The following is a 440,000-nucleotide window of genomic DNA, read 5'->3' as shown; positions in this document are numbered from 1 at the left end:
TCTAAAATTAAAAATTCACTGAATATGTGTCTAAAATTAAAAATTCACTGAATATGTGTCTAAAATTAAAAATTCACTGATTATGTGTCTAAAATTAAAAATTCACTGAATATGTGTCTAAAATTAAAAATTCACTGATTATGTGTCTAAAATTAAAAATTCACTAAATATGTGTCTAAAATTAAAAATTCACTGATTATGTGTCTAAAATTAAAAATTCACTGAATATGTGTCTAAAATTAAAAATTCACTGAATATGTGTCTAAAATTAAAAATTCACTGAATATGTGTCTAAAATTAAAAATTCACTGAATATGTGTCTAAAATTAAAAATTCACTGAATATGTGTCTAAAATTAAAAATTCACTGATTATGTGTCTAAAATTAAAAATTCACTGAATATGTGTCTAAAATTAAAAATTCACTGATTATGTGTCTAAAATTAAAAATTCACTGAATATGTGTCTAAAATTAAAAATTCACTGAATATGTGTCTAAAATTAAAAATTCACTGAATATGTGTCTAAAATTAAAAATTCACTGAATATGTGTCTAAAATTAAAAATTCACTGAATATGTGTCTAAAATTAAAAATTCACTGATTATGTGTCTAAAATTAAAAATTCACTGAATATGTGTCTAAAATTAAAAATTCACTGAATATGTGTCTAAAATTAAAAATTCACTGAATATGTGTCTAAAATTAAAAATTCACTGAATATATGTCTAAAATTAAAAATTCACTGAATATATGTCTAAAATTAAAAATTCACTGAATATGTGTCTAAAATTAAAAATTCACTGAATATGTGTCTTAAATTAAAAATTCACTGAATATGTGTCTAAAATTAAAAATTCACTGAATATGTGTCTAAAATTAAAAATTCACTGAATATGTGTCTAAAATTAAAAATTCACTGAATATGTGTCTAAAATTAAAAATTCACTGAATATGTGTCTAAAATTAAAAATTCACTGAATATGTGTCTAAAATTAAAAATTCACTGAATATGTGTCTAAAATTAAAAATTCACTGAATATGTGTCTAAAATTAAAAATTCACTGAATATGTGTCTAAAATTAAAAATTCACTGAATATGTGTCTAAAATTAAAAATTCACTGAATATGTGTCTAAAATTAAAAATTCACTGAATATGTGTCTAAAATTAAAAATTCACTGAATATGTGTCTAAAATTAAAAATTCACTGAATATGTGTCTAAAATTAAAAATTCACTGAATATGTGTCTAAAATTAAAAATTCACTGAATATGTGTCTAAAATTAAAAATTCACTGAATATGTGTCTAAAATTAAAAATTCACTGAATATGTGTCTAAAATTAAAAATTCACTGAATATGTGTCTAAAATTAAAAATTCACTGAATATGTGTCTAAAATTAAAAATTCACTGAATATGTGTCTAAAATTAAAAATGAAAGCAAATCTGAAATACTCGAGTTTTTTTAAATGGAGATTGTGGCCATAAGATGACCCCTAAAATCTTAAAATAGTCCAAAGAAACTTAAATTTGGAAAATATTCATTAATTGCTGTCTGATATTTATTGTTAAAATTTAATTTAAAAAATTGTTAAAATTTCATAAAAATTGTTAAAATTTCATAAAAATTGTTAAAATTTCATAAAAAATTGTTAAAATTTCATAAAAATTGTTAAAATTTCAATAAAATTATCTGAATTTTCACGAAAAATCTCCACCTCCTTTTACTTCCTTCACATAAATTAAAACTAAATATAGTTCACATTTTGATCCCTTATGCCTAGCAGCTGTGTTCCAAAATATATAATGATCGGCTAATTAGTTTATAAGTGAATCATGTGCACATGAATATGTATACATACACGCATACCTAACTTTATAAAAATGGATGTGTGTGTCAATGAGCATATGTTCTCCTAAGAGTTTTTTTTTATCTATAGTTTAATCACACGAAATACAGGCGATATTATTACTTATATATATATATATATATATATATATATATATATATATATATATATATATATATATATATATATATATTATGCTATATTATTATCATGGGATTGAGTTATGCTTGAAAAATATGTTCAGTTTTGCTTGTACTCATATACCATAATTTATAATGAACTGACCTTAGCTAGCTTTGTATTCTTGTCGCCCTTGAGTGAGCATTTCTTCCTTTCCATCTAATTGACATAGTGTGTTCGTACAGACCATAAACATGAATGTAAATTAGATAGCAAGATGTGTTGATACAACAGGACAAATGCCTCCTTGGTAGAAATTCTGCCTTAAATCACGTGGCAGAGTTGTCTCTGTGTGTATATGTGCATGTGTGTGTGTGTGTGTGAGAGAGACAGAGAGAGAGAGAGACAGAGAGAGAGACAGAGAAAAAGAGAGAGAGAGAGAGATTATGCTGTTAATCATGTTGTTAGAGAAAGGGTACTTTAGAAATAGTCAGTTATAATCCCTATCTCTATTTCTTCTCTACTTAAAAGACACTCTGTGTGTCTGTGTGTGTGTGTGTGTGTGTGTGTTCGTTTGTGTGTGTGTGTGTGTGTGTGTGTGTGTGTGTGTGTGTGCGCGCGCGCGTTCGTTCCCTATGGACTTTTATTATCACCACTTTTATAATCAACACTTATCAAGGCCCAGAGGCCACTCGAGGATAAGGCCGATTTTTTACAAATTTCACACAAAAGTACTTCATATGTCTGGGAGTGTTCTAAGATAGGTTTTGCACAAAAATACATCTGATAACTATCCAAAATTGATGATCGAAAAAATCTGCTTCAAGAAGGAACAGTCTGATTTTTTCATTAAAGTTAATACCCTTATACAGCCTAACATCACAAATGCATTTGAGTAGTTTTATCACCACACAAGAAGAAGGGCACATCGTATAAAATCAACAGTAGGTTCTTTGATATGACAGGAGAGCATTTGAAATGAATGTTTCTGTTTAGAACACAATTGAACTATGATACCAGATTTTTGAATTTTAAACTTTAATTCAAGCTATTATATATAACAATAATTTTATATCAACAGTAGGTTCTCTACAGTGCAATGTAGACTACAATGTATCACGGACTAAGTTATTGCGAGGAAGCATATGAAGTTTCCTTCCAGTGCACCGCGGTGGCTCTACAACTAGAGCAGGTAATCAATCAATTTGGTTGAAAAGTGGGCTATCTCATTGATTTTGATTAAAATTAAAATATGGCGTGGAACATTCGTTGATCCTCATTCATTTTGACAGCACAGACACGATCTACATGCACTGGGTTCCCACTGAACAGACAATCAACAAGGAATACTATATTGAGGTTTTAAGAGACTTCAGGAAGAGATTCTGTCAGAAGAGGCCAATATTCTTCAAATCGGTTCAGTGGCATTTTCACCAGGACAATACACCAGTCCACAACTTCACCCTTGTCACAGACTATTTGACCAAGATGGACATCAAGACCCTCCCTATAGTCCAGACCTTGCTCCCTGTGACTTTTGGTTATTCCCTAAGCTCAAGGAAAACTTTGAAGGCTGTTGTTATGAGACAGTTGAGAGAATGAAAGAGGCTGTGATGAGGGTCATTGACATGCTCACACAAGAGGACTTCCATGGAGCCTTCCAGAAGTTGTTGGAATGGTACAACAACTGCATTGCATCTGGATGATATTACTTCACAGGTGACTAGAGTTTCATGTGTGTACTATTAATAAAAGTACCGATACGAAAAAGTCTGAAAACTTATTTAAGACACGTCGTATATGTCAAAGTTTATGAATTTTCGAATTAAATAAAAGTGGGACATATAGTGATAGTGGTTATGACCCAGCGGGTCATGGCTACGTCTTGTCTCCAATTATATAAAGCTAAGTATGCATATAGGTTTTTATATTTGTATGTACAGGATTTATTTCTGAACTAATTAAGCCATCATTATGAATCTTGGAACACACAGATGTTGATTAATGCAAAGGGGATAAAAAGAGGGTGTCCGAATTTTGTGAAATATTATGAATAGGTATTACTCATTAATAAATATTCCCTAAATTTGAGTTTCTGTGGATTATTTTAAAGGGTTTTAGTAGACATAATATAAGCACAACCTTCCATGTTAAAATTCAAATATTTCAGATTTGCATTAAATTCGATCTGTAGTCCTTAGACACCAATAAAGCAATATTTCCTTGAATTTCGATTTTCTTTTAAGATCCCTTAAGGTTAAGCTTAAAATTTTAGACATCAGGTTTAATAGCATTTTATTGTAAGGGAGACATATAAATTAGTGCAAGACTGTTCTGTCAGGAAATTATTTTTCCTGTCTTGGGACTGGTATTCTTCCGATGAAGGAAAAGAATAATAATAATACATAATGCAGCACCCTGAAAGGATAATTATCGTAGCAAGGGACACTGAAAAAATGAACTACACAAAAAACAGTCGCAAGAAAGAAGATGAAAAAAGAAAAATGGAAAGAGAAACAGCTACAGGGATGATTCATAAGGATGACAAACGATGGGACTAATGAAAACACTTGGACATGGCTACAAAAAGTAAATCTAAACAAAGAAACTGAATCACTAATAACAACTGCACATAATAATACAACTATAACCAACCACATCAAAGCAAAGATCAACAAAACGCAAGAAAACAGCAAATGCAGACACTGTGAACAAAGGGAGGAAATAATAAACGGCATAATAAGTGAAAGCAGCAAACAAGCCTCAAAAGAATCTAAAAATAGACATGATCAAGTGGAGAAGTAGTATATTGGGAATTATGCAGACAATTGCATCTTGAACACTCAGACAAATGGTACAAGCACAAACCGGTAGCAGTACTGGAAAACGAAACCCATCCAAGCAAGAAGACCGGATGTCATAATAGTTAACAAGAAAGAAAAGTCCTGGCAGATTGTAGTTACCAAGGAGATGGAGAAGCAGGGCAAATACAGAAAACAAGCCAGAAAGTTCTAAAGGATATGAAGATGATGAAAGTCAAGATAACATCTATAATAGTAGGAGCAATAGGAATAATACTGAAAAACCTTGAAAAAAGAATGGGAGAGATTGGAATCAGAAGGGTGTCTGAGAAGATACAGAAAATAAAAGTAATGAAAATGGCTGAAATATTAAGAAACCCCCTTGAATGCAGAAACTAACACACATGAGCTACAGGCATAAGCCGGACATATAGAAACTGCTACAGGTGTAAAAACACAAAGGGACATCACATGGAATCATGAAAACTGAAACTGAATGATTGTAAGTTAAACTTACCTGCGCCCCTGCCTTCTGCTTCCCCCCACTTTTTTTCGTGTGTCGCCATAAACTGACGTCACACCAAATAAGTGAGGAGAGTCAAGTGCGATGGAAAATTTAAAAAATGGAAATGTGTGAATATAGTGTGGTGGTTTTTCTTTTTGTTCAGAAAATGATTTTAAAAAAATAAGGTTTTGGAGAATCAGGTTCAATAAAAAGAAAAAAAAAACAAAGCTAATGAGTAAAACAGTACAAAATACATCTAGGACATTTTTTTATTTTGGTAAATGAAACCTTTTTATTTAATCCATGGGATTAGCATGCCCTTACTTCGTCAGTTTCAGTGGGTAGAACTTTTAAGTAATTCGCATTTGTATTTTCAGTGTTGCCTACACTGAGGATTGAACCTTCAACCTCCAGAAGAGTGTCACTCATAGCTGAACTTTAATCAAGTACTTTATCCATTATGCTACAGGTTCTTGCAAACAATTTTAGTATGAATTTTGAGAACCTTAAACTTTTTCTTGTGTTTTTACATATACAATTTTATTACTCATTTATATGTTGCTGTTTTTTTTTTTAATAAAATATTTGGTAAAATTCAGTTGTAAATTATGGAGGTTGAAGATTCAATCTTCGGTGCGGACGATATCAGAATACGATTGCAAATTACTTTGAACTTCTCCTTGATCATAGTTGATGGAACGAGAGCATACTTCCCCATGGATTATATAAAGGGTTCTATCAAATATTTTGTGCAGATTCCCGAGTTTGACAATATATACCTGAAGAAGGTCGGAAGTTACATCAACTGAAACGTAGTGAAAATAACACGCAAGATGAGAACAGTAATCCAAAGATTCCAAATAATATGATTGTTAGATTTTGTAAGAATCCCTTTCTTTTCTTTTTTTTTTCCTTTTTTTTTTTTCTTTTTTTTTTTAATATGTTAAGTCACGTAACGGTGAGAAACACACACATACACACACGCATAAACAATATATCATATCTTACCTTCCTTTCCTTCGTACACGTACGACAAACCTGAGCGATGTATGATCAACCTATGTAGCCGCCTAAAACAAATTGCCCAATCGAGCCCTCCTCTCTCTCGTTTAAATATAAATTTCTTTTCCAATACTTCTTTTTTATCTAGAATTGAGCATTGTTGATGACACAATACGTTTTTCAGTGATAAGACCAAATTGAACTGTGCTTGCCTTATAAACTTGTAATAGTTTTGTTATGTCTTTTTTAAGATAAAAAAAAAAAAACGTATTTCTCAAAAGTCCAAAATAATCATAAAATACGATGACGTAATCTCAAGTGTGTCTGAAGATCTGTTACATGTTCAATTTTACTATAGTGACCGTTGAAATATCGCATATATTTAAACTGTGTAATTGCATTATTGGTGCTATCTATTATATAAAGGTCTGTGTGTATGCGTGTTTGTATGTCCAGCTAAAATTCTAAAATGACTAAAAAAAAAACACCCACAAATTTGCTATATTCTTGATCAGCATTGCCTTGAATAAATATTGTAGATGTAATTACACTATTGGTGCTATCTATTATATAGAATGTTTGTTGTTGTTGTTGTTGTTGTTGTTGTTGTTGTTGTTGTTGTTGTTGCTGCTGTTGCTGTTGTTGTTGTTGTTGTTATTGTTGTTTTGTTTTTTTTGTTTTTTTAGAGGCGGCGAACTTTAAATTAAAATAAATCACATAAAAATATTTTCATCATACAAATATGCGGCTAATTTCAAAGATTAAGTTTCGGCATTTATAATTTAAATACATTTTTGGAAATATGTCCCTTGCAACTCGCATGTAATATATGGCATAATCTAGGGGTCTAATTTTCACAAACTCTATGCATTAAATTAAACTGTATTTCGGTAACAACGCATCTAATGGTGTCTTCCAAGTGGTCTATTGTGTCTGGTTTATCAGCGGAAACATGGGAACTTACCTATCCCTAAAAAAAATAATCTAATAGGATTAAACCGCACAAACGAGGTGACCAATTGACAGGTCCATTTCATGAAATTATTCATTCATCAAATGCTTCTCTCAGTAAATTGATCGTATCGACACAGCTCAGGTGTCAGTCTCTTCAAAATTAATTGCCAAACCAAGCTGAACTCCAAATAATCGATAGTTGTCAAATCTGTAATTAAAGAAAATAGAAGTTTCAATTAATAGTTCGCCGGCTCTAAAAAAAAAATACCTTATGTAAAGGGCAGTGGTCTGTGTTTATATGTGTTTTTATGTTTAACTAAAAATCAAAAACGACAAAACAAACACCCACAAATTTGCTATATTCTTGATCAGTGTTGTCCTGGATAAATAATATTTAAAATTTAAAAAAATATATTCATTCTTTGTGGGATTAAGTGGGCCAGATTTCATCAGGAGTAGGTTTTCAGTATTATTATGTACAAATTTGGAAAGAAAATACAAACTTATTACTCAAGGAATTTATTATATACAGGAGTTGTATGTATGTATGTGTGTATGTCCAGCTAAAGAGGAATGTGCTGGGTGGAGAAGAAAGAGTGAGTTTGGGAGAGAAAGACAGAAAGACGGAAAGACGGATAGATAGCTGTAGAGAGATAGACGTTTTAATAGGAATAGGTTATTTTCACTCTGAGTAACGCCGGGGAACTCTGCTCGTAACAATATATAGATGAAATTCTTCATCTCCAAATATTTCATTTCACGGTGCTATCAGAACAAGTTTCCTGAAGATATCGGCTTCCTTACCTGAACTGTACCAAACATTGATGTTATCGATTTTTTCCTTTTCTTTTTAAAAAACTTAATCATGTTTTGCAAAGTCAAAAACAAAAACAAAAAATTTCATTGATATGAATGGCTCTCGTCTTAGGGAAGCCCCATGTCTTGACAAGCTTCTGGGACACTTTAACTACCGATCTAAAATGGAATATGTACATCAAATCTGTTGCCAATAGCGTTGGAAAAATGGTAGAATCATTTACTACTTCAGTAGGTATTTCACTGCCAATGCAATTCTCTATCCATATATGAGCCAAGTATGCCCTAAAATGGAGTATTTTTGCTATATATGGGCAGGAGTTGCTTGGAGTACCCTATCCTGCCTTGACAAAATTCAAAACCAGCTTCAAAACCTTGTAAGTAATGCCCTTTTCTCTTCTCTGCAACATCTTTCCTATAGACGAAGCGTTGCGCACATGTCTCTGCTCTATTGTTGTTTTAGTAGCAAGTGTTCATTTGAGTTCCAACTTATGGTCTCTCCCTTGCCAAACTTTCACAAAAAAAACACTCGACTAGCTGCAACCACTATCAACACTTTCCCCCACTCTCTATCTGTGTCTAATTCTAATTCTAAATGCAGATTCCATGAACAAAGTTTCTTTCCTAGAACTGTCCGGTTGACTACAATATGGTCGTCTTCAAGTCAAATGTAAACTAGTTATTGTTGAGCCCTCTTCCCTTAATCAAATTCTACCCAATTTCCCCCATTAACATACACATCTAATTTATATGCTTTTTTTAATGAAACCCGCCCCAGACAACACATGAAGCCACTTAATGTTAACAGCAGAAAAAAAGAAATTAACTTCAAGGTCAAAAACTTGCCAACGATGTGTGTTAGATGGAATAGATTATGACCTAGAAAACAGCAATTCTTCCCTCTTTGTCAGAAACATCGCTCATGGAATACAAAGAACAAAGAACAAAATAAGGGAAGCGAAGGTTGCGCAGCTGCCGAACTTCTCTTCTGAAATTAAAATCTTGAAACCCTTGAGATTCGAACCAGAAATAAATGTCCAATCATATTTTCTCGGTTACATCTTCATAATTTTCCATCCCTTGTTCACTTTTTTTTTTTTTTCGACTGAAAAATCGATCCGTTTTGAAAATATAATAATAATGTTGTTGTTGTTGTTGTTGTTGTTGTTGTTGTTGTTGTTGTTTTCAGGGATGTTTTTTTTTGTTTTTTTGTTTTGTTTTATTTTGTTTAGTTATACAAAACTGAAAAACATTTTTTTTTTCGACTGAAAAATCGATCCGTTTTAAAAATATAATAATGTTGTTGTTATTGTTTTCAAGGATGTTTTTTTTTGTTTTGTTTTATTTTGTTTAGTTATGCACAGCCTTTTCAAAAACTGAAAAACACGTCTAACTTACAAGAATTTAACTTTTCCAACAACTTTTATGATTTATATATTTTTTTTATTTTTCAAATATAAAGAAATTCATCTTAGCTGAGAAACATGCACACATCTGATGCAGTGGCATGCAGGCAATTAGGTTTCAAAACCTGAGTTTAGATATGAAAAAAAAAAAAATTGTGGTCTGATTAAAGAAGGAAGTCCAATTTTGACCAAAGTTAACACCTTTATACAACTTAACGTCACAAGTGCATTTGAGAAGTTTTATCGCCGCACAAACAGAAAGGCTCAATCTATAAAATAAACTGTAGATTCTTTAATAAGACAGGAGCGCATTCAAAATGAATGTTTTTTAGCACACAATTGAGCCATGGTACTTGATTTTTGTACGTTTAATTTTAATTCAAGTAATTAGGTAAAAATAATTTTATAAAATCAACAGTAGTTCTCTACAGTGCAATGTTGACTACAATGTATTATGGATTAAGTCACTGAAGCTTCCGTGAAGCTTCCTCCCGGTGCACTGCAGGGTAGGAGGGTCCTTAACTAGAGCAAGCAAGCAATTCAATTAAAAAATGGTCGATTTCACTGATTTCGATGACAATAAAAGTATGGGAGAGTGGAAAATTTGTTGATCTTCATTCAATCCTGGACAGTGTCGGGTTTCCCTGATAGTGTTATATAGAAATTAGACGTTATTTCACGACAGTTCAAGATGGTAAAACCAATGGCAGCTAAAAATGGTCCTTTCTTGTAGGCATATGCTTGAATCTTGTATTGCTAACATTTTACTCTTTGTTAAGGGCTAAGAAGCATCCCCAAAATTCTTCTCATATAAAATACTAAAAATAGAATCCTTAGAATCTTCTGGAATGAGTCACAAGGTCATTCAACGATCACCCAGAAAGCATCCCCTTCCCTAAAAATAAATCCTATTTTGGACATCTCTCTCTCTCTCTCTCTCTCTCTCTCTCTCTCTCTCTCTCTCTCTCTCTCTCTCTCTCTCTCTCTCTCGTCACACAGAAGTATACATTCTTGAGTTTGGGTTACACTGTGACCACTCACTCAAAGAAGGGGAGGGGGTTAGAATTATTTATATAACTAGTTTTTAAATGGTTTCCCAAGAATGGGGTGGAACAATACCATCTCCCTTGTGTGAAAATTAGTTTTCCACAGACATAAAATTAATTTCATCCGCCTTTTTCCGCTTTTTTAAGGAACATTTTTTTTCTGGTTCTTTGTTTCTGTTTTCACGTTGATTAAACCCAAACGTATTAGTGTCTAATAATCCTGCTACATTTTTTAAAATATATTATACTTATATTTGTATATTTCTGCCATATTTACAAGTCATTTAAACTTTTGCTTTGCATGATTTTTATTAATTAATGTCTAGTATCCTTTTAACCCATTTGGTAAAATATATGTATAAACAGACATGACAGAAAAGAATAGACACTAAGATAAATGTTTTTCCTAACATTAATATATGCTTATTTATATTTACAGATAAGAGTAGTGCTGAAATAACTTAGAGTGTCTCATTAAAATTGCATCTAATAACAGTGAAGTATGCCACGAATCAAAGGAACAAGACCGATGATGAGGGGAGGTTCTGTCATGATTTCTCCATTGCCTATGACCTCACTCAGATTGTTCACGAACCTACCCGTGTGCCCGATAATGAGGCCAGTATGCGAGCCTACTAGACCTTTTTCTCACAACTTGCCCTGAACTATGTTCAGTTTCTGTTCTGTCGCCTCTTGGATCTTCCGACCACTCTGTTGTATCAATTAAGATAAAAATGAAATGTAATAAGTCCCCAGACGTACCTCTTCATCGTACAGTATATCGATACACTAAGGCTGACTGGGATAGCTTCCGTACATTTATATCTGATCTACCTCTGCATTCCATGTTTAAAAAGGATGTGTCCTCTATAGTATTAGACCTAACTGAATGGTTAATTGTAGGTATTGACCATTTCATACCCTCTAAAAAGTTTCAGCAAAAACCTAACAGCCAGCCATGGTTCTCTCCAGAATGTGCTGCTGCCATTGCGCACAGAAATCACTTTTTCCACTGCTTCAAACGTAATAGATGTATGGAAACTAAAGCCGTTTTCAGGACTGCCAGCAACCATTGTAAGAAAGTAATAAGGAACGCAAGAGAGTTGTATGCTCAATCTGTTAAGTCCAAAGTAGCTGAGCAGCGGCTTGGTTCCCACCAGTTTTGGCAAATAGCAAACAGAATCCTGAACAGAAGCGTGTGCTCCATCCCAACTATTATCAATGGATCTGAGGTAATCTCGTCAGCATCAGACAAAGCCAAACTCTTTGTCAAGAACTTTGCAGCTAATTCTACCCTTTGCGACCAAGACCGCCAACCCCCAATATTTCCTCTTGTATCAGAAAACACGCTATGTGATATACGTATATCTGTACGTGATGTTGCCAAACTAATCAAAAACCTTGATTCCAGTAAAGCAACTGGCCCTGATGGTATTCCAATTATAGTACTCAAAAAACTTCAACCTGAACTAGCGCCCATACTTACAAAACTGTTTAAACGTTGTCTTAAGGAGAATAGTTTCCCATCTCCCTGGAAAATCTCATCAGTATGCCCTGTATTTAAGAATTCAGGTGATCGCTCATCCCCCTCTCAGTACAGGCCAATAAGTCTCCTGTGCGTCATGAGTAAGTTGCTAGAATCTGTATTAAATACAGAAGTAATCAAACATCTCAATAAAAATAACCTTCTTAGTGACACTCAATATGGTTTCCGTTCTGCTAGATCTACAGCAGATGTCCTTACAGTTATATCGCATAGGATTAGCAAATCTCTCGACGGTGGCAATCTTTCTAGGGCAATTGCTCTTGACATATCTAAAGCCTTTGATAGGGTATGGCATAAAGGTTTACTTCATAAGATCGCTAGCTATGGTATAGCTGGAAAAGTCTTCTCAATTATTAAATCATTTCTTTCTGATAGATTCATAAGAGTAGTAGTTGAGGGGCAAAAATCAGAAGCTCACAATATTAATGCCGGTGTCCCTCAGGGATCCATCCTGGGCCCAACTCTTTTCCTGATCTACATTAATGATCTTCCAAATCATATCCTTACATCATTTGTAGACATTTATGCTGACGACACTACCATTTATGGTACCACATCTAAGACAGTAAACGAGCAAGTTCTCTCCAATTCTCTCTCCTCTGATCTTGAGCACGTAGTACAATGGGGAAAGGAGTGGCTGGTTACTTTTAATGCATCTAAAACCAAGCTTCTCTCTTTACATCATCAACATTCTAATCCACATTTGTCATCAATTGAAATGAATGGCTCTCGTCTTCAGGAGGCCTCAAGTTTTGACAAGCTTCTGGGCTTGACCATTACTCCTGATCTTAAATGGAACACGTATATCAAATCTGTTGCCAAGGCCGCTGGAAAAATGGTGGGATCTTTCTATCGATCCAGTAGATATCTCACTGCTGATGCTATTCTCTATCTATATAAGAGCCAGGTACGTCCAAGGATGGAATACTGTTGCCACATCTGGGCAGGAGCTGCTAGAAAGAACTTGTCCTGCCTTGATAGAGTTCAAAATAGACTTCGTAGCCTCGTAGGAGATGTCCTTTTCTCCTCCTTGCAACCTCTATCTCACAGAAGAGATGTTGCGAGTTTGTCTCTGATGTATCGTTATTTTCATGGAAAGTGTTCAACTGAGCTTCAATCTATGGTCCCCCCTCGCCAAACTTTCACAAGAAACACTCGTCTAGCTGTAAACACTATCAATAATTTCCCCCACTCTTTATCTGTGCCTAAACCTAAACGTAGATTCCATGAACAAAGCTTCTTTCTTAGAACTGCACGCCTGTGGAATTGTCTTCCGTTTTCCTGCTTTCCGGCTGACTACAATATGGTTTTGTTCAAGTCTAAAGTAAATAAGTTCTTGATGAGCCGTTCCATATAAGTTATTAAATTTACCAAATTTTCATTACTAATGATTACTAAATTGACCAACTTCTACTGTACACTCTTTAACCCTTATCCTTGAGTGGCCTCTGGGCCTTGATAATGTGGTGATGCCTTTGTAAAAAAAAAAAAAAAAAAAAAAAAAAACATCACTTATTAGAATTTCTGCAAGAACGAATCGTAGGTCAACAGGAAGGTGATCTTAGTCAATGCAAAATAGCAGGAAATCTTTCAATACTCCTTTCTATTGTTAATAAAGTGATCGTACAATTCACAAGATAGGACGAAGAGTGCAGAAAATCTCATCCAGGTCGCCCTTGGCCCTTTGAAAGAACCTTGCATCTTATGAAAAGAAATATTAAAGAGGAGCCTTGGTGCAAAGCCTCTGACATTACAACACAAGCTGGTGTCAGTCCCAAAACAGCTGTCAGGTATCTTCACAAGCTGAGCTACTATGGTAGAGCTGCGAGAAGGAAACCTCCTCTTCATCCTGCCAATATTAAGCACAGAAAAGACTGGGCTTGTGAGATGGTGGAGACTTATGACCTTTTGGACCAATGTCATTTTCTCTGATGAGTCACGATTTTCATTATTTCCCAACAGTGGAAGGGTATGAGTATGGAAGATCCCTCAGCAAAAGTTTGACTTAAAAAGATGGCAGCCAATGCTGAAACATGAGGGTTTCTCGGTTATGGTATAGAATGCTATTTGAAGTGATGGTCGTTCAAGGCTGGTGGAGTGCAAAGGAAACATCAATTCTGCTAAATATATTTCAATACTACATGAAGGACTCCTAGCAATATTCTCAAGTAGTAAAATGAACCAAGTTAATTCCCTATTTATGGAAGACCTATTTATTGACACTCTGCTCGCCAAAATGGGATTAATAAACTTCCATAACGATTAGTCCCCAGATATAAACACAATTGAAAACATTTGGGGCATATTAGACCGGAAACTTTGCAAAAAGAAAAGGTAGCCATCTTCTAAGCCTAAACTTTTAGCATTATTGTGTCAGACATGGCAAGAAATTCCTAAAGATGATATTTGTCAACTAATCAATGCGATGCCTAGAAGGGTCCTATCATTAAAAACAACAAAGGAAATGTAAACCAGTTATTAAATTTGTGACCATTTATTTTTGATTTTGTTCTATAAATTATATGTTTATTGAAATAAACTGTTTCTATTGGTGTCTATTTTTTTCTGTTATGTCTGTGTGTGTATGTATCCTATAATTTTGTGTGTGTGTGTGTGTGTGTGTGTGTGTGTGTGTGCGTGTGTGTATTGATATTCATATTAAATTAACGTTCACAGGGAACATGAGTTGGAGCAGTTACATTGAAAGCATTGCCAGGACCGCTATAAAGGAGGTAGGCTCTCTCTACCGTGCTAGAAAACTACTAATGCTTGAAAGTATACTGTACCTCTATAAGGCCACCATTTGCCCATGTATGGAGTATTGTTGTCACATTTTGGCTGGTGCATCTGCTACTAGTCTGTTACTACGAGACAGGGTTCAAAAGAGTCGCCAACCTGATAGGTCCTGAACTGTCATTTAAGCTTCAGCCGCTGTCCCATCAACGAAATTTTGCATCCCTCTGCCTGTTCTACAAGTATTTTAATGGTGAATGTTCTGACGAACTGCAAGCATTTGTACCACCTCAACGTAAATACCTATGACAAACCCGACAAGCAGTTAAATCCCACACCTACACAGTAGAGATCCCTAGATGTAAGAGAGCCTTCTACTCCAGTAGTTTCTTCCTCAGAACTGCCAGACTTTGGAACTACCTTCCGCAGTTCTGCTTTCCCAACTGTACTGACATGCAGAAGTTCAAGTGTAATGTGAACAGACATCTTACTGCCCAACTCCCTACATAGTACCCGTAGCCCCTACATCAAATTGGCAATGTGCCTTGTTTGGGGTGAAAATGTAATAAAAAGACTAAAAAAATCTAAAAAGAAAACCTTTTTTTCTGTTTATTTAAAAAGAAAATATAACTTTGTTATATGTGGGTTGTGAAATTGCATTTATTTGCAAAAGATCTAACTAATTTGCATATTTTTTTAAACATTCATTTTAATTAATTCCCTGTTAGTTTTTTTAGTTTTCTTATGGGATGATCATCTTTAGTTAACTATTCCGTGTAATTATATTCATGCAAATGTTTTACATGATTTATACTTGCGTAATAAGGTTATAGTAAACACAAAACTCTTTTTATATATTTTTATGTATGCGTATATATATTTGTTGAAAATAATTTGCCTACCTCCTCTGTCAGTTTCTGAAACTTCATGTATAGGATATTCAAACCTATACGAAACTTTATATTTAGGTTTTAGCCGGGGAAAATCGATACAAAAGTATGAAAATTAAAAAACCCGCGACTTCTGGAAAATCTACAACAGTGTAGTAAATAATGGGCAATCAACAATTCCTCCACTATCCAACAATCACGAGGTTATTTGCTCTGCAACTGAGAAGGCTAAAATGCTTGTCAGTCAGTTTGCCTCCAACTCCACACTGGACCCTGCCAACCATCCCCTCCCTGGCTTTCCTTTGCGGACAGACACCACACTAGACGATCTGAAAATCACCCCTTCTCAGGTGCATGCTATCATAAGAAATCTTGACACTGCAAAAGCATGTGGACCTGATCTCATCCCGGCTGTGCTATTAAAAAAGTGCTCTGCTGAAGTAGCTCCAATTCTCTCCAAACTTTACAACAAATGCCTTAATGAATCTTGCTTTCCTGCCTGCTGGAAAACTGCTTTTGTAGTACCAGTTTTCAAGAATTCTGGCGAAAGAACTGACCCAGTAAATTATCGCCATATTAGCCTCCTCCCACTTTTCACCAAAATATTTGAGACCATAATTAACCAAACTCTAGTCCGCCACCTTACAGATGCTAAACTTCTGACTGACCAACACTATGGATTTAGGCAAGCCCGTTCCACAGCAGACATCCTAACTGTAATCTTAGAACATATATACCATTCACTGGACAAAGTGGGGGAGGGTAGAGCAGTAGCTCTAGATATATCTAAAGCTTTTGACAGGGTATGGCATGAAGGTCTTCTCAGGAAAATTAGATCATATGGTATCACTGGAAGAATAAATAACATAATTAAATCCTTCTTAGATAAGAGAAAAATCCAGGTTGTTCTCAGCGGTCGTACATTTAAACAATATGATATAAATGTGGGAGTGTCTCAGAGGTCTATCCTTGGACCGCTGTTATTCCTAATATTCATAAATGACCTCCTTGATAAAATTGCCTGTGAGATGGGTATATATGCTGACGACATCACGCTCTATAACAGACATGACAGCAAAACAAATGAACACATATCTAAGGAAATAGCAAAAACACTAGAGGATAACCTCCGATCTGTAGTGGAATGGAGACAAAAATGGATGGTCACATTCAATACTGCCAAGACAAAACTCGCTTCCTTCAATAATTACAAGAAACCTTCTCAACCACCAATAGCAATGGCCAACGAAACTTTATCTGAAAGTACATCTTTTAAACTCCTCGGCCTATTGCTCACAGGAAGCATGAGTTGGAACAATTACATTGAGTGTATTGCCAGGACCGCTGCGAAGAAGGTAGATTCTCTCTACCGTGCTAGAAAGATACTAACACCCGAAAGTATCGTGTACCTCTATAAGGCCACCATTCGCCCATGTATAGAGTATTGTTATCACATTTGGGCTAGTGCATCTACCACTAGTCTCTCACTCCTAGACAAGGTGCAAAAGAGAATCACCAATCTGATAGGTCCTGAACTGTCATCTAAGCTTCAGCCTCTGTCCCAGCTACAATTTGGAATTCCCTTCCGGGTCCGTTTTCCCAACTGTACTGACATGCAAAACTTCAAGTGCAACGTGAACCAACATCTTGCTGCCCAACTCCCTACACAGTGCCCCTGATGCCTATGTCCCTGATAGTAGCCCTCTACAACAAAGTGACAATATGCCTTGTTTGGGGGGTGAAAATGTAAAAAAAAAAAAAATGTGATAAAAAATTTGGTGAAGGTCGAATGACAGCATTACGAATATTGGTTCATGTTTTCATTTTTAGCCTTGCAAGCAAACATCTCTTCATAGCTCAGGCATAACGTCAAAGGGAAAAATAAATTGTAAACTAAACGTTTTGGTTTTGGTTCTCGGTAGTGGCGCACGAGTCATTGTTTTTACTTTTTAAATCATTACTATATATTGAGTCCAATATAATATAATAATAAATATGAAATATGCATTAATCAAAATATCATATTTAAGCGGATTTTATGACCAAACAATGCCAGACGGCCTGCTAGTATATATATATATATATATATATATATATATATATATATATATATATATATATATAGATTATTATTGTTATTATTATTGTTATTATTATTATTATTGGCTCACAAGGAGCTTTCACAGAGGTCATCAAAAATCTCTCCTTGAAAACAGCCTAAGGTGTTCCCTGGAAGCTGAGTGACAAATCTCCAGATTTCCAGTACTCTCCATCTTTTTTGATACCATTTGCAAATAAATTTGCATTATCGCAACAGCTGCTTGCCATTGATTTCTCATTGGCAGCGACCATTGGTCTTCACTGGAATTTGAGTGGCAATAAGCCTCTCCAAGATCCCAGTTCTCTTCGCACTTATCCAGCGGAGGTCTGGTCAGTGCTCTCTCCTTGATCTTTCCTTCCTTCTTGACTATTTGGCTATTCAGTCTCACTCTTTTTTTTTTGGGGGGGGGGGTAGAGAACTTATAGATATGCAGCTTCAATGTTCTTGATTCCATGTAACGCTTCTTCATGTTTTACCTCTGCAGCAGTTTGTCTAGACCACGCTTGTAGCTCATGTGTATTAGTCTCCGCATTCAAGGGTTTTCCTTAATATTTCAGGTGTTTTCATTATTGTTGTTCATTGTATTTTTCCAGTCATTCCTCTGATTCCAATTTCTCCCATACTTTTTTCAAAGTTTTTCGGTATTGTTCCTAGTGCTCCTACTATTATGGGTATTATTTTGATTTCCTTCATCTTTCATATTCCTTTCAGCTCTCTGGCTAGCTCATTCTCGTTTTCAAGTACTGTTGCAAGCTTATGTTTGTACCACTTGTCTGTGCGTTCGAGATGCAGTTGTTTGCATAATTCTCAGTGTACCGCCCTTCCCACCTAGTCGTGCCTGTTCTTGTATTCCTTTTGGGACCAGTTTGCTGCATTCACTTACTATATGGTTTACAGTCTGCAGTTGCTGTTTTCTTGTGTTTTGTCAATCTTTGCTTTGATGTGGTTGGTTCTTATTGAGTTATCTTGTGCTGCGGTTATTAGGGATTCATTTTCTCAGCTTATGTGTCCTTTTCACATCCATGTCGAAGTGTTTTCGTTATTTTCATCTTTTGTCATTCTTATGAATCTTCCATGTAGTTGTTTTTCTTCCCATTTTTTTCTTTCTTGTCTTATCCTTTGTCTCTCTGTTTTCTGTTTTGTCGATTTTTTCAGTGTCTCTCGCTGCCATGATTATCCTTTCTGTGTTTTGCATTATGTATTTTTCAAATTCTTTTTTTTTTTTTTGTAATGCACACAGTCTTCTATACAAACTAGTCCTCTCCCGCCTTCTTTCCTTTTCACATAGAAGTGGTCAACATCGTCCTTTGGATGTAGTGCATTGTGTATGGTTATGATTTTTCTAGTCTTCTGATCGAGCTGTCTCAATTCTTCTTTGGTTCACCCTATGAACGGTCCTGAGTATCTTACTAGTGATACTACCCATGTATTTATACCTTTTATTAGGTTTATGCTGTATAATTTTGTTTATAGAAGTTTTCTTGTTCTGAAGTATTCTTTTCCAATTCTCTCTTTCATTTTTGTGGCTTTGAGTTTTGATGGTGTTTGCTTCAAGTATTTATAGGCATCTTGTTCCCCTAGGGCTCTCATCTCTGTTTGGTTGGGTAGTTTGAAGCCTTCTGTCATCTCCAGAAAGAAGGAGAAAGAATTTAGCAATGGCATGAATCGACAACAAAAAGGCATATGGCAGGATCCCGCAAACGTGGATAATAGAATGTTTAAAAATGTATAAAATACCAAGCAATGTGATTGAAAATGCAATGAAAACATGGAGACTGGAATTGACAGCTGATGGACATAACAGAAATTAACATATAAAGAGGCATCTTCCAAGGAGATATATCATATTATACAAAAGTAAAAAGGAAGGAAACAAAAAATAATTCAAGGAAGGTAGAGCGAAACAGTATTGATGGGAAATGAAAGCCACACACGACAAAAAGATTTTCAAAGAATCATTCTATGCTTGAGTTGGGTTTAGCGTAGATGCCCAAAGCACAGTGTCTCATTAATCGAGCTATGATATGAATCCACTGCACATCAACCTGCATGCCATGTACCTAAATTAACTTACATGAAGATGACATAAAAAGGATGAAGACGATTTCAGATTTTCCTGTATTGTGGAGGAACGTAAAGGTGCTTTGGGAAACATGCTTTTTTTCAATCAGACATAAATATGTGGAGAAGAATTATGGAATCACCATGATGTAATTGGATGCATCGGCAAGCATCAAAGACCAAACAACAATTAACTCGGAACTTATACCAAGCGACTAATTAAGTAGTGAAAAAACAAAACTATAACGGATAATTGACCTGCCATCCACCATAAGAAAAAGCTGAGAGGAACCTCCAAAGTGAAGGGACAATACTAATATAACTGAAAGGAAAAAAAAAAGAAAAGAGGAGGATATCTAACATTAAGATAGCATCAATTCCCTCTAACTACTTTAACATGACAAGATACTTCCCTCTCTGACGTAAGGATTCCAACAGATATATATATATATGAACTTGGAGTATATTTGTAGCATCTTCCCCTTGACTAGAATGTAATGTCATGAATCGGATGATTAGGCCTTCATGTGCTTTTGACTAGCCTTTCAACACTGCATTAGTTACTTATATTTTCTCTACCGTTCTCCCCCAAGTCAAGACTGTATCCTAATCGACCATGTCTCTGATAGTATAGACTCTCCTTAGATACTAACGCACAAGTGTGTGCGTTTGACGACTTTAATATCCACCATAAAAATTGGTTTGGTTACTCAAGTTGCACAGATGCAGCTGGATACTGTACTTATAGTTTCTCTATAGCTCGTTCACTTATACAGTCATGTTCCTGACCCACCTCTCAGATTGTGAACACCAGCAAGCTTCACTTCGAGACATATTCCTTACCATAGTACCCGAGGATTGTGTGACTAATTCCCATAGTCTAATTGGAAACAGACCACCTAGTGGTATCAGTAGACATCACCCTTAAACTCCAATCTGAAGGTGAAGAGCCATTGCTCAAAACGACAAGGTACTATAAAAGTGCTGACTGGAAAGCCATCAGAGAAAACATCAGAGATGCCCCATTGACCAATATCTTTTCTCTTCCTGTTGAACAGTGAGCCAATGGGACAACTGAATCGTGCACAACAGGCATTGAAGCACATGTTCCCCACACGGAAATATTTTAATAAACCTCACTCTCCCTAATGGTTCACAGAAATTATGCAGCTGCCATTGCACAAAGAGAGCATGCATTCCACCATTTGATATGTCATAAGTCAAATAGGTAAAAATATACAGATGCTAGAAATTATTGTAAGAGTGAAATAGCCACAGCCAAAAGAAGGAATGCTGAATAATCAGGGAACATATAGAATCGCAGAAGATAGGAACTCATAATTTCTGGAAAATTTATAATAGTGTAGTGAATAAAGGACAATTTTCCCTATGTAGACTAAAGCCATACTTGATGATCTGAAAATCACCCCTTCTTAGTATTTTTTTTTGTCTTGGCAAAAATGTTTTCAAACATTTTTTCCAGCACACTGTAAATACTGCATTCTTATGAAATTGTCAGTGTGTATTTTTTCTGATTTTGTTTGCTTATTCACAATTAAATCTTTTTATTGTGAAAAAAAAGCAGCTAGAGATGTGACACAAGATCGGAAGGTGGGGATGTCAAGCAAGCGCCCCTAAAGAAGAGTCACACTTGCCTGGTGAAAATGGCCTAGGCATCACTATTGGCACTCCTTGGTAGGAATGCCTCAGGCAGCAAACGATAAACTTGCCCTACCTGGAAACCAGGTGGTAAGGCCTGGGAGGGTGAACCTCCTATGTAATACCCAGGCAGCATGCCCCAGTCCGACAGGTACTGGGCCAGTTACTGGTCCTGCACCTGTTGGGGTGATTTTATCATAAACGGATTCTTGACTGCTACTTTCTACCCAAGTCTTCAAGCAACTGAAGCAGCAAGGAGATTCATCCTCCAACATAAAAAATAATGGGAGGATATTATTAGAGCTCTACATTCTATGCAAATTCATCTCCAAAATGTGATTTTACATTTTTTAGGCGATTACATATAAACAGCCTGAAAAAAACTTAATGGTAAAAATAAAATAAAACAACAAAAAATCAAAGTAAAAGATGGTCACTTTTTGAAAACACTTATTTTTAAATAAAATTTAAATGAGAAACTTGAAAACTTTGAAGTGTCAGATATAATGATAAAATCATTTTTTTTATTTACTTTTTTGTAATAGCCTCTTCAGGGTAGGAAGTCCGGTCCATATTTTTTTTCTTTTTTCTTTTCTTCATTTTGGTGTTATGGTGGAGGCAATTCCTCGGAATAGAAGAGAAGAGAAATGTACATGCTGTTCCGGTGGGTCCACGTGTGTTGTGCTCCAGTTTCAAGCAGGAATTTAAAGTAAAAGATGTTCACTTTTTGAAAACACTTATTTTTAAATAAAATTTGAATGAGAAATTTTAAAACTTTGAAGTGTCGGATATAATAATAAAATCATTTTTTATTTACTTTTTTTATTTTATCGTTACATCCATATTAGTAACATTCATGTCTTTTATTCATTGCTCATATACATTCCATTTCAGTTGACATTGCATCTTTGTTTCTGGGTGGAGCTGATCCGAGAGATTCTTCCTGTAAGTAATTCCTCTGAATTTCAAGAGCTTTTTCATAACGAATAAGGTCTAAATTGTCTACACATCGTATGGTTCTTGCCTTCAGCAGAGGCACAATGTTTTCGTTCTGATTCTCCCTCCATTCGATCTCACCCACAAGCTGAACGGTAGCACCCAGAGGCAATGTAAAAGGTTCGATCCGTTCAGCATCAATCCAGAAGCAAAACTCTTTGTTTCTATCCAGGATCTTCACCAAACTTTCATCCACTTTGTATTCAACAAGTCTGTTAAAAAGAATAAATGCCGATCTGTTAATATCATTTTATAAAAAAACAGAATAATCTATTATATAAAAAGCAGTTATCTATATGTTTGTAAAACCAGCTAAAGCTTCAAAAATACACAACAACCCCCTACAAAGTTTGTTTTTTAATCAATATAACCCTGAGAAAAAATAATATCTAAAATTTTTTAAAAAATTTATTCTTTGAGGATTACATGGCTATTTGCCAGGAAATGAGTCAACATTTTTTTTTAAATTGAAAGATGCTAACTTTTTTAGCGTTTTTTAACTATTGTCATTTCTCTACAATGGGGAGAGAAACTTAGTTTATGAATGCATCCTTAATTTTATTTAACGTTTCCAATAGCGCTCTGAAGACCTCCTAAGTTTTATTTTTTTACTCCTCACATAGAAGAAAAATTGCTCTACTGGGGAAGGTGAGAAACTTAACACTTCTTAACATCTTCTATTTAGTTTTTCATGACCCCAGATAACGCTGGATAGCTCTACTAGTCTAATATATAATGGGCAGTTGTCTGTATGCTTTTATGTCCAGCTAAAAGTCAAAAAATACAAAACAAACCACCACAAAGTTGGTATTGTCTTGACTGATGTTGCTCCAGATGTATAATATCTACAATTTAGAAAAAAAATATTAATTCTGGGCAAGATTTTGTTAGGTGAGTTTTTTCTCCTCGATTTTTCATCTAATTATGTAATAATTTTCAAAGAAAACAACGTATTTATGTAGTAATTTGGAAAAACTGCTGAAATCTTCTAGAAATGACTTGATTCCTCTTCAAATTATGGTGGGGATGGAGAAGGAAAGAAACTGAGTAAGGTTGGATTTAGAAGTGCTTTGAAGGCTTCCTTAATTTTAATTGGGTGGTTTCAGTAGTTGTGATTAATATTATTATTTGGTAAGTGGTATATGCTAGTCAATCCAAAGTGCTCATTATCCTTGATAGAGCAGGTGTTTTTTAAAGCAATGTTGCCTGGGAAAAAACGTCCCTATGTTTTGTTATTTTATACAAGAAAATCTACTCAGTGTTGCACAGAAGCTAGAATAATCATTTATAGATGAAAAATTAAATTATTGGCAGAATACAATGATTTTATATGAATATTAGTGCAAACACTAGTCAATCAATTTATTTTAACTATTTTTGATGGAGGGAATACACAAGTATGTATATAAGCATATACAGGGTGGAACAATAAAATTGTCACCCTAGAAAAGATGACATGATTCCATTTCCATTTGATGAAAACCAGTTTTCTTTTTTTGTTCCAGACCATCTATTAATTGGTCAGTTGTGTACAAATCCTAAAAGCAATAGGAGCCTTCTATCATGTCTGAAAGTGACACAATGTTCAAGCATTAGAATGACTCCTTTCTGTTCAGTTCGTTTTTCAGAACTCGACACTTGCCATCTCAACTTCGGGTTTTTTATTGTCATTTTGGTGGCGAAGCCTCATTGATATGGAAATTAATGAATCAATTCGGCAACCCTACCCATATAATTATTTAGATTACCTCTTTCATTTTAAGAACGATTCCCCCAGATCCTTGAAGATTACCTCATAACTCTGTGCCAAGATCGACAATCGCATAAACTTCCAACACTGTTAGACACTACCAGTCTCTCAAACAATGCTAGATATTACCAGCCTCTCAAACAACGCTAGACACTACAAAAATCTGCTAGAATTTACTAACCTCTCAAAAAAAAACAAAAAAACTCCTAGACTTTACAGTCAATGTGCACCGGTTGTCCAACCTGCAAAGGGTGTTTATTCCGAAAGTCGTTCTTAACATGAGGAGGTTGAGGGTGTTTATATCAAAAGGCATTTTCAACCTCCCCCTGTTAAGAATGGTTTTTAGAATAAACACCTTTTGCAGGTTAGACAACCAGTGCACATTGACCGAGTTTACTAGTCTCTCAAGAGCTAATAAAGTTTAGAAGTGTTTTTGAGAGGTTAATATTACCTCTCATTAGCTCCCAAAACACAAAAAGTCAGTCGAATTATAATTTTCCATTATATGATGATGATTAGAAAAAAAGTCTGACTCGTATCACCTTTCAATCTTCCTTTCTCGCCGCTTTCAATCTTCAAAGTTCGACTCGAATCGTTTAATATTTCCATTTTGTTGCGGGCACATTTCAAGCCAAAATAGCTCATAATTAACAAAAAAAAATGTATTCTTGTCAGCATTTGAATGACATTATAAATTCCAACCTGTTCAGTTTGGTTCTTAGAACTCGACTCATCTGTTATCTCGACTTATGTTTTTTACGTCAGGGGTGAAGCCTCATTGACGTGCAAATTAATGCATATCAAACTACAGATATATTGGTTTATTATACTGAATTGGTCGCACAACTTTTCCACATTAAAACATATGATAAAACTATTCTATTTTTATTTATTACTTTTCAGGCATTTTGCAACAAATGAAAAAAAAAGTGGAGTTGCCAAAAGTATAAGTTACTCTTCTACCTACCTGGATAAGTTTTTGTGTTTTAACTTATTTTAAGGCGTTTTGGGGTTCAAAATAAATCACGTGTTCACTCTGTTTAGTTAGAACAGAAAATAATCATAGCTGCCACAAGCCCTGCACATGGATCCTTAGTAATCACTCAAAAATCGAAAATTAAACAAAATACTGAGAGAAATCCACCCGAATATATGTCATCGTGACATTTATTGGGTGTATTTATACCAGTATTTTGTTTAATTTTTAATTTTTGGGCGATTATCGAGATTCCTGAGATGACCGTCTCATGTCAGCCATTTTGTTTTGTTTCTAACTTTTTCCTACTATTGTTCTTTAAATGGAACATAATTTTTTGAAATAATGTTAAATTCATAATTTTATTTCAAATTTGATTTTTATCATATTTGCACTAAACTAACTTGATTTCTTTCCAGAGTACATGCATATTGCTTTCACATAAACTGCAAAAAATTATTTATGTTGTCTACAAATTATGATAAACTTATATTTTTAAAAATTATTTATTTTACAAGTTATGACAAACTTAGATTAAAAAAAAATAAATTGAAAAGTAAATTCTATGGTCGGCAGGATAAATGTTAAGCACTCAACATTACTTGTGTTTCGAAATAGATAAACGCTTTAAAAATAAGTTGAAACAAAAAAAAACTTATCCAGATAGGTAGAAGAGTAACTTATCTTTCTTTTTGTAAAATTTGATGGTGCTCATTCATATTTGCATTAAACTAACTTAATTTCAATAGTTTATGTATATTGCTTTCACATAAACTGCAAAAAATATTTATGCATTCAACAAACTATGATAAACACATATTTTAAAAAAAATAAATCAATCAAAAAGTAAATTCTATGGTCGACAGGATAATGGTTAATAACACAAAAAAAAAACACCCGTCAATCTGGCCCCGTTGACCCTACCCTCAAAGAATAAATAATTTTTTCTAAATTTTATATTTCATCCAGGGAAATGCTGGTCAAGAGTATACCAACTTTGTGGGTGTTTGTTTTGTACTTTTTTTTACTTTTAGCTGGACATATAAACATACATACATACAAGCAAGTGTTCTTTGTATAATAGATTCCAGGTGTTTTATTTATTGGAGATGTTTCTCTATTATTGCTATTATTGCTTTCACATAAACTGCAAAAAATATTTATGCATTCAACAAACTATGATAAACACATATTTAAAAAAATAAATAAATCGAAAAGTAAATTCTATGGTCGACAGGATAATGGTTAAGCACTCAACATTACTTGTGTTTTATAATGAATAAAACATTTTAAAATGAGATAAACCACAAAAAGCTTATTCAGGTAGGTAGAAGAGTAACTTATCTTTCTTTTCGTTACATTTGATTGTTATATATTTGTTTTTGTGTTTGTTCATATTAGCACTTATAGCGATAAAAAAAAGATGAAGAAAAACTTTAATATTGTTACCTATTTGTCACGGAATGAAGATTGTATATTCAAAAATCCCAAAAATTGATGAAGTAGTTTTTTTAATTTTTTTTAATTTAAGAAAAACCAATTTGTCATTTTTTACTGATAAGTGACAGACGCAGCCATATTTTACTAGAGAACATAAGGGGAGGTAATCAGTGATTGTTTTGACAGTTTCTATATGCATTAGAGTTGTCTGCTCTTGTCCACTGATTCATCGAACACTTTTTTCACCCTCATCGAAACAGTAAAATTTGATTTTCTTGAATAAAAATAAAGCTATTTGATCAAATCATGTGATTTTTGGAATTTTTCATCTTCGTCTCATAACTGGTACGAACATCAAAGACATTTCTCTATTTTCTTTAATTTTAAACGCCGCCATAAGTACCAATCTCAATAAGTACCAACTATCAGGTTGAAAAGAAAATTCTTGCTGTTTTTAACTTTTAAATTCAGATGAAAATATTTTGGCTCAAACAAAAATTATTGATCGAAATAAGCACCATCAGAATCAACACACTTTTGCCAACACAAAACAAGTAAATGCCAGTAATATAAAAATCTTGCATTCTGGTGACGATGAGGTCGCTGAAGGCATTTTTGATATTGCTTAGGTTTTTGAAGTATTTCTAACACAGAAAGTTGTCAAGATGCTTGAAAAGTGGTAGTTGGTAGATGAGAGTCCTGGAGAGTATGGCGGATGAGGCAGAGTTTCGTAGCCCAAAACATATGGTCGAGCATTGTCGTGCAGGAGAATTAGACCATTTCTCTTGACTAATACTGGATGTTGTTGTTGAAGTTTCTGATGCATTTATTCCATTTGTTGACTGTACTTCTTCACCATAATGGTGTCGTCTGCATTCAAAAAACTGTAATAGATGAGACCGGTCGCAGATCACCAAACAGTCAGCATGACCTTCTTTTGCTGCAACTCTGGAAAGTGTCATGGAGTTTCGTTGGCATCTAATCACTGAGCTATGCATTGCCGGTTGTTGTAAAGAACTCACTTTTCATTGCAAGTCATAATCCGGTCGAGAAACGGGTCGTTCTTGTTGCGTAAAAGAAGGGAAGATGACACTTCATAACAGCGTTTCTTTTGGTTGTTGTTCAATTTGTGAGGCACCCATTTATCAAGTTTTTTTGTTTTTCCAATCTCTCTCAAGTGGTTGGAAATCATTGTATATATTTCGTCTAATTCAGAAGCAAGTTCTTGAACAGTTGTGCGTAGATTGGCTTTGCCTAAGGCTCTTAATTAATCATTGTAAAAATTCGATGACCGACCACTGTGCTCATCATCTTCAAGACTCTCGTCGCTGACACGAAATTTCTTAAACCACCATTCTGCTGTGCTTTCGATAGTGGTTCCTAGCCCAAATGCTTCATTGATATTGCAAGCTGTTTTAACAGCTTTTCAGCCAAGCTTGAATTGAAATAAGAAAATTGTGCAATATGCTTTTTTTCCATCCTGTATTCAATGTTCTGAAAGATATAATTGTTTTAAAACGATTGTAATTTAAACGATTAGGTAGAGCGAAAACGCGCTTTAAAATGATATATAAAGTAAAGGTATTATAATGAAAACTTATTTGAAATCAAAATTTAAAATTCCACAAGAACTTTCTTCTCAACCTAATAAAGCAAAATACTGATACAAAACAATAGGTGTAACGGAAGAATTGGTAACCATACATCCGGTCATACCGGTGTAGGGTGAAAAATAATAGTTTGGTTATGAAACTGGAGTTCTGTTTTTATTGTAAAGCAGTAAATTGGCATGAAAGAAAATGTGAAACTTTTGTAAACAATTTTTTTTTACGTATATTTGACGACAGTACCAGTGTAGTATAAACATCCCCAACCTTCCCATGTTAAGAATGGCTTTCGAAAATGCACACCCTTTACCTCACAATGTTAAGAACGGCTTTCGAAAATAAACACACTTAACCTCCCCATGTTAAAAACGGCTTTTGAGGTTGGGGATGTTTATTCCGAAAGCCATTCTTAACATGAAGAGGGTTTATACTACACTGGGTACTCTCATAAAAAAATACCGTTTTTTACGTATATTTTACAAAAATAAATAATAATTCATTAAATTTTGCATTAGTATTATAAAAATACTTGGTACTGGTGCACTTTTGCCACCGTACTGAAATAATAACGTTATTATTTTGAAAGCCATTCTTAACATGGGGAGGGGGGTGTTTTGTAACTATTCTGTGTTTCCACCTAACAATTTAATAATAAAGAGATATCAAGAAGCTTGAATTTAACCTGAAAAAAAAAACTATTTCAAAATAGTGTGGTGGCAAAAGTGCACAAGCACCAAATTAAATATTTATTGATTACTAGCAGTACTCGCTAACCGGCGTTGCCTGGTGGAAGCGTGCCCCCTCCCCCTCGTAAAAAAGTAAAGTGTTGTTGTTGTTTTTGTTTCAAGCAAAAATAATATCATGTACTAAATTGTCATGTCGAAAATAGAGCAGTCTTGCGGTTAAGCCCGGCAAACTCGAAAGTAAGTTCGACAACTCTAGAAGGGTTGCATCAGTATTTACGCCGTCAAATCACGATATTACGAATTATTAAAGTTTTTCAAATATTGTTCAAATATTTAGATATTTTTAAATATTTTTTAAATATTTAGATATTTTAAAATATAGCTTTGGTTTACTTTGGCCTCCCTGTTGTTCTGCAAGACTGTGATACATGGCGGTGTATGCGAAAAAATCGTCCCAGGCAATGTTTGAAGTCAAACGTATATATGAAATGTATGAAAAAAAAAAAAAAAATTAATTAAAAAAATTCCCTGTTTTTTATCAAAAATAAATTTTAATAAAAAAAAAAAAGACGAGGTGTTTTTTTTTTCACTGACATTATAAAATTTATTTGATCTTAAACTTTTACAGACTTAAAAATAGCCTTTATAGATCTGTAGCAGAAACAAATGGAACTTTTTCTTCCACAATCAATGCCTCTCCCCTGTGCTATTTGGCCATATACTGAGCAATCAGGAGTACGGCCCATTGATCCTTCCTATCCCCTAAGGAAATCGACCAGCATCTGGTTTGAGGAATAAGAACTCGTCCTTACTGAGAGAGGCACCAAACAGAACGGACATCCTTTTTCTTCTCTCTCTCCACCTCGGTGTTATTTCTACCGGTATCAACGATTCCACTGGGAATAATTACCGTGATAGCACCAGGTAGCCGGAGTCCAGCATTTGACCAGGAACATATTACATTCTCATTAATAAACCTTTTCTGTGTTACATTTTATGAAGTTGTTGCGTTCGTCATTTCGGAAGCTTGTATTGAATTACTTATTTTATTAGGTTGTGCCCTAAAAGCATTCTAAACCCTAAAATGGCGACCCCCCCCCCTCGTGAGTCGTGAGATACAAGCAATTCTGAATGAATTTGTAAAACCCGACACAGCACAGAAAAACCAGCGAGCTAAAATTCGGTCCTAAAAAACGAACAAGAATGGTGACCCTACTTTTTTTAAATGAATTGTTTTGAGCGAGATGCGTGTTTTATGTGATAAACAAAAAAAACGAACTTTTCAACAAAGAAGAACAACAAGTAAACTATTACCGACAAGAATCTCAACATGCAACAAAGGCATTGAACCCCCCTTTTTCCTCTTCACGCTAACGGACCTCGTTTTTCCAGAACTCTTTTTCCATTTCAGACAACCAGCACATCACCCCATTATTTGACTAAACACAAGCATTCCATGTTTAAAAAGGATGTGTCCTCTATAGTATCAGATCTGACCGAATGGTTAATTGTAGGCATAGACCGATTCATACCATCTAAAAAATTCCAACAAAAACCTAACAGCCAGCCATGGTTCTCCCCAGAATGTGCTGCTGCTATCGTGCACGGAAATCACTTTTTCCATAGCTACCAACGTAATAGATGCACTGAGACTAAAGCTGCTTTCAGGAACGCCAGCAACCACTGTAAAAGAGTAATAAAAAATGCAAGAGAGCTATATGCTCAGTCTGTTAAATCCAAGGTAACTGATCAGCGGCTTGGTTCCCACCAGTTTTGGCAAATAACAAATAGGATCCTGAACAGAAGTGTGCGTTCTATCCCAACCATTATCAATGGAGCAGAGGTCATCTCGTCAGCATCAGACAAGGCCAAACTATTTGCAAAGAACTTTGCAGCTAATTCTACCCTATGCGACGAAGGCCATCAATTCCCCATATTTCCTCCTATAATACAGAACACGCTAGATAACATACAAATATCTGTGCATAAGGTCGCCAAACTAATCAAGAATCTTGATTCCAGTAAAGCTACTGGCCCTGATGGCATCCCAATTATAGTGTTAAAAAAGCTCCAACCATAACTTGCTCCCATACTTACGAAACTGCTTAAGCGCTGCCTTAAGGAGAAGTGCTTTCTGACTCCCTGGAAAACCTCATCAGTTTGCCCTGTATTTAAGAATTCAGGTGATAAGTCATCTCCCTCTCAGTACTGACCAATAAGTCTCCTGTGTGTTATGAGTAAGTTGCTGGAATCCATATTAAATAGAGAAATAGTCAACCACCTCAGCAGAAACAATCTTCTTAGTGACACACAATATGGTTTCCATTCTGCAAGATCTACTTCAGATGTGCTAACAGTTATATCTCACAGGATTAGTGAATCTCTTGACAAAGGCTTCCTTTCTAGGGCAATTGCTCTTGACATATCAAAGGCCTTCGACAAAGTATGGCATAAGGGTCTACTTCACAAGATTTCTAGCTACGGTATAACTGGAAATGTTTTCTCAATCATTAAATCATTTCTCTCCGATAGGCTCATAAGAGTAGTGGTTGATGGACAAAAATCGGAGGCCTGCAGTATTAATGCTGGAGTCCCTCAAGGGTCAATCCTGGGCCCAACTCTCTTCCTGATCTACATCAATGACCTCCCTAAACACATACTTAAATCATTCGTTGACATCTATGCTGATGACACGACCATCTATGGCAACACATCAAAGGCTGTAAATGACAAAGTTCTCTCTGATTCTCTCTCCTCTGATCTCGAGCACATGGTTCAGTGGGGGAAGACATGGCTGGTTACCTTTAATGCATCTAAAAGCAAACTCCTATCCTTACATCATCAACGCTCTGATCCCCATCTGGCATCAATTGAAATGGATGGCTCTCGTCTAGGAGAAGCCCTGTGTTTTGACAAGCTTCTGGGTTTGACCTTTACTCCTGATCTGAAATGGACCACGTACATCAAGTCTGCTGCCAAGGTCGCTGGAAAGATGGTGGGATCCTTCTACCGCTCCAGAAGATATCTCACTACTGATGCAATTCTCTATCTATATAAAAGCCAAGTACGTCCAAGGATGGAATACTGCTGCCATATCTGGGCAGAAGCTGCTAAAAACAGCCTATCCTGCCTTGACAGAGTACAAAATAGACTTTGTGGCTTAGTGGGGGGGTGCCCTTTTCTCTACCCTGCAACCTCTTTCCCACAGAAGAGACGTTGCGAGCCTATCCTTGTTTTATTGTTATTTCCATGGCAGGTGCTCGTCTGAACTCCAATCTCTGGTCCCCCCTTGCCAATCTTTCATGAAAAACACCCGTCTAGCTGAATCCACTGTGAAAAATTTTCCCCACTCTTTATCTATGCTTAAATCAAAACGTGGATCCCATGAACAAAGCTTCTTTCTTAGAACTGCACACCTGTGGAACTCTGTTCCGTCTGCTTGCTTCCCACCTGACTACAACCTGGATGTCTTCAAGTCCAACGTTAACAAATTCCTGATAAACTGCCCCCTTAAGTAGACATTTTTATTAAACCCCCACACTAACGTACTGTACTTGCAATAACCCTTATCCCTGAGTGGCTTTCGGGCCTTGATAAGTGGTGATCACCTTGTAAAAAAAATATCACAAATTGAAGATAAAAGAGCAATAAAGAATATATTCAAATTTAAAATAAAAAGTAGTGTTTTTTAGAAATTTACCTGTAAAGTCCGAAGTTTAAAACCTTTTTTTTTTTTTTTTTTTTGTTTTTTGTTGTTTTTTTTTTTGTTTTTTTTTTGTTGTTTTTTAATGAAACCTGGGCCTTGCTCCTTTAACTGAAAAAAAAAATTAGGGCTTGAATTACATTTTTCGAGGAGTTATTAGCTTGGAAAGACGGGGTGGAATTATTCAATATTTTTCACGAAATTTCTGACACACCAATACATGTGTGGCAAAGTGACAAATCAAGAAAAAAAAAACGTCTTTTTTTTATAATCTCATTTCCACAAAAAAAAAAAACAGATTGAAAAAAATTTCATTTCCAAAAATCAATTGAAAAAATCTTTTCCAAAAAAACTGGGGACGATTTTTCATCATATTTTTGGTTAAATCAATTTTAAAATTTTATTTTTTATGTATGTAAAAGTTTGTTTAAATAAAGTTTGTAATGTAAGTGAAAAAAAAAAAAAACATCTCGTTTTTTTTTTTCATTAAAAATAAAACTAACATTGATGTTTGACCTAAAAAATTGTCGGGGACGAATTTTTCGCATACACCGCCATGTTTACAGTTTCGCAGAACAACAGCGAGGTCCAAGTAAACCCAAGCCTGAAATATTTTTTTTTAATATTTTATTTCAAGTTTTACGCTTTTTTTTTTATTACACACGACAAAGTTTCACAGTTTTGATTTATTAATATTTTTTTTAAATTTAATTTGATTTATAAATCTGAAATATGAAAACTGATATTGTGGATCGCATGTTAACAATCGCAGAAATTAAGGAAACGAAGTGGACCTTTTCCAATTTCATAGAATTCCTGGGAAATAACGACTTAGAAGCTGCAGCTTCTTTAGGGCTGGTAAGTAATACCAGCATCTGCCAAAATTGTAATAGTCCTAGGTCCTTAAACAAAAGGTCCAAACATTCCGACGGTTTTGTGTGGAATTGTCCGGTACGGTCTTGCAAGTCCACAACCACTGTGAGAAAAGGGTCATTTTTTGAGAGAAGCCGTTTGCCACTGAATAAATTATTAAAGTTATTATTCTGGTGGAGCCTGAAAATGCCCCAGTGCCAAATTAAAGAAGAAATCGAAGTAGCAGAACACACTATCGTGGACTGGATGTCTTCCATCCGTGGAGTATGTGAAAAAGATTTCATGGACAATCCAATGATGCTGGGTGAAATAAATGAAGAAACACACCTACCCAAAGAAGTTAAGATGGAACAAAATTTTGTGGACCCAGTGGAGCCATCACCGCACACACAAACTGTGGAGGGACTCTGGTCACAAAAAAGGAAGATGAAGATACTAGCAGCTAATGAAAATTTGTCATATTTTCATCTCGTAGAAGAGTTGTGGAGGCGGCGTGAGAAAGGAGACGTATTTCCACGAATTATTAAAAGCATAAGACAACAATACACTTTCTAGGAAATGTTTGATTTTCAAAGTTGGGGTTTTATTTTGTATAAATTTATATTTTGTTACGTGGTTTCTTGTTCATTACTTCAGATTTTATTTTGTCCGTTTTTCTGTTAAGACAATATTAATACACTGTCTAAAAATGGTTTCATTTTTCTGTTAAATAGTTATAAATATATAAAAATGTAGGTGCTAATGCACTTACTGATCCGCGCTATTTTTTAAATCGTATTTCCAAGTTTAATTTTTTTATTTAATAGTAAGGTTAAAGTACAGAATAAGTACAAAACACCCTCCCCATGTTAAGAATGGCTTTTTAAATAACGTTATTATTTCAGCACGGATCAATAACTGTATGAGTACCAAAATGTATATTTTGTTCGTTTACTTTATTTAATCAAGTAGTTACTTCCAATTTGTTCAATATAATTTTCTTAACAACATAACACATGATTTGATGGTGTAAATATTGATGTGACTGCAAGACTGCCGAAAATGGTATATTTATAAATTACTAAAATTAATCGAATAGAAAGTTATTTGGCACTTCTGCATGACAGTGCCATGAGGCGAATGTGTGTATTTTAGTTTCAAGAACGGTCGATAGAGGGCGTCTGTCAGTTGAACAGGCTCGATTTTGAAAAAAAAAAAAAGCAACATCATTAAAAATTTCTATAAATTTTTATAAATAAATAAAAACTTCTAAAATTATATTTTGCTCTATTGACAAACACAAAATTATATTTTGATATATTTTTATACAATCTTACTGTGAAGAAAAAACTATCTTTGTGTAAAAATAAAAAAAACTATTCTTAAATAAATGTTTCATGTTTTTAAAATTAAATTTTGATATTTTTATACAATCTTATTGTGAAAAAATATTACAACATTTTATACAATTATACAGGAAAAAAATCCAAATAATTCTAAAAACAATCTATAAATGTTTCATGTGTTTAACATTTATTTTATTTTCACTTATTAAAACATTAAAATTATTTTTATACAATAAATGGGTGCAAGTCTATAAATGGTCCACAAGTAATCTTTTTTAATATAAAAATCTGAAAAAAATCTTTATAATGTACGTACTTGTCACTGCATGAAAATGTCATATTCCAAAAATCACCTAAATCGATCAAGAATTTTTTATTTTTTTATTTAAGAAAATTAAATATTATGAGACATGTTATCGAAGAAAAACTTCACGCCATCTTGTTTTTGAATGATACACTGCTAGTGACACCTATTGGGAATGTTTGGAACATAAGATCATCAAGGGCAGACAATCGACTGTCCACGCTATAGAAAAAAAAACACTTGGATAATTAAGACATAAGTTTTTGAGGATGTTGAAAACGAAAATAACGTTTAAAATTCCAGCAAACGAGTAGTTTCCAAGATATGAAGAATTTTACGTAAATTGAGCATTCACACGTTGACGCTACTCCAACAAAAATTCGGCAAATGTGTATTTAAGCGGCGTAAATTCAAGTTTTACACTAGTGGTGGCCATAAAGTGGGTGATCATTATACGTTAAATTATTAGAGAGAAGTGTAGCAGACACAAATAGACCCCTTTTCTTCTCGCGCATTCGCTTCCTCTGAGTGAGTGATGCGGCCTTAAACTGTCCAATCTGAGGACTTGCACATGAATACGAATTAACCCCTAGGGACCAGACAGCTTCCGGTCCCAGAAGAAAACTCTCGCTCTTACGCTACCAGCCTTCGATGGTGCTAGACGTCTGTTCGCTTCGCTGCCCCTACCTAAGGTATTGACGACAGCCACTGGCTGTAACTACCTCGTAAGGCAGTGGAGACCCGACTCTACTTTCTTCCTTCCTTTCTTTCTAAAGTACGCTTTGCGAATAAACCTTTCCCTTGTTAAGTTGAAGAAGTTGTTTGTCATTGTTCATAGAATTGTGTTATTTTATTTTATCAGGGAAATTCCCCAAAATGGTGACTCCGTCGTGATAACACATTTCCGAACAGACACTTCTTTCGCGTTTTAACAGGTCAAGGCGCACATTTTAAAAACCAGCACATGGTTTCCGACCACCCACATAAACAGACAACAGATTCGGGAGAGCACGTTTAAAACTTAAAAAAAAAACAACAAAAAAAAAGACGTTATTTCCCTCTCTTCCTTATTGGGGTTTTATTTTCCGTTTTATATATATATATATATATATATATATATTTTTTATAAACTAAGGAGCATACAAAAAAAAAAAACCCATATCATCCTCGTCAGACACGGTAAACGAAAACTAAAGCCGAAACATTTTCAAAGACACGTGTAACACAAAAAAAAGCTGAAAATATTTTAACGGAAACGCATTTCATTTCAAATACATCCCACATTTTCATGGATAATGATAAAACGTTTCAACCGGATACGTTTCCTTGAAACAAAACAAAACAAAGAAAAAACACCTTTTTCTTTCACAACGGCTACACATAAAAAAAAAATGCCAACCTACAAAAAGAGGTGACACTTTCTTGGTGGTCGAAAAATTCTTATACCAAGCTTGAACTGATTCTAATGTTATCTTTTTTCTACTTTGAACATTTCTGCCGTTTTAACGCGCACCGCGCATAAGAAAAAACTCAAAAAAAAAAAAAAAAAAAAAGAACTTTCACAAAGTTTTTCCACATTAGCACTCTTCAGCCAAAATGTAAGTACTTAAAGGGTTCATTTATCTTCAGGTTCACACACATTTACAAAAAAAAAAAAAAAACCCATATTGTCCACATTTTTTTTTTTTCACGGCTCTTCCTTATATAGTTTTTTTTTTTTAGCTTTATTTCATGGTAATTTTGTTTCTTTCTTCTCCTACCCTGTTAGCCTGTTAAATTTTTTTTTGTATTGTCTCTGTTTACAGATTTTCTCCATATTTCTCCTTTCTTCTCCACGTGGTCCATATTCGGCGTCCTTTCAGATTTCGGATAGATTATATATATATATATATTTTTTTTAATATTTCGTATCTACTTTCGGTAGTGACAATGACAACGTTGCCTGCCTTCGCCGGTGACATTCGGGTTTGGTTTGCTCAACTCGAGTCTTATTTTGCGGCGAACAACGTGTCAGAGCAAACGAAGCTGCACATTTTATTCAGTGCCTTCCCCGCGTCATTGACTCCTGCGGTCAAGGACTTAATAACGGACACCCTGTTAAACTCCACTTATGATAGCATTAAACGGGAGGTGCTACTACGGACGTCCGTGTCGGCGGAAAAGCGTTTTCAAATGCTGGTCCATGACGAGCACTTAGGTGACCGCAGGCCGACAGAACTACTCCGTAGAATGAGGGAACTGGCAGAGGACGTCCCTCCTGACAGTGCCTTAATTAAGCAGCTCTTTTTCTCAAGGCTGCCGGCACAGGTAAAGGCCATACTTGCGCCAATGTTAGAAAAAAACACCGTCGATGTAGTAGCAGCATCGGCGGACAAGGTCATGGACTTTGTGAGGGGGCCTACCACCGCGGCGATTCCACAACAGCCTGCTGAGGTACCTGCGGGCACCACAAATTTAAGACAGGGTGCTACATCGGTGGCTATACTAACGGCCATCGAACGCCTCACTAGAGAGGTGAGCAAGCTCAATATGAGCAGGTCACACTCACCCAGACGCCGCTATAAAAGCCGCTCATCTTCTCCGCACCACCGTCGCCGTGCAAACATGCCGGGACTATGTTTTTATTATAGTCGCTATGGCGCTGAAGCACGGAACTGTAAAATGCCCTGCACTTTTAACAACCAGGGAAACTAAATTGTGGAAAGACAAGCACGGCAAACTTTCCACAAAATGCAAATAACCGTGCCTATTTCGTCACTGACGTAAAATCTCAAGCACGTTGCTTGGTAGACACTGGCACTGCTTGTAGCATATGGCCACTTAGGCTACTTAAAGAAAGGCCACCAGTGTCATTGATAACACTGCAAGCGGTGAACCATTCGCCTATCCCCACGTACGGTCAAATTTCACGTTCTTTGGACTTGAATTTACGGAGAGACTTTACGTGGGTTTTCACCGTAGCAGATCTACCGTACCCCATACTAGGCGCAGATTTCTTGCATAATTTTAATTTAATGGTCGACATGCGCAGACGCCGGCTGATAGACGCTAGCACACAACTATCTGTCCCTGGCTCGTTATCTAATGCCCCATCTATCAGCCCAGTATTTTTCATTGCCGCTGCGAATGACCCATACCACGAGGTGCTACACTCCTACCCGGAGTTAACCAATTTAAATTTTGTGGTGAGCAAACCCACGCACACCACAAAACATCACATTGAGACCACAGGTGCTCCTGTGTTCTCACGCCCTCGTCGCCTTCCTGTGGATAAACTTAAAGCAGCGAAGGCAGAATTTAATCATATGCTACAGTTGGGAATTATACGCCCCTCGTCCAGTCCTTGGGCTTCCCCTCTGCATATGGTCCCAAAACGTGACGGAGATTGGCGTCCGACTGGGAACTATAGACAACTCAATGCCATGACGGTACCTGATCGTTACCCAATCCCGCATATTCAGGACTTTGCTTCCTCTCTGAATGGTTGTAAGACCTTCTCTAAGCTAGACCTGGTTAAGGCTTACCATCAGATCCCGGTGAATCCGGCCGACATACCCAAAACTGCGGTTACGACTCCATTTGGAGCGTTTGAATTTCTTACTATGCCTTTCGGCCTACGTAACGCTGCCAGTACTTTTCAGCACTTTATGGATGAAGTAGTGCGTGATCTAGATTTCGTCTATAACTATATAGACGACATTCTCATGGCTAGTGCCTCACCTGAGGAACACGTCACTCACCTCCGCCTACTTTTTGAACGGTTTCAGCAATACCAAGTGAGGATTAACCCTGGTAAATGCGTTTTCGGTGTTACGTTACTAGTTTTCCTGGGCCACATTATCAGCCCAGACAGTATATCTCCGTTGCCGGAAAAGGTGAAGGCTCTACATGACCTTCAACCGCCCACTTCACTTCGCCAACTTAGGCACTTCCTTGGTCTGTTGAATTACTACAGACGCTTTATCCCGCACTGTGCGGATCTCTTAGCTCCTCTTTCCGACCTGTTATGTAACAGGAAGAAGAAAAACGAGCAGATCTCACTTAATGAGATCCAACTTAGAGCATTTGCTGAAGTGAAAAATAAACTAGCGACGACATCTTTGCTGGCACATCCTGTACCCGATGCCCAGTTTTCACTGGTTGTTGATGCATCGGGCATAGCTGTAGGTGCAGTGCTGCAACAGCAGCACCAACAACAGTTACAACCTCTTGCATACTTTTCGCAACAGCTGAAACCGGCCAAACAACGTTACAGCACGTTTGGCCGCGAACTACTGGCAATGTACCTCGCAGTGAAACACTTCCAACATTCACTCGAGGGCCGACAATTTGTGATCTACACCGATCACCGTCCGCTTACATACGCACTGCGTGCTAAGCCGGACAAATATTCTCCCCGCGAAACATGTCATTTGGACTTTGTTTCGCAGTTTACTAGCGATATCCGACATATCGCGGGTGAGCAGAACGCAGCAGCAGACGCATTGTCTCGCCTGCGCATCAATTCTCTGTCCTCACCATCGGATATCGATTTGCAACAGATGGCTTTAGACCAGCCAAGTCTGGACACGTTGGATCCATCGTCACCTGAATTCGCGACTTGCAAATTCGCATATCTGCCCGTGCCTACTTCTGACACGCAGATCATCTGTGACACCTCAACGGATTCACCTCGACCATTCGTTCCAACGACCCACCGTAGAGTTGTTTTCGACACTCTACACAACCTGGCACACCCCGGACGCAAAGCCACAGTAAAGCTGATTACAGCTAGATTTTTCTGGCCTAACATGAGGCGTGACATCACTGCTTGGTCACGTTCCTGTGTATCCTGCCAAAAGTCAAAGGTGCACGAGCATATCCGCGCACCCCTTGGAACATTCAGCACCCCAGACGCTTGGTTTAGCCATGTTTACATTGACTTGGTTGGACCATGGCCGGTCAGTCAGGGATTCACTTATCTTCTGACCTGCATAGACCGTTTCACACGGTGGCCAGAAGCCATCCCACTTAGTGACATTTCGGCTGAATCTGTAGCGCGAGCCCTTATATCAGGCTGGATATCGCGTTACGGAGTTCCGACTACGATCACCACTGATCGTGGTGCACAATTCGAATCCCACCTATTCCGGGAAGTGTCCAAGATCCTCGGGATCACTCGCATTCGGACAACAAGCTATCACCCTGCTTCGAATGGGATGATAGAACGCTTCCATCGCCAATTGAAAGCTGCATTACGCGCTTACCCCGATCAATAGCGATGGAGCGAGTACATACCGGTCATCCTTCTTGGCTGTTGGGCATCAATCAAAGAGGACCTGGGATATTCCGCAGCCGAACTGGTCTATGGAGCACCTCTATCGTTGCCAGGTCAGATGCTGACCTCGATAGAGGATATAACAACTGACACAGCTCTGTATGTCAACAGACTACGAGCTTATCTCAATAAGCTACCGCCGATGCACCCTAGGAAATAGACCATTGAATCTTTGGTTCCGAAGGACATATCGACATGGACTCGCGTGTTCTTTAGAAAGGACGCAGTAAAAGCCCCCCCTAACTCCACCTTACACTAGCCCTTATCACATGCTTTCACGCACTGACAAAACGTTGATCTTAGACATTAGTGGTAAAAAAGAGACAGTATCGGTAGATAGGGTAAAAAGAGCCTTTCTGGACACATTAACACCTGAGCCACACATTCCTCCAACATACACACAGCATAATCATACACCTGAGGTAAATGTTTCACGTGAGAACAATTATGTGACCACTACACGTAGTGGTCGATGGGTACATTGGCCGAAGAGACTATGCAAAACAGTGTATTTCTGTTGAAAAAGAAAATTTTTTCTTTTCTCCTTTTCAGAACAGAACGTTTTGTGCAAATATTCCAACTTTTCACAGAAAAGTAAGAACATTTTTTTTCTGCAAGAAAATAACCTAAAGAAACGGACATTTCTTATTGTATTTTTCTTTCTGCTATTTGTTATGCTACCTTTCTCTTTGTCGGCTTTCAGCCTAAGCAGGGGGTTATGTAACAGCTTCCGGTCCCAGAAGAAAACTCTCGCTCTTACGCTACCAGCCTTCGTCGATGCTAGACGTCTGTTCGCTTCGCTGCCCCTACCTAAGGTATTGACGACAGCCACTGGCTGTAACTACCTCGTAAGGCAGTGGAGACCCGACTCTACTTTCTTCCTTCCTTTCTTTCTAAAGTACGCTTTGCGAATAAACCTTTCCCTTGTTAAGTTGAAGAAGTTGTTTGTCATTGTTCATAGAATTGTGTTATTTTATTTTATCAGGGAAATTCCCTAAAGAAGTGATCCCCCACTTTAAACTAACATTTCTTCATATCTTGGAAACTACTCGTTTGCTGGAATTTTAAACGTTATTTTCGTTTTCAACATCCTCAAAAACTTATGTCTTAATTATCCAAGTTTTTTTTGTCCTATAGCGTGGACAGTCGATTGTCTGCCCCTTCCTGGTCTTATATTCGAAACATTCCCAATGGGTGTCACTAGCAGTATGGCGTGAAGTTTTTCTTCGATAAAATGTCTCATAATATTTGATTTGCTTAAAAAAAAAAAAAAACTACTTGATCGATTTACATGATTTTTGGAATATGACATTTTCATGCAATGACAAGTACGTAAAGATTTTTTTTCAGATTTTTATAGTAAAAAAGATTACTTGTTGACCATTTATACTATAGACTTGCACCCATTTGTTTATTTTTGAGGTTCACAGAACGGCCGGTAGAGGGCATTTCTCATTCAAAGAACAGTGTCGATAACTCGTCTCGGTTGTCTCATGGCACTATCATGCAGAAGTGCCAGTTATTTATAGTTAAAAGTAATTTTTACATTTTTCCTACACATTATATAGTAGGTTTTAGAGGAGACATAACTCGGAACGAATATTTTAGATCACTTGTTTATGGCGTGTAATATTTGTTGTCTATAGTGATAGACATTTTTTTTTTTTTTTTTTACTAAAAACACAATAGTTCTATTCGAGGAATTTTCGTAATTTTTGGATAAATTACTATTTTCGACGCGACAATTAAGTACGTAATACTATCTTTATTTAAAGCGACATGTTTATAATCGATTTGTCCACTCTATCTTAACAAGCACCTTTTTTTTCTTTTTTGAACGATTATCGAGACTCCAAATGTCCGCCATTTTGTTGTTCTCGCTTAAGACGCGCCACTACTTGCGTTTCGAAGTTTAAAAAAAAAATGCTTTAAAATCAGTTAAATCACAAAAAACTTATTGAGGCAGGTAGAAGAAGAAGAATATTGCCTTTGGTAACATTTATCTGTTATACATTTATTTGTTTGTTTATTACCACTTGTTTCGGTTTGTTGCCTATGGTAATAAATGCCAAAAAGTTTTGTTTTGGAAAAATAAAATAAAAAAAAGTGTGAATCCAACTTTTCATATACCTGCCATTGAGTCGAACAGATTCACCTTGCATCGTTCCAGGATCCAGACATTTTTCAGAAAGTTCCTTCACTGTGTAAATGGTGCCGGATTTTGGAAGATTAGCACAAGACCACATTTTACCTCCGAGGGCGTGGAATTTGATAATAAAAGGGTGCTTGTTATTAGAGCGAAATTCGAAAATCAAAATATTGAATTTCAATTAAAATCAATGGTATCTGCTTGTGCTTAATTGTCGTGCTGCAATAACGAAAATATCCAAAAATTACGAAAAACGAGAAAGTAAAAATAATTATTAATGAAGAAAGGCAGCGAAAATGAAGTTTTGCTAAGATAAAAAAACACAGGAGAGTTCGACTCATAACAAGGAAGGAGGTCAAGGTAACTATGTTGAAACGTTTGAAAAGCAAAACTCAATTTTCGCTAATTGTCTTAGAAAACTGTTTTCATTAATAATTAATTTTCGGTAAATGTTTAGTTTAGCGGTGTAAATAATTTGACAGACAAAAATTATAAAAACTATTTTTTATATAAAGCACGGTACTTCTACACTTTATCGCCGAAACTGGAGACGCTATTTGATTTCGCGCACCTGTCGATAAAATCCAAGGGAGAAATTAGTATTTTAAACTATGGCCGAAGCATGAAATAAATACCAAAAATTTAAACTGGAGAACGATTGATTTTTAATAATGTCTTTTTCATTTTCTGTTTTTAATAAAATAATAATAATAATAATAATAATAATAATAATAAAAGGGAGAAATCAGTATTTTAAACTATGGCCGAAGTTAGAAATAAATAACAAAAAATTAAACTAGCCGGAAAGAACTATGAAAAAAAGCAAATAAAGAAAATCAAATAGAACATGTATCCATAATTGTTTAATTGTAAACGTTTCGATTTAATTAATGAAATCTGTAAAGTTTTTCGTGAAACATTTTTTTTTTATTGTTATTAAAAACAGAAAATGAAAACGACATTATTAAAAATCAATCGTTCTCCAGTTTAATTTTTTTGTTATTTGCTTCGACCATAGTTTAAATACTGATTTCTCCCTTGGATTTTATTGACAGGTGCGCGAAATAAAATGGCGTCTCCAGTTTCGGCGATAATGTGTAAAAGTACCTAAAGCACATTATTAGACCCTAAGACTGAAATAAAACCAGGAAAATTTCCTTTTTATTATTTTTTCATCGTTTTTATTAGACTGAATGTACGTACGCCGCTGAACTACACATTTACCTAATTTTCGTTTTTCATAATTTTTGGATATGTTTATTACTGCGACATGACAAGTAAGTAGATACCATTCGTTTTATTTGATTGCGATTTTCGAAATTCGTTACAATAACGAAGAAGCACCAATAAAAGTTTTTTTACTTTTTTACTGATCAACCCTCGTGGCGGACAATTATCGGTAATGGGTTACGACAGCTGCGAAAAGGCAATTATACAAAAATGAAACACAGGTTCCTGAAATGGTAAATGAAAAACGGAAAGAAAAAAAATTTAATCGCTTTCTGGTTTATTTACGTTGTTACGTTGTATTGGGGAATAGGAGGGGGTGATCCGTTCGACTCTGTTCTATCCCGGTGTTTGGGAAAAAAATGTCACCGGAAAAAAATGGCAGGGAAAATGACAAATATGAATAAATAGATAAAAATGGTGGTTCAAGTCCAGAATTCAACCTAATTGAAAAACAAAAATACAGGAAACATTTTATGATGTACGTCCCCGTCGCGAAACGAAAATGCCATATTCTAAAAACAGTGTTTGTTATGATAGAGTCGACATATCGATTTTTTTTTCATGTGGGTTTTAAGCGAAAACAACAGTACTCACTAGGGACTGCCAAAATTCACCACAGAATTGCCCCCCCCCCTCCGCCTATATGTAACACGATGTAACTTTATTATAAGTTAATATTATCAGTATAACGTTTGTACCATTTAAAAGAAGGGCAAAATACACTAATAATAATTTTTTTAAATTTTTCACCGTACGAAAATAATGAAATTGCGAGACGAAAATTTTGTTTACATAATTGACACTTTAAAATAACGTTCCCATGTAGTAGACATTCCGAACGTGAAAACATACCCGTGTTTAATAAATCTAGCAAAAATCAACTAATGGTCAGATTTTCGTGAAATTTTCGCTACTTATCCATTTTAGAATGAATATTTTTAGTGCGCCCCTCTCCTCCCCATATTTATTTTTTTCGAAATTCGAACAAAATATATTTAAATCTATCGAAATTTCTATTTATTATGAAACAAAAGAGTTCAAATAAGTAAAAAAATATTTATTTTTTAAAAGTTTAAATACATGTATTGAACAAAAACTTACCTTGAAGTTGCAATTAAAAAATTGATATAAATTTAATATTATTATGTTGTTTTTTTTAAATAGCGTTTTTCTAATTAATTTTTTTTTTTTTTTTTTTTTTTACCCCAAACAAGGCATATTGCCACTTTGATGTAGAGGGCTACTATCAGGGACCTAAGTTCCAGGGATAATATGTAGGGAGTTTAGCAGCAAGATGTCAGTACAGTTGGGAAAGCAGGAATCCGGAAGGAAATTCCAAAGTCTAGCAGTTGAGTAAAAGGCTTTCTTACATCTAGGGATCTCAACTGTGTAGGGGTGGGACTTTGCTGTTTGTCAGGGGTATTTTCGTTGAGGGGGTACAAGTGCTTGTAGTTTGTCAGAGCATCAACCATTAAAATACTTGTAAAACAGGCAGAGGGAAGCAACATTTCGTCGATGGGACAGGGGCTGAAGTTTAGATGATAGTTTTGGACCTATTAGGTTGGCGACTCTCTTTTGGACCCTGTCTAGAAGTGAGAGACTATTAGCAGATGCACCAGCCAAAATGTGATAGCGATACTCCATACATGGGCGAATGGTGGCTTTGTAGAGGTACAAGATACTTTCAGGTGTAAGTAACTTTCTAGCATGGTAGAGAGAGCCAACCTTCTTTGCAATGATCTCAATGTATCTATTCTAACTCATGTTTCCTGTGAACGTTAAGCCAAGGAGCTTGAACGAAGTGCTCTCAGGTAAAGTCTCTCTAGCCATAGCTATTGGTGGTTGGTAAGGTTTCATATAATTATTAAAGGAAACTAGCTTTGGCTTGGAAGCGTTGAACATTATCATCCATTTATGACCCCATTCCACTGCAGACTGAAGATCTTCCTCTAGGGTTTCGGCCATTAACTTAGATATGTGCTCATTAGTTTTCCCCACGTGCCTGCTATAGAGCGTGGTGTCGTTGGCAAATATACCCATCTCAGAGACAATTTTATTAGGTAAGTTATTTATGAACATCAGAAATAATAAAATTCCAAGGATCGATTCCTGAGGTACACCCGCATTTATATCAAATTTTTTGGACGAACGCCCATCGAGGACAACTTGGATTCTTCTCTCATTTAAGAAGGATTTAATTATGCTACACATTCGTCCAGTAATACCGTAGGATTATATTCTGATGAAAAGACCATTGTGCCATACCCTGTCAAAAGCCTTAGATATATCAACAGCTCCCCTCCCCTGCCTTATCCAGTGCTTGGTATAAATGTTCAGAGATTACAGTTAGAATATCTGCAGGAGAACGGGCTTGCCTAAATCCATATTGATGGTCTGACAGAAGTTTAACAGCTCTAAGGTAGTGGACTAGTGCTTGATTAATTAAGGACTCAAATATTTTGGTGAAAAGAGGGAGGAGGCTAATTGAGCGATAATTTAATGGGTCAGTTCTTTTGCCAGAGTTTTTGTAAACTGGTACCACAGAAGCAGTTTTTCAGCAGTCAGGAAAGCAAGATTCATTAACGCAGTTGTTAAAGAGGTTAGAGAGAACATGAGCGACCTCAGCAGAGCATTCTTTTAATAGCACAGCTGGGATGAGGTCAGGTTCACATGCTTTTGAGGTGTCTATGTTTTTTATAATATTATGTACTTGGGAGGGCATGATCTTCAGATCATCTAGCATGGTTTCTGTCTGCAGAGGAAAATCAGGGAGGGAATGGCTTGCTGGATCCAAGGTAGAGTTTGAGGCAAACTGACGGGCAAGCATGTTAGCTTTCTCAGTTGCTGTGCAAACAACCTCATGATTGTTTGATAGTGGGGGTATTGTCGATTGTACACAAGCTTGTTTTTCTTCCTGCCTGCGGCTTCAATATTCGCTTTCAGCATACAGGATTCAATGTAACAACCCTCAGAGAAGCCTAGATGACACTAGCCGAGATTTCCAGATAAATAGGAGTCCTAACCAGCTTCTTCATCAGGAGGGGTTACAGTTTGGTGTTGTGACCAGGATATCAACCCGAAAAAAAGGGCGAGACTTAATATTTCTCATTATTTTTTGTTACCACGGAAGAATATAGAAAAACGGAGTTGGGATTGCGTTATAATCTTACATTATTGGTGGCAAGAGAAAAGACGTACTAAGAAAGAGACAGACGGACGGGGACATTTGAAAACAAAAGGAAGGAGAGACAGAAAAGGAAATCGATAAAGAGACGCGCAAAGAAGAAAAAAAAAAAAAAAACGCCTGGAAAAAGACTTTAAGTCAGAAAAAGAATTCGCAGGCGTGAAAAGGACATTTAAAAAAAAAAACTTTAAACAGAGGAACGCCCATTTGAAGAAAAAAAATTTTTAAAAACATTTGAACATTTTGAGAAAAGAAGGAAAACGTAGAGGAAAAAGAGATACTTTTTGACACTCAACAAGTGTGGGCCGCGAATCGACGAGAAAAAAGAGAGAGAGAAAGAGACGCAACACAGTCGAGGTAAGAGAGCCTTTTTTCTTTCTGTCCTCTGTGCAAATTGGCCTAGAGAGAGAGAGTAAGAAGGATTATATTGAGAGCATCAGAGAGCATGGTTTTGCTGTCGCTGTGAAATTAACAATTAGTCATGCGTGCTTCCAATCCATAGCAGTGATATTAGTGAGTTAATGGGAGAAAGGGGTGATTGTTGCAGACACAAGCGGAAGTCATTTTAAAAACAGACCATTCGCTGTTGCGTGGACGTTTCTTTTCTGGGATTGAGATATATTTTTTTTTATTGAATTAAAAGGCTTGAAAGAGAAGAAAGAGAAAGTTTTATTGTTTTTTAATGCTAAAACAATTGATTGTAATCCAATTGACGCTTAAATGAAGCTTATATTTTTTTCTTTATTGAATTAAAAGCTTGAAAGAAAAAAAGAGAGAAAGTGGAAAAAGTTTTTATTGTTTTTGCTTAAGTTTTTTTTGTGATTGCATAATTGTTTTTTGTTATTATTTTTTGGTGTTTGTAATTTTTCTCTTTTGTGAAGTTATTTGATATTGCGTATATTTGAATATTTTAATATCATGGGGGCGTAGACAGATAATCCAGAATAATGATGAGATAAATAAATCCTTGCGAGAATGTCTAGTTAAGACGTAAGAAGGAATTCTTAATTGCGATACCAGCATAAAAGGGGGTCGCGTGATGCCGGCATTATAACAACAAGGAGAGGTCACGTCTGGAACGGTGGTGATGGTGGCAGAGGTCAGGGTGGAATTAACTTTTTACGATGAAGGAGAGAAGGCCTTAGCAGCCCTCTCAACGATATTGGGTGACGAAGACATCAAGAGACAACCCGGCAGCCCAGAGAAATTCCTGGAGGGCCAGAAGACTGACTTGATTCTGGTTGATGTCACCACGGGTCAACGACAAAGGGTTCGAATGACCTTGAGTGACATGTGGTCAAGATTAAATGGGAACTGTAAGAGAATACCTGCCTCTTGGGGAGCGAGAAATCGGAAATGGGATGATACGTGGCCCCATGACCCACCCGATGTGAGACCAGAAGAAAAAATGAGTACTCTACCTCGAGAGTAGCTTAATATGAAGGTAGAGAGTTGTTCACTTATTTTAAAGTGACTATTCGTTGAGTTCAGTTGAGAGCGGGTTTAGCTCTGATGATAATGATTTATGACTGTAATTACATTACAATTTTAAATTGTGAAGGAAGAATTCCAATGATTAAATTTAGTTGAAGAAAAAAAAAGTTTTTTTTAAATAAAAAAAAAAAGAATACTATTTTAAGCAGTTCGTGAACTTTGACGAATATCGGCTGTGTATTTATGTAGCGATGTTGAATGCTGTTGTGAGAATTAAACTGTTCAGAGTTGTGTTTTTATGTATTCAAATGAGAAAATTGGAGATATAAATTTTTGAGAGTTGAATTAATTTTTGAAGGAAAATTGTTTTTGTTACCTCAGTCTGGAGGGATTTCATTTGTTAAACTGAACAAATTTTAGTTGTGTTTAGTTGAGAATAATTAGAAGCATTAATTACGGCGATTGAACTGACTTTTGGAGGAATTAAAATTTTGCCTCAGTCAGGAAGGATTTCTTAATTGCGAAATAAGGGTCAAAGAGGCTGCGTTCTGAATGAAAATCATTGGAAATAATTATTAACATCACTGAGTGAAGTGTGGTACACTCCATTGTACGTAAAAAGTGATTTATTATAGTTTTAGATGGATTTTTCGATTGCGAGTAAATCAGGTGCGTAATGTTCGCACCTGGAGCTATTAATTGAAAAAAAAGACAGAGATTCTCGTGCGATAGCGAGGCGTTAACTGATTCTCCTTGAAGGGCGCGACCCGCGAGGTCATTAAATATTACGCAGTTTAGTAATTAATTTTTTGTAATTAGTTGAAAGGGATTACGGAGCATTTAAGTTGAATTTTGGGAGTAAGAAGTTTGCCGATCCTTGCATGACCTCGTGGTGCATTTCTGTATATGGGTCTATTCGGACATGCTGCCTGGGAGGACGCTGGGGATGTGTGGATAACTCCCTGTAGTTTTTTTTTATTAATCGTCCATAAGGAGACACATGCTGAAATTGAGGTCGTTGTCTGCATGTGTTGTCGTTGTATGAGCGTGTGTGTGTCACACGGAGAGAGAAGACGTGTATCATATTAATCGTCCATGGGGAGACAGATTAATTATGCTGAAATTGAGGTCGTTGTCTACACGAGCGTGTATGTGTCACACGGAGAGAGAAAGAGTGTATTATGGGAACGTGTTTTGAAATATCGAAAGGAATTCGATCAATTAGGGGGTGTATCTAGCTTCCTGTAGTTTTCTTTTATTATTTTGACTATCCATGAGGGTACAGAGTAATTTTAATGAAACTGAATTGGCTATTGAAACAGCCTGTGACAAAGGTACTTGACTTTTTGTAAATAGCTGTGTACTGACAGACGGAATTTTCCTCGCTTTGTTCCGGAGATAGGCATGATCAAGCTGGTGTATCTGTGGAGACCAGGAGAGATGGTCTGATAGCAGAGCGGGGAGTGGTAGCTGGCAGAAGGAGGGAACTGTGTTACGCTACGTGGACAGAATCGCGAATTGTTAACCCCCGGTGGCCCTGAGCACCCTGTTGGGGACAGGACGGTCTGCAGTGTGATAAACGACCCCGTCCCCATGTGTGTATAATGGTGAATGGATGTATTTAATGGTAGAGAAATTGAAAAGACGAAAGGTCGCATAATGAAGACGAAAATATACCGTTATATATCAACGAAACAAATGCAATTTTATTGCATAAATATACAGGAAAGAGTGATAGGAAGTGATAGGAAGAATAAGAGTTCAGTGAGAGATAAGTAACGTTACTTGCAGTTGACTGGCTAATCAGGAACGCGGTGGTGGCTCATAGCTCCACCGGAGCGGTGTTCGTCACATCTTGACTGGTCGAGCGTTCAGCGGAAAAGAGGGTGAAATATGAGAAACAGGAAGTGACGTAACTAGGTCGCTCTTCTGAGTTAAAGGGCGACAATCAAGTAAGGCTGAGTTTTCAACTCCCACACCCCGTTCGCTCTGCTTGTGGTTAGGAAAAAATAGCATTGATGAACGCTCCGCCTGGAGGACGGTTGGGGAGATCGATGCCTGTCAGTCATAGCTGCGTTAATGAATACAAGAGCTATTTGGAAGAGTAGAATAATATACCCAAATATTAAACTCTTGGAGGATGAAACATTAGTGTTTGTGTTTGAATTATCAGAGAGGATTCGATAAGTCGAGGAACCAAATATAATGTTTATCAAGTTGTACCCTATCCACTGGACACACCCAAGTTAGGGTTGGTAGCCAGTTACAGAGTGGAGTCAGAATATGTAGTGTTTAATATGGCAAGAGATAAATTTATGCTGTTGTATCAGCGAGAGGCAGGGATATGCCGAAATAATGGTCTTGGAATTTGCCGGTCACAGAGTCCATTGTATGTCACTGGAGTGTGTTGGGATTATTTCAGGGGATGAGAGAGTGATAAATAGCGTCTGCAAGGTTGAAGTGGCAAGTGAAGGTCTTTTGCCACTGGCTATAAGAGTAGCTGAAGGCACCTGGTTGGTATCCACACAACAGAAGATTGAATTGTTTAAGGTATGCGGTAATACGGCTGCTGGGATAATCTTTAGCTATGGTAGAACTGGGCAAGGGTTGTGAAGCCTGGGGAAAGGGCATAGGGTTACTTGTGTATTATCAGGTTGAGGAACGGTATTTGTTAAAAGCACCTGAGGTAGAGTGCGCGAATGACCAATTGACTAACCTTACTGACCTCTGGGATCCCCTGATCGATCGTTCACCGCCACATACCCGACTTAGGCTACCAAAAGCTATGGAAGGAGTTAGACGAATAGATTTGAATGAATTACAGGCCGGATTAAACGGTCTGGAGATTACAGAAGCTAGGGATAGACTTCATAAGGTAGTGGCAACAGGAGTGGGAGTGAGCACGCTAGTAACGATAATTGTGCTGTTGTTGGTGGTTGTATGGTGCGTGAAGAGAGTGAAGATGAGAGGAAAGCAAGGTGATGAGCATCTCGGGGCTGATTGCACGGATGGCGAGAGAGACCCTGGTTCAAAACTGCCTGTGATTCTGGAAAATGTGGCTGCTGGTGCTGACGAAAACGAAGTGCAACCCAGAGACTTCCCTGGTGCTGAAATCCAAAGGAACTGAAGACAACTTGAAGATCTTCTTTTCTTTTCTTTTCTTTTCTCTCTGTTTTACCCAAAATTCTTGCAGGGCGCTGAGCTGAGAACTGTCGAAAGAAAGTCCCAACGATACCTTGAATGACCATGAGGTGAGAAGTCCTCAGTGAAGAAAAATTTTACAAGATGCTTATAAAGAAGACTTGAACTGTGAAATAAAAGGTGAAGGTTTAACAACAACTGCTTAAGGTGAGAAAGATTCCCCTAGCTCGATAAAAAGCGGGTCCTTTGAGAACCCTGATTAGGGCTGCATACCCTTTATTACGAGACTGTGCTGTTGATAGCAGTGAAGTGAAAAAAAAACCTTGAAAAAAACTCTTGTAAATTGTGACTGTGACTCTGTGAAACACAAAAAATTGAACTATGATAAAATGATGAAAAGAAAATGGAAAAAGGGGAATAACTCTTATAAAGCCTTGAAAAAAAATCAAGTAATTTTGAAAAAAAGGAAAAGGGACAAAATTTTTAAACAAGGGAAGTAACTCTTACGAGTAATTGATGAACTTAATGCAATTTATTGAGTGACAATTTTTAAATTATGATTATTTTATCTTTGAATTATTCATGTGAGTTGAAAAAAAACAGAATATACAAACAAAAGAAACAATTTGCATGTGAAAAAAAAAGAAACTGTATTAGCTCTGACGAACCTTGAACTTTTACATTTGATGATCTTATGAACTATTTTCTAAATTGACTTTCTTATAGACTTTTGAACGAAAAAAAAGGGGGCATAACCCTGATTAAAGGGTGGATATGGGATTGTGTATATGTTACTTGTTTTTGACGGGTAATTTGAGGATGGAGAGAGGGGTTTGTGAAAAAAAAATCTGACGGCAAACTGTAAAAAGGGATGGAGCGGTGTTTTAAGGAATTAGACTCCATTGGTTCTACGAAGCAATATAGTCTAATAGGGGCGAATGTGATGTAATCTCCCATTGGGGAGCTTTAGAACCCCCCCCCCAGAGGGCCCAGGAGAGGTTGAATAACTACGCTGAGATACCTAATCGTTCCTGGGTGACGCCAGATAACCCGAGGATTTGAAATGGAGAATATAAATATATATATTTTATTTCATGTCAAAATAGATATTGTTTAAAACCAGGGAAATATATATTTTGCAGCTAAAGTTGATGACAGGAACTTGAAGACTAACATTGTCTGGCCTTGGTGAACTCAAACTCGGATGTCAGAACTGACATCTGACCTTGGCGGCCGTGAGAATTAGTAATTCAGATTCCAGATTCGGGAATTGCACACACGCAAAATCTGGGGCTTTTCGATTGGCGAAATCTTATTGGCTAGGAAAACTTCCACCCCATCCACATACCTCACTATATATACGACTGTCGCGCGAAGAAGAGTCAGAAGAGAAGAACAGACCATATGGGGACGTGACCCGCTACTTCCTCATCCACCCATCTGTCACTGTCTGTGAAGAGATTTGAGACTTTGAGAAAACTTACTAATGATATTTGTAAAAACATTTGTACATAAGTTTGTGAAAATTAACTCTGTAGACTAGAGTACACAAGCTTATTTTTCTTCCTGCCTGCGGCTTTGATATTTGCTTTCAGCATACAGGATTCAATGTAACAACGCTCATGAAGACTAGACGACACGAGCCGAGATTTCCAGATAAATAGGGGTCCTAACCAGCTTCTTCATCAGGAGGGGTTACAATCTTTAGATCATCTAGCATGGTTTCTGTTCACAGAGGAAAATCAGGGAGGGAATGGCCTGCTGGATCCAAGGTAGAGTTTGAGGTAAACTGACGGGCAAGCATGTTAGCTTTCTCAGTTGCTGTGCAAGCAACCTCATGATTGTTTGATAGTGGGGGTATTATCAATTGCCCATTATTTACTATACTGTTGTAGATTTTCCAGAAATCACGAGTTCCTGATTTTTGTGCTTCAAAGTATTTCCTGGTAGTTTCAGTGTATTTACTTTTAGCTGTTGCTACTTCTTTCTTGCAATTATTTCTAGCTTCTATATACTTTTGTCTATTTGTACAGGACTTATGCGGGATAAATCTACAGTATGCATGTTGCCTCTGAGCAATGGCCACTGTGCATGCAGAAGTAAGCCATTGGGAAGAGTGGAGTTTACTATATATATATACTATAATCAGTTGAATTGCCAAAAAAAAGTAATTTCTTAAAAATTAACTGATTTTTAAAAGATTAAAACAATTAAAATTCCATTATTTCAAAGTGTCCGCTGCAACATAGCTTTTTTAATTAATTGTGTGAACATTTTTTTTTAAATATGAAGTTATAATATAAACATGGCTCTTGCCACCTATTTCATGGCCAGATTAAAACTGATTCAAAATTAATATTGTGCTAAAATCCAGTTTTTGTACATGCACTACGATATTTTTGTAAAATACAGAAGCTGGGACTGAACCAAATGAATTGGTTCATTGGAAAACATTCACTTCCACAGTTGAGTTCGCCATTCTAAAACTTCACAGCTTAACTCGATTATTCTGTTAGTGTTTACTAAAAAGTAACCAAATTATCTATTAAAAGTAAGTTGTTAAATTATTTTTATAAATTTTTTCTTGTGTTTTATGTTTAATTTTAAAGTTTATTAAACTTTATTTTTTCCAATGTTAGATACTTTAAAAACTCAACTTTTTTCGTTAATGTTTGTTTTTAATTTTAGTAGTAATGAAGTGGTCGGAGGCACCAAACTGGTAAAAGGGAAAATTATTCCCAAGTAGCATTCAGGGGGGGGGGGGGGGGAATGCTCTTTCATATAAATAATTTAAATCATTCCAAAGTGTCGAAAACTTAAATAAACAAATAACATATGTAGTGAATTAACAAAGTATTTTATTGTTGCTTCTGCTCTTCCATAGATATCAAAAAAGTCACGTAACATTTTATTTTTGTGTTATGTTTTCTACCCCCACTGAAAAAAAAACGGATTTTATTTAATTATTTCTAACGATAATGATGAATCTTTTTTTACATTTCGATGATTTAATCTTTAAGTAAATTATTTGAATGTAAAATAAACTCCTACTAAATTAAATTACAGTAGTAATTAATAGTTTTTTTTTTTAAAATCGTCCATCGTGGCACATCAATTTGATGACGTCACCAGATCATGTGTACATTTTGGAAAAGTTCACATAAAAATGGTAGTCCGTAGTACTCATTTAATTGTCATGTCGAAAATAGTAATATATTCAAAAATTACGAAAATTCATTCAGTGGACAATTATTTATAGTTGAAATTAAAATTTTTACGGAAAATTGAGGGAAACTGCATCTTCCTTGATGTGAACACCTTGAAGACTGCGAATACAGGGGACATACTTATCTCCCTTTTCGCCACTTTAACAGCTGCTGAATTAGATTATATCGATAAACTTTTTTTACTAAAAAAAAACAATAGAAATGGTTCTACGTGATGAATTTTCGTATTTCTTTAATATATTACTCTTTTCGACATGACAACTAAGTACTGTTGTTTTTGCTTAAAACAACATATTTTTAAATAATCGATCTGTCGACTCTAAAGATCACGTAAATTGATCACATATTTTTTAATAACTAAGAAAATCAAATTTTATAAGGAAGCGAAAACAGTGTGTCTTGATCCGCCATATTTAATAAATAAAGAGAGACAATTCACGTATTCATTTAAAAAAAATTTTTTTTTTCGGACTGTTATCCTCATCTTAATGGTTGCTGTTGTTTTACCACGTTTCAACCAACTTATCTACTGGCCTTCTTCAGGTGGTTCACTGCAAAGGGATAGGAATGCTACCCCCAGTACTTATATAAATATATCCTAAAAATACCGAAACAGTGTTGGCTCATCGGTTGTCGAGCAGGTCTTTCACAAAGGTGATCAGGTTAGGTCGCTGGAAAAATGGTAGGATCCTTCTACCGCACAAGAAGATATCTCACTGCTGATGCAATTCTCTTCTATATATATAAAAGCGAAAATGTGTGTGTGTTTGGATGTCTGCTAAAAACTTTCGACAGACGCAACGAAAACTCACAAACTCGGTATCACATCGAAGCTCCATCCTTTGCTCAAAAATATCGAAAAATTAGCCAAAAACATTAACTTTTTCACCCCGAAATCGACAATTTTCGACCGGGGGGGGGGGGTCAACAAAAACGGTCCTCTCGTGACAATGACCGATTCTACGCATGCGTCAGATGACGTCGTGACATAATTTACTTTAAATAGTAGAAAAACTGACAAATTTCATGTATGTCGCGTTAAGGCTTTGGTTCATTATGTAAATGTTTTGGGTTCAAATCATGAAGTGAGATTTTTTTTTTTTCGATTTTTTAAATTTAAATATCGAACTAGTGTTATTTAAGCCATTTTTCACATAATGTTTATTTTTCTGCTTTTTTTTTACTTTGCTTATTCTTAGCGACACCCAAAAACACCCGGGTACCCACCGATTTTTTAAATTTTAATATCGAAACAGGCTTATTTAAGCCATTTTTCACGTGTTCGTTTTTCTGTTTTCATCGTTCGTTTGCCTTACGTTAGTTTTTTTTTGTGTTTTTTTTATTGTTTGATCGCCGCGTAGCGGGCAAAACAGAAACTGGCTTCCGCAACTTGACGTTGTCGCACCTGCTAATTTCGGTTCATAAACGTCAACTTAACATACTTATCAATTCATCTGTTCCCGTGGTCGAGATGGTTAGGTCGCAGGGTTTTTTTTTCCATTTCCTTTCCACTTCCCCGTCAAGCCTACCTTTATACTAAAACTATTTTTTTTCTTTTACACCTCCAAACAACCGGCCAACGTTTTTTTTTTTAACAAGGTTGTTTTAATCTACCCCTCCCCACCAACACACACCTATATCCAAGGATGGAGTACTGCTGCCACATCTGGGCAGGAGCTGCTAAAAACAACCTATCCTGCCTTGACAGAGTACAAAATAGACTTCGTGGTTTAGTTGGGGATGCCCTTTTCTTTTCCCTGCAACCTTTCTCCCACAGAAGAGACGTTGCAAGCCTGTCTTTGTTTTATCGTTATTTTCATTGTAAGTGCTCGTCTGAGCTCCAATCTCTGGTCCCCCTCACCAATCTTTCACGATAAACACCCGTCTAGCTGAAACCACTGTCAACAATTTTCCCCATTCTTTATCTGTGCCTAAATCAAAACATAGATTCCATGAACAAAGCTTCTTTCTTAGAAGTGCACGCCTGTGGAACTCTCTTCCGTTTGCCTGTTTCCCACCTGACTACAATTGGATGTCTTCAAGTCCAACATAAACAAATTCCTGATAAACCGCCCCTTTAAGTAAGACACTTTATCAAATCACCATTACTAACGATTACTACGATATTATATAATTGATTACTGTACATGCAATAACCCTTATCCCCGAGTGGCTTCCGGGCCTTGATAAGTGGTGACTACCATGTAAAAAAAAAAGGAAGTTTTTTTGTTCTTTTTTCAAGCATAACTCAATTCTAAAACTGAAAAATATTTTAGCATGTATTTTGTATGATAATATATAATTTTGCATGATAATATATAATTTTGTATGATGATATATAATTTTGTATGATAATATATAATTTTGTATGATAATATATAATTTTGCATGATAATATATAATTTTGTATGATGATATATAATTTTGTATGATAATATATAATTTTGTATGATGATATATAATTTTGTATGATGATATATCATTTTGTATGATAATATGTAATTTTGTATGATAATATGTAATTTTGTATGATGATATATAATTTTGTATGATTATATATAATTTTGTATGATGATATATCATTTTGTATGGTAATATGTAATTTTGTATGATAATATATAATTTTGTATCATGATATATAATTTTGTATGATGATATATCATTTTGTATGATAATATATAATTTTGTATGATAATATATAATTTTGTATGATGATATACAATTTTGTATGATGATATATCATTTTGTATGATAATATATAATTTTGTATGATGATATATAATTTTGTATGATGATATATAATTTTGTATGATGATATATAATTTTGTATGATAAAATATAATTTTGTATGATGATATATAATTTTGTATGATAATATATAATTTTGTATGATAATATATAATTTTGTATGATAATATATAATTTTGTATTATGATATATAATTTTTTATGATAATATATAATTTTGTATGATGATATATAATTTTGTATGATGATATATAATTTTGTATGATGATATATAATTTTGTATGATGATATATAATTTTGTATGATAATATATAATTTTGTATGATGATATATAATTTTGTATGATGATATATAATTTTGTATGATAATATATAATTTTGTATGATAATATATAATTTTGTATAATATATAATTTTGTATGATGATATATAATTTTGTATGATGATATATAATTTTGTATGATGATATATAATTTTGTATGATAATATATAATTTTGTATGATAATATATAATTTTGTATGATGATATACAATTTTGTATGATGATATATCATTTTGTATGATAATATATCATTTTGTATGATGATATATAATTTTGTATGATGATATATAATTTTGTATGATGATATATAATTTTTTATGATAATATATAATTTTGTATGATAATATATAATTTTGTATTATGATATATAATTTTGTATGATGATATATAATTTTGTATGATGATATATAATTTTGTATGATGATATATAATTTTGTATGATGATATATAATTTTGTATGATGATATATCATTTTGTATAATAATATATCATTTTGTATAATAATATATAATTTTGTATGATGATATATAATTTTGTATGATGATATATAATTTTGTATGATGATATATAATTTTGTATGATGATATATCATTTTGTATGATAATATATAATTTTGTATGATAATATATCATTTTGTATGATAATATATAATTTTGTATGATAATATATAATTTTGTATGATGATATATAGGAAAGAATACTTTAAGAAAAGAAGCGTTGATTATTCAATTTCAGCATAAAATAGTGTGAGTGTGTGTGTGTGTGATTAATTTAATCTTCTGAAATGGTTAGCTTTCATGGTCAATATGTAGTAATTACATTACATTTGATATAAAACACAATCACGTTGATTCACCGATTCTAATTAGATCACTAAAATTAAGCAATGTTCAGCCTGGTCAGTACCAGATGGGTGATCATTTGGAAATGGCAGAGGCTGTATTTTTTTTTTTTTTTTTTTTTACAATTTCACTCCAAACAAGGCACATTACCACTTTGATGTAGGGGGCTACTATCAAGGACCTAAGCTACAGGGGTACTATGTAGGGAGTTAGGCAGCAAGATGTCTGTTCACATTACACTTGAACTTCTGCATGTCAGTACAGTTGAAAAAGCAGGAATCCGGAAGGGAATTCCAAAGTCTAGGAGTTCTGGGAAAGAAACTATTAGAGTAGAAGGCTTTCTTACATCTAGGGATCTCAACTGTGTAGGGGTGGGACTTTGCTGCTTGTTGGGTTTGTCGGGGTATTTACGTCGAGAGGGTACAAGGGCTTGTAGTTCGTCGGAGCATCCACCATTAAAATACTTGTAGAACAGGCAGAGGGACACAACATTTCGTCGATGAGACAGAGATGACAGTTCAGCTTCTATCAGGTTGGCAACTCTCTTTTGAACCCTGTCCAGGAGCGAGAGACTAGTAGCAAATGCGCCAGCCTAAATGTGACAGCAATACTCCATACATCATAAGTGAATGGTGGCCTTGTAGAGGTACAGGATACTTTCAGGTGTAAGTAACTTTCTAGCATGGTAGAAAGAGCCTACCTTCCTTGCAGTGGCCCTGGCAATGCTCTCAATATATCTGTTCCAACTCATGTTCCCTGTAAACGTTAAGCTGAGAAGTTTTAAAGAAGTACTTTCAGGTAATGTATAGCTTTTGGTGGTTGAGAAGGTTTCTTGTAATTATTGAAGGAAACAAGCTTAGTCTTGGCAGCATTGAATGTGACCATCTATTTTTGTCCCAATTCCGCTATAGAGTGGAGGTCTTCCTCTAGGGTTTCCGCCATTGCCTTGGAGATGTGTTTATTTGTTTCCCCTTGTGCCTGTTATAGAGTGTGGTGTCATCAGCAAATATACCCAACTGAGAGACAATTTTATCAGGGAAGTCATTTATGAATATTAGAAATAATAAAGGTCCAAGTATAGACTCCTGAGGTACACCCACATTTTATCATATTGTTTGGATGTATGACCGCCGAGGACAACCTGAATTCTTCTTTTATGTAAGAAGGATTTAGTTATGTATAGTATTTGTCCAGTAATGCCGTATGATCTTAGTTTCATGAGAAGACCATTGTGCCATACCCTGTCAAAAGCTTTAGATATATCTAGGGCTATCACTCTACTCTCCTCTGTTTTGTTCAGTGTATGTTATATACGTTCAGAGATTACAGTTAGGATATCTGCTGTAGAACAGGCTTGCCTAAATCCATATTGTTTGTCAGTCAGAAGTTTAGCAGTAAGGTGATGAACTAGAACTTGGTTAATTATGGTCTCAAATATTTTGGCGAAAAGTGGGAGGAGGCTAATGTGGCGATAATTTAAAGGGGCAGTTCTTTCACCAGAATTTTTGTAAACTGGTACCACAGAAGCAGTTTTTTAGCAGTCAGGAAAGTATGATTCGCTAAGGCATTAGTGGTAAAGTTCGGTTGTGAGCCGTTCAACTCAAACAAAAAATTGGGCTGGTATCAAATGATAGGTAACATTTCTTCCTTATTCCAACTACTGCTAGTGGGCCTTATGCCAGTAAGTAATGATTATGTTAACTAGTATGAATTTTGGCAAGGTTTACAATAAGTACATGTAAGGATAACCTGGTGGTAAATGTATATGAACCGAATTGTAGGTGGCTTGCTTGAAGCAAGGATCAAAGGTTAGCTCCCTAGATAAAATGCGTTAGAAAATGCATATAGGAGGTGATGACATTACACCTTTCACGGCAAGAAATGAAAGGATTTTTTAAAAGACAGTTCCTCGTTGGGAGTGATCAGATGAGATTTGTCCGACAATGTTGAAATCTAAGTGGATATGGAGGAAGAAGCAGGGAGCAGGGTGGTGTTGGGGTGCGTGCCCCAACACCACCCCCACTTCCTGCTTCCTCTAATGTAAACAGAAAACAGTATAATCTCCTAAAAATGTTAAATGGTATTCTAATCGGTAAATGTCGGGGCATTACTTATGGAAAAACATTTAATTAAACTGCAGATGCACCAGTTAAGCTACACAAGTTCTATAATTGAATCCCTCCCCCAAAAAAGAATGAAAAACATAAAAATGTTTGGTGCTTATGTTTTTGTAAACCGCTCGTGAAAACTTGGTTTATATTAATTAAAATGCATTAAAAACTACGTAATAAAAAAAAAAATGAAGCACATTTTTTTTTTAAACTTATTTCAAATGACCGCTTAATGATTCCTGTGTGATGTGATAAGTCACTTCACTACGCCCATTCGCACGTGAACGCATCATGTAAGAAAAACATTACTGAAGGTGGTGAAATGGCTCAAAATAGTCCCAAGGTCAAGGAGTTCATACCATGCAAACGGTAACTTTGCAACGGGTTTGATTATCAGATTTGTCGTCAGCGACCCTAAATACCCCTAAAAAAACAAATTAGGGTTTTGTTGTAGCGTGAGGTAATATTTACCGAATAAATGATTAATTTAATTGAGTTTTCATTTCTTTTCATAATTATTGATTATTTTAGGGTTAAGTGAAGTGGATCAGTTTGATGCCAAATATGAATACACAAATAATCTATTAGCTCAGTCTTGTCTAGATAGTTGCAACAGCAAGAAAGCCCTCCAGAAATAACTGCAGGGTCCCTTCTCATGCGCAATATGGCACTAAAAATATCCCAATATTGTACAACTGATGATAGAGTAGCTGCTCCAGGCGCTATCAAAGAGTTAAGGCTCCTGTACAGTCGGTTGAAAACGACAGCCAGACAAACTGTCAAACCTCTACTTTCAACCTGTCAGCTAAAAGCCAAGTCGCATGAACATGAGTGGCAAGTAAGCGTCACCGAATTGCTCAGTTCAAGAGAGACAGGGAAAAGGTTATATTTAAGCTATTTAGTAAAATGTGATTATGCTCATCTTGTGACCTGATCAAAGTTCTTATCAATGTGTACGTGATAAATTACCTATCGATGACTGATATTGATATGTTTCACCCTACAAACATTTATTTATAAAATTAGACTTTGATGGCCCAAATTACTTGTGCTTTCCTCCACCTCTCCTAATCACTAATCCAGTCTAATAATCATCCCTATAATCGTTTAGTTATAAGAATCAGAAATTGGCATTAATGAGGGGCTGGTTGGTTTATCTCCCTCTCTCCTAAACACTAATCCCGTCTAATAAGCACAATGCTTCACCTTTTTTAATTAATCTGTAAAAGTTATAGTTTTTTATTTTGCATTAGTTTACCCACACTCGTCGAGTGATTGATAAATTGTCTGGTCAGACTTTTCCATTTTCCTTCACTTTTTAAACAGTCAGTCTTTAAGAATCAGAGTTTTATTTTTTATTTTTACAAAGAAGTCAACACTTATCAAGGTATGGAGGTAACTCGAGGATAAGGGTTACTGAGTGTACAGTAGCCAATGAAACAATATCGTAGTAATTGTTAGTGGTGGAAATTTGGTAAATTGGGTTACTTGAGGGGACGGCTCATCAAGAACTTGTTTACATTGGACTTGAAGATGACCATATTGTAGTCAGTTGGAAAGCAGAAAAACGGAAGAGAGTTCTACAGGCGTACAGTTCTGAAAAAGAAGCTTTTTTCATGGAATCTATGTTTAGGTTTAGGCACAGATAAAGAGTTGGGAAAATCATTGATAGTGGTATCAACTAGACAAGTGTGTTTCATGAAAGTTTGGCGAGGGGGATAATAGATTGGCGCTCAGATGAGCATCTGCCATGGAAATAACAATCAAGCAGAGACAGGCTCGCAACATTTCTTTTGTAGGAAAGAGGTTGTAGGGAAGAGAAAATGGCACTATTAGGCTACAAAATCTATTTTGAACTCTGTCAAGATAGGATAAGGTGCTTCTAGGAGCTCCTGCTCAGATGTGGCAACAGTACTCCATCCTTGTACAAATAAAGAATTGCATCAGTAGTGAGATATCTACTGGAGCGGTAGAATGATCCCACCATTTTTCCAGCAACCTTGATAACGTCAAGTGACAAAGCGACATATTCCTGTTTCACCCTTAAGTCCTATTTGAGATGGGGAGAGTGAACAATCAAGACTAAAATGCATATTGCTCGTACACAGACATGACAGAAAAGGCACTAAGATAAATGTTTTTCCTAACATTAATATATGCTTATTTATATTTACAGATAAGAGTAGTGCTGAAATAACTTAGAGTGTCTCATTAAAATTGCATCTAATAACATTGAAGCATGCCACAAATCAAAGGAACATCACTTATTAGAATTTTTGCAAGAACGAATCGAATTTGAAAGAACCTTGGGTCTTATAAAAAGAAATATTAAAGAGGAGCCTTGGTGCAAAGCCTCTGACATTGCAACACAAGCTGATGTCAGTCCCAAAACAGCTGTCAGGTATCTTCACAAGCTTGGCTACTATGGTAGAGCTGCGAGAAAAAAACCTCCTCTTCATCCTGTTAATATTAAGCACAGAAAAGATTGGGCTCCTGAGATGGTGGAGAGACGTATGACCTTTTGGACCAATGTCATTTTCTCTGATGAGTCACGATTTTCATTATTTCCCAACAGTGGAAGGATATGGGTATGGAGGATCGCTCAGCAAGAGTTCGACTTTAAAAGACAGCAGCCAATGCTGAAACATAGGGGTTTTTCGGTTATGGTATGGAGTGCAATTTAGAGTGATGGTCGCTTAGACCTGGTGGAGTGCAAAGGAAACATCAATTCTGCTAAATATATTTGAATATTACATGAAGGACTCATATCAATATTCTTAAATGGTAAAATGAACCAACTTAACTCCCTATTTATGGAAGATGGAGCTCCTTGTCACTATGCTAGAACGACACAACATTGGTTGAGCCAAAAATGGGATTAATAAACTTCCATGACCAAGTCAGTCCCCGGATATGAACCCAATTGAAAATCCTTGGAGCATACTAGACCAGAACCTTCACAAAAAGAAAAGGTAGTCATCTTCTAAGCCTAAACTTTTAGCATTATTGTGTCAGACATGACAAGAAACTCCTCAAGATGACATTCGTCAACTGATCAATACTATACCTGGAAGGGTCATAGTATTAAAAATAGCAAAGGGAATATCAACCAAGTATTAGTTATTAAATTTGTAACCATTTATTTTTTTTTATTTTGTTCTATAAATTATATGTTTATTGAAATAAACTGTTTTTATTGGTGTCTCTTCTTTTCTGTCATGTCTGTGTACATGCACATCTACCGACTGGGCATATTTTTGTATTCTTGTATTTCTAGCCTGTTGTGTTAATGAAACTGTATGAATAAAATTGGTTTGAATTGAACAAGAAAAAGTTGATCCTTATAACTGAACTAACAAAGCAAGGAGTATCCTATTTCTCATACAACGTTCTTTCTGCAAATATTTCTTCCTTGCCAGATCACTGTTAGAGTATGGTGTCTAGACCTCTTCTTCATATCTAATACTTTATATCCAACATCTGAAGAGAGATCAAAGACTGGCTACTTGAATAGTGCAGGGTCTATCAGATCAATGAAAGTCGACTCAAAAAGCTTAACTTTTTATCCCTTGATGCAGACTATTATGCAGTGATTTGATTTTGGCCATCAATCTCTTCAATGGGCATCATGATATACCTCAGGACCTGTTATTCATTGCTGTGCCACAACACTAAAAGAAACTGTTTCCCTGCCAATTTTGATTGAACCAAATGAGGACTGTGTTCTCAACAAAATCCGTGGGTCTTGAAGTAATAAGTGTATCAATGTAATTTTTTTTATATTGCCATTTCACCCCCAACCAATGCACAAGGCCACTTAATCGTTAGGGGCTACTATTTAGGACCAGATTTGCAGGGATACTATTTAGGGAGTTGGGTAGCAAGATGTCTGTTTACATTACACTTAAATTTCTGCATGTCAGTACAGTCAGGGAAGCAGGGGCCCAGGAGGGAATTCCAAAGTGCAGCAGTTTGATGGAAAAAACTATTTGAGTAAAAACTTTATGGCATCTAGGGATCTCTAGAGTGTAGGAGTGGGGTTTTGCTGCTTGTCGGGTTTATCGAGGGTATTGTCATCAAAGGAGGGTACTGCTGCTTGGAGTTCGTTAGAGCACTTGCCATTGAAATACTTGTAAAACAGGCACAAGGATGCCACGTTTCATGGATGGGACAGAGGTTGGAGTTTGATAGTTCAGGACCTATTAGGTTGGCAACTCTTTTCTGAACCCTGTCAAGGAGTGAGAGACTAGTGATAGATGCACCAGCCCAGATGTGGCAACAATGCATGGGCGAATGGTGGCTTTGTAGAGATACAGGATACTCTCAAGTATGAGTAGTCTTTTAGCACGGTAGAGAGTCCATCTTCCTCACAGCAGCCATTGGCAATTACCTTAATGTATTTGTTCCAATTCATATTGTCCGTGAATGCTCACCCTAGAACCTTGAGGGAAGTACTTTTAGGCAGTGTATCATTTATAGGGCTAGGACAACAGCATATTCTTTTCCTTATTTTGACTCTCAGGTGTATATCCATCTTATATGTTTTTATGTAGAGTGATGTGGTTCTCGGCTTATTAATTGTGTCTAACTGTGTCGGATATATACTCGAGAGTCAAAACAATGAAAAGAATATTCTACTACCCTAGCCCTAATAATTAATCATGGCAATCAGTGGTTGAAATGGTTTCTTGTAATTCTTAAAGGAAATAAGCTTAGTCTTGGCGGCATTGAATGTTACCAACCAGTTATGGCCCCATTCAATTTGAACACATGCTGGACTACTGTGTACTCTTTTGATGTAAATTTCTGCCACCCTTTTCAAGCATAATTGTTTTATTGTTTGCCAAATGAATTGGAGCTATTTTTCTTCCTACCCAGCAAGGTCCAGAGGGTGGATTTCTATGTAACAATTTTTTTCTCATCATAGAATTCACAGATTTTCTTCATCCTACAGTCTTTTATCACTATTTTTTTTTAAAGAATGGAGGGTGTAGTGATATGTAAATTAAGTATATTTTACATATGAGCAGATAGCTCATATTTATAAACTGACACCAACTAGAACAGGTGGTTGTTAAACGCTTGCTTAGTGTTATACGCGACATATCAATGACGTCAACGATAGAATATTCTCTGGTCTTTGAAGACCCGTAACATGTAGATACTTGGATTCGTTGCTTCACTGCTAATGCAAAAAGTAAAAAGTTGAAAGACCTCTAAAACAAGGAGGGGAGAATGAAATCACCGACTTGTTCATGGCTCACACTGATTGTGAAACAATTATGAAGGTTGCTACAATGGTTTACCCTCGAGAACTAGAAGAAATGCATTTTGAAGAAATAAGTCAGGTTATCAAAGGAAACATGAGGCCAAACATCAGGTTATCAAAGGAAACATGAGGCCAAACATCAGGTTATCAAAGGAAACATGAGGCCAAACATCAGGTTATCAAAGGAAACAAAGAAAAGACTGGTGATTGCAGAAAGGACCAAGTTTATGGCAATGAAGCAGGAAGTGGATGAACTGATAGTAAAATATTTACACCGGTTAAGAAATGCAAGTAAATAATGTGACTTTGAAAAACTAGGAACAGAAGAACAGACAACAGAAGAACAGACAACAGAAGAAGAGTTGATCCAACTAAGATTAAGTGAAGGTATGTATAATTCGGCACATAGATATAAGCTAATGGAACAATTATAAATTACAAACGTTCCCTTGAGTATATGTCTAGAATTTATACAACAGCAGGAATAAATATATACCTACAACCAATATAAAAAAAACTCCTATGAAGAAATAATGGCTGGCACATAGATGGTAGAAACGAAAAGAACAATGAAAGGAAAAAAGAAAAATGCCAAGCGTTTGGAAAAACATGTTCAAAGTGTTTAAAAAAGAATCCCTTCAAAGAAGCATGTAAAACGAAAAATGTGGAAAGAATAGAGGATGAAAATAAACAAAATTTTAATGTAAAGAAGGATAATATACAATTGTGTTGTTGACATGCAAATAGATACCGGCAGTGAAGTAACCATAATACACAAAAATTTGTGGGGAAAAAATGGGAAAACCGTTTTTAAAAAAAAGAAAGCAACGTACAATTACGTCAGTTTGGTGGCTCGGTTATAGCAATTATGAGTTACTTTAAAGGTTCAATAGAACTAAAAGAAAAATATGAAGTAGTACCTATTATAGTTACAAATTGCTGAAAAATACATGGACTATTGGGGAATGATGTATTAAAATAAATTCAACGAAGTTGATTAATGAGATAGACTGTTTCCCTCCTGACTTCAACATGGATGTCTTCAAGTCCAACATAAACAAATTCCTGATGAACCCCCCCCCCTAAGCAATGACACTTTATCAAATCTCAAATACTAATGAATACTGCAACACTATCCCATTGATTACTGTACACAAAATAACCCTTATCTCCGAGTGGCTTCTGGGCCTTGATAAGTGGTGACCTTCATGTAAAAAAAAAAAAAAGGAAAATTAAAAAATTATGAAGCTAGCCTGAAGTTAAAAGAAAATATTCCCCCCCCCCACTCCTAATATGAAGCGAGAAAAGTATCAGTGCATTTATTACCGTTAGTAAAAGTAAAGTTTCAAAAGTTAATAAAGGAAGATTTATTAGAACATGCCGCTTCAGGAGGAAGTAAATGGGCATCACCCATTGTTGTATTAACAAAAAGACGGTGACTTGAGAATTTGTGGAGATTATAAAATAGGGGTGAACCATAAAGTTTGCGTCGACTCATACCCTATTCCAAATGTGGAAGTACTTTACATAAACTTGCCGGAATGAAAGTATTTTCGAAGATAAACCTAAAATCAGCTTACCACCAAATTTCCATAGATGAAAATTTTAAAGAAGTGACGACGATAAACACACCTGTTAAAGTGGAAAAGGATGCCGTATGGCATAAAAACGGCAAGTGCAATTTTTCAAAAAGCTATTGGAAAAGTAATAGGAAATGTTTAAAATACCATCTGTTATCAAGACGATACATGTGTTGGAGATTTAAATGAAGATGATTTAAAGAAAAAAACTTAAAATATACTGAACCGGCTAAGAGATGCTGGTATGACAATAAATATGAAAACGTATGTAACCACCAGTAATGAAATATCAGTTTTGGTTTACTCAATATCAAAGGAAGGGATCTCTCCAGATGAAGCGCTAATAGAGAAAATTCTTAAAGTGATTACACTAAAAAATAAAAAGAAGAGTTGGAGTCTTTCTTGGGTTTGGTTAATTTTTATAGAAAATATGTACCAAAATATAATGAATTGACAAAACCATTTGCAAAGTTAAGAAAAAAAAATGCGGAGTTCATTTGGTTAGAGCATCAACAGAAAGCCTTTGAAAATTTAAAACAGATTCTGGTGAAAAAGCCAATAGTACAAATTTTGGACCCTAAGAAGGACATAACTCTAACTACTGATGCTAGTGAGCATTCCGTATCCGGTATTTTGTCACAAGATGGTCATTTCGTAATGTACTTATTGAGGAGATTAACAACGACCGAACACAATTATTCTAATATAGAAAGGAAGGCACTAGCCATAGTGTGGACAACGGACAGAGCAAGACAGTTCTTGATGGGGAAAAAATTCTTGTTGAAAAGTGATCACAGACCACTGGAATTTATTTTCAACGCAAGAAAAGATCTACCGAAAGTTACAACGTCTAGAATATTACGTTGGGCGATCAGACTGATGGCATTCGACTTTGACATTGAGTATGTTAAAGGGAATACGATACCGCAATTTGATGCCTTACTAGATTGCGGTTTTATAGAGAGGATAAGGACAAAAACGACAAGGAATTTGAAAACACATTCCTGCAACTTGTAGAAACCAATGTAATATCTGTAGATAAAATGGCTACTGAAACTACAAATGACCCAGTGTTAAACAGAATAGTGTTGAGGATAAAAAAGAATCGCTGGGGAAATTGTTCAATGGCTGAAAGACTATTCAAAGAAATAAGACATAAACTGACTATAGAAAACGGGATAATATGTAATGGAGACTTGGTAGTTCCTCAAGAAACACAAAGGAGACAGGTTATAACAAGCATACATCATGATGTACATTGTGGAGTAGCAGCTACGCAAAGAAGATTAAAATTGGAAGCATGGTGGCCAGGGTACTCAAGAGACGTAGAGGACTACGTAAAAAGATGCAAAAAATGCACAGAACTCAGGAATTTCAAGCAAAAGAAAATACATGTGTGGCCCCAAGAAGCAGAACCGTGAAGCAGAGTACACATGGATCATGCCTATGTCAATGAGATAGGACTATTATTAATATTAGTAGATGCATATTCAGGTTGGTCTGAAGTGGTGAGAGTACCTGATAAAAAAAGTACCATTGTAAAACAAATATTAAGAGTAATATTTTCGAGAAATGGGATACCGAGAACATTGGTGACTGATATCGTGCCAGAATTTGCAGATGCTGATTTGTATGAATGGTTAAGAAAAATAGGATGCAGACCTTACGAGACACCTCCCTACCACCCTCAAAGTAATGGGATAGCAGAAAGGATGGTCCAGACGCTAAAAGGACATAAAAGCATGCTTGCAACCTAAGGAGAAAATCGATGCTTTCCTACTAAGATTATTACGAAGTTATAGAACAATCCCGCATGCAGGCAGGCCAGAAAGTCCATCTGCCTTAATGGGAAAACAATTAAGACCCCCTTTGACCATGTCATATGCCACAAATCAAAAGATGTGGTACAAAAGAAATAGGAATATGGAAGCCGAGACAGCAGGATTTATTATGCAGAAAGGGCATAATACTGCAATATTAAATAAAGAAAATGGAAACAGTATTCTAGCTCATGCTGACCAAATAAGATCCCAAGCAGAACAATCGGATGAGGAAATGCCTTCAGAGCTGCCCATTATTGAGGTAACAGAAGAGTTACTGCAGAATGAGACTGCGAAGGAAGAAGTAGAGAGAGACGAGGTAGAAGAGGAAGAAGTAGAATGGGACAAGTCAGAAGAGGAAGATTAGAATATGCAGGAGGAACACTGTGATTATAGGGAAAGACGTGATAGATCCAGATCTTCAAGGGAAAGAAGAGAGATAAAGGAAGATGTTCAGGAGGGCACGAAAAGAAGTACAAGAAGTACTCCCGACATAAAGCCCCTCCGTTATAGGGAAATGTAGTGATATGCAAATTAAGTATAATTTGCATATGAGCAGATAGCTCATGTTTATAAACTGACACCAACTAGAACAGGTGGTTGTTGAACGCTTGCTTAGCATTATACATGACATATCGGGGGGGGGGGGGTCACTGCTTATCAAGACCCAAAGACCACTCAAGGATAAGAATTATTGGTGCTTATGCACTTTTGTTATCACGCTATTTTTTTCAATCGTATTTTCAAGTTGAATTCAAATTTTACGATATCTTTTTTTTTATGAAATTGTTAAGTGAAATTAGAGAATAGTTAGAAAACACCCCCTCTCCATATTAAGAATGGCTTTCTAAATAATAACGTTATTATTTCAGCACGGTAACAAAATTGCAAGTGTAAGGTGAGAAAACATTGTGATTATCGGTAATGGTGGAACTTGGAACACGTTTGATTATTTAAGAGAACTGCTCAACAGGAACTTGTTTACATTAGACTTGAAAACTTCCATGTCATAATCACCTGGCAAGCTGCCCAAATGTATTGATTTCAATCTCAGTTCGAGTATTTTTCTTTTTACTTACAAAAAGTGAACTGTTTAGAAAAAAACATAATACTTGCATCCACATGTCTCAGTTTCTGTATAAATTAAAAGATAATATTTATGCGTATTTTATGACCGAGCAACGCCGAGTGGCCTGCTAGTATATATAAGAAATTAAAACTGTAAGTTGAAATTTACAATTAAATTTATTGTTCGATTGAATACTCCAAAAAACAATTTAAAAAGTCCTTATTCCGCGGAGTTTCAAAGAATGCTACACTCTTTCTTTAGAACTTTGTAAATTGTTTTTTGGAGTATTCAGTCGAATAATAAATTTGATTGTAAATTGTTTTTTGGAGTATTCAGTCGAATAATAAATTTGATTGTAAATTGTTTTTTGGATTATTCAGTCGAATAATAAATTTGGTTGTAAATTGTTTTTTGGAGTATTCAGTCAAATAATAAATTTGATTGTAAATTGTTTTTTGGAGTATTCAGTCGAATAATAAATTTGATTGTAAATTGTTTTTTGGAGTATTCAGTCGAATAATAAATTTGATTGTAAATTGTTTTTTGGAGTATTCAGTCGAATAATAAATTTGATTGTAAATTGTTTTTTGGAGTATTCAGTCGAATAATAAATTTGGTTGCAAATTGTTTTTTGGAGTATTCAGTCGAATAATAAATTTGGTTGCAAATTGTTTTTTGGAGTATTCAGTCAAATAATAAATTTGGTTGTAAATTGTTTTTTGGAGTATTCAGTCGAATAATAAATTTGGTTATAAATTGTTTTTTGGAGTATTCAGTCAAATAATAAATTTGATTGTAAATTGTTTTTTGGAGTATTCAGTCGAATAATAAATTTGGTTGCAAATTGTTTTTTGGAGTATTCAGTCAAATAATAAATTTGGTTGTAAATTGTTTTTTGGAGTATTCAGTCGAATAATAAATTTGGTTATAAATTGTTTTTTGGAGTATTCAGTCAAATAATAAATTTGATTGTAAATTGTTTTTTGGATTATTCAGTTGAATAATAAATTTGGTTGTAAATTGTTTTTTGGAGTATTCAGTCGAATAATAAATTTGATTGTAAATTGTTTTTTGGAGTATTCAGTCGAATAATAAATTTGATTGTAAATTGTTTTTTGGAGTATTCAGTCGAATAATAAATTTGGTTGCAAATTGTTTTTTGGAGATTCAGTAGAATAATAAATTTGGTTGTAAATTGTTTTTTGGAGTATTCAGTCGAATAATAAATTTGGTTGTAAATTGTTTTTTGGAGTATTCAGTCGAATAATAAATTTGATTGTAAATTGTTTTTTGGAGTATTCAGTAGAATAATAAATTTGGTTGTAAATTGTTTTTTGGAGTATTCAGTCGAATAATAAATTTGGTTGTAAATTTCAACTTATAGTTTTAATTTCTTTTCTCTTATAATCAGCTCTACTCTCTATTGTGTATTGAGCTTTTTTATTTGGTTGGGATTAAATTATCTAAATATAAATGCTGGTATTTATATTAGACTGAAGTTTACCATTGCTTATATCAGGTAAACACTGCAACTATTTTGATTTTATTATATATAAAAGTGAAAATGTCTGTGTGTATGTGTGTGTATACACTTCCCTACCAAATAACTCTGTCAATTTTCGGTCTATAGACTCGAGATTTGACATTAGGGGTATTGAGATTTGGGAAAATCTTTTTAATCGGTTTTCGGCCAGAAATTTGGCTGTCAAATGGTCAAAGTTAAACGATTTGACCTTTGAGAACTCTACCAGACTCCTCCGCCAATTTTGGGTCTAAACATTTGGAATTTTAGATATAGGTTACTTGGACATGGATCTAACTTTATAATTTGATTTGACCCCAAAATAATGTTAAGGGGTCATAATTGGGGTCAAAGTTTAAAAAAATTGACTTCTAAGGTCTCTACAAAATTACTCAGCCAAGTGTATTCAGACATAGAGCAAACTTTTTAATCGTTTTTTTTTTTTTTGCTGAAAATTTGGCTTCTAAGGGCTCAAAGTTCAAAAGATTTGACTTTTGCGGTCTCTAGCAAACTATTCAGCCAATTTTGGGTCTAAACATTTGAAATTTTACATAAAGGGTAATCAGACATGCAGCAAGCTTTTTAATCAGTTTTTGGGCGAAAAGTTGAAAGAGTTGACCTTTCCAGATTCTATCAAACTCCTCCATCAATTTTGGATCTAAACACTTGAAAGTTTAGATGTAGGTTACTTGGACATGGATCAAACATTTTAATTCAATTTGAGCCCAAAATAATAAATGCTAAGGGGTCAAAATTTAACAAATTTGACGTCTGCTGTCTCTATCAACTTTTCTCTATGGTAGTTAAGGAAGCCTATTATATAGTAAGACATTACTATACATATTCACACATTTTAATATATACATATCCCCATAAAGTTATAAACAGTACATAGGGCCCGAGCTAGTATGTATATATATATATGTGTGTGTGTGTGTGTGTTTATATATATATATATATATATATATATACACACACGTTTTTTGGTCACCCCCACAAAAAGAGGGTGGACATGTAAATTCATCCTTGTCCATTCGTCCGTTCGTTTGTCCACACTTTTCTCAATAACTAAGCCTTGGAATTTTTGGAAATTTTGCACAAACATTAAACATGATATGAGTTAAAAAGTAACAGAACGGATTTTCCAAGAAAACCCAGGTTTCACCCCTAGGGGTGCCTTTTGGGTTAAAATGGCTAAAATTGACACTTTTGTGCTTATTAAAAAAAATTGATTCCTTGGATTTTTATAAAACTTTCTGAAAAGTTATAACTAACTGATTTCTATATAATTTTGTTTGTCTGTACTTCGTGATAACTCTTGGTTGTGCCCTAGGGGCTCTTTTAAGGCATAATAAAACTCCAGTTTTGCGACTATTTTACCATATTTGTCCAAAAGTTTCTGTGTATGTCTATTTAGCAGTTTTGCATGGTGCTGAACTTAAATTTAAATATATTAAGGCTTTGGGGACTTTTGGGGCGAAATGGGGGCGGGGGGGGCAATGATAGGCTTAGTCATTTTTTTTTTTTACATATGTTAAGGCCTAAAACTGCACCGTTTGTCCATTTTTACTAGGATTTGACGTCCCCTGTGGACTTTGGGGGCTAAATGGGGGGGGGGGTGGGGGGGGCTGAACTTAGTCATTTTTTTTTCAGTCTCGTTCACTGTGCACTCACGGGGGACCATGCATGCTTCACTTGTTATATCTAGTTTTTACCAGAGAGAAAAAAAAGGAACAACTATACTATAAATGGGATATTAGGTGGGAACATGTGAAGAGTGAGAGGCACAAGTCAGCAGCAAGTTTATATATATATATACTAGCAGTTCAGCCTGGCTTTGCTCGGGCCCTATGTACTGTTCATAACTTGCCCTACATGTGAATACATTTTATGTAAGATTTCAAATGTTTAGAGCAAAAATTGTCTGACTAAGTTTGTAGAGACTGCAGAGGTAATTTTTTTTAACTTTGGCCGCAATTTAAACCCCTTATCAATTATTATTTTGGTCTCAAATCAAAATAAAAAGTTTTAGCCATGTCCAAGTTACCTACATCTAAAATTTCAAGTGTTTAGACCCACAATTGGCAGCGAAATTTGGTAGACTCTGCAAATGTCAACTCTTTCAACTTTAACCTTTTCGTAGTCAAATTTTCGCCCCCAAACTGACTATAATGCTTGCCAAATGTCTGAATACCAGTTATGTATAAATTTCAAATGTTAGACTCAAAATTGGCTGAGTAGTTTGCTAGACACCGCAAAGGTCAAATCTTTTGAACTTTGACCTCTTGGCAGTTCAAATTTTCGATCTAAACCGATTAAAGAGCTTGCCCTATCTCTGAATCTCCTTTATATAAAATTTAAAATGTTTAGACCAGAAATTGGCTGAGTAATTTGGTAGAGACCGCAGAGGTCAAATTTTTTTTAAACTTTGACCCTAATTTTGACCCATTAACATTTATTTTGGGGGTCTCAAATCAAATTAAAAAGTATAATCCATGTCCAAGTAACCTACATTTAAAATTTAAAGTGTTTAGACAAAAAATTGGCAGAGTTTTCGAAAATTAAATGGTTGAACCTTGATTCCTTGACAGCCAAATTTCTGGCCTAAAAATTTTTTTCCAAATCTCAATACTCCTTATGTCAAATCTCGAGTCTGTAGACTGAAAATTGACAGAGTTATTTGGTAGGGAAATGTACACCGACACAGACACATTTTCACTTTTATATATATATATATTTTTTTTTTAAATCTCCGAAACCGCTACATGGTAGGCAGCTGATGATCCCCATTTTCGTTTTACAAAATTTTAGTTAAGGTTTTCTCTTTTCATCTTATGCAGTTAAATTCTGTTTTAAAATTGAAGATTTTTGCGAAATCGGCTTATGCAAGTGCTAAGTCTATTTCTATTTAACAATTTTAGTTAAGGCTTTTTTTTTCATCCATATATAAATGAATTCTATTTTGTCATTATAAACTTTTTAGAGGTCGGATTATGTAGGTGCTAAGTCTGCGATAGGTTAAAGTTAAATTTTTTTTTTCATCCTTATATAAATGAATTCTATTTTGTCATTATAAACTTTTTAGAAGTCGGATTATGTAGGTGCTAAGTCTGCGATAGGTTAAAGTTAAATTTTTTTTTTCCATCCAGGAATTTAAACTGCATTCTTTATTTTTATTTTTTTTATTCAAAGTTTCTTTAGACTATATATATATATATATATATATATATATATATATAAAATTACAATTAAATTTACCAAAATGATCCAAGATGGTAAAACTAAAGTATATTATAAATATTAAAGAATTAATATTTATAAAGTAATCTTAACCAGATGTAAAAGCCCGATAAAACCAAATAGGAGATAGAGCTTATAATTCACGTGTAATCACCTTTTTCTTCACCATATTCCCTCTGCTTCACTTTTTGTTATCAAGTAAGATCTTTGACTTACTTGTTGTTTCATCAAATACGTTTGTATGTAAAATCCGATCCCGCATTTTGCTAATTCCTACCCTCTAATGAGAAGGAAAGTATTTCTTCGAAACTCTGCGGATTAAAGACTATCCACTTATCAAGTGTTTCCTTTTCAGATTAAATATGTTTTTAACTCTTTTTCAAAGTGTTTTTTAACATGTTTTATTAACTGTTTGCTCTTATATATATATATATGATGATGATGAACCCTTTTTCGGGGTCAACGGCCAACCAGCACTGTGTGTGTTTGTGTGTATGTATGTGTGTGTTGGGGTGGAGAGGGCTCCCGTAAGCCGTGGTGAAGGCAACCTTTCTAGGAGAAGCAAATCTCTGATTTAAAAAAACAAAGCGGGAGACCAATACCCGCATTAAGCTGGTCTGCAGTTTAACTTGTTGCTGGCTATCTTGCTCTTGCTTGTTGCGGGATCTCAACATTTTGAATCGAGAGAGAGAGACTTAGCTGTCATACAAAGCTAAGACTCTGTAACATCATCTGTGTATAGATACTCCCTCAGGCATTTGTCTATAAAAATGGTCCTGTGGCAATGGAAAAGTTGTGACACGTGGAGGCTTGAAATGCTGGAAACATGTAATAATTGATCTGAATGACCATCTTCAGTGTCATGCCTGCTTGAGCGTGTGAATTCACCTGTAGCACTAAAAAAAAAAAAAAGTCATTTTTGGGCTCATGGACTTTAAGTGTCTGAGGGAGTGGCACTCGTCTGACAAGACGTTGCAATCATCATATGATGATAATCAATAATAAATGATAACAAAACACAGTGCTTGATTAATATATCTCTATCGTATAGGATATTTATCCCTTTATTTCTTAATGTTCTTCTACATACAAATATTATATTACTGTTTTATAGTCATCCATAGACTGTTTTGCTGTGTCACAGTTCTTCGGTGTGGCTAGAAGAGCAAGCGCTTCATTGAGATCAAAATCCGACCATCTGACTTTTTACCCATATACCATCAACACGTGCTACATGGGGAGAAATCTTATCACTTATATGCACATTATCATCTACCTAGAGTGCTTCATTCTTTTATGAAGAAGTGGGTATTAAAAGATTGGCAACACATTTTGGCAAAATTTGTGATGAACCAAAATATGCAAATACAAAGTATTTTACATGGTTATCTCAGATTCGCTCGATAAGAAGCGGATCGTAGTCCATCTTTCCTTGATCGTTGATTGAATTCCTTTTGCCTGATGTTTATGACCTATTTTTATTTTGACGAGAAAAAAACTTTCCATTTCAAAATCAGGTCAAGTGAAAATCTTTTTTTTTTAAGTTTGAGATAAGAAAAAAGTTTACCTTTGAGCCATTTATAGATATATGGAGAACGATGATATCCATCAGGTGTTTTTGACATCGCCGCTTAGTTCTAACACAATTAAATTACTTAAAAGCACCCTAATCATACTATCTGCAGAGTTAGTGCTATCTACTTCCAGAACATCATAGCGGCAAAGGTGTGCTGAAACATGTTTGTCGGGGGAGGAGATTCCCTAATTGTCCTATGTATAATACCAAACTACATCTAGCAGTGAGGCCCCAATTTGGGAGCTTTTGAGGTTTTGACATCATCTGTTGGTTACCATTACTCGCAGGTTCAATCTGACTTTCCGTGGTTGTACCTGTTTGCTTCCCCTCTATACATTGAACAGAATCTTTCATTAAGAGATAATTTATCGATAAAATACAGGGTGTCCCAAAATTAACTTTCCATTTTGATCCTAATTCATATTAAGAAATAGTGGCTTCATTTTGGGACACTGTATATGCTTACAAAAAATGACTTGCAAACCATTCACAGGGTGTCCCAAAATTAACTATCCATTTCGATGCTAATTTATATTTTGAAATAGTTGCTTGATTTTGGGACACTGTATATGCCTATAAAAATGACTTGCAAATCATTCATAGAGTGTCCCAAAATTAATTATCCATTTCAATGCTAATTTTTATTTAGAAATAGTGGCTTCATTTTGGGACATTGTATATGCCTATAAAAAATGATTTGCAAACCATTCACAGGGTGTCCCAAAATTAACTATCCATTTCCATGCTAATTTATATTTTGAAATAGTCGCTTCATTTTGGGACACTGTATATGCTTACAAAAAATGACTTGCAAACCATTCATAGGGTGTCCCAAAATTAACTATCCATTTCGATTCTAATTTATATTTAGAAATAGTGGCTTATTTTTGAGATACTGTATATGCCTACAAAAAATGACATGTAAACCATTGATTAAAAATGAAACAACTTCTAAAATTGTTTTCACAAAAAAAATTTATATAGAGTCGCTTTTAACAGTTATAAAACATAAAAACAAACTTACTAAACATTTGGTTAATTTGGGTGAAACTTAAATTCTGTCTAACTTTCATTCTTTTGAAAATCGATGTCAAAGTTGAAAAGTACCATGAACTTGTCATTGTGTATTGCTCAGGATCATCTAGCGGTTAGGATCTCATATAGTGGTTGTGATAACCCAGATTGAAATCCTGGTTACGGCACCATATGTGAACTTGTACATGTGCATTCACTACATTGACCAAAATCGTCCAATTACTGTCTTCATCTGAATTCAGATTATTCGATTTTGGTACTGGTCATTAATGTCAATTATGTGGCCTTGGTCAGCACTGCAACAAAAGGATTTTTTCTGCAAGCAAAATCACAACTCAACTAAAACAAATAACAATAGTGTAATAACAGTACAATGGAATGCGGCTGCAAATGGATGATAACATTTAATGCTACTTAGACTAAGCTTCTTTCCTTTAATAATTACAAGAAGCCTTCTTCATCACCAATAGCAAAGGCTAAAATACATAAGTTTTTCTTTAAACTTCTCAGCTCACATTCACAGGCAACATGATTGAGGACATTGCAAAGGTTGCTGCAAAGAAGGGGGGTTCTCTCATATCTCTACAAAGCCACCATTCACCCATGCATGGAGTATTGTTGCCATATCTGGACTGATGAATCTCTCCCTCTTGGACAGGGTCCAAAAAAGAGTCTCCAATTTAATAGACCCCACACTGTTAACTAAGCTCCAACCCCTGTTCCATCTCAGCAATGCTGCATCCTGTGCCTGCTTCACAAACATTTTAATGGAATGTGCTCTGATGAAATCATCATATTTGTATCCCTTAGACAAACTCGTTTAGCAGCAAAATCCCAACCCTTCATTGTGGGGATCTCTAGATGCTGGAAAGTCTTTTACTCAAATAGCATCTTCCCTCTGACTTTTTTTTTTTTTTTTTTTTTTTACATGGGTGTCACCACTTATCAAGGCCCAGAGGCCACTCGAGGATAAGAGTTAATAGGTATACATTAGTCATTGTGATTTTAGCATAGTAAACAGTGGGAATTTTGTAACTTGGATTACTTAGGGGGACGATTCAATTAGAACTTGTTCACATTAGACTTTTTCTTTTTTTCTTTTTTTTTTTCATAGGCATCAACACATTATCAAGGCCAAGAGGCCACTCAAGGATAAGGGTTAAAGAGTGTACAGTAGAAATTGGACAATATAATAATCATTAGTAATGAAATTTGTTAAATTCGATAATTTATATGGAACGGCTCATCAAGAACTTATTTACGTTAGACTTGAAGACAACCATATTGTAGTCAGCCGGAAAGCAGGAAAACGGAAGACAATTCCACAGGCGTGCAGTTCTAATAAAAAAGCTTTATTCATGGAATCTACGTTTAGGTTTAGGCACAGATAAAGAGTGGGGGGAATTATTGATAGTGTTTACAGCTAGACGAGTGTTTCTTGTGAAAGTTTTGCGAGGGGGGACCATAGATTGAAGCTCAGTCGAACACTTTCCATGAAAATAACGATACATCACAGACAGACTCGCAACATCTCTTCTGTGAGATAGAGGTTGCAAGGAAGAGAAAAGGACATCTCCTACAAGGCTACGAAGTCTATTTTGAACTCTATCAAGGCAGGACAAGTCCTTTCTAGCAGCTCCTGCCCAGATGTGGCAACAGTATTCCATCCTTGGACGTACCTGGCTCTTATATAGATAGAGAATAGCATCAGCAGTAAGATATCTACTGGATCGATAGAAAGATCCCACCATTTTTCCAGCGGCCTTGGCAACAGATTTGATGTACGTGTTCCATTTAAGATCAGGAGTAATGGTCAAGCCCAGAAGCTTGTCAAAACTTGAGGCCTCCTGAAGACGAGAGCCATTCATTTCAATTGATGCCAGATGTGGATCAGAATGTTGATGATGTAAAGAGAGAAGCTTGGTTTTAGATGCATTAAAAGTAACCAGCCACTTCTTTCCCCATTGTACTACATGCTCAAGATCAGAGGAGAGAGAATTGGAGAGAACTTGGCCGTTTACTGTCTTAGATGTGCTACCATAAATGGTAGTGTCGTCAGCATAAATGTCTACAAATGATGTAAGGATGTGATTTGGAAGATCATTAATGTAATGTGACTGCTAGATTTTGGAATTCCCTCCCTGTCACATGCTTTCCTTATTGTACTGACATGCAGAAGGGTAAATGTAAACTGACATCACGCTCATTTCCCCATAATATTGTTCTAAATAGCAGTCTCTTACATCCAAGGGGCAATATGCGTTTTTTTGTGCAAACATGATTATAAAAAACATGACTATAAAAAACATGATTATAAAAAACATGACTATAAAAAACATGACTATAAAAAAACATGACTATAAAAAAACATGGTCGTTGGCGAATAAGTAAATAGATAATTTTAAAAATGATTTTTTTAAAAAATATATTTATCATTCATTCATTAATTTGGGTCATATATTGCACTTACAGTGAGATTAAAACGTCAAATTCATATTCAAAAAAGAAATACAACAGTTTTCTTATGTACTGATCATGTGTTTGTGACCAGCATCCTATGGTTAACTCATCAGCAGGAAACTATATTCTTTCTTTTGTGTATTGACGCCACGGATAAAGGAATGTTCGGATTTCTAATCTCTCCAAAAGTTTTTTTTTTTTGTTTTATCATATCATTATCTACATAAGTATATAATATATATATATATATATATATATATTATATATATACACACACACACACACACACACACACAAGAACCCCGGGATACGGCATTGAAAATTATTAACAAAATACTGTACAGTATATAATACACATGTATATAATCAAATAATATTGTAAATAACACTGTAGGGCAGGGCAAATACTGTAACTAGGGTCCGGAAAAACATTGTATTCCACAGCGCAACCTGAAAAAAAGTATCCTGGAGCTACCATATCCCAGGGTTATACTGTATATATAAGTGACCTTCTCTCTGTGTGTGCGGACCGGTCTCTACCAAACTCCTCTCTCAATTTTTGGTCTACAGACAAGAAACTTGATATATAGAGGATTTGTACCTGTGAAACAAATTCGATTTAGTTTATAACTGGTAAAAATAGCTGTTAAGGGGTCAAAATTAAAACGAAAATTGTGCCAACCCACAAGTCCAAAGAGGCCCAGGCTGAAGGAGTGTTACGCCTTTGTATCCTTCTCTTACTGACTCCCGCCCTCTTCCTCTGAGCTAAACCTGCTGGGCTACTTCTTTTGGTCATACGTCAAGAGCATCACCAAAATGGCCTCCCACAACACCAAGCCAGCCTGATCACTGCCATCCGTCGAGTATTCAGCGAGCTTCTGTCGATGCTTTTGGAAAAGGTATGCTCCCAGTTCTGGACCCATATCAAGGCAGTGATTGAGGCTGAAGGTAGCTACATTGAATAGATATCAGCTTTACTACATAAAAAGATCAATTCAGGTAACTTGGTTAATAAAAGTTTTAAAAGGTGTGGTGTTGTTTTCTTTAGGGCGACACTTTTATCGTTCCACCCTGTATACTACCTCCAAAGAGAAGGTAATCACTGAGAATATGGTCACAACTGAACAGATACTACACAGTCTCTTGAATTGAGAGTTGAAGGATAGTACAATCGTATATTAATAGAAATAGTAGCATGAGCCTTATAGAGTCATTTCATGATGGTATGATGAGTACCGTGCAATTCGACGGAGACAGCTCTGTTGAGTTTGGTGTAAAATGCGTTGTCAAACAGGGATGTGTACTTGCCTCTACACTGTTTGGCATTTTCTTTGCCTTTTTCCTGAGACATGTCTTCAATACGTCAGAAGACGAAGTTTACCTTCGTTTCAGATCGGATGGTTGCCTCTTCAGCATCACCCATCTTCGGTGCAAGACCAAAATTCAACAAGTTACCATCAGGGACATTTTGTTTGCTGATGATGTAGTGGTAGCACCTCACACTGAAGAAGACTTCAAAGACTCATGGACAGGTTTTCCAATGTTTGCAAAGAATCCAGCCTCACCATCAGTCTGAGGAAAACCCAGGTCATGAGCCAAGGAATCTCACCCCCCCCCCAACCATCACTATGAATGGGCAGTGCTTAGACATAGTTCATCAATTCCAATATCTCAGAAAATAGGTTCATTCAGCTACAGAAGATGGTGTTCAACCACTTCTACAGGCACAGCTCTATAGTCTTCTAGACTGACGGATACCAAAAAAAAAAAAATAATATATTAATAGCATGGTTTCGGATTCAGACAAATAACACCTCTTCATTAATCTTTACTATTATTTCTATTATATAAAAGTCACTGTGTGTGTGAGAGAGAGTTCCTCATAGGTTCTGAAACGGTTGATTATTTTTTACAAATTTCACACAAGGCTAATTCATATTCCTGGCAGTGTTCTTAGAAATTTTTTGTAGAAAAATTTATCAAATAAGTATCGAAAATCGAAAAAACTTGATCCTAAAAAGAGTTTATTTCTTATAGATAAAAAAGAAGAATTTTTACAAGGGAATTTTTATATGTTACACCAGCAAGGGAGATAATAAAATCTTAGCAAATCATTTCTTCTTAAAACAAGATAATTATTGATATCTGGATATATAGCTCAGTGGTAGAGCATTCGACTACAGATCGAGTGGTTCCTTGTTCCAGATGTACCTCACCATTTTATTTTAATTTTTTTCTTATTAATGAGTTCAATTTACGATAAAAGAAGAGGTACCATTTAAAACCGCTACAAATCATTTCTTCATTTGCATATTTTAAAACTAAACAATAATCAGAAGTGACTTTTCCAGGGTATTCATCATCAAGCCCAAATATCAGCTGACGTAGTATTGTAAACAAACACGGATGAAATTTGATGAATAACACTATCATTATTATTTTTAAAAAATTTTTGCGATTTAGTCCACCAGGTAAATTATTTCTCGTAATATATAATATTCAATAGAGAATTGATTCTATAATAATACATACGCAATCTGCATAAATTAAAATATAATTTTTAAGTGTATTGTACGACCGGGCAACACCAGGCATCCAGCTAGTTATAGATAAAGCAAATTGGAAATATGTTTATTCAAGTGTTACACATTTTACTTTAAAAGTTGTTGAAGCTATGAATATAAAATATGAAACAACTTTAAATGTTTATAAAATTGCTGAAATTGTAAAAATTAAATAACTTTAAATGTTTCTAAAATTGTTGAAATTATAAATATAAAAATAAAACAACTTTAAATATAAACAAACAAATTTCTGATAAATCGCACCCTTAAGTAAGACACTTAAGACACTTTATCAAATCTCAATACTAGCGATTACTACGATACTATCCCATTGATTACTATACACGCAATAATCCTTATCCCCGAGTGGCTTCCGGGCCTTGATAAGTAGTGACCTCCATGTAAAAAAAAAAAAAAAATGTTTAAAATATTGTTAAAACTATAAAATAAAAAATAAAATAACACTAAATGCTAAAAAATATTAATATGCTTTAGTTTTCAATATCTACTTCCACATGCTGGGCATTGTTATCAGATCACTGAAGATGACCTTCTCGATTTTATGGGAAAAAAACCAAGAGCAGATTATCGTACCATATGTTGCAATCCTATTATTTGCATAGAATGAATATCGTTATCTTATCTCGCTTCATAACTTGGTGTCAGACAATTGTCACGGACGTGTACAGACGAAATCGATTCAGTAAAATAATGATGATCCTCACACTTAATATTTTCATACAAGTCGATCAAAAAATAAATGCCACTTGTTGAATCGTTAATGAAATTCACAATCGTTTCTTCAATCCGATCATATATGGTACAAATAAGTTTCATGCTAAAACAATGCTTCCAACCATTGTGCCGCAGAATTATTACTGGTGTACCGCAGAATTATTACTGGTGTGCCGCAGAATTATTACTGGTGTGCCGCAGAATTATTACTGGTGTGCCGCAGAATTATTACTGGTGTACCGCAGAATTATTACTGGTGTGCCGCAAAGAGATAATAGCTAGAAGCTATTTAATTTTGTATTATTTGCATTCTTCAAAATATTGTTCTCATCTTGAATGTTATTTTCAGAATGTTTTGGTTGATGTAACCTTCGACCTTTTTCAGGTGTACTTTGTCAAACTCTGGAATTTTTCTGTCGAACTTAAGAATCTGCATAGAATTTTGAACGGAATCCTTTATTTAATCTATGGGATAGCATGCTCTAGTGGATCCAAAAAAAGAGTTCTGTTTGAAATCCTATGCAGTTTCTTGAGTTTTAAAAAATACACCTTATTTTTTATTACATTTTCACCCCAAACAAGGCACATTGCCACTTTGATGTAGGGGACTACTATTAGGGACATGGGCTACAGGGGTACTAGGTGGAGAGTTGTGCAGCAAGATGTCGGTTCACGTTACACTTGAACTTCTGCATGTCAGTACAGTTGGGGAAGCAGGAACCTGGCAGGGAGTTCCAAAGTCTAGAGGTTCTGGGGAAGAAACTACTGAAGTAGAAGGCTCTCTTACATCTAGGGATCTCTACTGTAAAGAGGTGGGATTGTACTGCTTGTCGGGTTTGTCGGGGGTATTTACGTAGAGGGCGTACAAGTGCTTGTAGTTCGTCGGAACATTCACCATTAAAATATTTGTAGAACAGGCAGAGGGATGCTACATTACGCCGATGGGACAGAGGCTGAAGCTTGGATGATAGTTCAGGACCTATCAGGTTGGTGACTCTGTTTTGAACCTTGTCTAGGAGTGAGAGACTAGTAGCAGATGCACCGGCCAAAATATGACAACAATACTCCATACATGAGCGAATGGTGGCCTTATAGAGGTACAGGATACTTTCAGACGTTAGTAGCTTTCTAGCACAGTAGAGAGAACCTACCTTTTTCGCAGCGGTCTTGGTGCTCTCAATATAATTGTTCCAACTCATGTTTCCTGTGAACGTTAGGCCGAGGAGTTTAAAGATGCGCTTTCAGATAAAGAGTCTTTGGCCATTGCTATTGGTGGTAGAGAAGTACAATAAATATTGTAAAATTTGGAGAGGATTGGAGCTACTTCGGCTGAGCACTTTTTTAATAGCACAGTCGGAATGAGATCAGGTCCACATGCTTTTGCAGTGTCAAGATTTTTTATGATAGCATGCACCTGAGAAGAAATGATTTTCAGATCATCAAGTGTGGCGTCTGTCCGCAAAGGAAAGTCTGGGACAGGGTGGTTAGCAGGGTCTAGTGTGGAGTTGGAGGCAAACCAACTGGCAAGCATGTTAGCCTTCTCGGTTGCTGAGCAAACAACCTCACGATTGTTAGATAGTGGGGGGAATTGTTGGTTGCCCATTATTTACTACACTGTTGTAGATTTTCCAGAAGTCACGGGTTCCTAATTTCTGAGCTTCGATGCATTTTTGGGTGGTTTCAGTAAATTCTCTCTTAGCTGTCACTATTTCTTTCTTACAGTTACTTCTGGCTTCTATATACGTCTGTCTGTTTGAACTGAATTTATGTCAGTTAAATCTGTGGTACGTGTGCTGCCATTGCGAGATGGTAGCTGCACATGTGGAAGTAAACCATTGGGGAGAGTGGGGCTTGCTATAAAATTTTTGCGTGGGGACATGTGCTTCAATTACTGTTTTGAACCATTCAGTGGTCTCATTTGCACACTGCTCAGCAGAAAGTGAAAAGATATTTCCCCATGGGGCGTCTCTAATAAGATCCCTGATGGCCTCCCAGTCAGCCTTTTTATAATATCTCGTTGTTTTGAGCAATGGCTCTTACATTTTGGCTCTAGAGTTTAGGGTGATTTTAACTATTATCACTACATGATCAGCATTCCCAAGTGGGCTGTGGGCGTTCGTAACACAATCATCAGGAACTGTGGTCAGAAACAGATCTAAAAGTGATGCATGTTGTTCTTGCTGGTCAGGGAAATGGGTTAGAAACGTAATCATCTGTGTTAGGGAATGAGATATAGAGAAGCTATGTGTTGTGGTACCAGCTGCGTCTGTGTAATTAGAGAATCCAAGCCAGTTACTGCGGTGGACATTGAAGTCACCAAATACATGAACTTATGCGCTAGTGTCGAGGGAAAGTGCTGTATCTATGCTGTCAGAGACTTTGTTCATTAGGGTACAGTTCTGGGTCGAGGGAGAGCGGTAGAGAAAATAAAAGTAACTAATATTATGTTGCATGTTAAGTCTAAAGCACATAAAGGCTTGATTATCCGATTCTAGTTTTCTTTCTCAGGTCAAGAGGAGGGTGTTTCGAATATAGACTCCAAGCCCGGCAGAGTGGGAGATATCCAGGCAGGTTAAAGTAGTTAGAGGGGATGGAGGAGTGTAGGTTAGTCTCATTTAGTGCTAAGATATCCGGGGTATTTGTTAGGAGAAATGCTTCAACATCATTTAAATTAGTTCTAAGCCCACGGATGTTCGTAAATGCAAGCCTCAAGGGAGGAGGCAATTTGATTTTATTTGAATTTTGTTCTGGTTTAAGCGTAATTTTAGATTGTACTGTCATTTTTTTTTTTTAAGAGTTTCGGTTTAGGTAAGGGGTGCTGAACAAGTGGTTATGCAGAACACCAGGCATGCAACACCATCAGCTGACCTTCCATCTACTAGGACTGTGGCCTCAGGAAAGCCCACCGGGGATGAGTGCAGGATCCCTTTCCATGCGCGACATGGCACTACAAACATCCCAATATTATTCAACTGTTGATGGAGCAGCCGCTCAAAGCACTACCAAAGAGTTAGGACTCCTGTACTACCAGTCGGAAACAGCAGCCAGGAACTGTCAAAAAGAAGAAGATTTGTTTTTTTTTTATTCAATACATCGATCAAAACTTTATAAAAATATCATTCAAGATGAGAACAGCAGTCTGAAGAATCCAAATAATATGAAATATCAATCATGTCAAAAATTCAGAAACGTAATACTTTAATTTAATTTAAATTTATTTAATAAAAACAATTTGTTAATCATGATCACACTGCTCAGCTCCAAATCACTGAATGCATGGAATCTAAACGTTTTGCACATACTATTAGTGATGGGACGATTATTCAGAATATCAGGAATCGGCATCAGAGCCGAATAATTTAGACGCGATTTCGAAAACAAAATAATAGCAAATATTAAATACAAGATATGTCAAATTCTCCTCGTATAATCTTTGTTTTTTATAATTTTATTGCAGAAAGGCTTTATTAGTAGAAAATATTTATTATTTGTGCTAAGTGTGCTACAAAAAATTAAAGAACCCAATAGTGTGTCAACGTGTAACAAAAAAAAGATTCGGAATCAATGGTTTAAGTGATTTGTTTGAAATTCTGTACAGATTCTCGAGTTTGGCAAGATACACCTGAAGAAGATTGGAGGTTACATCCACCAAAATGTTGATAATAACAGCAAAAATAAAAACAGTAGTTTGAATAATGCAAATAGGAAATTGATTTCTCAGTTATTCAATTCTAACAGAGTGCGGACGTGTGTATGACAGCTGTATGCAAATGACCAAGCTGTGTGTAAGATGACGTCATGGTAAAGAAAAAGATTATAAAAAGAATGTGTGTACAAACCGGAGATCACACTGGAGACATGTGAGTGACATCACAGCCAAGATGAGAAGTCCCGTGTGGCCGGAGAAAGAGGAATAATGGTCTTTTGTTAAAACCTGAAACAGCGTATTAAAATTTTTTCTACTTTTTTTTTTTTATTATGTTCCTTGTCACGGAATCTACAACGTGTTGGGTCCTACATATTAATCACTATGTTACACAATCAAATCATATTTACTGATAGAATAGAATAGAAAAACGCAACAAACCATGTAAAAGTTTGATTTTTTTTTTTTTTTTTTTTTTTTTTTTTACATTTTCACCCCAAACAAGGCACAATGCGACTTCGATGTAAGGGGCTACCATCAGGGACATAAGTTGCAGGGATACTACGTAGAGAGTTGAGCAGCAAGATGTCTGTTCACATTACATTTGAACTTCTGCATGTCACTACAGTTGGGGAACCCGGAAGGGAATTCCAGAGTTTAGCAGTTCTGGGGAAGAAACTATTAGAGTAGAAGGATTTCTTACATCTAGCGATCTCAGCTGTGTAGGGGTGGGACTTTGCTGCTGGTCAGGTTTGAATGGATTATTTACGCCGGGAATATTAGGAATAATAAACGTCCAAGGATCAACCACTGAGGTACACTCACATTTCTATCATATTGCTTAGATGTACGACAATCCTGGATATGACCTTAAACTATATCCGATGGTGAGGCCCCAGCTTGTGGGCTTTGGGGAGTGTGGAGCCACCCTTTAATTGCCATTACTTCCAGGTCCACTTGACCCGGAGTGGTAGTATCTGTTAGGGTCCCAACTATGGGTTAAATAGAAACCAACTTGAAAAAAAAATATATATTCTATTAAAAAATGTTCTTCCAAATCATTGGACTCGGCATTAAATAACCTGAAAAGGGTTGACATGCCATAAAATCAATGTAGAGTTTGAAGAAAACCGACTAGCAAGCATGTTAGCCTTCTTGGTTGCTGTACAAACTTGGGATTTGATTTGGTCAGGCAAAAATTTCTCATTTGCAAGTCTGTTGCTCAAAAATGAATATGATTGTAACCTCCAATAAATAAACTTTTGTTAGGTGTTTTAAACTGGAATTGTAGTTTTATTTGAGTGTTTCTGCACTAACTGAGACACTGCAATCAGCATAGGAATCAAACAGTTTGTGTAGTTAACACACACAGAGCTTGTTCACATTTGGTGCTAGTGACCAGGATTGACCCTGAAAAATGCAGTGGATGCTAGAGACACATATACGAACTCAGTGCTCAGAAAAGCAGGATGACCTCTACAGAATGCAACAACTGCTAGATGCACAGTGCAAGAATTAACCAAGGAATATGACAATATGAGGTAACTCTAAAAAAAAAAAAAAATTTTTATAAAAGCAACAAAAATCAGCTGAAAAAACAAACAAGGTCGAAAAACAATTTTTCTGCTCATCCTGCATTTTATCTTTTAATCAGGATTCTTTATTGTTTTTTTTTTTTAAAAGCCTCGTGTTTTGTTGTGTTATAGTTATAGATATATGAATAGAAATAAAAACTTTAAAAATTGATCAAATTCAATCAGTATGTCAAGAAGTAGATCGATTGCTAGAACACTGATTAGAATAAATCAGAGAGAAGATACAGACTAACTTTTGTAATTTTTTGTTGTGTATGTGTTTGTTGGTTTACTTTATTATGTAAGAGTACGTGAATGGGTAGCAATTCATTTCTGTTCGTCTAACTCTCAGCAGTGTGAAATAATGCGTGGGCAAGATGAAAAAGGCTTGTATGTGAGTTCTTGTATCTTTTTCACCTCCCCCAACCAAAGGCACGGGGGTGGGGGTATTGAGCAGACACCGGATTTAATCTCTCCTGTTGGCCGTTTGTTTCTAAGTTTGCGTCAGATAATCTTGACATAGATTTGTTATTTTTTATGGTTTGAAATGATTTTCATTGGTTGTAAATACTTTGAGTTAACACGCTTTTATGACAACTCACTTGCAAAACAAGTGAGAAGTAAAGTGTATCGAAACGAACCAGAGAAAGAAAGGGTAACTTATTCGGATATTTGTTTTTAGTATTCATCGGCAGCAAAATCAATGTTATTTTATTTATAATTATAGATTTTTTTTTTTTTTTTTTTTTTTTTACACAGTGATCACCACTTATCAAGGCCTGGAAGCCACTCAGGGATAAGTGTTATTGCAAGTACATTACGTTAATGTGGAGATTTGATGAAGTGTTTACTTAAGGGGGCGGTTCATTAGGAATTTGTTAACATTGGACTTGAAGACATCCAAGTTGTAGTCCGGTGGGAAGCAGGCAGATGGAACAGAATTCCACAGGCGTGTAGTTCTAAGAAAGCTTTGTTCATGGAATCCGCGTTTTGATTTAGGCACAGATATAGAGTGGGGGAAATTTTTCACAGTGGATTCAGCTAGACGGGTGTTTTTCGTGAAAGATTGGCGAGGGGGGACTAGAGATTGGAGTTCAGATGAGCACCTGCCATGGAAATAACGATAAAACAAGGATAGGCTCGCAACGTCTCTTCTGTGGGAAAGAGGTTGAAGGATAGAGAAAAGGGCATCCCCCACTAAATCACAAAGTCTATTTTGTACTCTGTCAAGACAGGATAGGCTGTTTTTAGCAGCTCCTACCCAGATATGGCAACAGTATTCCATCCTTGGACGTACTTGGCTTTTATATAGATAGAGAATTGCATCAGTAGTGAGATATCTTCTGGAGCGGTAGATCTGACAAATAAAAACAAAATTAGTAAATCTAAGATTCCTGGCTGGAACCAAGAAGACTCAATGATTCTCATTTGTTGTTGGGTAATGCTGAGATATCTTCTAAATGGAGTGTTTAGGATAGGAAGGAGTTAATTTCTTTTTCCAATTTAAATTTACTTTATATTATGCATAGTTCGGGAGTGAAGATAGCAATTCTTTTTTAAAAAAGAATTATCTGTGAATAATTGCAGCATTTTTTTTTTTTTTTTTTTCTTTCTGATGTTTGTGTAAGGGAGGAGAACACAGGTTGCTAAGACACTGGTGAGTTACTTCCCCTTTGTCTGAGAGATCCAGACAGGAAGATGCAAAAGCATGTTTTCTCCACGGTACACCAAATTCCACCAGGGTGAATAAAAGACTGTCCTAGACCTGATACCTATCTCGTATGTTAGAGAGCATCACACGAGCGAATAAAGCTGTTTCATTAAATGTTATGTTACTTGCCTTCGTCACATTTTTCAGTTTGTTAAATAAAAAATATGTAATGTATTTGGAAGCATTTGCTTTTTATTCTGTGTCCCCCATAGTGTCGAGTGCCATAGATTTGTTTTTCCTTTGCAGAGATAAAAGTAATGAAAACAAATACAATTCTATTGATTACACACACTTTCTCTTTCTCACCCCCACCCCGCCCCTTTTGATGAATTTCTGTACATTTAATAACTTAAAAAAATAGCCTTATGGAAAATAAAAATACAAGTTAGAAAAGCATTTCATCCAAGGCATGAAAATTGTTCAACAAAATGTTTTTACTATAGGCTTTAAAAATAAAAGGTACAAGATTCAATTTGAAATCTATTTATCTTCAAAGTGCACTTTTATAAATAAAAATTTAATTTAAATTGAATCAAAAAATTACATTGGATTTATTGTACATTCTGTTGCACTTAAAAAAAAAAAAAAATCATTGAAAATTTTATATCTATATCATTAATTGCTAGATGAAAGATAATGTTTTTAAATTGCAACAAAATGTAAATTACATAAAATAAATCCAAGGTAATTTGATTCAATTTAAATTTTTATACTTTGTAAAATTTATAAAAGTGCACTTTGAAGATAAATAAATTTCAAATTGAATCTTGTACATTTATTTTTAAAGCCTATAGTAAAAACATTTTGTTTAACAATTTTCATGCCTTGGATGAAATGGTTTTCTAACTTGTATCTTATCTTTTTAAGATTATATTTTAAAACTCTTTCTCTCTATTTCAGTTTGTATTTCTCCTCATACCACAACTCATTTTTGCAACCTCCTCTTTGTATTATTACAGATCTGAATATTCTGTTTCAGTTTGTATTTCTCACACTACAACCCATTTTTTGCAGCCCCCTCTTTGTAATACAGATCTGAATAATGAGAAAATCTGAATGAATTTTTTTTAACAAAAACTTTAAAATAACTTTTTTAGATTAAATTTTTTTAAACTTCTTTCAGAATAGAAAATCTTTAAAATTTAATAAGGAACATATTTCATATAGGTTTCATTAACAAATATTCAGTAAGTACATAACGAGAAAAATAGAGATGAGAATTTCAAAATGACTGTATAACTGGTTATGGTCAATAGTAGTCCTCGCTAGCAAAAGTCTTTGTTATTGTTATTATATTATTATTATTTAAAACATTTTGTGTCCTGCTCTTTCGCGCGAGGACTAATAATGACGAACACAGGTTGCGAATATACAAGTGGGTTACTTCCCCTTGGAAGGAGAGACTCAGACAACAGTATGCGAAAGCATGTTTTCTCCACAGTGGGCTGAATTCCACCAGGGTGAATAAAAGACTATACTGCACTAGACCCTATACCTATCTCGTATGGCAGAGACCACAACAAAAGTGAGTAAAACAGTTTCATTGTATGTTGTCTTTGTTACATGTGCTAATAAAATGTGTATGAATGTATTTTTCTCCTTATTCTATGCTGTTGAGTTCCATTTGTGTGTTTTTCATTTGCCGATAAAAGTGGTGAAAACAAATGCAATATTTGCATGCGAGATACTCTTATATCGGTATAATGGATGCGGGTTGCTGAGCGTTGGAGTGGAAACATGTCTACACTCTATGGATAACGATTTTACATGGACCTTTTATAGAAGGCATAGGAACACAATCACTTACATTTTGAGAGCTGCCACCCAATCGCAACAAAACAGCCAATGTCTGTGCATTAAAAGGATAGGTACAAAAAAAAAAAAAAAAAAAATTATATTACGCCTATGAAAAGCAATAATTATCACCACCCCGTCAACTTAAGTTCTGTCGCTTACGTCACGTGACAAACATAATTCAAAATGTTGAACAAAATTTATTCCCCATATAAACTTTATGGAAAAACAGTTTTTCATTAATAATTATCTTTCTACCTTATCGTTTTCCATAATTTTTGGACATGTTACTATTTGCAATTATATAGGTACCATTTGTTTTATTTAAAATTTAATATTTTTTGTATATTATAGAAGCGCCAGATTACCTTTTAACAAAACAAAACAAAATGGATGCCAAAGATACAACGGAAGATAATTCTTGCCTACGTGATTTAAATAACATAATAAAAAATATATCTAAAAGTTTTTATAAAATAACACTTTAAGATTCATTTGGTTGATAAACAATCTGTTAAATTAGTAAAATGACTAAGTTTGTCTGCAATACCATATGATGAGTTATGGTCTCAGCTACCACCATCCTTATGAGGGAAAATGAAATTTAATTTATGCAATCAACCCTGACATAAATCCAAATTGAAGATCTCAAACTTGATCATGACCAACATTTACGATTATCATTGGAGGATTAATAATAAGTATATTTTCAACCCTATTGTTGTCAAATTCTATTTTTAACTAATCCTACAAATTTTTTGATAAACAGGATTTGATTTGCACACGTGGTGATAAAATCAATATATTCATCAGTTTAACATGTTTTACATTCTGGTATGCTAGGTGACTAAGAAATTGATTTCGAAACTACCTCTGCCAGTTAGTATATATATATTATTCCTTAATTGGAATTCATTTTTGAGATGAGCATTATATATATTAATTTATTTTTATTTCGGACTGTTAGTCTCATCTTTATTAGCTGTTGTTTTTCATCTTTTTTATTGGATTGTTTATTCACAACGTTTCGGCCAACTAATTCCTTTGGCCTTCGTCAGGTGGTAACCGCGACGGATAGGAACTTCGAATCTCCTAACTGCATTCTCAGCCATCACTGCCATCCGTAGCTGTTGTTGTCTCACCACATTTTTGGCCAATTAACCTCTGGCACGCTTTGGGTGGGATTTAAACCGCTATCTTCAGACAATGCTCATCTGGAACCGTAGAGATTCAACGTCTCTATTAACTGTGCCACGGGCCCCGTGACGAAGGCCAGAGGAATTAGTTGGCCGAAACGTTATGAATAAACAATCCAAGAAGATGAAAAACAACAACTAATAAAGATGAGACTAATAGTCCGAAATAAAAATAAATTAATATACCTCTGCCAGGTCTTTATTTATCCCTCTTTTTCTCAAATTCATCCATATCATTTTCTCCCATGTTTTTCTTTCAGAACTGAACTTGCTACTTCAACTGTTCTACAACTACCAACAACAACTTTCATCCATTTTTTTCAATGTGACCAAACCAATGAAGTCACCTGCTTTACACACTCATCTCCCTATGTGATATTATCAGCCCACCGTCTTCCAGTGTTGAAAAAGTTAATATACATGTTTGTAATCAAGCGCAATTCAATTTTTTTGGTATTTTTTGTGTAATACCACCATCCCCCCCTTTGGAAGTGGGGGGAGAAAAAAATGGGTACTTGTACAGTTTAATCAAGGCATTAAAAAATGAAAATACCGAAAAAAGGTTATATTGCACATATCCGTTATGGAACGAAGTTCTCCGAAAAAAAAAAAAAAATTCACTTAATTTCATGAACTAGTTTTTTTTTGTTTTTTTTTCAGCGCTTTAACTGGAGTTATCTCCCCATGGCGTGTTTAACAAATTCCATAATGGCCGACTTCAACACGCTCTCATAAGAACGTGTTTTTCTGATGTAAAAAACTACTCGATCAAATTAAATGAAAATTTATTTTAGAACTCTTCAGTCCAAAACGGATCCGTACAATATAACTTGTTTTTTCCCCCCTTGATATTTTCATTTTTTAAAATCTTGATTAAACTGCACAAGTACCAAAAAAAAGAAATACAACAAAAATAAGGAGTGGGAATGGGTTTATCAAGAGAACAATGCATATGGAATTTGTTCACAAAGGAACACAAAAGAAAACTAAAATAGGATAGTTGATCACAGTGTGGTAATAACATGAACACAAGAACCAAACAATGGAGACCAATATATTTTAGAGTTAGTTTTACATTGCACTTTATTCTGCAACGTCAGTAGGTTACATTACTTAAATGTAATAGCCTTCTATTTATGTGAGCCACATTTGAATATGTTAATATGCATGTTTGTCCCCTTCTTCTTGGCTAACAAAGATTTGCTATTTATTGTGTGTAGGTTGAAGCAACATTCATCTCTCCAAACACATTTTGATTGTATTAACAATATTCAAAATAAATGCACTCAAACGACAAGTACAGAATTTTTAAATTACTTTACAATGATTAAAAAAATATTTTATACTAATGAGTTACCACTTATTAAGGGCCCCAAGCTACTCGAGGATAATGGGAATAGAGATTGCAAGTTGGATTTGAACAATGTTACAAAAAGATTTGAAAGAAAGTCAGAGATCCTAAATTCAAATTTAGATAAATTTTCCTACTTGTTTTATGATCAAGTTTTTTTGTTTTTTTTTGGGGGGGAGGCTACTTTTTGTCTAATAATATCGGCATTCCTCCCTACTAAGTGTTGGGAGTGGCGGGAGAAAGAAAAAGAAATGGCAAAGAAAGAGGAGGGTTACTGAGTAAAACAAATGTATAGGAAATAAGGTTGGTAGAAAGTTGTTCAGTAAGGAACACAAAAAAGAGCTGAGGTTGGTCAAGGTGTGGTGATGCTTCGGACAAAGAACAATATATTTTGGAGTTAGCTTTAAGAGTGACAGAGTTTTACAACAGTTCATGACGGTTGGTAAATCTCTGGTGCAAAATTTGATGGAAGTGTCCAGTTTGTGACAATTGTCATCTCAGAGGTTCCTCAGAAGTCGAAAAGTTAAGTGTTGGGACGATTAATCAGTTTTGGAAAAATTTGTGCCTATTTTCCGATGATCTGAATGATTATTTTAATTATCTTATTTATTTAATCTTGTTCAAAATGAATCTTCCACTGCTGGTAGTAATGGTAAAATAAATATTTATTGATTTTAAACTACCAGTAAAACTAAAATCTATAAGTCATCCCTTCCCACAAGAAAATATTTGCAAGTTTAACATGTATTTTACGGTAATTAGAAAAATAACAACTCTATAGTTAAATATTTAGAGACTTATAAGCAATCGGAATCTGTAATTGTACCAGAATGAGAAAAAATATTGGAATCGTCCCATCACTAGTATTTTTCACACACACACACACACATTCTCACATGTGTGCATTGTGCATCATTTGTTCAATAATGGCATAAATTTGTTTTTTTGTGCATAATCTTTTTTCTGATAAATCAGCAGAACTTTACATCTAATAGTTTTGTTGTTTGGGAGTTTTATATTTCTTTCGTAAAAGGAAACTCTACTGCTTAGTGTTTTGGTATCACATCGGATTTGTCATGTACATTTTTGGATATAGATTAGATTCCTGGAGGTGAAGCTAATGTTTTTTTTTTTTTTATGTTTTCAAATGTATAAGTTCATTATGTCACATTTTCTTCATTGTTTTTTGTGCTGCGTGTTTGAATTTGATTTATTATTTTAATGGAGGAGGTGCTGGTTTCTTGCTATTACTGAACAGTTATGGATAGTTTTTGTTGTGTGTTTCCGCAGTTGCTCTAATTCAGTTCCTCGATTCAGCTGTTTGTCAGCGAATATAATGGAGATTCTAGGTTACGGAACACAGATGTTATACATTTTAAACACACACACACACACACACACACACATCATTAGAATATCTTTCCCAAGCCGAATGTAAGCAATAAATATAGCATTATTCTTTATTTTATTTTTTCAGTGATGGGTTTAGGTATGCCGTACCCTATAGAGTAAAAAAAAAAAAAATAATAAAAAATAAATTAATTAATTAAAAAAATAACTTTTTGCGGTTTCCACCAAAGGAAACCCCTCACCAAAAAGGGATCTCAATTCAAAACGTAAAAACCACAGCCGGCGGACCTTCGACAAGTACTTTAACGTGAATAATTATTCCGTGGAACTCTGAATAGTACAATTCCCGCTAGAATAATATTCACAACTTTCTCCGCTTCAATTTGATATGACATGAATATAAACCTCAAACAGATGACTCTCTACAGCACTTTAAAGACACAAAAACAAACACAAATCAAGAACAAAAAAATGACAACCCACACAGTGTTTACAACTACGTCTGCCGGACGAGTATAAATACAGCGTGTTTTTTTAACAAGCAGACAGTCACGGCTAGATCGGGCCCAGCAGCAGTCATGTCCACGCAGAACTACTTCCCTGACAACGGCCAAACCCAGTAGTAACCACTCGCCGTTGACACACTCGATTCCTAGCGGTCCAGTTTCTTAAGCCAGCACGCATTTCTTATAGCCGCTAGCAACGACCTCATAGACGCGCCATCCAAACATCAGCTAGACTCCAACCCTCAGCCTGAGACCTATCATCATTCAGCTGCTTTATGAAAAATAAACCTGAACGGATCTACATTCGTTCCAGACAGTACTCACTGCGTTTGTCATCTCTTTTTGCCATTGTCGTTTTTCGTCTTATTGCCTGTGTCATTGTAGGGTCGATTGCCACCAACATTCGGCCCCCACAACATCCTATTGCCTATATATAATAGATACGCCATAAGTTCGATAGTCTAGAATTTTTCCAAACATGAATTATTGACGCTCAACTCCACAAATCTTTTTAAAAATGTATTGATTTTTTTTTCTATTAAAACTTTTGGGAAAAGTGCGAATTTGGGTGCACCCCCTAAATGGTAAAGTTTACAATGAATAAAATAATTTTGGGAAAAGTGCGAATTTGGTTAGGTGCACCCCCTAAATGGTAAAGTTTACAATGAATAAAATAATTAGATAAATAAAATATTTAGATGAATAAAATAAACAAATAATTAATAAAACAAACAAAAAATAAATATAAACAAAATAAAATATATTAATAAAATAAATACAATAAATAAAATAAAAATAATGTAATAAAATAAACAAATAAAACAAAAATAATATTAAAATACAAAAACTAAAACAATGTGTCTATTACTTTACATGTTGAGAATATATATGAACTAAGGATCTGTTCATTAGTTTAGATTATCTTGTGCACAGAAATATATATCTAACATATTTCAAACTTTGTGTATCTTATTTTCACACATAAGAGATGGCATAGAAACAACAAAAAAATTTTTTAAAAGAAAACTTTTTTTATTCAACATTTAAAAACTTTTTCACCAATTTTTTTTTTTTTTTTTTTTAAATCGAAATGTACATTGGACCTAACGGTTTTCATTGTTTGTAATTTTGTTTTTCAGTGGTCTCAGTCTACAACCGTAAAGAAATGAGGTTGCTAAATGAAGATTTCATTTCAATTTAGGAATCTGCCACATCTCATTTGAAGAAATTTGTTTGAAATTTCTTTTTTTAAAGTCCAGTGAAAATTTTCAGCAATTTTTTTTTATTTCCTGAATACAGAAATTCCCATCTGAAGCATGGACCAGATAGAAAGTTCCGATGAGTCATTCCCATTCCACAGAAAAAAAAAGGAAGAAAATTAAGTGAAAAAAAAAAAAAAAAAAAATTTTATCTAATTAATGTGGATAAAAACCAACATCTTGAATTAATTTGTTCCGCGCTTGTACAGATTGGTGATCTTTTAAACCCACACATTTCAGGTGAAAACATCACATATTAGTATAAAGTTTTAAAAAAAAAAAAAAAAAAAAAAAAAAAAATGAAAAATGTTTTGATAGAAGATATGCTAAATGTATTAAAAATAAAGTTTAAAAAAATCATCCACAATTACGCTCTGTTTAAAAATGGCGGACCTTTATTTAAGTCAAGAGAGATAAGTCAGTTTGTCATACTGAATTGGTGAAACAACTTTTCAACATTAAAATATATGATAAAAGCATAATTTGATAAATTCTGCTTTTCTAATTATTTTTTGTCAATTTTAGAATTTGTACTAATTTCTAATTTTGACATGACATGACATGAAAGTACATAATGTTTTCACCTGAAATGCGTTGGTTTAAAAGATCACAAGCATCATTTGTTCCATGCTTCAGTTTTCGCTCCATAATAAAACGAGACAGAAATAGTGAGAAAACAAAATTTCTTTTTTTTTTTTTTTTTCTTTTTTAAAATGTCCCGTAATATAGAAATATCAGCCGAATATCGGTGATCCTTATTTTACACAAGTCAATCATTTTAAGTTCACAAATGCTTCAATTCAATTATGTTAAAAAAATGATATAGAGCAATCTAATAGAAATAAAAATGAACATTAAACCAATTTTACATGAAGTGATAGAACAGGACAATGAAGACAAAAAAGGATGTTCAAGTAATGAAACGAAAGGAAATAATTTGGGATTTTTTTTTTTTTTTAGAGAAAAAATATAAACTTTTTTTAAAATACAAATTTTTTGTTGAAAAGAAAACAGAATAAACATTTGAAATCCTTGTAAATGTTTTCAGGTAAATCATAACCTTGCCATATCAATTCCTAAAAGTTAGAGATGGGAGGGGAAGGGAGATAATAAAAAAAAAATCTATTTCAAATTAATTTTATACAAAAAATATAAAATTTTAGTTTTAAATATTTGTTAAACACTTCTCAACATAAAAATTGCAATTAAACATTAGGTGCTTCTTTAGATTAGTGATCTTTTAAACCAACATACTTCAGGCGAAAACATTATGTATTAGTATCAATTCCAAAAGATCTCCCAGTAGACGTGCTAGATGTATTTTTAACAAATAATCATCCATAATTACATTCTGGCAAACCCTCAATTCTTATTAATGTAAATCAAGAGAGATAAGTCGGTTTGTCCTATTGGATAATCACACAACTCTTCTACAATAAAGCATACAATAAAACTCAGTATTACTTGGATTCATTCGATTAGTTCTCATCTTGAGTGTTAGAAGTCCGATGAATCCAAATAATATGAATTAATTCTCATCTCAAAAGTTAACTAACAAAACTATGTACAGTAGAACCCGGAACGTTTTTTTTTTTTTTTCAGGTTACAAGGGGAAATCCAATGTTTTTCTGACCCCTGGTTACGGTATTTGCCCCGCTTTACATTGTTATTTATAATTTTATTTGATTATATACATGTGCATTATATACTGTACAGTATTTTGTTACTAATTTTTAATACTGTATCCTGAGGTTTACTGTAATTAAAAAAATTCTATTTTTATCTATAATTATTTTTCTATTTGATCATTTTCCATAATTTTTTTAATTTATACTAATTTCACCATGACACATAAGTACATAATAATCTTTTCACCAGAAATGTGTTGGTTTAAAAGATCACCAATGTAAACAAGCAGCTAAGATTTTACTTGAAATAGTTAATTTACTTTTCTGTTAATTTGTTTTACAATATAATTTCATTTTGAAGGGGGGGGGGGGTTCTAGATAAAAATATTTCTTCCAAAGAATAAAATTTACAAAGTTTCCATTTTTATCTTAAAATAACTCAATTTCAAACGAATATTCTCTGATGAAAAACATTAGTATATCATATAAATCATAAAAATAAATTTGAGAAAAATGTCCGTTTCTGCCACACAAATAATATAAAAGAATTACCTGGTTCTTTTCTAGAATTCTCCCATATTAAAAAAAAAAAAATCTGTATCATGTATGTATCTGTAATGAAACAAAAATCAAAATCCAAAAATTACATAAATTAATCAAGTAGTTTCATTTTTATAAAGAAAATAATTTTTACGTGATCACTGAGAATTCATAGGCATTACAACTATTGCAAGTCAATCAGTTATCTCCCTTTGTTTTCTAAATAGTGGGTGAGACAATCATTCCTTGATTACTCATAAAATTTTATTTTCTTACAACTGGATTAATTTACGTGATTTTTGGAATATGATATGCTTGTTTTGTCATAAGTATGTACATCAAAGATATTTCCTTTATTTTTGTCTTTTAATATAGAAGAAATTCTGGACAAGAACCAGATCTTTACAGAAAATTAAAATAAAAAAAAAAAAGCTATTCAAATATTTGTCAGTATCATTGCTATTGATCCTCACCTTGTTTATTGAATTAAATATATTTTGAAGTTTTTCATCCTGAGAATATAACTATTTTCAAGATAAAAACTTTCAAAGATTTATAGAAATCAATTCCATGTTATTAAATCTATGGTTCTAATTCAGAATTCAATCCATTAAAAAAAAAAAAAAAAAAAAACTTTGATATACATATCCGTCATAGAACAAAAATGTCATATCGTAAAAATCATGTAAATTGATCAAGTAGTTTTTTTAATATAGGAAATCATTATGTAGGTGGTTTCAAATTGAGTTATCTCCCCCGATTTATAAAACATAGTTGATTAAAACAAAAATTTGATTTTCTTTAATTAAAAAATAAATTTTAAAAAATAAAATACTTGATCAATTTACGTAACTCTTAGAATGTGGTATTTCCGTTCCATGACAGGTACATATATCAAAGATTTTTCTGCATTTTTTTTTTTTTTAAATTAGGTTAAATTCTGCATTTCACCATACACTTTTCTTTATATTAACTCCTTAGATTTATTAAATAATATTCTTTACTTAAACCTTCTTGTAACTTATTTTAAATTTATTTCTTCAATGTGTTTCAACAAAAAAAGTAAAACAAATAATTAAAATATTTCCAGTCTTAAGTTTTATTCTTACAATCTAAACAGATGAAAATAGAATTCCACTTTTTCTAATAAGTTTAAGTATTATTCGGATTATTTGTTCTTAACATTTCAAAGTAACTTCCGATCTTCAGGCACATCTTGTCTAACTCGGGAATCTTTAAGTTAAACACGGGAATCTGCACAGAATTTTGAGCAGAACCATTTATTTAACCCTCAACAACAGCTTGCCCCCGTTTTGTTCACCACGATCGAGCAGAAGTCATAATTGTATTCTTAGTATCACCCGTACTGAAGATTGAACGTTAAACGTCCAGAATTATTCCTTATCACCTTTATCCGTTTGGGACCATAGATCCTTGCAAACATGCGAGAATAACACCCAAAAATGAAGAAAGTAATTCATACAATCAATCCTCATCTAAAAAGTTGGCGGGAAATTTTTTTTTCATATTTTTGTTTATCTGACAATACTGCCATTATCTGATTTGATAAAGACAACCAAGAGTTGTCTCCCTTATCAATTTTAATGTGTTTTTTTTTTTTTGTGTGCGTGCATGTGTGTGTGTATGGGTTTTTTTTGTTTTGTTAAAGATGAACAATAACATTTTTTCCCTTTTTTTTTTTTTCCTTTATTGATTTAATTTCACATTCTTTTTTTTTTTTTTTTTTTTTTAATTCTGTATAATTCCTGCATTGATGTTCTTTATGGAGGATGGGAAGAGATGCTCCTATGATTTAAAAAAATTTTTGAAGTTTTTTTTTTTTTGAAGTTTTTTTTTTTTAAAGTGAAGATCTTGTTTCTGACATTTTGATACCAGTTGACCCCCCCCCCCTGTTGCTTCCTCCTTATTAAGTCATCTTCCTCTTACTCATTACTTCCTCTTTTTCTTGGGAGGAGATGAGTGCTTAGACGAGCTATGCTTCGAGGATGAAGAACTGTGTTTACTGGGAGACTTGTGCTTAGAGCTTTTGCTTTTCGAAGGAGACTTGCTGCTGCTGCTTTCATGTTTCCGCTTCTTGTGACTTGGTGGCGGTTTGCTTGATCTCCCCATTCGGCTGTCCTGCTCCTCCTCCTGGGTACGTTCATAATCAGCTGCAAGGAAAAGAAAGAAAATTTTTAAATCTTCATACTTGTAAACATCTCGCAAGCAAACCTTGTTAAATGGATCGACATTTAAATAATCACTTAAACCTCAAAATTAATTAAACAGTTCGTCCTCGTAAGCCACAAGCAACAGTCTTATGTCTACAATTGCACAAAGAAAACATCAAACAGAATTTTTAATGAACATAGTTTCTTGGAAAGAAACTATCTAGGGAACATGTTACCAGAAGATTGCTTTTCGATGAGCTACAACAGGGTCTTCTTCAAATCCAATGTTCCTATTTAGTTGCTTCCCTATGAAGACAAAATTAGATAGGTCTTTTGTGTGTGAGAGATATCCAGTGCCCCCTTCCCAAAAGAACACTTTGGATGCAACAAAATTTTAAACTGTTCAAATAAAAAAGGATCTCTCCTCTTTCAATTGAGAATAGAGCAGATACTACACTTTGATTCGGGTCTGAAAGTCAGCAGAACAGCAAATATCACAAAACTCATAAGTTGTCAAATAAGTTTTATTCATTTATCATGTTTAATCCTCACCTAATCCATCTGTCTCAATAACGTAGTAGTTTGATTTGGTTTGTTTTATGGCTCATCAACCTCTTGGGTCAATGCCAAAACATTAAATAAGGCCTCCATATATATATATATATATATATAGATAGATAGTCATAGTGCTTGGCACTGCAGGATTTACCATATCATAATTATTGTAATAATATGGTTATTGAAACCTTTTGATTATATTTATTTTTTTTTTTTAACACAGTGATCACCACTTATCAAGGCCCGGAAGCCACTCAGGGATAAGGGTATATATTTTGTCATACATTTTTGTTTCCTTCAGGAATTAAAACAATTTTCCAAATCAACCTTGTTACACGGTGCCTTCAATAAGTTTCCAGATTATTTTTGTAAAGGCATTTAAAATTATCTTAGACTCTTGAAAATCCAGTATCTTATTGCTATACATCTTATGAGGTGACTGACCAATTTTTATGCCTTCAGGTTCAAATGAAAAGCTACAGCAGCAATTGGAATACACCCTACTAAAGCCGGATTGTCACAGCTGGTGAATTTCAAAAATGCAATCTGGATGTGAGGACACTTTAGAAGAACGATATGCAATAAAATTCCGTTTTAAACTTAGAAAAAATGCCACAGAAATGTATGGAATGCTTCAGACTGCTTTTGGACCATCTTGCATGAATTGAACATCAGATTTTGAGTGGCATAAGAGATTCAAGGAGTCTGTGAGGGATGATGATAGCTGGGGGAGGGAGCAAGAAACTCAGAACACCAGAGTTGATTAGCCAAATAAAGAATTTAATGGATAAGGATCGTCATGTGTTTATAGAAACAATGAGTGCACAGTTTAATGTGCGGAAACTGTATACACAATTATTTGTGAAAAACTGAAAATGCGAAAGATTTGCGCAAAGTTTGACCTAAGGATGTTCAGAAAAGATCAGAAAGACGTTGTCATGACAACAGAGAGATGGTCGAGCTGGTCAATTCAGATCCAGCAATTCTTATTATCTGGTGATCTGCGATGAAAGCTGGATCTACTGCTATTTCCTGTTGTAGAGTTCAGCAATAATGATTTTTTTTTTTTTTAAAGTCTTTTTCTTTTTTTTGTTCTTTTAGCGAGCTAAATATAAAAATAAAAGAAGCAGTCACTATTATACTTCGTGTCAAATCAATGGCAGATACTTTGTGAACACAGGAACCTCATATCAGGGAGTTTTTTTTGCTTCAGTTGTATTCTCAAGTGGATTTTAATCTTGAGGATTTATTAAAAAGTTTTACAAAAATAACCTCCAAGTTTATCTTAGTTACTTGTCTCCCTACAAAGGCAGAGATGGGCGCAAGGTCATTTGTTAATGTGGAAAATTCATCTTCCAAAAAGGGTCACTGGATGGGGAGGAGGATAAAAATGTCTTTATTCTTTTATTCTATAAGTTATATATATATATATATATATATATTGTTGCTTCAGCTAAGGCAGGGGTTATGTTTTTGATAGAATTGTCACTATTTGTGTACAGCCTAGTGTACACATTGCTTGACCAATTGTCACCAAACTTAATTAAAAAAATCAGTAATGGTTTAACTTAGAACATATTTAATTTAGGGATATCATGGTCAAAACCAAACTTTTGGCAATAACTTTGGTTTTCTTCATTGTAGAGGCTAACTACTTGGCTTATATTTTAACCAATGAAAATTCTGTTATCTTATATGACCTTGACATTGAATCTGAAAAAAAAAAAAAAAATGATATTTGATAGAATTTCAACTTTCTATTTTTTCAAAAATGTGCTTCAATAACCACCTTGCAACATTTAAATTGGAACAAATAGTTTTTGAGTTATCAAAATTTTTATGGCATAACTTTGGGAATACTTAATACAAAGTAAAACATAAATAAAACGTTGGTTCATCATTATGTTGTCCGCAGACATATGAACTCTAAGGATTGACTTTGTTCAAGCTAAGGCAAAACTCAGAGTGTGTTGTTTTTTGTTTTTTTTCGGCGTTCTTTCATTTGTTTCACATTTAAAATCTAGTTACATGTCTTGCGTTCAGTGACCGGTCTTAAAAGATCAGTTTCATTAGGGTTAGTTTCTTTTCTTATCTATGCATCAGCTAGTATATCACAAGGTTGGCAGCTCTGGGAACTTCCTTATTTCTTAAGATGTTGCGATTCGAAATAAGATCAGTCGAGAAATTAGCTGCCATATTTGAATCTTCCGTCAGTTCCGAGCAACAGATTTTATCATGGATGTTGGTATCGATTTCAGGTTTCCCTCGTGCTTCTGCTTTTTAACGGAAAAGATGAAAATTTTCATTTCAGGTAACCAAAAAAAATAAATAAATAAAAAAAGGTTTTCTTCATTCATCATTTTTTTTTTTTTTTACCTCGTCTGGCCTCTTCCTCGAGTTCGTCCCAGTCTTTGCCACTTTCTTCGCTTGAAGCAAGTTCTTCATAATCTTCAGAACCTGAAAATGATTAAAAAACAAAAACAAATCAATGATGTTTCCCAACAGAAATGCTATCTCCCGTTACAGTTACACCTACTTCCCGTTACAGTTACACCTACTTCCCGTTGCAGTAATTACAAGCTATGTTCCAATCGACATTCACTGGCACCAGTTGACCATTTACGAAACCGATATAGTTAATGTCAACACAGGAGATGGTTCGTCAATTTCAGAGTGGTGACATGCGAGTGACAAAGTGCGCCCTGGACACCCATGCACAGTCATCATTCATCTCTGGCAAAAGTGCATCGAGAATGCTTATGACTATGTAGAAAATTAAAAGTTTGTTTTATTATTTTCTTTTTTTAATTGAAAAATAGGATGCATTAATTTCAGAACGATCCTTGTATGAACTTCTTTTAAGTTGGATCCATGGATTTCTAATAAATGTGTAAATTCAAGTAAAATTTTGAACAGCTACGCCTGATCTTAGAGAAAAAAGGGCACATTTATTTTATATCTATCATATTCAGTTTATTATCTGCTTTACATCCTCAAATCTCTTGGACGGCTTTTAGAAATTCACTAACCTATCTCTGGCCAGGTTATCCATTTTTTTTCTCAAATTCAGTCATATCATATCTACCTTTCCTGCCAAATCAAATATTCTTCACTCACTAACCCAAAAACATGTATCCATTCTTTTAATGTGACCATACCAACAAAGTCTCCTGTTCTGTACACATCTTATACTTTCCAAATTTAATCTCCCTCTGATGTTTCTCTTCTATGCATTATCACACTTTCCATACATGCTCAACAGACTCTTCCCTTGGTCAACAATGGTAACAATCAGTTGGTCAGTAATAGCCAAACTTCCTCCCCACTTTTTAACTTACTTGCAATTGCAACAGCTCTAATAATATCACCAACGTTACATTTTTAAACATCAATAGTCCTGTCATCTATATCCATTGTCTGAGATATATATATATATATATATTTTTTTTTTTTTTTTTTTTTTTTTTTTACACAAAACTTGATTATCTCCTTCCCAACTTACCTGTAATTTCACCCTCCCATATTTTATTGTCATCGAAATCTATGAATTTCAACGCACTTATTGTGTATTCACTGTTTACACGTAGCAAAAAAAAATTACATTATACCTCAATCTCTTTCCATAAATAGAGCAACACTAAAACTGATCATCTGGTCTTGATAACATTCATTCTCAGACCTTTACTTCCCATGTGCTTCTTGAACATAATTTTAGAGGAGCAGATCCATCTGATCATGGTATTGTAAGAAGTGATAAGGTCATGGTCAGATAGGTCTGATCTTCGAAAATTATGGACAAGAGGTGCATGGCCGATCTGAGAGAAAATCTTGGCATCTGTGGAAGTTATCATGTGATGTGGAAGATTGAGATGATTTGGACATGTGAAGAGAATGGATGACAACTTTTCGCAACACAGAATGTTATCCTTTGATGTCAGAGGCAAATACTGCGGCCAGCGAAAGTAGCGATGTCTGAACACCACCATGGCTGCCCATGCTGGTCAACGATTGCAATGCCTGAAGAGCGGTCATCAGTCATCAACATTAACGTTGAACTCCAGCAGATGGAAACAAAAGACGTTAAATCGTGCAGTATTACCATTTCCTTATTTTGTTCTTTAGTCCTCACATTCCTTGAGTGAGGTTTCTGACAAGGAGGTAAGAACTGCTGTTTTGCAGATCAGAATCTATTTGATCCAAAACTAATCACTGGTAAGTTTTTAACTTTGAAATATTTTTTTTTTTTAAGTTCCTTACATCAAGTGGTTTCATGCCTTGTCTGGAGCAGTTTCCCTTAAAATACTAAAGCATCCACATGCACCATCTTTCTAACAATCGATACGGAAGTTCCTAAAACATGTGATGTTCAATGAAAAACCATCCAAAACGTTTTTTACCTGAATCTTCATCTTCCCAATTACTTCCCTCGCTGTCTTCTTCACTGCTTGCTTCCTCCTCGCCGCTATCATCACTTGGAACGTAAGCATCATCTTCATCTTCCTCGTCATTTTCATCCTCGGCATCACTTTCTGGTTCAAGGAAACTCCATCCACCATTATCAAAGAATCCTTCAGGATCATCAGTGATGGTCTTCATGATTTTGGTCCAGTTCAAACTCTGAATTCCTTCAGTATAGCGGATATCACAGGAACTGGAAAAACAAACCATTAGTTCAATTAATCACTTTTTTGTCTTACTTAATCAAATTTCTAGTAAGAAAATTATGCTATCAATTCTAGTGTGTGTGTGTGTGCGCGCGCATATGTATCTCGCTTCTATGGGACATATTTTTAATTAATACTTTATTTAATAATAGTTTGCTTTTCTACAGCAAAAATGCAATAGCATAAAATAAAATGAAAATTCTTTTTAATCCTATTTGAAAATTATAAAATTAAGTCAACCATAATGAATTTTGTTGGTGCAAGTCTATAAATGGTCCACAAGTAATCTTTTTTACTATAAAAATCTGAAAAAAATCTTTATAATGTACGTGTGTTTCATTGCATGAAAATGTCACATTCCAAAAATCATGTAAATCGATCAAGTAGTTTTTTTTTTTTATTTAAGAAAATCAAATATTATGAGACATGTTATCTAAGAAAAACTTCACGCCATCTTGTTTTTGAATGACACACTGCTAGCGACACCTATTGGGAATGTAAATTATAAAGATTTTTTCAGATTTTCATTGTAAAAAAGATTACTTGTGGACCATTTATAGACTTGCACCATTTTGTTTTTTATAGACAAGTCATCAATTCTAAACTTGTTAAAAAAATTTTTTTTTAAATCTTTTTGAAATATGAAAGCATTTAAACTGTTAAATAGGAAATCAGTACTGGTTTCAAAATTCTTAAATCTTCATGTATTAAAAATGGAAGGTTTTGTAAATTTATATCCAATAATTTTATAGACTAACCATTAGTTTAACAAAATTAGTTTTATAAGAAAATAATCTGATTCAATTTATAATTTAAAGCTCAAACAATACCATAATGATTCATTTATTTAATGATTAAATTTAACTTTCAAAATCGTTAAAAAAATTAACTGGGCAATGCCAGATAAGTATAGCTAGTTATCTAATGACTAAATAATTTGTTATAGTTAATAAATTAATAAACTAGTTAATTATATACTTATGTTAGTACAATAGTTATCACTTTTTTGTATTCATAGACAAAAACGCAAAGTAATTTAAGATTTATTTGATGTCGATAAAATTGTTTTTTTAAGGTTCATTTTTAAACCTAATCTTTCAAATTGTTAATATTCATTAAAATAAAATACAGACAAAAACAAGTAAATAAAAAATCATTTTTAATTGTTACATTACAGCAACATGGTAAATATATCAGAAAAAACTTGCCATAAAAATAGCAATGTTCATTGAAGATGATTTAAAAAAAAAAAAAAAAAAAAAAAAAACACACACACAGGTGAAACAGAAATAATTTTTCATTTCCGTGGATGAAGTTAGTTAAAATAACAAATACAATTAATAAAAGAATAAAAGACCAACATTATTTTCTAAAAATATAAGCTTAGTATTTAGAAGATCAACCATTTCAGAATATATATATCAAAACCTATTATACAACTTATAGACTCAAATAGAAAAGTATATTTTTAGTTATTATAATAATGTTCAGGTTTTAATAATACTGTTCGTTAAATATATATTGGCTTACAAACTGTCAATAAAAATGTTTTACTTTACTAGAATTATGGACCCTGTCTCTATTATATAAAAAGAACTGTGTGCGAGTTCATTCCCTATAGAGTTCTAAACAGCTGGGCAAATTTTTTTTTTTTTTTACATAAACGGTAAGTTCTTTGATATAACAAGGGCGTTTTCGAAATGAATGTTTCTATTTAGAGTATAATTGAATGACAATACTTGATATTTGCATTTTTAACTTTTAAGCCATTATACTAAAAATAATTTTATAAAATCAACAATAGTCTCTCTACAATCCAATGTAAACTAGGTCACTGTGGGGAGGCACGTGAAGCTTTATCCTGGTGCAATGTGGAGAGTTCCCAACTAGAGCAGGTAATAAATCAATTTGATTGAAAAATTCATAGATTTTGATGACAATAAAATGAGAGGATGAAACATTTGTTGATACTCATTAAATCCCGGGCAACATCAGATCTCCCTTCTGGTAGGGGAGAAATTCTAGTATATACTATTTATATTTTTGAGCATTAAAAAAACTAGGAAACTACTTTTTGAACGACCCTCATATTTCTTTTTGTACATTCAACTTTTTCTCTGAAACTACTGAGCAACCTTTTGTTATAAAGTGCAGCAAACTAAGTATCATAGTATCCGTTTGGTGCACAATTAGTGATTAATCTTTAATGCAAAAATGAGCACAAATTTAACCAAATTCAACCATCAATTTGGCATAAAGCACTCATTCTAAGTCAACGGGCTATTTAACCTCATCCCCACCCCGTTTTTAATGTTTAATTATTTACTAGTAATGAAATATTTTCTTCTGTAATGTATTTATTACATTCAAAAGTTGTGACTGATGAACCAATAAAATCTATTCATATATGATATTAAGAAATTGCATCTTTTGTAGAGCGTTTTAAAGTTTCTGTACATTTGGAAGAAAAAAGATTTTTTTATTTTTTTTTTTATCTTTTTTTTTATCTTTTTTTTTTTTTTTAAAGAGATCCAATTACAGTAGTATTCCTTTTTTTTCTGTTAATTTTTACCCCATCACAGTGCCACTTTGATGTAAGGGGCTACTATTTGGGACTAAATTTACAGGGATACTATGTAGGGAGTTGGGCAGCGAGATGTTTCATACTCTCGAAAAAGTTTCAGCAAAAACCTAACAGTCAGCCATGGTTCTCTCCAGAATGTGCTGCTGCCATTGCGCACAGAAATCACTTTTTCCACTGTTTCCAACGTAATAGATGTATGAAAACTAAAGCCGCTTTCAGGACTGCCAGCAACCATTGGAAGAAAGTAATAAAGAATGCAAGAGAGTTGTATGCTCTATCTGTTAAGTCCAAAGTAGCTGAGCAGCGGCTTGGTTCCCACCAGTTTTGGCAAATAGCAAACAGAATCCTGAACAGAAGCGTGTGCTCCATCCCAACTATTATCAATGGACCTGAGGTAATCTCGTCAGCATCAGACAAAGCCAAACTCTTTGTCAAGAACTTTGCAGCTAATTCTACCCTTTGCGACCAAGGCCGCCAACCCCCAATATTTCCTCCTGTATCAGAAAACACGCTATGTGATATACGTATATCTGTACGTGATGTTGCCAAGCTAATCAAAAACCTTGATTCCAGTAAAGCAACTTGCCCTGATGGTATTCCAATTATAGTACTCAAAAAACTTCAACCTGAACTAGCGCCCATACTTACAAAACTGTTTAAACGTTGTCTTAAGGAGAATAGTTTCCCATCTCCCTGGAAAATTTCATCAGTAAGCCCTGTATTTAAGAATTCAGGTGATCGCTCATCCCCCTCTCAGTACAGGCCAATAAGTCTCCTGTGCGTCATGAGTAAGTTGCTGGAATCTGTGTTAAATACAAAAGTAATCAACCATCTCAACAAAAATAACCTTCTTAGTGACACTCAATATGGTTTCCGTTCTGCTAGATCTACAGCAGATATGCTTACAGTTATATCTCATAGGATTAGCAAATCTCTCGACGGAGGCAACCTTTCTAGGGCAATTGCTCTTGACATATCTAAGGCCTTTGATAGGGTATGGCATAAAGGTTTACTTCATAAGAGCTCTAGCTATGGTATTGCTGGAAATGTCTTCTCAATTATTAAATCATTTCTTTCTGATAGGTTCATAAGAGTAGTAGTTGAGGGGCAAAAATCAGAAGCTCACAGTATTAATGCCGGTGTCCCTCAGGGATCCATCCTGGGCCCAACTCTTTTCCTGATCTACATTAATGATCTTCCAAATCACATCCTTACATCATTTGTAGACATCTATGCTGACGACACTACCATTTATGGTAGCACATCTAAGACAGTAAACGATCAAGTTCTCTCCAATTCTCTCTCCTCTGATCTTGAGCACGTAGTACAATGGGGAAAGGAGTGGCTGGTTACTTTTAATGCATCTAAAACCAAGCTTCTCTCTTTACATCAACATTCTGATCCACATCTGGCATCAATTGAAATGAATGGCTCTCATCTTCAGGAGGCCTCAAGTTTTGACAAGCTTCTTGGCTTGACCATTACTCCTGATCTTAAATGGAACACATACATCAAATCTGTTGCCAAGGCCGCTGGAAAAATGGTGGGATCTTTCTATCAATCCGGTAGATATCTCACTGCTGATGCTATTCTCTATCTATATAAGAGCCAGGTACGTCCAAGGATGGAATACTGTTGCCACATCTGGGCAGGAGCTGCTAGAAAGGACTTGGCCTGCCTTGATAGAGTTCAAAATAGACTTCGTAGCCTCGTAGGAGATGTCCTTTTCTCTTCCTTGCAACCTCTATCTCACAGAAGAGATGTTGCGAGTTTGTCTCTGATGTATCGTTATTTTCATGGAAAGTGTTCGACTGAGCTTCAATCTATGGTCCCCCCTCGCAAAACTTTCACAAGAAACACTCGTCTAGCTGTAAACACTATCAATAATTCCCCCAACTCTTTATCTGTGCCTAAACCTAAACATAGATTCCATGAACAAAGCTTCTTTCTTAGAACTGCTCGCCTGTGGAATTGTCTTCCGTTTTCCTGCTTTCCGGCTGACTACAATATGGTTGTCTTCAAGTCTAACGTAAATAAGTTCTTGATGAGCCATTCCATATAAGTTATCAAATTTACCAAATTTTCATTACTAATGATTACTATATTGTCCAATTTCTACTGTACACTCTTTAACCCTTATCCTTGAGTGGCCTCTTGGCCTTGATAATGTGGTGATGCCTATGTAAAAAAAACATTACACTTGAACTTCTGAATGTCAATACAATGATGGAATTCGAGGGAATTTCGAAGTCTAACAGTTTCAGGGAAGAAAGTATTCGAGTAGAAGGCTTTCCGGCATCTAGAGATTTCAACAGTGTAGGGGTGGAATTTTGCTGCTTGTTTGGTTTGTTGAAGGTACCTACATCGTGGGGGTACAAAAGCTTTGAGCTCATCAGAGCACATTCCATTAAAATATTTGTAAAACAGGCACAGGAATGCAACATTTCTGCAATGGGACAAAGGTTTGGTTGCTATTGCAGGAACTATCAGGTTGGAAACTAGTTTTGAAGCTTGTCTAGGAGTGAGAGATTAATAGCAATGGACAAAGGTATTAGCCCAGATGTGGCAACAATACTTCATGCGTGTAGAGATACAGGCTACTAAAGGTGTGAGTATCCTAGCACAATAGAGAGCCCACTTTCTTTGCAGCAGTCTTGGCAATGTCCTCAATGTATTTGTTCCAATTCATGTTGCCTGTGAATGTTGAGCCTAGGAGTGTGAACGAAGTACGTAAGTTAAATGATCACTTATTTCCAAATATTAAGATTAATCAACTTCACTGATGAGAAACTGCTTGTCAATGATATTTAGTAACTTATTTTGGAGAGAATGTTTAATTTTCAGGCGAATAATTTTTTTTTTTAATTGGGAGTCAGTGACACTATTAAGACGTGTAATATTTGAGGCAGAAGAGATATCAAACATAAGTGTTGTCAAGTAAACTTATTTCTAGTTGAGAAGTGCCCAGAAATGTCAAGGATTGACATGATCGTTTTTGAAATACTTTTGGGGTGATCTTGATCGTTGTATACTAAAAATAAAAAAGAATAACTTTATAGTGTAATTGGGTTAACTAGATAGTTTAACCAACACAGCAATGAGTGTTTAATTTAAGAGAAGACACTGGATCTTGTTGTACAATTATTTTTTTTTAAATAAAAGTTGCAGAATTTATACAAATGAATTTATTTTTTTCTAAAAATTACAGAATAAAATTTTACCATTTTTGAAAAAGATCGATTTATAAAAAAAAAAAAAAAAATAAGACAGAATCACACCAGCTCATTTCTACCTTAGTCGATTGCGGAGGTCTTACTAACCACCTAGCGTAGCATTTTATTTAGTTTTGCTGTAAATACTACCTGCTTTTCAGTAGAGATATCCACCCTTAACTGATGGAATTGAAGCTGTATATAAAGTTTTGCAAAAATAAAAAACATCAAAACCTGAGGACAATATTAAGTAGGATTGTTCATAGTATGAATGCCATATGCGGTGAGTGGAACTAATTTAATAGATTAGACCAAAAAAAGATGAACGAATACCATCCTACTCCTAGCGAATTTGACCACATTTATTGTGTAATTTTTGCAATATGTTTTTGCAAACTTTATTATGATGATTATACACAAATAAAGATGTAATCATATTGGACTTACTTCAACCACTCTTTTACATGGTCCAGCATATTCATGGGTACAGCATTTACCATTGCTACTTTATGAGCGTAATCTTTAAAGACAAACACCATGTCAAAATTTTTCAGATGGAATTGAACGCGCTCAAAGTGAACCAACTCTACCTCGTCCAGGGAGACGACAAATGGAGGCTGCAAAACAAGATATTTAATATAAGTGAGATATATATATATATATATATATATATATATATATATATATATATATAAAATGAAAGCTGAGGAATAAAAGTTATATATAACGTTATTATATCATCAGGACAATAAAGAAAAGTGAAGGAGAAATGAAAAAAACTTTAGGCTATGACATTTTGAAGTTAAATGCATCTCATCAGAGGAGAAGGTCCAGAATTATACAAATATCGAAAAAAACTGGTGTTAATGACATATAGAAATGAAATGAGAATGAAGGAATAAGACATGGTAAAAAGTAATTAAAAGTAGATACAATATAAGGGTAAATTGGAAGGGTAGTATATATGTAGGTAATATTTTAAATTTATATATAAGTAAATATCCAAACTTCCAAGATTTTACAATAAAAAAAGCTTTACATTATCTAATGCAAACACTTGTACCTCCCCGACGTAACTACCCCCGACAAACCCGACAAGCTACTAAGTCTCATCCTTTTACAGTAGAGATCCCTAGGTGCAAGAAAGCCTTTTACTCCAATAGTTTCTTCCCCAGAACTGCGGGTCTTTGGAACTCCCTTCCGGGATTCTGCTTTCCCAACTGCACTGATATGCAGAAGTTCAAGTGTAATGTTAACAAACATCTCATCTTTCTACTCATCTCCCTTCATAATGACCCCGCTAATTAAGTCCCTGATAGTAGCCCCCTGCTTCAAAGTCGCACTGTGCCTTGTTTGGGGTGAAAATTGAATAAAAAAAAAAAAAAAAAAATTAAAAAAAAAAAATGCCCCTCCCCAATTTGAAAGAAAAATCATTGGCTACGAATTCAGAATATTCTTGATACTAAATTCTCAGCCAACACTTTATTCTTTCAGATTATTTGATCAAATTTGAAAAAAGAAAGAAAGAGAGAGAGAGAGAGAGAGAGAGAGGGGGGGGGGAAGGGGGGGGGGGTTAGATAATGTGAATTCTGTAAAAGGTTCTTATCCGGTATTCAATCTAATTAAAAACCAATTCAAAGGTTCCACTAGTTGTGGCAGGAAAAGTGACACAAAAAAAGCGACTGCCCGCTTGCTTCCTCCTTCAGGGCACAGAATCAACATTAAACATGATTGTCTTTCGATTTTATCTCAATGCAAGCTATTGCAGATTTTTCTGTGTGCAGTTATTGCATTATTTTTGCCACTAGTTGATTAGTTCATAACATATGCTTATATAATTGTTCGTTCAGTTCCATAAATTCTGCACCTAATGTTGAAAAAAAAAAGAAAAAAAAGAAAAAAAAGAAAAGAAAAAAAAGGAAAAAAAAAAGAAAAAAGAAAAAAAAAAAGCAGTGTTCGACAAGTTTATATTTAAACCTGCAACAAAATAATTACATCTTTCCTCACTTGAAGACTAATCAACTTTTCAAAAAAATGACCAGAAGAGAAAGTGTTGGGTTGTAATGTAGAGAAATTGATAGAGGAGAGGGGTTGACTTACCCAATCAGTGAGGTTAACGAGGCAGCCACTAGTCGGCTGTAGAAGAACGGTGCTTCTGTAAGGGGCGCCATGAAAACCAAGTTCCCTGAATGGGGTGTCAAATTCAACTTCTTGTTTTGTTATATTTTCAACTTTCTCACAGAAACTCTTAAACGCTGATTTTAATTTGTTCCTAAGCTCTCTCTCAGCCTGAAAAGAAAAAAAAGAAAATTAATTTGATATTCTTCAAAAGTTTTTTCTTATCGATCCAAGACAATGCTTCTTTTTTATATTTCATTCATAAAATTCTAATAAATAGAGGAAAATTTTACAAAAATAATAAAAAAAAAATATATATATATATACACACACACACATATATACTGTTGCACTGTTGTAAAATATAGTTAAATATATTTTAATTAGTAGAGTTAATAAAAAAATAAATAAAAAATGAAACAGGACTTGGGTGCCATCAGCCAGAAATGAATCCAAAAGCAAAAATGCTGTGTGGTGGACGCGAACTTGCAAAAGTTAGTTCGTAAGCAACAATCGATCAGACCACGATGACACAGACATGATATTGCAAATTTAGTTTTTTTAAAATGAAACAACAAATTGATCATTCGTGCATGTGCAATTAACAAACAGCACCAAGAACAAGGTTTTTACCTGATCCCTCCTTCAAACAAAATGACATTTTTACATGAAATAACTTGATTTTCCCAACTTTTTTGATTTTTATGTGTCTGAGAGACAGCTTTTTCTAACGATACCAGATTTGTGCCTGTTCGATGCAGATGACAAAAGTTTGTAGCAAACATAAAAACACACACACACCACCGAGATTTATATAATAGATTAGTTATTGTATATAATTGTACACGATCTACTAATACTAACAATAAAACTAAATATGGCAAAAATACTAAATATCCAAGTAAAAAAAAAGAAAAAATTTCAAAATACTAAATATCAAAAAAAAGTGCTCTCTCTCTCTCTCTATATATATATATATATATAGGATTACAAGTTGATTTTTTCTTTTTTAGATAATTATTATTTTATCAATTTGCATGAAAAGAGCTATGTAAAAGATGCTTAAAACCGTTTGAATTATGCAAATACCATCAGTAGTTCAAAAGTTATGAGAATTTTAAGTGCTAAAGGCTTTTCCATGAACATTTTTCTTTAGAAAAAGTTGGCTAAATTACAGACCTCAACATTTCCAGAAATTCAGTAATTTCGCCACCATTTATTTATTTTTCAAGTTATTCTCATGAAACTTGGAAGTCTTATGTAAAATTGTGTGTTCTTTCTGATTATGCAGTCAAATTTGATGTATCTCTTTACCATAAGCCATGAATTATAAATCAAGATGTACAAATTTCAATTTTTTTTAAACTGGCGCATGGTATCATACAGTGGGTGTCTATTCATGAACAAAACTAAGTATTATAGTGGTATTTAAATATAGCTTTGAGAATAGGCATTTTCCTGCCTCCTCACCAAAGGAGAGTTTAATCTTGGGTGTAGCCATTGAATACCTAAAGAGCATTCATGGCCAGTATTTACTACTCCCCTCAAAGAAGAAAAAAAAAATGAGTAGATATGAATTAATCTCAGAAATAAATCAAAGAAAAATTTTCATATAGATTTTGGATTTCTGTAAAAGATGGAAATTCCCATAGTCGACCAGAATTTATGCATTTTGGGACCAGTCCAATTTTTAATTTTGTAAATCCTCTCTATCTGGCACAAAATATACCCTTATTTTCTGAGATGCAACCCTAAATCGTACTCTACATAAATCCTCAATGTAACTTTCACAGTACCAGGAATCCTGATAAGCAACAACTATATATTCACCAGTTGATGGTAATTTTTGTCATTTCTATTCTGTTGTTTTACTGAAAATTCAACTATGTAAACAAAGAAATAAAACGGTAATTTTTTACCTTGTTTCCACCTTAACATTTAAAATTACTTCTATAGGTTTTAAGGTATGCTGAAAACGAATATCACATTTAAATTTCTGCAAATAAATAAGGATATTAAGCAATGTCATTTCTTATGTTATCGCTGGTGGCCATCTTGATATTCGCAAACGCAACCCCGAAAAACTATGCACAAACGCATATACCAAGATGGCCACCAGCAATAACGTAAGAAATGACATTGCTTAATATTCAGAAAGCTACTTATTTGCGGAAAATTTAAATGCGATATTCGTTATCAGCATACCCGAAAACCTTAAATGGTAGTCATTTTAAAAAAAAATGTTAAGGTCGAAACAAGGTAAAAAATTATAAAATGCATCACAATAAAATTCTTTATCGAACCGCCTAATTATTATTATTTAGATATCTTCAGTAAGAAGAAAAAAAAAAAACGGGCTTGTTTTACAGATTCAAAAAATAGTCTTGACAATGAATTAAAAATTCAAGTTTCACGATATCTTTTTTTATTTAATTGTAAGGTAAAAGTACAGAATAGTTAACAAAAAACACCCTTCCTTCCCCATGTTAAGAACGGGTTTCTAAATAATGCTATTATTTCAGCATGGTAACATAAGTGTACAAGTACATTTTATTTGTTATGTATTTGTTTTTTTTTTTTTTTTTGTATTTTTGACCACTAAAAAACACAATTCTACCTTAAGTACAAATAAGTTAAACGCATGTACTTAGCATCACTTTTTTATTTCCTAGGGGGCATCAATCGTATCACACATTTAGAATTGCTTCCATCCTATTCTCCAAACTTGACCTCCAGTGACTACTACCCATTTTTCATGAATGGTTTCTATTTGGAAAGAAAATAATCTGTTAACGCACTTGCTCAGCTCGAAGATCATCTCTGTCGTGCATGTGTTGATGTTTGCCTAAATCTGTGGTGATTTCACCGACTTCTGTGTAGAATTGGACGTCAATATGTTTCTTCTTGCCAAATAAGATGGCATGCTGAAAACAAAATAAAAAATAAATTTAAAAAAAAAATAAAAAAGCAACAACATTAAGTAAAATTTTAACATTTGAATTTTATTCAATTGTCAAAAAAAAAAAAAAAAAGCCTTAGAATAAACTGCAAAATGATGAAAATGTTTTAATAATTCTAACTTCTTAATAATTTGAGAGAAAGATTCTCATAGGATTACTGAACCAAAGTGGCACTCACCCTAGGCAGGTTTAACTAGTTTCCTCTAAGGGCGGAAGTTTCTTGGGAGTATGAAATCCACAAGTGATCCCCAGTCACATGTATATCCCCGTTAAGGGAGATGGTGATGTAAGACTTTTGCAGCTCTATTCCCAAATGGTCACCCATCTGGTACTGACCAGGCTCATTATTGCTCAACTTTTGTGATTTAATGAGGACCAGCATGTCAATATGATTATGTTGTATATCATAGGATTGTATGTGAATTAAACTAAGCAGTCTAAAGAAATAGTTTAACTTGATAAAAATAAAGATCTTATGGTCAAGCAATAATGAGCCTTAGTTTGAAAAAAAAAAAAAAAAAGAAAAGGAAAAAAAATCCTAATTTCAGCAAGTCAAAATATTAACATAAGTAAATGCCAGTAAAGTCAATGGTACTTCCTTGTGTTACAGTGATTGGCAGTAGACAACACTAGCAGACAGACCCAACGTTGCCTGGGATTGAATGAGGATCAGCAAATGTTTCAGACTTCCAATATTTTATTGTCATCAACATCAGTGAAATCACCCATTTTTCAACCAAATCGATTGTCTGCTCTAATTTAGGACTCGAATGGCTTGAATTAAATTTTAAAATGCAAAAGTCAAGTATCATGGTTCAACTGTGCTCTAATCAGAAACATTCATTTCGAACGCACCCCTAAACAATATACTGTTAGTTTTTCTGCTTGTGCGGTAATAAAACTTCTTGAATGCACTTGTGATGTTAGGCTGTATCAGAGTGTTAACTGGTCAAAATTGGACTGTTCATTCCTTAATCATTTTTTTTTTCAATTATCGATTGCCAATAATTATCAGAGACATTCCGATACAAAACCTATCTAAGAGCACTCCCAGACAAAGTACCTGTATGATTTGTTTTTTTTTTTTAAATTGACCCAGTCGTTTCGGTGTCCATAGGGAACAAATTCACACACCGACAAAGTGCCATTTATATGTAAGTAGAGGATTATTGCTTATGTTAGAGAATGGATAGAGAGAGAGAGAGAGAGAGAGAGAGAGAGAGAGAGAGAGAGAGGGAGAGAGGGGGGGGGTAAATTATATTGAGACACGTTGACCGGAAGTCAGGATCAGCTGATCGGATTGCATGTGAGTCACGTGATCAGGTTAGCTGAATTGTAGAGATTTGGTTTGGACGTAGAAGGCAACAGACGGCTTTAGACGTCTCCTCCCCTTCACTGTGTGTGTGTGTGTGGGGGGGGGGGCTGCCGTGGTGAGACCAAAAGTATTACGCAAGCTAGAGATTCACTTTCCATCTTCTGCAAGACATCTGGAAAGTGAAATAAAAACTATAAAACAAATTCATCGTGTTGGAATGAATGAACCTTTGTCCAAAACAGGTACTGTCTCCCCTCCAAGACATGAGATGTTCCAGATGGACCAACATCCAAGAAGCAGAAGGTATGTTGAAAAATACATGTACCACACCCACACACAACGGCATATGAATCTATCATTTAATAGAAAGAACCGCTAGACGATCACACAACATTAATTCTGATTAGACGATCACACACAATCTCCTTTATTAGAGATAACTACGCAACACTTATTGCTATTAAATCTGCCAACCAGGTGTCAAAGATAGTTGGCAAGAATTTATTTTTCAGTCTATGAAATCTATGAACTTTTAAATATGCACATTATAAGATAATGCTAAGCTAATACATATACATATGTAAATTAAATCCCCGAAACAGTGTTTCATGGTAAACAAAAGATGATCCTTTAAATTAACATTAAGACTATTGTGAATTCGAGAAAGCAAGTTGATGTATTGATTGCAGATGATTAAATGACTAATTTTCCAACGAAAGATAAAAAATATAAATTAAATAAGTTTTTTATATAGTTTTAAAAGGTTAAAAAAAACTAAGATTATATATGCATGCAAAATTATGAAAAATCAACCAATGATTATTTTTCAGGCAAAGATACTCATTGGTTCAAATAAATCAGTAGTGATAAAAGTATAAAATCAAGCATTGCTTAGCTGTAAAAATGATCCTAAATGTAATTCTGTGTAATTAGCCTGATGATTTCTTTTTGGGAATCAAAGACATTTCTTTGTAGTATTACTTGTCATAAGTATATATTCATACTATAACTATATATAATACATTGTTTCTTTGAATGGTAGATGTAAATGAAAATTTAATTTGGTTCTTACTTAGAATTCAACCCAATTAAATAAAAAAATAAAAAATAAATAAAATAAAAAACAGAACTATAAAAAAAATCTTTATGTACATGCCCGCTCGGAATGAAAATGTCATATTCCAAAAATCACGTAAATTGATCAAGTAGTTTTATTTTTATAAAAATCATTAAATAATTTTAAGCAATTAATTTGAAATCAATAGCATTACAAGGCTGATCTCAAAGGTTTCAATTATTGTGGACTTATCTGCTCTTTTTTTTTTTTAACATCAACGCAAGACAATTCTTTTTTTTTTTTTTTTTTTTGCTTACTCAAAAAAATTTGATTTTCTTAGCAAAAATTTGATGACTTTACATAATTTTTGTTCCATGATGGGCATGTACGTCATAAAAACATTGTATTTTTAATTAGGTTAAATTATAAATGAAGAACTAATTTTCTTTTCAGATGCTTACTTTGAGATGAAAATGTAACAGGATGATCATTTCTCCATCGCAAGGCTGAAAAAATGCATGTTTAATGTTGTTATATAAGATGTCAACTTTATCTCCGCGTATCGATGTAAAACGAAAACCTAGGAGGAAAAAAAAAAAATTATTTGTTTTGAATCATTTTAAAATCACTTATAAATTTACAACAAACAAAAAAATGTAAAGGCATTTTGTTAATATTAATCAACACTTGTGTGTGTGTGTGTACATTTGTTCATGTAAGTAAAATGATTCAGCAATGCAGAAAATTGATTTACTGACAAAATAATTTTCCATTTTTTTTTTTTTTAAATAGTTTTAAAGAAACTTCCAAGACATTATATATTTAAGTTGAAATAGGGTTCAATTTGGGTCAGCTCATGTACTCAAAACTCAGTTTACTATCTGTGTACCAGAAATGGATGTGACATCACGATGCTAAAAGGAGGGGTTAACGTAAAAAGACAAGCAATAAATCAGTTAAAAGTCAAAGAATTGAACATATAGAGATTACTTAAGGTTGGCAATAATCCATCTGCCTATTTTACAAATATTTTCATGGTGGATGCTCCAACGAACTACAAGCCCTTGTACCCCTTCGACATCAATACTCCCAACAAATTTGACAAGCAGCAAAGTCCCACCCCTACGCAGTAGAAATTCCTAGATGTAAGAAAGCCTTCTACTCTAATAGTTTTTTTCCCTAGACCTGTTAGACTTTGGAATTCCCTTCCGGGTTTCTGTTCAAGTGTAATGTAAACAGACATCTTGCTACTCAACTCCCTAGATAGTATCCTGGCAACTTATGTCACTGATAGTAGCCCGTACATCAAAGTGGCACTGTGCCTTGTTTAAGGTGAAACTGCAAAAAACTAAGGATGGTATGTTTTTAACAGTATATTCATCCTGTTTTGTCATTTAATGTAGATTTTTATGTGTAGGTTATTTGCAGGAGTATTGGATTATGTTTTTTTTTTTTTTTTCACCCCATTTTAAATGTATAGTGATAAGAATATTTGAGTAAAGAGATTTTTTATTTTTGTCTGGTTTGTCATGGAGAAGTGGACTACACAAAGTAAAATCAGACTGTGCAATTTTGATCTACATTATATGACAATATATTTTAATTGATTGTCATTTCAAGGGGAGGTAATGTAACTCTCGCACAGGGATGCAGTGAATTGTTTGTCATCAATTGTGATAAATGTTATCAATATAAATAATGTCAATTTCTCACACCATTTCTTTCATAAATACTTTTGACACTTGATTCTTTTTCACATTTAAAAATGAAAACATTTCAATGTTTTTTTGTTTTTTTACTGATGTGATTTTCTCTGTAGAGAAACATTCTTCCTAATAAATAATTATTTTATTAAAACATTATGCCAGGTTTGAATTTTAATAATAATAATAATAATAATAATAATAATAATAATAATAGGGGTCAAAGTTTTTTTTTTTTTTGCTCAACATACACCTCCAAACACCCAGGCAACGCCGGGCTGAAATGCTAGTATATATATATATATGAATGAATGAATGATCGATAAAGGACATTGTTTTCCAACACACAATATTTTTGAAGATCAATCACTTACCATTTGTGTGGGCTTCGAGAGTTCCTGAAATTCGCTTAGAAACAATATTTGGTCGAATATAGAGATCCTTGAACTTGGGGTTTCCTCTGTTTGGATTAACTATCAGGACATCTTGCTTGACAATTCCCTGAAAGAAAAATAAATTATTTAAAATAAAAAAAAAAAAAAATTTTTTTTCTTTTTTAAAAAAATTGTTTAATATTAAAACAATACATATTGCTAGAGGGTTCGTTCATATCTTTACCTAATCATGTTAGAGTCGATGGTGGGGATGAAATAAAACTCCTACCTCTTTTTCACGTTCCTCTGCCTCCCTAGTTTTGAACTTTTTCTGAACTTCTTTTATCAACCTGAATGCCGTATTGAGATTTGATGATGGTGCTGAAATCTCTCCAGGTTCTTTTGTGTTTGAACTTCGGTAAGTACTGAAACAATCGGGTGAAATGAAAACAAGTTCAATTTCTTTTTTCTTTGGAAAACAGAAAATACAAGAAAAATATTTCTATGACAAAAAAAATAAATAAAAACTACCCGTCATGTATTTGATAACTCTTAGATATTTGAAAGGAAGTTGGAAACATTTAAACTGCCGAATACGAATTCTTTATAAAAAGATTAAGGAGTTAAACTTATATACATCTTACAATTTTATAAGCAGATTAAAACAACATTAACAAAACTGATTTAATAATTTAACAACCTAACAATTCCATAAGAAAGTGAAACACAAACTTTGTGACACTAAAGAGGTACACCCAGTTGATCACAAATTTTTAAAAAGTCTAAATTTTAAGAGCGAAAAGGAATGCAATCATAGGCATGAAATAATTTTTATATGGAATGATGGTTTTTGTCCTGAATTCCCCTTATATTAAAAACAAAAATCTGTATGATGTACATACCTGTGACAAAACTAAAATATTTCAAAACTCATGTAAAATTAATCAAGTACTTTTATTTTATAAAGAAAATCATTTTAAGCAATTAATTGGAATTCGTAAGCATTACAACAGAAATCTTGCAAATTTGAATTATTGTAATAACGTTTTCACCTTAAATGCGTTGGTTTAAAAAATGACCAATTTACACAACGAACATATATATCTGTAGATAATCTGATACTTTACTCAATGGCATCTTTTTTAAATAGATAATTAATAGATAAAAAAGTTGTATGCATTAATTTTACATTAGTGACCCCCCCCCCACTCCCCTAACTGAAAAAAGTATCACACATCACCTTCAAAACATTAATTATATAGGTAAGTATTTACTTACATTTCTTTGAGAAAAGTTGCTTCTGGATTTGGAAAGACACTGCCATCATTTCTGCCAAGAGCAGATCCTGGATGATAGAAATTGATTCGGAGATAGGTGTAATCTCCTTCAACAGACTGACTGATATTCTAGAAAAAAAAAACAGGAAAAGGGGAAAATATAACAGGAAAAAAAAACATACAATACATAAAATCATTATTTCATTTTACATGAACAACAAAGGCCAAATAACACAATCATTTGTAAGCAATATTAAAAATTTGATGTGACACTTGAATGAATATATTTAGAAAGAAATAAGGAAAAAATTTATCATGTCTCTCTCTCAAAAGAAGAAAAAAAAAACCTTTTAAAATTGGTTAAAGGAGTAAGAATGAAAGGAAACTATAGGATAGTTTCAATTTTTTTCCCCATACTTGCATGGCTACCCAATGAAGTCCATGCCTAATCTTAAAAATGATATAATTGTTAACATCAAAGTTTGAAGAGAAAAACATCAACAATTTTCATTTCTTTTCAGTAATAAATGAATACAGAATAAATTATTTACAATTCATTTAAATTAATTTCATATGAATTCAAAATAGTGATTTAGGAATTCTTAAATAGTTTTTTCATCTACGATAATTTAAAATGCTGAAACGATGTTACAGTATTTTGTTTTTAGTTGTAATAATGTTGGGTTTTCAAATACCCCCAACAAATAGCAAAATCCCACCCCTAGACAGTAGAAATTCTTAAGTGCAAGAAAGCCTTCTACTCTAATAATTTCTTCCCTAGGAATGCTATACTTTAGAATTTCCTTCCAGGTTCCTGATTCCCCGACTGCACTGACATGCAGAAGTTCAAATGTAAACAGATATCTTGCTGTTCAGCTCCCTACATAGTACCCCTACAAACAAATTATGTCCGAGATAGTAGACCCCTACATCAAAGTGGTACTGTGCCTTGTTTGGGGTGAAAATGCAATAAAAAAATTTTGATTACAGATGGAAACTTTTGTTACAAAAAAATAAAATAAATGCTTCTGGGTTTTAATATTTTAGTACTGATGTTTTAGTTGGACACACATGCGGATGCTCTTTAAACGTAGATTATTAGAGTTGCCCATTTCTAGATTTTTGTATAGGCTCTCTTTGAGGGAGCCAGGAGACCTAAAGTAGCAATATCCAAAACAAGTTAAGGCATAATGAAAGTAGGAAGCAAATTTTGTATTTGAAGGGGGAGAAAAATACTTACTTTGATAGTGGATATATGAAATGGAGATGGAATACCAAAGATAGGTAGGATGATAGTTTCATACTTTTTGTCTGAAAAGAAAAATGTAATCTACATAAATAAGATTTCTTAAAGAAAAAAAAATGGCATCCAAACCCTAAACCATATCTTTTTAAATATGTGTTGTGTATATTATTTATATTTTGTTTACAACATCAAATTCATCAAAACATGAGGGAGAAAAAAAAAAAAAAAAACGGTTAAATTGTCTGGTTTTCTAATCGGCAAATCAGTAACCATTTGATTTGGCAACTGAAAACAATAATCATTCAACTACAATTTAAAGTCACAAATGAAAGTAAATAAATACTAAAAATTAACTTGCATGAAACATTGGATGTAGTACTATTTTTAATAAGCTTGATCCATCCAGCACGGCCGTAGCCGAGATTGAACTCCTTACATGAGTTTGTAGCGTAATTCAAATCTTGTCAGTAGCTGAATACTTGATGCTTCGCCAGAGCTATCAAAGGTACTTTTTTTTGTGACGCCATCACTAGACTGCCTACTATGCTTAAGAGAGGCCCATTTACCCTCGAGAGAAGGATAGGCCACGCCAGTTTCCCAACCTGATATTTTACCTCGCAGTACATACAGCTACTTGCCTTCCCAAATGGTCACCCATCTGGTACTGGCTAAGCTCAACTTTGCTTATCTTCGATGATCTGGCGAGAACCGGTGTGTCAAGGTGATTGTGCCATATATTTAAGTTAATTGAATCTAATATTAAGGATATAGAACTCTAGGGATAATAGCCTATCTATAATTAGAAATGTTAGCAAATCTAAGGCTGAATATCAATTTTACATAAAAAACTATGAAAAAATTACAACTTAAAGTTGAGATCACAGCTTGAAATAAAATCAAGACGTTACGTTTAACCTCATCCAGAACACACATAAACGATACATTAAAACAAAGTTATGACCCGATATATGTTATTTATACTTTGATTATTAAAGTAACTATTCCAATATCAATCGACCACAGAATTAGTAATAATTCTTTTGATGAAAAAATTTTCAATAACAATAGGTATATATGCAATAACACTTTACAAAAAAGTGGTCAACATTATGAGCACAATAGGAATAGTGATGAGAATCATTTAGCTTCGAAATGTCATGGCCTAAAAGGGTTTCTTCTTTTTTTTTCTTAATTTTCCTCTTTTACTTTTCCTTATTGTTTTGATGATATAATAAAGTTACATATCACTTTTATTCCTTTTTTTTTTTTTTTTTTTTTAAATCTCACATTCTTCCCCTAAAAAGGCATATCGCAACTTGGAAGTACTATTTGGGACCATGCATAGGAAAGATTAACAAAATGTTGGTTTATGTTACATTTAAACTTCTGCATACCACTAGTCAAGGAAGCAGGTAGCAGGAAGGAAATTCCAAAGTATAGCTGTTCAAGAGAAGAAACTATTAGAGTATAATTTTTTTGGCATTTAGGGACCTCAACAGTGAAGGGAGTGTGATTTTGGTGCTAAGCGGGCTTGTTGGAGATATGTACATGAAGGGGCAAAAGCACAACAAGTTCATCAGAGCACATTCTATTAAAATATTTGTAAAACAGGCACAGAAATGCAACATTGCAATGATGGGTCAGGGGTTGAAGCTTAGTTGACAAAGCGAGACCTATTAGATTGAAGACTTTTTTTTTTGACCCTATCCAAGAGGGAGAGACTAATGGTAGATGTGCCAGCCCAGATGTGGCAACAATACTCCATGCATGGGCAAATGGTGGCCTTTTAGTGGTACAGGATACTCTTAAGTGTAAGTATTTTTCTAGCACAATAGCGATCACCCATCTTTGCAATGTCCTCACTCCTCTTAATAGTGTCGAGCTTTGTTAAAGATATATTCTTTGACAGCAATTATATATATATATATATATATATATATATATATATATACACAGGGTGACCAAAAAAAAAAGCAAAAAAAAACAGAGGACATTCAATTGTTTTTCTGAGCATTTTACAGTCAATGGAGAAAAAAAGGCCAAAGACCCTAGTGTTTTGATGTGATGTTTTGAATATAATAAACTAGTTATGACCAAAGTTTCATTTCATTCGGACAAAACACTAAGAAACGGGGCCTAATTAGAGTTGGGGACCGTTCATTTTGGGTCATCCTGTATATGCATGCTTGTGTATCCGTATATGTTGGTTTGCCGTTTTATTTTACAGCATATCAACACTTTTCGGGTTTTTTAATGCCAAATCACGTTATTTTGGAAATATATTCATGTTGCATTTGTAGGTTTTTTTTATTCTTCAAACTCTTTGTATCTTCAATTGCTAGTCTGTAATGTTTGGTTTTTTGATAGTGGATTTTATCATTTTTGTTCTCTGCCCTGCATAACATGAATGAGTTTTGCAATGAGAGAGGGAAAAGTATTAATGTTTAGCATATTTTAAATTAGAAGACCAGTCAGAAAGTGGAAGAGGAAGATCGCCCCATTAGCCTCCTCCCACTTTTTGCCAAAATATTTGAGACCATAATTAACCATGCTCTAGTCCATCATCTTACAGATGCTAAACTACTGACTGACAAACAATATGGATTTAGACAAGCCCGTTCCACAGCAGACATCCTCACCGTGATCTCTGAACGTATATACCAATCACTGGACAAAGCGGGGGAAGGCAGAGCGGTAGCTCTAGATATATCTAAGGCTTTTGACAGGGTATGGCATGAGGGTCTCCTCAGGAAGATTAGATCTTACGGTATCACTGGTAGAATACTTAACATAATTAAATCCTTCTTAGATAAGAGAAAAATCCAGGTAGTCCTCGACGGTCGCACATCTAAACAATATGATATAAATGCGGGAGTGCCCCAGGGTTCTATCCTTGGACCTCTATTGTTCCTGATATTCATAAATGACCTCCCCGACAACATTGCCTCTGAGATGGGTATATATGCTGATGACACTACACTCTATGGCAGACACGACAGGAAGACGAATGAACACATTTCTAAAGAAATGGCAGAAACACTAGAGGAAGACCTCCAATCTGTAGTGGAATGGGGACAAAAGTGGTTGGTCGCGTTCAATGCTGCCAAGACTAAACTAGTTTCATTCAATAATTACAAGAAACCCTCTCTACCACCAATAGCAATGGCCAACGACCCTTTATCTGAGAGTCCATCTTTCAAACTCCTTGGCCTAACGTTCACAGGAAACATGAGTTGGAACAATTACATTGAAGGCATTGCCAGGGCCGCTGCAAGAAAGGTAGGCTCTCTCTACCGTGCTAGAAAACTACTAACACCCGAAAGTATCCTGTACCTCTATAAGGCCACCATTCGCCCATGTATGGAGTATTGCTGCCACATCTGGGCTGGTGCATCTGCTACTAGTCTCTCGCTCCTTGACAAGGTTCAAAAGAGAGTCGCAAATCTGATAGGCCCTGAACTGGCATCTAAGCTTCAGCCTCTGTCCCATCGACGAAATGTTGCATCCCTCTGCCTGTTCTACAAGTATTTTAGTGGTGAATGCTCTGATGAACTGCAATCACTTGTGCCCCCACGACGCGAGCACCCTCGACAAACCCGACAGGCTACTAGATCCCACCCCCACACTGTAGAGGTCCCTAGATGTAAAAGATCTTTTTACTCCAATAGTTTCTTCCCCAGAACCGCAAGACTCTGGAATTCCATTCCAGGTCCCTGCTTCCCCAACAGTACTGACGTGCAGAAGTTCAAGTGTAACGTGAACCGACACCTTGCTGCCCAAATCCCTACATAGTACCCCAGTAGTTGTTGCCCCTGATAGTAGCCCCCTACACCAAAGTGGCAATTTGCCTTGTTTGGGGTGAAAATGTAATTAAAAAAAAAATTAAAAAAAAAAAAAAAAAGAGGGAAAAGGTGGGTTTTTTTTTTTGTTTTTGCACAACATAATTAAATTTTGCAAAAGGAAGTAGAAAAACAAAAAGCATCAATGTTAAGTGCATTTTGACTACGGAAGCCAATATCTTCAGACATGCCTGATCTGGTAGCACCAGCCGTAAATGTTAATATGCACACATTAACATGTGCATACATGTTAATGTGTGCAAAAAAATCAGTAGTAAAATTAGCACAAAATTATGCTTGTTAATTTGATATTTCATTACAATTATGAAATGATCATCGAATCAGAATTTATTGAAAGTCAGATCAAATATACAAAAAAACTGGAAGTGGTAGAAGAAAAACATGGTTTACAGTAGATATTGGCATGTTGGAGGGGGGTGGGGAATAAAAGACCGGTGGAAAATTAATTAGTGTATAGAAAATGGTTTACGAGTGTGTGAAAATGGTGATAAAGAAGGAAATTTATGGTGAGGGGAGCAAAAAAAAAGGGGGGGGGGGGTATGGAAGAAAAATGGTGGGTCCCACTAACCCACTTAACATATTTCTTAAGATATTGCAATGTTTAACAATGAATCTAAATATTGTAGATATTGATCTTAACTGCTTAGAAATTGGCATAAGTTTGGAATGCAATAAATTGGACAATTACTTTTTTTTTTTTTGGTATTATTTAAATTTGTTAAACTAAGGTTTTCATCTTATGTGGTTTTATGTTTCGGTCAATATAACCTCTGACCTTCTTCAGGTCAGTCTTGTCAAACTCTGAATCTGCACAGAATTTCAAACGGAACGCTTTCTTTAATTCACAGGGGAAGCATATTCTTATTTCTTCAACCATGACTTGGTAGAAGTCATTTGCAATTGTAATTTTGAGTGCCTTCTCCCCCACATTGAGGATTGAACCTTCAACCTCCAGAAGTGTAAATTACAACTGATTTTTATCAAAGACTTTATCCACTATGGCACGGGTCAAGATGAGAGTAGTAATGCAAAGAATCCAATGCAAAAGTGATGAACTTACCCACATAAATCTTTAACTCTCTTACTTCGGGTTCTTGAGGCATATGGGAGACATTGCGATAAGACACGTTAGACTTTCGTATTCTGAAACACAATTTGCATAAGAGTTATTCTTTTATCATTTTTAGTACATCAGTTTGATCTAATTTCTAGAAAGATAAGGAAAGCTTTGTACAATATGGGGAAAAATAACGAGAAAATCTGTGAAAAACATTTCATGTAGTTCACGCATGTTTCACCATTCATAAGTTGTGTAGTGCATATCGCATATAATAGTAAAAAAAAATTCATATGTAGTTCATATACACTTTGCATATGCGATACTATAAAGTGGATCCGAGTCACTAAGTGCCGAGAGGAGGAGTGGCATTAGACAAAGGAATAGGAAGTGTCTGACAATAAACAGAGATGGGAAACAATAAATCTTTTGGTATTTTTAGATCGAGCCTTTTTGATTTGACAATGACAATATAAGCCTACAGATTTGACAATGGCAAAACAAGCCTACAGACTACAAGGAAGGACAGCTTCCAGGTGGCCAGGGTTGGGGGGCGACTTCAAAGACCGATGCAGAGAAGACAGCCAATTGACAACTAGATGCCCTTCGCAGCAGATGGGAGTTGATAGCGACAACAGTTGGACAGTTTTTAGAGATGACTACGAAACAGAGATAGAGCCGAATTGCAACTGACAGAGAAGGCTAGCCTTCTGGGATGCGGGGGGAGGGGGGACTATAGTTTCACACACACCCAGATTCCATCTGATATGTATGTGAAGCATTGGCGTTTGTGATTTTTATGTTTGTTTTATTTTAATATTTCGACTTTGTGAAACCATGTGTATTCCCATCGGCAGTCACCAACGAGAAAATGACGATCCGGCCATAGAAGGGATAGTCAAACGAAAAATCCATGAGACACACGACGTTGGGAGTCGGCGATCTGTCAGAGCCACACATATCTGCAAAGGTTATATGAACTACAGCCTTTTTTTTCTCACATATTTTCTAGTCAGTAGTAATATTTGATCAGTAGTTGAAGAGAAAAGGATTAGTTTGGTCTTTAAAAAAAAACAAATTCTTTTTTAATTTGAATGTCTTTTTCGCCCCACCCAAATCATCTTTAGCCTCATTTTTTCTTAGTATATAAAGATATTGGTGCACACCCTCCATATAACCTGCCAGTGTTCACACAAGTATTCATATAAAACATCTGAATTGGTGATGTAAAATAAATAAAAGAAACTGGAAAGTTTTTAAAAGGCAGGAAATACTTGCTTAAAAAAAAAAAGAAAAAAGAAGAAAAAACTCATTCTATGTGATAAACGTGTTACATATTGAATTCTAGCAGCTATGTTACATGTGAAAAATATTTTCTTTAAATCCTCTTTCCAAATTACAAATGCCACTAATTGTATTTTTATTTTATTTCTTCAAATCTATCATCCTGAGAAAGTCTTGAAATAAAAACAAAAGTTTGATGAATATATAGATAATTTTTGTTTTTCATAAATATATCAATCACATTCAAATATGTTGATAAAATGAACCCATATAAGTACTCAATACAAAATAGAGTATTATGAATAAAATTTACAAAAACATTAAAGCAGCCTACACTAATACACTAATTAACTGTTGGCTGCGTCGATGCAACATGTGCGTATATATTTCATTGAAATAAATATTGTTAAAAATAACACAATTCATCCATTTGATAATACTTCTATTTTGTTTTTAAATGATCTTTTGTTAAAAATCAACAATATTAATGCATGTTGCTTTTTGAAATTCTCTTTTCTTCAGTTTTTATTTTTTTGTTCATTTTTTTCACCTGAAGATGATTTGACAAAGAACCAAAAATTTTCATGATACATATGGAACTTACATCATTTTTTACTTTAACACAAATAATGATCATCGAAAAATTGGAAAAAAAGTGTAATCAAGTAAAAGAATTTGTATTATTTGGATTCATCTTGAATGTGATTTTCACGTTTCAGTTGATGTAACCTCAGACCTTCTTTAGGTGTATCTTGTCGAACAATGTTTGCTTAATATATATATATATATATATATATATATATATATATATATATAGCGCCGTTGGGTTTCACATATGACGTTCAGGTAACTAAATTGTCCGAAATCCATACGGACAATTTGCTACACTGGCCTATTAGTTATCATACTTGACTCACTGTCTAGGTTTTGGTTTCGATCTCAGCTTGAGTATTTTTTTTATTTTATTTTATTTACTTACAAGAAGGGAATGGCTTAGAAAGCCCATAATACTCACATACATGTCTTATTTTCTGTATTAATTAAAATATAATATTTAACATATTTTACGACCAGGCAGCCTGCTAGTATACTATAAGATGAACAGTCATAAAAATCAACACATCAGTTCCAATGAGAATAAAAATAAATCGTGTTCACGACTCAATAAAAGGCTTTGTTCATCTGCCATATTTCAGTTTGAAAAAGCATTTTTGTCATTAAACGCCGATATTAAACGGATGCATCTCAAAAATATCTGTTCCTGCTTTCACCCCCCCCCCCAAAAAAAAACAATTCGACTTACTTCTTGTCTTCTCCGCTTTGTTTCATTCCTTTAAGACGTTCTCTGGCTTCATCGTTAATTTTTTGAGACAATTCTTTCTGGTGGGTCTGTCTCTTTTCCTCTGCAGTCATGTCCGTCTGAAAAGTTAAGAAACAATATCGATAAGACATGGAACGTTCTGACACATATACATTTCCTGAAAGTGATAACAAGTCAGTTTAGATATTACGTGCCCAGTTAAAAGATTGTATCGTTTCAATTTATCGGAATACCGTTCTCATCTTGAGTGTCATTTTTCAAAACATTTCGATTGATGTAACCTCCAACTAGTCTGATGAATTCAAATGATTCAAATAAGCAACCCTCATCTCAAAAAAATCAAAAACATAATGATTCAAAGTTATACTATACAAAGGTTTAAAGTTTAAGAATTTAGAATGATAATATTCAATGAAAACTAAACAGAACAGATAGATCAACAGCTGATGGGTCATATTATGGCGAATTTGTATCAATAGTTATGGTTGAACAAAAAATTGTTGAAAAATTATTTTTGATGAAATACTTTGTAAAAAAATATGGTTTTATTGGTTGTTTCTTATTTGCATATTTGTTTTTGTGTTTGATTTGTTTCTTACGAATTCATTTTTAGATGAATGTACTTTGTGCATTTATTTGGCATTCTTCCAACTTCTCATTCTTAAAAACAAGAAACAAAATCAAATGTGGAAGACAACTTGACGTGTGTCATATCTAAAATGCAACCCAGGATAGAATTGCTGCAATACCAATTATCTCATTAAGGTCAGTTCATAAACATACTCTACCTAACGATGGAAATTTTGTGTGTTAGAATAATTTTGAATTGCTTTCCGATTAATTTTTGTAGCAATTTTGAAATTTTATATGAATAAACATGAAATTAATCATGAATGTACAGTTATTTCACAAATAATACATAATTCAATAAGCGCAATATATGGCTGCTTGTTGTATAAAAAAAGTGAATGTATATATAAGATATTTTAAGGATTACAGTTGCTTCCTGGTTGCTTTTTCTAAAATGGGTCAGCATGTTTGAAAGATTACTGTGTTAAGGGAAGGAGAATAGAGAGGATCGTAAGTAGCAGAAGCAACGTAAGCTCAGAGTAAGACAATAACGTAAATAAAGAAAACTAAAGGGTGAATAGAAAGAGTGTATATTTGGCGATGAAAGGAGAAAATATACGTATTTACTTTCACCACACACATTATACATACACACACACACACATATATATATATATATATATATATAAAGAGGTGGGTGTAGTTTGCTTGAAGCATTGTATAGTATGTAGTTAAATAGAATTGTAGAAGGCGGTACAATGCAGAAGTAACGGAATGACACAAGCTGAAGCAGGTGAGAAATTTTAATAATACAACTTATATACATGTGTACATATTCATATATTTCATATACGCAATATATTTATATTTGCACAGTGGTCACCTGGGAAAGTCGGTCTGGTGGTGTATCCGTGTTTTATAATATTTCGAGAAAGATCTCTTCGTCAGATATTTACTTGACTTTGATTAAACGTGCTGTTGTAGGCAGTAACTGTACCGCAGCAAATCATCGCTCGGAACTCGTAGGTAGTATATGGTTAGGTTTTTTTTTTTGGTTTTTTTTCCCAATTCTTTATTTTATATTTCTAAATTATTTCCGTTACTTCTGCATTTAATTTTATATATATATATATATATATGTATGTAGAATTACCAACATGGATCCAGGAAATTTGTCTAATTCCTCTTTATTTACCTCCCCAAAAAGCCAGAGTTAGACATAAGGTCAGTTTTTTTAATGTGGATGAAAATTCAGCTCTCCAAAGAGGCACTGGATTGGAACAAAAATAAAAATTGCTAGTCTAGAAAGGCTCCATTTTTCGCTTGTTGTATAGCCGGGGTCTGTACATGTTTTGTGTGCATGCAGATTTGTGTATCGTCTATATAATGTGTCCATATATTTACAAGTAAATATGAATGTGTCTATTTTCTGTTTGACGTGGGATATGTTTGATTGTTTCTAAAATGTTAAGCGTATATGAGATTGTCTATTGATGAGTTTATAAAAACGGAAATATGGCATTGATAATAAGACTTTACAATAATAGGGGGGCGGATAAAGTTTTGTTTGTTGTTGTTGTTGTTTTTTTTTTTTGGGGGGGGGGGGGGAGTCTCAACCCATAGAAAAAAAACATCATTCACCGCCGTTGATCTGGATTTGCCAGATCCTTGGAAAAGCTGCAAACGAAGATTCATCTGACTATCGGTTGTATTTACAGCAACTTTACCAACATTTCCCCACTGGAAAACTGCATGCTTATATTAAATTTTTACATTTTAACTATCAATATTTTCTGACAGTCTCCCTTGCTCGGAGCCATTATGATCAGTGGACCCGTCTGTCTCTGTCTCTCTGACTGCAGACTGACTAATTTCTGCATGTCTTTTAACCCACCCACCCTCTAAATGACGTTATCAACATGTACCACCACAGCCATAGTCTGATCTGTCCTGGAGTCATCCATGTTTATTTTTTACTTAGCAAATTCATTTTCCCCAGAAACTATTTTAATATTAACATTTTCTCACTTAAATACCTTTTTCACGTTGATAACATTCTGTTGTCAAAATTTCTAAATTATACACTGATGAATGACCATGAACCGGCTACCCGGTATTTTCTGGGAGCCAATAATACACTGACCAAAGACAAAACGATGCAAAACAAACCTAAACTTACCCGTGTTCTGCTTTCCAAGATGGCATTCCGTTGTCCACGTCCAAGAATCATTGGCTCTCGTTCTTTTTCTTCCTCTTCCTCCTCTTCTTCATCTTCTTCCTAGAAAAATTAAAATAAGATGGAATTTTTTGATTAGATGATAATAAAAAACAGGAATCACAGGATTTTTCTAGAGAATAGATTTATAGCTGTTAACTCTGCTCATATAAAATCAGACTGCCCCCACCCCCAAAAAAAAATTGTTGTCATATGGAGAAGTCTGTTAATCTCAATGAATAAATGCCAAAGTTGGGCACATTTCTTGCATCACCCATTAAAACGCTTACTTCAACTTTACGCAATAGACATATGTCTTTTTTTATGTACTGCTCTCTCTCTCTAGATATAAGAAAAAAAATTGTGTGTGTGTGTGTGTATATATATATATATATATATATATATCTATAAAAGTGAAAGTGTGTGTGAATCTGTATCTGTGCGTGTACATTTCCCGACGCAATAACTGTCAATTTTAAGTCTATAGACTCGAAATTTGATATACAGGATACTGAGATTTGGGAAAATCGATGTGATCAGGTTTTCGGCCAGAAATTTGGCAATTAAGGGGTCAAAGTTCAACGATTTGACCTTTGAGAACTCTACCAAACTCCTCCGACAATTTTCGGTCTAAACACTTGAAATTTTAGATATAGGTTCATTGGACATCGATCTAACTTAATAACTTAATTTGAGCCCAAAACAATAAATTTTAAGGAGTAAGAATAGGGGTCAAAGTTAAAAAAATTAACCACTTTTTTTTCTTTTGCTCAACATAAATCTCCAAATACCCGGGCAACGCTGGGCACCCCATGCTAGTGTGTATATATATAAAGCTGAATGTGTGTGTGTGTGTGTGTGTGTGTGTGTGTGTGTGTGTGTGTGTGTGTGTGTGTGTGTGTGTGTGTCTGGTCACGAATAGGCTCCTATATGGTTGACTATTTTAAAAAACTGATTACATATAATGATAGATGTATCGAGACACAGGAATGAGTATGTTTGATCTGGCAGAACGGTGGTTCATTAAAATTGTGGGGGTCTGCGTTCGCGCTTGATCCACAAAGTATGGAAATAAAAAAAGTTTAAATTAAAAAAAAAAAAAACCTTTACAAATGTTTTTGATATAGATGTACATAATACTTTGATAAGTATGTTTTAACTTAAATAGCGATGGTATAATAAAATTGTGGGGTCTGTGTTAGCGTCTGGCCTCCATAGAATGGAAATAGGCACAAACTTTAATAAAGACTTTTCATATCTATCTGCGTAAGTATACTTTGATAATTATGTTTCAGTTTGAAGAAATATGGTATAATAAAATTATGGAGTGTTCGTTCGCACCTGACCTCCATAGAATGGAAATATGTCACAAAGTTTAACAAGGTTTTTTAATATCGATCCACATAATATTGTGATAAGTGTTTCAGTGTGAACAGGTATGGTATAATAAATTATGAGGTTGATCTATTTTATTTTTATATTCATCATATTTTGCTTTGGTTTTGATACCCCCAAATTCAACCCAAATTTACAACCCTTCCTTTTCATAACCTATCATACTTTCATAAATCAGAGTCCATTTTCTGTAGGCTGTTTTTGAACCTAGTCAATGACGGGTATTTTTGCTAGTATATAAAAACATAATTTTCATTGTTGTAGAAGATTTATTGATGACCTTATATGTATAAACGATAACGAGGAATTAAAAAAAACAATACAAACATCTTATATATCCAAAGGAGTTAGAATTATGGCTTAATCCTAATCTTATAAATACAACATTGGTAAATTAAAAAAATATATCCATTTTGAATCTAGAGACAGAGACGAATCTCACAGGTAAGGAAGGCATTTTTATAACATGAATAGGTTATCATGAGCAGGTAACTAGATCTAATATCTGGAACAGTTTTTTTATTCTTGTGATTAAGAGAGGTGCTGTTTGATCAACACTGATGCGGAACAATGATTTAATATACTGTTTTGTTTTTAAATCCCCGAAACGGTGTTTCATGGTAAACAACCGATGATCCCTTAAATTAACATTAGGAGTAGTGGTGGGATGATTAATCGGAATCGTAAGAATCGTGTATTTTGGGAGGTATCGGAATCGGAATCACATCGTTAAAAAATACCTTAATTTTCCGATTCCTTCATTACAATTCTTTTAGTCTGATGTTGAAAAAAAGAAAATAATTTCTTGATATTTCTAACCGCAAGAGAGAAATGTAGCATGTTATAAAAAGAAACCAAAAAAATTCATTATTAACAGGGCAATGCTTAGTGCCCCTCCCTTACAAGGTTCATTCATTCAGATCTATTGTAATCAAAACTACAAAAGAGTTAACTTGAAAAGAAGTATGCAGGGCTTTACATTAAAAACTAGTAAAAATAAACTAGTAAAAATAAAAAAAACGCTTATCTTTTTGGCGATTGTTTTTTTTTACTGACAAATCTTCTAATACTGAATGAAAATGCTTTTTCAACTTATATTTTCTTAAAATAAAACGAGCAAAGTCAAATTATTTAAACAGTAAACGGTTTAATAGAACAATGTACTTTTTTTTCTTTTTTTAAAAGAAGGCTTTTGAAAGAAATATCTCTAAAATGAAATTGATCACGTTGTATTATTTCGCAAAGTTTTGACAGTAGTCGGCTTCTTTTGAAGTTTCAAAAAAAATCGACCCCATACCTATCTCTTCCAAACCTAAAGTTATTAAATAACCCCTTCGTTAATTCAAGGGTAATTAATTCAATTCAGTCAAGTTGTTTTTTTTTTAAATTTCATTGAAATAAAATCCATTTTTTAAATTTTTTTCTCCAGAAAGATAAAACCCTGAATTTGATTATATTAAAAGCAGAATAATATAATCTTTTTTCTAGAATTTTAAATTGAAAATTAAAAGTGTTTTGCGCAGTTTTTTGCCGAACGAAAAAGAAATTAATATATATATTTTTAAAAGGTTTTGTAATCAATTAATTTTTATGTCTAAATAATATTTACGATTAATTAAATAATTTCATTTAAAAAAGTATTTATAAATAGAATTTTACTTAAGACTTATAGTTTAGCAATATTGAACCACATCAACCATGTGTGAATTGAACACAGTCAACCAAAAAAAAAATTTCAAAAGAAAATGCATATTTGCATTTCATTATGTAAACTTTTATACATTGGTTTCAAAAATTAAATTCTATAAGTTTTTTTTGTTAACTACCGGTTGGTACAATTTACCGCCCCATCCCTTTATATTTTCTTCTTTTTGTCTTTTTTAGCGGATTTTTTTTTCTTTTTTTTTTTACACAGTGATCACCACTTATCAAGGCCCGGAAGCCACTCAGGGATAAGGGTTATTGCAAGTACATTACGTTCGTGTGGAGATTTGATGAAGTGTTTAATTAGGGGGGCGGTTCATTAGGAATTTGCTAACATTGGACTTGAAGACATCCAAGTTGTAGTCCGGAGGGAAGCAGGCAGATGGAACAGAGTTCCACAGGCGTGCAGTTCTAAGAAAGAAGCTTTGTTCATGGAATCCGCGTTTTGATTTAGGCACAGATATAGAGTGGGGGAAATTTTTCACAGTGGATTCAGCTAGACGGGTGTTTTTCGTGAAAGATTGGTGAGGGGGGACCAGGGATTGGAGTTCAGACGAGCACCTGCCATGAAAATAATGATAAAACAAGGATAGGCTCGCAACGTCTCTTCTGTGGGAGAGAGGTTGCAGGGTAGAGAAAAGAGAATCGCCCACTAAGCCATGAAGTCTATTTTGTACTCTGTCAAGGCATGATAGGCTGTTTTTGGCAGCTCCTGCCCAGATATGGCAACAGTATTCCATCCTTGGACATACTTGGCTTTTATATAGATAGAGAATTGCATCAGTAGTGAGATATCTTCTGGAGCGGTAGAAGGATCCCACCATCTTTCCAGCGACCTTGGCAACAGACTTGATGTACGTGTTCCATTTCAGATCAGGAGTAAAGGTCAAACCCAGAAGCTTGTCAAAACACGGGGCCTCACCCAGACGAGAGCCATCCATCACAATTGATGCCAGCTGGGGATCAGAGCGTTGATGATGTAAGGATAGGAGTTTGGTTTTGGATGCATTAAAGGTAACCAGCCACGTCTTCCCCCACTGAACCACGCGCTCGAGATCAGAGGAGAGAGAATCCGAGAGAACTTTGTCATTTACAGCCTTTGATGTGTTGCCGTAGATGGTCGTGTCATCAGCATAGATGTCAACGAATGATTTAAGTATGTGTTTAGGGAGGTCATTGATGTAGATCAGGAAGAGAGTTGGGCCCAGCATTGACCCCTGAGGGACTCCAGCATTTATATTGCAGGCCTCCGATTTTTGTCCATTTACTACTACTCTTATGAGCCTATCGGAGAGAAATGATTTAATGATTGAGAAAACATTTCCAGTTATACTGTAGCTGGAAATCCTGTGAAGTAGACCCTTATGCCATACCTTGTCGAAGGCCTTTGATATGTCAAGAGCAATTGCCCTAGAAAGGAAGCCTTTGTCAAGAGATTCACTAATCCTGTGGGATATAACCGTCAGCACATCTGCGGTAGATCTTGCAGAGCGGAAACCATATTGTGTGTCACTAAGAAGGTTATTCCTGCTGAGGTGGCTGACTATTTCTCTATTTAATATGGATTCCAGCAACTTACTCATAACACACAGGAGACTTATTGGTCTGTACTGAGAGGGAGAGGACTTATCACCTGAATTCTTAAATACAGGGCAAACTAATGAGGTCTTCCAGGCGGTCAGAAAGCACTTCTCCTTAAGGCAGCGCTTAAATAGTTTCGTAAGTATGGGAGCAAGTTCTGGTTGAAGCTTTTTTAACACTATAATTGGGATGCCATCAGGGCCAGTTGCCTTACTAGAATCTAGGTTCTTGATTAGCTTGGCGACCTCATGCCCGGATATTTGTATGTTACCTAGCTTGTTCTGTGTTGTAGGAGGAAATATGGGGAGTTGATGGCCTTCGTCGCATAGGGTAGAATTAGCTGCAAAGTTCTTTGCAAATAGTTTGGCCCTGTCTGACGCTGACGAGATGACCTTTGGTCCATTGATAATGGTTGGGATAGAACGCACAACGCCAAAGTCCAAAAAAAGTCTTCCATGGAAACTTTTTGAAGTTGATGAAGATGATGAGTTGAAAGCCATTTGCAAAGTCTGTCAAATTAAAATATCGCGAGGAATAAAACCATCTAACATGACCACAACCAACATGTTAAAACATTTAACTATGAAGCATCCAAATAAATTGGAGGAGCAAAATAAAAAAGAAAAGGAACAAAAAATTACCAACTAGTCACTCAGAGCAGTTTTATTAGTGAGGGTCGAAATCGCAGTGTCTTTTTTTTTTCTTCTTTTTTTTTTTGCCTACGTCACCATCTAGGTGTCACCAATTTTTTTAACCCTCCTTAACTTCAAAGAGTAAATACAATATATACAACTAAAAAAATAATTTTTAAAAATGCTGATTCTATTCATGAAAAATTCTTTTAACTAGAAATTAAAACTTAGGTAAAGATAGCTGACTGACAGCAACAGGAGCACTGGTTAACTACTGAACCACGTGGAAAGGGGGGGGGGAAATTAAATGATGATAATAAATTATGATAACCGTCTTTGAAAGGCACTAAACTCCTAAAATTTACTTCTTTAAAATTTTAGGCGGCACTCCACGGCGATTTTAAAGCACTCTCTCTCTCTCTCCAAAAAAAAGAAAAAAGATTTAATTTTTAAGTTTGGGAAAGATATATTTATTATAACAGAATTCTTGTATGAAGACCGGATCTACTTTATTGGACGTTAATTTGTGAGATAAGTAATTTTTCAATGTTTAATATGTTTTTAAAGTTTCAATTAAATTTTTTTTTTAATTGCATTTATTTTTCAATTTATTTAAAAAAAAAAAAACAGGGTTTTAAATGTATTTTTCAAGGTAACAAGCTTCGAAAGAAGTCTAATAAAAAAAAAAATCACTTAATTTTTAATTTCGACAACCCTGAGAATTTAATTATTAAAAAAATATTGAAATGTGACATTTTTTTATTTAACATTTCTATTAGTTCAATTAATTTTCTTTCAATAATTCATTTCACTCAACAAACTTCACGATTTTTTTTTTTTATTATCGTTTTCTGTAATTTTGGTAATTATGTTTGCTCAATTTTATCTAGTATTTCATTTGTTTTTTATAGTGGTATCATTTTTATATTTGTTCCTTTGATATACCCTATTTCAAAATTAGTTTGGCTAAACTTATTCTTCACGTTAGAAACAACGTGTAAAAGCAATGAAAAAGTAAGAAAAAATAGGTGTTAACTACTCCTTGTGAATTATGGAGGTCTGAAGAACTGCCATCACAAATACAACTATCAATAGCCAAACAAAAAAATCGTGTTTGAAATTCCTTTAATTGTAACTTTTCGCTATACCAACCTTTTTGGTATAAAACACAAAAACTTTCGATTAATGGTATTTCTCATATATGGTCGTTAACTTTGGAAAGGTTATTTTGTATCTACGGCGCCATGTCACATGGTATATTGTTTTTTTTTCATTACGCACGTTCATTTATAAATTATTAAATTAAATATTTATCTTTTTTATATTTAATATATATTTTCTTTCTCTTCCGCTATATTTTTTTATTCAATTCATTAAATCTGTTAATTATGAGGACCAAAATAATGAATCGTGTGTATTTATTCTCTAATCTCCTTGTTTTTGTTCTGTTATATAAATTCTATTTTATTTGTTTTTTCTCTGAAGGATAAATTCTATTTTCTTTGAGTTTTTTTTCTGTATTCCAATTAAGTAAAATAAATTTTCTCTAAAAATAATTTTGCTAAGTTTTCCGTTTAGTTTATTATATAATAATTTTATTTAAACCAAAACAAGACGGTGTAGACATAAAATATCTCTTCCAAAGTTAGGGAACATATTTGGGAACTACCGACCATAAGTATAAAACTACCTGGTATATTTCAAAACAATAATTCCCTAGAAATCGGAATCATATAAAAATTAGGAATCGTCCCAACACTAATTAGGAGTGTTGTGAATTCGAGAAGTTGATGCATTGATTGCCGGTGATTAAATGACTTACTGACTAAATGGTTTTCCAACGAATGATAAAAAATAAAATAAAAAATATTAAAATTTGCATATTAGTTTTGAAAAAGGACATTTTATTAATTAATGTTCGTTATTTTTTTTATTTTTTAAAAATTTAATGGTGATTATAATATAGCAAAAACAATCTGTTTTTTGGCATGCTTTATTTGGCAAATATTTAACAATTGTGTTCAAATGTTCCTTTCCTTAAAGGAACTGACTTGATTTTCAAAAAAATTGCATCTTAATTGTAAGCAAAACAGTAAATTGATTACTTACTTATTTACAGTAACACAGATAATTTTGTATTAAAATTATGTAAATGCCAATCATATGAATGAGAAAAATGTTATTAATAAAATGTTTTTTATTCTTAGCAGATGTTCCAATGGTGAACTATCTCAATCAATTTATATTCTCAGTCTATGCTTGATGCTTGTCTAAAACTCCTCATAATTACAAAACAAAATGAAATATCTTTATGATGTATATTCCTGTAGGGGAAAGAAAATATTGTACACCAATAATCAAATAAATTGATCAAGTAGTTTTATTTGTAAAAAAATCAAACTTTATGATTAAACAACTGAACGATCTCACAACGCCATTTTAAAAATAGTCTGAAGAAACAAGGGAGGTAACACCGAATATGGATTGAAATTCTCTTAAAATTATTTTTTTGTAAAATAAATAAATAAACGCATTCTAACAAGTTACGGATGTACAAGATTTTCTTTCTGTCAAAGGTACACTTTTTTTTTTTTTTTCCTGTTTCCTTATAAGGATGGGAGACAAACGTCAATTTTTTTTAGAAAAAAAATATTAATTATAGTTCACCAAGAAATGCATTGGAACATCTGTTAAGAGTAAAAAACATTTTATTAATAACTTTCTTATAAACACAAAACAATTTTTCTCATTCATATAATAAAGTCATTTTCAGAGGAAAATAGTATACCATCAGATTAAGTTTTCCTCTGAACAATGATGTCATCACTTTTCAATTGGCGAGCATGTTCCAAAAGGTAATTTACTGCTTGTGTGGATTGAGCTTTTAACCCAACACATTTCAGGTGAAAACATTACATACTTATGTGTCATGTCAAAATTAGTATAAATTCCGAAAATTGATCTAGTTGAAGATATTACAGATCTAGTTTTCAGAAAAAAAAAAGAAAAAAAAAAATCATCCGCAATACCAGTCCGACATTTTGTATTTTGAAATGACGGATTGTCAAATCGATCGATTGCAGTTCCCTCCCTTGGAAATTTGGAAATTCTTCCACGTTAAAACATGATAAAACTCTATAAATGGATAAACTCAATAAATACTGGATAATTTTTTTGTAATTTTTGTAATTTATACCAATTTCAACATGATACATTAGTACATAATGTTTTCACCTGAAATGCGTTGGTTTAAAAGGTCGCCAATCTAAACAAGCCACGGTAATTTATATTTTAACTCATTAAAAAATTTAACTTCATAACGCAAGCGAGGTGATTTTAAAATGAAAGGGAGATCACTCTGGTTCACACTTTACAGCTATGAATGCAGTTTCATATAACATATAAAGTTATCTTGAAAATAGCATTCAAGCTGATATTAAATTTTGCAAACTAAGTTATTTTTGTATCATTTTATTGGCAGCATACTAATGTACCTCACTACAGTTATTTTAAAAATTATATAATCCTGTCCGAACAATTTATAATGTGGGAATATTTTTTAATTATGTCTTTCAGAAAAAAAAAAAAAAAAAAGTCAAAATTTGCAAGGGGGAATAACTCTGATTTAAATTGACACGAAGAGTCAGGTAGGCAAAAATTAGTCTGTTAAACAGTAGAAACAAAATGAAACATTTTTGTTTTAAAATTACTTTACAAAATTGCTTGTGTAAGAATTTAAATTATACAAAAAAAAAAAAGGAAATAAATTTACCTTTAGAAAGATACCAATGTGTTTGACTTTCTTTTTCAGAGTTGTCAGCAACGTAGCCGCAGAATCCTGTGAAACAAGTACGAAAAAGAATTAAGATTTAATTTGCTTCATGATTAACGAAGACAAGAAATTAAAACTGATTATAAAATCGACACCAATTTAAGAATTATAAAATGTGTGATTTCTTTCCTTTTTCGTTTTAAATCTATTTTTTTCTTTGCATAATCTTGTCTAATGATTTTTTAAAATTAAAAAAAAATAAATAAGATAAAAAAATCAAATAGTTATATGTATAGTTTTACCATTCAGGACATTACACAGGTTTCATAAGGACAATTACAAAAAAAATAACAAATATTTTAATTTTTGTAAAATAAAAAATAAAATACAAAAAAATTAAAAGTTTTTAAAAATAAACATTCACACACACTCCTATACACATACAGTAATACCTCAGTCGGTGAATGCTTCTGTGGTCAAAGAACTCAGTGTTTGAACCAAAAATTAGAGATTTTCTGGCCTTAGTCAAACGAAATTTCGGAGTTAGAATGCTGTTCCTCAGTCGAACATTGTGATTCATACTCGTCAGATCAGGTCAGCGGTTTTGTGCATGACATTTGTGAAGTGTAGTGTGATAATTCACCCCCACCTGACGGCATCGCCACAAGAGTGTGAACTTTGCCACAAGTTATTTTTAGAATGGCATCATGGTAACCCATACAACTGTCTAGACGGTAGTTATTTTTAGCAAACCAGCATAGAAACAGAACCCTTCAGTTCGATTGGTCAACCCTTTTTAGTGTAGGGATGACAGAAGTACCAGGTGTCCAAAAAGTAAAGAAAAAAAAAATCAGGGTTTCGAGGTGACATGAACAAAGCGAACTTAGGTCAGGACGACACTTGTTAATTGTACAAAAAACATGGATTTCTGTTTCTAAAGTCTTCAAATGATGCTAAACTGGTTATTTGAACAACAAAGCAGAAATTAAAAAATTTTTATGATAAAAAGAAAGAAAAGAGAAATGAAAGCAGTAAAGCTGCTGCAAGTGCAAAAAAAAAAAAAAAAAAAAAAAAAAAAAACTATACAAACAAGGATTGAATTTAAAAAGATAGTGATAGAGAAATTTGCACTAACAGAATTGAAAGAAATATGCAACAAGTGGAATGATATCTCAATCTTTGTGGTTAAATATCACCAAGATACGGCTACAACCAGCAGACGTGTAGACATTTTTAATGACAATGTCATTTTGTCAGATTGGTTTTTTGTATAAACCCGGTACATTTAAGGATATTTATAGGATATATTTTAGTTTGTATATGTGTTTTTGTTTTACGAACTGCACTTATTTAGGAAAACAAAAATTAAAAACAAAAACTTTTATGGTGTCACTGAAAGATGTGATATTCCAAAAAAAAAAAAATTTTTTTTTTAAAAACCTGATCAAATAGGTTTTTTTAAAAAAAGAAAACTAAATTTTCCAATTTTTAGCAGGGAGGAGGAGGCGGAGAAGGAGGAGGGGGGGGTGAATTTCAAATTCAATTTGAATCAAATATGGCAACTGGTTTCTCTTGCATTAAGTCACAAAATTCGATTTTCTTTATACAAAAAAAGTACTTTATCAAATCACATAATTTTTGGAATATGCCATTTTTGTTCCATATATCATAAGGACTTTTCTGTATTTTCTTTAGTTAAAATTTTCATTATAAATGCAATTCTAAATAAGCATCAAGAATTCTTTTATATTGTTTGGCTAGTAAAAATCAAATAAAAAGGTGAAATCTGTTGCAGTTGTATACCTTTTCTAACGTGTAGTCAGCATATTCTCCAGTTGCCAATGGACAAAGTTTTGCCTCCACCCCCCATCACATTGAAACACCAATTTGTTAGATTTTGACATTATCATGGCGAAATGGGCTGCCTCGATAAAAGAATATTTATCATCGGCATTCATGGTTACAAATAGTAAACGACCCATAATAATTTTTTAACAAACCAAGAAAAAAAAAAAAAACTCACCTCATTAACTAAAACAGTATCTCCAATAAAAAGTGCAGATGTACGATCTCCAGCAGTTAAATCTGAGAAGCCAACACTAACATTGAATACCATTCCTAAAGGGAAGAAAATTAAATATACAAAATAATTTTTTTTTTTTTTTCAAAGATCTGTGTGACATGTCGGAAACCTACCTAGCCAATATAAAAGATTATACCTATCCTTCCAAAGACAAGATAACTTAAACGCATCCTCAACAGAATATAATACACACAATGTTTCAGTAGATAATAACGGTTTTCTCACTAATAATTTTTATGGTGGCACAAATTCATGCCCAAAATAGTTAAATTTTCTCGCTTATGAGGAAGAAAGTTATTGTTAGAAATAATATTCCTTCGGGATAATATTGTACAATAAAATTAAAAAAGATATTTTTTTAATGTTTTATATATATTTGTTGGTTATTCTTTTTCTTGCCAAGATTATTTCTAAAAGTGCTAAGCTAATTATTATATAATTTTAGGTGGGAAAAAATTTCTAACTTCATTTTCTAACATGTTTAAGTCATTAATCCTGAAGATACCTTACTACTGCTAAATCAACAAAAGAAAATCAATATGGAAATTATTTTTGTTTCATTTTTTTCCTTTTATCATCAAATAATTTTCCAATTTATGTGTGCACCTAAGAGGAAAAACTGATAAGTTTTGTCTGTAGAGGCTGGAGGGTTGGTCACATGAACAAAATGAACATTAAAAGTTTTCATATCTTTTTCTGAACACAACAAATTTTATCTGAATAAAATATGAAATGTTTATCTGAATGAAAAGAAATGTATTAGCATCATATTAGATTTATTACTGCTAGCAGAATTAGCTTCCATATTGAATTTCGATTTGATGTTGAAAGAAAAATATTTTTCTCCTCATGAACAGGATACGTTATCTCTCTAAAAACGAGTTGTTTGTCGTTAATGTACATGTGCATTCAACGAAGAAATGAAAATGAAATTTCAATTGTTCATATTCGATGCAATTTACATTTCAGTCTCACCAACTACCCAAGTTCATATTTCTTTTTACAAGATGTTCAACGCTGTCTAGCTATCCTTATGCTAAGTCTGCAGTGATCACAATTTTGGAGACTGACAGTGTCTATTTTTTTAAATTTATTTTTACAAGGGAATCATCACTTATCAAGGCCTGAAGGACATTTTAGCATAAGGGTTAATGAGTGTATGGTGGTTACCAAGACAACAGGATAGTCATCATTAATGGCAGAAATTGGGCAGAATTTGAACTTCTAACATTGAACTTGAAGACGATCATGTTATAGTTAGTGGAAAGCAGGAGAGTGGAACAGAGTTCCACAGTTTGGCAGTTCTAAGTTTTATTCATAGAATTTGCGTTTGGATTCTTTATTTTGTTATTAAAAATGTAACAATATTATTCTTTATTTAATTGACAATCCATTGCAGAAATGAATTTTGTTAACGACTCACCTTCTTTTTTATTAAAATGTCACTGTATAATGAAATGAAAACAAAGTCTCGATATTTATAACATACAGATTGCAGTTTTGTGTCTGAATAATTATTCATATCATTTAAATTCTTTGGACTACCGTTCTCATCTTGAGTGGATAGTAAGATTACTCAAAGAAGCGACACATATGTCGGGCAATGATCAACTACGAAGCTGGTTTAGTATAGAATCTAACGCAATATGGGAACCATTGATTATAATTAGGTAATATAGGGTGACCCCAAAAAACGGGTCCCAACTCTAATTAGACCTGGTTTCTTAGTGTTTTGTTCGAATGAAATGAAACTTTGGTCATAACTAGTTTATTATATTCAAAACATCACATCAAAACACTAGGGTGTTTGGCCTTTTTTTTTTTTCTCCGTTGTACAGCATATGTTCTAGATGGCCTCCATTTAGCTTTTTATTTTTTGGGGGTCACCCTGTATATACACATTGCCACTGTTTACGTCTGATGGTTTCTTTCCATGTCTTAGAGCATCCAACTTTTTTTTGGCTGATAAAGCCCTTGATTCTTTTCACAAACCCAAACTAGTAGAGACAGTTTGGACATGTTATTAGAACATTGAGTAGACTGTCTGGCTCGATGTTCTGGATCTGGTCCAGCTTCATGTTGCATATCCATCTAATTATTGCTACGTCGTTGGGCCTGGGTGAGGGTCCAACACTCACTTCTTACGGAAAAATAATAAACCTTACCCTTGGTAATAATTGGGATGGCCTTGAAGTAGAAAATCCGGCACACTTACATGTATATGTTAGACAATTATTATATTAAAAGTATTACAGGTTTTATAAATAAATGCAAGCATAAATTGATTAACAGACACTGACCTTTTTTGGCAGTGATTTGGGTCTTGTTCGTTATGAGCATTGATCCTTCCCTGAATTCAATGCCAGTGACAAAGCCTAAGTTCTTGGTCAGCTTGTTCATAAGGTCTGGACGTTCTTTCTTTACTAGATCCACAACAGCATCATAAACACTATTAACTTTTGTACCTGAAAACATAGAAAAATGGAAATATAAAAGATGACAAGACAAAAAAAAATAAATAGATGAATGGGGGTTGAAGGAGCTATATCAAAAACTTGTGTTTCCCCCAAATTATTGCAATTTAAGATAAATATCCCACAATAGAATAGTTGATCTTTTTAAAATTTTAATTGCACTTAAAGAGTTGAGATTCTCTTGGGACGGGTATTTTCTAAGTATATCAAATCAAAAATTAAGTTACATTAATGAAATACTAAGTTGGCTTATATTAGCATGTCTAACATAGTTGTTATCAAAGAAACAGAGGACAGGAAAAAAACTTGACTCCTTTTTAACAAAAAAAAAAAAAAAAAAAAAGCCTTTATATCTGGTATTTCCAGCAATATATTTTTTTCTAAATCTTTTAAACAGTTCATTTCTCCTTCTCAGACCGCGTGTGATTATTCGTTTTTACTGTGACATCACCCACGTTTGGAACACACTTTTTTCCAAACACAGACTTCTCTCATCACGTCTCGAACACGTCTTTATCTCTGTGATGTTACTTCATGCAACTCGTCAGTTTTCGTTGAGACATGTATCGGGAAGGAAAACTGAGGTTCTGTCTTGTGGCAGCCATTACACTAACTGAGATTAGCAGTTGTACCAAAAGTGCGGTTGATTCTATACAAAGTGGTGACCACGATGAACAAATCACACATTAAACATAATTTCTCTAAAGATTATTTTGTAGCATGTTAATTTTTCTGGTCATTTAATATACGACATAATCATTCTAACACACCAGTTCCTGTTAGGTCACCGAAGATAAGTATCTTGACCATGAGTGACCATTTGGGAATATCAGGTGCTGTATGTGCTCTCTGCTTATCTCAGCATCATTTCCAAATCGTCCTGCACAGCTTCTTCCCACTGAAGTGCAGGCAGTGCCGACTCAGGAGAGGTATCATTGCGGATTGTGAAACTCTTGCTTCACAATTACAAGTGAATGCAGACTTACAGGAGGTATCCACTGCCTATATAGAGAGAACGAAGGTCATTTTAAAGCCGAGAAATCGGCATTTGTTGGCAAATTATTCAACAGGGAAATTTATAAATTTTGTTATAAGTATGAATCTTGGGAATATTGATAGTTAAAGCAATGCAGATATATTAGGTGTAAGCATTAAAACATTCGGCAAAATAAGTTCCTCTATAAACAGCTTTGTTGGAGGGTTTTTATATACAGACCAAATTCTTATAAAAAATTAAACACTTTACTACTCTGCCGTTGGGCTAGGATCAAAATGTACTATCTATGCTGTCCTTGATCAGAAAGATCAATCCATTTTAATGGAGGAAATTATATTCAGAGTGCTCCTTTTCAAGTCTATGATTTTTTCTCACCTCCAAACCAAAATTTTTTTACGGAGAGGCAAATAGGAACTGCACATGGTTTTGATTAGGTTCAATAGTTCTTTAAAAATATTGGTTTAGTAATACTATATTTTTAATAGGACCAGAAGAATTGTCCTACTCAAAAGTTTGTTGCAAAAATGTAGGGTCAGATTTAGTTTCAGATATTAAATATCTGGCAAGAGTTCCAGTTTTCTAAATTTATTATTTCATGAAAGTACAAAATATTTACCGTACCCTCAATCTTAGAGGATTAGTTAATTATTCTGTACTTTCACCTAACAAACAAATAAATAAAAATTATTACAAAAATTGACAAACCACATGAGTAAGCAAACCAAAACAAGAAGTTTTTAATATCAGGAACTGAAATCTAATCAAACACTGTTTGCTGCAGACTTTTAACTCAGGGATTTTTCTGATTTGCCAGACCTCAATGTTTAACTGAATATAGTTCCTGGCTGTACAAATTAGAGTCATCATTTAGGATAGATGTGATATAGGTTTACAATATATGATATACAATATTTACAACATTTAAATTGTCAAATTTTAAGCTTTTGAAATGATGGTTTGCAAATTACATTGGCAAATCTATAAAAATTTTAAAAAAAGTAAAAGCACAATATTTTTTTAAAAACAAAAAGATTACACGAAAAAGGGATTCAATACTTGCCGTGCTTTAATTTGTTCAGAATTTCATCTTCTAATGTAAGTAAGAATTCATAATCTTTTTGTAAGGATTCAGGAGGATCTACTAACAGGGTGCGCACTATGTTCGAACAATAAGATTTGTAGCGAGCGCCAAGGGCACAAATGATGGTGTCAAACTTTATATTTTCATCATCACTAAAAAGCAAAAAGAATAAAAAAGTTTTTTTTTATAACAATAAGTACAACAAAACTATTTCTCAGCAGATACACAAGACCAAAAGCTGTTTCATTCAAAATAAATTGGTTGGAAAAACAAAAATTGTAATTAAAATTAAAAATGTACTAGAAACACTTAAGCGAAAAGAAACCATAGCAGGAAGTGAAAGAAAGTTCATAAGGAGACTGAGTAAAGAAGCTCTGATAAGTAGAAGGCGTTTGTGATAAAATTTTGGTGAAAAGCAAAAGGAGAGAGTAATAATAGATGACAATCAAGGAGATGAAAAAAAAACAAAAAAAAAAACCAGAACCTCAGGCAATGCCAGGTAACCCTTTGAACATGCATTTGTGTGTATTCACTATCGTTCACTTATTTTGTATGTATTAACTAGATCATCTTTTTTTTTCTACTGAATAACTACTGTGCTTAATTCAGACACTAGTCGCACTGTCAATCATGTAGTTTCTGTCACTGTTGTATAACAAAAAGATTTTCCCTTCAACCAGAACGACAAACCTAGTTTAAAACGAGTAACAATGTTTTATCTTGAAAAGAAAAACAATGATTGCCATTTTATTCTACTGAAATTCAAGACAAACATATCCTCCTACTGAACATAAACAGTCCATTAGCTTGATTTCTGAGACAGAAATAAGCCAATCAACTCTTTCTGCCCATTTTGCTGAAATATACATTAATTGCACTTGTGGTACACCAAACAGCTCGCCAATCGCTTAAGACAAGCCATGAAGCCACTTGATGTTAGGAGCTAAAAACGATAAAGGTTAAACAAATTGTGATCCAGAAAACAGCAAATTCTTCCCCTTTTGTCAGAAACATAATTTATGGAATGTGAAGACTGAAAGACATAAGAGAAATGTAAATGAATGGCTGTTTTATCACTGAACATAAATCTATTGAACTTTGTCTCTTAACTGAAATGAACATTACTTTTGTAAAGTTTCAAGTGGCATAGAGCCTTGTATCCAAAACATTATTTCAAAAGAGCCAGCTGATTTCTTAGGTTGTCTTAATCCTAAATAAGATATTTTTCCCCACTACCTATTGTCTGTAGCATGCATCTATGCAACTCACTAAACATGCAGTTTTGCGCTTGTTTACTGTAATTAAAATTTTTTTAATTATTTCTGAATAATATTTCAGTTTTTCTGTTTACTGTCATCAAAACTTACCTGACTGTACTGAACTTGAGACTGTATTTTCCTCCACTTTGAATGATAGCTGGATAGCACATGTCTAACTGAGAAGTGTCGACACCACTGACATATTTTTTGTTCTGTAGAGCTGCTTCAACGCCATCAGCTAACTTGGAGTGTTTCACTTTCTACAAGCATAAAAAAGAATTCAGTCTTACTTTAAATTTATTAAAAAAAAATTTGATTCTAGTGAAACTTAAGATGACTCTTGTCAGTCATGTTAAAGTTTAGATTTTTCAGTTTTACCAACTAAAAATGAATATAAATGTGACAAACATTTTAATAATAGATTATTGTAAAAAAAAAAAAAAAATTTTTTTTTTTTTTTTAAATTAAAATGTAATCACACATTAAACCCATCAAGTAAAAGAGAAAATTTAATATTTATCTTAGTTTCCACTACTTGTTTACTACGCTATAATCCCATTGCCTTATGTATACTGATTAACCCTTATCCTCGAGTGGCCTCCAGGCCTTGCTTGATAAGTGGTGATTCCTATGTAAAAAAAAAAAAAAAAAAAAAAAAAAAAGGATAGGAAAATACAGATTCAAAAAAATTTTTTTGTTAATATTTAGCGTCCATGTACGAAAAACTTTAAAAAGAATTTCATTTTTAAAATTTGGTTGATTTGATTTTCGATTGAAAAACACCTTTGAAGGTGTTTTGAATCAAGTTTGAAATGATGTGTTGATATTATCGTTCACTTTGAGCTCTTCACCATTAGCTGATAGCAATATTAAACACGGGATGTGTTATATTAAAAAATGTAATTTTCTACTAGAATTCAAGTTGATGTTTAAAACAAAATGATGCCACAAGCAGGAAACTAACATAGCAAAACTAGTCTGATCTTTCCCTTGGATTGTCAATAATAACAAATGTTTTTTCGGGGACACTTTTCCTTCCCAAGAGATAACTGTAAGCAATTTAGAAGAAAATATTAAAATGCAATATTGTGCACAGTTTTATTTTGTCCAACCACATCCAACGATAAAGAAAGATATCTTTTACAACAGCTGAAGAAATTTAAAAAAAAAAAAAAAAAAAAAAAACTCAACATGATATCATGACAATTCTGACAACTACTTTGAAGACTAGATGTGCCAACACGTCTTACTACAAGAAACACATTGGCAAGATATTTGTTATGTTCAAGAGACAAAGAATTGGTCAAGCATGGTGTAACAAGATCAACTATTAAATGGTGTCGTTTTGACCAGATTTAAACAATCACATGTTACAAAATGACACCTTGGGAATTTCGCATCACAGGTTTAGGGTATGGAAGCAAAGCTATGAGTAATCGGATATCGTGGAAAGATTTTCTTTTTTTATTTTATTTTCTTATTTTGTTCAAGCTGGGAACGGAGCATCCTACTGGATGCCAGGCATTCACTCACTATCTCATATCCCAACAGAGAGACCTTTTTTTTTCAGTGCAATTGTTTGAATCTCTAGCACTTGGTTCACCAGGTATATTTGCCAGGTAGTTCTTAAAATTCTTTTTCATGAGTCCAGTTGCTCCTATAATTACTAGAATGATGATCTTCCTAAGATTCCAGTTTCTTTTCATGTCATACATAAGATCTTGGTATTTTGTTATCTTTTCCCTTTCAACTTTATTTAAGCAAGCGTCATTGTGGACACGATTGCTAAATCTGCATTCTTACATTTTACCAAAGCTTAATTGTACCGATGATAAAATGTACAAATAAGTCTTTAAATCGTTTCATTCACATTTAAGACAAAATATTTTTATACAGATTAACAAATGCTATAACTACTCCCCTCCCCCCATTATATTCTTCAACTATCTCCTCCCTGTACAAATTTTTCTTCAAACTTTGGTCGATTAAAAGAACCCATGTTGCAAAAGCAAACACTGTTTACATACAAATATACCGCTAATTATATTTGATTATCACTATCAAACATTTTACATACACCATCAGGATACGATCTATCATGAGTTAACTCCCCTTAAACCAGCCTGTTCTTCATTAGAGTCTTCAGTTAATTGATTTGGAAGAACACACATTATCATGCAGCCATTTTGGTGGTTTGCCTTTTTTCTGCACCCTGCCACCATACCTTTGAAGCATACTTTACTCACTAGCTGATATATTTTTTTTCCGTTGTACATACAGTCCTAACACTTAACTACAAGTTCTATCTTTTGTGGTAACTGTGCAGAGAAATAGAACAAGTGGCCATGATTAGCATCTGCTGTAAGGAAACTGTGGCACACAAACCTAGAACTGAATTCGTATTACTTGGAATCTTCGGGCTACTATTCTCATCTTTAGTGTCATTTTCGCAAGGTTTCAGTCGATGTAACATCTGACTTTCTTCAGGTGTATCTTGCCAAACTCGGGGAATTTGGATGGAATTTAGAACCTCTAACCCGATGCTATGGCTAACAGAACGAGAACATGCTACTCCTGTGAAATGAATAAAGAATTCTGTTCGAAATTCCATCCAAATTTTCAAGTTCGACAGAAACATTACGGAGTTCAACAAGATAGATCTGAAAAAGGTACAGAGAGTCATCCGGACTTAACTCAGTGCACACCCGGCTTTCTCCGGAACATGGCGTCAACAGCCGGAGTAAGCCGAGCGTCGCCAAAGAAATTAAGCCGTTTGACGTAACAAAGCTGAGCATGATGGTTCTCCATGTGAGTTTAAAAAAAAAAAAAAAAAAAAAAAAAAAATCACCATTTGCGTACTTTCACATAAGGAAAAAAACAAACATGAATTTTAGAGAATTAGCTGAGCAGTTAAAAACACCAGCAGTTGTCCTGGGATTTTGCCAGGATAGGAAATTACTAGCACTGACGAAAACGTGTGTACGTCTTGTGGACAAGATGCACTCGTATTGCAAGAAGCAAAGTAAGCGATGGTTATGCCTGGAGGTGCCAGGCTGGTAAATACTGAACGTTTTTACCTCGATCCAGGCAGGAATTTTTTTTGCAAAGTTTAGGCTGGCAATTGCCATAATTACAAAACTGATCTACTCGTGGGCGTTCGAGAGAGCAACACAAAAAGACCTCCAGCGCGAGTGTGGAATTCGCTCAACGCACACCATCGCCGACTGGAAGAATTTCTTAAAAGATATTTGCGGGGAATATTTTCTAAGGAATCGCCGGCAGATAGGGGGGCCCAGGCCATACGGTGGAGATAAATGAGGCTTTGTTTAACCGTAGAAAGCATAACGTTGGCAGATTACTCACACCGGTCTGAGTCTTCGGTGGATACGACCCCTACCGAAAAGAAGGGTTTCTTGGTGAGTGTACCAAACCGGAATGCAGAAACCCTCCTTCCATTAATAAAACAATATATTCTGCCAGGGACCACGGTCGTATCAGACTGTTAGAAGACATACAACAAAGTGAGGGAAGAGGGGTATCACCATTTGACGGTGAACCACAACCTTCACTTCATAGATCCCAAAACGAAGGCTATGACGAATCATGTGGAGCGAATGTAGAAGAAGCAAAACAACGCAAAAAAATAGAATGCGGGACCAATCGGAAGCTTTTGGACACATATCTCCTAGCGTTTATGTGGAGGCAAACATTTGGTAATGCTCTGTTTATCTCCATATCACCAAAAACTACCCATGTCTGCTATCACCTCTGCGTCCACTTTGGCGTTGTGTGACAATGCCCTCCAACGGGATGTTTTAAAATGAAAAAAAAAATATTCCACCCAGTTTTCTTTCTTTTTTTAGTTTCCAGGTTTTTCCTTAAAAAAATTGGTTCAAACAAAAAAAAACAAAAAAAAAAAAACCCCAATCCCACCCAGTTTTCTTTATTTTTCCAGTTTTCAGGTTTTTTCCTTAAAAAAAAAAAAAAAAAGAAAAAAAAAAAATGTTTTGTTTCAATGTTTTTTTTCCCCAGGTTTTCTTAAAATGTGTTGATAATATCAGCTTCCATCTAATATCATATACGGTTTTAATGCATTTGTTGTTTAAAAATACATTTTTGTGATAAAAGAGATTATAGATGATTTTTGTTGTGTTTATCATAGAAACAAAATTGATCATGTGTTTATCATAGAAGCAAAATAATTTAAGATTTAAAAAAATAAATTTAAAAAAAAAGCGTCCTTACTTTCTCAGCATCAATGATTTCCATAACTTGTTCTTTCAAAAACTTGTTAAAAACATCACAGGTCACCTGACAGGCACGTTGTATAGTTTTTAGTTCTGATTCCTCTTTACTAGCCATAATCACAGCTAATGAACTGCTGACATCCACCTGGGAGGAACAAAAAAAAAAAAAAAAAAAAAAAATTTCATTTGGTAATGATAGTGAATACATCATGAATAAAAAAAAATTTTTTTAATTTTTTATTTAAAATAAAAAAAAGCTCTAGTCCAGCACCTTAAAGTTGCTAAACTTATGTCCGATTAATAATATGGATTTAGGCAAGCCCGTTCTACTGCAGATATCCTAACTAATCTCTAAATGTATATACCATACATTGGATAAAGCAGGGGAAGGTAGGGCAGTAGCCCTAGATATATTTAAGGCTTTTGACAGAGTATGGCACGATGGTCTTCATGAAAATCAGATATGGTATCACTGGGCGAATACTTAAGACGATTAAATCCTTAAGTAAGAGAAGAATCCATGTTGTCCTCAATGGATGTATGTCTAAAGAATATGATATAAATGCGGGTGTATTTCAGGGGTCGATCCTTGAACTTTTATTATTCCTAATATTCATAAATGACCTCCAAGATAAAATAGTCTCCGAGATGAGTATATTTGCTGATGACACCATGCTTTATGGCAGGCATAAGGGTAAAACAAATGAATACATCTCCAAGGCAATGGCAAAAACCTTAGAAGACCTCCAGTCTGTAATGAAATGGGGACAAAAATGGATGGTAACGTTCAATGCTGCAAAAACTAAGCTTCTTTCCTTTAATAATTACAAGAAACCTCAACCACCAATAATTATGGCTAATGATACATTATCTGAAAGTACTTTGTTCAAACTCCTCGGCTTAACGTTCACAGGGAACACGAGTTGGAACAGATACATCAAGAACATTGCCGCAGCTGTTGCGAGGAAGGTGGGCTCTCTCTACCGTGCTACAAAGCTACCATTCGCCCATGTATGAAGTACTGTTCTCACATTTGGGCTGGTGCGTCTGATACTAGTTTCTCACTCCTGGACAGGGTTCAGAAAAGGGTCGCCAACCTAATACGTCCTGGACTGTTAGCTAGGCTTCAACCTCTCTCCCATCGATGAAATTTTGCATTCCCTCTGCTTGTTTTACAATTATTTTAATGGTAGATGCTCCGATGAACTATAAGCCATTGTACCTCTTCAATGTAAATATCCCTGACAAACAACAAAATCCCACCCCTACACCACAGAGATCCCCCAGATGTCAGAAAGCCTTCTACTCTAATAGTTTCTTCCCCAGAACTACTAGACTTTGGAATTCCTTTTCAGGTTCCTGCTTCTCTAACTGTACTGAAATGCAGAAGTTCAAGTGTAATGTAAGAAGACATCTTGCTGCTCAACTCCCTACATAGTATCCTCGCAATCATGTCTCAGTAGCCTCTTACATGAAAGTGGCACTGTGCCTTACTTGGGATGAAAATGTAAAAAAAAAAAAATCTCGGCAGCCCTTATGATTGTTTAGACATAAAAAACAAAATCCAAATTCGGCATTCCTTTTTCAGTTTATTGAATTAACAAAAATAATTTAACAAGCATTATTATATTATAATTATACTTTCACGACTACAAACATATTCCTTTTACTTTTTTCTTGAAAATCATTTCATTTAATATTTTTATGCAGATGTTATGTATTTAATTTTTTTTTTCATTTTTGAAATTAAACTAAAATATAAAAACAAAAAAGTAAAAAATATTCAATTAAAAAATATTTATTTTCATGATTCAAAATAACCTTTATTTTATTCTTAAAAGGCAAAGCAAAGCAATTTTTTATGTTAATACTATAAATATTGAACTTAAAATTTTGTAGTTGTTTTAGAAATAATCTTTAATTTTAGTTGTTAAAAATTATTTTAAATAAGTTGAGATAAGTTAGAAAACTTCATTGCTATTATGTCAAACATTATAAAAAAAAAAAGTTCATATTCTTTGCTAATATAAAGTATTTTGAAAATTATCAAGATACAAAGATTCTGTCCAGAATTCAATGCTAAAAACAAAAATTAAGAAAAATCTGATTGATGTATGTAGCCCATGCCAAAACGAAAATATATTCCAAAAACTACATAAAAAGAAAACTATTTCATCAGTTTATCAATAAAATAATTTTTAAGTAATTAATGGGAATTTGTAAATATTACAATATAAATCTTGCAAGTTTGAATTAATGAGTTATCTGTTGTGTTTTTAGTGTTTCTCTATTTGCTTTCAAAAAGGCAGACAAGAGAGCTACTCTTTTGTTACTCATAAAATTTGATTAAAAATAAATAAAACTATTTTATTAATTTCCGTAAATTTTGCAATATGATTTTTCTCATACGCTTTTATTTTAATTTTGTCTTTTTAATATAGAAGCAATTCAGGACAAGACAAAAAGCTTTTCTTTATTGATATTTTTCATCTGGCAGTGTCCAAAATCCAAGTGAAAAAGTTTTGTTTTTAATTTAAATCAAGATGAAAATTACTTTCGTGAAATCTTCTCCTTTTAGTGCCGCTCTCCAAGCATCCATGAAATCACCAGGAAATTTATCCTTACTGAATTCTCCGACAGTTTTACCCTGAAATGAGAGAAAAAAAAAAAAAAAATTTTATTCAAATTTCATATTCACTAACTGGAAAATAAAATTGGGAGCAATAAAAAATAAAAATGCTTTTATCTAAAAATAGCAACAAAGGAAAGATAGGGGAGGTCGATAGAATTATTAGGTTGGTGCAAAAAATTCAACTAATATATATATATATATATATATATATATATATATATATATATATAAAAACGATATTTTTGCACCAACCTAATAACACTATTATTTTTTTTTTTTTTTTCCCAATCAGTAACATCAGAGTGTAGTATCTGTGTACTTTGCTTATGCACATAGTATAACAGATCTAAGTTCTGGGTATGAGATATAGATGGCGTTACTAAGTTCTGGGCATGAGATATAGATGGCGTTACTAATAAAAGATCTATATTATCTTTATAAAGGCATGCATCAAAATTTGATCCCAATCAGATTATTAGTTTACAAATTACAGTTAAGTGAAGCTACTGTTGAATATTTTATAAAACAAAGGAAAAAATCTGCCTTCCCGTAAAGCTAATAAAGATGATGAGGAAAAATACTATGCAAGCAAACAAGTGTAACATAGTGCGTGTGAGCACGTGGAAAGTATCAGCAGCAGCAAAGAATGGCCAGCATGTGAAGAGATTAGCAGCAGCAGCAAAACATGCATATGCAAATTAGGAAGTGTGAACGAGAAGAGAAAGGGGAAAAAAGAGGGAAAAAAATGCAACACATACTCGGAATAACGGTAATAAAAAAACTTTTAAGAAAAAAAAAAGTTGAACTAGATTTTTATTTATTTTTTGCTTTATTTGTTTGTCCATTTGCGATGCAACGGCTACGTTACATTATATTTATTTTGGATGCTGTGAGCTTGTCTTTTAACATAAAAGGGTACAAAATGGAGAAAGAAAGAAAAAATAAACGCTACCATGGAAAAAATAAAATCGCAAAAGAGACACATAAAAGAAAGAAAGAAATGTAGTCGCAAATAAGGATTTGAAAACAAACCCAGCCAAGTGGAAAACTTGGAAAAAAAGTAAAGGATATTTCACCAATCGGATAGTCACCTGCCCCCCCCCCCACTTCTTGTCTGCTGACTTTCAAATTTTCTTGTTTTGTGGGGTCCATGATTGTCAATGTTGTTGTAGTCTTAAATACAAATGTTCTAGTTATATTGGTCGGTTATGCATTATGATAGGAGATACTGTTTCACACTCATTTTAATGTAGCAAATAGCTTGTTTTGTTTTAAAGAGAAATTTGGAAAAGACTATTTTGACTTGAACATATTTTTTATAAGTTTGTGTTTGGACTGTTTAAGTGGTATCTCCAGTTTTATTGTTATGAATAATTAAAATTGTAAAAACAAACTTGGCTGGAGGTTTTGCAAGACTAGAATAAATGTTTAAACAATTATAGCGGGTGAAAAAGTAAATATAACTACTAAAATAAATACAAAAGAAATAAATAAAAATAAATCTGACTTTATTTCTATAAACAGGACTCTATAGACAAATTTATCTTTAGTTGACCTTAAGACATCTAAATATTTTCGTCTACTAGCCAAATAGAAAAGTTACTAGCCAAACCCACATGATTTTTAGAATATGACATCTTCATTCTGTGACAAGCATGTACATCATAAAGATTTTTCTGTGTTTTTTAATTAAGTGTAATTCTAAATATACAACAAATTTTATGTTGATACTTGAAGGTATAAATATTCTGATTTTTTCAGATGTTTTTTTTAAACAGCCTTCGTTTAAAAAAAAAAAAAAAAAATGTATATTCTATTAAACTTTTAAATAATTTTACTTTGTTCATTTAAAAAAAAAAAAAAAAGTTAAAAAGATATTTTTCACTCAGTAGTGAGCCTTGGAAGATTATCAGTGAAAGAAATGCAATCGCTAAAAGATAAGCGTTTCATTATTTCTAGTCGACATTTTGAAAAATCACTCGCAAATGCGACTGTTTTACTTGCAATGTAGAGCCCTGATAATAAAGTATAGTAATTTTGTTCTAAGCTTATGGGCTGTTTATAATTTGATTACTCCTGCCATTGTCCGATTAACAATACGGATTTAGGCAAGCCTGTTCTACTGCAGATATCCTAACTGTAATCTCTGAATGTATATACCATATGATTATTAAATATGAAGACATTGATGTTTTTTTTGTTTTGTTTTTTTAATAAGTAACTGAAAATTTTTAAAAAAAACATGTTCATTTTTAGCATGGGTAGTAATGAGCGACTTATAATTTTGGTTTCATTTGCAAGGTTTTTCACTGTGTCTGATGCTTGTGTGTCGATATTTTGCTATGTGGATTCAAATACGAAACACTGAAATATTAAAATTTTTAAGTAGTTTTAAACGCAAGCAAAGCAATGTGACAGTCAAGTAGAACACTTGACATGGAAAATATTTTTCTTTTGAAACTGAAACTCTTCATGACGATAAGGTGCAGCATCTTGCACTACCACCATGGTAGAAAGATTAACATTTGGGGTGTTCAGTCCTTGGTTATAGAAATGATGTATCAATAGTGACAAATTTTTTTCTGTAAACAGTTCGAAAGTTGTCGACAGAATTCAGACAAAAAAAAAAAAAACATACAAATATGAATAAAAGTATGTTGAAACATAATTAACATTATGTGTTATGAAGATTGTCAAGAAATAAACTGACTTTATTACTAAAATAAAAATATCGCGTTTCAGTTTGATGAATTTTTGGACTCAGGACCAACAAACATCAAAGACTATGCAAATTCTGATTTGGTCTTGCAATGGTGTGACTGGCTTTCTAAAATATTTTTAACATTTGAAAATGTATTTTGCACAACCAAGGTAAAATACTTCAACTGCTTGAGTGAAATTTCTATAAAAAATACATTTTTGCTATTTAAACAGTTCACCGAGTTCACCCCCCCCCCTCAATGTATTAAAATGTTGCGTTTACATATTTGGAAGAATATGTGAGAATTCCTTTGTATTTACAAATGAAAAAAGTAAGATTAAATAAGGAAAAGAATTTCTGACAGAAAAAGTACAAAAATGGAAATATCAAACAGACTATATATCAAAACATTTTTATTTGAATTTAATTATTCAGGTTTTGTGTGAACTTTTGAGTTTTCTTTTCTTGCTTTCTTTTATTCCCTCGGGCAGGTTCAATTAAATTCTTCTAAAGAATTTTCTTTTTTTTTTCAAGAGATGTGTAACATAGTACGTGCGAGCACGTGGAAAATATCAGCAGCATGCAAAGAGATTAGCAGCAGGAGCATAAAAACATGCATATGCAAATTAAGAAGTGTGCAAGAGAAGAGGTGAGGTGCAAATGCAACCTGTGATTGGACAAAGAAAGAAAGACAACGACAAAGAGAATGGGCGTGTGAAGTTTCAGGCTGACTGCAGCCGGCACGCGGTCAGAGGAAGGAGAACTGCTGAAAAAAAACTTTTATTAAGTGGTGCCAAAAATAATGGTAATAAAAACTTTTGTTGAGAAAGAGAAAAAAAATGCTGAACCGGATTTTTATTTATTTGCTTGCTTTATTTGTTCATCTATTTGTGACAATAACATCTACGTTACACAAGGTGGTATGTGGACTTTAAACGCAGGCATACAAACAAAAATAATGTTGAACCCTCAGGTCATTAAAAATTTGGCAATGTGTACAAGCTCGTTTTGATCGATGTAAAATTGAAATTATGAGAAGGCGGTATATTCATTATTTTGTATGAATGTCAATGAGAAAGTGGATGCGGCATCTCTTCGTTAATCAAAAACAAAATACTGACAATTCATACTATTATTCTCAACCATTTCAATGCACCAGTAAAGAAGCTTCTGCAGCAATATCTGACACAATGGATGAAACATGGATCGAACATTTCATGTTAGAATTAAATCATCAGTTAAGTGGACAGTAGCAGGTAAAAGCTGTCGAAAAGATGAAAACATTAGCAGGTAAGGTTTTGGCCTTTGTACTTTACAATGTACAAGGTATTTTGTTCATCAATTATCATGAGAAAGAAAGAATATATAGCATTATTGATGCATTTGAATGAAGAAATTGTCAAAAAAAAAAAAGGGGGGGGGGCAAATGAAGAAAAAGTTCTCTTTCACTAAGACAATACATCATGTCATGAATTGATCGCAACAATGGCAAAAGTACATGCATAGTATTTTGATTTGCTTCTGCACCTACTTTAAGGGATTACTGGCTGTTTGCAGACTTCAAAAGCATGCACCAGGAAAAGTAATTTGGCTCCAATGAAGTTATATTGGAAACTGAAGTGTATTTTAATGCCAATGGCAAATTGTTCTACAGAAACGGTATCAAATTGTTAAAAGCATTGGAATCAGTGTATCACCCTAGAAGGTTACTACATTGATGAATAAAGTGAAATTTTGCAAAAGTTGTATTAAAAAAATAATGTTGGATTCTAAGGTCATCAAAATCTGGCAGTTGTCCTGGAAACACGAAAGTGGAGCTACTGTTGTAAATTTTTTATATATTATGTGAGGATGCTCGAAGCATTGAGCATAGTGTGTAAAAAGGCCTGGCACTTATTGAAGGCCGTGTTAATTATCAGTACTCGTGGAAATCTAAAAAAAAGAACTAAGAAAAAGTACTCAAATATATTTTTTTTATGAGTTTACAACAATTTGATTTTACCCTCTCTCCCCGTGAATTTCCCTGCAAAAGTTTATGGGTTTCTATTCTAAGTCGAAACAGGCTTGGATTTACGATATGATTCTCATAGAGCCCATCATAAACAGTAGTCTACACTTGTGGTATAAGCTATAAAGATATGAAGAAGAAATTGTCTCCCTTTGCTGGAAGAAGTAAACAAATGTAGAAAGGGGCTTGTGTAAATCGGTGATCTTTTAAACCAGCTCATTTCAGGTGAAAACATTATGTACTTATGTCATGTCGAAATTAGTATAAATTCCAAAATTTATGAAAAATGATTCAAGAGAAAAATTATAAGTAGAAATAGAAATTATCAAGTTTTAAATGAGGAAGAGTTGTGCAACCAATTCAGTATGAGAAACTGATTTATCTCCCTTGTCTTGAATTTAATTAAAGGTTTGTTATTTATTTTTAAACAGAATTTAATTTGGAAATTTTTTTTTTTTTTTTAAATACATCTTACACATCTACTGGATCATTTTTCATAATTTTTGGAATTTACACTAATTTCGATAGGACATGTAATGTTTTCACCTGAAATATGTTAGTATGGTAGTTTGAAGATCACCAATCTACACAAGCATCGGTAAAAGTATCAAAATCAAAAGATGGTGTAATCAGAGTAGCAAGCGCAGACAGTGAAGGTATTCCTCAGTATTTTTCTCGCATGAGCTGATCAATCTGCAAAGAAATATGCTGACACATTTATTGTGCCGTCTTATTGCGTTATATTTTCAATGAAGTTGTGTTTAATCTTACCTTCTTGCTTTCTTTGATGGAGTCTACAAGTTTTTGAAAATTCCCTTTGTCTTGGTCAGCCTGAAAAAAGAAAAAGAAATTATAACAAGCACAGGTCTTTTGCATGGCAAGCATTCATACTAAAATACTGACTTGTGTTTGAAGGCCATAATAATGCAGTTTGGTAGAAAAACGCCATTGGGTATGAGATGAGATGAAATAATGACAATATTGAAAGACTTCAATAATTTTCAACAATAATTTATTTACCAAATGTGTTCAATTAGAATTGTATTATGATGTTAAATCGTGATATGCCTTACTTGAGGTTAGGGCGAGTTTAAAAAAAGTTTTTCAAATTTTCAAGGTATACCTTATCTCCAGAAAGAAAAAGAAATGAAAAATGTTCACGAAATCGGTGAAGATGTGTTTATACCTAAAGCTGGGAATAGTAGAATGGTAGTAGCATAGTTTTGCAGACATTCTTAAATTAATGTGGTCTCCCATTTATTAGCAAATACACATGAAACAAACCGACTGAAAAATTTACTTCCACCATGACTAATGTTTGTGCAAAATTTCAAAAATAAAAAATTCCAGGTGTGGTTATTGAGATAAGTTTGAACAGACAAACGATTTTGGGAACAATTTTACCCTTATAATGGCCACTGGGGGGCAAACTAAAGTTATCCTGAAAAATCCATTCTGGCTAAAATTTACTTTCAACATAACTAATGTTCGGGCAAAATTTTTAAAAATCTAAGGCGCAGTTATTGAGAAAAATGCAAACAAATGAACAGACGAATGAGAGGGAATTATTAGGTCCAGTCCCTCCATTGACAAGGGATCAAATATTAAAATTGATTAATATATTTCCATAATGGGATACATAGAAAGAGATTGACCCAAGAAAGATTTAACATTTTTTTTTAAAGATTTCAACCAAAAATAAGGAAAAATATCAGGGTCACATTTTTGTGCTTTGCGTGTTTGGAAATTTTCACACTTGTGCATCGATACAACTGGGGGGGGGGTACAAATGTAATTTCAGGACCAAATAGGGAAAAAAAAAAAAAAAAGATTTTTTTTCTTTTCATAACAAAACCCGAATTCTGAAATTTTTGAAGGAGTGTTTCTCCTATGAATAAAAACTACCAAGATTGATTAGTTAAAATTTTATTTTGACAACTTTTATTCATTTATTACAAACAAAAAAGTTTTGACTTTATGACAAAAATTTTAAAAGAAAAAAAAAATTCTCAAAATTCACACATTTCAATAATGCATTAATGTTTTATTCATTTTTTGTTTTTTGTCTATTTTTGTTATTATAAGTTTCTTACATTTATTTTAATTCCAGAAATGTGTTACAAAAATTATGTTCATGTTTTATTAAAAATAAAATGTCTATTTTGTATTAACAAACTATTTTGTGTTATAAGTTTCTTATATAAAAAAAAATATTAATTCTGGCTTTGTTTAAAAAAAAAAAAAAAAAAAATCTTTTCAATTTAGTCCTGAAATAGCATTTGTTTGCCCCAGCTATTCATTTTTACAGTAAATATGTTATACATTTTTTAAAACACTAGAGTTAAGTAATTAAATTTGCCCTATAAAAAGTCTACTTTTATGAAAGGAATAGGTTACAAAAAATTCTCCAAAAATTAATGGTTTCCAAATAATTTACAGCAAATGCACATAAAATATATATCCATTAAAAGAAAAGTTAGAACTCAAAGTTCAATTGTAATGCATTTTATATACAAGAAACTAAAATCTAAAACTTAGGACTGTTCAAAAATGAACACATTATAAGATTTATTTTAGTATCATTGTAGATTAACACCTTTCTCTACCCCTCCCCTCAAAACATGAGATTCAACCTTTTTGTGTAAACATTGAAAAACTTGCAGAACAAAGTAAAAACAAAAATAAAGAAAATTATTTTAGAAATGAATGTAAAGTAATTCCTTATTTTAGGGCAATTGACAATTGTTATTTTCTATGAGAAATTCTGTAAAATTTTCATTTTTTCAGGGTTAGGTCTGCTTTTTTTATTTTTATTTTTTTAGACGATTATGTGTGATTTTAAGAGGGTCTTTGTGGGAAGGGAGCTTGCCACACTGACTTCAGGTTAGTGATAGGGTTACATGTGATACCTAAAAAAAAAATCAAATATTTTTAAATTTAGAATGGAGAATCAACCTTATATAAATTCAATGCAAAATAATCCACTTTCTGTGGCATTACAATGTTTAAGGGAAGTTAACCATTTTTTTTCCTATGAGAGTTTTTTTTTTTTTTTTTTTTTTTTTTTTTTTTTTTACATAGGCATCACCACATTATCAAGGCCAAGAGGCCACTCAAGGATAAGGGTTAACGAGAAAGAGTGTACAGTAGAAATTGGACAATATAGTAATCATTAGTAATGAAAATTTGGTAAATTTGATAACTTATATGGAACGGCTCATTAAGAACTTATTTACGTTAGATTTGAAGACAACCATATTGTATTCAGCCGGAAAGCAAGAAAACAGAAGACAATTCCACAGGTGTGCAGTTCTAAGAAAGAAGCTTTGTTCATGGAATCTACGTTTAGGTTTAGGCACAGATAAAGAGTAGGGGGAATTATTGATAGTGTTTACAACTAGACGAGGGTTTCTTGTGAAAGTTTGGCGAGGGGGGGACCATAGATTGAAGCTCAGTCGAACACTTTCCATGAAAATAACGATACATCAGAGACAAACTCGCAACATCTCTTCTGTGAGATAGAGGTTGCAAGGAAGAGAAAAGGACATCTCCTACGAGGCTACGAAGTCTATTTTGAACTCTATCAAGGCAGGACAAGTCCTTTCTAGCAGCTCCTGCCCAGATGTGGCAACAGTATTCCATCCTTGGACGTACCTGGCTCTTATATAGATAGAGAATAGCATCAGCAGCGAGATATCTACCGGATCGATAGAAAGATCCCACCATTTTTCCAGCGGCCTTGGCAACAGATTTGATGTACGTGTTCCATTTAAGATCAGGAGTAATGGTAAAGCCATGTTTTTCTTTAAAGAAGAGTCTTTTCTTTATTATTGTCTGGTTGTTTCATAGTGTTAAAGCATGTGAAAGGATATTTATTTCCAAACAAAATGGTGGTTAATTTGAGAACTTAAATGCTTTCGTTTTTAAACTATGATTATTTTAACAGAACTTCCTTAAAATCTGATTATCCTGAACATTTTATGATTGATGATTATTTGCTACATTATGTTATTTCAGCATTCATCATTCGAATTATTAATAAACAAAAATAAATTAGCAGACACATTTACATTTTAATTCTATGTCCATTCTATATTTTTTCTTCTGATATTCTGCTTGAAAATCTTTTGAGTTATTATTAGCGTAGATGTCATATTCAATATAAAAGAATCATTGATTTTTAAGGGGCAGGAAAGATATTAAACAACATAGATTCAAGAAACACGCTCTCTTTACTTTATATATTAGATGAAGATTATAAGAAATGTTAAAATGATAGATCTAAAAAATATATAAATTATATACAATGTAGATTCTAAACAAATATATATGTAGATTCTAAAAAAATATGTAATATGTAGATTCTAAAAAAATATGTAATATGTAGATTCTAAAAAATATATTATATGTAGATTATAAACAATATATTATATGTAGATTATAAACAATATATTATATGTAGATTCTAAAAAAATATGTAATATGTAGATTCTAAAAAAATATGTAATATGTAGATTCTAAAAAATATGTAATATGTAGATTCTAAAAAAATATGTAATATGTAGATTCTAAAAAATATGTAATATGTAGATTCTAAAAAAATATGTAATATGTAGATTCTAAAAAAATATGTAATATGTAGATTCTAAAAAATATGTAATATGTAGATTCTAAAAAATATATTATATGTAGATTATAAACAATATATTATATGTAGATTCTAAAAAAATATGTAATATGTAGATTCTAAAAAAATATGTAATATGTAGATTCTAAAAAATATGTAATATGTAGATTCTAAAAAAATATGTAATATGTAGATTCTAAAAAATATGTAATATGTAGATTCTAAAAAATATGTAATATGTAGATTCTAAAAAAATATGTAATATGTAGATTCTAAAAAATATGTAATATGTAGATTCTAAAAAATATGTAATATGTAGATTCTAAAAAATATATTATATGTAGATTATAAACAATATATTATATGTAGATTCTAAAAAATATATTATATGTAGATTATAAACAATATATTATATGTAGATTCTAAAAAAATATGTAATATGTAGATTCTAAAAAAATATGTAATATGTAGATTCTAAAAAATATGTAATATGTAGATTCTAAAAAAATATGTAATATGTAGATTCTAAAAAATATGTAATATGTAGATTCTAAAAAATATGTAATATGTAGATTCTAAAAAATATGTAATATGTAGATTCTAAAAAAATATGTAATATGTAGATTCTAAAAAATATGTAATATGTAGATTCTAAAAAATATGTAATATGTAGATTCTAAAAAATATATTATATGTAGATTATAAACAATATATTATATGTAGATTCTAAAAAAATATGTAATATGTAGATTCTAAAAAAATATGTAATATGTAGATTCTAAAAAATATGTAATATGTAGATTCTAAAAAAATATGTAATATGTAGATTCTAAAAAATATGTAATATGTAGATTCTAAAAAATATGTAATATGTAGATTCTAAAAAAATATGTAATATGTAGATTCTAAAAAATATGTAATATGTAGATTCTAAAAAATATGTAATATGTAGATTATAAAAAATATATTATATGTAGATTATAAAAAATATATTATATGTAGATTATAAAAAATATATTATATGTAGATTATAAAAAATATATTATATGTAGATTATAAAAAATATATTATATGTAGATTATAAAAAATATATTATATGTAGATTATAAAAAATATATTATATGTAGATTATAAAAAATATATTATATGTAGATTATAAAAAATATATATGTAGATTATAAAAAATATATGTAGATTATAAAAAATATATTATATGGAGATTATAAAAAATATATTATATGGAGATTATAAAAAATATATTATATGGAGATTATAAAAAATATATTATATGGAGATTATAAAAAATATATTATATGGAGATTATAAAAAATATATTATATGGAGATTATAAAAAATATATTATATGGAGATTATAAAAAATATATTATATGTAGATTATAAAAAATATATATGTAGATTATAAAAAATATATATGTAGATTATAAAAAATATATATGTAGATTATAAAAAATATGTAGATTATAAAAAATATATTATATGGAGATTATAAAAAATATATTATATGGAGATTATAAAAAATATATTATATGGAGATTATAAAAAATATATTATATGGAGATTATAAAAAATATATTATATGGAGATTATAAAAAATATATTATATGGAGATTATAAAAAATATATTATATGGAGATTATAAAAAATATATTATATGGAGATTATAAAAAATATATTATATGGAGATTATAAAAAATATATTATATGGAGATTATAAAAAATATATTATATGGAGATTATAAAAAATATATTATATGGAGATTATAAAAAATATATTATATGGAGATTATAAAAAATATATTATATGGAGATTATAAAAAATATATTATATGGAGATTATAAAAAATATATTATATGGAGATTATAAAAAATATATTATATGGAGATTATAAAAAATATATTATATGGAGATTATAAAAAATATATTATATGGAGATTATAAAAAATATATTATATGGAGATTATAAAAAATATATTATATGGAGATTATAAAAAATATATTATATGGAGATTATAAAAAATATATCAGATGGAGATTATAAATAAAAATATATCAGATGGAGATTATAAATAAAAATATATCAGATGGAGATTATAAATAAAAATATATCAGATGGAGATTATAAATAAAAATATATCAGATGGAGATTATAAATAAAAATATATTAGATGGAGATTATAAATAAAAATATATCAGATGGAGATTATAAATAAAAATATATCCGATGGAGATTATAAATAAAAATATATTAAAAATGATAGATTATAAAAAATATTATGTAGATTATAAATATATATTCAGGGCTCTGTGGATAAATATATCTTAAGTTGACCTTTAACAACTTAATATTTTTGTTTACTAGCCACACCCATATGAATTTTGGAATATGACCTCTTCGTTCCGTGATAAGTACATGCATCATAAAGATTTTTCTGTAGTTTTTTAATAAGTGTAATCCTAAATATGCACCAAATTTTATGTTGACATTGAAAAGTTATAAACATTTATATTTCTTTATAAAAAAAAAAAAATGTTGAAAAATTTTTTTCACTCTCCTTGGAAATTGTTGGTGAAAAAAAAAAAATTGCCAAAAGATAAGCGTTTTATTAGTTTTAGTCGACATTTGGAAAAAACAATTGCAAATGCACCTGTTTCACTCGCAATGTAGAGCTCTGACATTAGATGTAATAAAAAAAATAAAAATAAAATAAAGTTTGTGTTGTCAACATCAAATTTTATAAAATGAAAATAAAATGTTTTACTTTATCTCGAGTAAGAAGTTTGATTGGTGGAATTCCTTGATCATTTTCCTTGGAAGTATCGACCTGCTTCAGGAACTCAATTTTCTTTTTACTGGCAAGGAAATAGATTCCCTTTTCACATAAGACCATCACCGTGTCTGTGAGTTCGTAACCAAACAACCAGGTCTGAAAAGAAATGATAAAAAATACATTTTTAAATTTATGATATTTTTGGCGAGTTTCAAAACCTAAGCCATTGTTTTTTTGGGGTTTTTTTTTTCAGTTTTTGTTCAGAATTTTTCCTATATTTAATAATAAAAAAAAATTTTTTTTTTTAATTTTCAATATGTACATACCAGTGACAAAATGAAAATATATTGCAAAATTTATGTAACTTGATCAACTTTTGTTTTTAAAAGTTAAATTTTATGAGTATCCGAGAAGTGATTGTCTTGCCGATCATCTTGAAAAAAAAAAAAAAAAAAAAATCTCCAGAAACAAAGGGAGATAACTTAATAATTAATATTGTTTTAATGTCTATGAATTCCCATTAAATCACTTCAAAATAAAACTATCAATATACGTAATTTTTGGAATATGACATCTTCGTTTCATCACAGGATACATACATCATACAAATTTTTTTCTTTTTAATATAGAGTGACTGCTGGACAAGGACTTGGATTTATTTAATAAATTGAATAAGTAATGAAATATTAACTTTTTTTTATATATATATATAAAGGAGGCATCACTTATCAAGGCCTGGAGGCCACTCGAGGATAAGGGTTAATGGTAATACATTAGTCAATGGGATTATAATGTAATCATACGTAGTGGAAATTTTGTAAATTGGATTATTTAGGAGGATGTTTCATCAAGAACTTGTTTACGTTGGACTTGAATACAATTAAATTGTAGTCAGCTAGAAAGCAGGCAAACGGAAGAAAGTTCCACAGGCGTGCAATTCTAAGAAAGAAGCTTTGTTCATGGAATCTACGTTTAGGTTTAGGCATAGATAAAGAGTGGAAAATTATTGATAGTGTTTACAGCCAAACGAGTATGGGAAATTTGCTGATATAACAAGCAATACTAAAAATTCAACGCCAATACGACGCCACTTTACCATATTTAAATATATTGCACACATCAGAGATTTTAATATTTCATCCAGATCAAACCCTAACAATGAAACCATCCGAAAATCATAAAAACTAGCTGCACACCTGTCTTTTTCTTAGCTTGTCAGCTAAATAGTTATTCAACTAAAACATTGTATTTATTTTATTTCTTTACTAGCAGGATGTACCGGTGTTGCCCGGGTTGAGTGTGGGATAGCATCATATGCAACATCACATTAAAGAGTTTATTTAACAACAATCTTGATGTCATATCTTACACACTGGGTTGCTAAAGCGATTAATTTCATTGCGTTATACGCTAGAAATGTGTCATTAGCTCCTTTAAGAGGCAGAAATGCAGAACTACTATCATGTTTGCATGTAAATTATACATGAGTACAATTATATTAAAAGTACCCTAGTGTCTCTTAGGTTTTAGGAAGAGACATGCACAGATGGAGATGTGTTCTTTATATATATAATAGCAGGGAGACCAGGCGTTGGCTGGGATTGAATGATGATCAACGAATGTTTCACACTTCCATACTTTTATTGTCACTGAAATTGCTAAAATCATCCATTTTTTTTTTTCAATCAAATCGATTGATTACTTGCTCTTCAATGAACAAAAAAAAAATTTAAAAAAAAAAAAATGTGGAATTGCCAAATCAATCGAGGCCAAAGTTATCTACCAGGCCTGAAATGAGAGAAATATTTCAATGTTAACCACAGCAACTGGCTTGGATTTTCTACTTACACAGACACAGCTGGTATGACTACATCTAACTTCTCTATATCTTATTCCCTATCACAGATGGTTACGTTTCCAACCCGTTTCCCAGACCAGCAAGAACAACACGCATCACTTCTAAATCTGTTTCTGACCATGGTTCCCGATGACTAACTAATGCCCACAGCCCACTTGGGAACGCCGATCATGCAGTGGTAATAGTTGAAATAGCCGTAAACTTTAGAGCCAAAACTAAAGAGCCACTGCTCAAAACAACGAGATATTATAAAAAGGCTGACTGGGAAGCCATCAGGGATCTCACCAGGGACGCCCCATGGCAAAATATATTTTCACTTCTTGCTGAACAGTGCGCAAATGAGACTACTGAATGGTTCAAAACAGCAATTGAAGCACATGTTCCCACACGGAAATTTTATAGCAAGCCCCATTCTCCCCAATGGTTTACTTCTACTTGTGCAACCGCCATCGCGCAAAGGCAGCATGCGTACTGCAGATTTAACCAACATAAGTCCAGTTCAAACAGGCAGATGTAACTGTAAGAAAGAAATAGCGACAGCTAAGAGAGAATTTACTGAAACCATCAAAAAACGCAGAAAAGCACAGAAATTAAGGACCCGCAACTCCTGGAAAATCTACAACAGTGTAGTAAATAATGGGCAATCAACAATCCCCCACTATCCAACAATCATGAGGTTGTTTGCTCTGCAACTGAGAAGGCTAACATGCTTGCCAGTCGGTTTGCCTTAAACTCCACATTGGACCCTTCCAACCACCCCTCCCTGACTTTCCTTTGCAGACAGACACCACACTAGACAATCTGAAAAATCACCCCTTCTCAGGTGCATGCTATCATAAGAAACCTTGACACTGCAAAAGCATGTGGACCTGATCTCATCCCGGCTGTGTTATTAAAAAAGTGCTCTGCCGAAGTATCTCCAATTCTCTCCAAACTTTACAACAAATGCCTTAATGAATCTTGCTTTCCTGCCTGCTGGAAAATTGTTTTTGTAGTACCAGTTTTCGAGAATTCTGTCGAAAGAACTGACCCAGTAAATTACCGCCCCATTAGCCTCCTCCTCTCACTTTTCGCCAAAATATTTGAGAATAATTAATCAAGCTCTAGTCCATCACCTTACAGATGCTAAACTTCTGGCTGACCAACAATATGGATTTAGACAAGCCCGTTCAACAGCAGACATCCTTACTGTAATCTCAGAGCGCATATACCATTCACTTGACAAAGCGGGGGAGGGTAGAGCGGTAGCTCGAGATATATCTAAGCCTTTTGACAGGGTATGGCATGAAGGTCTTCTCAGGAAAATCAGATCATATGGTATCACTGGAAGAATACTAATTAATTAATAATTAAATTCTTCTTAGATAAGAGAAAAATCCAGGTTGTCCTCGACGGTCGTACATCTAAACAATACAATATAAATGCGGGAGTGCCTCAGGGGTCTATCCTGGGACCTCTGTTATTCCTAATATTCATAAATGACCTCCCTGATAAAATTGCATGTGAGATGGGCATATATGCTGACAACACCACACTATAACAGACACGACAGGAAAACAAATGAACACATATTTAAAGAAATGGCAGAAGCACTAGAGGATGATCTGTAGTGGAATGGGGACATAAATGGACGGTCACATTCAATGCTGCCAAGACAAAAAAAAACTCGTTTCATTCAATAATTACAAGAAACCTTCTCTACTACCAATAGCAATGGCCAATGACTATCTGAAAGTACATCCCTTAAACTCCTCGGCCTAACGTTCTCAGGAAACATGAGTTGGAACAATTACATCAAGAGTATCGCCAGGACCGCTGCGAAGAAGGTAGGTTCTCTCTACCGTGTTAGAAAGATACTAACGCCCGAAAGTATCCTATATCTCTATAAGGCAACCATCGACGAAATGTTGCATCCCTCTGCCTTTTCTAGAAGTATTTTAACGGTAAATGCTCTGACGAACTGCAAGCACTTGTGCCCCCTCAATGTAAATACCCCCGACAAGCAGCTAAATCCCACCCCTTCACAGTAGAGATCCCTAGATGTAAGAGAGCCTTCTACTCCAGTAGTTTCTTCCCCAGGACAGCTAAACTTTGGAATTCCCTGCCGGGTCCCTGCTTCCCCAACTGTACTGACATGCAGAAGTTCAAGTGCAACGTGAACCGACATCTTGCTGCCCAACTCCCTACACAGTAACCCTGATGCCCATGTCCCTGATAGTAGCCCCCTACAACAAAGTATGTGTGTATGCCAATAACCATCTTCAGTTTCATGTCTGCTTGAGTGTATGAATTCACAGGCAGGACTAAAAAAAGTCATTTTCGGGCTCACAGACTTTCAATGTATGAGGGAGTGGCACTCGTCTGACAAGATGTTGCAATCATCATGTATGCATACAGAGGAATTCACCTTAGGCAGGTTGAACGAGCTTCATTAAAAAGGAGGAAGTTTCATGAGAAACTCAAGTTCACAAGCAGGAATCCTATGAAACTTCTACTGATCTGGATTTAGGTTATATATCCATCTGATCCTTATCGTGTCATTTCTTTGGAGTTATGTAAATGAGAACTGAATGAGGGTCCCACACTCATTGCCATATTATCATGCTTCTTACGCGCATATCATAGACATGACCCCTGGTAATAGTTGAATGCATTCAGTTATAAACAGTTCGAGTAAAACGAAATTAAAAACAAATGGTCTGGAAGTTTAGATTGAAGAAATTGATCACTGCAGCGATGGACGACATGCTAGACTTTCTTTACAGGGTGGAACGATAAAAGTGTTTCCCTAAAGAAAACAATACTACAGCTTTATTTTAAAACTTTTATTGAAAAAAAAAAAAAAAATTTCAGTAACTTGATTATGTAATTATAGAGCTGACATCTATTCAATGTAACCGCCTTTAGCCTCACTCACAGCCTCTATCCAGGTCCAGAACTGGGAGCATGCCTTTTCCACAAGCGTCAGCAAATACTCGGCGGATGGATGCAATCAGGCTGGCTTTGGTGTTGTGGGAAGTCATGTTGGTGATGCTCTCGACATATTACCAAGCAAAGTAATCCAACGGGTTCAAGTTGGGGGGGGGGGGCAGTGAGAGAAGGATACAAAGTTGCAGGACTCCTGAAGTCAAGCCTGGGTCTCTTTGGACATGTGGGCTGCCACACCCAGTATCTGATTGCACCAGGGGATCAGCACACTCCTCAGCATATCCAGGTACACTTTGATGTTAAGTTTCAAGCCGACTTTGAAGATATGAGGTGGCATGATGTGGCCCTCTCTTGAAACCATAACCGTAGTAGTCTTTTCTAGGGCGATAATTTTATCTTTCCACCCAGTATTCTTCAGTTTCTGTGTTACTTAATTTTCCTTTTTTATATTTAATTTTTAGACATGACCTATTAAATCATCATCATCATATGAACTTAACTTCAGTATTTGTTATATACCTTATTAAATACTGGACTGGTGCAAATAAGAAATATTCAATCAACAAATATGTTTTGATAAAACTTTTTCTGAATAGTGCACAAAAAAAAAATTTAAAAAAATAATTTTTTTAATAAATAGATTTTGAACAACAAAAAAAAAAATAACAGTAAATAAGAGTCTATTAATATTTCTATGATGATAGACATAAACTTAACGTTTCTTTTTTTCTTTTTTACCCTACTTTTTCTCTCTGTCCCGCTCTAACGAAGTCTGTCAACCTGTCACACAAATCCAAAAACTCCATCATGAAAAGTCTCTAGAAAAAATACATGATTAAATCCAGAACTTCAACTAAAAACGTAGACCCCCCCCCCCCACTACCAGGACTTGTTTAGTCTCCTGTAATTGGGTTTCAACCTCGGGAAGGTTGGAACGTAGACCCCTGATGTTGGAGAAGGAGACATGGTAGTGGGTATACAGCAATGTAATTCTTTGTATCATAAGTGGTGGTCATTGTTGTACACACAAACCCATGCATATTTTTGCTTAATACCCAGAAAAATACTTATTTGCGGTAAATTTAAATGTGATATTTTCAACACACCCGAAAACCTACAGAAAACAAGTTTTTAAAGTAGGTTTTGTGTTGGTCTACCAAGCCACAATAAACACCACCCCTAAAAATAAAAATAAAAAATAAAAAATAAAAAGAAAGACACCTTACCCCAAAAAAAAGTAGCCAAGAAGTGGGTGCTCATTTTACATTAAATTAAATATAGAAAATAGAAAAGTGATCCCCCATTTTGGAAACTATAATTTCTTCATATCTGGGAAAGTACTAATTTCCTGGAATTAAAAATTTTTATTTTCTTTTTCAGCACCCTGGAAAATCTATAATCGTGGTAATTTTGAAGGATTTTTTAAAGGTGGAAAGATACTGCACCTTTACTGAAACATTTTATGGCTGTAAAAAGTGTAAAAAAAAAAAAAAAAAAAAGCTCTGGATGATGAATGATTCCTTTTATGTGCAAATGCCACATACTACACTACACAGTTTAGGTCATTACCTTTCCAACGAGCCTTCATTTGTTGAATTCCAATCAATAATCGCTGAGATTTGAAACTTATACAATTGCCAAAAAGGGTGGTACAGAACTGCCGACTATCAATGGAAAAAGTGCTAGTCCAGCTGCACTGATGAGTTGTGATACAATGAAACAGTACTGTATGTGGATTATATATATATATATATATATATATATATATATATATATATATATATAAAACGATGTTACTTACCCGGGTAACACCAATTCATCCTGCTAAGAGTTGGGTGGGGTGTTCGACATGGGGTATTAGAAATTTATCTTTTTCTTCAAAGTCTGGAATATGTTTTATTGCCGATATGATAAACAGAAAAGAGAAGTGAAAGTGACATGGTGATAAAAGGTCTGTTCCATTATCTAGGAAATATTGTCATAAAGTCACCTGTGATATTTAAGTGCTAGACCACCAAGTAAGTGATCGGAATTGAACCTTGGAAGATAAAGTTTCTTTGAGGAAAAAGTAATTGGAGTTGAAGAGAAAGAAAGAAAGGGGGGGGAATTAAAGAAAGATATGGTTACAAAAGAGAAAGAAGAGATTCACAAGAAAATAGAAAAGAAAAAGAATATAAATAATGGGATAGAGAAAAGAAAAGTAATCTTCAAATGACAGAGGAGGAAGAAGCTGATTTAATAAAAACAATTGTTTTTAGAAATAGGAGTCTTTAGCTGACTGGTGTTAGAGAGAACACACTGCTTTGGGCCTTGGGAGGGAAAAAAAAATTTAAATTCAATGTCTGCAAGCACACGATTGGTTTGTAGAAACATTGTTTTTCTAATCATAGAAAGATAATTAGTCATCATGGTCTTTTAAAGAAAAAGAAAAAAAAATTAAACCATTATGCCACAGAAATTATTGATTATAAATAAAGAGGTCATAAATAAGATCTAAGCAACACAAATAATTTGCTTTTACCCCACGAAAATTCAAGTTATTTGCAGCAAAGAGAGGGGGGGGGGAAACACGCAGGGGTGAGGGACAGTTTAAATTATCTTTGACACTAAGATTTTTAATTGTAAAAAAAAAAAAAAACAAAAAAAAAAAAAGAGAAGAAGAAGAAGTTTAATAGAAATCAATAATCATCTGAATCACATTCCATCATGGCTCTAGGCAAAGAGTCAACCTAAAAGTGCATCAAATAACTAATGCCAACAATTAACAACAAAGCATTTCTGTGATTGGTCGATTTGACAGCCAATCAAAATAAGTCAACATGGGAGTCATAGCAACCTGATGATAAATATTCACTATCATGCACAGTGAATCCTAACGGCTACAAGAAACAGTGGAAAAAGTTGATGGTAATAGCAGCAGGAATAGTCATGGACGAAGGAATTGTTTATGATCATGTGTTTACAAACAATCAAATGGCAGCCATGTTTGATTTGAAACATTAACCAGTAAAAAAAAAAAAAAAAAATTGTTTTAGAGATATTTTATATTCACAAGGAGATGCAGCATTGCCCGGGAATAAAGGCAAACTCCAGAATTACATATTCTTTTTTAATTTCAGTAAATAATATTTCAATAAGCGAAATAAAATTAAAATAAAAGAATTTTGGTTTTTTTTTACTGATTACAAATGTCCAGCATAACCTAACCAGACTATTACAATTTTATGTTATATTATTTTAATATGTGTGTGCGTGTGTGTATGTATATAATTAAATAAGTATTCTTTTATACCTACAAACACTAGTGATCCATGCTTACGCAATCATCAGTGTAGGATGACAGGAGATTCACACGAAGCCACTTTTGACCCCATTCCGAGCCACCAAACAATTGTCACAGAAATGAAGGGAATTAACACGATTCAGGCACAGACATTAGACGATCCAGAGCGTTTGAATGATGAAATTCATGAACGTTGCATAAAGCTAAGTTGACTTTCTCTTAATTTATAGTTCCTAATGTCGATCCTTACATATTCTTAAAAGGGGCTTCTTACAGACACGCACAAATTTCACTACACTGGCTGGACAATTTTTAAACCCACCCAAAAACAGACAAAATCAAAGCTAATTATTACTTTTTAACCCTTTAACTCAAAACATAGTAACAGTGTTTTTAAACATTATTTTACCTTGGATCCCATGACTTTCAGTTTTTACTCCAAATGTTTCAATATGAACGCCTTGATGAAAAGACAGATTTTTTGCCTAACGAGATCTTAGTTATTAATAACTACAAATTGAAACAATGTCATGCCAGTGTAGCAAAGCTTGTACATGTCTGCATGAATAAATAATATAAATCACTATTTGTTATTATTATAATAAATCTGGTGAATATTATGTGGATTTTTATCTCATGAATACATTAAGCTGAACTACTTTGTATATAACATAAATCAAGCGTTGTTAAAAATAACAATTCTTTGACTTAATTATACCCTTTTAATTTTTCTAATTAGGTATTTTGTGTTAAACTTTTTTTCAAGTCAAGAAAATACATATAAGTAGCTTTCAGAGTTTTTTCAAGATGCTGATGGTATGTCATTAAAATCTCTGATGCATACAAGAGTGTGGAAAGGACAATTACTCGATACACTAAGAATTTGAGGTGCTTATTTAGAATTGCACATATGTAAAAACAAAACAAAAAAAAATACAGAAAAATCTTTATGATGTACATACTACTCATCACATAAAGAAGTCATATTTTAAAATTATGTAAATTGATCAATTTTTTTTTTTAAACTAAGAAAATCAAATTTTTTGACAAAGTGAGACTTAGGACTTTAGTTGGCCATGTTCAATAAACTAGAGGGCGACAAATCAATTCAAACTATCAAGATTAAAATCAGTCTTATAATTTAGTATAAAAAATTGTAAATTTTGATTTTCTTGTTTAAAAAAAAAAAAACAACAACACACTTGATCAATTCACCTAATTTTTGGAATATGGCATCTTTGTTCTGTGACTAGCATGTATATAATTTTTTTTTTTTGGGATAGGTGTCATTCTAAATAAGCACTGATTTTTGTATCAAGCGTTAAATCTTTATCAAAAGTTCACAGAAAGTACCACTTGTTCATCTAATGCAATATTGGTTGTCATCATCAATGGTGGCATTGAATGTGAGGTGGCTATGCAGGTACGCAAAGCAATCCACATTTACTATCAATTCACTGCTAAGCTGAATACTAGCAGAGTTTCTGTTGTTATCTTGATGCGAAGATCAGAATAATGTATCAGTTTCTCGAACATTGATTTTAGTTTGGAGTACACATCGGCAAAGGCATTAATCAGGATTTGTAGGTTGTTTTGAGTCTGGGCACAAACTAATTATCATCTGCACATTGAAATTCAATAAACGAGTCAAACGTTCTTGCCTTCACGCGCTTCACATAAACTTCATCTATTCTAAAGTTCATGGATGTACCAGGTGGAAGGTGGTCATCCATTAGATGAGTATAGCCATGATAAAGATTGAAAACAAGGTCAATGTGGCTATACATCTCCGTTTGATCCTAGATCAAAGACTTATGAAAAATTTTGAAAATTAACTGGCAAGATAACCAAACCACCATCAGTGTCCTGGAAGAGTTTGATTGCTCTAATACAGAAGTTTTAATTGTTAAAAATTATTTGAAATGAGATAGTCATGTTGTGACCATACAATATCTTATTCTAAAAGTTTGCCATTTATTTGTTATGACGTTTTGTTTGTTTCTGAAACCTGCGTATAGAATTTTCATTTTTCCACTAATGTCAATAAGTGATAATATTCAAAAGAATACAATTATTTTCATGCTGCAAAGGTTATTAATTCTTGTGGCAAAGTTGAATAATTAAAGATTGATCTGATTTTTTTATTTTTAAATGATTCAAAAGATCTTCCGTGTACAGATGGTGAATTGAGAATTGTTACCATGATGTGTTAATTAGAACAGTTTTTCCATTCACTTTTATATGGCTTTATCTTATACTAGCAGGGCGCCCGGCATTGCCCAGTTGTAAAATACGTTTAAATAAGATATTTTGATTAATGCAGATTTCGTATTTCTTATTATATTTAATCTAATATACAGTAATGATTTTAAAAAGTTTAAAAAAAAAAAAAAAATGACTTGTGCACTACCACCGAGAATCGAAACTCAAACGTTTGGCTTACAATTTATTTTTTCCTCTGCTGTTAATGACTGAGCTATGAAGACGTTTGCTGCAAGGCTAAAAATTAAAACATGAACCAACAGCTACTGCGTTATGCACGCATATTCGTAATGTCGTCGTTCGACCATCACCTGGCAAATTTCACCCCCCCCCCACACACACACACACTTTTGTACCGATTTCCCTGGGCTAAAACCCAAATATTATTAAGTTTCGCATGTAGACCAAAAACTAGGAGTTTGGTAGGCAAAATATTTTAATAAAAACATATAAATATATATGGAAAAAGTTTTGTTTACTATAAACTTTTTACAAAAATATTACGCAAGTATAAATCATGTAGAATATCTGCATTAAGAAAATCGAAAAAAACTAATAGGGAATCAAAGTGAATGTTTAAAAGAATATGCAAATTAGCTAGATCTTTTGCTAGTGAATGTAATTCAATGACCCATATATAACAAAGTTATATTTTCTTTTTAAATAAATAGAAAAAAAGAGTTTTTAATATAAATATCAATTCACAAAAGACCCAAATTTGTAGGAGTATAGATAAACTTAGAATGAGGTTTTCTCCCTGTAATGTTGACAGGAATAGCTTCCTAACCACTAGAAATAAAAACCTTTAAACAACTGCATATAAATTTATTTTATTTAAGACTCCATCTATTTGCAGCAATTTAACTCCATTTATAGTCTATTTACTTGCTTCCCCATGAGGACAAAATAAGACACAAGGTCTGTTTTAAATGTGAGAAGAAAAAAATCAGCTCCCAAAAAGAGGCACTATGGATTGGTACATTAATAAAAAAAAGAAAAATGTAAAAAAATTAAAACAAATAAACAAAATAAAAAAATCCCCCCCCTTTTTATTACATGGGAGTTGCCACTTATCAAGGCCTGTGAGCCACTCGAGGATATGGGTCATTGCATGTACAGTAATCAATGGGATATCATAATAATCGTTACGAATGGAGATTTGATAAATTGGATTATTTAAGGGCGCGGTTTATCAGGAATTTGTTTATGTTGGACTTGAAGGCACCCAAGTTGTAGTCAGGTGGGGAAACACCCAAACGAAAAAGAGTTCCACAGGCGTACAGTTCTAAGAAAGAAGCTTTATTCATGGAATTTATGTTGTTTTGATTTTGGCACAGATAAGGAGTGGGGAAAATTATTGACAGTGGTTTCAGTTAGGAGTGTTTTTCGAGAAAGATTGGTGAGAGGGGATTCAGTTGTTCGTAATCATAGCTGGTAATATGAGATGCCTTCAATAAGTTTCCAGACCTTTTTCGTATGGGCACTTTTATTGATAGTACACATCTTTCCCCCATTGACAAAGGAAAGAATAGATAATAGATCAACTGACATAAGAGAGAGAAAGACAAGAGGATATTCAGAAGGTGTGAAAAAATTCTGCTAAAAAAAATAAATAAATAAATAAATAAATTAAAAAAAAAAAATGTAAAACTCAAGAAAATTGGTAGAGAGAGCCATAGAAAGAGAGAGACAAATTTTGATGATTTAAGCCAAGATCCACTGTTTCTGGAAAAAAAAAAACAACAGAATTCTGCTAAAAGACTGAGAATTCACATTCCTGGTTCATGGAAATTCTCTTTGATGTTAGGCACACTACAGAAAAAAAAACAACTTTTTTTCAGTAGTAATCAAAAGACATTTTGCTTTAAAAACAAAGCCTCATCAAGAGATGAGGCTTTGTTTTTTTTTTTTTTTTTTTTTTTTTTTAAACAAACGAGTCACCACTTTTCAAGGTCTGGATAAGAGTTAATGAGTGTACTGTAGTCAATGGAAAAAATGTCGTAATGTTAGTAATTGGAATTGGGTAAATTGGATTACTTAAGGGGACAGTTCATCAAAAACTTGTTCACGTTGAACCATATTGTAGTCAGTTGGAAAGCAGGAAAACGGAACAGAGTTGCAGGAAAAAATCCATATTGCTTGTAACCAAATATATTACTTTTGCTAAAATGACAAAATTTTTGATTCATCACAGATTCAAAACAACTTATTTGTAATGCAAACTAACTGATTTGTACTAAACTGTAAATGACTGATTACTAGTATTTTTAAATGCTGAGCAAACTGAAGCAATTATCTAAGGAGATGGAAAGCAATTCTCTTTTTAATAACTAATATCAAAGAGAGTTGGAGGATAACATCCTCTCAGTCACAAGTCCTCCCACTGCTACCCAATTCACCAACTTATTTAATAAGAGACATATCTTAGGCTGCACTATTTACTTGGCAGTGAAATAACTTTTATAAAATTTTGATTATCTTGCAAATTAATATTTCATTTTCAAGCAATTAATGAGAATTCAAAGGCATTAGAACAATCTTGCAAGTTGGAATTACTATCAAGTCATCTCTAAAAAAGAAGATTCTTTTCAAAAATTAAGTCAACAAGACAGTCGCTCTTCGGTTCATCATAAAATTTCTACTCTAATAGTTTCTTCCCTAAAACTGCTAGACTTTGGAATTTCCTCCCAGTTTCCTGCTTCCTTGACTGTACTGACATGCAGAAGTTCAGGTGTAATGTGAACAAGCATCTTGCTGCTCAACTCCCAATATAGCGTCTTTATAAATTTGGTCCAAATAGTAACCCCTTATTTCCAAGTGGTATTGTGCCTTGTAAGGAGTGAGAAAAAAAAAAAAAAAATTGTTTTAGCATTTCGCAGGAAGATTTGAAATTAATTTTTGGTTCTTAAATTTTCCCGGTCAATGTCAGGACACAGGCCTTGCTAGTAAATAATATTCTAAATGAAAATATAGACTCACCTGTAAGGCTGTTGACTTTGAATAAACGGTTTCCTCATCAACACCTACAGCTGTAATGAGGGCATCAATTTTACCCAGAGAACTCTCTGACGAGGCACCCTGAAAATACCAAAGATAAAACATTTATAAAAAAAATAAAAATTACAAAAACGGTACAAAAAATTCACATATCTACAAAATAATTATTAAAAATGTGAAGACATTTTTAACAATTATTTTAAAATGTAGAATTCAATCAATTCATTAACTAAAGACGTTTTTCAGCTTTGAAATAAAACTGTGATCACTTTTTTTTTTTTTTTTTAATCTAAAAGGTCATCTGGCCAGATTTTCAAAGTCAGGTCTAGCCAGGTATGTCCAAGGATGGAGTACTGTTGCCACATTTGGGCAGGAGTTGCTAGAAAGGATTTATCCTGCCTTGATAGAGTTCAAAATAGATTTCGTAGCCTCATAGGGGATGTCCTTTTCTCTTCCCTGCAACCTCTTTCTCACAGAAGAGATGTTGCAAGTTTGTCTCTGCTTTATTGTTATTTTCATGGCAAATGCCCAGCTGAGCTCCAATCTGTGACCCCCCCCCCGCCAAAATTTCACAAGAAACACCCATCTAGCAGAAAACACTATCACTAATTTCCCTCACTCTTTATCTGTGCCTAAACCTAAACGTAGATTCCATGAAAAAAAGCTTCTTTCTTAGAACTGCACGCCTATGGAATTGTCTTCCGTTTTCCTGCTTTCTAGCTGACTACAATATGGTTGTCTTCAAGTCTAACGTAAACAAATTTTTGATGAGCTGTTCCATATAAGTTAACAAATTTACCAAATTTCCATTATTAATGATTACTATATTGTCCAATTTCTACTGTACACACTTTAACCCTTATCCTCGAGTGGCCTCTTGGCTTTGATAAGTGGTGATGCCTATGTAAAAAAAAAATCCTATTGATACTTATTGGATTCAGACTAGCCGATTTTTTTTTTTTTTTTTTTTTTTTAATGTTATTGGCACAAATATTTTTTATTTGCCCTCAGTCATTTTTCTTATGAAAATACTTATTCCAGCTGGGAAAACAAAAACGGAGACATTTTTTTTTTTTTTTTTTTTTTTTGCTCATTGAAATAGATCAATGGGAAGCTAATGTCAGAATTAGAACCGAAAAACTTGCGTATAGTAAAATGAAACAGTGATCAAGCTTTTTGTTTCATTAGTACGATAAGCTATTAAGATTATCAAGTTTTGTTATCTCTCATCGTCATCATCGCAACAGTGTGAAACAGGTGCTAGTGGTCATTGTTTATGACTGCAACAAGTGATAGAACAGCAAAGTGTTACCATCGTCGACCAAGGGAAAAGTGACGGCGTATGGAAGTGAAATCTAATCAGAAGGTTGAAGACATGCGTTGCATGGACAGAAACGATACGAGAATGATACAATGGATGTGTAATGCAAGTTTTAAAGATAGTTCTGATGAACTCGGAAAGAGATTAAATCTGGATACTATAGGGAGATGTGTGAAGAACAGGAGACTTTGATGGTATGGCCATGTTAAAAGAATGGATGAGAGTTCTTGGGTGAGTAAATGTAGAAGAGTTAAGGTAGTAGGTCCAGTTCACAGGGGAAGGCCAGGAAAAACATGGGAGGAAGCGATAAAAATGAAATGGAGAGAAAAAGAAACAAAGACCTGGCCAGAGATAGGTCAGTTTGGTTATCAATTTCTCAAAGCCATGCCAGCATGTAAAACATTATCGCCATGATGACAAAATCACTTGATTCAACCTCATAATGAAACATATCAAAGTCATTTGCATAAGAATATCAGATTGTTAAGTTTCAATTTCAATTTTTTTTTTTTTCTATAATCCATGTGATTAAAGAAAACTAGGATCCCAGGTGATATTGGGTAGCCTTGCTAACACATTATCTTGTGATGGTATTTTGAAAGTCATGAGAGCGGTTACCAGGAGGAAATGTGTGTGTGTGGCCAGGAGGTACTACTATGTAGAGATTGATTATTTAAGACAGATAAGCAGGAACTTAATTGCATTAGATTTAAAAACGACTGTTGTAGTCAGCTGGGAAGCAGCATCACAGACGGACAGCTCTAAAAGAAGTTCTACTCATGCATTTAGTTTTAGGCACAGATAAGAAATAAGGAAAATTGTTAATGGTTATTGCAGCTAGACGAGTATTGGTTGCAAATATTTTACAAGGGGATCATAGATTGGAGCTCAGTCGAGCAAAAAGTATGATCAGGAACTTCTCCGTCAAATATGATCAGCGTTTCACACTAGATAAGGACCAAGGTGAAGAAACACTTAAGAGAAACTAACGATGCAGTAGTTGAGAAAAAGGGCATGCTGTATGCATAGAACTAACGAAGACCTAAGACGCTGAGCTAGTGAGCGTTACAGCGAGGCTCAGGAAAGTTTCCTATGAAATCATGAAGTCACAAGGAGGAGTGTAAGAAAGCATCTAAATAGGAGAAATACATTGGAAAAGCAAATGGACTTGGAATCAACTATGGAGATCTGAGAGAGATTTCAGGAAGATTTTGAGCAATGCTTCATCCAATTGCCAAACCTATGGGTCAAGGAGTTTGCCATCTATTTGTCTGACTCAATAAAGTCAGAGCAATTAGTTGTAAAGGCAGGGTTATGGGTCGCAAAGCCTTGGCTGTGCTGAAGCAAGTCATTTCACTAAACAAGTCAAGTGATTGAAATAGGATTAGGCTATAAAAGACAAATTCCTAAGTGGAAGATAAAAAAAGAAAGGTAAATGTTACCTTACGCTACAACGGAACATCGACCACTCTAATTTGGTCTCTTAAGGGTAGTTGCTGACACCAAATCTAATAACCCAACCTGTTGCAAATTTAGTTTGCATGGTATTAACCCTTTCACCGCCTTCGTTAACAATGTGTGCGGTAGTGTTCTTTTTTTTTACACGATGCGTAGTAAAGTGACTTGTCACATCGCGGAGGAATCTTTAGCGAATATTTGAAATAACAAGAAAGTTATATAAAAAAATAAAATAAATAAGGTCCATTTTTTTGCATTACATAGTTTTTAAATTTTTTTTTTAATTGATCTAAAAAAATTAGTTTTCAAAAACATTTTTATGTTTTTCATTCTTTTTTAGGGGGTATTCAATTATAGAACTTGTTTAGTTGTCAGAAATTTGACAATTACACCATGCCTCTCATTGTGTTTGTTTTGGATCAATCAAATTGGTCGATTGTATTTGTTGTGGAGCGATTCGCCTTGGCGTTTTTTTGGGGGTTTTTTTGCACGTGTTCTTTTTCAGTTCCACTCAAAAAGCCGTGGGTGAAAGACAGAACCCAGTTCCATTCAGCCAGCCATACAAGGAGGATCTATGGAACGTGCCCATCGCATATGAGGCATTTTTGGCGCCTCTAACCTTTGTCTTCTTGGGACTTTATTTTAAACCTAAATAATTAGGCTCAGCTATATTATGTGTCTCCCAGAGACTTAAAGGTCTGAATTGTCGACCCGTTATTAAGGACATTAATCATAAACTCCTGTAATATCGTCTCAAGACGAGAATTGAATCCTTCCATCAAAAGGAATCATACCAACCTCCTTCAAACAGCTGTATTCACAGATGAACCTGCATTCAGTTCCTGTTGAAGATAAAAGACTGCTTTTCCAACTGTACTGGCATGCAGAAGTTCAAGTGTAATATGAACAGACATCTTGCTGCTAAACTCCCTACATAGTACTCCTGCAACTTGTGGCACGTGCCTTGTTTGGGGTGAAAATGTAATAATCACCTTTCGAGGTTGTTAACAGTTCTCTTTCAGAGGCAAAACAAGCATTCCTTTTTGCAACTGAGGAACATATAAAATTTGTATTGAATTTTAAGGTACGCCTTTGTTGTATTTTGTCCTATTTTGTCTTGAGTAACGTGCAAAAATAATTGCTCTAACATAAACCGCAGTAGCACCTGTTAAACTAGCAGTTTTTCTGCAAGTAACATGCTGACATCTACCAAGCAAAAGTACTGTTTAACATTTTGCAAAAATTTTGTGGTATCTCTGCGCGGTAAATGTTGGTGCGTTACTTACGATAATACAGTTAATTAAACTGCAGAAACACCTGTTAAATTATACAAGTTCTATGAATCACCTGTTAAATTATACAAGTTCTATAACTGAATATCTCCCCTAAAAAAGAATGAAAAACAATATTTTTGTAACCCGCTCATAAAAATTTACTGACAGCATTATTTCTACTATTAAAGAAGGTGAAAACTATATTTTATGGAAAATATTTCTTGATTATTCATGCTGATGTATTCAGGTCACGTGACTGCACGCGCGAACGTACATTTCAGTAAGAAACCACTCACGTATAGCATAAATGAAGGCGAAGAAATGGTGCAAAATAGTCCCAGGGTCCAGGAGTTAATACCATGCAGATGGTAAATTTGCGATGGGTTTGATTATCAGATTTTTTGTTAGCGACCTTAAATACCTCTAAAAAAGATAATTAGAATGGTTGGTGTTAGCGTAAAGAAACATTTACCAAAACAATAATAGTAAATAAATAGAAAGGTGTGATATGTTATTTGACCCCCCCCCCCCTTTAAACTGTCAATCTCTAAAATAGGATAAAATATATAAATAAACGCCATTGTGAGTTTTACGGATATCTTTAATTTTCCCGCCAATAATTTTTTTTTTTTTTAATGACTCATTTATTTCATCCATCTTATCCAATTATTATGTAAAGAACAAGACAAACTAGTTTCCGTAGAAATTATCTTTTATTTACTTTATTCAATTCTTAAAAGAAAGAGGGGGGGGACAAGAAAAAATAAAACTAGTTAAATCAGTAGACTATAACTTAGTTAAACCACAAACCCCTCCAAAATATTTTATACCTATGGTAACACATCTAAGACCGTAAACGGCCAAGTTCTCTCCGATTCTCTCTCCCCTGATCTTGGACACATGGTACAATAGACTTTGTAGCCTCATAGAAGATGTCCTTTTCTCTTCCGTGCAACCTCTTTCTCACAGAAGAGATATTGCCAGTTTGTCTTGCTTTATCATTATGTTCATGGCAAGTGCTCGACTCAGCTTCACTCTATGCCCCCCCCCTCGCCAAACTGTCACAATAAAGACTCATCTAGCTGAAAACACTATCAATAACCCCCCCCCCACTCTTTATCTGTGCGTAAACCTAAACGTAGATTTCATGAAAAAAGCTTTCTTAGAAGTGCACGCCTGTGAACTGTTTTACGTTTTCCTGCTTTCCAGCTGACTACAATCTGATTGCCTTCAAGTTCAACATAAACAAGTTCTTGATGAACCGTTCCACTAAATTTAGCAAATTTACCGAATTTCCATTACTATCGATTACTATATTGTCCAATTGACTACTGTGCACTCTTTAAACCTTATCCTCGAGTGGCCTCTGGACCTTGATAAGTGGTGATGCCTATGTAAAAAAAAAAAACATGGTTTTCTGAAAAAATTGGTGATGGGGGGGGTTAAAAAACCCCACTTTACGTGATTTTTTTTTTTTTTTTATTAATGAAATCTAAAATATACTAAAATAAACTATGTAAAACTCATAAAATATGAAATATAATCCCCCAAAATGTCTTCGTAAATAAGTCAGCCATTTAAATCTTTTGTTAATAGTTGAAGAAATAGTATGTAAAAAAAAATTTAGATTGTGACATGTTTAACTCCAAAATATGGAGTTAAAATCAATTGTTAGGTACGTGCAAAATGAATACCGATGCTCAAAATGTATAAACATTTTGACCCCCTCCCTTTACTTAAAAATTAAAAAATCAGAAAATTAACCAATTTTAATGAAATTTTCGGTATTTATCAAATAATGATCATGGAATATAATGAACTAATCATATTTATTTAAATCTGAGTGGAAATGCATTATTTTGTTTAAACAAAAAATACCTTTACTAAAGTTAAAATTTTCAGTAGTAAATAAAAAACGCAAGAATTTATTTTTGATTTTTTTATATAAATAAAGCATCGTAATTTGTAACAATAAAAAAAAATTATTTTTACAGGAACATTACGAAAAAAAGTCCCTAAAGTCTGTATTAATGAATTCGATATAGCGCTAAGAAAATGAATTTCTCAAACTACCGATATTACCATTGAATTAAGCATTGTTTATTTAATATTATCACACACAAAAAAATTATAATAGCAAAAAAATGTTTTCCTTTAAATTACAGATTTCGCATAATTTTTATATGCAAGATTTTAATAATTTCCTTGCTCGCAAGAATGTGAAACTTTCGGCTTAACATAATTTTTATATAATCTCGAACAATTAAAAAAAAATTTAAAAACAGGAACTTAAAAAATAATTAAATTAAAAATGATAAAAATTGATACAAACGTTCAAAATAGGAATGTATGGGGGGGAAAAAAAAAAAAAAATTCTGACACCCCTACCTCCTTTTACTATCATGACTTAATTGTGAAACAGCGTTTTCGAATGGTTGAAACTTTGGGCCTCCTTATAATCGTGTTTACAAAATTTTAGTTTGTTGCGTTTTTGGCGAACAGTAAATTACTTGCTTTTTGAGGGCTAATTAAGTTTATTTTTGCACAAACAAGGTGTTTTTTTTTATTTAATTCAAGATCTTAGGACTTCATTAATTATCTTTGAAAGACCCAGAAAACTAATATTTATCTTTTAAAGGATTTTTACAATGAATTTATTTAACTTCAAAATTGAGCTGAATTAGTTAGCTCGCCGTGAAAACACGTGTCATAACTTTTTCACGTATACAAATATTTTTTTTTCCTAAAGGAAATTAACTTTAGTCTCTAATCTTTCAAATACAATCAACAAATTAGTCGGAAATCTACAAAAAAATTAATAAATCGGCTTCCAAAACTAGGTCCCCCTATTTTTGCTCGTACCTATCAATTGTAGTATTGTGTAGGAAAAAGAAATTCAACATTTTTAAAATTAGTATATCAGCCATTTCCAATATGGTATCATCTAAGAAATAAGCCGATAATACTAGCATATTATTTTTAAGTGGGGGATAAGTTTCATGCTAACTTTTTAGAGCATTTATTTATTTATTTTTTAAATCTGTCCAACCGGCAAAGTCGTAAATCTAGACGTAATCGAATAAAAATACACCACCACCAAAGTGTGTGTGTGGGGGGGGGGGTACTGCTCTATTAATTCGACTTTACATTTATATGAGAAACTCATTCCCATTCTAAAATAATAATTCATACTTTTTTCTTTCCACAAAGTTTTTCATAGTGTTCACATGTAAAAAAAAGTAGTATTTCGAGAAGGTTAGAAGCTAAGTATGTTACGATACCAACAAAAATTGAAACAGGATACTTTGGGAAATCAGTTTTACTCAGCGTTAACTTGTTTTGTTTATTCACCATTCTGAAGATTTCAAAAACAATTAAAATTTAGTTCGACAGAAAATGTTTTTTCAAGGAATATTTTGAAGAAAAAATTTGTTAAATGAAATTGGGTGGGAATGACAAATTAATTCCATCGATAATGCGATGCGGAAAACTTATGGATTCATAAAAAAAAAAAATTCTCAGTTTTTAAGATTGTTACAAATGGTAGATAAATATACAGGTTATCCCCATTTCAGGATTTTTAATTTTTTTAATGTTTCTTTGTTTTTTTACTTCCGATTTCTGCTGATCGTTCTGCTTCACGAGAATGCCCTGGAAACGTTCCTTCTAATTAATGTTTACGTTTTAAAATAAGTAAACGAACTTGACCCCCCCCCCAAACTGGTAAAACACTAATCAGAAGGTAGTTTTTCAAGGCATCCATAGTGAAGCAGAACAGTCAGCAGAAATAGAAAAAAAAAGAAAAATTGTTCAAGAAAAATACAATAAAATAGACGAAACTTTTTTTTCTATGTCGGATTTCCGGATATAAATTTAAATGATAATCTACAAAAGAGGGTTTTGATTTTTTTTTTTTTCTAAAAAAAACGAAAGAAAAAAAAACTGAAATGGGGGACATTTATTTATTTATTTATTTTTACATTGAAACTGAACTATTACCAACTTAGAAGGTTGCTCAAACCATACTACCCATAAAACGAACAAAAAACGGTCAGTGCTCAAAGCAAATTATTAATTTGTAAGCAAAATAAAAGGGGGGGCAGAGGCATTATGTCGTAAATAACATTTCCAAGGAAAAGAATATAGAAAATTAACTTCAATTCAAAATCAAAAATAGTCATGTTGTTTAAGGAAGAGATCACATTTTTTATGGCTTTCTTACAATCGTAATAAGTTGAAAAGCTAAAATTCTAGAATTTTAGTACATTTTTTCCTTTTTGATTCTAAATTTTTTAAGTTTTAAATTTCATTTCAAGAAACAAATGTTCAGTTGATTGTCAAAATTTGTCAGCTATTTTCTGATTATCCTGATTCATATTTTTAGAGAAAAAAAAAAATTAAAATGGTTTTAAATTCAGTTTTTCGATTTTCGTTTTCAATGAACGCCAAACATTAAATATTGGCGATAATTTTCTTTTAAGATTACATGAACATTAATTTCGAGTTCAATTTTGACAACTCCAAAACATTAATCCTGTCAATATTTTGTTAAAAATATATACATAATTTTTATTCACATTTTCAAAGAAAATGTTTCCGATGGTGATCTCAACATCTACCAAACATTTTCAGGAGTTGAACATTGAACAACGTGACCATAAACTGATATTTTATTAATTATATTTTGCTTGAAGAAAAAAAAATATATGCAATTTTTTTTTTTTTTTTTTTTTTTTTTTTTTTGAAGCAATTTTATTGTTGGTTTTGTGAAATTGTTAACTTTGAGAAACAGAAATTTTTTTAAATATTTATTCATGAGAGAAAACGAAACTGCCCTTCTCCCCACCCCACTCCCATCCAATAAACAAGACTTCCCACGTGTTTCTCCATTTTTATCTTAGAATCTTCACAACGGCGACTAAAGTCTTCATTCACTCTTGGAAAGGGGAAAAAAATCGTGGTTCAATTTTTATTTATTTATTTTTTTTTTTTATCGCAAACCAGTGGTTTGCAATTAAAACATTAAACCATAATGAAAAATTAAGGTGGACCTCAAGAATCCTACCTCCCTTTTTTTCCTGCATTATTGAATGGACACTAGTCTACCAGATTATCAAAGAAAATGTGGGGGGGGGGGCAATATTTAAATATTTGTACGAGGTGCTGCTCTGCTCTGCTCCGTTCCCACTAGATGTTTTTAGGTCAAATTTCACGAACTTCGCTTCTTTTTTTTTTCTGAGATTTTAAAACGCAAAATTTTAAAAAAGATTAACTACTTTAAATAAAAAAAAAAAAAAAAAAAGCTAAATTCGCGAAATTTGACCTTAAAACATCGAGTGGTTCCAAAATAGGTGATCGACTTACTAGGGCGTTGCATTAGAAACTGAGCACCCCTACAATAGGTACGGGCAAAAACGACTGAGAAAAAAAAAAAAAGACGTAATTTTGAAAACCAGTTTTTTTTTTTTTTTTTTTTTTTTTTTTTTTTGGTAGTTTCCAATGTATTTTTGATTAAAAAAAAAAAAAAGTATTTTAAATCTTGTCGACATTTCTTTTGAAGTCGACAATATGAAACTACAAAATTCATCAACAAGACAACAATAAGGCGAAAAGGTCATGTAGGTACATCTAAACCCGTGGAAGTCAGTTTTTATAGATTTGTTTTTACTTGTAAAAGCTTATATAAGTAGACTAATTATATAAGCTTTTACATTAAATTAGTGGGGTTTTTGTTTTTGTTTTTGTTTTTCTCGTTGTTTTGACTTCCGGTTTCTGCTGCTTCACGATGAATGCCCTGGAAAGTTCCCTTCTGATTAGTGTTTAACAGTTTTAAAACATTCCGAAAGCCAAGTTTGCTTAACAGTCACAAAAACTGAAATAAAAACATGCGAAACTTTAGAATAAGTTTATTAGTTACTAGCATATGTACCCGAGGTTGCCTGGTATTAAATATAAATATTTAAAAAATATATGAAGTAAAAAAAAAAAAAAAAAAAAAAAAAAAAATCGGAAAGAAACAGATATATGCATGCGAGTATTATGTTTATTTTAAACAGTTTCTAAAAGTAAAAAAAAAAAAAATATTCGAGCTGAGATCGAAACCAAAACCCAACGACAGCGAGTCAAGTACGATAATCATTAAGCCAGCTTGACACGGCGTTAAAAAGTTAAAACCTACTTATTCTTAACATAAGGAAGTCGTCGTGTGAACGATTCGCAATCGTGAAACAGTTGACAAACATAAAAATCCGATGATGTCCCCCCGACAAGTACCAATTTTTCAATTTTGGCCACTTAGCAGCCCTTTTTTCCAGATGAAAACTGAGTAAAATTTTGCCACATGTCTGAATATCTTATATACTAAATTTCGAGTCTGTAGATAAAAATTTGTTGAGTATATCGGTTGAGAAATATTTTCTCACTTTTAAAGATATAACAAATAGATTAGCTTAATTAAATTATAAATTTATGAACCTTTTAAAAATTTTATGAATCTTGTTTATTAAACTTTTTTAAACTGAAAATCCAGAAAAGTTACAAAACGCCCTCTTTCTTCCCCTGTTAAGAATGGGTTTCTAAATAACGGCACGGTCTGTCGATTATTATATTGAACCTAATACAGGGTGATAAAAACTAAAAATATATATATATATACAAGTTGGGTACCATCAGTTTGAATCGAAACCAAAACATACAACTCTCCACACTCATTCTTTAGTCTCTGAGCCACGTTATATATATATATATATATATATATATATATATATATACACACACACACACACACACACACACACACACAGGTGTGTACCTGTCATCCCTTTTTTAAAAGATTTAAGCAAGCAAGAACACCAGGACGGTCCACAGAGTTTTAACTTTATTTTTAATCCGTCCTAGCATGGAAACTCTACGTTGTTCGGAATTGAATGACGATCAACAAATGTTTTACTCTCCCATACTTTTGTCATCGAAACCGGTGAAATCGACAATTTTTTTTTTTTTTTTTTTTTTTCCTCCAATCAGTTAGGGATCTCTCCTATGTGATGCTTGAAGGAAGCTTCACATGCGGTTACGTAACCTACAATGTATTGTAATCTATATGGCACCGAGAGAATCTACTGCTAATTTTATAAAATCATTCGTAAATAATGACTTGACAAAGTTTAAAATGCAAAGTCAAGTATCATGGGTCAATTGTGCTCTAAAAAGAAACATTTCGAAAGCGCCACTCGCCACTGTCATATTAAAGAACCTACTGTTGATTTATAAGCTGGGTCTTTCTGCTTGTGCGGTAATAAAACTTCTCAAATACACTTGTAATGTTAAGTTGTAGAAAAGTGCTAATTTTGGTCAAAATCATATTTCCTTCTCTAATAGGAAGCTATCGATTTTCGACACTTCTCTGAAGTAATCTGATACAAAACCTATGCAAGAACACTTCCAGACACATCAAGTACCTTCGTGCGAAATTTTGAAAAAAAAAATCAGCCCAGCGATTTCCGACTCCATAGGGAACGAATTCTCTTCCTCACACACAATTATTTTTATATAATAGATATATTATTTGGATTCTTCGAACTACTGTTCTCATCTGAAGTGTTATTTTCATAACACTTCAGTGTAACCTCAGACATTTTCCTGGTGTATCTTGTTGAACTCCAGACTCTTTCCAACAGAACGAGTGGTTTGGTTAGAAATTCCATGCAAATTTTTAAGTTGGACAATATTCGGAGATTTGATTAATCAAAACTTGGTGAAAATAACAGTCAGAACAAGAGTTTGAAGAATCTAAATAATTTAAACTAGCGGGACCTGTAGAAATTCTACAGAGAACTCATTCATATGTAAATACATATTGCTGTTGGCATTCTATAGATGTCCAGGGTAAGTGGAGACGCTCTGATATTGCACCTATTTACAATGCCTTCCCACGGGACAGAGTTAGACACCAGGGTCGTTTTTTAACGCGGAGAAAAGATACAAAAATAAAAATTGTCTCAGTCGTGAAGGATTTCTCCTCCACTGAAAGAGAACGAGAAATGGAAGTGTCGCATCTGAAGAACAGATACTACACTTTGATCTTCATATTTAATTTATTTCGTTTAAAGAAAAAATTACAATTAAAAAAATTCCAATATAAAATTAAAAAATTTTAAAAAGTAAAATCTCCAAAAGACAAAACAAATTTAGGCACAAGGCCCTATAAGATCTGGGGAGGGGAGTGTTGCAGGGTCTTTGTAATGTAACTAAAGTAAAAATTGGAGTCTTTGACGAGTTTATTCTTGACTGGCAACATTTACCAAATACCTCATTCACTCTGTGGAATCTGAACTAACTAATGAAAACCCCAGCGTTTTTGCAAAAAGAATAAATATATACAATTACTGTGTGTGTGTGTGTGAAAAAAGTTCAATTCATTGGAAAATAAAAAGTTCTTGAATTTGGAAGAAAAACAGTTCGTGTTGGGGAGTTTGATCTTGGCCAAAAGGCCAAGCTTCTTCACTGATATTATTGTAGACAAAAAAGTTAAAGCTGCAAAAGTATTTATCCAAGCTAGCACGAACGCCCAGCAAAGCCCGATCATAAAGTACGCTTAAATATGATATTTTAATTCTTGCAGATTTCACATATGTTATTATAGAGTTAAGGTTCTATCGATTTTTATATATTATAAAGTTACAATTTAAAAAATATATCCATATGACTTGGGTGCATTTGCTTGAATCAAAACCAAAATAAAAACTTATGAAAAAAAAAAAAATATGTATATAACTCGAGTTCCTTCAGCCATAATTGAAACCGAAACAAAAACTTATGAAGAATTCTTGATAACCCCCCCCCATGGATTATTGATTGGACACTTATCTACCAGATTCTAGATTATCTCATAATAAATTAAAATTTAAAGATTTTTAGGAGGGGCTCAGTTTCTAATAAAATGTTCTAGCAAATTGATCCCCCATAATGGAACCAGTCGACGTTTGAAGGCCAAATTGCTATTAAAAAAAAGTTGGCCTTTTTAAAAACAAATTTATCGAATTTTACTTTTTTAAAAGCAGTTTGGCTTTCAAACGCTGACTGGTTCCATTATGGGGGAATCTATTAACTGGAACGTTGTATTAGAAACTGAGCACTCCTAAAAATCTTTAATAGGCACGGCCAAAACGAAAGAAGGAAGTAAGTATTTTTAATGGAGTCTCTCTTAAAAAATCTACCAAAACTCAAGTAATTATCCAATCAATACAAAATTTTCACGAATTATTTAGTGAAAAATGGACTTTGTAATGGTGTACCTTTTTTTTTTATCGATATTTATGTATGTATATATATATATATATATATATATTTTTTTTTTTTTTTTTTTTTTTTTTTACTACAAAACTCCTTTTTTTGTGAGTATAAATATGCTTAAAATGATTAGCCGAAACTGAGCAAAATATATTGTACTGTGGGGAAGGGGAGGGATTGTAGATAAAAAATAAAAAAAACAACAAAAAAACTGTGCACTTATCAGATTTTAAGATTGAAAATCTGAATTTTGAATGTGTTTTATTTTCCATTTTTTACGCTTTAAAGTGTGAAATTCGTTGAATATTGTTAATAATGTAAACAAAAAAAAAAAAATATATACATATTTTCATTATTTTTGAAAAAAAAAAAAAAAAAAAAAAGCTTTTAAATCCTTAAAAAATTAATTTTCTTTTAGTGAGCCAAATATTGCTAATATATCATTAAATAGGAAATGCTTTGAAGAATCAATACCAAAGAAAAGAGAAAAAAAAAAAAGATAAATAACTGCGCATTTTGCTAAAAATACGATAATTTCTTTTGGCAGGGTTTTGTTTATTCACTTATGGTGACCAAACTATGATAGAAGATGCAGGAGTTGTTAAAGATGTTAAAACAAAAAAAAAAAACAATAGTACTTATGCAGAGAACTTTTTGAACTGAAGTTTTTTCTCTATATGTGTTTGACTGGAGAAGAGGTGTAGGGAACCACCTCAAATGGACTAATGTGATCAGTGTCAAGTGAAGAATTTAACAGAATCTCAAAGAAATACCAATTGTATAAAGAACTCTATTGTTGATAATATGCAATTCTTAATTTTATTAAAATTAAATTAATGTTGAACATGTACCTTTACTTAATTATATCGCCATGATAAACAAAGTGAAAAATATAACATAAAATTATTACATTTTCTTGAGGATACTATTTTAGAAGTACATGGTGTAAAAAGCTGACATTTGAGCATCGCATTCTACAATATGTATTGATTAGGCATGCAAAATTCCAGATCTTTTAATAGTTTTTGTGATATATGATTTTAAAATTAGTATATGTTTCTGACATTTGGTACATATATATGTATATATATATATATATAGGCATGATCATTATGTATAGAATTATATTGAACTAGCGGGGGTACCTGGCATTGCCCGGGTGTGGAGGGGGGGGGGGTCAAAACAACAGTAAGCAGCCTGGATGGAGAAAGGTGTTAAAAAAAAAAAAAATGGTAGTAGTAGAGTTCCCCAGCGTATCCTTGGTCGAGTAAGGACCTCTCCCTCGGAGGAGGGGGGAGGGCAACAGTAGGCAGTTTGGGTGGAGAGAAAAAAAAAGCTGGGAGTATACAGGTCGGCTCGAACCAGTAACACGAAGGAGGGGGAAAAAAACAAAAAAACATAATGTCTTAGCTGATGTCTCCATGGCCAAACTGGAAATGGAGAGCATTGAAATTAAAAGCCTAATCAAACGGAAAGAAAACAATGACTTACACAAATGTTGCTGAAAAATTGACCCCTCCTTGTAAAAAAAAACAAAAAAAAAACGGCCAAGTTTTAGGGTAAAGAATTCATGTTTTTGGACGATTTTTCATATTTGTCAGCCGAAAAGTGGAGCTTTAAAATGATGCCGATCTCATGATGATCCGTCGCCTGTCGAAAGTTTTTACCAGACATACACACATTTTACCTTTTATATATTAGATGTTCATATTTACTGTCATTTAATTCCGTTTTATTTGATGATACTTTAAAAATTGTCCATCAGTGGAATTTTGCTACCATAAATAATGCAATGTTCACTTTTCACACCTCAAAAATGAAAGCCGAAATTGAATTAGAAAAAATTGTACTTTTACTTCCTACTGTCTTCTTATATTAGAAGTGATAAAAGTTTTTTTTTGTGGCATTTTTACTGGTTGTTTGTTGCCGGTTGGTTTCAAAGTTGCCATTTTGTAATTTATACATCTTTGTGCTTCTTTATCCTCAGCAGGATACACTATCCTATCCTGCTGGGAATCAGTGAAAAGTAGATGTAGAATCCAATTCTAAAAATGTTTTCTATGCCAATCTTTTTTATTATTACATTTTCACCCCAAACAAGACACATTGCCACTTTGGTGTAGGGGGCTACTATCAGGGGCAGCAACTACTGGGGCACTATGTTGGGATTTGGGCAGCAAGATGTCGGTTCACGTTACACTTGAACTTCTGCATGTCAGTACAGTTAGGGAAGCAGGAACCTGGAATGGAATTCCAGAGTCTAGCGGTTCTGGGGAAGAAACTACTGGAGTAGAAAGATCTTTTACATCTAGGGATCTCTACTGCGTGGGGGTGGGATTTAGCTGCCTGTCGGGTTTGTCGAGGGTGTCTACGTCGTGGGGGCACAAGTGTCTGCAGTGTGTCAGAGCATTCACCATTAAAATACTTGTAGAACAGGCAGAGGGATGCAACATTTCGTCGATGGGACAGAGGCTGAAGCTTAGATGCCAGTTCAGGGCCTATCAGATTGGCGACTCTTTTGAACCTTGTCTAGGAGCGAGAGACTAGTAGCAGATGCACCAGCCCAAATGTGACAACAATACTCTATACATGGGCGAATGGTGGCCTTATAGAGGTACAGGATACTTTCAGGTGTCAATAGTTTTCGAGCACGGTAGAGAGAGCCTACCTTTTTTGCAGCGGCCCTGGCAATGTTTAATATAATTGTTCCAACTCATGTTTCCTGTGTGCCAAGCAGTTTGAAAGATGTACTCTCAGACAGGGAGTCACTGGCCATTGCTATTGGTGGCAGAGGTTTCTTGTAATTATTGAATCATGGGTTTAGGAAAGTAGACATACACAAGTTTTTATCATTTAGATGGGATGAAAATCGTGTTTTAATTGATAATCTGAATTGTTCAACAATGGTAAGAAGGATTCTACTAAAGTCAAAAATACTAGAATTAGATTGGACAGGTTTTGACAGAAATAACCTCAGAGCTAAATTTCTATGTATTATCATTGATATGGTTGATGTTCAGTAACTTGCTTCTTTGGTGATTTCTTCAAATGGACTTAGTAACTGGATATTTTTTCAAACAAGTCCCCATTGGTAAGTTGTTACGGTAAGAATCTTAACAGCTCACATTACAAGAGCTTTTTGTTGTTCTTAATTTATTTTCAGCATGTAATATGTTGAATTCCACCATGTGGTCAAATCTTGAACGAGTTTGTTTTTCCAAATTAAGCTGATCCTGTATTTCAGTTAATTTGCTAATTACTAATACAAAGCGTTTAAAGTGTGAAACTATATGTTAAATGATGTAATGGTTACAATGTATGATAGTTATTCGAAATTACATGCTCTGACATTAGCAACTATATTTGTTTCTGAATCCCGCAAGACTAAGAAAATTTTATTGAAGATTTTATACTCCTCCAGAACATTGTGCAATTCTTCACTTATTGCACCTGTGTGTGCACCAGGGAATGGAACCACTTTAAGCACAGTTCTGCACCGTTCAAAATCATTTGAAAACTAATGGCCTGTCAAACTTAGAAAGGGAGCATTATCTGTTGTAGTTGTTCAAATGTCTGTAGTTCATGAAATGCTACTAATTTCATCAAGAACAGTTAAATTTTTGTTTTACTTTTGTAAATGTATCAAAGATTATTTTGCAGTGAAGTACATTTTTGATGGAATGCTGTAATTTGAACAAAGTTCTGCAACAAGACTTAAATCCAATGTGAAATATTACAGAATATGGTTTTATATCAACAGCAATCATTTCTCTCATCAGATAATGGATCTCTTGTGACCTGTAATCATTAATATCCCAAATTTTCTTTTTGGTTAAAACTGATTCTATAGTAGTTTGGGGTTTCACTGGAGGCTCGTAGTTGCTGCCACTTGTTCCTGGAATGTCTGTTCCTGAATATTCATTGCGTTTCTGTTTATTTGCAACTCTTGCTTCTTTTGAATGAACCTTTCTAAGATGGTTTACCATATTAGTCATTGTAAAAGTTTATGTTGATTTGTCATTCTTTTGATGTGATGGTTTCACATAACTTGCAAGCAACTGTATTCTTATTCTTTCGAGTGCAATCACAATACTCCCAGCAGAAACTGGTTTCCATAATGGTTCAAGGTTGTTAATATTTAGTTAATTTTTCGCGTATTTAAATTACTTATGTCTAATATCTAATTAGTAATTTATCTCAATAAAATATACATTATCTAAATCAGAAAAATAAAATGTCATGGTAGCAAGAGTCCAAAAATGAAAAACAAAAGTATAACTGATAAAGAACGCTTTATTTTCAGTTTGCACATCGCAATTTACTGTATAATTCCTCAACATGAAAACTGAAAGATAAATTTTCTTTGACAGTGATTTAAAGTAAAAAATAAATAATTCGATAGGACGAGAAAGGGGGAAATTTTCCATATGCTTACATCTATTTGCCTCAAATTCAGTGCAGTTGTACAAGTCGACATGTTAACAGCGCGTCATTTAATAATATGATTTAGCGATGCATGTTTCTTCAATAAATTTTCACTGGCAAGGAAAAGAGCGAGTTAACTTTTCCTTTCCAATTAATATTAGTATCATTTATGACAACAAAATTTGCTGATAAATCGGCATTAGAAAATCTAGTAATCAGCCTATTTGATAATCGGTACATCACACACATTTTCATATATATATATATATATATATATATATATATATATATATGAAAACAATAGGAGTGGGAAATGAAGTCACAGAACTATATATTGGTGGATATAGATTGGTTCATTTATTCAATAAGGGAATACAATCGACTAGCTGGGGGATAGAAGGGACTTTTTATGCCAAGTCATTTCGAAGCCTAATGCTTCTCATCGGAAGAGTAGAGAAGATGCTAGGTAACAGTGGGGATGGTGCGTCTAGCATTGGATTCATTAGGAACGAAATAGATCAAAACAAATTAAAATTATAGATGATGTGAGGGGTGGGGTGAATTCTAAATAAATGAGGAGCATATTATATATAGTATAATGCAGAAAGGTGTATAGAGTCTTTATCATAGTCTTAAGTGTATGTAGTATATGTTTTAGGGTTAAAGTTGGGGCTTAACTGGACGTGTGGTAGTTCTATTTGAACGGTGTGTAAGGTGTCTATTATGTATGAAGGGGCATTTTTTTTACAGATGCAAGCAAGATGACAACAGCATAAATTAGTGTATAATTTTGGGAAGGAATTTTATGGTGATTTAAGGCAAAAGGGGTGGATCTGGGTGGGTAGTTATAAGGCTATAATACTGGATTTCAAAGTATACTATATGCTAGGTAATATGTGGCAATATTTCTGTTTTCTTTTTTATAAAGCAAAGGTAGAGAGATAGAAGTTCTTTGGAGGTGTCTAACGGGACAAAAATAGATTTTTGGATATGGAGGATTGGCGTGGTAGAGTAATAGGGGGAAATGTGCTATTAACCATAATAATATTAATAATAACAAGTAATAAAGACGCTGGTAATGGCAACAAAAATGATAAGTAGCGATAATAATAGCAATGACGACGATAATAAAAATAATAATAATAGTATTAATAATAATGATAATAGTAATAATAATGATAATAGTAATAATAACTAGAAGTTGAGTAAAATTAAGGGGTACGGATAAAGGCAAGGTCCAAGACACATGAAATATATTTAAGGGGTGAAGGGTGAAGTAAAAAGGACAAAAAAAGGAAGAGGCGATAAAAAATAAAAATAAATAAATAAATAAAAAATATAAAATAAGATAAAAGAACAAAAAAATTTTTTTTAATTTTGGTTTCATTAAAGGGGGTAGAGTTGGATACCTAAATGAGGTATAAGGGATTAAAATAGTGCATATGCACACACACACACATATATATATATATATATATATATATATATATACACACACACACACACACATACATTCATGCATACACATATACAATGGGATTAGCCGACAAACAAAAAGTTCGGAAAACAGTATCCTGGGGGAGTTTTGATATTTCTTTACAGGAGAGGGTCTGCAATGGTCCACAATAAAGTCACAAAATTACCCGACTGCAAAGGCCAGCTTTCTAGGTTATTTATAAATGAGCAGGATATAAACAAGAGTACATACATGCTAGTTTCTAAAACAAGTAAAAAGTAAAAAAGGAACGCTTATATAAAAAAAAAAGAATTAAACTCTTCACTTAATCGTCAAATTTATTTAGTCCCCTCCAGATCTCCATATTTAATTTTAAACTCTCATTAAATTTTGATTATCGATTTCGCTATAGAATGATGTAAAAAGTTGGAATTATTTGAAATTCAAGTACTTATCTATATATCTAGAAAAGTGAAATTGTGTGTGTATATGTGTGTAAATTTCCCTACCAAACTACTCTATCAATTTTCAGTCTACAAACTCAAGATTTGACATAAGGGGTATTGAGATTCGGGAAAATCTTTGTAATCGGTTTTCGGCCAGAAATTTAGCTGTCAAGAGGTCAAAGTTCAACGATTTGAACTTTGAAAACTCTACCAAACTCCTCCATCAATTTTCGATCTAAACACTTGAAATTTTAGATGTAGGTTCCTTGGACATGGATCAAACTTTAATTTAACTTGAGCCCAAAACAAATGTTATGGGGTCAAAATTAAAAACATTTGACCTCTGCGGTCTCTACCAAATTACTCGAACAATTTCTGGTCTAAATATTTGACATAAAATGTATAAGTGTATTCAGACATAGGGTAAGCTTTTTAATCGGTTTTTGGCGAAAAATTTGCATGCCAAGGGGTTAAAAAGTTCAAAAGATTTGACTTTTGCAGTCTCTAGGAAACTATTCAGCAAATTTTGGGTCTAAACATTTGAAATTTTATATAAAGGGTATTCAGACATGCAGCAAGCTATTTAATCAGTTTTGGGGTGAAAATTTGGCTGCCAAGAGGTCAAAGTTGAAAGATTTCACCTTTGCAGACTCTACCAAACTCCTCCGCCAATTTTGGGTCTTACACTTTAAATTTTGGATGTAGGTTACCTGGGCATGAGTCAAACTTTTGAATATATATATATATATATATATATATATATATATATATATATATATATATATACACACAAAGTTATGAACAGTACATAGGGCCCGAGCAAAGCCGGGCTGAACTGCTAGTATTATATTTTTGAATATTCTTATAGCAAATCATCCTAACTCTTATTAAGACGAAAAAAATTATTTGGTTCCAAAAACCTTTTAAAAAAAATATATTTTAATCTTTTAGCAATTGAAACAAAGAATGACGATGAATGGTGTGGTTTTCAAAAATTTTTAAATCCTATTATAAATTTCTGTAGTCTGTCTGTAGGTGTGTATGTGTGTGACGCGGTTTAAGTCAGCCTACAGGCAACCCACCCAGGCAATGAAGCTTATGACCCAGTGGATGTTTTAGTGGTATTTATATCCATGTTTGGTGTATGGAAATGCAAAAGAAATGCAAAGTAGTAGTGGTGATAGGAGTCAAATCGGTGGGAGTAGCAGCAGCAGTCAACGATTAATATTGGTTAAAAAATACAAAATTATTTTTTTTTTATTTTAAAAAAAAATTACTTCCATTTTCTCCGTCTGATTAACAAAACAAGAAAAAGGACTTTCTCTGATTTGCAAAAAAAAAAAAAAAAAAAAAAAAAAAAAAAAAAGTAAAATTAGATCATACTTAAACAAAAAAATCTAAGTTGTCCTCAATAGCCATACATCCAAACACCACAACATTAATGCAAATATACCCCCATAGGTTAAACCTTTGACCTTTATTATTCCCGATTTTCACAAATGATCTTCCTGACTGAATTGCTCCCAACATGAATAGATTTTATGTTATAATTAAATCTACCCATCTCGGACCACCGCGTGTAAAAATAAAACGCACACATAGTCAAGGTTATGTTTGAAGTCTTAGAAATTGACCTTTAGTTTGTAACAAAATGGAACCAAAAATGTTTGGTTACATTTGATGCTAAAGTTCTTCTTTTAATAAAGTTCTTCTTTTAATAATTAGAAGAAACTTTTTAACCATCAGTTGCCATGACTATCAGCACCTTACCTGAGAATCCAACATTCAAACTTCTCAGCCTATCATTCATACGAATTAAATATATACATAGAATATACTGCCAAGTTCATTGCAAACAAGGCAGGCTCCCTGTACCAGATCAGAAAATTACTCTCGTCTGCCAGCATCCTTCATCTCTACAAAGTCATCATCAGCTAGAATCTTTATTATGGGCCCTTAAAATCAACAGAGATTAGAACATTGCTGTAATCATCCGGCCCCTGTTGATTTTGCGGCAAGAGTTTAGTTCTGTGCAGTTCTAGAAGATCCACCCTCCCAGGCTTTGCCTTCTCTTTTTGAGAAGGGGGTTAGTTTATTGCTAATCGCCGAGACGCCTTCACCGGGGAATGTCGACAGGGCAGCCAGCCCAGTGGCCCTCCTCAGGGGCGCTGACTTCTCATTCCCACTTTCCGACCCTGGTGTCGGAGTTTTTGCAGTGAGAGAGAATTAAACAACTTCAAACTTACAAAGCCATCATTTGCTCGTCATCATTTGCCCAACACTGTCTACCAAGCTCCAACCTCTGTCCCATCACCACAATGTTGCATCCCAGGGTTTGTTTCATAAGCACTTCAATGGAACGTGCTCTGAGGTACTTGTTGCCATCTTAACATAAATTCCACCACCCACAACCAATCTGACAATCAGCAAAATCTCACCCATTCACTGTAGAGGTCCACAGATGTTGGAAAGTTTTTGTCGGAATTCGCATCATCTGGAACACCTGTGGTGTTGCATTTTGGGAATTATCCTTGAACCCACTAAACGCACTAAATGAAAACAGTTTTGTTTCAACATGTAAGGACATGTTATATTCGTTTCTAATTCAAGGGAGGTTTTCCTATTTTATTCCTGCAGAGAGCATTCTCGGAGCTTCATGCTTTCTGTGAATGAATCCCTATTGTGGGTAGTTTGTATTAATTCTCAGTTGGGAACTTGTAAAAAAAAAAATTACAGATTCGTCTTAATTCCTGTCGTAAACTTTATAAGAACCTTTCAACTAATGCAGTTATATGAATAATCGTATTTCTCCAAAAAATTATTTTTTTGTTTCAGTCAAGAAAGATCGGAATAAGTGTTGAATTCATATTGGATGAAAGTAGGTTTGAAATTCACAAGCAGTCCCCAAACCCGCATATATATCCCGGTGAGGGGAGTCTGGGCTTTTTTCAGCTCGGTTATAGTGCTGAACTTTTTTTTTCTTTAAATCGATTGGATTTAAATATCTTGGATCCATCATCACCGTAACAGGCCAAGGGAAAAAAGATATCCACAACTTCATCAGCAATGCTCGTCTCGCCTTTTGTCACCTGCAATTGTGGCTCTTGTCCCGGAAAAAGATTGGTCCACACTATTCTGCTTTATGACTGCGAAACCTGGCCTATGCATGCAAGTGACTATTGTAAACTGGAAGTATTCGACTATCATAGCCTACGCCACATCCTACGTGTCCACTCGCAACAATTCCTCTACAACAACTCAGTCCAGGAAGATATGCTCCCTTTAACAATACCTCCTTGCCAACCACCTTCATTGGTTCAGCCATACACTTCGTCAAAATCCAGGTAACCTCATTCGTGAAGCCATCGACCCAGCAGCACCACCACCACCAGGCTGGAAGAAGCACCACAGTGGCCAACTCAAAACCTGGCTCAAGACGATGAAACAGGATGCTGAAATGATTCTTGGGCTCTGCCGATGGAACCATGAATGGCTTAAGCTTGGAAAGAAACAGCCTCGGGCTGTCACATCTGGTCAGCTATTATACAGGACACGGTGAACTTGTTGAATGGAGCCAGCGCAACCGATCCAGGGTGAATGCAAGTAAAAGTAAGAAAGAGAGATGGGATGCTTGGAGAAGGCACCTATCATCCCTGAGGGCATTCAAAGACGCATCGCTTATGCAATTACAGATTGAATCGAGAAATTCATTCAAAGGTGTTTTCACTATCCGTTTAAATTACAATCGTTTTAAAACAATTAGGTCTTTTTTTCAGAACGTTGAATACAAGATGAAAAAAAATAAAAAAAAAAAAATAAAAAATACACAATTTTCTTATTTCTATTCAAGCTAGGCCGAAAAACTGCTGAATCAGCTTGCGATATCAACAAAGCATTTGCCCCAGGAACCACTACTGAACACTCAGCACAATGGTGGTTTAAGAAATTTTGGTCGTAATAAGTCTTGAAGATAATAAGCATAGTGGTCAGTCATCGGATTCTGACAACGATCAATTAAGAGCCTTCATAACTGTTTGACATATACAACGATTTCTAACCAATCGAGAAAGATTAGAAAGACAAAAAAAATTGATAATGGGTACTTCACAAACTGAACAACAACCAAAATAAATGCCATTATGAAGTGTCATCTCTTTTTTTTATGCAACAAGAACAACCCGTTTCTCAACCGGGTTGTGACTTGTGATGAAAAGCGGGTTCTTTATGACAACCAGTGACACTCAGCTCAGGGGTTAGATGCCGACGAAGCTCCACAGCACTTCCCAAAGCCAGAGTTGCACCAAAAGGAGGTCATGTTGTTTAGTGGTCTGCGACCGGTCTCATCCATTAGTTTTTTTAATGCAGGTGAAACCAAGTCAGTTACCAAGATCGCTGGAAAAATGGTAGGATCCTTCTACCACTCCAGAAGATATCTCACCAATGATGCAATTCTCTATCTGTATAAAAGCCAAGTACGTCCAAGGATGGAGTACTGTTGCCACATCTGGGCAGGAGCTGCTAAAAACAACCTATCCTGCCTTGACAGAGTACAAAATAGGCTTCGTGGCTTAGTGGGTGATGCTCTTTTCTCTTCCCTGCAATCTCTCTCTCACAGGAGAGAAGTTGCAAACCTGTCTTTGTTTTATCATTACTACCATGGCAGGTGGTGGTCTGAACTCCAATCTCTAGTCTCCCCTCGCCAATCTTTCACGAAACACATCAGTCTAGCTGAAACCACTGTCAAAAATTTTCCCCACTCCTTATCTGTGCCAAAATCAAAATGTAGATTCCATGAACAAAGCTTCTTTCTTAGAAGTGCACACCTGTGGAACTGTTCCGGTTGCCTGTTTCCCACCTGACAATCTGGATGTCTTCAAGTCCAATGTGAACAAATTCCTGATGAACCACCTCCTTAAGTAAGACACTTTATCAGATCTCCAAAACTAACGTACTGTACACACAATAACTCTTATCCCCGAGTGGCTTCCGGGCCTTGATAAGTGGTGACTACCTTGTAAAAAAAAATAAAAAACTATAATGGCAAAGAAGTACCATCAACAAATGAATGAAATGCATTAAAAACTTCAACACCCAGAATTAGTCAACAGAAGAGACCAAATTCTCCTCCACGACAAGCCTTGACTGCACGTTAGTAAACCGACCCTGCTAAAGTTGAAACCGCCTCATCCGTCATATTCTCAAGACCTCTCACCTACCGACTACCACTTTTCAAGCATATGCGTGAGAAATGCTTCAAAAGCCTAAAGAATATCAAAAACGCCTTCAGTGGCTTCATTGCCATCAGAGCGCAAGATTTTTACGTTACTGGCATAAATACACTTGTTTTGTGTTGGCAAAAGTGTGTTGATTCTGATATATGAACATCTTTATAAGAGCGAAAATGTATGTATGTATGTGTGTGTGTTTGTATGTCTCGCAAAAAATTTCGACAGAGGCAAAGGATTTTCACAAGATTGGTATCATTTTGAAGCCCGACATCTTGGACGACATCTCAAAAAATTGTCCAAAAACATTAATTCTTTCACCCTAAACTGGACCCTTTTCTACAAGGAGGGGTGCCGAAAAAATCGTTCCTTCATTTTCTCTCCTGCTATTACGACAATGACGTCATGTTTGACCTAGAAAACATTGACGTTAATTTAAACCACCTGCAAGTGTTTTTAAAGGTTTCATTTTATTCATTCTGAATTGTATGTCTCTTTGGCGTAGGAGTAACGTGTCAAGCTTGTTTTTCCGCCTTAACCTCGGGTTTGAGCCTAGCTTCCTACCTAAACTTTTTTTTTCCTCTTTTACACCTTTTTTTTTTTGTTTTGTTTTGGTTTTTCCAAATTTTTTTAACATCATGCTTTTTTTTTTATATATATAATATTAAAACAGCACCACATAACACCTACAAACACCCGGGCAACGCCAGGTACCCCCGCTAGTCTGAATTTAAGTTAAAACTGCAAATATAGGGTTGACAAACATGTCGCAATTTGCCAAGAAGATTTGGTGTACAAACAAAAGAGTACAAAGCAGGTTTCAAACTGAGGACTAAGAGAACAGCAAGTTAAAAAAAAATCTCTAATGGTGGGGTTAGAAGTTGAGTGCCTAGTTTATGAAGATAATCTTCCCTCAACCAATTTAGAATTCTGAATCTTTCTTAAATGTTTTTGAATTCTTTAGAAGATGAAGCAGACATTGTTTCCATTAAAATCCAAGTTAGGTGGAAAAACATTTAAACTTATCTCAGAGTTTGACGGCAAGTTGGAGAACTTCGAAAGAGCTTTGAATGTTCAAGGAAAGATTCTTAAATCCAGACGACATAAAAGATAAAACATTTGAAGAAATTCATCATTGTACCGATTCCTTTGCAAACCTCATTCAACTAAGAATGTATATTGAACGCGTCAAAGCTAACTTGATTGAAATTGACTGCTACTTCAATGGAGATTTTTTTAAGGAAGATTCATCTTCAGGACAATTAGTTGTTCATGTGATATTTAAAAGGATTCCTGATGAAATTCAGAAGAAATTAATGTCCCGAACCAGGGAGAGACATTCATAGTTCAGAACAACAGTTGAGAATATTTCAGAAATTGTTCGTTCTTTTCCAGTGCCATATACAAAAATTGTGTTCTTAAAAAGGGTTTACACACAAAACCTGTCAGTACGCCCAGGATTACATTTAGAGATACAAAAAATATTAATCTTCCTCAACTCGAAGTATCCTTAAAATTGGGGACTTAAAAGCCTTTTTCCTTTGATGCATTGTTTACGAATAGGTTGAATTTTTTTAATATCCCTTGATTTGACAAGTTTGTGTCAAATATAAAAACTATAACTTAAACCGTTCCACATCGAATGGTATTATAGGTTTGGATATGACAAACACTTGAATTTTTAGTCTAATTAAATGCCTGGACAGATCTCCTTGGCAAACTTCAAATAGTATCATTTCTTTTGGAAAAACAAGTTGATTTTTGTGGAGAAAAGTTTGAAGGTTAATAAAAAATGTAGCTCACATTCTTTCACTCATTCTAGCCACAAGTTTTTTTAAGTATCGAGTATTGAATTCTGTTCCTTTGTTTCCTAATCCTTAGGGACCCTTTTCTGAGAAATCTTCAGTTGAACATGGAATGGAGTATTCTTCTCTCAATTCAATTGGTATACACAGAGATTCCGATTTTTGGTCATATGATGAGGACAAAATTAAAGTTTTCAAAGAAACTATTGTTATGGAGAAGGAGAAATGCCACGTTGATCTGCCTTGGGATGAGAACAAGATATCCAAGGTGGAGTCAAATTATGTCTCTTCCTTGAAGATTTTGGAGAGAATGGTGGACACTAGAAAAAAGGAACTATATGAAGAACATTAAAAAAAAAAAAAAAAAAAGTCATTATTGTGCATCTATGTTACCGCGCTGAAATAACATTTAGAAAGCCATTCTTAACAAGGAGGAGAGGGCGTTTTGTAACTATTCTGTACTTTCACCTAATAACTTAAACAAAAATATCAAAGATTGAATTTAACTTGAAAATACTATTTAAAAAATCTGAACAGGCTTCCGGGCGTTTTTAACAGTGCTTAACATATTGTAGCGACATTAGGTACCAGTCAAGCCCAAGCAGACATTTACAAGAAATCCGGTTTGTAAAATGCACAATTACCAACTTCCTGTTCGTACAATGCACTAGCACCCAAATTACAAAAAATGATCCAGCAAAAAGTATGCAACATATATTTTTAACAAAAAAATCATCCACGATTACATTCCAAGATTAAATAACAGACCCTTAACTTAAATCAAGGGAGATAAATTAGTTTGTCATATTGAATTGGTCGCACAACTCTTCCACACATTAATTTCTATAAATTCTATTTTTACTTATAATTATTTTTCTATTGGATCATTTTTATAATTAATTTTTTGGAAATTATATGCATTTCAGCATAACACAAATATATAATCATGTTTTCACCTGAAATACATTGATTTAAAAAATTGATCTTCAAAATCACCAGAAATTATTTTTGAATTAACATTTAAAATCTCATTTGAATTTCGCACAAAAAGAGGCCAAAGAAATTTTAGGGCGGTTGGATTCCATTCAATATTTTTCATTATAAATAGTGACCACTTGCACATATGTCTCTTGCCTCAAATACTTTTTTTTTATTATTTACTATTCAATTATTTAATGAATTTAAAAAATACAATAATGCAAAATTATATTATAAAAATTAAATTAAATTAAATCAAACAGAATGCAGTTCTTTCTTCATTGATTAGCTATATCTATATATATCTATATAATAAAACAGTCATTTTTTTCCCCATCTAGGAAAAAAGAACAGTTTTACAAACGCCAATACAAATTCAATATGGTCAGACTACTAGTCAATATCTGATGTAGGTTTTGTGCATATTACCAGTTGCTTTCCTATGTTATCAAAAATTATTATGGTAATTCCTACGAGAATCACATTCCAAAACAAGTTACATGTAACGGTGGCAGCATAATACTTCCTAATTATTTTCTCCTCCACCTCTCCTCAACATAACTGGTAACTTTTCTAGATTTGTCATTTTTTTTCCTTTCTTTCACACCAGCACGGTCAGTGTTTTTTTTCTTCCAATAAATTTCATATTTTTTAAATTCAATACTTGAATTAAGGACCGCTCCCTCTGCAAGTTTTAGACAATTTCATTGGTTATTCGGATATGTTTATCAGATTATTGGAATATCAAATTAAGGGAATTTTGGACAGTTAATAACTCTCACACCCTAATCAAAATGGCATCTTTCACAACGAACGTTCGGATACTTTGAAACTAAAAAAATTGACTTCATTCAACATAAACTTAAATACAGAAAAAAAAAACTTTACAGTGTCACATTCAAATATTTTAACCTAAAACATTTTTATTTTAACTTTGCAGACTTAATTTTTTTCACATACAAATTCATAATTTAATAACACGCAAATACAAAACATACTTACACATTGTGCGATTTAATATTATTCTGTATTTTCACATTTATTTTTATTTTACACAACGCAGCTAAACAATTAGAATTCCTGTTCTTTTTTTTTTGTGGACTTTTCAATTACTCATACCAATAATACCAATAATATCAATAATACTAATAATATCAATAATACTAATAATACCAATAATATCAATAATACCAATAATATCAATAATACCAATAATACCAATAATATCAATAATACCAATAATATCAATAATACCAATAATACTAATAATACTAATACTAATAATATCAATAATACCAATAATACTAGTCTCGAAAAATCTTGTTTACACACTTCACAATTTAAACCAATATTATAAAAACGGATATCGTAGCAGTTGTCATCTACGCAACAATTCAGGATTGCATAGAAATTAAAATATGGTGCTCCTTTCTTTTCTCAAGCTTTGAACAAAACAATAATTACAGCTCACCAGTGTCATGAGGTGACGATAACCAACTTAAAAGAGCAATGACCACCATGTATGACGGTGCCCGCCACTTGATGACAGTTGACGGTGCTCAACAATCGATGAAAGACAAGTTGCCTGCCAGTTTCAGCCAGTGCCCATGACAAGTGACAGTAACCACCTGAAAATCACTGTCATAACCGCCAGTGCTTACCACTGGATGACAGTATCATACAATGGATAACAGTGCACGAATATTGAAGGCAATTTCATTTTGGAACAGTCCAAAGGAGGCCAATACTGGTCATGGTCAACAGTAAAAACCAGTAACCAACAACGATAGGTATTAAAGCCAACCAGTATCCACCAGTAAATGCAAGTAAACGCCTCAAAACATCAGCCGCAGGTGACCACCAGTGACAGTGGATGCCAGTGCCCATCAATGCCCAACAGTTGAAGACAGACGATTTAAGTTTGGTGCAGTCCAATGGAGGCCAACACTAATTATGGCCACCAAAGACTGCCAGTTGCAAAGGCAGCCAGTGCCCAAGTAATCACCCCAAACCAACAGTAATTGCTAGTAATCTTCAGTGCTGACAAACAACCAGGTGATTTCATTTAGACTATGGCTGCCAGTGCCCACTATTTTCTAGGACTGACAACCTTAGTTTTATTTGGGTTTTTTTTTGGGGGGGGAGGGGGGTACTAAAAAAAAAGTTCTGGCTTTATACAATACTTCTATCGGGAATTACCAGTAAACAGATCCTGCTAGTGCTAAATATTATTCCTTTTTTTTTTCTTTCACTTTCTATTTAAAAATCTATTTTACATAAAAAATAGTCTTACTTTTAAATTTTGTTTTAAAACTATTTTTTAGTCTTCATGTTAATTTTTTTAATATTTTCTAATAAAAGGAGTTTTTCTCAGTATACACTGGTCAAACTTCTGCTAAGCAGAAAGCAAAAGTCAAAAAGAAACATTTCAGGACTCTGCTTATGCATCTATTGTGTGTGTACACTCGGCGTCAAAACTGGTCTATGTTGCATAACACAAAATTAAACAAAACCATAATGAAAACCCCAACAAATACCACGATCAAACCAGAAAACCAATTCGCCTCTTTTCTTGATGCTCACATAACTAAATGATGTAGTCTTAGTAAACTTCCTGGATAGCTTAGCATTGACGGAAATAAACCTACACTCCTCAATCCCCTCTAACTACTTTAACATGACAAGATACCTCCCTCTCTGCTGTAAAGATTGATAGATATATGCACAGGCTTGGAGTCTATATTTGAACACCCTCCTCCTAACTAGAGAGCAATACCTTGAATCAGATGGCAAGGCCTTTATGTGTTTTCAACTAGCCTTTCATCACTGCATTAGTTACTTATATTTTCTCCACCGTTCTTCCTCAAGTCAGTACTGTACCCTAATCAATCATGTCTCTGATAGTATGGATGTAGCACTCTCCTTAGATAGCAACGCTCAAATAGACGTGTTTAGTGACTTTAATGTCCACCATAAAAATTGGCTTGGTTTCTCAGGTTGCACAGATGCAGCTGACACTCTACTTATAGCTTCTATTTTGCCCATTCCTTCACACAGACAGTCATGTTCCCAACCCGACTCCCAGATTATGATCACCAGCAAGCTTCACTTCTAGACCTATTCTTTACCACAGTAGCTGAGGATTGTGTAACTAAAGCCCACAGTTCACCTGGAAATGCAGACCACCTAGAGATATCAGGGAGTAGACATCAGGAGCCATTGCTCAAAACAACAAGGTACTACAAAATGGCTGACTGGGAAGCCATCAGAGAACATATATGAGAGATGCCTCATGGACCAATATCTTCTCTCTCCCTGCTGAACAGTATGTCAACAAGACAACTGAATGGTGCAAATCGGGCATTGAAGCATGTGTCTCCGCATGGAAGTACTATAGCAAGCCCCACTCACGCTTATGGTTCACTACATTGTGTAGCTGTCATTGCACAAAGACAGCATGCATTCCGCTGGTTTGTACGTCAAGTTAAATACAAATAGGCAAAAATTTATAAATGCTAGAAATCAGTGTAGGAGAAAAATACCTACAGCCAAAAGAAGGCATGCTGAAAAAAAAAAAAAAAAAAAAAAAAACAGGGAATGCATAGAATCACAGAAGATAAGAATTCATGATTTCTGGAAAATTTATAGTAGTATAGTGAATAAAGGGCAATCAGTAATTCCCCCACTATCCGGCAACCAGAAGGTTGAATGCATGGCAACCAAGAAGGCAGAACTGCTTGCCAGCGATTCCCCTCCAACCTTAGAACCAACAAACAATTCTCTCACAAATTTCCCTATATGGACAGAAGCCACAATTGAGGATCTAAAAATCACACCCTCTTCTCACGTGTGGGTCTGATCTCATCCCTGCTATACTAATTTAGAAATGTTCAGCTGAGCTAGCCCCTGTATTTTCCAAAGTCTGCAACAAAACTGTTCACATCTGAGAGTATCCTGTACCTCTTTAAGGCCACCATTCGCCCATGTATGGAGTATTGTTGCCACATCCGGGTTGGTACATCTACCACTAGTCTCTCCTCCTTTGATCGTGCCCCCCCGCAAAAAAAAAAAGAGTCTCCAATCTAATAGATCTCATTTTGTTAACTAAGCTCCAACCCCTGTCCCATCGCCAAAATATTGCATCTGTGTTTAAGTATTTTAATGGAATGTGTTCTGATGAACTTGTTGCACTTATGCTCCTCCCCTCGACGTACATATCCCGACAAACTCGCTTAGCAACAAAATCACACCCCTTCACTGTTGAGGTTCCTAAATGTCAGGAAGCTTTCTACTCAAATAGCTTCTTCCCTAGAACAGCTAGACTTTGGAATTCCCTTCCTGCCATCTGTTTCCCAAACTGTACAGATATGCAGAACTTTAAATGTATGTAAACTAACATCTTAATCTTTCTTGTGCATGGTCCCAATTCATAGCATCGTACGTGCAAGTGGTAATATGCCTTTTTGGGGGTGAAGAGTAAAAAAAAAAAAAAAAAAACGTACGAAACAGTGTACAAAGGAGATCCTATTTAGGTCACGTGGTATTAGCTGACCGGTGTCATATCAAATGGCATAGCCCCCCCCCCCCCCGTTTCTTTTATCTATGCGGTCTTTCAATCCCCGCCCCCTCAACAGAAAGATCAGTTTTTTTTTTTATTATTATTTTAGAAACAAAGTAATATTTTTTTTTAACTGGTTACTTTTACCACAAAAAAATAAGAATTTTCGTTCATTCATTAACAAAACGAAAAAGGGATAAAGAAACGAAGGTATTCTTTTAGATTAGGTCCACCTCCAGAATTTTCTTTTAAATGACAACTTTTATAGGTTTCCGACTATGCTGAATACGAAAATTGCATTGAAATTTTGCAGAAATAATTAGTTATCGAGATATAAAAAGTTGTATTTTGCATTGTATCTTTTTTACGCGCGTGCAGTGTCAGTCCTAGATGAGTAGATTTGTTTATAGCCCGCACGCGCGTAAAAATGGCTGACAAAGAATACAATGCATAATACAACTTTTTATATTTCGATAAATACTTATTTTTGCAAATTTTCAATGCGATTCTCGAATTCAGCATAGCCGAAACCCTCTAAAAGTCGTCATTTAAAAGAATATTGTTGAGGTGGACCTAATCTGAAAATTTACCGAAACGAATGTTACCAAAGGCTACCCAAATAGATGGATTTTAGGGTTTTAAACTTATTTTAAAGCTTTTTTTTTTTTTTTTTTTTTTTTTTTTTACGCTTGAAACGTAAATAGTGTCAAGTTGCTAAGTTAGAACAAGGTGGCAGAAATTAACCGGTCATCTTTGGAGTCTTGAAGTAAATTTATTATTTTTTTTATTTAGTTTTAAGCGATTATCGAGACTCAAGATAACCGTCCCGTGTTGTTAACTCGGCACTACTTTTGTTTCGAATTGAATAAACGCTTTAAACTAAGTTAAAGCACCAAAAATTAAGACTTTTTTTTTACTACTTTTTCGGTTTGTTGTCTATACTAAAATAACATTAATATACCCCCTTCCCCATGCTAAGAATGGCTTTCTTGTTTGCTTTATCATCCAAATGAACAACAGAAACCGGAAGTCAAAAGAACAGACAATCTTGACTATAACCAAACAGTCAATGAAGTATTATCGCTGTTTTTCCAAAACGGCGGCAAAAAAGGAGTTATTAAAAAAGCGAATGCGAAGTTTTTTAACACGTTTTAACTTCAAAACGTTCAGCCATAATCTTGCAAATACGAAAAAAATATACAATTTTAAGTCGCTTTTTCGATCAATCTGTCCCCGATTCTAATCTCAGTTTATCCCAAAGTTCCGCGTGTTTTTTATATTTCCGGTTTCTGCTGATCACAACTCCACAACAAATGTCTTAGAAAAATCCTTTCTAATTAATTTTACCAGTTTTAAAATAGGCAAACTAACTAGGCCGTTTTTATTTTTTGTTTTTGCAGGATAACAATATTCTTAAACTGGTACACATTATTCAGAAGGGCCTTTTCCGTGGCATTCATCATGAAACAGAACGATCAGTAGAAACCGGAAGTTAAAAAAACACGCGAAACTTGGGGATACCGATATATATGGGAGAAAATCAATTAATGGGGACCATTTTGTTAATAAAAATTTTTTAAAATGGTTATTTGTTTTTTTTTTTTTGTTTGTTTTTTTCTAAACAGTACTAGTGCAGTGGCAGTGCAGTGGTGCACTTATTGATCCGTGCTGAAATAATAACGTTATTTAAAAAGCCATTCTTAACATGGGGAGGGTGTTTTGTACCTATTCTTTACTTTAACCTTACAATTGAATAAAAAAAAAAAAAACTTTAAACTTGGAAATACGATTTAAAAAATAGCGCGGATCAGTAAGTGCACTAGCACCTTCTATACTATGTGTAAATCAGGTTTTAAATTTAAGTCGCAACGAGGCAACACAAACCTAAAATCTCATTTTTATTTCTGACAGCGTGAGAATAAACTTTATTCAGTATTGTTGACGTAAAAAAAAAAAAAAAAAAAATCAGGCCTTGTCTCGAACGATTCCCATTAAAAAATACCACAAAAAATATGCGTAAATATTATAAGAAATATACATGCGGTACTTCTACAGAATTTGAACCAAACGTTCACTACAAGAAAAACTGATTTCGTTCGGTTCAAATTGCGTAGAAGCACCAACAATATATCCATAGAAAGGTTAATGAAATGATGGGGTTGTATTTAAATAAGTAGAAAAAAAACAATCGGTTATTCCAAAGTTCCGTGTGGTCTTGCGGTTTCTGGTCGTTATGCTTCACAGTGAATGCCCTGGAAAAGTCACTTCTGATTAATGTTTACGTTTTAAAATAAGCAATCGAGCTTTGCTGTTTTGTTTGCTTTTTTTTTTTTTTTCCAGAATTATAGAAAATTAAAAACCTGGCAAGCACTAATCAGAAAACTATTCCGGTGTATCCATCGTGAAGCAGAACGCTCAGAAACCCTAAGTACCATTAAAATATAATTATATATATATATATATATATATATATATATATATATATATATAAACAAGCGAAACTTGGGGATAACAATCGATATTTTGATAAAAGAAACGCGAATGGAATTCTCCATCGAATTGCAACCAAACTATATCAACAAGAGAACTAAAGACGAGGTGGCAGCCATGTGCTTTCTTGTTTCCTCTAAGGAACGTTATTCGCTTGTGAAAGGGAAAAATCACATGGCCATTCGGTTCGCACGTTTTCTTCGGGGACGCGAATAAGAAGTTGATCAATATTAAATATGTTATTATGTTAAGTAATTTAAGAATAAAACTTTAAGTAATTTATTAGCAATAAAAATTTTAAAATTACAATAATCATTTTTTTTTTTCGATTAGAGCAATATACTTTCCAAAGAAATTTTCTATTAAGGCATTGTACCAAATAAATTGGATTAATTCATGAATAAACAGTAAAAAGGAATTAATTTACGTAACATTTTTGCAGGTCTATCTGAGAAAATCAGATATGTATTCAAATTCTTTTAAATATTTTCGTACTTGTGCACTTATTGTGCATGGGAACGAGAGGGTGTTTTGTAACTATTCTGTACTTTCACCCAACAATTTGATAAAAGAAGATATAGTAAAATTTGACTTTAACTTGAAAGTACTATTTAAAAATTGCGCGGTAAGTGCATAAGCAATTTTTTTTTTTTTAATTTTCGTTTTTAAACCATCGTAATAACCTCATAAGATTTTGAATTTTAATATTCATTTACAAATTTAATAATGAATATCTATTTTCTTTATATTAGTGAAAAACTCCCAACTCCTTAGTTTTTTTAGATCGTAATTTTACTTAAAGATATTAAATTTACTTTTATAGAGAAATTTCGATGGATATAAAAAATAAAATTTATCATTTTGTTTTTTCGTAATATCACTTTAAAATAACACAAAACTCTAACTTTGAAAATTAAAAAAAAATTAATCATTTTTAACGAATCAATTTTAATTTATATATGTATGTATGTATGTATGTATGTATATATTAATAAATGGAACTTTTTTTCTTTTTCTTACCTCCCAGGCATTGTAAAACTTCTTCATGCGCCTAAAAAAGGCTTCCTTGTCCACCTTTAAATTAGCCATGATCCGATTTTGTTGCCGGTATGTTTTTTTTTTTATTTTAAGAAGGTCCGCCAAGAAAGATATATATCTATCTATATATCTATCTCTATGTACAGAAAAAAAAGAAAAACGAGAAGACCTCGACTCGGCTGCAACTCCGACGATCGCTGCAGACTAACAAGGGAAATATGGCGGGAGATGCTCGCCCAAACACACATTCCTCCCACTTCGTCAATAACACCGCTCCTCCCTCCATCACTCAGGACCCCCCCCCCCCCATTTGTTAGCCTTATTTCCTGCTTTTTTTTTTCTTTTTTAAATCAAATTATTTATACTATTTATTTTTCTTAATTTTTATGGTGCTAATGCACTTACTGATCCGCGCTATTTTTTAAATCGTATTCCCAAGTTTAATTAAAGTTTTATGTTTTTTTATTCAATTGTAAGGTTAAAGTACAGAATATGTACAAAACACCCTCCACTCCCCATGTTAAGAATGGCTTTTTAAATAATAACGTTATTATTTAAGCACGGATCAATAAGTGCATGAGTACCATTTTTTATAACCAAACCTTTATTTTACTAAGATTTTGCATAAAGAAAAAAAATCTAATAGTAATACTTCTCTTAAAATGGTCAGTGGTGGTACTGGTACTGGTAGCCTGGTCTGGTCACCCAGTTAAATACTGACCAAACAATGTGGAGCCTGAATTATGGCTCTGTAAAAATTTATGGCTCTGTTTAGTGTAAGAGGATCATTCTCCCAGGCATAACCTTCTCATCATGCGCCGGTCGTCTGGTTCCTCCTACTGGGGAATACTGACGGGACGGGTCTAGTCACGGGACATTTTGAACGCACTTAAAGTGCACTCTTTTTGGAGGATGCTGGATTCCCTCACGTCAAACTAACCTTATGTCTGCCTACAATTAAAAGGGGGGGCGTGTAAATATAATTAAATGGGTGAACATTTGGAAATACCAGGCTCTGTATGTAAAAAAAAAAAAAAATTTAGTGGCCTTGCAAAACTGAGAGCCGGCTAGTTATCCGCAAATGTGCACCGAACAGTTCTGTCTTATGTTGTGTTGTTGAACTGCGCCGATCAGACACCGACCGGCGATGATAGATCGACTTTAGATCTCTGGGAAATGGCTTTTATTCATTTATTTATTTATTTTATAACTTTTCAAATCTCCTTTACCAACTTTTTTGGGGGGTGAGGCGTCTACTTTTTTTAGTTTACCGGTACGAAATATTTAATTTACTTACACCGATATATTTCTTTCTCTAAATTATGCACAATACATTAAAAAGTTCAATATTTAGATATTATTTTTAAAATAGTATTAGCTCAATTTTTAGCAAGGGGTTCGGGTTTCCCTTCAAGTTCTCAGCTCTTTCGAATATTTGAAGTGTTCAGTGAACAGCAGTTCACTGAAGTGTTCACCGAACACTAAACAGTAAAACTTAGAACGTGGAAAATTAGAGTCTAAGATATCTGCTGGTACTTTGTTTAAATAAGATCTTTAAAAATTGATCATTTTTTTTGTTTTTATAATATAATGTTGAAAATATTTCGACTTTTGCCACCATTTTGCCTGTTTATGTATAAAAAAATATTTAACTAAAATCGTGTCCTTATTATTTTGTTTTGAGCTTTAGTTATTTAATATAATTTTTTTTCACTTCAAATTTTTAGATTTTAAATGAGTTATTAAAACGTCTCTTATTTATTTATATTTGATCAACTTATTTTCGTTACATTTCTGGAAAAAAGGTTATAGTTAATGAGTTTGCTTCGAAATCATTAAACCTCTCTCGCTTTTATCTTTTCTATAATTTCCCTCCTTTTTTTTTTTTTTTTTTTCGTCTTCCTTTAATTCTCCTACTCTTCCTTTTCCCCCGTTCTTTTATTCTAATCATATTTAACTGCAGCGGACTTTCGTGCTACCTAGTAACAAAATAAACAACTTTAATCAACAAATGCCAATTAATAATATTTTTATTTAATTTAACTTTTAATAAATTAAATTTCTAGCTGAAAATGAAAAAAAATTTATTTAATTACAATTTTTGGTTTGTATTTAATTCTACTTAACTAAAAAAAAAAAATACACAAAAAACTGTACTCGTCATTGAACGAACATATCGCATTCCAAAAATCACGTGACTTGATCAAGTAGTTTTATTTTATTTTCAAGAAAATTATTTTTTATGATTTTTAGCGGTTTTAAGATTAAATTATATTCATCACAAGGCTCATATAAATCATGATTGAGTTGTCTCTTCTTATTTATAAAAATTGGCGGATCAAAAAATAATCTTTCACTTCGTCATAAAATTTGATTTTTTTTTTTAGTTAAAAAAAAAATACTTGATAAATTTACGTGATTTTGGAATATGACATATTCGTTCTGTAACCAGTACAATGTACTGTGAGATTTTCTCTCACAAGGTTTTTGCCCCTGGCAGAATAGAAGAAAACCAAACAGAAAATTACAACAAGCTCACTTTAAGACTTCAATGTAAATTTTATTCAAGTAAAAAAAGGTCCATGTTGCGAAAGATGTGTCATCTTCAGCTATCTGCCACTATGGGCTGGTAACGACCCCGAAAAGAATAATAGTTTTTCTTCGATAAAGGCTGGGTAGAATTCCCGCTGACAAAGTAATGCCCAGGTTGGAGATGTAGAGGTGTCTTCCTAGATGGATGCTGCTAGTTGGGCATACACGAAGAGTCCTTTGCTGTTGCGCAAGCCTTTTCTAGTCTCACATAAAAACACGCGTTCACATCTCAAGCCACATTACATGTCATATACACACGCGCACACAAACATATGCGCGCACGTCCACACACGTACATATATTCACGTTCGCGTACATACACTCACATTCACGTGTATTCATGCTAGCATACACACATGTACTCACATATACGCACATGTACGCACACATGACAGTATTCTATACCTCTATAAGGCAACCATTCGCCCATGTATGGAGTACTGTTGTCACATCTGGGCTGGTGCATCTGCTGCTTGTCTCTCGCTCCTGGACAGGGTTCAAAAGAGAGTCGCCAACCTGATAGGTCCTGAACTGTCATCTAGGCTTCAGCCTCTGTCCCATCGACGAGATGTTGCATCCCTCTGCCTGTTCTACAAATACTTTAATGGTGAATGCTCTGACGAACTGCAAACACTTGTACCTCCCCGACGTAATTACCCCCGACAAACCGAACAAGCTACTAAGTCTCATCCCTTTACAGAAGAGATCCCTAAGTGCAAGAAATCCTTTTACTCTAATAGTTTCTTCCCCAGAACTGCGGGTCTTTGGAACTCCCTTCCGGGATTCTGCTTTCCCAACTGCAATGATATGCAGAAGTTCAAGTGTAATGTTAACAAACATCTTTCTACTCATCTCCCTTCATAATGACCCCGCTAATTAAGTCCCTAATAGTAGCCCCCTGCTTCAAAGTGGCACTGTGCCTTGTTTGGGGTAAAAATTGAATAAAAAAAAAAAAAACATGGGCGACGTCACTTCCCCTTTCAAAGGAAATCCATACATGTGCAAAAGACCAGCGGAAACACCTATAAAAGAAAGAGCAATAAGCAGCTTCTCCCTTTTCAGACCAGCTTTCGAGCTGGGTGGTCTATGGACCAACAGCATGGCTTTTTGGCAGGCGCGCGCATGCGCGTACCTCACGCCACTTGCTACTATGTGGGGCAAAAAGCTAACAAACAGTACGTACAATTTATACGCTTTCTCTCTCCATGAACTGGATTGACATTCTCACTCTTTCTCTCTCTATATATACAACTTGTCCCTGAGAATACCTTCACGTAGCTGACTGCTAACTGATGTCAACCCTCTATCCTTTGTCTTTGTCTAAACGTTGGACTATCATTCTCATTTCTACTATATTACTCACTTCTCTTCCCACGCGCGAACAAACGATAGTGACCCGAACATGAGATGAACACACATTTCCTTTTCTTTCTACACCACCAGTCCCGCAACAAACGATGGTTACACCCGCGCAGACATGAACACATGTTATATCTAAAACATTCATTCTTTCAACAGTAAATAAACGACATGTTTATCTTATTCAGCAATTCAGTCTTTGTTTTCTTCATTTCCATTCGTTTCATTATTTTTTTTTGTAACAGGATTAGGATTTATATATCCTAGTCCTCTACACTGTCAGTCCAATGGTGAACAAGGCAGTTCAAACCGTAGACCTTAAATTTGTCTTTGACAGACATTAAATATTAACACCAGCATGCAAATATAAATTCGCCCTACTTAAGGGCATTGGTAATTGCAATGATAATATTCTGCTCCACGTTTAGGCATTTAAAATGTCTCGAAGCAGCAAGTAATTTTCGCTACCTCAATTCGAGTGAGAAATCCACGTGCGTCCAACTCTACGTCTTTCTGGATTCTGGTCTGAAAAGGGAATTTGGCGCCGAGAACATTCTCAGCAGTTAGTTATAACATGCAATTTGATTGGTTAAAATAAATCTGTGGGTGGAGAAACCGTCCAATAAAAAGCTTGCTTATTTCTGCAGAATTTCTTACACACTACCAAGGAAAGGAAGAAAAAGTAATGGATAATTATTACTTTTTTAAACAAGATAATGATGTACTTTTAAAAAACTGTCAATAAGTGACGGGTAAGAATTTTGTTCCGAAGGACTTAACATTAATGCAAATAACAGCAATGAATTCAATGTGTGTGTTTGTGTTGTATTATTGTGTGGCTCCCAGGTTGGGAAATCGTAATAGTGCGTAGGACTCCCTGGCTGCGGTACATAGCAGTTTTAGTTACGTCGATCGTCCGTAGGTTCACTTGTTTACTAAGCGGTTGTGATGACAACGAGTTAAGACTAGTGAGTTATCTCACCTTAGACTGGCACTTTTTCTTTATCTTGCCTCTCGTCAATTGTCAAAAATGTCATAACAACGTTGAACCTGAAAATAAAGCGGTTGACGACTTAGAACGATCAGCTGTAACTTAAAAACATGCATTAAAAGACGTAAGTCACAATTGTGTTTGTTTTTGTATAAAATTATATTTTACAATATAGTTACAATTTAAAACAGATCGTCTTTTTTCTTTTGGTGGTTCTGAAGTTCACAGTTAGCAGTTTTTCTCACAGTGCTCCGAGGAGGGAAAAATGACGCTTCGACAATACGGTCTTCAACAACACATGCCGTGTTTCTCTCTCTCTCTGCTCTATCTGCTCTGCTCTGCTGATTCACCGTTTTTATTGGCATTTTGTCCCTCTGTTTTTTCTATCCACGCGTTCTGTCAATCGGTTGATACATGTGTTCTTAAGTCACGTTTTGACCTCAAAAAATCATTCGATTTTGTCTTCACACAGCGGCACGTGAATTACCCACTCATGCCAATATCTGTAATTCCAGAGCTTACGAGGAATGTCACGTTTATTTGTTTTGTAAACAAAAAAATCGTCGTCCGATTTCTCTGTTTATGACGTAAGCCCTTCCTCTTTTCAACAGGTAGACAATCGATTATTCGATGCCCACTCTTTTAAATCTTTTATTAAAGTTTTTTCTTTTCAGTTATGTATGATGGTTCCAGCCATTCATTACATAACATTTGCTGCCAAATTCAAATTTATAACAAGTCATTCTAGTCTAACTAGAGAAATTATCAATGATAAGAAAAAGTGACTTTAACTTAAGTCAGCGACCCCGTTTGCAGATTCAGAATTGTGTTTTACCTTGTTCGAACATGCTTTTCTTCACATACGCACACACACACATGCACGCATATACACATCCTCATACACACACTCACATTCATGCGCATACACACACACACACACACACACGCTAATGTGCACACACACACACACACACACTCGAGCTGTGACGTCACTTCCTTTAAAGTGAAAGCCAGACATGCGCAGTCAGAACACTAACTCCAGTATAAAAGACAACAAAACCTGTCAACTTCCCTTTTTTCGTCCGGACCAGCGTTCGACCTGTTGAATCGACGAATTAACCGCGCACCCTAACATCACTTTCCCTGCTACTGCAATGTGGGATAAGCGCCCTCACACTTTATACGCTTTCTCTCTCCATGAACTGGATTGACTTTCTCACTCTATCTCCCCTTCGGCTTCGGTCCCTCAACACAGACATGTGCACGACTCTCTACTGAGCTTAACCCTCTCTTTCTACAGGCCAGCTTGCCACTTCGCGTTTCTCTATTGCATTCCCCTTTCCTTCCACGCGCGTAGCCGTCAACGGCGAATGAACACGTGTACACCCAAGACTTTCATTTCTCAATAGAAAATAAACATGTTTATTTTATTCCAGCATTTGAGTTCTTTGTTTCCTTCATTCAATTCGTTTCATTATTTTTTTCTTGTAGCGAGTTAGGGCATTTATATCCTGGTCGCAACAACCTCTAGAGGATAAATATTTTTTAAAGAATGAACTTGAACACACCCGTCCTTCAAAACTGAAGCCGAGCGGACCTTATGGTCATTACCGACCAATAATTTTATTACCGTGCCCAAACCCCAGAAAGGTCAGGACTTATTCAGAGATTTGATAAGAAAATTTCACCCTCCGAGACCTTCGGAGGGTCTTCATCTTTAATGTTGGTGTCTACTTCTCTAATTGAGAGCAAGTGATCATTGTGCCAAATACGTCTAAATTTACTGACAAATTCATCCCTCAGTTCAAGGGAATGCAAGAGCATATTTCTATTGAGAGGTTCTGGGGAAAGATCCCTCAGGGGTCAATCCTAGGCCCAACTCTCTTCCTGATCTACATCAATGACCTCCCTAAACACATACTTAAATCATTCGTTGACATCTATGCTGGTGACACGACCATCTACAGTAACACATCAAACGCTGCAAATGACAAAGTTCTCTCTGATTCTCTCTCCTCTGATCTCGAGCGCGTGGTTTAGTGGGGGAAGACGTGGCTGGTTACCTTTAATGCATCCAAAACCAAACTCCTATCCTTACATCATCAACGCTCTGATCCCCATCTGGCATCAATTGTGATGGATGGTTCTCGTCTGGGTGAGGCCCCGTGTTTTGACAAGCTTCTGGGTTTGACCTTTACTCCTGATCTGAAATGGAACATGTACATCATGTCTGTTGCCAAGGTCGCTGGAAAGATGGTGGGATCCTTCTACCGCTCCAGAAGATATCTCACTACTGATGCAATTCTCTATCTATATAAAAGCCAAGTACGTCCAAGGATGGAATACTGTTGCCATATCTGGACAGGAGCTGCAAAAAACAGCCTATCCTGCCTTGACAGAGTACAAAATAGACTTTGTGGCTTAGTGGGGGATGCCCTTTTCTCTACCCTGCAACCTCTCTCCCACAGAAGAGGCGTTGCGAGCCTATCCTTGTTTTATCATTATTTCCATGGCAGGTGCTCGTCTGAACTCCAATCTCTGGTCCCCCCTCGCCAATCTTTCACGAAAAACACCCGTCTAGCCGAATCCACTGTGAAAAATTTCCCCCACTCTTTATCTGTGCCTAGATCAAAACGTAGATTCCATGAACAAAGCTTCTTTCTTAGAACTGCACGCCTGTGGAACTCTGTTCCGTCTGCCTGCTTCCCACCGGACTACAACTTGGATGTGTTCAAGTCCAATGTTAACAAATTCCTAATGAACCGCCCCCCCCCCTTAAGTAAGCACTTCATCAAATCTCCACACTAACGTAATGTACTTGCAATAACCCTTATCCCTGAGTGGCTTCCGGGCCTTGATAAGTGGTGATCACTGTGTAAAAAAAAAAAAGATCCTCTGAACCACAATTATTGATAAGCAGGTAGGGATGATATCTCGTCTAAAAAAAAAAAATGATTCGGGGTCAAAATATCAAGGCTTCTATCTGAAGCTGAAATAAATGTGTATGGTAGGGAATTGATTCTCCTACATATGATACAGCTACAGAGAACAGATTTCGCTGCTTGTCTCCCCTAGGAGAGCCAAAAACCAGATAGCCTTAATTTACTAAGGGTAGAACTTGCTCCCATATGACAACAATTCAAGTGAGATTCAATAATGACCAATTTGGTCAGGTGACTATTTTTTCTTAACAGTATAGGAAATTTTACATCATATGGAAAAACATTGGAGTTCTGAATGCGTCCTTGAGTCCGCATCAGTCTATCCTTATCCAGAAATAAGCCAAGGGCCGTCACTCTAGGGGTGCAACTTTATTTGTGAGCTGCTTCAAATAAGCCAATTCCGAGGGAAAGTTTCATTTTGCATATGAGAAAAAAGCAACAATTTAACTCTTTTAACGGTGTCAGTCTTTCGGTGTCGTAATTTGTTACTGAATCTAAAAACTTTTTCTAAGGCATTAATCGCCTTAGTTAATGTGGAGAAATCAGATATTTTAATTGGTAAACGACTTTCGTTTGAATCAGCTTCATCCGAGAACATACATGTTACAATTGTTTTTTTTATTGTCATTAAGACAGGGTAAGGGAGATATGGGCCAGCAGATGTCAACTTGATTAAGCCAATCTGGTCTGCAGATCCAAAAGTTGAACAACTGTTCAAACTTAGATTAAAGCCTTCGATTAGAAGATCCACTGGATTGTCCGGCAAAGAAACATATTTGAATTTAGGGGTTACCACATTTAACCTCCTCAATAGCTTTGTTTATATCTGATACACAATTTTCCACAAAAATATTCTTTTTTGAAGCTTTTCCATTTAAAACCCACGACAGGGCTACTTGTACATCAGTCAGAAGAAAAAATGATTTGATATTGATAGGCATTAGAGCCTCCAAAACCTGCAGAATAACTTTAAGGGCTAGAAATATAGCCAACAATTCCAATATGGAGCCACCTTAGCCTTGGCAAATATCAAAGAACACTGAGCCCCTTGCTTGGCATACACGGAAAACCTGCAAACGTGCTTAAAAGCATCGCAAAAGCAGATAATTTCCATTGGGCAGTCCTCCAGGAGTATACATATGGGAAATTCAAAATCCCATATACTGTTCAACTCTTTGGCATGTGCTTGCCACGAACTGATAAATTCTTCAGGGATTTGCTTATCCCAAGATAAGTTATTTTTCCATAGTTGGCTGATAATGATCTTCCCCTGCATAGTGACAGGAAGAAGCAATGATAGTGGATCATAAACACTCGAAACTTGAGATAATATCCCACGTTTAGTATTGGCACTGTCGCCTATTACTGTGGGAGCAATTTTAAAGGAGCCCCTTTGAGGAGAATATTAGTACTCCAGCACCTTTTCATAGGTGGGGGAAGAAGATGTAATAGTACCATCTTCCATCATTTTTCCTTGTAAGTTTATGCAGTTGGAATTGTAGGATTGGAGCTCAAAACCTGCCTCCCTTAGTCTGTCATGGACATTGCTATATGCAGAAATCAATGAATCACTGTCACTACTAGTAGTGACCAAATTGTCAACATAGAAGCTTTTGGAAATCGTGTACAAGGTTAAATCTGCCTCATATTTTTTGACATGATACTTGAGTATAAAACTCAGTATAAAACTCAGTATAAAACGTCTGACATTAAAACCAAATATAATCGTATTGAATCTGTAGGCGCACAATTTATTGTCCACGTTGAGAAAAAACAAAATCTATTTTTATCTTGGATAGATTTCAATCGCATTTGTAAAAATGCTTTGCGTAAATCGCCCAAGAGAACATACTTCTCTTTTCTGAAAGCTAGTAAAATATCTAGCAATTGTGCTGTTAAATTGATGCCCAAATAAGCTGCATCATTAATCGAAGTACCACCCTTATGCTTCATGTGGAACAGAGAAGGATTCAATAATCCTGCAGTCTTGATACTCCTTGAAGACTTGCATATAATCATCATACAGTCTTTTACCTTCTAAGGACTGGGCCACTCTATGCATTATTCGCAGTGAGGGCACATAGTTGGATTCTACCTTAGGAAGCTTCTCAGGATCCCATGATAGATCAGCATAATATTTGCCGTCCCTAAGAATTATAGCCTCCTTGAAGACGTTTATTTTTTCTTCATCAAGAGAAGACAATTTTTTTGTTTCATTAATACAACTGGAGTCTAGGGATAAAAACCTTTCCACTCCACATTCGACAGCAGAATTGTTGAAAAAGGTTTGAAGCGTATCTTCGTAAGTAGCTACAGGATTTAACACGCTATCAATTAAGTAAGAATGGCATGTAGGTAGTGCTTTAATAGCTTGATCAAAGGCCAGTAACTCTTCCTTAACCTTTGCATTGAAATTCAAAAGTTTAGACCCCTCACCGAAGGGAATTATGTACTTGGGGAGTTTCCATGCAGAACCTCCCAAACATTTAATTAATCGGAGATTATCTATCCGTGGAATAAGGTCCAGGCCAATTATGCCGTGAATAGCAGACCCATTCAATTCAGAGTATCCAGAACAAAGACGAAAACCCTCTTTAGTCAATTTTGACGTGATCTTATCAAATTTGTCCACTTGAAATTTTAACCTCAAATCATCTACAAACAAGGCAGAAAAAGGAAAGGAACCCTGATGTCCTAATTTAAGAGACACTTCCAGTTCCCTAAGTTTTAAAGAATTAGTCCCCACAAGAGTATTAACAGGCATTTCCACCATCCCAGGTTTTAATTTATTCCCGGGACTTAAACGGTTTAGTATTACATCAGGAAAGAAGGATTTCTGTCTACCAATATCCAAAAGACAGTAAAAATAGACTGGGTACCTTTTCGCCTTCATTGATATTTTGAATACAGGAAATATACATTTTTCCTGTCCCGATAATGATGTACATCTCACAAAAGATTTGGGACTTTCGGGGCACATAATAGAAAAATGGTTCTTAAAGCCAGAAATGGCGCAAGGATAATCCCCTTGCAAACAGCCTCAGAGTGCTCACCGAGGCACCTGATACATAATTTGAGTTCTTTGGATCTTATAATTTTTGAGTCAAAGTCTCGATATTTGGAACAAATTTTAGTCGGGTGATCAGTAACCCTACATAATTTACAAAATTTATTAATCTTGCCATTATTAATGAGAGACTTAGAGTTATTATTACTCTTTTTTGAATTAATCTGTTTAGGCTCGGAACTCTTCACCATATTAAATTTTGAATCTGAAGAAGAAGCCAACATTTTTGGCGGGCTATTTTCCTGCCTCGGCACAACTAATGGTGATGCCATCAATATATCCAAAATGTCGAAGGTGTATGACATGATGGAAGAAAGAGAGGGGAAACATTCGTTAGATTTGTTCATTAGCTCTCTACGCATGCTGTTCGTAAATTTAGCGAACAGAATGTACGCAACCATAATTCCAGATGTAGAATTATCTGAAAAATATCTGTACTAAAGGACTTGTCCATCTCAGTCAATTCAAGCTTAATGCACTTGAGAAGAATTTTAAGGTCTTTAATCAATAAAAATTGCTCTGGTCGAGGAATAATATCCTCAAAAATTTGATTCATAATTAAAGATGGATTTAAAAATTTCCCCTTCAAACAAGTCAAGGCCTGCTCGTAATTTTCAGGGTTTATATCTAAACTGGATACGAGATCGAATGCCTTTCCCGTCAATTTAAATTTTAATAAGAGTAATTTATCCGCGTCATCCAAATTATGAGTACAAAATTTAAATTTTCTAAAGAAGCTACGAAATTCGAATTATTTGACTTCAGATCCCCACTTTGATAGGAACAATAGCTTTTGACTTTCCCTGGTCAGGTTTGAAACAAGCTAAATTTTCCCTAACTCTTGCCACAAATTCCACTGAATCTCGACAAATATTGAATCTTTCCTCAACTGAGGATTTTAAAATTAACTCGTCGAATAGCTCGTCCAGCTCAGACATCCATTTGTGAATATCCAGGGAAAAATTTCTTTTAATTTCTCATCTAGCCTTTCTTCCATCCAAGCTAGAGTTGTCGTTATTCGAAATTTCTTTGCTTCTATTTGAGAAAGAAAATTTGAATGAGCCATGATGCTACTGATAACCCAATTAATGAAAAATCAAAATGGCTGTTCCCACGTGGAATAATAAAAAAGGCACAAACTACAAATTACAATTTTCCGACAACATAAAACTATAGTTGTCGAGAAGGGAAAAAAAATGAAAATTGGAACCCAAAACCGGCTAAATAAAATCTAATTAAAGATGCAAGGGAGGTAACCGTGAGGCCTTCACCAAGCCGAGATAATAAATTCGTCCATCAGGGACCTTAATTTGAAATAAACAACATTTAAGCAACAGACAACACTTGAAATCATAACTAATAAAAAGATTTTTTTTTTAATCAATGAATATCAAAAATATCTTCACAAAGAATTAGAATAATGAAGGAAGAAAAAATATTATTTAATTGGAATTCATTATTGAGATGAGTTTTATTTATTTATTAATTTATTGCAGACTATTATCTTCATCTTTTCTTAGTTGTTCCACAACGTTTTGGCCAACTATTCCTCTGGCCTTCGTCAGGTTGTAACCGCAACGGATAGGAACTCTGAATCTCCTGACTGCGTTAATTGCAATTACTGCCTTCCGTAGTTGTTGTCTCACCACGTTTCGGCCAAGTAAGTCTTTGGCCGGCTTTGGGTAGGATTGAAACCGCTATCTTCAGACAATTCTCACCTGGACCCGTAGAGATTCAACGTCTCTATCAACTGCACCACGGGCCCTGAAGGGTGATCAAGGTTGAATTTTTTTGGTCTTATAAATTCATATTTATTTATTATCTTCCGTGGTCGGGTCCATACCGAATGGTATATATTATTTAATTGGAATTCATTGAGATGAGTTTTATTTATTAATTTTTATTTATTGTGGACTATTATTTTCATCTTTTCTTAGTTGTTTCACGACATTTCGGCTAATTATTCCTCTGGACTTTGTCAGGTAAACAACTAAGAAAATATGAGAATAATAGTCCACAATAAATAAAATTAATGAATAATACTCATCTCAATAAATTCCAATTAAATAATATATACCATTTGGAAGATGGATAATAAACATGAAGATGGATAATTTATAAGACTAAAAAATTCAACCTTGATCGCCCTTCAGGGCCCGTGGTGCAGTTGATAGAGACGTTGGATCTCTACAGTTCCAGGTGAGAATTGTCTGAAGATAGCGGTTTCAATCCTACCCAAAGCCAACCAGAGGCTTACTTGGCAAAAATGTGGTGAGACAACAACAACTATGGAAGGTAGTAATTGCAGTGAACGCAGTCAGGAGATTCAGAGTTCCTATCCATCGACGAAGGCCAGAAGAATAGTTGGCCAAAACGTCATGAACAACTAAGAAAAGATGAGGATAATAGTCCGCAAATAAATAAAAATTAGGAAAAAAGATGTCTTTTTTTTTTTTTCAAGTTACAATTTAAGAATGACATTTTTTTTTTTTTTTTCAAGTTACAATTTAATAAGATGACAACGTTTTTTTTTTCTCAGTTACAATTTAAATAGATGGAAAATAGTTATTCATTTATTTATTTAATAAAAGGATATAGTCTTTGTTAACCGTTACAATTTAATAAGATGGATAGTGGGTTTTTTTTTACAATTTACAAATTCAAGAACGCTTCAATATTAAAAAAAAATCAACAGTCCGACAAAAGAAACGTTGACATTTAGGAGAGGGTAGAAAATATTACAACTTTTTCAAAAATAAAAAACGATTAGTGTGTGTGTGGGGGGGGGGGGAGAGCCGTTACTTTTGCAAAAAAAAAAAACACGATAGGAGGGGGGGGGAAGAAAAAAATCGCAGTTTTTGCAACAAAAAAAAACGATGTGAGAGTTTCTCTCACAAGATTTTTACTCTCGGCAGAATGGAAGGAAACCAAACAGAAAATTACAACAAGCTCACTTTAAGACTTCAATGTAAATTTTATTAAAATAAAAAAGGTCCATGTTGCGAAATATGTGTCATCTTCAGCTATCTGCCACTATGGGCTGGTAACGACCCCGAAAGGAATAATAGTTTTTCTTCGATAAAGGCTGGGTAGAATTCCCGCTGATAAAGTAGTGTGCAGGTTGGAGATGTAGAGGTGTCTTCCTAGATGGATGCTGCCAGCTGGGCATACACGAGGAGTCCTTTGCTGTCAGTCCAATGGCGGACAAGGCAGATCAAACCGTAGACCTTAAATTTGTATTTGACAGACATTAAATTGTAGCACAAGCGTGCAAATATAATTTGCTCTACTTAAGGGCATTGGTAATTGCAATGATAATGTTCTGCTCCATGTTTAGGCATTTAAAATGTCTCGAAGCAGCAAGTAATTTTCACTGCCTCGATTCGAGTGAGAAATCCATATGTGTCCAACTCTATGTCTTTCTGGATTCTGGTCTGAAAAGGGAATTTGGCACTGAGAACGTTCTCGGCATAATTATAACATGCAATTTGATTGGTTAAAATAAATCTGTGGGTGGAGAAACCGTCCAATAAAAAGCTTGCTTATTTCTGCAGAATTTCTTGCAGTACATTATAACGACTTTTTTGTATTTTTTTTTGTTTGTTTGTTTTTATTATTATTAAATTGAATTATATATAAGAACCATATTTTTAATCAAAATTTTTAATTAAAAATAAAGCAAAATATATTTTAAATAAATTCATATTTTTTTAATAACGAAAAATTTATAAAATAAATACATCAAATATATTCTTGAATCAATTTTATAAAAAAGTATATTTGGGAAGAAGAAGAGGAGGTTCGTTCTTATTTTTCTCTCCCTCTCTATGTGTTTATAAAAAATGACTAAACAAAAAAAGACAATAATTGACAGCTTAGGACAGTTATTTATCTACAAAAAAAGAAAGATTAATCTGGTTTATAATTATTTTAATGAAATCTACTTTTTCTTTTTTCTTTTTTTTTTACTGTTATTTTACCATAAATAAGGTACAGTGACACTTTGATGTAAAAGGCTACTATTTAGGACCAAATTTACAGTGAGTTGCTGTGGTAATTATGCCCTTTGTATAACTCGGAAGTAGAGAAGAGTTATTGCCCTTAGTTTTATTAATTTTCCTGTAATGGCGTTTCATAAGTAAAGTATGTGATAAATCAATTCTCCTATTCGTTGTTTGGCTACCTGGTGAATATACCAGTTGACATATTTTGTAGTGTTATTATCAAAATACGTTTTTTGGTGTAACAAATATAATAAAATGGGGTAAGAATAAAGCAAAGTCTTGTGGAATTTAAAGAGAAATATCTTATGTAGTGTGTAAATATATAAAACTCAGAAAAATAAAGGCAAAGGCAGCAATAAACAAAAGGGAAGCAAAATACAAAAGGCACAAATGAAAACTAGACCCCAAAAGTATATCAGTTTAGTCAAGCTTTATTAAAAAGAAATAAAATACTGGTTGCTTTTATTTCCCAAAGCAAGGATTAAAAATTAACCTTAAGTACCAATTGCAAAAAGATAAATAAAAAAAATAGAACATACAAAAAAGGGTCTCTAATTGAGAGACTATTCTAGAATTAGTTCTATCGACGGGAATGACAAAGTTAAATTTATCTTCCAAACAATTTATCTTCCAAACAATAGTAACAAATTAAAACAGGAAAATATTTGTTGTCTCTTTTCAAATAATAATACAAAAAACAGTCTTACTTGATATATAAAATCCTGAAAGGCAAGAAACATACAAAAAAGGTTTTTTTAAATGTTCTTTTCCTTTCAGTCTTTATTAGAGAGATGCTCTCTCAATCTTCTAGAATCTTCTGGTTCTAATGTTGTGGTCTTTTTTCCTTTTAAAATAAAAAGCTTCTTATATGGAGGGACTTTTGGTTGAATTGTCTTCCAAGATAGTCCCTTTCTTTAAGTTCCTTCCCCGGAGAACACATGTGCCGATAATTTGCTTGTCTTCTTGTCTGACAGGCCGGCAAATTTAATTTCTGTCTCTTACAGAAAAATAACTGGTTTCTTCATTGGTCCTTTTGAGACTAATGGTTTCCCAGTTGGTAAGGCCTTGTTGCCTTGTAATTAATTGGGAATGAAATTGAAACTTCTTTCTCTAAAAGAAAAAAAATCTAAAACTTAATGTTTAATATCAAAACAAGCAAAAAGCCCTCTCTTTCACCCACTCACTCTTGTCAGGACTGGTGTAGGGAGAAAGGTGACTGCTAGATAGTAATGATGATGTTGATTATGATAATGCCAGTCACAGCAGATAAAGAAATGTAGGTTCTCCACTCAAAAAGGGCCGAACCCCCACCCTTCATCCCGGCACAGCTGGATGGCTAATAATGCTAAAAATAAAATTTTGAAACTATCATGTAGACCCAGAAGTACCATCAGTTGTACACCCACCTCGACAAATCTCCATAGCTCTAAAAGAGAAGTTAAAAATTGAATTGGACTAATATTTCCTGTGACAGAACCAACACTATGGGTGAATACAATTGTTTGTATAACCAAAACCAATGGTTCGGTCAAACTTTGTCTAGACCTTTGTGACTTAAATAAAGCAGTGCACAAATCACACTACATCACTCTGACATTTGAGGACGTCACCATTGAGCTAAATGATGCAAGATGGTTCACAACTGTTGAAATCAAATCTTAATACTGGCACCTAAGTCTGGATGAGAATTCAAGAAGACTTACGACATTTATAACAGTATATAATAGATACATGTTTAACAAGTTCCCCATGGGAGTAAAATATGCCTAAGATGAATTTCAGTCATGAAAGAATTTTGGTGACCTTAAAAATATCCTTTCTATATGTGATGACATAATCGTATATGGATTCAAAGGAGATGGTAGTGATCATAACGAAGTGCTGAATCAACTAATACTTAGGACAAGAGAAAAAAAGTGCAAGTTTAACTCAAACAACTCTGTGATAAAGACCTCTGAAATACCTGTCTAAAAACATAGTATCAAACCCAATTCTAAGAAAGTAAAGGTGATTATCCAAATGCAAGCACCCAAGGATGTAAAATAGCTCACCAGTTCTCGAGGATTGTATAATTACCTAAACAAATTCTCACTACGACTTGCCCATCTATCCATAGCCTTGAGCCCCTAAGGGGCATAGGCCATCTACAACTTTGTAGATGCTTTTGTAGCGACTGAGTTCTTTTTATGGGGTGAGGGTGCTGGCCACATGCCCAACCTTCCCAGAAGGTACATACAGCGCCCAGCCTTCCCAAATGGTCACCCATCTGGTACTGGCCAGGCTCAATGTTGCTTAACTTCGGTGATCTGGCGAGAACTGGTGTACTACGACCTGCAACCTTGACTAAACCCATCCATGACTTGATCTCTAAAAGAAATGATTTCATGTGGCAGCAGAAATTATTTGAGGAAATCAAAGAAGAGATCAGAAGAAATACAATACTCCAATATTTTGACCTAAAGGAATCTATTGTGTTACAGGTGGATGTATCAACTGCAGGTATAGCCAGTTTCATTTGCAAGCAAGACACTATCAGACCCAGAGACTTGATACTCAAACATCGAGAAGGAAATGTTAGCCATCATACTTGGCTTGGAGAGATTTCATCATTATGTGTGGGGTCACAAAATAACCAACCACACAGATCATAGGCCATATCACGAGTATCACCTAGATATAGCAAGCACATTGAAAGAATTGACCTCCATGTCCACAGTGTGATGACTTATTTTAAGTTTTCACCAACCAGAATAGAGAACATCAGAGTTGAGATGTTGCAAGACCAATTACAAAAAGAAGTTATAAATGTATTGTCTGGCTGACTTACCAATCAAGTTGATTGCATAAGCTACCTCCTACCATTTACGAACTTTAGAAATGAGATTGAGGTTCAAAATAGTATTTTGCTTAAGAGCAGCAAAATCATAAAACCAGCCTCTCTGCCAAGACCTTCATGCATCATATAAAGGAGTTGAGAAAACAAGATTAAGAACTCGTTCAGTTATAGGTAGGGATGAATAAAGACATTGATGACATTGTGCTTGTCACACCTGCTAAAAATATCAGGTAAGTATTCCTGCCAAATCGGTGCACCAAAATGAAACCTCTGCTTGGCAATATGTCAGCACAGATTTATTCTCAATCACTGGAAAGGATTATCTGTTTGCAGTAGACCAGTACAGCCTCCACTCCACCTCATCAGTAGCTGTCAAAAAAATATAAAGGTAATATTTGAAGAACAAGGTGTTCCGGAAGTTCTATACTCAGACAATGGTTCATAATTCACGAGCAAGGCATTTAAAGTTTTTACCAGATTGTACAGCTTCCTACACAAGAGATCGTCTCCATATTACCTGAAATCTTTGCAGAGAGGATGGTCAAAATATGCAAGAGAATACTTCTGAAGGCAAAAGTTTTCTAGCGATGATGGCATACAGAATCCCACCAATGTCTGTGAATATTAACTCTTCAGCAGAAGTGTTCAAAGGCCAATAAATACAGACAAAATAGACTTTGTAGCCTCGTGGGGGATGTCCTTTTCTCTTCCCTGCAACCTCTTTCTCACAGAAGAGATGTTGCGAGTTTGTCTCTGCATTATCGTTATTTTCATGGCAAATGCTCGGCTGAGCTCCATTCTATGGTCCCCCCCCTCACCAAACTTTCACAAGAAACACCTGTGCCTAAACCTAAACGTAGATTCCATGAGCAAAGCTTCTTTCTTAGAACTGCACGCCTATGGAATTGTCTTCCGTTTTTCTGCTTTCCAGCTGACTACAATATGGTTGTCTTCAAGTTTAACGTAAACAAGTTTTTGATCAGCCGTTCCATATAAATTAACAAATTTACCGAATCTCCATTAATAACGGTTACTTTTTAAAAAAAAATTTTTTTTTACATGGGGGTCACCACTTATCAAGGCCCAAAGGCCACTCAGGGATAAGGGTTATTGCGTGTACAGTAATCAATGAGATAGTATGGTAGTAATCATTAGTATTGGGGGTTTTGATAGTGTCTTACTTAAGGGGGCGGTTTGTCAGGAGTTTGTTTATGTTGGACTTGAAGACGTCCAAGTTGTAGTCAGGTGGGAAACATGTGAACGGAAGAGAGTTCCACAATCGTGAACTTGTGAGAAAGAAGCTTTGCTCATGGAATCTACGTTTGGATTTAGGCACAGATAAAGAGTAGGAAAAATTATTAACAGTAGTTTCAGCCAGACGGGTGTTTCTCGTGAAAGATTGGCGAGGGGGGACGAGAGATTGGAGCTCAGACGAGCACTTGCCATGAAAATAATGATAAAACAGAGACAGGCTCACAACGTCTCTTCTGTGGGAGAGAGGTTGCAGGGAAGAATAAAGGGCATCCCCACCAAACCACGAAGTCTATTTTGTACTCTGTCAAGGCAGGATAGGCTGTTTTTAGCAGCTCCTGCCCAGATATGGCAGCAGTACTTCATCCTTGGACGTACTTGGCTTTTATATAGATAGAGAATTGCATCAGTAGTGAGATATCTTCTGGAGCGGTAGAAGGATCCCACCATTTTCCCAGCAACAGACTTGATGTACGTGTTCCATTTCAGATCAGGTGTAAAGGTCAAACCCAGAAGCTTGTCAAAACATGGAGCCTCCCCAAGACGAGAGCCATCCATTTCAATTGATACCAGATGGGGATCAGAGCGTTGATGATGTAAAGATAGAAGCTTGGTTTTGGATGCATTAAAATTGACCAGCCGCTTCTTCCCCCATTGTACCACACGTGATCAGAGGAGAGAGAATTAGAGAGAGCTTTGTCATTTACGGCCTTTGACATGTTGCCATAGATGGTCGTGTCATCAGCATAGATGTCAACGAATGATTTAAGTATGTGTTTTGAGAGATCATTGAAGTAGATCAAAAAGAGAGTTGGACCCAGGATGGACCCCTGAGGGACTCCAGCATTAATACTGTGGGCCTCTGATTTCTGCCCATCAACCACTACTCTTATGAACCTATCAGAGAGAAATGATTTAATGATTGAGAAAACATTTTCAGTAATATCGTAGCTGGAAATCTTGTGAAGTAGGCCCTTATGCCATACCTTATCGAAGGCCTTTGATATGTCAAGAGCAATTACCTTAGAAAGGAAACCTTTGTCAAGAGATTCACTAATCCTATGTGATATAACCGTTAGCACATCTGCTGTAGATCTTGCAGAGCGGAAACCATATTGCATGTCACTAAGAAGGTTGTTTCTGTTGAGGTGGTTGACTACTTCTTTATTTAATATGGATTCCAACAACTTACTCATGACACACAGGAGACTTATTAGTCTGTACTGAGAGGGAGATAACTTTTCACCTGAATTCTTAAATACAGGACATACTGATGAGGTTTTCTAGGGTGTTGGAAAGCACTTCTCCTTAAGGCAACGCTTAAACAGTTTTGTAAGTATGGGGGCAAGTTATGGTTGGAGCTTTTTCAGCACTATAATTGGAATGCCGTCAGGGCCAGTTGCTTTACTGGAATCAAGGTTCTTGTTTAGCTTGGCGATCTCATGCACAGATATTTGTATGTTGCATAGCGTGTTGTCTGTTATAGGAGGAAATATAGGGAGTTGATGGCCATTGTCACATAGAGTAGAATTAGCTGCAAAGTTCTTGGCAAATAGTTTGGCCTTGTCTGATGCTGACGAGATGACCTCAGGTCCATTGATGATAGTTGGGATAGAACGCATGCTTCTGTTCAAGATCCTGTTTGCTATTTGCCAGAACTGGTGGGAACCAAGCCGCTGATCAGCTACCTTGGATTTAACAGACTGAGCTTATAGCTCTCTTGCATTTTTTATTACTCTTTTACAGTGGTTGCTGGCAGTCCTGAAAGCAGCTTTAGTCTCAGTACATCTATTATGTTGGTAGCTATGGAAAAAGTTATTTCTGTGTACGATGGCAGCAGCACATTCAGCGGAGAACCATGGCTGGCTTTTAGGTTTTTGTTGGAATTTTTGGGATGGTATGAATTGGTCTATGCCTACAATTAACCATTCGGTCAGGTCTGATACTATAGAGGACACGTCCTTTTTAAACATGGAATGCAGAGGTAGGTCAGATATGAATGTACGGAAGCTATCCCAGTCAGCCATAGAGTATCGATATACAATACGGTGGAGAGGTATGTCTGAAGACTTATTACAGTTCATTTTTATCTTAACTGCTACAACAGAGTGGTCAGAGGATCCCAGAGGAGATAGAACGGAACATGAACACAGCTCAGGGGAAGTTGTGCGGAAAAGGTCTAGAAGGCGTGCATATTGACCAGTAGTATCAGGCACACGGGTGGGTTCCTGAACAATCTGAGTGAGGTCATAGGCAATGGCAAAATCATGAAAAAACCTCCCCTCATCATCGGTTTTATTTGAGTGGATCAGCCATTCCACATTATGGACGTTGAAGTCACCGCAAATGTGAATGTTAGCCGAAGGATGAGCAGACAGGATGTGGTCAATTTTCTCAGATATGCTCTTAAAGATAGTAACCCCACTGTTGTGGGGGCGATAGAGGGCAAATATAAATGCAGTGGTGTAAGCTAGTGCAACCCGGAAGCACATATAAGGTAAATTAGGGTCTTCTCTGGAGATATTCCTATCACATGGAAAGCCATCTTTGATGTAGGCACATATTCCATGCCCATGGCGATCTTGGGGGTCAGATTTAGATGTTAAGTTAGATATATTGTCATTGTCCAATTTCTACTATACACTCTTTAACCCTTATCCTCGAGTGGCCTCTTGGCCTTGATAAGTGGTGATGCCTATGTAAAAAAAACGGAAACACAAAAAAATAAAAAAAACACCACTGGTATCAAAGCAGCAACTTTGGTGATGAGAAGACAAGAACAGCTTTGCAGCAATACAAATCAAAGAAATGTTATAACACGCAGCATAACAAGCAGATCCACCTCTACATGTTGAGCAGAAAGTCCAGCATGAGAAAACAAAGCTATGGGAGCTCAGAATCATTCAGCATTCTGCTGTGGCACCAAGATCATGCAGAGTTGGGTCTTAAAGTGATAACATCTGTCGAAGGAATAGGCAATCTATCAGATCAGCTAAAAGAAACTCAAAACTTGACTAATCACACACATCTGAAGAAATTGCATCACAAAGGGAACTGCACATCAGCAATGTTCCAATGTTGTACACACTTCAGAACAGGTCATTAGACCTTAACCAGAGGATGAGATCTAAGAGCCAAGCATCACCTACACGGATAAAGCAGCCGACCACTGAATGATATACCAGTAGATCCTGTACATCTATCTCCAAGCTAAGAAAATCCTCAAGATGTACAGGGTGGAATGATAAAATTGTTGCCCTAGCAAATGCAACATGATTCCATTTCCATTTGATTAAAAAAAAACAAGTTTTCTTTTTTTTGTTGCAAACCATCTACTAGTTGACCAGTTGTGTACAAATCCCAATGATGAAAATAAAGTTTCCAGCCATGGTTATGATCTTTGGTGCGATTTTAAGTGAGGGCCACAGCATATCACCTCACATCTTCAAAGTCAGCTTGAAAGTCAACACTAAAGTGTACCTGGATGTGCTGAAGAGTGTGGTGATGCCCTGTTACAATCAAATGGCTGCTGGCAGACCCTGGAGTGTGATAGCAGTATTCTGCACCGGCCCACAACTCCAAATAGATCCAGGCTTGGCTTCAGAAGGAGTGCTACAACTTTGGTAATTGTCTGTATTTTTGAGATGAGGTGTTTTCATTGATTGAGATTGTCGGACTGATTTCCCTCACTGGCTCCTTTCCTCTCCCGACCTGAACCTGCTGAACTACTTTGTTTGGTCATACATTGAGAACATCACCAACATGACCTCCTACAACACCATAGCCAGCCTGATCTGTGGGGCTTTTATACAGGGTGGAACGATCTGCCGAGTATCTGCCGAGTATTTGCTGAGCTCCTGCCAATGTTTGTAGAAAAGGTTTGCTTCCCGTTTTGGACCCATATCAAAGTGGTGATTGAGGCTGAAGGCGGCTACATTGAATACATGTCAACTCTGCTACATAATCAAGTTACCTGAATTGATTTTTTTTCAATAAAAGTTTTAAAATAAAGCTGCAGTGTTGTTTTCCTTTTGGTAACACTTTTATCGTTCCACCCTGTATAAAAGCCCCACAGAGACTAGATCTATAAAGCTCCCTGCACTCTTAGACAAATAAACTCTATGTTCTACCATTAGCAAAAATATGAAAATGAAAAATAAATAAAAATAATAAAATAAATAAAATAAAATTTGGTACTTCTGCAGTTTAAAGCCTGTTTTTCCGTGAATCTTGCTCAGCAACGCCTGGTGAACAACGGAAACTTCCGGATATACGGAATGAGCAAAAAGAGACAGAAGAAAAAAAGAAAGGAAAGGAAAGAGTTTAAAAGGAAAAGAAAAGAGAGGGCAGCCCCTGCATAGTATAAACACCCCCCCCCACTTCCTTATGTTAAGAACGGCTTTCGGAATAAACACCCCCAACCTTGAAAGCCATTCTTAACATGATCAGATTGGAGGGGTGTACTCTGAAAGATATTCTTAACATGGGGAGGTTGGGAGTGTTTATTCTACGCTAGGGCAGGTTATAAAAAATACCAAAATAATGTAATATTTGCCGTTATCTCGTTTGAATAAGACACAACACAAATACTAATTTGAAGGATTATTTTATTTTCTGTTAACACTGCGAACACGGTAAGATGACATGAGTATAGCAGTCGTCAAAACACGTGTGTACTGGACGTCGACTCAGTGAACTCTGCCTCGTTCTTGTTGAAAAGGCACCAGCGTGCTCTACTTGGATGGTAGCAGCAGGCTGGTAGGGGAGGAGTCAGTAAGCAGGGTGACTAGGTGCAAGGAAGGGTTAAGGAGTGAGAATTGTCTTTTACACTGTAGGGAAGAGGAAGATTTAATATAGTGCTGAAGAGGATGGTAGTAGTGGTTTTGGGTTTGTGACCTAAATCAGTACAAATAACTTTCCATATACAAACAAAACAAAAAATATATTTGTTCACTAATTCGAAGAAACAAAACTTTTATTACCCCCCCCCCCAAAAAAAAAACCCAGAAAAAACACAGTTGCCATAAAAAATAAATGAAACAGTAAAATTTATGAAATTATTACGGTGGATTATTTGTTTTATTTTCTTTCTTTTTTGTTCATTTTTTTTATTGGCTTCCATTTACTCTGTATAATCCAGCAGTTTCTGTTGTCTGCCGGGCATTGTCAAGTGAGACTCACAGAAAAACGTGCTTTAAACTGCAGAAGTACCTAAAATTTTGTTATGACGTTTCTGAATTTTTTAGATGAGGAGTGATTATTTGTATTATTTGGATTCTTCAGATTACTGTTCTCATCTTGAGTGTAATTTACACAACATTTCGGTCAATATAAGCTTTTTCAGGTGTATTTTGTTGAACTCAGGAATGTTTCTGTCGAACTCGGGAATTTGGATATAATTTCGAATGAACCCTTTATTGACTTCACTGGGGTAGTATGCTCTTGTTCTGTCATCCATGACTGGATAGAAATCCACAGTGAGAATTGAACCTTCAACCTTCAGGAGAATATCACTTTTACGATTGAATTTTCCAAGTACTCTAACCACTGCATTATGGGTCCTTGAAATTGCAAATTACTAAGGACCTCTATCCAGTGATGGCTTATGAAACAAGAGCATGCTATCCTCGTGAAGTAAATAAAGGGTTCCGTTCAACATTCTGTCCAAATTCTCGAGTTCGACAGAAACATTTCTGAGTGCAACAAGATACACCTGAAAAACATTGTGAAAATCACACTCAAGATGAGAACAGTTGTCTGAGGAATCCAAATGTTAAGTAATTAGATAAGTTTACTGTCAGTTGAAGAAAAGAGATGTTGTGGTAGTTATGTCCCTTGTATAACTCGGAAGTAGAGAAGAGTTATTGCCCTTAGTTTTTATCTATTTTCCTGTAACGGCGTTTCATAAAAAAAGCATGTGATAAATCAGCTCTTGTCTTGTGTGTTCATTATCACAACATCTTATCCAATAACCCACTATAACATGACAGAAGTTGAGCAGCAAGATGTTTGTTCACATTACACTGGAACTTCTGTATATACAGTCAGGGGTGCAGGGGTCTAGGAGGGAGTTCCAAAGTCTAACAGTTTCAGGGAAGAAACTATTTGAGTAGAAGGTTTTCCGGCATCTAAGGATATATCCAGTGTAGGGGTGGGATTTTGCTGCTTGTTAGGTTAGTCAGGGTATTTATATCCAGGGAGTACAAGTGCTTTGAGTTTGTCGGAGCACATTCCATTAAAATACTTATAAAACAGGCAGAGAGATCAAAGAGATGCAATATTTTGTCGATGAGACAAGGGCTGGAGTTTGGTTGTTAGTGCAGAATCTATTAAATGGGTGACTTGTTTTGTACCCTATCTAAGAGTGAGAGATCAGTGGCAACAATACTCCATGCATGGGCGTAGAGGTACGGGACACTTTTTTTACTTGGGAGTCACTACTTAGCAAGGCACACTTAACGATAAGGGATGTAAGGTGATAGTATAGTAATTGTTGATGGTGTAAATTAGAATTTTATTATTTATGGCTCAACAAGAATTTGTTTACATTGGATTTGAAGGCTATCATGTTGTATTCAACGAGGAAGCAGACTTGCAGAACAGTGTTTCACAGGTAGGAAGTTCTGGGAAAGAAGCTTTGTTCATGGAATCTGCATTTAGATTTAGGCACAGATAGAGAGTGAGGGAATCGTATATAGTGGTTGTAGCTAGTCAAGTGTTTTTTGTGAAAGTTTGGCAACGGGGAACCATAGATTGAAGTTCAGATGAGTACTTGCCGTGAAAATAATGATAGAGCAGAGACAGACTTGAAATGTCTCTTCTGTGGAAAAGAGGCTGCAAGGAAGAGAAAAGGGCATCAGCTACGAGGTTTCGGAATTAGTTTTGAACTCTATCAAGGCTGTATAGGGCACACCTGGCAGCTCCTGCCCAGATGTGGCAACAGTACTCCATTTTATGGCATATCTGGCTCTTATATATATATGGTGCGGTAGAGTGATCCAACTATTTTTCCAGCGATTTTGGCAACAGATTTGATGTATGTGTTTCATTTCAGATCAGGAGTGAAGGTCAGTTCCAGAAGCTTGTCAAAACATGGAGGTTCCTCAAGATGACAGTCATTCATTTCAATTGGGGTATGATAGGGATCAGAGCAATTATGATAAAAAGAGAGAAGCTTGGTTTTTGATGCATTAAAATTAACCAACCACCCTTTTCCCCATTGCACCATGTTCTCAAGATCAGAAGAGAGAGAATCAGAAAGATCTTTGTCATTGCTAGCTTTTGAAGCGTTGTCATAGATTGTCGTGTCGTCTGCATAAATGTCTACGAATGATCTAAGAATGTGATTGTGGAGTTTATCAATGAAGATCAGGAAGAGAGTTGGATCCAGGATAGAACCTTGAGGGATGCCAGCATTAATACTATGAGTTTCTGATTTCTGCCCATTAACGACTACTCTCATAAGATTATCAGAGAGAAAGGATTTAATAATTGATAAAATATTTCTAGCCATTCCATAGTTGGCAATTTCCTTGTAAAGTAAAAGGTTACTTAAACTCTCAGGTCTGAGCAACCTTCCACATGGTAGAGAGAGCCCACCTTCTTCCCAGCAGCCTGGCAATGACCAAAATGTATTTGTTCCAATTCATTTTTCTTGTGAATATTAAGTAAAGTACTTTCAGGTAGTGTGTCAGCCATAGCAATCAGTAATTGAGAAGTTTTCTTGTAATTATTAAAGGAAAGAAGCTTAGTCTTGGCAGCTTTAAATGTTACCATCCATTTTGTCTGCATTCCATTACAGACTGGAGGTCTTCTTCTACGGTTTTAGCTATTTCCTTGGAAGATCAAATAATAAACATGAATTTATAAGATAAAAAAAATTCAACCTTGATCGCCCTTCGGGGGCCCGTGGCGCATTTGATAGAGACGTTGAATCTCTACAGTTCCAGGTGAGAATTGTCTGAAGATAGCGTTTTCAATCCTACCCAAAGCCGGCCAAAGGCTTACTCCGCCAAAATGTGGTGAGACGACAACAACTATGGAAGGCAGTAATTGCAGTGAATGCAGTCAGGAGATTCAAAGTTCCTATCCGTCGCAGTTACAACCTGATGAAAGCCAGAGGAATAGTTGGCCGAAACATTGTGAAACAACTAATAAAAGATGAGTTCACAATAAATAAAATTAAGAAAGATTCCAGTTTGACAAAATTCATCTGAATTCTATACAGCAAAATCTTTACCAATTTACAAATACAGGATGGAACGATACATTTGTCGCCCTAAAGAAAACAACGCTGCAGCTTTATTTTTAAAACTTTTATTGAAAAAAGTCTGGAACTGGGAGCATGCCTTTTCTACAAGCGCTGGTAGGAGCTCTGCAAATATTCAGCAGATGGCAGCGATCAGGCTGACTTTGGTGTTGTGGGAGATGTTGGTGATGTTCTCAATGTATGACCAAACGAAGTAGGAGGTCAGTGAGAGAAGGGTACAAAGTTGTAGCACTCCTTCTGAAACCAAGCCTGGATCTCTTTGGTCTTGTGGGCCGGTGCCGAGTCCTACTGCCACACTCAGGGTCTGCCAGTGGCCACCTGATTGCAGCAGGGGATCACCATACTTTTCAGCACATCCAGGTACACCTTGGTGTTGACTTTCAAGCCGACTTTGAAGATGTGAGGTGGCATGATGTGGCCCTCACTTGAAACCACACCAAAGACCGTAAACATGACCGGAAATTTTGTTTTCATCACCCTGGGCACGTGCCTGCTATTTGTGGCAATCCAGCAATGCATTTTGATGATGCTGGCAATGGTCCTGTTGTCATAACTTGGATCGGTAGAGAGCATAAGCTGTACAGCGGCACATCTCCAATCTCGCTCATTGAACATTGTGTCACTTTCATACATGATAGAAGGTTCTTATTGCTCTTGGGATTTGTACACAACTGGCCAACTAGTAGATGGTCTGCAACAAAAAAAAGAAAACTGGTTTTCATCAAACAGAAGTGGAATCATGCCGTCTTTTCTATGGTGACAATTTTATAGTTCTACCCTGTATAAAATGTAAACAGTAATAGCAGAGTTGGGAGACAGGTTAGAGCTAGGCTTAGGGTTAAGGTTAGGTCATGTTTGTTGTTATAACCTAATCGGGTACAGCTAACACATGTGAAAATGCCAGAGACTATTTTTTTTATTATCAACATAATCAACACAAGAACTTAATTCAATTTAAAAAAAAAAAAAAATCGTCGAAAGGACTTATTCAACTTAAAAATAATTAAGTTTAAAGTTAAGACAACATAGCATATATTAAATGAATAACAAATTCAACAATCACCATGTGAATATAATTTGAATTTGAATCCGTCCACAGATTTCTTAAGATTGATTTGAAATGGTCTAATGAGTGTTTGCCTAAACAGATAACTCCTCACTGAGGGACACAGACACAAAAAGTAACACATCTATGAATATAAAAGCGAAAACGTATGTATATATGTATGTGTGTTCGCTTTTTCTGTATGTCTACAAAAGGCTTTTTTTGCAGAGAAGCGGTCGGTCGCTTCACAACTTTTTAAGACTTTATATCACATATAAATCATAATATCTCATAGTTAACAATGAAGCTCGCTTGCCTATTTAATTTGCTTGATTTCGGGAAGATAAATATTCAACATTTGTCGCTCACCGCATGTGGGTTAGTCTTTTTCCTATAACATCTTGGGAAGCGTTCCCGCCCCGCAGTCAAACTTGACCTCATTAACTCATTAAAACGGGCACCTGCCAAATCCAAGTAATTAAATAAATTCAAACGTGTTTCTGTTAGCATCTCGCGGTGGGGCAATGGTTAACGTCGCACGTTTTTTTTTTCACACTTTAATTTACAACTTTGCCTCAACGAACGGTTCGGGTTCGATCCTCATATTTACTTTTTTTTTTTAACCCTCCCCCCCACCCCCGGAGTTTCCATACACACCTCCAAACACCCGGGCAACGCCGGGTACCCCTCGCTAGTCTGACATAAAAGCGATCACCTCTCACACAAGATTGTTTATGTCTAAATCTACGTCCACGTGTCATGTATAAAGTTGACTATTAGGAACCAGCAGCAGTGCAGTTGATGAGGTCAGCAGTAATTTGCAGCATCCAGCAGAACAGTTTGCCTGCATCGTCGATCATCAACAATCAGCAGCAGAGTCAACAGCTACAACGCAAGGATTGCTATCATCGTGTGACAGACCAACTCTTCCAATTCAGCAAACAGCACACAGCCTGACGGTTAACAACAAAGAATACTTACCTGACTAACCTATCCAGAATAAAAGTTATAATTTTGACCTCTTCATCTTCCTTGCTTCCATACACTCATTTGTATTACAATAACTGACACCACAAGTTGAGGTACAACTGGTGTCATATATAATATAACATGAAGAAGGTCTGAGGTTGCATCAACCGAAACATTGTGAAAATAACAATCAAGATGAGAAGAATAGTCATCTGAATAATCCAAATAATTTGAATATTCAATCCTCATCTCAACAATTCAGAAACATAATAACTGGTTGATTTTGTAGACGTGTTTGAGAAATTGTGTTTCTCAATTCCAGTAAAAGAATCTGTTGAGTTTCATATGAAAAAATACTAACATCTTCTCTACAATTCAATCGACTTTATTTAACAGTTTCATTGAACTGAAATGATTTACGAAGATGATTTAGTAACTTAAGAACATGATAAGAAACGTTGATTCAATCATTCAATATTCAATCAGCATGAGTTAGATAAATCCGAATTTGAGTCTTTTGGTCTCGGATCTCTGGGCTCATCTCTAATTATGGCTTAAACGAGAAGCAAGCCAATAAATGTACTGTCTTGTTACATCTGCATCTCGTCTGGAACTGAATAATGTTTAAGTGCTAAACTCAGGTTGAGCAGAAGTTAGGAAAGCTGAGTATGCGCAAAAGTGTTCAAATTACCTAATGTATTTCTATGTGAGCCTGTTTTATCCAAGCAAAGCACAAATCATTACAAAAGAGATTGCATGCAAATACAAATAAAGTAAATCTAATCATGCATTGACAAAGTTAATAAATCATTGAAATAAAAGAGCAGCCTTGAAAAAAGCTCAGATTTCAACATATTGGATTTTGCCATTATATTCACTTTGTAGCTGACATAAATAAATACTTATTTTCCCTCTTGAAGAAAAATGTCCCTGCTAGGCGATTCGGTCACACATTGATCAATCAGCTCCAGGGCAAACTGATTTCTTTTTACCCTGAAGAACTACTTTGAGAACTACTACCGGTCAGCAAAGAGTTCCTTGAAAGCAACGAGGAAAGACACTCCCCTCTTTGTCTCTCTCTCTTTCTTTTCTGTCCCTAGCCACTGGATGCTCAAGCATAAACTAACTGACAACTTTTGGGGGTGGGGGCAAACAACTGTTTATTCTTAATTTCTTGGACAGTGTCGAACTTCCTTCCACCTACACCAAATAGTGCATGTAATTGAATGAACCCTTTTGCTCCTGTTATAAAAAAGGGTTTTGTTTTTCATTTCATACTGATAAAATATAGGGATTGGTCTTAACAACCATTGATAAGACGAGCTCTTATAACTTCAATTGCAGAAGCGAGAAGTTGTAGTACTGCTCTTGGCTTCGGATAGTGTATAAGAATGTGTGCGCGAGATGAAGAAGGTCAGTACGTGAGTCATTGAATCATTTTCTTTGCGACTTGCCTCCCATGTCCAAAGGCATATGTCAGGGAGCGTTGTTGGTTCTAGGGTTCTTGTTTGAGGTGTAGTTGGTAGGTGTCATCTGTGTTTCTCTAACTTTTGGATGTTTGTTTTATAGAAGTTTCTATCTTCATATCACCTTACTATTTTGACATAGACATTCTACTGTTGTGGCTCGAAAAGATTTTGATTAGTTGGAAATACTTTGAGTTAACAAGTTCATGTGAAAACTTGCTAGCTTTATGAAGTAAGAAAGAGAATGTATTGAAATGAACCGGTGCAAGAAAGAGAGTAACTAATTTGAGTCATTTGCTTTTTAGTGTTTGGAAGAATCACTTGATGACTCTGTTGTCGCACAGTCACTTGATAGAAGCTTTGAACAATATCCCACTTGAAGCCATCTATAGATTACTGGAAATTGGCAAGACATCTGCGTCATTGTGTAGCTGTCATGTGAAGCACATTTGTTGAGGTGGTGCAAAATAGGGAAAATGATTTGAATTGGGAAAGGAAAAATGAATTGCTTTGAGGAAGGAATGAACAACGCGTTTACTTGAATTAAACAAACTAGGATTTATTTCGCTGTTTACTTGTGAGAAGAACAAAGTCTATTGTTGTAGAGAGAGAAAGAAAGGAAGTCAATCCAGTTTGGTGTGCGTCTCTCGCTGTTAGCTGGTGAGGAGGAAAGTGTATTGTAGTATAGAAAGAGAATAAGAAAAAGTCAATCCAAGCCATGGAGATAGAAAACGTATAAAGTGTACATACTGTCTGTTAGCTCGCGCCCCATACATAGTCGCAGGGGATGTGACGCGTGCGAGTGTGCGCCTCCCAAAAGGTTAGCCGAACCTCTCAGCTCGAGAGCTGGTCCGCAAAAAAGGGCTGGAAACAGCTTGTCTCTTGCTTTTATAATTGTTTCCGGTGGTCTTTTGCACATGTGTGGATTTTCATTTGAAAGGGAAGTGACATTGTCCATCTGTGCGTACATGTTAGCATGTGTGTGTATACACGTGAATGTGGGTGTATATACGCGAACGTGAATATATGTACGTGTGTGGACGTGCGCGCGTATGTTTGTGTGTGCGTATGTATATGACAAGTAATATGGATTGAGATGTGAACGCGTGTTTTTGTGTGAGACTATAAAAGGCTAGCACACATTTGAAAAACTCATCTAACATTAATGAGTTTCTTATATTTTAACAATTATTCTCTTATAAAAAAACTGTTTTCTAATAATTACACATGACTGACGAAACGAGAACAATCTACCCTCGGGTATCAAATAAAGGGTTCAGTTCGAAATTTTGTACAGAATCCTGAGTTCAACATAAAATTTTCCAAGTTTGAAAAAATGCATTTGAAGAAAGTTGGAAGTTCCTATTTACAATGTCTCCCCACGGGACAGAGTTAGACACCAGGGTCGTTTTTTTAATGTGGAGAAAAGGAACAAAAATAAAAATTGTCTCAGTCGTGAAAGATTTCTCTTCCACTGACAGAGAACAACAAATTAAAGTGCAGCATCTGAAGAATAGATACTACACTTTGAAGTTGGCAGTTACATCAGCCAAAATGTTATAAATATGACCGAGATACAAAACACTGTTTTGGATAATTCAAATAATAAATGGCTGCTTCATTCTCTGTTTGCCAAACCTTTCCATCATTATTTCTGATGTTGTAATTAGAAAAATTTGATAACAAGCCAATAAGTAACCTGTGTGGTTTTTTTTTAGCAACACAATTTGTGTTCATGTGAGGATCTATAATTTTGTTGAAATCTTGTTGTCGTCTGCAGTTGAATATTATAAAGAAGTCTCGATGGGCCGAACACACAAAATGGCCGTCTGCGTGGCTGTCATTGCAAAGGAGGTAAATCGTTATTTGACATCGTTTGTTTAACACTAATTTGCTCAACTATTCACAATTAATACATTTGTAATTTATAAGAAAGAAACAGATTTTTAATGCGGTTATATTTTGTTGATTTTTTTATTTTTTGATGCATAAGGCAAAACAAAATACGTAGTATGTTTTTTTTTTTTCTGAAATAGACATTCGAAGCAGATGACATATTTTAATATAATATTATTTATTAGTTGAATATTATTAAATCATATAATTAATCTAATAAGAGAATTTAGGTATGTACAGGTTAAAATCAAGTTTACCAATTTTAAAATATGCAAACGAACTTCGTTGTTTTTCCGAATAACAATATTTTAAAACTGATACAATTAATCGGAAGTGACTTTTCCAGGGCAGTCATCGTGAAGCACAGTGATTTGTATTACTATCCACAGACGTACGAAAAAGTGGTAAAAAAAAAATAAATAACAAATAAATGTTATCAAAAGCAAGATAGAGTTACTCTTCTACCTAACTGGAAAAGTTGTTATTAGTTTTACACACTTTAAAGTGTTGGTGCTAATGCACTTATTGATCCGCGCTATTTTTTAAATCGTATTTCCAAGTTTAATTAAAGTTTTATGATATGTTTTTTATTCAATTGTAAGGTTAAAGTACAGAATAGGTAGAAAACACCCTCCCGTCCCCATGTTAAGAATGGCTTTTTAAATAATAACGTTATTATTTCAGCACGGATCAATAAGTGCATGAGTACCAAAATATTTAATCAGTTCGAAAATCATACAGTGTTTATTGATATATTTGAAAAAGATAAATAGCGGCGAGTTAACTGTTAAATACATGAAGTTTGGGAAAATGAATAAAAACTAAAAAATTATGAAAAATACTGTTAGAAACCCACCGAATATATGTTACCGTGACATAAATTGACATATATTCGGTGGGTTTCTACCAGTATTCCTAGATGTTGGAAAGTCTTCTACTCTAATAGCTTTTTTCCTTAGAATGCTTGACTTTGGACTTCCTGTTTCGACATGCAGAAGTTTAAATGTAATGGTAACTGTAAAAGTATGGCATAATCACATTGACACACTGGTTCTCGTGGATCACCAAAGTTAAGCAACATTGAACCTGGTCAGTACTAAATGGGTGACCATTCGGGACTTCCAGGTGCTGTCCGTGCTTTCTGTTTATATCAGCATTGTTTCCAGTCGTCCTGGATATCTCCTTGCCACTGGACTCAAACATCGCCAATTCAGGAGGTGTGGTTGGGGATTGCGCAACCCTTGCCTCACACATTTGCAGCTACCCCTACAGGGGGTATCCTTTGTCTTTCAAGACTAAACGAAGGCATTAAACCGATATCTCACTCATCTCCTTGCATCGTCCTCCTGTAAACGTGGTTCCAAGTACTATCCCCTTACATCCAAATTGCAATACGCATTGTTTAGGGTGAACAAGATTTTTTTTTTTAAATTAGAAAATCGATCTGAATGCTTTTTTTCCGCAATATTTAATATTCATAACTTATAAAGAAGCAACAAAGAAATGTTTAAAAATGTCAATCAAAAAAAGTGTCATAAATTTACTGAACAAATAATTATATCTCAATCCTATTTATTTAATAATTAACGTGCCGTCCTTGCCATCAAACAAAAGGTAACATAATTTTTCATTATTTCATTATGTTTACAGTGCTAATACTTCATGTTAGCTGCTGCTGATGCTTGGTATGTTCTCACTTGACAAAAAAATAGATACACCATTATTTGGTTTAATGTCTGTTTTTACATGCTGGCGTGTGCTGAACAACTTTTAGAAATTGACTGCCAAACAACTCTATCTCTGTCCAGGTCTTTATTTATCCCTCCGCATTTTCATCATCAGTTGACTAAGTTGTAATAAACATAACCAAATTTTAAAAAATTGTTTTTCCAAATTCAAAGAAAACATAATAATGTATTTCACTTCGATTTGTTTTAAAAATTACTTAGTTTAGTTCAGACAATTGATGATATGAAACATTTTTAAATAATCACCTAAAAATAAAAATCAGCAAGAAGGAATAGTCTAAATTTCCTCCCTTGGACTGTTAAGTGTTCTTTTCTTTTACTGAACTCTTTTAAATATAAAACCACAAAATCTTTACAATCATGAGTCCTGTGAAAGTCAGTCAATAAAATCTATTGTTCAGTCAATATTTTCCTTTTATTTTATTATAACTAACCCTTCAAAACAACACATGATGATTCTTGCTTAAGATAATATAATAGGAGTTACCTACTTTATGTGCAAGCAAACAAAAATTTGATAAACTAAAATGACTTCACTGTATCACGGCTAAGATTGGGTTTATAGAGCTAGTTTATATATGTAGACATTTTTTTTTTTTTTTGACATCATAAAATAATAATTAAGCAGATAAAAAAGAAAAAGCAAAGTCATAGTTCCTATTTACAATGCCTCCTCACGGAACAGAGTTAGACATCAGGGTTGTTTTTTAACGTGAGAAAAGGAACAAAAATTAAAAATTGTCTCAGTCATGAAAGATTTCTCCTCCACTGAGAGAGAACAAAAAATTGAAGTGCAGCATCTGAAGAACAGATACTACACTGTGATCTCAGCCCAATTTGCTACAATATATCTAAAAGAATTTAATTAGTCCAACCCCAGACGACTGCTCACATAAAACGTTTTTAAATAATCACCTAAAAATAAAAATCATTTTAAATGGAAGAATTTATATTTGAAGATTTTCAAAGTCAGGCCCACATAACATTTAAGATGACAAACCAAACTTTGCTTTTAACTAGCCAATTTTTATTCATTTTTTTTTTTTTTTTTACACAGTGATCACCACTTATCAAGGCCCGGAAGCCACTCAGGGATAAGGGTTATTGCAAGTACATTACGTTAGTGTGGAGATTTGATGAAGTGTTTACTTAAGGGGGCGGTTCATCAGGAATTTGTTAACGTTGGACTTGAAGACATCCAAGTTGTAGTCCAGAGGGAAGCAGGCAGACGGAACAGAGTTCCACAGGCGTGCAGTTCTAAGAAAGAAGCTCTGTTCATGGAATCCGCGTTTTGATTTAGGCAGAGATATAGAGTGGGGGAAATTTTTCACAATGGATTCAGCTAGACAGGTGTTTTTCGTGAAAGATTGGCGAGGGGGGACCAGAGATTGGAGTTCAAACGAGCACCTGCCATGGAAATAACGATAAAACAAGGATAGGCTTGCAACATCTCTTCTGTGGGAGAGAGGTTGCAGGGTAGAGAAAAGGGCATCCCCCACTAAGCCACAAAGTCTATTTTGTACTCTATCAAGGCAGGATAGGCTGTTTTAACAGCTCCTGCCCAGATATGGCAACAGTATTCCATCCTTGGACGTACTTGGCTTTTATATAGATAGAGAATTGCATCAGTAGTGAGATATCTTCTGGAGCGGTAGAAGGATTCCACCATCTTTCCAGTGACCTTGGCAACAGACTTGATGTACGTGTTCCATTTCAGATCAGGAGTAAAGGTCAAATCCAGAAGCTTGTCAAAACACGGGGCCTCACCCAGACGAGAGCCATCCATCACAATTGATGCCAGCTGGGGATCAGAGCGTTGATGATGTAAGGATAGGAGTTTGGTTTTGGATGCATTAAAGGTAACCAGCCACATCTTCCCCCACTAAACCACGCGCTCGAGATCAGAGGAGAGAGAATCAGAGAGAACTTTGTCATTTACAGCCTTTGATGTGTTGCCGTAGATGGTCGTGTCATTAGCATAGATGTCAATGAATGATTTAAGTATGTGTTTAAGGAGGTCATTGATGTAGATCAGGAAGAGAGTTGGGCCCAGGATTGACCCCTGAGGGACTCCAGCATTTATATTGCAGGCCTCCGATTTTTGTCCATCTACCACTACTCTTATGAGCCTATCGGAGAGAAATGATTTAATGATTGCTGTATCATGTTATCTATTATATAAAGGGCTAATATCTGTAAGTTTGTATGTTCAACTAAAACTTTAAAAATACATAATAAATCCCTGCAAAGTTGGTATTGTTTTAATCAGCATAACTTTGGAAAAATATCTAAAATTTAGAAAAAAAGATTTATTCTTTGGAGGTCAAATGACCATTTGTATCATTTATTGTTATCAATAATTAAACACGATTTTTAATGTTATCATGTATTAATACAATCCAGGAAATGAGTCAGCATTTTTTTTTTTTTTTTTTTTTTTTCAAATTGAAAGATGCTTACTCTGGATTTAATTTATTGTTTTTTAACTATTGTTATTTCTCGACAAAGAAAGGCGGCAGGCTTAGTTTTAGTAGTGCTCTGGAGGCAACTTTAATTTTATTTAATGCTTTCAGTAGCACTCTGGAGGACTAATTTTTATTTTTTCACTTCTCACATAAAAAAAGAGTCTTTCTTCTGGGGAGGAAGACTTAACACTATTTAACACCTTCTATTTAGTTATTTATGACCCCAAGCAATGCTGGGTAGCCCTCCTAGTCTATTATATATTATATTTCTATATTCCAACTTTATGGTTGTTTGTTTTGTAGTTTTTGAATTTTAGTAGGACATGCAAATATAAAGTTGGAATATTCTTGATTGGCATTATCCTGATTGAATAATAACTAAAATTTAGAAAATACTTATTCATTCTCTAAAGGTCAATTGGGTCGACTTTTCTCGGGAGGTTTCAATGTTGTAATTTGGAAAGCAAATGCTAACTAATTCTACAGTGAATCAATAGAGATAAATAGACGGAGGAAAAAGAGGGAGGGGAAATGGGACAGTGGCGGAAGGAAGGAAGATGGATAGACAGAAATAGAAGTTATAATAGAAATGTGCTATATTTCTGCTCCGGCTAACACCGCGTAACACTGCTAATCAACGGTATAACAATAGCAAATCAAAATTGTCAGAAGTAAATTAAAATTTTCTTTTTTAGCTAAAATGTTATATAACTCATTTGTCATGTGATTGTAAAGAATTTCCGTCTTTTTACCAGAATTATCCACTGTACATCAAGACGATTGCGACAGACGATGAACTCAAGTTTTATTATACGGTCCACACCTCATTGGACGTTGTGGAAGAGAAGATTTCATCTGTTGGTAAAAATACCAACGATTTAAGAGAACTTTACCTTGGCCTGCTCTATCCAACAGAGGACTACAAAGTGTATCCTTTGCGTGTCATAATTTTTTTTTAAGATTTTATTTCAATGTTAAAATAATTTCAAGTGTTTTGGCGTTTATAAGAAAAAGATTTTAAAAAAATCAAAACTTTTTATTCCAAACTAAAATTATAGCATTCATATTTATGAGCACTTGGTTACATTGGAGATCTTTTAAACCAACACATTTCAGGTGAAAACGTTAGTATGTACGTACATGGGGAAATTAGTATAAATTCTCGACAGTACGAAAAATCCAGTAGAAAAATAATTACAAATGAAAATAGAACTTATTGAATTATCAAATCTTATGTTTTAATGTGGAAGAATTGTACAAACAGTTCAGTATGATAAATAAGGGAGATAACTCTTGGCTTAAAATAAGAGTCTGCCATTTTTAAACATGATATCTGGGAACATAAGTGTGGTTGATTTTTTTTTTTTTTTTTTTTTACAAGGGCATCACCACTTATCAAGGCCAAGAGGCCACTCGGGGATAAGGGTTAAAGAGTGTACAGTAGAAATTAGACAATATAGTAATCGTTAGTCATGGAAATTCAGTAAATTTGTTAGCAAGTGGAACGCCTCATCAAGAACTTGTTTACGTTAAGACTTGAAGACAACCCTATTGTAGTCAGCTAGAAAGCAGGAAAGCGGAAGACAATTCCATAGGCGTGCAGTTCTAAGAAAGAAGCTTTGTTCATGGAATTTACGTTTAGGTTTAGGCACAGATAAAGAGTGGGGGGAATTATTGATAGTGTTTTCAGCTAAACGAGTGTTTCTTGTGAAAGTTTGGCGAGGGGGGACCATAGACTGAAGTTCAGTCGAACACTTTCCATGAAAATAACGATACAGCAGAGACAAACTCGCAACATCTCTTCTGTGAGATAGAGGTTGCAGGGAAGAGAAAAGGATATCTCCTATGAGGCTATAAAGTCTATTTTGAACTCTATCAAGGCAGGACAAGTCCTTTCTAGCAGCTCCTGCCCAGATGTGGCAACAGTATTCCATCCTTGGACGTACCAGATAGAGAATTGCATCAGCAGTGAGATATCTACTGGATCGATAAAAGGATCCCACCATTTTTCCAGCGGCCTTGACAACAGATTTGATGCAGCTGTTCCATTTAAGATCAGGAGTAAAGGTCAAGCCCTGAAGCTTGTCAAAACTTGAGGTCTTCTCAAGATGAGAGCCATTCATTTCAACTGATGCCAGATGGGGATCAGAACGTTGATGATGTAAAGAGAGAAGCTTGGTTTTAGATGCATTAAAAGTAACCAGCCACTCCTTTCCCCATTGTACCACATGCTCAAGATCAGAGGAGAGAGAATCGGAGAGAACTTGGTCGTTTACTGACTTAGATGTGCTACCATAGATGGTAGTGTCATCAGCATAAATGTCTACAAATGATGTAAGGATGTGATTTGGAAGATCATTAATGTAGATCAGGAAAAAAGTTGGACCCAGGATGGATCCCTGAGGTACTCCAGCATTAATACTGTGAGCTTCTGATTTTTGCCCATCAACTACTACTCTTATGACCCTGTCAGAAAGAAATGATTTAATAATTGAGAAGACATTTCCAGCTATACCATAGCTAGAGATCTTGTGAAGTAAACCTTTATGCCATACCCTATCAAAGGCCTTAGATATGTCAAGAGCAATTGCCCTAGAAAGGTTGTCTCCGTCGAGAGATTCACTAATCCTATGAGATATAACTGAAAGCACATCTGCTGTAGATCTAGCAGAACAGAAACCATATTGTGTGTCACTAAGAAGGTTATTTTTGCTGAGATGGTTGAATACTTCTCTATTTAACACAAATTCCAGCAACTTACTCATGACGCACAGGAGACTTATTGGCCTGTACTGAGAGAATTCTTAAATACGGGGCAAACTGATGAGATTTTCCAGGGTGATGGGAAGCAATTCTCCTTAAGACAACATTTCAACAGTTTTGTAAGTATGGGCGCAAGTTTTTTGAGTACTATAATTGAAATATCGTCAGGGCCGGTTGCTTTACTGGAATCAAGATTTTTGATTAGATTGGCAACATCATGTACAGATATATGTATATCACATAGTGTGTTTTCTGATACAGGAGGAAATATTGGGGGTTGGCAGCCTTGGTTGCAAAGGGTAGAATTAGCTGCAAAGTTCTTGGCAAAGAGTTTGGCTTTGATGCTGATGAGATTACCTCAGGTCCATTGATGATAGTTGGGATAGAGCACACGCTTCTGTTCAGGATTCTGTATGCTATTTTCCAAAACTGGTGGGAACCAAGCCGCTGCTCAGCTACTTTGGACTTAACAGATTAAGCATACAACTCTCTTGCATTCTTTATTACTTTCTTACAATGGTTGCTGGCAGTCCTGAAAGCGGCTTTAGTTTCCATACATCTATTACGTTGAAAGCAGTGGAAAAAGTGATTTCTGTGCGCAATTGCAGCAGCACATTCTGGAAAGAACCATGGCTGGCTGTTAGGTTTTTGCTGGAACTTTTTTGAGGTTATGAAATGGTCTATACCTACAATTAACCATTCCGTCAGGTCTGATACTATAGAGGATACATCCTTTTTAAATATGGAACGCAGAGGTAGATCCGATATAAATGTATGGAAGCTATCCCAGTCAGCCATAGTGTATCGATATACTGTACGATGGAGAGTTACATCTGGGGACTTATTATATTTCATTTTTATCTTAATTGATGCAACAAAGTGGTCGGAAGATCCAAGAGGAGACTGAACAGAAACTGAACATAGTTCAGGGCAAGTTGTGAGAAAAAGGTCTAGTAGACTCGCATACTGGCTGTCATTGTCGGACACATGGGTGGGTTCGTGAACAATCTAATTTTGCCATGGTGTATAAGTACATAATGTTTTCACCTGAAATGCGTTGGTTTAAAATAACTATTTATTGTCATACATAATTTTGTTTTAAACTGAAATAGAAACCCAACACTTTTTCACAACAGACAAGTGTCATATTTGTTATGCAAGCAACACCAGCTTAAACGAAATGAAATCTAAAAATATGTTGGGAGGGGGCAGCATTTATTTTGATTTATTTTATAACCTATATATCTATAAAAGTGAGAGTGTATGTGTGTGTGAAGACACTTCTCAACCTATGTACTCAACAAATTTTTTATCTACAGACTTGAAATTTGGTATGTAGAGGATTCAGACATGTGGAAAACTTTTTAATCTGTTTTCATCTGGTAAAAAGGGCTGCTAAGGGATAAAAAATGAAAAATTGGTACGTGGGGGGGGTCGTCGGATTTTGTTTGTCAATTGTTTCATTAATGCACATACATGAATGGTTCACATGACAGATTCATTATGTTAAGATTAAGTCGGTTTGAATACACTTTTTAAAGATCGTGTCAAGTTGGCTTAATGGTTATCGTACTTGACTTATTCTCTTTAGGTTTTGATCTCAGCTTGAGTATTTTTTTACTTACAAGAAGTGAACTACTCTATCTTTGGATATACTTGGCTCTTATACAGATAGAGAATTGCATCAGCAGTGAGATATCTACTGAAGCGGAAGAACAATCCCACCATTTTTCCAGCAGCCTTGGCAACGGATTTGATGTGCGTGTTCCATCTCAGATCAGGAGTAAAGGTCAAACCCAGAAGCTTGTCAAAACATGGAGCCTCTCCAAGATGACAGCCATTCATTGATGCCAGACAGTGATCATAGCATTGATGATGTAAAGATAGAAGCTTGGTTTTAGATGCATTAAAAAAAATCAGCCACCTTCTTCCCTATTGCACCACATGCTCAAGATCAGAGGAGAGAGAATCAGAGAATTTGGTCAGTTGTGGCCATTGAAGATGATAGTGTTGTTAGTATGTCTACAAATGATGTTAGGGTGTGATTTGGGAGATCATTGATGTAGATCAGGAAGAGAGTTGGGTCCAGGATGGACTCCTGAGGGACTTTATTTAAAATGAAATGTATCACAAAGAGTTTTCTTTATTGCAATTAAGAATATTTTTATTAAAACTGTGTTCTATGTAAGAGAAAAATTGTTCTTTGTGTTTGCAACGATGAACAAAAAGTTTTGTTTCCAAATCCTTTGCATATACGTTTTCTTTTTTTTTTTTTTTTTTTTTTTTTTTTTTCATCACGTGAAAGATTTTGAAACTGGAATTGCTTTTCATTTAATGTTGTTGCTCCCTCAATCTTTGTCAAAAGTAAACTTTATCGATTATTGGTTTTTATTATTTTTATTATTGTTTTTTTTTTGTATTCGTTTTTATTATTGTTTTTATTATTGGTTTTTATTATTTTTATTATTGTTTTTTTTTTGTATTCGTTTTTATTATTGTTTTTATTATTGGTTTTTATTATTGTTTGAAGTTGTATGCATGCACAAATGCACCCAAGTTTGATTCAAGGCCATCACACACTCTGAATCAAAGATGATGTCTTGTTTTGGTCAAAGGAACTACTACTAATCCTAATCTAATTATTTTGATTCCCCAACAGGAGTACTCTGCATGCTCATTTTTTTTTTTTCTCAATTTCTGTTTCATTTCTATAGTTTGAATCCTTAACTTCTTTCGACCAGTTATGGCTATGTGACGAACACAAAAGTGAAATTTGTTATTGTGGTGGAATCTTCAAATACATCGCTCCGGGACAATGAAATCCGAAGTGTAAGCCTTTACAGTTCAATCTTTTTATATTCATCTAATTAATTTTCATGAATAAATATTGTTTCATGTTCACAATCAATCATCAGTGTGGCTTACGTTTAACTGTACAAACCCTGGTGCTTGTGTAGATTGATAAGCTTTTAAAGCAATGCATTTCAAGTGAAAACATTATTGCATACTTACGTATTATGTCGAAATTAGTATAAATTCCAAATTAAAAAAAAAAAAAAAGTGATCCAGTAGAAAAATGACAAGTAAAAATAGAATTTATCAAGTTTCATCATATGTTTAAATACGGAAGAATTGTGTGACCAATTCTGTATGCAAACAAGGGAGTTAACCCTTGACTTGAATTAAGGGTCTGCCACTTTTAAACAAAATATCCCAGAACGTAATTGTGGATTATTTTTTGTTAAAAATGCATTTGCAACATCTACTTTCCGTACTTGTACAGTTTAATCAACACATTAAAAAATGAAAATGTCGAAAAAAGGTTATATTGTACGTATTCATTATGGAACAAAGTTCTCTGAAAAAAAATTTCACTTAATTTCATCGTAGTTTTTTTTTTTTTTTTTTTTTTTACAGCGAAAAAACAATTTGTTATGATATCGAGCTAAAGGTTCGATTTTTAGGAAGAAAAGCTAGTAATAAAGATGGGGAGGGAGTGTCGGCACTTTACATAGAGTTATCTCCCCGTGGCGTGTTCTTAAAATTCCATAATGGCTGACTTCATCGCGCTCTCATGAAAACTTGTTTTTCCGCTGTAAAAAAAAAAAAGACTACTCGATCAAATTAAATAAAATTTTTTTTTTTAGATCTTCAGTCCAAAACGTATACGAACAATATAACCTTTTTTTTTCCGATATTTTCATTTTTTAATGTCTTGATTAATCTGTACAAGTACCCATTTTTCTTAATATTTGTAATTTATACTGATTTCGACATGACATGCAAGTACATAATGTTTTACCTGAAATGTGTTTGTTTAAAAAAAATCATTAATCTACACAATCACCTAAACACTGTATTTTATTTACAAATTTTATTTAAAAATACGCTAAAGTTGAAGATAATCAGTACACTTTAATTTTTAACTTCATATTTTTTTTGATTGTTCCAATTACTGAACTCATCTTGGATGTTATTCTTACAAAGTTTGAGACAATGCAACCTCTGACCTTCTTCAGGTGTATCGTATTGGATGTGTTTTATTGGTGAATAGTGGAAAGAATATTTTGTTCTTTTTTCGACGAATCTTAATCATCAGAATTCAAAATGTGTAATGCGTTTAGAAAACAGAAAAAGCATCAAGTCGTTTTCATTTTCGTATTAATTTGTGTCCATACTGATTTGATATGTTTCTGAATATTTTAGATGAGAATTGATAATATTTATTAATTGGATTGTTCAAACTACTGTGAGACTAAATTGTGAAAATAATATCCAAAATGAGAACAGTAGTCCGAACAATCTATATTATCAATCCTCATCTAAAAAATTAAAAAGCATATCAAATTGATACGCACTTAAATTTATACAAAAATAGAAAGAACTCTATGCTCTTTCCAATTCATAAACACATCACACATTTTGAATTATAATGATGACTAGCGGAGGTACCCGGCGTTGCCCGGGTGTTTCAAGGTGTGTGTGTGCTCTTAAATAAAAAAGAAACCGGGGGGGGGGGGGTAAAAAGTTTTGGTAAGTTGGTAGGATCGAACTCGAAGCCCTAAGGCGAAGTTGGAAAACTTCTTATGAAACGGATTTTTAATTTGGTTGAAATTTAATTGTTCAAATTTTAAATTATAAATCACATTACTTAACATATATATATATATTAGAATAATCAGATTTTAAAAAAAACCAGCCTAGTGGCAGACAAATGCAGTATTCAAAACGTTGTGAGAGAAACTCTGTAAGTATGTTGTTCGTTTGAAACATTTTTTTTTTTTAAATCTCTTTCCATTTGTTTTTTCAGATGTTCAAGAAACTCCACAATGCTTATGTAGACATGCTTTGCAATCCTTTCCACATTCCAGGGGAAACGATCACCTCAAAGTAAGAGTTAACTCCCTTGATATTATCAACAATTATATCAATAATTAGCTGCTCTGACTAGGCTCTGCCCGGGATTATTTTACTGATATTGGTTTTGCTTTCTTTTGTTTATTTATAAATTGCATAAATGTTTCAGAAATTTTTCATTCTTTAAATGATGTTGTGTGAGTGGAAACCTGTTAATATTGTATAACTGAAAAAATGAAAAATGTGGTCAAAGTTACAATATTTTTTTTGTTATCTATCTATATAACAGTGACCTTGTCTCTGTATGTGCATGGAACAGTCTCTATCAAACTACTCTGTCAGTTTTTGTTCTACAGTCTTGAAATTTGATAAAGGGCTACTATTTGGGATCAGATTTGCAGTGATACTATTTAGGGAGTTGGGCAGCAAGATGTATGTTCATATTAAACTTGAATTTCTGCATGTTAATACAGTCAGGGAAGCAGGAACCCGAGAGGGAATTTCAAAGTTCAGCAGTTTGAGGGAAAAATCTATTTGAGTAGAAGGCTTTATGGCATCTAGGGATCTCTACACAGTAGGGGTGGGATTTTGCTGCTTGTCTGTTTTGTCAAGGATATTATCTTCGAGGGAGGTACTAGTGCTTGGAGTTTGTGAGAGCACTTGCCATTGAAATACTTGTAAAGCCGGCACAAGGAGGCCACATTTCAGCAATGGGACAAAGGTTGAAGTTTAGTTGATAGGTCAGGACCTATTAGGTTGGTGACTCTTTTTTGAACGCTGTTTAGGAATAAGAGATGATTAGTAGGAGATACACCAGGCACCAGCCCAGATGTGGCAACAATATTCCATGCATGGACGAACCGTGGACTTGTAGAGATCTAGCTGTATATGCCTACTAGGAGAGAACATCTCCCTATCTGTTTGCATTTCTATCCCTAAAATCGAAGACGTACAAGGGAGTGTACCTTAAATATAATTGTATTCACTTGAGAACAGAATGGAAGTAGTTTTGCGTCTCTAGCTGCCTTTTCTAACGAAACTAATGACGCATTTCTAACATGTCACACAATAAATTTTATCAATTTATAAGCTTAGAAAAAAACGGAAATAAAAATCATGAAACTGAGAAAAAATACTAATAGATCATAGCAGATAGTTTAGAAAGGCAAGCACTTTGATTTAATATAACACTAGCAGCAAGGGTAGGGGGCTTCACCCCGGCATAAAATATGATACTTTAATTTGTCCAGATTTCATATATATTATTATAGAGTTGTGATTTCAAAAGTGGTGTCATCAACTGGAATCGAAACTGAAAGCAAAACTATATCATTCAAAGCTGGTGATGTTAACACTGTACCAACGTGGAACGCATATGAACTGATTAAAAATAAACGAAGATGAATGGACAAAATTTATAACAATCTTTTCAATTTTGACCCTTTAAAAATTTTGACCCTTTAAAAACTATTTTAACCTTTAAAAATTTTAACCTTTAAAAATTTTGACCCTTTAAAAACTATTTTAACCTTTAAAAATTTTGACCCTTTTAACTATTTTAACCAATTAAAGACCCATAAAAGAACAGTTTGTAAAAAATCCAACCATTTTAGTTTCGGAGGAGATAGTTTGAAAATACGGACTATAAAACAGACAGACATATGGCCGTTTATATATAATAGTCCGGCACCTTACAGACGCTAAACTTCTGACTGACCAACAATATGGATTTAGACAAGCCCGTTCCACAGCTGACATTCTCACTGTAATCTCTGAACGTATATACCATTCACTGGATAAAGCGGGGGAGGGCAGAGCGGTAGCTCTAGATATATCTAAGGCTTTTGACAGGGTATGGCACAAGGGTCTCCTCAGGAAAATTAAATCATACGGTATCACTGGTAGAATACTTAGCATAATTGAATCCTTCTTAGACAAGAGAAAAATCCAGGTTGTCCTCGACGGTCGAACATCTAAACAGTGTGATATAAATGCGGAAGTGCCTCAGGGGTCTATTCTTGGACCTCTATTGTCCCTGATATTTATTAATGACCTCCCCGACAAAACTGCCTCTGAGATGGGTATATATGCTGATGACACTACACTCTATAAAAGGCATGACAGGAAAACAAATGAACACATATCCAAGGAAATGGCAAAAACATTAGAGGATGACCTCCAATCTGTAGTGGAATGGGGACATAAATGGATGGTCACATTCAATGCTGCCAAAACCAAACTGGTTTCCTTCAATAACTACAAGAAACCTTCTCTGCCACCAATAGCAATGGCCAGTGACTCCCTGTCTGAGAGTACATCTTTCAAACTGCTTGGCCTAACATTCACAGGAAACATGAGCTGGAACAATTATATTGAAAACATTGCCAGGGGCCGCTGCAAAAAAGGTAGGCTCTCTCTACCGTGCTAGAAAACTACTGACACCTGAAAGTATCCTGTATCTCTATAAGACCACCATTTGCCCATGTATGGAGTATTGTTGTCACATCTGGGCTGGTGCGTCTACTACTAGTCTCTCGCTCCTAGACAAGGTTAAAAAAAGAGTCGCCAATCTGATAGGCCCTGAACTGGCATCTAAGCTTCAGCCTCTGTCCCATCGACGAAACGTTGCATCCCTCTGCTTGTTCTACAAGTATTTAAATGGTGAGTGCTCTGACGAACTGCAGACACTTGTGCCTCCACGTCGCAGACACCCTCGACATACCCGACAGGCAGCTAAATCCCACTCCCACACAGTAGAGATCCCTAGATGCAAAAGATCCTTCTACTCCAGTTGTTTCTTCCCCAGAACCGCTAGACTCTGGAATTCCATTCCAGGATCATGCTTCCCTAACTGTACTGACATGCAGAAGTTCAAGTGCAACGTGAACCGACATCTTGCTGCCCAAATCCCTACATAGTGCCCCCGTAGTTTCTGACCCTGATAGTAGCCCCCTACACCTGAGTGGCAATATGCCTTATTTGGGGTGAAAATGTAAAAAAAAAAAAAAAAAAAAAAAAAAAAAATGAGAATTATATTTAACGTTAATATGGAGTTAAAGTAAAATAAATTATTTTGAACTGTTAAAATAATTTCAAACATTATCAATAATATTTATTCATTTATTTATTTTTATTGATTATTTTTTGATTCATGTTTTGAAACATGACATGTTAAACTATAATTATTTTAAGGTAATGCTTTAAGCTCTATTTATGAGTGTAACATAATGTATAGGAGCGCATGGGAAAATATCAGCAGCAGCAAAGAATAGCTGGCTTGCAAAGAGATTAGCAGCAGTAGCCGAAAAATACGCATATGCAAATTAGGAAGTGTGCGCGAGAAGAAAAGGGAGAAAAAATGCACCACGTGGTCGGCAGAAACAAAGTTGACGTTGAAGAAAATGGACGTGTAAAATTGAAAGTGAGAAATGGCTGGCTACGGGCGGCGTGAGGTTGAAGAAGGAAAGTGCATACCGGGTGAAATGAACGGTGATGAAAGACATTTTAAGTGATTTTGAGATGAGAGATTAATGGTTATAAAAACTTTTGTTAAAAAAAAGAAAAAATGCCGACCTGGATTTTTCTTTCTTTCCTTTATTTGCAACACTGAGACAGTTAGTTGGTAAAACCTTAGACTAAAGATTTCAAGGTTTCTATTTCAATTTCTATTTCTTATTTGTTGGGAATTTATTATTTATTATTAACACAATATCTTTAATTTTTAAAATTAGTTAAGATCTTTGATATTTTGAAATGAGGCAAATTCTGCAATTTTTTTACATTAAAAAAAAATTGTGACTGACAGAAAAACTTTGACAAAATCTCTAAGATTTAACTTTTCAAAGATTATTAATATTTTCGTTAAATTACTCATCCTCTAAAATTTTAACGATTAAATTTTCAAAATATTTCAATTTACTCCTAACTAAGCATTTTATTTAGTTTTATTTAGTTTTGAAAAGAAAAAAATTAATAACAAAAACACAAAATAATTTTTTTTTTTTTTTTTTTTTGCAGAACATTTGAAAATGTGGTTCTTTCAATGATGCAACAAGAAACTTGAAATTATTTCACAGCGGATTTTTTTTTATATAGTTTTGATGGCTGGAACACGTATCTGCATACACACACACACTTGGCTTAGTGAAGAAGAAGCTGAGACTTGTTGTTCCCTGTTATCAATAAAAGGAAACTCTTTCTTCTAGGAGAAGGAGGTTTTTTCTTCCATGATGTAAATAGTTCATTTGTTGGATATTGTTTCTATTTAAACCAAACTTTTGCGAAAAAAAAAAAACTATATAAAAATAAATATTTGCCAAGAGAAACCGTTGTTAGCTTCATGGTGAGTATTTAGTTTTGAATTAAAAGCTGAAAATTATGATGGACACCTGAACATGACGAGGATGCAACAAAAACAACAAACATGTTGCGATAACAATACGGATGTTCACTTTGCTACAAAAAACATCAATAAAAATTTCTTATCTTTAAAAATTCTGACAAAAATTATCTTTTGCTTTTTTTTTGATGATTTTTTATTTTATTTTAATTGAATGTTTTTGTTGCTGTCTGTTAGTATTTTCTCAAACAAGATTAAAGTGTAGTATCTGTTCTTAAGATGATACACTTCAATTTCTTGTTCTCTGTCAGTGGAACAGAAATCCTCCACGACTGGGATAATTTTTATTTTTGTTCCTTTTCTCCACGTTAAAAAACGACCCTTGTGTCTAACTCTGTTTTGTGCGGAGGCAAAGTAAATAGGATCTTTAGTGTATAAAATGACCTCAAATTGTAATTATTTGCTTATATTTATGTGTTTTTGTTTACTTTTTTTTTTTTTTTACCAAGTCGTAAAATATGATACTTTAATTTGTCCAGATTTTTTTTTTTTTTTTTTACATAGGCATCACCACATTATCAAGGCCAAGAGGCCACTCAAGGATAAGGGTTAAAGAGTGTACAGTAGAAATTGGACAATATAGTAATCATTAGTAATGAAAATTTGGTAAATTTGATAACTTATATGGAACGGCTCATCAAGAACATATTTACGTTAGACTTGAAAACAACCATATTGTAGTCAGCCGGAAAGCAGGAAAACGGAAGACAATTCCACATGCGTGCAGTTCTAAGAAAGAAGTTTTGTTCATGGAATCAACGTTTAGGTTTAGGCACAGATAAAGAGTGGGGGGGAATTATTGATAGTGTTTACAGCTAGACGAGTGTTTCTTGTGAAAGTTTGGCGAGTTTTTAGATTCAAATATTAATAACTCCATTTTATTTCAGTATTTAATTTATGTATTTCTGTTTTATTAAATGCTAGCTTTTTTTCTCGTCCATAAATGTTTATTTATCTACCAAGTTGATTGCAAAAATAGATTACAAATTTGTACTCATTCTTAGTTCGTGAGAGGGGAATCTATCACCATACTTTCCCTTAAACACGTCTGTCTAGATTTTGTGTATATTATTATAGAGTGTATATTTTTATAGAGTGTATATTTTTGTGTATATTATTATAGAGTTGTGATTTCAAAAGTAAAAAAAAAGTATTTGAGTGCCATCAGCTAAAATCGAAACCAAAAGCTAAACTGTATCATTCAAAGCTGGTGACGTTACCACTGTACCAATGTGACACGCATATGAACTGATTAAAAATAAACAAAGATGAATGTACAAAATGTATAACGATTTTTTCAATTTTGACCTATTTTTGATCCCTTAAAAAGTATTTAAACCAGCTAAAAACTCATAAAAGAACGGTCCATAAAAAATAGAATCATTTGAAGCCCCTAGCGCCGCTCTGCGACTTTTAGTTTCGGAAAAGATAGAACTCGAAAATATGGAGACAGACAAAGTGAGTTTTATGAATTAGATTTTCTTGAAAAGTTCAGCAAAATAAAAAAGTTGGAACAAGGCCACTAAAAATTGGAGGGAATTTTTGGTCATCGTTGTCACTGTACCTTGCGTAGTCCATCCTAATCCTAGCTAGAGTTCTCATTCACCATAATACTGCAAACACACCCCGGGGGTTGTCCTACTTAAGATTCCTGAATCAAATGTTTTTTGTTTTTTTATGATAAATAAATAACATGTATTGGGTGCATTAATAAATAGTATGTATGGGTGCAACTTTACTATAATGTATTGTCTGACCCAATTGTGCATTTTTGAACAAAAGCATTTCAGGAGAAAACATACTTGTCATGTCGAAATTAGTATAAATTCCAAAAATTATGAAAAATGGTCCAGTAGAAAATGTGCTAGAGCTGATTTTTGAAAAAAAGCGTGCAGTATATTGATAAAAAGCAAGATGGCCGACGTGAAAGATAATGTTATCGGATTCTACGCAAAGCGACTTAAACAATAGAATGCAGTTGTCTTCCCCTGATTTTGAACTTCTAAAAAGTTAAGTTACAATGAACAAGGCCGATAGCCATTGGTCGCGTGCTCTCATGTAATGAATGAATGCGTGAATGTATGATTGACATGAAATTCTTAAAGATAAACTAAAATGACCGAAAAATGGGCTGAAATGGCTTAAATAAATAAAAAGTAAATGACTTAGAATGACTTTAATGAACTTAAAGATGAATTGAATGACCTTAAGAATGACTTGAATGCTTAAAAAATAATTGGAATCCTTAAAAAACAATTTGAATGATCTGGAGAATGACTTGAATGGCTTTGAGACTGACTGGTTGTAAAATGGGTGATCATTTTACATTAAATTAATACAGAAAAGTGATCCCCCACTTTATATCACAATAAGTACAGCATGTAGTAAGAACAGATACTACACTTTGATCTTGGCCAAAAGGCTAAAAAAAAGGGTATTTATTTGCTCCCCCACCGAGCAAATTAGGCACAAGGCCGATTTTTAATGTGAGGAGTGAAGGAGAAATGGGGACCAACTCCCCGTAGGGGAGCTGGATAGTGACAATTGATATGAAGGGTTGGCCCTACATTGACCAAGGTCTTATATGTGGGGTTGCCCCCACATACGGTCTTTGCTTGCAGTATCTGCCGGAACAGATACTACACTTTGAGATATTAAATCTTTTATTCAGGCAAAAAAAGAACATGAACAAAAAACTTAGGCACAAGGCCAACTCAAAAGGGGGGAGAGGGAAGATGGGGTTTCGTTGGTCATCCTTGTCACTCTAGAACTAAACAAAAGTTTCTCTTAGCTAGAATCTTCTTTCACCATAATACCGCATTCACCCTTTCGTACTTGGGGACGTCCTACTTGGCACCCAATTGTTTAAAACATTTTTTATTTCCGTGTAAAAACAAAAAAGATAACAATGATGATACGATAATTCATTTGTGTCGAGGGCGATGGTGGGGGGGGGGGAGAAAAGCTTAAAAAGCTAAGAACAGCATCTATTAACAACAGACCTTTGATCTTAACCAAAACGGCCAAGCACAAAAGTATTACGGACAGACCGACCGATCGACGGACCAACTTGCACGCGACTAATAACAGCAACTTTAAAAAATTGTGTTATTATTGATAATTATTTTTCTACTGAACCATTTTTCTTTTTTTTGTAAATTTTGGAAATTATACTAACTTCAGCATGACATGTAAGTACATCATAATGTTTTTCTCTGAAATGCATTTTTCCGAAAACACACTATAGTAATGTTGCACCAAATATTGTTTCCAAGCATTTTCTTTTAGCAAATTAAGGAAATCTGCCATTATTTACCATCGTTTTCATCATGAATCACATCTTCCACTTGGTGTAGATTGTGACCCCATGTGACTTTATTTTTCACTACTCCTTCCGCCCAACTGTTGAGAGATGTCCAATGAAAAACATTTTCTCTTCATCTTCTCCTTGGCTTTTCTCTGTCTCTTTTGCCTTCTAACATACCTTCAAAGCTTAACTTTGACAGGCCAGTGGTTGATCGTTTGACATAGCCAAAAAGTTTACTTTAGATAAGGTAGGGAAGTAGTTTAACGGAGGGTGAATATATGTTGTTTTTTCGATCAAGCGATTTCCCATAATGAAACACCTCAATGCGATTGGCTAGTTGTTTAGTCATGTGATACAATCAAGGCCATATAAAACTACTGGGAGGAAATAAATAAACTTTTACTTTAACAGTTATCGGCACACTTTGATTTTAGAATGGTGCTGTGTTTTTCGAAAAGCGTCCAACCCAGCCCGATTCTGTGCTTGCAATGTCATCTCGTGATCACTGTCGTTTTAATGAAACCAATTTTCTTAACTGAAAGATAAAAATGCTACTTATTACTGAAATTTATTTATCCACAGGAGTAGCATGCTCTCGTTCTGTCAGCCATGATTGGTTAGTCCTAAGTAATTTGCAATTGCATTTTGAGTGTTGCCTGCACTAAGGATTGAACCTTCAACCTCCAGAAGAGTGTAACTTACAACTGAATTTTACCAAGTACTTTATCTGCTATGCCACAGCCCTTGCAGACAAATCTAGTAGGAATTTTAGGAGTCTTAAAGTTTTTCGGTTTTAGATGAAAAGACTTATCATGTTTCAATGCAGATTTTTATTGGTTATGTAATATATGTACGTTTTTTTTTTATCTAATATTTATAATTGATGAGTGTGATCTGTGGAAATTCCACTGCAGCATCTTTCATATCTAATATATTGCTGCTGGGCAAATTCTGGACGTTCAGCATAAATGAAGATCCCGTAAAAGTATTTATCCAAGTAATCTGGTTAATGTAGTGTCAGAATATATCTGGTTATTACGGTTTTATCTCGTCATAGGAGTCTGTGATATATTTCCATTGTATGGACGCCCGCCATAAACAAAAACCCCACGATATCATTATACAGACAAGATATTAAAAAGGATAGAAGGTGATAACATACTACAAACATTAAATTATTAGTATATAGATACACTTATTTAGACAAAACAGATACTATCCTTGGATCCTAGCCAGAAGACCAAGAAGGTATATTTTAGTTTTGTGTATGACCCAAAAGCAACATCATTTTTTTTATTTAATTTTTTTTTTTTCTTTTTTTCATTGTATCTTCGGTGATCGGGAGATCCTATGTATTAAAAAGGAAAATAGAAAGTGATAATGTATTACGAATATTAAATTAGTGTCTGTATACACTAATGATGTCGCTTTTTGGCCATATGTGAAACTAAAATATACCTTCTTGGTCTTCTGACTAGGATCCAAGGATAGTATCTATTCTGTCTAAATACGTGTATCTATATACTAATAATTTAATTTTGTAGTATGTTATCACCTTCTATCCTTTTTAATAAATAAGATCTCCCGATCAAATAATTTATAATCTGGAAACCTTGACACATGTGCATACATTAAAAGTACTACGGTATTAATGTATATGGTTTTCATATTGTGTTAAATTCTGTACTAACTCTGTTTCATAGTTTATAGTTGCTTCTTTGAGTCGTCTTACTGTCTATCATTCTTCTTTGTCGATAATTTTTACTTCGTTCCATAAGGTTAAATGGGTTCCCTTTTCCCTCCATATATGGTCAGCCGTACCTGATTTTTCAATCTTTATACATGTTCCGGTTTTTCGATGTTCTTCTAACTTTACTTTTAGTGGACGGCACGTCTCACCTTTGTATAGTTTTTCACATTTACATGGGATCTCGTACGCGCAGTTTTTAATCATGATTTTTTCCATAGGAGGCTTGACCTGTGTTGCAGTATTTTTGATTCATAATGGGGATATGGTCCCTCACAGTTGGGAGATTCTATTTATAAACACTGCTTCTAGGAACTGATGAATCAAATTAATTCACATTCTGTTTCCAGCCAGTTAGAAACCAGGATTGCTCCATAAAAATTAAACCTTCCTTTAGCAACCTTGCATATGTTTTCTTTGTGTCAACACGGGAAGAATCTTTTGCTCTCTGGCTATAAAATTATAAAATCAGGAACCTGTACAAAACAACTGTCTACTGAGAATCAGTCATCTTCAGCACTTGTATAGAACAACTAACCATTGGAAACTGTTCTGAATCTAAACGTGGCTTCCAACTCAAGATGTTTCTGAAGTGTTGAGTCGCTCCTGAATGCTGCCCTGATGTCATATGGATTACATATTCTTTAAGTTTTTCCAACAATCCCTTTATTTATTATATACAAATTGTGGTGAGTTTTCCGATGGTATCCTTTGATGTCTAGTCCAGATTTCTTAGAGCTGATGTCCTGCTCTCTGGATAGTTTTGGTGAAGGGTTTCTCTTGAACTGTCCATCTCCTCTTTATGTATTGCTGTTACTACATCTTGCTTTTGCTCGATGTTGTAGGCAATGGACGATTCATTTCTGTATGGATGGTGGGGGTTGAAGTTTAGATATTGTCTGGTGAAAGTTGGCTTTCGGTATACAGATGACATAAACCCCTGACCAGTGCAAGTTATCAGAATATCTAGGAAATCCTGGAAATTTATTTGATAGTCAGTCTGTTACACTGACTTCCCGAAATAAATAAATAATAAAAAAAAATGGACAAAAGAAAAGCCTCACCAAACAGTTGTTCAAATTTCTTTTTATTTTTCCTCGTGAAGAAGAGATACTACTCTCAAAAATTAGGGACATCAACACTCACCATCTTATATGACACATTATGTTGGTCAATAAATGTTATATAATCGAAAATTATTGAAAATTTCTTGTAATATTGTCATTATTCTTTTCTATGCTAACTCGTGTCCACGGTGTTTCCTATGAACCACATTGAAATAGCCTTCAAACACAACTCCTTTCATATCTAAGAATATTTTTTTATGTTCTTTTTCCATTGTGAATTGTATAGATGGACAGATAGAGTTCACATGTTTGAACATTTTTTTGGGTGAGGCCAGAGTATGATGCACATATCACAACCACATTGTTGACTTTAGTGGTGTTGATCCTAATGTTGATCCTAATGCTGATCCTAATGTTGATCCTAATGTTGATCCTAATGCCATTTCCTCCAAATACTCATCGGTTAGTACTGGTAACAATGGTGATCCCCATCGCCAGACCTTTCTTCCGATGGATATCAGACCATATCATGAAGTATGTAGTTTCTACACAAAAGGTCAACATCTCCATTATATTATTAGATTCGGATGCAAGTGCATTTCTTCAGTGACGTATATAAAGTCAGCTTATACCATATCACCGCTAAAATCTTGTCCGTGGATAGACTCACTGTCTGGTTGGAATGAATGAGGGCATTGTTGATTATTTACATGAAGTGAGCTGAATTCTGTATAAAGAAGTATGATGGAGATTTGCCAGGAATCTGCTCAATGAATGGCATGCTGAACTTCGGGTGCAGACAATGGGGCTTAATCAAATATTATCTTTATGAATCTTAGGGAGGCCGTACAGGTGTGGTAGCTTGCTGTAATGCTGAACTAGTTTACTTAAGATTTCTACCCAGTCAAACAAGAACAAATTACCCCCAGTGGATTGAATGTCCCGTACATATTCCCAAGTTCAACAACTGAAGGTGGTCAGATTTTACATCATCCGAATCGCAAGAATAACATCCGGGATGAGAACAATATTAATCTTAAAAATTCCAAAACAAAATCATCAGTTTTATTATACAGTAAATATTCATTTAACATCGTGCTGTCTACATTGTTCTTTTAAATCAACACATTTCAGGTGAAAACATTATGTACTTATATGTGATGGCGAAATTAGTATAACTTTAAAAAATTATGAAAAATGATTATATATTTTTAACAAAAAATTAGTGAAAATTACGTTCTGAGATTTTGTGTTTAAAATGGCGGCCTTTAATTTAAACCAAAGATTATCTCCCATGGTTATTATATTGAATTGGTTGCACAACTCTTCCATATTAATAACATACAATAAAACTCAATAATTTGATAAATTCTATTTTAACTTGTAATTTTTTTCTACTGGATTGTGACACTTGATGGATTAAAAAGGGTTGATATGACAAACGTTGGAATTCAGACATAAAAGAAAGGAAAGAAAGGGCAGGAAAAGGTTTAAATTGTGTTAAATGCATGTAGGGGCCATAAAAAAAAACAATTTATAACGAAACATTGTGTTTTTTTCTCAAGTAGGATCTTTAAGTTATTCTGAGCTATAAAAAAAGAAATATTGTTTTGATAATAAATTAAATTTCCTGAGGATTTGTAAAATAAACATAAGCTAACGTTGATAAAAACAGTAATGGCCCTTTTATCCAGGCATTTTAACATTTCTTATCAAGTGTGATTCTTGTGACAGACAGGTTAGTGTACCCCACTGGAAACACCCAAAGGAAAGGGATAGGATTAAATGGCGACCTTGTGCACAAATGGCAGTAGTGGGGACAGTGTGGAGTGAAAGACCAAGGAATGAAGAGGTTGATAAGCCACAAGGAAAAGTTGAGTTCCTATTTACAATGCCTCCCCACGGGACAGAGTTAGACACTAGGGTCGTTTTTTAATGTGGAGAAAAGGAACAAAAATAAAAATTGTCTCAGTCGTAAAGGATTTCTCCTCCACTGATAGGGAACAAGAAATTGAAGTGCAGCATCTGAAGAACAGACACTACACTTTGATCTTGACCCGAAGGCTAGCGAGTTACATATTGAGGTTATCAGTCCTAAATGTTCCCCAAGTGTTATACATTTTATGGCGCGCACACACACACACACACACACACACACACACACAAGAAAACTTTTGACTGTCAGGTTTTCATGAACATCTTGTTTTGTTTCCTTTTTTTATTATATATTAAACTAGCCTGGGTGCCTGGCGTTACCTGGTTGTTTGGAGGTGTGTGTTGAGCATAAAAAAAGTGGTAGTAGGTAGGCAGGCAGGCTTGAATCCATACCGCGAAGAAGGAAAAAATGTGAAAAAAAAAACGTGAAGTCTTTGCTGTTGCACCCATCGCCAAACTGGAAGTGACGTAGGTTTAAATTAAGGCTAGACAATTGAAAAGAAGGGATGACTTTCGAAAATGTTGGCGAAAAAAGCACCCCCTCCCTGTAGAAAAGTGCATAGTTGAGGGTGAAAGAATTAATGTTTTTAGCAAATGTTTCGATATTTTTTGTCCAAAGGGTCGAGCTTCAAAATGATACAGATCTCATGAAAATCCATTGCCTCTTTCAAAAGTTTTAGGCAGACATACATACATGCATTTAAACAGGTAAGATTTATATTATTGGTGACCCCATTCTCCTATGATCTGTTTCATGCGGAAATTTTTACATAAACATATCAAGTTTAACTCGGTGTCATCGAAAAATACTTTTTCTTGTTATTGTCATCTTCTAATTGTTAATTTTATAACTGACATGCATAGCCAAGTCGTCAACTGCAATGGACAGATATCAAATCTGCTTTCTAGTTAAAAAAAAAAAAACAATGTAGCAGGGGGCAGATTCAACTCAACTGACTGATCCAACATACTGTGAACACTCAGAGATATCCCTAAATTCGATTTAACTCGAGTTGGCACCTCGACACAAGGGGAAGACAATGAGGGTTACGAAGTGATAAAGTCCTGTCAGAGAACAGTTTTGAAATAAAGAACATTAGAGTTTTGACCAATATTGTTCAAGTGTAATCCATAACGTGCTATTCAGATTTTGATATAGGCAAAAACTAAGACGCTGAGCAGATTGATTGATGCCGCTAACCAAGATTTCTGAAAGTGGCAAATTGCTCGTCACATCAAGTGCGATAATTGGTAATTAAATTACCTGACAATAACCTCTATTCCATGGTTTGAACTTTGATAAGGAAATTAAACAAGGGAAGTTTGTGCTTAATGTCAATTAAGAAAACACATCCTGTGATTTCAAGGAACTTCCCGTTCATGGTAGCAGGAAGAAATGAAAAATTGATGAAGAAGAAAAGGACAGACACTAATCTGTTGACTATTCTAGAGTCAGAAAGGCGGATCCCTGCATCTTTACATACCAATAAATGTGACAAGAGATTAATGTTTGAGAATTAGGAGTTAAATTCTATTGATGGAAAATATTGATGGAAGGGGGCATATGAACTTCTGCATATCATTGCAGTTGGGAAAGCAGAATCCCGAAAGGGAGTTCCAAAGACCCGCAGTTCTGGGGAAGAAACTATTGGAGTAAAAGGCTTTCTTGCACCTAGGGATCTCCACTGTAAAGGGATGAGACTTAGTAGCTTGTCGGGTTTGTCGGGGGTAGTTACGTCGGGGAGGTACAAGTGTTTGCAGTTCGTCAGAGCATTCACCATTAAAGTATTTGTAGAACAGGCAGAGGGATGCAACATCTCGTCGATGGGACAGAGGTTGAAGCCTAGATGACAGTTCAGGACCTATCAGGTTGGCGACTCTTTTTTGAACCCTGTCCAGGAGCGAGAGACAAGCAGCAGATGCACCAGCCCAGATGTGACAACAGTACTCCATACATGGGCGAATGGTTGCCTTATAGAGGTATAGGATACTGGCAGGCGTAAGTAGTTTTCTAGCACGGTAGAGAGAGCCAACCTTCCTTGCAGCAGCCTTGGCAATGCTCTCAATGTATCTATTCCAGTTCATATTCCCTGTAAACGTTAGGCCGAGGAGTTTAAAAGAAGTACTTTCAGGCAATGTGTTCTTGGCCATTGCTATTGGTGGTAGAGAAGGTTTCTTGTAGTTATTGAAGGAAACAAGCTTAGTCTTAGCAGCATTGAATGAGACCAACCATTTTTGTCCCCATTCCACTACGGATTGGAGGTCATCCTCTAGTGTTTCTGCCATTTTCTTGGATATGTGTTCATTTGTTTTCCCCTCATATCTGTTATAGAGAGTGGTGTCATCGGCAAATATACCCATCTCCAAAACAATATTATCAGGGATGTCGTTTATGAATATCAGGAACAATAGAGGTCCAAGGATAGACCCCTGAGGCACTCCCGCATTTATGTCATATTGTTTGGATGTACGTCCGTCGAGGACAACTTTGATTTTTCTATTACTTAAGAAGGATTTAATTATGTTATGAATTCTTTCAGTGATTCCATATGATCTAATTTTCCTTAGAAGACCATCGTGCCATACCCTGTCAAAAGCCTTAGATATATCAAGGGCCACCGCTCTACCCTCCCCTGTTTTATCCAATGAACGGTATATACGTTCAGAAACTACAGTTAAGATATATGCTGTTGAATGGGCTTGCCTGAATCCATATTGTTTGTCAGTCAGGAGTTTAGCAGCTGTTAGGTGCTGGACTAGGACTTGATTTACTAAGGACTCAAATATTTTGGCGAAAAGCGGGAGGAGGCTAATGGGGCGATAATTTAGTGGGTCAGTTCTTTCACCAGAATTCTTGAAGACTGGTACCACAGAGGCGGTTTTCCAGCAGTTGGGAAAACAGGATTCGTTAAGGCATTTATTGTAAAGTTTGGACAGAACTGGAGCAACCTCGGCAGAGCATTTTTTTAATAGCACAGCCGGGATGAGATCTGGTCCACATGCTTTAGAGGTGTCTAGGTTTTTTATAATAGCATGTACCTGAGAAGGGGTGATTTTCAAATCGTCAAGTGTGGCGTCTGTTTGCAGAGGAAAATCAGGGAGCGAGTGGCGTACCGAGTTCAGTGTGGAGTTTGAGGCAAACCGACTGGCAAGCAGATTAGCCTTGTCAGTTGCCGTGCAAGCAACCTCATGATTGTGTGTTAGTGGGGGAATAATTGACTGTCCATTATTAAATACGCTGTTGTAGATTTTCCAAAAATCCCGGGTTCCTAATTTCTGTGCTTCGATGCGCTTTCTGTTGGTAGTAATGTTAAAAAAATACATATTTATTGATTTTAAACAAGTAAAACTCAAATTTATAGACTATCTCCAACATATGTATTTTTACATTTGAGAAAATATCTGCACATCTAATATGTGTTTTTACGAGAATCGGGGAAAAAATCATGAATTTATAGTTAAATATTTAGAGATTTATAAGGAATCGGAACCGGTAATTGTATCGGAATCGGGGAAAATATTGGAATCGTTCCATCACTAGTAAGTATATAATGTTTTCACCTGAAATGCATTAGTTTAAAAGATCACCAATTTACACAAGCATCAATAGTGTTTTATCAAACAATTTCTGTTTTGGAGACTTTAAGACTTTGAAGCGGGTGGGGGACATAAGTGGCAAAAATAGATTTTTAAAATTCTGCAGATATTTCCATGCTGTCACCCCCCCCCCTTTTTTTTTAACAAAGGAGTCAGTACTTATCAAGGCTGAAGTCAACTTTTGAGGTTAAAGGGTTAAAGAGTGGATGGTGGTCACTGGCATAATAGCGTAGTAATCGTTAGTGGTGAGTGAAAATTGGGTATAATTTGATTATTCAAGGGGGTGGCTCCACAAGAATTTGTTTACATTAGACTTGAAGACGACCATGTTGTAGGCAGCTGGAAAAGCCAACTAGTGGAACAGTTCCACCAGCGGACAGCTCTAAGAAAGAAGCATTGTTCATGGAGTCTGTGTTTAGATTTAGGCACAGACAGTTGGGGAAATTGTTGATAGCGGTTGTAGCTAGTCAAGTGCTGTTTGTGAAAGTTTAGCAAATGGTGGGTGGAGCTTGGAACAATATTTACAGCAAAATTGATGCCCTCCCTACCACCATCTATTGAAGGAGCAGATCCTGATCTGTTCTCCATACTTGCTTTGATTTTTGATAGACACAATTTAAAAAGGTAAGCTATTTTATATCCCCCCTCCCCCCGATTCATTTTGACAATGAATCGAGGGGGGGGGGTCTATCGGCAATACACACGTTTATAGAAACCTTAGAAGTTAGGGTTCCCAATGATGCTGAGTTAAACAGAGATGAAAGGGAAAAGATAACAAAATATCAACGTCTTATGTACGACATGAAAAGAAACTGGAATCTTGGGAAGATCTCTATCATTCCAGTAATTATAAGAGCAATTGAACCCATGAAAAAGAATTTTAAAAACTACCTGATAAATATACCCTGTGAACCAAGTACAGGAAAGATACAAACAATTACATTTAAAGGGACGGTTATAATCTTAAAAATATTGTGTATGAAATAGCGGGTGAATGTCTGGTATCTGCAGTTAGAACAAAAAAGAAAAAAAAAATTACATAAAATTTTGTTTTGATGGTTGTTTCTTTTCTTCTATCCTCACTTGTTTTAACAGAGTTTTCGTACGCTACATTTTCATGGTCCATCAAGAACGTTCAAATGACGATACCATGTTGTATTTATGACTGATTAAAGTGTTAATGCCGTACGAAAAGTTTTTAAAAAGTCTAAAAAACTGCAACCTTTTTTCATTTTAATAATTTATCAAACGGGGAATTAATTAAAAAAAAAAAATTTCTTGTTACTACTTGCCTTTATCTATTTACTAGCAGACCGCCCGGCGTTGCCCGGTCATAAGATACACTTAAATACGATATTTTGATTAATGCAGATTTCGTATTTATTATTCTTCTAGCGATGGTATCCGGCGTTGCCAGGGTGTTTGGAGGTGTAAAAGAAAAAAAAGTGTTAGTAGTCAGGCAGGCTTGAACTCGTGACGTGGTGATGCAAAGGCAAAAAAAAAGGGTAAGAAAATGTGATACGTTACCGCTACACTAGGAGGCCATAGGAAGTGAAAAGCGTTCAAATTTAGCGATGTTAATCAAAAAGTTGACTTGTTAAATGAATGCAGAAATGAACATTGGCTGAAGGCCAGTTCGGCTTTCCGCCGTTTCATTAATTTGTTTCCTTACGATGTTGGGGAAAACCAGCTCCCCACAAAAAGGGAGTGTCCAAATGAAGAGCAATTGTCTGATATAAGGGGTTTCCCCCCCCCCCCACATTGATCAAAGCTAATTGCTTTTTGAACATCCCGGCACGAAAGGCTGGGAATCTACCTTCACTTTCGATTAGTTTTGCTTTTATATGAAAAACACTATCAAACATGCGAGAGGATGCAATAGCGTGAATTTTATAAAAGTCAATCAAAATAAATCTAGAGACGACGTTCCTTCGCAAATTGTACATATTATGATCTAGGGAGCATATAAAAATTTCTACAACATAGTACCCCCCCCCCCCCACAAAAGCCTTTCTTAGTCATACAAAAAACGCGCATACCCCTTTTGCCTTATATATATATATATATATATATATATATATATATATATATAAAAGATTATATTGGACCCAATATATAATAATGATTTAAAAAGTTAAAAGACTTGTGTACCACCACCAAGAATCGAAGCCAAAACGTTTAGCTTACGATTTACTTTTTCCTTTGACGTTAATGCCTGAGTGATGAAGACATGTTTGCTGCAAAGCTAAAAATTAAAACATGACCCAATAGCTATTACGTTACACATACATATTCGTAATGCTATCGTTCAACTTTCACCTGGCAAGTTCCATTTTTTTAATTTTCAAACTTTTGCACTGATTTCCCTGGCTAAAACCCAAATATAAAATTTTGCATGGGTTCGAATACCCTATATATTAAGTTTCATATCTGACAGGAATTTGGTAGGCAAAATTTTAAAAATATATATATACGCATACATAAGTATACATAGAAAGAGGTTTGTGTTTACTATAACCTTTTTACGCAAATATAAATCATGTAGAATATCTGCATGAATGTAAAATTGTCATATTTTGTTTTCATGGTTGTTTCTTTTCGTACGCTACATTTTCATGGTTCATCAAGAACGTTCAAATGACGATACCATGTTGTATTTATGACAGATCAAAAGCACGTAACAGTTAACTAAAGATGATCATCTCATAAGAAAACAGAAAAAAACTAATAGGGAATTAATTAAAATGAATGTTTAAAAGAATATGCAAACTAACTAGATCTTTTGCAGATGAATGGAATTTCACGACTCATATGTAACAAAGTTGTAAATAGAAAAAAAAGGTTCTTGGCCTTTGGGCTGGGATCAACAAACAACTTTTTATAAAATTTTATCTTTACAAATTTATTTTATTGCTTAAAACACACACACACACACGATTTGGGAATCTTAGGTAAGACGATCCCGTGTGCTTGAGGTATTGTATAAAGCTTACGAAAGTTAGGGACATTTTATTATAAATTTAACATGAGATGATTATTTTAATATAAATTTATGAGAAGCTAAATGACCACTATTTTTAAATTTTATTTTTTAAATTCTGACCTTCTTTTTCAGGCTGTTTATAAGAGCACTTGAAAACAAAATTTTTTTGTTGATGAAATAGCAAAAGGCGTTTTACCAATACATGAAACTTTAGCTAGGATCAAGCAAAGACTAGCAAAGGTATGGTGACGAGGATAACAATAGACACTTCCTCCCCAATTTTTGAGTGGCCTTGTGCCTAATTTTTTGTTTATTTCTGTTTTGTTTCAATTTTTCAGAGTAAATAAAAAAATTTAATACCTCAAAGTGTAGTATCTGTTCTTCAGATGCTGCACTTCAATTTCTTGTTCTTTCCCAGTGGAGGAGAGAAATCCTTCACGACTGAGACAATTTTAAATTTTTGTTCCTTTTTTCCGCCTTAAAAAACGACCCTGGTGTCTAACTCTGTCTCGTGGGGAGGCATTGTAAATAGGAACTCTTGCTGAATCCACTGTCAAAGATTTTCCCCACTCTTTATCTGTGCCTAAATCAACATGTAGATTCCATGAACAAAGCTTCTTTCTTAGAACTGCACGCCTGTGGAACTCTGTTCCGTCTGCCTGCTTTCCACCTGACTACAACCTGGATGTCTTCAAGTCCAACGTAAACAAATTCCTAATGAACCGCCCCCTTAAGTAAATACTTCATTAAATCTCCACACTAACGTACTGTACTTGCAATGACCCTTATCCCTGAGTGGCTTCCGGGTCTTGATAAGTGGTGACCACCGTGTAAAAAAAAAAAAAAAAAAAAAAAAAAAAAGAAAAAAGAAAGGGAGGTGTTGAAGTCCTTTTTGAGTGGCCTTGCGCCTAATTTTTTGTTTGCTTCTGTTTTGGTTGTAAACTTTTCAGAATGAATAAAAACTCAAAGTGTAGCATCTGTTCTAATGCTACACTTGGGTTAATTTGTCCTTCGTTAATGGAGAGGAACCCTCTATACTGATACAATTATTATTTTTAGATATTGCCAAAGTGCCCCCTTTTGCCCTTCTTTTAGGGGAGCTGGTTTTCCCTCACATTAAAAATGACCTTGTGTCACATTTTGCTTTTGTGGGGAAGTAAATAAATACCATTAGAAAAAAGGGTTTTAATATGAATATCAATACACAAAAAATTATAGGAATTTACATTATTTTGCTTTTAACTTCGAAATGGCTAATAGTATTTTTTTGTTATATTTCCTTAAATGATTAAATTAAGTTTATGCATAAAATGATAGAAATGCAATAAATTGACTTCCTGAAAGTAAATCTTAAAAAAAAAAAATTATAATGAAACTTGATATTTAAAAATGGAAACTTAGAACCTTTTTATTTATGTTCTCTGAATTAATTTTTTTTCTTGGTTTGTTGTAAAATTTAGATTATACAAAACATCGCTTGTTTGATAAAAAAAAACAAGGAAGGAAATAAAATGAAATGAAAGAAAAACCAACCAATCCTATGCATACCAATGAGGCCATGATTATTTGATAAACAGATTTCCTGACCGAATTTATTTTGAAATAATCACAAACAGTAAACAAAACCTTTGAAAATTTTACTGCAATAAAACGATTGTCAAAAGTTTGCGTTTGAAAAATTTGCAAAAATAAGAAAACTTGTGTTATTTGGATTTATCAGACTACTATCATCATCTTTAGTTTTATTTTCACGTTTCGGTCGATGTAACCTCCGACCTTCTTCAGATGTATCTTTTCAAACTCGGGAATCTTTGACCTGTGGCACAGTGGATAAAGTACTCGGTAAAATTCAGTTGTAAAAGTTAAAACTTGGGGTAAAAAAAAAAAAAAAAAACTTACGAAAATTTGGGGACATTTTATCATAAATTTAACGCGAGATAATTATTTTAATTTAAATTTAACGTGAGATAATTATTTTAATTTAAATTTAACGCGAGATAATTATTTTAATTTAAATTTAACGTGAGATAATTATTTTAATTTAAATTTATAAAAAACTAAGTGATCACCATTTTTTATTTATTTATTTTTTTTTAATTCTTCCTTTCTTTTTCAGGCTGTTTATATGCGAGCACTTGAAAACAATTTTTTTACGGATGAAATAGCAAAAGGCGTTTTACAAATATTTGAAACTTCCTAAAAATAAGATACTATCTACATTAACTCCATGTGCTGAATATATCGGGTCATTTGATGAGGCACATTGGCCCAATAATATTTTTAAAAAGCCACAAAATTTCATCAGAATGAAAAGGATTTGAGAATTAGTGAAGCCCCGTTTTTTGTGTGCCTAGAAAGAAAAATTGTGAACATCATCGAACTTGTGTTGCTTTTTGAAGACTGTTGATGTTGCACAAATATGAAAAGATGAACGATATGAAGATCTGGTTAACTAATATGCTAGATGGCAAGCTGTTCATTTTCATGTGAAGATAGGCAATATAGAGCAGGCATGTCAAACTCAATGTCTCCTCAAGACCATGAGTCAATATGTATTATCATGGGAACCGCCAAAGTTGTTAAAAAAAAATATTGCTATTGTAACCCCAACATCACCCACAGGCTGTGCATGCACGATATAAGGCAACGTGCACTAACCCTAAGTGCGTATGGCCACACCTCTACTCTGTCGAGTACTGGACCCCTCAACATGCACCCGTCACTCTCAGACTCTCAGAAATCAGACCGCTGATACTCAGGGTTTATAGTGCTCACAACCCCAAGACCTGGATGCAGCTAGGTGATCGTCTACGTCAGGTTCTGTGGTCGGATTCCCTCACAGGTGCTGGAACTGGCAAGCAGGCGTCTCTCGCTGTTGCAGCTTGAAGATCAGGGTCTTGGCAGCTGAAATCAACGGGCCATTCTTATCAAATTGCAAGTATTAAATGGTCAACAACGCCAGGGAAGTTTTCTGTATCACAAATTACATTATTGACAATAAATTCAACATACATGTCGTGCAGAAAGGAAAACCCAGGTTATTAAAATCACTATTTTTAAGCAATGATACTTGATGCAGGTGCCCTTTTCTCTTCTACTGGTGATGATCTCGGCTAGTTTTCAGAGGGGCTCTTCCTTCAGTTGTTTTATCATACAAGCTTCCGCCGGCCAAAGCGAAAAGAAGACCCCGATTAGCCAAGTGTCTCGTTTTTATCAAATTAGTAATTCCTCCCTCCACCTTTTTGGAGTTATTCTTTCTTTTTCCTCTCCCTCTCTTATCCTATTAATTTGTACTCCCTTTTTCTTTTCTTTCTTTTTAATTTCCTCCCTCTCTCTGTTCCCCTAATTTCTACTCCTCCTCTCAAACTTATCTCTACCAAATTTTAACCCTCATTTGCACTGAGGTGTTTACTTATCAGACCCCCATTCTAAGCTGTCAGCCTTAATCAGCCAAGAATCTCTGGATCTCTTCAAACCTCTCAACAGAGGTTTTAAAAACAACCTTTCATGTTAACAGATATATAACGACAATGATATAAAAACAATTGTTTTTTTCTCTTTCTGACAAAATCCCATAGACATTTCTGTTTTGTCCCAATCAGACATCAACACCCTCTCTTCCTCTATTTGACAAGCAAGACCATCTGGTGTCGCCCAGGATCTTGCCATACTATTCTTTTTTTCAATTTAGAAACATACGGACAAATTCAAGTAACAGAGTTTTTATCTTATTTTTAAAGAGAGATAATCATCAAAATTCAATAACTAATTTTCAGTTTAAAGAATGGTAACACCCACATGATAAAAAATATAAAAACATAAAAACTACACAAAAAAAAAAAAGAAAAAAAAAAAGGAAACTTTAGTTAATTATAGTAATTAGGTGCACGCATACAAAAAAAAAAAAAAAAAAAAAGGCTAAAATATTAAACACTTTATTTTTCTTTTTATAAGACTTCATTTGACTGAAAATGATCTCCTTCCACTTCTATTCTGCCAAAACATACCAAACTCCTGCCAATGAGTTGTGGGAGAAAAGCAGATTATTTGTGCGTGCGGACTGCAAGCGTGTCTATGATGGGCCGCGTTTGACACGTCTAATATAGAGGAGTCGTTGATAACAGAATAGAAGGATGGTTATTAATATTAGTAAATTTCATGACTTTGGTTTAAAGTCCAAAAGGAGATTCAAGAAATGAAAAAGCCATTGGATCTGAAAAGAAATGATGGGAAGTGGAATGAGAAGTGGAGTTGCACTAACACATTAAGAGATTTAATAGGTGTGGCCTTGCATCAGCGAGGAGAGGGGACAAGAACAGAATCTGTCAAGAGGAAAGCCCCAAAATGCAGCGCATTTTTCTCCTGATGATCACATGAGCCTGTTAGCAGACGGATATATGGGATCATCTGCTGGTAGAACTTCAACGAGTTGTTTCTTCTAAACCAATATCATCTGTCGTATAGTTGGATTATTTAAAAAAATCTATATCTGAAAAACAGAAGATGGTGATAGACCCAACTCTAAATCCAAACATTCATCACGTTAAAACATCAATGACTGTGCATAATTAAACCGTTTTTCGAGGAACTGAAGCTCCAGTCATCTTGATTGACATTTAGTCAATAAATTTTGCTTATATGTATGCATATGCAAGTAGCATTTACCATAGGCGAGTTGAACTGGCTTCCTCTAAAGGTGGAAGTATCAAGGGAATAATGAATTACAGGCGGTCCTCATTCACATGTATATCCAAGTTGGAAATGACGTTATATTTTTGCAGGAAAATGTCAATATCCTCCAACATACAGTGCCTGGTATTCCAAAATAGTCGCCCATCTGATACTGAACCAAGTTCAATGTTGCTTAACTTTGGTGACTTCAATTTGGTGTGTCAATGATTATATGCAGTGAAAAATAAGCCCAACATAAATTGTCTCGGCTTCTGCTTTGATGAAATCAGATCTCTTCATCCTTTTACAATGTGGATCTGGATTATGGCCTACAGCCACATGAGAACTCGTCGATAGCACGGACAGAATTCAACATTTTGATAACCATGAAATTCCCGCCATCAATCGTCATGGGATTAGCAATCCTAATCTGTATAATGATGATAACTTTGTTCCTATGCGTGTTAGGCACGATTATTGCTTGATATTCTGTATTTACCATGATAGACTTGTACAGATGCCATAAAAGAAAGTTTAATATTTATCTTCCTATTCCAAACACAAAAGGACACCACTTAGAAACACATCACAGTTTGTATTCCATATATGAAGGGTTTGTCTGAAAAACTTGAACGAATATGTAATCCATATGACATCAGGACAGTATTCAAGAGTGATTCAACTCTCCGGAAACAGCTTGTGAGAGTCAAGCCCCCTACAGAAAAAATCATGACAAAGAAATGTGTATATGAAATTCCATGTAAATGTGGAAAACTATACAAAGGTGAAATGTGTCGTCCGTTGAAATTACGGTTAGAAGAACATCGAAAAGCCGTAGTACGTGGAGAGACTAAAAAGTTTGGTATAGTTGACCATATCTGGAAGGAAAAGGGAAACCATCTACCATTATGCGACAAAGTAAAAATTATAGACAGAAGAATGACGGAGAGTAAGACGACTGAAAGAAGCAGCGCATATTCTGGGAAATAACCAACTGCTAAGTAAACCTAGTATAGAATTCAATACGATATGGGAACCAGTAATTATAAACAATAGATAATATATACAAGTAATAAGTATAGAGATAGATATACATTAATATATAGAAAAAATTAGTAATAAATGGTGATATTTACAACTAGAAATAAAAAGTAGGTTTAAGGCACCCAAAATTTGTACTAGAATTGTTTGCAAGGACCCATGGCGCAGTGGTTAGAGTGATAGTCTCCTGAAGGTTGAATTCTCAGTGTGGGCGACCGAAAAATACATTTGCGAATTACTTAGGACTTCTATCCAGTCATGGCTGACGGAACAAGAACATCACTACTCCCGTGATGTAAATAAAGAGTTCCGCTATAAATTCTATCCAAATTCCTGAGTTTGACAAAATACACATGAAGAAGGTCAAAGGTTATATCGAGTGTACCGTTGTGAAAATCACACTCAAGATGAGAACAGTAGGCTGGTGAATACTAACACCAATAATAACACTAATAACCAATCCTCATCTCAAAAATTCAGAAACGTCAACTCAAACTAAAGAATTGCATTACTATAACTGATACATAAACCTATTCAAAATGCAGTCCACCTACTTTTGGCTCACCCTATATATATATATATATATATATATGTTTGTGTGTGTGTGTATGATTCATACATAAATCAGTTTTCTGCATCATTGAACTTTTGTAGATTATGCCTCGTCAACAATTAGTCGCAAACTCGTTTTCAAGTGCAAGCTTTACTTGTTGGTTAAAAATAGTTTTTTAAATTCCTTCTGAAATTGTACTTTATTTACCTCTCTAGGTCAGACAGTCAGCTGTTAAAGGATTAATTAACTATGCCCCCCCCCCCACCATTCCCAAGGAACAAGTTGACATTTGTCCTCAATTGTATTTTTTTTTTTTTTTTCATGTAAATAATTTTATCGAAACTTGGTTGTTTCACACTTGTTTGCTTCTTTGTATCTGACCTCATCAACTTTAGAATATTTTCTTGTGTTCTTTTCGTTTATTATGTCAGAACTTGGAGACATTGAGCTGCTTCCGTCGGGTTCCATCTTTTCTAATTTTTTTTTATCATCACTTCCAGTTTTAACAAAAGCCATTTTTTTTTTTTTCAGTATTTCCTTCAGTATCCAATACTCGAGTATTAGTATGAAAATATATCTATCGCAAGTAAGCTACAGGGGCATCCATATTTCATTCTTGCAGAAAATCAAACTGATATACAAGAAAAAAAATTTATAAAAGTCATAAAAATTTCAGAATGACGTGTTTTTGTTAAAATGAAATTGCCATTAGAAGAATAAATTTTTTTTTCTAAAATGAAAATCAACATTTCACTTGAAGTTATAGTCAGCTAGCATACTTCCCAACTTCCAGCATAGCACTACCAGAAGCTGTGACAAAGCAAATCAGTTCCTTCATTTTTTATTGTTCTTCAGTATTTCTAATGTAAAGCAATTTATTGAAATAAAATATAAGAAAGAACATTAAAAAATAAACATTAAAATTATAGAAAATAAAAATAAGTTTTTATTTGCACTAACCAAATTAGAAAAAGTTTTTATTTGTAAATTTTATAAGAAATATATGTTTATGAAATTATAAAACTTGAATTCATATGAAAGTATAATTTATAATGTATTTTCAATAATTCTTACAAAAAAAAAAAAAAAAAAAAAAAAAAAAAAAAAAAAAAAACAACAACTAAAAAAATCTTGATTAAAATAAGATAGAAAAAACTTTAATAATTATTAAATAAAAAAAAAAGAATGATTGGAAAAAACGTGATAAGATAAAAAAAAAAAAAAAAAAAAAAAAAAAAAAAAAGCATGCATAGGGGAGATATATTGTGAGAGAAAAAAAGGGAAAGGAACCGAGTTGCCATGTCGCTTTTACTAGCAGACTCACCGGAAGTTAAGTACGTTGGCTGAGTATTACCCTATATGTCAGTCTATCCTGGACAAAGTTGTGATTTTTTTTTTGTCTTTATAACAATTACACACTAATGTCTAAAAAGAACGAGGGAGAGAGGGGGGGGGGAAAGGGATTATAGAGTAGCAACAACATAAGAAAATGGAGAGGAAAAGAAAAAGCGTTTATGATGAATTGAACGTATGTTTTATTTTCCTAATAAAAAAAAAAAAAGTCTGTATAAGGATTTTTGTTGATTGAATCTAGAAATGGAATTTAACAGAACGCTCGATAGACGTCAAAATATACATGAAAAAAAAAAAAAAAAAAAAAAAAAAAGAGGCTGATTTTCTTTTCGTTCTTCTGATGGCAAAAATTAGTCCTTCAATTCCAGCGGAAAGTTGTGTCCTTCAAAAAATGAATGAATGGCAGGAAATGACGAGGTGGGGGGTGGGGATCATTTCAAAATGTTTTAAAAATAAAAAATAAAGAATTTTGGGTTTTAATACTTTTAAATATTCATGCAGGCAATATTTCATCATGTGTAGAAAGTGTGTGCTGACTGTACACACAGCCATTCTCTCTTTTTTCTCTCTTTTTTTTTTCTGCGCATTGACAAGCACACCTGCCCATTCTTTTTTTCTTTTCTTGCACTTGTATGGAATTTAAAAAAAAAAAGAAGAAAAAAAAAGAAAAAAGTTTTTAAATATTTTTTTTTCTTCATGTTTTATTTTATTAGAATTCCCTTTCGCCTCTCTCTCATAACTGAACCCCACGGTGCACGGCAACTTGCTAGAACGACTAGTCTCTTCCACCCCAATCATCGTCAACTTCAATTTCATTAAGGGTGGTTTTGCCTGTCAGACGATAAAAATCATTACGACCAGATTCAAACCGAAAAAGAAGCAGTTGGTCAGAATAAAGGTGGGGTGGGGAGGATGGGGTGGGGGTGGAAGAGATTATGAAAGGATTTTCTAGATGAAATGGAAAAAAGGAGGGGAAAAATGTGATGAAACTGTGGTATGAGGTCTCCCACCTTCGCCCTGTTAATTTTTTTTTGTTTTTGTTTTTTTAAAATGGGATAAAGTCGTCTTTGCGATGTCCCTCCCCGATTAGTTTGCTCAAAATTGTAATAATAAAAATAAATTAAAAAATAAATAAAATAAAAACTAAGTAATGAATAAGATGGGAGAGAGAGAGAAGGATGGAAGGTTTAAAGGGGAGAGGGTGTAATTTTTGGTAGCAACAAAATCCTAGGTGTAGAGCGGTCATTAAAATACAAAGTCAGGAGTTGCCATGTCAATTGCCCATCGGAATTTCTCGCGTTGGGTTTTGTTATAGATCTTTTCCATCGGAACCTCCCATTTCTTGCACCTGGAAAGAAAAATATGAAAATATGAAAATATATATATATATATAAAAAAAAAAAAAAAAAAAAATTCTGCATTGACTGAATATAAGCCTGAAAGTTATTGGCTCAAATCCAGAATTTTTAAGTAAAAAAAAAAAAAAAAAAAAAGCTTTTTTTTTTTTTTTTTTTTTAAAAGTTTAACAATAGTTGTTGAAATAACATACTTCCATCACTCAAATCGGAGTTTGAATAATTTTACTCCTTTTCTGTTCACACTAATTTGCATCTCGTTTTTCAAAAGGATATCTCATCAATTCACTATTTTTCTAATTCAATAAACAGAATAGATAAATATTTGTGGTTCTTATTCCCTTGAAAAGCTGCAAGGTGTTTGTAGCAATCATATCTGATTAAGTGACCATTGATAACCCAATTTTGAAAGTTTGAAAAATACATCTGTAAATATTCCGCAACATTTGGATTTATATAAAAAAATTATTTTTTGAAAAGATGCCACATTACCTAAGATTAAAAAGAAACGTTTGTCCTTCCATTGAGTTTTTCTGGGAGCATATTTCTACCACAGATGAAAACTTTATGGTTTTGTTTAATGTTATTGTCACATGTTGTAACTGCACACACACACGACGGTCAGTAGCCAAAACGCACTGAGCTATGAGGTGAAGCTGCCAAAACCACTGTCACCGAAGCTGAATAGGTCAAGTAATTGACTCCCACAACAGTTGGGTCGAAACACCTGCTAGGGAACAGGTCAATATATATACAAGCAGGGAAGAACGAGCCAGTCAGTCAGAGAGCAACATTAGCATGGACCCGCTGCTGAATCCGCACCGCCTGCTTCCCCTTCCGTCTACCGCTTGGAAGCGTGCACACGAGGCAAACAATAAAATAATAATTTCATATTTTTTTTAACAATTTGTATTGTGAGTTTGTTTTCTTGGCTGACGAGAAACTATCAGTGTTCAACCCAGCTACATCACATGATAATGTTGATACGATCCCTTTCACATACTATTTTATGTACCATGAGAGGGGGGGGGGCGAACAAGAATAAACATTGAGGATGTCCTCGCCACTCATCGATCAAATCCGACATTTTACCCAACCAATCAGCAAATGAGCTTTTTGCTTACTTTTCAAATCAACCCAAACTCACAAAACTGTCAAACCATATCAATTCCAAGAATGCATTCTTTGTTAAATTTCAAACTTAGCGTAGATTCCATTCAGCTACATAGACACCGCAAACTATCAAACTATTATAATTTGTATTACTAGCAAGATAGTCGTGGTACACTACTTAAGAGTATTCAGCTATCCTCGGCTTTCAAACTAGTTTTAACAGCAACCAGGAATTAGTTTAATCGCAAAAGAAAGATTTCATGCATCATTACAAAACAGCTTTACTGTTATGTAACATATGATATTGAAATACAAAACCCCTCCCCCATACACACACTATCAAGAGTTTTTGGAAACTTGTTGCATTTAAATGATTGAATTCCGAAGTACATAAAAAAATATTGGAGACATTTTTTTCTGAATGAAATTGTTTAAGTTGTGAAAGTAACTTTGACAATTATGAAAAAATAAAAATAAAAAAAAAAGCGAAACTTACCATGCCACTGAAATTCTGGGATCGAGATAGTTCAATTTGGAAGTGCCTAAAGCAATTTCCTTATTTTCATCCTGAAAAAGACAAAAGAAAATGTAGCAAAAAAATCAATCTCAAACATAAACGAATACCAAAAATGGTTCCTAAATTATTGATTAAAAAAAAAAAAAAAAAAATCTTTGAAGAAACATTCAAATCGTCAATGAAATTTAAACCATAGATGACAAGATGATATAAGTTTGAACAGATTTTGCTGTCATTTTAAGGTCCTTGAACAGCTGAACATTCTTTCTCAGCTGTAAAATCTCATGGGGAATCAAGTTATTGAAATGTCACTGAGGAGTTGACTACCTGTAGTTTTGCTTATTCTAAATATTACATCCCTTAAGAATGGTATTGTCAGTCTCTTTAAAGGACGGTTCTTTGCAGACAAACTGTTTGAATTTTGTACCATTTTGATTGTTCGGACAACGTTGTTATTCACCATATGTGTTGCTTCTTTGAGTTTTCTAATCACCCCTCTTTCTTCTATATGTAGCATTTTAACATCATCCCACGTTGGGAATGGATGCCTTTTTCTCTCCATAGATCGTCTGCTAGAGCTGATTTTTTTTTTTAAATTTCTCTGCATATTACAGCGAAAACTCAAAGATGTAACACATATGGTGGATAGCAACAACATCCTAAGCCATCCAAGTATTGAATTTAACCACATTTGGAATCCATTTATTACCAATTTATATGAGGAAAATGAGAAAATAAAATTACGCACAACTCAAGGAAGCTACCCCCCCCCTTTTTTCTTAGAGAGTCGCCTCTCTTGCAGTGTTTTCTAGAAAAAAAAAAAAAAAAAAAAAAAAAAAAAAAAAAAAAAAAAGAAAGGAAAACACACTAAGTTATCTATCCACGGTTTTTTCCCCCCACTAATATTAACAAAGATTCAACTAAAAATTGAATCAAAGTTTTAAAAAAGTCACTCGAGTGACCCCTGAAAATTTACCTTTTTATAATTTACGGACACACCCTGAAATCCACGACAGTATTTTTTAGTTGAAAAAAACATTTAAACGATCGAAACGTGCCAATAACACCCAAGATGAGAATAATTGTCCGAACAATGAAAACAAAAAATTCATATCTCATCTCAAAAATTCAGAACTGCATTACGTTTGGATTTTTATTTGTTCGAAGACGTTGAATTTCATCCTGATTTTGTTTCACAGTATTTTTCATCTTGAGTTTAACATTTTTCTTCAGTGGGTTGCCATAGTTTAGATTGGTTTTGGCTTCAGATTTTTGTTAATTTGTTTTTAAGATTTCAAAGTCTTGGGATTTGTTTTTAATATGTCAGTTAAAAAGGACTACATACTTAAACTGGGATGATCACAGTCGTTAAGTGTCCCAATCCTTCCCATTCATCAGGTATTTGTTTAGCCGTTGGGAAAAGATACAATTTTTGGGAAATCAATACTATCTACGTAAACAAAATTTTATGGCTATATATATATATATATATATATATATATATATATATATATAAAATGCACCTTCCCCCGTCCTCCACAAAAGCCCTAAATAGAGCAGAATGGTTGAAACCATACAATACCTTGTCTGTCGCTTGCACTTCCAGTTTACACAGTTGTTCTTGGAGACGTTCCAATTGTTTTTTCTTCTTTTCATATATACTGATAAAAAGAAAATTAAGATTTATTTGAGCTAAATTCATGCAGCAAAAAAGAACTCAATGAGCCATCAACATTCAAAGAGTTAAAAAAACAAATAATATAGGGTGACTCCCCCCCCCCCCCCAAAAAAAAAAAACAGGACATTCAATTGTTTTTCTGAGCATTTTACAGTCAACGGAGAAAAAAAGGCCAAAGACCCTAGTGTTTGATGTGATGTTTTGAATATAATAAACTAGTTATGACTAGTGGTGGGACGATTAATCAGAATCGGAATCGTAAGAATCGTGTATTTTGGGAGGTATCGGAATCGGAATCGCATCGTTAAAAAATACCTTTATTTTCCGATTCCTTCATTACGATTCTTTTAGTCTGATGTTGAAAAAAAGAAAAAAATTTCCTGATATTTCTAACCGCAAGAGAGAAATGTAGCATGTTATAAAAAGAAACCAAAGAAATTCATTATTAACAGGGCAATGCTTAGTGCCCCTCCCTTACAAGGTTCATTCATTCAGATCTATCGTAATCAAAATTACAAAAGAGTTGACTTGAAAAGAAGTATGCAGGGCTCTACATTGCGAGTAAAAATAAAAAAAAAACGCTTATCTTTTTGGCGATTGTTTTTTTTACTGACAATTTTCTTAAAATAAAACGAGCAAAGTCAAATTATTTAAACAGTAAAAGGTTTAATAGAACAATATACTTTTTTTTCTTTTTTTAAAAGAAGGCTTTTGAAAGAAATATCTCTAAAATGAAATTGATCACGTTGTATTATTTCGCAAAGTTTTGACAGTAGTCGGCTTCTTTTGAAGTTTCAAAAAAATCGACCCCATACCTATCTCTTCCAAACCTAAAGTTATTAAATAACCCCTTCGTTAATTTAAGGGTAATTAATTCAATTCAGTAAAGTTTTTTTTTTTTTTTTTAATTTCATTGAAATAAAATCCATTATTTTAAAAAAATTTTTTCTCCAGAAAGATAAAACCCTGAATTTGATTATATTAAAAGCAGAATAATATAATCTTTTTTTCTAGAATTTTAAATTGAAAATTAAAAGTGTTTTGCGCAGTTTTTTGCCGAACGAAAAAGAAATTAATATATATATATATATATATATATTTAAAAGGTTTTATAATCAATTATTTTTTTTATAATATTTACGATTAATTAAATAATTTTATTTTAAAAAGTATTTATAAATAGAATTTTACTTAAGACTTATAGTTTAGCAATATTGAACCGCATCAACCATGTGTGAATTGAACACAGTCAAACAAAAAAAAAATTCAAAAGAAAATGCATATTTGCATTTCATTATGTAAACTTTTATACATTGGTTTCAAAAATTAAATTCTATAAGTTTTTTTTTGTTAACTACCGGTTGGTACAATTTACCGCCCCATCCCTTTATATTTTTTTCTTTTTGTCTTTTTTAGCGGATTATTTTCAATTAATTATCCAAATAAGTGACTAGCTTTAAAACAAAATTTAATAGTAAATTATTTGTTTACAGATAAACTGAATTTTCTAATATGGCCCAAAGTCCAAAAAAAAGTCTTGCATGGAAACTTTTTGAAGTTGATGAAGATGATGAGTTGAAAGCCATTTGCAAAGTCTGTCAAATTAAAATATCGCGAGGAATAAAACCATCTAACATGACCACAACCAACATGTTAAAACATTTAACTATGAAGCATCCAAATAAATTGGAGGAGCAAAATAAAAAAGAAAAGGAACAAAAAATTACCAACTAGTCACTCAGAGCAGTTTTATTAGTGAGGGTCGAAATCGCAGTGTCTTTTTTTTTTTTTTTTTTTTTGCCTACGTCACCATCTAGGTGTCACCAATTTTTTTAACCCTCCTTAACTTCAAAGAGTAAATACAATATATACAACTAAAAAAATAATTTAAAAAAATGCTGATTCTATTCAGGAAAAATTCTTTTTACTAGAAATTAAAACTTAGGTAAAGATAGCTGACTGGCAGTAACAGGAGCACTGGTTAACTACTGAACCACGTGGAAAGGTGTGGGGGGAGGAAAAAAAGGAAATTAAATGATGATAATAAATTATGATAACCGTCTTTGAAAGGCACTAAACTCCTAAAATTTACTTCTTTAAAATTTTAGGCGGCACTCCCCGGCGATGTGGAATGGGGACAAAAATGGATGGTAACGTTCAATGCCACCAAGACAAAACTGGTTTCATTCAATAATTACAAGAAACCTTCTCTACCACCTATAGCAATGGCCAACGACTCTTTATCTGATTGGTTTGGTTTGGTTTTGTTTTGGCTTAACGGCATATCAACCCTTTTCAGGTTATTCAATGCCAAACTCAGGATTAAAAAAAAAAAATTATGTATTCAAAGAACTTTATGACGTCGAGTATCAATCAATTCTGTATAGTTCAATAGTTTTGTTTGTTTTAATATCTAACGATCTTTTTTTTTTTTTTTTAAGTTTTATATATCCTCATATATTCATTCATAAGGTTTAGTTGGGTTGATTCAGAGAATGATTTATATTTTTGTAAAGATCCTTGTTACTCTTAAAAAGGATATTTCCTCTAGACAGTTGTTTTCGAAAAGTTTCATGCTGTTGTGTTTGAGGTATTGTTTTCTATCTTTATCTAGAGCTCTACATTCCACAAAAAGATGTTTAATGGTGCAAGTTTTCTGGCAGAATGGGCATTGTGGTTGTTGTTCTTGTTTTAGAATGAAGGAGTGTGTGAGTTTTGTATGGCCAATATGTATTCTAGTTATAACGACTTGTTCTTTTCTGGATTTGGGGGGAGTTTGTCTCCATTTTTCCAGTATGGGTTTGATTTGGTATAATTTGTTATTTGTGTTGTTATTCCATTGTTGTTGCCATTTTGCATGAATTAATTGATTAATTTTGGGTTTGAAGTCAGTATATGGTATGTTTATTGTATCTGGTTTTAAGTTTAGAGCTGATTTGGCCGCTAAGTCGGCTCTTTCATTTCCTCTTATCCCAATGTGACTTGGGATCCAACATATAAATATTTCTTTGTGTTCGGATAATGAATCAATTCTATTTGTTAGTTTGATGATTAGTGGGTTTTCAAGTTTTTTGTTATTCAGAGATGTCAAAACGGAAAGTGAATCTGAAAAAATTAGGAATTTCCTATGTTCATCTTTTTCTATAATGCTGAGTGCGAGGTCGATGGCACATATTTCGGCAGTAAAAATAGAGCTTTCTGTTGGAAGAGCTTTTTTAAGAGTTTTTTCATTCGACACTGCAGCACATGCCACTCTATTATGGTCTTTGGAGCCATCGGTGAAAATAGGTAGATGGTCTGGATATTTTAGGAGAATATCATAGGCTTTTTCGTGGTAGATATTAGGGTGGGGTTTCGCTTTTGGGAGTTCATTCAAGTTTAAGATTACTTTTGGTTTTTTAAGTATCCAAGGTGGGGTTTTAGGTAGTATATGTTCTTGGATATTTTCTACAGTCATTTCTGATTCCTGCAGTATTGCTTTCATTCTAAGACTAAAGGGCTTTATGGCCTTTCTTTTTGCTTCAAATGCCTCTTTATATCTCGGATTGAATGTAGCTTCATATGCTGGATTATTTCGTTGTGCTTTTAATTTAGTGTAATATTGTGTACCCAGTTTTTGACTCCTTATATTTATAGGGATTTCGTTGGCCTCTGCATGGAGGCTTTCAACTGGGGATGTTCTAAAAGCACCGAGAGCTAACCTCAGTCCTCCATGGCAGATTGGATCTAAAATCTTTAGGTAGGACTTTCTGGCTGATTGGTATATAAAACTACCATAGTCGAGTTTTGATCTTATCAAAGTCCTATATAATTTCATTAGTGTTTCTTGATCGGCTCCCCATTCTGTATGGGCTATTACCCGTAGTAGTTGCAGTCTTTTGTTGCAACTATTTCTTAGATTCTTCAGGTGGGGGATGAATGACAGTTTTTTGTCAAATATAAGGCCCAGGAATTTGTGTTCTTCTACGGTGGGGATTATTGTTCTTCCAAGCTTCAATGTAGGATCATTATGAAGTTTTCTCATGTGGCAGAAATGAACGCATTTGGTTTTTGATTGGGAAAATTTATATCCATTTTCCATTGCCCATTTGTCTAATTTATTTAAGCAGTGTTGGAGTTTGCGTTCGATGGTGCATATATACTTTGATCTGCAGAACACCAGTAGGTCATCTACATATAAAGATCCCTCAACACCAGGGTCCAAACATTTCACTATGCTGTTCATTTTAATATTGAACAGTGTCACAGATAAAATGCTACCTTGAGGTACTCCTTCCTCTTGATTTGTGGTGTCTGAGTAAGTAGTTCCAATGCGGACTCTAAACTTTCGGTCAGATAAAAATCCTTTTATAAATTGTGGGAGTCTGCCTTTTAGTTCAAATTCGTGCAAGTCTCTCATAATTCCATATTTCCACGTAGTGTCGTAGGCCTTCTCCAGATCAAAAAATACTGCTGATAGGTGCTCATTTCTAATAAAGGCTTCCCTTATGGCTGTTTCCAATCTAACCAAGTGATCTGTTGTGCTTCTCTTATTACGGAATCCACATTGTAGGTTGGAGATAAGGTTGTTGGTTTCTAGGTACCAAACCAATCTATCATTTATCATTCTCTCCATTATTTTGCACAAGCAGCTAGTCAGTGAGATTGGTCTGTAGTTTTGTGGATTCGAATGGTCTTTTCCTGGTTTTGGTATTGCTATTATTGTGGTTTGCCTCCACGAGTCAGGAAATTCACCTTCTGTCCATAATTTGTTGTAAATTTTTAGTAGCAACTTCAATGATTCCAAAGGGAGTTGTCGCAGGAATTCGTAATGGATTTCATCAGGTCCTACGGCTGTGTTGTGGGATCTTTTAATAGAATCTTCTAATTCAGTTAATGTAAGTAGTTTATTATAATCTTCTAGGTTTTTTGATTTAAAGTTTAGTTTGTATTGTTCGATATTTTGTTTAATTGTTATAAATTTAAAGTTATGGTTTTGGTTAGATGAGTTTTGAGAAAAAGTTTCGGCTAGTAGGTCTGCTATATTCTTTTCATCGGTTACTCTGTTGTTTTTAAGCAGGTGTTTAATTGGTGTTGATTGATGTTTACCTGAAATTTTTCTAATCATCTCCCATACTACTCTCGGTTCTGTAGAGGAATTTAGTTTATTGACATACTTTTCCCAACTCTCTTTTTTAGCTGCTTTTATTACCCTACGATCTTTAGCTCTATTTAATTTGTATTCTATCAAATTTGAAGTTGTGGGTTGTTTCAGAAATTTCTTCAGTGCAATTTTTCGCAATTTGATGGATTCCCGACATTTATTGTCAAACCAGGGTCTGTTGTACCGATTAGATGCTGAAGTTTTAGGGATGCATTCATTTGCAATTTCTACTAGTGTTTCTGTAAAAAATTCTACAGTGTTGTTTGTCTCTGAATCATTCAACTTATGTCGACATTTTTCTTTGTATAATTGCCAGTTGGCCTTATTTAGCTTCCATCTGGGAAGTTTTTCGCTGTTGAATTCTGGAATTTCTATCACTAATGGAAAATGGTCACTGCAGCAAGTGTCATCATATACTTTCCAGGTTAAGTCCATATATAGTGATGGATCACACAAGCTAAGGTCAATGGCTGAATGGTTTCCACCAGTTGGGTTGATGTGTGTAGGTGTTCCATCGTTGAGGAAGCATATATCGTTTTCATTGATAAATTCTTCCAACGTTTTGCCCTTTTTATTGGTGTCTTTACATCCCCATAGTATGTTATGACTATTGAAATCTCCTAATAGGGCGAAAGGTTTGGGTAATTGATCAATCAATTTTTTAATCTCGTTTTTATCTATGTCATCGTTTGGAGGTATATATAGTGAACATACTGTCATTGGTTTATGTAGTGTGGCATTAATAGCAATTGCTTGGATATTGGTTGTTATGTTTATTTTGCTATGGGGTATATCGTTTCTGATTAGAATTGTTACTCCCCCGGAGGCCCTGCCCCCAAAGTTATGAGTGAAATTAAAAGTTTCATATTGCTTAATATTAATTTTGTTTCCTGGTTTCAGAAAAGTTTCTTGAAGACACACCACTGCAGGGCGCTCCTGCGCTAGTAGCAGAAGCAGTTCATTCATGTTTGTTTTTAAACCACGACAGTTCCACTGAATTATTTTTTGTTTTTTGTTAGTCATTGGTATCAGATCTTCGGTCTTCTATGTCCATTTCTTCAAATCTGTTGTGTAGGGATTCTTGGTCTGGAACTTGAGCGTGATCTGTCTAGTTTTGTTTTAGTTTCTTTTTTGAGTGGAGTTTTATTTCTTTTCTCTTCATGGGCATATTTTGGTGTCTGTTTTTTCCCCCTCTGTAAGTGGAGATGTTTCTATGGGTGTTGTATTTTGGGGTTTTATGGGTTTATTTGATTTAGTTTTAGCTTGAGAGGTTTGTTCAGTTATAGGAACTTTTTTCATTGTTGAATTGTTTTATAATTTTTTTTAAATTCTTCCATAAGTTCCTTCATTTCATTAAGTAATTTAATAATGTCCTCGGATTTAATGTTGAGTGAATTTATTTTTGTTTGTTTATTTGGTTCGGTAGTTTGCTGTATGTTTTTTTTTGTTATTTCAGAATATTTTGCATTTTCTGATAGTTTGCGAGCTTCTTGGAAGGTAATATTTTTTGTATATTTTATTTTGTTGATTTCTTTTTCACTCTTCCATTTATCGCATTCTTTTGAATTGGCGCTATGGCCTTTTTGACAATTGATGCATTTTGGCTCTTTTTTACAATCTGTATGAGGTTCATTATCTCCGCACCTTATACATATTGGAGGGCGGGTACACCGGTCTCGATGGTGTCCGTATCTCTGGCAATTGTAACACCTGAGTGGGTTTGGTATGTAGTGTTCAACGTTTACCATTTCATACCCTATTTTAATTTTGTTTGGAATTTGGTGAGTATTGAATGTTAAAATGTAAGTATTTGTTTTTATTATTTCGCCAAGTTTATTAATTTGGACTCTTTTAATGTCAGTGACGTTTTGTTTTTGTAGGTTAGTCTGAATTTCTTCCAAGGGGCACAGTGATAATTCAGTACTCCTGATTATGCCTTTGCTAATGTTCAGAGATTTGTGAAGGTAAATTTTAACATTTTGATTGTTAAAACGTTTCCATTTGGAAATTTCAACAGCATATTTTTGGTTTTCTACTTCGAGAAGTAATGTACCATTATTTTGTTTTTTAACCATTTTAGGTTTGATGCTAGATAGAATCTTTTCAATTTTGAATGGGGATATTTTGGTTATTGGTTCCCCTTCAGTTGCTTCTATAACTATGAAGCAGGGAACATTCTGGTTTTTTTGATGAAGCTCTGTTTCAGTGTCAGAACTACTGGCATCAGATACTTCGGTGTGGTTTCTTTTTTGAGGCTTTCTGGATTCCATTAATATATTTGGTTTGTTTCATTTTTCATGCTCCCCACCCACCTCGGAGTCCTATATGGGAAGTGTTGGGGGGAATACCCATTCGCCCCAACCCAACAGGGATACAGGAAAAGTATACTCTTCTTGCTGGTGGATTCAAGCACCTGTGGTTCTTCAATTTCTTTCTGAAGGCCTCGTTTTCAGTAAGAATTTCAGTTTTTCAGTCGTGTTTAATCCATTATTCAGCAAGTTGATTGGCCCTCCAGCCACCGCTTACTAAATCAGTTTATTGTATAGTGTGGGAAGTGCAAGCATATTTTCTTGTTATGTCTGTCTGATTTAGGGCTAGGCGTGACCAACCGATTGATTGGATCGGGCCTATCCAACCGCCCGTCTTAGCTTAAGTAAGGGCCAAAGAGGTGTGTTGCATCTCATGTCCTTAAAATATCCTGGACATGATCTACTCAACCACCAGGATTGACAAAACACTAAGAAACAGGGCCTAATTACAGTTGGGGCTCGTTTTTTTTGGGGTCACCATGTAATTGGAATTGGTTTTAAAACTCAGATTTCCTTAGATGAAACTATCATTGCTCAAAGTTTGAAAGAAGGGTTTTTATGTTCTATTAATCTGTTATTGAATTAGGGGGAGAGAAAAAAAAGGTTTACCTTCTGGCTCTTTCAGTCTTTTGATTCTTGTAATCGCTTTTGGCATCTTTCACTTGTTTTTTGCCGTCCTTTATCAAATCGATTTTGGCTTGGATCTGAAAAAAATAAGCAAATATTAAAATTTGTTACGCAAAGAAGAATGTTGTCCTTTCTAAATTTTAGACATGCGGGTTTTCTTCTCAGTTGATAATAATGTGAAAGGCAACCGATATATTTCCCTCAAAACCTCTGGCCTTAATGGAAGGGAGACTAAAACTTGCTAAGGTTTCAAATGATCGGAAATAAGGGAAGACTTTATTTGCTTTTGGAAAAAGGGTACAATTATGAATATCTCCAGTATCGAATTTTCCTTATACATTGTGAAATTTACTTTATGAAAAAAAAAAAAAAAAAAAAAAAAAAAAAAAAAAAAATCAATGACCGATTCTACGCATGCGTCAGATGTTGTGACCTGATTTACTTTAAAAAGTTGAAAAACCGAACAAATTTCATGTACGTCGCTTTAGCTCAGTTGGTTAAGGCCTTGTTTCATTATCTAAACGTTTTGGGTTCGAATCATGGTGTGAGATGGGTTTTTTTTTTTTTTTTTCTTCGATTTTTTAAATTTAAATATTGAACCAGCGTTTCGTTTTTCTTTTTCTTTTTTTTACTTCGCTTATTATTAGCGACACCCAAAAACACCCGGGTACCCACCGATTTTTTAAATTTTAATATCGAAACAGGCTTATTGAAGCCATTTTTCACGTGTTCGTTTTTCTGTTTTCATCGTTCGTTTGCCTTATGTTAGTTTTATTTTTGTTTTTTTCCCCGCTTAAGTGTTAATGTTGTTTTCTTTTTTTACTTCGCTTATAACAAACAAACCTACGTCGTCTTAGTCGTCGTCGTAACGCTCGACGACTTCCGGCCGCGCACCTGTCAATTTCGTTCTTAAATAAATTCAAACATCTTTCACTAACTCATTCTGGCTGGCCGATTTTATTTTCAAACTTCGCCTCAGGGCTTCAAGTGTTCGATCCTAACACACACACCTATAAACACCCGGGCAACGCCGGGTACCCCTCGCTAGTTTTCTTTAAAATACAAATTTTTGGACATCATAAATCTACGCAAAAAGTCATGTAAATAGAAACACAAGTGTATATATGTCACTGTGTGCATATATATATATATATATATATATATATATATATATATATATATATATATGTTACTGTGTGTATATATATGTTACTGTGTGTATGCGTGAGCTCCTTCCTCATACATTCCAAAATGGTTGAGCATATCTTTTGCAAATTTCACACAAAAATAATTTATATGCCTGGCAGTTTTTAAGATATATTTTGTACAGAAATTAATCAGATAGAGGATGATCTCCAATCTGTAGTGGAATGGGGACATAAATGGATGGTCACATTCAATGCTGCCAAGATTAAACTGGTTTCCTTCAATAATTACAAGAAACCTTCTCTGCCACCAATAGCAATGGCCAGTGACTCCCTGTCTGAGAGTACATCTTTCAAACTGCTTGGCCTAACGTTCACCGGAAACATGAGTTGGAACAATTATATTGAAAACATTGCCAGGGCCACTGCGAAAAAGGTAGGCTCTCTCTACCGTGCTAGAAAACTACTGACACCTGAAAGTATCCTGTACAAGGCCACCATTCGCTCATGCATGGAGTATTGTCACATTTGGGCTGGTGCATCTGCTGCTAGTCTCTCGCTCCTAGACAAGGTTCAAAAGAGAGTCGCCAATCTGATAGGTCCTAAACTGGCATCTAAGCTTCGGCCTCTGTCCCATCGGCGAAACGTTGCACCCCTCTGCTTGTTCTACAAGTATTTTAATGGTGAATGCTCTGATGAACTGCAGACACTTGTGCCCCACGATGTAGACATCCTTGACAAACCCGACAGGCAGCTAAATCCCACCCCCACACAGTAGAGATCCCTAGATGTAAAAGATCTTTCTCTTCCAGAACCGCTAGACTCTGGAATTCCATTCCAGGTCCCTGCTTCCCTAACTGTACTGACATGCAGAAGTTCAAGCGTAACGTGAACCGACATCTTGCTGCCCAAATCCCAACATAGTGCCCCAGTAGTTGCTTTCCCTGATGGTAGTCCCCTACACCAAAGTGGCAATGTTTGGGGTAAAAAAATAAAATAAAATAAATATCGAAAATCGGAAAAAATGCAATCTTACAAATAGTCTTTCTCTCTTATAGATAAAAAGAATTTTTACAGGGGAACACTTTACGTTACATTAGCCAAGGGAAATAAAAATCTCAGCAAATCATTACTTTAAAAAATATTTTTATATATATATATATATATATATATATATATATATATATACACACACACACACACACACACATACATACATACATACATACATATTGTCATCTGGAGATATAGCTCACTGGTAGAGCATTCAAGCACGGATTGAATGATTTATTGTTCACATTTAGGTGTACCTCACCATTTTATTTTAATGTTTTCTTTATAATGAGTTCAATTTACAATAAAAGAGGTATCATTTAAAATCACTGCAAATCATTTCTTCGTTTGCATATTTTAAAACAAAACATTAATCAGAAGTGACTTTTCCTGGACATTTATCATCAAGCCCAAATATCAACTGACATGATATTGTAAAACAGACAGAATTTGATGAACGACATTTAAAAAATTTTTTTTGCGAATTAGCACACTGAGCAAATTATTCCTCGTAATATATAATCAATATGCAATCTGCATAAATTAAAATATCATGTTTAAGTGTATTGTACAACCGGGCAACACTGGGTGGCCAGCTAGTATATGTATCTATATGCCTATAATTTTTTTTTTTTTGTGTATTGATATTTAAAACCCTTTTTATTTATTTAAAAAGAAAATACAATTTTATGGGTCATGGAATTGCATTCATCTACAAAAGATCTACCTAATTTGCATATTCTTTTAAACATTCATTTTAATTAATTATTTATTAGTTTTTTTGGTTTTCTTATGGGATATCTTATTAGTTAACTACTAGACTACCCGTGACCCGTTGGGTCAGTATGTTATATTAGCTATCGAATGAGCGTGACACTTGTGACGTAAAGAAAATAGGTTTTTTTTGACGTAACAGAAACATTTCTATGAAAGTATATTAAAATGAAAAAAGAATATAGATAGATTTCTGTGAGCCGTTCTGTTTATTTTTGAAAAAAAAAAACAAAAAACAAAACAAAACAAAAAACTTACAGTCATTGAATTATAAGTGGTTGGCCTTACTTATAGGTAAATATGCACTAAACAGATACGATAATACTTAAAGTTAAATTCAAATTTTGGCATCTTTAATTTAAACATGGAAAAAAAAAAAAAAACTATTGTGACGCCGAAAACGTACACAGTAAAACAATACATTTTATTGTCGCGTTGATTATTTGTTTATGTACGTATGCGCAACTGGAAGTCGTAAACCGGATGTTGGGTTACAACACCTGTTACAAGGTCATTTGAGTTTTATAATTATACAGATTGCGTGCAATTATATTCATGCAGATATTCGACAATTTATACTGGTGTAATATTTGTGTAAAAATGTTATAGTAAACAAACCTCTTTCTATATATATATATATATATATATATATATATATATTTGTTAAAACATTTTTGCCTACAAAACTCCCGGTAGTTTTTGTCTACAGATATAAAACTTAATATATAGGTTATTCAAACCCATGGGAAAATCGAACGATGAAATTATGAACATGCATGTATAAAAACTATTGGTTCATGTTTTAATTTTTAGCCTTCCAGCACACATTTTCATAGGTCAGGAATTAACGTCAAAGGAAAAAGTAAATCGTTAGCTTAACATTTTGATTTTGGTGGTGGTGTATGAGCCTTTTTTTTTTTTTTTTTTTAAACTTTAAATTATTACTATATGTTGGGTCCAATATTATAATAAATACGAAATCTGCATTAATCAAAATATCATTTTAGTGTATTTTACAACCGGGCAATGCCGGGCAGCCTGCTAGTGTGTGTGTATATACATATATACACAAACACACACACTAGCAGGCTGACCGGCATTGCCCGGTCGTAAAATACGCTAAAATGATATTTTGATTAATGCAGATTTCGTATTTATTATATTATATATATATGCATATGTGTGGATGAGAGAGAAAGGAGATAAAAATGAAAGAAACTTACTTTAATCTGCAAATTTTCCATCTGTTTGCTAAAATTTTTAGGGACGGCCCGTTGATGGTTACACAAGACTGCAACGGCACGATTTGCCCGATTATAAGATAGAAGTTTGGCTGTAGCAGTATCCTCAGCTGAAAGAAATGATAAACTAAATTTCAGTTTCTTCTCAACCAAATCAACTCAGAATGCAATAAAAACCCTTAAAAACAGGAACTAAATTATTTGCGTGTCTTCTGCAACTTATGACCCATGCTGAAGTAAGATTTAGAAAGTCATTCTTAACATGGGGGGGGGGGGTTGTTAACTCTTCTGTACTTTCACCTAAATAACAGTTCGTAAACTGTACCATCAAAATTAGTTAACATAAAATGGTAGCTTATGGCAGGGTTTCCAAAAGTGGGCTCCATGGAGCACTGGGCTGATGAGCCCTTTCCCAAATAGGACCAAATGTTTAATATAGAAAACTTAAATGGCCGCAGACATTTCATCTTTTTTTTTTGAGAAAGATATGATCCATAACTACATGTGTGAAGAGTTTCAGCATGGCTCATGAAAACATTAAAAATCAATAAAAATGCAACAATTTTTGATTAATCAAAAACAAAAAATGGTTGTAAAACACGAAAATATAAAATCACAAACTGGAATAACTAATGAACAAGTTAAAATTTGAAATTAATGTTTTTCATATTTATTTTAGAAATTATCTTGTTAGTGCTTTGTGAAAAATCTTTGCCTTGCCTAGGGGGTTCCATGGTGTCCTGAAGTTTGAGAAGAGAAACCTTTGTTTATGGCAACCTCATTATTAGCAATGTAAAAAAAAAAAAAAAAAAAAGGGGGGGGGGGGGGGACACGGTTGTTTTACGGTATATCAACCCTTTTCGGGTTATTTAACACCGGATGCAGTTATTTTGGAAATAGTATTCGATGTTGTATCAGTTATTTTGTAGATTTTTATTCTTCAAGCTCTTTGTATCTTCAATCGCTAGTTTGTAGCTTTTAGTTTGGTTGTTTTATAGTGGATTTTGTCGTTTTTGTTCTCTGCCTTGCAGAACATGAATGAGTTTTGCTGGGAGAGGGGAAAAAAAGAAAAGTGAATTGTTTTATTTAAATCAACAAGATGCCATATTCAAACACTGACACCATTACATTCGGATTCACATGATTTTAAAATAAACATTGCAGCACATTTTCGAGCATATTAAATAAATATTAAATAAAACGGTGGAGTGAAGGGAGATGCGATTCCACTGAATGTGCATCAGCATTGTTTGTTGGATAAAGTTGGGTTTACGCACAAGAAAGCAACGTTAACCATCAAAACATAACTTCCCTTGTGAAGTAGTCTTTGCAATTCGAACCAAGCAAAATACTTACGATTAGTGAGGAGATTCAATTGTTCTTGTAGAGTTTTAGAGGCGTTAAAGGTCCTGAAAACCTTTGCAGTTAACCCTTCCATCAAATCATGCAAATGTTTATTCAATGTTGCAGTCTGTGAAAGTGAAAAAAAAATAAATACAGGTTAAAAATAATATCAATGGGAATAATAAAACAAAAAATAAAAAAAAAAAAATTCCTAAACTTAACAGCACAATGGAATGAAATTTATATGATGGATAGATGAGATAGAGAGAACTAGTTTTCTAGCCATACTTTCACTTACTAATTCCAGCTGCAATATTTTATTTAAGAGTTAAGTTATCCATCTTTAAAAAAAAATTAAATTACTGTTAATATGGACAAAACTATAAATATAGGAGAGATAATACAAAATTAAAAATGATTAACACCAATCAATTTTTTTTAATCATTTACAAAAGTTATACAAATTAGGCAACCAAATAACAGTCTAGATCATTAGTGTGTGTGTGTTGAATTTTGGTTATTTCAATGATAATTAAATCTGATGTCAGAAAATATCTACATCCAATCATAATTGCTATGATTGTGGGGTTCGAGCTTGGGTAAGCCATAGATACGGCAAAGCACATGTCCATGCATAACTATTTTATAATTAATCTAATTATACATATATTATTAAGTTTAAATGTTTAAATGATAAAATAGATTTAAAACAAAAAAATTCCTGATTTTTGCAGTATTTGCAATAGCCATAATATGCACGTTTGCAAGTAGAACATGTCCAACGAAAGGTTATTCCCTGAAATATATGATCCTCCACCTGACTCTAGCAATGCATGTATAATGCGTGTGCGTGTATATATTAATGAAGTGACTCTGCATAGCTAATCCCACCATTATATCTTCATTTAAATTTCTTTTACACACACACAACATTAAACTTTTATAATTAAGTTAAAAATTTAATTAATGTGAAAAAAAAAAAAAAAAAAAAAAACTCAGATAGGAGACAATGGATGAAAACCTGAATGTACAGAACGTATATTTGGATAGTGAAAATTTTGTAACCGTGGCGATACCATTGGAACACAGGATGATGCAGGTGCTAGGATGATGGTAAAAATTAGGAGTGGATAAACTAAGTCCATTGAACTTCTGCCATTATTAATCAGCAGAGTGTTACTATTGTCAAATGAGGGAAGAGTCAATTAAGCATGTGCATACAGTCTGATGACGCATGGAAGTGAAACTTGTTCAGTTGAGGATATGTGCTGCATGAAGATAATGCAAGTAAGAACACAAATGTAAAAAATACATTTATATTAATAAAAAGCAAATCTACATAGCTTATTCCACAATTATTTGCTTCAATTTGTATCTACCTGTTATATCTTTACATTGTATGGTCTTCTATAAATTTAAAAAATTTTTCTTTATATACATAAACAACGCTTCAGGCAAACTACATTAACATTATATATATATATATATATATATATATATATATAAACGGTTATATGTCTGTCTGTTAGTCTGTGTCTCCATATCTTCAAACTATCTCCTCTGAAACTAAAAGTCGCAGAGCGGCACTAAGGGCCTTAAATGATAGGATTTTTTACGGGCCGTTCTCTTATGGGTCCTTAGCCGGTTAAGACAGTTTTTAAAGGGTCAAAATTGAAAAAAAATCGTTAAACATTTTGTACATTCACTTTAGTTTATTTTTAATTGGTTTATATGTAGGTCACGTTGGTACAGTGGTAATGCCACTAGCTTTGAATTTGATTCTAGCTGATGGCACCTGAATAGTTTTTTTTAACTTTTGGAATCATGATTTTAATAATATATGAAATCTAGACAAATAAAAATATCATACTTAAGCGTATTTTATGCCTGGGCAAAGCCCCCTTCCCCAATGTATGTGTGCATATATATATATATATATATAGTACTTCAAAATTCTATGTTGTCTTATTGATATAAATAACCGTAGTCGGTTTTAATGGAATGATAAATAAAAAAAGAAAAAAGTTTCACATTTATTCATTTAAAAAGAAAGATAGAGGGGGGGGGGCAGCATAACTTACATTTAATCTGTCAAACAAATCATCTCCAGGTTGTTTATTTTCAACAAACAACTGCAAGTTCTTGAAAACACGTTTCTCCACAGGCACTTGGTTTTGGTAACGGATTGAATCTTTACCAAGGAAGTCAAATTCAACCACGTTTTCTTTATCATCTAATTCCGGGTGTAACTTGATGTGCTCGACACGAAGAGAACAACAACCGACTGTGTCGGCAGTCTCACCTTCTTCTTTTTCATTACCTGCTCTCAACGCAAGTTTATCAATGAAATACAAAGCGACGGCCCGTTGCCGAATTCTCATCTCCTTGGATTTCCAATCTTCACGATAGGTGGCCCGAATCTTGTCAACATGCTTTTTGAGGCGACGTGCCACCTCATACTTCTGCCAATCTTTTTCACCCTTAAGGCGAGAGGCTGCATTAAGCATGACGTATTTCGTTTGTCCCTGAATGTTTTCTGACCAACATGCTAACCAACTGACCTGTCAACAGAGAAGAGAAATTGTTAAAACCAGCACAAATAAGTTTATACATTATCAAAATCAGAGCACCTGAAATACCTGTAAATTTGACCACTCCAGAAATTATCCTGACAAACCCATATTAAATTTTTTAGTGCTTATATATAAAATTAAACCTATTCTCAAAACAAAAATAAAGAAAATTCTTTAAAATATTTTTTTGATAACAGAACGAAGATGTCGAATTCCAAAAAATTGCATTAAAAATAAAACAAAAAAAAAAGTATTTTACAATGAAACGTTGTAATAGCTACAAGTTCTATTAAAATCTCTAAAAATCATAAAATCTTTTTTCCTAAAACATTTTGTGATTTTTGGAATATGACACCCTTGTTACCTAATGGATACGTATATAAGATTTTTTTATAATTTAGTTTTTTAAAAACTTTTAAATTCTAAATAATCACCAGTTTAAAAAAAAAAAAAAAATTACAAAAAACTGCCAGTATAGTAATAACTAGGGCTGTGACAACAGCATATTCTTCACATTCTTTTGACTCTTGAGTATATATCCAATACAGACTCAAGTAATCAACAGAGAACCACATCAGTCTATATAAAAACAAGATATTAACGGATATATACTCAAGAGTCAAAACAAAAAGAATATGCTATTGTCATAGCCCTAGTAATAACAGACAACACTGCATTCATGAAATTAGATTCTGTTGTGTGTACACATAGCTTTTTACTTGTATATTATCATTTTGCCATCTAATTTACATATGCATTTGTGGCATGTACAGTGGATGACTATGCTGAGAAAAGAGGCACTCTTTCTCAAATATGCACAGGGGCACGAGAAATATTACTGATTAAATCAACATGGGTCGAGAGAAAAAAAAACAAATGGATAACTTTTGCTCAGTTAATTATAAATAAAGTATATATATATTTCATATTAATAATGTAATATATATATATATATATATTATATATATATATATTTCATGTTATTAAAATATATATATTTTATATTAATAAAGTATATATAAAAACCTCACAAGAAAGAAATGTTCATTAACATGAAGTATAATAATGTGATTATAATAAAAGTAAAATGATTGAAATATATTTTAAAATTATTAACAGAAAATGGCATGATCGTTTTTTTTTTTTGTGATTAAGAATTTATTGGTGGGCCATTCATTAGTTTGTTACATTTAAATGGATACGATAAAAAAAAAAAAAAAAAAAAAAAAAAAAAAAAAATATCAAACTCACCTTGTTGTCGCACTGGACTTTTTTCCATTTGTGTCCGGGTGGAGGTACTGGAATTTTCGAATCTCTATAAAAAAAAAAAAAAAAAAAAAAAAAAAAAATCAAAGAGTTAAGAAAAAACATTTGATATATAACAAAATATAAAGCGAGACACTATTTGGAATCCCTTTTATCTTTTCCAATTTGACATTGAAATAAGAGAATGGACAAAACAAAAAAAAAAAAAAAAACTCACTTGCTACAATTGATGATAACATCTTCTGGCATGGTCCTGCGTTTCAACATTCCCTGCTTGGGGTGATCACCACGGCCACGGAAAAGACCAGGCGGCTCAATCCTAAAGTTACCAATTTTTTCCTTGTGACCATCCATTACACAATAACCATACGTATTTTGAATTTCTTCATTTTTCTTCTTTAGTGCCTGAATAATTTCAAAGCAAAAGAATATGAATACGAATCACACACTCCGTGAAAGAGGAAAAAAAAATATATTGGACAGAAACACAGCGCCATTATGGTTATTATGGGGGGAAAATCCTGGAAAAGTGAAATTCTGGATTGGTGCAATCAAGTCTAAAAGGCTTGCTCCCTTACTGACAGGACAGAAAAGATGTAGAAAAATAGAACAGATACTGCACTTTTCTCCTGCCAGCATCAGTAATTTGCCACTAAATCGTCACAGGTAGGCTTTTTTCACTTTTAAATCTGAAATGTTGAAGTTCTTTAATTTTTATATGCATAATTATCTATTAACAGCCATTGTTTTTTTTATTCTAGGTATGGTTGTGTGAGAGATGGTTCGATCATTTGCTGTATATCTTAGGAAGCAATTTTTTTTACATCTTTCTTAAACGTTTATCTCCAATTTTTTTAGCAAAAAGTCAGGGACAACTCTAGAAACAATTTTGGTGCAAAACAAAGATTCATTGAATTGTGTGTGAGCATTTTGTTTTGTACATTGTTATTAGTTAGAGAGAAAAAAAACTGAGTTGATAAATTTTACATTTAATGAAAGAATTCTGTGCATTGATAAAGCTGCAGAAAAGATACATATCCACAAAGATATAAAACCTTTGATTAGCAAAAATGGAACTGCTATACTGGGATTTATACGATGAAATTATATTTTTTTGATATTGGGATTGTTTTATACCCTACTAGCATTTCAGCCCGATGTTGTCTGGGTGTTTGGAAGGTGTATGTTGAGAAGAAAAAAAAAAAAAAAAAAAAAAAAAAAAACCCAAAAAGTGGTACTAGGAAGGCAGGCTCGAACCCATATCGCAAAGGAGGAAAAGAACGGGAAAAAATCCTGACACCCATGCTGTTACGACCACCGCCAAACCAGAAAGTGACATTTTTTTAAAATTAAGGCTAGACAATCAAAAGGAGAGGATGACTTTCAAAAATATCGAAAAAAAAGCGCCCCCCACCCCACCCCTGTAGAAAAGTGCCTAGTTGAAGGGGAAGAAATTAATGTTTTTAGCCAATTTTTCGATATTTGTCGTCTGAAAGGTCGAACTTCAAAACGATATTGATGTTGAAAAAATCTGTCGCCTCTGTCGAAAGTGTTGGGCAGACATGCAAACAGACATACATTTATATATTGGTAACTAAAAATTTTCAACCCAAACCGATGAAAAAGCTTGCCCTATCTCTGAATACCCTTTATGTAAAATTTCAAATATTTAGACCAGAAATTGTCTGAGTAATTTGGTAGAGACTGCAGAGGTCAAATATTTTTTAACTTTGACCCCTATTATGACCTCTTAAAATTTATTGTTTTGGGCTCAAATCAAGTTATAAAGTTACATCCATGTCCAAGGAACCTATATCTAAAATTTCAAGTGTTTAGACCCAAAATTGTCGGAGGAGTTCGGTAGAGTTCTCAAAGGTCAAATTGTTGAACTTTGACTTCTTAACAGCCTAATTTCTGGCTGAAAACCGATCACAGATTTTCCCAAATCTCAGTACTCTGTAGATCAAATTGAGTCTGTAGACTTAAAATTGACAGAGTTATTGCGTAGGGAAATGTACACAGACACGTTCACTTTTATAGATATATAGATAAATTTTATGCCATACAATATCATTTGGTAAATTCTGGAAAGTTATTTAATTTTCTCTTTGATTTTCTTCTAAGGGTCTGGAAATTTTTTTTTTTTTCTCAGTCCATTTGAGAGGTAAGAACATTTTCTAATAGCATGGATGGCTTGGTATATGATAATATCTTGTGGATATTGCTTTATTTTGGATCGATTATGATACATCTGACAGAAGTTACATGCAATAGGTGTATTTTTCACTTTGAGTGCATCTTAGATAAGGACGTGCAATTCTGATTGCTCAATACTATGTTCTACCTTTGATCATACACTTAAGCAGCGCTAGAATCAAAAGATGCACATATCGAACATTTATTCAAAACAGAAGCTACACTTTGGTGCAACATAGATGAAAGCTACAATTTTCAAAAACCCTGAAAATAATTTATATTAAATGTTGTAATTATGTGGAACTTTATCACAAAAAATAAAAGGCTATGGCAGGTTCTGGTAATATCTAAGCTTCAAATTTTACGTAAAAAAGTAGAGGGAGATATATATTTTTGTGAAATCAGTACATATATAACTAAACTTGAAACTTGCTTGTAATATTGAAACTATAAAATAACTATTAATTACATTTAATTTAAAACTTTCATCATTGGTTTGTGCGATCAACTACTCATAAAATGCAAGATTATGAAATAGCTGAAGAACTTACCAATTTTTCTTCTTTGGATCTGTTTTTCCGTTCTTCAGATTGCTGTTGAAAGAATGCATGCATGTCTCGGAAATTACATTTTTTGAGATCTACAATTACCTCCTTTTCTTCTGGAGTCATCACCTGCAGGAAAAAGAAACAAGCATTTTAAAAAAAAATTTTTTTTTTTATAGAATATTACACTCATGTATAAAAAAAAAAAAAAAAAAAAAATATATTAATACAAAAGATTTTAAGAGTCCATTAACAACATTTATATATTAGAATTAATTGTATCTACAAATTGATTAGTATTATAAATAAGACAAGGTTCATTGCATTGTGTAAAAAAAAAAAAAAAAAAAAAAAGCACAAATTAAAACAATTTTCAAAATTTAAGAACATTTCATTTAAAAACCTATGTGGTATATGATCGTCATATTCAGTTAAACATCTGTTTTTCATGCCAACAGGTGAAATTGACCCGCAAACTAATCTAGTCAGGTTTTTTTTTTGTGATTGTGAACTAGACCTTTTATTTCAACTGTTCTAGTTCCACTGAACCCAAATCTTTACTGTCCAGATTTAATCTGACGTTTCTTTAAGACTCGCATTTAACATCCACTGAACCATTTTCATATTGTTTTTAACGTTCACTGGCTAGGTTTCACTTCCATACATTACCGTATACAGATACTTGGTTGACAGTGTAATTTGAATCAAATTTAGCACCTCTGCCTCTCTGTGAGTGAAAAATTTACTTTCACCATGACTAATGTTTGTGCAAAATTCTTTTAAAAAATCCAAGATGTGGTTATTGAGAAAAATACGAATAAATGAATAAGAGTGAATTATTAGGCCCAATTCCTCCTTTGTTCAGAGATAAAAAACAAAACAAAAAACAAACAACAACCTTTCAACTTGATACTTTAGTTATTTAACAGAATTGGCTCTGATTTTCAGTCATTTGTCATCATTCATGAAAGTTTTAGGAGTGTCGATTCACCCAGTCTTTGTGATTACTCCTAGGTCTACTCTTTATTGAATACTGCCATATTCTACAACCAGTTGTGGTCATGACTAGAATCGATATCTCGTCTACATAAATAGAGCAAGTAAACATAATGAATAAACATTTGAAGAATGGTTAATATGCCACAAGATATTTTTGATTTCCTGATAATTTTTAGATTTAAAAAAAAAAAAATAAAAAATAATAAAAAATCCTCTTTACACCATATTTTTTAAAAGTTCTAAGACAAAATCTTTCTAATGAAACCAACCTGGAGTTAGGATTAGCACAGTTAGAAAAGATATGAACGCAAAGCTTTAAAGCCTTACCTTTCTCCAGTCTTTAAAAAAGTTCTTGTTAAATATTTCGCTGGAAGTATAATCATGCTCCAACATCTTTGCATAAAACCCTGCCACTTCTTCTGTGTCTTGACTTAATTTCATAACTTTACCTGTAAATAAAAAAATAAGAATTTCTAGAGAAATTGAAATGAGATGACATTAAAAGCATAAAAAAGGAGCAGTTCATATTTTATATTTATTAGAATAAGTAGCATTAGCTTATGGAACAAGCCCGAAAGAACTGCGCTCATTATCGACATCACAGTCCCAAATGATTTTGGCCTTAATAGAGCTGAACGGGAAAAGATAAAATATAAGGACCTAAAAAATAATCTAAAAACGACATGGTCTCTGAAAGAAATAAACATTATACCGGTTGTGATAGGAGCAACTGGTTTAATAAAAAAAGAACCTTCAGAAATACTTAGAAGCAATTTCTGGAAAACCAAGCTGTAACGAAATACAGATAGAAGCCATAAAGGGAACAGCCCTCGGATATAAATTTGATATAAAGAGCCCTCGGATATAAATTTGAATCATAACAGAATCAAGTGTTAGCTTCTTGATATCTTAAAACTTACTCAAGTTAAAAAAAAATAAAATAAAAATAAAAATAAAAGGGTAAGCTGACCGGTCATAAAATACACATAAATATATTATTTTATTTAACACAGAAACTGAGATGTGCATGCAAGTATTAGGTTTTCTAATAATTTCTTGTAAGTAAAAAAAAAAAAAAAAAAAAAAAAAAAAAAAAAAAAAAAAAATTCAACAACTGGTCATGAGATCGAAACCAAAACCTAAAGACAGTAAATCAAGTACGATAACCATTTGGCTAGCGTGACACACCATTTCAAGTGTTTTTAAACACTTATATTTAACATGAGGAATCTGTAATGTGAATCATTCACGCATGCGCAATCGTGAAACAGTTAGCAAACAGAAAAATCTGACAACTCCCACGTACCCCTTAGAAGCTTTTTTTCCTGATGAAAACCTATTAAAGTTTTCCACATGTCTGAATAACCTATATACCATATTTCAAGTCAGTAGATTAAAAATCTGTTGAGTATATAGGTTGAGAAGTGTCTCCACACACACATTCTCACTTTTATAGATATACTAGATTAACCAGGATAGCAAAGTTGTAAGATCAAACTTTAATAATTCTAAAAAATTATGAATCCTTATTTTAAAATTTTTCAATAATCAGTTACATAAATACCAAATCTTTCCATTCTGTGTTACTTAATTCTGGTAAAAAATGTTTGTCGCATTCAGATTATATTATGACTATATACGATATTGAATTTCTATGAAATCATTTTTATTTGTCCAATATCGCTTAGAACTGTTTATATAGGTCCTAGATAATAATATCTAGGATTTGGGAAAGCGCGTAGCATCTAGATTTATTTACATCGACTTTTACAAAATTATTGCTATTTTGGCTTCTCACGTGTTGATTGGGCCTTTTCATATAAAAAGCGAAACTAATTCAAATGGAGGTGTTCTCGGCATCGCGCCGGGAAATGTCCAGAAGCAATCAGCTTTGATCAATGTTGTATATCAGACAATTCCTATTCAATCTGGACAATTGGGAGCTGGTTTCCCTCTCCCCAACATCTGTTGGGGAAAAAACAGTCAAATTTGGGTAAACAAACCCAAATGCTGCCTAGCAGCAAAAGTTAACTGCGTGACTTCTATTTGACCTCCTTAATTAGGTCAAATCGAAGCAGCAGAGTTAACTTTTATGGCAGACACCTGTTTTTAATAGTTAAATAAATAAATTCAAACGTGTCTCCATGGTTAATGCCGCACGTTTTTTTTTTTTCACGCTTTAATTTCCAACTTTGCCTCAAGGGTTCGATCCTCATACTCCCCTACCAAAACTTTTTTTAAAAATTTACCCCCCCCTCCCGGAGTTTGGATTTACCCAAAACCACACACACCTCAAAACACCCGTGCATCGCCAGGTACCCCCGCTAGTATAAATATAAAGCTTAACATAACAGAGTTATCCCCTCTTGAATATTTGCACCTTTAAAGTAGAATGCTGGCACCAATGTAGTAGGATCTGTACAAGCTGTGTTAGTCAATCTGGTTGGCAAGAACTTGCTATGCAAGATATTTGAACAGGAATGAACATTAAAATGGTCAACAACTGGTCATTTGGTTAAACAAAGCAAATAGGGAAGAAGTGTGTCTGAAAGAAGTATGCAACTATTTACCATCATATTTAAAGATAATATGACTGGGTAATGGCTCATATTCTGGTGCAAGAAGAGGCCCTTTGTGCTCTAAGAAATTCCATTTCACTCCATCTTCTCTTCTTTCTTCTTCCCACCTGTAAAAAAAAAAAAAAAAAAGTCCCAATTCAGATTTCATGTTTTTATCATACAATTGTGTATGTCTACAACATTGTGATTTTCTTTTCTATAATAGCTAGAATTACTCAATATTTCATTTCGGGCCCTTAACAGTTTTATTGTATGGAAGAAATGCAATATATTTTCCAGTTTTAGTGTATTTTATGTAACAGAACAATTAAAAACAGTATTTGTACGACAAATATGAATTGCAAATAGATTTTGTGAAGACAAAAAAAAGATTAGATAAATATTAAATCATAAAACTAGTGTATGCATACATTACGTAATTCAACATTTGATAAAAATAAAATATAAATAAAATAAGTTTTTCAACATGTTAAAAGGTTAATGTAAAAATTTACTTTGACATCTTATTTTAGATAATCAGTTTCAATTGTCAGATTTAAAGGCTTTTGCAGATATATCTGGAAAATAAGGAAGTTTTGTTGCAAGAGTAGGCTCGAAACTTTCATCTCAAATAGTGATATTAAATTACTTTCCATGAATTGAGAAGAGTCCATTATCATAAATAGGGAGTAACAGGTGATAATGGATATTTAAAATGAAAAAGCATTTTTTTTTACTTAGACAAGTTTTATAATCAAGCACAGAGAGAGTGAGCGAGCGTGCGAGCGAGAGAGTGAAAGAGAAAAATACATTCTTACCATTTCCAAACAACCTGCTCCTCTTCTGCCCCCTTTTTCTTCTTTTTTGTTGGAGTTTCAGGTTCCGATTTTACTTCCTTCTTGATTTTTTTCTTCTACAATGATGGATGGAAAAAAAAGATAGCATGTCCAGTTTGTTAGTTTCATTTTAATCCCGCAACATTATTGACAAGAAAAAAAAAAAAAAGTAAGACGCTAAGGGTGGTAAGCTATATAGAAGACGTTTCTTCATGGCCACTTTAAACCTGACAACTTCCTTGGACACTTTTCCAGGAAACATGACAAGACAGATAATGCTGCCTTTTGTAGAGATGAAAACAAGAATCGTACATATTCTACCTACAATTAACTGCATTGAAGTGTTCAAGTGGGAAACTCGTAAAAGGTAAATTTACATTACCACTAATGGGAAACAGGCAAACAGAAGAGAGTTCCACAGGCGCGTAGTTCTAAGAAACTTTGTTCATGGAATCTACGTTTTGATTTAGGCACAGATAAAGAGTGGGGAAAATTATTGACAGTGGTTTCAGCTAGACACATGTTTTTCATGAAAGATTGGCAAGAGGGGACGAGAGATTGGAGCTCAGACGAGTACTTGCAATGGAAATAATGATGTTGTAAAGATAGAAGCTTGGTTTTAGATGCATTAAAAGTAACCAGCCACCTCTTCCGCCATTGTACCACATGCTCAAGATCAGAGGAGAGAGAACCAGAAAGAACTGTCATTTATGGCCTTTGATGTGTTGCCATAAATGGTAGTGTCATCAGCGTAAATGTTCTTTTTGAAGATAAGAGATTTGTTGCTTGGATAGCATGCTCAAAAATGGTCTGTATTAAAAATTATATATAGGGGATGGAAGGCGCCTGCTGTTTGTCATGGAAAGAATCTCTCGATCAGGACGAGAAACAACTGAGCTTTGCTTGGCATCTCAATACAATGAAGTGTTCATCTGAAGGAGTTATCCACAAACGTATCAAGGTCATCAATATACCCGCAAATGTGTTACTTTGTCTAAGTCTGTGCCTGATCCTAGAAAGTTATGTCCTGGTAGTGTTAGGTCTCAAGGCTTGCTTTCTTGTTTTTGGTGGTGGCACTATGAATTCTATTCAAATTAAAGTATTTATATTAAAATGCTGGTCCAATTAAAAAGCACCACTTGTACCACCAAATCTGCCTGCAGCAGTAAGCCACGCCCGTCATACTATAGAATAAACGGCGCTTCTACACTATCAGAACAAAATTTGTAGTCAATAAATGGAGTTTTCAGGTAAAAAACAATAGTTTCTACCGATTTATTTTGATCAATTCTAATAAATTACAATGTTAGCTTCAAAATTATGCAATTGAAATTACCTGAATATTAATAAATTATAAAAAAAAAACAAAAAAAACCCAACAAACTAATCATGTTAGCAGGTGAAAAATTGCGGCCATCTTGTTTTTATAAAATAAATTGAAACAGAAAATTACCTCCCTTTTGAACCCTTCTGTATCTTACATAAGCAAATACGATCGTTTTCTTCACATTCTATTTTCTATAATAAATAATTTTCTACCTTATAGATTTTCGTAATTTTTGGATGTAATCATCATGAAAATATGAGGAATACGTAAATACCATTGTTTTCATGTGAAATTCAATATTATGATTTCTGAAATTTAATTCCAATAGTGCAGAAGTGTCGAATGAACTGATGGGCATGGCTTACTGCTGCAGGCGGATTTGACAGTTTTACCCAAACTTTGTTGTCTTCATTATCTTTTGTTTTCAGGACAAAATATGCAACATATAAAGAAAAAAAGAGGAACTCCTCTTGAGTATTAAATATTTTGTCACCAAGCAGCATAAGAAAAAAACAATCGAAAGTCACATTTAATTATTATGGTATAGTTCCATCATTAAATTGACACAAAATGATTATAAAACTATGATTTTTGTTAAGATACATTGTTTAAATTATTGGATGTACAAAAAAAACTTTCCATCTTTTAATAAATGAAAATTTTAAACCAGTTTAAATGATCTTCTAATCGACAATGTGAAGGCTTTCAATTCCTTAAAATTTTGTGAAGAGTCACAGAGCTATCCTTTTCCTTCCCAACTATTAAAAGATTAAAAAACGATGTATTTATTAGTGAAACAAAACTGAAATGCATTGTGGGAGATTTAATTTTGTATTAAAAAAATTAATCATTTTATGCCATATTTTTTTCAATAAATAATAAAACAAAGTTTAATTAATGTAATTATCAAAGTTACATTGACATGAGAAATACATGCAAAGCCTCATTAAAATATTGAGATACTTTTAAGATGGTACATTTACTTTAGTCTTAAATTGAATCTTGTTATTAGATACAGACATGGCATCTTTGGCTATGCTAATCGGCCCCACTTCATCTTGCCATTAACTCATTTCAAGAGGATTTAATGAGTACAACTGAATGTATTCAACATAAAATAAATATGTTGGCTATATTTTAAAAGTTGAGCCTAAATAGCATGTAAGCTAACAAATCAAACTTTGATTCTGATTATCCAATTTTCATTTGCTATTACTATACCATGTTATTTGCAGTAAATTAACTCCACTATCTTATGGTGCTTCTACAAAATTTGAACTGAAACAAACCTAAAATGTTGATTAGGATAAAAAAAAAAAAAACATGCCAAGCATGCACCCCCTCCCCTCTCTCCAGGAGTGAAAAATTTACTTTCATCAGGACTAATGTTTGTGCAAAATTTAAAGCTTAAATTGTCACCTAAAAAGAAAAATTAGCCGAGGAAGAACTCTTGTTCTTTTCATAATACCCCCCCCCATCCCAAGCTTTATCCACATTAAATCAAAATATTCAGAAAAGAAATTGGAATATAATGAATTCCTGACAATGCTGGATCAACACAGCTTTTTACTAAGTTGGTTATTTTGTTTTAGTTTTTTTAAAAGAAACGTTTTCAATTTCATATTCAAAAATGAATTTCAAATGTAGAAAAAGATAAATGATTTTTTTGGGGTTTTACAAACAGATTTTTTTTTTGTTAAAATTTACGGCAGAGATTCCAACTAACTGCTTTATCATTTTCTGAATAAAAATGTCGGCTTAATAGATTTCCACTAAATCAGATTTTCCATGTAACTTTCTAACATTTTTATAAGTGTTCTTCCTTCAACTTTAAGACAAGATACGGTCAATAATATTTATAGTGAAATCAGTTTTAGCATCTACCATTGCTGATCTATTTGTTTTTGTATACATGATAAAAACTTGCTGCATATCGAAAAGTAATTTTTTTTTTAAAGTTCACAAAAACAGGATTTTAAGTTAATTTGGAGCAATGAAGCCGCTGAAATCCATTTCATTGTAAATACTACACAATAATAACTGATTAGGACATTACACAACACCAAGAATGACACTCCTAATAGGGAGATGATGATGGTTTAGTGGTTAACGACAGCAAACTGATAACCTGGGTGTGCCAAGATCAAACAGAGTTTGTTCCACAGAGTTGCATGCACTTAAGGACATTGAAAACCTTCACATGGTCCCTCCTGTCAGTTACCTGATGTCCTTCTAGAAAATTTTTTTAATAGAAAGTGGAGAAACAAATGCCAACAAAATCATGAATGATGCTAAAAGAAAAGAAAAATCAGAAGACAGAGAGAAAGAGAGAGAGAGAAAGAGAAAAGAAAGAAGAGAAGAGAAGAAAGAAGAAAGAGAAGAAAGAAGAGAGAAGAAAGAAGAGAAGAGAAGAAAGAAGAGAAGAGAAGAAAGAAGAGAAGAGAAGAGAAGAAAGAAGAGAAGAGAAGAAAGAAGAGAAGAGAAGAAAGAAGAGAAGAAAGAAGAGAAGAGAAGAAAGAAGAGAAGAGAAGAAAGAAGAGAAGAAAGAAGAGAAGAGAAGAGAAAAGAAAGAAGAGAAGAGAAGAGAAAAGAGAAGAGAAGAGAAGAAAGAAGAGAAGAGAAGAAAGAAGAGAAGAGAAGAAAGAAGAGAAGAGAAGAAAGAAGAGAAGAAAGAAGAGAAGAGAAGAAAGAAGGGAAGAAAGAAGAGAAAAGAGAAGAGAAAAGAGAAGAAAAAAGAGAAAAGAGAAGAAAAAAGAAGAGAAAAAAGAAGAGAAAAAAGAAGAGAAAAAAGAAAAGAGAAAAAAGAAGAGAAGAGAAAAAAGAAAAAAAAAGAGAAAAAAGAGAAGAAAAAAAAGAAAAAAAGAGAAAAAAGAGAAAAAAGAAGAGAAAAGGAAAGAGAAGAGGAAAGAGAAGAGGAAAGAGAAAAGGAAAGAGAAAAGGAAAGAGAAAAGGAAAGAGAAAAGGAAAGAGAAAAGGAAAGAGAAAAGGAAAGAGAAGAGAAAAGAGAAGAGAAAAGAGAAGAGAAAAGAGAAGAGAAAAGAGAAATGAAAAAAAGAAAAAAGAAACAAAAAAAAAAAAGAAAAAAAAAAAAAGGAAAAGGAGAAAAAGTGAAAAAAGAGATGGTCCTTACTTTCACTGGTGTTAATGCTTCCTCAGCTTTTCTCTTCTTGGATGGCTCAGTTTCACCGTCTTCGCGTTTGATCTTTTTAATTTTATATTTATCAGCTCTGAAAGGAGGGAGGGCGGTGATGAAGGAGAGGTTAATTCTGGGTACGCAAAGGGACAATTAGTAGAGTCGTTTGCAGCGAAGAAGGACATGAATATGAATGAACAATGAGTGGAATGAATTTAAAAAAATAAAAAAGAGAAAAGAAAAGTCATTAGCATAAAATCATATTTTTATAGAATCTACAACAAAAAGAGAAAGATAACACCCTTTAAAACGACTCATTAATTCACTAATTAGAAATATTTTGAATTCACTTAATGCACAATAAAATACATTTATGCACAAAGTTTATTTTTAAAAATGTATAAAATAATTCAAAGACGATATATTTTATTGAATAAATTAAACATTGAAACATTGCAGAATTCCATAGAAATACAAGGGGTGTGCAATAAGTAATGCTCCTGACCCACTTCCAGTTGTCTGATCTAGCTGAAATTTTGCACGTGCAATGATTTATATTTCTACAGATTATGTGGCAAATTACAGCTCTGAACTAATTGTGATTTCTGTTTTACAGGTCTTTGAACCGAGTCAGGTGTGAAATGGAGCCTGTTGAATGTCGAGCAGTGATCCGGTTTTTGTATTTGAAAGGACGCACACCACAGGAGACTTTTGATGAAATGAAAGAAACTTATGGTGATAATGCCCCATCATATGACCTTGTAAAATGCTGGCATCATGAATTCAAACATGGCCGGAAGTCTGTGGAAACAGCTCCTAGATCTGCCCCCCCCTCCTCTGCCATTGAGGAGGCTTCCATTTTGGAAGATTGGTGCATTATTATTCACCAAATAGCCCAAGATGTCAAGATTAGTACAGGTCCTGTGGAAACTATCATTCATGACCATTTGCATATGCATAAGGTGTCTGCCAGATGGATTCCCAGGTTGCTCACACCATTCCAGAAGCGAGAACGCGCCGAGTGCTTGAGGATGAATTTGGAGATGTGCCAAGAAGATGAGTCAAAGTTTTTCAAAAGACTGATTACACAGGATGAAACCCGAGTCCATCACTATGATCCAGAGACCAAAGACCAGTCAATGCAGTGGAAGCACTTGGACTCACTACCTCCAAAGGAGGTAAGGTCATGATCACAGTTTTCTGGGACCAGGACGGAGTAGTGATGACAGATTTTCTGGCAAAGGGTACCACAATTACAGGAGCCTATTATGCTTCACTTTTGAGGAAATTAAGGGAGGCTATCAAAATCAAGAGGTGGGGCAAGATCAGCAAAGGTACCCTCCTCCTGCAGGACAACGCTCCGGTCCACAACGCGCATGTCGCCAGATCAGAAGCACAGGCGTGTGGTTATGAAATCCTCCCTACTCTCCTGACCTTGCACCCTCTGACTTTTACCTCTTCCCAGCCATGAAGTTGTTTTTGAAAAGGAAAGCGTTCCCCAGATGATGCAGCCTTGATTTCTGATGTCATGTTGTGGTTGGAGGAACAACCTGGGGTGTTCTACAAAAACGGTCTCCAGAGCTCTATCAAACGATGGGAGAAATGCATAACTCTGGGTGGTTCCTATGTAGAGAAAGACTAATAACTGTGCCAAGTTTCGTTGCTCTACTGCTATGGGAGGTGGGTCAGGGGCATTACTTATTGCACACCCCTCGTAACAATGGTTAAGCAAAAAGTTTCTCAAAGAAATGTCATTTTCAGAAAAGATTAATTAATTAAAATAAAAATGAAACTTCATCTTCGATTATATAAATCTCAACTGTCTGTGTGTGTGTGTGTGCATCTGTTTGCTACAAACTTTTGATACATGCGACCAAAACTGACAAAATTGGTATCATTTGAAAGCTCAGTCTCTCGGCCGACAAATATCCCAAAATTGGCCAAAAACATTCATCCTATTACCATCAACTAGGCTGTTTTCATATAAATCTCAAATGTCAGTGTGTGTGTGTGTGTATGTCTGCTAAAAACTTTTGTCAGCTGCATCGGACCAGGTGAAAAATGATACCATCTGAAAGAGAGAGTGATCCCTCAGGTGCATAATATGTGAAAATTCGAAGATAAAAAAAAGATTAATTCTGTGGTGGTCAACTGGACAATTTCTGTCAAGAGGGAGGGGGACACGTTTTGCATCGTGAATTTTGTAAGTCATGCACATGTAGCAAAATGAAGGTAAAAATGTTATGACGTCATAAGTCATTGTGGCCATGACAGATAGCACGTTAGCTTCCCACCCCCACTTCCGCTTTTCACGTTTGAGCCTGGACATCGTGGCTCATTTTTTTTCTTTTCTCAGTCACATGGGCACTCTCTGCTATTTATTAAAAAAAAATTTTTTGATTGGGGAGGGGGGGGGGGGAAGTGCTCAATATCCGGAGAAGAGTTTCTTCTCTTCGTATCCCTTCTGCCGAAATATCTGGTGGAAGGTTGCTACATACTTTTTTTTAGGGTGATTACATTTTCTTGTTTTTATCCATTTTTAAGTATCTTTTCTTTTGGAAATTGTTGTGGGCATATCAACGTTGCCCACAATGGAGTTGACATATAATAACGAAAAAGTGCTCAATATCCTTAGTATAGTATGTGTCATCAAACAGAATTTCATGTGGACCCGGGCTAGTGCAATAATAAGCAGAAACACAATGTTAGCGCTTTTCCTTCTTATGCATGATCAACTAAAAGCATATAAATCATGGTTGCTTTCTTCATTGAAATTTTTTCCAAAAGGTCCAAATTTCATTAACTGCAACAATGTTACATCAGTTTTATTTTGTTTATAAAGTTGAACGGTTTATCGTATTGACAGTAGCATTAAAACCTCAATACATAAAAACAACAAAAAAAAAAAAACAACTTCAGCTTCATAATATATACTGAGCATGCCCACATGATCAACAGTTTCAGGTGAACTAATTTATTATTATTTACTAATTCAATGACAGTATTCATTTATTATTTATTTTTTGTTCTATATATGCATTTAATTTTTTTTGATCGTTGAAAAAATTAACATCTTGGGTGAAAAGAGTAAATTTAGTTTTGGGAATAGATGGTGGTTTTCACCATCAGGAGCGAAATTGTAAATTATTACCCCCCCCCTCCCCGCGCAAACCAAGTAAATAAACAAATAACTTTACAAATACCTTAAAAAATATAATATATATACAAATCCTTTATAGCATTTTCAGTCTTCCTGGTCAATTGACTACTGGATATTCTGGTGTTGGGTTTTTCAATTTCCCCCAGATAATGTCTGAACAAGAGGTTCAGCTACTAAATAAATGAATCAACTGTAGTCAAGGGTAACCTAAAAGCTCCCTTTTCATTTTATAGTAAAAATAAAGTTAACTTTTAAAATTATTTTTTTTAAAAGAAATTTGTAACCATAATTTGTCAATAAAACACTCCTGTAAAAAATTTAAATTAAAATTTGTACAATTTTCTTAACGCCATTTTGTAAATTATAAGTTTTGGTTAACCGAATCATTTGTAACTAATTTTGGAGGGAAGAAAAAGTGAAAGTTGTATTATTACTCTAGTCAAGTTTGAGTGCATTGCATCGCTTTCATTTAACCGTGTTTGAGGAGGGGGGGGGGCATTACGTCTGTGCTGAAATACAAGTAGAAAATTTGTATAGAGATTACTTACCTTTCTTGTAGAGGTTCATCATCACTTTCCATCTTGACCTTTTTAAGTGGAGGCTCATCAGGTTTCCTTTTTATCTGAAAAGTGAGAACGACAGGATTTCTAAAATCACCTTTAAGCAACAAAAACAGTGTGTGTAAGAAAACAAAATTTATTTAAATACAAAACGATTCCAGAGTTGGACAAAATACGCCTCAAGAAAGTTTGAGATTACGTTGACCGAAACGTCATGAAAAAATAACACGTAAAATGAGAACAGTAGTTCAAAGAATTCAAATAATCATCATCTCAAAAATTCAGAAACAGGATTGTAGGGATTAGTTGATTGGATAGATGTTAAGCGAGTGAGTAGAAGTTAATTAACAAAAAAAAAAAAAAAAAAAAAAAAAAAAAAAGACAAAATTTTGATTACTGCATGCATGCAGGGCTTTATGGACAGATTTTTTTTCTAAATATTTTCGTTTACTATACAAATAGAAATGTTACTAACCACACCTACATGATTTTGGTAATATGAATAGGACATGTTTGTTTTGTGACGAGTATGTACATCATAAAGATTTTTCTGTATTTTTGTTTTGTAATAAGTGTAATTCTAAACGTACAACAAATTTTATGTTGATACTTGAAGGTATAAGCATTCAAATTTCTTCAAGTTTTTCTTTAAACAGCCTTCGTAAAAAAAAAAAAAAAAGAAAAGAAAGTATATTGTTCTATTGAACTTCTTTTGTTTAATTTTTTTTTTTTTTTTTAATAAAATGAACAAAGTTGAAAAGATATTTTTCACTCAGTTGTAAGCTTTGGAAGATTGTCAAAGAAACGCAATCGCTAAAAGATAAGCGTTTCATTATTTCTAGTCTCCATTTTGAAAAATCACTCGAAAATGCGACTGTTTCACTTGCAATGTAGAGCCCTGGCATGTGTGGCTAAGTTTGCTTTGTTTATTATTCTTTCCTTTTAAAATGTCACAATATATAAATTCAAGATTGGATTTGTATTCATAGTTCTTTTTATATGGCATGCTTTTGGTTAGTTTTTCAAATTCTCAAGATTATAAACAGCAAGTTCATATTTACTCGTGTGAAAGATCTTTTGAAAGATTACAAAGATTTGTAACTTGCTGTCTTTGCTTGTTTTTGTTCATGTCACATCACCATCTTTTATCCTATATTGCTAGCAGCCTTCTTTAAGATTGTAGGTACTATATCTTTAAAAGTGAGAATGTCTGTGTAGAAGGCACTTCTTACCATAATATATAAGTAAAGTGATTTTCAATTTAAAAATTAAAAAAAAATTTTTTAAATTTAAAAATCAAATTAAAAATCAGTTTCATAAGAAGGAACAACAACAAAGTCAATTATCTGTACGATCGTTTCGGAAATCCGTGCTTTTTATTTGTGGTATACATGAAGTTATGTAGAACAATTATATATAGTTTTTTTGGTAAAACTATATATAATTGTTCTACATAACTTCATGTATACCACAAATAAAAAGCACGGATTTCCAAAACGATCGTACAGATAATTGACTTTGTTGTTGTTCCTTCTTATGAAACTGATTTTTAATTTAATTAAAATTTGATTTTTAAATTTAAAAAATTTTTTTTAAATTTTTAAATTGAAAATCACTTTACTTAATATTGAATTAGCTCTAGGACATTTAACTATCGAGCTTATTATATATCTAAATTACAACGAGCATTTCCTGTATTTTAATTAAACTAGTTAATTTCACTGTTACATTAAAATACACTTAGCTCTTTAGACTATTATTCTAATCTCCTTTAAATTATATATATATATATATATATATACACACATACATACACACACACTCAACAAATTTTGGATCGACACACTTGAAATTTGGTATATAGGGTATTCAAACTCATAGAAAACTTTAATCGGTTTTCATCTGGGGGAGGGGGAGGAAGGGCTGCTAAGGGGTCAAAATTGAAAGATTGGTACTTGGTGGTGGTGGGGCGTCAGATTTATCTGCCAACTGTTTCACGACTGTGCATGCACGAATCGTTCACATTATGTTAAGAATAAGTTGGTTTGAGAACATGTTTTAAAGATAGTGTCAAGCTGGCCTAATGGTTATCATACTTGACTCACTGTTGTTGGGTTTTGGTTTCAATTTCAGCTCGAATATTTATTTTTTTTTTTTCAAAAAGATCTTGCCTATTGAGAGCATAAAAAAAAAAAAAAAAAAAAAAAAAAAAAACCCTTCAGAGTACTAGTAAAATCACTGTTCCATGTTCCAGAGTCTTTTTTGTCACCCTCGCCTCCCTTTCAAGAGAAACTAGCAGTTCAGCCCGGCTTTGCTCGGGCCCTATGTACTGTTCATAAGGTTATGTGCATATGTATATATTAAAAAGTAAATATGCAATGCCTTTCTGTATAATATCTTCCTTAACTACCATAGAGACAAGATATTTTCACGATGCAATATATAGTAATGATTAAAAAAAAAAAAAAAAAGACTTGTAAATAAGTAGAAAAGGGTTTTTTTAATATGAATATCAAGACACAAAAACGGAAAACGAATTTATAGATAGACAATATGAAAGGAACATCAAGAAATGATAAAAATAAGTTAGCATCTAGTCATTTTGAAATGGGTTGGAATATTCTAAGTACATAAGACTGAAAATGCATGACACCCCACAACATTGGCTTATTTGAACCTCAATGAACGAATAATTTTTTTTTTAAGAAAAATGCTTTTGATATTAAAGTGTTTAATGAAGAAGAAAAAAAAAGTTTAAAGAAGTTCAGTACCAGAAGCTTGTCTAAACATAGTGCTTCCCCAAAACAAGAGCCATTCATTAAAATTTGGGCCAGATGGAGGAGTAGAGTGTTGATAATGGAAAGAGAGGAGCTTGGTTTTAAATGCATTAAAATTAGCAAGTTACCCCCCCCCCATTGCATCAGGTGCTAAACGTTAGAAGAGAGAGAGAGAATCAGAGATACTTGTCATTGCTGACCTTTGAAGTGTTGCCATAGATGGTAGTGTCATCTGCATAGATGTCTACAAATGATCTAAAAATGTGATTTGGAAGATCAGGAAGATAGTTGGACCCAGGATGGAAGCGTTAACGGACGTCAGTGTTTATACTATGAGCTTCTGATATCTGCCCATGGATGACTACTTTTATAAACCTAGCAGAGAAAGGATTTCATAACCGAGAGAACATTTCTAGCTATTCCCTAGCTGGCGATCTTGTGAAGTAGATCATTGTGCCATAAATATGCCTATCAAAAATCATCGATATGTCATGTGCAATCACTCTAGAAATGAAACCCCCGTCAAGTGATTCACTAACCCTGTATGATATTACAGTTAGCACATCAACTGTAGGTTTAGCAAAACGGAAACCATATGGCATGTCACTGAGTAGGTTAGTTTTGCTGAGGTGGTTGACCACTTCGATTTATTACAGATTCCAGTAACTTATGATGTACAGGAGGCTGATCGGTTTGTACTGAGAGGTAGATGACTGAACTCCAAAAGTTTTAAACACATGTTTGTTTTCCCCTTAGGAGATACCATTTATAAAAGCCCAAAGGCCACTCAAGGATAAAGGTTAATGAATGTAAGGTGTTAGTGTAGTAATCGTTAATGGTGTAAATTGGGTCGAATTTAATTATTTATAGGAACGGCTCAACAAGAACTTGTTTACATTGGATTTGAAGCTACCATGTTGTATTCAACTGGGAAGCAGGACAGCAGAACAGTGTTCCATAGGCAGTTCTGGGAAAGAAACTTTGTTCATGGAATCTGTGTTTAGATTTAGGTACGGATAGAGAGTGGTGGAAATTGTTTATAGTGGTTGTAGCTAGTCAAGTGTTTTTTTTTTTGTGAAGGTATGGCAAGGGAGAAGCATACATTGGAGTTTAGTCAAACACTTGCCATGAAAACAGCAACAGTTTCAAGGCGAGAGCTATTCATTTCAATTTGGGTGTGATGGGGGTCAGAACTATTATGATTAAAGGAATGAAGTTTGGTTTTTGATGCATTAAAATCAACCAGCCACCTTTTTCTCCATTGCACTACGTTCTCAAGATCAAAAGAGAATCAAAAAAGATCTTAGTCATTGCTGGCCTTTGAAGTGTTGTCATAGATTGTGGTGTCGTCTGCATATAAATGATCTTAGAATGCGATTTGGGAGATCACTGATTAAAGTCAAGAATGACTAATTAAGTTTTCCAAAGTATTGGGAAGCATTTCTTCTTCAGGCAACAGTTGAAGTTTTTGAAAATTATGATTGGAATGCTGCCAGGGCCAGTTTTTCTGGAATACATTACATATTTAAACAGAGAATTTATTTCTATCGCGATAAAGAAATTATTTACAGATTGTAAAACAAAATTCCTGTTTCCTCTAGAAATTTAATAATCAAATTAACTTGGAAAAAACGGTCTTGTTTATATCACAAACTATATTTCAATCATCTTTTGTATACGTTCATTTGAATACATACTGAATTACCTACTTTAGTATATGAACAAAGGAATTGTTACTTATAAATAACAATTCCTTTGTGCATATACCAAGGTAGGTAATTCAAACTATAATTCATTCATAAAACATTAAAAATAATTTACTTTAGTATTTACAGCAAACCTTAAACTTTTTATGCCAGAAATGAGAATCTTAAAAAGTCAAACTTTGGAATATAATTTTGTCCTTAAAAAAACAACAACAAAAAAAAAAAAAACTTTATTTTCTTAGACATTTTCTCCTAGCGTTTTTTTTTTTGCTTTCAATTCTCAGAATACAAGGATAACTATTCCATTGAGTCTTGTAATTAGAGTAAAACATTTTCTTTTTTTAAATATCCACACATTCACTTTTTAGCTATTATCATAAATAATCTGAAGGAATTTGTGGGCAAAACTCAACTCAATAGTTAAGTTACAAAAAAAAAAAAAAAAAAAAAAAAAGTATATTTCTACATATAATTAAGAAAATTTTGAAGCATATGTAATCAGTACATGGCGATTTTAAGTTAGATGTCAACAAATACTTGTTCATAAGGCGTCTCCATTAGTAATCAGACTTTATTCCACTTGCCATTTTCAATCCTCTCATAATATTGTAATTTTTTTTTTTTTTTTTTTTTTTTACACAGTGGTCACCACTTATCAAGGCCCGGAAGCCACTCAGGAATAAGGGTTATCGCAAGTACATTACGTTAGTGTGGAGATTTGATGAAGTGTTTACTTAAGGGGGCGGTTCATTAGGAATTTGTTAACGTTGGACTTGAACACATCCAAGTTGTAGTCAGGTGGGAAGCAGGCAGACGGAACAGAGTTCCACAGGCGTGCAGTTCTAAGAAAGAAGCTTTGTTCATGGAATCCACGTTTTGATTTAGCCACAGATAAAGAGTGGGGGAAATTTTTCACAGTGGATATTCAGCTAGACGAGTGTTTTTCGTGAAAGATTGGCGAGGGGGGGGGGACCAGAGATTGGAGTTCAGACGAGCACCTGCCATGGAAATAATGATAAAACAAGGATAGGCTCGCAACATCTTTTCTGTGGGAGAGAGGTTGCAGGGTAGAGAAAAGGGCATCACCCACTAAGCCACGAAGTCTATTTTGTACTCTGTCAAAGCAGGATAGACTGTTTTTAGCAGCTCCTGCCCAGATATGGCAGCAGTATTCCATCCTTCATTATTCAGACGAACATGTATTGCATAATACTAAAACTAGAGTTTGCTTGTTATATTTAACCATAAAAAATACAACAAAAATTGTGCACAAAGCTATTAAACTGATCTTAACCAACTTGGCTAGTCTCACCTTAGGGAAGAATCAAGTTAGTCATCTTGTTTTTTTCATGACCGATCAGAGAGAATAGCTTGTCACTGCACTCTTTGTGCATGTTTACTTGAAAATGACATCATAAAAAAAAAAAAAAAAGAGAGCAAGTTATCAGAAGTCCTTCATCATTTATGACATCATAAAGGATGAATAGTAGTTTATGCTCAACATTTCTAAGGAAATCAGGTTTACATTTTTAATTGAATGTCGAAGTAAAGGAATTATATATTTAATAAGATCAAATATCGACATAACATGGTATAATATACAAGTAAAATATTTAAAACTTTTTTTATTATTATTATTAATGAGCCACCACTTTATCAAAGCCAAAGTCCACCCAAGACTAAAAGTGGATTATTAGTTTAACTGAAGAATATTACGAGAGGATTGAAAACGAGGAATTGAATGAACAAAATTTGATTACTTACAACAGGGACGGTTTATGAGTATTTGTTGACATTAAACTTGTACTAATTGCATATGCTTAAAACAATCTTAATTATGTACATAAATATAGCACTTTTGGCAAAGTAACTAATTAGTTGGGTTTTAACTAGGAGTCAAGAGGTTTGTAGTTGGAGTAGAGTTGGAATTTCTCGTCTGACTCCTTAAGTGCAAAAAAATTTCCTCCGTTTGGTTTTATAAATTGAACCTTTTACCAGTTTTCCTATGGTTTTGTTTCTATTTTTAGAGGCAATAATGAGGGTGTTCAGTATATATTTTGATTTCTTTGCTATAATTTTAAAGCAAACTAAAATTTTATTACTTCCTTTTGTTTGACACTTTAAGCATCAAACATCTTTACTTTTTTGCAGATTACAAAAAATTGATTACAAAAATAAAGCAATTTGAATTAAACTTTTTTTTTTTTTTTTTTTTTACAGATTCACTGAAATGATTCATAGTTTTGAAAATTATTCTTACAAAACTTGCTCTGCCTTTAACATGACTTCAAAACATAAATCTGACGTTTTTGAATATTTTATCTTAACCAGTGAATTACAAACATTATGTACATCAGTGCATAACAGGGTGAGATGATGAAAAAACAATTTGTGCTAAAGTTAAGTGTTTCTGGTGGTGGAACATCTACTTCTAGTCATGCTTCTAACTTGAAAAGATATTTGGAGCACTGCCATCTTTAAACTTGTACAAGAGAAACACAAAAGCTCATCTCAGACACCAACAGCATCAAAATCTAAGACTTAAGAAACCGGCTACAGCATCTTTGACAAATTTTTTTGTTAGTGATAGATCAAGGACTCCAGAAGCATTAAAAAAAAAAGGAACATTGTTATAAGATTACTGTTCTCAACAACATTTCATTGAGTCTCCTCTGCTTGACGCGATTGCACCGATCGGTGAACTGATATGAAAACTAGGAGTTGCTCTAAACAAAGATGACATAAGGAAATTAATATTGATGAATATGAAAACTAAAAAGGAACAAGTAATAAATTTGTACTTCTAAATGGATGCGTGCGGGCACTATTATTTTGCTGTTAATGTTAGGTATGTGGAGGATAGGAAACATATGAGCAAAACGTTAGCCGTTAAGGAAGCTGAAACTTAACACTCCAGTAACTTGAAACAATTGGTGAAAAAAAGTGTTGCAAGACTTTGCCATTCAGATAATGCATCCAACATGCTGAGTATGGTTACATGACCGAATGAAATAGAAGATTCAATTGTTACAAATGAATGTGCAGGAGAAAATCAGGAAGAACATGGACCGAGTGACAGTAGGCAGCCAATCGACTGGAATGACTTAACAGAGAAGCAAATGGATTTAAATTTCTTTGAAAGATTTGAGGAAGTGCCAAATTGTATAGATGAATTTGCCAACATAGAGCTTTACATTTCCAGTGAAACAGTTGTATTTGTGAATGATTTTTCAAAGTGGCAACTAGAAATATTACAATGCTTATCTTTTCAGACATTCCAAAACTCATTATTGAGTGAAAAACTTTTTCAGTCTACTTTTATTTTTTAACTAGCAGGAGTACTTGGCATTGTCCGAGTGTGGAGAGATGTATTAAGAACTCAATACAATCAGAAAATAAAGAATTATAGATGCAGCCGGGGTGGAGAGAGGTGTGAAAAAAAGTTTAAGCAAACGGTAAAATAATTCAGTTTTTGTTTTAAAAGGAAGAAAAAAAAAAAAAAAAAAAAAAAAAAAAAGGAGTAGGCAGACAGGCAGGCTCGAACCTGTAACGCGAAGGAGGAAAAAACGGGGCAAAAAAGCAAACCACTTAATGCCGTTCAAATTAAGGCTAGTCATTGTCAGCTTGTATAATGACTTTGTAAAAATGTAACCAAAAAGGTGACCCCCACCTTGTAGAAAACTGCCCAGTTGAGGGTAAAGGAATGAATATTTTTGGGCCAATTTTTCGATATTTGTTGTCCGAGGGATTGAACTTGAAAACGATACCGATCTCATGAGTGGAAAGTTTTTGCGAGATATACAAACACACAAATTTTGTCTTTTATATATTAGACTAGCGGGAGTACCTGGAGTTGCCCAGGTGTTTGTAGGCGTGTGTGTTTGGGGTGGTGGTGATCCAAACCCTATGTTAAACTTCTTTTGAAAAACCGTGGAAAAACAAAAAACAAACATGTAAAAATAAAAAATACAAAAAAGTTTTGGTAGGTATGATTGAACCTGGAACGTTGAGGTGAAAAACTGGATAAGTTACTCGCTCACCCACAAAAGGAAAGTAACTGAAAGCAATTTCAATTTAACGCTTATAAATGGCCAGTGCGCGGCAAATGTAATTAGATCAAAGGAAAGTAAATTCTGCACTTAATTTTAACTGCGGGATAGTTTTTTTTTTTTTTACTCAACTTTGTCTTGTTTTGCTTCCTCAACAAGTTGGGAAAACTAGCTCCCCTTTAATAGGGGGAGTGCTCAAATGAAAGCAATTGTCTGATATAAGGAGTTTGCCCCACATTGATCAAACATCCGTTGCTTTCTGGACATTCCCGGTACGAAGGCTGGGAACCGCTACTTAGCTTCAGATCAGTTTTGCTTTTATACAAAAAAGCTGAACCAACACGTGAGAAGCCGAAATAGCAATAATATCAAATCCTAGATATTACAATCTAGAGGGTATATAAGAAGTTCCAAGAGTAAGTAAATGAGTGAATCTTTAAAAACCAAAACATTTTATTTGAATTACAGAAAAGACTCAATGGAATCGTTATCCTTAAAAAAAAAAAATGTCAAAGAAATGGAAGTTATTTATTTTATTTATTTTTTTTATTTAGAAATTTTAGGAGAAAATTGTGTCCTTAAGTTAGACTTAGATTTCTATTTTTTCTGCCAAAAACGCAAAATTAATTCGATTAGCTAATAATAGTTAAATACGGAACAAAATAATTTTAAAGTTTTATAAATGAAGTAACATGCAGTGCACTTATTTCATACTTAAATAACATTAAAAATAATTCTTAGTTCACAACGTTGGGAATAAACAAAGAAAACCACAATGTGAAAAAGAAGACTTGTACAGGATTCAAACATGTTTTGAAAAGAGATCACCTAACAAGGCGAGTGTCGCCCTAGACTACTTGATTAACGGTCAACATGATTAGAGAAAGCTAAACCAATGCAAATCTCGTATTTTACAGCAGAAATAATCACGAGCTCAAAAATGTAATGAACAAGTAAATATGCTATTGCACTTTTCTGTCACTTCCATTCATTAAGGCAATGCTATTAAATTAATTTTGACATCTGAATTTTTAAAATGAGGATTGGTTATTCATATTTGGATCCATCGGACTACTGTTCTCATCTTGAGTGCGATTTACACAACATTTCGGTCAATGTAACCTCCGACCTTCTTCAGGTGTATTTTGCCGAACTCGGGAATTTGAATAGAATTTCAAGTGGAACCCTTTATTTACTTCACGGACGTAGCATGCTCTTATTCCATAAGTCATGGTTGGGTAGAGGTCCTAAGTAATTCGCAATTGTATTTTTCGGTCGTCCACACTGACAATTGAACCATCAACCGTCAGGAGAAGGTCACTTAAATTTGATTTTTTCACATTATTCTAACCACCGCGCCAAGGACTTTAGAAATTTTCAATGGTTTTATACATTATAGCCCAATGAGTCTTGGTTGTCACACGACAGTAAAAAAAAAAAAAAAAGACGAAAGAACTTAGTTGTGATCAGTGTGCGTCTACGATACTGTTGGGCTAGGAACTCAAATGCACCTGTTGGTTGTTGTTAGGTTGGGTCGGTTCCTGTGACAACAGTATTTGTTCCATGCTAAGATTCTTCTCTCATTAGTCTCCTCAAATAGCCAGTGTCCCTCAAATATATCTACCTTCCACATATGCCTCTCTCCCTCCTCAGCCCACTTACTTCATTGCTTTCTGGTCACCTAGAAAGTTAATAGACAACAGTAATGACGTCACTGGTTAATCTAGCAAACCACTGACTCCTGCACTCCTATTTACAAAGGGAATACCATCAAATAAATGGTTTAATCCACATGATTAAATAATACTCATCATCACACTAACTTTTCATAAGTTATTTGTCTATCATTATATATATATATATATATATATATATATAATGATAATAAATTCCACAGCCAAACAACGTCGCAGCCCACATGACAGTCAAAGAACCGGAAGTCCAAGACTCGAGTTTCGCCCTTATGTATCATATATATATATATATTGTTACGACCCGGAATGTCTAGGGGTAAAAGTCGTAACACAAAATATAAAAAAATTATTGAAAAGAAATTAGTTTTCCCGGGTTTTTAAATACAGGAGGGATATATCCATTTTCTCGAAAGACATTTATAAACACAAGACAGGAAAAACACATCCAAGTAACAATATTGAGGCCAATGGAAAAATTAACACAATTTTATTTACATATATAAAAATATATTATTAGAGAATGTGTAACTGGATGAACAAACAAACTTGAATTAGATTCGAGAGAGAATTTCTGCACAAAAGAAATAAGTTCACATCCTGTCGTCTGCTTGTAACTCCAAAATGGAAGGACAGCCTTTTTGTGTTTTTGTTTTTGTTATTGTTTTCATATATGAGAGAGAGATATATAGAGAGAAAAATACACAATCGACTCAGCGTCGGGTTTTAAATATTTCTGTCGCATTCCTTTCTTTTGAAACAATTTCATTCCTTCGTCCATGGGATACATCGTCATTCCTAATTATCGCCTTTTTTTCGTTTTCTCTGTTGTCAAAATATATCGTTCATTTCTTCGCCATCGTTAGCAATACAAACTTCGTCACCATCGCCAACAAAGTAGCTTCCCTGACCAACCTCCTCGGCTGCTATGTCGTCACTGCTTCGCCACCCTGCGCCACTCCTTTCCCTCTCTCTAATGGTATACCTTTCTCTCTCTCTTTGGCCTCCCCTCTCTCACTGTATGTACCTGCATCTCTCGCGTAATAATACGCGAGGCGGATGCCTGCGGCTTTCCCTCTCTCTAGTTTCATATTTTCTCTCTCCCCCTCTCTCTTTCTTTACAGTTTATAGGTGTCCCCTCGCTGTATTTTCGTATGTTCTCTCTCTCTCTCTTTCTTTTTCCGGATGTTTACAAATTCACCGAGAGCAGACGACAATATAAAACGCGATAAAACAGAATTTTCTCTCTCAACCTTTTTTTTTTTTTTTTTTATAATATTAAAAATAATTATTGTCTCAAATTATATATTTTTTCCACATATTTGTAACAATATATATATATTATACACATTTTTTTTTCTATACTGTAATTTAACTGTGCCTATACAAAGTTGCCTGGAACAAAGGTAAGTCAGTTTAGTTAATTTTTATTTGTTTGCATAATTAAAAAAAATTAACTCGCTATATAATTCAAATAAAAGCATGAATTATTACCCTAGATGATTTTTATTTGAAGGTAATTATTTAAAAATATTTCATATTTACAGTCATCTGGACAAGTGGAGACACAGATGAAATATTTCTTAGAAAAATTGTGGCAATGCACATTATATTGCAAACAACATGATACAACAATACTGAATGAAAAATGGCTAATCAGAAACAAAGTTTGATTTATTAATGCACTTGTTATTTTGGTTCAACTTGAAAATCTGAAAAGATAACCATGTTAGATGGATGACAATATTGGCAAAACCCAGTTCTCAAACATGAACCCATGTCTATATTTTCATCCGACAATGGGCCAAAGTGGTATATGACGTTAAACATTAATAACTCAAAGAATTGTGATATGTCATCAGTTTATCCGTGTACAACAGTTTGTTTTCATTTCATTGTGTTCTTAAATTTCCACAAAATCAAGTTATATTATTTTTTAAGAAAAATGGGTTATTTTATCAAAATAAGAGGGGGGAGGGATTTTTTTTTTTTTTTTTTTTTTTTTTTTTTTTTTACTTTGGCAAATTCCTAGTATTACCATGATTTTATTTTAAATATCTATGGGTGCTTAAAAGTGAAAGATAATAGTTTTCTTTCTCTCATTTAAGATGCAAACATCTTATAAAAGAAATCCATGCAAACAGGATGTAATGGTATTCCATACATTTAGTGATGTCAAAGGAATGAAAAATCAACCTAACAGATTTCAGGTTTGGTTAACAGCATATCAATCATTTATGGGTTATTTAATACTGAATAAATATAATTCTTTAAGTAGGATGATTCTCTATATTCCTAGAATATGTTGCTCTCATCATATTAGATGGGTGACCATTTGAAAATAATTGGGATTATTTGTTTTATGAAGCTTCAACCTTAGAAATCATTAAGTGTAACACAATGTATTTATAAAATGAAAAAGTTGTGCCTGTACATAAGAAAGAAAACAAAGAGAAAAGAGAAAAAAAAAGGAAAAACGAAAAGAGAAAGGAGAGAAGAGAGCAAAGAAAGAGATAAAAAAAAAAAAAAAAGGTGTGAGTAAACATACCAAAGGAACATCATCATCACTTTCCGGTTCTTTTTTCACTTTCACGGGTGGCTTTGTTGGCGACGCCATGTTGTTCAGTTTAGGGCTGAGATGTTCCTGCTTGATCGATACAGTCTCGGACTTGATGACCATACTGGGTTTGGCCTCTTTCTGCTCTTTTGTCTTTTCACGGTGCTCATGCTTCTCTTTCTTACGCTCTTCACTCGACTTTTCAGACTTTACCATTGATGAATCGCTTGGCTTGATCTCCTTATGCGAACTGCTACTACTACTTTTGTGGGAACTCGACTTGTCGCGATGTTTGTCACTTGATGAGCTTTTCTCTTTATGACGATCCTTGTGTTTGTCCGAAGACGAGCTGTGTTTGTCCGACGACGAATTGTGTGAACTACTTTTGGATGAGCTATGTTTAGAAGAGTCCTTGTGTCTATCCTTGTGTTTGTCTGAATGTCCGTCCTTGTGCTTGTCAGAGTGCCCATCCCTATGCTTATCAGAGCTAGAGGACTTCTTATGTTTATCGGAATGCCCGTCCTTGTGCTTGTCCGAACTTGAGGAATGCTTAGAACTATGGCCGTCTTTGGACTTTGAAGATGAAGAATGGCCATCCTTCACTTTAATATGATTGCTTGAATTGGAACTGGCAGAATGGTTATTCATGCCGCTATGATCGTTCAGTTTCATCTTCAAATCTGAAGAAAAAAAAAAAAAAAAAAAAAAAAAAATTAATGAAAGTGTTCTATTTTAGTATATATTAGCGGGAGGGAGTACCCGGCGCTGCCCGGGTGTTTAGAAGTGTGTGTGCTCGGGTGGGGGTAAATCAAAACAAAAGAATAAGCAAAGTAATCACCCTGTTTAAATATTATATTAAAAAAAAAGTTAAAACTTTAAAAAAAAAAAAAAAAAAAAAAAAAAAAACATAAAGGCAAACGATGTTAAAATTTCTTAAAATCAGAAAAACAAAAAAAGAAAATGCGAATGTGATGGGACCCCCCCCCCCGAAAAACGAATGTTAAAACTTCTTTAAAAAATCTGAAAAAAAAAAAAAAAAAAAAAAAGAAATCTCACACCATGATTTGAACTCACAACCTTTATATAAAGTGTGCAAAAAACCTTGGCCAACAAAGAGTAAATCGCTTGAATTTATTCATTTAAGTATTAAACATCTTGGGGAAACAACCAGCTAAAGTTGGGTAAACAAACCCAAAAGCTGTTCCGCAGCAAAAGTTAACTCCGCTACTTCTATTTGACCTCATTACTTCAAATAGAAGTAGCAGAGTTAACTTTTGATGCAGAACAGCTTTTGGGTTTGTTTACCCAACTTTAGCTGGTTGTTTTCCCAAGGTGTTGGGGAGGTGGGAAACCAGCTCCGCATTGTCCAGATTGAATAGCAATTGTCTGATATAAGGAGTTTGTCCCCACACTGATCAAAGCTGATTGCTTCTGGACGTTCACCGGTGCAATTGCCGGGAACAGCGTCTTAGCTTTGAATTAGTTTCGGTTTTATACAAAAAAGCTGAACGAACACAAGACGGGCTGAAATAGCAATGATTTTGTAAAAATCGACGTAAGTAAATCTAGACGCAATGCGCGTTCGCAAATTGTAGATATTATTTAAGGGGTACATAAACACTTCTAAGCGATAGTAAAGCACCCTCCCCAGGATCCTCAGCGAAAAAAGCCTTTGAGACATACAAAAAATGTGCATGCGCATTTGCCTTATATATATATATATATATATATATATATATATATATATTGCAAAGAAAAAACAAAAGGTAAAAATTTACTTTTACCATGACTAATGTTTGTGCAAAATTTCAAAAACAATCCAAGGCATGGTTATTGAGAAAAATGCCAACAAATGAATGGATGAATGATTTGAGGGCAATTTTACCCTGATAATTTCCCCTGGAAAAGTGGTGGTGGGGGGAGGAGGCAACCATAGCTATCCCGGAAAATCTGTTCTGACAAAAATTTACTTTCACCATGACTAATGTTTGTGCAAAATGTCAAAATAAAAAAGTTTAAAAAATCCAAGGTGAGGTTATTGAAAAAAGCACGGACAAACAGGAGTGAATTACTAAGTCCTTTGTCAGTGGACCAAAAAAGCTGTCAAAAGAATTAACATACTATCTGTATAAGAGCCAAGTATGTCCTAAAATGGAGCACTGTTGCCACATCTGGGCAGGAGCTCAAAACTTACGTGATGGCCTTTCCTCTTCCCTGCAACCTCTTTCTCACAGAGTATATATTTTCTAGTATAAATAATAATGAAAAACATAGTCAACACAAGGTTTACATCAATTGTAAAAATTCTAATGTAATTTTTAAAATATTGATCATCTATTATATAAAGCGCAGTTGTCAGCATGTACGTATGTGTGTTTGTATGTGTCCAACTAAAAGTAAAAAATTAGAAAAACACTAATAAAGTTGATATAGTTTTAATCGGGATTGCTATGGATTGGAGGGGGGGCTGGTTTTCAGTATTATTATGTACTAATTTGGAAAGAAAATGTCGACTCGTTACTCAAGGAATCTATTATATAAAGGAGAGTTGTCTGTGTGCATGTCCAGACAAGAAAGAATGAGCTGAGTGGAAGAGAGAAAGATGAAGAGGCTGATAGAGAGAGGTAGAAAGATAGAAGTCTTAATAGAAATAATTGCTTTTGCTCCAGGCAATGCCAAGTAGCCCTACTAGTTCAAAATAATTAATGGCTAGAAAGTTTAACCAAATTCAAACAAGCCCTTACTTCTAAAAAGGGAACCAAAATTAAAGATGGATGGATTACATATATATATATATATATATATATATATATATATATATATATATAATAAAAATAAAAAATACTTTTTTGTTTAATTCTTTGGGGTTTTTTTTTTTTTTTTTTTTTTTTGCAGACTTGGTGAAAAACAGACAAGGATATCAGATAAGAAATGAGTCCGTCCTCTTCAACAGGCAAAAAGAGGAGAAAAAATAGGTTAACTTGATGTTTGCTTCAACCTTTCTTCAAGCAACAAAAGATGTGGTGTTATGATGCGGGTAGATTCTGTAGTGCACATTTGGAATAACAAGTTCAAGAGCAGGTAGCTGAAATGCCAGCGTCACTAACAGATGGGGAGAGACAGAGAGAGTTTTCTTTTTACATATGGCTTTCAAAGTAGAGGAGGAAGACAGGAATAAATAGTCATAAACGATTGGCAGAGACACAGCAACGTTTGTCCGTTTTTTTGTTTTTTTTTAATAGGATTTCCTTCTTTACTGCTCGCTAAAACTAGCAGAAACTAAATAAATGCATATGTGATATTGCACTCGTACAGGTATGAATGCGGATGAGAATTTAAAGAATACCTCACTTTATCGCGTATCAAAAATTTGGGTGAGATGATGCAGAAACAAAAAGTAAACGATCATAATTAATAAACTTTCATATTCATCATTTTTTTTTGTTTGTTTTGTCTTTTTTTTTTTTTTTACATAGGCATCACCACTTATCAAAGCCAAGAGGCCACTTGAGGATAAGAGTTAAAGAATGTACAGTAGAAATTGGACAATATAGTAACCGTTAGTAATGGAAATTCGGTAAATTTGTTAACTTATATGGAACGGCTCATCAAAAACTTGTTTACTTTAGACTTGATAACCATATTGTAGTCAGCTGGAAAGCAGGAAAACGGAAGACAATTCCATAGGCGTGCAGTTCTAAGAAAGAAGCTTTGTTCATGGAATCTACGTTTAGATAAAGAGTAGGGGAAATTGTTGATAGTGTTTTCTGCTAGATGGGTGTTTCTTGTAAAAGTTTGGTGAGGGGGGGGGGCATAGATTGGAGCTCAGTCGAGCACTTGCGATGAAAATACCGATAAAGCAGAGACAAACTCGCAACATCTCTTCTGTGAGAAAGAGGTTGCAGGGAAGAGAAAAGGATATCCCCTACAAGGCTACAAAGTCTATTTTGAACTCTATCAAGGCAGGATAAGTCCTTTCTAGCAGCTCCTGCCCAGATAGGGCAACAGTAATCCATCCTTGGACGTACCTGGCTCTAATATAGATAGAGAATTGCATCAGCACTGAGATATCTACTGGATCGATAGAAGGATCCGACCATTTTTCCAGCGGCTTTGGCAACAGATTTAATGTGTGTTCCATTTAAGATCCAGGAGTAAAGGTCAAGCCCAGAAGCTTGTCAAAACATGAGGCCTCCCTAAGATGAGAGCCATTCATTTCAATTGATGCCAGATGGGGATCAGAACGTTGATGTAAAGATAAAAGCTTGGTTTTAGATGCATTAAAAGTAACCAGCCACCTCTTTCCCCATTGTACCACTTGCTCAAGATCAGAGGAGAGAGAATCGGAGAGAACTTGGTCGTTTACAGTCTTAGATGTGCTACCATAGATGGTAGTGTCATCAGCATAAATGTCTACGAATGATGTAAGGATGTGATTTGGAAGATCATTACTGTAGACTTATATTTATGATGATAATGAACAACACATAAAAAAAAAAAACAAAGTAAAAACAATACATGCCCAACAGAAACGATAATGGGCAGACCTTGGTCACGATCCTCTGTTAAAAAAGTTCATATAGGAAAAACCGTTTATATACATATATATATATATACATATATATATATATATATATATATATATATATATATAAATAAAAATACTCGTTCACATACACCTTTCCCGATGTCGGAGCACGTCACTGATGAGATGCAGTACATCGAAACCCACTTTGGGTCTGGCGTTGTCTGTTGCCGATGCAATTGCTCGATTCTATCTAATTCTGGGTTCTAGCTTTATGTGAAAGGTGTATGTGAACGGGTATTTATATATCTATCTATAATCTCCTCTTAATGTCTAATATGTGTAGAAAAAGCGGTTCATCCTTCGTAGGGACGTGATGTCTCTTTTGGGATCTCCATTTTTTAACTAATGGTACCTCCCCATTTCAAGATTAAAGTCTTAAAATGGGGGTAAGAAACTTAAAGAGAACAGAAAAGCAAAAAAAAAAAAAAAAAAAAAAAAACAAACGGAACGATGAAACAGAAAATAAGGATGAAATAAAAAACATACTAAAAAGAGTTTGTATTATTTGTATTAATCTTGATATATATTCACGTTTCTGCTGATGTATTCTCTGACCTTCTCCAGATGTATCGTGCGGCCCCACGGCATAGTGGATAAAGTACTCGAGAAAATACAGTTGTAAGTGAGCTTGAAGGTTCAAGGAAATTTATCCAAGCCTGTCCAGTGCCAACTCCTTAACATACTTCAGCCAGTCACAATTCCATCATCGCAAATCGAAGATGCAAGAGTCAGTCATAGCTCCTACGTCTAAAGTTGACCACTACTGTTCTTGCACCATCCTAGCACGAAACCACAAAGTCTATTTTGTACTCTGTCAAGGCAGGATAGGCTGTTTTTAGCAGCTCCTGCCCAGATGTGGCAGCAGTACTCCATCTTTGGATGTACTTGGCTTTTATACAGATAGAGAATTGCATTAGTGGTGAGATATCTTCTGGAGCGGTAGAAGGATCCCACCATTTTCCATCAAAATTTATTGTTTTAATGTGGAAGATTTGTATGACCAGTTCAGTATGACAAACACAGGAGATAATCCTTTACTTAAATTAAGCATTCGCCATACATGACTATCTTCTACAGAGTCATTTTTTTTTTATTATAAATTTTTGGAATTAATACTAATTTTGGCATAACATGTAGGCATGTAATGTTTAAACCTGAAATGCGTTGGTTTAAAATATCAGTGTAAATCGTTTATCACTTATCATTACTTGATTTAATTTGAATTTTAGATATTGAATTCAAAAAGGTATTCACTTAAAATAATTTTTAAATGAGTTATCCTCCTTGCTTTTTTAAGTTGTTCCAAAATGTTTCATATTATCAGTTGTCTTGGACGAAGTAATTTTTAAAATATATTGTAGCAAAGTATATTATAACAATAACAAATTAAAATTGGCTACTCGGAAACAAGGCTTGATTTATCAACTTAAATGTTTTGTGGGTCTGACTTTGAAATCCGACGATAACTTTAGGTTGCTGGTGACTTCTTTTTTCTTTTTTAATGTTCAACTTTTACCAACTTTACATCTGAATAAAATCTATCGTGGTGTTAGAACTTTAATCCAAATGTCAATGTTTACCATTTAAAATGTTGCTGCTGCATGTCGTGGCATTTAGTTTATAATTTTACTGAAAAGTTTCAATAAACGCACGATTAAAAGGCCAATCAAAATACCAACTGTTTTTTTTTTTTTTTTTTTTTTACCTATATTTGATAAAAATGATTCCTAATTATTAATCGATTCCATTGGCCTATATTATAAACTCTCGATTTCTTTTAGTTTTGTGAGGTGATGCATTTTGTCTGAACGAGTCTCAAATTCTTATTTTTGAAAGCCTATGTTCAACCGTCAAAAAAAATCCTGTGATTTTTGTATTAAAATCTTTGAATTGTTTATTATTTAGACTACTTTTCCCATTTTGAATGTTATTCGTACATTTCCCCTGATACGACCTCTGCCCCCCACCACCTCCACCTTTTCTTTTTTTTTTTTCTTTCTTAAGGTGCATCTCGGCTAAAGTCAGGAATCTATACAGAATTCCAAACAATTGTTCATTTAATCCATGGGTGTATATTGTTCTTGTTCCGTCATGTCACACAACATCTAAAGGTATTATGTAACAATCAGTTCTAGGTGACATGACAGTTTGCTGAAACGTGATTGTTCAATCTTCATTACAGACTATAGTATGAATAAAATAAACATTGCTTAATCCTTCTACTCGATAATGGCTGACTATACGAGAACAATCTACCTCCTTGAATTAAAGAATTTGGTTTGGAATTCTGTCTTTTGACAGATACACCTGTTACTTTTTTTTATCAATACAAAAATTTTAATTCTTGTGAATTAACTCCATGAATGTACATATTAATATGCAACGTTTCACATATATCGAATAAGATTCTCAACTTGAGATTTTTAATTTACTTCACCACCTGCAACCAGTTGAGTCAGTATTTCCAAATCATTGCTTTATATGCTTTATATGCTGATATGCATTGGGCATCTTTTAGAAATTGACTTTCAAACGAATCTGTCTCTGGCCAAGTTTGTTCTTATCACTTCCTATGTTTTTCTTGATCTTCCCCGTTGAATTGAATCTGCTACCTCAACTGTTCTACATCTAAATCAACCTAGGAACTCCCATCCATTCTTTCAACATAGAAATACCATCAAGGTCTGTGATTCTGTACACATCTCTTCATTTTTTTTTTTAGATTTAGTCTTCCTCTGAAGTCATCAGATCTAAGCTGGCTTTGTATTGCTCATCCATCTTATCCTTCTCATATCATTTCTCTTCATGCAACGCATGTCCTCAACCTTTCTTGATTGGGTTTCACTTTCATACATCATCACATTGTGTGCACATGCCTGATGGACTTTTCTGTTGGTCAACTAGTGTAGGCATTCGTCTAGTAGACGGCGTATAACTGGAGGACTGTCTGGATAAAACATACTCTTCCGCCTTTTTTTTTTTTTGTCTGTTTTAACAGATAGTGTCCACAGAAATAAAGTTGATCCAGTTTTAGTATAATTTTGTAATTAAATTATTTTTTTAAATAGGATTTTTAAAATGTTTTCTATTATTTTTTAATCAATAGTAAATATTAACCTTGTAAGCATCGTTTAATATGGTGAGAAAAATAAATCTTCTGAAATTCAGTTTCTTATCCTTACAAAAACATCAATGTCAAATAATGAGTAGTTGACATTCAAAGGCTGGAAGTCTTCAATCGGACGCATCTTCAGTGCATTCTCAAGTTTCATATCTCCAACCCTATCAAATTTTATTTATTTATTTTTTTTTTACTTGGAGGTCACCACTTATCAAGGCCCGAAGGCCACTCAGGGATAAGGGTTATTGCGTGTACAGTAATGAGATAGTATTGTAGTGGGGGATGACCTTTTCTCTTCCCTGCAACCTCTCTCCCACAGAAGAGACGTTGTGAGCCGGTCTTTGTTTTATCGTTATTTCCATGGCACGTGCTCGTCTGAGCTCCAATCTCTCGTCCCCCCTCGCCAATCTCTCACGAGAAACACCCCTCTGGCTGAAACTACTGTTAATAATTTTCCCCACTCTCTATCTGTGCCTAAATCCAAACGTAGATTCCATGAGCAAAGCTTCTTTCTTAGAACTGCACGCCAGTGGAACTCTCTGCCGCTTGCCTCTGTTTCTCACCTGATTACAACTTGGACGTCTTCAAGTCCAACATAAACAAACTCCTGAAAACCGCCCCTTAAATAAGACACTCTATCAAAACCCCCAATACTAATGATTACTACAATACTATCTCATTGATTACTGTACACGCAATAACCCTTATCCCTGAGTGGCCTTCGGGCCTTGATAAACGGTGACCTCCATGTAAAAAATAAATAAATAAATAAATAAAATTTGATAAATTTTATCTTTACTTGTAATTACTGAATAATTTTTTGTAATTTTATACTAATTTTGACGGGACATGTAAGTACATCATGTTTTCACCAGAAATGTGTTGGTTTGAAAACATCACTAATCAACGCAAGCACCATATACTTGGAATGGAGAGTGGGGTTGGGGGGGGGGGAAGAGCTAGAAGAGGTGACAAAACACAAGTGAGAACAGAGTCTCTAAAAGGAGATTGAAAATCGTATTAAATAGCCAGCAAATAGAAGACAATTATTTCATTATTCATTCAATATTCCAACATGATCATATGCAATACATTTTCAAAACCTTCCTTAGGCCCAATAATTTCCCCAGTAAATATAGTTTTTGTTTATGCAGGGTTTATTTACCATTGCAAGGTCAAGTGAGCTTTTGAAAAGTCCTCACATCCTGAACTAGAAAAATTGCCTGAGCAGCCTCCTTACATTCTAGCAATAAACTCCTCAAAAAGAGAAGGTAAAAGCTTGGGAAAGTGAACCTCCTAGGACATAACCATACCTCAGCTCAACAATAGCAAGGGCATTGTCGAACCAATTCCAAAGAGCGTATTTCTTAACTGGTAGATAAAGTCAACAATTTTTCACAAAAATCAGTATTTTTGCCCTCTGCACCAAAAATCAACAGTCTATACCATTTCTAAAATGGTCATTTCTCCCGTTGACTGTAATATGTTGCTGGTCTTGTGTAGTTGTAGGAGTTCCACCCTAGCTTTGCCTGCTTTCTTCGAGAAGAGATTGGTTTAGGATTAATTGCCAAAGGAGCCCCTATTGGTAAATGCCAACAAGGTTGTCCCAGCATTTTTTGCAGGCCAGAGTGCTTCTCCTCTGTGGCACCGGTTCTTTAATCCCACTTTCCGACCCTAGTGTCATCTCTCACAGTGGAAGGGAGATAAATACAAACTAAATGCATATGAACTAATAATAAAAAGATGAATATTTTCATTTTTGATGTTAAGTTTAGCAAGACAAAAATAAATAAAATAATCATACAATTAATTCTATTTTGGAGATTGAGGAAAAAATAAGTTCAGTTGTAAATTTAAAACATCAAAAAGGTAAACACATAACGTTATACTGTCTGCTAACATTTTCTTAGAATGCTTCAAGAGTTCATGAAGGAAGAAAAAAAACCCTACAAATTTCTAGTTAAAAGAAAGGCAGGAAACTTAAGATCGAATATGTCAGGTTCAAGTTTGTACTATTTTACAGTAATGAAATAAGAATTAAAGGGAGATAATACACGAAATTTCAGCAAGTAGTTGGTGTCACTTACTTCCAAACAAGAAGCTATCATCAAGTGTGTGTGTGTGTGGGGGGGGCTTGTTGAGGACTTATATGAAATAGGGAAATAGTTTATACAATGTAAATGCACCCCCCCACACACACACCACAAACACTGCTCTTTCAGTACGAGAGATATGCTTAAATAGGTTTTTATTAACAAAAAATAACGATTAAAACGAAAACGAACTAATTGTTTCATGGTGAGTAAATTCGTCATCAACTATTTTTTCTAATTCATTCATCAACAGAAATACAAAGGAAAAAAGAAATGTTGGTGAGAATAAATAAAATATTGCTTTATATTCTTTATAAAACATGGCATTTTAAATAGCATTACGCTTATGAGTTGTTTTTAATTAATTAATCATTTTATACAAAAAAAAATTATTGTTTGGAATAACGGTACTTCTGCAGAATCCGGACCATGCTATATATATTAGATAGGATTTTCAAGTTAAAAAGATACCGTAAAATTGAATTTAATTGTTAGGTGAAAGCATATAATAATAATTATAATAATAATAATAATAATAATAATAATAATAATAATGGATTTAATAAAACTTGTGGGCATATTTATTTAAAAAAAAAAAGTTAGTACTCCTTGGACGTGGAGTTCCAGGACAGCAAGCATAATAGCCGCTCCCTTACAAAAACGAACACATGCTTAGATAACATTTTTAATTTGTTTATTTAATTTGATAATTTCTCATTTTTATAACTATTTTTCGTACTTATGCACTTTTGTTACCGTGCTGAAATAAGGTCATTATTTAGAGAGCCATAGGGAGGGGGAGGGTGTTTTCTAACTATTCTCTACTTTTCCTTAGTTAACAATTTAATATAAAAGTTGGTGCTTATGTACTTTTGTTGCCGTGCTATTTTTGTAAATAGTATTTTCAAGTTAAATTTAAGTTTTACGATATCTTATTAAATTGTTAGATGAAAGTGCAGAATAATTACAAAACGCCCTCCCTTCCCCATGTTAAGAATGGTTTTCTAAATAACGTTATTTCAGCACGGTAACAAAAGTGTATAAGTATCTAAACATTATCGTAAAACTTGAAAATACTAAATTTATAAATGTAATAAATAGCGCGGTGACATAAGTGCATAAGCACCAGAACCACATTTTTAATTTACATGCGCGGATGAACATTTTTTTTATTTAAAAAAGTAGTAAAATTCAATGAATAGAAATAATAAATCATGGACCATGCGTTTAAGGGAACGGCTATTAAATAAATAGGCTTGTCGTTATGGAACTCCTTAGGAGTAAGTTAAATCCAACGATAGATTGATGACGTTTTAACTGACAATGTGACGTCACCGTAATAAACTTTTCCCTTCGAAATGAAACGAAAATAATTTTTTTTTTTTTTTTTACAAATATCTTTATTTATATTGTTGCGTATTTCTTTAATTTAATCACATGATATTTTATTTTTCAAAAACCCGGGTTTCATTATGCGATTAATATTCGGCTGTTGCAACTCGTTACCGGATTTTAACGGAAGGCCACGTGGGAGGGGGGGGGGGCTAATCTGTATAAGCATAGTTTTTTTTTCCTCTCTCAAAATTCACAAATTAGTATCAACGATCATTTAATATGAAACTAAACTGGAAACCGTTCTCTTCAGCATTTTTGTCTATTCCATCCATCGTTTTAAATCTTCTCATAGTAGTGTTCATCATCCAACTGATAATTTCGGTTATCGTCAAGTTCAGAGTGTTTGTTTACTTTCGTTTTTTGCTGATCGTTCTGTTCACGATTAAATGCCTTGGAAAAATCCCTTTCTGATTGATGTTTAGGTTTAAAAAATACGATATTCTGCAAAAACAGACAAGTTCGTTTGCATATTTTAAAACTGGTAATCCTTAATCAGAAGGGAAGTTTCCAGGGCATTCAACGTGAAGCAGAGCGTCGGAGCGATCATCGGAAAACAAAAGTAAACGAAAAGTCACGCGAAACTTGCTAACCATAATTTCATTAACCTTTATCCTCGAGTGGCGTTTGGCCTTCGTAAGTGACGACTCAATACAAAAAAGTGTCAATCTGACCCTCCCTTCCAACAAATGTATTGATTTTTTAAACCATCAAACTTCACGTTTTGTTTTTGCGATTGTAATAAAATTATTTAAATTCAGTTGTAAATATTTTTAAAATATACAATTAAATTTTTTTTTTTTTTTTTTTTTTTTTTACTTTTGCTGATTTCGGTTTGTTAAACAAAATAAATGGTAAATGTAGTCCAAATTCATCCTTCAAAATTTAGAATTAAGATGGCGACTATACTTTTAGGCAAGTTAGAAAAAGCCCAACTAAGAAAAAAGTTTTTCTTTTTTTATTTCATCTAGAAATTAATTTCTTCGTCTTTCAAGTCATAATCTAGCAAGTTTTTTTCTTTTTTTTTTTAATTTAAAAATATATTAAAGTGTCCTCATTAAAATCAGATTCGATAATTTTTCTTAACTTTTGTTCTGTTGAATTAAAAATCCCTAATAAAAGTTAAAGTCGCCGAGTAGTGCCGGAAAAAAAAATGTTAAGAATGGCTTACTAAATAGAAATTCATTCTTAACACGAGGAAGGGGATTTCCGTTGACTAAGCGTCATTTTCGGTTAAAAAAAACCCCCTGAGTAATGAATTTCACGCTTCAAACGAAACTTGACAGCTGATTTGATTGGCTAATCGTTTCGGCATCTTCCGACTGCTTACGTAACCTGTCGGAGATTAGGTCGTAAACTGGATAAGTACCAGAAAAAAAAAATCTGTAAGGGATTAAATAGAGTTCAGTTTGAATCGATACACCTGATGAAGACTGGAGGTTACATCGACCGAAACGTCATGAATAACCAAAATAAGAACAGATTGATCCAAATAAATTTAGGTAAATTCCACCATAGCATTTTCCTTTAAAATGACTTTTCTAGGTTTTCGGGTATGCTGAAAACGAATATCGCATTTAAATTTTTCGCAAATTAATAATTTTCCGGGTAATAAGCAAAGTAATTTCAAATGTTATTGCTAGTGACCATCTTGGTACGCGTAGTTTCTTGGGGTTGCGTTTGTACGCTCGATCGCGCGTACCAAGATGATTACCAGCAATAACATTAAAAATGACATTACTTAATATCCGGAAAATTAATAATTTGCGAAAATGTAAATGTGATATTCGTTTTTAGCAAACTCAAAAACCTACATTAGTCGTCATTTTAAAGGAAAATGACAAGGTGAAAACCAGGTAAACATTTATCAAAGTATTTTTTATATTAAGTTGATCATATTTAGTTTATAACATCCTTTTTACATGATGACATGCTTTGGACGGGTAATACTACATATCAAATCTGATGGAGATATCTTTTTACAGAAAAATATTTAAAAATAAACTCACTTGTTTTTATTTCGTCATTATTTTTTGTAATTATGGAAATGAGGTTCAGAGGATTAATAGGAAAATGGAAGGTGTTTTCAGAAAACATCGATCAGCTTGAAACAAGTTAACATTTCAAGCGAACATGCTTTATAAGCCGGCTTACAACTGTTGTGTTTAGAATTACACTTATTTAAGAAAAAATATATACAGAAAAATCTTTGATGTACGTATTCATTACGGCACAAAAATGTCATATTCCAAAAATTACGGAAATTGATCAAGTTGCTTTGTTTTAAGAAAAAACAAATTTTTATGAAAGCAGCTTTATTTATTTTTTTTTTTATAGATCGGCCATTTTCTTTATCCACGATAAATAAGGGGAGACAACTAAATTCGAAGTACCGAGCTTTCTAATGGTTATATTTACTCTTATAACCGATTAAAAATGATTTTCTATAATACAAGAAATTGACCAATTTACGTGATTTTTGGAATATGACATTATAGCTCCGTGACGAGTACATACACCATAAAGATTTGCCTTTTTTAGATTTTTTTTGTTAAATGCAATTCTAAATATGTATCTATTTTGTGTCAAAATCAATAAGCGTGGAAAATTTCAAAGTCAGAGTGAGTTAAAACTAAATCGATTTTAGATAAATTTGTAAACACATTCAGCCCATCCCTCACCCCACGCATGAGATTATTCTTTTATTAGGCGATTACATGTGAACCATTTACAACCTGAAAAAACTTGGCGACAAGAAAAAATATTTAAGAAATCAAAATAGGGAATCGTTTCGTATATAAATTTAACGTAGAATTATCCTTCATTTATGGGTCATCTTTCTTTTTTAGGGATGTTAAATTTTACTAACAAGACCGGTAGTAAAAAAAAAAATAAATACTGGCGAATATACCTGGTAAATCAAGTGCAAGAGAAATACAAACAATTGCACTCACAGGAACGATTAGAATCTTAAAAAGATCTCTCGGTTGGAGTGATTGAAGTAGTGGGTGAATGCCTGGCCTGGCATCCGGTAGACTGTTTCATCCACAGCAAAAACCAAATGATAAAAGTAAAAATCATACGTAATCGCATAAAAAGTAGCTCCCACTCAAATACATAATTTACCCAATAGCACCTTTTTTATGAACATTTTTGAGCGAATAATGGCAGGGGTGTTAGCGAGTCCTGATAATCATTTCCGGTTGTTGCGTAGTAGAGGAGTAGCCGTTGTCGACCTCGAAAGGGTTCCTTTTTGAAAATGTACATACGAATATCAAATTAAGTGAAAATATTTTTTCGGAGATTTTCAATCCAAAACGGATACGTTACAATATAAACCCTTTTCGATATTTTCATTTTTTTTAATGTCTTGATTAAACTGTACAAGTGACAACATTTATTTTTCAGATTCGTACATTTCCTTTTTAAACAATAAAAACAGTTTAGAAAAATAATCTTGGTTTTAAAGTTTCTTTTTTTCAAATACTCAAATTAATCAGGGTTAAAAAAAATGTTTAGAATTCATAGATTCAACTTATTGATTTTTTTTTTTTTAGAACTTGATACTTGAACTGGAACCAAACCGACTTTTGTAAAATTAAAATTTGGATTAGAATAAAGTTTAGGATTAAAAGAACAGCTAAATTCAAATTCTATAGAAGTGTTCCTATTTACGATGTCTCCCCACGGGACAGCGTGACAGCGAATTAGTAAAATCTTTTACGTAGTATTCTGTTACGTTTCGGTGTGCTGAACACGAATCTGAAAACTGGGTTAGGGTTAGGGTACATTTTTTTCTACTAATTCGCTGTCACGGTATTTGTATAAATTTACCCGTTTTTTAATGCGGAGAAAAGGAACAAAAATAAAAATTGTCTCAGTCGTGAAGGATTTCTCCTCCACTGACAGAACAAGAAATTGAAATGCAGCATCTGAAGAACAGATACTACACTTTGATCTTTTCCCGAAGGCCAAATAAAAAACATAAGTTCTCTTAAATAAAAAAGGTTCATATTCCGTAGAAGCAGTTATAAATATACTATTTTCTTTTAAGAAATCTATAACAAATTGAATATTTATGATTAAAAAAAAAAAAAAAAAAAAAAAAAAAAAAAAAAAAAAAAAGATCCCTACTTTTAAAAAATATTTTTATTATAACAGATTTTATCAAAAATAAATTCTGAAAAACAAGTTACAAATATTTAAAAATTATTTTCGTAACATTTTAGAAATCAGAAGGGACCTTTCTAGGGTGACACCGGTTATTCGTCTCCTACACAATAATCGAAAATGAAATTGAAGACTAACGACAATAACACCTTAATATGTCCACACGGATTTATAGTTTTAAGTAACTTCAATAAAAAAAAAATAAAAAAAATGCAAATTAAATTATTTACTATAATAAAAGTTAAAGAAAAAAAAATAAGTTTTTATTTTTTAAAGGTTGAATTGTAATTCTTTTTTAGTCAGCTTAAGGATCAGAGTGTAGTATCTGTTTTGCTTCAAAAAGGCCATCCTCATAGGCATTACTTTTTTTTTTGGGGGGGGGGATGGCCGCGGGTTATTATCGATCTCCTGAGACATCCTTATCCGTACGGGAATTCTGACAGGTCTATATAAGTGTTGGTACTTTTATTCCAATCCAATCCAAAATCTGTACTACATATAGGCATACACGTGGTCGATTTGGCTAGAGAAATTGTTTGGAAATGAATTTTAATGATTTTATTGTTTCTTTGTTTTTATATATAGAAATAAAATATAAATTATTTAAAATAACGTTAAAGTTTAATAATTTCACAATTATTTAAAAGATTTTCAATTATAAAAAAAAAATGAAATAAAAAAAAAAAAATCAGTCACTCAAAACTCAAACAGCTGGAGTAGAATTTTTGAAATAGTGTTGATAAGGAAGGGAGTTTAACGTTTAGAAGAAGGGGTGATGGTGAAAAAAGAAACTGTCCCATATTTGATGTATTCCTTGGCAAATATTGAGGTTTCGTCAATTGCAAGAAACTGATTATCCATCCAATAGAACTTATTAAATTTTTGTCATGTAATGAACGCAAGACCTGTCGAAGGTTTTAAGGGATGGGGGTGGGGAATAATATCCCATAAACAGGCACAAGTGGAAAGACGGAGGACTGAGAAAGAGACAGAGAAGGACATAGAGAGAAAAGGAGAGAGAGAGAGAGAGAAAAGGAGAGAGAGAGAGAGAGAAAAGGAGAGAGAGAGAGAGAAAAAAGGAGAGAGAGAGAGAAAAAAGGAGAGAGAGAGAGAGAGAGAGAAAAAAGGAGAGAGAGAGAGAGAGAGAGAGAAAAAAGGAGAGAGAGAGAGAGAGAGAGAGAAAAAAAGGAGAGAGAGAGAGAGAGAGAGAGAGAAAAGGAGAGAGAGAATGGAGGGGAGAGGAGGAAGAGGAAAAGGAGAAGAGCAAGTGAAGAAGCATGATATAGGGGGAGATGGTTAGAAAGAAAACAGCAAGAGAAAGGTTAAGCTGTTAATAAGGTAACAGACGCGAGAGAGAATCAGACAGAAAAAGATAAGGAGAGAGAGAGAGAAGGAGTTGCAGTTAATTCAAAATTAGATGCTGTCGAGGGTAGAAGAGGAAAAAAACCTTTTTTCTTTTCTAACGAGAAAATCATGTAACGTGCTGATATAAGCAAAGACGAAGAAACAAAAAAAAAAAAAAGGGAAAGGTTATAAGATTTACAAGAGAAAAGAAAAAAAGAAAATCACGTCTCTTATACAAAGTCACCACGTTGCAAAGAGAAACATACTTTTTGTGAGTGCGATTTAACATTTATTCAAACATTTTAATTTTTTTTACATACAATGTCATAAATTAAAATTAATCACTCATTTTTGAGGTGTGATTTTTTTTAATCGACTTTAAAAATACTAACAGGTAGGCACAAAATATGCGTTATATATATATAAATTCAATTTATAGAATTAAAAAAAAGTTCGCTTTTTTCTTTTTTAATTTATCGCAAACTCTTTTAAGATAATTTGTAATTTAACAAAATATGTTCAAACTTTTTACATATTCTTTAAAAAACTTTAACACAAGTGCTAATCTATGGAATTTTTAGGATAGAAATAATAAGTACAAAATAATACATATAAGTTCACAAATCAATCACATGTGTTCATGAAATTGATTTGTTCTAAAAACTTAAGTTAACAAGAATAAAACTTTATGGCTTGAATTATATATATATATATATATATATATATATATATATACTTTTTTTCTTTACTTACCATTTTTTTCTGTAGTCCCTGATGGAGGAATCTAAATATTAAAAAGAAAAAATATTTTTCTTGATTTTAATTCAAATTTTGAAATGAAATGAATATTTAATTTTTTTTTTTTTAATGAAATAAGGATATATATATATATATATATATAGAATCATTTACTAAAATTAAGAATTACCTTTTTTTTTTTTTTTTTTTTCTTGAAAAAATTCTGAATTCGGAAATCTAAAATACATCAATTTTGTACATCTTTTTCGTTTACCGTCATGGGAATGTTAGAAATAAACACAGATACACACATAGCTTCTGTCTCTGTTTCGTCTTAATAAAGCGAAAAAAACGTCTAAATCTTTATAAAAACGAAATCTAAACTCTATATAAAGACAACATAAGGTAATAGGAATTAAATATGACCGATTTTAAGTGGTTGAATCGCCATTTTCGTCGCTAATCGGGGTGAACATTACCAACAAGACGGGGGAAAAACTGGGACTTAGAAAAATTTTCAGCCATTTTTAACATAGGCAAATTCTCAGCCTTTGTTTGCTGGTTGACGACAGGATATAAGAGGCTATTTACGGGCATCGAGGGTCCGATCGGGAGCTTAATTAATGATTAGGGGAACCTTTTACTTACCGATGTGACATTGGCTACCTGATCAAAGTTGAGGTTGTCCATCTTTCACGGATTTTTTCTTGGTTTGCCCCGACGTCTGTTCTTTTTTAGAACAGTTTACTCTGGCTAATGGCGGCTCTGGGACAATGTAACGAGACTAAGTCCGACTTTGGCGGCAGTGCGCATGCGTTCGACACCCCGGATCTCGGCTCACGCACACTCGCACACATGAGATAGCGGACACACACATAAGATACTACACACACATGCTAGGAAAACAGGGAGGGAGAAGGAGAAAGAGAGGAGGAGTAGTGAAAGGGATAAAGAGAAAGGGTAATGCGAGTAAGATAGAGAATGAAGGCGAGTAAAGCGGAATAGAGTGGACGAGAGAGAGAGAGAGAGAGAACACACACACACACACACACACACACACACGTGCAATCACACATTAAATCACAGACACACACACACACATGCGCGCACCGGCTACACGGCGGAGAGAAGAGCATGATTATCACAGCTACAACATAATAATGATAATAATAATATTATCATTAAAAATAAAAGCAATATTTCCTACTTGGCTATCTCACAATAAGATCGGTTTGATTGCGAAAATAATAAAATTAAGTTATATCTTTATTAATTTATAAAGTAAAAAAACCCAGCAACTTAGCTCAGCTAAGTCTTAGCTGTGAAAAGATTTAGAAAAAAAAAAAAAAAAAAAAAGAATGAAGGGAAGTCGATATTTATAATGAAAAAAAAAGTAAGCCTTTTAACAACGTTTATTGTTGTAAATCACATAATTACGAATAAAATTCCCGGTAGCAAATTTCTCTGTTATTGTTTACTGTTTATTAATATACACGTGAATATATGTATATATGTATATATATTTTTTGTGTTGCGTCAAATAATTAAAACCGGTATTTTCTCGCTCTTCGGAAGGTTTTCTTTATTTCTTTTTTTTTTTTTTCTCAGTTGCTGAGTCAAATCTTTTTTTTTTCTTTTCTTGTATTATTAGTGACACGACATATTCACTGACTTTGACGACTTTATTTCAAAGACTATCATATTTCACAAAAACGAAAAACAAAAAACAAAAATATAAATGAGTTTTGTGATTATCAACTTAATAATAATAATAATAATAATAAATTATAATACTATCCATCTGGAAAAAGATTACGATTCTCGAATGGACCCATGATATAACACTACAGTTAAACGCGTTGATTTGCACTCTATTCTAAGTGACAGTTTTCTGTATGTTTGAATGCCCAATCGTGACTACGAATGATAATAGTTAAGAAGGGCAAAAATTAACACCTCCGATCATGGCGAACGAAATGAGAACAATCTACCCTTCATGAATTAAAAAAAAACAGTTTGAAATTCTATACAGAATTTTCGCATTTGACATTCCCAAGTTCGATTAGGAGGTTCTCAAGTTTGAAAAACTACACCTGAAGAAGATTAGACGTTACATCGGCCGAAACGTTGTAAATGTCACAACTAAGATGAGAATAGTAACCGGAATAGTACAAATAACACAAATTATTAAATAGTTAATAAAACTTTACTTTTTTATGTTATTTTTTTATCTAAAAATATCCAAAGCTAAAAAATGTATAGAAATCTACAATTATGTGAAAAGAATATCCAAACCTTACAAATTATTTAATTTGTGTCCAATATAGTTCAAGTTATGAAAAAAAAAAAATATAGTTCAAGTTATGAAAAAAAAAAAAAATAATAAAAATAAATAAATAAATAAATAAAATAAATAAATAAATAAAAAAAAAGGGTGTAAAAATGAAATTACTTTTGTTTACTTAAATCAGAAAGCTTAAAATTTCGATTTTACAGTGAAATTAAGTAATACATGGTGTCCTAAAAGTAACCATCTATTTTGAAATACAAATTAGTATCAACATAGGTGGTTAGTTTTGGGACACCCTGTATATTGTATAATATTTTTACATTGTTTGAAAGTAGCAAGAGTAGCAGTAACTTGTTATTTTATTTGCCTGTTGGTCCCCTTGCACACTGGATGACGTCATAAATCATGAGATCATTAAAGGATCACTTCATCCATTTAAAACAAATCAGGGATAACGATGGATGGTGAGTAACCTCATAAAATCATGACGCCATTCATAAAATGGGAAAGAGAAAGAGGAGGGAGATTCTTCATCTTGGTGAACCGTCTAGATGCCTTGAAATCTGATATACTGTGATATTCATCAAAGAAACAAGCGGCCACGTGTTTGTGCCTTGTGTGGCTATAAGATAAATAAATAATCAACGCTCACCTTGGAAGCGTCCTTATGTCTGTCCTGCCGGCTGAAAAGAAAGAAAAATCAAAAAGATCCAAGATGGCGTCCGTGATCTTTTAAAGCCCTCAATTTCGCACAGTTTTTTGCATGGTCACATGACACACCTGCTAATGAGGCATGCCTGGACATGATAAAAGCAGGTCACTTGGAGGAGTTAGTAAGAAGCGTTCAGACTTGCATACAGTGAATAGTGCTCTGCGTCTTTCTTTTTGTTTTGCTACAAGCAATTTCGGCCATTTTTTTTCAGTCAAGTGGTGTTGGGAGATAAAAAGGCAATGACAGAATTGAAGTTTGATTTGAAGCTAATACCCAAATTTGATGGGTCCACGTCTGTTGTTGACTGGGTTGAAAGGGTCGAGTTGACGTGCAACCTTCGTGAAGTAAAGAGGATACACACGGTGATTCCCTTGAGATTGGCTGGAGATGCCCTGAGTGTATATCAACAACTTAGTGCTGCCAAGAAGACTGACTTGATGGCAATTAAAAATGCGCTGTACAAGGCATTTGCCATGGATCTGTGTTGGAGTATCAAAAGGGACCTATGCATATGCATTTGTGGCTGGCCTTCCAACCCATGTAAAGCAACTGCTGAGAGCCTCCACCAGCATTTCAGCAACGCCTGGAACGCGCTCGAACCATCATCGGGGATGAGGAGGACCTACGGGAACCAGTTGTGATGGCAGCACAGACAGCCCAGAATAGTACAGGGGAGACTCCTAGTCTGAACCTCATGACGAATGGGAGATGTTTACGCTGCAGCCAGTTGGGTCATTTTGTGAAAAGTTGCACTGACAGGGGGCGGGAACATACGCGCTGTTTCTAATGTGGTGGTATTAGACACTTAGCCCCTAACTGTGTCGGAAACGTGTTAGGGGACAGGACATCAGTGCCACTCTGCTCCTCAAACAAGATGTAAGTGAGGCACAACCAACAATGATTATATACGGAAACCAAATGCTCTGCTCAGCTCTCCTTAACTCGGGCTGCTCACATACCATAGTGAATGCCAGACTGTGTTGAACTTGGAATAAGAAAAATAGCAAAGTCACCACAATAGGTGATAGGAGCAAGCTTACTGTGGAGCTGGAATCGTACAGATCTATACGAACTCCAGGGTGGCCGTGAAAATCGATGTGTTGCTGACACAGGGGATTTGCTGGGGGTCGATTATTACTAGGATATGACACCATCAAAATGCTGGGGGGAGTTGCCATTGAATGTGATTGGAACGTGCGCTTTTTGGAAGCCCGATATGTGCTGCGGTCCACATCAATCGGCCTGATTTCAAGGTGGACTACGACCCTCAACAGAAGGCCTGGACTGTATCATGGGACTGAAGGAAGGGCGCCAACTGAATTTAAAAATGGCGTCACAAAGTACCCCATACCTGATGAGGCCTGTGATGAATACGAGGAAGAGCTTGAGGCGTGGGTCCAAGATGGATGATTGAGCCCCTACCCTGATGACAAGCTTGGACCTCCCAAAGGCCTGATACTCTTAATAGCGGTGGTCCAGCATAATAAGTCGAAAGTGAAATCGGTGCTGAACTATCGTGAACTCAACAATCACATTGAGGCTTACACTGCTGCTGCTGATGTGTGCGCCAGCAAACGGAGAAAATGGCGTTAGAAAGGCTCTAATGTGTCGATATTAGATTTGCAGAAGCGTATTGCAAATGCAAGTGGATGAGAAGTTGTGGCCGTTCCAGACAGTGTGTTTCCGGGGTCAGAGGTATTACTTGACATGACTTGACTTTGGTCTGAATGTTGCACCACAGATCATGAAGACTATTGTGAATATCGTGCTGTCCCAGGAAAAGACAATTGAGGATGCAACATCAGTCTACGTTGGTGATCTGTACGTCAATGAGGATGTACAGTTTGTATCACGTGTCAGAGAAATTAGCTCAGTTTGGCATGAAGTACAAGGATCCAGAACATCTAAAAGATGGAGCACATGTATTGGGGTTGGATATCTGTGAGGAAGGAGGCACCCCAAGATGCAGAAGTGGCAGTGGGGTTCCAGGCATGCCTGACGTTACTACATGGTGAACCGTTTTTTCCCTGTGGTTGGCTCCGTGCAGCTGCAGGTGTTATTAAACGTAGAGCGAATTTAGTGACCTCAGGTTGGGATGTTGTACCTGATGATGCTCTCCTAACTCTAATGATAATGGAAACTCAAGAGAAAGTGAATGAAAAGGACCCTGTCTGTGGGGAGTTGTGTGTCGATGGTGACGACGTGAATGTGTGGGTCAACGCCAGTTCTTTGGCATTGGGAGTTCTATTAGAGCAAAGAGGAAATGCGTTTGAGGACACATGTTGGCTGCGATCCGTAAGTGATGCTCAACACATCAACTTGGCAGAGTTGGATGCTGTTGTAAAAGGCATAAATCTGACACTGCAATGGCAGTCAAAAAAAATTGCACCTGTACACAGATTCTCTCTGTGTCTACCACTGGGTGTCTGACACACTTTCGGGATGAGCAAGAATCCGTACTAAGGCAGCCAGTGAAATATTGATCCAGCAAAGACTAGACACACTTCAGAGTCTAGTGTCCAAGTATGAGCTATCGGTGAGTGTAATGCTGGTAATCGTGCTGACCAATTAATCCGTGTGCCTCACAAATGGTATGAAGCCATGACAATGGGCATGGAGCACACTGTTCAATCCTGTCCAGTTGCAACTGGCGTGATGAGCCCATGCTAAATAAAGGAGATTCATACACAGAGTGGACATCCAGGTATCAAGAGGACCTTGTATTTTGTGAGGCGCGTGGACCAGACAGTGACAAGGGCAGATGCCAGGCAGATCGTCAAGCACTGTGAGGCATATCAGTCTGTTGATCCTGCACCAGAGCAATGGCAGAAATAGCGATTGGAAGTTAAGGACGTATGGCAAAAGGTGGCAATGGATATCACCCATTACAGTGGGAAGCCCTTTTTAACTCTTATTGATTGCGGACCTATGCATTTTGCAGTGTGGCGACATATGATCCGCCAGATTCGGCAAATGTTGTTCGCCAGCTATCGTCCATCTTTTCTGAGCGAGGTGCGCTGGAAGGGGTCTTGACGGACGATGATGCTGCTTTTTGCAGCCAACAAGTCCAGCAATTGTTAGACGAATGGAATACCTGATTACGATTGCAATGTGCTCATGTGCCATCAGGGAATGGCATTGCTGAAAGGAACCATCGCAGCATTAAGAGAATTGCTGCCAGAAAGCAATGCATCATTACAGAGGCCACGTATTGGTATTACATTGCCCTAAAGGATGAGAAATCACTTGCAGCAGTGCCTGCCAATCCTATACACACATACTGTGTCAGAGTAATGAGAATTATCACTACACAGCCAATCGACAAGGGAACACACAACAGATATACAATAGGGGATCCAGTCTGGATGAGACCCTAGGAAAAGGGACGAATATCGGGGGTGATCAGCCAGTAGTCGGTCTAAGTTGATAGAACCCCACGCAATGTACACGACCTTTGCCTGGCTGCTGAGATACATCATACAACTGCAGATGAATCGTCGAGTGATGAGCTACTGACAAATGCGATCAGTGAACTCTCTCCACCAAAGAGTGTTAGCTATAGTCCGTCTGTCGAGGCAGAACCGGAACCAGAACCAGAGATGATGAATGTGCCCCTCTGCAGAAGTGAGCAGAATAAAAGACCAATCCCGCAATGCACTGTGTGTGATCATGAGATTTTACAGAAATTTAAGAAATTTTGAAATACAAATTAGTATCAACATAGGTGGTTAGTTTTGGGACACCCTGTATATTGTATAATATTTTTACATTGTTTGAAAGTAGCAAGAGTAGCAGTAACTTGTTATTTTATTTGCCTGTTGGTCCCCTTGCACACTGGATGACGTCATAAATCATGAGATCATTAAAGGATCACTTCATCCATTTAAAACAAATCAGGGATAACGATGGATGGTGAGTAACCTCATAAAATCATGACGCCATTCATAAAATGGGAAAGAGAAAGAGGAGGGAGATTCTTCATCTTGGTGAACCGTCTAAATGCCTTGAAATCTGATATACTGTGATATTCATCAAAGAAGCAAGCGGCCACGTGTTTGTGCCTTGTGTGGCTATACAAAAGATAAATAAATAATCAACACTCACCTCGGAAGCGTCCTTATGTCTGTCTGTCCTGCCAGCTGAGAAGAAAGAAAAATCAAAAAGATCCAAGATGGCGTCCGTGATCTTTTAAAGCCCTCAATTTCGCACAGTTTTTTGCATGGTCACATGACACACCTGCTAATGAGGCATGCCTGGACACAATAAAAGCAGGTCACTTGGAGGAGTTAGTAAGAAGCGTTCAGACCTGCATAGAGTGAATAGTGCTCCGTTTTTGTGTTTTGCTACATATACTACAAAAATTACGTTTTTGAATTTTTGAGATGAGGATTGATTATTCATATTATTTGGATTCTTTGGACTACTGTTCTCATCTTGAACGTTATTTTAACAGTGTTTCACTTCTTCGGGTGTATCCTGTCAAACTTGGGAATCTTTCTGTCAAATTTTGGAATATGCACATAATTTCGAATGGAAACCTTTATTTAATCTACGGGGGTAGCATGCTCTTGTTCTGTCAGTCATGATTGAGTGGAAGTCTTAATTCACAATTTTGAATGTGGTCCTCACTGAGGATTGAACCTTCAACCTCCATAAGAGGGTAACTTTACAACTGAATTTTACAAAGTACTTTATCCACCCACGAGTCCGCAGGTCAGAAGTTACATTGTTCAAAACGTTGTGAAAAATAAAACTCAAGATGAGAACAAAAGTCTGAAGAATCCAAATAATATGGTAAATCTTGTTTGTCCTGTGCATAATGGATGACATTATAAATGATGGCATCAGACATTAAAGAAATTTAGATGAACGGCTACAATGTTGGAGTTTATTTTTATGGAAATTGCTCCAGAAAAGGCGCGAAGCCACTTGATGTAATGAGCTAAGAAGAACAAATGATGATCACAAAAACAAGAGATGCTTATTGCCCTTAGTCTTGAAAAAAAAAAAAAACTAAAACAAAAAACAAGGCTATAGATAGGAGGAAAACAGTAAGTAGGAAGAGTTCCACAATCCTGAAGTTCTTGGAAAGAAGATACTGGAATAGAAAGCTGTATTACTATGAGGTATCAAAACAGTGAATTGATGGAGACTACTAGACCACTAGATAAGTCAAATGAGCTGAAACAAAGGAAGCAGAGAAGGTCAAACAATTATGAAAAACACAAGCCACAAGAAACATTTAATAAAAAAGAAAGGCCAAGAAGTTTTAGTCGATTTCTCGAGAGCAAAGCTATCCATTGGAATCTCAGGAAGAAAAGGGACATGGCTACAATTGAAAGATATAAGCTGAATCTTAGCAGGATTAAACAAAACAAGGCATTTCTTACCTCGATTCTGAACTGAACTTAGGCCAACTTCTAGATCAGTTGCATATTTCAACTGATCTGAAGGGAATAAGTGAGAAGCAATACCAGAATAGAGAATGGTATCATCAACATTAATGTTAATTTTCAGAATAATATTCGCTGGAAGATCAGTAATGGAGAGAAGAAATATAGTTGAGCCTGGTATGATACTAATTTTTTAAAAAACTTTCTTAATTGGAGTAATTTCTTTTCAGTTATTTTGGGTTTTTGTCTTGTCTATTACTAGTGTTATCTTCTTTTTTTTCTTTTTTACCTTAAAACAAAAGACCATAACAAGAAAATTTCTTTGTTTATAACTTTCTTTGTAAATGCTACTTTGCATTGCATAAGTTTTTGACGGATTTATTTGAATATGCCTTTGTGTCAAACATACTTTTTAATTGAAATTGAACCTATATCTTTACAAAGCCACAATTCGTTTATGCATGAAATATTGTTGCTATGGGTTGGTGCATCTACCACTAGTCTCTCTCTCTCTCTCTCTCTCTCTCTTTCTCAACTCCCAACTCGATCATGCTTTTCAGCTCTGTTTCTAAGTTTTTCTTTAATAAAAAAGCAATTTTGCGTGGAGGGTTTATGACTGGCTTAACTTCTGGATCCATTGTGATATGATGAGTGCCAGGAAGTGTGCCAAGTTCTCCAAAACAGTCCTTAAAATCTGAAAGCAAGTCTACTGTGCTAGTATTTACTTCACATATTTTTTTTATAAGGTTGAGACTAGTGCAGGCCTTTAACCCGAGTATGGGAGAAGCATTTATATTCGCCACTATAAATGTAACATGATATTTGCGGTTCTGTCTAGTGCAACACATTTGCCCTAGACTGGTATCGCCGTGTTGTTACAGGCAGAGAGCGATGTTTTGGTAGGTTTTATTTCTGGTCGATTAGACAACCTGTAGTAGTCTCTAATAGGGAGAATGTTGACTTGACTGCCTGAGTCTATTTTGAATTGCATGTTAGTTCCATTGACGGGTAGAAACACCTTCCAACCTTCTGATAAGGCATTGATGACCTTGTGACTGTTAGTTACTTTTTTCTTTTTTGTTGGTAAAGATTTGGCTGAGATACAGTCCACATAATTTTCAGATAAATCTTCAGAAGATGCCTCGTTGTGTAGAAGATGCCTCGTTGTGTTCTTGATAGACTTTGTGGACCGATCTTTTGGCCATGCATCTACTGGCAAAATGATTTTTCTTTTTGCATTTATTGCAGGTCTGACCGTATGCTGGGCAGTTTCCACGAAAATGTGAAAAAGAGCAGTACTTACAGTTTTTTATTTTTTGACGGGTTGCACTCGCTTCTGGGTGCTTGATCTATATTTTTTTTTTCTGGGTTCTTTTTAGTCAAATGTACCGACTTTAAGTCCCTTTGTAGAACACCCATTCTTTGTTTGGTTAGCTCGGCCGTTCGACCTGCTTTTTTGGCCTTTTCTAGGGTCAGGATGGATTCTGCAAGAAGTTTTTCCTGCAGACGGGGTTCGTTCATGCCTATTATTATTATGTCCTGTATTAGGCTGTCAGCGAGTTCGCCAAATTCATATTCCTGGCTTAATGTTTTTATTTTGGTGACAAATTTGTCAAATGGTTCTGCGTCATCCTGACGCGCCGTAAGAAATTGGAAACGGGAGAAAGTTACGTTTTTCCGAGGATTACAATGTTCTTCGGATTTTTCGAAGACTGTTAAGAAATTGAGGCTGTCTTCCTCGGACTGAAAAGCAAAGCTTCTGTATATTTTCTGGCCCTGTTTTCCGAGGCATTGAAGAAGAATGCTTGTTTTTACCTCGTCACTTTTTTTCTAGCTTTTCCGTGGCAGTTAGGTATATTTTTAGGTCTTGTTTGAATTCCTTCCATTCTTCAGATGAGAAATTTGGCGGAGGTGGTGGAATAAAGTGAGAGTCCATTCTGCTTGTAGTATGTAAGTGTATGTAGACGATAGTGTGGATACGTAAGGCCACTTCTGATACCATGTTATGTTGTTCGAACACGTGGTTGTAAATGTGTCTTGATATTAAAGTTACAAGCTAGATGAAGATCAAATGAAGCGTCTTACCATAAAAAAGGTGCTTAGTTGATAGAGGCACATAAGTAGAAACCAGGATGACTGGAGAAAGAGATGACTGAGAAAGCAAGCATGTTTATTTCGTCAGGATACCATTACAGGAAGTGCCTCTTCCGATCCGCAGTAAACAAGAGTCCTTCAAACAATCATGCAGTAAATGTCCTTGTTATATATATATATATATATATATATATATATAACACCTTTTTTTTTTCTTTTTTTTTTTACACAATGATCACCACTTATCAAGGCCCGGAAGCCACTCAAGGATAAGGGTTACTGCAAGTACATTATGTTAGTGTGGAGATTTGACGAAGTGTCTACCTAAGGGGGCGGTTCATTAGGAATTTGTTAATGTTGGACTTGAAGACATCCAAGTTGTAGTCCGGTGGGAAGCAGGCAGACAGAACAGAGTTCCACAGGCGTGCAGTTCTAAGAAAGAAGCTTTGTTCATGGAATCCGCATTTTGATTTAGGCACAGATATAGAGTGGGGGAAATTTTTCACAGTGGATTCAGCTAGACGGGTGTTTTTCGTGAAAGATTGGCGAGGGGGGATTGGAGTTCAGACGAGCACCTGCCATGGAAATAACGATAAAACAAGGATAGGTTCGCAACGTCTCTTCTGTGGGAGAGAGGTTGCAGAATAGAGAAAAGGGCATCCCCCACTAAGCCACGAAGTCTATTTTGTACTCTATCAAGGCAGGATAGGCTGTTTTTAGCAGCTCCTGCCCAGATATGGCAGCAGTATTCCATCCTTGGACGTACTTGGCTTTTATATAGATAGAGAATTGCATCAGTAATGAGATATCTTCTGGAGCGGTAGAAGGATCCCACCATCTTTCCAGTGACCTTGGCAACAGACTTAATGTACGTGTTCCATTTCAGATCAGGAGTAAAGGTCAAACCCAGAAGCTTGTCAAAACACGGGGCCTCACCCAGACGAGAGCCATCCATCACAATTGATGCCAGATGGGGATCAGAGCGTTGATGATGTAAGGATAGGAGTTTGGTTTTCGATGCATTAAAGGTAACCAGTCACATCTTCCCCCACTGAACCACGCGCTCGAGATCAGAGGAGGGATAATCAGAGAGAACTTTGTCATTTACAGCCTTTGATGTATTGCCGTAGATGGTCGTGTCATCAGCATAAATGTCAATGAATGATTTAAGTATGTGTTTAGGGAGGTCATTGATGTAGATCAGGAAGATAGTTGGGCCCAGGATTGACCCCTGAGGGACTCCAGCATTTATATTGCAGGCCTCTGATTTTTGTCCATCTACCACTACACATGAGCCTATCGGAGAGAAATGATTTCATGATTGAGAAAACATTTCCAGTTATACCGTAGCTGGAAATCTTGTGAAGTAGACCCTTATGCCATACCTTGTCGAAAGCCTTTGATATGTCAAGAGAAATTGTCCTAGAAAGGAAGCCTTTGTCAAGAGATTCACTAATTCTGTGGGATATAACCGTCAGCACATCTGCGGTAGATCTTGCAGAGCGGAAACCATATTGTGTGTCACTAAGAAGGTTGTTCCTGCTGAGGTGGTTGACTATTTCTCTATTTAATATGGATTCCAGCAACTTACTCATAGCACACAGGAGACTTATTGGTCTGTACTGAGAGGGAGATGACTTATCACCTGAATTCTTAAATACAGGGCAAACTGATGAGGTCTTCCAGGGAGTCGGAAAGCACTTCTCCTTAAGGCAGCGCTTAAATAGTTTCGTAAGTATGGGAGCAAGTTCTGGTTGAAGCTTTTTTAATACTATAATTGGGATGCCATCAGGGCCAGTTACTTTACTGGAATCTAGGTTCTTGATTAGCTTGGCGACCTCATGCACGGATATTTGTATGTTACCTAGCTTGTTCTGTGTTATAGAAGGAAATATGGAGAGTTGATGACCTTCATCGCATAGGGTAGAATTAGCTGCAAACTTCTTTGCAAATAGTTTGGCCTTGTCTGACGCTGACGAGATGACCTTTGGTCCATTGATAATGGTTGGGATAGAACGCACACTTCTGTTCAGGATCCTATTTGTTATTTGCCAAAACTGGTGGGAACCAAGCCGCTGATCAGCTACCTTGGATTTAACAGACTGGGCATATAGCTCTTTTGCATTTTTTATTACTCTTTTACAGTGGTTGCTGGCGTTCCTGAAAGCAACTTTAGTCTCAGTACATCTATTACGTTAGTAACTATGGAAAAAGTGATTTCTGTGCGCGATAGAAGCAGCACATTCTGGGGAGAACCATGGCTGGCTGTTAGGTTTTTGTTGGAATTTTTTAGATGGTATGAATTGGTCTATGCCTACAATTAACCATTCGGTCAGATCTGATACTATAGAGGACACTTCCTTTTTAAACATGGAGTGCAGAGGTAAATCAGATATGAATGTACGGAAGCTATCCACGTCAGCCATAGAGTATCGGTATACAGTACGGTGGAGGGGTACCTCTGGGGACTTCTTACATTTTGTTTTTATCTTAACTGATACAGCGGAGTGGTCGGAGGATCCTAGAGGAAAATGAACGGAACATGAACATAGCTCAGGGGAAGTTAAGAGAAAAAGGTCTAGGAGGCTTGCATATTGACTGGGTGTATCGGGCACACGGGTGGGTTCGCGAACAATCTGAGTGAGGTCATAAGTAATGGCAAAATCATGACAAAACCTCCCCTCATCGTCTGTCTTATTTGAATGGGTAAGCTATTCCACATTATGGACGTTGAAGTCACCACAGATGTGGATGTTAGCCGAGGGATGTGCAGACAGGATATGGTCTATTTTCTCAGATATGCTCTTAAAGATAGTAACTCCGCTGTTGTGGGGCCGATAGAGGGCAAATATAAATGCAGTGTTGTCTTATAAAAGCATCTACAGTTGATTTTATAGGCTCGGTCTTTCTGCTTGTGCAATGATAAAACTTCTCAAATGCACTTGTGATATTAGATTGTATAAACGTGTTAACTATGTTAAAAATTGGACTTCCTTCTTTGATTGGAAATTTTGATTATCAATTTCCGATACGTATTTGACGTATTCCCATACAAAACCTATGTAAGAACACTCCCAGACACATCAAGTACCTTTGTCTGAAATTTCAAAAAAATCGGTTCAGCTGTTTCTGAATCCATAGGGAACGAGCACACACACACACACACACACACACACACACACACACACAGTTCCTTTTACATAATAATAGAGATAATTCCCTTATGCCATCGATTTTACAAATGGTGTTCTACATTATTCTAACCCTTGTTGAGGTCTCTAGATGCTGGAGAGCTTTCTACTAATAGTTTTTTCCCTCTGCTAGACTTTGGAACTCCTTCGTTGTTGCCTGCTTTCCTTACTGTACTAAGCTGCTGAAGTTTAAATGTAATGTTAATATGCATCTTACTGCTCAATTCTCTGCAGTCCTCTGTTAGACATGATCCCAAATAATTGCTCCTTATGTTCTTAGTGACAATACGTCTTGTTTCGGATGAAAATGAGTAAAAAAATATATATACTTTTAGTTGATGCATTCTCCAAATTTAAAGTGAATCTCTCAACCAAATACAGTTCGATCAAAGAAGGCGTTTTGAGCCTCCACCATGACATCCGGGCAGGATTTGAATTGTGTTCATTGTGTTCTTTGAGAGATTCTTGAACACCAGTTTCATCCTGATAATCGGCTCATACTTGATCTTGCAAGCGGCATTGTTGGTGTTGTTCTCAACGGTACCCCATGCATCATAGTCCATAGGATGGTTATTAGTAGTGATGTGACAATTCTGATATTTTTCCTGATTCAAATACAATTACCGATTTTATTCTAAATTTCCGATTCTGATACAATTACCAATTCCAATAGTGATTCTTTAAAACCCTCTAAATATTTAGCTATAGATTTGTTGCTTTTTAGGGTTTTTTTTTTCATTTTTGGGTTGCTTAAAAAAACGCATGTAACATGTATATTTTTGCAAACATAAAAATATGTTTATGCTTAAATATATACATTTTAGTTTTGATATTTTAAAATTAATAAATATTCATCATTTTATTATTAGTAAAAGCAATAGAAAATTAAGTTAAATAAAACCGCATGTAAAAAATCGGTTTTGGCATTGGAAAATAGGCACATTTTTTTTTATTTTAATATCAATTTTGATACCCCCAAAAGTTCTGATTTTTAGATTCTGGTTAACCGTCCCAACACGAGTAATCAGACAGGTTGGATGATCAAATGTTAGGATTGATGAAGTGTGAGAGATTTTAGACAGCCACTCTCATTTTTACTAGAGGTGTGACATGGAGTTGAGTTCTGCTGCCACATGTATGGCCTTCCTGCAGCCACCCTACCCACACAGCCTTTAACCCTGCATTAGTTCCATGGGGTGTTTTGTCACCCCAATTTTGCTTCAGTGCACATAATTCCTAGTTGGAAACTTATTTCTTTTCCCCCCTTTCAGTACTCTTTTGATTCAAGCTACAAATGATTCAAACTGTTCATCAGCAGGATAACTATATTTTACAAAATAATAAGACTATAAGGATTTTTATATTGGGGTGTATAAATACCCCACACCAGTTTGAAACATCCAGGTGACTAACTCAATGGTTAACAATAGTGGACTGCAACTGAACAGTGAAAATGAGACAAATGAATGGTGCAAAGCAGGCATTGAAGCACATGTTCCCATACGGAAATTCTATAGCTTGTCAGACGAGTGCCACTCCCTCAGTCACTGAAAGTCCATGTGCCTGGAGATGTCTTTTTAGTCCTGCACACCCTCAAGCAGACACGACACTGAAGGCGGTCATTGGTATACACACAGATATATACATACACGCATACATACATATATACACATAATATATATATATGCATACACACGTACATATATAAATATATATGCACATATACATACATACATACATATATGCATACATACACACATATGATAATGGCAGATCAGTTATTACATGTCAGAGCTACACACGTCACAACTTTTCCATCGCCACAGGATTTTTTATTTTGTGTAGACAAATGTCTGAGGGAGTATCTGTTATTGCAGAATTTTAGCTTTGTACGACAGCTAAGTCTCTCTCTTGGTTCAAAATGTTGAGATCCAGCAACAAGTCCAACTGCAAACCAGCTTAACTGTCTTCCGCTTTATGGTTTTTTAAATAAAAGATTTGCTTCTCCTAGAGAGGTTGCCTGCACTATGGCTTACGAGAGCCCTCTCCACCCCAATGCTATTCGATCCATGTTAGGTTGCTGGGCACCAGAGCATATTCCACACACTGGTGGGTCATACATGCCGCAGCTGACAGGACCTAAGCTTCTCTGGAGGTTTCTGTCAGGGCTACCTCACCTTTAGCCTTTGTTAAAGAACCTTGGCCCACAAGGCATTGGAGGTCCAGTTATACAGCGCCAGGCACACACTGTTCATCAGAGTCCCAACAATAAATAAATAAAAACAAACCCAACACACATGACACATAAAACAAGTGGTCATGTGTTGCAGTGTCTGTGCAAATCCAAAATGGCATAACTTCCCAGTGATCATGACGATGGTGATGATGGGACTAATTAAATTAATTTAATTAATTTGCTTTTATCTATTCATGTTCAAATCAATTTAAATAAATTTATACATAAACAAAAACAATACATATCCAACAAAAATGATATGTGAAATGGGAAGACCTTGGTCGCGATCTTCTGTTAAAAAAGTTAATATAGGAAAAACTGGTTTAAGGACGTCAGGTCTCTTTGATATTTTTTTTTTTTACATCGGCATCACCACTTATCAACGCACAGAGACACCTCAAGGATAAGAGCTAAGAGTGTCAATTGAACAATATTGTAATCGTTAGTCATGGAAATTTGATAAATTTGTTAACTTAAGTGGAACAGCTCAACTTGTTTACGTTTGACTTGAAGACAATCAGATTGTAGTCAGCCGGAAAGCAGGAAAATGGAAGACAGTTTCACAACTGTGCACTTCTAAGAAAGAAGCTTTGCTCATGGAATCTACGTTTAGGTTTAGGCACAGATAAAGAATGGGAGGAATTATTGATAGTGTTTTCAGCTAGACAAGTGTTTCTTGTGAAAGTTTGGTGAGGGGAGACCATAGATTGAAGCTCAGTCGAGCACTTGCCATGAAAATAATAATAAAGCAGAGACAAACTCGCAACATCTCTTCTGTGAGATAGAGGTTGCAGGGAAGAGAAAAGGACATCTCCTACGAAGCTACGAAGTCTATTTTGAACTCTATCAACAGGACAAGTCCTTTCTAGCAGCTCCTGCCCAGATAGGGCAACAGTATTACATCCTTGGACGTATCTGGCTCTTATATAGATAGAGAATTGCATCAGCAGTGAGATATCTACTGGATCGATAGAAGGATTCCACCATTTTTCCAGCGGCTTTGGCAACAGATTTGATGTACGTGTTCCATTTAAGATCAGGAGTAAAGGTCAAGCCCAGAAGCTTGTCAAAATTTGAGGCCTCCCCAAGACAAGAGCCATTCATTTCAATTGATGCCAGATGGGGATCAGAGCGTTGATGATGTAAAGATAAAAGCTTAGTTTTAGATGCATTAAAAGTAACCAGCTACCTCTTTCCCCATTGTACCACTTGCTCAAGATCAGAGGACAGAGAATCGGAGAGAACTTGGTCGTTTATAGCTTAGATGTGCTACCATAGATGGTAGTGTCATCAGCATAAATGTCTACGAATGATGTAAGGATGTTATTGGAAGATCATTAATGTAGACTTATATTTATGATGATGATGATGATGATGAACAACACATAAAAAAAAAACAAAGTAAAAACAATACATGCCCAACAGAAACGATAATGGCCAGACCTTGGTCACGATCCTCTGTTAAAAAAGTTCATATAGGAAAAACCGTTTATATATATATATATATATATATATATATATATATATATATATATATATATATATATATAAATACTCGTTCACATACACCTTTCACGATGTCGGAGCACGTCACTGATGAGATGCAGTACATCGAAACCCACTTTGGGTCCGGCGTTGTCCGTTGTCGATGCAATTGCTCGATTCTATCTAATTCTGGGTTCTAGCTTTATGTGAAAGGTGTATGTGAACCGGTATTTATATATCTATCTATAATCTCCTCTTAATGTCTAATATATATATATATATATATATATATATATATATATATATTTTAATTGTTTAATTTTTTTAAAGTTTGTTTTTGAAATGTCGTTACTTTCAATGTATACCGTTTTCGTTTAATGGGTCTAGATTGTTATTTTAAAACCAGTCACCGTTAATTTTGAGTTAAGCTCAATGTGCCTATTTAATAGGGACAGAGCATATATAGTGCAAAATTTTGTTGAAAATTCAAAGACTCACATGAATACATATTATATACGTTTGAAGCCAAAACAACGCATTATTACAAAATAAACAGACATTTATTTTGTTTGAAATTTATATTGAAATTCATAAATATATTTTGAAGGAAACCTTCATCATCAGCATGATTTTTTTTTTGCCATATTGTTGCTCGGACAGAGAATAAACAAGTATAAGTCCGTTTGCTGTTTATACGGTAGTTTTTAATCTCGGAAAATAAATGTCTGTTTATTTTGTAATAATGCGTTGTTTTGGCTTCAAACGTATATAATCCGTATTCATTTTACTCAAACAACCGCTTCTAAGGAATAAAAATCTTAACGTGAATTCCGCGCGACCAAACGCACCGTTCCGAGATTTAAAAAACTACTATACAAACAGTAAACAGACTGATACTTGCTTATGCTCTGTCCAAGAAAGGAAGACATATATATATAGTAATAAGCTATAAAATATATATGGCGATTAAGCTACACTGAATATTCCGCATTTCATCCACTCTAGGACTCTTCAGGCTTATGCACGAATTCTGTGGTTGTTTGTCGTTTTTATATGCGCATATATATATATATATATATATATATATATACATAAATATGTGAAAATTTGTCAGGCTTATGCAAAGAATAATGGTTACTGCTAGTTACTGTTGAATTTTTAGTTAGCCAATCAGCTTCCTAGTTTCCATCGCGCCCATCCTAATCAGCTGATGGACTGGCACTTTCAGGACAAAGATACAGTTGATCTTAGTTTCACCCTTTCCTTTGTGTGTGTTTTTTATGGGAAGAGTAGATATCTAAGTAAGCTGACCTATTTTCAACCTAGCTGTATTTAAAAAAAAACGACCAAGATTTGATTTTTCTTTTTTTTTCCTATAATTCGGATATTTTTTTAGTTTATATATATATAAATATATATTCATGTCAGGTGAGGTCATGTCATATGCTACTGGTACTATGTAACTCAGTACTACCTGCTTCATGGTCGGGTCACTAACGACTAAACTGGTTCCCCCACCAGACTTGTTTGGTGAGGAGGGTGGCTAGTCTCCCTGAAGGATTAAAAACAAGACCTTCCGAAGGGCGAATGGACCCTTTTTCGGGGTCAACGGCCAACTAGAACCGTGTGTGTTTGTGTGTATGTATGTGTGTGTTGATGTGGAGAGGGCTCCTGTAAGCCGTGGTGAAGGCAACCTTTCTAGGAGAAGCAAATCTCTGATTTAAAAAATCATAAAGCAGGAGACCAGTATTCGCATTAAGCTGGTCTACAGTTTAACTTGTTGCTGGCTATCTTGCTCTTGCGTGTTCTCAACATTTTGAAGCAAGAGAGAGACTTGGCGGTCGTACAAAGCTAAGATTCTGTAACATCATCTGTGTATAGATACTCCCTCAGGTATTTGTCTATTAAAATGGTCCTGTGGTGATGGAAGTCATTTTTGGGCTCATGGACTATACGTGTCTGAGAGAGTGACACTCGTCTGACAAGACGTTGCAATCATCATATATATATATATATATATATATATATATATGGGAAAGTAAAAGAATTTAAAACTGTAAATTAAAATTTACAATTAAATTTATTATTCGACAGAATCCTCCAAAAGCAATTTTCAAAGTCCTATATATATATATATATATATATATATATATATATATATATATATATATATATATATATACTGTGCATGCAAAATCAAGAATTCAAGACAAGGTGTTGATGGCAACGAAAAGTGTATTTCATTTTATGTTACAATTGTTTCAATGTCCAGTTCGACAGTTTCAAGCATTATATCGTTTGAAAATTTTCAAAAAACCAGCATTTTTTCAGACTTTATGAATAATCACACTTGTAGCATTTTTTGAATAGAAAGAAAAAAGAGGGGGGGGGGATCCCTAGCGGGAAAGACATGCGAGAAACATTTACCTTGGTTGTGATTACGAAAAAGCCCATTTAAATGTTCATATATATATATATATATATATATATATGTACACACACACATATATATTGTATGTATATATGATGTAAGGGTGTTATTTAATCCATATAAATATAGGATTAAATTTCTATGTAAAGTGAGTGTTAGTTTTTTGTGGAATATGATCATCAGACACCGTCTTTAATGCTTATATATCACTTGGATTTTCATAATTAATAAAATATTTACGCATAGAAGTAAATGCTTTTCATAACATTAAAAGATTTTTTTCAAAAAGTTCAACATTTCGATAATTGCTTTTCTATATTCAAGCATTTACAGGAGTGGAGGAAATTCTATCATGAAAATTAAATTTGGAAGTTTATTCCACTGTAATATGCTAATTAAAGTTACATACTTAGTATAAATATACTTATGCCAAGCAAGCTACACAGAATATTTTGTGTTTCACTCCAGAAGGAGTCTGTCAGGCTAACTGACAAACGAGTTAAACTTGAAGGAATTTGTCAGGCTAACACACTAACGTTTCTGTGTAACTTGCTTGTCATAAGTATATTTTCTGCTATAATTACTAAGCTCTACTCATTTATTGTTATTATTTGAGATAAATACTGCAACACACACACACACGCACACACACGCACACACACACACACACACACACACACACACACACTTTTCAATAGTGCTCAATATATATGTAGAGCTATTATAAGTAAAATTATATAAAAATCAGACTCTGAAATCCCAAAAGAAGAGGTTTAACATTATCAAAACGTAGATTAATCTGCATTGTTTTTTCTAATATCTATATGATTTCACTTATATAAGAATAACATTCCAAGATCCAAATATTTATTTTTCATGCAAAACAGGTCCTCCAGCATATTAAAATTACAGCACATTTTTTTACAGATCTGTTTCATTATGCAGAAACAAACGGTTATTATTATGTCAATACCGTCTATTTTTGTGCCTATACTTTTCAGAAAAATCAGAAATTCTTTGCTTAGATAATAAAACGCTGCAGGAAGAAAAAATGTTCATAGAAGACTCAACATCGTGTGTTTGTTCCGGCAGCCATCTTTGTTCATATTTTATATATGCTGCTTTTCATGAAAAATAAATATTTGAATTTTGGAATGTAACCACTGTTATTCTTTTATATATTCTCTGTTGTTATAACAGCAGAGCATATATAAAAGAATAACAGTAGTTACATTTCAAAATTCAAATATTTATTTTTTATTTAACACACATTAAGTTTCTAAACAAAAAGGATTGGTATACACAAAGAGTGAAATGTAATTGTAAAAAAAAACATATTTTACTAAAACAAATATGTGCGTGTGTGTGTGTGTGTGCGTATGTGTATACAATATATTATTTTATAATGAAGTATATCATATAAAACAGTATTAAATATATTGTCATCCACAGACAACTGTCTTGTCATTTCTCGACTCATCAGTGTAGCTAGACGTAGGAGGTGCATTAATCTCGAGATTCCAAAGGTGGATGCCAGTTCACTTCCACTATAACCACTGCAAGAATTGTGAATATTTTATTGCTGAAATGGAACGTTTAGTGTGTTTATATATGTATATACTAGCACACTGCCCGGCATTGCCTCATCATAAATACGCTTAAATATGATATTTTAATTTATGCACATTTTGTATTTATTATTATAGAACCAACTCTTCATTGATTATTATATTGTACCCATTATATAGTAATGATTTCAAAAGTTAAAAAAATATGACTTCATACCATTAGCTAGAATAGAAAACATTTAGCCCACCAGCATTATTTGTTTCTATCTCAACTAACGACAGATGGATATCAAAACTTAAAATATTAACTGACTTTAACATATAAATGTATATTTGCGCATGCATAGTGAAGCACTTTAATTCATCTTATTACATTTTTTTTTAAACAAAAGCTCACAATTTTCTGATGCTCTCAACACGTTTGTTTCTTGTGATGACTTTTAATAAAACTGTTCTCACTTTCCTCTGATGGAAAAAGAGAGATCGACAAAAATAAACAGAAAGAAGTCATTACTAGTTGTTAGCTTTCCAGTGGTTGACCTTTAACTTTTTTTTTACTCTATGACCTTGTTATTTTCACAACAAGGTTGACTTTTCTCAGCAAACACGGAGTTATAGACTTCTGATTGACAACTTATAATGCCATGACAACGGGGGGGGGGGGCTTTAAATCGAGTATTAGACAATTTTTTTAATTTTGAGATAATAGTGCTGTCTCTCTCAGGCTCAAAGATTGATCCATAGCCGGGTAAAAAGGAGTGCCTCTTCTGCTACTGAGGTTCAATATGGTGCTAAAATTTCTGCTGCAAATTGTCAGTTTTAAATGTGTTGGATATCTAGGCCGTGTGTACTGAGAAATAATTTTTACAAAGCATGTACCTGGCAACAAATTCAAGAAACACCAAAATAATTATCAAATGTACCAAAAAGTCATTTGAACAAAAATTATGAACCTGACATCTTGTTTAATACCTAGGCCACATGTATCGAGAGAAAAGTGCAGCTGACCAAATAAAAAAAAAAAACAAGACAAAACAAAACAAAAAACAAAACAATAACATAATTATCAAATATACCAAAAGGGCATTTCAATAAAAATTATGAACATGACACAGGCACCTACTGTGAAGAAACAATAAAATTTCAAAAAGAAGATAAGTTAAAAGTGTAATGTTTAAAAGGTCATTTTTGGCAAAAGTTTACACAGGTGTAATCAAAGTCAGGTCAATCGAGTAAAGCAACAATGGTCAAATAAAACGCCTTTGGGGTGTGGCTATAGTGACGATACCATCTCAAATCGGCGCTTCAGGTGATTTGCTGTCAGTAGAACAGGTGAGATAGCAGCTTCCATTCACAAAGGAAGGTTAACAAAGACATTAAAGGAAGTTATAAAAATTGACTTGAGGGAAAGAAAGATAAATAAAACCTTGCCCAGGTTAGTTTGGAAGTCAATTTCTTAAAGGCATCTAACATATGCTGGCATGTGAAACAGACGTTAAACTGCTGCTGCGACTTCTACTACTACTAATGTTGTTGCTGCTGCTGCTGCTCATTCATGATGATAATTTTTGTTGACATTCGTTTCTTTGCTATCTTTCTATTAAGAATTCTTTCTAGAAGGATATCAGGTACTTACGGGAGGGAACATGTAAAGGTTGCCAACGTCTCTAAATGAAAGCGACTTTGTGGAACGAACTGGATTTAAACTTGACACACTCAGATTGTTGGCCCGTGTCGTTAACCACTGAGCCATTCTCACCTCAGTGCTGCTGCTGATGATAATGATGATGATGATGATTATAATCAAATACATTACAAAAATATTCTGCACAAATATATACACAATTTTTATTTACAAGTTAGCAACTTTTACATAACATCCAAAAGAGTTCAATAGTGGCAAAAAGAGGAAAAGTGCAACTTTATTGTTGTAGCAGTTATTTTTAATAAAAATGTATTTCTTTTCTTTTTTTTAAGGAGCTATTATTTGAAAGCATGTCTACTGGGGATTATCTGAGGGAATTAGTAAGATGTTTGTTCACAATTACATTTAAGCTTGTTTGTGTTAGTACAGTTAGAAATACAGGAAACAGGGAGAGAATTCCAAAGTCTAGCAGTCAGAAAGAAGTTATTAAAGTAAAAGGCTTTCTGGCATCTAGGAAGCGAAGTAGTGAAGGAGTAAGATTTTGCTGCTAGACAGGTTTGTCAGATGTATGTGTGTTGAGGGGGTACAAGTGCCATACGTTCGTCAGAGCACATTCCATTAAAGTATTTGTAAAACAGGCACAGGGATACAACATTGTGGTGATAAGACAGGAGTTGGTGCAGGACCTATTAGATTGCAGACTCTTTTTTGGACCCTGTTCAAGAGAGATTGACTAGTTGTCGATACACCAGCCTAGAGTTGGCAACAATACTCCATGCATGGGTGAATGGTGGCTTTGTAGAGATACAGGATACTATGAGGTATGTGTAATTTTCTAGATTGGTAAAGAGAACCCACCTTATTTGCATCAGCCTTGGAAATGCCCTGAATGTATTTGTTTTACTACATGTTGCCTGTGAATGTTAAGCTGAAGAGATTATATGATGAGTTCTCAATTAGTCAGTAGTCTTGGCTATTAATGGTTGTGAATGTTTCTTGTAATTGTTAAAGGAAAGACCCTTAATCTTAGTAGCATTAAATGTTGCCATGCATTTATGGCCTTATTCCACTGCAGACTGGAGGTTGTATTCTAAGGTTTCTACCATCGCTTTAGATATGTGTACATTCGTCTTTCTCGAATGACTATTATAGAGTGTTGTGTCATGAACAAATATACAAGTAAATATACAATAACAAGTAAGACACAGTTTTATCAGGGTGGTTGTTTATGAATATCAAAAATAATAAAGGTCTAAGGATCCACCCCTGATACACTTCCACATCCATATCATGTTTGGATGTATGTCAATCGAGAACAACTTGGATTTTCTTCTTCTCTAAGAAGGAGCTAATTGTATTTAGCATTCGTCTAATAATACGGCATGATTTAATGTTAATTAGGAGCCCCTTATGCCAGACCTTGTCAAAGGTCTTAGATATATTGGCAAGTAAATAATTCACAATATCTCTTCTGCCCTTTTAGTATCTGTTCAGTGTTTTATAAGAAGTTGTTAACATACTGTAACGTTATCTGTGGACCAACACACGTGTACAGTTTCAGTTGGAATGGAAACAAAGAATAGGAAATAACTCCAACTCGTTTGTTCTTTATAGAAACAGCATTTATTTTCTCATTGGTATAGCCGTGACATCACCCACGTAATCTAGAACGAGATCTCAAATGTTATCTCATCTCCCACGAGATCTCAAACGTTATCCATGTCTCCGTCATGATCATTCTCTTCCCCTTTTTTATATAGTCTTTCTTCTTCCCCGGTAACATCACTTCACATGCATTTACATCAGCGCAATGTTGCAATACATACATGATAGCTGTTAACTTAACAATATGACCATTGTTTTTAAAGTTAGGTATGTTTATATGTTCATGCAGTCCCAAAATAATGTATACATCATTTGAATCGTTATAATTATCGTTCAATTTGCTGATCTTGTCTTGCAAACAAGACTGATAGGAAAGCAGAGAAGTAACAATACACATTTAAACATACATAAAATTAACAAAAATATAGAAAATTTAACTTTTAAATTAAGATAATGTTTAAAGCAAGAAATCAGAAACAATTGCAGAAAAACTGGGAGTAGCAATTAAAACCAAAGGCTGCTTAACTACTGACGTAAATGTTGCAGGGTGTTTGTACGCCTATTTCTTCACAATATGAAAAGTGTATTGTGCAGAAAATGTTAGGATTAGTGTTGGGGTTAATTTTATGAACATTCTGAAATTACCCCAAGTAAGCTTTATAGAAATTATTTTCTATGTATTGCGTAAACTTGACTGTCAGTATCTTTCAATCAAATAGTTTTACTCTTCTGCTATCAATCATATTTATAAATCAACATGAATTTGCATGTAAAGAATTCACAAATTAACCAATCATTATAAATTTTAGAATGCAGCTGCTAGACATAAGGGGTGAAAATGTCGACTATATTTAGTTAAATTTTTATGCAATAAGGGTAAAAAGAGGGGATGAAAGTATTGTGCAAAAAAGTCAGATGTACGATTTTTGTGAAATTTTAACAAGATCTATTAAACATTAATTAATAAATATTTCATGAATTTCCATTTCTTTAGAGTGTTTTAAAGGAGTTTTAAGGACAATAATATGGGCGCCACCATCATTTGAAAATACCAATATTTCAGATTTGCTTTAAATTTTATCCATAGTCATTAGACATAAATTAAACAATATTCTCTGAATTTCAATCGCTTCTCAAGACCCCTTAAGCTAAAGTCTTAAATTTTACACATTTTCTTGAATCAAAATCACAAAATGGATTTTAATCAAAATTAGAATAAGAATTCAAGATATAAGGTTTACTATCGTAATATTTTAATCTTTATAAAGGGGCATAAAAGTGGGGCAAAACTGTTCTGTTCAGAGAATAAATTTCATCCCCCCCCGACCCACCTACAGGAATTCTTCTAGTTCATTATATAAGCTGCAGTGTATTTTTATGTCTTTTTTTTATTCTTGCACAGCTGGCCTTCATTGATCTAGCCTGTCAGCTAATATATTTTGAATAAAACAAATGGTTTTGCATATTAATTTATAGCAACAATTCAAATCTTAAAAAAAAGAAAATACTTTCCTATTGTAAAGATAATCATCAGTTAAATATATCTATCTATCGGTCCTGGAAACCTTAAACTATATCCGATGGTAAGGCTCCAACTACTGATATCGGAATAACTGTCTAATAGATTTGATTTTAAACATATTAAATATTTACGATCCTAGAATCCCTTTCGTCACTTGATAACGATTGCGTTCGTGTCATTGATTGGAGGTCTTTAATGTGACGAGCAGTGACCAAATTAATTAGTAAACACTCGTTTTTCAAGGGATATGCAAATTAGTAAATCCTATTGAAGTCGCTGGTATATCTATGACTAAGTATATTAAGAAGTTCGTTTTTATAATTTTTTAACAGAAAAAGTGGGCTTTGAATATAAATGTCCGAGTAAGAAAAAACTCAACTTTATATAAAAGATATATACATCTACTATTATATGAAAGTCACGTGCGTGTTAGTTCCTTCCTCATAGGTTCCGAAATGGTTGAACCTATCTTTTGCAAATTTCACACAAAGCTAATTTATATATCTGGCAATGTTCTTAGATATGTTTTGTACAGAAATTCATTCGATAAGTATTTAAAAAATCCGATTTTAAAAATAGTCTTTTCTCTTATAGATTAAAAGAATAAATTTTACAGGGGAATATTTTACGTTACACCGACCAAGGAAGATCACAAAATTTCAGCAAATCATTTATTAAAAAAAAACCCAGATTTATTATAATCTGGAGATATAGCTTAGTGGTAGAGCATTCATCTACAGATCGAATGATCTTGTGTTCAAGCCCAGATGTACCTCACCATTTTATTTTTATTTTTTCTTAGTAATGATTTCAATTTACAATAAAAGAAGAGGTATCATTTAAAAGTGCAGCAAATCATTTCTTCATTTGCATATTTTAAAACTAAACATTAATCAGAAGTGGCTTTCCCAGGGCATGTATTGTCAACCCCAAATATCAGCTGACGTGATATTGTAAACAAACACAGATGGAATTTGATGATTGAAATTGTCATTATTATTTTTTAATTCATTTTTGTAAACTAGTCCACCGAACAAATTATTCCTCATAATATATAATAATCATTAGAGGATTGATTCTATAATAATTCATATGCAATCTGCATAAATTAAAATATCATGTTTAAGCGTATTGTACGACCGGGCAACACCGGGCTGCCAGCTAGTTCTCTGAATAAATGAAATGAATATCACTTTCAAGTCTACAGAGACAGCAGAATTCAAGTTTTATTCGATTTTGGAACAATTCATTTCAATAGGCAAACAATAGGTAGTTCACAATTACACTTGTTTGAATTTCATGTTTGATGTTTATACGAGGGCGTGCAATAAGTAATGCCCCTGACTCACTTCCCATAGCAGTAGAGCAACGAAACTTGGCATAGTTATTAGTCTTTCTCTACATAGGAACCACCCAGAGTTATGCATTTCTCCCATCGTTTGATGCAGCTCTGGAGACCGTTTTTATAGAACATCCTGGGTTGGTCCTCCAACCACGACGTGACTTCAGAAATCAAGTCTGCATCATCTGAGAAACGCTTTCCTTTCAAAAACAACTTCATGGCTGGGAAGAGGTGAAAGTCAGAGGGTGCAAGGTCAGAAGAGTAAGGAGGATGGATGAGGATTTCATAACCACACGCCCGTGCTTCTGATCTGGCGACATGCGAGTTGTGGACCGGAGCGTTGTCCTGCAGGAGGAGGGTACCTTTGCTGATCTTGCCCCGCCTCTTGATTTTGATAGCTTCCCTTAATTTCCTCAAAAGTGAAGCATAATAGGCTCCTGTAATTGTGGTACCCTTTGCCAGAAAATCTGTCATCACTACTCCGTCCTGGTCCTAGGAGACTGTGAGCATAACATTGCCAGCGGAGGGCTGCACCCTTGCCTTCTTTGGAGGTGGTGAGTCCAAGTGCTTCCACTGCATTGATTGGGCTTTGGTCTCTGGATCATAGTGATGGACCCAGGTTTCATCCTGTGTAATCAGTCTTTTGAAAAACTTTGACTCCTCTTCTTGGCACATCTCCAAATTCATTCTCGAGCACTCAATGCGTTCTTGCTTCTGGAATGGTGTGAGCAACCTGGGAATCCATCTGACAGACACCTTATGCATATGTAAATGGTCATGAATGATAGTTTCCACAGACCCTGTACTAATCATAAGATCTTGGGCTATTCGGCGAATAGTAATGTGCCGATCTTCCAAAATGGCAGCCTCAACTTGATGGGCAGATGCCTCATCAATGGCAGAAGTGGGGCGACCAGGTCTGGGAGCTGTTTCCACAGACTTCCGGCCATGTTTGAATTCACGATGCCAGCGTTTTACAAGGTCATATGTGGGGCATTATCACGATAAGTTTCTTTCATTTCATCAAAATGACGTCACAGTAAGCAAAAAGGAAAAAAAAGGTTATAAAAAAAGAAAAACGTGTCCCGAGAAGGACTGAAATAGACGTGTTACACATGTGAGCCGAGAGCAGCAAGGAAAGACGTGTCCTAAACATGGCTGAACAAAAAACAGAGTAACATGTGTTCGACATGGCAGAGTCTTGTTAAACACAAGAAGACTTTTGAACACAAGACAAGACGTTATTCTGGAAGTACCTGTAAATAAATATCCGTTGTTTCAACTGAAAAAAAAATGAGCTGGATTCTTTCCTTGTCTTTGTTTCCTTGTGACTGTCAGCATACAACGTGTGGGTTCTGAGTGTTGATATGTAACGACTATGTTACAGTATATAACAAGTCCCACACTGCCCAGTAAGCTCCAACTCTTATCCCATCGCCACAATGTTGTATTTCTGAGCTTGTTTGACAATTAATCTAATGAAATGTGCTTTGACAAACTTATAGCACTGATGCCCCCTCAATGTAAATATTCCTGACTAACTTGACAAACAGCAAAATCTCACCCCTTCACTGTAGAGGTACTTTGATGCCAGAGAGCCTTTTATTCTGAAAGTTTCTTCTATTGAACTGCTAGACTTTAGAATTCCCTTCCTGTTTCATGCTTCCCTGACTGTATTATATTGCAGAAGTTTAAATGTAATGCGAACAGTCATCTTGCTGCTAACTCCTCAAATTTCCCATTTAGACATGATCCCAAATAGTAACCCCTTATGTTCCAAGTAACAATATGCAAAATCAGAATCAAAACCCTAAATTTAACCTTATGGATGGCAGTTAAAATGGCTACAATTATGAATTTTTTTTTTTTTTTAATATTTTCAAACAAGGCACATTGCCACTTTGATGTAGGGGGCTACTATCAGGGTCAACAGCTACTGGGGTACTACGTAGGGAGTTGGGCAGCAAGATGTCGGTTCACGTTACATTTGAACTTCTGCATGTCAGTACAGTTGGGGAAGCAGGGACCTGGAATGGAATTCCATAGTCTAGCCGTTCTGGGAAAGAAACTACTGGAGTAGAAAGATCTTTAACATCTAGGGATATCTACGATGTGGGGGTGGGATTTAGCTGCCTGTCGGCTTTGTCAGGGGTGTTTACATCATGGAGGCACAAGTGCTTGCAGTTCATCAGAGCATTCACCATTAAAGTACTTGTAGAACAGGCAGAGGGATGCAACATTTCGTCAATGGGACAGAAGCTGAAGCCTAGATGACAGTTCAGGACCTATCAGATTGGCGACTCTCTTTTGGCCATTGTCTAGGAGTGAGAGACTAGTAGCAGATGCACAAGCCCAAATATGACAACAATACTCCATACATGGGCGAATGGTGGCCTTATAGAGGTACAGGATACTTTCGGGTGTTAATAGATTTCTAGCACGGTAGAGAGACCCTACCTTCTTTGCAGCGGTTCTGGCAATGCTTTCAATGTAATTGTTCCAGCTCATGCTTCCTGTGAACGTTAGGCTAAGGAGTTTGATTGAAAGATGTACTTTCAGATAAAGAGTCATTGGCCATTGCTATTGGTGGTAGAGAAGGTTTCTTGTATTTATTGAAGGAAACAAGTTTAGTTTTGGCAGCATTGAATGTGACCATCCATTTTTGTTCCCATTCCACTACAGATTGGAGGTCATCCTCTAGTGTTTCTGCCATTTGTGTCTAGATGTAAATTTTTATGATAAACTATACTGTGACCCGTTGGGTCAGTATATGTTATAGCTAGCTATGGAATAGTGGGTATATTAATTATGGCAAAAATATTGCACATGAAACAATGACCACCACTTTTAACATAAGGAATTATACTACTTAATATCCGAAAAACTGCTTATTTGTAGAAAAAGTAAATGCGATATTCGTTTTCAGCATACCCGTTAACCTATAAAAGTAGTCATTTTAAAGGAACATGTTAAGGTGGAAACCAAGTAAAAATTAATCAAAACTTCTATTTTTATATTTGCCTAAAAAAACGCCAAAAACCTACATTACATACAGTGTTGGTCATCCGTACCTTAAAATTTGTTTCCACCGAATGGCTTTGTAAACAAAGAAGTGTGACACTTAATGAAAGCCAGTATGGCATGAAGCACTTATCATAAGTCAACGGCTATAACTTTTGCCCAATTTTAACAGACTAAAAAGACTATTGTTTGCATAATTTTCAATGTATTAATAAACATTTGCAAGTAATTTTAACGCCTTTAAATTGCCGAATCTAATGCAATAAGAAAGACTTCAAAATAGTTTAAATCGTAAAAAAAAACTAAAACAAATACGTAAGAAAAGTAACTGCTATTGCATTTGGTTACAGTTACAGTGAAAAATAGGATTTACTGGTTTAATAATTTTAATTTCTTCGCTTTTTCTTAACCCACCAGTTAACAATGAGATGTCACTTTTATTGCCTTTGGTAACAATTACTTAGTGTACGATTTTTTGTTATGTTCCATTTATAAAAAAAAGTTAGATGTTATTATGTGTTGATAGTTAAGTAGTTTCTTTTTATTAACATGGTTTCAATGACTGGGCAAGCTGATCAGAGTAATTTTAACGTCTTTAAGCTGTCAATTATAGAATAACTAAAAATGTTTTAAATAGATTAAGTCGTAAACATAGTTGTTTTGCTTTTGTTTGAAAACGATTTCAACTTGCAATGAAAAATACAAATAAAATTCGTAAAATGCCAATATATAAAAAAGCAAAAGGGATTTACAGTTTTGTTTTTATTTGCATATTTTCAACATGAAAAAATTGTTGATTAAAAAAAAACTTTCATAGCTTTGTATTTATTTTATCACGCATGCACATAATTTTTAAAACTGGAAGCTGTAAACCAGATTGATGGTTTCAATGCTCAAGCAAGACGATTTGAGTTTTATAAGATAAAAGTTATATCTCAGAGTCATTTTACAATATTGTATTATTCGATAAATACTATTTGTAATGGAGAGGTAAAGTGAGAAAATGTGTCCTTCCAGCTTGTTACTGAGCTCAGCAGAAAAGCAAATGGCTGCTCCCATGTCTCTGCTATATATATAGCAATCAGGGGAGATTACCCCTGGTTACTTCCTGTTCGGGGGAGATCACCTCGTTAGTTCCTGTTGTCAGGGACAGACAACTCTCATACCTATATACAATTTAGATTCTATTTATGGTATTTTGTTTTAGTTTTTACAGTCATAAAAAGGCTGAAAATTTATTAAAATTACATCAATTAGATTAAACTAACCTGACAAACAGCAAAATCTCACGCCTTTCCTGTAGAGGTCCCTTGATGCAAGGGAGCCTTCTACTCTGATAGTTTCCTCCCTTGAATTGCTAGACTTTGAAATTCCCTCCCTGTTTCCTGTTTCCTCGACTGTATTAACATGCTTAAATGTAATGTGAACAAGCATGTCACTGTCCAACTCTCTACTGTAGGCATTGTCACTCATTCACATTATTAACCCCTTACATCTCAATTTATTATGTCTAGACTATTAGCCACTATCGCATGTAACTTTAGAATGACATTTTAGACACATTTAGTCGTTATAATAAAATCCTATATGTCTTCCTAGGAGCAACACCATCACAATCGCAACCATCTTTAGAGGAACTAGTTCCTATTTTTTTCTCTAAATGTGAAGTCCTCCTACCGCCCCCAGTCATCACTGGGAGGAATTCTGCCCTTTCGACAGATATGGGTTTTCACCCTTCGTAACATAATCATAAACACATAGACATACCATTAGCTTTACCTTTTCTGACTAATAAATAATAACATCTCCCCAGCCATATTCTGCCTAATCTGATTCTTTTATTCTGGAATAAATGTATTGCCTACATAAACGAACACTGAAAAAATTCTCCAAAATAGCGTCGCTCTCTACAAGAGACCAGACCAATCGCAGAGATCATAGATGTTATTAATAAAAAATGTTTATAAGTCAAAAATTCTTTTAAATTTACATTAAATATATCGTAGATATTAATTGTTCTTATTCACTTGTGCTACTGTGCTAAATCTTTTTTGTTTATATAAATCGTAGATGCTGTTACTAAATAATGTTTTGTGACACATCGACACATGTTTATAAGCCAATAATTCCTTTTTACGCTAAGCAAACCTTTTTTTAACAGTACAATTGACTAAAATTATTTTTTTACGCTCAATAAATCTTTTCTGTATCAATGAATCATAAATGTTGTTAATAATGTCTTGCGACACATCGACATATGTTTATAAGCCAATAATTCTTTTTTATATTTTCAGTAAACTGACAGTTTAACAGCTTCAAAGTCTCTTCTGTGTGATTTTGAAGCCTTAAAGCTGTCTGTTTTTAACTATTAACAAAGTGTGTGTGTGCACGCACGCATGTTATGTGTGTGCGTGTGTATGCATGTGTGTGCATGTTGTAGATGTTGTTACTAATAATGTTTTTGCGATACATATTTATAAGCTAATAATTCTTTTTTTTTTTTTTACACTAAATAAAAGTCCCAAGAGAACCACCTTATGAAAACCAAGAAATTTTCAATAAAGTCATTCAGTCAAGCTGGAGATGCTCAGGAATAACAAGGGTCTAACCTACATTGCTTACGCAATCTTGCACACCATGAGGATCAAACTATAATGATTTTTGAGTGTGCTCCCAACAAAAACCACGTCATGCAATTTTGTGATAACCATGCTCTAAATATAGAAATCAACAATAATTAGCAGTTTAAAAATTGCTTTTTAATATATAAAATCACCTCAAATTGCAACAATTGCATCAAAATAATTTGATGAAAGTAAAGCAAACCGTTGGTGGTAATCTTAGAAGATCCATGGAATCAATTGTAAAATATCAGCGGAGGTCAGAAAAAAACAAGCTGGAATGTTGTCTAAAAACTATCAGATATGAGTCTTATGTAATGGCGATTTTCAGTCAGAAAAAATTAAAAAATCACTAAATTACTTATTTTTTTAATGGATATTGCTCCAGACAAGACATGGAACCAATTGATGTAAGGAGCTAAAAAACAAAGATAAAAAAGACTAACCAACAATATGCATTCGGTAGATAGATTCTGACCCCCAAAACAGCAATTCTTTTAACTTTATCAAAAACATCGCTCATGGGGTGTGAGGACTAAAGAATAAAACAAAGGAAGCAAGAGTTACAAGGTCCATAATTTTAAATATGATCACATGACCCTTAAAACCTGTCTTCATACTTCCTCAGATGTCACTCTTTCAAATTTATGGGATGTAGTTGAGAAAAATGTTAACAGTAAATGATCCTTAAAAATATCCAGGGTTAGAATAATGTCTATTATAAACATGGGCCACCTTATTCTAGGATATGGATGATTCATGCTTTGCATAAAAACTGTTATCAAAGCTGATGGAGACTTTTAATTTAGAATACTTATGCAGAAAGATCCATTGAAGCCTAGAAAGACCTTCATTAATTACTCAAAAGCGTTTGACAAAGTATGACAGTTTGACGTTTGATATTCTGGCAGGTCTATACATTGATGGGAAAGATCTTTGAAACATATATTAGTAACAGGAGGCAGAAAATGACATCAGTCGATATAGACCAATCTGCAGGATTGTGAGGCAAGGCTGCGTGTTCTTACTTGATATATTTTATGCATATAGTGAAATAATTCTACTAAATATTGAGAATCATGAGGGAATTAGTATAGGTGGCCACAACATCAACAACCTGAGATATGCAGATGACACAGTCCTTATTACCGAAGAAAAACTGCAAAAGATTTTTACAACAGATGAAAGCAAAAAGAAAGGATTACAGGTCAATGCAAAGAAAACGGGATGCATGGTGATCTCGAAGAAAGCTGTTATACCACAATGCAACATAACCTGAAAGGGGAACAGAATTAGACACGTAAACACCTTTAAATAGCCTGATTGTACTATCACCACAGATGGCAAGTGTGACACAGAAAGCAAGAAAAAAATTGGACATTCTAAGACAGTATAAAATACATTTTTACCAACAGTAAGATAACCCTCAAGAAAAAGATATGTGTTATGAGAGCCGGCGTGTGGTCCATTTTTCTATATGGATGCGAATGTTGGACCCAAACCAAGGACAAAGAACAGTGACTAGAAGCAGTGGAGATATGGTTCATCTGGAGAATCATGAAAGAGAAAAACAAATGCAGTAATAAGTAAATAAGTAATGGACATGGTTGAATGCAAGAAATCCTTTTTCAATACCATCAGAGAAAGACAGCTCAAATTTTTCAGCCATATAATCAGGGCTGACGAACTATAGAAATTGTCATAGACAGGCAAAATATGTGGGAGCAAGAGCAGAGGAAAACCACATAAAATTCACAAACAGTTTAAACAAATTTGCAATAAATAAAGACGGCACCAACAATGAGTTTGTATTGTTAAAAAACGGATCATCATAAGTTTCTGGATGGATTTGCTCTGTCTGGCCTTCTTGAGTCTGGGAGAGCCAGCATGCTTCCACTGGGAATTCTGTCTCTTGGTCTCTGGGTCATAGCAGTAGATCCAACTTTCACTGCAGGTCACGAGAGCATCAAGAACTGTGGGATCTAAATTGATTAATTCAACCATCGCCCTGTTGTCATGACAACGTCTTTCTTTCTGATCTTCTCTGAGCACACTTGGGACAAACTTTGCGCAAATCTTCTGCATCTTCAGTTCCTCATGAATAATTGTGTATACAGTTCCCACACTGACATCAAAGAGTGCACTTATTATCTCTATAGACATGCGACAGTTCTCATCCATGAAATTCTTTATTTGGCCAATCAACTCTGATCTTCTGACTTCCTTATTCCTCCCACACCTCTCATTATCTCTCACAGACTCTCTGCCTTCTTTGAATCTCTTATGCCACTCAAAAACTGATGATCGATTCATGCAAGATGGGCCAAAAGCAGTCTGAAGCATTCTATACGTTTCTGTGGCATTTTTTTTCCAAGTTTAAAACAGAACTTCATTGCATATTGTTCTTCTAAAATGTCCTCACGTCCAGATTGCATTTTTGAAATTCACCAGTTGTGACAATCAGGCTTTAGTAGGGTGTATTCTAATTCCTGCTGTAGCTGTTCATTTGAATCTGAAATCATAAAAATTGGTCAGTCATCTCATAAAATATATAACAATAACATACCGAATTTTCACGAGTTTATGACAATTTTAAATGCCTGTACAAAAAAGTCTGGAAACTTATTGAAGACACCTTGTAGCTAACAACATAATTGATGTTTTTATATGAATTTTTTTTTATGATTTATAGGGAGTGATCTTAGGAGAAAGACAATAGAAAGGAAGTTGTTGACCAAGGCACACAAAGGAAACTGAAATGTGGCAATGACTGGAACAAAGGATTGGACAATAGAGGTCACTATGTTTAGAGTTAGTTTACGGATAGTTTACAAGTGGTAATGAGTTTTGTGACAGTTTACAACAGTTTAGGGACAATTTAGGGACGGTTTGCAATGGTTGATGACAGTTTTGAGTTGGGTGCAGTGGATCCAGTAGAAGACAGGTTGTGGCTTGGAGCAGATTGAAATGAGCTGACGAACATGGCCTCGATAGAGCCTTACTGACACCGACAGAATTTGTTTTTGAGTTGTTTTTCTTTTTATATTTGTGAACCTGTGTGCATCTTCTCAGCAGCTGCCAATGAGAGAGATGATGACACGGCTAGAAGATGAGGGAGAAGAATACCACAGAAGCAGTGTTGGGGTCGGCGATTGTTGATCAAAAGGACGTGAACATGATGTCACATTGGCATCCAATTCTAGGACAAGTAAATAATTCAATTCACTGATTGTCAGAGGAAGAATTGTTCCCTATTGAAATGGTGCAGAGGAGGGGGGCAACAGGGAGGATATTTGGAAGAGTTGAGTGACCATCGAGTAGTCATCCACTGAAGAGTGTGGATGAGAATGAATTGTGGATGAGAATGAATGAGAGCAACTTGGATGTCAAGTCCAACATAAACAAATTCCTGATAAACGGCCCCCTTAAGTAAGACACTATATCAAATCTCCATTACTAACGATTACTATGATATTGTCCCATTGATTACTGTACACGCAATAACCCTTATCCTCGAGTGGCCTCCGGGCCTTGATAAGTGGTAACTCCCATGGGGGAAAAAAATCATCATCATCATCATCATCATCATCATCATCATCATCATATTCACTATCGTTATCGTAACTGTAGTGGAATGGGGACAAAAATGGATAGTCACCTTCAATGCTGCCAAGACTAAACTTGTTTCCTTCAATAACTACAAGAAACCTTCTCTACCACCAATAGCAATGGCCAAAGACTCTTTATCTGAAAGTACATCTTTTCAACTCCTCGGCCGAATGTTCACAGAAAACATGAGCTGGAACAATTACATTGAGAACATTGCCAGGATCGCTGTGAAGAAGGTGGGTTCTCTCTACTGTGCTAGAGAGCTATTAACACCTGAAAGTATCCTATACCTCTATAAGGCCACCATTCGCCCATGTACGGAGTATTGTTGTCATATTTGGGCTGGTGCATCTGCCACTAGTCTCTCGCTCCTAGACAAGGTTCAATAGAGAGTCGCCAATTTGATAGGTCCTGAACTGTCAGCTAAACTTCAGCATCTGTCACATCGACGAAATGTTGCATCCCTCTGCCTGTTCTACAAGTACTTTAACGATGAATGCTCTGACGAACTGCAAGCACTTGTGCCCGCGACGTAAATACCCCTGACAGGCAGCTAAATCCCACCCCTTCACAGTAGAGATCCCTAGATGCAAGAGAGCCTTCTACTCCAGTAGTTTCTTCCCCAGAACGGCTAGACTTTGGAATTCCCTTCCGGATCCCTGCTTCTCCGACTGTACTGACATGCAGAAGTTCAAGTGCAACGTGAACCGACATCTTGCTGTCCAACTTCCTGCACAGTACCCCTGACGCTTATGTCCCTGATAGTTGCCCCCTACAACAAATTGGCAATGTGCCTTGTTTGGGGTGAAAATGTAATAAAAAATAAAACAAAAAAAAACACCACCATCATCATTATACTCATCGTCATCATCATCATCATCATCATCATCATCATCATTTCAATCTAATCAAGCATTCAAAAGGAAAATAACTAAGGAAAGTGAAATTTACAACCTTTTATTTATGCTTATTTCAACAGTGTGACGTACTCTCCGAACAGAATTTTTATGAACAGTCACGTGTCACACAAAGAAACGCGTTATCACTTGATGTGAAGAAATGGTTATCCATCTATCTATCTATTATATAAAGGAAAGATGTTTGTTTGTTTGTGTATGTGTTTGTATGTCTGTTAAAAACTTTTGTCAGTCGCCTCCAACCAGATCGAACCGGGTATCATTTCAAAGAGCAATGGCTCAGATGCATGAAATGTGAAAATTGGGGAAAAAATGGTCAATTATTTTGTATAGAAATAAAGTTTTATATGAAGCGGGGATCAATTAAAATCGTCTCTTTCTAAACGATTTCAACAACTGCGCATGCGTCAAACATTGTTCTTTAAATTTGTTTAAATAAAAGAGAGAATAAACCGAATATTTGCAGAGGGAAAAGGATAATGTTCTGGTTTGAAATCAGCAATTCTTTTCAGGAAATTAAAACAATTAAAAGTGTCAAGATGTTGGTATGAAAAAGGAATAAACAAATTCTTTATGAATGAAAGATGGATAAATGAGAAATAAGTTTGTTTTTTTCACCGTAATAACTATTACTTATATGAGTAAAGGATAAATTGTTTCTTACTTTTTAAATAAGTAAGGAATTAATAGTCGCCTCACCCCTGAAATCATCACTATTTAAATAACTAAATAAGTTGTTTTCTACCAACATCTCTACTACTTCAATAACATAAGTTGTCTACCCCTACTAATATTTTGTTATGTTAACAATGGTTAGCTAGTCGTGAGAGGCGACTACAGAAAGAAAGATAGAAAAAAGAAAGACATTTATATATATATATATATTCCTTCAGTCTTGACAGACTATGGATACCCATTGTAAACGTACCTGCACATGGAACATTTCTCATGGCAAGAGTTGCAAAATCTCCAACCACATCTCTCCTGAGTCGGTTTATTAAATACCAGTGGAAGTTTAGGACGACTGGAAACAATGCTAAGATAAGCGGAGAGCACATACAGCATCTAGAATTTCCGAATGGTCACCCATTAGGTACTAGCCAGGCTCAACGTTGCTTAACTTCAGTGATCTGATGAGAACTGATGTGTCAACGTGATTATGCCATATATATATATCCCGCAGTTTGCTAATTCTTACCTTCTGATGAGAAGGAGAGTATTTCTTCGAAACTCCACGGATTAAGGACTATCCATTTATCTAGTGTTTCCTTTTCAGATTAAATATATTTTTAACTCATTTCAAAGTGTTTTTTAACATATTTTATTAACTGTTTGCTCATATATATACATATATATATATATATATATATATATATATATATATATATATATATTCTTCATTAGTCTCTATTCTTTTTTTGTACTTTTCGTACAATAAACCTTCTTGTGTTACCCCAATCATTGTTTGTATAATTATTCCATCTCGAATTATTCATATCAAAATTATTTATTTATATCAAAATTCACGATATAGCATACTTGAATAAAAAAAAAGCATAATTTGTAACCCCCCACCCCGCTATCACTACTACTTGAATAAGTAAAGCATGTTTAGTTTCTCCTATGATCACTATTACTTAAATAAAAGAAAATGAGTTTCCTTCTCCTGCTATCATTACTACTTGACTAACTTAAGCATAAGTTATCTCCCCCTACTATCACTTCCACTTGAATAACTAATGCATTAATTGTATTCTCTGGCATCATGAGTTGTCTTCCCTTGCATTCAGTTTACGTCCAACAAATTTTAAAAGTTGCACCAAATATCTCCAAATTCAAGTCTTAAAACAAACACAAGTGAAGACAAATAGACTTCTCAATTTATCCAAAGTGCAAGGAAGCCCCCAGGACACAGATCACCTCATCGTACATTGCCCAGTCATCCAACTGGAAGGAGGCTATGCGGCAGTCCATATATCTGAAGACAATTTCTCACTGGATAAAAAATAGCGGTATAGAGGTCTGACCTATACGATACTACTACATCTGGAAGAGCAAGAGACAACAACGTGCTAACAATGTAGAAACCTGAGCGAATCTCTTTGAGCTTGCCCATTGAAAATTCTTAATTTAGATAGAGAAAAGAAGTCGGAAGAAATATCTTTTATGGAAGGTTAATATTTGGTCTCTGCGCCATGTAGTTGTCTACCAATAAAACTTGTAAATCGTCAACAAATATCTTGCGTTTTTATGCCTTCGTTTTTGTTCCTTCATTTTGAGTAACAGAAGATCAAAACCACTGGATGATCAACAATACAAAACACACACAAAGGAAAGTGATAATGGAGGGAATGAAGCCAGACACTTTTCTCAAACTGCTAGACTCTAGAATTCCTTCCCTGTTTCCTCCTTCCTTGACTGTATTATCATGCAGAAATTGAAGAGTAATGTGAACAGAAACCTTGCTACTCAACTCCCTACATAGTATCCCTACAAATTTTGTACCAAATAGTAGCCTTTACATCCAAGTGGCATTATGCCTTGTTTAGGGTAAAAAAAAAAATGTCCTACGACTTTTATTTTACTCAATTGTTCTTGATTGCTCACCGGCGATAACTATCTAGAAAGTGGGGCTGAGTGCATGTTTGTTGAACGCATAAGTAGCATGTGTGCTATTATGTGCCCCCATGTGTGCTATTATGTGCCCCTATATGTTTCACTTCATTAAACTTTGTGTCTATGGAAATGTTACACAACATGAGTTATCTCCCCCTATGATCATTACTCTTAGATTAAGTAAAGCATAGGTTGTCACATTTTACGACCACTACTACTTGAATAACTGAAACATAAGATGTCTCCGCAGTCACGACTTCTTAAATAACTGAAGCATAAATTGTCTATCACTAATACTGGAAGATGATGATAGCCTAGTGGTTAACAGCACGGACTGACAACCTGGGTGTCCTAAGTTTGAATCCAGTTTGTTCCACAAAAATCACTTTCACTTAGGATGTTGGCAATCTTCACGTGGTCCATCCCGTAATCCCCAATGTCTTTTTAAAAAGAATTCTGACTAGAAAAATATTGGGGAATTCATACGATATGATGATGATAATCACTAATACTTGATTAACTAAATCATAAGTTGTCTCCCCTGCTATCACTTATAACTGACTAAAGTAAACAACCACTGATCACGACTTTTGTTTGATTCGCGTTAAAATTAATGATTGCATCGCTCAATATTTGTTAAAAAGTAACAAAAATCGCTCTTTTTCTCCAATCTGTCTTCATCATTAACTCCCATGTTTTTCTTACTCTTTCTACTATTAACTCACCATGCTACTTCAACTGTTCTACATCAACTGACACAATGGAATATACTCTGATGAACTCGTTGCACTTGTGCCCCCTCGACATACATATCCCCGACAAACTCGCTTAGCAACAAAATCACACCTCTTCACTGTTGAAGTTCCTAAATGCCAGAAAGCTTTCTACTCTAATAGTTTCTTCCCCCGAAAACCTAGACTTTAGAATTCCCCTCTTGCTACTTGCTACCTGCTTCCCTACTGTACTGATATGCAGAAGTTTAAATGTAATGTAAACGAACATCTTGTTAATCTTTCCTTGGCATGGTCCCAAATAGTAGTCCCTTACATCCAAGTGGCAATATGCCTTATTAGGGGTGAACGTAAGTAATATATATATATATATATATATATATATATATATATATATATATATATATAAGCTAAGCTAAATGTCCGACTATAGTCACTGGCAACACGAAGGTTCCATTTTCATTAGCCAAAATGTAGGGGAAAGCGCCACTTAGAATTACTCCACTTGCCTTTGTTCCACCCCTCCTTATAATGCTCAGTGTTTAGCAAAGTGACATAAAGTACCAATTTTTAAGTCTTTTGGTATGACTCGATTGTTAATATTTACTTCCTTTTGTCGCAAGATGTGACACAAGGTGGGGATTGAAAAACCATCGCCCAAGAGGAAGAGCACTCTGACCTACAATATATACTAGAGCAGGGCCGTCGGCATTACCCGATAGGAACGCCTCAGGCGATTAACAAAACACTAATCCCTTCTCAACTAAAGAAAGTAAAGCCTGGGAGGTTGGACCTTCTAGAACTGCACAGAATCAACCCAACAGAAAAAAGGCCACTAAATAGCCGAGATTCTGTCTGATTGAGTGCTGAGGATGTATCCTCGAATTAGTCTAAAAGCCAGTATCATGAGTAAGGTCAGGTTGATCCCTCCCCGGATTCAGCTGGGATCATTTATCACAAAATAAGAGAGCTTCAGATTTCTAATATATCCAATGTGTCTAAATCTAACTAATTTGCATATTCATTTTAAAAAATGGTATCATATTAATTCACTATTCGTTATTAGCGTTTTCTAAGTAAATGACTGTTTTCATAGTTTATTGTAATATGGGGATCTAATTACGCATACATTTTTATATTGTGGATAGAAAATCAGCCTTTTGTGTGAGAAGCGTTTTTCCGACTATTTTTAGGTTAACTTACTTCAGGTGAGGGGTCTATCCAGGTAAAGAAAACACCTCTCCTATGTCAACAAAAATACACATTTACGCACGGACACAAATTGCAGTCATGTGTAGCGTTTACCCCAGAACTAAAATCTGACAGGGACCTCTTGATGTGTCACTGTTTCCAGAGAGTTCCTAAAAAGCGGACAAAAAAAAAAAAAAAAAAAAAAAAAACACGTGGCGCCAAATTTGAGTTGTCTCTCTTCCTCTTTTCTGCCGGAATCTCAAAGAAGTGGACGTGTTTTTCACCGCTGCGTCTTTTTGCACGCGCTCTTACTACATCAAAAACACTACGAGAGAGTAGATAGTTCTCCCAAATGGAACAAAAATAATTCTCCTTATTTCTCCGCTCCACATTCTACACAAACTGCCTTCACCAAAGAGGCATTTAATTCTTCACGTTATCTCTTCAAATTTAACACACAAAAAAAACATTTACCCAGTCAAGAAGGATTTCTTCGTTTCACTCTCCCAACCAGACTTTGGTAGAACATGCGAGGAGCTGGACATTTCTAATTTGGCAGTTGAAAGGCTTCCAAACTACTTAACAGTTTCTCTCGACACAGGCCAGGACGGCTTTGAAATAATACCTCTCATTGGATGTAGGCGGGGCTTTTCTTCTTCAAGTTGAATTACAGATATAGAACTAACCTTCACCTATTCGCGTAACCTTGCACCGTTCGACAACTATGGACAGTGATACCCTATCGACGAAAACGGCAATACAGGACGTTCTCAAGATTCCGCCTTTCTGGACACACAACCCGACGTTGTGGTTTGTCCACGTGGAAACACAGTTTTTTACTCAGTGAATTCACAGCGAATTGACTAAGCTGAACCACGTGGTGGCCGCACTCACGCACGAGGTGATGGCTGAAGTCTGCGACTTGATTATGGCACCCCCAGGATCTATTTCTTATGACACCTTTAAGTTTGAGTTAATCTGAAAAACGACCGACTCCCAACAAAAGCATCTCTGGCAACTGCTAACACTACGCGGTGGCCGATGAATGGCGAGCACTCTTCACCTCTTCACATGCAAATAACAAAGTCATGCGATTTTCAAGTTTCATACTTTTTTTTTTTTTTTTTTTTTTTTTGCTTTTCTAGTTCTTTTTTTTTTTTTTTTTTCGTGTTGTCTGCATTCACGTTGGTCACCCATATAAATAGTAAATAATATAATAGTTCAAGATTGAGATCATGTGTTTATTGAATTTCTCTATTTTTCCAGGCAACGGTGAGATCGGGTTCGCTAGTGTTGAATAGTTTGCATTTAGTTATTGTATTTAGCCCTCGCAAAAAAAAAACAAAAACAAAAAACAAACAAACAAACAAACAAACAAAAAAAAAGCAACAAAAATAAATCCTGATAAATATTGCTAAACAAGAACGGTAGAAATGTATTCTTCGAATCGTTTAATTCCACAATTGAACTTCTGCAATTTAAAATTTTTTATTTCTGTGAATGTAATACGAAGGTTTTAAATATTTGAAATATGATGCACAGTAAAAAAAAAAAAAAAAAAAAAAAAGACAGCTTTTTATTTTAATTGATAACTTAAGGGATAACTTTTATATTTTTTATATTTCTTATTGATACCATTTATAAAATGAAAACAACAATACCCCCCCAATACTTACAATACAAGCAGTAAGAAGAAGGATGCGAAAAGGTGTGTGTGGGATAATTGCGGAGTAAAAGGCTGAAAGGGAAAAATGGGTGAGCTTAAGAAGGTGAAGGGAGTTGAGAAATTTTCGAAGAAAAAGATTTTCATCGAAATGAAAAAAAAAAAAAGTCGAAATAGTCTTTAAGGTACGCCCATTCAACATGCACAGTTAGTAATGTACATTCTATAAAATGTCCAAAAAGTCACTGAAGAGTTTTGAACTTTAATACATTATTTTTGATGATATCTTTCTGTAATTTTAACACAATTTAACTAAGACATTAGGAAATCTTAAGAAAAAAAAAATGCAAAATTTAAACAATCTTTATTTATGAAAAATAATGTCTTTTAAATGTTGCCCATTTTCAACTTCGCATATTTGTGCTCTTTCCAAAACTTTATTCATGACAGATTGCAGAATCTCTGGATTGCGATCCAACTCCCTTATTTCGTTCCGCGAGTTGGCAGACCTCGAAATGTCAACCCCCAAACCCTGCAAGAATTGAAGGAAAACACCAAGAACGAAATAAGGGAGTTAAATCGCAATCCAGAGATTCTGCAATCTGTCATGAATAATGTTTTGGAAAGAGCACAAATATGCAAAGCTGAAAATGGGCAACATTTAAAAGATATTATTTTTCATAAATAAAGATTGTTTGAATTTTGCATTGTTAAAAAAATCTGAATGTCTTAGATTGTGTTAAAATTACAGAAAAATATAAAAAATAAAGAATCTATTTAAGTTCAAAACCCTCAGTGACTTTTTGGAAACCATGTATAATTTTAAACTTAAGCGTGACATACCGATGAATATGCTTCAAAAACTTAAGTGTGAAAGATAAACGAAAATATTTTCCAAAATTAAACATTACAGACCAACAAAAATGTTTTCCAAACTTAAGTGTGACAGACCAACGAAAATGATATTTCATACATATACGTGACAGACAAACGAAAACACTATTTTTAACATATAACCATGACAGACTGATGTATAACAAATTGGCTGTATAAAAAGGCCACAATGGCAATCCAAACTAAAAATATAATTGCTGTTCTTCAAACACTGAAATGATTTTTGATGAATTTCCAGCGATAACATTTTTTCTGCTCTCCCCAAAAGCTAATTAAATGCCTGTTTTCAATCTGTCATTTTTATTTTATTTTATTGAAGTCAGTTTATCTCAAGATATGCAAATTAGTTTTTGTGCGCATGCAAATCAGTTTTTGTGCGCATGCAAATCAGTTGCAACTATAAAAATCTACCGTTGTGAATAGAAGTCTTTCCTTTTTACTTTGGTTGATTGGAACTCACGACATGCAAAGCATCTTATTTGCTTTTCAACTGGTAAGATTTTATATATATACTAGCTGGACGCCGGCATTGCCCGGCCGTACAATACTCTTAAACATGATATTTTAATTTATGCAGTAGTGTATGTATTATTATAGAATCAGTCCTCTATTGAGTATTATATATTACGAGGAATAAGTTGCCCGGTAGACTAATTCGCAAAAAATAAATAAATAAATAAATAAATAAAATTAAAAAAAAAAAAAAATAAATAAATAAAATGAAATAAAAATATAAAATAATAATGATAATGCAGTTCATCAAATTTCGTTTGTGATTGTTTATAATATCACGTCAGCTGATATTTGTGCGTGACTATAAATGCCCTGAAAAAGTCACTTCTGATTTATGCTTAGTTTTAAAATATGCAAACGAAAAAAATGATTTGCGGCGATTTTAAACGTTACCTCTTCTTTTATCATCAATTGAACTCATTAATAAGAAACAATTAAAATAGTGAGGTACACCTGGGCTTGACAGAGGATCATACGATCTGTAATCGAATGCTCTACCACTGACATATATGTATAACTGGAAATGTTTTCTCAATCATTAAATCATTTCTCTCTGATAGGCTCATAAGAGTAGTGGTTGATGGGCAGAAATCAGAGGCCCACAGTATTAATGCTGGAGTCTCTCAGTGGTCTATCCTGGGCCCAACTCTCTTGATCTACATCAATGATCTCCCAAAACACATACTAAAATCATTCGTTGACATCTATGCTGATGACACGACTATCTATGGCAACACATCAAAGGCTGTAAATTACAATGTTCTCTCTGATTCTCTCTCCTCTGATCTTGAGCGTGTGGTACAATGGGGGAAGAGGTGGCTGGTTACCTTTAATGCATCTAAGACCAAACTCCTATCATTACATCATAAACGCTCTGATCCCCGTCTGACATCGATTGAAATGAATGGCTCTCGTCTAGGGGAGGCCCCATGTTTTGACAAGCTTCTGGGCTTGACCTTTACTCCTGATATGAAATGGAACACGTACATCAAATCTGTGGCCAAGATCCCTGGAAAAATGATGGGATCCTTCTACCGCTCCAGAGGATATCTCACTAATGATGCAATTCTCTATCTATATAAAAGCCAAGTACGTCAAAGTACTGCTGCAACATCTTGGCAGGAGCTGCTAAAAACAGCATACCCTGCCTTGACAGAGTACAAAATAGACTTCGTGGCTTGGTGGGGGGTGCCCTTTTCTCTTCCCTGCAACCTCTCTCCCACAGAAGAGACGTTGTGAGCCTATCTCTGTTTTATCGTTATTTCCATGGCAAGTGCTCGTCTGAGCTCCATTCTCTGGTCCCCCCCTCGCCAATCTTTCACAAGTGTATGTTGAGCAAAAAGAAAAAAAAGTGGTAGTAGGAAAGCAGGCTCGAACCCATACCGCAAAGGAGGAAAAGATTGGGGGAAAAACGTGACGTCTTTGCTGTTACGACCACCGTCAAACCGGAAGTGACAGAGGTTTAAATTAGGCTAGATAATCGAAAAGAGGGGATGAATTCCGACAAGATCGGCGAAAAAAGCGACCCCTCCTTGTAGAAAAGTGCCCAGTTGAAGGTGAAGAAATTAATATTTTTAGCCAATTTTTCGATATTTGTCGTCTGAAAGGTCGAGCTTAAAAACGATACTCTTCTTGTGAAAATCCGCCGCCTCTATCAAAAGTTTTAGGCAGACATGCAAACATACATACATACATACATTTATATATTGGTAGCTCAAATTTTCGACTCAAACCGATTAAAAAAGCTTTCCCTATCTCTGAATACCTTTTATGTAAAATTTCAAATGTTTAGACCAGAAATTGTCTGAGTAATCTGGTAGAGACCGCAGCGGTCAATGTTTTTCAAACTTTGACCCCTATTATGACCCCTTAACATTTATTGTTTTGGGCTCAAATCCAGTTATTAAGTTAGATCCATGTCCAAGGAACATATATCTAAAATTTCAAGTGTTTCGACCCAAAATTGTCGGCGGTGTTTGGTAGAGTTCTCAAAGGTCAAATCGTTGAATGTTCACCCCTTAACAACCAAATTTGTGTCCGAAAACGGATTACAAAGATTTTCCCAAATTTCAGTACCCTGTATATCAAATTTCAAATCTGTTGACTGAAAATTGACAGAGTTATTGTGTAGGGAAATGTTTACAAACAGACACAGACATACAGACAGACACTTTCACTTATATATATATATATATATATATATATATATATATATATATATATATATATAAGTAATATATATATATATATAAGTAATATATATATATATATAAGTAATATATATATATATATTACTTATATATATATATAATATATATATATATATATATATTCAAGCAAATATTATTAAATACAACGGAGACTTTTTTTCTTATAATTCTTTTTTTTAATTTTTCAATTTTTCGTATTGTCTTTTTTGTTTCAAAATCAAAAATATTAATAAAGGATCCATACATGTTGCTGTTACGAGCGCTTTCGATTCGTCCATGAATCATCATCAGGTGTTAAAAATACAGGATTGCGAAAATGAGGATTGAAAATGAAAACTAAAATATATATAGTCAGTGATGAGTTAAAATAAAAGTCGATTAAGAATAAAAGTCGATTAAAAATTCGAGTGTTAAAACCAGCAAGTTCGTAGACACCATGTACGAAGTCCGTCCAACACGGACTACGCAAAACATTTCAGAACGTTACTACTTTTTTGAAATGCAATGTCATTTATATTAGGTTGAAGAGTTCTAATGTACGACGCTTCAAGAATCTTTAATTTTTTTACATTATTTTCCCGTTGTATAATTTTTGTGTTGTCAACGAGGACCTTTCTAACAGCTATGTTCTTTTTTTAAATGTTTGTAAATCGCGCTTGTGTCGTTAAGGTGCATAGTTATTCGCCGGGACAACGTTGTTGTTGTATGCCCAATGTATGTATTATTTTTGGAGTTACATTCTCCAATAGAGCATTTAAATTTATACACTACATTGGTTTGTTCCAACGCTTTTATCGCCGGTGAAGAGTTGTTTTTAACCACAAGGTTTTGTGTTCGAAATTTCCTATAATAGATAATAAATTTAATTTTAAAATTACTATCAACAGGCGTCAAGTATCTTCGTATAATATTTTTTATTGCATTTTCTTCGATTCTGAAATTAGGCGTCATTTGATTTTGGTAAAATATATTAATGGGGTTTGCATTGCGGTGTTGGCTAACGTTATTATTCTGGTTATCGGAAGATTGTAGCATTTTTTTTATTTGTTCATCAACAATGTAATTGGGGAAATGATTATTGATGAGTACTTGTTTAATGTTTTTTATTTCAATTAGCAGTGCTTTTTTTGTGGAGGATATCATTTTAGCGCGATTTAGTAAATTGTTTATTATGGCTATTTTGTACCTTTGTGGACACTCACTTTTAAAGTTCAGGAGGCTAGAGTTTATGCTAGTTGGTTTTTTATATACAGATGTATTACAAGTGTTATTAGACGTATCAATAAGGACATCAAGAAATGAAATTTTATTGTTATTATTTAACTCTACTGTGAATTTTAAAATTGAATTTTCTTGAAAGAGGTGCTGTAATTGGTGTATCTGTTCATTATTTTCAGCCAAAATGAGAATGTCATCCACGTAGCGTACATAAATTGGGGGTTTTATATATATATATATATATATATATATATATATATATATATATATATATATATATATATATATATTACTTATTAAATGAAACAATAGCTGTTGCTGTTTCAATTATGGCATCACAAATTGCTATTTTGACATTTGTGTTCAGTGAATTGTACTTTTGATGCTTTGTGTACCGAAATGTGAAATATAGACGGCGTTTTAAGCTGCTGTATTTAAGAAAAAATAAACCCGTTTTTTCCACACTAGTTTAATTGTAAAGAAATCTAGCTAATTATTATCATTACAAGATAATTCTTACCTGAGATCTTTCACTTCTTTTGAAGTTTCCCCTGTCTTGAAAAAAAAAAAATGCATCGGAAGGCAACGATCAAGAACGGAGAGCAGACCACACCCACATGTAAACAAAAAGACTTATTAATTGATTGTCTTTCTTGAGCGCTTTCTACGTGCGTCGTTTCGTGTAACCTTGTTTAACTTTTATTTGTTTTAGCAACAATATTCTGTTTATTCAAAACATTAGATATTCAGCAACGTTTAGTGATATGTTAGCACTAGTGTTGCCCACTACCGGCACGGATACATGTGTGCACGTCTCCCACGTGCCGAGGAGCGTTGTTAACGATTGTGGACATTACTCTGGTGATGCGACTTGGTCGAAATTTCGATGTGTAACGTTCACGTGGATTTTACGCACAAATACTGATTCCATTTTTATATTGTGTAAAAGCCTTTTGGTGATTCAGTTGCAAATTAGCTTATTTACAGGTTCAAATCAGTCCCAACTATAAAAATCTACTATTGTAAATAGAAGCGATAGATGAGAGCTCACGATATGCAACACATCTCCTTCGCTTTTCAGTTGGTAAATTTTCGTTTATATTGTAACTGTGGTCGTTACGCTCGGCCCGTGTTCATTACAGTTCAAACCTCTCTCGGAACCCCACGCTGTCTGGTACCGCCAAAAAGGAACAATCAAACAAAAATAAATAAACCCGACTCGGCTTTTTTTTTCTGTTTTAGCAAAAGGCATTTATCACTATTACTTTTCAAATGATGCTTGATTCTTCTTTTTTTTTTTTTTTACTGTTCATTTCGTCTGCCATGAGATGAACAAAACCCTGCCGTCTTGACACCAGCTTAAAAGTCTCTCACCGTCACCACGGGGCCACACGTTTATCTCATCCAGCTCGTTTTTCTTTCATGCATTTTTTTCTCCTATTTTCTTTTTTCTTCTGACGCAAGCCCACGTACACTTGCTAATTTGTATAGTGGCCAAACCGCTGCTGCTGCTAATACCTTGGCTAGTCATCTATCCTTCGGTTGCGACTGATATTTTCACACGCGCTCTGTTACAATATATTCCACTCTGGCAGACCGATAGAAATTGTTTTTCAAACTGAAACGTGACAAACGAACTAATCCATGTGCGTCACTATATACTTATGTACACATTAATGGACACAGATCTAAATTGATTTTTTTTTCTGGATCTGAACACTCTCCCTCTGCCCGACATTAAAAGCCAACACTGTATCTAATTTTGCCCTCGTCTGAAGGCACGTAAATATGGACTTAGATTTAAAAATATTAAATGTTATAAAAAGAAAGTAAAAAATAAGGAGTTATCTCCTCCTGTTATCAATACTGCTTGACTAATGTAAACAACCATGAATCACAACTTTTGTTGGGGTTTTGCACGAAAAACTAATTCTTACATTTTTATACATAAAAAAATTCAGTGAGGGAAACATTATACGAAGGAAGCACATGATCTTTTTACATACGCGTATTTGTGCATCCGCAAGTTATCGCCGGTGAACGATCAAGAACAATTGAATTAATAATGTATTATGTTTTTGAATTTTTGAGATGAAGATTGATTATTCGTATTATTTGGATTCTTTAGACTACTGTTCTCATTTTCAGAACGTTTAGATCGATGTAACCTCCGACCTTCTTCAGGTGGCACTTGTCGAACTCGGGAATCTTTCTGTCGAACTCTCGAATCTTTCTGTCGAACTTTCGAATCTTTCTGCCGAACTCGGAAACCTTATTGTCGAACTCAGAAATCTTTCTGTTGAACTCGGGAATCTTATTGTTGAACTTTGGAATATACACGGGATTTCGAACGGAACCTTTTATTTAAGCTGCGGGAGTAGCATGCTCATCGAAAGTTGTCAGTGTTGAGGAAGGAAGACAAAAACAAGTGATATTCTATAAATCACACACACACACATACGTATTATTATTATTATTATTATTATTATTATTATTATTTTATCAATAATAAATATTACTTGATTGTTCAAATTTGTAGATAGTGATCTAGTTTGTGTGACAGTGTTTCATAATATATTTCGAGGAAAGTTTTCTTTACCAAATGGTGGATGTTCCAAATCTCCTGAAATCGTGCGGACTAGGAATCTCAAGTGAAAACTGTGTCGCAGAGAATATCTCAGAAGGAAAAACAGAATAAAGTTATTTATTAATTAATTTATTCAAAGTTGCATAGCGTGTTTTCTTCCAATAAAGCTGAAAAACGACCAATTCGCGTCATAATTACTCCATAAAAAATTGAGCGTTTTAATTTGCCTTAAATTTAGAATAAAAAAATTCAGGATTTTGAAATATTTTTTCGCGTTTTAAAATCTTCCGTAAAGATAAAATAAAAATATAATAAAATGTTTACGAAAAGGAAAGGAAGGGGGGATGAAAGAGGGAGAGAAGAAGGACGAGGGACAGGATGGGATAAAGGATGAACATGAAGAAGAAATAAAATAAAGATAAAGAAAAAACAAAAAAGAAGGAATAAGAAAGACTAAGGCGAATGAAAAATAGAAGGAAGAATGAGAAAAATGAGGAAGAAAAGAAAGAAAAAAGAAAGATAGAAGAACGGTAAAAGGAAGAAAAGGAAAGGGCGAAGGAAGGAGAATGATGAAGAAAACATGTAAGGAAAATGAAGCCAAATGGAGAAAGCTGAAGAAGACGGAAGTAAGAAAGAAGAAATGAGAAGAAAATAAGGAAGGAAAAAAGAAAATAACGAACAAGAAAGAAAAAGAAAACAAGAAAGAAAAAGAAAACAAGAAGAAACAGAAAATAAGGAAGAAAAAATGAAGAAAAAATGAAAAAATAATGAAAGAGAAAATAACGAAGAAGAAGAAAATAAAAAATATAATGAAGAAGAAGAAAAAACGAAGAAAAACAAAAAAAGAACGAAAAAGAATATAATGAAGAAGAAAGAAGATACAAAGGTTTAAAATAAAACTGGATATATAAAAAATGAAGAAATTACAAAAATGAAAAAAAAAATGAAAAAAAAAAACCCCAAAAAAACAAACAAACGAAGAAATATGCTTTCCTTTCGTTTTTTTGTTCTTATTCTATACGGTCTTTTCTTCTTTAGTCTAGACATTTCTCTGCTGATATCCCTCTTACCCTGACCCTAAACCTCACCCTAACCCGCCTATCCCCTGTCGGAACAAGAATCTTTAATTGTGTTTCTCTCTGACATTTTAAAATCAACGTTTGGATTTCTTCAAATTAAATAAAAGGAACGCATGGGGGCGAAGGAGGAACAATCGTTCCACCACATTCCCTATGCCTTCCTCTTCCTCCTACTCCTATTCATCTGTTATCATCATTATCATCATTAACATCATCAGCATCATTGTAGTCATGACAAAATATGAATGCAATTATTGTGAGAAAAACCTGCAAAAATATCAAATGAAAAGGCGAGCCAGCGCCAATGAGAATATCTTGCACTAATAACGTGTAAATGTACCCATAGGCCTTTTTTTCGAGATATCAAAATCAGGGCAAGTTTTACAATATTAGACAACTTGGCCTTCGGGACAAGATCCAAGTGTAGTATCTGTTCTTCAGATGCTGCACTTCTATTTCTTGTTCTCTTTTGTACCTTTTCTCCACATTAAAAAACGACCCTGGCGTCTAACTCTGTCCCGTGGGGAGGCATAGTAAATAGGTACAATATTAGACAACAAACCGAAAAAGTGTTAAACAAATATATAACAAATAAATATTACCAAAGGCAAGATAAGTTACTCCTCTACTTACCTTGATAAGTTTTTGTGTTTTAACTTATTTTAAAGCGTTTTTTTTAAGTTTAAAACACAAGTGGTGCCAAATTGCTAAGTTAGAATGAGAACAAGATGACTGGCATGAGACAGTCCTCTTTGGAGCACGATGAGTTAAAAGCTACAACATTTATTTTATAAGAGGTTCGTTCATTTGTTTTCAGTTTAGGACACTGAAACCAAGATTATTTGTTACTAGCAAGACCCGTTAACCGGGGTTGCCCGGTGGAAGCCTGCTCACCTTGCAAAATAGTAAATTACTGTTGTTGGTGGCCACTGCCGCCCCTGAACAATTGTGGACACTGGCAGCAGTGACCGAAATGAAATAATCTGGCTTTCACTGGCGCTTAGTTAGTGCTGGTTTGGGGCGATAACATGCAGGTACTGTTTGAATTAAAAAAAAAAAAATAAGGGAATGCGTAAATTAGTATGAATTAATAAAATTACGAAAAATGGTCCATTAGAATAATAATGGAAAGTAAAACAAGTTTTAGAGGTTAGGGATTCTCACTGTATGTGAACTGTTTAGAGTGACCGAAACCAATGGTAGCAATCCTAGCTGTTTCCGTTTGTTGTTCAAGTTTTCCTATTCTTGTCAACTCTTCCACCAATAGTATTAAAGTAAATTCCAGTTTTATGTCGTTTTTTAACGTGTAAAACTAAACAATTACGACTTTTTCACGTCACTTCTTTGATTATTGTCATGTTAAGAACGGTGTTTGGGATAGACATCCCTAACTCGTATGCTATGGACACTAGACAATTATCGACCGCAAGAACAAGCAGGTTTCAGAGCAGGTTACTCCACCATCGACTATATTCAGGCTGTCAGTCAACTGCAAGAGAAAACCAATGAATACAAGATTCCACTGTACTTTGCCTTTGTAGATTATGAAAAGGCTTTCGACTCTATAGATTTTGATCCACTGTTCATTACCCTTGAGAACCAAGGAGTTGACTCTACATACATCACTTTGCTGAAAGACCTGTACAGTGGAGCTACCCTTACTTTAAAGCTCCAGCATGACAGCAATAAGATCAACAGGATGACAACATCTCAAGGATGCAATAATCAGTCGGATTAAATGAGAGGGTAGGGGAGTCGACATCAACGGCGAACACCTGTCACATCTCATCTTAGCTGATGATATAATACTGATGGCACACTCTCCTCAGGAACAAAATGACATTCTAAACGATATCCACTCTAAGAGCAAACCGGTTGGCCTCAACATGCATCTTGGGAAGACCAAGATGCATGTTAAACCAGCACTCTGCCAAGTCGCCAATAATTGTTGATGGAAAAACCATTGAAGAAGTTGAAAGCTACATCTACTTGGGAAAGAAAATGACGAAAGATGGAGATCTCCTCCCTGAGATAAGGAGAAGTATAGCATTGGGATGCGCAGCTTTTGAGAAAGTGCAGAATATCATAAGAAGCTGAAAAGCAAATATGTCAATCAAAAGGAAGATATTCAATGAATATGTACTACCTGTGATGATCTACGGTAGTGAAACATGGGTCCTGACAACTCACTAAAGTGAAATATTGGCAATAGCACAAAGGAAGATGGATAGGATAATGTTAGGCATTACTCTACAAGACAGAAAGACAAACATCTGGATCTGCCAGCAAACAAGAGTCATTGACATCAATACTGCCATCAAAACATCCAAACACAGATGGGCAAGGCACGCAGCCAGACAACATGATAACAGATGATCCATCAAGACAACGGAATGGACACCTCGTGAACATAAGAGGCCAAAGGGAAGACCAAGAACGAGATGGAGGGATGACCTGATACAACACATGGGTCCCACATGGTAGCGAATAGCTCGGAACAGAGTTAGATGGCTAAAGTCCAGGGAGGGGTTCCTCATTGAGTGATAAAAACCTTGTTGATGTTGATGTTGCATCTATTATGATCGTCGCCGATTTAAAAATAAATGTTTCGGCAATATCATCAACTGGATTCATACTTATGTTGTTTGAATTCAATGTATTTTTTAACATATGTGAAATATTCATATTTTAAAACTGTTAAACTATTTTCAGTTGCACATTCACATTTTTGAAATTCGTGAGCAGTTAATATGTTTGCATCGCCGTGAAATTTTTTTTTCTTCGGCATGTAATGTAAAATGTGAAATGTAAAAAACGAGTGAGCGACAGAGAGAGAGAGAGAGAGAGAGAGAGAGAGAGAGAGAGAGAGAGAGAGAGAGAGAGAGAGATGGGGGAATAAAACTGGAAGAGATATTGTTGATGCCGTAAAATGTAAGAAAATGAACGCAATAATTAACTCAGAGGGCAAAAGTAAGGAATCATTGTGACGCCATTGAATGGTACACAAGCCTTCGTTTAGCATTGATTCGGAATATTGGAATGGTCAGAACTCAGCCAATCAGAAGGAGCGGAATTATTCTGGGGTGACTTTATTATTTTTGAGTCGGAAAAGGGAAAAATAATACTATGTCTATGAGTTTATGATCCAGTTACGAAAGGTGCAAGCACAATATATGAATAATGCGTATATTTCCTCCCGGTGTTGACTGGGGGCGGTATAAGGGCTTGATATCTAGAGGGGAAAATAGGGACTACTTCTTGTAAAGATGGTTGCGATTGTGATGGTGTTGCTCCTAGGATGAAATGTAGGATTTTATTATAACGACTAAAATTTCGTCCTAAAGTTATATAAGATAATAGATAATAGTTTAGACATAATAAATTTATATGTGGTAACTGTTGTTGCAAACCAACGGTACTTTAGCCGAGTGGGGAATTTCTGTAATCAAAATATTATATATATGAAGATATTACGGTGTTTTAACTCAGTGTTGACATTGTATATTTTTCTTAAATCGGAAAAGTTATTGATAAGAATGAAACAATAAAAAAGCTTCTTGGCATTTTAGAACAAAGTGTAGTATATGTTCTGATGCTGCACTTCACCTTTTCTGTCCTTCTAGGCTGAAGCAATTTTTATTTTTGCTCCTATCCAGAGTGCCCCTTTTGGGAGCTGGATTTTCCCTACATTAAAAATTTACCTTGTCTAATTCTGCCCTCTTAGGGAGACAAGTAAATGGGAACAATAAAACCATAAAAAATAAATTCATCGGGGAGAAAGGTTGTCGCGTCTTTTAAGTAAAAAGTAGAAGAATACGTCAAAATTTAAGCAAGACGCAAACACTGTTGAAACGGATTTCGTTCAATCTTTTGCTGAGATCACATTTTACATGTACACAAGTCATGTTACATTTTACATGTACTCAAGTCATGTTACATTTTACATGTACACAAGTCATGTTACATTTTACATGTACTCAAGTCATGTTACATTTTACATGTACACAAGTCATGTTACATTTTACATGTACACAAGTCATGTTACATTTTACATGTACATAAGTCATGTTACATTTTACATGTACACAAATATGTTACATTTTACATGTACACAAGCCATGTTACATTTTACATGTACATAAGTCATGTTACATTTTACATGTACACAAATATGTTACATTTTACATGTACATAAGTCATGTCACATTTTACTTGTACATAAGTCATGTTACATTTTACATGTACTCAAGTCATGTTACATTTTACATGTACACAAATATGTTACATTTTGCATGTACTCAAGTCATGTTACATTTTACATGTACTCAAGTCATGTTACATTTTACATGTACATAAGTCATGTTACATTTTACATGTACATAAGTCATGTTACATTTTACATGTACACAAATATGTTACATTTTACATGTACATAAGTCATGTTACATTTTACATGTACATAAGTCATGTTACATTTTACATGTACATAAGTCATGTTACATTTTACATGTACATAAGTCATGTTACATTTTACATGTACACAAATATGTTACATTTTACATGTACACAAGCCATGTTACATTTTACATGTACATAAGTCATGTTACATTTTACATGTACATAAGTCATGTTACATTTTACATGTACACAAATATGTTACATTTTACATGCACGCAAGTCATGTTACATTTTACATGTACATAAGTCATGTTACATTTTACATGTATATAAGTCATGTTACATTTTACATGTACACAAATATGTTACATTTTACATGTACACAAATATGTTACATTTTACATGTACATAAGTCATGTTACATTTTACATGTACACAAATATGTTACATTTTACTTGTACATAAGTCATGTTACATTTTACATGTACACAAGTCATGTTACATTTTACATGTACATAAGTCATGTTACATTTTACATGTACACAAATATGTTACATTTTACATGTACACAAGTCATGTTACATTTTACATGTACATAAGTCATGTTACATTTTACTTGTACATAAGTCATGTTACATTTTACTTGTACATAAGTCATGTTACATTTTACATGTACACAAATATGTTACATTTTACATGTACATAAGTCATGTTACATTTTACATGTACACAAATATGTTACATTTTACTTGTACATAAGTCATGTTACATTTTACATGTACACAAGTCATGTTACATTTTACATGTACACAAATATGTTACATTTTACATGTACACAAGTCCTGTTACATTTTACATGTACACAAGTCATGTTACATTTTACATGTACATAAGTCATGTTACATTTTACATGTACACAAATATGTTACATTTTACATGTACATAAGTCATGTTACATTTTACATGTACACAAATATGTTACATTTTACTTGTACATAAGTCATGTTACATTTTACATGTACACAAGTCATGTTACATTTTACATGTACATAAGTCATGTTACATTTTACATGTACACAAATATGTTACATTTTACATGTACACAAGTCATGTTACATTTTACATGTACATAAGTCATGTTACATTTTACTTGTACATAAGTCATGTTACATTTTACTTGTACATAAGTCATGTTACATTTTACATGTACACAAATATGTTACATTTTACATGTACACAAGTCATGTTACATTTTACATGTACACAAGTCATGTTACATTTTACATGTACATAAGTCATGTTACATTTTACATGTACACAAATATGTTACATTTTACATGTACATAAGTCATGTTACATTTTACATGTACACAAGTAATGTTACATTTTACATGTACACAAGTCATGTTACATTTTACATGTACACAAGTCATGTTACATTTTACATGTACATAAGTCATGTTACATTTTACATGTACATAAGTCATGTTACATTTTACATGTACACAAGTAATGTTACATTTTGGTGGCTGTGTTGTCTATGTTTCTATCGGACCGCCAATTCCCAACATTGCCCCCAGTGTGCCTCTTTCGGGTTAACTGGATATCCCTCACATTAAAGACCTACATTGCGTCTAACTTTACCCTCGTGGGGAGGAGAAAATGAATAGGGCCATGTATAAAACGTATTCCATCTAGTAAACAAGGCGGCGAGTCAGGTTTTTATATTTTAACCCCCGACTTAAACTCTTGCCGGGAAAACTTTTATAGAATCTCTTTAAACGGTAAAAACATGTTAATACTATATATATATATATATATATATATATATATATATATATATATATATATATATATATATATATATGGGATACAAACGCGATCCCAAAACTAAAAAAAAAATGGTACTTAATGCTCTCTTGTTAAGCACGCAGCATTATAAGGTGGTGATCAAGAGTAAGTGGAGTAATCCTATGAAAGGAGTGGTATCCTCCTCTACATCTCGGTGCAGTAGCCAATGAAAAAGGAGCTTTCGGATCGCCCTCGACTATAGTCGACCACTTTATTTTTAGTCACATGTGTTCAATTACCAAATCGAACAAACGAGTTTATATATATTTGTTTATGTCTGTTTCGTGTATATAAGGTATGTGTGTTTCTGTGATCGATGCTCGTGTATCGTCTAGTGGTTAGAATTATAAGGACAGTTGCTGTTCTTTGTATATGGGGTGTCTGTACATGTCTATCTGTTGCGTTTCTATTTAATAGCCTTTCTGCGTGTATGTGGGTGTTTTCACATATTCATAACAATAACGAACGAGACAATAACAGACAGTTTTTAACAATTACGAATAACACCCTTGTCTGCTTGGCACATATCTTATTCAGTGTCTCCCTCTCCTCTAGCATCAGGCAACTTAAATAAAGGCACTCTCTTCGGAATGGAACTCCCAAAATGCTGAATTATCATTTCCAGATCTTTATTTCCAAATGTTTCACGTTTTGGAGTTTGCAGCTCCTAATCTTAGTTGGCCCGTAGATGCTTCCATCAAACAACAGAGATAACTCCTGTCCGTTCTAACCTAGTGACTAGCTAACTACAATTTGTCTCCTCGACTTCCCGTTACAGACTCACCCTAGTTTTGATTTCTCATGGCTTACGTATTTCTTACGGCAGTCAGAGTGGACAATCTTATTTGTCACGAAATCAACGTCGTTGTTTACTAAACCAAATTCCAAATTAGCTTTGTTTATGCTTTTCTTCAATTCATAACATTTTCCTTGAGCCAAAATTCCCCAGTACAATATTTAACGTAAATGTTTTAACTAACATTCTTCTCTTTTAAAACCTTTTTATGAATCTTTTTAAAATCTAAATAACTTAATTAATCATAATAATCATTCTGATCCTTGGCAATGCTCACCACAACATAACACAGATACAACGCTGTGATCATAGCCAAAGGGACATTACATAACACATGTTTATTATCGAGATGTTAAGGCAGTGCTAGCTAAAGTTTCCCTCTTTTCCAGTAAGCTGGCACATTTCACAGCATTTCTTTTAATCCCCAATCTTCTCCCTTGGGACACAACAAAACCTTCTCAGGCCGCCCGACCCTGGCGTTCGACAAGAAACTTCGCGGACAAAACATCACTTCTACAGCAGCATACACGTGAACTTAATATAACACACACGCGCGTGCGCGCGCGTGTGCTCGTGCGCATATGACTCTGACGTCAACACCTGTGTACTGTACGCAAACATTCTCATATACGAAATATTTTCTCCTTACAAACAGGACATTCATTCTACCATTTACAGGCCAACCCGGATATAAGAGACCCCGAATATAAGAAAGACGGATATAAGAGAGATTTCTCTGGTCACAATTTAGAGCCTGTATTAATGTACAGCGTAACCCGGATATAAGAACCCCCAGATATAAGAGAGTTTTAGGTGACCGGAAAGAAGTCTCTTATATCCGTGTTACACTGATAGATAAACTAGTTTTGGTACTTTTGCACTACTGTCACGGAACAACTTTTTTTGGTTTCAGTTTGGAGAGCGCACAGCAGGAGCAAACAAATGCAATTCAAGAATTCCCTAAGGATTACTCCGAGAATAGCCGTAATTTTTTAAAATTAAGTTTTCATCCCAAACAAGGCACAATACCACTTTGAAGTAGGGGGCTACTATCGGGGACATAATTTGCGGGGGTATTATGAAGGGAGATGAGTAGCAAGGTGTCTGTTCACATTATACTTGAACTTCTGCATGTCAGTACAGTTGGGAAAGCAGAAGCCCGGAAGGGAGTTCCAAAGTCTAGCAGTTCTGGGGAAGAAACTATTGGAGTAGAAAGCTTTCTTACACTTAGGGATCTCTACTGTGTAGGGATGGGATTTAGCTGCTTGTCATGTTTGTCGGGGATATGCACGATATGGTACTTGTAAAATAAATATAAAATGTATATAAAGAACATGAAAAAATGTGGCTAGAGTCACATTTAGCATTATCTTCAGTAAGGCAAAATCGGTGGGTCTGAAACAGAGGAAGACGGAAGTAGAAGAGAAGGCCGGTCCAAAATTCATTGTAGGTAATAGGATGCCTAGCTCGGAATCCGGTTCCGAGAAGGAGCATCAGCTAAGTCTAGTTGGATAAAAATCGCAAGCAAACGGAGAGAAGAGGCAAGATAAGTTACTCTTCTACCTACATGGATAAATGTTTTTTTTTTACTTATCGAAATCAATCGAAAAATAAACAAAATACTAGTAGAATATTACATTTTCACACAATTGGTGATATTTATTGGGTGAGTTTCTATCAGTATTTTGTTTAATTTTCGATTTTTGAGTGATTATTGAGATTTCCCAGATAACTGCTTAATTTCAGCCATTTTTTTTCTTGTTCTAACTTAACACTCGACACCTACTTATGTTTAAAAGAAAATAAGCACTTTAAAATAAGTTTAAATAAAAAAATCTTATTGTCGGTAGAAGAGTAACTTATCTTGCATTTTGTAGCAATTATTTGGTATATATTTGTTTTTCAACCACCTTTTTTTTTGTTTTGTTGGCTTTACTGGAAATGTACTTCTTTTTCATGAAAGCCAAATGTGATACAGTCAATATGGAATAGTACATGAACACTAGAAGGGTGTCCAGGGCAGTATATATACACATTAAAAAATTTCCTGAATTGGTTCCACCGATATCCCCCCCCCCCCAGATATAATTCCAACCTCTCCGAAGGAGTGATAAGGAGTTCGTCCATCATCGAATACCAAGAGAAAAGATAATGCCTGGGAGAATGACCTGAACTTTGAGAAGGACCAATCACCCTAATTGTAGACCAAGTGTCAGAAAACAGCCTTTCTTAATATGGGTGTGAATCAAAAGAATCAGATGGACACTCCCTTTTTATGGTACAACGCCTGCCTTTCTTATAAACAAATAGAAAGAAAATGAATAGAGCCCCTTCCCCTCTTTTTTTTCTTTCTCTGTACACCCTCTCCGCGTACCTACTTACCTCTCTCTCTCTCTAGATCGCACTTTGAAGAGAATAGCTCATTTTGGAACACGTGTTTCCCTAGTAATGTCTCTTTTTCCAAGTCGTTTTACACAGAAAGCTATCAATATTTCGAGTCCTTCCCCACTTTCTCATTGGAGTTATTATCAGAATGAATCAATTCAACATTGAATGCCTCTCCAAAACACAGAGAGAGAGAGAGAGAGAGAGAGAGAGAGAGAGAGAGAGAGAGAGAGAGAGAGAGAGAGAGAGAGCTAAATGAAACAGGAGAATTATTCACCCGTAGTACATTTTTTCAGAATCTGTTCAGTAAATATTTTATAAGTTATACCTTTCCAGCGATACCCGAAATTCAATGAAGTCAAATTTAGTATTAAACTTGTACATAAAAATTAATTAATTAATTAATTAATTAATTAAATAAATAAAATCTTAATTGTATGAGAGATAACAGTTCTTTTAAAAAGATTTTTCAAATAAAAAGTGTTAGTTATTTTTCTTGGCGATTTTGATTTTTTTTTTCGGTTATAATTGAAAAATGTTTCCATATTGCTAGTTTTTCACACCGGAAAAATAAAAACTGTAGCGAAGTACGATAACATGATACAAGAATAAAACTAAATGAAAAATTGGCTAATCAGAATCAAAGTTTGATATGTCAATTTAAATGCTATTTAGGTCCAACTTTTAAAATCTCACAAGATAACTTAATATTCTTATTCTTTACATGTCCTTGAAGTATGTGGTCATTCAACTGCTTCCAGCCTTTTTTTTTTGCGCAGTCCTTTGTATTATTATTGCATTCTGTAAACTCCTTAAAACTGCACTGGTTGTGTAGTAGAGAGTAGACAGGGCATGTTGTATCTTATGGCCATCCTCTCTATATTCACAGATGGTTTTGATCATAGCAGCTTTTGATCGACCTTTTCTGTTCTGGGGCGGTTGGGTGTTTTCCACAAGCACGGGTGCTTCTGAACGGAAAGGCGGTGCTCAAAAGGGGAGTTTTCTATGTCAGTACGATAGGGGACATTCTCTAGCTGTCTGATTCATAGCTGTATTCTAATCTCTTCCTGAGATCTTGTTAGGGGTTTGACATGGCTGAGGAAGTTTCTCCTGAACTTAATATGTTAGATAAAGAATAAAAGCTTCATAACACAAACAAAAGAATTCTAAACTTCGGCGAATAAAACTCGGAGACTTTTTGGCAATTTCAAAGGTTTTATTAGGGAGAGAAGTTCGTTCACGAGGGGAGAAACCAAAACATGATTAACATTAATTCCTTCTGACTTAATTTTCTTATTTAGTCTTAAAAATGGTCGACGAACGGACAGTCTCGATGAAATATTTTCTTAAATTTTTATATTGTCGGCACGTTTGCTCTGGCCGCTCCCTCGCCTAAAACTGTATCAAAACCCCATCCCATTCCGAACACGTGACGCCATGGCTACCGAGAGATCAAGTCAATGAATATGACAGCGTGACGTCATTACCAGATCAACATGTAGGTAAAGGCACGAAGGTGCCTAAAGCTTCCGGTGTTCAGCCACGTGACCATAAGAAATATTTTTCATTGCCTTATATTTGTGGCTGTTGTAATTATGTTTTTTATTCTCCTAAAGAGAAAGAATAATTCTTCATTTAGATTATTATTACAATCATCATAATTACACATTGGGATAATTTTAATCTAACAAAATATAACGGTAAGTGAACTTCTTTTATTTCTATCGAAGGAGGTCGAATATTTAATTTCATTTATTTTTTTAATCTGCTAAACAAACAATTTTTATAAGAGAATATTTTTCAGTCCGTTCTTTTAATAATAAATAAAACTTTTCATTGAGTATTTCCAAATATTTTAAAGTTAGAAACATTTTTCACGACAGTTTTTTTTTTAAAGACGATCGATGAATTCAATATTTTAGCACCGGGCGTAATTTATTTATTTGAAATATATTTAAAATTAAAAAGTTTTGTTTGTTTTACAACATTTTATCCGTAAATAATTTACATGGCTGAAATGGGAAATGAAATAGGAAATTCTCTCCAGAGACATACGATCGCAAATTCATCTTAAAAATTCATTAACTAATCAGTTTTAATTAAAGTTTTGATATGAACTAAAAATAAAGAGTACATTAAATTTTAGTTAACATATGTTATTGTGCTTTATCTTATATATAAATGTTGTACGCACCGTGCTAAAATATTAACTTTATTTAGAAAGCCATTCTTAACAGGAGAGGGAGCTTTCTAACTATTCTGCACTTTCACCTAACAATTTAATGAAAATAAATAAATAAAAATTTAATTTAACTTTAAAATCCTGTTTAAAATATAGTACTGTGCGTACACTGCACAAGCACCATTATTATTATTATTATTATTATTATTATTATTATTATTATTATTATTATTATTATTATTATACATTAAGGCTAGTCAATCGAAAAGAGGGGATAACTTTCGAAAAAAGAGACCCCTCCTTTTAGAAAAGTTCCCAGTTGAGGATGAATTAATGTATTTAGCCAATTTTTCAATATTTGTCGTCCGAAGGGTCGAGCTTCAAAACGATACCGATCTTGTAAAAATCCGTCGCCTCTGTCGAAAGTTTTAGGCATACATACATACATACATACATACATACATACATACATACATACATACATACATTTAAACAGACAGGGAGATCTATATTATAGATGAATAACAAAAAGAACTTAAAGTTCTTTAAAAATAATGCTGTGGTAACGGAAAAAAAAAATTACAACGTTTCGAAGATGTTAATATCACTAACAACAACAACAAATCACACACACACACACACACACACACACACACACACACACACGCGCGCGCGCGCGTGCGTGCGTGCGTGTGTGTGTGTGTGTGTGTGTGTGTGTTTGCGTATGTGTGTGTACGCGCGCACTTAGAGAATTGCTATTTCTTATATCTCTTTTATGTTCATTGAGCCTTTTATTCTAATTTACGCTGAGTTTCACCAACATATCTATGATGACAATTTTAGCAACGAACAGTGTATATGCCTCCTGGAAAACTGGTTTGTTTTGGCGGTGTTTTGTTATTTTTAATATTTATAATTTGTAATGTGGTTTGTATGATTGGAATTTCTAGTTTGTTTCACCTATGAATTTACGGCGTCCTCTAGATGTTGTCTCCTTAGGCAACCGTCCAGTTTCACTAATGGTCAGCATACACTGTTAAAAATTATTGGGTGTTAATATTGGGCTATACAAACAAGGACGTTGTTTATTTCAGTTCGATTCATCTGAAACTAAATTTCATACGTATGCGTTATTTACATCTGACCCCTCTGACGGGATCCTCGGCCTGGTGTTACCCCATATATACCATGAAACGTCACGCTGTACAAAATAGAGACAGTTGAACTCAGAAGAAAGAGTCCCACAGTTTTTATTATTGTATTGTATCTTATTTCATAATTTATTGTATGTATCGTTGCTTGCTTACAGTGGTTATCTTGTAGACCAACGCATTTCGGGTGAAAACATTATTATGTACTTACGTGTCGTGGCGAAATTAGTATTAAGGTACAAAATTTCGAAAGAAAAAAATGATCCAATAAATGATGTGCTAGAAGTATTTTAAATAAAAAAATATCAATCGCAATTACGTTCTCAGATAGCGCGTTTAAAGATGACGGATCTTTAATTTAAGTCAATTTAAGGCAAGGGTTATTTCCCTTGTGAACCATACTGAATTGGTCGCACAACTCTTCCACATTAAAACATACGATAAAACTAGATAATTCGACACATTCTATTTTTACTTGTAATTATTTTTGTACTGGATCATTTTTCGTAATTTTTGGAATTTATACTAATTTTGACATAACACGTAAGTACGTAATAATGTTTTCACCTGTAATGCGTAGGTTTAAAAGATCACCAATGTAAACAAACACCAACATGTTCGCTTTCAACATTTTTTTTTCTATGTGTGTGTGTGTGTGTGTGTGTGTGTGTGTGTGTGTGTGTGTGTGTGTGTGTGTGTGTGCGCGCGCGCTCCTGGATACTACCAACTTAGTCTACCACCAGATATTGGTTTGATCAGGTGTTTTATTTTATGGTATATCAACTCTTTTCGGGATATTTAATGTCGAATCCAGTTTTTATGCTTCAAGTTGTTTATATTTTCGAATATTTATTCATGGTGTTTAGTTTGGTTGTTTTGTTTTATGGCAAATCCTTTTCAAGTTCAGCTATTTTGGTAAAATTTGTTTATGCTTCAAGCAATTATATCTCCAAATATTTATTCATGGTGTTTAGTTTGTTTTTTTGTAGAGAAAAATGGTTTTTGTTTTTGGCTTTGCAGAACATGCTTGAGTTTTGCAAAGGGAAAAGAAAAGAACGATAACATTTGATGTATATAAGTCAAGAAGGCGATACTTTCAGGCAGTCTGAAGCAGAAATCAAATATTTGAAAGACCTTGTTTCAGAATAGACAATTCACGATTGAGTCGGGTTAGGAATCTTTGATGAAAATGTTTATTCGTGGAACGAACTGGATTCGAACTTGGCACATTTGTTTTCAGTTTGTATCATTAACCGATAACTGTAAAAATATCCCAATGGAAGAGATGTTGTAATTGAAGCTATCCTTTATTAGTGCACCTATACCCCCACTGCATAACAGTACGTGTGCTGTTATGCAGTTTGAAAGAAGAAAAAGTTGTGTCGCAAAAAAGCGATCCACTAAATATTCCTAAAAACAGCCTATTATGAAAATGTAATAAATTTCAATATTTTTATAGTTCTTATTAGTTCTTATCCAGAATTCAATCTAATTAAAAAAAAAAAAAAATACAAACAAAATCTTTATGATGTGCGTACCCGTCACAGAACGAAGATGCCATATTTCAAAAATCAGATAAATTGACTAAGTAGTTTTATTCTTAACTATAAAAATCAAATTTTATGAGTAAGCAAAAAGAAACTATTTTGCATCGGCATCTTGAAAAAAAAAAAAAAAAAAAAACAAGGGTAGATAAGTCCACGTTAATTCAAACTTGCGAGATCCGCCTTGTAATGCTAATAATTTCACACTAATAGCTTTAAATCGTTTTAAAATGTTTTTCTTTATAAAAATAAAACTATATGGTCAATTTTCGAACATGACATTTTCCTTCCGTGACGGATATATACATCAATACATCATAAAGATTTTCCTGTATTTTTATAAAAATTAAGTTGAATTCTGTGTTAGAACCGAATAATTCAATGCGATCTTTAAGAAAGCCATATTGCTTTTGGTGAAATGATTGATTATAGAATATCAGAATAACGGAATGAATGGTAATCGAGAACAATTAACCGAAGCTGGACAATTTGTTAGTGCAAATGCCCTCATACTGCGGACACGATTACATCATGAAAAGAAGAAAATGACGAATGGAAAAATTCATTGAAAGTTGATGCTTCTTTCTTCGAAATTAAATCTGCTAAGCAATAGCAACACATTGGCTTCGAGGTATTAACTTCTTTGACCCCACTCTCATGTTTGACCCGGTTTTGTGTGTTATATTTTAATAGACTACCGCATAGGTATTGAAGAGGAAACCGGCGGAAACCGATAAATAATGTTAGCGTCCGACCGGTTCCATAACATCACTTTCATTACGGATGTTGGCAACCTTCACCTGATCCTTCATGTGAGTATCTGACCCATGGGGAAACCAATGTCAGAATCAAAACAAATATTGTAACTTGCTGATTCATACGCATTGCATTTCCGGTCTCTTCAAAGCGCGCCGGAAAATGAATCTTTAGTTTATGAGAACTTTTCATTCTTGAAATCAAATAATTAGTTACGAAGAAAGAAACACTGTGTCGATTTTTCTACGATCATCAATTTGTGTGTGTGTGTGTGTGTGTGTGTGTGTGTGAGAGAGAGAGAGAGAGAGAGAGAGAGAGAGAGAGAGAGAGAGAGAGAGAGAGAGAGGGAGAGATGGATGAAAAGGAGAGGAAGAGGTAAAGAACAAAGGAAAACGTTTTGACGCACCCCCACTATTCTACCCTTTCCAAAATCAATGACTGCGCTCATCCCCGTCAAAAAGAATAGCAACATCCGCCCGATTTGTTTCAAGCTTTGATGCAGCTCCGTTTCGCGAACAAAGCGTGGGTGAGGCTACTTAATATTGACGATTCTACCCCCATTCGCTAAAATTGACTCATTTAATTCTTGCACTTCTCCCCCCTCCCCATCCACACGCTGCTCAGTTTGAGGATGTCTTTTTCGTGGCTGCTGCTGATGTTACTCTTTCTACATTTCCATCGCAATTATTCTTCGTTATCCTCTGTTAAACACGATTAATGCATTTATAGACGTTTTCAGTTGTATAGTCAGAGAGTGCTGAAACGAGATCTCGCGAGAGGTGAATGGAATGACACCGGTCGACCTCTCCACCAGCCAGATGCCAAATAATGCTGTCATGTCAAAAGAGCGCTCATTGGAACACCCCCGGCTCGGGAGAGGATTACGAATAAGACGGAAGTTTTTAAGCGGCGATTCATCAAATATTTTTTCTATATTATTAAGATGAATGGATTAATCCTCCATTTTGTTGTAAGGATCGTCTTGACGCACGATGTTAATGGAGATAGCGTCGTGATGAGTACATGGTAGACACAGTAAGACGACAATGAAACAGGAGTATATATTATTTTACAGTGCTTATCCATAATTCCCCCTATATTATAAAAATAAATAAATAAAAATAAATTGTATAATCTATGTACCTGTGACGGAACGAAAATATAGTCTTTGAAAAATTACGTAAATTGATAAAGAAGTTTTATTTTTACAAAGAAAATTATTTTAAAATGATAAATAGGAATTCGTAGGCATCACAACAAAAATCTCGCAAGTTTAATTTATGTTGCTATACACTCAGCTGACAGTTTTATTCGGGGTGAAGTGATTGGCCCATGTTTCGTCCATTGTCACATATTGATGAAAAACTACTTTTGTTTGTCTGTATTATTTGGATTCATCGGACTACTATTCTCATCTTGAGTGTTATTTTCATAACGTTTCGGTCGATGTAACTCCCAACCTGTTTCAGGTATATCTTGTCGAACTCAGGAATCTGGACTGAATTTCAAACGGAACCCTTTATCTGCAAGGGCTCGTAGTGCAATGGTTAGAGCACTTGGAAAAAAAAATCAACTGTAAAAATACTATTCTTCTGAAGGTTAAAGGTTCAATTCTCAGTGTGGACAACTGAAAAATACAATTGCGAATTACTTAGGATATTTATCATGGCTGACAGAACAAGAGCATACTACCGCTGTGAAGTAAATAAAAGGTTCTGTTCGAAATTCGGTACAGATTTCCAAGTTCAACAGAAACATTTCCAAGTTCGACAAGATACACCTGAAGAAAGTTGGAGGTTACATCGACCTAAACATTGTGAAAATAACACTACAGATGAGAACAGTAGTCTGAAGAATTCAAATAATACGAATATCCAATCCTCATCTAAAAAATTCAGAACCATAATACTTTTTGTTGCTTTAAAACAATGCTCTGAATCGTCGATGCATTATTGCATTTTTTTAATAGATTATGAGCAAACGAGGTACCTCATTGAGTTTAAATCGTTTCACCGCCAGTACAGTACTATAAAAAGCACACTGATGACTGTTAGTCGGCATGACACATATATGTCTGTGGAGAATAAATATTTATATATAAGAACTGTTAAAGCTTAGTTCAAGTCGAGCATTTGAGAAATACAGAAAGTTTCCAAGTAAAATATTTTGTGACAGTTCTCTCCCTTGGCAGACCGAACACTTTTTAAAACTTACTATATTCGTCAATAAAATATAAAGATTATTTCTCTTACATTTAAATATGAATATTATTGTAAATGAAGGGCTATAATCGTGGATTGGAGTTATCCAACTTCAGGGTCCAAATCGTTCGACAGACGGTACAGTTTTATATAAGTTAAATTGAACATGAAACATATATGTCAGTAAATAATAACTACTTTATATATATATATATATATATATATATATATATATATATATATATATATATATATATATATATATATAACTACTTAATTTACTCACATAAAATTAATATACGAAAGTATAGATTTATGCGTAAACTTTAAGTATTTAATTCAAAAGTGCTCAATACGTAGGTAGAGCTAGTTAGTAAGTTATAAAATGTATATGGCGATTAAGCTACACTGAATATTCCGCGTTTCATCCACTCTAGGATTCTTCGGGCTTGCTATATATATATATATATATATATATATATATATATATATATATATAGTAAGTTATAAAATGTATATGGCGATTAAGCTACACTTACCTGAAGAATCCTAGAGTGGATGAAACGCGGAATATTCAGTGTAGCTTAATCACCATATACGTTTTATAACTTACTAACTAACTATATATATATATATATATATATATATATATATATATATATATATATATATATATATATATATATATATATATATATATTTCATGTATCCGCATGCAATTTTGTAAGGAGATATACTTTATGTATAGATTTTCAGTATTTACTTCAAGAGTGCTTAACACGTGAAAATATAAGAAACCGTATCTAAGCACACCCGGGTTAAAACAAGGTTACGTTTCAACACAAAAAGAAAGATGGCTCGCTCATCTCAAAAAAATAAACAAAAAGAAGTGAAGTACAAGTCAAGCGGACCTTTGCTTGATAAAAGCCCGACTATTAACTGGAAATGGGAATGGGAAATTACAAAGAATCTGATTAGTTAACAAGTAAACTTAATACCACGTGTAGATATAAAAAAACATGCGGTAATGTTAATTCAGTGTATTAGCGTGACGAGTTCTTACGAAGATGAAACATAGAAAATTCTGTGTAGCTTGATTGCCATATATATTTTTATAACTTACTATACATATATATAAAAAATGATCTCGTTATTTCCAATCACATTTCGAACATCATAGAAAAACACTTTTCTGCATGACTAAGCGCGTTGTATATATTTCGCCCTCGTTTAAAAATTATTACATTTAACTCAACTGAACGTAATCTCTTAAATACGTAATCCTACAAAGAAAGTAGCAATATTTTCTAATTTCAAACTTAATAGTTCTATGATACTATTGACGGTGACACCCTAGCCCCCAAAGGGGAGTACGACAAAAAATAAGAAATAGGGTTGGTGAAAAGACAATAAATAGGAAGTTGTCCACTTGGGTAGACAAAAGAAGGTTGGCATGCGATTACTAATCAGAATGTGGAAAAATGACGATAACAAAAGGATAGAACAATGGATATACAGAGATTTTATTTCTGGGCACTTTTGGGGTGGCTATGGCAATCAATGAGTGGACCCTTATGTTCCAAGTGGCGATATGCTTTGTTTGGAGTGACAAAAAAGTAAAAACAAAAATATAAACCTGGCCCCTATCACAGTAGCCACTTACATTTCAGTAGCAATATGCTCTATTATATGAATGAAAGTAAAAGTAAAGAATAACTTTGATATAACCTATTAATTATCGAACCAAACTGTTTAACTGCGATATTGAAACAGCTCATAGTTATGAAATAATATCTACGAGTATATTTACAAAAAGTATAAATGGATGAGTCTCACCTGGAAGAATTCAAGAATTATTTTACTTTGTAAACTCAAATTGTTTTTAGTTAAACTATTAAACTACGCAGAACTTTCTGTGTTTCATCTTTGTGAGGATTCGTCAGGCCATTGCCTTTTATATTTTCAGAACTTACTACCTACTTCTACTCACGTATTGAGCACTATTGAAGTAAATACTGAAAATAGATGCATCAAACGATAACACTACACACATGCACACATACAATTGGAAATAGCTTACATACAATACATTACGACCACGTAACCCCTGCAGCCACCTACCCTGAAAATACTGCTGTGAAACCTGATATAGTTATATGGAATAAGTCAGAGAGAGAGAGAGAGAGAGAGAGAGTGGCAACCTGTGTTGAAGTGAGTGTCCCTAATGATGGCGGTCTGAACAGAGCTGAAAGAAAGAAACAGACCAAATATCAAGGTCTCGTGTATGATATGAAAAGAAACTGGAATCTTAAGGAAATATCAACCATACCAGTTATTACAGGTGTCACAAGGCTTATGAAGAAGAACCTGAAGTCCTACCTAACTAATATTTCTGGTGAACCAAGGGCGAGTGAAATCCAGGCAATTGCACTTAAGGGAACAACGAGGATACTAAAAAGAGCTCCCGGTTGGTTTCAATAAAAAGCAGGGGAATGTTGGCAGCTGGTTTGGTTGCCCCATACTCAGCATTACAATCTTCAAAGAAAGAAAACGCACACACACACACACACACACACACACACACACACACACACACACACACACACACACACACACACAGTAGCTGAACCCTGCCACACGTTGCTGTGGCTCAATTTGGTGTAATGAAAAAATCTAATAAAAAGAGAAAATGCATGTTTCTTATATCCTTTGATAATATTTGTCGTACATTTGTTTTTTGACAACTTTTTCGAATCTATGTGTACAGTAATACAAACCCAATAAAAATACTAAAAATTATTCAATTAGGTAGAAAAGTAACTTATCTTGTCTTTGAAAACATTTACTTGTTATGTATTTGCTTTTGTTGACAACTTTTTCAAATCTTTGTGCAAGTACAAACCCGAAGAGGGTATTTTTCTGTCTATTTTTATTTTTGGTACCGCGCTATTTTAAAATAGTTTTCCCAAGTTAAATTTAAATTTTACGATATCTTTTTTTTTGGGGGGGGGGGGTATTTTTTTTTTTTACATTATGTCCACCTCCACAATTTTCTTTAAAATGACTACTTATAAAGGTTTTCGACTATGCTGAATAAGAAAATCTCATTTAAAATTTGCAGAGGCAAGTAGTTTTCGAGATATAAAAACCTGTACTATGCACTATAATTCACTGGCGGCCATGAATAAATACTCCCAACCTCCCCATATTAAGAACGGCTTCCGGAATAAACACCCTTAACCTCCCCATGTTAAAAACGGCGTTTGGAATAAATACCACCATTCTCCCCATGTTAAGAAGGGCTTTCGGAATAAACACCCCCAACCTACCCATGTTAAAAATTGTGGAGGTGGACTTAATGTGAAAATTTACCTTTTGTTTTTTGATAAATTGTTAGTTGAAAGCACAGAAAGCAAAGTTGACGTTTAGTTGTACAAATATCCTCAAACCAGGTAATCACTAAAAGGGGCTCTTAAAGGTCAACACCGGTATCGAGCAAAAGTTTGTTTACATATTTTACAAACTTTAAATAAGCACATTATTGAAAATGTGATCATGTGATTAAAATTTAATTGAAATTAACCATGTTGTTTAACAAATTAAAAATATATTGCAAGATGAAGTTTTAAAATGATTAAATGTTTTATTTTATTTAAAATTAAAAACATTGCCCAATAAAAATTAAATTTTGGGTACTTATGTATTTTTGGTGCCGTGCTGCTGAAATACTGACGTTATTATTTTTAAAACCATTCTTAATGAGGAGCTGAGGGTGTTTTATAACTATTCTGTGCTTCCACCTTACAATTTAAAATAAGAAAAAGATATCGTGAAACTTGAATTTAAACTGAAAAAAAAAACTATAAAAATAGCACGGTAGCATCTGCCCTCGTATACGTCCGAGAACAATATCTACTGTAAAATTAAACAAAAATTTGGTGCTTATGCGTTTTTGATACCACGCTATTTTTAAATAGTTTTTTTCAGGTTAAATTAAAGTTTCAAGATATCTTCTTTTTTTTTTTTTTTAACTGTAAGGTGTAAGCACAGAATAGTTACAAGACATCCTCCCCATGTTAAGAACAGCTTTCAAATTTATCTTATTATTTTAGCACAGTAACAAAAAATATATAAGTACCCAAAATTTTATTTTTATTGTTCAATGTTTTTAATGTTAAATTATAAAATAAAACATATTTAATCATTGTAATACTTCATCTTGCATTAGTTTTTAAAATTTGTTAAATAACGTGGTTAATTTAAATTAAATTTTAATCACATGATCACATTTTCAATAATTATGTGATTATATTTTACCCATTTAAAGTTTGTAAAACACGTAAAAAAACCTTCTGATGTTGACTGAGTCCTTTTTAGTGATTATTACCTAGTTTGAGGATATTGTACAACTAAACGTCAAATCTGCCGAAAACTTTTCTGTATTTCACCTAACAATTTCTTTAATAAAGAAAAAGCGTTCATATTTTTGCATATAAAAACTTCTGTAAAAAAGAAAAAAAGTGTACTTTAAATTTTGTTATAAAAGTTTTCGTACGGTAAAAAAAAAAGCAAAAAAACAATCGGATCTTAATCGGACCTTAATCGCGTTATTATTTTTTTTTTCAAGTTAAATTCAACTGTCACAATATCTTTTTTTATATAATTTCACGATATCTTTTTTGTAATAATAAATTGTAAATAATACATTGTTTTTTTTTATAATAAATTGTTAGTTGAAAGCACAGAATAGTTACAAAACACCCCCCTCTTGATGGTAAGAATGTCGAAAAAAAAACAAATAAAAATAAAAAAGATATTTCAGTACGTTACCAAAATGCATATGTACCGTGAATTTTCTTCGAAAAAAAAATCTGTACTTTCACCTAAGAATTTATAGTTTAAATAATAAAGTTCATATTTTCTCATATAGAAACAACTGTTAAAAAAAACAAAAAACAAAAAAAAAACGTGTGCTCCCAATTTTGTTTTTATGACAAAGATGGTTTTGTTAAGGTTTTTTGACTTTTATATTTCAACTCGAAACGCACGTTCTGGCGAGCAATTTGTTTAAAATTTTAAAAAATTGGGAAATTAATTTAAATTTTAAAAATAGAGGATTTTTTTTTCACTTATTGATTAGAGTCGTCAAATCGTGGTGGATACATTGAAATAACTACCGGAAGTAAAAACCGAATAGTCCCGCAGAAACGACTTCGAAAATATTTTTTATTTTATTTAATATTTTTATAATTTGATATATTAATTTATTTTAATAACATGAAAACATTGCTTGACTCTAAGGAAAGTCTGTCTGAAAATTTCAATTAAATTGGTAATGTAGAAATATGGTTTGATTGATAACGAACGAACCAAAAATTACATATATATATATATATATATATATATATATATATATATATATATATATATATATATATATATATATATATATATATATATATATATATATAAATACCAGCGGAGGTTTACGTTATGTTTTGAGAAAAATAGAAAAACCGAATGAAATTATTAAAATAATCAACGTTTCGTCCTTATTTCAGAGGACATCTTCAGGATATTGAAGTAAAAATGCAAGAAAAGAAAAAGTCATAGATCATACGAAAAAGAGGACAGTTTTTGAATCCTACCCATGTCGGGAAGGACAAACATATGTGTGCGTATGGGAAGGTTGGGTTGTTCGATGTCTACCTTCCCATACGCACACATATGTTTGTCCAATGTCAACCTTCCCATACGCACACATATGTTTGTCCTTCCCGACATGGGTAGGATTCAAAAACTGTTCTCTTTTTCGTATGATCTATGACTTTTTCTTTTCTTGCATTTTTACTTCAATATCCTGAAGATGTCCTCTGAAATAGGGACGAAACGTTGATTATTTTAATAATTTAATTCGGTTTTTCTATTTTTCTCAAAACATATATATATATATATATATATATATATATATATATATATATATATATATAATGGTCTCAAACAAGGATGTGATCATCGCAATCAGCCTAAACCCAAGTCGATGCCTCACTAGTAGGAATTTATATATATATATATATATATATATATATATATATATATATATATATATATATATATAAATATATATGCATATATATATATGCATATATATACATATATATACATATATATACATATATATACATATATATATATACATATAATGTATAAATATATAAATTCCTACTAGTGAGGCATCAACTTTAGGCTGATTGCAAAGTAGGTTCATTCCACTATCGGATTTCGTTGCGGCACGTTTACTCAGTTGGTAGAGTTCCTGCCTCGCATGAAAGAAGCTCGAGTTTTAAATCCTGAATGTCTGACTAATGAGCCCAAATGAGAGCGAAATTCGAGTTTTGGACTTCCAGTTTATTGGATTTCATGGCTCTTGTGAGCCGCGATGTTGTCTGGCTGTGGAAATTTATATATATATATATATATATATATATATATATATATATATATATATATATGGAAATTTTGAGTTAAATTACGTATAATTACAATAAAATTTATTGTTTGGCAAAGGAGTACAGATAATTATTAAATTACTTTCCTTAACCCATGAATTTTCAATAAATGGCTTATCTCATCAAAGGAAATGTTGTAAGCAAAATAAATATGAGTAATTATGAATTTTTCTTATTAGCATATAGATTAAAAATTGAAATTGAGGTGATAGTGTAAAAAGGATACCCAAGGTTGAAATAATGAATATGCAGGAACCGTTATAAAATCCAATGATTAATGGTATATTCCAGAATAAATGATGGGAAGTAAGATCCAAGCCATGTATATTTGGCAATCCATCATTTCCAAAGCGGTAGACCCCTTTGAAAAGTCCTTCAAATAACTCGATATTTCAGACCAAATGTTGGAGTTTCTTCTCTTGTTAATTTATATTAAGTTGGTAGTTTTTTCTATGTTGAAGTTTCTATAAGTGAATTATATTATAAATTGGATAAGCTAACAGTGTTAGAAATTCTCAAATGTTCTCATCGGCGTTTTATGAAATGCTCTAGTTAGGGACCACCACACCGCAGTGTACCGGCAGAAAGTTTCACGACCTCCCCGCAGTGATTTAGTCCACAATACATTGTAGTCTACATTGCACTGTTGATCATCTATTATTGATTTTATAAAATTATCTGTAAATAATGGCTTCACTTAAAGTGTAAAATGCTAAAATCAAATATCATGGTTCAATTGTGCTCTAAACAGAAACATTCATTTCGAATGAATCCCTGTCTTATATATAAAAAAGCAACTGTTCATTTTATGGAAGTATTTTTACATAATCACTTGGATTAGAGTTAAACGTGTAACAGTCAAGTATCATGAGTCAGTTGTGCCATAAGAAGAAACATTCATATCGAACGTGTCCCTGTCTTATAAAATAAGCTACAGTTGATTTTATAGGCGTGGTCTTTCTGCTTGTGCGGTGATAAACCTTCTCAAATGCACTTGTGATGAAAGGTTGTTTAAAAGTGTTAACTTTAGTCCAAATCTGTCTTCCTTCTTTAATCTGATTTTTTCGATTATCGATTTTCCGGACGTATTCCGATACAAAACCTACGTAAGAACACTACCAGACAAATCAAGTACCTTCATGTAAATTATTTTAAAAAATCGGCCAAGCCGTTTTCGAGTGTATAAGGAACAAACAAACACACAGAGTTTCTTTTATATGATAGTAGAGATTCAAGCGTACAATTGTTTTGGTCCGTATTGATATTCAAGGTGGCCTACTTAAAAGTAGCCCAGAAAATGTAATAGAAAGGAGGAACATTCTTTTTTTGTTTAAATTACCTGTAGATGCCGGAAGTGCTCCCCGTTGACATCTATGCATTTCTGGTCACATTTAACAACGTTTTCAGATACTGCCTGTAAATCTTCTCTGGTGATTCTCCTGATAGCGTTGGTAATGTTCTCCTTTAGTTGGTCTAGATTGTGAGGATTATTTGCATAAACTTTTGTTTTAAAGTCTCCGAAAGATAATCACGTGATGACAAGTCCGAGGAACGTAGTGGCCATAACACTTTTGCTTATTGTTCTCTCCTCTGTAAACATGTCATAAACTCGTGTCAGTGATCTGTGAGACGTGTGGCATGTAGCGCCATCTTGTTGGAAAAAGAATCTTGTAGTGTCGGTCTTGTTGTGTCCTTAAGAGAAAGATTAGAGGAATCGGGCTACTTTAAGTAGTTCTCTGTGCATGTATTTTTATTCTATTTCGTTGAGTTCATCAGTATAAAGAATATAAATAAAAACGAAACAGCAAAATATCACATCAGCCTACGCATGACCCTCATTCTCTGAGACAGTCCGTACATTTATCAGTTGGGAGAATTTTTATGGGTTCTTTACAGTCTTGCATCATATGCTATGTGCTAGCCACACACACACACACACACACACACACACACACACACACACACACACACACACACACGCACGCATCGTGTTTTTCACGTTGTATTTGATACTTAAAATGCAAATAGCCTATAAAAATTATTGTAATCGTTTTTAATAATATATCTGTTTGAATTACTATGGCCCATTATTTTACCTATTTTTAGCCTCTAATTTTGATTTGTTATTTGTTGATTTAATATTTAAGATTTCTACTTAATTTCTAATCCCCGTTGATCATATATTTATTTTAGGTTTTAGTTGATGACTAATCTTGCTGCTGCTGCTGCTGATGATGATGATGACAATGTGATTTTATTCAAATAAAGAAGTCCTAAAATCGATCGTATATTGATTGGTTGTTGATATTGAGTTCTTAGTACCGAAATTATTGGCTTCATAAATCATTTTACAATTATATATATACTAGCATGGGTGCCTGGCGTTTCCCGGATGTTTGGAGGTGTGTGTTGAGCAAGCAAAAAGGAAAAAGTGGTAGTAGAAAGGCAGGCTCGAACCCGTATCGTGAAGGAGGAAAAGAACGTGGAAAAAACGTGACTTCTTTGCTGTTACGACCACCGTCAAACCGGAAGTGACGTAGGTTTAAATTAAGGCTAGACAATCGAAAAGAGGGGATGACTTTCGAAAATATCGGCGAAAAAAAAAAAACGACCCCTCCTTGTACAAAAAAGTGCCCAGTTGAGGGTGAAGAAACTAATGTTTTTAGCCAATTTTTCGGTATTTGTCGTCTGAACGGTCAAGCTTCAAAACGATACTCATCTTGTGAAAATCCACCGCCTCTGTCAAAAGTTTTAGGTAGGCATGCAAACATATATACATACATTTATATATTGGTAGCTCAAATTTTCGACCTTGCCCTATCTCTGAATACCCTTTGTGTAAAATTTCAAATGTTTAGACCAGAAATTATCTGAGTAATTTGGTAGAGACCGCAGAGGTCAATTTTTTTAAACTTTGACCCCTATTATGACCCCTTAATATTTACTGTTTTGGACTCAAATCAAGTTATTAAGTTAGATCCATGTCGAAGGAACCTATATCTAAAATTTCAAGTGTTTAGACCGAAAATTGTCGGAGGAGTGGTAGAGTTCTCAAAGGTCACATCGTTGAACTTTGACCCCTTAACATCCAAATTTCTGGCCGAAAACCGATCACATCGATTTTTCGAAATCTCAGTACCCTGTATATCAAATTTCAAGTCTGTAGGCTAAAAATTGACAGAGTTATTGCGTAGGGAAATGTACATAGACAGACAGACACAGACACACAGACACACAGACACGTTCACTTTTATAGATAGATAGATATATAGATAGATAGACTAATAGATTAAACAAAAATATATACGCATACATAAATATATATGTATTTTTTTTGTTTACTGTGAAGATTTTACGCAAATATTATGGCAGTATGAATCATGTAGAATATCTGTATGGATATAATTACACGTAATAGTTAACTAAAGATGATCATCCCATAAGAAAACCAACCCCTTACACAAAATCTTCAATAAAAATACCTTGAAGTTATCTTACAGTTGTTGCGAAAATTTAGAGATGATAATTAAAGCACATAATAACAAAATACTAAATGAAAACAATGTAAACAACAACAAAATAAGCAATAAAAAAAGTAGACACCATGACAAAAATAAAACCAAACACTAGCAGAAATAATAATAATAATAATAATAATAATAATAATAATAATAATAATAATAATAATAATAATAACAAACCAACCCCGGACAAGAACAACCATACCATGAATAAAAATACTAATAACGAACAAGATAAATGCAACTGTAGACACCGCACACTTTGCCCAGTCCAAAATAAATGTCTAACAAAAAGTGTAGTTTACCAGGCAACAATATTTGCGAAAGAAAACCCGAATAACAAGAAATATTACGTAGGCATGACTTCCTTAGATTTCAAAACCCGATACTATGACCACAAAAGTACATTCAAAAATAAAAATCACCGTATAAAAACAACACTAGCGAATAAATACTGGGAACTCAAAGAAAGCGGACATTCACCGGTAGTCGAATGGAAAATAATAAGACAAGCTACCACGTGCAGACATTTAGACGACCCATGTAAATTATGCCTCCATGAAAAATTTGCTAT

General features: G+C 34.3%; 5 protein-coding genes and 1 pseudogene across 8 annotated transcripts in view; 1 reads left to right on the top strand and 5 right to left on the bottom strand.

Annotated features, from left to right (window-relative positions):
- Nucleotides 1-6,480, bottom strand: part of LOC145277531 (phosphoethanolamine N-methyltransferase-like) — a 104,646-nt gene extending 98,166 nt beyond the window's left edge. The window contains exon 1 of the mRNA XM_080128979.1: nucleotides 6,285-6,480. The gene's annotated coding sequence lies outside the window, so the exon portion shown is untranslated. The remainder of the gene's footprint in view (nucleotides 1-6,284) is intronic.
- Nucleotides 6,481-21,985: 15,505 nt separating this feature from the next.
- Nucleotides 21,986-42,959, bottom strand: LOC145277530 (uncharacterized). Its single transcript, XM_080128977.1, has 2 exons — nucleotides 42,598-42,959; nucleotides 21,986-22,698 (listed from the first exon to the last, which is right to left on the bottom strand). The coding sequence occupies exons 1-2, from the start codon at nucleotides 42,711-42,713 to the stop codon at nucleotides 22,365-22,367; spliced, it is 450 nt and encodes a 149-aa protein (XP_079985103.1). The 5' UTR covers nucleotides 42,714-42,959; the 3' UTR covers nucleotides 21,986-22,364.
- A 59,045-nt stretch (nucleotides 42,960-102,004) lies between these two features.
- LOC145277528 (FACT complex subunit SPT16-like) lies at nucleotides 102,005-221,178 on the bottom strand. Its single transcript, XM_080128975.1, has 25 exons — nucleotides 220,880-221,178; nucleotides 185,118-185,216; nucleotides 171,799-171,963; nucleotides 165,162-165,221; nucleotides 159,604-159,696; nucleotides 157,048-157,194; nucleotides 152,911-153,062; nucleotides 151,523-151,695; nucleotides 149,292-149,456; nucleotides 146,932-147,026; nucleotides 144,909-144,974; nucleotides 135,789-135,887; nucleotides 133,022-133,137; nucleotides 130,438-130,520; nucleotides 125,512-125,582; nucleotides 124,273-124,400; nucleotides 123,284-123,419; nucleotides 122,995-123,121; nucleotides 121,379-121,497; nucleotides 118,384-118,509; nucleotides 115,568-115,756; nucleotides 113,915-114,084; nucleotides 107,405-107,658; nucleotides 105,384-105,464; nucleotides 102,005-102,449 (listed from the first exon to the last, which is right to left on the bottom strand). The coding sequence occupies exons 1-25, from the start codon at nucleotides 220,946-220,948 to the stop codon at nucleotides 102,229-102,231; spliced, it is 3,204 nt and encodes a 1,067-aa protein (XP_079985101.1). The 5' UTR covers nucleotides 220,949-221,178; the 3' UTR covers nucleotides 102,005-102,228.
- Nucleotides 220,365-269,923, top strand: LOC145277529 (trafficking protein particle complex subunit 2-like protein). Its single transcript, XM_080128976.1, has 6 exons — nucleotides 220,365-220,484; nucleotides 253,407-253,542; nucleotides 258,553-258,725; nucleotides 263,302-263,389; nucleotides 265,371-265,450; nucleotides 269,435-269,923. Exons 2-6 carry the CDS (start codon nucleotides 253,492-253,494, stop codon nucleotides 269,478-269,480), a joined length of 438 nt encoding a protein of 145 aa, XP_079985102.1. The 5' UTR covers nucleotides 220,365-220,484; nucleotides 253,407-253,491; the 3' UTR covers nucleotides 269,481-269,923.
- A 2,201-nt stretch (nucleotides 269,924-272,124) lies between these two features.
- LOC145278580 (U2 spliceosomal RNA) lies at nucleotides 272,125-272,250 on the bottom strand (annotated as a pseudogene).
- Nucleotides 272,251-292,703: 20,453 nt separating this feature from the next.
- LOC145277527 (DNA topoisomerase I, mitochondrial-like) lies at nucleotides 292,704-360,737 on the bottom strand. Of its 4 annotated transcripts, none has more exons than XM_080128972.1 (18): nucleotides 360,397-360,737; nucleotides 359,764-359,794; nucleotides 342,294-342,982; nucleotides 329,511-329,584; nucleotides 325,800-325,896; nucleotides 321,325-321,419; nucleotides 320,519-320,634; nucleotides 318,276-318,397; nucleotides 316,956-317,078; nucleotides 314,426-314,613; nucleotides 314,194-314,257; nucleotides 312,451-312,930; nucleotides 310,382-310,496; nucleotides 309,008-309,135; nucleotides 304,795-304,889; nucleotides 296,638-296,716; nucleotides 295,035-295,105; nucleotides 292,704-293,418 (listed from the first exon to the last, which is right to left on the bottom strand). In XM_080128972.1, exons 1-18 carry the CDS (start codon nucleotides 360,436-360,438, stop codon nucleotides 293,316-293,318), a joined length of 2,712 nt encoding a protein of 903 aa, XP_079985098.1. In that variant the 5' UTR covers nucleotides 360,439-360,737; the 3' UTR covers nucleotides 292,704-293,315. The 4 variants fall into 4 exon arrangements, with proteins under 4 accessions (XP_079985098.1, XP_079985096.1, XP_079985099.1 ...); XM_080128970.1 differs by having other exon boundaries at nucleotides 325,800-325,935; nucleotides 360,397-360,563; XM_080128973.1 differs by lacking the exon at nucleotides 359,764-359,794 and having other exon boundaries at nucleotides 325,800-325,935; nucleotides 360,397-360,567.
- Between the last annotated feature and the right edge of the window lie 79,263 nt (nucleotides 360,738-440,000).

This window comes from Euprymna scolopes, chromosome 6, assembly GCF_053919585.1.
Source record: "Euprymna scolopes isolate OS-2025 chromosome 6, ASM5391958v1, whole genome shotgun sequence".
In the NCBI taxonomy this organism is placed as follows: Eukaryota; Metazoa; Mollusca; class Cephalopoda; order Sepiida; family Sepiolidae; genus Euprymna; species Euprymna scolopes.
Note: the sequence above shows the minus strand (reverse complement) of the source record. Positions and strands in the feature narration are given on the sequence as shown.

Coding starts and splice junctions, on each gene's coding strand:
- LOC145277530 (XM_080128977.1), bottom strand. CDS start 42,713: ATGTGGTCTTGTGCTAATCTTCCAAAATCCGGCACCATTTACACAGTG. Junction 22,699..42,597: donor TCTGTTCGACTCAATGGCAG/GTATATGAAAAG, acceptor TCTTTTTAACAG/ACTTGTTGAATACAAAGTGG.
- LOC145277528 (XM_080128975.1), bottom strand. CDS start 220,948: ATGGCTAATTTAAAGGTGGACAAGGAAGCCTTTTTTAGGCGCATGAAG. Junction 115,757..118,383: donor ATGATCTTCGAGCTGAGCAA/GTGCGTTAACAG, acceptor TTTTCTTTTCAG/GCTGAGAGAGAGCTTAGGAA. Junction 105,465..107,404: donor TTGGGAAGATGAAGATTCAG/GTAAAAAACGTT, acceptor AATCATTTTCAG/GTTCTGAAGATTATGAAGAA.
- LOC145277529 (XM_080128976.1), top strand. CDS start 253,492: ATGGGCCGAACACACAAAATGGCCGTCTGCGTGGCTGTCATTGCAAAG. Junction 253,543..258,552: donor TGGCTGTCATTGCAAAGGAG/GTAAATCGTTAT, acceptor TCTTTTTACCAG/AATTATCCACTGTACATCAA. Junction 258,726..263,301: donor CCAACAGAGGACTACAAAGT/GTATCCTTTGCG, acceptor TCTTTCGACCAG/TTATGGCTATGTGACGAACA.
- LOC145277527 (XM_080128970.1), bottom strand. CDS start 360,438: ATGGACAACCTCAACTTTGATCAGGTAGCCAATGTCACATCG. Junction 309,136..310,381: donor ATTGAATCTCCTCACTAATC/GTAAGTATTTTG, acceptor CATTTCTTTCAG/CTGAGGATACTGCTACAGCC. Junction 295,106..296,637: donor AAGTGCAAGCGACAGACAAG/GTATTGTATGGT, acceptor TGTCTTTTTCAG/GATGAAAATAAGGAAATTGC.